At 39.5% G+C, this 571,630-nt stretch overlaps 30 protein-coding genes across 45 annotated transcripts in view; 19 read left to right on the top strand and 11 right to left on the bottom strand.

Annotated features, from left to right (window-relative positions):
• Window positions 1–1,360: 1,360 nt before the first annotated feature.
• LOC117305067 (four-jointed box protein 1-like) lies at window positions 1,361–25,665 on the top strand. 3 transcript variants are annotated; one of them, XM_033789782.1, is made up of 6 exons: window positions 1,361–1,593; window positions 16,524–17,503; window positions 18,180–18,356; window positions 20,646–20,826; window positions 21,309–21,458; window positions 23,168–25,665. In XM_033789782.1, exons 2-6 carry the CDS (start codon window positions 16,621–16,623, stop codon window positions 23,619–23,621), a joined length of 1,845 nt encoding a protein of 614 aa, XP_033645673.1. In that variant the 5' UTR covers window positions 1,361–1,593; window positions 16,524–16,620; the 3' UTR covers window positions 23,622–25,665. The 3 variants fall into 3 exon arrangements, with proteins under 3 accessions (XP_033645673.1, XP_033645674.1, XP_033645672.1); XM_033789783.1 differs by lacking the exon at window positions 1,361–1,593 and adding an exon at window positions 13,059–13,082; XM_033789781.1 differs by lacking the exon at window positions 1,361–1,593 and adding an exon at window positions 13,096–13,219.
• Window positions 25,660–29,457, bottom strand: LOC117305068 (contactin-associated protein like 5-3-like). The gene is made up of 3 exons (XM_033789784.1): window positions 29,362–29,457; window positions 28,614–28,794; window positions 25,660–27,550 (listed from the first exon to the last, which is right to left on the bottom strand). The coding sequence occupies exons 1-3, from the start codon at window positions 29,422–29,424 to the stop codon at window positions 27,372–27,374; spliced, it is 423 nt and encodes a 140-aa protein (XP_033645675.1). The 5' UTR covers window positions 29,425–29,457; the 3' UTR covers window positions 25,660–27,371.
• A 1,479-nt stretch (window positions 29,458–30,936) lies between these two features.
• LOC117305394 (platelet glycoprotein Ib alpha chain-like) lies at window positions 30,937–33,699 on the bottom strand. The gene is made up of 3 exons (XM_033790265.1): window positions 32,745–33,699; window positions 31,554–31,679; window positions 30,937–30,965 (listed from the first exon to the last, which is right to left on the bottom strand). The coding sequence occupies exons 1-3, from the start codon at window positions 33,697–33,699 to the stop codon at window positions 30,937–30,939; spliced, it is 1,110 nt and encodes a 369-aa protein (XP_033646156.1).
• A 12,445-nt stretch (window positions 33,700–46,144) lies between these two features.
• LOC117305393 (platelet glycoprotein Ib alpha chain-like) lies at window positions 46,145–50,563 on the bottom strand. Its single transcript, XM_033790263.1, has 3 exons — window positions 49,498–50,563; window positions 48,316–48,441; window positions 46,145–46,275 (listed from the first exon to the last, which is right to left on the bottom strand). Exons 1-3 carry the CDS (start codon window positions 50,498–50,500, stop codon window positions 46,145–46,147), a joined length of 1,260 nt encoding a protein of 419 aa, XP_033646154.1. The 5' UTR covers window positions 50,501–50,563.
• Window positions 50,564–70,067: 19,504 nt separating this feature from the next.
• Window positions 70,068–74,949, bottom strand: LOC117305392. The gene is made up of 3 exons (XM_033790262.1): window positions 74,295–74,949; window positions 71,399–71,634; window positions 70,068–70,282 (listed from the first exon to the last, which is right to left on the bottom strand). Exons 1-3 carry the CDS (start codon window positions 74,525–74,527, stop codon window positions 70,068–70,070), a joined length of 684 nt encoding a protein of 227 aa, XP_033646153.1. The 5' UTR covers window positions 74,528–74,949.
• Window positions 74,950–91,810: 16,861 nt separating this feature from the next.
• LOC117305373 lies at window positions 91,811–97,074 on the top strand. The gene is made up of 2 exons (XM_033790244.1): window positions 91,811–91,987; window positions 94,672–97,074. Exon 2 carries the CDS (start codon window positions 94,672–94,674, stop codon window positions 95,560–95,562), a length of 891 nt encoding a protein of 296 aa, XP_033646135.1. The 5' UTR covers window positions 91,811–91,987; the 3' UTR covers window positions 95,563–97,074.
• Window positions 97,075–99,017: 1,943 nt separating this feature from the next.
• LOC117305298 lies at window positions 99,018–110,138 on the top strand. Its single transcript, XM_033790147.1, has 4 exons — window positions 99,018–99,056; window positions 103,367–103,848; window positions 104,329–104,694; window positions 109,382–110,138. Exons 2-4 carry the CDS (start codon window positions 103,377–103,379, stop codon window positions 109,873–109,875), a joined length of 1,332 nt encoding a protein of 443 aa, XP_033646038.1. The 5' UTR covers window positions 99,018–99,056; window positions 103,367–103,376; the 3' UTR covers window positions 109,876–110,138.
• A 3,289-nt stretch (window positions 110,139–113,427) lies between these two features.
• On the top strand, window positions 113,428–125,324 carry LOC117305309 (choline kinase alpha-like). Of its 2 annotated transcripts, XM_033790166.1 has the most exons (10): window positions 113,428–113,648; window positions 114,824–114,971; window positions 115,652–115,822; window positions 117,375–117,508; window positions 118,281–118,385; window positions 120,630–120,688; window positions 121,929–122,016; window positions 122,784–123,020; window positions 124,273–124,354; window positions 124,659–125,324. In XM_033790166.1, the coding sequence occupies exons 1-10, from the start codon at window positions 113,536–113,538 to the stop codon at window positions 124,722–124,724; spliced, it is 1,203 nt and encodes a 400-aa protein (XP_033646057.1). In that variant the 5' UTR covers window positions 113,428–113,535; the 3' UTR covers window positions 124,725–125,324. The 2 variants fall into 2 exon arrangements, with proteins under 2 accessions (XP_033646057.1, XP_033646058.1); XM_033790167.1 differs by lacking the exon at window positions 114,824–114,971 and having other exon boundaries at window positions 113,429–113,648; window positions 115,600–115,822.
• Window positions 125,325–127,187: 1,863 nt separating this feature from the next.
• LOC117305308 (DENN domain-containing protein 2C-like) lies at window positions 127,188–171,625 on the top strand. 2 transcript variants are annotated; one of them, XM_033790164.1, is made up of 16 exons: window positions 127,188–127,372; window positions 133,853–135,523; window positions 140,770–140,835; window positions 141,843–141,971; window positions 158,331–158,448; window positions 162,171–162,358; window positions 163,303–163,394; window positions 163,843–163,912; window positions 164,646–164,816; window positions 165,293–165,394; window positions 165,982–166,088; window positions 167,053–167,230; window positions 167,887–168,055; window positions 168,539–168,781; window positions 169,363–169,479; window positions 169,700–171,625. In XM_033790164.1, the coding sequence occupies exons 2-16, from the start codon at window positions 133,892–133,894 to the stop codon at window positions 169,768–169,770; spliced, it is 3,453 nt and encodes a 1,150-aa protein (XP_033646055.1). In that variant the 5' UTR covers window positions 127,188–127,372; window positions 133,853–133,891; the 3' UTR covers window positions 169,771–171,625. The 2 variants fall into 2 exon arrangements, with proteins under 2 accessions (XP_033646055.1, XP_033646056.1); XM_033790165.1 differs by lacking the exon at window positions 140,770–140,835.
• Window positions 171,626–180,452: 8,827 nt separating this feature from the next.
• On the bottom strand, window positions 180,453–184,968 carry LOC117305349 (mandelamide hydrolase-like). Its single transcript, XM_033790216.1, has 2 exons — window positions 184,762–184,968; window positions 180,453–182,796 (listed from the first exon to the last, which is right to left on the bottom strand). Exon 2 carries the CDS (start codon window positions 182,772–182,774, stop codon window positions 181,413–181,415), a length of 1,362 nt encoding a protein of 453 aa, XP_033646107.1. The 5' UTR covers window positions 182,775–182,796; window positions 184,762–184,968; the 3' UTR covers window positions 180,453–181,412.
• Window positions 184,969–187,225: 2,257 nt separating this feature from the next.
• Window positions 187,226–190,526, top strand: LOC117304946 (mandelamide hydrolase-like). Its single transcript, XM_033789591.1, has 2 exons — window positions 187,226–187,571; window positions 188,242–190,526. The coding sequence occupies exon 2, from the start codon at window positions 188,267–188,269 to the stop codon at window positions 189,620–189,622; it is 1,356 nt and encodes a 451-aa protein (XP_033645482.1). The 5' UTR covers window positions 187,226–187,571; window positions 188,242–188,266; the 3' UTR covers window positions 189,623–190,526.
• A 2,874-nt stretch (window positions 190,527–193,400) lies between these two features.
• On the bottom strand, window positions 193,401–194,944 carry LOC117305281 (mandelamide hydrolase-like). The gene has a single exon (XM_033790122.1). The coding sequence runs from the start codon at window positions 194,899–194,901 to the stop codon at window positions 193,537–193,539; it is 1,365 nt and encodes a 454-aa protein (XP_033646013.1). The 5' UTR covers window positions 194,902–194,944; the 3' UTR covers window positions 193,401–193,536.
• Window positions 194,945–197,360: 2,416 nt separating this feature from the next.
• On the top strand, window positions 197,361–203,680 carry LOC117305125 (elongator complex protein 4-like). 2 transcript variants are annotated; one of them, XM_033789895.1, is made up of 10 exons: window positions 197,361–197,523; window positions 198,562–198,597; window positions 198,940–199,061; window positions 199,243–199,377; window positions 199,928–200,040; window positions 200,368–200,452; window positions 200,905–201,096; window positions 201,458–201,566; window positions 202,272–202,378; window positions 203,002–203,680. In XM_033789895.1, the coding sequence occupies exons 1-10, from the start codon at window positions 197,376–197,378 to the stop codon at window positions 203,122–203,124; spliced, it is 1,170 nt and encodes a 389-aa protein (XP_033645786.1). In that variant the 5' UTR covers window positions 197,361–197,375; the 3' UTR covers window positions 203,125–203,680. The 2 variants fall into 2 exon arrangements, with proteins under 2 accessions (XP_033645786.1, XP_033645785.1); XM_033789894.1 differs by having other exon boundaries at window positions 200,365–200,452.
• Window positions 203,681–205,471: 1,791 nt separating this feature from the next.
• LOC117305391 (eukaryotic translation initiation factor 4 gamma 2-like) lies at window positions 205,472–221,526 on the top strand. The gene is made up of 22 exons (XM_033790261.1): window positions 205,472–205,477; window positions 206,225–206,340; window positions 206,723–206,884; window positions 207,257–207,359; window positions 207,896–208,006; window positions 208,213–208,279; window positions 208,386–208,478; window positions 208,969–209,027; window positions 209,180–209,290; window positions 209,951–210,061; window positions 211,093–211,164; window positions 212,209–212,347; window positions 213,270–213,386; window positions 214,519–214,727; window positions 215,118–215,372; window positions 215,690–215,905; window positions 216,132–216,354; window positions 216,663–216,745; window positions 217,177–217,334; window positions 217,641–217,849; window positions 218,055–218,176; window positions 218,860–221,526. Exons 1-22 carry the CDS (start codon window positions 205,472–205,474, stop codon window positions 218,932–218,934), a joined length of 2,817 nt encoding a protein of 938 aa, XP_033646152.1. The 3' UTR covers window positions 218,935–221,526.
• Window positions 221,527–223,941: 2,415 nt separating this feature from the next.
• LOC117304936 (cylicin-1-like) lies at window positions 223,942–226,753 on the bottom strand. Its single transcript, XM_033789579.1, has 2 exons — window positions 226,666–226,753; window positions 223,942–226,149 (listed from the first exon to the last, which is right to left on the bottom strand). Exon 2 carries the CDS (start codon window positions 226,141–226,143, stop codon window positions 224,086–224,088), a length of 2,058 nt encoding a protein of 685 aa, XP_033645470.1. The 5' UTR covers window positions 226,144–226,149; window positions 226,666–226,753; the 3' UTR covers window positions 223,942–224,085.
• A 662-nt stretch (window positions 226,754–227,415) lies between these two features.
• Window positions 227,416–229,172, top strand: LOC117304950 (testis-expressed protein 52-like). Its single transcript, XM_033789596.1, has 2 exons — window positions 227,416–227,495; window positions 228,036–229,172. The coding sequence occupies exon 2, from the start codon at window positions 228,036–228,038 to the stop codon at window positions 228,894–228,896; it is 861 nt and encodes a 286-aa protein (XP_033645487.1). The 5' UTR covers window positions 227,416–227,495; the 3' UTR covers window positions 228,897–229,172.
• A 2,022-nt stretch (window positions 229,173–231,194) lies between these two features.
• On the top strand, window positions 231,195–253,066 carry LOC117305169 (mediator of RNA polymerase II transcription subunit 25-like). Its single transcript, XM_033789970.1, has 22 exons — window positions 231,195–231,355; window positions 232,460–232,693; window positions 232,995–233,040; window positions 233,628–233,752; window positions 234,487–234,585; window positions 235,686–235,809; window positions 238,299–238,449; window positions 238,973–239,146; window positions 240,141–240,248; window positions 241,085–241,250; window positions 241,419–241,557; window positions 242,270–242,668; window positions 243,355–243,514; window positions 244,105–244,406; window positions 245,510–245,605; window positions 245,871–246,017; window positions 247,269–247,382; window positions 247,920–248,105; window positions 248,945–249,244; window positions 249,908–250,014; window positions 251,333–251,534; window positions 251,770–253,066. The coding sequence occupies exons 2-22, from the start codon at window positions 232,581–232,583 to the stop codon at window positions 252,034–252,036; spliced, it is 3,525 nt and encodes a 1,174-aa protein (XP_033645861.1). The 5' UTR covers window positions 231,195–231,355; window positions 232,460–232,580; the 3' UTR covers window positions 252,037–253,066.
• A 677-nt stretch (window positions 253,067–253,743) lies between these two features.
• On the top strand, window positions 253,744–259,231 carry LOC117305201 (mitochondrial inner membrane protease subunit 1-like). Of its 2 annotated transcripts, XM_033790016.1 has the most exons (6): window positions 253,744–253,862; window positions 254,581–254,753; window positions 255,452–255,543; window positions 255,921–256,041; window positions 257,792–257,902; window positions 258,455–259,231. In XM_033790016.1, exons 2-6 carry the CDS (start codon window positions 254,628–254,630, stop codon window positions 258,503–258,505), a joined length of 501 nt encoding a protein of 166 aa, XP_033645907.1. In that variant the 5' UTR covers window positions 253,744–253,862; window positions 254,581–254,627; the 3' UTR covers window positions 258,506–259,231. The 2 variants fall into 2 exon arrangements, with proteins under 2 accessions (XP_033645907.1, XP_033645908.1); XM_033790017.1 differs by lacking the exon at window positions 253,744–253,862 and having other exon boundaries at window positions 254,681–254,753; window positions 255,459–255,543.
• Window positions 259,232–327,105: 67,874 nt separating this feature from the next.
• LOC117305236 (paired box protein Pax-6-like) lies at window positions 327,106–430,219 on the top strand. Of its 2 annotated transcripts, XM_033790059.1 has the most exons (10): window positions 327,106–328,282; window positions 345,095–345,276; window positions 360,478–360,519; window positions 388,955–389,301; window positions 400,113–400,311; window positions 417,594–417,713; window positions 425,139–425,221; window positions 426,940–427,200; window positions 428,110–428,296; window positions 428,802–430,219. In XM_033790059.1, the coding sequence occupies exons 2-10, from the start codon at window positions 345,216–345,218 to the stop codon at window positions 428,894–428,896; spliced, it is 1,395 nt and encodes a 464-aa protein (XP_033645950.1). In that variant the 5' UTR covers window positions 327,106–328,282; window positions 345,095–345,215; the 3' UTR covers window positions 428,897–430,219. The 2 variants fall into 2 exon arrangements, with proteins under 2 accessions (XP_033645950.1, XP_033645949.1); XM_033790058.1 differs by lacking the exons at window positions 327,106–328,282; window positions 345,095–345,276; window positions 360,478–360,519 and adding an exon at window positions 376,089–376,614.
• Window positions 430,220–442,300: 12,081 nt separating this feature from the next.
• LOC117305086 (toll-like receptor 6) lies at window positions 442,301–458,251 on the bottom strand. Of its 3 annotated transcripts, none has more exons than XM_033789818.1 (5): window positions 457,993–458,251; window positions 448,269–448,551; window positions 444,383–446,217; window positions 443,696–443,859; window positions 442,301–443,184 (listed from the first exon to the last, which is right to left on the bottom strand). In XM_033789818.1, exons 2-5 carry the CDS (start codon window positions 448,534–448,536, stop codon window positions 442,446–442,448), a joined length of 3,006 nt encoding a protein of 1,001 aa, XP_033645709.1. In that variant the 5' UTR covers window positions 448,537–448,551; window positions 457,993–458,251; the 3' UTR covers window positions 442,301–442,445. The 3 variants fall into 3 exon arrangements, with proteins under 3 accessions (XP_033645709.1, XP_033645708.1, XP_033645710.1); XM_033789817.1 differs by lacking the exon at window positions 457,993–458,251 and adding an exon at window positions 449,140–449,248; XM_033789819.1 differs by lacking the exon at window positions 457,993–458,251 and adding an exon at window positions 448,982–449,052.
• LOC117305087 (calmodulin-beta-like) lies at window positions 449,466–453,839 on the top strand. The gene is made up of 6 exons (XM_033789821.1): window positions 449,466–449,551; window positions 450,141–450,171; window positions 450,962–451,105; window positions 452,857–453,016; window positions 453,321–453,436; window positions 453,599–453,839. The coding sequence occupies exons 1-6, from the start codon at window positions 449,540–449,542 to the stop codon at window positions 453,625–453,627; spliced, it is 492 nt and encodes a 163-aa protein (XP_033645712.1). The 5' UTR covers window positions 449,466–449,539; the 3' UTR covers window positions 453,628–453,839.
• A 1,505-nt stretch (window positions 458,252–459,756) lies between the features above and the next one.
• On the top strand, window positions 459,757–477,870 carry LOC117305193 (DNA damage-binding protein 1-like). Its single transcript, XM_033790009.1, has 24 exons — window positions 459,757–459,915; window positions 460,503–460,651; window positions 462,774–462,890; window positions 463,320–463,465; window positions 464,136–464,211; window positions 464,538–464,750; window positions 465,278–465,436; window positions 465,566–465,649; window positions 466,155–466,271; window positions 466,954–467,132; window positions 468,588–468,696; window positions 469,317–469,495; window positions 470,001–470,164; window positions 470,616–470,723; window positions 471,392–471,599; window positions 471,906–472,243; window positions 472,887–473,051; window positions 473,433–473,527; window positions 473,982–474,152; window positions 474,786–474,895; window positions 475,280–475,449; window positions 475,626–475,728; window positions 476,217–476,340; window positions 477,141–477,870. Exons 1-24 carry the CDS (start codon window positions 459,855–459,857, stop codon window positions 477,219–477,221), a joined length of 3,426 nt encoding a protein of 1,141 aa, XP_033645900.1. The 5' UTR covers window positions 459,757–459,854; the 3' UTR covers window positions 477,222–477,870.
• Window positions 477,871–478,695: 825 nt separating this feature from the next.
• Window positions 478,696–488,324, bottom strand: LOC117304961 (meiosis 1 arrest protein-like). Of its 2 annotated transcripts, none has more exons than XM_033789619.1 (12): window positions 488,224–488,324; window positions 487,494–487,651; window positions 486,741–486,920; window positions 485,601–485,714; window positions 484,975–485,161; window positions 483,922–484,011; window positions 482,959–483,044; window positions 482,257–482,394; window positions 481,419–481,532; window positions 480,805–481,026; window positions 480,086–480,214; window positions 478,696–479,486 (listed from the first exon to the last, which is right to left on the bottom strand). In XM_033789619.1, exons 1-12 carry the CDS (start codon window positions 488,267–488,269, stop codon window positions 479,337–479,339), a joined length of 1,614 nt encoding a protein of 537 aa, XP_033645510.1. In that variant the 5' UTR covers window positions 488,270–488,324; the 3' UTR covers window positions 478,696–479,336. The 2 variants fall into 2 exon arrangements, with proteins under 2 accessions (XP_033645510.1, XP_033645511.1); XM_033789620.1 differs by having other exon boundaries at window positions 479,327–479,486; window positions 480,103–480,214.
• Window positions 488,325–488,458: 134 nt separating this feature from the next.
• LOC117304928 (X-ray repair cross-complementing protein 6-like) lies at window positions 488,459–499,215 on the top strand. Its single transcript, XM_033789567.1, has 15 exons — window positions 488,459–488,494; window positions 489,233–489,428; window positions 490,235–490,357; window positions 491,067–491,121; window positions 491,320–491,410; window positions 491,726–491,912; window positions 492,405–492,568; window positions 493,077–493,173; window positions 493,688–493,802; window positions 494,352–494,569; window positions 495,621–495,732; window positions 496,321–496,482; window positions 497,148–497,251; window positions 498,511–498,585; window positions 498,927–499,215. Exons 2-15 carry the CDS (start codon window positions 489,243–489,245, stop codon window positions 499,038–499,040), a joined length of 1,803 nt encoding a protein of 600 aa, XP_033645458.1. The 5' UTR covers window positions 488,459–488,494; window positions 489,233–489,242; the 3' UTR covers window positions 499,041–499,215.
• Window positions 499,216–502,270: 3,055 nt separating this feature from the next.
• On the top strand, window positions 502,271–517,353 carry LOC117305116 (transcription factor ETV6-like). Of its 3 annotated transcripts, none has more exons than XM_033789872.1 (8): window positions 502,271–502,621; window positions 507,446–507,474; window positions 508,786–509,070; window positions 510,330–510,536; window positions 510,769–510,915; window positions 511,691–512,590; window positions 514,030–514,249; window positions 516,002–517,353. In XM_033789872.1, the coding sequence occupies exons 3-8, from the start codon at window positions 508,980–508,982 to the stop codon at window positions 516,048–516,050; spliced, it is 1,614 nt and encodes a 537-aa protein (XP_033645763.1). In that variant the 5' UTR covers window positions 502,271–502,621; window positions 507,446–507,474; window positions 508,786–508,979; the 3' UTR covers window positions 516,051–517,353. The 3 variants fall into 3 exon arrangements, with proteins under 3 accessions (XP_033645763.1, XP_033645762.1, XP_033645761.1); XM_033789871.1 differs by lacking the exon at window positions 516,002–517,353 and adding an exon at window positions 515,165–515,740 and having other exon boundaries at window positions 510,772–510,915; window positions 514,030–514,276; XM_033789870.1 differs by lacking the exon at window positions 516,002–517,353 and adding an exon at window positions 515,165–515,740 and having other exon boundaries at window positions 514,030–514,276.
• A 3,900-nt stretch (window positions 517,354–521,253) lies between these two features.
• LOC117305467 (elongation of very long chain fatty acids protein 4-like) lies at window positions 521,254–531,785 on the bottom strand. The gene is made up of 7 exons (XM_033790335.1): window positions 531,664–531,785; window positions 528,324–528,460; window positions 526,384–526,571; window positions 525,875–525,955; window positions 524,116–524,287; window positions 523,261–523,388; window positions 521,254–522,884 (listed from the first exon to the last, which is right to left on the bottom strand). Exons 2-7 carry the CDS (start codon window positions 528,388–528,390, stop codon window positions 522,639–522,641), a joined length of 882 nt encoding a protein of 293 aa, XP_033646226.1. The 5' UTR covers window positions 528,391–528,460; window positions 531,664–531,785; the 3' UTR covers window positions 521,254–522,638.
• A 410-nt stretch (window positions 531,786–532,195) lies between these two features.
• On the top strand, window positions 532,196–538,388 carry LOC117305198 (elongation of very long chain fatty acids protein 4-like). The gene is made up of 8 exons (XM_033790013.1): window positions 532,196–532,262; window positions 533,474–533,660; window positions 534,204–534,391; window positions 535,166–535,249; window positions 535,437–535,493; window positions 536,256–536,370; window positions 537,514–537,641; window positions 538,064–538,388. Exons 2-8 carry the CDS (start codon window positions 533,603–533,605, stop codon window positions 538,301–538,303), a joined length of 870 nt encoding a protein of 289 aa, XP_033645904.1. The 5' UTR covers window positions 532,196–532,262; window positions 533,474–533,602; the 3' UTR covers window positions 538,304–538,388.
• A 3,024-nt stretch (window positions 538,389–541,412) lies between these two features.
• On the bottom strand, window positions 541,413–554,339 carry LOC117305479 (calumenin-B-like). 3 transcript variants are annotated; one of them, XM_033790357.1, is made up of 6 exons: window positions 553,908–554,339; window positions 552,275–552,356; window positions 550,839–550,950; window positions 544,395–544,634; window positions 543,440–543,642; window positions 541,413–542,862 (listed from the first exon to the last, which is right to left on the bottom strand). In XM_033790357.1, the coding sequence occupies exons 1-6, from the start codon at window positions 554,144–554,146 to the stop codon at window positions 542,758–542,760; spliced, it is 981 nt and encodes a 326-aa protein (XP_033646248.1). In that variant the 5' UTR covers window positions 554,147–554,339; the 3' UTR covers window positions 541,413–542,757. The 3 variants fall into 3 exon arrangements, with proteins under 3 accessions (XP_033646248.1, XP_033646246.1, XP_033646247.1); XM_033790355.1 differs by lacking the exon at window positions 550,839–550,950 and adding an exon at window positions 549,947–550,058 and having other exon boundaries at window positions 553,908–554,243; XM_033790356.1 differs by lacking the exon at window positions 550,839–550,950 and adding an exon at window positions 547,846–547,948 and having other exon boundaries at window positions 553,908–554,243.
• A 1,218-nt stretch (window positions 554,340–555,557) lies between these two features.
• LOC117305478 (F-box only protein 47-like) lies at window positions 555,558–564,124 on the top strand. The gene is made up of 10 exons (XM_033790354.1): window positions 555,558–555,724; window positions 556,563–556,738; window positions 557,228–557,404; window positions 558,836–558,912; window positions 559,428–559,575; window positions 560,170–560,370; window positions 561,251–561,415; window positions 561,908–562,050; window positions 563,023–563,185; window positions 563,891–564,124. Exons 1-10 carry the CDS (start codon window positions 555,687–555,689, stop codon window positions 564,034–564,036), a joined length of 1,434 nt encoding a protein of 477 aa, XP_033646245.1. The 5' UTR covers window positions 555,558–555,686; the 3' UTR covers window positions 564,037–564,124.
• Window positions 564,125–567,485: 3,361 nt separating this feature from the next.
• LOC117305145 overlaps window positions 567,486–571,630 on the top strand; it is a 17,445-nt gene continuing 13,300 nt past the window's right edge. Inside the window, exons 1-5 of one of the 2 annotated variants that reach the window (XM_033789928.1) lie at window positions 567,486–567,876; window positions 568,720–569,043; window positions 569,363–569,662; window positions 570,405–570,671; window positions 571,080–571,178. In XM_033789928.1, coding sequence (XP_033645819.1) covers window positions 567,828–567,876; window positions 568,720–569,043; window positions 569,363–569,662; window positions 570,405–570,671; window positions 571,080–571,178 — 1,039 coding nt within the window. In that variant the 5' untranslated portion in view covers window positions 567,486–567,827. The remainder of the gene's footprint in view (window positions 567,877–568,719; window positions 569,044–569,362; window positions 569,663–570,404; window positions 570,672–571,079; window positions 571,179–571,630) is intronic. The other variant, XM_033789927.1, reaches the window with a different exon arrangement.

The following is a 571,630-nucleotide window of genomic DNA, read 5'->3' as shown; positions in this document are numbered from 1 at the left end:
ATAAATGTATTATTTTGTTTAAAGATCAGTCAGTGGTCGCAACTTTATAGGTGGCGCCCTCTTGCGATAAAAATACTCAAAAAAAGTTTTTCGTCCAAAACAGGTCAGGGGAGAAGGCTATATTTTTTTTTGTGTACGTTGTGTTTTCGAGAAAAATTATCTGTTAATCGGTTTTCTTCTCATTTCCTCTTAAGCAAGACAAGTTCTCAAAAGAACATGGCAAGTAGAGACGGACACACATGGCGTTACCTCAAATCACTGGCTGTTTAGTCAACCATGACTCACCGGGGACAATCAAAAAAGAGAAAGAAACCACTGGAGCAGAAATCACGCTATACCTTTTTTTGTGTGCAGTGACCAAGAACAGATCATTGTTAGGGGTAGATTGGTGCCACGCTTCTCTGTTTGAAGTATAACTAGCTCAATGGTTTTGTATACCGTTTGTGTCTGTGTTATTGGAAACCAGTCATCCAACCCCAGTCGCCAACTATACAAAGTCTCCCCTTAGCAAAGTAGTCGCTAAAATAGGTGGCGACTTTGTTGGAGGCGAGTTGACTGTCTGGCATTCGTGTCAATGGATGCCCGCCCTAGTGAAATGTGGTGGCAACTATACAAGAAAATCACTACCAGTTTAGAAAAAACACTTCCATGTGAAAGAAACAAAACTTTAAAGAACATCAGAGCAGTAACGCAACGTGGCACTATACACTATAGGCTTACGTAAGATGGTACATGTTCGTGACCATTTTCAGCATCGAGTGTAATAAGTTATCTCAATATCAACTAACAACGTCAATGGATAAGTGCTTGAGTTTGTCGATAGACAAGATATGAAAGAAAGAGTTTTATCTGGTGTTCATTTTGGTGTAACGAAAGTGTAGGCAAAATTGTTGTTGTGCACATTAGTCATGCTTGGTTTATTACTCACTGGCCGTTCATCTCAAATGAGGCCAGCGGTCCTTTTGCGACTTCGCTGAACCACAACAGTGCCCCTTCGATTATGAATATTCAACGTTTATTGTGACGTATAAACACAAAGGGATGAAACTCCTCTCGCCGCAGCCACCATGTCTATAGATGGACTGTGGATGTCCTTGTTGGATTGTCTGTCCACGCCGTCCCACAGGAGGACAAAAGAAAACACCTAACGGGCCCCCCCCCCGTACCTGGCCAACTTGCTTTACTAACTCAACCGGGGAATTCGCGCTGTCTGACGGTAGTTGCCAGCAAGTACAGCTCGCCAGCAGTCCTTTTGCGACCTCGCTGAACCACAACAGTGCCCCTTCGATTATGAATATTCAACGTTTGTTGTGACGTGTAAACACAAAGGGATGAAACCCCTCGCGCCGCAGCCACATGTCTATAGGATTGTCTGTCCACGTCTTACATGAGGACAAAAGAAAACACCACACGGGCCCCGTACCTGGCCTACTTGCTTTAGAATACTCAACTCATCTACGACAGTAGTTGCCAACAAGTAGCTCACCACCACACTGCGATCATTGGAGCTCGAACTCGGACCGACCCATGAGTTTCCAGACTCGGAGATTTCGATAACTCATTGGCAGTTTACGCCCTCCTTGTCTGCCCAGGGTAAGTTTTTTTTCCTCTTTGATTTCAAAAAGAATACTTCTCCATGGATAAGAACTTACCCAGATCTTCTCTCTGCACAATCGTTTGTTGACAGTTCAGCTACGTGTCATAATTATTACATTGCATTGTGGGGAGAGCATCCACCACACACTCAGCCAACTCATTGGTTGTGGAGTTATTGACGATGTATTCCGAATGTTTTAATTGAGAGTTTGATGTGGTGGTCAGGCTTGAGGCATATGCTTCAATTTTGAAAGGGAGGCACCAAGGCACGTTCTCCTTGGTAAAGGTCACCCTCTACGAGAACATTATTTTTAAGTGTCTATTGGAGCATTTCATGAGCACCAAGGCAATGACCAAGGGCATCGAGGCAATCGGCTTCGTTGCCTCCGTGATGCAAGGATAGAGCATCCACATTAAGTTAACCGTATGCCAATGCTATGAATAATAGTAATGTTACAATAGGGTTTGGTATGGTCGTAGAGCAAGGAATATGGTATTGTGTTAGAGAGGTTGGTATTTTGACCTTGCTATGGGTTTGTACATGTAGCAGTGGGAAAACATCACTTTGTATAATAATACATGAATGATAGTGTTGTTCTTTTCAATGATACTCAAAAGAACGTCAGGGTGCCGCACTGGTGTCTTGCCTCGCCTTCCTTCTCTCGGTTCGAATCCTACCGGGGGTACCATGTGGAATGAGTTTTTTGTAGACTACTTGACTTCGTGGGTTTTCCCTGGGGGTGTTCCTCCCACTGCTAAAACTGAAATTTCTTCAAGTTGTCTTCTCACCTTGTCTAGAAGCTGAAAAGGCTTTCACATAGAGGTAGATGTAAATACATCGATGTATAGATGTACAAACGTAAAGATGTTACAACTGACTTTTTTGTGGACATGTCTGTGTTGGGATGATGTTTGTGTTTTCAGATCGCAATAATGTTGACGTTAATTTGGAGCCCTTCAATCTGTAAATGACAGAGTTTTCGCGCAGTTATCAATTGTTGAAACATGGCCCACTATTGAGTCTATTGGGCTTATCTATAGTTTGTAGTTGTTTGATGATCTAGCCCCTGACTCACGCTGGTCATGTTAGTAAGTAGGACCTCCACCTGTTTGGAAATCAACACCAACATTGTTTTTTTAACGTATCGACGTACTCTCCTTAAAATCATCTGTCGCATTTTTCACTCGAGTAGAGGCAATTTTATTCAAAAACTTTAGGAAAGTAGTTGGGGGTGACCACATAGCAAAGCAAAGTTGAGATGTCACCGCAATTTTGTGTTTTTATTTCAAAATCTGAGATTGATCCTATATGGCTATAACTAGTAATTATAGAATTCTAACAAATTATTGGAGTTTGAATATTATTGATTGGCAGGGTTCAAACCACAATTTGAACCCACACCACTTCTGACATTAACTATTGAATTATGTTACCAAGAAAAGGGCGAGTCAGTCATGATGACTAAAAGAGGTCTGAATACAATTATTGTTTGGTTTAACAACGGTTGGGGGCCGTTTAAATAATATTGTAACATGTATGAGTTGACGCATGTGGTTATCTTAATGCGGACTCATAACGGCAGGGACTCTAGCTTCGTTTTGAAAGGGCAAGGGCACCAAGGCATTTTCTCCTTAGCAATGGGCACCCTATGCTAAATTTATAAATTTATTGGGCATGGAGGATCGCATTCCGTTGCCTCCGTGAAGTATCAGGGCATGTCAAGGTGTTTTGATGCCTGCTCATAGACCCAACTAATATATAATGGTATATTGCTAATAATAGTAACCCCAAATAAGTTTGAGTACAAGTTGGCTGTAGTACGAATTGCCACCACTTAATGAGCACGGTGTTTTTTTAGTACGAGTTGGTTTGGGTACGAGTTGGTTTGAGTAGGACTTGTTGGAAGACGAGTTGGTTTGAGACGAGTTGATTTGAGTACGAGTTGGTTTGAGTACGAGTTGGTTTGAGACGAGTTGGGTTGAAGAATTATTTGGTTTGAGTACGAGTTGGTTTGAGTAGGAGTTGTTGGAAGACGAGTTGATTTGAGTATGAGTTGTTTTGAGTACGAGTTGGTTTGAGTAAGAGTTGGTTTGAGCATGGAGCAATAAATGGTTTGAGTACGAGTTGATTTGAGTACGAGCTGTTGGAAGACGAGTTGGTTCGGAGACGAGTTGGTTTGAGTACGAGTTGGTTTGATTTTGAACACGAGTTGGTTTGAGACGAGTTATAGGTTTGAACTAGACTATTTTGAGGCAGCGGACCGTGCTGGTCTGCCCTGACCTCTCTTGAGACCCCCGACTGAGGGTGCCCCATGACGTCTACGTCATCGTGACTTTTCACTTGACTTGTCACCAACCAACAATGGAAGTTAAATAAACCATAACAACTACAGCCCCGTTATCCATTGTTGATAAACAAAACGCGGTGGGCCCAATTTCAAAAACCTGTCAAAAATTCGTGGCCAATCAAAATATGAGTGGTGTCGGCCCCTACCAGTCGCAGCAACGGTAACTGTATGGTATTCTGGCTGATAACCTATTTTTGCTAAGCAAAGGTTTGCTGTTCTTAGCAAGTTTGTTTGTTTACTACAGGCTTTACGAAACTTGGCCCTTTATGAATAGCTTGGACGGCCGAATGTTAGCAAAACTTTGAATCTTAAACTTCGTAAAAAGTCTGTAAAGCTAATCCAATCGACACATCTGCAAACTTTCATTAAAAACAAGGTCTCATGATTGGTGTTGCTTTGTTTCCAACAAATTCAACAACATTTGTGTAACATTATTTCAAACTGCACTACCTATTTTGCTTCGCATTATAGTGCTTTCCATAGTTTTCCAATCTCGGTAGTCACAAAACTGTGGCTCTGACGCAGCAATAGAAAGGTCGCTAGAAATGGTACCGCGGTTTTCTTTGAATCACACTGAGACAATTAATTATCTGAGTCCTTGATATCAACGAATGAACCGTACTCAAAGAAAAAACCAGCAAAGGACCGGTTCGTTCCCTCCCCGGCGAATTACTCATGGTGACTTGGGTGTATTCAGGGGTCTGAATCATTCTGTGTTCATTATGTGTTAGAGGTGGTCTTAAAAAGGTGACGACAAAATAAACGAACAGTTTGAGTACTGGTCACCTTTTAACGAACTTCACACTAGTTCCAACTGTGCTTTGGAAATACATCCGTCGGTCTCCCTGTCACGGATAACAAGTTGATCAATACCAAACTATTCCTACAATATCATCACTGGGTCTATGGAACTTTCGGTCCCCGAATTTGCTTTTATGGGAACGCTCACAGTCATGGGGATCGCTCGTTCCCGGCCCAATATACACGTAGTACATGCCTTTTCAAACTGTCTATGTGAGATATTACCTAAAATCGGACGGCAACTTTAAGGTGGAGCTGCCCTTAATTGATTTGGGATGTCGTAAGGACGTATAGCTAGTCTATTCTTGGTTTGCATCCCAGCTTCCGCGACAGGCAGTCGAAATGAATTCAAGAAGCAAAGCGCGCCCTGTCTGGTTATCATGTTACGTGACGCTACGTTTTGTTACGTTACGTTACGTTACGAGTATAAGATAGTTTCGTCTGGGACCAAGAGTAGCCACGGGCAGAGCCTTGTGGTCCGACCATCACAGTGGCGAGATAAAACCCATAATAAAATGACCACCACTTACGATTTTCAAGTACATTTCCATGCATTCGTGTGCATGCCCTGAATATTGGACGCTATATAGACCGTCATCACGGTGTGACCATCTTGATTTTTCTCCATTCCAACTCATTGTAACCAAACTGAGGCTGGACGAAATAATAGTCTGGTGCCATGTTTGCGCAATGAATGTTGGCATTCGATGCTGTAATGGAAACAGGGAACATGACGAAGATGGTTACCGCGTGATTGTCTAGACCTTCTTACATCCCATGTAAACAAAAAGCCCCCCCCCTTAGAAGCAATGAGTAATAAAATGTCCCCTTTTGGCGTTAAACTGTGACATTTGTTGTTAGTACTAGAATTATCTCTAAAGTATTCAACATTCCTATTGTAAAAGGAAGGGCAGAGCACTGATGAAGCTTCACTCGGTTGTCACATGAATTTCTTCCTGCATTGTCATGTAATGCAAATTTTGTAGATTAATTGCTCATGACCTCTCGTAACTTCTCGTTTACGACCGCCATTCTTTGGTGGAAGATTGGCACACATCATTCTAGACGATTGTTCGCTTTTGAGATCACATTAAACGTGTCCTCCCTTAGGAAAGGCGATGTTTCAGCCTCTCTTACAGACAGACAGACATGTTTAAAAAAGGTAAATTGATTTTAAAGGGAAGTTCCGACCTGTTTGGGATCCGTTCATTATATGTATGGCTTAAAGCAAGGTTTTTGATGTAATGGTTTGTTCTATTCAACTCCCAATGAGATGTGCAGACATGGCTTTTATCGAGCTTTTAGTCAAAAACAAAATCAAAATCGATCTTTTGGAAAAAGGAAAGTTTTTTTTATTTTTATTTGTTTTATTTTTATTGCTGGCCGATTTTTTTTTTGACTACCGGCTGGGATTAAAAAAATGTTACTTTCGTCTTAAACTGTTTAAAACGTTGTTTGTTTTTGTTGGTTGTTTCGTTTACAAAACAATAGAAAATAAAAGAAGGCGGCCTCTAACAAGGAACAGATTGGGAACGCTAAACGTGTTTTTCCCCATTTGGCCTTAAGGGCCGAATGAATCTGGAGTGTCGTTGACAAAGTCCTAAGTGTATCATGCTTCTTGACAATAGTGAGAGATGGGGAGTCAGTGTTAATGGAACGAGTGCTCCAAACTTTGGGACCCAGCTATTGAATGAAAGAGATCCGCAATGGAATTGGAACTTGAGGAATTGTAAAGAAGAATTTTTGGACGATATGAGCCCGGTTCTGCCCGGTTGATACATGTACAAGCACACAACAGGACCTTTCTCTGTGGGTGCGTTCGTCTAGCTGCCCTGGGTCGACCCCGGTCTGCCCCGGTACGTTCGAATAGCGTTGACGGGGTTGTGGAAGACGACCATCAGAGATTCCCGAGAAGGTGTCGGCTGAAGACATCGATACCTCTCGCTTAACTGTTATAAATAGCCATAAAGTTTCGTCCAATGGTCAACTCAAGTTGGTGGTATGGTGATTCAAAGATTTTGTATGAGGTTTCCAGAATCTTATTGTCATTGAAGGCATGTTTCCCTCATAGTCTGGTATCCGTGAACAACAAGAAAGCAACCTCAATTAGGTCGCTTACAGGGCACTTCATTTTACCACTAAAGAAACCAATTTGTGGGTTGGCTTACATTTGTTTGACTAATGTACGTGTATTGACTTATCACACTCGTTTGATAGCACAGCCGTCCAGCGAAAGGGTTATAAAGACGACAAGTAAACGTCTTCGAGCAAATGCTTTTCTTTTTATAGTTTTACCATTGAGGACTCCATGGTTTTACGGACAACAGAGACGGGTTTGATTGTTTGTCGCACGGCTTTCGGTTCCGGAGTTTGCTTTTGACCGCCGTGTGAAAAGGGTTTTCATTGGTACTTGGGCGGTTTTGTTTTTACTGTCAAAGGAGACACGCCTATTGACATTGTGAAGAACTGGTGTTTTTGTTTTGAACTTAGCTCACAAGCCTGAGAAGATAAACAAGTGTGCTTGGTATTGTTTACGTGAACCAGAAACACCGGGCTTAGCCCTACTCTTCCAAAACAAGTGTTCTGAGTTTTTGGTACTTCGGTGTTTTCTTGTTTTTTTTTTACTGATATGAGGAGACACGCCTATTGAAATTGTGAAGAACTAGAGCTTTTGTTTTGAACTTAGCTCACAAGCCTGAGGAAGTCTGTAAACAAGTGTGCTTGCTGTGTGAACCAGAAACACTGGGTTTTACCCTTTCACAGTGGTTCTGTTACGACGTGCACATGGTGGATTTCACTAAAGAGTAAAGAATAGTATCGATATCTCGAGTTAGGACGAGTTACTCATCTAAACTTAAAGGCTGTGGACACTATTGGTATTTATTCAAAATAATTATTAGCGAGTAATGGGGAGAGGTTAATAGTACAAAACATTGTGAGAAACGGCTCCCTCTGAAGTACATGTAATGTAGTTTTCGAGAAAGAAGCAATTTTCCACTAATTTGATTTTGAGCATCTGAAAGCACACAACTTCGTGTGACATGGGTGTTTTTTCTTTCATTATTATCTCGCAACTTCAACGGCAGATTGAGCTCAAATTTTCACCGGTTTATTATTTTATGCATAGGCCTATGTTAATATTGAGGTACACCACTGTAAAGGCTAGTCTTTGACAATTACCAATGGTGTCCACTGTCTTTTAAAGAACTGTAGCAATGAGCTTTAGTAACTCCTAGAGAGTCATGTGACTTAGTCCTGATTATCTATAGGACTACCTCAAAATTCACGGAGGCAATGGAAGCGATTGCCCCATCCATGCCCCTGGTCAATGCCTTGGTGCCCTTGAAATGCTCCAGTAGCAACTTACAACTCCCTCACAGGGTGCACTTTATTAAGGAGAAAATGCCTTGGTGACAATGCCCTTAAAATAAAGCAAAATAAAGTGCAAAACATATAAAATAGAACCCCGACCCCACTAAAATCAGAACGTTATATTCGTCGCTTCTCGACAATGGTTTTAATATTTGATGTTTTCTTGTTTACCGTGCGGGGTTTATACTTTGTGTAATTCCTTGAAAAATAGGGCGGGTAAAAATAACAACCCACACGTTAAACTTACCTGTATAGTGCATACAATTAATAACAACAGAAAGTACTGTGACCAGGAAATATTATTATTAAAAGTGAATACAACTCATAAAAAAAAATATATGAAAAGGTTCACTTACAGTCCATTTACGAAAAGAACCCCTTGACTGCTCAGCCGAAACAATGGCATCCATTGTTGTGCATGGTGGATTATATTTTAGGTTCATGCTCGTTGGTAACAAAAACGAAACCACAGTCGGCTGGGCTTAAAGGCACTGCCGTCGATTTAACTAAACTTTTCCTAACTTAGGATTCATCTTAGGGCTTAGGACGGGTTCAGTTCCATATCCAAATACGTAGGACGCATTGAACCCATCCTAAGTTAGGACGGGTTACTCGTCCTAACTCGAGTTAGGATTAATCCTATACATTTCGTGAAATCGGTTGCTGATGGACGCTTTTCGGGTATATTATTGTCAAAGACCATTATTCTCACTTGGTGTATCATATCCGTATAAAATAGCAAAATGACGACAGCGTATTTGGGTTTACTGTTTAAGGAATGTATTTTTTAATTTGAATTGTGTTAAAAAAAAACAGCCCGTCCAAAACATGTGAACACTTTTAACCCAATTGGTCGTTGATGTCGCAAGAGAAGAAGAAATTACATCCCTGTTGCATTACTTTGTGACCTTTCAGATGCTAACTGAATTCGAGACCTCAGCTGAGGTCTCTTATTCAATTCAAATAATCTAGTGAGAAATTACTTCTTCCTAAAAAACTACTTTACCTTTAAGTGGGAGCTGTTTCTCACAATGTTTCATACCATCAACAGCAGCTCGCTATTGCTCGTTACCAAGGTTGCTTTTACGCCACAACAAAATATTTTGACTAACAACCAACGGTGTCTATAGTACCTTTAACTTGGTTGTTATTTTGTTAGGTAGAACTCTTATATTAACTTTCAATGAATCTGAACAAACGACACAAAAAGGAACCCTCGGGCAAAGATTGCTACAATGATAAAGGATTATAACTCTGAATATGACAGGTAGACTATCCGGTTAATAATTCTATAATAGCTGTGATGAATTATGCACACTTTATGAATCCTATAAGGCTGGTGAGTGTTTCTTTTCAAAATTTTTGTTGAATGGCGATCAAAACACCACGAAAACAACAATTGCATGAACTTAACTTCGTTTTGCTTGGACGGTTTTGAGGAAAATTAAGTTTATAATTCTGTTTATAGCTGTGGATGAATTATGTTGTAAACTTTTGACTTTCGTATATAATGCTATGGGTAGTGTTTCTTTTCAAATGTTTTGTTGTATGGCGCCCAAACACCACGAAAACAACTTAATTTCGTTTTGCTTGGATTTTAAAGGGAAGGTACACGTTTGGTCATTACTCAAAACAAATATTAACTTAAAAACTGACTTGGTAACAAGCATTGGAGAGATGTTGATAGTATAAAACATTGTAGGAAACGACTCCCTCTGAAGTAACGTATTTTTAAGAAAGAGTTAATTTCTCACTTAAATAATAAAAGACTTCTAGCCAGAAGTCTTTTATTCTTATCTGAGAGCACACAATTTCGTCCAACAAGGGTGTTTTTTCTTTCATCATTTTCTTGCAACTTCGATGACCAATTGATGAGGAGTCGAAATCGGGGAGCCATCAGTTCGCGCGAGAGCAGTGATCTCGCGAGACCACTATCTCAGCGCGTGGGGCCGATTTAACGACTTGTCCACAAGTCTATTGCCTCCTTGAAGCATCATGCATGGTTAAGGTTTAGGCTGCTCATCATCCGTTATTAACTTATTATTGTATACGCATCATTAGCTTATGGGATTGAAGCTTTTCATCAATATTGTGACCCAGGATAACCTGTAAGTTTTGAAACCAGACGATTCTTTGAAGTGACCTCGCTCAACCATTATAATGAGGCGGAGTTTAGACCTCTTTAACGTCTTGTATCTGCCGCGAACAAAAGACCAGTTTGTGACCCGGTGAAGCAAAGCATGATGTGATTATAAACTGATGAAATCGCTCAATAGCTTGGTTATGGAGAATTACAGGGTTAAGGTTTGGTAACAGAGAAGAAATAACTGTATAGTTAAATCATGGTGAATGGTTAAATCTGTTAGAAAGCTCACAAATATTTTTGTAGCAGAGTAAACTAATCCACAGGTAGACAGTTCCATCTGTGAAAGCAAACTGATTCTAAAGTGCTATTCACACGACATCAGTTTAACTGGGGTCCCATTCTTAAATTTAGCATGGTTGTAAAAATGTAGCTGCAATGTTTTTAAAGGTTTTGCAAGAAAACTTGGAAAGTAGAACAAGTTTTCCTTTCACACGAGCTACACTTTGGTAAATACAATTTAGCAAGGCACCCTTGCTAACTTGCTCTCGAGCGAAAGGGACTTTTAAAGTTCATGCAACTGCCAATCCTCCAGAGCTAAGTTTCCATCTGAAAGCTCACTGATTGTAAAGTTAATACCAGTATCAATCCTCCAGAGCTAAGTTTCCATCTGAAAGCTCACTGATTATAAAGCTCCCCCAGAGCTAATTGTTTCCATCTGAAAGCTTTACTGGTTATAAAGTTTATACCAGTACCAATCGTCGACAGAGCTATAAATTTCCACCCGAAATCTCACTGATTCTTAATTTTATACCAATAGCAAATAATACCCAAGAGCTAATAATATGAAAGATGAGTATTAGTTTGTAATGTACTCGAAATGTTATACAGACAGACTGTGAGAGCCGAAGAAAAAGGGATGCGGTGTAAAATTGTTTTACCAATATTGTGACCTGGGGTTATTGACTTCAAACTTTAGGTATTTTGGATGTCATGGACCCTGAACTAAATGGTGATAATTGCCTAGAGGAATAAAGAAACAAGAGTTTATTTCGTGGGGTTGAATGTACCCCTGCCGGCTGTGTGGCTCTTTTGATGGTATTATATTACGCAAGTTAAGTGTACTGCTGACTTAAGAGGCATGATCAAGAATTTCCAAAGTGTTCAAATGTTTACAACAACATGTAAAGTTTTCTTCAAATCATAAGTTGTTAATTAACAGACAGACCGGAATAATGACCAACCAGGTGGCAGTAGACAAGCAGAGTAATTGTTAAATGTCTCATTAGAAAATTAACTGAACCGCTGAGTTGAAAAAGCATGATCAAGAATTTGCAAAGTTTTCAAATGTTTACAATAAATGTAAAGATTTCTTCAAATCATAGGTTGATAATTGATTACACACAGACCGGAATAATGATCAACCGGGTTGCTGAACACATGCAGAGTAATTGTTGAATGTCTCATTATAAAATCGGTATGAGGCTTCTTTTGTGAGCTTTCTTGGAACAAATGAATGCACAAGAAAACTGGCTTCTTGTGTTGCATTAAGCAATAATGGTAAATAGATGTATTATATAACTCTAGTGCTGCAAAAAAAAAACAGACAATAGTCGTATACGGACAAAAGGCGTGTAGTGTATCGACATTGCCTTTCTTGTTACCGCGCGATGGTAGTAACAAAAATATCAATTTGAAAAAAGTATAAAAGCTGGGGCCTTGAATTCAAGGCTTCTGAAAGCGCACAAGTTTTGCAACAAGGGTGTTTTTTCTTCCATTATTTCTCGCAACTTCGACGACCAATAATTTCTCAGGTTTGTTATTTTATGCATGTTGTTGTCTTGATGTCACATGTGACCGGTTGGCGTTGTTTTGACTGGTGCATTTTTTTAGTGTGCGGGTCTTTTGTAGTTTATATAGTTTTTATGCTGGTGGTGTTTACTTGTATTTGACAAGTGGATGTCAAGTTTCTATGTTTTTGAAGGTGGACAATAAATAAATCTAATCTGATCTAACTATGCTGAGAAAAGAGAGAACTGGTCTTTGACAGTTACCAAAGGTGTCCAGGGGTGGATTTTACAAAGGTAGTCCTAGGCAATGCTAAGAGATAGGACCAGTCCTAAGTTAGGATGAGTTACTGGTCCTAACTTAGGACCAGTCCTATCTCTAAGCATTGCTTAGGACTAGTCCTAAGTTAGGACTACCTTTGTGAAATCCACCCCAGCGCCTTTAAAATAACCTCTACCTCTAAGGGAAACCACCGGGTTCGAATCCCGTCAAAGGGATCCATGGAAGTATTGAGTGAACAGTAATGTAAAGAGACAATATACAGGCAACTAATTCCAAGCAATCTCCAAAAAGAGAACCCATTCAAATTTGAATGTTCACAATAGTCTTGTGGACCGTAAGACATTGTTTGATCAATCTTCATGTGCTACCACTGTAGTTTGTTGCCTCCAAGTTGCCTGAAAAAGTTGTCTGGTGTGACCATGGCCCGACAACAATCCAATTAATAATATTTTAGTACCCTTTCCCTATTGTGTACATAGGGGAGTTCATGTTACAGCACTGTCAATAATGCCTTTTGATTGATGTTTGCACCAAACAATATCTCAATTGTCAGCAAAAATATTGTAAAGAGTCACTCACGTGGAGAGACTACGTATTCCCGAGTGGACCAATGTGTGCTTTTAAAAGTAACATGGACGCCTTTGATTGGTCTTCGCTCGTGTCGCTAATCCGTTTCAAGAACAGTGACCACATCAGCGTGGCGGTGACTTGCGGGTGTTTGAAAGCCAAAAAGGCTAATAAACATTGATGGGTAGATATAAAACAACCTTTGTACTGACTTGAAGCTCACTTCGGTCGCGTCTACAACTCAAGTAAGTGTCTTTGGTCTTGCTCTCAAGCCTTAACATCTCGGTCGCTTCATTCAACCCACACAGGGCATATACTTATTCATTTTCTTCTTTCATACTTTGACTCCCGCTATGGAGACTGATAAGCTAACTAGTTGAAGGTAAGAATGTGCTTAACCAACTTGCTTAGCAGGTTGTGTTCATTTCCGTATATATATTATTGCGAAATAAATATAAAGTTTCTGACTTACGCTGATTTTGATTTTGAAAAGCTATGTGTTTTAGTTCCTAATTGCGTATGAGCTTTTCTCCTGAAGACAGTCAGAGCATACTGATGAAACGTCAACTTGCTTAGCAGGTTTTGTTTATTTCCATATGATCATTCTATACAAAAACAAAATGCGTTTAGTGGCTTAGTTCATAATTTCATAATTTCATCATAGGCCTAAGCTTTTCTCCTGAAGACAATCAGATCATACTGATTGAACCGTCGAATATATTGAAACTACCTCAATGGCGTGGTGCACTGGCTTTCAGTTCCCAATTGACTGCCTGGGTTTTCCCCTGGAGTAACTCCAAAGTTCCCCCACCACATATAAAATTGAAAGTTCTTTATTCTTTTCATTTGGCTCTAATAAAAGCGTTGAGAATTATGCAAATCTCGGATATCAAAATAGTGTACCATGATTGTTAATTTTCTTCCCCCATGATAAATACATTGACAGTTCAAATAAATCCAGGTTATGGTGATTGTGGTTTACACTTGTATTAGGCTCTTCGCCAGATGAGTCCGCCTACTCGAAATACTTATAAAACGAGTCGACCTTTTAAGGAAATAAACTTTAAAAGGTTGAAAGTCGGTCTAACCATGGTGCAAGGCTAACACAATGCATGCGCCTTTTTATTTAAATCTTATTTATCAATAGACACATACTAAAAGCCAGGCAGCTACGCAAACTGGTATAAGTTAATTTGCTGCTCGTGTGGTGACGAATAGACCAACACTTGTTTTGCGGTCGAGATTATTAACGGCAAACTGTTTTAAAAATTATTTCGTGACTATGCACGTCACGTATTACCTAAAGGCCCCGTTTATGGCGCTTGCCTTTCCGCAACATTATGCGCTTATTACGGTTATGCGTGTTTACGTCTGTTCTTGACCGTGGAATGGTCATGGGAAATCAGAGCAATCACAGAGAGCGACAAAGCACCCCCTCATGCACGACGACATTTTCAAGAAAGTAGACAGATAATAGTTTATAAAGATGTAGACAATGAATACACTGTAAAAACGTTGACCTTAAACGGATTAGCCCTTTTCAAAACGAAGAACTCTATGGGCTTCGGCGTAGGCTCTGTCGGTTATTCTAAAACGCGTTTTTTTTTTGAACAGGCACGGATCCCAATCTAAATGCCGTGGTTTCGAAAAGGGTCAATGACAGCATTTTTACAATTATAATCCCTTTAAAGCTTTCATGAGCCATTAGGTAACCCATCGGAGCCGAAACAACGGGCCAAGATTTCAAAATCGCGGACGGAGCCTTTAGTAAAAAGCTGAAGCGATGGTGATAGGCATTTTTGTAGCGACGGGGATAAAGAATATTCATTTTGTTTTTACCCTTAGTGTACACCGATGTGTGTTTTCATACTCAGTTCTTTACCCGAATCCTGTTATTATGCAAGTCGCCAGACACACAAGGCCTGAAGGCCGCTTCAAAATGTGGGCTACAATTAACTATTTTTCCAGGGGCCGTTTCCACCTATTCTCTAGGGCGGAAACAGGGTTACCCCTTTTACAGTCCATACGGATTTAGGCTTGGGTATATGTGGCTGGCCTTGTCCTGTGTACACATGTCGTTTATGGACAAACACACATGACGTAATATTAAGCAGTCTAGACTGCTGAATAAAATACCCCACCCTTTTTCTTTTCTCAATTGGTTCTTTTGCTCTCGATGAGAATTAAGACGCTTACATAATTCTGGGAGTACCAGGAAATCTTTAAGATGTTTAATGGCACCCTGGACACTATTGGTAGTTGCTCAAAATAGTTGTTAGCATAAATACTTACTTGTCAGCGATCAATTAAAAGCTGTTGATAGTATAAAACATTGTGAGAACTGGCTCACTCTGAACATAGAGCAAGGAACAGACCAGCAGCCGATTTCACGAAACTTTACGCAACTGCGTAAAGTCCATTTGCGCAACGTTTATGGCGCAACTTACGCCATAAACGTTGCGCAAGTGGACTTGCGCAGTTGCGTACAGTTTCGTGAAATCGGCCCCTGGAGTATAGTAGGTTTTTAGAAAGAAGTGATTTCTCACCAAAATAGTTGAATTGAATTCGAGACCTCAGCTGAGCTCGAATTCATGGCATCTGAAAGCATACAATTTGTGCGACAAGGGTGTTTGTTTTTCTTCCATTGTTTTCTTGCAACTGCGAAGACGAATTGAATTTATATTTTCTCAGATTTGTTATTTTATACAATATGTTGGGATACACTAAGTGAGAAGACCAGTATTCTCAAATCACTTGGTGTATCCGAACATATGCATAAAAAAACAAACCAGTGAAAATTTTGACTCAATTGGTCATCGAATTTGCAAGAGAATAATGAAGAAGAAAAAACACTTTTGTTGTACAATTTGTATGCGTTGCCTAATAAAAGGCTTATAGGCATGAAATGGTGTATAATTTGAGTGAGAAATTACGTCTTAAAAACAAACTACGTTACTTAAAAGTGAGCCGTTTCTAACAATGTTTCATCAACAGCTCTTAATTGCCAAGTAAGTTTTTTATGCAAACAATTATTTTGAGTATTAACAGTAGTGTCCAGTGCATCTAAGACCAGTCAGTATCTCTTGTTTACAAGCGAAGTGCTATGGACAGTCTTTTGATGTTTGTTGGTGGGGTACACCCTGTCATATGGACACGTCCCCCCCCCCCAATGAAATTCACATGTATTTCCACAAACACATTTCCACAAAATTGCAGAACTACATTGTTTGCTTTTATACCAGGATACTAACATTTCGTAATCACATTCTCAAGGACTTTCATTTGAAGTTATTTTGACAAACTGAGTTGAATTATTTAAGCCTGGATTGATCACTATACATTGTAATAGAACCGTGTGAACTCGGTTGGGATGTAAACCACACGCACAAAACTGTTACGTTACAAAATGTTGCTTGTTTTCATTATATGTTACGGAGTGCTGTGTGCTGTACATGTTCACAACCAAACCTCACAATGACATTTTATTGGCATGAAATGTAGGCCAATGCAAGGTCTTTTTCTCAACTGTCGTTGTTGACACCGGGGCCTGATTTTATCTACAGCTGCTGTAGAAGAATGTCAGTCATAAACAACAAGTTTTGCAGTACATTGTATACAACACGTGACGGACTGAACATTTTGCTCTTTGTGTGAATGACATGACATCTCTTTTTCTCTTTCTGCAGGTCGCAACTATCTTAACTTCCACTAAGCAGAAAGGACCTACCCACACCTTATGGTCTCAAACTATTTACCCCAGTGCCGCGCGACACCAGCGAAGACATGAGAAGCCTGACAGTTTTTGGCGGGATTTTCGAGTGCGGTTTTTGTTTGTCTTTGTTTCTGTGCCATGCTGCCGCTTCATACGGCGATGGCTCTGTCCATTTGCAAGGCAAGTTCAGCCTCGACGTCAACCTGCAGAGAGAATTCGACAAGACCGTGTCAGAGGTCAAAAACATTCTGAACTTTACTGATAAGGAACTGCTGGACAAACTGAACCATACTATTTACAAGGGTCTACTGAATCACGTTATCAGGGAGTCAGGGTACCTGGCTGAGTTCCATAGCGGCATTCCCGAAGCAGACGACAATATGGTCAACGAGTTGGAAAAGGCGGGATTTGTTGTGCTGGCAAATCTAGCCAAGAAAGACGTACGTGGTGGGGCCTCCATTGATACTGTTCTGACGTCAGAATCTGATGGGGCATGTGCCCCATTGGTACCTCATGTTGAGGGTGGTGGCAGACACCGTGGTTTTTACACCAAACCGTCAGCAACTCGCAATGCATCTGAACAACTTCCTCACAAAGTCCAACATCATAACAAGAAGTCAACTCTACTTGACCCAGTGTCACCTCTACTTGACCCCGTGTCGAGTGCCCAGCTGGACTCTCGCTCTGGATCAAAAGCAGCGAAGGACACGAACAGCATTGGTTCCGAACACAAAAAGCCTGCAGAAGAGCAAGGACAAACGGAGAATGATTTTAACTTAATTCTGGAAGATCCTTTGAGTAAAGTGACTCATCGAGATACCCAAAACACAATGCAAGACGACAGAGGTGTATCATCAGCTAGTGACAACAATAGGTTGGTCAACAAAGAAGGCTTGCCGATCCTTGAAGACGATTTATACTGGTCAGAAGAGCTCGAAGAGGTGTCACCAAAAGGTAAAGGTCAAAATGTAATGGAAGGTTTGATGTTTTACAAAATGTTTGGTAACTTTTATTATTGTCCAACTCTCCCTAAAAATCACAAGTGGTATTAACCAACACGTGCTTCCGATGACTCACTGGACTCGAGAAATGTTTTGTCATATTTGGAGGCAATTTAGAAATTGTGTGATTAACATTAAAGCAAAAAATGTGGTGATTAAACTTTGTCATGCTTCGTCTTTGAAAGGGCAAGGGCACCAAGGCATTTCTTCCTTGGCTTAGGGTACCCTGTTATTCTTATAGGACATTGTACATTTCTACTGGACATTTCAAAGGCACCAAAGCAATGACCAGGGCCCAATTTCATAAAGCCTGAAAGCACAAACATTTGCTTAGCATGAAATTTCTTCCTCGATAAAAAAGAAGATAACCATGAACCAAATTTTAATTTGATGCATAATTGCTTGTTACTGGCACTCGGCTCTTGTTTGCTTATCCTGAAAATCACTTGAAACCTTGGTTGAAAATCCTGTTTTTATTAAGGAAGAAATGTCATGCTTAGCAAATTTTTGTGCCTAGCAGCTCTATGAAATTGGAGCCAGGGAGCTTGGAGGCTGTCGCCTTCGTTGCTCAGACCTAACATTTTTCTGTTTGCAATTCTTAGTTTCTCGTCTCATTGTTTCTACCGAAGGTTTTAGCCAACTAGAACTTGAGCAGTGGAAACAGAGTTTATCTTCACAAACTGTGCAATCCGTCGAGCCCGGTAATCCGAATAAATGCGGCAGGGAAAAGAATCGATTTCTTGTATTGAATGATGGAACGAGGCTGTGTGCTCGGTATCGACACCCATTAATTACGAGTATGACCGGTAAGTGTCGGTTTTTTGTATTTTCGGTTTTCAGCAGAATTAGAATCGTTTATTTTTGCCAATAATTAAAACCTCACAGCAATTTGAAGCATTGCTCTCACATCTTAAAAGAACACGTTGCCTTGGATCGGACGGATTGGTCTATACAAAGCGTTTGTAACCGTTTGTTATAAAGTACATTTGATTAGATAGATGTTGTAAAAGAAGAATACAATAATCTACACAAATGTGCCTCGAAATTGCGTGGTTTTCGTTTTACAGTTCGCGAACTAACACGATCGGCCATTTATGGTAGTCAAAAATTTGACTCCAATTAATGGCTGACTGTGTTTGTCGACAAGGCAAAAGGAAAACCACGCAATTTCGAGGCATATTTGTGTGGATCATTGTATTCTACTTTTAAAACCTCTTTCTAACCATATGCATTTGATAGCAAACGGTTACAAACGCTTTGTATAGACCAACTCGTCCGATCCAAGGCAACGTGTTCCTTTAAAAACAGGCCTTTAAAGCCATTATTTTCATAAAACATACTGTATATAAATTCAGGCCTGCATGATTTGAAAGGGAGTTCCCAACGTGACCATGTATACAGCCCTTGTCGTTAAGTTTATTTATCAACATCCTCAAAAAAAGTTGCGATAATTTGCACACAATCAGACTTCTGTAGCAAGATATCTTTCGGGGGAATTCATTCAAATTGAAACTGTTCTTAAAATGCTTTATACTTTCAAAAGTTTCAAGTTAGTTTGCATTCGCCATTCGTTTGAAGACTGATAACCAAATGAATACATTCCCTTTAAATGCCAATACGTAAATAATGAGACCCTTTCTTAGCCAGGGTAAAAATGTTTCTCAATACTTGGTAATTACTGCATGTCATCTGCCTACCTTCAAAATGTCCTTTCTTGTGGAACCTCTTGGTGGCGTGCTTTATTATAAACAGCCGCTCTCTTAATATTACCCATTATACAACAATGTGTGTTAGCACCGTATACTCCGTACCTACCCGAGTTCTGTGAAAAAGAATCACAGGCGTAATACTCGGGTGGGATTTGAACACACGACCTCTGCAACTCTAGATTCTTAACTTAAATATTCATAATTATTTGACCCGCAGATTCTCATATTATGTGTTATATTTATATCTCGTTCTGACAATTGGTATTTAATTATTATTTCTGAATATTGTTGTTTCTTCTCTTCCTAAAATTTATCCAACTAGGGAATTTGTAAATGTCATCAGCCCAGATGTAGCTGTCCCTCTCTGCGTTGTGATTCCCCAATCACAGGGCCAGCTTGAGAACATGTGATATGATGTGAGAATTAATGTTTGCGTCCGTTTGAGAATTTTGCCCAATCAAAAATATTTACATTATGGCTGAAAAAAAAAAATACAATATGCTCTCGACAATAATCTGATTGTGCTGAAGCCGAAGTTACTAAAAAAACTGACGTACCTTTTTTTTCACGGGCAAGGCATTGATCGGCCAGTGTAACTGGGACGAAAGCCACACCCAAAGTAAAAATTAGCGGCAAAACAATTATCACATTCTTAAATGCTTCATCACTGGTACCCGTCAGTCTATCCGTTTCTAACCTAATTTATGTACAACCAACTAATTGCTTACATAGAGTAAACTGCCACCCCCTACCCCCCCCCCTAAAAAGCTATTGACGCCAATGTGGCGCCATCTTGACCTCTTCATCAATTTGTGCTGTCAAATTGTTTACTCCGCCAAATGTCCGACCGTGTTAGTTCCCACCGCAAAGTAAAAAAAAAGCCACACAGTATTTGAGGAATATGTGTGTGGTTCTTTATATTCTACGATCAAAATTTCTTTCTAATCATGCCTTATTATACAATAAAATGGTTTCAAGCGCTTCTCATAGACCAGTTTGCCCAATCCAAGGCAACGAGTCCCTTTAACATTTTCTATGTGAAAACAAACAAATTACATTTTGTTTAAAGGAACTGGGCACCTTTGGTAATTATCAAAGACCAGTCTTCTCACTTTATATATCTCAACATATGCTTAAAATGAAGAAGAACTTCTAATTCTGAAGTCTCGGAATCAAATTCAATAATGTTTTAGTGAGAAATTACTTCTTTCTCAAAAACTACGTTACTTCAGAGGGAGCCGTTTCTCACAATGTTTTATACTAACAACAGCCTCCATTACTCGTTACCTATAGTAAGTTTTTATGCTAACGTATTTTGAGTAATTACCAATAGTGTCCACTGACTTTAAACTCCACTCATATATGTACACATTTGTTTCTTTGCAGGAGAGCTGTACAGCTTCCACCTAGGGCGCATGCTCGGTATGACGAACTTGCCGCCATTACACGTCTCCATAGCAACGACAAATGACACTCTCTGGAGTGGTCTGGAATCCCACTTCAATGCTGCAGAATGGGAGGACGGGAGAATGGTGTTGCTGACTAAATGGATTGAAGATCTTGGCGGGTAGGTTTGCGTGTGTCAAATTGTTTAGATATCGGCTGTGTTCGATTAGCTTCCCCGGATGGACCCTGATATGAGCTAATCGAACGCCAACAATCTCAACAGTTACAACAACAACAACACATCTCAGGCCTGAGAAAACATGTGAACAAGGGTGCATAATTTGAACCAGAAACACCACCAGGGTTACCTCTACTCGTCTACAGTAAGTGTACTGGTTTCTTTTACGTGCATTGTCAATCCTGCATACATGAGACCAATGGCTCAATGCCACATGGGAATGGCAAGGCATTTATGGTATCTTGCTCAAGGACACTGTGTCAATTGATGACCGGGACGATAAGTAGACTTGGAACTTCTCTCTACCAATTTTCGGGTGGTAAAAGCAATTTGCAACATTCAATTTTCACTAAATCATTTTACTTCAAAGACTGATATTATGTTTACTGTTTAATTTGCGATTATTTTTGGTGTATATTTTGCAGTGCCTTCTTCCCAGATATGCTCGTCACGGGACCATTCCCCGTTGGGAGCAATTACTCGCAGTTAAGACAGCTTAGAAGCGAAGAGCTCCTCGCACTTCATCAATGGAGTGATCTTCTCGTATTTGACTTCCTTATTGCCCACTTCGACAGGTAAACATTCTTCAGACCACTTGTATACAGCTTGAGTGTTCTTTTATATCCCCACTTACTTCGTATTGCTATGTCATCAGACCACCCCAATTCTGCCCAACCTTCAACCTTTAGGGCACCAAGTACCTTTATCTCTGTCATTGAGGTAGAACACTAGTTAGAACCATAGAGGTAGAACCATAGAGCTAGGACCGAATCAAACCAACGAAAAAACTAACCGTTCATTTGTCACCAGGGCATCCTAACTGAGCCCCTTTATGTCCTTAAATGATCTTCGACTGCACAGTCGACCACTTCCCCTCTGTAAATGCCCCAACCGTTCCAACCCTAGTCTGGGTTCCTAGACCATTGGTGTTGCGTGGTCACACACAACCAACGTTCCGATTATGCACGGCAAAAACTGTACACGCTTGTAATGAACGAACGCTAGCGGGCGCTCTGTTTCTCTGATTTCCGGATCTCCCCATGTCCTGTGCTCAGGAAATCAGAGAAACAGAGCGCCCGCTAGCGTTCGTTCATTACAAGCGTGTACAGTTTTTGCCGTGCATAATCGGAACGTTGGTTGTGTGTGACCACGCAACACCAATGGTCTAGGAACCTAGACTATTCCAACCCTTACCCCAGGGCACCCATGCATGTGTAACCTTTATCTATGGAATTTCAGTACCGGCCTCTCATTCATCAAAACCCAGCCATGGTGGTCCACTAAAACTAATCACCCCTTTGACCCCAGGGCATCCTGGTCCCTTTAGGTTCTCGAATGATCTTCGACTGCAAAGTCAAACACTTAGTCCCCCTCTTTCCCCAACCGGGTCCCGCATTCAACCTCAGGGAACCCAAGTTCCCCTATCCCTGTCACTAATCAGCACCCAGAGTCTCAGTAATAAATAACACCAAAGGTAGCCAAGCCTTTGACCCCAGACCACCCTTTTTGTGTCCTTGATCTTTGACTGTCAAGTCAAAACACTTCCCCCTCCCCTCCGCCGTCCACTTAAACACCGGTAGCTAATCTTCCCTTTGGGCTATGAAAGTCCATTCAAATTTTAAGTGGTTGCTCGTGGATAAACTGTGCCCGTGTTCGGGTCTCCATTATAGGTTGTTTTACCTTTGGTGCTAACTATTGAGGCATGGTGGTAACACCATAGACCTTTTCGCAAATACTGGGGCGCGCGCGTAAAGCTTGGAATTAGGTGCATTGTGGTCTAGCTGGTATCCAAATTTTGATTCATATCTATCCCACAATGCACCTCATTCAACAGTCTGCGCTTGCGCATTGGTATTTGCGATAAGGTCTATGTAAATGCGTCTCTTTTTGTGTGCTTGGAATCTTAAGAATTGTTCAGGTCGTCATCCTACTTTTCCACCGTCACAGCTTCAAGTTTACTTTAGACCCCAATCGTTTCTATATCAAAATTTCCTCATACTTTCTGAAGTTTTATTTTCAACATTTTTTGCTTAAAATTGTCTTTTAACTATCTGCAATATTGATGTATGTATTAAAAATGTTATCTTTTTAATTTTTGAGAAACAGTAGTAAATACTAAGTAATTGTTGCAAACTGCAAACAATAAGGACCTGTGGTATAACATGCAAAAAAATAGTTATTAACGACCTGTCGTTTCGACCCTAGCACAGTCTTTCTCAAAGGCCAATACTGATTAATACCAGTGTACTAAATTTCAGATAAATTGATGTCCCTTTTCTTTTAGGCTCACCATAAACTTAGCCGGTGTCCGTTATTACGACGACATCTCGATCCTGAGAACCCAGGTCCACAACTTGGTGCAGCATCCACAAACCAAACAGCTGTGGATTGTGGATAACGAGAGTGGACTCCTCGACGGCTATTCATTCCTTCAGGTAGAGAACAAAGACAGCTTACTGCACAGCGAGCTCCAAAAGGAATTACTACAGAAAATCTGCATATTCCGCCGGTCGACTGTCGAACGCGTGAGGGCGCTGTTGGAAGACCCGAATCCCGCCCGACTGCTCACGGAGCGGGTGCTTCGGGAGGATCCACTCAGTAGAGGGGTGTTCCCTGAGTTTGATAAGATCCATAAGCACGGAGGGATGCTTAGAGAGAGATTGCAGATTGTTCACTCGTGGATGGAAAGCTGCCAGAAACAAAACATTGCCAAGAATGCTGGAGAGTCGCAATCATAGAGCTATATATAGCTCTATGGTCGCAATACACCTCTGACCACTCCCCCTTTTAGTCGTCGCCCTTTACGTCATGGGTTTTAGAGCCCTTTTTTTCTCGAAACAACAGTATTAGCTCTGGCTTAAGCCCGGTTCATACTTTCTAATGTGATACGAAATTCGACGTCACAAAATTCGCAACGAGCAAATCGCATCAGTCCAAATGTGCTGAACTCCTTGTAAACGTTCGCTGTAAAAACAGCCAGGTTACGTCAACATTCGTATCGCATTAGCTTTAATTGCATTCGCATTCAAGTAAAACCTTACTGTGGTATATTGTGGTGTCCTTTAATACCACGAAAGAATTCTCTGCAGCAAGATATTCGAAGAAAACAAAGTCTCATAATTAGTTTTTTGATCATTTTGTTGTGAACTCGATCTTGTGGCTATGTATTGTGGTTTCATTTTACACGACCAAGAGCAACACGATTTCGCTACTTTAAGATTTAAGAAAACCAGAATCTTAATTCACTTGTATTATGTAGTGACTCTTTTGGAGCAGATGAACAGAAAACTTCATAGCATAATAATAGTAAGGTATAGGCGTTTACACAGTCTGCGTTCACTTAAACGTACTGTGGTGTTTTGAGGTGTCGAAGAAAAACGCATTTCCCACCGGCCCTTCAAGATTTTAGGAAAAAAACACAATCTTAGTTTACTTTTATTCTGTTGGGATTCTTGTGGACCAGAGGAACAGAAAAACACCACAGCATATAGTTTTCATATAGTTAGGTGTTTATACAGGCTGCGTTCATTTAAATATACTGTGGTGTATTTTGGTATCCTTCTATACCACTTAGAAGTAAAACAAATTCTCTACTTCCAGATTTTACAATTAAACAAAGTCTTGGTGCACGGGTCATTTTGTAGTGAACTCTTTTGGAGCAGATTAACAGAAACCTTCATAGCATATTACTCAATGCTGCAAAGGTGGTTACACAGTCTGTGTTCACTTAATATACTGATGTACTGTGGTGTTTTGTGGTGTCAAGTAAAACGCATTCCCCACTGGCAAGAGTTTAGAGGGAGAACAGAAATCTTAGATTTATAAGGTTTCTATATTGGTTGGACCTCTATCATTGAAACATTATGTCCAAATCAGCATTATTTATTTTTTAGGGGTGTGGAAATTATTTCCCCCGGGGCGTAAGCATCAACTTTTGTCTGATGACTTTTCCCTGGCCCTTCATGTCAACTTTTGTCTGACGCATGTACATAATTATAAATGAACTAATCTAGAGTTACAAAATTCGAAAATAGATTTTGATCGAGTGGTATTATATTATATTATTAGTTCCATCTATCATTTTGAAGCTGGTATTCATTTTCGTCAAGTCCTAAAATTCTGATTGCGTACAAAACAACTTAATTTATTATTTGTCAAAGTTCTTTCCATAAGGTATTTCCTCCTTCTATATTTATGGGATTGTGTAATTTGATTTCTTCTGAGGCGCTTGCGCAGTTGAAAGAAAACTCCGAGGTAATAGCCGTGACATGTGACATCATACTTTCAGCAGGCTCGCAAGTAATGCCTGCCTAGATATCGGCCTTTTAGAACCTGCTGGTTTCCTGCCAGACGACCTTTCTTCTGCATGTCATGGTCACAAACAGAACTGATTATATCTTTTCATAACGCACATTATCGTCGAAGTGAAATTACTCTCAAAATGTGATATACTATTGATAGGTATTGTACTTCTAACAAGTAACTTTATTGCCAGTAATTACAAGATTGCTTATCAAACGTGTGTCTTCTTTATAAAGGCACTGGACACCTTTGGTGATTGTCAAAGACTCACCAACATAAAAAAGTAACAATTCTGTGAAGATTTTGACTCAATTGGTCATCGAAGTTGAAGTTGCACAAAATAGTGTGCTTTTATTATGCTTAAAAAGGGCTTCAGTCCTGAAGTCTTCTCATTTGAGAGAACGTTACTTCTTTCTCGAAACTAAATGACTTCGGAGAGAAGAGAGAGCCGTTTCTCACAATGTTTTATACTATCATCAGCTCGCCATTGCTCGTTACCATGCTCTAACAACTATTTTGAGTAATTACCAATAGTGGTGTCCAGTGCCTCGAATACATGTGAATGAAAGAACAACTGTTATTGGGCCCAAATCCAACACGCACAAGTACTTATCTTTGTACTACATGTACTTCATTAAAATTAATTACTCACTACAACTCAGGAGTCAAATTGGAGAACAGGTATTAGCATAAATTGTATTGTTATTCTAACCCTTTTTTATACAGGCGTCAATTGTTGTCTGATGCCCTTTTCTATTAAATAAACACGATGGATCTCTGTGACTTGTCTCTAGTATTAATATTTTGTAAGTTTACGTTTAGAAGTGTTAAGTTAGAAGTGTTAATAACTATTTTGTTCGAACCTCTAGTTCTGTTTTTCAAATGATTTTATCGCATCTCAACAAAAAAGATAATTATTCACACTCCGATGATTTATACATTGAACTTTAACCTAAAGCTACAGACTTGATCATGTATCCCGACTTAGATAATACCGTGGAAATAGAAAATGAAAACAAGGCCTAGGACCAGTTTCTAGAGGCGCTTAAGCAGAATATTTTGTTTAAAAATGTCCCGCCGTAAAAATGAGCAGGATACCAGTCACAAATTGTACATGTGACATTGTAGTTTGGCCGGTAACCTTAATCTGGTAAGCATAATGTTGTTGTGCTTAGTTACTTGTTGTGCTGATAAGCAGTTCTATAAAATTGGGCCAAAATTTAATCTGGATAGTGGAGGTTCAAAGAGCACTCCCCCCCCCCAATTTGGGCATGTAGGAGAGGGCGCCCCACTCAAAATGGATTTATCTGCACGAGATTTAAGCTGGTATTTTTTTTTAGAAAGGGGCGAAGTTGAGTCTGAATGCTCAACATCATCTGGACTTCCAGTTATCGATTATTCGTTCAGTGTTTCATTATCATTTTGAATAAGGAACTAGTGGTCGATTATTTAAGATTACTTGCGGCCTCCGTGTATTGTATAGAGGCTAAGATAATTAGCCCAAGTCCGATCAGATGTTGTATTATTGGGTTTTAATTATTGTGCTTGTTTGTTTTTATAAACACCGGTTTCTAAACTACCGGTGGCCCTGAATTCGGCATCCTCTGTCATGGCGTGATTATCTCCCATTCGAATCAATGTAACTAACTGAGGTTGGAAGAAGAAATAGTCTGGTTCCTGTTTGTACAATGAACGTTAGCATCTTTTATTGCTATAGGATACAGGGATTATGGCCAAGATGGTGGCTGCATGATTTATAGCTATATATATTAGCTATTTATGGGAAGGGATCTTACCATAGCTATATATGACTATTAATAATATGTCTAAAACAAAGAAAAGAAAAATGCTTCTACATCTAAGTTTGGCGCAAAAAAAGTGCAAAAAAGTCTGACTCCCATTTCGTACAATGAACTGTATAGCGACAAGACGATTTTACGGTATATAGTTGTATTTACGTTAAACAACAAGAGATAATATATAGAGATACTTAAAGTCACAATTGGCTGGTTTTTTTTTGCCAATTAAAATGTTGTTATTAGTAAACATAACCTCGACCAAAATAATGTTTGCGAAAGTCAGTGCGCTACCTACGGCCGTTGCATGAATGTAAATCGCACTGCGACTGCGACTGTGGCAGGACGAAAATATACACCAACCAACGACGTGTCAGTCAGTCTACTTTCTCACGGGCCTGTATAGCACTGAAGGCTTTGGAGCTTGTACCGCATCTCTTTTGGGGGCGCTGCACTCCCGAAGTGAAGCGCGCTCACGGGTAGCTTGGTTTTGTCGGTCAGAAATCCACCGTCGGTTTTCCAGACGTCAGGTCTAGCACCACAGTTACAACGGTGCCCCAACTCGCAATCTATATAACGGACATTTCGTGATGGTTTAGTTTTAAAGGCAGTTGACACTATTTGTAATTTCTTAAAATAATCATTATCATAAAACCTCACTTGGTAACGAGTAATGGGGAGAGGTTGATAGTATAAAACATTGGGAGAAACGACTCTCTCTGAACGTAGTTTTCGAGAAAGAAGTAATTTTCCACGAATTTGATTTCGAGACCTCAGATTTAGAATTTGAGGTCTCGAATTCAAGCATCTGAAAGCACACAACTTCGTGTGACAAGGATGTTTTTTCTTTCATAGTTATCTCGCAACTCCGATGACCAATCAAGCTCAAATTTTCACAGGTTATTTTAGGCATATTATGTTGAGATACAGCAAGTGAGAAGACTGGTCTTTGACAATTACTAATAGTGTCCAGTGTCTTTAATAAAATAATAATAAAAATTATAATAATAATAATAATAATAATAATACGGCGGATATTGAATACAGCAAATGCAGAGAAAAAATGAAGAAAAACGTAATATTATTATACACAAACAGAGCAAGAATTAGTTAAATAGGTGAAGTAAACAAAATGGGTTTCCAGCATCGATTTAAATACACTGAGTGCAGGAGAATGCAAGGAGGGGGATTGTTCCGTAGATTTATATTATACATAAATGATTTTTTTTATTTTTTATTTTTTTCTACTCCCCCCCGCTTCTTTCTGGATCCTTCCCTTAATCCCTTTCCCCTCTCTTTTTCTATAAATGGATATATGTATTTGTTTGTACTTGTTTTATGCCTCTGAAGAAGGTCCGGTTTGGATCGAAAGCTAAGGCCATTTGCTCGGCCACATCCCAGCGGCCACTGGTCTACCCAGGACCGCGGGGATGGGCTAATCAGTTTGCCCAGATTCTTGACCAGGAAGTACGTCATGCGTGCAGTGCACAGAAACAGAACCACCGTGAGTGTGATGCGTGATGGGACTGGTCATTTTCTTTCTTAACCAATGAGCGTGCTTGATATGTGTACCCATCCCAGAAAGTCCAAAAGTCTCTCATTAACCTGGAAGAAGGTGGGCAGAAAACTTACCGTTATCCACAGAGCAAAGGCATCCCTCGAAATTCTTGGATCCGCCCCAGTTCATCATCCGGGCACCATCACGTGACACCCACCAGGCCAGCTGATTGTCCCCGTTCCAAATCTTAGCGTTTTTGCACTCTGCCACGAGATTCTGCCTGCAACGTGTTGATTGGCCAATTAGAGATGTTATCTAAACATGGACATGATGTCAAATTATGGGAGTATTAATGTGGTGATAGAAAAGAAAAGAACAAACCCCAAATGGGGCGGGGCAAAAGTAGAATAGTGGGGTGCTGTAAGATTTGCTTTTATTGACATATTGTACCAATATCACATATCAATGGACCATGTCTTTATCAGTTTTACAGAACCCAGTAATTCATTGGATAAACGTGTTTAGTGACGTTGGCTTTCCACATCTGTGTTTTGATTGGTCTGGGATGATGTGGGTGCAGCTGACAAACATCACCTCAGACCAATCAAAAGACAGATATGGAAAGCAGTCGTCCATCTGTTTGCTATATGTGCACTGTGTATACCTATGAACCTGGATGTACATCGGCTTGCGACTGATAGTGGAGCAAAAAGAGCCATGCATTCTCTGAGCTACTTGCCTTTCCTCACATTGCCTTTCCCAAAGCAATAAAAAAGCAACAGTTTGTTGTCTATAATCGGGAAAAAGGGTAATCAAAATCATACACAATCTTCCAGAAATATAATTCGAATTGTGTTAGTAAAGAGGTGATGTATATCTGACCTGATCCATAGGAACTGAATAAGCAATATTCACATCGTACGGGTCGGAATCAACCTCAGTCATGACCCCAGGGATCGTGGGTGGTATGTGTGTAAATCCATAACCTGCGGATAAAAAAAATGAGACATGAAACCTCCGTAGGGGCTTGTGGAGCTATAATGAACAAAAAAAGGTAAAAGAAAAAGCAAAAGGAACATTTTAAAGGGGGAAAAGGAAAAATGGATCCTTTCCTTTCAGTAACCCGGGGGCGAGAAAAAGGAAGACGTGGAAACTGTTTAAAATGAAAGGAGGTAATGTGGAGGGAGAGACAAGAAAAGGAAAAACACAGGGAAAAGAAGAAAAAAAATAGGCCTATTGTGTATTAGATTTGAATTGTCCGGTACAATGACGTGCTTGATCACAAGTTTCCATTTAAAGACAGTGGACACTATTGGTAATTACTCAAAATAATTGTTAGCATAAACCTTACTAACGAGTAATGGGGAGAGGTTGATGGTATAAAACATTGTGAGAAACGGTTCCCTCTGAAGTAACGTAGTATTTGAGACAGAAGTAATTTTCCATGAATTTGATTTCGAGACCTCAGGTATGTTTACATTTGAGGTCTCGAAATCAACCATCTAAACGCACAACACTTCGTGTGACAAGGGTACGTTAAAATAGCTTTGACGGGGCTCACCCGGGTCAGCCCCAAGTGCCCTGTTTGTGGATGGAGTGGGTCACTCGGGGGTGATCTGAGGTGCATGCCGTCACCACGAGAGGGCGAATGTGATCGCTCGATTAGCTCTTGTAAGGGGCTCACCCGAGTGAGCACCGCGGGGTAAACCAAAACGAACGCACCCATTATTACAGTATTTCCCTTTAAAGGCAGTGGACACTATTGGTAATTACTCAAAATAATTATCAGCATAAAACCTCACTTGGTAACGAGTAATGGGGAGAAGGTGACAGTATAAAACTTTGTAAGAAAAGGCTCCTTCTATTAAAAGTGACGTAGTTTTCGAGACAGAAGTAATTTTCCACGAATTTGATTTCGAGACCTCAAGTTTAGAACTTGAGGTCTCGAAATCAAGCATCTGAACGCACACAACGTCGTGTGACAAGGGTGTTTTTTCTTTCATTGTTATCTCGCAACTTCGACGACCGATTGAGTTCAAATTTTCACAAGTTTGTTATTTTATGCATATGTTGCGATACACCGAGTGAGAAGACTGGTCTTTGACAATGTCCAGTGTCTTTAAACTGTATAAACAGTTGCTATGTCACATGGTTTGGGCGAGCTTGTGCGTACACACTGCGTATGTAAAGGCCCTGTCACACCATGGCGTATCGCCTGAACGTACGCCCACGTATGAACAAAATAGTTAGAAAATTATATAGAACTTATGCAGAACGTATGAAGCACACGTTCAGTACGCCGAGAAATTTTGAACATGCTCAAAACAAATTCGCGGCAAAATTTTAACAGCGTATCCCAGCGTGCTCTTAACGTAAACGACGTATCCCCAACTTACCCCAAACTTATATCAGCGTACACCAACGTATTTTCGATATTTCGCATACGTTGGCTTACGTTCAGGCGATACGCCATGGTGTGACAGGGCCTTAAGATATGTAGAACACCCATACACAATTCTGAATGGATGTGTGTGGCACAATAGTACTAGGGTTTGCTTATCTGGAGACTGCTATATACAAAAGCTTTGCCCTACTGAACTGTCTTTGTAGTCTGAGGAATCCAAATGTGAGCGGGAACCTGGATTAAGCAAGTCATTGTACCAGACTTTATTGAAATCCAACTAAAAAAACACACTTGAAAAATATAATGTTTAGAGAAAAGTGAAATGAAAGAAAAAGAGCAAAGAAAAGGACAGGGGCCAATTTCAAAGAGCTGCTTAAGCAAACAATCTGCTTAAGCACCAAAATAGCGCGCTTATTTTACATAGCTACTGCACTGGCCCATTTTTCATGCCATATACATTGCTTGTGACTGGTATTTAGCTGTTGTTTACTTAGCATAACAATTGAGTGGAGTCTTGGCTGGTAATCTGATTTTACTAATCAAGGATTTTGTTTTGCCTAAGCACAATTTTGTGTTTTAGTAGCTCTATGAAATAGGGCCCCGTATTTTGAAGGGAAAACAATGAAAAAACTCACAAGAAAAACAATATGAAATTTATAAGGGAAAATACTGGTCATTTGATCGCAGTAAACTTCGAATGGTGGATGATTTCCTACTCCATCGGGATCAATCATGTAATAGCCGTCGAGTGATTCACCAGACAGTTTTATCGCAGAACACGTCGGATGGTAAACGACTGAAATAGACAATCAGACGGCTGTTTCAGTACTAATTGATTTATCTCAAAAGAGTATCGAGCCAGAAACTGTTGTTACCGTATTAGGGGGATATACCATTAAATTAAAGATAGCTGCAACCAAAACCACAATGCATTTTGTGTTTCTACGCCATGTTTCAAACAATCAGTTTCGCGAAAGCAGTTGTTAAAACAAACAAAAGGAATAACACCATTACAAACAGTATCTTTTTCGCATGGTAAAAAATGCTTCAGAGTTGAATACAATACAAATGGTTCCTTTTCCTAAAAATGAATTTGGACAACAGTTTCAGCGGAAATTAGAGGCAAGGGCAGTGAACACTATTGGTAATTACTCAAAATAATTATAGCATAAAACCTCACTTGGTAACGATAAAACATTGTGAGAAACGGCTCCCTTTGAAGTGACGTGGTTTTCGAGAAAGAAGTAATTTTCCACGAATTTGATTTCGAGAACTCACCTTTAGAATTTGAGGTCTCGAAATCAAGCATCAGAAAGCACACAACTTCGTGTGACCAGGGTGATTTTTTCTGTCATTAATATCTCGCTACGTCGACGACCATTTGAGCTCAAATTTTCACATGTTTGTTACTTAATGCATATGTTGAGATACACCAAGTGAGAAGACTGGTTTTTGACAATTAGCAATAGTGCCCACTGTCTGTAAAGGCAAAGTATTCCTTTGGCTTTTTGGACTATTCGATTAGTTTAATCCTATAAAAACGTAGATATTGCAATAAAATAAACCTGTAAAAATTTCATTTCAAACGGTGGCTGCGTTTTTAAGATAACACCGAATATCCGCAAGAATAACAGTGTCAATGCAGAAAGATCGATCACAATCTGAGAAGCGACACTGCGGTAACGCTTCTCAGGTTCAAGTGTTCTAATTATTATTTCGTTTGCTTTCACACAATACTTTGAAGCGAAATGTGCAAAGCGAAAGCTGCTGTAGGCTTCTGACCAAGTTTTTATAGAGTTAATTCATTCCCTATACGAGTAAAATAACATTGAAAATCAAACTGATTTACATCATCTCTTACCGCTTTCGGTTGTTTGCTGCGTTGTTGGTTCCAAAGTTGTCGTTGGTTCCTCTGAGGTTGTTTGCTGTGTCGTTGGCTCCAACGTTGTCGTTGGTTCCTGTGAAGTTGTTTGCTCTGTCGTTCGCTCCAAAGTTGTCGTTGGTTCTTTTGAAGTTGTTTGCTGTGTCGTTGGCTCCAACGTTGTCGTTGGTTCCTGTGAAGTTGTTTGCTCTGTCGTTGGCTCCAAAGTTGTCGTTGGTTCCTCTGAGGTTGTTTGCTGTGTCGTTGGCTCCAACGTTGTCGTCGGTTCCTGTGAAGTTGTTTGCTCTGTCGTTGGCTCCAAAGTTGTCGTTGGTTCTTTTGAAGTTGTTTGCTCTGTCGTTGGCTCCAAAGTTGTCGTTGGTTCTGTTGAAATTGTCGTTGGTTCTTTTGAAGTTGTCGTTGGTTCCTTTGAAGTACTTTGCTCTGGTGTTGGTTCCAAAGTTGTCGTTGGTTCCAGTGAAGGTGTTTGCTGTGTTGTTGGTTCCAAAGTTGGTTCATGTAAAGTTGTCGTTGGCTCCTTTGAAGTTGTATGCTCTGTTGAAGTTGGCTGCTCTGTCTTTGGTTCCAAAGTTATCGGTTCTTTAGTCGACAAATCAATAGATATACTCTGGTTCTCCATCTCATAGTAGCTGTATTTGTTATCCTGAAAAACGTCACCAGGATTATTGCTTTTCGTATCTCGGTTCAGCTGACAATACATGTCAGTTTTATCGTAGTTGAACGACCGACAAAATGCGGTTCTTCTGCAAACAGCCGCACACTTCACAGGGGAACGAACCGCTTGAATTTCACTCAAAACGCTACCAGTAAGTTTTACATTGCTCTCTTTTGAGAACTGTAAACTAGCTAGAACTACATCTCCACTTATAAGAAGCTTGCCTACACCAATGCAAACAATGGTGAGCGAAAGGCAAAATGTCACCAATCCGGCCATTTTAACTCACAAGTCTGTGGTCAGTCGTTTAGTTGAGTGACTAATTTATATAACTGTAACAGAACTATATAGAAAATTACACAGTTACTTGCTCATGCAAGTTCGCCTAAAACACGTCGGAACTGTATTTGAAAGTGGTGCACTGTTTACGCAGCGACGAACCTATACCCAATGCTGAAACTTTATGACGTACTATCTGCACTTGTGTCTCTCTGTACAAAATCTAGCCAACTGAAGAGCAACTGTAACCGAATCCACTTTGCAATAAATTGTGGGGGATGGGTCGTTTTTTTTTATTTCTCAAATCATCATTTAAAATAGTGACCAACCTCGTTGCGATTTTAATTAAGTTATTTTCTTTGTAATTTTTGGCAGAGCAACAACCTCATTAAACACAGCAAGGACTAGAACATCATGGTCCATTAGTTTCCACGGCCACTTAAAATGGACGATTCTGTACGAGTCGATGCAATGAACAAAGACCAAGTCACACAGGTTTTCATTATAACAACGCAAGGGTTCTTAGACGTGTGTCAAGTCGCTGCTGCTGTTTATGTTTACCCTTTAGTGACTCCCTCGTAGCTGCACGCATGAGAGGAGCAACGGCAGCACGCATTCGTGACTTGAGATCGAGTCTATACCTGCTTCCTGATATTGACATTAATTTTCGTGTAAGGAGTCCTCGTTTAAATTTTATTGCATTCTCAACAAACCAGCAACATACAAAAATCAATAAGTGACTGTTTTAGAAAAGGTTGTAATCTTGAACTATCGCAACCCCCTGTAATGACGTCAACAATATTTTGGCCGTGAAAAATTGTGCACTTATCACCAACCTCGTTCCCAGGGTTGAAGATCTCTCTGGTTCTGGTGGATTACTGCACAATCTCCACATATCGGGATGCACATAACCAGCTTATTATTAAAATAATTTGATTCCGCCATTTTGGAAGTCTACAAGTGTGTATCAGTCCAGTGTGCCTTTTTAAAGCACGTGGCGCATACACTCTTACCACTTAGTGCAATGGTGGGACTTTTGGGACGCTAGGTGGCAGCAGACTTACTAGGTAAATCCATTGTTTTCGGTAATGTGCGAATGTTCAGAACTACGTAAACAATGGAAATTTACCTGTTAGTCTAATGCCACCTTTAGTTCTACAGTCGTCCATCTACTCCCCCAAAATGGCGAGTGGACAACGATTTGCGCGAGGAGTCAGAAAGTAACCATATAATAACAAATTTACATGATCATGTTTTTTATTAAAACTACTCTGTACTGACCGGCTACAACAAGCACACAAATGACATTTTATTAAACAATTGTAGACTTTAGGACAACAGATCGGAAGTTTCACTCACCGGTCATTTGATTTTTAGACCATGTGACTTGTGACGTCACATAATTACAACAAAAGCACCACGATCCTTGACTTCATGCAGACACTAAGGCAGGATCCGAATTGGCGGCTACGGCTACGGCTACGGCCGGATCGCCGCGTCATCATGCATTTTAGTATAGGACGCCCTTAGCAACACCCCTGGCAACGGTCATAGCCGCAGCCGTAGCCACCAATTCGGACGCGGCCTAACACACAGCCGAAGTGGTATAAGAACCAAACCAGTCTAACATTTTATGGAAACTGTCTGATTTGTATCAACGTTTGATATAAAGAAAGGGGACACATCTCAAAACTTGTTCGGCTGTTACTTTTATGCCTCTTAAAATGTAGGTGGAAATTATGACAACGAAATTTCGAACTTCATATTTATTATGACCAGTGCAGTACTGCCTGCCAGAAAGGCCATGGAATGGACAAGTTATCTCGTTTTATACACACTGGTTTAACCAGCAATACATGGTGTGTTGCTGTTGTTGCTGGAAATCTGCAGTGTATAGCACAACCCAATGCACAGACAAGTATGACGTGAGAGCACATGCGGTTATTTGGGGCCGAAATAGCCTTTAACTGCAAGTTTACACAACTCTCTCAATAAAAATACGCTCGTTCCCGTCTCAAAAAGCTCAGATTTAATAGAACTCTAACTTCTACATTTAAACACCATTGATGATTCAAGGTAGTGTTCGCAGGACGTGTATACCCATATACCGGATCAAGTTTGACAATAGATTAGATTTGAGGTCTCAAAATCAAGCATCTGGAAGCACACAACTTCGTGTGGCAAAGGTATTTTTCCTTTCATTATTATCTCGCAACTATCTCAGATTCGCCGTTTTAGTTTTGTTTTAAATAAATTTGAGCTTTAACGGCACTGGACACTACTGGTAATTACCTAAAATAGTTGTTAGCATAAAAACTTACTTGGTAACGGAGAGCTGTTGGTAGTATACAACATTGTGGGACACGGCTCCCTCTGAGGTGTTCTTATGAATCTCACAGCACGCAAAATAATGCAGTTAGGCTGTTTGTTCTTTTGTTCGATGACCTTGAGCCCAAATGTTCACAGAATTGTTATTTCAAACAAATGTTGAAATACACAAGTTAGCATACTGGTCTCTTGACAATAACCAAACGTGTCAAGTGCTTTTACTCGTCATTGACAATTTTAAAATGCTGCCTGAAAATCTTATTTTGTCAGATGTACATTTTGTCGGCTGAGACTTGTTTGATTGTAAAATACAAATCCGGGGTGCGTTTTGAGAAAATCTTTGAGTTAAGATATCATACATTTCTGAATGTTAAGTAAATTGTATAAAGTTTTCAAAACATCTGTCTAACTAGAGGATGGTAATATCCCTCTTGGCCATTGACAACATGTGCCCCGTACAATGTAATACCATCGCTCATTATAGTTTGTGACCCGAATGTATAGTAGTTAAACAAAAAATCAGAACAGTTATTTTCAGAACCGATGATATACTCCGCGGTAGTAGAATAAAGAAAGACAGCTCTCTATGAACACACTCTAGCTGGCAAGTAGATTCACACGTGGAGTCAAGACCCTAAATAAGGCAGGTAGCTTGTAGCGGCTTGCCTTTATATAACAAATGACATAAACTAAATGTCCATGCTTATGACAAAACACAGACGAAACATACAGACAGACAGACAGACAGCCAGACAGACAGACGAACAAACAGACAGACGGACCGACAAACATAAAATACATACGAACAAACTACTAGAGAAAATGACAATGACAAAGTAAGCAAAAACTACAATGAGAATGTAGGTATATAAACTATGTTACATACTGGGAAATAAGTTATAAAATTGTTATAAGATATGTTGAACCTAGGTACAGAGGATGAGGCTTTGGAAGTCTGGTCAACCGAATTCTAAAGACGAGAACCGTAGTCACGGAGAGTAATGTATGTACATAATACGCGTGCAAAAGGGACATGTATATTGTTACTACATCTATTGTTGTGGTTATGAACGTCTTTATTAAAGGTGAAGTAAGACGTGAAAAGGCGAGGGAGGAGGTTACGAGTTTATTTTTACATGAAGGTGCCTAAACAAGATTGGTAATCAATCAATTGTTTTACGTCAATCCCTTGACAAGTCTAGTGTGTAATCTTGTGTAAAATTCTTGACTGAATAACACAAAACTAATAACAAAATTGACAAAAAGTTAACAACAAAGTAAATCAACGCGAAGCCTACCATGCATGGGCCCTGTTTGTGGATTCAAATACTAGTTGTTACAACATTGACATTTCTTGGAGCTTTTTCAAGCTGATTTGATTGAATTTGTTTCTTTTCCTTTCATCCTTTAAAGGCAGTGGACACTATTGGTAATTACTCAAAATAATTATTAGCATAAAACTATACTTGGTGACGAGTAATGGGGAGAGGTTGATAGTATAAAACATTGTGAGAAACGGCTCCCCTGAAGTGACATAGTTTTCGAGAGAGAAGTAATTTTCAACGAATTTGATTTTGAGACCTCAGGCTTAGAACTTGAGGTCTCGAAATCAACCATCTAAACGCACACAACTTCGTGTGACAAGGGTGTTTTTTCTTTCATTATTATCTCGCAACTTCGACAACCAATTGAGCTCAACTGTTCACAGGTTTGTTATTTTATACATATGTTGAGATACACCAAGTGAGAAGACTGGTCTTTGACAGTTACCAATAATGTCCAGTGTCTTGACTAAACTTCTTGGAAAAAGATCGCGGCGAAAGTTCACGAATCGTTTCAGATTCAGATTAAAGCCTACATGGGCTTTTTGTCCGGGGCCTTTGATCAGAGAACCCCGGGGAAATTGAATTGTATCGTTATGGTTTATTTATAACAAAGTCATCACAGCCAGAGGTCGATTTAAGACAATTTTAGTTACAGATAATGATATTTACAAATATAATATTTTGATAATAAAGACATTATTTCAAATGCACATAACAGAAAACAGAAATAAAATATACGTAATATGGTAATGGAACTATAGCACAATATTACCCATGATCGAATACCACCAAAAGCTGAAAAAAAATGATTACAAACGATTGCGGCTTAGAGACACTGGACACTATTGGTAATTGTCAAAGACCAGTCTTCCCACTTGGTGTATCTCAACATTTGCATAAACTAAGAGTGAACATTTTAACTCAATTGGTTGTCGATGTTGCGAGGTAATAAGATAATAATGAGCGAAAAACACCATTGTCACTCGAAGTTGTGTGCTTTTAGATGCTTGATTTTGAGACCTAAACATTAATTATTTTGAGGTCTCGAAATCAAATTCGTGGAAAATTACTTCTTTCTCGAAAACAACGTTACTTCAGAGGGAGTCGTTTCTCACAATGTTTTATGCTATCAACAGCTCACAAGGTTTTATGCTAAACACTATTTTAAGTAAAAACCAATAGTGGCCACTGCCTTTAAGATACTTTCTGGCTATTCAGCCTTTCTGGATTATCTTCTTTGAGAATGGTGTCCGTTCACTCTTAATTAAATACTTTGCACGCGCTACGCCTGTCCTTCCAACATGTCATGCCTTTTGTCCACTACTCTATCAACAACAACAGGTTCTCACTCCCTTTTACTAGGTCATCCATTCAACCACCGGAAGCAGCAAGCGATCTTGAACTGACATTTTTAATATCGTCAGAAGTCTATACGGTAGCGCTGATGAAATTTCCCCAAATAATTGTTGATGTTTTGTTAGAAATGGACCCGGCAGTGTAAATAACTCACTGTTCCAGTCGTCTGAGTTGTTATGACAGCACCATTGATACAATATCGATTTTTTAGAGGCTGCCGCAGCTTGTGTATTTGGTTCGAAGGCAGGCTAATAATCATTTCACTACCAAGACGACACTAAAGGTATTTCCTGGGAAATTCCCGGGAACTTTTGGCCCATCTTTTAACTCCCCGAGATTTGCCCGGAAAATAGCGTTTTCCTGGAAAAAAAAATAACCCTGTAGTACTCCCGGGAGATACCAATATACACATATTGACTGGCAATGAGGTAACTAGTGTACGTCTATTCCCCCGATGGACTTGGAGTGACAAGGAGAGGGACCTATTTCCCGAGGCCGAACTCGCGATTTTTTGCATAGTTCCTTTGCAATGACACTTTCAGGGATCGAAGGTTATGGTGCAATAATGATCCTAAGGCAATGATGTCATGATGACGTCATCACCGGTCTCATTACGTCATCTTAAAGGTGTTTTATGTTAAATGTTTAAAAATGTATAGCAAATCAGCCAAAAGAGACCGTAGGTTTTTGTTTGCGGGATTGGGTAGGACAAAATTAGGTTTTTTTTTTGGTTTTTTTTCGTGTGCGTGACCTAATATGACATCTACTTCCGGTCGAAACGGGCCAAAAACGGAAGTGCCCTGTAACTCAAAAGTGGTAAAAGTTATAAAGTTGCTTTCCAATGACGTAAGTGTCTAGCAAGGGTGGGCGGTTCAAACAAAATGTTGATGACGTCACAAATTGCAACAGCGCCCTGTAGCGGCAGGTTAAAAACTCTTCAAAATGGACTTTTTGAAGATGTCTGTGGTGAAATTTGTTGTAATCACTTTGAATTGTACACACACGTTAACTGTGTATATGTGTGAAGTTTCAGATCAAAGACGTCATCGGGGGTCACGTGACGCGGCATTAAAGGTGCACTTTTTGAAGTCGTATAACTCTCGAAGTAATGACGCGATTATGCTGAAACTTCGTAGATTGTTAGATATTGGCAAGTCCTCGTGAATTGTAAAATGACGTAATGATGACGTCATCACATGATTTTTTTAAAAGATTTTTTTTTCCATTTTTGCGCCTGTAACACATCAATTGCTATCTGAACATGGTATAATCCAAATTATTTTTTAAATAGACCGGATTGGTCATAATTGCTGTGAAAAAAAATACATTTCAAATTCAGTTGACAAATTTAAAATGTTATTAAAGAAACAGCCATGCATTTGTGCACAAATGCAAATAATGTCTAGTTTGTATTTATTTTTAATTACAAATTGTTTTTCCCTAAGAGAGTATTTTATATAATAGTGTGTGTGTGCCTCCCTAAGTGCCTGGATTAACAGGCTTTCGATCTCCAGTGTTTAATTAAGGAAATCAATGTGTGGTGAAGAGGTTTTCAACCAGTGGTAAAAACCCAACGAGGCCTGGTTCTTAATAATTTTACCGAGACAAAATTACCAAGGACCAGGCCTCGGCGGGTTTAAACCACTATTTGAAAACAGATTCAACACACTTTGATTCCCATTCATAAATACCTTTTTGGTAAAAAAACATGAACACTTATAATTGTTCGATGATTTCTTTCAACACAACACCCCTCCAGCTATGAAATGGTAAAGCCCTCCGCCGCCCTCGGTTAAACAACTCCTTATAAGGGAATGCTATGCGCGTCGATGTGGCACAACTGTCCCGGCCGTTGCTCTTGACCAATAGGAATGAAGAAACTGTATTATATAAGCACAGGTGCGAGCTCGCGTGTCATGCCCATGTTTCAACACTTTTTACTGGTCATTAACAAGGGTTTATACACACCCACGTGACGCGCTCTTCACCAATAGGAATAGCAAAACTGTATGGAGTATTTATGAATACACTTTTCTTGATCATGGCCATCACATTAGGGTTGTATTTCTTGTGCCCTTACTGTTTGTCCTGCTTTGTATTCACTTGTGTATTTATATTATTTATTTTACATACTGTATGAAATGGCCAAATAAGGAATAAGAAGAAGAAAAACATTGTGCAGACCCAAACTTTCTAATATAGGTTTTTTCGGTCAATTTCAACAAAAATCCATTGACTCATTCATTTTCGTTTTGAAAATGAATGCACTTTGAATCAACATTCAAAAGTCAAAACTAGTTATTCGATTTCAAAAGTTAAGCATTCACTGGTCAAATAAAATCATAACATTTCATCAGGCCGCAAGACTCATTCAATTTCGTTAAAGCCAGCAGCATGAGCTGGTCAACCATTCAATTTCATTAATGGGCAAACATTTTCCAAATGCATAGTTTGCATTCAAATTCAAATTCTATGTTATGTGCTTATACTCATTCGTTGCTGCCTATAAACAAATTCGAAACATTCAAAACTAAAAGTTAAAACTTCTAATTTGACATGTTCAGGACATTCAGAAACAGAGACAACAACACAATCTCAAGGCTAAAGCAAAATATTTAGTTTTCATTTCAAACTTATTGGATACAGGCTTTAACTTTTAGGGAAACAATGCAAAAGGAACAGTTATTTTAATGAAGAAAAAACAAATGATGTAAATTGTAAAATTATAATGTACAGTACATGGAAACACCTCTTACAAAGGAGGACTACATGTATGTGCTAGTAAATGAGCTATAATTCCCAGTTAACTTATGAAGCCATAACTCATCTTTAATTTGAATGCAAAGAAGTTGAAATTCGTTGCACATAAATTAACAAGAAAACTCAAACTAGCAGCAAAATCATGTTCGCTTCGGTGAGACTTAATTTGAGTGCATCAATTAAAGCCATTATACACTTTCGGGACAGAAAAAAGAAGAAAAAAATCACATATTTACAAATAACTTTCAGGGTTTACAGAAGGTAATGGTGAAAGACTTCTCTTGAAATATTTCACTTTTCGAGAAAACATTAAAACAATATTATCAATTCTCGTTGTCGAGAATTACGGATTTATTTTAAACACATGCCATGACACGGCGTTTAGCAGCTTTTTGTGTTTAAAAGGCCATTAGTTTGGTCCTGTTCCAATGGCTTTTAAAGGAAAGAATCGCAGCGCTTACGTATAATCAGGGAATTGTGCTTATGCTAAGCATATTTAACAGCTTAGCAGGGAATGTGTTCTTGAGCGTCACAACTCGCATAAACAAATTTGTATCAGTTGACTAATTGTGCTCAACTTCTGCGAAACTTTTACTGCGAAAACAGTGACTTAAAAATTTGATTTGCATTCGCAGGATAACCATGCTTTTTACTTGTGCAAAAGTAGGCCGTGGCGACTAGTGTGCTTTATTAGTGTTAAAGTCGCGACTACAAATTATTTAGAGAGGTTTCGCAAGCGTACGGATACAGATACAGATACGGATACGATAACCATATCTGTTCACGTCAGCAGCCGCGTGTTGCATTTTGTTTCGCAAACTATATAGTCCAGGCATTATTTGATATGACCATGGACAAATTGCAACATCAAGTCTGTAAACTGTTTCATACTCAGAATTTTGTCCTCTATAACATATATAAACTCTTAAGCAATCCGAATGGGGGAAAGTGTCATGGCGGTCATTTTTTTTTAAATGGCCGCCAAAACCCGAATTTTTCCCAATAGCTTCGCTTCTAAATGACTAAGGGCTTAAATTGTAAGTGCTAAACATACATTTTCACTGACTAGGAATCAAGTGAAACGCATTTTGTAAAGTTAAACCTGGCCAAAAAATACATGGCGGCCATTTTCCAAAATGGCCGCCATAAAAAAGATATTTCCAATTATCTCCGCTTCTAAATGACATTGGGCTTTAATTTTAAATGCTAGACAAACATTTTCGACATGACAACAAGAGGTAAAGTAGAATGTCAGGTTATACTTCATCGTTTTTCACGATTAAAAAAAGTATGTATGGTATCTTTTGACGAGTATTTTAGAAATGGAAAAAACACAGCGCAAAAATAAAGCGTTAGAACAATTTAGTTTTTAAATTCATATTCATAGTCCACAACCCAACAGTCAATTCTATAATCCCAACACAATGGACAGTAATCAGATTATAGCCCCTTTGTTCGGACTCCGGACGACCAGACAAGCTCAGCGCACTGAAGCGTTTGAAGAACATATCCCACAATCGTCTCACAACCGCTGCTGAATCGTTTGCTACTGTAATCGTTTGACAATCGTGTTATGGTTGCCGAACCGGCCCTAAATGGACCGTGCGCCTAACTGAGGTTGGAAGAAGAAATAGTCTGGTTCCTGTTTGTACAATGAACGTTAGCATCTTTTATTGCTATAGGATACAGGGATTATGACCAAGATGGTGGCTGCATGATTTATAGCTATATATATTAGCTATTTATGGGAAGGGATCTTACCATAGCTATATATGACTATTAATAATATGTCTAAAACAAAGAACAGAAAAATGCTTCTACATCTAAGTTTGGCGCAAAAAAAAGTGCAAAAAAGTCTGACTCCCATTCCGTACAATGAACTTTATAGCGACAAGACGATTTTACGGTATATAGTTGTATATTTACGTTAAACAACAAGAGATAATATATAGAGATACTTAAAGTTACAATTGGCTGCTTTTTGTTGCCAATTAATTTTTTTTTATTAGTAAACATAACCTCGACCAAAATAATGTTTGCGAGAGTCAGTGTGCTACCTACGGCCGTTGCATGAATGTAAATCGCACTGCGACTGTTGCATGAATAAGAGGCAGCGCTGGCAGGACGAAAATATACGCCAACCAACGACGTGTCAGCCAGTCTACTTTCTCACGGGCCCATTGTATAGCACTGAAGGCTTTGGAGCTTGTACCACATCTCTTTTGGTGGCGCTGCACTCCCGAAGTGAAGCGCGCTCACGGGTAGCTTGGTTTTGTCGGTCAGAAATCCACCGTCGGTTTTCCAGACGTCAGGTCTAGCACCACAGTTACAACGGTGCCCCAACTCGCAATCTATATAACGGACATTTCGTGATGGTTTAGTTTTAAAGGCAGTTGACACTATTTGTAATTTCTCAAAATAATCATTATCATAAAACCTCACTTGGTAACGAGTAATGGGGAGAGGTTGATAGTATAAAACATTGTGAGAAACGACTCCCTCTGAACGTAGTTTTCGAGAAAGAAGTAATTTTCCACGAATTTGATTTCGAGACCTCAGATTTAGAATTTGAGGTCTCGAATTCAAGCATCTGAAAGCACACAACTTCGTGTGACAAGGATGTTTTTTCTTTCATAGTTATCTCGCAACTCCGATGACCAATCAAGCTCAAATTTTCACAGGTTATTTTAGGCATATTATGTTGAGATACAGCAAGTGAGAAGACTGGTCTTTGACAATTACTAATAGTGTCCAGTGTCTTTAATAAAATAATAATAAAAATTATAATAATAATAATAATAATAATAATAATAATAATTGGCGTCCGGATGTTGTGCTATTAGATAAGACGAAGAAGATGTGTCATCTCATTGACATAGCTGTGCCAGGTGATATAAGGGTAGCTTCGAAGGAGATGGAAAAGATCGAGAAGTACCAGGACCTGGCCAGGGAACTTCGTAAGATTTGGCAGGTAAAGGTAAAAGTAGTCCCCGTGGTGGTTGGAGCACTTGGCACCATTCCCAAAGCACTGGGGAAACATCTAGATGAAATAGGGACAAATGTGAGGGTAGATCTATTACAGAAGGCAGCGCTTTTGGGAACAGCGAGGATCCTGAGAAAGACCCTTGAGATCTAAGGCTACGGGACGTAGCCCGGCTCGAGGAGTTACCGGCACAAAGGAAAATGAGATCTTTCTTTTGCATGCTGTGATAAAATGAAATAATAATAATAATAATAATAATAATAATAATAATAATAATAATAATAATAATAATAATAATAATAATAATACGGACATATATTGAATACAGCAAATGCAGAGAAAAAATGAAGAAAAACGTAATATTATTATACACAAACAGAGCAAGAATTAGTTAAATAGGTGAAGTAAACAAAATGGGTTTCTAACATCGATTTAAATACACTGAGTGCAGGAGAATGCAAGGAGGGGGGTTGTTCCGTAGATTTATATTATACATAAATGATTTTTTTTATTTTTTTATTTTTTTCTACTCCCCCCCCCCGCTTCTTTCTGGATCCTTCCCTTAATCCCTTTCCCCTCTCTTTTTCTATAAATGGATATATGTATTTGTTTGTACTTGTTTTATGCCTCTGAAGAAGGTCCGGTTTGGATCGAAAGCTAAGGCCATTTACCCTATTTATTATACATAAATGATGTGTATAAAGTGCACATTGGATACATTAATGCTCGGCCACATCCCAGCGGCCACTGGTCTACCCAGGACCGCGGGGATGGGCTAATCAGTTTGCCCAGATTCTTGACCAGGAAGTACGTCATGCGTGCAGTGCACAGAAACAGAACCACCGTGAGTGTGATGCGTGATGGGACTGGTCATTTTCTTTCTTAACCAATGAGCGTGCTTGATATGTGTACCCATCCCGGAAAGTCCAAAAGTCTCTCATTAACCTGGAAGAAGGTGGGCAGAAAACTTACTGTTATTCACAGAGCAAAGGCATCCCTTGAAATTCATGGATCCGCCCCAGTTCATCATCCGGGCACCATCACGTGACACCCACCAGGCCAGCTGATCGTCCCCGTCCCAAAGCTTAGCGTTTTTGCACTCTGCCACGAGATTCTGGTAGCAACGTGTTGATTGGCCAATTAGAGATGTTATCTAAACATGGACATGATGTCAAATTATGGGAGTATTAATGTGGTGATAGAAAAGAAAAGAACAAACCCCAAATGGGGCGGGGCAAAAGTAGAATAGTGGGGTGCTGTAAGATTTGCTTTTATTGACATATTGTACCAATATCACATATCAATGGACCATGTCTTTATCAGTTTTACAGAACCCAGTAATTCATTGGATAAACGTGTTTAGTGACGTTGGCTTTCCACATCTGTGTTTTGATTGGTCTAGGATGATGTGGGTGCAGCTGACAAACATCACCTCAGACCAATCAAAAGACAGATATGGAAAGCAGTCGTCCATCTGTTTGCTATATGTGCACTGTGTATACCTATGAACCTGGATGTACATCGGCTTGCGACTGATAGTGGAGCAAAAAGAGCCATGCATTCTCTGAGCGACTTGCCTTTCTTCACATTGCCTTTCCCAAAGCAATAAAAAAGCAACAGTTTGTTGTCTATAATCGGGAAAAAGGGTAATCAAAATCATACACAATCTTCCAGAAATATAATTCGAATTGTGTTAGTAAAGAGGTGATGTATATCTGACCTGATCCATAGGAACTGAATAAGCAATATTCACATCGTACGGCTCGGAATCAACCTCAGTCATGACCCCAGGGATCGTGGGTGGTATGTGTGTAAATCCATAACCTGCGGATAAAAAAAATGAGACATGAAACCTCCGTAGGGGCTTGTGGAGCTGTAATGAACAAAAAAAGGTAAAAGAAAAAGCAAAAGGAACATTTTAAAGGGGGAAAAGGAAAAATGGATCCTTTCCTTTCAGTAACCCGGGGGCGAGAAAAAGGAAGACGTGGAAACTGTTTAAAATGAAAGGAGGTAATGTGGAGGGAGAGACAAGAAAAGGAAAAACACAGGGAAAAGAAGAAAAAAAATAGGCCTATTGTGTATTAGATTTGAATTGTCCGGTACAATGACGTGCTTGATCACAAGTTTCCATTTAAAGACAGTGGACACTATTGGTAATTACTCAAAATAATTGTTAGCATAAACCTTACTAACGAGTAATGGGGAGAGGTTGATGGTATAAAACATTGTGAGAAACGGTTCCCTCTGAAGTAACGTATAGTATTTGAGACAGAAGTAATTTTCCATGAATTTGATTTCGAGACCTCAGGTATATTTAGATTTGAGGTCTCGAAATCAACCATCTAAACGCACAAAACTTCGTGTGACAAGGGTACGTTAAAATAGCTTTGACGGGGCTCACCCGGGTCAGCCCCAAGTGCCCTGTTTGTGGATGGAGTGGGTCACTTGACCTGAGGTGCTTGCCGTCACCACGAGAGGGCGAGTGTGATCGCTCGATTAGCTCTTGTAAGGGGCTCACCCGAGTGAGCACTGCCGGGTAAACCAAAACGAACGCACCCATTATTACAGTATTTCCCTTTAAAGGCAGTGGACACTATTGGTAATTACTCAAAATAATTATCAGCATAAAACCTCACTTGGTAACGAGTAATGGGGAGAAGGTGACAGTATAAAACTTTGTAAGAAAAGGCTCCCTCTAAAGTGACGTAGTTTTCGAGACAGAAGTAATTTTCCACGAATTTGATTTCGAGACCTCAAGTTTAGAACTTGAGGTCTCGAAATCAAGCATCTAAACGCACACAACGTCGTGTGACAAGGGTGTTGACAAGGGTGTTTTTTCTTTCATTGTTATCTCGCAACTTCGACGACCGATTGAGTTCAAATTTTCACAAGTTTGTTATTTTATGCATATGTTGCGATACACCGAGTTGCTATGTCACATGGTTTGGGCGAGCTTGTGCGTACACACTGCGTATGTAAAGGCCCTGTCACACCATGGCGTATCGCCTGAACGTACGCCAACGTATGAACAAAATAGTTAGAAAATTATATAGAACTTATGCAGAACGTATGAAGCACACGTTCAGTACGCCGAGAAATTTTGAACATGCTCAAAACAAATTCGCGGCAAAATTTTAACAGCGTATCCCAGCGTGCTCTTAACGTAAACGACGTATCCCCAACTTAGCCCAAACTTATATCAGCGTACACCAACGTATTTTCGATATTTCGCATACGTTGGCTTACGTTCAGGCGATACGCCATGGTGTGACAGGGCCTTAAGATATGTAGAACACCCATACACAATTCTGAATGGATGTGTGTGTCACAATAGTACTAGGGTTTGCTCATCTGGAGACTGCTATATACAAAAGCTTTGCCCTACTGAACTGTCTTTGTAGTCTGAGGAATCCAAATGTGAGGGGGAACCTGGATTAAGCAAGTCATTGTACCAGACTTTATTGAAATCCAACTAAAAAAACACACTTGAAAAATATAATGTTTAGAGAAAAGTGAAATGAAAGAAAAAGAGCAAAGAAAAGGACAGGGGCCAATTTCAAAGAGCTGCTTAAGCAAAAATCTGCTTAAGCACCAAAATAGCTCGCTTATTTTACATAGCTACTGCACTGGCCCATTTTTCATGCCATATACATTGCTTTTGACTGGTATTTAGCTGTTGTTTACTTAGCATAACAATTGAGTGGAGTCTTGGCCGGTAATCTGGTTTTACTAATCAAGGATTTTGTTTTGCCTAAGCACAATTTTGTGTTTTAGTAGCTCTATGAAATTGGGCCCCTTACTTTGAAGGGAAAACAATGAAAAAACTCACAAGAAAAACAACATGAAATTTATAAGGGAAAATACCGGTCATGTGATCGCAGTAAACTTCGAATGGTGGATGATTTCCTACTCCATCGGGATCAATCATGTAATCGCCGTCGAGTGAGTCACCAGACAGTTTTATCGCAGAACACGTCGGACGGTAAACGACTGAAATAGACAATCAGACGGCTGTTTCAGTACTAATTGATTTATCTCAAAAGAGTATCGAGCCAGAAACTGTTGTTACCGTATTAGGGGGATAAACCATTAAACTAAAGATAGCTGCAACCAAAACTACAAGGATGCATTTTGCGTTTCCACGCCATGTTTCAATCAATCATTTTTGCGAAATCAGTTGTTAAAAAATAGGAATAACACCATTTTAAAGTATCTTCGCATGGCTAAAAAAGGTTCAGAGTTGAATACAGTACTATGGTTCATTTTCCTAAAAATGAATTTGGACAACAGTTTCAGCGGAAATTAGAGGCAAGGGCAGTGGACACTATTGGTAATTACTCAAAATAATTATAGCATAAAACCTCACTTAGTAACGATAAAACATTGTGAGAAACGGCTCCCTTTGAAGTGACGTAGTTTTCGAGAAAGAAGTAATTTTCCACGAATTTGATTTCGAGACCTCAGATTTAGAACTTGAGGTCTCGAAATCAAGCATCTGAAAGCACACAACTTCGTGTGACCAGGGTGTTTTTTCTTTCATTAATATCTCGCAACGTCGACGACCATTTGAGCTCAAATTTTCACATGTTTGTTACTTAATGCATATGTTGAGATACACCAAGTGAGAAGACTGGTTTTTGACAATTACCAATAGTGCCCACTGTCTGTAAAGGCAAAGTATTCCTTTGGCTTTTTTGACTATTCGATTAGTTTAATCCTATAAAAACGTAGATATTGCAATAAAATAAACCTGTAAAAATTTCATTTCAAACGGTGGCTGCGTTTTTAAGATAACACCGAATATCCGCAAGAATAACAGTGTCAATGCAGAAAGATCGATCACAATCTGAGAAGCGACACTGCGGTAACGCTTCTCAGGTTCAAGTGTTCTAATTATTATTTCGTTTGCTTTCACACAATACTTTGAAGCGAAATGTGCAAAGCGAAAGCTGCTGTAGGCTTCTGACCAAGTTTTTATAGAGTAAATTCATTCCCTATACGAGTAAAATAACATTGAAAATCAAACTAATTTACATCATCTCTTACCGCTTTCGGATGTTTGCTGCGTTGTTGGTTCCAAAGTTGTCGTTGGTTCCTCTGAGGTTGTTTGCTGTGTCGTTGGCTCCAACGTTGTCGTTGGTTGCTGTGAAGTTGTTTGCTCTGTCGTTGGCTCCAAAGTTGTCGTTGGTTCTTTTGAAGTTGTTTGCTCTGTCGTTGGCTCCAAAGTTGTCGTTGGTTCTTTTGAAGTTGTTTGCTGTGTCGTTGGCTCCAACGTTGTCGTTGGTTCCTGTGAAGTTGTTTGCTCTGTCGTTGGCTCCAAAGTTGTCGTTGGTTCTTTTGAAGTTGTTTGCTCTGTCGTTGGCTCCAAAGTTGTCGTTGGTTCCTCTGAAGTTGTTTGCTGCGTTGTTGGTTCCAAAGTTGTCGTTGGTTCCAGTGAAGGTGTTTGCTCTGTCGTTGGCTCCAAAGTTGTCGTTGGTTCTGTTGAAATTGTCGTTGGTTCTTTTGAAGTTGTCGTTGGTTCCTTTGAAGTACTTTGCTCTGGCGTTGGTTCCAAAGTTGTCGTTGGTTCCAGTGAAGGTGTTTGCTGTGTTGTTGGTTCCAAAGTTGGTTCATGTAAAATTGTCGTTGGCTCCTTTGAAGTTGTTTGCTCTGTTGAAGTTGGCTGCTCTGTCTTTGGTTCCAAAGTTATCGGTTCTTTAGTCGACAAATCAATAGATATACTCTGGTTCTCCATCTCATAGTAGCTGTATTTGTTATCCTGAAAAACGTCACCAGGATTATTGCTTTTCGTATCTCGGTTCAGCTGACAATGCATGTCAGTTTTATCGTAGTTGAACGACCGACAAAATGCGGTTCTTCTGCAAACAGCCGCACACTTCACAGGGGAACGAACCGCTTGAATTTCACTCAAAACGCTACCAGTAAGTTTTACATTGCTCTCTTTTGAGAACTGTAAACTAGCTAGAACTACATCTCCACTTATAAGAAGCTTGCCTACACCAATGCAAACAATGGTGAGCGAAAGGCAAAATGTCACCAATCCGGCCATTTTAACTCACAAGTCTCTGGTCAGTCGTTTAGTTGAGTGACTAATTTATATAACTGTAACAGAATTATATAGAATTACACAGTTACTTGCTCATGCAAGTTCGCCTAAAACACGTCGGAACTGTATTTGAAAGTGGTGCACTGTTTACGCAGCGACGAACCTATACCCAATGCTGAAACTTTATGACGTACTATCTGCACTTGTGTCTCTCTGTACAAAATCTAGCCAACTGAAGAGCAACTGCAACCGAATCCACTTTGCAATAAATTGTGGGGGATGGGTCGTTTTTTTTTTTTTTTTTTTTTTTTTTTTTTTTTAAATAGTGACCAACCTCGTTGCGATTTTAATTAAGTTATTTTCTTTGTAATTTTTGGCAGAGCAACAGCCTCATTAAAAACATCAAGGACTAGAACATCATGGTCCATTAGTTTCCACGGCCACTTAAAATGGACGATTCTGTACGAATCGATGCAATGAACAAAGACCAAGTCACACAGGTTTTCACTATAACAACGCAAGGGTTCCTAGACGTGTGTCAAGTCGCTGCTGCTGTTTATGTTTACCCTTTAGTGACTCCCTCGTAGCTGCACGCATGAGAGGAGCAACGGCAGCACGCATTCGTGACTTGAGATCGAGTCTATACCTGCTTCCTGATATTGACATTTTTGGTGTAAGGAGTCCTCGTTTAAATTCTATTGCATTCTCAACCAACCAGCAACATACAAAAATCAATAAGTGACTGTTTTAGAAAAGGTTGTAATCTTGAACTATCGCAACCCCCTGTACTGACGTCAACAATATTTTGGCCGTGAAAAATTGTGCGCTTATCACCAACCTCGTTCCCAGGGTTGAAGATCTCTCTGGTTCTGGTGGATTACTGCACAATCTCCACATATCGGGATGCACATAACCAGCTTATTATTAAAATAATTTGATTCCGCCATTTTGGAAGTCTACAAGTGTGTATCAGTCCAGTGTGCCTTTTTAAAGCACGTGACGCATACACTCTTACCACTTAGTGCAATGGTGGGACTTTTGGGACGCTAGGTGGCAGCAGACTTACTAGGTAAATCCATTGTTTTCGGTAATGTGCGAATGTTCAGAACTACGTAAACAATGGAAATTTACTTGTTAGTCTAATGCCACCTTTAGTTCTACAGTCGTCCATCTACTCCCCCAAAATGGCGAGTGGACAACGATTTGCGCGAGGAGTCAGAAAGTAACCATATAATAACAAATTTACATGATCATGTTTTTTATTAAAACTACTCTGTACTGACCGGCTACAACAAGCACACAAATGACATTTTATTAAACAATGGGAGACTTTAGGACAACAGAGGGAGTTTCACTCACCGGTCATTTGTTTTGGGTGCGTTCGTTTAGCTTCCCTGGGTCGACCCCGATGTGTGGCGTTGTTTTCCCAAGACGAACGTGTGCAGATAATTACCCACGTTTGTCCTGGAAAAAAAACCACCACACACCGGGGCGACCCAGGGAAGCTAAACGCACGCACCCATTATAGACCATGTGACTTGTGACATCACATGATTAAAACAAAAGCACCGCGATCCTTGACTTCATGCAGACACAAACACTCAGCCCAAGTGGTATAAGAACCAAACCAGTCTAAACATTTTATGGAAACTGTCTGATTTGTATCAACGTTTGATAAAAAGAAAGGGGGCACATCTCAAAACTTGTTCGGCTGTTACTTGTATGCCTCTTAAAATGTAGGTAGAAATTATGACAACAAAATTTCGAACTTCCTATTATTTTATCATGACCAGTGCAGTACTGCCTGCCAGAAAGGCCATGGAATGGACAAGTTATCTCGTTTTATATACACAGGTTTAACCAGCAATACATGGTGTGTTGCTGTTGTCGCTGTAAATCTGCAGAGTTGTGTATTGATAGAGTTGCGACATGCAGAAACCAGTTTTTTTTGGGGTCTAGTGGAACTGCTGGGCGCCATTTTTTAGTCAAAATGCAGCATAACGTAATGCACAGTTTAGTATGGCACACTGACGTGAGAGCACATGCGTTTTTTGTTGGCCGAAATAGCTTTTAACTGCAAGTTTAGACAACTCTCTCAATACAAATACGCTCGTTCCCGTCTCAAAAATCTCAAATTTAATAGAACTCTAACTTCTACATTTAAACACCATTGATTGAAGTTAGTGTTCGCAGGACGTGTATACCCATATACTGGATCAGTTTGACAATACCATTGTCTTGTGGAATTTGAAACATCTCAAAACCTCTATTGTTTGTCACCAAACGTTTGCTAAATGTCAGTGGTTGGATGGAGCACGTGAAAGAATGCAGGTTTTACGGCAATTGAGTAGGCCGCTAAATGGCAACCAGTAGACGCGACCTCATTAATGAGGATAGTGTTATAAACGGGATAAAATGCATGAAATCAAATGAGGTCACCATTATACTGGTTACCGTTTTAGAGTGAGTTTACCTCTCAGAGCACCATTACTGATCACCATTATAGTATGTGATACGGTATGGAGTTTGGTATGCTGAGCACATGAAGTTGCAGAGTTGCCTCTTTCGCATAAAAACTCACTAAAAGCTCACCATAATGTAAGTATTTTGTTTGCAAGGTATAAAGCCTTTGTATCGATTTGGGGAAAAGAGGGTTAATGGCTATACGATTAATGGCAACATGTTTTCAATGGCTTTAATGATTGTTTGAATTCATTTTATTCTAATGTCTGATCATGGGTAGTGGGCCTGCGTGTCTGATTTTTTTGTACCACAATGTATGTTGATGTTTGTGCAATCACGGTAATAAACAAAACTAAGCTAAACTGATTATGTTATCCTTGACAATTCGTCAGATTCATATTATTGTCTTCTACCTTGTGTCTTGTTATTGTCAAATTCTATTTTCAAGAGCTGTGGGAACAAATTTAAACGACAAATTCACCAAATTAACAGCATTATACTAAGTGTGATCAATGGAGCTATAAAAACTGACCACATTCACATTTTTAGAATCCAAACTACAGGGGGGGGGGGGCAAGAAAGGGGACGACAATTAGTTCAAAATACCTTATCTACAATCTACGAACAATACTTTTTCCCAAGAGCACTGGAATTATATAACAATCTTCAACTATCCCCATGATCAAATCTTTTAAAGCAATTACAGTAACAACCTAAAGACGCTGGACACTATTGGCAAATACTCTAAATATAAATTGTTACTTGGTACAAGCAATGGAGAGCTATTGATAGTATAAAACCCTGCGAGAAACGGCTCCATCTGAAGTAACGTATAGTTTAAGAGAAAGAAGTACGTTCTCATTAAAATATTTGAATTGAATTCTAGACCTCAGCTGAGTTATCGAATTCAAGCATTTGAAAGCACACAACTTGTGCGACAAGGGTATTTTTTCTTTCCATTATTCTCTCGCAACTTGTACGACCAATTGCGCTCAATTTTTTACTATGTAATTGTTATTTTATGCATATGTTGATATCCTATACAACAAGTGAGGCAATCAGATGGCCTGGACAATTGCCATGTTTCCATCTAGGAACTTTGAAGAAAGAAAACAAATGAAAACAAATCAACAACACGAATTAGACAGCTTTACCAAGTACCGAATATCAATTGGGATGGTCTAATAAACAAATAAACAAATAAACTATAAACCAAACTCTCAAGGATTCTCATAATCCGTAGGGGCTCTGACGTCATCACCCATGCACTCTAGACTGCCAACCTGGAACAGAAGCTCGCCAGAAGGCGCTGTTCTCATAAAGTGGAGCGCCAAGACTGGCAGGCGATCCTTGTCCGTGAGCATGCCCTCATCCGTGGACATTTCGTCAGCTACGCCGCCGCAGTTACAGCGGGATGTAGAACCGCCAGAACATTCTGGAAAACAAAACAAGAAACTTGGTGAGTACTGAAGACACATTTTTTTCCCATGTAACTTTCTATTTTTAAATAACTGAAACCATTTTATTACTGGAGTTGAGAGTTACTGGCCAAACTGACGAAATTTTGTGCGACCCTAGTCTTGAGTTGGGACTGGGTGCCCTCAGCTGCCAACCACATCGACCCTAACCAGGGAACACAGCCAAAGATCGAAAGTGTTTGATTTTTTCCAGAGGGAGGAAAACCAGATGGTCTAGAAAACCCATGTGGCACAGCGGAGAACCAACGCACAACTCAACTCACATATGACCCTGGCCGGGAATCGAACCGGGGTCACATTGGTGAGCGGAGCGCTTTACGCACAAGCCAACCATGCCACCCCTAAATTAACCTGGGGTGGATTTCACAAAGGTCCTAACTTAGGACTAGTCCTAGGCAATGCTAAGAGACAGGACCAGTCCTAAGCTAGGACCAGTAACTCATCCTAACTTAGGACTGGTCCTATCTCTTAGCATTGCCTAGGACTAGTCATAAGTTAAGACTACCTTTGTGAAATCCACCCCTGGGCCCTTACCAATAACAAATTAAACCTATACGAAATTGGTCGTGACTGCCGGAAAAACTCAACATATAGGTCACACATTTCTAAAGCAACTGTTATAAAGCAGTATGAGATTATTAAAGCTCTGTTGTTATACGTGATACTTGACTCTTAGAAGTGTAGACAAATGAACTTGATGATTGGGAAAAATCTATGGGCAAAGCCACTTTGTAGAACTTTCGGCCACAGATGTTATTGGTTGTACCTTGTGCTAGCTGGCAGCTGCACCCATTGGTTCCCGTAGGTGCACCTCCCCAGTTACTCATTTGGTCCCCGCCTCTAGACACCCACCAAGACAACTGTGTAGTCCCGTCCCACAGCTTGGCGTTCCTGCAATTTGCCTGGAGGAACTGGTAGCATATTTTGGATTGGCCGATCAGGGCTGCTATCTGATGATGATTGAAATATTTGAAATCATAAAGGTTTGCCACTTGGCAGACGCTAGGTGGCAGCAGATTTTGTTAGACACATGTGAGACGCTAGGTGGCAGCAGAGTCGGTTTTAACCACTGATTTATACTGAACTATTTTGAACATTAAGGTTGGACACTTGGCAGACGCTAGGTGCCAACAGATTTGGTTAGACACTTAAGAGACGCTAGGTGGCAGCAGAGTCGTGCCGAAGGCCGAGGGACGTAGCCCCCTCTTCTGGTCACTCACAGGCCCGAGGGGGAATAGACGTACACTAGTTACCGAATTATGCTAGTCAATATGTGTTTTATAACACAGCTCGGTCTTAAAATGTCAAATAAGAACAGACAAAAAAAATATTGTAGTTTGTTCACGGTTGAAGTCAAGCGAGGGCGCTGTTACCGCGGGCACTATTTGCAAAGACTAGTGCCCGCTCTGGTACTATTCCCGTAAAACACGCGCGCGCGATCACTAGCCTATAATTATTAGTTCATCCCACGTGACCGTGTTTCAGCCAAACAGAATACAGAAAAAGCAAGAGGTGTGTTATGATAACAATTAATGATCGACACAGTCTACGTACTTAATGTCAGAGTTAAATTTCTGCCTGAAAGAAATAATGATAAAGCAACTAAGCAGCGAAAAATGCTTGTTAAACTTAAACCCTTTTTTCACATTTTAATAACTTGTACCTGTTCATCTGATGCATAGTACTGTATGTCGAGATCATAAGGGTTATCGCCAAACGGAACTGTGATCAATTGATTGGCAAAGGTGTTACTGATGATTGTTGTACCATAAGCTAAAACGAAACAAGAGCAAAGACTACTTTTATGTCATTCATTTTGATACCTTTTGTAGATCAAGTGTTAATTGACCACGCAAGTGTTAATTGACCACGACATGAATCCTACTCACTGTCAATGAAGATATGTAATATAATTTACACGTAGAGGTAGGCAGCGGACACTCTTGGTAATTTTTAAAAATAATTATTAGCATAAAACCTTACTTGGTGACGAATAATGGGGAGAGGTTGATGGTATAAAACATTCTGAGAAACGGCTCCCTCTGAAGTAACTCAGTATTCGAGAAAGAAGTAATTTTCCACATAAGTTGATTTCGACACCTCAGATTTAAAATTTGAGGTCTCGAAATCAAGCATCTGAAAGCACAAAACTTCGTGTGGCAAGGGTGTTTGTTCTTTTAAATATTATCTCGCAACTTCGACGACCGATTGACCTCAAATTTTCAAGGTTTGTTATTTTATGCAGTTGTTGAGATACACCAAGTGAGAAGAACGGTCTTAGACAATTGCGAATAATGTCCAATGTCTTTGCGGTTCATTAGTCGTCAAGTGTTTGAGGGGGAAACAAGTGAAAATCGCAAACCAATGAGTTCTGGGGAGCCATGTAAATACGTTGTACGTTATATTTTTTCGTCTCTCGACATTGTTTTATTCATTTCTCAAAAACTACAGCACCCAAGTTGTAGACATTGTGTTTTCTGCCGTACAAAACATACCCAAACCATATCGATGTGTTATTGTGTGCCCTACACTTTTTTTTACTCTTTAACAGTGTATTAATCAGATATTAAGTTAATTAAATTGGTTGTAGCTTTTTTGTCAACACTTACTTGTCATTTTACAGTAGACTTGAAACGCATGTTCTCCGTCGGGTCCATCTGGATCAATCATGTAATAGCCGTCGACTGTGAATCCATTATCTCTGAACGCTGAACAGGTTGAGTGAACTGTGCAAAAAAAACAAAAAAATTGAAAAATAAAACAAAAGAAATTAACTAAAAAACGCCAATAACAGTTCGTGGATGTTGTCATATTGTATTGACGTTTTTTCTGCGATAGATGGTAAGATTTATCATCGACTTCGTCTTGCCTGAGAGCGGCCCCATTTTAAGTGTAGAAATGCCCATTTACTGCCGTAACAACTATTTAGTCTAGCAAGACCCATTTATAGCGTGGAAAGACACACGGTGTAGAAAAACCGACCAAGGCTGGAAATACCCAATCAGTGCAGAAAACCCAATTTAGAGTGGACAGACCCATCTGATGTCAAAGTCCCATTTGGTGTCGAAGACCCACTTAAGTGTATAAACCCATTTAGTATTGGGGACCCGTTAAGTGTCAAAGAACCGTTTACTTGCAAAGACCCGTATGAGTGTGGAAAGGCCGTCTTACCAATTTCCGAGAGAGGTGTTGTTGTAAGAGTCGGTGTTGACGGTTCTTTGCTAGTAGTTGGTTCCTTGCTAGTAGTCGGTTCCTTGCTAGTAGTTGGTTCCTTGCTAGTAGTTGGTTCTTTGCTAGTAGTTGGTTCCTTGCTAGTAGTTGGTTCCTTGCTAGTAGTTGGTTCCTTGCTAGTAGTTGGTTCTTTGCTAGTAGTTGGTTCCTTGCTAGTAGTTGGTTCTTTGCTAGTAGTTGGTTCCTTGCTAGTAGTTGGTTCTTTGCTAGTAGTTGGTTCCTTGCTAGTAGTTGGTTCCTTGCTAGTAGTTGGTTCCTTGCTAGTAGTTGGTTCTTTGCTAGTAGTCGGTTCCTTGCTAGTAGTTGGTTCCTTGCTAGTAGTTGGTTCCTTGCTAGTAGTTGGTTCCTTGCTAGTAGTTGGTTCTTTGCTAGTAGTCGGTTCCTTGCTAGTAGTTGGTTCTTTGCTAGTAGTCGGTTCCTTGCTAGTAGTTGGTTCCTTGCTAGTAGTTGGTTCCTTGCTAGTAGTTGGTTCTTTGCTAGTAGTTAGTTCCTTGCTAGTAGTTGGTTCTTTGCCAGTAGTTGGTTCCTTGCTAGTGGTTGGTTCTTCGCTAGTAGTTGGTTCCTTGCTAGTAGTTGTTTCCTTGGTAGTAGTTGGTTCATCGCTAGTAGTTGGTTCTTTGCTAATAGTTGGTTCCTTGCTAGTAGTTGGTTCCTTGGTAGTATTTGGTCTCTCGCTAGTAGTTGGTTCTTTGCTAGAAGTTGGTTCTTTGGTAGAAATTGGGTTTTCAGTGGAGGGCGCATACGGCGGCATACTTGTAGTGGATCGTTCCGTAGTAGTAGGCAGTTCCTGAATTTGGGTTTTTGATTCTTCATTTGGTGAATCCATCTCATAATAGCTATAGCCAGTCACTTCATCCCAGTGATAAGTATTCCTGGTTCCTTTGCTCAATTCGCAGTATTTCTCCGTTCCACCATAGTTGAATGATCGGCATGAACTGGTTCCAGCGCAAAGAACCGAACACCTCACGGCTGAGACGATGCCTTTCACTTCTAAGAAACTCCCTTCAAGTCTGACGTTGGTTATCTTTGAGAAATTCAGATTAAATCTAGTAACACTGGAACCGATAGCAGAATAGTTCAAGAAGAACATCCCTAGTATAACCAAAAATATCGCTGCTATGGTAGCCATGTTTCCAGCAAGAATGTGAGTTTTGGGGTCTAGACGTTTACTGAACATTCAACTGAAAACTTGCACAGTTATTATTTGAAATACAGCCCCACAATTATTGCCACTGTCTTCCTGGGTTTGTCTCGCCCTGATTAAAGGAGACCGTAAAGACTTACTGTCTTCTTGTGTCTTGTTCAATGTTGCAAAATCTTGAAACTTAATGCAAATCTTTTGAGTCAACGACTATGTAGCACTTAATTGATTAAAACCATAATTACTTATTAAAGGTGCAATCCCTTTGAGTGTACTTTTCTTGAATAATTGTACAATGCCTGACGCTAGGTGGCAGCAAACCGAGTGGGTTAAATCCACGGGATTTTGTCTGTGGTAATTCTTCAGTATTTGGATAAGCTTAAAGCACCAATCGGAGAAGACTTGGTTTACAATCTGCTGCCACCTAGTGTCCTCTTTCAACCAGCTTTTTGCGTTTTGAACTATCGCTCTAGTTATTTGAAGTTTAAATGGTTGTCAACGGTCTTTGTGTGTGACTATCTCCACCATGTTTTATAATTGTAACTCATCTTGATAGAAGTCTTGTTACTCTTGCTTGGTATGATAGGCCGTGTCCGAAACGACGACTTCGGCTACAGCTACGTCTAGACCAGCGCGTCTACCAGTGTTGAAGAATAGGCAGACGCGCGCGATCTAGCCGTAGCTGTAGCCGAAGTCGCCGTTTCGGACACGGCCATATGATAACAAAAATGTATGCGGTGTAAAAAAATGCTTTAGCATAAAGACAGGTGTATAGAGAGTTCAAACATAAAAACTCACTGCAGAATTCTTTTCAGCGACAACCTGACTGAAAGTGCACCTTTAACAAAAATGAAATTAAGCTCAGATTGATGAACATTTACACAAAAGGACGCAAACTATTGATTTGTGTAATTCTTTAATTAACCCTGAGTTTGCTGCATCATCACTAGCCTTCGCTCAAGGGGCAAGTATTGATCAGGCGCGTCCTTAACGTTGTGGGTCATCGCCCTGCACGTCGAATCCACAGAGCTTATACTTGATTTCAAGTCTACAAGATCGCGGTTTACGTCTCTGCATCAGCCGCTCAAAATACCCAAAACGGCGCCTCGGCGGAAATAATGGTTTCAAAAATGGCCATAGATTAGCATTTGTAACTCTAAGACCACGTGTAATCGCTAAACCAACCGGACGAGATGCAACGTATGGAACCGCCCACAAACACCCAAATATTGAAATTAAAGAAATATCGCCATATGCCTCAAGCTACGGTTTTATTAATGTAAATACTTTTTTCTATAACACTACTTGACACTATTGGTAACTACTCAAAATAATTGTTAGCAATAGTTTACTTGGTAACGAGCAATGGCGAGCTGTTGATAGTATAAAGTGGAAACGGCTCCCTCTGAAGTATTGTAGTTTTTGAGAAAGATAAAATTTATTACTCAAATAAACTGATTAAAGCCTTTTATCTTCCAGTACGCGCTAATCCACCAATCAGATGCTCGAACTACTACTAGGGGGATAAAAACATAATATGTACTACTTCCTCTGTTTTATATCCTACTTCCACTTTTTTTTTTTTTTTTTTTACATGGCCTTCGGCCTCGTTGGATATGGGATCCGGGACGCAGAAGCGCTATATTTTTCCGTATTCATCTCGCGCTTGTGTGATAACTTAAATTGTTATGCATCTGAAAGCACACAAAGTTGTGCAACAAGGGTTTTGTTAATTCGTTATACTGTTCAAGAAGACCCGTAATCAATACCTGCAGTCGAAGTCTACCAAAACTATCGGAGCAATTTGTACAGTTGAATTCAATAAGTATATGACATCTACAGCAGCAACCACAATAACACTTTAAATATCACAAATCAAAACCACAAGAGAACCATTGTTTGCCGTTTTCTCTCAACTCTAATTTTTTTTTACCGGATCAGAAATTGACCCGGCGCGACCCGGATCAGGAACTGAACTGGATCAGTTATTGAACTGGATCAGTTATTGAACTGGATCAGATAATATTGACCCAGACCAGATATTGACATGGATCAGACATTGACATGTATCAGGTATTGACCTGGATCATATATCGAACTGGATCAGACATTGACATGTATCACATTATTGAACTGGATCAGAAATTGAACTGAGTCAGAAATCGACCCGGATTAGGCTGTAAGTCATATTGACACGGGTCAGGCCTTGGACTTGGGAGTTATTAACGTGAAGTTTTTTGTTTATACTTGTGGACGGCCATTCAAAAAAAAATTATAACTTAATAGCGCACGTATCTACCAACAAGGTACTCAAGGCGCTGAGTATATACATGTACACCAAATAAATACAATAAACCAACTCAAATAGACCACATGCCGACATAGCACTCGCCTCAAAGCTAGTCTTTCCTCGTGCTTAAAGTCACAAACTTGACAAACTTGATTGAGTTATTAGAAGGTTCGCTCGGCCCCAGCGGCCAGTCTATCCAGGACCGCTGGGATGGGCTAATCGCTTGCACGGATTCTTGTTCAGGAAGTACGTCATGCGTACAGTGCATTGAAATATGGTGCAGTGTGAGTGTGTGATGCATGATGGGTTGCGCATTATAAACCAACGACAGTGCATAATACGTTTGCCCATCCCAGCACCTTTGGTTAAATTAGGCGCTGGGGGCGACCAAAGTTAGAGGGTTGCATGTTAACTTGTCCAGTTTGTATTCCAACCATCCAGAGGGCGCTACATTCCTGAAGTGGAGCTCCCTCACCGGTAGTTTTGACTCATCAATAATGGAACCTGAATCACTTTCCAGAGTATTTGACTGTCCCCCGCAGTTGCACAAAGAAGATGACCCGCCAGAACAAGCTGATAAAGAATGGAATTCCATCGTTTTTTTTAATAAAGATTTACAGATTTGGATGAAAACAAAATCCTACTTAAATACAAATTATCAGTTTGGTTTTACCCATTATATACACCGATGTGTGTTTATATCACTGTATAATACTCAATACAAACCAAAGGCATATTACTCGGCTGCAAATTCGAACCCACGACCTTTGCATTCCAGAGAAGTGTCACACTAACTATTAGGTGCGTTCGTTTTACTTCCCTGGGGCGACCCCGGTCTGCCCGGTACGTTCAAATAGCTTTGACGTTGTTGGGTTCCCTGTGGTTGGTTCTTCAGTCGTTGGACTCGCCGAGGTTGGGTTTTGTGTAGTGAGCTCTCCGGTCGTTGGACCCACAGTTGTTGGGTTCCCTGTGGTTGGTTCTTCAGTCGTTGGACCCACAGTAGTTGGGTTCTCAGTGGTCAGTTCTTCGTTCGTTGGACCAACAGTTGTTGGGTTCCCTGTGGTCGGTTCTTCGGTCGTTGGACCCGCGGTAGTTGGGTTCTCTGTGGTCAGTTCTTCAGTCGTTGGACTCACAGTAGTTGGGTTCTCTGTGGTCGGTTCTTCGGTAGTTGGACCCACAGTAGTTGGGTTCTCTGTAGTCGGTTCTTCAGTCGTTGGACCCAGAGTAGTTGGGTTCTCTGTGGTCGGTTCTTCGGTCGTTGGACCCAGAGTAGTTGGGTTCTCAGTGGTCAGTTCTTTGGTCGTTGGACCCACAGTAGTTGGGTTGTCTGTGGTCGGTTCTTCGGTCGTAGGACCCACAGTAGTTGGGTTCTCTGTAGTCGGTTCTTCGGTCGTTGGACCCACAGTAGTTGGGTTCTCTGTAGTCGGTTCTTCAGTCGTTGGACCCACAGTAGTTGGGTTCTCTGTGGTCGGTTCTTCGGTCGTTGGACCCAGAGTAGTTGGGTTCTCAGTGGTCAGTTCTTCGGTCGTTGGACCCACAGTAGTTGGGTTCTCTGTAGTCGGTTCTTCAGTCGTTGGACCCAGAGTAGTTGGGTTCTCTGTGCTTGGTTCTTTGGTCGGTGGACCCACAGTAGTTGAGTTCTCTGTAGTCTGTTCTTCGGTCGTTGGACCCAGAGTAGTTTGGTTCTCAGTGGTCAGTTCTTCAGTCATTGGACCCACAGTAGTTGGGTTCTCTGTGGTCGGTTCTTCGGTCGTTGGACCCAGAGTAGTTGGGTTCTCAGTGGTCAGTTCTTTGGTCGTTGGACCCACAGTAGTTGGGTTGTCTGTTGTCGGTTCTTCGTTTGTTGGACCCAAAGTAGTTGGGTTCTCTGTGGTCGGTTCTTCGGTCGTTGGACCCACAGTAGTTGGGTTCTCTGTAGTCGGTTCTTCGGTCGTTGGACCCAGAGTAGTTGGGTTCTCTGTGGTTGGTTCTTCGGTCATTGGACTCACAGTTGGGTTCCTTGTGGTTGGTTCTTCGGTCGTTGGACCCATAGTAGTTGAGTTCTCTGTAGTCGGTTCTTCGGTTGTTGGACCAACAGTCGTTGGGTTCCCTGTGGTCAGTTCATCGGTCGTTGGACCCACAGTAGTTGGGTTCTCTATAGTCGGTTCTTCGGTCGATGGACCCAGAGTAGTTGGGTTCTCTGTGGTTAGTTCTTCGGTCATTGGACTCACAGTTGGGTTCCTTGTGGTTGGTTCTTCGGTTGCTGTAAACGCGGAAGTATCGATCCCTGGTGTATCTCCATTGTTATTTTGTTGTTCAGACGATGACTTTGTTGATGATGCAAATGTCATACTAGAAGATTCTTCTGAAGTTAAAGAACTAGCAGACGGTTCCTCTGTCACTATATTCTCGTTCTCCACTTCATAATAGTTGTATTTTTCGTCCTTTACAACAAAACCAGATCGACTGCTTGAATTCGTTTCACGGTTCAGCTGACAACATTTCTTTGTTCTGCCATAGTTGAACGACCGACATGCTTCTGCTCGACAACAAAGTGCTGCGCATCTCACAGCCGAGTCGACCTCTTCAAACAGCTGAACGACACTGCCAGTAAGTCGAACATTTATTTGTCTAGAGAAATGACGAGACAAACAACCGAAATCCCCGCTTGTTTCTAAGATGCAAGCCACTATATACACAGTAGTTGTCGCAAATACTAAAACCCTTTGTCCAGGGAGGAGCATTTTAACCTTTACAACAAATCTGAACACTAAAAAGAATCCGTGTCGACTAGACTTGTCGACAAAAGTCATACACGTTAAATACAATGCCTCTGTAGGAATTAAGCAGCAAGTGAATGCAACAAGAAAATGCGAGTTGTGGAAAATGAAATCTACCCACCTGTGGTGATGTTTTTATACAAAATAAAACACAAACAAAATTACTATAACCCTGCTTACATTCGAGGTCGATTTAATTCGTGTACCGTTTTTGTTTTTACTTGGGGAGAAAAAAAAGAAGAAGAAATAAACGGTTGTAAATCGAATGGCATTGACCAAAATAAGTTTGTCCTTTGTGTTTGTCAATTTACGTCATGGTTTAATACAAATCAATAAGCATTAGGAATAGCATTGGTAAGATTGTAGTCAATTATAATACGAAGCTCTGAAAAAGAAGAAATATAATTGCTCCCGGAGAACTGTGTACATACTTTTTTGATATAGCGCCCTATTTTGAATGAACCTCTTCCAGCCCATGTTTATTTCCCACATTGGGTGATGAGGAGAGAATCTCCGGAAGACATATTATTTATGCTCGTCTGTCCCTTTGTCTGCGTTTCTGTCCGTTTGTTTTGTTTTTTTGTCTATCTGGCTGTTTCTTACAAGGGGCTTATCACAATGGCCCCATACTCTAATTTATTACATACTGTTACTTAAAAATATATTTTGCTCTACTCCGTAAGACAAGTAATTGTCTATATGTTTCATGAGAGTATTGACATAATATGTGTGTATTTGATTTGAATTTAATTTAAATCCCCTGTGACACAGCATGATTACTAGTCTTGGTGCAAGACGTTTCTCGTTTTTCTTTCACGCACACCGCAGCCAATTCACCGACAGCGCCCGCACCCACTCACCGCCCCGGAGAAACGGTGAGTGGGTGCGGGCGCTGTCGGTGAATTGGCTGCGGTGTGAGTGAAAGGGAAACGAGAAACGTCTTGCACCAAGACTACATGATTACGTTTGCGCTACATTTCAAGCAACAATGGCGTCTAGTAACCGCGTGACCACAAAAAAAAAAAAAAATCGCAATTCTGTAGCAGATCTTTCCAACAGTACACAGCTCTGCCCGTAGGTGACCATAGCCTGTAGTAGCCTGTAGCAGCCCCCTCCCCCCTCCCCCAACCCCAACGTAAATGATTTTGTTTTACATTTAGGATATTAATTAAACTTGTTGTAAACAATTATTTATGATGATACAGTCACGCTATTCAAAAGTGCGTCAACTAAAGCGGTTCTGGAGACTGATGTAAACACCAACAAACAAACAAACAAACAAACAACAAACTTCACAACACATGGCAAGTCATCCATTTAAACGGACACATAAAATACAAAATAAACACGGCAAAAATGAAGGGTTTTTTCAAAAAGTTATAAAACAAACAATTTATTATAATTATATACATGTTCTTACTCATAAATACAAATGATTTGTGTATGTACAATTGCCCTGTTTTATGAAAAAAAGAGCGTATTACATTAAAATAATGTAAATTTTACGCATGCGTCATTTCCCAAAATGTTCATTACATCTACGCATGCGTAGTGCGTACAAAGACTTGTTGACATAAACAAAAAATGCTGAAGAGTGGTGTGAAGTATATACGTCACACCACCAACAGCCCAATACAAAATGCCATCAAGATCCTCATCCTATCAACCAGTATTAGTCGCGCGCGTTTCAATTTACATTACGCCATTTATTTGCATATTCTCCTAATTTCTCGCATGGTCTCGCTCTTTCTCACCGCCGCACAATCACAAATACTGTTACTCACTTTTACAATCAAATTTCTTTCGTACCTTACTGTTACTTAGTGTTAGCAAAGCAATTAACTTTTACATGAAAAATAAATAGTTATTTACAATTAATATTGCTCATAAAATTAGTATTAATAAAATTATCATTATTTTCTTTTACGCAAAGCCAATCTCAGTAAAAACGTAAAGTGTCCAATTTCTAATCCTCTTCTTCCACTCGAAGTTGTGTAACAAATTTTCAAAATTTATTTCTTAAAGAAAATATAATTAGCTGTATATTAATGCAAAATGGCCTGACCGTCCTTTAAAAAAAGTGTATTTCTGATTCTAAAGCACATACCATAATCACACTAGAGTTTTTTTTAAAGATAGTTGAGATTTCAGAGGATCGAATAATGTCGTTAAAAGAAGATTGTTTTAAATAGAAAAAAGTATAGAAAAATAGCAAAACACAAACAAAAGTATACTGGTAGACAGGTGAACCAAACCACCATATTAAAAAGTAAAAGACAGTTTAAACAAAAAAATAATTGTAACTACGCAACATCGAAATCTGTGCATAAAATAAACAGGCAAGCTCATGAGGAAAAAAAATATACTATATAAAAACAAGTAGTAACAAATAAACCTTAGATAACATTACCACATAATTGCTGACCCTTTCCCCCAATTTGTCTTGTGCCACAGTAATTGGCAAACAAGGGGGTGGGTTCTCGTGTTTGATCATTGAAGTAACAAATTGTGAAAGAAATTATTTGCTTACTCTGCAATGAGAGTCATGACAAAGTAGTGGAAAACCATAAACACGGTTTTCAGTATGTAAACACATTGACTCAATTTGGGTAGTGTAACAACCGAAGTCAGCTATTTGTAAAGTTTTTGTAAATGATTTTAGATACAATTTTCTTGAATATTACTCCATTTCAGATGGAATATTTCATAGAAAAAAAAAAATGGTTCAAAACAATAGTTTTTTTGTGCTATTTTGCTACTTAACGTATATGCGTTTTTAATAAACAACGCAACCTTATTTGACATCAACATGATGCACATTAGAATTTTTCTTTGCAAAACTTCCTGTTTGAGCACACCCTCTCTCGTTACACCTCGTTCAACAACCATCAATCACAACATAAGTTATATTAGCATTTCAGATAAAGGTAATTTCGTTTGTAACAAAAATAACAATATGTACACACAAAAATGCATCGATTGTGCATTTACATTGCACACTTTTGATCGAGAAAGCTGAACTGGTACCTAATCAAAATTGTAATGTCCAATTTTTTTTAGTGCGGCCATCTTGATTTGTTCAAATTCAAATCAATGTTACCAAACCGAGGCTGGAAGGAGAAATAGTCTGGCTCCTGCAATGAATGTTAATATTCATTGTTGGTATTGGATACGAGAAGCGTGACCAAGATTGTGACAGCATTATGCTGCCACTTTTATCAAACAAGTTATTTAATTTTTCGAAATCTATTTTAAAATAAACCAACCCAGTATTATAAAGGCCAGCCTTTAGTGGCAGAAAACTAGTTGTTTTTTTTTATTTATTTTTTATTTTTTTCTATTTTAGAATGAACAAATTTATATGCCACGCACAAAACCAGTTGTTTAATTTTTTTTTTTTTTTTCTATTTTAGAATGAAAACAACCCGGTATTATATGTTATAAGCCACTAAAGTCTAGACTTTAGCGATACAAACCAGTTGTTTAATTTTTTTCTTTTTTTTCTATTTTAGAATGAAAACAACCCGGTATTATATGTTATATGCCACTAAAGTCTAGACTTTAGTGACACAAACCAGTTGTTTAATTTTTTTCTTTTTTTTTCTATTTTAGAATGAAAACAACCCGGTATTACATGTTATATGCCACTAAAGTCTAGACTTTAGTGACACAAACCAGTTGTTTAATTTTTTTCTTTTTTTTCTATTTTAGAATGAAAACAACCCGGTATTATATGTTATATACCACTAAAGTCTAGACTTTAGTTACACAAACCAGTTGTTTAATTTTTTTCTTTTTTTTCTATTTTAGAATGAAAACAACCCGGTATTATATGTTATATGCCACTAAAGTCTAGACTTTAGTGACACAAACCAGTTGTTTAATTTTTTTCTTTTTTTTTTCTATTTTAGAATGAAAACAACCCGGTATTATATGTTATATGCCACTAAAGTCTAGACTTTAGTGACACAAACCAGTTGTTTAATTTTTTTCTTTTTTTTCTATTTTAGAATGAAAACAACCCGGTATTATATGTTATATACCACTAAAGTCTAGACTTTAGTTACACAAACCAGTTGTTTAATTTTTTTCTTTTTTTTCTATTTTAGAATGAAAACAACCCGGTATTATATGTTATATACCACTAAAGTCTAGACTTTAGTGACACAAACCAGTTGTTTAATTTTTTTCTTTTTTTTCTATTTTAGAATGAAAACAACCCGGTATTATATGTTATATACCACTAAAGTCTAGACTTTAGTTACACAAACCAGTTGTTTAATTTTTTTTTTTTTTTCTATTTTAGAATGAAAACAACCCGGTATTATATGTTATATGCCACTAAAGTCTAGACTTTAGTGACACAAACCAGTTGTTTAATTTTTTTCTTTTTTTTTTCTATTTTAGAATGAAAACAACCCGGTATTATATGTTATATGCCACTAAAGTCTAGACTTTAGTGACACAAACCAGTTGTTTAATTTTTTCTTTTTTTTTCTATTTTAGAATGAAAACAACCCGGTATTATATGTTATATACCACTAAAGTCTAGACTTTAGTTACACAAACCAGTTGTTTAATTTTTTTCTTTTTTTTCTATTTTAGAATGAAACAACCCGGTATTATATGTTATATGCCACTAAAGTCTAGACTTTAGTGACACAAACCAGTTGTTTAATTTTTTTCTTTTTTTTTCTATTTTAGAATGAAAACAACCCGGTATTATATGTTATATGCCACTAAAGTCTAGACTTTAGTGACACAAACCAGTTGTTTAATTTTTTTCTTTCTTTTTCTATTTTAGAATGAAAACAACCCGATGCCACTAAAGTCTAGACTTTAGTGACACAAACCAGTTGTTTAATTTTTTTCTTTTTTTTCTATTTTAGAATGAAAACAACCCGGTATTATATGTTATATGCCACTAAAGTCTAGACTTTAGTGACACAAACCAGTTGTTTAATTTTTTATTTTTTTTTTCTATTTTAGAATGAAAACAACCCGGTATTATATGTTATATGCCACTAAAGTCTAGACTTTAGTGACACAAACCAGTTGTTTAATTTTTTTCTTTTTTTTCTATTTTAGAATGAAAACAACCCGGTATTATATGTTATATACCACTAAAGTCTAGACTTTAGTTACACAAACCAGTTGTTTAATTTTTTTCTTTTTTTTCTATTTTAGAATGAAAACAACCCGGTATTATATGTTATATACCACTAAAGTCTAGACTTTAGTGACACAAACCAGTTGTTTAATTTTTTTCTTTTTTTTCTATTTTAGAATGAAAACAACCCGGTATTATATGTTATATGCCACTAAAGTCTAGACTTTAGTGACACAAACCAGTTGTTTAATTTTTTTCTTTTTTTTCTATTTTAGAATGAAAACAACCCGGTATTATATGTTATATACCACTAAAGTCTAGACTTTAGTTACACAAACCAGTTGTTTAATTTTTTTTTTTTTTTTCTATTTTAGAATGAAAACAACCCGGTATTATATGTTATATGCCACTAAAGTCTAGACTTTAGTGACACAAACCAGTTGTTTAATTTTTTTCTTTTTTTTTTCTATTTTAGAATGAAAACAACCCGGTATTATATGTTATATGCCACTAAAGTCTAGACTTTAGTGACACAAACCAGTTGTTTAATTTTTTTCTTTTTTTTCTATTTTAGAATGAAAACAACCCGGTATTATATGTTATATACCACTAAAGTCTAGACTTTAGTTACACAAACCAGTTGTTTAATTTTTTTCTTTTTTTTCTATTTTAGAATGAAAACAACCCGGTATTATATGTTATATGCCACTAAAGTCTAGACTTTAGTGACACAAACCAGTTGTTTAATTTTTTTCTTTCTTTTTCTATTTTAGAATGAAAACAACCCGGTATTATATGTTATATGCCACTAAAGTCTAGACTTTAGTGACACAAACCAGTTGTTGAATTTTTTTCTTTTTTTTCTATTTTAGAATGAAACCAACCCGGTATTATATGTTATATGCCACTAAAGGCTAACCAGCCCCAATATTAAAACTATGTCACCACAAGACCAGTTGTTTCAGTTTTAGATATCTATTATTTTTAGAATGAACAAAGCAGACTTGGCAAGTCTGTCTGAGCCAGTCAATATTGCGCCCTCTACCGGTGACGACTAAAAAAAAAAAAAAAAACTAGCGTCTCGAATCAAGACTAGCACTAGACGTGTGAAGGGGCAACCGACTCCCTAGACGAGTTATTGGAAGACGACGGGGTTCCAGATAGCAAGCCAGCATATTGGCGTTTAATTCGGCAGACGAACATCGCCATAATGACGACAACCAAGACGCACAATACAGCGACTCCACAAACAATGCCAACCAGAATGATACTGTTCATCTGTCCATCCGGTTTGTCATCTGTGACCTTTGAACCTAAAAAGGAATCAACGTAAAAATCGATGAGTTATAATCTGCCAAAGAGATACACTGTAAAAATTATCAGTAAAATTTACGGCACTTTACCTGGCAGCTAGGGTGCCAGGTAAAGTGCCGTTAATTTCCAAAACTACCCCTTCAAGGCAGAATTTACAAAACTTCCTCTGTGAAATTTACGGCACTTTTACCTGGCACCCTAGCTGCCAGGTAAAATGCCGTTAATTTTAGGGATGTTTTTTACAGTGTGGACTTGGGTTGCAAGTCTTTGATCGAGGCTTTTAGTCGTCCTGATGGCCGCTACAAACAGCTCCTTGTATCAACCTCCGCAATTTAGCCTACGATTGCGAGTTTATAGGGCGCGTAATAGCTAATAATGTGGGGTGTTTTCGTGGCTGAGATGCAGAATAATAACCGCGATCTAAGACTTGAAATCAAGTCTACAAAAGGGAAGGAACAAACGTACATGTGGTGTTAGACTTGAAATCAAGTATTTAGTTAGGACATATTAGCTGCAAAATTAGAGGAACAAAAGTACGAGGCGTTACTGCTTAGACTTGATTTCAAGTCTGAGATCTAGGTGGTTTCTCTGCATCATCAGCCACGCAGAATCCTCCAAAAGACCTCGGCTCATCCGAAGGACAATTCGGCGAAGTGTCTTGCTCCGGACTGTGGGTTCGAGTCCCGCTCGGCCTCAATGCCAACCCCCCCCCCCCCACCCCCAGTGTAAAGCGGTCTTATTTCGGCACAATGTTTGATGTCGTCACTCAATGGCCTTTTCGAATCTCTCCAACGTCATGTGGGTTTTTATTTTTTAACTGTGTTTTGATAGATGTGTTTTCAAGTGAGATAATGTTATAATAATTTGAAGCCTCGTGTGGCGTGGGTGTAGTAATAGAAGAAACTATAAATAAATAGTAAACTTGCGGGTTCGTTCAACCAATTATAAATCTCTTTTGTGTGAGTGTTGGTTCTGAGAAGTGACACTGTTGATGTGTTTGCTTTTCCCAACATTTCGATCAACGTCATCATGACATCATTTATTTGCTGGTTTTGTACAGTTATGCGAACAAACCCATGGCTCTGAATTAATGTGCAAGTATTTTGCAAACTTACGTCTAATCGGTTCTGACGTCACAGACATCGTGTCTTTCTGCGTCACGATTTTGCTCCTGACTGTCGTTGGTGGCGTTGTTGTTTGAGGTGGATGGCATGCTTTTAAGTTGAAGTTGTACGTCCATGTTTCGTCGGTGCACTTGTTTGTACTGCAAACGGTGTCCGATTTTTGTGTGCACCTATGCTCTTTTAGGATCCCGTCTCCGCATTCCATGCATGTCAGACAGAAGTAATATCTAGGAAGAAGAAACAAACAAAAAACACAATTTGAAACCTAAGAATTTTAATTTATTCTTGTCAATTTATGAAATTTTCATCGAGTTTGGTGGTGTTTTACGTTTTGTCAGCTTGCTCTATTTATAGTGAATACTTGTAGCTTGTATTTGAGGCATTGTATTGTGAAGTACCAATTAATAATTTGGCAAATAGTACACGCACGGTATTAATACCGCAAACCAAATGTACACATAAATACACTGAACACTGTTGGTAATTGTCACAGACCAGTGTTCTCACTTGAAGGTTAAAATAACAAACCTGTGAAAATTTGAGCTTCAAAGTTGCGAGATAACCATGAAAGAAAAATCACCCTTGTCACACACACACACGAAGTTGTGTGCTTGCAGTAGCTTGATTACGAGACCTCAAATTCTAAATCTGAGGTCTCGAAATCAAATTCGTTGAAAATTACTTCTTCCTCGAAAACTACGATACTTCAGAGGGAGCTGTTTCTCACAATGTTTTATACTATCAACCTCTCCCCATTACTCGTCACCAAAGGTTTTATGCTAATAAATGTTTTGAGTAAATTACCAATAGTGGCCACTCAGCCTTTAGAGCGGAGCATAGGTCATATTTTGACTATAGGCGCTTTGAGTAGTGTTTGTTGACTGTTGCATTTTTTTTATCGCGCGCTTTGTTGATTTTGCAACTTGTTGATTTCGCAAAGGCGTTGATTGCGTAATATAATTCGTTGAAACGTTTGGGCGGTGGTGTGGGGGGGGGGGGGGGGGGGTGGAATTTCTTGGAGTCAGCGGTGACAGATATTAAGCCTTGACGTTTCACACACAGTGGCTGCACTTTGAGTGCATCGTTGCATCATGCTCAGCCCAAATAAAAGGTCACGACATGCATGTTTTTTTAAAAGGCTCGTAAAAAAGTTTTGCGAAGAAAAATTTCATGGGATTGAGGGAAAAATAAATATTTCATGAAAGTGTCGCACAGTTTATTATCTGTTTTTCCTTTTTTGTTTTCCCTTCTAAATCCAACATAAGCGTGGTGGATTTTTCCACCATAAGCGCATGGTCACCAAAGCATGGTGGATGTTTTTTTTTAAGGATTTTAATTTATTTAGTTAAAAAAAAACATACGTAATTATTGGAAATTAAACCAAAAAAAACAAAAAAAACATCAGCTACATAGCAAGTGCTATCACTGCCTTGTATGAATATAATGCGAAAAAAATATAGATTTAAAAAGAAAACACACATAGTTGGTACAGCGCAAGTGATATACATGTACTGGCTTGTAGTATTTATGTTTATCATTTGAACGGCATGTCTGTATAGCCCTACAGCCCGGTTTTGCCGATAATAAAAGAACCAACGGCCTTGGCTACTTGAATGGTTATCCACCCACATTCTTTCCATTCGTGTACCCATTGTTGACTTGCCATTCATAAAATCTGTGACGTCAAAGGAATTGTAGGTGTGTCGTGTTGTAGCCAATCACATCGATGTTAGGCTGTGTCCGAAACGACGACTTCGGCTACAGCTACGTCTAGATCAGCGCGTCTACCAGTGTTGAAGAATAGGCAGACGCGCGCGATCTAGCCGTAGCTGTAGCCGAAGTCGCCGTTTCGGACACGGCCTCAGACTACGTCAATGGAATTGTAGGTGTGTCGTGTTGTAGCCAATCACATCGATGTTAGACTACGTAATGGACAAATTTAATTCGATGGCATAATTTTGTTGCGATAGAGCACATGCCGTTGGTTTAAACTGTGAAGGATGATAGCTCCATTGTTAAACCATGTTAAACCATGGTTAAAGGATTTTGGTACTTTTTCAAAGTGTCCAAAGATTTACATTAAACTTACAGGGTTTGAAGATAATGATAGTGGAAAGCTTCCCTTCAAATATTAATGAGGTGCTGTAATTTTTTGAGAAATTAGTAAAACAAATGTCATGAAAATACGTTTGTAAATGCTAAAAATATTTTTCGTCTCATGAGACGAAAATTATTTTCATGCCATTGTTTTACTCATTTCCCAAAAACTGCAGCACCTCAGCACGTAATAATTTCAGGGAAGCTTTCTACTATCATTATCTTCAAACTGTGTAAGTTTAGTGTAAATATGTGGACATTGTGTTTTTTGTCTTACAAAAAACACCCTTTAAGGGGAACATGACCTTTAGTTTAACGTCCTGACTTTTTAAAAACAAAGGGAGGAGGAGAGGGTTTTAAAGCTTGGATTTAAAAACAAAAACAAAAAACAAAATCCTCTAGGATATTTAAATGTATAATTGACTTTGTTTTGCTGAAAAATAAAAATAATATCATTTAGTTTTCAGAAAGGAAGCGGACGATATTTATAGAGTTGCTCCGGATTCATGACATTATATATTATTACTTTTGTTCATTTCATTTTCATTAATTATTTTATTGACCTGTTCATGAATGTATATTGACTTTTAAATAATTGCACTGACTGTTTTTTTTTTTTTTCATTCTCCGTTTTTCCCAAATTTAATATAGAAATAAAAGTTGATTGAATTGAAATGTAATCGAATTGACTTGTTGTGGTAACCTGAGGGACGTGTTAATACTTCGCTCATGTTTTGGCCCTGTCAGACAGTTTTCTCAAAAGCCTGAGAAAAAAAATCGAATTACTTACGGTTTCTTACTATTCCACGCGAGATCGGTCCTCGTGTGAACCACTATTCCTCCCTCTTCATACGCCAACTTATCATCTCTATGCACGCTCACACCATACTGATGACAGCCGCACTCCGTAAACTTGTTGTGTCCCTTGCAGTCTTCCCCAACCTGCCCCTGAGCGGCAGCCGCCAGATAAAGTAAACACACAAGAAGCACAAACACGTACATGTGGAAGCTGTATTCCTCCATGGTTAACCACACTCAACTGAAGAAAGTTCAACACTTTCCCGAAAGTTTTTCGCTTGTGTTGAGTTAACAATCTCAGGACTTCCACAGTTGCCTGTTGCCCACACTGGTGACACCACACAGGTAAGCTAGCCCCCCACTCACTCGCTTTGAAAAAACCTTCACTTAAAAATTTAAAAACCACTGTCAAAACATCTGTTAATATGGTTCACGTCAACGAAATTCAATCCCAGTGCTTTGATTTTGTGTTGTAATGTTAGAGATAGCTCCAGCACGTCCGTACTTAACAATCATTTATTGGTGTATGACTAGCTAGCTGCGCTGGTACTACTCTGTCGTCAGCATTCCACACAAATCATAGTCACGAGCACACCACAAGGGGGGTTGAACATGTACCTTTTTGCCCACGAGGGTAACATGTGTGGCCAATGCGCGTAGCTGGGTACATTTTCGGTCTTGGAAACATGCCTATTAGCTAGCCTTGATCCGCGACGCTTCTTGTTGTTGTATAGTTATCGATAGAGGGCGCTACATCTGCAGCCAAAAGCTGAATTACATAAACATTACAGGAACTTGCAATGATAAAACTCAGACAATCTGAGACTGATATTATTATACATAGATTTTCGAGAATTTTGCGACGAATTTGATTTCGAGACCTCAGAACTAGACTTTGACGTCTCGAAATCAAGCATCTGAAAGCACACAACTTCGTGTGACAATGGTATTTTTTCTTCCATTATTATCTGGCAACTTTGACGACCATGAGTTCAAATTTCACAAGTTTGTTATTTTATGCATATGTTGAGATACACCAAGTGAGAAGACTGGTCTTTGGCAATTACCAATAGTATCCAGTGTCTTTAGAGGCACTGGACACGTTCGGACCGCAAAGACTGCAGCATTCTCACTTGGTTTTTCCATGGTGTATTCCATGATTTATTATATGCATAAAACAACAAATCTCTGAAAATATTAAACTGATAAAGATTTGCATCGAAAGCACACAAATTGCAACAAGGGTAATATTTTTCGTTCGTTATTCTCTTGCAACTTTGAAGACCAATCGAGTCCAAATTTTCACAGGTTTGTTATATTATGCATAATAATGTTGGGATACACCTTGCGATACACAATGGATACACCTAGTGAGAATACCTGGCTTTGACAATTATTACCAAACGTGCCTTTAAAGGCAGGGCAATAGGGCAAGGGGCAAATAAGGGGCTTTAGTCGTAGGTCCGGACCTCCGACAAAATGTAACAATGTTGGACAAGATTTTACAAGGGACCCGGGACACTCTAAATATTGTTGTTCTTTCACACCGTAGGTCCATTTTACAACCATTCTACAATTTAGCAAGGGACCCTTGCTAAATTGCTCTCATGTGTGTCTCTGAATTTGATATTATTATGGTATGCTACACCTGGTGGATTTCCTCTTCTCCAGTAATTCGTGTTGCACTATAGCCGCGCGACTACGTTGACAAAATGAACGTCGCGAATCAAGACTAGTCAATATGTAGTCGTGACTCAACTCAAAGCAAGCCCATGCAATCAACAGGCTACGGAGATACATTTCTACGAATGGTGTGACGTCATCGAATTCTGGTCCTGGCTCCTGAGTACGGTGTGAACACACCCATTTCAGCCTTGGTTTACACAATGCAAACCACAATCACATGCACCTTTTGTGATAACAAAAATACTATTGTGAACATTGACGGCAATTGTTTGAAACAACAAATGGTATTGCCATGGGAACGGGGTATAATACAACTAGACGTCCTGAAAACGAATGAACCTCTAGAGGTGTTAGTTCATCTACTTTTCTAGAAAGTTAGTGTAACCTTGATTTGCTGACAGTATATAAGACCGTGTCCAAATTAGCGTCTACAGCTACGGCTACGGCTAGATTTCCGCGTCATCGTGCGTTGAGGTATAGGACGTCCTTAGCAACACCCTTAGCAACAGCCGTAGCCGTAGCTGTAGACGGCAATTCGGATTCGACCTAAGGCCCAATTTCATAAAGCTGTTTAGCAGAAAATTCTACTTGAAAAATTTCTTTGCAAAACAAAAGTTCAGTGGGGCACCATTTTTTTGCAACGATGTAAACTTAGTGTAATTTTGGCTGGTACTCTTTTTTTTTTTTGCCAAACAATTTTTGGTGAGCACATTTTTTGGTGCTGGGCCCAGTATCGTGGAGTTTGCAGGACGTGATATGAGACCAGCTCATAATAATAGCTTACTGAGAAGTGCAACTTCTTGATTTGTGCAACTTACTCATAATCAAAGATTTTAAAGGCAGTGGACACTATTGGTAATTACTCAAAATAATTATTAGCATAAAACCTTCCTTGGTGACGAGCAATGGGGAGAGGTTGATGGTATAAAACATTGTGAGAAACGGCTCCCTCTGAAGTGCCATAGTTTTCGAGAAAGAAGTAATTTTCCACAAGTTTGATTTCGAGACTTCAGATTTAGAACTTGAGGTCTCGAAATCAACCATCTAAATGCACACAACTTCGTGTGACAAGGGTGTTTTCGTCTTTCATGACCGATTGAGCTCAAATTTTCACAGAATAGTTATTTTATGCATTTGTTGAGATACACTAACTGTGAAGGCTAGTCTTTGAAAATTACCAATAGTGTCCACTGCCTTTAAATGTTTTTTTTTGTATGAGAAAGATTTGATGTTGCCAGCCTGGTGTTTATTCCCCAGCCTGGTGGAAGTTCAAAGAGTCACCCTTGGCTGGAAGATCTGACATTTTTAAAAGGGAGATTGTGAGCTTTTCCAAGCTGTTGTCCTATAGTCCCCTATAAAGCCAGAGGACATTATTGGTAATTATTTAAAATAATCATTAACATAAAACCCTACTTGGTTACGAGTGCGGGAGAGGATGATAGTAAAAAACATTGTGAGAAACGGCTACCTCTCAAGTAACGTAGTTTTCGAGAAAGAAGTAATTTTCCACGGTTTTGATTTCGATCAGACCCCAGAATTAGATTTTGAGGTCTCGAAATCAAGCATCTGAAATCACAAATTCGTGTGACAAAGGTTTTTTTCATTATTATCTCGCAACTCTGACGACTAATTGAGTTAAAACTTTCAAAAGTTTGTTATTTTATGCATATGTTGAGATACACCAAGTGAGAAGACTGGTTTTTTTTGACAATTACCAATAGTGTCCAGAGTCTTTAACTATGTAATTATGCAGGGCCCAAATGGAAACCAGTTTCTTTTTACTGATTTGGCTCACCCTGTGTAAATAAAGGAATTAATTAAAATTAAACACCTCTTTGAGAGTCACAATGCCAGTCGAGTGCTTCTCCCTAAGAATAGTAGACTTGTGGACAAGTCGTTAAATCGGCCCCACGCGCTGAGATAGTGGTCTCGCGAGATCACTGCTCTCGCGCGAAATCGGCCCCACGCGCTGAGATAGTGGTCTCGTGAGATCACTGCTCTCGCGCGAACTGATGGCTCCCCGATTTCGACATGAGTTAACGACTTGTCCACAAGTCTATAAAAATAGCAACAAAAATATTATGCTTTACAACTTCTACTCCACCTTCACGCTTTCGTGCACTTTTGACAAAATGCCGGGTGTGTAACTGTAAGTTGTGACGTCAAGCACTGACGTCAATCGAGGTCAGTTAAGGTCAACTGACACCCATGGATCGGTGCACCAGAATACTATAGTGTAAAAACTGTTTTATCAAACAATAAGGGTAACCATGGAGGTAATGGGGTAACCAACCGGATTCAGGTCTGTCCATGTTCGTTGGGCGTGGAACATTCCGCAAGTTACTTTCTCCCGCGAATAACTTGTTCTTTCTTGTTCCTTAAATTGTAGCGGTTGTTTCTTTTAAAGGCACTGTGAATGTTTGGGAAATACTTAAAATAAATAACTAGTAAAAGAACTTCCCTTAGTATAACGAGCAACTGAGAGCTGTTGATAGATAAAAACATTGTACGAAACGACTCCCTCTGACTTTCTCAGGCATCTGATGAAAGCACACTATGTACAACAAGAGTGTTTTTTTATTCATTATTTTCTTGCAACGTCGATGACCAATAATTATAATATACTGTACACAGTTTCACAGATTTGGTTATTATATGCATGAATGTTGAGATGCACCGAGTGAGAATACTGGTCTTTGAAAATAACCAAACGTGTCATGTGCCTTTAAAAGCAGTGGGCACTATTGTTAAATACTCAAAATAATTATTAGCATAAAACCTTACTTGATTACGAGTAATGGGGAGAGGTTGATAGTATCAAACATTGTGAGAAACGGCTCCCTCTGAAGTAATGAAGCTTTCGAGAAAGTAGTAATTTTCCACGAATTCGATTTCGAGACCTCAATTTTAGAATTTGAGTGCTTGAAATCAAGCATCTGAAAGCACACAACTTCGTGTGAGATACACCAAGGGTGTTTTTTATTTCTTCTCCGTTTTTTTCTTGCAACTTCGATGATCAATAATTTAACCCCTATTTTCACAGATTTGTTATTTGAGATGCACTAAGTGAGAAGACTGGTTTTGACAATTACCAAAAGAGTCCGGTGTTTTTAAGAGAACTTATACAGAAGAAAAGTGTTGTAATTGGTCCCCATCACCAGGTGGTAGTGATGTCAATCAGTGACGTCAGTTCAGTTAAGTTTGGGTCAACTGAAACACCGGGACACAATAAGTTTTTTTAAAATTAAAACATGAACATCTCCAATCAAACAATGAGGTTAATGAAATGTACCGAGCATAGACCAACCTTAAAACTCTCTCAGCCACCCACGGAACATTTATTCTTAAAACTTGACACCAATGGTTTATTTTTAGAGAACTTCCAAAAACATTAAGTTGTCATTGGTCTTCATATCGGCTGGTGGGAAACTATAAGTTCTGACGTCAATCAGTGACGTTATTCATTGACGTCAATGGAGGTCAGTTGGGGACGACTGACACACCTCGATACAACAAGACACAATGATGTAAATCAGTTTGAGGATGTTAGTGCATAAGATTGAGAAATTGTGGCTCCTTTAGAGAAATGCAGCTCTGAAATCGTATTTATAAATACCTCAAACAGTTTTGCTGTTTCTATTGGCGGAGAGCGGGTCGCGTGGGGGTGTTTAAACGGTTGATAATGACCAGCTGGAGCGGTTTACAACCGGTTGTTTTCGGATACGTTTAGATGCATACTACTACGCGCACGAATGCATATCCGAAAATTGTCACAGTCATAAAAATGCAACACACGTCCAGAGCTCAAGTTTGACAGAGTTTCATACTTTATTGCGCCTTTTAACCAAAAAGGCATTTATGAATAGCAATAAAAGAGTAGGGACTCGTTTGTAAACTGCCGTTTAAAACCTTGAAGGGTAGTGGCCGAGCGATAAAGGCCCTCGCCTTCGGTTCGGGTCTTTATCGCACGGCCACGACCATGCCGGTTTTAAACGGCAGTTTAAGGACTCGTCGCTATCCTTTTGTTCCCTTATTTGAAAATTGTAAGCTTGTACACTTTGAAGAAATATTCAACAAATGACATTGAGTTTGTGTGCATGTCTGATGCCTTAGATGGTTGAGGTTTACAAATTACTTTATTATCCCTGATCTTAAGGCATCTACTTTGACCATTCTTCAAACTTTCTTAACTCAGTGAGGAGCCCTGTTAACTAGTCACTGTGGCCGTTTTGAACCGCTGGAGAAGCATTTTGTTAGATTTCTCAGTAAAACCACCTATACTTCCATTACTCTCTCAAAATTAGGAAACTACCCCCCATCCTTCCATACGATAGTCCAATTCCATTTACATCATTTAAAAGGATCATGTTATAAAAAAAAAAAACCTACTCCCACTTCGGTGTTGCCATTGTTGCATCCACACTCAAACCAATGTGACCAAACCGAGGGCAAAAACAGTCTGGTTCCTTTTTTGTACATTAGCTATCGGCATGCATGGTTGGGAACAGTACCAAGATTGCAGCATCGTGTAAAAGTTCACCGCACGTGCATACCGGGGATGATGTCATACCGGGGATGATGTCATGTCTATTTTTAGATTCCCGTACCTTTCCACAACGAGTACTGAATGTTCAAGTTCAGCGAGAAGCGCCTTTCGTATATCAACAAGCATTGCACATTGACTTGCCGCACAAAACCGCGTAAAAAAAAAAAAAAAAACTTTTATAATCTACTTATTAAATCTATTTTGATAGGATGATTTGCAGACATCCAGGGCAAGGCATAAACTATTTGCATTAGAACCCTGTATAATTGCGTCATTTACAGTTCTAATTTAAAACCGAGATGATTTTTAAAACAACATCAAGCACCAACAGAACCGACTGAGCCCTTCACAGTCGGTTTGTTGGGTCACACAAAGTTTAATACTGGTGTTTGAGAACCGCAAATAATGCTGTCTATGTGCTTTTTTAATGCCGTTTTGTGTGTAGAAGTTTGTAACATTGTGCCTAGTTTACCTGATTTGTTGGGGTGCTGAATTTATAAATGGTGTGTACCAACCAAGCTTGTATATTGCTTCGTTTTTGAAAAAGGGCAAGGGCACCAAAACATCTTCTTGGTGAAGTGCACCTTTTCAGGAAATTGTAAATGTCTCCGTGCTGTACAGTGTAATCATTGAGCATTTCTACATCCATGGCTTATGACGAATTAAATAATATTGAGTTTTCGCTGACGAAATAATTATCCTGACAAACCATTTTTGGTGTCTTTTAAAGGTTACTTTTTGCATGAATCATTGCGATGACTATTTAGGAGCGTCACGAGACGAGATAAAACAATGTTTGTTTACAGGATAAAAAGATAAATAAATAAATAAATGGTGTGTGAAGAAATCAGTGTATCATGTGCTTACTTATCTCCTTTGATTTGAGTCACCCTTATTCACCACGAAGTTCAAATGTACGATTGCACCACACTTTTATTATCCAGTGCCTATATTTATTTATTAATTTTAAGAAGTATTTTTGACTAATTGACTAGTGAGCTTCCGGGTACAACAATGTGTAAGCCTCTTTTGGTACGAGTGCTAGCTTTTGGTGGGTTTTTCTTTTTTTTTTCAAAAAAGAAAAGCATAATGAGCCATTTTGAGGTATGGTGGACACAGCATTATGAGTCTAGTTTGGGTAATTTTTTTCTGAATACACTTAAACCAAACAGTGGTGCAATACTATAACGTCCCCACATACCTCAAAAAGTCATACCTCAGTTCAGTGCATTCAGTAAAGTCCAGTTTTTGCTTTTGCAATTTGCATAATCTTTTTCCGGGATGGGGGAGCCATAATGTATGTAGGCCTAGTAAAGGCTATACTGGCAGAACACTCAACAAAAGTTTTTGTAATTGTAGGAAACAATTACCACGGTACTAAAAATGAGGACTATACAAAGTTAGCTTTCACATTGGTTATGATTTTGAGTCACCCAAACCCAATATTCATTGTATGACCCTCTGAAGTAACGTATATTTTTGAGAAAGAAGTATTCTCACTAAAATATTTGAATTGAATTCGAGACCTCAGCTGAGGTCTCGAATTCAAGGCATCTGAAAACACACAACTTGTGCGAAAATTGTGCCTTTTCTTCCATTATTATCTCGCAACTTTGCCGACCAATTGAGTTAAAATTTGCCTAGGTTTTGTTTTGTGCATGTTGAGATACACCAATTAAAGGTATTTGACAATTACCAACGGTGCCCAGTGCCTTTGAGCAGCTCTATGAATTTGGGCCATGCATGGTGTTCATGATCTATATGAGATTATGTCATTTAGGATAACTGTATTGTCAGCAATTTTCCTAGTTAAGAAAATTCTAGAAAAACACGTTTATACAATTATTGAGGGGCACAGTCGTACATTTTAAGAGATTAAGAAACTTCGAGAAAAACATGACCGTGGTCTTTCTAGAGAAGTGCACACAATACAAAAAAACATTATTATGATCAGACTTCCTGACGAACCGAAAGTCAAACAATTCTTATCCGCACTACCTCCATGGTTTAACGAAGTAAATTTACAGCTCTCGAGCACAAACCATTTTTTCGTGTCTTTCGAAGATTATTTTTTGCATGAATCATTGCGATGACTATTTACGAACGTCACGAGACGAGATAAAACAATGTTTTTTAACAGGATAAAAAGATGAATAAATAAATAAATGGTGTGTGAATCAATCAGTGCACTGTTTACTTAATATCTTTTTTTAAGTGAGACCTTTATTCACCACGAAGTTTAAAGGTACGATTGCACCATACTTTTATTATCCAGTGCCTATATTTATTTATTAATATTAAGAAGTATTTATGACTATTGATTAGTGAGCTTCCGGTACAACATTGTGTAAACCTCATGTTGGTATGAGTGCTAGCTCTGAAAAGAGTTTCCGACCAGTAGGGCCTACAGTGTGTGTGTTTTTGTTTGTTTTGGGTTTTTTTTCAAAAGAAAAGCAAAAACCATAATATTGAGGTATGGTGGATGCAGCACTATGAAACTGTAGTTTGGGTAAGTTTTTCTTTAGACGCTCAAACCCAACAGTGGTGCAATACTATACGTACCCATACACCTCAAGAAGTATGATTGTGCATTCAGTGAAGTCATTGTTTTTACATCATATTTTTATTGGGTTGGAGGAGCCATAATTTATGTAAGTCTACTGGCAGAACCCATAAAAAGATGTTATAATTGAAGGAAACAAATAATTATACCAATGGTACTAGAAATGAAGAACAATTATACAAAGTTAACTTTCACATTGGTTATGATTTTGAGTCACCCAACCCAATGTTCAGTGTATGATATTATTTTACTTCATACAAACGGCTCCCTCTGAAGTAACGTATATTTTTGAGAAAGAAGTATTCTCACTAAAATATTTGAATTGAATTCGAGACCTCAGCTGAGGTCTCGAATTCAAGGCATCTGAAAACACACAACTTGTGCGAAAGTGGTGTTTTTTTCTTCCATTATTATCTCGCAACTTTGCCGACCAGTTGAGTTAAAATTTGCCTAGGTTTTTTTTTTGGTGCATGTTGAGACACACCAATTAAAGGTATTTGACAATTACCAAAGGTGCCCAGTGCCTTTGAGCAGCTTTATGAATTTGGGCCCTGGTGTTCATGATCTATGAGATTATGTCATTTAGGATAACTGTATTGTCAGCAATTTTCATAGTTAAGAAACTTCTAGAAAAACACGTTTATACAATTATTGAGGGGCACAGTCGTACATTTTGAGAGATTAAGAAACTTCTAGAAAAACATGACCGTCGTCTTTTTAGAGAAGTGCACACAATAAAAACCCATTAATACGATCAGACTTCCTGACGAACCGAAAGTCAATAATTTTTATCCGCACTTTGTCAGATAAAGTCCTCGACGGCTTCCGCTCGTTGACAATGGGCAAGTAAAATTTCTCAAGGACGGTCTTTTGACACTTTGGCGTATTATTAATCTGTTATTATATTAGCAAATAAATCTGTGACAAAGCAATATTAAGTACGTGGTAAGCATTAGGTACCTTACCCATATTAGGGCACTTTTGGGTTGCATTGCTTTAAAGGCAGTAGACACCTTTGGTAATTGCCAAAGACCAGTATTCTCACTTGGTGTATCCCAACATGTACGTAAAATAACAAATCCGTGAAAATTGGTCATGGAAGTTGCAAGAGAAATATAATTTAAGCGGGAACCTACCCCTTTCTCAAAACTACTCTCTAAATGTAAAAGAGTGAAAAACACCACTCTTTACATTTTGAGTTGTCTCTCATATGGCTCTTTAAAAAGAATGGTGGTTATTTCACTCTTTTAGCGGGGTTTCACTCCAGGACAGAGTGAAAAATCACTCCAACAGATGCAAACTTCAATCTAAAAGAGTGGAAGACCACCCTAATAAGAGTTGTCCCTCATATGGCTCTTCAAAGAGTGCTTTTTCACTCTTTTGCATTTAGAGAGTACGTTACTTCAGAGGGAGCCGTTTCTCGCAATGTTTAACTATACTATCAGAGTGTCATGGCCGAGTGGTTGAGAGCATCGAATTCAAGTTCTGGTGCGTTTTCACCGGAGTGTGGGTTCGAATCCCGGTCGTGACACTTGTGTCCTTGAGCAAGATACTTTACTATAATTGCTTCTCTTCACCCAGGGAAATAAATGGGTACCTGCGAGGGTAGAGGTTGATATTGTGAATGAAAAAGCCTTTGGAGCGATATAAACTGTTGCCCAGGTTGTATACTCCCAAGGGAGCTGAGAAACATTAAAGAAACATTAAAGGGGGTGTTATTGGCCCTATGACCAGGGCACTAATGTAAAGCGCTTAGAGAATTAAGTGTTAGTTATTAGGCGCTATATAAATCGAAAGTTATTATTATTATTATCAACACCTCTCTCCATTGCTCGATACCAAGTAAATTTGTGTGCTAAAAATGAGTTTTTAATAAAAAAAAAAAAATTGAAGTCGATTCTGAGTATATTCTGACACCCCTACAATTCAGTCGACTCTCCCACTATGTACAAGTTGGGGCATCTCCATGGTTGGGGTTCCGGGTTGGGGGTATAGGAACGGAACAATACGGTAGGTTAGGGTTTTGGAAAATTTTGTTGGGTTGGAACTTGGGTAACCCTATTACACACGACACCGTTTTCAGTGAACCTAGTCAAAAATACCTTGCATTTGTGCCATAATGCTCTTTTCACAGAAACTCTATAGACATTGTACGAGTTATGTCTCCCTCAAAATTAACAATAATGTCACGAATAAAAGCATACGTGTTTAAATGTGTCTCCATTCACATCGGTAGTTCCACACGTTTTGATTTGGTGTCCGCAATTATTCTTATTCTTATTCTTTATTTGGCCAATAAACAATTACAAATACAAGCAGACAGTATGTCAAATAGATGAAGGAATGCCGTTGTCTATAATTGAAATTTGTTCCCCAGATATTCTGTGTGTGACTGTGTCTCCTCCCCCTGCCCCCACGGGCTAAAAGAAGTTGATTAAGGCCCTAATCACAAGAAGTTTGCACACATGTTGCCTTACGGGGGGGGGGGCAGAATGACCAGGGATTGTTGCGGTTGGGGGATCTTCTGCCACACCAGGTCACAATTTCATCTTAAAGCTTGTATGCAAGCATACAAACTTGCTAAGCACAGACAAATCTAGATCAACAGAAACTGGTTACCAGTCGAAATTCCATAATGTTCACATTGTTGCAACTGGTGCCCGCTCACTATTGTTTGCTTAGCAAAGAAGTTTACAGCAGCATTTTCTGCTTATCATATAACAGCTTTGTGAAATTTGGCCTATGGTGATAACGTAAAAGCTTTATCTCATGCTCTAAAACTATGAAACTGCAGTCTCTTCCAGCAGCATTTCTTAGAAAGTTATCCTATTGTTAAACATAGATGTGGCTATCTAACATTGAATACTCAAGGTCTTTTCTAGTGTACGAGTCTCCTTTTGTAGTCGTCTTGACACCTCTGTCCTTCAAGAAAGCACGTTTCGCCCTTCGCGGATTGGACGTAGACCCCAGAGGGTCATGGTGTCTTGTGAATGTATGTATGAAAGAACAATGTTACGCAATATTGCTTGGAGAGAGTGCGATCGTTGGATCTCATTTCAAACCATAGCTCTGTTGATCATCTTGAAAAACAAATACATGGCGCTTTGATACACGTACCACATTCAGGCGTAATGTAGTTTTTGAGAAAGTAGTAATTTCTCACTTTTTTAATATTTGAACTGAATACTATAAGAACCTCGGCTGAGAGGTCTGGCATTCGAGTTATCTGAAAGCATGGTGTGACAATGGTGCTTTTTCTTCCATTACTCTCTCGCAACTTCGACGACCAATTGAGTCCGAATTTTCACAGGTTTGTTATGTTGAGATACACCAAGTGGAACACTGGTCTTTGACAATATTTACCAAAGGTGTCCAGTGCCTTTAAAACAAAACGAAATCAGGACAAGTATTTGAGTATAGCGATTCTAAACAGCAGGAAACAAATTTAACTCAACAGGAAGTTACCGATTCTGTTTGCGCACGAAATGTATGATGTTGCTACATGCGACCGGTAAAATAAATAATACAACTCGTGACTAATGTATTGAAATACATTGAACTTGAAACTGATAGATCCGGTCGTCATAACAAAGAGGTTTGGTTGCTATGGAATCAGTTACGTACATGTAAACACTGTTTGTATTGGCTTCCTAAAAAGCGCGCACTATAAAGGCATACTGTGACGACCAACATAGTATTGTTGTCATACTAATAATATTGAATTATGAGTTGTATTTATTTCTTTTCATTGACTGCCTAAACGCCTACTAGTTATAGCCATTAGGCAAACCGTCGTGACAAGATGGTTAGACTTGGTGGTGTTATTGTCTATAAGAAAGAGTGATTCATCCATTCTCAGTGTTTCGAAGAAAACGTCAGACAACAAAACAAGTGAGAAATCCATGAAATGTTGAAGAATTAATGAATTTCGTGCTATTTGTATACTAACACGCATACCGTTGTTGTTCATTGCACTTTATCAAAACTCAAGGGAGTGTCATAGCGCTTATATTATTTTCTTTCTTTTCAACGAGTTATGTAAGCTATGTTCGAATAAAGACTCATTTATTTACATAGCAACATGTTATGGTTCCCATGGTGATGTAGTGCAATCTGTAGCCAGTCATCCCAGACACAATGGGCGAACTCCTTCCCTTTACGATAAAGTAAACTGGGTTATTTTAAATGTGCATTCACATCATGGTACACTTTTTTAAAAATCCGAGAGACGAAGTAATAATGGTTATCTTGCTTAAAGGCAATGGACACGATTGGAATTTTCCGAGCAAGAGGCTGTGTGTTACCATTGTGAGAAACGGCCCCTCTACAGCATAATATAGCTTTGTTTTGAAAGGGGTAACTTCTGACTTTAGGCATGTGAAAGCACACAAATTAATTGTGTGTGACAATTTAAGGGGGTTATTTATTACATTGCAACTTCTGACCATTAATGATAAAAAAAAAATGACTTCTGTTATTTTATTCATATGCTGGTTTACATAATGAGGTCGTTTTGTTGACGACTGGTCGTCACCACTTTTTACAAAACAAAGTTTGTAACAAAACAATCTTGTCAACAAATAAAAACTAACATAAGCTTTTATGTGTCCCCTTTTATATGTAAAAGTCAGCTACCAGCAGCCGATTTCACGAAACGCTAGGATTAATCCTGCTATCTCGAGTTAGGACGGGTATAAACTCGTCCTATAACTTAGGATGGGTTCAATGTGTCCTAACGTCTATCTCATCCTAAGTCCTAAGATTAACCCTAAGTCAGGAAGATTTTGGTGAAATCGACGGCTGCCTATGTAGTAAAGTCTAGGCCTTTTAGGCTGCAGTGGGAACTTCCATTGATCAAAGCCGTTTGTGATCCCACCATTATCCCATGCTGTAAATAAATAATTTGAATCAATTCCAATTGCTTCCTTTTCCTTTATTATGGCGTGTCCATTGACACTAAACTGTTTTTGATGCGTATGAGCCTAGCGAAGTAGCATGAAAGCTATGTATTTGTGTCAGCGTGAAAGGCCATCGGTGGCTCTTTTGTAAGCAAGGCTGTCACATGTTACATGCATGTACATCATAGTTAATCTCGCTGGAGCGACTGTGTGCAATCGAGCAACTCGTGTTGCGAAACCGCCATTGTCATAATATGGAATTCCCCCATGCGGTAAATTGTGGATGAAGGGGATTGAGTCACAAGAGGGCGTTATCTGACGAAATTTCGACTCAATTCGCCGAATTGGGACGGGGGAGGGTCGCGAAAATTGCATGCACCGTGGGGGCGACGAAGTTTTAAAAAAACATGGGAAAACCTGACATCGTCATACAAGACTATTCTGTAGCTGAAAAGAGCTAAAATATTTATACAAACAACCTGTACCTTTTTTAAAGAATGATTATGTCACCATGACGGGTTTTAATAGTTGTGGATACGCAACAAACATACATAAATTTCATACAAATAAAGACTTTGTTTTGTTTATACAGAAAAGAGTGCTATAATTATCTCAGTGTCTTCAAATAACTGAACGGTTCCAAAAACCAAAAGTATATTTTCCCCTTAGAATGTTACACTGTTTTCCTTGCATCCATTTGCCTGGATAAAGTAGCCGTTTGGCCTTCACTATGATTTTTATTCTTTGAACATAAACAAATAATTATTATTGAGACTTGAGGCGATGATGGTGAGATATCAATGTTTGCTTTGCAGTTAACACAATGTGTATTAACTCGTTGCCAGATAGATTTTGTTCTTTAGAGAACTGCCTTGCTTTATATTATTTTTACACCGTAGATTTTTCTCAAATCGGGAGACTTCCCAGCTCCAAACAATAACTGCCTTGCTTTGTTGTCCTGTTTTCTTTAATTAATTGAATTCGGAAATTTTTCACAGAAACAGCACTCCTGTGTCAATGAGTCACCACCAAGCTTTCGAACTGAATCTCCAGTGACAAGTCCCCATGGCGGGTTTTAATAGTTGTGGATACGCACCAAACATACACAAAATTTCATACAAATAAAGACTTTGTTTTGTTTATACAGAAAAGAGTGCTATGATTATCTCAGTGTCTTCAAATAACTGAACGGTTCCAAAAACCAAAAGTATATTTCCCCTTAGAATGTTACTCTGTTTTCCTTGCATCCATTTGCCTGGATAAAGTAGCCGTTTGGCCTTCACTATGATTTTTAATCTTTGAACCAAAACAAATAATTATTATTGAGACTTGAGGCGATGATGGTGAGATATCAATGTTTGCTTTGCAGTTAACACATTGTGTATTAACTTGTTGCCAGATAGATTTTGTTCTTTAGAGAACTGCCTTGCTTTATATTTTACACCGTAGATTTTTCGAAAATCGGGAGACTTCTCAGCTCCAAAAAATAACTGCCTTGCTTTGTTGTCCTGTTTTCTTTCTTCAATTGAGTTCTGTCATTTTTTTCACTGAAACAGCACTCCTGTGTAAATTAGTCACCAAGCTTTCGAACTGAATCACCAGTGATTCGTGGTAAATCTTAAACCCCATTGTATCATGTTTCCCCGAAAAGCTTCTGCGCTTGCTTGCGTAAAAATCGAGTGATGTCCTTGAATCACGATGGGTTCGCCCATACCTTTCTACCCCCCATTGTCGACTCGAAATCTGCTGATTCCAGACCCGTGTCCATTTTTAAAATGTGAGAATTAAATGATGAAATATTCTCACTTGTTGCACCACTTAAGTCCAAAAAGATATTAGATTGTAATAGGGCACAATCGTTCAAACAATAAACCACTTTTAGTACACGTGTATAGACCACCTTGTCCTTTGGAAATACTCTAATTCGACCAAGAGGGCGCCCTATAAGGCCCACTGATAACCACAGCGCATGCTGCTGCGTTGTGGGGTGCACCATAATAAAATAAACTACCATAGCATACAGTGATTAAGTTATGATGACATTATTTTCTCTTATTGCATCACCTGTTCCTTGGAATTACTCTAACTTCCCTAAGAGGGCGCACTACTATATTCAGTCAGATAATCACAGCCGCTGCAGTGCGTCTGTGTGGGGTGCAAAACCGACCCTAGCAGAGTCTTTCTCGAAAGATATTTTAGAAAAAAATTACAGTCGTGGGTTCGAACCCTATTCGCTTAATTGCTTTTTCAAGGGCTCGGGGGAAGTAAGCTGTCTGAGCATTAAGTGGTTTTAGTAAAGTTTTAACTTAAAACCAGAATCGACTTGGGTTTTCCACATTATAAACAGTGTAAGTTGAACTTAATGAGCAGCGGCAGACATGACTTACATGTGCACCAATGTTGTATTTATGTGTACTATCCCATAGTATAAACTTTGGTTTGCAAAATTACGGCATACACTGCCCGCCACCCCCCCCCCCCCCAAAAAAAAAAAAAAAATCATAGTAGAGATTTCGTTCACTTATTACCACCGCCCTCTCGTGATGTGATGTCCAACAAGAAAAGCTTTGGGAAAAGCAGTGTTAACTAGCGTAATTATTCCCCGTCTTCTCCTAACTTGTTGCAGACTGGTATCCATTGGAAAAAACTTCATTAAGTTGTAGCGGTATCATTTTGTGATAATGCCAAACAATTATTTGTATTTGGTCAAGGAAGCGGGTCGGTGTTTCTCTGCGTTTATTTCGATCTGTTTAAACAAAATAACTAGCATCCTTAGACTTGCACTCTACAGTGATTAAGTTCTCTTTAAGAGGTGAGGAAGGGTGTGGCTTTCTGTCCCCCGGAGATTCGGTGTCTCCCCCCCCCCCCCCGATATGGCAAACTGTGTCCAAACCTTTTTCTGATAGCGCCCTCTTGTGAAACATCCTCCTTCAGCCCATTTTAATTTACCGTAGGGGGAGAAAATCTCACGTAATTCTCTGGGACATCCTTGGTTCTACTACAAGAAATATTAATATTAATAATCAGCTTAAATCTTCATGGTCTAGGTTCTGAGTTCGAATCCCATCAGAGTAGTACGCATGTGCATTTGTTTTACAGGAAATGGGAAAGCACCGAGTAAAACACATCTGTGTCATGGGAAAATGAAACAATATTTTGTATCCCCTATGCAAAATTAAAATTCTATGTATTAACTAACTCTCTCGCTAAGTTGAATAAAAGTAAACTTTATAAACCTATAAACTTATTTCGAATTTTCATTTTCATTTTTAGAACAATGCACATGAAAACATCTGGCTGCACGCAGCCGCCGACATCTTGAAAACAAAGCATTGTTTATGATAAATAAAACCGCAGTCTAGAAAACAAAATAATTGTTTATTAAGAATTAACCCTAAGCGTCCCTCTACAAAGAAAACATGAACAACTTATTAAAGATATATTTTTTATTATTTTGTATCAGTTTCGAAATAACCCTTTGAAACAATTAAAGGAAAACGAATTGCGTTTTTTTTGTTTCAATTTGTTTTTAAACGAATTTAATCCCCTTTTTCGAAACAGGAAGCAAAAGTAAAAAAAAAAAGCTTGGAAAAAAAACCCTTAGCACACAAAGTTGTAGCATCTGCAGTAAGGTTTCGGTTTTGAACGAGCTGATATTCTGATTGGTTGATCATACCAAGGTCACTGAAAAGGACGATTCTGATTGGCTAGAGAGAACTCTAGGTTAACACTATAATAAATATATATTTATTATACAATGAACAATAACCAAGTGAATCATTTTTCGTCGAAGCATAGAGTTTATCAAAACATGTTATCATTTTTGTTCTTTTATAACCACAAAATTTGGTCGATTTTTGGTATCGATCTGAGCTTATTTAAAAAGAGGGTTTTTTGACCAGGGTTTTTATGTAACCGAAAAACCATGACGGCTTTGACAGGTTTAAGGCTCCCGTCCAGAACACTGAGTTACCGATAGGACACAGATATAGGTGAGTTTTTAATTGCTTGTACGTTTCATATAGTAAGGTTGACGTTAACAGCATGTAATGATAATTTCGAGATGAGATGGGGTGGTTCTGAAAAGAATCGTAGGTTTCAATCCGACGTTTCGATCAGTATGCTCTGATCGTCTTCTGCTCTGATCGGGATTTCTTTCTCCACCAGAACACGATCAAAGCATACTGATCGAAACGTCGAGTTGAAACCTACGGTTCTTTTCAGAACCACCCCAACTCATGTAGAGATTATCATGACATGGTGTTTCCGAAACCTTGGCTGTATCTTATTTACAACTTGCAAAGCTTCAAATCCTAGTTATATAAATAAAGTAGGTATTTGTAAATAAATATGAAAGAGAATATAAAATTAGCTGTTGGAAACTGCTTCCAACCAAAGGGTGGTATAAATGTAAAAGAAGTTTATGGCCTGACTTGTCGACCCTAATATCCATAAACATATAACACATTATTAGGAAGTGACTAAAAGGAAAATTAACCCTTTTTTTGTTAGGGCATCCTTTCAAAATCTCAGATGGATTAAAAGAAACATTATAAAGGGATGGTACGTCAATAATTTTTTGAAATTAGAGTACACAATCCTCTATAGTTCAACAAGAATCATCTAAAAAAGGATGGTACATTAATTGTTTGGAGGGGTACATTCATTCCAATCCTTTAAAGGCAGTGGACATTATTGGTAATTACTTAAAATAATTGTTAGCATAAAACCTTTCTTGGTGACGAGTAATGGGGAGAGGTTGATGGTTTAAAACATTGTGAGAAACAGCTCCATCTGAAGTGCCATAGTGTTCGAGAAAGAAATAATTTTCCACGAATTTGATTTCAAGACCTCAGATTTAGAACTTGAGGTCTCGAAATCAACCATCTAGACGCACACAACTTCGTGAGATAAGTGGTTTTTTTTTCTTTCATTATTATCTCGCAAGTTCGATGACCGATCGAGCTAAAAATTTCACAGGTTTGTTATTTGTATGCATATGTTGAGGTACACCAACTGTGAAGGCTAGTCTTTGACAATCACCAATAGTGTCCACTGTCTTTAAATCCGTACATTCACTACAATCCGTACGTTCACTCCAATTTCCTTTTTCAAAAGGCACAGGAAATCATTCAACCACATGAGCAAGATTAATAGTAGGGCTACACCCCTTGAATCTCTCATCAAAGTGACAGTGATTATGTTTAAAGACTTAAATAATAATATTTAAGATGTGCCAGCTAAGTTTTGGTTTTCAACACCAAGGAACAAGCATTGAAAGGTCACCATTTGTTTCAATAAAATAAACCTCAAACGGTCAACTAAAATAAACCTCAAACGGTCAACCCCGTTTACTAATTGATCACGTGACCACATGTGACCTTCAGTGACCTCTTTAGCCTGTCCACTGCTCGTCTGGTCATTGACTAGCACATGGTCAAGACGGCTGGAGGTCATTGTCTTTTAGCTTAGAGGTATGTAGTATTTATTTTTGTGTTTTCGTTTACAACATTGTCACTTATCAGTTTCAACATGGAGGTAAAACTCTAACTCAATGGTTTCAATTTGGGTTTTCCGCCTTCAAGACACTGGACGCACTTTTGGTAAATTGTCATAGACCAGTCTTGTTATATGTCTTTTGCAAGAAATAACAAACCTGTGAACATTTGAAATTCAATTGGTCGTCGAAGCTGCGAGGTAATAATGAAAGAAAAACACCCTTGTCGCACGAAGTTGTGTGCTGTCAGAAGCTTGATTTCGAGACCTCAAAATCTAATTATGAGGTCTCGAAATCAAATTCGTTGAAAATTACTTCTTTCACGAAAAGTACGTTACTTTAGAGGGAGCCGTTCCTCACAATGTGCTATACCATAGAGCAAGATCAACGGGTCTCCACTGCACATGTCTTAATGACAGTTCGTTTTGTAAGGTCGTAACACTAGATTCCCAGTGGGGTTGGACAATTTGAGACCGACCGTTCGCGAGCTATTTTGTCCCCTCAAAACGTGAACTAAGCGAGGACAGACAGCTGGTTAATAAAAGCATAGCTGAAATTTATGTGTGCCAAGTTTCATGTTTATACCACTAAGTGCACGAAATTCCACTTATCTCCTGAACTTGTGTATAAAATTGGCAGAAGACCAATTTTGAAACGAGTGTTAATGTTGTATACGAAAAAAAGACCAGTTTTCAATTTCAAAGAAAATTTTACTGAATTTATTTGGACAGTTTCCATGTAGGCTTATCTTACCTGGCGGTAGGTATTTGGAAGTATTACAAATAGTCGCTGAGAATTTGTTTCTGCCATTTTGAGATAATGGTGGACACATACTATAACACTGTATGGTTTGGGTAAATGTGTCTGTATTCACCTAGACTTGAGTCAAGTCCCAATCCCGTGTTAATCTCAGAAAACGATTTCTTTGTGATGCTCTGCATTCCCCAACCTGTTGTTCCGCACGGGACCACAATAACAACATTGACGGTGGTGGGTATGCTTAGGGACCTTCTGCACGAGAACGGGTTGAATCAAGTCTAGTATTCACCCAAACCAAACAGTGCACTCCTATAGTGGCCACCATATCTCAAAAGGCTATTTTCATTTTGTAGCTAACCTGCATTTTCCAACTTCTTTGGTAAAAGTTTTAAATCATTTTGTATCTTTTTCTCGTTTCAGATGATGAAGTTCAGTTTCTTTCAGAGTGTGACGGTAAGTCTTTTAGTGGCCGTACTTCTTGCTCATTTTGGGCCGGGCTTTGGAAGCGTTGTCCCCGCCTGCGAGAAGGGGCACTTCCGTCCCAAACCAACAGAAAGCTGTACACCGTGTACCGTCTGCAACGGCCGCACGATAGAATCTGAAACCTGCCGACGCAACGCGGACACTGTGTGCGTGGCACGTAGGACCTGCCCATCCGATGCGTTCCTGGACAGGGGGACCGGGTTGTGTCAAAGATGCACGAGATTCTGTCCATCTCCGCTTGTTAAGACGTCGCCTTGTCTTGAAGAAGCCGACGCAGAATGCGGTCAGAGGTCATCGAAAGTTCATGGGAAGAGCAGCCGGAGAAGAGGGTCGAGCAGTCGGTCTCGACGGAGAAAACAGAGGCGGGGAAAGAGGCAGAAGTACCGGTTGCACGCAGAGGAGGCAGGCCCCCTTGATAAACCAGAGAAGGTGTGCCCAGATGGCTATTTTTATGATCTGAACTACAGAAAGTGCGTTGTTTGTAGCAGCGGGGCTTGCGAATTCACCGAAGTCGCGGCGTGCTCCAAACACAGCGATCGCGTCTGCGGCAAGGAGCGGCCGCATTCATCACCAACCGAAACATCCACGATATTCGATCCCTTCGATTCGATTCGAGATAACAAGCTCCCCGATACGGTGAAGGAGAAACAACGATCCCGGTTACTCAGCAACGAGTACCCGGATTCATCATCCAAGGGGAAAAGAATCGATTCCGAATACCAGATTTCCGAGAGTCTCGATGCTAACTACCCGAAGAATCATGAGGTCAACATCAAATCGGATTCGTCGCAGATGGTGCTGAGTAATAGCCCAGAGGCGTTAGATTAGGGGAAGCTTCCCAAATGACGTCACAATATTATCAAGCCGCCATTTTGAATTTTTACATGTAACTTTCTTGGATTCTATTATAAGTTGAAAGTAACAAACAAGATGGGGAGGACTTTACAGTTACCAGTGTCTGTCGTTGGGTGGCGCTACATTTAATTTGTAATCCAATATGGTGGACGCGTGGCATTTTTAAATATCAATTGAGACGTCTTCTGCAGTGAGTTATGTGACAAAAACATCCAAAGGCAAACCACTCGGGCGGAAACCTTTGTGATTCGAAAGCAGATGTCTAACCACTGGAAAAAGGAACATGATTATAGAACTGCCTCGGGCAAACTTGGTGTTCTAGTCGTAAGACATCTCCTCTATAGCAATGCAAAGGTTGTGGGTTCAAATCCCAGCCAAGTGATTTGCCGGTGGTTTTCGGCCATGAAAATGTGGCCTACGTGTACATAAAACTAATGTATTTTTGTATCTTTTTAGAGACATTTTCAAACAGTGTGTAACACATGGGACCAATACATTTTGCAACACACTGTCGGCCTTTAAAGGCTTTTACAATAATATCGCGATAATAACATGGCCACAAAAATATATTGATCTAGGCCTATATTAAGTATATACCTTTTTTCAGGGGTGGATTTCACAAAGAGTTAGGACTAGTCTTATCTCGAGTTAGGACCAGTTACTCGTCCTAACTTAGGACTGTCTATTCAATTTGTGTGTCTCCTAGGATAGTCCTGAATCTTTGTGAAATCCACCCCGGCTCTTAATATTTCGGTAGTTTTTTTTCGTACAGTGTGAAACACATAGGGACCAATACATTTTGCACCCCACTGTATCAAGAAAATTACACTATAAAGCAAATGTTTTTGTGCTTAACAAGTTTGTGTGCTTAAAGGCTTTATGAACTTGGACCCAAGTCACTTGCACTGTGATTTGAAACTTTGCATGACATTAAAACAAGGTAGTCTTCATCACTAAACATTAAATAAATAAACAAATAAATATTACTGATGCAAACATATTTTCCCGGTGCTTGTTAACTGAGTGTGCTAAAACATTTCATATAATTCTAACAAGTTTCATTGTTATATTATTTCACCTATTGACATTTTGTATAATTTTGTACACAAACTATTTTGACAACTTTACATCTGGGGTTTTAAATCACGGATTTGGTTTTAAAGCTGAATATTTTGCCAGAAAATAAATGCGTTATAGCCAAAAATTGTTTTAAACACATTTTTACTGAATAGCGATTTCACTTTTTAAATTGAACATTATTTGTCATTTGTATTAATTCATTCCATAAATTGACAAGCCTTTTTTGTTTCTACCTATTATATTTTAGGATAGATTTAATTTTATTGTATTTTCATTGCCTTTTTTTGTAATCATAAGTAGAAAAGTATTAACACTTTGTGCTATCAAAACTTTGCGTGACCAAAACCGATTAAAGATATTACGTTGTTTAAACAACTTTGTATGTGTACGAACTTCATCTTTGGGAATTATCGGTTTCGAAAAGGCTTTTTCCGTGTTTTGGGGAACCACTTCAAACTCTACTTTGAACTCATTGAACTCCTGCACTCTGTTACACTTTTATGGGGAGGTCAGGACAACCTCGTTCCCATGGATGTACGAGCTCCTCGCACCATTATTTTAACTTTTTTTGTTTTAAATGGTCTGAGTACGTAAGATTAACATCTGAATATTTTCGTTTCAGAAGATTATTTTCGTGACTTGTTTTACTCATTTCTCAAAAATAAATATCGCACCGCAGGAAGTGATATTTTAAGGGAAGCTTTCTACCATCATTATCTTTAAACCGTGTAAGTTTAGCGTAAATCTGTGGACATTGTGTTCTGTATCCTACAAAAAGTACACAAGCCCTTTAAAGGCACTGGACACCTTATATGCATAAAATAACAAACTTGGTCGTCGAAGTTGCGAGATAGTAATGAACGAAGCTTCCGAGACCTCAAAATCTAATTCTGAGGTCTCGAAGTCAAATTTGTGGAAAATTACTTCTTTCTTGAAAACTACGTTACTTCCAGAGGGAGCCGTTTCCAACAACGCTTTATACTGTCAACAGCTCCCCATTACTCACAACCAATCAATGTTTTGTGCTAATAATTATTTTGAGTAATTACCAATAGTGTCCAGTGCCTTTAAGTCCCTATCCGGCATTGGTATCAGCCTCGACCAGTTTTTGTTATTAATATAAATACACGTCTACATTTTCAAAAAATTTGAATTGGGGGAAACCCGCCTAAAACATTTGTAGACCAATGTCTGTTTGAGCGCCATTCAGGAATTAAAGTTAATTGGGGTGGGGTTTGCGTTACAATAATGTCGTCAACACACAACCTCATTTCCTCTTTAATTTTCGGTTTCATGTTTTGTTGTGCAAAGCAACAGTGGGTTAATTTGAAATGATTAATAGATTAAAGGCACCGGACACCTTTTGGTCATTGTCAAAGAATATCAGTCTCACTTGGTGTATCCCAACAAGCGCATACAAATATCAATTTCGACTCAATTGGTCATCGAAGTTGCAAGAGAATAACGAAAACATCCATTTTGCACAAATTAGTTGTGCCTTAAAGGCTTCAATGCCTTACACAGGAATCAGGCCTGAAGTATGTTATATATTATTTGAGAAATGACCTCATTCTCAAAAACTACGTTAATACTTCAGAGGGAGCCGTTTCTCACACTGTTTTATAAGATCAGCAGCTCTCCATTGCTCGTTACCAATTAAGTTTTGTACGTTGACAACTATTTTTTAGTAACTGCAAATAGTGTCCTATGCCTAAAACATAACGATGTGGAGTGCCGTGGCCGAGCGGTTACGAGCACCAGACTCGAGTTTTGGTGTTTCTGATCAGCAGAGTGTGGCCTCATCGGCTTGCAAGTAACAGTTAAAAGTTATGGTTATAACCCCTGTGTTACTGGTCCACATTGCAAGCAACCCTTGTTGTTTTTTTTAACAAAGGTCTGATACAGCTTGTGAGCAGTGAACAAGTGAAGGTTTTAAAACCCGGTGTTTCTGGTTCACATTACCAAGCACCCTTGGGTTTTTTTTACCACAGGTTTACCCCAGCTTGCGAGTAACTGTGAAAAAGTAAGGGTTATAATAACCCCAGTGTTTCTGGTTCACATGGCAAGCACCCTTGTTTTATGACCACAGGTTTACCCCGGCTTGTGCGCCCTCTATACGAATAGAATAATATCAAAGGCCTGTTGTTGTTTGTTTACTCTTACTTCGAGCTCGCAAAGTGCAGTTGATGTTTAAAAGGCTGACTGGGGGATGCACCACGCGTGTAGCGTGTCCGATTAATTTCAACGTGCAGTTGATGTTTAAAGGGCTGGTTGGGGATGCACCACGCGCGTGTGTCTGATTATCCTGACAGTTGGCTTGTTGCACGCACGTGTTTGTACTACTATAGGGCACAACGTCCGTCCGTTCCAGAAACAATCCGTTACAGGTAAGTCTTATGTCTTTGTCAGTTGATTATAATTATAAAGGCACTATTGGTAATTCCTCAAAATAATTGTTAGTATAAAAACTTACCTGGTACTAACGAGTAATGGAGAGCTGTTGATAGTATAACAAATTGTGAGAAACGGCTCCACCTCCCTGGAGAAAAAGCGCCCTTGTTACGTTTTAGCTATCAACCCAAAATGCTGTACCTAATAGTTGCTCATAAGAAACTGCAAACCAAGGCGGCTAATTAGTACTGATAACTCTTAACGACACTGGACACCTTTGGTAATAGTCAAAGACCAGTCTTCTCATTCGGTGTATCTCAACATATGAATGAATAAAATAACAAACCTGTGAAAATTTGAACTCAATTGGTCGTCGATGTTGCGAGATAATAATGAAGGAAAAAACACCCTTGTCACACGAAGTTGTGTGCTTTCAGATGCTTTGAAATCGAATCCTCAGCTGAGGCGGAATTCAATTAAAATAATTATTTTAGTGAGAAATTACTTCTTTCTAAAACAAAAAAAGAAGTTACTTCAGAGGGAGCCGTTTCTCACAATGTTTTATACTATCAACAGCTCATCATTGTTCGTTACCAAATAATTTTTTGTGCTAACTATTATTTCGAGTGATTATCAATGGTACCCAGTGCCTTTCAAAATGTACGTTTTTTGATTGAGTATCGTTTTACCAATTAATGAATAACACTAAGGGTTCTTAGTATATGAACGTATTGAGGTTGACAAACTGCTTTAACGTGAAAAGGAAACAACAGCACTAAACGAGACCCAAATGTTCGAATAGCCGTATGACTTGCACCGTCTATTTATTTTCCCGTACACAAAAATATACAATATTAAACAATAAAATCCTGAGAGTTTTCTTCCGGGAAAAATAAAAAAAAATCCCGGGATTTTTGTGTGCGTTGTTTTCCTTGTTGGTTTGTTTGTTTGTGTATTTACTTTCCTGTAAACATTTTGTGAGGCAGGTAGATTTGATTCACATTACAAAGGATTTCCGCAATTCTGGTCATAAAAAAAACGTCCACAGGTTAAAGACAGCGGACACTATTAGTAGTTGTCAAAGACCAGTCTTCTCACTTATTGTATCTCAACATATGCATAAAATAACAAACTTGTGAAAATTTGAGCTCAATTGGTAGTCGAAGTTGCGAGATAACTATGAAAGAAAAAACACCCTTGTCACACGAAGTTGTGTGCTTTCAGATGCTTGATTACGAGACCTCAAATTCTAAATAATATGAGGTCTCGAAATCAAATTCGTGGAAAATTACTTCTTTCTCGAAAACTATGGCACTTCAGAGGGAGCCGTTTCTCACAATGTTTTATACTATCAACCTCTCCCCATTACTCGTTACCAAGAAAGGTTTTATGCTAATAATTATTTTGAGTAATTACCAATAGTGTCCACTGCCTTGAACGTGAGAGGGGAAACAACTAAAACCGGTCCCGATGTTCGAATAGCCGCATGACTTGCACCCGTCTCTATTCCCACACAAAAAAACAGACAATATTAAACAATAAAATCCTCGAAAGTTTTCTTCCGGGAAAAATTTTAAAAAATCCCGGGACTTTTGTGTGCGTTGTTTTCCTTGTTGGTTTGTAATAATGTAAGAATTTTCCTTGTTTATTTGTTTATTTACTTTCCTGTAAACATTTTGGGGGCAGGTATATTTGTTTCACATTTTTAAAGGATTTCCGCAATTCTGGTAAAAATAAATTAATGAAAACGTCCACAGGTTAACATAAATCTACATTACATTCTGCATAGCGTTCTGTGAAGTAAACTCACTGTAAAATTCACTGTATTTTCTGATTTTAGTGAATTGATCAAGTTTCACCTAAAAAACATTGAGTTTCTTCCGACAGATGTTGTAAGTAAACCCTTCGAATCGACTAAATGAAAACACACCATTCTATTAAATAATTGGTTTTTTTTTTCACAATTTTAATAACCAGTTGAGCTATAAATGTTCAAAGTGTTTTTGTTTTACGTTCATAGTTTTTTTTTATGTACTGTATTAAATGTTTATTATTGTTATCGTGATTTATCGTAGTAATTTATATATTCATGGAAATTATTGCAGTTATTTCGGAATTAAAAATTTATGTTATGAATAATTTTGTTTGGAAAACCCAAGCGAGGATACTGATCTTTGACAACTACCAAAATAATACGCCTAACCTACCTTTTGAAGTGTCCGTTTTTACTTAAAGGCAGTGGACACTGTTGGTAATTGTCAAAGACTAGCCTTCACCTTTGGTGTATCTCAACATATGCATAAAATAACAAACCTGTGAAAATTTCAGCTCAATCGGTCGTCGAAGTTGCGAGATAATAATAAAAGTAAAAAACACCCTTGTCACACGAAGTAGTGTGCTTTCAGATGCTTAATTTCGAGACCTCAAGTTCTTAATCTGAGGTCTTGAAATCAAATTCGTGGAAAATTACTTCTTTCTCGAAAACTATGGCACTTCAGAGGGTGCCGTTTCTCACAATGTTTTATACCATCAACCTCTCCCCATTACTCGTCACCAAGAAAGGTTTTATGCTAATATTTATTTTGAGTAATAACCAATAGTGTCCACTGCCTTTAAAACAAACATTTAGATATTGACTTATTAATCTTTAGCGATAATCTTCGCAGCTGCCTATAATGACGCTATTTGCGTCACACAAGTGCACTGCTCAGTGAACCTTGACACCAAAGCTGTTAAGGCACTGGACGCTATTGGTAACTACTCAAAATAAACGTTAGCATAAAAATGTACTTGGTAACGAGCAATAGAGAGCTGTTGGTAGTATAACACATTGTGAGAAACGGCTCCCCCTGAAGAAACGTAGTTTTTGAGAAAGAATTAATTTCTCAGTGTTTGAAACGAATTCGAGGCATTTGAATGCACGTAACTTGTACTTGTAAGGGTGTCGATTCTTCCATTAGTAGGGACTTTTCGTTTTCGACGACGGATGGTTCTGCGACGGGTAAGATGACATTTGGCGTCATCTGCGCATGCGTCGGCTTTGAGGACGGTCGTCCCTCAATTTCTACGACAGTACTTTGGATGATTCTTCGTTGTGCTGAAAACGACAACGTTTAGGTGAACAACCGTCGCAGAACCATCCGTCGTCGAAAACGAAAAGTCCCTAGTATCTCGCTACTGCGACGACCAACTGAGTTCAAATGTTCACTGGTTTGTTATTTTATGCATATATGTGGAGATACACCAAGTGAGAAGACTGGTCTTTGACAATTGAAGGTGTGGATTTCACAAAGAGTTAAGCATAGTCCTATATCGAGTTAAGACGAGCTACTCGTCCTATAACTTAGGACTAGCATTATTTTTTTTAAATATCTCCTAGGACTAAATAGGCCCTAGTCCTAACCCTTTGTTAAATCGGTCCGGTGCCTGTAATGTGTATTTGTTTCATTCATGGTTTATTCCTGGCCAATGACAAACACTTTTATCTTGTAACATATTCCGAGTCAATGCAAACCATGCGTAAAATTAAAGCCAATTCTACTAATTGTTTCTATTACGGACATCAATTTCCTCGGGTTTTTTTTTCTTTCGTTTTTTTTAATCTGTATAGTATTTCCCGTTGGTTTCTGGTGATTGTGTTTTTCAATTACGGAATTATTCTTCCTGCATTAATAACAAAATAATATCGCTCCGGGTTTGTTTAAAGCCATTATACCCTTTCGGTACAGGAAAACAAAATTCACAGATTTACAAATAATTTACAGGGTTTACAGAAGGTAATGGTAATAGACTTCTCTTGAAATATTGTTCCATGAAATGCTTTACTTTTTGAGGACACATTAAAACAATACAATTACGGATTTATTTTAAACACATGTCATGACGCGGCGAAACGCGCGGAAACAAGAATGGGTTTCCCGTTATTTTCTCCCGACTCCGATGACCGATTGAACCTAAATTCTCACAGGTTTGTTATTTTATATATTAGTTGTGATACACGAAGTGTGGGACTTGGACAATACTGTTTACCAAAAGTGTATAATGGCTTTAATTGTATATTATATTATGATTAAAACAATCTACTGGTTATAAAAAAAGGTACACTTTGCCAAGATGGGTATGGGTTGTCAATATTAACATGGCAATTTTATTGTGACACCATACTTTGCTTAATAGCAACTAAGATTTGGTTGCTTTTAAGATCAATCTTCGCTCTTTGGGAAATCGAGCATATAAGTATGAAACACCAGCTCTTAAGGTTAACGTTTGAAATGAAACTTTACTTTTGTTCAAAATATCTTTGCAGGGAGAATAATATGTATGCATGTATTGCACTGGTGTTTGCGGCCACACTCCTCATCTCGCCCAATGTCGTCAGTGGCAGTCTTAAATGCCGTATGGGGACATTCCACGATACATCAGGCCCTGGGTTGACCGACTGCAAGCCATGCTCCACCTGCCCAGCCGGGTCAAAGGTCATGTCAGAGTGCAGGAACGACCAAGACACCGTCTGCTGCACGAAGTACTGCGCAAGCGATGCGTACTTGGACGAGAGCGCGTGCGTGTGCAGACGCTGCACGCGCACCTGTCCGCCCAATTATAGGATGGAGGTTCACTGCGGAGTGCGCAATAACGCAGAATGCGTGTCAGTAAATTTGGCCGTTCCAAAGATTGCGCAGAGCAGCAGTAGGTCTACAAAAAGTCGGCCAGGCAGACGACCCGCCGGGGACGATGACCAAACATCGGCACCTTCAAGTCACCGGGAACTAACTCAGGTTATTAACCCAGGTAATGACAGCGTCATACACAAACATGCTTACCGAAGCATATTATCAGCTTAGCAGAATTGTAGTGTCTCAACAAGTCATCATATTCAAGACCAATATCCCGAAACATTTTTTAAGCATAAAGAAACTTAGTCCCTTAGTCTAATAAAAACGCTTAGTCCCTTATTGTTTTTTCAGCTGATCATCGCGATTTAATGAAGACCAAACACTTTTCTTTTGTAAAAATTGCAACTCCCATTCTATGTAAATTAACTATAATTGTTATAACCAAGATTCTTAAATGACACACATTAATTTTGTGATGACCCGTATCGGATAACAAGCAATGATATCCATTTTAAAAAGGTTGCAATTGCTTGTATTTATACCTGTACTTAGTCTTCATACAAGTTGCCTTACTCTGGTTGTTTTTAGATGACAATGATTATAATAATGTTTGGGACAAACATTAAAAGGGCGGTATTTATTTTCTTTTTTGAAGATTCACACGCTACTACACCGACAACGGGCTTGCTCATTACCACCGTGGCGAAATCTCCTCCTCAACCGCACCAGACGTTCCCCAAGCACTTATCACAATCAGTGTCCACTTCACGAGCGACCAACCCACCTGATGGAGTCGCTGCATTCCAATCAACGGCTGGAGTAACGTCTGGGGATTTGATGCGCCCTCTTCGGGTTGTCATCGTGATTGTTTGTGTTATAGTGGTGGTTGCCGTAGCGTCTCTACTCCTGTGTTGTAAGATTACTTTGATGTGCGGCCTGAAGAGAAATTCAAACAGGAGTGTGGGCGTGGCTAACGATCCAAAATGGAGGATGCAAACCCCCTTGAACAATTTCTACGCAGGTATGATTATGAATATTCTATAAGTAAAAGTATTTTTGTATTGAAGATTATTTCTTGAGAAACCGACCACCTATTTATTTATGTATTTTGTCTTGTTTTTAATAACCAGAATAGCCCAATCAGTTGGCAATGGACTATTTACCATTGGGGCATGTTATATGCATCCCGGTTGGTTTTAACTTCTTTTCATTAAAAACATTGGACACTATTGGTAATAAAATAAAAAAAACTGTGAAAATTTGAGCTCAATCGGTCGTCGAAATTGCGAGATAATAATGAAAGAAAGAAAACCTTGTCACACGAAGTCACATAAAATGCTTGATTTCGAGACCTCAAATTCTAAATGTGAGGTCGCGAAATCATATTCGTGGAAAATTACTTCTTTCTCGAAAACTACTTTACTTCAGAGGGAGCCGTTTCTCACAATGTCTTATACTATAAACCTCTCTCTATTACTCGATACCAAGTAAGGTTTTATGCTAATAATTATTTTGAGTAATTACCAATAGTGTCCCCTGCTTTTTAACACGTTCGTTTACATTCGCCTCCCATTAAGCCAAATGAGCATCAATCAAAGTTGAAAAGAGAATAGGCCTAATGTGTGGAACAATAACTACTGTCTCTCCTTGGCCATGGCCCATTTCAATGCTTAAAGGCAGTGGACACTATTGGTAATTACTCAAAATAATTATTGGCATAAAACCTTTCTTGGTGACGAGTAATGGGGAGAGGTTGATGGTATAAAACATTGTGCGAAACGGTTCCCTCTGAAGTGCCATAGTTTTCGAGAAAGAAGTAATTTTCCATGAATTTGATTTCGAGACCTCAAGGTTAGACCTCAAGTTTTATAACTAACGGTTACAAACGCTTTTCAAAGACCAACTCGACCGATCCAATGCAACGTCTTCCTTTAATCAAACTTTGTTAAAGGCAGTGGTCACTATTGGTAATTACTAAAAAATAATTATTAGCACGAAACCTTACTCGGTAACGAGTAATGGGGAGAGGTTGATGGTGAAGTGACATAGTTTTCAAGAAAGAAGTAATTTTCCACGAATTTGATTTCGAGACCTCAGATATAGAACTTGAGGTTTCGAAATCAACCATCTAAACGCACACAACTTCGTGTGACAAGGCTGTTTTTTCTTTCATTATTATCGCGCAAGTTCGATGATCGATTGAGCTCAAATTTTCACAGGTTTGTTATTTTATGTATAATGTTGAGATACACCAACTGTTAAGGCTAGTCTTTGACAATTACCAATAGTGTCCACTGCCTTGAATAATACTTATCTTATTTTGTGTTTCTGTCAAGTGCATTATAAGTTAGGTCTATACACCCTTTGTGCAGGAACTTTAACTTTAGCGGCATGCTCCACAATTGATGTCATATTAATTGCGTTTGTGATCGGGACGCGGTTGTGTCTTTTATTTAGTCCGAAACCCAGAGTTCTTTTCACTGAGGGGGGACCACGCGGGGAAACCCCGAACCCTAAAAACGCGTCTATGTGTTGCCCTACAACAATAGAATTTTTCTATCCAACCGACCCACAACAGGTGGAGCGAAGTCCATGTACTAAACATAAGCAATTTATTAGTGTCAAGTTCAATATTATGCGATTGGTGAATAGCTAAAGGTTTTCCATGCAAATTTCAGCACAAAAAAAAAATCATTCAATTTCGTCAAAGGCTTGAACACTAATGGTAACCACTCAAAAAAAGTTGTTGGCATAAAAACTTACTCGGTAACAAGCAATGTAGAGCTATTGAAAGAATACAGCATTGTGAGAAACGGCTCCCTCTGAAGTAACGTAGTATTTGAGAAAAGAGGTAATTTCTCACTAATTTTTAAAAAATTGAATTCGAGACCTCAGTAGGTCTCGAATTCAAGCAACTTGCGACAAGGGTGTTTTTCTGCGACTTCGACGACCAATTGAGTTCAAATGTTTACAGGTTTGTTATTTTATGCATATGTTGAGATACACCAAGTGAGATAACTGGTCTTTGACAATTACCAAAGGTGTCCAGTGTCTTAAAGGGGAGTGAATGGACGCCCCCCCCCCCAAAAAAAAAAAGAAGTGGTACTCGAAGTTTTTTATCTCATTTTTGTTTGTAACATTTCGGGCAAACAATCCCTCTACCACACTTCAACCAAAGGCCCCCATACACACCCATAGTGTTAACGGAGTTCTGTTTGATAGAGCTATACCCTTTTATGAAGAATATGAAATCGGTTCGTGTTTTTCTGGGTGAACTTTGCCCGCCACGCGTATCGTTTGTCTGTAAGCGTTTGGCAGCTTCAAAGATCAAGTGGAACCGCTGGGTGGGGTGTTGGCGTACTTGGCCACGCGTCTACATTCAAGCGACGAAGCTTTTTTTTTACCAAATATTGGCTTCTGCTATAAAATATAATAATATCTATTAAAAGCAAACAAAAAAGTTACCATATTATCTTTGTCTTTTCAATGAGTTAAGTGCGGTTTGCAGAAGTGGGTCTCTATAAAAAAAAATACTTATGAACAAGAAGTGGAGAGTAACTCACTGATTAATTTATTAAACCGCCCGGGTCGGGGGTAACAATCCATGTAACCAGCTAATGTTTGATTTTACCTCAGATTGAGAAGGGGTAGTTCAGGATGGGTTCTTTCTCTTCCCCTTTTCACCGTGGACACCGGTTCGAATACCACCACAGACCGGATGCTTTGCATGTTTCACTCCCTATAGACCATGTTAACTGTATTTTCTATTGGGTGTTTTATTTGTATGGATTTTAATATGTTTTCTTTTAATTGTTCAGCGCCCAGGAGCATGTTTACATGGATATGGGCGCTATATAAATTTCCATCATTATTATTATTATGTGACCTTTGTTTACAATAAGTGTGACCTTTGTTTACAATAAGTGTGACCATGTACGTTCTTTAAGTATTCTGGCAGGCACTATACTATACACTGGTCCTATGGGAAAGTTGACATTTTTTGTCATAATTTCCACATAAAACCAAGAGTTATGAAAGTAAAAGCTGGACAAGTTTTGAGATATGCCCCCTTTCATCATAATATAAGAATTAGACAGTGCAATCTCCATAAAATATAATATTTTTATATTTTTTCTTCCATTGAGCTGTGTACAAATCATGCCTGCAGGAAGTCCAGGCTCTGTGGCTCTTTTGTAAACCGGATGTCACAGGTCACATTGTCTATACCCGATTGTATGGGTTTTCTCCATTTGGGGTTTGATACTCCTATACTGAACACGTATCGTTTCGCTGTGAATATTGTGCATGCTGTTCGGTGACGTAATGAGAAAAAAATAAAAACATCAGCAGCAACAGCAAAGATAAAAATATCATTGAAGTTCAACCAAAATGGCAGTTTATATCAAATAACAATCAATTAAAGGCAGTGGACACTATTGGTCATAATTGTCAAAGACTAGACTTCACAGTTGGTGTATCTCAACATAATATGCATAAAATAACAAACCTGTGAAAATTTGAGATCAATCGGTCATCAACGTTGCGAGATAATAATGAAAGAAGAAAACACCCTTGTCACCCTTGTCACACGAAGATGGTTGATTTCGAGACCTCAAGTTCTAAACTTGAGGTCTCGAAATCAAATTCGTTGAAAATTACTTCTTTCTCCAAAACTATGGCACTTCAGAGGGAGCTGTTTCTCACAATGTTTTATACCACCAACCTCTCCACATTACTTGTCACCAAGAAAGGTTTTATGCTAATAATTATTTTGAGTAATGACCAATAGTGTCCACTACCTTTAATTGTTTTTTCTTCTCTTTGTATAATCACTCATGTATGTATAAAGTCAGAAACCTCCAACGAAACCATCAATAAACGGAACAGGAAATCACCCCCGAAAAAAACACACACACAAAATGAATAGGCAGCATTCAGACACGACAATCATCATGCAAAGCGCATATGCCTGTTGTGTAAACACTTACAGACCGACAGGTGGACTAACAGAAGTGTATTTTTGTTGGTATCGTTTCCTGATCATACGATTATCATTTTTTAGATAAAGGCTCATATTGACAAAGGATAGGCCCCCTCTCGGTTCCTGGCCACCCCTGGATTATTTTGTTTCTCCAATTTTTGTCCAAGGTCGGGTTCGTTTGGATGGGTTAAACCTTTCGTTTGTTTACGAACCTTCGCCATCGCTTTGTGTGGGCTAATATTGTTTCGTGCGTATCCGAATTTCCGAGATTTGGTCCGTCCCTCAAGTAATATTCACCAAAATCCTACAATTTTATGGTAATTTCATCATTTATTGTGTTCAGGTTATCCCCTTAAAAAATATATATTATATTTAAAGACTTCAGGCCTGAAACCTTGTATTAGGCCTGAGTTATGCCTCATTTCTCATGAGGGGGACCGAATCCCCGGCGGACAAAGTTCCCTTTGACACCGGTTTGAAAGGAGATACATAATGGCACTATCTACAAACAAACTTCTTTTGATAGCGCCCTCTTTTGAATCCTCCTCGTACATCCCACATTAATTTCTCACGGAGGGGGGCAGAATCTCCCGCACAAAACTCTCTGGGATACCTAACTCAATTACCTGCTAAAAATCGCCTCGTGTGTGGCAAGGCAATTAAGCTTGAATATTTCTTTTTCTACATGCAGAATCAAATGAAGTTGTTTTGTTTCTTGTTTTGACAGACCGCCCGTCTCTCGATGTTGGTCCACCGGATCCGCCGAGCACAGGACCATCTCCTAAGGCACGATCCGGCAGAGGTTTTCCTGGTTCAACCTCCTCCATCGGAAGTTTCCGAACATCATCTTCAATGACCACCGACGAGGAAGAAATCGCCATTCGCATTGCCGAATGGGAGTGTGAACCTGCAGAGGTTTGGAAGTCCGCGGCTACTCAACCAGCAGCGGGCAAAGTGCCAGAGGGACGCGGTGAAAATGTGAGTTTCTACCCACGGCCGAGCATGAGCATGAACAACGTGTACCCGGAGATGTCTCCAGCCCCGTCCAAAGTGTGGATAAATGCACATGGTCAATCCAAAATATCCACTGGTCACTGCTGCCACCAATATCACCACCCACCGGAATGCGAACAGCAGCAGGTGTGCTGTCATACACAATGCATGCACGACGACTATTACCTGTCATCGACATTCTCGATCGGGAGTGGCTGCACTGTTTGAAAAAAAAAATAAGCACATTATTATGTACAAGTCTGATTTCTAAAATCAATAGTATACTCTGAGTGTGGGTTCGAGTCCCGGTCATGACGCTGTGTCCAAGTAACCATTATTGAGTCGTCCTTCGGGTCGGTGTTCGGTAGGGAATCTTTCATCCGGAGATTTTGTTCCACATAATGGACAATTAACATTGGCTTGATGGAGGAGGATAATTCAAAAGAGGGCGCTATCAGAAGTAGTTTATAATGGGTGCGTTCGTTTAGCTTCCCTGGGTCGACCCCGCGGTGCTCACTCGGGTGAGCCCCCGACAAGAGCTAATCGAACGATCATTCTCGCCCTCTTGTGGTGACGCCATGCAAGTGACCCACTCCACAAGCAGGGCACTGGGGGCTGACCCGGGTGAGCCCCTGGAATGACGTCAAAGCCATTCGAACGCACCGGTGCAGACCGGGGCTGACCCAGGAAGCTAAACGAACGCCCCCACAAAGTTCTCCATCTGCTGGGCACAGAATCTCTGGGGCCAGAATCTCTTGCCACACCGGTCCCGTGTGTTATTTAATGTAACACACGTCATTTGAACCCAGACACAATCAATAATGCTAAAAATGAGGAGTTTGCCCCGGTGTGTCTGGCAGTGTATAAAATGTGCGCTTTAACATAAGATTATTTTTCATAGTATACTATTATGTTAATGGCGCATACCACACCTTGCGCCTAAAGCATTAATTAATCGAAAAATAATTCATAAACAATCATTATTTCGGGCGTTCGAGTTGTTGAACCCGGAAAATGTTTTAAACAGAAATTTTAAATTGAGCAACAATGCGCAGGCGCGTGTGACATAATAACTTCAACATTCCATAAATAGAATCTTGTGTAATCAACGGTTATTGAATTAGTAATTTATTATGATCGAAATTTACTATCAAATTTTAAAATAATTTTATAATAATTATTTATTGTTTAAAGCTGGAGAAGTTACGCATGCAACTATTATGCAAATATTGAAGTTATAGACGTGACGTATGCTATGACGTCGATCAAGATCTAAATATAGAACACTGTATATAAATTTAGTATTTTATTTATAAGTAGGCGTTTGTTTATCAAGAAGCCTGTTATTTGCCTTTAAAACACTGCGAGATCATTATTGTTATACAATTGCCGCGGGAAAAGTCACATACCACTGAGACCAAGTTGTTATTCATTATGCATGTTATGAAATTATTGCCTCTTCTGTGATAAGTTGTGGATGATTTGAGAGAACCATTTCTTTTTGGGATGTACACGATAGTTCCATCTCTTTGTTTTGGGTGTTTGTTTGTTTGTTTGTTTGTTTTTTTTTTTTTTTGGGGGGGGGGGCTAAGCAGAAATAAGCAGGATACCAGCCACAAACTGTACATGTTGCACGGTATCGTGGCTGGTAACATTGGCAAGTTGTGCTCAGTTATGTACGTGCTCGGAGCAGCTCTATGGGCCTAGGTTAATATTCCGCTTTCGGTACTTCATTTCGTCATCAGTTTGTTGATGATGTTTAGTAACCATTTTTAACCACTGAATAAATTAAATAATGTAAAAATTGCCAGATTTTGTTATTCACTTCCTTTTTATGAATGATTATCAAGTTGTGCTGGAAAAGCATACATCCATCCATGCCTTTCATTATTGATTAAGAACTAAATTTGAACGTTGAGTCTTGGCCTTGAAGGTGTGTTGTGTGTCCTTCTTCTATACAAACATGACGAAACAAACTAGCTGAAGTTTTCTGGTCACGTTTTCGACATTGCGTTATGTGACCTCCGCAAGAAACCCACAAACTGACAATGTCAAAAAGGGGGTGTAGGCATAACACTTTTGGTTGACACATTGTTCCCTCCCAACTTGACAATCGTCCCAACTATAGTTTGCACAAACTTGAGTGTTGAATTTGTGGGGCGTTCCAACTTGGGACGATTTTTAAGTTGGGGCGGAACAGTCGACGGCGTGTGTGTCTGTTGAGATTGGAGGATGTTTCGTATGGTATACCTACCATGTTCCTCCATGGGTATACACCCACCTTCCTCCATAGGCTACCACCCACACGCGATGCATCATCGGATGTGGACTTTGCGTGTCAGTAGTAATGACGGAATTCAGTGGTGACCCACCAGCATAAAAAAAAGTTATTCATACTGTGCGTGGTTCGTGGTTTGTCCAAGAAACTGTCATGCGATGGGGATACAAGTTTACAAGGTTACCACAGGTGGGTAACACTTCCTCAATGCATGTGCCCGATCTCGAACGACCCTCTACAGTTACAGTCGCAACAGCATCAATTATTCATTTCGTCATGTGGTAAAAGCCATGATTATTTTCGGGGGAACCCCATGTTACAAAATAAAAAAGTTTCTCTTTTTTGAGAAATTCAATACCTGCAATAATAAAAGTTGCCGAATGAAATACAATCACGCACTTCGACGTTCGAAAACACGCAAGACTTGCTCTTCCACATACAGCTAATTAAAGGCAGTGGACACTATTGGTAATTACTCAAAATAATTATTAGCATAAAAACCTTTCTTGGTGACAAGTAATGGGGAGAGGTTGATGAAATAAAACATTGGGAGAAACAGCTCCCTCTGAAGTGCCATAGTTTTGGAGAAAGAAATAATTTTCAACGAATTTGATTTCGAGACCTCAAGTTTAGAACTTGAGGTCTCGAAATCAACCCTCTAAACGCACACAACTTGGCCGTGCGATGTGACAAGGGTGTTACTTCTTTCATTATTATCTCGCAACTTTGATGACCGATTGAGCTCAAATTTTCACAGGTTTGTTATTTTATGCATATGTTGAGATACACCAACTGTGAAGGCTAGAGTCTTTGACATATACCAATAGTGTCCACTGCCTTTAATTATAACTGTATGAATCTATCTTAATCGATTGAGCAAAGTGTAATGTCACGTCAACAAATCAGTGATTCAAGTATGGCATTGAAATCTTACTCCGTGGTCAATAAGATTTTTGAATATAATAAGATTCCAACTTGTACAAGGAAGGTAGAACGAAGCAGAACTCCCCCTTAGCCCTGAGATGAAGAGATGAGTAGATTTTGACAGCGGACTTTAAAAAAATTCCAAGAAATGCCTTTACGAGCATCCCCCACACAATGTGCAATCGATCCCCGCCCCAAAACCACCTTGATCGTGGTGACGTCAGGGCATTGAGGCCAGTCAGTGACCTCCAAAAGGTCACGTCGCGTCATTCGTAGTCTTATTTTCAGGACTTTTAAAATAAAACAGCTAAACAGGTTTCGAGGTGTTTCGCATACACACTGTAATCTCCATGAGGAGTTTTTTTTATTGAGCTTTGTTGAAAACCCAGTTAAATCTCACAGAAATTCCACTGACTTCTAGTAACATTATTCATCATAAAGTTTCTACTTTGTTCGTTCTTTTAAAGTCGTGTCTTCATTTCTCACAAATCAGCAGCTCGAAAAGAGACTACGCACCAACAAGCACTTCTTTGTATACGTACACACAAGAATCACGTGTTGAAGTTTAACGCCGTGTACTGTGTGGGATGTGTACATGACGAAACATCAACAGCGGTTTTATTTTAGACTTGGCATAACGAAGAGACAGAAGTAGACGTAATTTTCATGGGTTTTGACTCTAAATAATGGCAGATGTTCGTGAAGAAATTCGACTGAAAGCTTTCAACTGGTGTAGGGACTACCTTGGCGGTACGTGGAGACATCTGAATTATAGTGATTTTCAGATACGCGACTTACGGTGAGTTTAGCAGAAGATTTTCAAAAGAAAGAATGGTGGTTGAGTCACATCCATATTGTTGGCCATTTTAGTTTTGAGTCCAAAGTTGCACCCTCCGTTTGCGACAACTTACGGTGTGCGTCCTACACTTTGGGGATTTATTTTTATATTTAACAAACCAACAAGTAATCGACGTTGTTTTTCTAAAATGTTAGGGAAACATATCCGTATCATGCAAACGCCTTTCATTCGTTACGACGAGTTGCGATAAGTAAGGGCCCAATTTCATGGAGCTGCTAATCACAAAAATTTGCTTAGCATGAAATTTCTTCCTTCATAAAAACAGGATTACCAACCGAATTTCCATTTGTTGCATATTGCTTGGTCTGGTATTCAGCTGTTTGCTTATCCTGAAAATCGTGTATAACTTTGGTTGGTAATCTTGTTTTTACCAAGGAAGTATTTTCATGCTTAGAAGCAAATTGTTGTGCTTAGCAGCTCTATGAAATTGGGCTCAGGTGTAAACCCCCGACGGGAGGAGGGTTACGTTATCACAACTATTTTGTTTGGTAAAGTGAAACAAAAATTAAAAAATAATGTGTGTATTTTTGGGAAAGGTAGTTTCACCTTTTTTCTCATTATGAACGAGCAAGTTTTTGGCTAATCATGGTGGGATTGAACATCATTATTATTTTTAATGGCTTCACAATTCATTCATTAAATATGTCATTAAATGTTGTTATCTTTGTTTTGTTTTCAGTTTCTAAAAATTATATATATACTCTACTTAGTACTAGTCAAGTAATTTTCCAATGTCGTATCCGTAAAAATTCCAGGGATCTTGCAGGTCTGGAATTTCATCTTTTTTGAACATGTTGATGAAAGGAAAGGCATTCTGCATCAAATTGGGAAACTTTTGAAGGGCACCAAGGCCAAGAGCAGGGGCAACGGAGGCATGGCATCTCTGGCCTGCTTGTAATTCCAGGCCTGATGTTGTTTAAATCTAGTTCAAGTTGCAGCTATATTTGTATTAAGCTTTAGCTCAGGACTTTTTTTTTTCCAGTTTGGAAAAGAAGTTTAAAACTCAATGTTTGGTTGGGAGAGTTTTTTGTGTAAAAAAAAAAAAAAAAAAAAAATAGAGAAAAACTTAAGTTTAAAACTACCACTTATGATCATTACACTTTCACATTTCACAGGGGAGTCAGTTCACACACAGAGCCACGTCATCTTGTCTGTTCGTTTCCACAGTGGCTAGCTTGTGCTAATGACACGGAGCCAAGAAGTGCCTTGCTTCATCTAAATCGTCATCCCATATTCCTGACAAACAGGCAGAGCGCTCTCAAGGTCTGAAGACTGAACATGTGAACGCCGAAGGGACAAGGACCAATTTCACAAAACAAAAATGATCCGAAAGACAAGTTGTGGGACCTGATTTTAAAATAAATTAAAAAAACTATTAATTAAAACATATGGGGGTTAAAAAAAGCAGGGCTGAAATTTCACAGAAAACATCCTGGATCACATGTTATTTATGTAAGTTGTGAATTTTAGCAGTACTTATGACAGACTTACAAGAAAATATGCTCCTAAATTGATTTTTTTTAATTTAATTTTTTTTAAAAACAACAATCAGGGTGTTTTCGAGATCATGTCAGTTTTGAACTTGAAGTTGGTCTTGGTTCACTAGGCTTGAATGTGGATTGCGTGAGTAGAATGAAGGGAAGACTGGGCCTTGTCAGTTTTTGTAAATCAGAAGGACTATGCTATGCGAAAACCTTTGAAAGGGGCCACCATAAAATGCTATCACAGCTAAAATTTAAAGTTTCTTCATAGGGTGCCCTTTACCATGGAGAAAATTCCTTGGTGCCCTTGCGAACACAAACGGTACAGGCCTAAGTCATTCTACTCAATGCAGTCCACACATTGTACACAATTAACAACCACTTACATTTTGTCTTGATTTTTCAAATAGAGCCGGTCTGAGTAACTACTTGTACCTTTGCTCTCTCCCAACCGATGAAAAGGGGCGTAAGAACGAACCCAGAGAGGTCCTGCTCCGTGTCTACGGAGAGATTTTCTACGAGAGCGACGCGCCGTTGCTAGACTCGATCATCTTTTCGTTGCTGTCGGAGCGAGAGCAAGGACCGAGGCTGTATGGTGTCTTTACAGAGGGTCGGCTGGAGCAGTACATTCCTGTGAGTATGAAGATTCAGGCAGGCCTTTTTTTTCTTTTTTGAAACAATCGGCGTACAGGATTGGCCAATGAACAACCTCCTTTTGACCTCTAGGTGAGGTTGCCCTACTGAAATGACGTCATGTGCATAAGGTCTATAAACTGGCAAGGGCACCAAGGCTCTTTCTTCTTTCTAAAGGGCACCCTATGAGGACATTGGAAATTTTTACTAGAGCATTTCAAGGGCACCAAGGCAATGACCAGAGGCACGGAGGCAATCGCCTTTGTTGCCTCCGTGAAGTATCAGGCCTGGTGATATAGGCAGAATAATAATAGTAATAATAAAGACTTTTAATGCGCACATATGCACCCTGCTTGGTGTTCAAGGCACAGTTTAAAAAAAAAAAAATTAGAAAAAAAAAAATCCAAAGCTGTGGCGTAGTGTGTAAGATATGTTTTGAGAAGAGATTTGATTGTTTCGGTACAAAGTCATTGCCTAAGATTAAGTGGTAGAAGGTTGCACCTGTGAAGTGTCAGACCAGAGCTTACAAAATTCATAGAGACATAATCTAGCAATGTCTGTGTTGACTTTGTTGTGATATTTGTTTAATAATCAGTGTTGCACCACCCCTTATATTTAGAATGGAACGCTCTGCTGCCCATCTGTTTGTTATCTTTTTTTATCTTATAACTTCTGACAAGGGGGTTGTTGTTTTCATTTGAATACAATGTGACATTTGTCGGAATCAATTAATAACCCGAATGAGCCAATCAATTTTTTTTAATGATTTTTAAGTCTGTTGGACTGAGGACTGCATTTTTCAGTAGAGCGTTTAACAACAACAAAAGTTTGTACAGTACAAACCCTTCCCTTTTCACATGTTTCAAGTTGCAAAAAAAAAAACACGAGCAACTATAATTTTAGATACTACTAGTAAACTTGCGGGGTACAACCATGGGTAAAAACTCTTTTGAAGGAGTGGTGGCTCTGAAAACAGCCGGTTTGGTCTTGACGTATCAAACAGTAAGATGATCAGTGTAGGCCTTTTCAGAGCTTTCAAGAGTTTTTACCCATGGTTGTATCCGCAAGTTTACTATTTACATTTATATTTATAGTTGTTTTTATTCTCCACACCATGCAAAGCTTCAAACCTCATTTGCAAAAGAAAACGTTGTCCTACATCTCTCTTACAATTCCTGAAAGATTTAGGGATGTCGGGTTGGCATAGTGGTACTGTATCTTTCCTCGCCTACCACCCTCGTCTACCACGTCTAGGACCCCAGTTCGAATCACACCTGGGACACTATGTGGCTCAGGTTTTTAGACCCTTCAAGACTGTCTGGGTTTTTCCATGGAACAATTCTCTGGTTTTTTTTTTCCCTACACCTAAAACTGAAAATTCCTTCTTTGTCTTTTTGGCTAGTACATGTACAGTCGATTATCTGAAAGTCCTTGACATCACAGTAGTACCAATAGTGTCCACTGCCTTTAAATGAAATGAAATTGAGGAATCAAAACACTTTGTGAAATGACACCCAAGTGAACAAATTTCCCCTGTCTTTGTTCTTTCCAGTCAAGATGTTTGACGAGGGAGGAACTGTCGGATCCCAAGTTCTCAACGGAGATCGCGGAGAAGTTGGCCAAGTTCCACCGTATGGACCTGCCGCTATGCAAGGTGCCAAGATGGCTCAACCAGGTCTTAGATAAGTAAGTCACTTTGTTCATTAGGGTGTGTCATGGCCGAGCTGTCTGTATCAACAGATTTCTAAGCTTTGGTGTTGTCAGCAGCAGAGTGCATTCTGCTCTACCAGCCAGGCTCCTAGTGGATGGTATCCATTCCTACATCCTTACAGCATATGAGAGGGAGACTTTCTGGGACGATAGAGGGCAGCAGACTTACCGGGTAAATCCATTGTTTTCAGAATTATGCGCATGTTCAGAACTACGTAAACAATGGAAATTTACCCGGTATGTCTGCTGCCACCTAGCGTTGGAAAGTCTCCTATTGGGTAACCTTGTTTCAGCCCTCAGAAGTTGGTGGTAGCGTACCCCTCTTGACGGTTGATCTGGGTCGACAGCCCAAATCAGTTAGTGTAGCCCTCACCTTAATAGACCTTGTGAGTTGGGCAATATCTCATTTTACAAAAATGCAACAAAAATAGGGAAATCCCCCTGAGGGCATCACTACAGGGCCCATTTTCATAGAGCTGCTTAAATGCAGAAAATCTTGCTTAGTAATCTGCTTAGCATACATGAGCAAGAGACCAGTCACCAGTGGTACATGTGGCATGGTAATTTTGCTGGTAACCTCATTCTGGTACACATAACTTTGTTGCGCTTAGCATTTTTTTATGCTTAAGCAGCTCTGTGAAACTGGACCCAGGTTGTTATAAATCAAGACCCTGGGTATGACAATGTATGAGTGTGCAATTGACGATGCAACATGAAACTGACTTCACCAACCTTGTTCCCATAACAGGTGGACAAATATTGCCCTGTCGGTTGAGTTAGATGATCCAGTGCCACAGCGGATCCTGGATCAGATCAGATCACATGACCTCATCAAGCAACTCCAATTCGTCAAGTAAGAAGAAACTTTAATTTGTTCCCTTTTTTTTTTAACTGTTGGCTTCAATTTGGATAAAATTGTCCAAAATGTGCACTTTTTTTTGTTTTAAGTTTTGCAAATGTTGTGTGTACAACACATGCAGGCTAGTGAAAATAACTACAGGCGGCCCACAAAATTTTGGTTGCCGTAAAATACTTAATGGTGAAATAAATCGCAGGCAGCCAGTTTGTCTGGATAACACTGAAAATGTTGAGCTTCTTCAAAAAAAGGGCACGACAGCCAACGGGGATGAAGGGCACACCATTTAGTTTTACTGGTTTTTTTTTTTAGACGGGGGGGGGGGGTTCTGTTTATTTTAATTGAATAATCCTTTGTGTGAGTCAGTAGGATTTTAATTTAGTCTGTGTGACAGTCAGCAAAAGATGTATGTTGGCGACGTAACGTCTTTTAGAAATATTTTTAGTAACAGCTAACTGGTCCAGATGGCTAGCTCACTGAAGAAACTGGCACACCCTGTTTGGACTCGTCAAAACAAATATACGTGTAGACTTTGACTTCATGATTACGGTTTTGATAACAACGTGAGAAAATGCATGTGCTCTAAATATTTGTCTTTAAACATGGACTTCAGTTTTGTAGTCCAGGTTTAGTGTTGATAATATTTTAAAAAAGACTGACAGCCTTTGCAAATAAAAGGGATAATTAATGATGAATGATAATCACATTTGTTTTTTCATCTCAGTGCTGACTTACATTGAGTAAGATGCCACATGCCTGGAATTAGCCATTTGCAAGTTAGATTTGAATAATGTCTGGTACAATGACTTGCTTAGTCACACTGTACCGCTTACATTTGAAGTCCTCAGACTATAGAGACAGTTGCTTTGTCAAATGGTTTGGGGCAAGCTTTTGTGTACGTGTAGCAACCTCCACATGAGCAAACCCTGGTACCTTTGTGCCATACACATTCATTCAGAATGGTGCATTCAATTCAATTCATTCAACTGATTGATAGGTTAGGTTCACTTTTATTAATCCTGGCCATCTTAGAATGGGCTTGTCCTGTCTGTTTTTATAATTGTCTTGCTTGATTGCCAGTGCTCTGTCTCATTCAATCATTGGTTTACAATTCTTCTAGGTGTCATAAGTTTACATTCGTTGTTTCTTATACTGTTATATATCTTTAGTACGGTAATATTGTATCGTGTACTGTTTGTTGAAATCTTGGCCGAATAAATAATAATAATAATAGTAACTCGCTGATCAAGCTTGGATGTACCAGACAATATTCAAATCTAACACGCAAATGGCTAATTACACGGTGGCCATGACCTCCGTTGCCCCTGGTCTTGCCCTAGGTGCCCGCCCCTTCAAAGTTGCCTTGCCCTCTCAACTAAATTTTGAATTTCCAGAACTGATACCAGTGTAATTTGTTTGTGGAAATCATTCTCTCTTTCTGTTTCTTATTATAGATTTTCCCAGCCGTTTTCACAAATGTACATTCATTTTAACACCTGGCTCATTCAAGTTCATTTGACAATGAATGCTCTGTTGAACCAAAAGGCTCTGTCAAAAGGAGTAGTTCACAGTTTCACCAGTTACATTTTAAAACCATTCACTGATCTATTAAAGATGCTATGTCAGATTTTTGGCCGATTTGACCCAACAATTTTGATTTAAAATTCAATAGGTATTTTGATGGGGGTCGAGAAAGTTACAAGCTCTCAATTGAGCCATTGCTCGAAAAAGTCTGCCAATTATTAGTAGCAGTGAAATAAAGTGCTCAAAATTTGTTTTTGTCGGGATCCCGACAATATAACACGTGACCAAGTGTTTTATAAGAAATGTTTTAAATTTTTGTCATGGTTCCTGACCATTAAAAGTAAAAGTTAAACTTTTTTTCCGTTAGAGCGGGTGATACTCTTTGAAATACCATTCACTCAAAAAAAAATCTATTTTTTAATGTTTGGGGCCAAAAATCTGACGTGGCATCTATAATTGGATTAGAGGAAAATGCAAGAATTTAAATGCGTGTTAAGGAAATGTAATGAATTTTTGATGACATTGGCTTGGAAGACCTATTTTAACAGGATAGACTGCTGATTAACAGACTATCTGTGGAGATAATCTTTGGAGATTATCTTTGCAGATTAACTTTGCAGATTTAGTCCCTCGTCTAATACCCAAACATTGTTAAATTTCAGCAATTCATTTCTTCTTTTTTTCTTTCCCTTTTCCAATCTACAATCGTTTTCACAGGGGACTGATTGCCAATTCCAAGAGTCCAGTTGTTTTCTGTCATAACGACTGTCAAGAAGGTAAATGGAACCACAAGCTTAACAATTTCATTCAGGGGCGTGGTCATCTCAGATGTCGGGCGTGGTCATCTCAGATGTCGGGCGTAGTCATCTCAGATTTTGGGTCTGGTCATCTCAGCTTTTGGGCAGAGCTGCTGGAACCACTAGCTTGATAATTTCATTCAGGACCGAGTCGGGCGTGGTCATCTCCGATTTTGGGCCTGGTCATTTTAGATTTTGGGCGGAGCCGCTGGAACTGCTACCATGCAAATTTCATTCAGGGCGGACTCGGGCGCAACCTGCTGAGGCAGGGTCATTTCAGATTTCGGGCGGAGCCATTGGCCGTGCTGGAGACGATGGTGCCTCGTGGCGGCAAAAGACATTTTTGATTATTTTCCCTTTACATTTCTAGAGATGGTTTAAAATAATTAATTAATTTAAAGATTTTTTAATTTTCACATTTCATAATTTCATCTACTGAAAAGGTGAGCAACTAGGGGTTGTCCAAAGTTTTCAACATTTTGAAAAGTCTGACAATGTTGACAACTTTAGACGCCTCCAAGTCTCAATTCCACAGTGTTCTTGTTTCTCTTTTCCTCATCTCTTCTCTTCATACAGGAAAGTCATCTTCATTTTTGAGAGATTCCTTTTCGCCTCATCTTTAAGTAAACACACCTCAGTGGTTATGGATACGTCGTTTACCCCCACCCCCCTCACACACATTTCAAGCTCAAATTAGTAATTTATAGACGATATGACCTCTGACTTCACTCGAAAACCATAACCTGATTTGCGCGCGCATACCACCGGGCAAATCCTTTTTGTTTTGGCAGCCAGCTAGAAAGTGTATGCAATCTTACCATGACTATGCATCTTTTTGCCCGTTCAAACAGGAGGTATACAGTGTTTTGTCAACAGAAGGCTATTCGAATATAAACATAGGTCACATCGTCTATATTTTTAGGTCCTTTTTATTAGTCCTGCTTTCACATGTCCTGCTTCCATCTGAGTGCATTTTTTTATTTATTTTTTTTAATCTAAAATTCTGTGTGAAGATTTTTAATTTTGAGCAGGGGGCCATGGTGTCTTTACTTGTTTAACTATTTTGAAGGTGTGATGTGTTAAAATAGTTTTTCACTAATGTAATTTTTGTATCGAGGACCTCCATGGAAAGCAGTGCTGTTTGCTGATCGGGGTTCACCCTTGTAATCTACTAGACAAGATGTATATAAGACAAAAATTAATTTGCTTTGCTCCTTAGGTAACATCCTCTTGGCCAAAGGGAGTCCAACACTGAAGGAAAACTCATTGGTGCTGATCGATTTTGAATATTCCAGCTACAACTACAGGTGAGTTTTACACACCCAATTGAGTTTCTGACTTTACATGTATCTTTAAGGCCCGATCACACAGGCCTTGATAACGAGAACGAAACTGATAATGTTAATGCACGCCCTTGATTGGTTGAATGAGCGTGGGCGTATTCTGCGTGGAGCAATTCAACCTATAGAATGCGTTCTCTTTGTGTCATGATCGGTATCGTTTTCATTATCGCTGCAGTGTGACTCGGCCTTCAGGCCCAGTTTCATAAACCCTGTAAGCAAATAAACTTGCTAAGCACAGAAACTAATCCATAAAGTTTACATTGTTGGAACTGGTGCCCCACTCATTGTTTGCTTTGCTAAGCATTATTTTTTGCCTAATGGCTTTTTGAAATTGGACCCTAGCCCTTTCCATGCCAGAAGACCTTAGCATCAATCAACCTTTTCGTACCAGAAGGCCTCAACAACAATGAACCATTCATCTGTATAACTGGCTTATGGCTATTGTTATTCCAGCCTGGTTTCTTTCTTTCTCAACCATTCTTCTCAAAACTGTTGTCGATGCCCCAACTAGCAATACCATTTCGGCTAATGCGCAAATTATTTTTTGTTTACTTTTTTTCACAAGAATTATGAAGAGAAAACCATAGAACGCTGCAGCTTGCGAACTAGGAGTTTCAAAACCAATATAAATGGCCAGTAAAAAGCATTCAGAAGACCTTGTTCAATTCAGCATGTTTCGGCCAAACATGAACAAAATTCAAATGAAAAGTTTGTTGTTGTTTCATTAACAGAGCGTCAGACATGGCTAACCATTTCTGCGAGTGGGCGATCGATAACAATAAAGAGAGCGCGCCGTTCTTCTCTCTGAACCCTGAAGACTTCCCAACGGAGGAACAGCAGCTGAAGTTCATCCGGACGTACCTTGCAGAGTTTAAAGACGAGGGCGATCGAGGCGATGGGGACAGTCCCGAATGCAACCGCAAGACGGCGGAGGCGGTTGAGAAAGACATGCTTCGAGAGATACAGAGGTACAGTTAAATTTAATGGTATCACAACACCATTATTGGCGTCATGGCCGAGCGGTTAAGAGCGGTGGATTCAAGCTCTGGTGTTTGACCAGCAGAGTGTGGGTTTGAATCCCGGTCGTGACACTTGCTACGTAAAATTGGGGAGGTAGTGCTTTCTCTGCTTTACTGGCCAGGCTTCGGACCAAGTCTACATCCGTATGGACTGTAAAATGGGCAACCCTGTTTTAGCACTAGGAGAAGGTGGCAACGGCCTCTGGAAAAAAAAAGATTGTAGCCCACACCTTGAAGTGGCCTTCAGGCCTTGTGTGTCTGGCAACGTGCATAAAAAATAAAAAAAATAAAAAATCACGTTCACTTAAACACTGACTTCCCAAAGGGGTAAAAACAGGCCACCGTTCCACTGGGTGTGCGTAGATTCTTGTTCAGGAACATGCGGCAACAGGGCAGTAGCGACAGTCCAAATAAGGATATGCCAGCGAACCAGTGGGAAACATTTAGTATGCTTATGCCCGGCGGGACCTGGATGTGTTCTCATTTGAACATATCAGGCAATCCGACTTTTGAGACGCTCCCTTAGCCTCGAATCTGTGTTGAATTTCCATACAAGTTTCAAACTTTGCATCAGCCAAATGTCTGACCTACCAACTGAGCTGGGCACTGAAATTTGCACACTCTGCCCAAACATCTGATAGTGCCCTCTTTGACTAGTGTCATCAGGGCCCAATTGCATAGAGCTGCTAAGCACAAAAATGTGCTTAGCATGACATTTCTGTCTCCATAAAAACGGGATTACTGACCATGTTTCAACATGATTTTCAGGATGAGCAAACAACAGCTGAATACCAGTAAAAAACAATATGCAACAAATGGAAATTTGGTTGGTAATCCTGTTTTTATTGAATAAGAAATTTCATGCTAAGCTAATTTGTGTGCTTAGCAGCTCTATGGAATCGGGCCCTGATCATGTCGTCAGGGGTGGATTTTCAAAGAGTTAAGACTAGTTGTATCTCCTTGAGTTACTCGTTCTAACTTAGAACTAGCCTGAAGTTTGTTATGGCACCTTAAGATTTATAGGACTAGTTCTAAGTTTAATAGTTCTATGTTTGTGAAATCTACCCCAGGTCATGTTTTAGCAGACTGTGAAGGTGTTTATATCCCATTCTTAAACTTGGCCATGTGATCTCCTCTCGACCAATCAGAATGTTTAAACTTGTCCCCGGTGTTTATGAATTTGATTTGAATCTCTCTTCAGGTTTACTCCGATTATAAATTTTTTGTGGACCACATGGAGTTGCGTCCAAGCTAAAGTTTCTCATACGACGTTCGGCTACATGGTGAGTAAAAGTTCCTCTTCATGACAAGACGAGATCAGTAGTTGTTATGAAACATAATTTATTACTTTTAGTCCGAGAGCTCACTCTTAACAGGGCCAAGTTTCATAGAGCTGCTTAAGCTTGTTCATGTGAAATGGCATTTTGGCTGGTAACCATATTTTGATAAGCGTAGTTTTTGTTGTGCTTAGCTACTTTTGGTGCTTAAGCACCTCTTTGAAAATGGGCCAAAGTGGTGATCGAGCGTTCTCATTGTTGGTTTAGCTCTCTTAATTAATACTTACTTTTTATTTGTTTTTTCCGCCAGGAATATGGACTTGCCCGATTCAACGAGTATCTCAGAACAAAGGAAGCCTTACCCAGTGACATGTGATCTTTGACCTCGTCATTTGACATTTGACCCGAGGTTGAGAAATCTTTAATTCCAAAGCCTTTATACAGCATCAGCTGAAGTAAATGTTTGAGCTACTCAAAGGTTCCATAGTATTATGGCTCTCATTTTTCTGTAAATACAACTTTTTTTCATAAACATTGCATGAAAGTTGAATAATTGCAGCTGAAGAAATGCTATCCAAAAAATTTGTTTTTCCTTTTTTTCTTTCTTCTTTTATTCAAACTTGACTTCAGCTCAAATTCTTTACAATAACTCATCAGATAAAATTAAAAAAACTTTTTTATTTTTCATTTAATAATTATGAAGCAACTTCCATAATTAATATTTCTTGCCATATTAAGAGAGGGTCAATTATTTATGTTGACGTGACTTCCCCGCTAAAACCAGGCACTTCTCAGATGAAGTGAAATGCCATTAAAAGTACAGCCAACCAGAACATTAGACTTGACTCAAGTCCCAATCCCGTGAGATTCCTTTCATTTTCAGTCCCATAAGCCTGTTCGTTACTGCTGACAACGCAATGGGAGACTTTCTGGGACGATAGAGGGCAGCAGACTTACCGGGTAAATCCATTGTTCTCAGAATTATGCGCATGTTCAGAACTACGTAAACAATGGAAACTTACCCGGTATGTCTGCTGCCACCTAGCGTTGGAAAGTCTCCTATTTGTCTATCTCCCCTGACCTTGTCTAAAGGTCACGGGAGATAGACAAATTGCGTTGTCAGCAGTAACGGACATGCGCAGCTGCAATTCGGAATAGGCTTGTTGCCAACATCGGAAAACTTTTGGGCGAATGGCATACCCCAAACCTGTGCCGCGCCGCAGTAGCTGCATTTTGACAGAGAGGGCACACTGCTATACGGCTTGTTTGCTAGTTGCATCGATTTGCTCTCACATGATAACGGGACTTGAATCAAGTCTACCAGATTGTCAGCTTTGTTGTGAGAAAGACTTGCTCAGACCTCACTTTGATTCGTATCATTTCCCTTGGTTAATATTTGTTATTAATTCTTTTAAATTTTCCTATTTTAAAATGGTTAGCAATCTTTTGTATTAATGGGCTGGTGTATTTAAGGCAAACGGTATTGATTACAAAAATATTCCTACCTCAAGGGACATTACAGAATTGGTTTTTGCTAACAAAACAGTTACTGGCAGTGTAAGCACTTTATGTAATTCACCATATACATAAACTGACAAACCTGTAGAAGTTTGAGATTGATCGGCCATCTGGGGAACGAGAGAATATTTAAAAAAAAAACGATTACAAATTAATTTTGCATTGTATCGATGCCAAAATGAAAATGAATAAAACGCTCACTGAGCGATAAACTCCAAACGTGAAATTAGATTATTTATTTTTCATCAAATATGACATTTCAGACAGAAAAATTTCAAGGGATGTTTTCAACTATCATCATCATTAGACTGTAATCTTCACGATTTTTGTTTCTTACCAATTCTGTAACGTTCCTTTAAGTGATTAAAAGGCAGTGTCCAAATTGGCCGCTATTGCTACGACTGCGGCTGGATTGCCACATAATTGTACGGTGAAGTACAAGGCATCTTTAGCAACACCCTTAGCAACGGTTGTAGCTGTAGTCACCAATTCGGATAAGAAAAGATAAGTAATATCCAGCCAGTTACGATGTTAAATAATGTCCTGGTTATTTATGATTTATGAAATAAATAATATTGATGGTTATGATGATTAATCATAAAAACTTGATCATGTTTTGGCCTTGATTATTTCAAGTTGGTGTCTGTTCATGAAGCTAGGCCTAAGTTTCCTTCTGAAATCTCACTGATTCTAAAGCTAGTACAAGAAGTACCTAAATCAATCCTCTGAAAGCTTATTGATTCTAAAGTTCATACCAGTACCAATCCTCCAGAGCTAAGTTTTCATCTGAAAGTTCACTGATTATAAAGTTCATACCAATACCAGTCCTCCAGAGCTAAGTTTCCATCTGAAAGCTCACTGAGTTAAACTTTATTTTATTATAAACCTCATACACCAATCCTCCAGAGATACATTCCATCTCATGATTAGTAAGATACATTTCTGAAAACTATTTAAAAAAATGACAATTATATTTTGAACGTTTACAGTTTTGAATATTGTTATTACAATTTATGCTTGCATCCAACTCAGTATGATTAGCAGACCTTTCCATTCGTACAAAAAGACCAGCAGACTATAGAATCGAATGGGAGAACATAAGGTATTTCATGATGATTTGTGAGACTGCATGAAATAAAGTGTACATTAATTTTATTTACTTCAATTCTTTCAATCAAACAAAATAAAATAACTTGAACTCGCCACGAGAGGGCGCGAATCCAAACAATGCCTGGTTCGCTGCCTGGCCTTCTATCGATCGGATGTTATGTAATGATTACCAGTGACGTACAGACCGCGGCCGTGTGATGATGAAGTCAAAAGAAAAAAGACGGAAGTAAAAAACCACTGACTGACTGACTGAACGAAAAAGTGGCACAAAATTTTCTTCAATTGAAACCGATTTCTCCGTAAACGGCTAGCTATTGGTTCCGACCACAAACACACGACTGTCTTTGTATTGAGACAGAGAACAGAGACGTTTGTCCCACGAGCGAACACAAAAAGGTACGGTTTAATTTAGCCCCACTTGTGTGTGTGGCCAAGGAAGGATTCAGCTAGCCTTGGCCACACAAGTGGGGCTAGGTTTAATTTTGCATAGAAAATTTTGTAAATAATTTTATGAATGACAATAATCAATAATAAGATTAACAACAAGGGAAAGGTGATATTGACTAAAAATGTGTCACAACAACAACAGACAGAAGAAAGGAATTCTGAACATGCATACATAACAATAATGTGACTGTTTTGGGCTGATAAGTTTTTAAAGAGAGAGCCAATGATTTTACGTATGAATAATTAATACGATCATGATGACAATTGACATTGAATGACGAGGTTCGTTCCGCCATCGATCCCATGAAGTTGAACGGAGACGATAACCATGTCATGATAGCGGAACAAACCTTAAAGTTCTAGGTAGAACTAGAATAGAAGTAGGCCTATTATTATTATCAGTACACAAAATTTTACGTAACAAAGTTACCATAGTCAAAGAAAATTTCCATTAGCCTAGACCTAACATTTCTAGTAGTAGCCTAGGGGGGCTAGGCCTGGATTCCCTGGAATTTCATCTTTGAAAAAAATAAATGAAAGAAATTGGAAGGGCATGAAAACCATAGTCACCGGACCGTTGACAAGTGGTTAGACTGCAGGACTTGTAATCACAAGGTTGTCATGTTTGTGGGTTCGAATCCCCCAGCTAATCGCTGATTAGTAACAAAGTTACCATAGTCGATGAAAATTTCCATTAGCCTAGAGTCTAGACCTAACAATAACATTTCCATTATCCTAGGCCTGGAATTTCATCTTTTGAAAAAAAAAAAAAAAGTCATGTTTGTGGGTTCGAATCCCCCAGCTAATCGCTGATTTCACAACGACTAAATTAATATTGTCACAATTTCTTGATTTGTGCAATTCATAATCATAGACGTTAAACCAATGTTTGTATGAGAGAGATTGGTTGTTGCCAGTTTGGTGTTTATATCCCCTTGTGGGAGTTTGCTGAGCTCCCTTGATGGGAAGATCATCTGAACAAAAAAAAACACAAAGAAAATGCAGGCCATTTTCCTTTGACTTTGCAAAGGGCACAGGTCAGAGAATCGACGCAAAACTTTTGAAGGGGCACCAAGGCCGAGGACCAGGGCCCAATTTCATGACTCTGCTTACCGACGAATTCTGCGCTTACGATCGCGATTCTCCGCTTACGTGCAAGCGCCGAAGTTCTGTAAGCGTAGAATGCCTAGTAACGTGAAGTACGCACGCGCAGAAGCCCAAATTCGCCGCTGACCCGTGTAAAAGACGCTTGGCGTAAGCACAGAATTCCCTGCTTCCGTAAGCACCGATTCTGTGTTTACGGTAAGCAGAGCCATGAAATTGGGCCCGGGTGCACTGAGGCTATGGTCAACGTGGCCTGTATGTAATTCCAGACCTGCATTGCTATTGAGTTACTCGGCACCCGTGTTGTACTAAGAATTAAGAAATTCAATATAAACCACTTTAAGAAACACTTCCTTGCCAACCCGAGCCGAGGTATTTATTTTTCAGAACTTTTTTGGGGAGCTTCTTTTCTTGTTTGTTGAGTACTCTTTTTCCTTTGAAACGGTACAATCCTTATCATTGTTTGACAGTCAACAGCCATGAGTGAGTCATCCATGGGGAGGGGGGGGGGTCATGAATAAAAGTTAAACTTAATTAAAACCCTGACTTTACAAATGAAGGGCAACAAAGATGCTCACAATTAGAAGCTCAAGAAAAGGATGAGTCGTGCGAGAATGATTAGTAGTAGACACTACAGTGATTCACACAACAAGCACTAGCAGTAACAATGGGGGCACTTGTGTTGTGGATTGGGTTCTCAAACTCTACTTGACTGCGTTGGTTTTCCCTGGAATAATTCTCTGGGGTTTTCAAATTTTTGTAGTGTCCTTTTTTTGTGAACAGTCTTAATGAAAACACCGCGGTAGATAATTCCTGTTTTCTCAACAAATGGACACTAGTTAACTGAAACTTTCAGTCACTTGACTTTTGTTGATCTTTCTTGATAGTTCCCTTTTAAAATAAATTATCATCTTGACAGAAACCAAACAAAAGTGTGTATCAACAACTGTTAGTGAAAAAATAACACTGCAGAATGTCCAGGGTTGTGCAATGTTTCTGTAGATGATGTAGATCTATCTAGAACTTACCCTTCCAGGGTCATGGTTATAAAAACAGACTGATGCAGAGTAAACACAGTGTAAAACCCCAGTTTGGTCCAATTAGTTTGATTTGGCCTAGAGCAAGACGGCTTTGGCCGTACCTTGATCCAAAAGAAGATTTTTAATTTAAACATTCATAGAAGGCTATCAGACAATAATTCCTCTGTTTTCTTCTTTCTGTTATTCCAAAAAGATTGAATATCCCTGGACATGCCATTCAGGTTGCATTTATAACAGTTATTGCTCAATGTCCTTGGGAGGTTATTTGAATGTATCAGGCCTGTATGCTTCGTTTTTGAAAGGGCAAGGGCACCAAGGCATTTTCTCCTTGGCAAAGGGCACCCTATGAGGAAATTGTAAATTTCTACTGGAGCATTTCAAGGGCACCAAGGCAATGGCAAGGGGCAACGAAGGCAATCGCCTCCGTTGCCTCCGTGAAGTATCAGGCCTGATGTATTGTGCAATTTGTGAAGTTTATTGGTACGACTTGTTACGTTTTGTTCCCGATGTGCATTGTATGGAAGACCTTGAAAGTCGTCTCAAAGTATTGATGTTAGATCTTTAGTGTTTGCCCTGAACTTTTTTAAAAGTTGACTAGGTAGGCCTACATGGTAGCTGTCGGGACCAGTTGATTAAATCGTTTCACAAGTCTTCGTTTTTCTGCCGAGTATCGGCCTAACTAGTGTAAAAGCCAGGGTGTCATGGTCACGGGTTTAGAGCGTCAAATTCTAGTCCTGGTGGTTTATTCATGGGGGTTCGGGTTCGAATCCTTGTCATGACACTTGTGTCTTTGAGAAAGACAGTTTTATTTCAACTCCTTCTAAAGCCTCTTCACCCAGATGCGAGAATGATTGTGTTGGAAAAAGCCTTCGGAGCGCCACGGCAGCCAAACTCAAATAATGAAGAGGCAAGTCGTTCCATCAATGAAGGTGCAATGAAGTTGGAGGCTCTTTGACCATAGAATTTTTAGTAGTTCTTAAAAGTAGTTTGAGTCTGTAGGGTTGGCCGGTAGCAGAATGAACAGCTGATATTTACTATGCAGAAGATCAGGGCCCAATTTCATGGCTCTGCTTATCGCCGAATTCTGCTCTTACGATCACCATTCTCCGCTTGCACGGCAAGTGCCAAGTTTCTATGGTAGCTGTGTAAGCGTAGAATGCCTAGTAACGTGGAGTCACACGTACAAGCCAAAATTCCCTGCTAACCCAGTAAATACGCTTGAGGTATACACAGAAGTCCCTGCAAGCGCCGATGATTCTTTGTTTAAGGTAAGCAGAGCCATGAAATTGGGCCCTGATCTACATGATAGACAGGAGAAATAACAGGAAGAGGGTTGTCATAAAATTAGGGCTGACATTAAATGAAGGTCGCCAGTTAGCTGTGGGTGTATAGGTACTGACCGCTGCAAGTGCAAAGTACACAAACCTGAATAATGTGAACACAATCGTGCATGGTCTTCTTCCGGTTTAGTAAACCTGATAATTACAGGGACAATTCATTGCACACGACTTCATGAATCTGTGAACTTAATGTAGTCTTCACAGTATCTTTGTATATATTGTGGAATTTTGTGGGCCACTTGTGCTGGAGATCTGAGTGCACCAATATGTAGGCATGACACTGATCGGCAGTGTTGTAGCCATGGTGGTTGGTGTCCAGGACCATAGAGCTCTTCCTTGCTCTATGCCAGGACTAACAAATTTCGCCCAGCACTCGGACCAAGCACAAATTTCCCCCAGATTGCATAGTTCAGCAATGATGTACACTGTACTTACCAATATCTACTGGTTTAACTGCTGAGCCCTGGTGGACTAAATTTGATTTTAAAAGAGCCCACCACTAAAGTTGGTCTAGTGTAGTAGCTAAAATACTGCTGATTGGGTGAATGTGCGTAGGCCTATAGGGCCTACGTAATCTGCTGGCAATTCTAGAAGCACAACAGACCACTCCTTGCTCTACCCTTTATTTCCTGAGGGTGCGATTTGTGTTCCAGCAGGAAATGTTTTGCTGATTTTCCATGAGTAGATTTAACATAGTTTCCCAACAGTTTTATACAAGTCCGTTGCCTCCATGATTTGTCATAAAACCTTGTTTTTTGTCTGTGTTGCTACAAATTCCCATCAGGGCTTGAATTTGGGGGTAAAATTCACAAGATTGTTTATGTATACTATCCTCTGGTCTTGCAGCTTAAAAAAAGGGTTTACTGGATGCCGGTTGGATTAAGACATACATGCCTTACAGCCTACCCAAAGCTGTCTGTGTATAAAAAAAGGAGAGTTGCAACATGTTACTAACATGGAGGAACCAAATTTCTTAGGTCACGTTGCTGGATGCCATTTTTTTTCTCACAAGTGCAGCACAGCACATTCCTACTTGCAGGCTTGATACTTCAAGGGGCAACTTGCCTCCGTTGCCCCTTGCCATTGCCTTGGTGCCCTTGAAATGCTCCAGTAGAAATTTACAATTTCCTCATAGGGTGTCCTTTGCCAAAGAGAAAATGCCTTGGTGCCCTTGCTTTTTTAAAAATGAAGCATACAGGCCTCTACATGTATGTATGGCACCCACGGCACCCACAGCAATTGCCGTGTGCCCTGTTCTTTTGCAAAATTTACGTTTTTCTCATAGAAGTGCCCCTTATCAGAGAGAAATTGCTGTGCCCCTTCCAAGAGCGAAGTTCAACTAGTCTGGCACCTAGTCTGGGACCCCATTCATTATATGGGGATAGCAGTGGGGTTATTTTGGGGCTGAAAATAACTTCCTGATCACAAGTTGTCGCAACCCTCACTAACTCTACGCTGACCCTTTAAACTTCTTGACGTGTACCGGTACTACAGACATGTACCAGTGCTATAGACGTCATACCGATTATAACAACCAGGGTTGCACGTGTACCGCTGCACACCAAGTACCAGAACACACTCGCCGAGCACCAACCCAAAATGGGTGGTTTCCTGAAGTTTATTTATAAAGTAAACGCCATGGTCTCCAGAGAACGGGGTAACCAATTTCCTATTTTCTTCTGTGGTTTTATTCTGACTGCACGGGCGTTGTATGACTGCTTCGACGGGGTTGATGGGCCATAGACAACTAGTTTATACTTTTCAGTTGGTACGATCCTGTCCAGGGAACGATTTCGTCCGGCAATTTTTTGTACAATGTAGCAAGAAATTTAGACTGAACATATTTTGTGCACACTGAATGCTGATAATTGAGTCGCAAATCTTGATGTTTTGAGTAGGAACTGATACATTTTGTCAAGCGTTTTGCGCTGCTGTCCTCTGGTACAGTTCTACGATCATCAGGAACTCTGAAAAAACCAGCTACGTTTTCACTATCGTGGACTTTGGTCAGTGTTGTTACAGAAACTAGAGTTGTTCAACTCTGAATCTAATATGACTCGTTGACGATAAGAGATTTTGAATAACCTCAATTGTGGAAGCACCAGGAAATCTTTTTGTCGCTTGGATTTTCCGTGAACTTTGTCGTTTTGGAGATCGCATGCCTTTGTTTTGTTACTTTGTAAAATAAAAATGTTTGTCGATTGAACAAAACAGACTGATATATTAAAGTAAATGAACCATAGCAGAGGATATATTTTGTGAAAATTGGTAGTAATTAGGGAGGCTTATCGTACGTCCCATACTCCCATCTGAGAAGCTGAATTGTGAAGAACTTTGCCGTAAACAACGTGTTCTAGCCAAGGGCGATTTTGGTAGCCAGTACACATCCATCCATATCATATGACCACGGAGCACAGCCAGAGATTAAAAGTAATTGATTGTTCCAGAATGAGGAGAACTGGGAGGCCACGAGAAAAACGCTCATGGAATCAAGCCGAAACCAACGCACAACTGGACGCATGTATTGCCTTAGCCGGGAGTCGAACCAGGGCCAAAGTGGTGAGAGACTGGTGCTTAGTGCAATATTGTACATGCAGTGACCCATTTTACTCAGCCAGTATAAATCTTGCTCAGTACCTGCTTAGGGAAACAATTGAAATTGACTGAAAGCTTAAAGACGCCCCCTGATCATTGCCTTGGTGCCCTTGAAATGCTCCCAGTGGAAACTTACGATTTCCTCATAGGGTGCCCTTTACCAAGGAGAAAATGCCTGTGCCTTGAAATGCTCCCAGTTGATTACGATTTTCTCATTTTAGGGTGCCCTTTACCAAGGAGAAAATGCCTCTGGTGCTCTTTCTATTTCAAACATGAAGCAAACAGGCTCATCAGTTTCGTAAACTTTTAAAATTTGACTCAATGTGACTTTTTGTTTTGTTTTCTTTTAGTTTCCGGAGCGTCAAAGATGGTATAAGCCGCCGTCAAGTATGACATCGAGGGCTGCAAAGGGCGACAGCAAACCTCCAGTAGCAGCTCAGAGAGAACCTCCTCTTGGTCCTGCCAAGCTTAAAGATCGCATCCATCTTTTCGAAGGGTTGACGGCACAGTCAAACGGGAACGCTCAGAAGAACACATCCTCGAACAACACCGAGGAGGTGCTGTTTGTCAGGCATCCTAAAGTCGTCTCACTGGATCAGAAACGATGGACGCAGATTGAAGTTGGGGCAGCAGACTCCAAAGTAACTCCATGGCTTCAACAGCGTATGGGGAAAGGTACTGTGGGTGGGCGTCCCGACGTGAATCAAAACTCACCGAGCGAGGTTAAAAATGTGAAGCCGCCACTTTTGTCACCCAATCGGAGTAAAACGCTTGGTCAGGCCAGGAATCGGTCACCGATTGATAAGCCGTTGTTGCCGTCCAAGCCAACAGGGTTGACCCTGACCACGAAGGGTCACTTTCTTTTTGGAGACTTCAAGGATGGAAACAGCACCTCCAGCCCAAAACCAAAGACTGCGCCAGAAGATCGGCACTCGAGTAATGACTCTGATTTAGTCTACATAAAAGGCACTCCGGTAAAGTTACGGAATAATCGGAAGAGTTCAAGCGACTCTTCTGAGGTGCGGAATTCTGTGTTGTTAATGGTCAACAACTTTGAAAATAAGGAAGACACAAATGGGACCAACATTGGACACGAGAAAAAGGTGGACATCAGAAGACAAAGTGCGGACGTCAATCGAGGTCTGAGGAATGAAACAAGAACAAAAGGAGAGTTCTCCTCAAAGGAATCAAAGGAGGAGGACTCTTTTCAGTTTACCCGAAGACGATCGAAGAGTTTCTCGCACTACGTGCCGTCGGCATCCGTCAAACCACAAGGGCCGCCAGCCAAACCACAAAGAACGTTTGAACATGACATCTACATGGAAACTAAAAAGGTGCTCACCCAGAAAAATCCACAGGACAGATTGACAAGTACTCCAGTGGAGAGCACAGAGCACAATGAAGATGATGATGACAAAGATTATTTACTTCTAACCTCGTGCTCTTCTCCCCCTAAGCGTCCGTCGATTGCCCCTCCTCCTCCCCCTTCGAAAACCCAAGACCAACCCCCAACAAAGACCTCTCCAGCAGGTCTTCCGGTCAAGACAAAAAAGCTCCCAGATATCCCGAACGTTGCGCCGTACTCACCAAAACAACCGCGAATTCCAAGGAACATTAAGAAATACGAGGTCGATAGACGCTCCTCACCATCGCCACCTTCTCTGGTCCTCACCCCGACTGAAGAGCGCCCTCGGAGTGAAAGCGCTCTTGTGTCATCCTCCAGGAATCCGCCTTCTCGTCTGAGAGACTCTCACAGATCCTTCTCGAGCGAGGATGTCAGTAAGTTCTCCTCGCATCATTCCCCAGGGAAAGTCAACCCCAAGCTATCATCGGAGTACGCTGAGCCTGTCGTGCCGGACACCATCAAGCAGGCCGTCAGCGAGGAATGCCTCTTTTTGTCCGTGGAGGATCAGAAAGCGATTGTGGACTCGGAGGGGTACAGCATCCCTGGAAGTCATCTGTGGAAGAAGCCTCAACCTGTCGGAGAAAAGAGAGCGCTGAGTCTTCTCTGGAAGTCCACGGTAGGTTTTCAAGTTTGCCATTGTGAAATGACATGTTTTTAACCCACTTTTCACATACTCCCTGTGTCCGGTTGCGTATTGCGCGTACATAATGCGGATTCCTACGTATACCAATTTTTCAAGCAAAGCCAAATCTGGCTCTAATCAATTTTTCTTTGTATGAATTATGTATGATACGCAATATTGACACATGGACAGTGTGCGTATGTGGTTTGGTGTAATTTCATTCATGTCATTTATTCACAGTTTGCAATATGTTTTTTTATTACAATCATAAGTTACTTGACTGTTTCTAAACCAAACCCTCTTTGTGTTCTTGTTACATGTATAAATAATAAGTGGTAAAACAGTTCATAATGTGGTACTTGTAGTGTAAGAACTGCTAACCATTCTTGATAATAAATATTGCCAATTAATCCTTAAAAATTTATCATATCAACCCAAGGAAGGCTTTCTGAGGTAGACTTAACCCGTATCATTGTCTTACAATGTCTTACAATGTCTGTTTGCCGTAGCACCATTTATCTTTTGTTTGTATAGTCCCTAGCCTACAAAATGATACAATGTTTTTTCACCCTTGTTCTTTGAGTAAATGGAAAACTTCCTGTTCTATGGTCATGCCCTTTCCTTCTTTCATTTTACGAGCCACGCTTTCAATTTCATCTTGTACGTATACGTCAGTTGACTTGCTTGCAACTCTCGGTTTAAACACAAATACATTTCATGTAAATGCAATGTCATGGGAAAACATTTTAAAGATTTTGTTCCTCAAAAATCTCAACTTAACATGCTTAAAGGGACACGTTGCCTTGAATTGGTCGAGTTGGTCTATGAAAATTGTTTGGAAACTGTTGTTTTGAAATTCAATGCTAATTTGTGGAGTCAAAATTGTTGACCTCATAAAATGGCCGACCGTAAAGTAAAAAATAAAAAAAATGCAATTTCAAACGGTTACAATTGCTTTTCATAGACCAACTCGCCGCATTTGTCGAGTTGGTAGATGATGAAAAGCAGTTGAAAATGCAAAAAAAAAATTTGTGGAGTCAAATTTTTGTGACTGTGTTAGTTCGCAAACCAGTAAAAGGCTACACAAAAAGTACAAAAGCTTTTCATAGAACAACTCGCCCTATCCCAGGCAATGTGTGCCTTTAAGTCATTGATTGAATCACAATCAAAAAATACTCTCCCCCTTTTTGCACCCTGATATTTTTATCCTAGTCTGATCCCTTCATCTCTGTCCCAGCCCATTTCCTTCAGACGACCCCTAATTAAGTCTGTCCTTGGCTCATGTCCCAGGTTTATTTATAAACCAGCCTTCCTATCCCCCCCTTCCCCCTTTTAGTTCCGTCCATGACATTCGGTTTGCTCATTTGCTCAGCCTCCTCTGCTCTTTCCTTTGGCTAGTGGAGCAGGCCTCGAAATAACCCACTGCACCCACAGGAATAGCCCCGGTGCCCTGTGCTTCTACTGTGGTGGCCTTTTAGCCCTTTCAAGAACGAAAATCAAGGGCTGTGTGGGACTATATTTAAAAAAATGAACACATTTTAAACACAGTGGGTACTGTTATTTTATGCATTTTAGACACAACCCCAAAGTTAGGATAACTGGCCTTTGACCATGTTGACAACATTTTACAATAGGTGTCCAGTTTGGCTACACAATGTACATCATGGAGGGAATAGATTGCGTAGCCATGAACTACATGGTCGTAGTCTGTGGCCTGTATAATACATCACCCAACAGTCCACACCAAATTGTTTGTGATAGGATTAGTAGGTCATTGTGTGTAACTTAATTAAACACCTTTTGTTGTCCATACGTTTGCAAACCTGTACACACCAATTTCTACCTGTGGAGACACCTTTTGTTCATTTTCTTCGTCCCTGTACTTAAACGAACACGTTGCCTTGGATCGGTCGAGTTGGTCTTTCAAAAGCGTATGTAACCGTTTGTTGTAACATGCATATGGTTAGAAAGATGTTTTAAAAGTAGAATATAATGATCCACACAAGTATCACTCGAAATTGCGTGGTTTTCCTCTTACCTCGTCGACAAACACGGTCGGCCATTTATGGGAGTCAACATTTTGACTCCCATAAATGGCCGACCGTGTCAGTTCGCAAAGTAAAAGGAAAACCACGCAATTTCGAGGCAAATGTGTGTGGATCATTGTAGGCCTATTCTACTTTTTAAACTTCTTTCTAACCGATGCATTTTATAACAAACGGTTATAAACGCTTTTGAAAGACCAACTCGACCGATCCAAGGCAACGTGTTCCTTTTTAAACATCTTCCAGCAAAAATAGACTGTGCACAAAATGTCCTCGTAGAGCACCATGGTCTTAACAATTCCCCTACCTAAGGAGTCCTGTTGCATGGTTTCTGTTTTCTAGACAGTGTTCTTGTTCTAAAGATACGTGTAGTGATTAAAAGACAGTCTATTAAAAAGACAGTCTTTTGCTATCACACTTGAGTTGTAATCAATGGCTACTTGATACAGGTAAACGTTGTTTTTTTGTTTGTATAGAATTCCCTTTATGGTGACCCAATAAAGAGTGAGTGTTGTGGTCGTTAACATCCCGCCAATGGTGTTGTATGGCCACCCACCTAGCCTGTACAATACTTATAGTTCATGATGCTAAGATGTGCACTGACAGACAATACGTCTCATTATTATTCAATTGAGTAGGCCTATAACTTCCGCACAATGATGTGTGTTGCCTACCTGTACAAAGCTACCACAATACACAATCTAGAGTCTTAATAGTGTTGATTGTCTAAGATGCACTGAGAAGGCAATATCCCCAGGAAACACCTCTCATTTCCTTTCATAGCTTACAGCTTACTGTTTACTGGCTTAGCGCTACATAATGTACATGTCTACTACCCCTCCTCCCCCCCTTCAGACTGTCAGACATGTCTGAAGATAAATCAGGAACAAGATCCCCACGTTATAAAGGGACAGTACATACATGTTGGAACTTTCTAGTTTGGACTCGTTTCATAAATGTTTATAAATACATTGTGTAAGATTACTCCCGTACCCCGGCATTCCAGCACAATGAGGTAGTCTTATAGCGGGTCCAGTGGATTGTGGGTGTGTCGAGATGAGTCTGACTTTTGAGCCCGCCCTATAGATATGGCATTAAGTCAGTGCAAGCCCCTTCAAGACTCGTGTGATTAATTTAATAAGAAATTAGAAGCAATGTCCCAAACCTCTTTAGAGTCAAAATATATCCTGGCCCTCTAAACCCCTAACGGCAAATAAGAAAGGAGTTCAATTTATAAACAGTTCAAGTGTGAAACTGTGGATGTTTAGGGAACGATTTCATCCAACAATTTTGCATAGCAAAATGTTTCGACTGATTAGATTCTGTGGCACAGTGAATGCTAAATATTGAGTGCAAATTATGATTTTTGAGAAGCAACTGACAAATTCTGCGGAGCATTTTTTCGCTGCTATACTGCTATACAAGGGAAATCGTTCACATCAATGTTTTTGTTCTCGATTCACATCTGACATGTTTGGAAACAAAATGTTGGTTCAGTGAACATTTTGCATGTATCGTTACTGCACATCAAGCCCTGCTTGGGGCACTGTGTGATGGTCAGTGTGTACAGTGTACTGCAGTTAGTACCATAAAGCTTTAAAGCTGTCTTTTTTATTGCCCCGTATTGCAACTATACATTTCACATCAGGAAGTAAAAAGTCCTTTTATTGGCATCCGCACAGAGTTACATGACAACTCTACGAGTATTTCAAACAATAGTTTCACATTCAATAGCTTCCATTATCAAATGTATGGAGACCAAGGAATGCCATTTCTGAGGTTCTGTTAAACATGTCCTGATATTGCAGAAAGTTCCCTGAAAATAAACCAATTTGTAATAATAAATAATAATAATAATTTAGACTTTTAATGCGTACATATCCACCCTGCTTGGTTTTCAAGGCCAGTAAACCAAAAACAAAACAAAGAAAAACATACACAACAAAATTAGTCCTTTAAAACCTGTGACATAAGATGATTTTTGAGAAGAGATTGAATTTTGTGGTACAAAGACAAGATCTAAGATTAAGTGGTAGAGAGTTCCAGATGCGTGGCGCAGCTGAAGAAAAAGACCTGTCACCCCACGAGTGACGAGACTTGGGTTCGATGAGGAGAAGCATGGAACTTCCATGTCTGAGGGGTTTTAAAATTACACTAGATAGATGGCGCATTATAAATTACATTATTATGATGGAATTTGGCCCTCATTGTATTGAATGTAAATTCTAAATTGTTGGACGAAATACCTTTTTTAGGTACCTTTTGAAATACCTTTTGATTGCACATGTTGCAAGATGCAAATGTTGACAGCTCTGCATCATAGCAAATCCAGACAAGATAAAATCTCCTTGACTCAGATTTATTTTACGGAAGTTATCGTGACAATTTATCTCTCCATGCTATTTTGAACTATAAGAACAAGACTTAACAAATTTTGAGAAAATCATTTTGGGTTTGTCAGTCGTTGACAGTATTTTAATTCGGGAAGATTTAAGTCCAAAAAAAGAAATAGAAAGGGAAAAAAAAAAGGCCCAAGTAGTCGACCAAATCGCTGGCAGCCGGCGCTTCTGGATTACACTGGACTTGAAGCTCAAAATGTTGGCAGGACCAGGGGTGGCTAGTCTTATCTTGAGTTATATCGAGTTACACTAGTCCTATAAGGACTAGCCTTAAAGATGCTATGTCAGATCTTTTGCCCTAAATATTAAAAAAAAAATTTTTTTTTGAGTGAATGGTATTGCAAAGAGTATCACCCGCTGAGTATCACGAAAAAAAGTTAAACTTTTACTTTTTATGGTCGGGAACCATGAAAAAAATTTAAAACGTTTCTTTTAAAACACATAAGAATTAGTCACGTGATATATTGTCGGGATCCCGACAAAAACTAATTTTGAGCACTTTATTTCACTGCTACTAATAATTGGCGGACTTTTTTCGAGCAATGGCTCAAATGAAAGCTTGTAACTTTCTCGACCCCCCCATCAGAATGCCTATTGAATTTTAAATCAAAATTTTTGGGGTCAAATCAGCAAAAAATCTGACATAGCATCTTGAAGATTTTAATAATCTAACTCTTTTTAACATTGGGCCCAGTACTGTAATTGCTATCACCATTCTATTCTATTTGGCATTATGTGAAGGCGCTTTCACTCTTGTCTAACATGCTTCATTAACATCTCTCTTGCCATCTCTCAGCCTACCTCTCGCCATACCGTTGACATATCTGATCTAAGCCAACAACAGTCAGCAGTTCACCAGAAGGTATGTAACATATGTAGAGCTCACATAAAGTCAAGCCACTAGGCCAAATATCACAAATCATGTTAAAGCCATTGGACACTTTCAGTAAATGTCAGTATTGTCCAAAGGCCCACACTTTGTGATCACAACTTATATATAAAATAACAAACCTGTGAAAATTTAGGCTCAATCGGTCATCGGAGTCGGGAGAAAATAACGGGAAAACCCACCCTTGTATCTGCGCGTTTCGCTGTGTCATGACATGTGTTTTAAACAAATCCATAATTCTCGCTATCGAGAATTGATAATTGTTTTATTGTTTTCTCAAAAAGTAAAGCATTTCATGGAATTATAGTTCAAGAGAAGTCTTTCACCATTCCCTTCTGTAAACCCTGTAAGTTATTTGTAAATCTGTGAACTTTTTTGTTTGTTTTCTGTTCCGAAAGTGTATAATGGCTCAAAAAAAAAAAAAAAAAAGGCAGGACGCTAAACATTGATTTTTTTAGTCCAAGGCCTTAGGGACCCCAATCAAAACATTGTCACTAAAATACGTAGCACAAAGTTATCATTATCATCTTTGTGACATCCGTGTTTGACTAAACGTGTACTGATTAGTTGTGTAAACGTTCCATTCCAACTAAGCTTAGTGCGACTAGTGTCAAAGATGCGACTATTGATTGCTTAGTCGAGTGACGACTACCCTTTTTTCAATTAACAGGCTTCCCTTAAAATATTTCTTGCTGAGCTGCTGTAGTTTTTGAGAATGGAGCAAAACAATGTCACAAAAATTAATATTGTCTTTATGGTGAGATGGAAAATAATATTTTAGCATGTACAACACATTAACATGACTCTCCTGAAAAGATTGCTCTATGATTTAAAACAAACAAATTCTCAAAAATTTCATGACCAACGAAGCTCAAACTTCTACGCTAAATTGTATTCCATTCACATTAAGTAGAGATTCACGTCATGGCCAAAAACTTGATCTTATATTTTACCTACTCCGTACCAAATTTCTCCCTCAGCTCACAAGAGTGCGTAAGACCAGCAGCAATAAGAAGGAAGCCGCTAGACACACCTACACTGAACCAGGCACACATCTTGAAGATGAGCATTCAGAAACACCGCTGAGACAGAGGAGTAGACTGGTCACGGTAAGTCCAAGACATAGAGTCTTATAAGAACTAGAGGGCACACTGGCCTATATACGCGCCCCGGCATGCGCGCAGGCGGCCATTTTCTAAAGTTGACAAAACTGGCATCTCACAGCATGTGTTTGTGCGGCCATTTTGTAAGTTGACAAAATAGCATCACGTCAGAGTTCAATAAACACAAGTTCCAACGTGTACTTCATATTCGACGCGCGTGCAGAATGGCGCGCGTACCTCCGTGCGGTCCCGTCGCGTTTGTGCAAGAAGCATCACCAGTGCGCCCTCTAGTTCTTAAAATATATAACTCTAAGGTCTAAGACAGTATTACAGTAGGTTGGAACCCCCTCTATTGCCCTCGCCAAGTAGAAGATGGGTTAGCCTGAACATCTGACGTCACACTTCGAGGCTCGTGAATAACGCCAGAGACCTGCCTCCAAACCGGCGTGTATATTCACCTTTGACCTATATTCAATCCACATAGAGATACCCAGTCAAATTCTATCTCAGACGTTGATAGGAATGTACTGTTTTGGGCATACAGAAAGCTCATGTCACTGTGCATGTTTATCCAATGGAATAACTGGATCTAAGTAGCAGGTACCTGTCTTTATCCTTACTGGATCACATGCATCCAGGGTCTCTGTGAAGACAGTCCAGTAACTTGCTCTCGTTGGACATCCTGGTACATGTAGATGTCTCACGCCTGTGTTTCGGTCATCATGTTCGCCTGGTATCCTATCTCTGTGTTATGCTATACCTGCACAAATACGGTCAGGTATCCTTTGTTGTCTAATGCAATAGAGGTACACTCAAGGCGTAATGGTCTCAACACGACAATAGAAAAAACAAAATCTCAGCCAGGAAAGTAACAGAGCTGTCAACTGAGAAAATATGTGCTTGAGCTGAACGGTTGAGGTGTACTTTTCAATGTCAGTATTGAGTGTTCGTCTGTATTTTAGTCGGGGGGAAGGGGGAGGGTATTCACTTAGATGTTGGCTGGAATCCAGGGCTCTACTGATGTGTCATCTTTAGTACTATTTTGGGCGTCATTAAAGGCACACTCACTGTTTGGTGTTGGGCCAAGTTTTAGTTGGGGCATCTATGTAAAGGCCGTTGAGATATGGTGCACTATTTGGTTTGGGTAAACTTGTCTTCCTGCGAATGCGATACAAACTTTGGCGTCACAAATTCCTAAGGAATAATTCATATGAACTGACTTGTGTTCAACTCCTGCGAAACATTTGCTGTGAAAGCAGTCCTGTGACGTCAAAATTCGCTTTGCATTAACATTCACTGGAAGTATTGAACCAGACTTTAGACCAGGACACTCCATTAATGTTTGGCGCGGTGGTAGTCGAGTCGTGGTAATAGCGTACATGTTTTTTTTTAAAAAGTACTCAGTAGCTCTTTGGATAGAAGACTGCCCTCGCGAGATCACTGCTCTTTTGCGAGGCTGCTGGCTCCCGTAAAAACCTCTGAATCTTTTAATCCTTGCCCTCTGACTGGAGTCAGTGTTCCATCGACTGTGAGAGCTGTTGTGGTCAGGTCTGATCGTCTGAAGAAGTAAAACCATGAAGGTTGAGGACTGTTTCAGTTGCTGTTCTAAGACCAGAATGGCCTGATTAGGTTCAGGCCTGTTCAAGCACCCTACTGGAGCATTTCAAGGGCACCAAGGCAACGACCAGGGGTCGGTTTCACAAAGAGTTAGGACTAGTCCTAACTTAGGACTAGTCCGAGGAGATATAAAAATTGCATGGATAGTCCTAAGTTAGGACGAGTAACCGGTCCTAACTCGAGATAAGACTAGTCCTAACTCTTTGTGAAATCCACCTCAGGGGGCGTAGAGGCAATCGCCTTATTGCCTCGGTGAAATATCAGGGAGGTTTCAAGACAAGGTTGTGAGCATAGCCTTCAGATAACTTTTGTCAAAGTCCTCATACAAAAAAAGAAAGCGCCCACGACCACAGTGTTCGTAGACGAGAGTGCCCTCATTTACGTCCACAATGCGTCACAGTTTCGAGCAGCCTAAATTTGTTGAGCCCCTCTACCTCCAGTAGACCGGAAGAGTCCTGATGGGCTGCCAGAGTTTCGTCAGCCTAGGTGGCCCCCCCCCCCCCCCCCCCCAGAGAGAGAGAAGGTCAGGGTCAGGCTAGACATTTCCAGAGTTGTCTCATGGTTCCAAAAATAGAGCTGGCCTTTGAGGATTAAAGACACTGGACACTATTGGTAATTGTCAAAGACCAGTATTCTCACTTGGTGTATCTCAACATATTTGCATAAAATAACAAACCTGTGAAAATTTGAACTCAATTGGTCGTCCAAGTTGCGAGATAATTATGGAAGAAAAAACATCCTTGTCACACGAAGTTGTGTGCTTTTAGTTACTTGATTTTGGAACCTCGAAATCAAATTCAAGGGAAATTATATTTTTCTTGAAAACTACGTTACTTCAGAGGGAGCTGTTTCTCACAATTTTGTATACTATCAACAGCTCCCAATTACTCGCTACCAAGTGAGGTTTTATGCTTATTATTATTTGGAGTAATTACCAATAGTGTCAAATGCCTTTAATGTTGGGTGAGTTGCGGGTTAGCTCTAGGTCATCCGAGGTGGGTCGTTTATAAAGGAAAGTTGTTTGAGAGTTCTTTTTAATAGTGCCATCTTGACCATTGACAGGTCATCATTGGGGGATCTGATGGTGAACCAGTTTTGTTCTTACTCGGCAATTGTTCCCAAAGCGGATGTTTGTGATCATCCTTGAATCTTGTTTGGGCAGATAGCAGGCTCACTTCCTATCCCATAGTCAGAGTTACAAAGGTCTGGTTATAAAATTCAGGACCCAAAAAAAAAGACTGAGGTGTAATTTTATGGGTTTATTTTGTGTTAGTTTCCCCCCCCAATAATAAACAGGTATGTCCAGGGACTTGTGTTCTTGTCGCTGAACAAACTTTACATTTTGTGCTGACGCTGCAGAAAACATTATTGGACAATCCTTGTATACATGTACATCCTTTTTCAGATGAGCATTGATAACAGAGTTTTGGGCGTAAATTTGCAAGCATTTTACCTTTTGTGTCGGCGTAGTGGAATACGTATACATGTCAGAAACTTTGGTGAAGGTACATATATGCCTACATGTACATGAAGGACAGTGCTTGTATCCTTCTCAGTCAGGGTCTTATTTCATAGAACTGCTTCAGGCCTGATACTTCACGGAGGCAACGGAGGCGATTGCCTCCGTTGCCCCTTGTCATTGCCTTGGTGCCCTTGAAATGCTCCAGTAGAAATTTACAATTTCCTTATAGGGTGCCCTTTGCCAAAGAGAAATTGCCTTGGTGCCCTTGCCCTTCCAAAAACGAAGCATACAGCCCTGACTGCTTTTAGCACAACAGTCAGTAAATCTAAGCAAAGCAAAATTGGGTTACCATAGTGAGGTTACCAGCCAAACTACCACGTCAGGTGTATAACTTGTGACTGGGTATCCTGCCCATTTCTGCTTAGCAGCGAGTTGTTAAACGATATTCCCTGCTGAAGCAGCTCTTTGTTATTATTGGGCCGAGATGAGTGGTGATGCCAGAGTTTTGGACGTAACCGAGCACACACAATTCTCGTTCTAAAGTGTCAACTAATTTGTGTAAACTTGGTTTGAGTCATCGATGAAGTTTGTTCAACGGCTAATAAAAAGTGTATTGTTTCCAGTATAGCGTTTCGGTTATTCCGGTGTGGATAACTATGTGTTGATGAAACTCGTCTGCTGGAACTACATTATAAAGTCAGATTGCGCTTCAGTTTGTATCTGTTGGCTGTGGAGGAAAGTAGTTCCGTGGAGACTATTGTCAAGTTGACAATAGTGTCAACGCTCATGGAGCGTGAACAAATTTGTTGATGTTTGTTTAGAACTTCAATGCTATTCTGGTAAATATTTACATTTCAGATTTAACTTCAAGACTTCTATCGGAAATCTTGGCAATTTTATTCTTCTATGGTTCTTGTTTTTGTTTGAAGTGCATGCAAAAGAACACACGCTCGGACATGTAATATCCGTTTGTTGTAAAAACCCTTTGTCTAGTGACATTGTTCAAGTGTTTTGACCATGTGAAATTATGGAGAATTACACATGAATACTCCGAGATGTAAGTAGTCCTATAGACTTTGTTTATTTTATAAAAGCTTTTTGTAATGTAGTCCACTGGGAAAATAAACTGTACATTTTAATTACTGACCCCAGGGAAGTTTTAGTAACCCAGATTTTAAACCTTGTCATAAATGTTTATTTTTGTGGCGGAACAGTTCAGAGCACTAGACTCAAGCTCACGTGTTTCTGATCAGCAGAGTGTGGGTTCAAGTCTTTGTCTTGACACTTGAAGAGTATGGGTTAACCCTTGTGTTTCTGTTTCGCATAGCAAGCATCCATGTTTACAGGTAACACGCTTCATGTACAGTGATTAAGTTCACTTTTATTAGGCATCCTTAATTGCCAGTAATATTGTTATAATAATTTAATAATACACACATTACATTCTTAAAAAGCCCTAAAGCAAACAATCTGTTCCCAATTGCTAAAGGATTAGTCGAGGCTCCTCCTCTTTAATACTTTTTGCAAATTTGCTCTTCTACTTTTTGAAAACTTGCAAATTTAATTTTTTTTAATTCATCTTTCAATAATTAATCTTTCTGATCAGATCTGATAGAGTTCAATCTTTATTCACCAATCAATGACTCTACCTTTCAAGTTTGTCAGGGAAAAAAAAAAGGCTGTTTGAACATCACAAAGTTCAAGTGTGACAATGAAAGACCACAGCAACGGAAATTTCATGATGACATGTAGTCCCCTGGAAAAACCCCAGTTGTTGTTTTCCGGTTCTTGGAACAGCAGGAACTCTTCCTGAATGATTGCGAAATCTGTAATTGAGAGAGAAAGTGATTTTGAAATCAACAATAGACAAAGAAATCGCTGTCAGCTAAAGTGAAGAACAATAATAACGATACTATTCTACTTTTGGAGATATTTGCCAGAGGACTTATTTGAATCTACTATTTTTTTAACGGCAGCACTACAATAGGAGACTTTCCAACGCTAGGTGGCAGCAGACATACCGGGTAAATTTCCATTGTTTACGTAGTTCTGAACATGCGCATAATTCTGAGAACAATGGATTTACCCGGTAAGTCTGCTGCCCTCTATCGTCCCAGAAAGTCTCCCATTGACAAGAGAACCTATCAACAACAAACAAAGAAACTGCTTTTTGTTGAGTGAAGAACTTCATAACAAAATTACTCAATTCTACTTTTGGAGATATTTTTGAGAGGACTACAATTGATACAGAAACTGATTTTGAAATCGGCAATAGACAAAGAAATTGGTGTCAGCTAAAGTGAAGAACAATAATAACGATACTATTCTTCTTTTGGAGATATTTGCCAGAAGACTTATTTGAATCTACTATTTTTTTAACGGCAGCACTACAATTGACAAGAGAACCTACATGTATCAACAACAAACAAAGAAACTGCTTTTTGTTGAGTGAAGAACTTCATAACAAAATTACTCAATTCTACTTTTGGAGATACTTTTGTGAGGACTACAATTGATACAGAAACTGATTTTGAAATCGACAATAGACAAAGAAATTGGTGTCAGCTAAAGTGAAGAACAATAATAACGATACTCTCCTTCTTTTGGAGATAATTATTTGTGAATCAACTGTTTTTTAACAATTGACAGAGAAACTGATTTTGAAATCGACAACAAACAGAGAACTGTTTTCTGTTTTAAAAGTGAAGAACTTCATATAATACTCTCCTTCAAATAAAGTGCGTTCTGTTTAATCAAAGGGCTTTATAATATTGATACTATTCTACCTTTGGATATATTTTCGAGGACTTATTTGAATCTCCATTTACTGTCATTTTAACGACAGCACTGTACAGAGGAGGAAATAACCTTGCCGTAATGCAAACCATGCAAACAGTATTTGTAGGGAACCGTTGGGCACTGATTGACTGCAGGCGTGTACTGGGGCTGTGATGCTCTAGCATGGCAACAGGATTAAATTATGATCTCAGTAACTGTGCCAAGAATGTATGACATCAAACATTGTTAGTCGATGATCTACCGCCAGAGCTACAGGGGGTGACCGCATTTGTTGTGTCGCTCGATTACCAAGTACCACCAGTGCTTCATTGGCGACAGCGTATTTTTGGAGCTGTTTTAACTGTTAACACCAGAGCTACATACATGTAGGCGGCTGCATTTTGTCAGAGCTGGATTACTACATGTTACTACAACAAGTGCTACAAGGGGCAATCTGCATTTTGTCAAAGCTTGATTACCTACTACCACCGGAGATAATTGACGAGGCATTCTTTCAGTTCTCGATTACCCACTACTACCAGCCCTATACAAGGAGCAAACGTATTCGTTTTGGCCCGATTACCTACATGTAATACCACCAGACGTAAATTGGTGACAACATTATTTCAGAGCTTGATTGCCTACTACCCACCAGCCCCACAATGGGCGACGGAATTTTTTAAGAGCCTGGTAACCTACTAACACCAGAACTACGTTGGCGACAGAATTTTGTCAGAGCCCGATGACCCACTACCACCAAAACTAAGGGGCAATCACATTTTGTCAGAGCTCTATATACTGAGTAGTTTATTTTTAGACCTGACAAAGACGCTGAGAATAGAAAAACATCTCATTGCAAATCTCCGGACAGATGTCCAAACGACTCTCTACATGTACATACCCAGTGATTGGTGTTTCATCTCTGAAGGATGCTTAGTGGTTTGATGTTCAAGGAGTACATTTATATCTTGACTTGTCGCCTGTCCAGTTGTTGCTTGTAAAAACATCTTCAGCACCCTCTCAAAGGCAAGTGGACAGACGTCTTTTATACGAATTTCAAGAGTTACTTTTGTAATTTCAAAGTGGTTTTTAAACGGTGATCTTCTAATCTTGATGTTTGGTTGGAATTGTGTGAGTGAAATATCTTTAGAACCTTCTCAAATGCAAGCGGTCAACTTTTATTTGAATTACAAGACGTGTTTTTTGGAGTTTCAAATTGATTTTTGCCAGTGATCTTCCAATCCTGATGTCTGATTGTTGATTCCAAGTTGTTGATGTTTCCCAAACTTAACAAACTGCAAGATTGTCCAAGAAGATTTAATCGTCATCAGAGAGCCATTGGCTGGCCCATAGGCACCCACTTCTGCGAGTTGGCTGTGTTGCGAGTTTTTGACCTTCAATTCTGCGCAGCCCAATGTCCTTTAGTTCAGCGACCAAAAGATCACTTTGTGAAATTGTTCACCTGCTGACAGGACTGAGGATATCCTGTTCTCCTGTATTTGCAACAGGAAAGCAACATTTCAATTTGGAAGCTATGTTTCTGATATTGCATACATTGTAGGTACAGTCGCCGAACCACAGTAAATTGTCTACAGAGTCGTTTGTCACTTAGCTCATCTTGACCCGAAAAGCTGGAATTATATATTTTGTTTTCTGTAACTTCTTTTCGATTTGGAAGCTATTTTTGGGGATCTTGTCTTGCCTAGCTCCAGTCGCAAAAACTCGCAGTCATTTCTCTTCAGAGCTGGTTGTCATTTTACTTTATCTTGATTGAAAAGCTGGAATTATATATTTCGTTTTCTGTAACTTCTTTTTAATTTGGAAGCTGTTTTTTGGATCTTGCCATATTTTCTCCTCAGAGTCAATTTAATTCATCTTGACTGAGATGCTGGAACTATATAGTTTGGATCCTGCAACTTATTTCTGTGCGCCGGTGGATTTTCGCTGTTTTTTTTTCTTCTTTGAGAGGAGATGGTGCACTTTTCTTCAACGGAGCACTTTTCTTCAAGTACATTTTGTACATTTTTGCAAGTGTTCATTCTGAGAGATTTCCGGAGAATTATAAACCTGGATATATTTTGTTGATTTGATTTTTTGTTGGATTCCTTCATTTTGTGCGGATTTAAAAATGATGCTCGATGTAGACTTGACATTTGAGGACAGGCGTGTTATCGAAAGGATGGCCGAGAGGCCAAGTGCAAAGGTAAATGTTTTTAAATTTAGTCTTCATTTATTTATTTGATCGTTACTGGACACTTGGTAATAGTCAAAGAACAGTCTTCTCACTTGGTGTATCTCAACATATGCATAAAATAACAAACCTGTGAACATTTGAGCTCAGTTGTTGTTGAAGTTGCGAGATAATAATGAAAGAAAAACACCCTTGTCATACGAAGCTGTGTGCTTTCAGATGCTTGATTTCGAGACGTCAAAATCTAGTTCCGAGGTCTCAAAATCAAATTTTTGGAAAAGAACTTCTTTCTAGAAAACTACAATTTATACTATCAACAGCTCTCCATTGCTCGTTACTAAGTATAAGGTTTTATGCTAATAAGTATTTTAAGTAAATTACCAATAGTGTCCACTGCCTTTAATGAAATCTTTTGAGTTTAAAATCTTTGTCCCACTGATACGTATTTATTTAAAAGTCATCATTATTTGTCATCTTGCCTCGCCTTCCATCTCTAGGACCCCAGCGGGGGCACTGTGTGGATTTGGTTTTCAGTCCCTACCTGACTGCGTGGGTTTCCCCCTTGGATTATTTCTCTGGGGCTTCCTCCCACGTCTCAAAATGAAACCTCCTTCCCCCTGTCTTCTCTAAATGTAAGTTCTTGGCTCGTGCAGTGATCAAAAGTTCATTTTTCTGAGGTCCCCTGGCTTCACACCCAGAGAGAAATAATAAAATTGAGTCTTAGTTAGGCAAAAAAAAAAACACATGTTTACTGACGTTTTTTTTTTTTTTTTTACACAAAATGGTCGCCTGACTAATTTTTTTTAGCGAATGGCTTGGCTATTTTTCAAACCTTTTTTTTTGCTCAGATCGCAAAAATATATATATTGTTTTTCCAATCCCCCGAAAAATATTTTTTTTTTTTTTTAACAAAATGGTTTCATTTAGGGGAAAAAAAAGGAGGTAGCCTCTCTAAAAAAGGAACCGGCCGGGAACGCTAAACATGTTTTAAATTTGATTTGGCCTAATGAACATGATGTAAGTGAAGTTGGAACCTGGGATTCGAACCCCCCATTCCCTTAACCTGAGTGCATGACAATGCACCAAACCTCTCGGGCCCGACATAATATCACAATACCAAATCAACGAACCCCATTCCCTTAACCTGAGTGCATGACAATGCACCAAACCTCTCGGGCCCGACATAATATCACAATACCAAATCAACGAACCCCATTCCCTTAACCTGAGTGCATGACAATGCACCAAACCTCTCGGGCCCGACATAATATCACAATACCAAATCAACGAACCCCATTCCCTTAACCTGAGTGCATGACAATGCACCAAACCTCTCGGGCCCGACATAATATCACAATACCAAATCAACGAACCCCATTCCCTTAACCTGAGTGCATGACAATGCACCAAACCTCTCCGGCCCGACATAATATCACAATACCAAATCAACGAACCCCATTCCCTTAACCTGAGTGCATGACAATGCACCAAACCTCTCGGGCCCGACATAATATCACAATACCAAATCAACGAACCCCATTCCCTTAACCTGAGTGCATGACAATGCACCAAACCTCTCGGGCCCGACATAATATCACAATACCAAATCAACGAACCCCATTCCCTTAACCTGAGTGCATGACAATGCACCAAACCTCTCGGGCCCGACATAATATCACAATACCAAATCAACGAACCCCATTCCCTTAACCTGAGTGCATGACAATGCACCAAACCTCTCGGGCCCGACATAATATCACAATACCAAATCAACGAACCCCATTCCCTTAACCTGAGTGCATGACAATGCACCAAACCTCTCGGGCCCGACATAATATCACAATACCAAATCAACAAGTAGTAAGCCAAACAAATAAAATCATTAAAAGGCAGTGGACACTACTGGTAATTACTCAAAATAGTTTTTTAGCATAAAAACTTTCTTGGTGACAAGTAATGGGGAGAGGTTGATGGTATAAAACATTGTGAGAAACGGCTCCCTCTGAAGTGCCATAGTTTTGGAGAAAGAAGTAATTTTCAAAGAATTTGAATTTGAGACCTCAGGTTTAGAACTTGAGGTCTCGAAATCAACCATCTAAACGCACACAACTTCGTGTGACAATGATGTTTTTTTCTTTCATTATTATCTCACAAGTTCGATGACCGATTGAGCTCAAATTTTCACAGGTTTGTTATTTTATGCATATGTTGAGATACACCAACTGTGAAGGCTAGTCTTTGACAATTACCAATAGTGTCCACTGCCTTTAACCAATTCAAAATATTGCTTTTGTTTTTACACAAGATGATACCTTTAATATCAATCAAAAATTCAGGATTTTTTATGCGACTTTTGCTTGAGTCCCCCCCCCCCCAAATTAAACCTTGCTAAATAGGACTTCCTGTTAATGTGTAAAAAGAGTGAGCGTTTGGATGACATATTAATCATTCGTCAGTGTTGATACTTGCAGAGCAAATTTATTTTATTGGTGGGAAAAAATTACTCTGACAATTCCCATGCTAGTTTTCAATTGATGATCAGTTCCAAACAGCATTATAGACCTTTCTTTTGTTGATCAATAAACCGCCTTGGTTGGCATGGTCGGCCGAATGTTAGTAAAACACTAAATCGTCAAAACAGATGTTTTAACAAAATTCAACATTTTCTGCAAACTTTCAATTAAATAAAGTACTTCTCATAATTAGTTGTTTTGTTTTTAAACAAAATCGACAAATTTGGTTACATTGTTACAAAAAATAGCGATCTTTTCTTGATTTGCACTTATGGCTTTCCATAGTTTTCCAATCTGGGTTGGCAAAAACTCGGGCTTTGACATTGCAAAAGAAAGGTCTATTGGCCAGAATTGATTTCATCTCCTAGATTGTAATGCTGTGAAGAATGATATCAAGTTATCATCGTCTTAACAATTAACAAATCCGTTTTAAAACCGTTATTACTTATAATAAAACAATATGTATCGATTATGATAATTGATACATTGTATGTTGGTTGTTACAATGAGTGTAAGGCCACTGACCAGTTCCTTACAACATTTTCTCTTGATAAGAGTCTTATATTATAATTGCTATGTGAGGCGTCACATCGTGCGCAGCCTGTTCGATAAAGAAAATGCTAACCCTGCCGGTTTCCGTTTACAATTCCTAAAACATCTGAAGCGAAGAGTCACTGCGTGTCATAAGTGTAGACATTCAACCGGCTCTCTGCGTACGGGAAACTCTGTCATACATGTATTGAAAAGTACCGCAGAGCAGAGACTGCAGTATGGAAAAGGGAAGTTTAAGCAAAGAAATCCGCCAAAGCTGGGAAGTTTAAGCAAAGTAAACCACCAAGCAGGGAAGTTTGAGCAAAGAAAACCACCAAAGCTTGAAGTTAAACGAAGAATAACAACCAAAGCGGGAAAGTTTAAGCAAAGAAAACCACTGAAGCAGGGAAGTTTAAGCAAAGAAACCAACAAAAGCAGCTAGCAGGTTTGTTTTCCACACCCCTCGAGTTTGACACAAACAGAGTTCTTGTTGAGTTGCTGGGAATTATTTCTGAGCGTTCTTCGTACTTTGGATTTTTACCGGAGCCTCTTGGCTAATTGTGATGCTAACTCACGGTGAGCATGTAGGTAAGGAAGTGCTTATAAAACATGCTTGTTGGATTAATATTCTTTTATGGTCGTATGATTACTTCAAGCCTTCTTATCAAAGAGTTTGCTTTTTGTTTCAGTCAGCAATTTTGCTGTCATACTACTGTAGTTATATTCATTTTTAGATATGGGGCCAGCATTGCTGAAGTGCAGTCTGGGGGAAATCTGTGCTGGGCAGCACAGTGTGTTTTACTCCGGGTGCTGGGCAAAATATGCAACCCCCCACCGTGGCTACAACACTGAGCATGGGAATAAAATCTGCTCCGCTGCAATGCATTTATGAACTACTTTCTTGGCAAGGTGCAAGGCTTACTATTTTGGGAGAAATTTACTTCGGTATTAATCTGCGCTTTGGCATTGTTGGCAATGGAACACCGTATCATGTACGAGACGTTGTCATCTTTTTGTTTTCTGAGCGAGTTCCTCATTCAATCGCATCCTTGTACTTGTATATTCACTATAAATCGCACCGAAAGACATTGATTCCTCGTTAAGCCATGTTCCCATCGAACTATGTCTGGTTAAAGTACCACAACTTTTTTAAAGAATGAAATTAAATCCAATGGGGAGGCATAGCAAACTGACCTCCCTGTCAACTTACAGCGCCTGTGATGTAAAACCAACAGACAGAAAGAGGTCGTGGTGCCTGTCTTTATCTTCGCAGTCTACCGTTTGGGTAGGGATCGAATATCCCCTTTAACTGGCTACAGTTGTATGACATGAGTTTTCATCACAAATGTAGAGGGCATGGTAAACTGACCTCCCTGTCAACTTACAGCGCCTGTGATGTAAAACCAACAGACAGAAAGAGGTCGTGGTGCCTGTCTTTATCTTCGCAGTCTACCGTTTGGGTAGGGATCGAATATCCCCTTTAACTGGCTACAGTTGTATGACATGAGTTTTCATCACAAATGTAGAGGGCATGGTAAACTGACCTCCCTGTCAACTTACAGCGCCTGTGATGTAAAACCAACAGACAGAAAGAGGTCGTGGTGCCTGTCTTTATCTTTGCAGTCTACCGTTTGGGTAGGGATAGAATATCCCCTTTAACTGGCTACAGTTGTATGACATGAGTTTTCATCACAAATGTAGAGGGCATGGTAAACTGACCTCCCTGTCAACTAACAGCGCCTGTGATGTAAAACCAACAGACAGAAAGAGGTCGTGGTGCCTGTCTTTATCTTTGCAGTCTACCGTTTGGGTAGGGATCGAATATCCCCTTTAACTGGCTACAGTTGTATGACATGAGTTTTCATCACAAATGTAGAGGGCATGGTAAACTGACCTCCCTGTCAACTTACAGCGCCTGTGATGTAAAACCAACAGACAGAAAGAGGTCGTGGTGCCTGTCTTTATCTTCGCAGTCTACCGTTTGGGTAGGGATAGAATATCCCCTTTAACTGGCTACAGTTGTATGACATGAGTTTTCATCACAAATGTAGAGGGCATGGTAAACTGACCTCCCTGTCAACTTACAGCGCCTGTGATGTAAAACCAACAGACAGAAAGAGGTCGTGGTGCCTGTCTTTATCTTTGCAGTCTACCGTTTGGGTAGGGATCGAATATCCCCTTTAACTGGCTACAGTTGTATGACGTGAGTTTTCATCACAAATGTAGAGGGCATGGTAAACTGACCTCCCTGTCAACTTACAGCGCCTGTGATGTAAAACCAACAGACAGAAAGAGGTCGTGGTGCCTGTCTTTATCTTTGCAGTCTACCGTTTGGGTAGGGATCGAATATCCCCTTTAACTGGCTACAGTTGTATGACATGAGTTTTCATCACAAATGTAGAGGGCATGGTAAACTGACCTCCCTGTCAACTTACAGCGCCTGTGATGTAAAACCAACAGACAGAAAGAGCTCGTGGTGCCTGTCTTTATCTTCGCAGTCTACCGTTTGGGTAGGGATCGAATATCCCCTTTAACTGGCTACAGTTGTATGACATGAGTTTTCATCACAAATGTAGAGGGCACGGTAAACTGACCTCCCTGTCAACTTACAGCGCCTGTGATGTAAAACCAACAGACAGAAAGAGGTCGTGGTGCCTGTCTTTATCTTTGCAGTCTACCGTTTGGGTAGGGATCGAATATCCCCTTTAACTGGCTACAGTTGTATGACATGAGTTTTCATCACAAATGTAGAGGGCATGGTAAACTGACCTCCCTGTCAACTTACAGCGCCTGTGATGTAAAACCAACAGACAGAAAGAGGTCGTGGTGCCTGTCTTTATCTTTGCAGTCTACCGTTTGGGTAGGGATCGAATATCCCCCTTTAACTGGCTACAGTTGTATGACATGAGTTTTCATCACAAATGTAGAGGGCACGGTAAACTGACCTCCCTGTCAACTTTAACTGGCTGCAGTTGTTTGCCATGAGTTTCCATCACAAACTGAGAGGGTTCTCCCCGTTTCCTTGAGACGAGATGACTCACTCCTCCAGAGTACCTTGGCAAAGCTGTCACACAGCTCGGCAATAAACTCAAGACGCCGGCCATGTCTGTTGACGCTCGTCTCTCGTTTCGATACTCGGTCAACTCAGCCAAATTAAAGTGGGTGTGGGGGGGACCCTCTTGGAAAATATTTTTGTCTTATTATTTTGATTCTGGTCTTGCTATACAAGTTTCTGGTCTCTAGAAACGTTTTGAGCTACATGTACTGTTAGCCCTGATGTCTTGTTGATATTTTCCCCCAATTTGAGACCTGTAATGTACCATTAATTTGTGATGTTTCTTGAACTGGATGATCAGTTTCAGGACATCTCAAGCATGTAGTCTTAGCTCAAGACTCTTCTTTTCTTGAATTCCCTCGCTCCTGTTTTTGGAAATTCCTCGCACAATCCATCACCACAAGAGGCACCCCGCTTGCTCACAGCACCCAGTCTGCTATCACAGCAATTTTGCCTCTCTGTGTGCTAGCGGTTTTCTGGTTGGAGCGCACTCTATTGGCGAGGGAACAATTGCAGCATCTTGAACCATCTTGAACCAAGACTAACTGCCACTGTTCATGTTGTTTTTGTAATCTTGAGCTGCAAATGGTAAGGGAACATGTTGGCACATGTATCCCCTATGCCCCCCCCCCCCCACCCCATAATTCTTCCCATGACTTAATAACCAAATTACCATACAATGCCAAGACTGTAAATATTTATCATGTTTATGCCCAACCATTGCCTGATTGAGCATGGAGGAAGCCCAAGCCAGAGTCTGCTAAGAGCTTCTGTAAATTAGTAAACCATTGTGGTTGACTTTTTCTATTATTCCCTGACCCTTTTGGAATGGACCATCTGGACTCTTTATTCTCAGGGCTGCCTGGGCAGGAACTTCTGCTTATCAAAATATATCTGCTTAGCAAACTTGTAGCAGGGGACCTGTCCGAGTTCATGCATTCATTAATAATATGACATCACTGTTACTTTTGGCTGGTGACCAGGACCCAATTTCACAGAGCTGCTTAAGCACACAAAGTAGCTAAGCACAACAAATGTTTGCTTACCAGATTAAGTTTACCAGTCAAACTACCATGGTGCATGTACACTTTGTGACTGGTATCCAGCTCATGTCTGCTTAGCAGAACATTTTTAAGCAATTTTTTTCTGCTTAACAGCAGCTCTATGAAATCGGGCCCTGTTTAAAAGTGAGCCAAAACAACTGCTTACGAAATGTATCTGCTTCGTAAAATATAAATTCAATAGCGGTGAACTTGTGATTTTATGCATGGAGGTAGAAATTGTTTAAAAGTGACATAACTGCTATTTTTGGTTGCTGACATACATGTTTACAGTAAGCAGATTTGGTAGGAGATTATTTGTCAATTCTTGAGTGGGTTTCTGGACTCCTTGAATTAAGCCCCCCCCCCCCCTCAGTGGTCTCTGGAGGCAAACAAAGGGAGGAATAATTAGGCTGATTAAAAAAAGAAACTTGTTTAGCATCCCCACTCGCTTCCTTTTTAGAAGCCCCCTCCCTTTTTTTTTTTCTATGATTGTGATTTGTTTTATTTTTTGAAAAAAAAGGGATAACAAATGATCTCAGCTAAAACAATTTGAATGTCTTGTCCAACATGTTTCATTTATGTATTGTGTGTTTGAGCAGTAAAAAAACACAATTGGGGATTTTGACATTTTAAAAAGAATGGCGGCCATCTTGAAATAAAAAATAAAATTCCCTCCTCCTTCCTTTTTCTGAGAAACCCGGACGCTACACATATTTCTTTTTTTACCTGGCCTTAGGGTTAGAGGACAATAGGCTTCATGTTAATAACACTGCCATCATAAGTGTTGGTCAGTTGGTAGTGACTGTCTTGAGTTCTTTGTTCAGAGTCACCTCCATCTGTGATGCAATTACTTCTTGACTATTGAGGAGACAACAGTCATTTCTGCAATACATGTAGAAGAGCTGGGATGTGTACATGTAGGTCAAGATTACTGTCGGGAATATGTTTTGGTTTTATTTTATTTTTTTACATCAGGTATCAGGTCTGTTCTCTGCACCCACGCATCTTCTTATAACTTGTCTTACGGTTTTCAAGTTGTCCTATTCCTGTTGATGTATTTGTGCACTCCAAGTCCAAGACCTCCATGGTCCAAGTAGTTTGAAAAAGAGATAAAGCATCGCTAGTTTTTTTATCATTTTTTTATAAGACGTCTCCTGTTTTTGTTTTTTTTGCAGATGAGAAGAAAGATCAATGATGCTTTCCGTCGACCAACAAAGACTGTAAAATCTCACATCGACGATGACCGGGCTTCAGTGAATTCTGGGGGAAGCGAAACAGAGGTTGATGAAGAAGGTAAGTGTTTGATATTAAATTTTTTAAAAAGGTTGTTATTTTCAATATGAAAGCTTACTGATTATAAAGTGGCATGACGCTGGCTAGAGGTAAAAAGCATCGGAGTCAAGCTCTGGTGTTTCTGATCAGCAGAGTGTGGGGTCGAATCCCAGCCATGACACCTGTGTACCCATGCCTTAAGCAAGATGCTTAACCATGATGCTTTATCCTTCGGATAGGACATAAAGCTGTTGGTCCCGTGTGTTGTGTAACACATGTAAAATAAACCAGTGCACTTATCGACAAGAGAATTGGTGTTCGCCCCGGTGTTCCTGGTTTGATTGGCAGCATATGTATTGCACCACAGCACCTTGTGAACTATAACATGGTGCTATGTAAAAGAAGAAGGCCTCATAATTCAAATGTAGTCCCCCGTGATACCTTGCAGGAAAATAATGAATGTGCGCTAAAAAAACCAACCGTATAAGTCGCCTTATTATTATTATTGATAATTGTCATACCAGTACCAATCCTCCAGATCTAAGTTTCCATCTGAAAGCTCACTGATTCTAAAGTTCATACCAGTACCAATCCTCCAGAGCTAAATTTCCATCTGAAAGCTCACTGATTATAAAGTTCATACCAGTACCAATCCTCTAGAGCCAAGTTTCCATCTGCAAGCTCACTGATTCTAAAGTTCATACCAGTACCAATCCTCCAGAGCTAAGTTTCCATCTGAAAGCTCACTGATTCTAAAGTTCATACCAGTACCACTCCTCTAGAGCTAAGTTTCCATCTGAAAGCTCACTGATTATAAAGTTCATACCAGTACCACTCCTCTAGAGCTAAGTTTCCATCTGAAAGCTCACTGATTATAAAGTTCATACCAGTACCAATCCTCTAGAGCTAAGTTTCCATCTGAAAGCTCACTGATTATAAAGTTCATACCAGTACCAATCCTCCAGAGCTAAATTTCCATCTGAAAGCTCACTGATTATAAAGTTCATACCAGTACCAATCCTCCAGAGCTAAATTTCCATCTGAAAGCTCACTGATTATAAAGTTCATACCAGTACCAATCCTCCAGAGCTAAATTTCCATCTGAAAGCTCACTGATTCTAAAGTTCATACCAGTACCAATCCTCCAGAGGTAAGTTTCCATCTGAAAGCTCACTGATTACAATCCTCAAAAGCTAAGTTTCCATCTGAAATGTAATCAAAGTTGAGGTCATGGCAATAGAAAACCACACAAACCACATCACTTTGTACTGCATCCTTAAAAAAATGCAAAATTGAGTAGGTTCCCGTAGCAACGTGTCACTCGGGGTTCCCACTTTCACATGTTGCCTAGGAACACGACTTCCGTTTTCCTGTCGATAAGAAACTAATAACTTCCTTTAGTCAAGCCAGGGTCATCATCCACACACATGCACCATGTCCATGTTAAAAGTCTGTAGTTAGAGATTATGCAATTTTACAGGGAAGTGGAAAGAATTTTTTGTTTTCGTGGATGAACTTGGGGAAGTACATTATTCTGGTTGGTTCTGGTTTAGTGTGTGTATGGTGGGGCTGTGCATTCAACTCAACGTTCAGTTGTTTTTAGTATTATGGTGGACTGAGAGTGGTTTTCTGAAGGCTGGATTGACGTTAACATTGGTTCAGGTCTGTTACATGTAGTTTGGAATTATTTTGTCTGTTATTAATTTGTCTTATTCGAGATGAAAATTACTTTTGTGACATTATTTTACTAATTTCTCAAACACTACAGCACCTCGGCAATTAATTCCTTAAAGCCATTGGACACTTTCGGTAAACGGTATTGTCCAAGGCCCACACTTTGTGTATCACAACTTCTATATCAAATAACAAACCTGTGAAAATTTAGGCTCAATCGGTCATCGGAGTCGGGAGAAAATAACGGGAAAACCCAGCCTTGTTTCCGCATGTTTCGCCGTGTCATGACATATGTTACAAATAAATCAATAATTCTCGATATCGAGAGTTGATATTGTTTTAATGTTTTCTCAAAAAGTAAAGCATTTCATGGAATAATAATTCAAGAGAAGTCTTTCACCATTACCTTCTGTAAACCCTGTAAGTTATTGGTAAATCTGTGAAATTAAAAAAACAATTCTGTACCGAAAGGGTCCAATGGCTTAAAGGGAAACTTTCTACCATCATTATCTTTAAACCGTGTTTAAGTTTAACGTAAATCTGTGGACGTTTGTGTTTGTGTGGTACAAAAGGTACCCAAACCCTTTAAACTCTGTATGTATACAAGATCAAGAAGACTTGCACTCTGAGTCAAGAGTACATGGATTCTATCAACTTCCTGGTTGAACATCCAAAATGATAAGGCCATGTTAAAGGCAGTGGACACTATTGGTAATTGCCAAAGACTAGCCTCCACAGTTGGTGTATCTCAACATATGCATAAAATAACAGACCTGTGAAAATTTGAGCTCAATCGGTCATCGAACTTGCGAGATAATAATGAAAGAAAAAAACACCCTAGTCACACGAAGTTGTGTGCGTTTAGAGGGTTGATTTCGAGACCTCAAGATCTAAATCTGAGGTCTCGAAATCAAATTCGTAGAAAATTACTTCTTTCTCGAAAACTATGGCACTTCAGAGGGAGCCGTTTCTTACAATGTTTTATACCATCAACCTTTCCCCATTACTCGTCACCAAGAAAGGTTTTATGCTAATAATTATTTTTGAGTAAATTACCAATAGTGTCCACTGGCTTTAAAAAAAGAAGAGGTATCAAGCATCCTGCTCCAACAGCAAAAATTAATGATTTTTTTCAAATGAATCATGTTTTACACTGTCGCCTAAACTGCATATCGTCACAACATCAAAGACTTGAGAGGGGACCAGGGCCTAATTTCATAGAGCAGCTAAGCACAAAAATTTGCTTAGCATGCAATGTTTGCCTGGATAAAAACAGGATTTTCAGGATAAGCAAACAACAGCTGAATACCTGTAACAAGCAATATACAACAGATGGAAATTTGGTTGGTAATCCTGTTTTTATCAAGAAAGAAATTTCATGCTAAGCAAATTTTGCTAAGCAGCTCTATGAAATTGGGCCCTGTTGAGCATGAATTGCCTTTTTCTTTTGCCAGTTGAAAGCCCAGTTCATACTTCCTACAAATGTGAGATGCGATACAAATTTTGAAGTCATAAATACTCAACGAATAGTTCACATCAGTTGAGCTGTGCTCAACTCCTGCGAAACATTCTCAGCAAAAACGGGGCTGTGACGTCAAAATTTGTAGCGCAATTGCAAAGGGTTGATCAGCCAGAGAACGCTGAGCTCGATCGCCCAGTGTCTCATCTGTGGACGCGGCTTATCGCACCATATGACATGCTTGTATGGCAAAATTATCATCACGTGAGCACACAAAGACCGATTCTACGTGTTTTCATTGGTCAATGGTCATGACGTCTACTGTATAGGGAAAAACTGGCGTATGCGCGTCAGTAAAGGCAAAATGATTATCATGTGAGCGCACATAGACCGTTCCGACGTGTTTTCATTTGTCAATGTTCATGACGTCTACTGTATTGCAAGAAAAATGGTGTAAGCACATCGGTAAAAGTGGTCCCACAATGAAATTACGCACACGGTCACACTCGGAGCGTTCTCCGGGTATTTTCTATGACCGGGATTGGTTGCGCTGAACAAGGTTACTGTGTCACCATGTTATGAGGCCTGGTTCCCTGTTCATTTATTGCAGTGATGCACAAAAGACTCACCCATGCTCGGGCAGTGAAAAAGAGGTCCTCTGTCTACTGTAATGCCAGCAAGTACCGTCGCATCGTTCAGGAGGCAAAACTCTACGATTATCTTGTAGTCATCTCCCTGGAGTTCAACGAAGAGACGAGACGGTATCAGCCGGTGGAGAAATATCGCTACCCAGAAGAGGTTGGTCTTTCAAAAGTTCATACTCCCGAACAGAGAAATTAACAATCGAGCAGGGATGTGAATTCTCCGTTTTTAACCGAGAAACCCTTTTTTTAAATACCGCCCCCCACCCCCCCCCCCCAAAAAAAAAAAATCATAAGAAAATGAAGATGGAACCATATGGAACACCCCAGATTGCGACGTAGGGCTTTCAAAACCAAAGATAAATGTATGTAAGCAGGCTTCGTACCTGCAAGCTGTCACGCTCGCAAGCTTTCACGCTATGCGCTCATATTTCAGGGTTTTTTTTTTCAACAGCAGATCACATCCCTGATATTCACAATAGAGAGAGAGACTGCCAACATTAGGGCTCAATCCTGGGCAAAATGCTGTCGCCATGTTAATTTAAACATGCGTTCCACCACGCCCCGCTTCCCCGCTCAATGTTGTTAAAGGAACATGTTGTTAAAGGAACACGTTGCCCTGGATCAGTCGAGTTGGTCTTAAAAAAGCGTTTGTTATTAAATGCATATGGGTAGAAAGATGTTGAAAAAGTAGAATACAATAATCCACACAAACATGCCTCAAAGTTGCATGGTTTTCCTTTTACCTCGTCAACTAACAAGGTCGGTCATATATGGGAGTCAAATTTTTGACTCCCATAAATGGCCGACCGTGTTAGTTCCCTTTAACCCCGGCTGGAAAGGAGTATTCAAAATCACGGGGGTCGAGATAGTATTCAGGCCTGATACCCCCTTGCCATTGCCTTGGTGCCCTTGAAATGTTACAGTAGAAATTTACAATTTCCTCATAGGGTGCCCTTTGCCAAAGAGAAAATGCCTTGGTGCCCTTGCCCTTTCAAAAACGAAGCATACAGGCCTGAGTATTGGTAATGTTTGAAAATATTTGTGCATAAAAAAATAGATAAGAATAATACAACATAACACCTATTTATTTTATTGTAGGTGAGCGCCAGCCAAAATGATAAGTTACGTGCAATACCACATTTCTGTTTTCCGGACGCCTTCAAGTGGGCGCCTGTGGAAGAATACCAAAGGTAAGATGAGAGTACAATGCACATCAAAGGGGGACACGTTGCCTTGGATCGGGGGAATTGTTCTATGAAAAGCGTTTGTAATCGTTTGTTATGAAATGCATGGTTAGAAAGATGTTTTAAAGGCACTGGACACTATTGGTAATTGTCAAAGACCATTCTTGTCACTTGATGTGTCTCAACATATGCATAAAATAACAAACCTGTGAAAATTTGAGCTCAATCGGTCGTCGAAGTTGCGAGATAATAATGATAGAAAAAATACTCTTGTCACACGAAGTTGTGTGCTTTCAGATGGTTGATTTCGAGACCTCAAATTCTTAATCTGAGGTCTCGAAATCCAATTCGTGGGAAATAACTTCTTTCTCGAAAAATACTCCACTTCAGAGGGAGCTGTTTTCACAATGTTTTTTTTACTACCAACCTGTTTTTATTATTTTTTTTTTTACAGCGAGAGTTACTCGTTCGTTTTGACGAGTATTGACGGCTCCAGGCTCTACGGATATAACAGAAGATTATTGGTGAGTGTGAAGTGGAGTGGTTTAGCTTCAGCTGGATTCACTAGCCATAGTCAATGATCATTACCATGGTCCAGTCAGTACAATGGCTGAGTCAAGCTTGGTTCGTTATTCAAATTTTGACATTACATGGCACATGGTGGCTGTTTTTGCAGAAAATGTCTCGCAGGATTCGAACACAGTTCAAAATTTGTATCGCATTCGCAGAAAGTATGAACCTGGATTTATGGTGGTTCTGAAAGGAGTTAGTTGTTTGGTGTACACGTGGAACAACTTTTTTCACTCGGCGTGCTCAGGCCTGATTTTGTAGAGCTGCAGGAACTGTTGCCTAACAAATTTCTGCTAAGCATAAAGGAGCAGGATACCATTGGCAGATGGTGCATGTGACCAGCGCCCTTTTTCATAAAGCTGTTTACCAGAAAATACTGCTTAGCAAGTTTCTTCGCTTTGTGAAAAATGAGTGGGGTACCACTTGTAACAAAGTCAACTTTATGGAATGTCTGCTGGTAACATATTTCTGCTAAGCAAGTTTTTTCTGTGCTTAGCCAGTTTATTGTGCTTACAGGGCTAATGAAATTGGGGCATTGTGTTTTGGATGGTAAACCTTATTTTGGTAAGCACAATTGTTTTGTGCTTAGCTATTTTTTGTGCTGAAAAGCAGCTCTATGAAATTGGGCTTCGATCGTCTTCTAGAGAAGGAATTTCTAGAGTCCGGATTTTTTTTTTTTTTTTCCAGCCCCCTGGTGACAAGCCACGCCTACCGGAGGTTTACTGCATTATCACCCCGGTCAGCTGTAGGTTACTTTTTACTCAACTACTCGACGAGATCGAGAAGAGAAGGATGATCTCAAAGAGGGAGTCTTCTAAACTCATATCTGAAGCGTATAAAAGACACGTGCCGCCTCCAGTGAGTAGCAAATGAGTTTGATTTAATTTGATTTGAAGCGGTTTGTTAAAGGAGTATTACAGAATTGGTAAGAAAATCGTGAAGATTTACAGATTTACAAAAAATTAACACGGTCTAGTAGAAACCATCCCTTGAAATATTTTTGTCTAAAATGTCATTTTTGATGAGAAATAATTAAAAAGTATTTCTTGATTTGATTTATTATCAACAAAAAATTGTAATCCATGTCATGCAATTAATGTGTAATTGTTTTTTTTCCACTATTTTCTCGAGACCTAGATGGCCTCGATCGCAAACCTCTACAGGTTTGTCAGTTTATGTATATAATGGTGGATTACATAAAGTGCTTACACTGCCAGCATCTGTTTTGTTAGCAAAACCAATTCTGTAATGTTCCTTTAGCTTAATACGATCACTCATCATTCACTAAGTCAAAACAAATTTCACTGTTCTATTTTTCTTCTTTTTGGTTTCAGGGCGGAACAACTACCATAATGCAAATGGAAACGGACGGCAAAACCTCATCAGTGATGAAACCCCTCAGGTTACAGAGACCACAGGACTCCAGACTAGAGCATGTAAGTACTTAAACCTACCATCCAGACTGGTGCCTTTGGAAATTTACAGACCTTGTTTAAAGGGGAAGGTACACATTTGGTAATTACTCAAAACAAATATTAACTTGAAAACTTACTTGGTAACGAGCATTGGAGAGCTGTTGATAGTATAAAACATTGTGGGAAACGACTCCCTCTGAAGTAACGTAGTTTTTGAGAAAGAGTTAATTTCTCACTAAAATAATTTATTCCTATCTGAAAGCACACAAATTCGTCCAACAAGAGTGTTTTTTTCTTTCATCATTTTCTCGCAACTTTGATGACCGATTGAGCTCAAATTTTCACAGGTTTGTTATTTTATGCTTATGTTGAGATACAGCAAGTGAGAAGACTGGTCTTTGACAATTACCAATAGTGTCCACTGCCTGTAAACGCTGGTTAAGTATCGTGCTAAAGGACACAGGTGTCTCGACCAGGACTAGAACCAAACTCTGCTGATCAGAAACACCACAGTTTGAAACCTGTGTTTATAACCGCTCGGCCACGACACACCAACTTCAAGTCTGATACTAAAATATTAATGAACTATTCCGATCATCTTTCAACAGGTTGACTTTGACTGTCTGTTTAGCTCCCTCAAGATTCCTCAGGTCATCCAGATCTTCGCCTCGTTGCTCCTTGAGAGACGAGTGATCATGTGCTCGGGAAAACTCAGGTATCTAAGAAATATCAAACTGCATTGGGATAACGACTATTAGTTCAAGAGTTAGAGCACCGGATTCAAACTCTGGTGTTTCTGATTACCAGCGTGTGGGTTTTAGTCCCGGTCGAGACACCTTTGTCCTTAAGCAAGACACTTATTATAACCATGATGCTCCGTCCTTCAGAGGGCATTTAAAGCCGTTGGTCCCGTGTGTTGTGTCAGGCACTTTAAAGAACTCTTACACTGATGACTGGAAAGCACTCACTACTCAGTGCTTACTAAAGTTTGTTTGGGGAAGTGAACGAAACAAACAAGCCACTCTGGTGGGATTCAAATCGTAACCCGTGCACTCTAGAGCATTTGTCAAATAAGCAGGATACCAGTCACAAATTGTATATGTGACATGGTGTTTTGGCTGGTAATTTTAATCTGGTAAGCATGTTGTGCTAAGCTGCTTATATAAGCAGCTGTATGACATTTGGGCCCAATTTTCTAAAAGCTGTTAAGCAGAAAATACTGCTTAACAAACTTCTTGGTTAAGCCAAAAGTGAGTTGAACAATGACAACTTTATGGAGTGCAGGCTGGTATCCTGTTTTTGCTAAGCAAGTATTCCTTGGCTCACAGGCTTTATGAAATTGGACCCATGCTCTGGCACTTCCCTCACCAGGGCCCAATTTCATAGAGCTACTGAAGCACAAAATTTTGCTTAAGCAAAAAAATCCTTGCTTAGTAAAATCCGATTACCGGCCAAGACTCCACTCAATTGTTATGCTAAAGTTAACAACAGCTAAATACCAGTCACAAGCAATGTATATATGGCATGACATTTTTGCTAGTAACATGTGAAAAAAAAGCGAGCTGTTTTCGTGCTTAAGCAAATTTGTTGCTTAAGCAGCTCTATGAAATTGGCCCCTGGTGTTTACCTCTGGTGTCACAAACTGTATTTTAACTTGTCATTTTTCCTTCTTGTTTCAGTAAACTTTCCAAGTGTTCCCAGGCCGTGGCAGCCCTCCTGTACCCGTTTGGCTGGCAGCATGTCTACGTCCCCGTTCTACCCGAGAAACTAATCGATATGGCGTGTTCCCCGACTCCATACATAATGGGTATGCTTTCACTGTGTATTCCAAAGTTAGATGAGCTTCCAATTGATGAGGTAAGGCACCAGACTATTTAAACCATGAAATGCTTATATAAACCATTGAAACCTTTGACAAGATTGTGTTCTTTTTTGGTATTGTCTTATTTTCGTAATGTTTATATATTCATTTATTCAGGCTTAAAAAAAAGATTTACAATGTAGACTTGAATTTTAAGCAAAATATTGTTTTAATGAGCACATTTGAGTACAAATATCAGTGAAGTTACTTCCAATTTTACTTCTTTACATTTCTTTTGTTTTTTAATTTTTCAACTAATTTTACTTAAATAACAATGGTTAATGGTTTTCTTAAATTGTAAATTCATATTGTGTATACTTTCTCTTTAATTTATGACTTCTCACAGTCGCCAATATAGGGTTAGATAGCTCAGTTTGTTGAGCAATGGCAGTCAATTCAGTTTTCACAGGTTCCAATCCATTCTAGTCCATTTTACTTCCCAAAAGTAATTCAGGCGTTATATTCTCCTTAAATCTAATTTCTAATTTGTCGTTTGGCCTCGGAGAAATCTGAAAAATTGTCTTTATAGTCTGTTTACTATTATTTCCCAAGGCCTAACCCTAACCCTTGCAGGGGCCAAATAGCACACCTTCATTAATACAATCTTTCATCCTTTCAATGTATTAACCATTGATCCCTTAATTTTGTTCAGGTACTAATCGTTGATCTTGACTCGAAGGACTTCTACACGGTCGTAGGTGACGAGGAAACGATACTCCCCAAGAAGCTCGCCTTAGCGCTGGAGAGAGCTCTAGAGATCATCCTGAGCTTCAGTATTCTAGACGCAAACAGTGGGGAGGAGGATGAACTATCATCCGAGGGTAAGCTTGTGCTTCACAGAGAATTTTGTTATCATTTGTTTTATTTCTGAGATCGCCTTAAAGGGTGTATGCCCTTTTTGTTGGACTAAAAACACAATGTCCACAGATTTACACTAAACTTACACAGTTTGAAGATAATGATAGTAGAAAGCTTCCCTGAGAGTATTACGTGCTGAGGTGCTGTAGTTTTTGAGAAATGAGTAAAACAATGTCATGAAAATAACTTTTGTAAATTATTTTACCTTGTAAAAATGTATTTTCATGACATTGTTTTACTCAATTCCAAAAAACTACAGCACCTCTGCAAAAAGTACCCAAATCCTATCAACCTCTCCCTGTTACTCGTCACCAAGTAAGGTTTTATGCTAATAAGTATTTTAGGTAATTACCAATAGTGTCCACTGCCTTTAATACAGGGTTTATAAGCGCTGAGGCCAACTTATTCAGATCACTGTTTTAAATTTATTCCCATTCTGTCCTCAGATCAAGAGTCCAAAAACAAAGCCGTCTCCGAGGTCTTCATCCACTTCTTCGTTGAGACCTGCGGCCACTACACCAACCACTTCTCCTCCAATTACGACGGTAGTCTCAAGTTTGATCGAGAGGCCTTCATCAAGGTAGTGGGGTCGAGGAGCGTCAGACGCTTCCTTGAGGTATTCACCGAGACTCAGATGTTCTCTTTGTTCATCCAGGAGAAGGAGGCAGAGGTTGAGGGCATTGCTCAAGGTAATTCTAAAACAATTTCACAAAAAATATTTTAGCATGTAAAACGTTTACGTTGTATATGCTAAATTATCTTCAAGTACGCGCTAATCCTACAATCAGATTGGCAGAATGGAGTGGTGATAAAAACCTGTATTGCACGGCTAATATCACTACCATGCGTCTTGTGTGTTCTATGTCACGCGCCAAGTTTGCTTGAAGATAAATAAGTGGAAATATGGAAAATATAGTGCGTCTGCGTATATTTTTCCGTATTCCACTCGCGCTTGTGTGATAACTTATAATAATTTTGTTATACCAAAGACATTTTTGTGAAATTGTTTTTATACTCAACACTCAAAAACATGTAATATTTTAAGGGAACCTTTCTACCACAAACCATCTAAGTTTAAAGAAAATCTGTGATCATTGTATTTTGTGTCTTATATAAAAGAGGGCAAATCCTTTAAAGATGCTATGTCAGATTTTTGGCCGATTTGACACAAAAATTTTGATTTAAAATTCAATAGGTACTTTGATGGGGGTCGAGAAAGTTTTAATTTTTTTAATTTTTTTTTTTTCTTTCTTTTTTTCTTTTCTTCTAGGTCTGTTCGAAACAAGGTTTAGAGAGTGGGAGGCAGAGTGTAAGCTTAACCAAAACAAATTCGGCGCCAAAGTGAAGAAGATCGGCAGAGCGGTCAAGGGAATCTCAAGAGATGGAGGTAAGAAACTGTCCCTCCTTATGTTGTGTCATGGTCCGAGAGGTTAAAGAGCACCCTAGCTCAAGCTCGGTTTGTTTCTGATCAGCAGAGTGTAGGTTAGCAGGGACAAACATCAGGCATATCCGGTAACCTTTGCCATTCATAACGTATTTTATTTCCGATTTACTTCCAACTGTTTTCTTCAAAATAACTTTTTTGTCCCTTCTTTTTGTGCCAACAGGGCATAAAATAGCCGGCACAGCGAAAGATGTCCGGATTAAAGTAAAGGCCAACTTGGACACCAAGGTCTGAAGGTCACGTGAACCCCTTCGCCTTGTCTCACCTCAACGAATTCTGCTGGCAGAATTCCCTCTTGGTGACAGGGCCTGGACTCTGATCGAGAAGGGGGTCGGGGCAGATTTGAGATCGGGAAGGTCTTGTCAGCGTGTGAAGACGATTTTGGTTTCAGATCTTGCAAAGTCGAACCCCCTTAATGACGAACATGAACCCCTGACTATGTTTTGAAGGGGGGAAGGTTAGAAGCGCAGCTTTGCTGGAAGCAAATCTTACTGCTTGTGAGAAAGTTAGTTGTTTGGATGGCCTCGGCTTTGGACAGTTTAAGAAAACAACTCTTCTATTATAGTAATGCAGACGTTTTATCATGGAGAATATAATTTAAATTGTTTACATGCAAACTACAGCTGAGAGAAAGAGAGCCTTGTACTCTCAAAAATTTGACGCAGAGGTTAAGGAGCTGTAACTGTAAACATCTGATGATTCAATCAGAGATTACTTCAGGCATTTGTTACTGCAATTTGCGGTAACTTCAAGCACATAAAACTTCCAACAATGGTAACGGCCAGGTCACACAGGCCCCGAAAACGAGAACGAAAACGATCAAAATTCAAACCTTTGATTGGTTAAAATGCTCCACGCAGAATACGCCCACGCTCATTCAACCAATCGACGGCGTGGATTTTGTATCGTTTTCGTTATCATTCTCGTTTTTGTTCTAGTTATCGGGGACTGTGTGACCGGTCTTTAACTTGGGTTCGAGAGAAAGACACACCCTTGTACTCTACAAAATTGGACGCAGAATAAACTGTGACGAGAGGCAGTAGCAAGGTGTGGTAACTGCAACTAGCACAAAACTTTGGCACTTGTCTTGTAAATGAAGAATGGTGATCGCAAGGGCAGAATTCGGCGGTAAGCAGAACCATGAAATTGACCCCATTTCTTAGCAGAAAGCAAAAGTAAAGGTGAAAGGTCACACTCTGCAGGTCTTCTATTGTGCTTATAGCATAGCCTAAAACTTAACGTGGTACGCCATAAAAACCATGCTTTGCAAACGAAATTGCTAAGCATGGTTTTTTTTTCCCGCTAAGCAGGTCTATGATAATGTACCAAGCTTGGCTCTAGCTTCGAGAAAACTCCTGTACATGCTTTTTTTAATGATCAGATAAAGTACTTTTTTTTTAACTGAAATTAATTGGATTTTGGTCTCGAGAGTTATTCTCCTGACCTAATAATAAATAATATAAATTGTTATTTCATAGTGGATTTGGAGAAAATTGCAGTATATGAATTTCCAAAGTGTTGCTTAACTTTTTTGTTTGTTTAATCAAAAAATATAAAAAAAATAAGACGATTCTGTAACTATGTATTTGATGTTTTTTTTTAAAAGAATATAAAGCAGCTATGCAAATGAAGTCAATAACGCTTTGTTTGTATGTAATTGAAGTCATTTAGCATTTTTTTTTAATGAAAATGATGTCTTCCTATAGAATGCATTATGCATAAATTAGATTGTTTTTTTTAAGGCAGGTTGATAACATTTTTAATTGTCAAAGACCAGTATCCACAATTTGTGTGAAGCTACGAATACATGAAACAACAGCCAGTGAAAGTTTAAGCTCATCTGGTCTTTGAGGTCTCGAGAAAATAAAAACATACAACTTAAGAATCAGTGAGCTTTCAGATGGAATGAACTTGAGAAACCTGGCTCTGGAGGATTGGTACTGGTATTTGGACCATCCATGTACTCTGCCGATTATAAAAACGAGTTTTTATTGAGCTTAAGTTCTTCAGTGAAATCATTGTCGCATTATGCAAAAGTTAAACATTTTTTCACAACAATATTTGGAGTACGTGTTCTTTGATATTTTAGATAAAAATTATATAGTCCAGTTTTGAACTTTCTGATTTTTCCGTCTTTCACACGAGGTGCATTTTTTTTATATGCTTTTCTCAGTCATGACTCATTTCTCATGCAACATTTGCTTTTGTAACACCATTTTAACCAAGTTATTATCACCAAGGTGCTCAAACAAAAAATCATACTTTGTTTTAACTACTTATTCTACATGCATTATATGTACATGTATACATTTTGTGTGTGTTTTTATTACAATGTTTTATCACAACAATGTATTTGGAAACTGAATGACATAATCACTCCAATTCTCAAGTTTTCAAGATCACAAATTATAACATTCAATAAAGCTCTGCAGATAAGTAGACATTTTCAGAATCATGCTAAATCATAATTTCTTCAATGGTGCCAGTTATTGAACTTATTTTTTTAATATCTTTTGTATATTAGTATAATATTCTTTCCTCAACGAAAGTTTTGGAGTATTTTTTTTGTACACACTTGCAAAATAGTATGAAAATTATGTAAATACTTGGAAATTACTCTTTCTATGGTACATGTTTAGTTATATTTGTTTGAAGGCACTGATGAACTTCTGGACTTTAAATTTTTGTTTTCTTTTAAGAAAATATAATTTAATTGTCTTCAGACCCTTGCTAAGCAAGGACCCACTGTAAAGGGCTTTTGATACCTTTTGTGGATCAAGTTTCTTTTCTTTTCAACTGGAACTTCTATTGCCTTAAAGGGAAGGTACACGTTTGGTAAATACTCAAAACAAATATTAACTTATAAAACTGACTTGGTAACGAGCATTGGAGAGCTGTTGACCGTATAAACCATTGTGAGAAACGGCTCCCTCTGAAGTAGCATAGATTTTGAGAAAGAGGTGATTTTTATTACTATAATAATAAAATACTTCTAGCCAGAAGTCTGGTGTTTTTCTTTCATCATTTTCTCGCAACTTTGATGACCCTGAACCTTCGAACCCTGATTCTGCAGAAAGATCCATGAAAAACAAACCAATGTTTAGATAACCACATTTGAAAACCTTACTGATTACAAAAACGTTATCTCTCTCAGTTGAATGTATAGGCATATCTCCCTAATTGTTGGACAAAATTTCCCTGTTGCATTTAGTTGCAAATGTTGCTGGGAAAGTTAAGATAGACGCCCCTGAAGTTATTTATTTTCAAAGACCAGTATTTTCACTTGGTGTATCCCAACATAAGCATAAAATAACAAGCCTGTGGACATTTGCTATAAATTGGTCATCGAAGTTGCGAGAAGTGATGAGAGAAAAAACACCCTTGTTGGACGAACGTGTGTGCTTTCCGATAGGAACAAAAGACGTCTGGCTAGAAGTCTTTTATTATTTTAGTGAGAAATTACCTATTTCTCAAAATCTATGCTACTTCAGAGGGAGCCGTTTCTCACAATGTTTTATACTATCAACAGCTATCCAATGCTCATTACCAAGTCAGTTTTTAAATTAATATTTGTTTTGAGTAATTACCAAACGTGTACCTTCCCTTTAAAGTGTTTTTGTTTTGGTTTATCACATTATTTTATAGAGATACAACAAAATATAGTTGAACTATATTATCTGCTTTATGTGTGTGTTGTTTTTGTAAAGCCAGCAAGTCAAAACTGTATATTCAAAAACCAAATGTTTAGGCTCCAAACAATACAATAACTAATTATTGTAATTGTATGCTTTGACATGCGTATGTATTTCCGCATATTATGTCATGAAAAAAAAAGTCATAAACGTCTCAAGAATATAAATATGATTGTCTATTTGACTCGTTATTACATTTGTTTGTCTTGTTGTAGTGCAGTTTTACTTGGAGATGGGGTTAATACTTGAAAGAGTACAGAAGCGTATATTATTGTTAATCTTTTTGTTGAAGGGTTGGGATCAACCATCCCCTTTGCCACCATAGATCTGTAGCCAGCCTCTGTCTTTTATGCCGATATTTTCATGGTAAATGTGCCACCAGTTTGTCTGACCTAGTTCCTCCCATAAGAAAGTTTTGAGTGCGAAACCAGACTTTCTGCTTCTTCTGACCTATAGGCCTCTTGCTTTGCCGAGATGTATAACAAAGAGCCATCCCAATAGCTTGATTTCACATACTGCGTCTCTTTGGAACTCCTTGCCTGGTGCATGTTTCCCATAATTATGTTCATAGATGTTTTCAATTTTTGTTCCGACTGCTACAATTGTAATAAACACATTAAAATAAGTCATATACTTAATTTGCCTGAGCTAAGTCAAGATTTGCTCATCGATTTACAAAACGATGGGTGTTTTTTGTTTGAGAAGCGCGCTAGGCGCCGTCACACACCGCGTTATCTATGGCGTGCGTCCATGCCACACGCAACCGTTCAGATTTTTTAATTTTTAGAAGCGCAGCGTCGATGGTCGTGTTCACACCTCGTTCAAAAAGAACAACCTTCAAGTACTTTTGGGGGTGAAGATTCTGCGTTTTTCGTGGAGGAAGTTTGTTTGGATATCTCTTCTTCTAAGACCAACTGGTGAGAAGAAATAACTTTGGGTAAGCGATTGAGATTATAACTTGATGAATAGACCTAGAATGTTGATTATCTAAGAATTAAAATACAGCAACAATACATAGATTAAATTTGTTTTTAAAATAATGTTTTTATTTTTTTTAATTTTTTTAAATGTCCCTTGTTCATGTGTTTCTTTTTATTTATTGTTTATATTGGACTACTGTTTTATTGGAATTCTGCAACGTGGACCTGGGATGTTCAAGGTAAATAAAATACCACAGAGGAAGACTGCTAGGGTCGAAAAGTCAGGCCATTAACTATATTTTTTGCATAAATAAAATGCATTCAAGTTGACGATGACAAGGGCTTACACGTTAAAGGATTGACAAATCAATTGGTCATCGAAGTTGCAAGAGAATAAAGAAAGAAAAACCACCTTGTTGCACAATATTAATGCTTTCAAATGCCTTAATAAAGGGCTTCATGTCTGAAGTCTCCATATTTTGAGTGAGAAATTACCTCTTTCTCAAAAACTAGGTTGCCTCACTATGTTTTATACAATCAACAGCTATCCATTGCTCGTTAACAAGTAAGTTTTATGCTAACTTTTTTTTTAATTTTTTTTTTATGACCAATAGTGACCATGCCTTTAAGCAACTAAGCTCTTGTCGAGTTTGTAGGGAAAAGCACACCATTGACTTACGCATACCCAACTCTCGCCTTAAATTCAGGTGAACGCTTAATCCAATTCGTCATCATCTCAAAATGACGTCAGAGCAGGCCACAGAAAACTCCCCAGTCGAGCCCAAGCTCAGCGCTATAAAAAAGAAGAACATGATAGACGGGGTCGATCCGACAGGACCGTCCCCATTGATGCCGTCTCTGTCCCCTCACCCACTGGCCAGACGTGCCCCCGGCGTTGAAGAACCACCGGTTCATACGGAGAGGAGAACGGCGGCCAAGAAGATGCTCGTGTTTGACGGCCAAGGAGCGAACCAGGTGAGAGGGTTGAAACTTCTGGAGGAAGAGGACCACAGACTTGGAGAATTTCATAAATCAGAGCCAGCATCTTTACCTTCCATGTCAACATCTCATCCTCACAACGGCGACGAAAGTTTCTCTCCCCAAGAAGTGAAAAGTTCTCATGAAGTGAAGCCTCAAAAGCGTGAAGAATGTTTCTCTCCCCAAGAAGTGGAAAGTCCTCATGAAGCGAAGCCCAATTCCACGGCCAGCACTACGCAAGTTATCCATACATCAGATTTACAAAAAGATAACTTGTGTCACCACGACACAACAGCCGCATCATCAAGCCGAATTAAGAACACAGCTAAAGGCATCTCTACTCGACCTCAACGCAACATCTTAAAACGCCCAAACTCAGCGTCACCTGCCGGTTCCGAACGCAAACGTCTTCGGAGAACAATGGGAGTAAGTGACAATGAAACGTCTACAAATGCATCGCAAGAATCGAAAGACACCCAAGATTATCCTGAGAAAACCTTAGAGGAGAGCTACCATCAACACGATCATCAGGAAACAGTTTGGTCGTCACCGTTTTTCTCCGGGCAGCCAGCGGTTGATGACTTGAATCTCTACCCGGACTACGACGCGGAGGACCCGGACAGCTTTCTGCGCCGTCACGGTGTGGATCTCTTTGATAACCCTTCCGATCGTCAGGATCTAATAGAATTCTGTGAGAAATCGCTGACTTCTACTCACTCATCGTAAGTATAAAACTATGTTTTTAAATTACGCCCCGGGAAGAAAACTGGGCCTTATTAATTTTAATTAAGCCTTAAAGCATTAAAACTTGCCAAGCACAGAAAAATCTTGCTTAAAGACAGTGGACACTAATGGTAATTGTCAAAGACAAGTCTTCTCACTTGGTGTATCTCATAATGCATAAAATAACAAACCTGTGCTTCAGAGGGAGCCGTTTCCCACAATGTTTTATACTATCAACCTCTCCCCATTACTTGTTACCAAGTAAGTTTTTAACATCTATTATAAGTTTTTATGCTTATAATTATTTTGAGTAATTACCATTAGTGTCCACTGCCTTTAATACAGAAACTGGTTGGAAATTTCATATGATTTAAACGAACTTTATTTTCTAGAGACTTGTGGTTTCATGCGTGCTTTAAAAAGAATACCAACTCTTCATTTGTTATTCTTCTATAGGCCAATCGCAAACGGCAACAATATAAACTCCAACAATAACTGCAGCAGTGATGACACCATGTCGGACTGCCGCCATCTTGCTACTCCAAACAACCAGTACGACGCCATCGTCCAACGCGCACGCGCACGGGGCTTCATCGTCAACGACGCCATGTACTTCGACGGAAAGCAGTACGTGCCAATCAAAGTAGCGAGCAATGGGCGTGGTAAATTTAGGCTCCTCCTACCCCCAGACCATCCCCACCGGAAGGGTGTGGCCGATGAGATACCAATACTGAGGACGTTCGAGATGGACAGCTCCCAAGAAGAAGGAACGAGCGTGGACGAAGATTCATTTAAAGAAAATAATTGAAACATAAGAAGTTGTGCTAAAAAAGCAGATCTATGAAATTTTGTTTGCCAAAATAAAGTCACGCACGCAATTTTTTAAAAATGTTTTTACGCACCAGCTATCGTCCAATGCTGTCTCAGTGAGGGCGCTCTTTCAAAGTGTGACGTCATGCAAGGTTTCTCTATTTTGAAGTTTTTTTTTTTTTTTTTTTTTTTTCATGCGAGCCGAGGCTTTTTACTGCTACTGTGAGTCAGGGAACAAGACTACACACATACGTTTCCAACAGAGTTTTAGAGAGTTCATACAAGCTGTTCTATTTTTCCTTTTTCATATCGTTGTGGGGACCAGTTTAACAGTAGAGAATTTTTTTTAAGGGCGTCTTTGTTTCATGGTGTAAAAGCCCCCCCCCCCCCTCCTCCCCCAAGCCAGTCAGTAACTACCAACAAGCAAAGTGAACTAGAATGGAAGTAACATTTGTAAATATTATAATAACTTAGATGTATAAAATAAAATGTGTAAATAGCAAATGACAAATGACGACTTAATTTTCTTGTGTGTGTGTTTGGTGTACAATACTGAAGGTCCAGCCTAGAAAAAGGTCCTTTCTCTATGGTCCAACCTACAACCCCGGCCCAAATGTTTGGGCCACCCATTCAACGTTACGTAAAACCGATCAATGTACACTTCCCACTGACAGCCCAGCCCCAGCCCGCCCCCCCCCCTCCCCGTCCCCCGTCCACCCCGCTCAATGCTGACTGTAATGCCGAAGACCGTGCAATCAGAACCAACATTGAAAGGGGCAGGGGGGGGGGGGCAACGAGATATGGCCGGGATTGTAGGAGCAGGACATCTTTGTTATGTGACAGTATGCCTACTCACAATCAATTATTGTGGGGGTGGGTGAACCCATGTATGGGTTGTTTCCCCAGCCCAAGTAGGTTTCGTAGCCCAAGTAGGGTTCGTTCCTTCAGCCCAAGTAGGGATTGTTCCTTCAGCCCAAGTAGGGGTTGTTCCTTCAGCCCAAGTAGGGGTTACTCCTTCAGCACACGTTGTCGAAACGTCGGCCGTCGGAGGGTCTGTTTGTGGCCAAGGCTGGATGAACATAGCGGGCATGATGCGTCTGTCGTTCAGTTCCTGGTTGGTCGATATACGGAACATACAGGCGATCAAAGGAATGAAAAATCCCGGTAGTAAAGTAACAAACTCAGGAAAGTCCTGAAAGTAAAAACAAGGCATGAAATATTACCATTCTGTTCTTCTTTGATGTAAGTTTGTATTTATAAATCAACCCTCCTACTATGCAACCATTCATTATCATCCACAGAAATAGGTTACCAGCCATAGTTAAACTAAGTTTACATTGTTGCAACTGGTACCTTAAAGAAGTTTCCTAAGCAGTATTATTAAGCAGTACTATCTGCTTTATGAATTTAGTCGCCCTGCATGATTATACGCAGCCACTTATAAAAAAATAAGTGTACCTGGTCAAATTGGTGGCACTCAAAAATCTCCTATTTGATATTCAGGAAACAAAATATATCAACGACAAAAAATCAACCATGGGAAAACTTACCATACCGGATGGAGTATGTGCCCTCTTGAGTATGACACCAACCAAGACTGTGAGGGCGGGCTATTAAGGATAAATACTCAAAAACGCAAAGCAGATTTCAAGCGTATAGGTCTAGTTTAAATGAAGTAGCCTTTAACCCACCATAGTCTCTCCTAATGTCATCAAGTTTTCATAATACATAATCAAAGGATACAGCAAACAGCCAGGCCGACGACTGTTGCAGTCATGGTACCCCGAACTCTAAATAACCGTTTATAGCTGAGCTCAGGTATTATCATCCATGTTAGGTAGGTCCTAAGAGCGCAGTAAAGTATCACTGCGAGGATGGTAAAACCGTCAAGCAAGGTTCCTTTGGCATGATTTGGACCCTGAAAAGGAAAACGGTGTTAGTGTGAGACTTTTGACTAAACACTGATGTGTGTAAGCACTAAACACTCAGTATTTTGAGAGACTAGAACGGATGGGACGTAAAGCTGTTGGTCCCATGTGTTGTGTAACGCATGTAAAAGAACCCAGTGCACTTTTCGAAAAGAGAAGGGGTTCGCCCCGGTGTTCCTGGCTGTGGCTGCTGTATGCGCCGTAGCACCTTGTAAACCCTTATAAGGTGCTAAATAATTGGGTCTCAAAATTCATCACTGCAATTACCTATCTTTCTGAAACTTTGTATATACTTAGCGCCTTGAGTACCTATTTTGGTAGATACGTGCGCTATATAAGACTTCGATATTTTATTAATAACAAAACACAGGCATGTTACTTGGGATTCCACAACCTTTGCCAATGAGCAAATGTCTTACCAACTAGACCACTGAGATTGCCTCGTAGTTAGAGACAGCTCGAATCCTAGCAGCGGGTACCGCAAAGAAAAGATAATAAGTTTGCATCAGGCAGGACTTGGGAGAATAATATGGCCTCCGAGTATTGTGCAGTGAAAACCAGTTCAGCGCTCCAGAGACGCGCGAACCAAATTCGGTGTCTATAAAACACTTTAGGAGCGACTGGACGCGTCTAGATATCGAAAGATCGACTGTTGCAGTCGTTCAGAACGTATCTCGAGTCTTTTGTTTCGGACGTCGATCTTGTCATTAGTCGAGCCAATGTAAATGTTATGTAAAAGTCGCCTGTCTGAAACCAAAATTTATTAAAATTGGGTCGACCTAGAGTCGCTCCTAATCATTTTGGTTCGGCGCAACTCTGGCGCACCTGTATGAAACGGGTGTTATATTATTCATCTTTGATGAAAAGTTAACATCGAAGAAATTACCACTTCATCGAGCCCGTAATGAGCAGCACCACTGGCCAGGTTAGCAACAAGCAAGACGACTCCAACCAAGAACAAGAAGCACGCACATGCGTTGCAGTTAGAGAGTTTCGTCCGTAATAGAAAGTCTGGTTTGGGAGTTGCGTATTTTTTCTTCCATCTCCAAGTGAGGACAAACTCATCGACGGTGACTGTTGAGTAGAGAAAATGAAACTTTTTCAGAAGAAAAGAGGTCACTTTTTACGTCACTCTATTAAACCAGAGGAATATATACCTTATTAATAGTGAAGTTTATTGGGTAGGGCGCCCTCGCCTTGAGCTCAAAACGATGGTGACTGGTCCCTTGTCTTTGGGTGCGTTCGATTAGCTTCCCTATGGGTCGACCCCGGTGTGCTCATCCAAGTGACGTATTTTATTTTTCCAGGACGAACGTGGGCACTGATCATTACCTCACGTTCGTCCTGGAAAAGTCGCATATTTTTTTCAGGACGAACGTGTGCAGATATCCACAAGCGGGGCACTTGGGGCTGACCCGAGGTGCACTGACGTCACCACGAGAAGGGTCACGTGATGATGCGTATTTTGTTTCCAGGTGAAACGTGGGTAAATATCTGCACACGTTCGTCCTGAAAAAAGGACCTCAATGCATAGGATCTATTTTCGGCAAAGGTCTCAAACTAATGATAAGAAATTCCATTTAACTTACCAATCCCGATGGTTATGAACAGAAGAACCAACATGATGTTTCGTTGGACAGAGACTGCACCCATCCTGTGTACAGCAATAAATCTTTGTTTTATAACGAGGCTCGGGCCCGGGGTATAGTGGCATCTTGAGGGTCGTTCACGTTTACATTGTAGTTGTTTAACTTTCTTAAGATGGTGCACAACGTCTAATTACTGATCCTGCTACAATATGAACTTAAAGGCACTGGACACATTTTTTTATTTTTTTTATTATTTTTTTATAATAGTATTCTCACTTTGGTGATATCCAATATTTTGCATGCATAAAACAACACCCTTGTCGCACTTTGTGTGCTTTCAGATGCCTGAAAACGTTGCTCTGTAAATTTCCCTTTTGCTCAAAAGCGTTGACGACTAAAATGAAGCTGACAATTTCTACAAGTAAATAATTATTACATACTCTTCATTCACAGTGTGAATACTTGTCATTGTCATGGCCAAAAACAGGATCTACAAAAGATATCAAACCCTCTTTAAAGATAATTGCTTCGGCAGAGACATTACTTTATATGTGTTTCGTGAAATCAATCCCAGTGTCTAGCATGATTGTAAATAGGGAGAAACACACAGATCATACAGAGAAAACTACCACGTGCAGAGTTAAACAACATTATTCAAACTTAGAGCGCCAATAAAAGTCACAATGCTAGAGTATAATTGGTGCACAAAGCATATCGCGACTATTTTTTAGTCTAGTGTGCATGCATGAAACAATGTCTTGCACGATTAAAAAAGAGCAACTTACGTAGTAATGGTGAACAGAAAGGCCATTGCAACAGCAAAGAACGCTATGCACAGCTGTGCCAGTTCCAACTTCTTCATTATAAGTATATTGGTGGGTTTGGACTAGGCCTAATAATAATTATGATGTGTCGAGAGACAGCTTGGGTCCTACAAAGACATATTTTGGTGGTGGATTCAACTCTCTCTAAAATGCGTAAAGATGTATTTTTGTGCAGGTCGACGATTCTAATGTTACGCTGGTTAACACGCGCGTTGTCCCAAGGTGTGACGTATACAATGCGTCTGTTACGTCATCCGCCGTCAGACATCGACATCAGAGAGTAGAGTGGCTGATACGCCTTTCTTAATTTATGTATAATGAGATACGTCACAATGCTAATCCAAAACGAGGCGATGGGCGCAGCCACTGCAAGTGATGGGGGACGTGCGCCCTTTCTCTAAGGTTAAACAATCTACAGCTCAAGAGCTTTTTCGATCGCCTTTGCAACTGCGATGAGACGCCTATCATTCCCAGTGAGGCCTTCAATCTGCATTCCAAAGGGCACCCCACTCCCTCTGACACGCCCACCCGGAATCACAAGGGATGGGTTGTTGCAAATGTTACCGCAGTCAAAGTTTTGGATGACCGCCATCAGCAGAGTGGGATCCGTGTCAAATGCGCTGATCAACGGCGGTGGTATCTTGTTGGCAGGCATGAGGATACAGTCGAGTTGGTGATCCTCGAAGTACTTCTTCATGTCCTCTCTAAGCTTGTCTCTGGCTGCCATCGTTTCCTGGTAAAGCTCAGGACTGACGGGGTTCTTCATTGTATCCTTGAAGAGCTCTTTGACATCTGGTGAGGCTATCTTGTTGAAGACATCCTCGACTGTAACCTTGTGACCATGGTGCTCCATATACTCCTCCAGTCGAGGAAGCAGCTCATAGTTGATGGTAGGCATGATGTATTTTTCAACCATCTCAGCAACTCCTGGAACTTCACCTTCGTCTATGATGATAAAACCTTTGTCTTTAAGTTCTGCCAAGAATTTCTCCGCATATTCCTGGACCGCAGGGTCTAAACCTTCCCAGAAGTGCGGTCTCGCTACTCCAATTCTAATCTCTGCTGGTGTGATGTCATCTAGAGGTTCCTCCCCTGCCATCACGTGATCTAGGATCGCGATGTCATCGGCGCTCCTTGTGAGGGGTCCAACTGAGTCACGCACATGCGACATCTTGACACCGTAGTCAGCCGGCCAACGGCCGCTAGTAGTGCGCAGACCGAAGACACCATTGAAGGAAGAGGGAATTCGGATTGATCCGCCGGTGTCAGTACCGAGGGCAACGGGGACGATATCAGCGGCGACTGCCCCTCCACTTCCACCGCTACTTCCCCCGCAAATGTAGTCAAAGTTGTGAAAATTGTGACTATCTCCCGTGTACGTATTGATGGTCGACACCCCAAATGCTAGCTCATGCATGTTGGTCCTACCAGCGTGGATTGCTCCTGCATCAAAAAGCCTCTTAGCAACTTCAGCTGTGTGCTTGGGTTTGAGACCAGCTAGACCCGGAGTACAAGCTCCAGTCGCCTCTCCTTCTACGTCGATGTTATCCTTTATGGCGATTAGGATACCTTCAAGAGGTCGATTGGACTTGCTCTGATACCTGGCATCTGCCTCCTTGGCTTTCTGCAACATCCGCTCTGTATCCATGGAGACGAAGTAGTTGAAAATCTTCAGGTCCTCAGCCCGCTGGATCATCCGCTTAGTATACCCTTCACACGTCAGGGTACCTTTCTTGAAACGGTCCAGGAGATCTCCGATTGTAAGACGATACATCTTGAAAACTCCTCACAAAAACCTGCAAAGAATTGGTCGAGATGATAAGTTACATTCTATTATGATCGTTCACAGGCAAGAATTTCACATTAATAAAATATTAGTCTTCCAATCACAAACTTTACTGCATGTGTGTCCCCCCTCAAAAAAAAAAATGGCGGTCTGTGTACAGACTACTTCTTATGGCGCCCTCTGTGAATCAATATTTTCCTCCCCATATTATTTTCCCATGAGACGACAGAATCTCGGGAATAACGCCAGAGACCGGTCTCAAAGCCGGAGAGTGTAGATTCACCTTTGACCTACATTCATTTCACATGGAGATACGCACAAATTCTACACCAACATGCCATGCAAGTACACCCACATGCAAGTACATCCACATGCATGTACATGTACTGTTTTGATTGGTCAATCGAGGTGACCTCAGACCAATCAAAACAAACCCAGCTACGGTAGCTTTTAGTCACTGCATATTTTATCAAATGATATAATTGTATCCAAATGAAATCACTGGATCTGAGTAGCAGGTATCTGTCTATAAAGACAGGGACCCAGTCTAAATCTGTTTTTTTTTCTTTCTGCATCCTCCCTTTTTGTAAAATGAAATGAGTATCTTTTTTTTTTTTTTTTTTTAATGGCCGCCCGACACATTGTTTTTTACATTACAAACGCACTGGGCTTGTTTTCCCGCTGAATAATAATCATTGCAGCATGCAAGGTTTTCAAAAAGAAATAATCATAAAAAAAATAAAAATTGCAATACCTGTTTTATAAAAAGGCTTTTGTATACTATAGGCAATCTACTGAGTTTGCCCTTGGTAACAGTATAAGATAACCCACAGTGAGTTTCCGGATCCAACCACCATCTGACTTCCCCATAATGCTGACGCAAAACACAGTAGTCCCTCATTTATATAGGTGATTGTTTTAGAGCCTTGAAGAATTAACAAAATGGCGGTCGGTTTTCAAAATGGCGGTCGGTTTTTAAAATGGCGGTCGGTTTTCGGTATTTTTTCCCCCGAAGGAACTCTCCCATTACCATTTTTAGATAAATTGATTCTGCCCTCGGCAGCAAAAATAACCCACAATTAACATACACCGGGATCCAACCACTGACTTCCAGAAAGACGAGGCAAACAAAACTAGTCTCATTTTTTATGATGATTATGTTTTGCAACATGAAGAATGAACAAAATGGCGGATTCGGTATTTTTCTCCGAAGGACTAAATTCAATTCAATTCAATTCAATTCACAAATAATTTTCCATGTTGACAATGACAATTAAACATACAGTTGAAAACAAATTATGAAAAGATGGGTACCGCATAATTCAATATAAAAAATGTAAAGAATTTTCAAATAGAATATTATAATATCGAGTGTAATTAGCATGCTAGCCAACATGCAGGGAAAACGGTTATAAGCTTACTGCGTTTGTACATGTCCTTGTGACAACCAGGGACTATAGGACACGACAAGGACAAAATGACGATGACACGGACCAGATTAGTCACTAGTTATCAAAACATCAGTCTTTGTACAAACTTCTGTACAGTGGACACTATTGGTAATATTGTCAAAGACTAGTCTTCACAGTTGGTGTATCTCAACATAATATGCATAAAATAACAAACCTGTGAACATTTGAGCTCAATTGGTCGTCGAAGATGCGAGATAATAATGAAAGAAAAAGCACCCTTGTCACACGAAGTTGTGTGCTTTGAGATGCTTGAATTCGGGACCTCAAATTCTAAACTTGAGGTCTCGAAATCAAATTCGTGGAAAAATTACTTCTTTCACGAAAACTACGTCACGTCAGAAGCCGAGCCGTTTCTTACTACGTTTTACAGTGTCAACCTCTTCCCATTACTCGTTATCAAGTAAGGTTTTATACTAACAATTATTTTGAGTAATTACCAATTAGTGTCCACTGCCTTTAAGCAACAATTTTGCTTAAGCAGCTCCATGATATTGGGTACGTACCTACAATCCAGTTAAGTGGGAAGACCTTGGGACTGCGAGTCGTTGGTGAGAGAGGCTATACCGTACGATCGACGAAATCAACGGTGGCCAGCTCTGTGCCTGCTATGTCGATCCACCGCGCAACAAGGGAGGTCAACGAATGATTTTCTCTGGCCTTCCTCTATGGTTTGAACCTTTGATCCATCTATGATTCGAACCTATTGACCCAAAACGACTGTGTTGATGTCATACAAGCCGCAACCACACAAGGTTGTAGGGGGCTATTGAATTAGTGTGTACCACACTAAAACTCGCAGTGGAGACTATGATTACTCAGTATTAATAAAATTGTTAAGTTATAGATGGTTATTTTTTTCTTAAGTTGTATTTCTTAAATTGTCAGGTTATTAATAATCATTAAATTAAATGATTCAATTAATAAACCACATATCGAATATTGCTTTTTGAAGAGCCCACACCTTGTACAAGCCTAGGCTTCCTGTCTGCGACCTCCACATACTGTTCTATCATTATTTGCCCCTTATATTGTACATGTACAAACGGTATGGAAACCAACAGGTGTTGTTCAAGTGTTCTAGAAAATGTGCCATTAATATTATTGTGCATGCTACGTAGCCGGCTGTTTGAGATCTGTATAGTTAGGCTGTTCCAGTGTAAAAAAAAAAAAAAATCGTTGAATCAGATTGTTTTTTTCTTCAGATATTTTGAGTAAAAGCAAGTACAGAAATCATGTTTTTACCATAAAAATAGATGCAAGTGTAAAAAAAAAAAAAAAAAAAAAAAATGATGGGACATGTAATACACAAAAAAATAATAAAAATTCATTAGTTGAACCAGAATTTATGTTAAACAGAATTGAAATCGAGTTGGGCTGTTATACAGCAACCAATGCTAAATAATAAATATCCCTAAGACTAAAAAATAAATTTAAAAAATCAAATACATTTTACAGACAACTATGACAACTATAAACTTCAGACTTCTTTTAAATTTTTGGTAGGTCAACCATTTTGAATATTATCTGCTATTTATCCCAGAAAACAAATCCCAAACCGTCCTCTCGTCTGAGCTGAAGCCCCAAGTGCAAACAACGCAAAGCACGCGCAAATTGTCAAAAACAACCGCGGGCCAAGCTAACCTGAGCTGCAGATCCAAAGTCAAAGCCATGGTTTCGAAAAGGGCCTATGTCCCCCCCCCCCCCCCTTGGAATTTAACATAGGCTGAAGGTAGCAGTGGGATTCAACAGAGGGCGCTCCCAGAAGTACGCTAGTTTGTATAGTTCGCGCCATAATGGAGATGGGGTGTTTTAATAGTTGAGTGAAAAAAGTACCTCTTTCTCAAAAACTACGTTACTTCAGAGGGAGCCGTTTCTCACAATGTTTTGTACTATCAACAGCTCTCCATTGATCGTTGTCATTAGTTTTTATGCTAACATTAATTAATTTTGAGTAATTACCGTGAGTGTCCAGTGCTTTTAAAAGACGTGTTCTGTTTTTTTTTTTTTTTTTTTTTTTCCCCGTTCATACAACAAATAATTCCAATTAATAGTAAACAAGGGGATAGACTAAATAAAATTTACCAAACCAATACACATGATGAGTCCAAAAATTAATAAAATAGACTTTGAATTGACATAGGAATAAAGTAGTTCATTGATGTAGTGAGCTTTTTAATACTAGTGTTATTCAAACACCATAAAAGGAGACTTTGAGGGTGTCGTGGCCGAGTGGATAAGAGCACCGAACTCAAGCTCTGTTGCTTCTGTTCAACAGAGTGTGGGTTTGAATCCAGGTCGTGACACTTGTGTCCCTGAGCAAGACACTCAACTATAATTTCTTCTCTGGGTACCTGTGAGGACAGAGATGGTTCTTGTGATTGGTTTAGCCATGTAGCGCATATAATTGTCGCGCAGGCTGTATACTCCCCAGGGAGCTGAGATGGTTTAAGGAATGATTTAAAGCCATTGGACCCTTTCGGTAAACAGTGTTGTCCAAGGCCCACACTTTGTGTACCACAACTTCTACATCAAATAACAAACCTGTGAAAATTTAGGCTCAATCGGTCATCGGAGTCGGGAGAAAACAACGGAAAAACCCACCCTCGTTTCCGCGCGTTTCGCCGTGTCATGACATGTGTTTCAAATAAATCCGTAATTCTCGTTAACGAGAATTTATATTGTTTTGCTGTTTTCTCAAAAAGTAAAGCATTTCATGGAATAATATTTCAAGAGAAGTCTTTCACCATTGCCTACTGTAAACTCTGTAAGTTATTTGTAAATCTGTGAATTTTTTTTTTCTGAACCGAAAGGGTCCAATGGCTTTAAGGCCCCGCGAAAAAGCGTAATTTGCATAATTCACAGTCACGTGCTCTTACCTACCAGACGATAAAGACGTGACTGTCTGGATTAGAATAGTAATCAGTTTACATTGTCAGTGCACTTTGGTGTAATGGTTGATTGCAAACAACAAACAGACCGGAACTGTCAGTAAATGGGAGTCCTGTATTGTTATTTGAGGGGTTTAGGCAACACCCCAAGGGGGTGAGAATATACTGCCTCGCGGTGTTTGAATTGTAGTAATTATTAGAGAGTGGGTTCACACGGCCGATCGGTGCAATTATATCGCAGTAGGACGTTGGGTATCAGCGCTTGCGTGAAAAGGGCTAATGAGAACTGGATAAAACACCCGGTGGTGTGATTTGCTGAGTTACGTTACGTTACGTTAACAATACGTGATACCTTATTGTGACGATCACTAACCCTCAACTCTGCGCACGACTTGTCAGAAGCTGAAAGTCTGTCCATGTGTAAGGTAAGTTCAACCTTTAAAACAACCCCAAAGCAACAACAATAATCTTTTCAATGCAATGTAATCACTCGTCCTGGTCAAAAGGATAATCTTTTATTATTGACAGTTTGGCCTATACCTGCGCATATTTTTGTGTTAAGATGACAAAAACAACTCTCTATGTTTCTACCATGTCCCACCTACAACCATTTTAACTTAACTGCAGTTATAAAGCGCGTTATCACTATTTCAAATCGCTGTACAGTCAAAATACACATAACTATCTTGCCTAGCAATAGGACGAAAAATTAATATAGTTAATTGTAAACTTGCGGGTACATGTATACATAACCATGTGTACACCTCTTTGTATGAGTGTTGGCTCTGATAAAAGCAAGGGTGTGGTTTACACATATGGCTGTACCCACAAGTTTAATATTTATGTATATAGTTTATTCTATTCCCACACCATGCAAAGCTTAAGACACTATTGTATCATTTGCGCTAAAAGATATTGAGTTGAAGTCATGGAAACTTGAGCCTTCGAGAAAGACTCTGCATGGGTCGAAACGTCAAGCCATTAACTATTTGTTGGTCATGAAAACTAATGTGATTAAATAATACTCTGTGTGTGTGTAAAATATACTTGCCAGTGGCTGAATGGTGTCTGAACATCTTGCCCAATTCTTTTCAGGTTTTTTGCTGAAATTTTGTTCAAGATGTATCGTCTTACAATCGGCGATCTTCTGGATCGCTTCAAGAAAGGTACCCTGACGTGTGAAGCGTATACTAAGCGGATGATCCAGCGGGCTGAGGACCTGAAGATTTTCAACTACTTCGTCTCCATGGATACAGAGCGGATGTTGCAGAAAGCCAAGGAGGCAGATGTCAGGTATCAGAGCAAGACCAATCGACCTCTTGAAGGAATCCTAATCGCCTTAAAGGATAACATCGACGTAGAAGGAGAGGTGACTGGAGCTTGTACTCCGGGTCTAGCTGGTCTCAAACCAAAGCACACAGCTGAGGTTGCTAAGAGGCTTTTTGACGCAGGGGCAATCCACGCTGGTCGGACAAATATGCATGAGCTGGCTGCTGGAGCGTCAACCATCAATCCGTACACAGGAGATAGTCACAACTTTCACAACTTTGACTACATTTGCGGGGGGAGTAGCGGTGGAAGTGGAGGGGCCGTCGCCGCTGATATCGTCCCCGTTGCCCTCGGTACTGACACCGGTGGATCAATCCGAATTCCCTCTTCCTTCAATGGTGTCTTCGGTCTGCGCACTACTAGCGGCCGTTGGCCGGCTGACTACGGTGTCAAGATGACGCATGTTAGAGACTCAGTCGGCCCCATCACAAGGTGCGCCAATGATATCGCGATCCTAGATCACGTGATGACAGGGGAGGAACCTCTCGATGACGTCACACCAGCAGATATTAGAATTGGAGTGGCGAGACCTCACTTCTGGGAAGGTTTAGACCCTACGGTCCAGGAATACGCGGAGAAATTCTTGGCAGAGCTCAAAGACAAAGGTTTTACCATCATAGACGAAGGTGAAGTTCCAGGAGTTGCTGAGATGTTTAGCAGCTACTTCCTACCAACCATAAACTATGAGTTCATCCCTCGACTTCAGGAGTACTTGGATCACCACGGACACAGAGTACCAGTTGAAGAAGTCGTCAACAAGATAGCATCACCAGATGTCAGAGAGGTATTCCAGTCTATAGTTCAGCACCCAGTCAGTCATGGGCTTTACCAGGCAGCGATGACAGCCAGAGACAAGCTCAGAGACGACATGAAGAAGTACTTCGAGGATCACCAACTCGACTGCATCCTCATGCCTGCCAATAAAGTACCCCCTCTGTTGATCAGCATTTACGAGCCCCCTACAGAAGATGCAATCACCCACAATGAGGATTGCGGTAACATTTGCAACAACCCATCCCTTGTGATTCCGGGTGGGCGTGTCAGAGGGAGTGGGGTGCCCTTTGGAATGCAGATTGAAGGCCTCACTGGGAATGATAGGCGTCTCATCGCAGTTGCAAAGGCGATCGAAAAAGCTCTTGAGCTGTAGACTGTTTAACCTTATAAAGACAAAGGACCACAAAAGGAGTTTGAACTTCCCGGGCTATCTAACCCTACACATCAGACTGGTATGCTCATTGCCAAAGCACAAGGACCACACGCTAGGATGATGATTCAAAAGAGGGCGCTATCAGAAGAAGTTTGTACACAGTTTGCCGTATGTGGAATAGGGGGGACAGAATCTCCTGCCACACCAGCATTTGGCTAGTAATGGTTAATATAGCACTAGTTTTTGTATCAGCCGGGGTAGAGGGCGCGGGTAGACAGGCTTGGGGTTGCACCATTTCGAAATTGCGCAAGTGCTAACTGTTGAATGAGGTGCATTCTGGTCTATCTAGGGATCAAACTTGATCCATAGCTAGACCAGAATGCACCTAAGTACATGCCTAACGCACGCGCACGAGTATTTACGAAAGATCTACTAGTTTGGGTGCGTTCGTTCAGTTCGACCCCGGTCTGCCCCGTAACGTTTGAATAGCTTTGACGGGGCTCACCCGGGTCATCCCCCAGTTCCCTGACTTGAGGAGCATGCATGCCGTCACCACGAGAGGGCGAGTGTGATCGTTCGATTAGCTATTGTCAGGGGCTCAGCCGAGTGAGCACTGCGGGGTCGACCCAGCGGGAAGCTAAACGAACGCATTATAATGTAGACAAAAGTATGCACCAAAAGTATCAAATTCGTTTGAATATGAACGCACTATTTGGGGGTCATGTGCAACCATGGAGGAAGGAAAATAGACTATTTTCCTTCCTCCGTGGTGCAACTAAAAGATTGTATTGTGTATTTATGGCAGGCTATCACAACATTTGAGTCCTGTGCTTAAAAAACGTTGCCTTGGATCGGTCGAGTTGGTCTTCGAAAAGCGTTCGAAACCGTTTGTTATAAAATGCATATGGGTAGAAAGATGTTGTAAAAGTAGAATATAATGATCCACACAAACATGCCTCGAAATTGCACGGTTTTCCTTTTACCTCGTCGACTAACACGGTCGGCCATTTATGGTAGTCAAATTTTTGACTCCCATAAATAATGGCCGACCGTGTTAGTTTGCACAGTAAAAGGACAACCACGATCATTGTATTCTACTTTTACAACATCTTTCTACCTATATGCATTTTATAACAAACGGTTACAAACGCTTTTCAAAGACCAACACTCGTCCGATCCAAGGCAACGTGTTCCTTTAAACTTTTGCGGAGATTTCATAGTTTTAGCCTTTAAATTTGGTCATTTTCCTATTTGGCTTTTAGTGCTTTAGATTAGTGCTTCATGAAAGTTGACCTTTTTGGATAAAGCACTTTTTTTTCTGAGGGTGACTATATGATAAAAAATAAATAAGCACGCTTTGTCGGGGTCACTACCAACCCTTTAAAGACAGCGTAGTAATGGTTTTATTAACTCTTGTTTGTTACACCACGTTTATTTGTTTGTTTGTTTGTTTGGTTGGTTGGTTGATCCTCCCGTCACGGGAACTTGACAAATTTCCACAAGGGGATAAACAGCAGGCTTACAACAGCCAAGGTATTCCATACGAATATTTTAACGTCTATTATGAATTGCAAAACATATAAAGAAATTGTGTTTGAGTACTAGACAACAATACTTATTATTTTATATTGTCATTGTGAACTCAGCGGTATACCTTTTGGGGATTACAACCAAGTTCTAGACAACAATACTTATACTTATTATTTTATATTGTCATTGTGAACTCAGCGGTATACCTTTTGGGGATTACAACCAAGTTCTAGGGTCTAACCACTAGACCACGCTGACTACATTGGCAATGAGTGATGGGGAGAGGTTGGTAGTATAAAACATTATGAGAAACGGCTCCCTCTGAAGTGGAGTAGTTTTCGAGAAAGAAGTAATTTTCCACGAATTTGATTTCGAGACCTCAAATTTGAGGTCTCGAAATCAAGCATCTTGGCCCAATTTCATAGAGCTGCTAAGCACGAAAATTTGCTTAGCATGAAATTTCTTCCTTGATAAAAACAGGTTTACCAACCAAATTTCCATGTTATTTTCAGGATAAGCAAACAAAAGCCGAATACCAGTAACAAGCACTATGTAAGAAATTGACATTTGGCTGGTGATCCTGTTTTTATCAGGGAAGATATGTCATGCTTAGCAAATTTTCATGCTTAGCAGCTCTATAAAATTGGGCCCTGGAAGCACACAGCTCCGTGTGACAAGGGCATTTTTTCTTTCATTATTATCTCGCAACTCCGACGACCAATCGAGCTCAATTTTTCACAGGTTTGTGGTTTTATGCATACACACCAAATGAGAAGACTGGTCTTTGACAATTACCAGTAGTGTCCATTGTCTTTTAGACGCATTTTTCATGTTATGACCTATTAATCATATAAATATATATACACGAATATGATACTTAATAAATTACATTAAAGCACTGATCTGAGTTTACGTCATTTATTAGCCAATATAAAAACACTTCAGACAAAATGCAAACTATTTTCATGCAACTTATATCGTTTCTCAACATTAACAAAATGGGGATGAGCCTAATCACTTAATATGTCCATAAAAGATGCTATGTCAGATTTTTGGCCCCAAACATTAAACAAAATATATTTTTTGAGTGAATGGTATAATATTTCAAAGAGTATCACCCGCTCTAGCAAAACTTTTACTTTTAACTTTTACTTTTAATGGTCAGGAACCATGACAAAAATTAAAAACGTTTCTTATAAAACACATAAGAATTGGTCACGTGATATAATTGTCGGGATCCCGACAAAAACTAATTTTGAGCACTTTATTTCACTGCTACTAATAATTGGCAGACTTTTTTCGAGCAATGGCTCAAATGAAAGCTTGTTACTTTCTCGACCCCCATCAAAATACCTATTGAATTTTAAATCAAAAGATTTGGGTCAAATCGGCCCAGTATGATAGAGATAAATGAACCTTTATGCAGTGACGTCATCATAAGGCCGCCATTTTAGAAGTAAAAACAATGGTAAACGCACATCTGCGCAGAGTTTTATGGGCCAATAAGTAACCATCGTTTGACCTCTAGCCGAGTGCGCCCTAATCAAATGACGTCACGTGCGTGTTTTTCAAATTTCCATGGCACTCACCCAAAACTACAACATTTGATAAGCATAGTGTAACAGTTTTTTTTTTTTTTTTTTTTTTTGGGGGGGGGGTTTACCCATATACACCGATGTGTGTAGCACTGTATACTCAGTGCTTCCCCGAGTCCTGTGAAAAAAATCACAGGCATTTTACTCGGGTGGGATTCGAACCCACGACCCTTGCAATTCTAGAGCAATGTCATACCAACTAGACCACTGAGATTGCCCGGTAGCTAGAGGCAGTTCGAATCCTAAGTTTTAGCAGCGGGTACTGCAAACGATTTAATAGATGTTAAATTTGCATCGGGATAAAGAATATTAATTTTTGGTTTGGCACTGTATACTCAGTACTTCCCCGAGTCCTGTGAAAAAAAAAAAAAAAAAAAAAAAAAAAAAAATAGTATAGTATGTCCTTTCTCTATGGTTAAATTAAGTGGTCCCAGCGTGCGGTCCTAGTGATTTGGTAAAGGGCATACCAGGTCCCAATTTCATGGCTCTGCTTGCCGTAAGCACAGAATCGGCACTTGCTTGCGGTAAGCGTATTTCACGGGTCAGCGGCGAATTTTGGCTTCTGCGCGTGCGTACTCCGCGTTACTATGCATTCTACGCTTACAAGGCTAGCGCAGAAATTCGGCGCTTGCACGTAAGCGGGGTATCGTGATCGCAATTAAGCGCAGAATTCGGCGGTAAGCAGGGCCATGACATTGGGCCCAGGAGACATGCCTGATGTAATAGGCTCAAATAGCCCGGGAAGTTCAACTCCTTTTGTGGTCCTTTGTCTTTATAAGGTTAAACAGTCTACAGCTTAAGAGCTTTTTCGATCGCCCTTGCAACTGCGATGAGACGCCTATCATTCCCAGTGAGGCCTTCAATCTGCATTCCAAAGGGCACCCCACTCCCTCTGACACGCCCACCCGGAATCACAAGAGATGGGTTGTTGCAAATACTACCCGAGTCGTTGTTCAGAACAATTTGCTTTCTCAGATTTGAATTGTTGTCTCTGAAGGTGTCGAGTGTGGGTGGCGGGATCTTGTTGGCCGGCATGATGATACAGTCGAGTTGGTTTGTATCGAAGTACGCCCTCATGTGCCCTCTGAGCTTGTTCCTGGCTACCATCGCTGCCTGGATGGTGACGTCACTGGGGCAGGTCCTCACCATGTCTTGAAAGTAGGCTTTGACTTGCGGAGAGGCGATTTTTTCAATGACTTCTGCAACAGTCACTTCGTGGTTATGATGCTTGAGGTACTCATCTAGTCTCGGTAGCACCTCGTGCTCCAGAGTTGGGTAGTGAAACTTGTCAAACATTTCACCCAACCCCGGGATTTCTCCCCTGTCGACCACCACAAACCCTTCCTGCTTCAGATCCTTTAGGAATCTCTCGGCATGGCCTTCGACCTCGGGGTCTAGATTTTCCCAGTAGTAAGGTCTCGCCACTCCGATTCTGATCTTAGCAGGTGGCAGTTCCTCGTGAGGGGCTTCCCCGGTCATCACGTGATCCAATATTGCGATGTCATCGGCGCTCCTCGCAAGAGGACCGACCGAGTCTTTTAGATCGGTTAGCTTGACGCCGTAGTCAGCCGGCCAACGCCCTATGGTTGGACGCAGACCGAACACGCCGCTGTATGATGCTGGGATACGAACCGATCCACCGGTGTCGGTGCCAAGGGCAGCTGGGACGATATTAGCGGCGACTGCCCCTGCACTTCCACCGCTACTCCCCCCGCACGTGTAGTCGAAGTTGTGAAAGTTGTGGCAGGATCCCGTGTACGTATTGATAGTCGATATTCCAAACGCTAGTTCGTGCATGTTGGTCCTGCCAGCGTGGATTGCTCCTGCATCAAAAAGCCGCTTAGCAACCTCAGCTGTGTGCTTGGGTTTGAGACCAGCTAGACCCGGAGTACAAGCTCCAGTCGCCTCTCCTTCTACGTCGATGTTATCCTTTAAGGCGATTAGGATTCCTTCAAGAGGTCGATTGGTCTTGCTCTGATACCTGGCATCTGCCTCCTTGGCTTTCTGCAACATCCGCTCTGTATCCATGGAGACGAAGTAGTTGAAGATAACCAGGTCCTCAGCCCGCTGGATCATCCGCTTAGTATACGCTTCACACGTCAGGGTTCCTTTCTTGAAGCGGTCCAGAAGATCGCCGATTGTAAGACGATACATCCTGTTGTTGTTGTTGTTGTTGTTGTTGTTGTTGTTGTTGTTGTTGTTGTTGTTGTTGTTGTTGTTGTTGTTGTTGTTGTTGTTGTTGTTGTGTTGTTGTTCTGTGGTTGTTGTTGTTGTTGTTGTTGTTGTTGTGTTGTTGTTGTTGTTGTTGTTGTTGTTGTTGTTGTTGTTGTTGTTGTTGTTGTTGTTGTTGTTGTTGTTGTTGTTGTTGTTGTTGTTGTTGTTGTTGTTGTTGTTGTATGATTTTTACTGTGAGCATTCTCCGCGAGACGGTTCTTCCGTATGCACCATGCTTTCCTGAATTTGACTGGAAATATCCATTATTGCCACCAACACAATATAAGGCTCAGTGATTCTCTCCCTGACCTTTTCACGTCTGCGAACCCAGAACCTTGCATTTGAATGATTTATGTTCACTCCTGATATGACTGCGTGTGTGTGTGTTTAGGCCAATAAAATAAAAAAAACATGTTTATAGAGTCCCGCTTCCTCTTTAGAGGCTGCCTTCTTTTAATACGTTTTTTTATGATTTCAAACGAAACATTAAAATTGAAAAATAGCACTGTCGTTTGTCTTTATTTAAACAAATAAGGAAAAAAAGTCCCTCCTCCGAATTCATTTTTCCAAAAAGGCAGGACGCGGAACAAGTTTTGGTATTCATTTTGCCTAATATTTCACGTCTGGTACTAAAAATGTCTTCTTTACAAAAAAATTCAGACTCAGATGTTAGCGTGACAAAACACCACTGAATAATATTGTGAAGAAGAATGCTTCATTGTACATATTGTATACCCTTACCCCCAGGAAGCATCGGAGCATGCAGTGCACGGCGTTCTCTCTGTGTTCACAAGTTTGCCAGTGATGCGAAACAGACACTTTTGTACAGGCTTTTAAAATAGTAATAGTGGAAAAGTCTAGGCCAAAATATCAGTCTAAAAGCATTAATATAGGTTGGTGCTGGATAGTGTCATGCGCTTTCATGTCTTCAGACCAAGTATAGGAAAAAAAAAAAAAAAAAAAAATGGAAAATAAAAGGACTCCATAAATTATGGAAATTATAAAAACCGGGTGCTTCACGAGGAATGTTGTGTACAAAGTCTGTAGGAAAATCATAACTACAGGCACAAAGAAAAGAACAAAAGATGCATTTTGAGAATGTGTGTAGGCCCACTCAACTCCTGTAACACGCTGTGATCCAATGCGTGAGTTTTTTTTTATTGTATTTTTTTATTAGGCATTAATGTATAAAGTTTTGGTAAGGTTGGTTCTAGCTTTTAACCTTGCTAAACTTGTAGATATTTCCTCAGTATAAAGTATATAGCCTGCACTGTATTTGCATAAACTTTCGCTGATGTGACTGTTCCTTAAACAAACCAAAAAAAGTTCAAAAACAAACATCCTACATATTTACCCATCTATAGGAATCTAAAGGCAGTGGACACTATTGGTAATTGTCAAAGACTAGCCTTCACAGTTGGTGTATCTCAACATATGCATAAAATAACAAACCTGTGAAAATGTGAGCTCAATCGGTCATCGAACTTGCGAGTAAATAATGAAAGAAAAAAACACCATTGTCACACTTAGTTATGTGCGTTTAGATGGTTGATTTCGAGACCTCAAGTTCTAAATCTGAAGTCTCGAAATCAAATTCGTGGAAACTTACTTCTTTCTCGAAAACTATTGCACTTCAGAGGGAGCCGTTTCTCACAATGTTTTATACCATCAGAAAGGTTTTAGGCTGATAATTATTTTGAGTAATTACCAATAGTGTCCACTGCCTTTAAACTTTTATTTTGAGTGTCGAAACAGCTCTGATACATCACAACAACAAAAAGCATGACACGTGACGCCCGTTCCACCAATCAAGTATACCGGTGTCGCATGCAATATTATTGCATATGCAATAATGTCCGCCGGCCGGCATTTGCATATGCAATTGTGACCACCCCGTGCAAAACCGTCCTTGCAGTAAATTAAACGCCTTTGACTCGACGGAACACTTTCGCCATTTTTTTTTACAAACTGAATGACATGAAAAGTTCAGCCGTGGGGTCCATATTCACTGCATCATAAAATACGAGTGCAAATAAACGTAGTAGGTTCAGTGCATTTACACGTGCACATACACTACATGTACAGTCATGTGCATGTACCGCCTACGGTTTTTGCATAGCCCCGGACACGATTGCATATGCAAAAGTGTCCGGAGCGGACAGTATTGCATGGCGGACACAATTGCATCTGACACTGGACCCCGTTTTATTCATTTCCTCTTAGTTAAACTCGATCCTAGTCACACAAGTGTTTCGCAATTCTAAACTCAGTACTCGCAAAGCGTCCCGTTCGCCCCCCTCCACTTTTACATGGAACGACTGAAACGAGTTTATGAATGGAGTAGTACACCGAGTTCCCTTTATTAGAAGACAATCGATACGGTGAGATGGTCACCAGACTATGTCAAAATAAAAATGGCTGCCCCCAGTGGCAGTGCAACGAACACGAGCTTCCAGAAGAAAAGCAGGGGAAAAGTTGCCCAATTACCAGGAGCTCGTCCGTCTTTACAAAATGGACAGCTTCTCATTTCAACTGGGGTCCCATCCCTGGATTTTGTAGTTGGTGAGTGCTTTAGTTCTATGTTTCTACATCAAATCGTGCCACCACTTTTTTCTAATTTTTGTTATAACTATTCTATTTTGCCCTTTTTGGGGGGGGTCTAACATTTTTTAACAAGAGTTTTGTATGCATTATCCTTGGTTTTTGTTGAGCGGTTCCAAAAATTCCTTTTAATAAGCCCCCAAATGGTTATCCATTCTAATTGTCACCTATTATTTAGATCTCTTGCCATTGCTCCATCCATGAACTAGTGTCGTGAAAATAAGATATAATTATATTATAAGAGAGTAGGCACTTAAAATTAAAATTAAATAAATTGGGGATGGGCTTAAAAAAGGCAGTGGACACTACTGGTAATTACTCAAAATAATTATTAGCATAAAACCTTTCTTGGTGACAAATAATGGGGAGAGGTTGATGGTATAAAACATTGTGCGAAACGGCTCCCTCTGAAGTGCCATAGTTTTCGAGAAAGAAGTAAGTTTCCACGAATTTGATTTCAAGACCTCAGATTTGGAACTTGAGGTCTCGAAATCAACCATCTAAACGCACACAACTTCATGTGACAAGGGTGTTTTTTTCTTTCATTATTATCTCGCAAGTTCGATGACCAATTGAGCTTTAATTTTCACAGGATTGCTATTTTATGCATATGTTGAGATACACCAACTGTGAAGGCTAGTCTTTAACAATTACCAATAGTGTCCACTGCTTTTAAAACACAAAACAAATGTCAGTATTTAAGTATTATTTTAATATTAATTTTATTATTGTTTATCATTCAATTGTATTTCATTTTTGTTGCAATACTCATTGTATTTGTAGTTCTAGTTGTACAATAAAACAAATGGATAACTTTCTGTATGGCCCCACCACTTTTTCACTCATTTTTACAAAAAGGGATATCTCATTGAGGTAAATTAGATACTATATCATTTCATATCGATTTAAAAAGTGGTGGCGCCATACGGAAACTTTTCCAAATAAATTGACACACACAGTGTACAATTACTAAATAATATCGTACTGTTTTTGTTTCAGGTGGAGGTTTGGCTGTGGGTTCAGTTCTTCTAATTGGTAAGCACATAACAAAGGAGGGATAATGCATATGCATAAAATAATAAACCTGTGAAAATTTGAGCTCAATTGGTCAACAAAGTTGGGAGAGAATATTGGACGAAAAAAATCCCTTGTTGCCAAAATTCTGAGGTCTCAAAATCAAGTTCAAATATTTTTGTGGAAAATTACTTCTTATCTCGAAAACTACGTTACTTCAGAGGTGGCTGTTTCTCGCAATGATTTATACTATCAACAGCTCTCCATTACTCATTCCCAAGTAAGGTTTTATGCTTATAAATATTTATAAACATCTGTATAATCTGACCCACCCGTAATCCCGTTGTTTTCTCTCCCTCTCAGAGGCAGATACTTATGGTCACTACGCCCAGCTGTTGCTTCGATACTTTCTGGCGGAAGGAGTGATGAATGGTCATGCGATGTTCTTAGGCAGTGCCGACGAACGACCACAAACAATACTAAAGGTAATTTACTTGACCCCTAGGCAGAACAAAAGACAAAAGATGGAGCAAAATCACGACAGAATGGCAACACTTTTCTGGCAAAAATGAGTTCTACCATAGTTGGTCAGCTCACTGTAGAAATGGTACCAATAGTAGGAGGGCTAAGTTGTGAAACTTAACATTTCGTATTTATGTCTTATAGAATCTACCGTGTCCTGTCGAAGACGATCCAATCAAAAAGGCAGCTCAGACAATCAAGAACAATGAGGGCGCTACATATAGCTCAGAGGACAGGATGAAAATAGCCTGGCGATATGAACATCTTCCAAAACACCAGGTAAGTTTCAATCAACATACAGTGTACTTGTATGGAGTACAGACTATCATCTTTCAATCCTGTATTTTGTCCATCCTGAACCCAATTTTATATTTAGCTGTTAAAGCAGAAAATACTGCTTGACAAACTTCTTTGCTAAGCAAAAAATGAGTGGGACAAGTGGGACACCAGTCACTACATTGAAACTTAATGTAATTTTGGCTGATAACCCATTTCTATTAAGCAATATTTGTCTGTGCTTAGCAAGTTTTTGTGCTTACAAGCTTTATGAAATTTGGGCCCGGGGCTTAAAAACTAGACTTGCTTATGCACTGAAACAATCTTGGCACAAAACAATTTTGGTTAGCAGAAATAGGTTACCAGCCAAAATACCATTTACAATTTGTGACTGGTATGCTGCTAAATTGCGCTAAGCAGAAAGTGTAGCCCTCACTTTGAAGTGGCAATGTTTAAATGTTTATTTTTTATTTATTTTATTTAACAACAAAGATTTTTACCAAGTTGCTGAGAACACTTTTTTTCTGTTTCTTTGTTGGATTTACTCATAAAGTCAACCCCTTCCACACATCGCTTCGGCCATTTTTATGACCTGAGTAAACCGATGCCAACAGAGAGACTTTCCGACGTCCCATGTCAGTGTTTTCATCTTCAAGAAAAGAATAGGTAAGAAATTTCCTTTAATTCCCTGCTGTTTGTAACCCCAGGCATCAAATGAGGTATTGAATTCAATTCAATATTTTAGTGGAAATTACTTCTTTCTCAAAAACTACGTTACTTCAGAGGGAGCCGTTTCTCACAATGTTTTCTACCATCAACCTCTCCCCATTACTCGTTACCAAGTAAGTTTTTATACTTAAAATTGTTTTGAGTAATTCCCAATAGTGTCCACTGCCTTTAATGGAGGACTCATCAAACCTTGACTGCATTCTGAGTTACGTCAAGCAAAGGAAAACTGCCACTGTTGTGAATTGTATTTTTTTTTTCCAGTAGTCACCGTGGCTCACCTTATCAAAGATTATTCCAACAAATCGAGAAGCAAGTAATGGAGGGAGGATTTAACTTATTGGAAAGACAGGTATGTAATCAGCATTGCTACCATAAGTTCATGCTGCCACCATCATCAATAATACTAAGAATGCGCACATATCCGCCATGCTGGTTGTTCAAGGCGCTGTAAACCGAAACCATTGAAAGCAAGCAGACACAACTACACTAGTCCGTAAAAACCTGTGACATAAGATACGTTTTTAGAAGAGATTTTAATTTTGTGGTACAAAGACAAAAATGAAGACTTGAATTGAGTTGTAGAGATTTCCAGATGTGTTGCTCAGCTGAAGAAAAAGACCTGTCACCCCAGCACGGAACTGGATCGAAGATTCCTTGACGGAATGTAAAGTTGAAGTAGTTTTGTGATATAGTGGGCAGTGTAGTGGGGATAGGCACAATTTTACTTGTGATCATTACTTTTTTAAATTCTTTGGGTTCTGTTTAATTAGTTTTCACTAATTTGTCTTTCCCCCCTACTAGACAAAAGACCGGAATATCCTGCGGATAGCCATTGACTCTCTGGGGTCGCCGTTGTGGGGGGAGGAGCAAGCTGTCAATCAACATGATAGACACCAAGGGGCGGAGCTATGTCAGTTCTTACACGCCCTACGTGCTTTGTTGAGGAATTCTCTGGCTGTGTGTGTCGTCACGATGCCAACACATTTATTCCCTGTAAGTTTTCTCCGATCTGGGGTTGAACAAAAAAAGAATGAACCATTTTTGAGTTTAGATTTGAATTTTTAGGTACAACGACATGCTCGATAACAAGTCACCACTTATTACTGTATTCGTCAGACAATAAAGACAGTTGCTATGTCACATGATTCATGGCAAGCTTTGCGTAGTTACGTAAGAGACGGTGAACACCCATACAAATTCTGCTTGTCTTCTTTTTCTCCTGAAGACGAGCAGAGTATACAGTACTGTTCAAAACATCAAGACCAGACCGACTCTTTTCACACCAGCATGCAAAGCTCTAACATTATCTACAAATCCTGTGTCAAGTTTCTCTCGTTGTTTTTGTTGTCGACAGGATGCAGCAGTCGTCAGGCGGATACAGAGAATGTGTGATACGGCAATCGGACTCGAGTCCTTCGCTGGCGCAGAGAAAGAGAAAAATCCGGTGTTCAAGGAGTATCATGGTGAGTATAGGGAGCATCTCAAAAGTCGGACTGGTTGAAACGTTCTTATTGGATCGAGGTGTGTCCTGGTAGAGTTGTCTAGTTCACAGGACCCAAGCCCTGGTGTTTTCTGCAGCAGAGTGTTGTCCGAATCCAGGCCATGACACTTGTCCCCACTTAACCATAATTGCTTTGTGCAGAGTTGGGAATGAAGTGCACCACGTCATTCACATAGGGGCACAATATCCAATATTTCATTAGAGCCACAATCCCGAAAGTCGAAGGTATAATTCTATATGTGGTTATATGAATGTGGGACAAAATGGTGTGTCTTGACTGAGCGGTCTAGTTCACTCGACCCAAGCTTTGGTGGTGTCAGCAGAAGAGTTGGGTCCGAATCCCGGTCATGACACTTGTGTCCATGAATAAGGCGCTCAACCATAATTGCTTATTAATGTTTTTTAGAAGGTATTGCATTCTACTCTACTATCTAGGCTCCTAGTGGCTGATAGTACCTGCGTCCTTACGGACTGTGAAGGGGGTCACCCTGTTTTATCCCGAGGAGTTCAGTTTTCAGTAATACCAAAGCCCAGTTCATGCGAATGAGAAATGAATTTTGACGTCAGAGCCTCCTTTTCACAGCGAATGAACCGGCCTTAAAGTCTGTGTGTAAGACATTCGCTCAAACCATTCCTCTAAATTTATTTACACATTTTCTTTCCCTAGGTTTATTTCATATTCGCCAGCTGCCAAGATTAAATTCGCTGTGCGGTCACATGCCTGATACCATGGATCTTGCCTTTAAGTTGAAGAGGAAAAAGCTGACTATTGAGGTAGGTTCTGGCAACTAACGGCCATGTCCGAATAAGCCATTAGATTTTAATATTGAGTGCGCTCAATAGCTTCCCTGGGACGACCGCGATATGCCCCCGTATTTAGTCTACTTTGACGACATTCCAGGGGCTCACCCGGGGTCAGCCTCAAGTGCCCTGCGTGTGGAACGGGTCACTTGGGGCTGGCCTGAGGTAAATGGCATCACCACGAGAGGGTTAGTGATCGTTCAATTAGCTCATGGCAAGGGCTCACCTGGATAAGCATTCCGGGGTCAACTCGGGGGAAGCTAATCTAAAGCGTCCATTGTCTGGTGCAATGACATATTTGATCACAAGTTACCCCTTCAATTTGAATTCCTCAGACATTACAGACAGTTGCTAACATCACATTATTAAGGGCAAGCTTTTGCGTAGTTACGTAAGAGACAGTGAACGCCCATACGAACTTCTGAATGAATGTGTATGACACAATGGTACTAGGTTTTCTCATTTGGAGGTTGCTATGCATGAGCTTCCCCCAAACCATTTGACCGCATCACCATAGCAACTGTCTCTACAGTCCAATAATTCAAATGTTAGCGGTACATTGCAAGTCATTGGAATCGTTTTTTTTATCTCAACAGAAGCTGCATTTACCACCGGAGCTACCGGAAACAATGAGCCGAACTCAAGACCCCGTACCGAGTGCAATAGCGCCCTCTATTGGTTGTGGATCAGTAGGCGGAACAAGCAAGCTAGATTTCTGAGATTGCTGTGTCAAAGCAAAAGCAATTCACCTTTGACCTTTATCCAGACATTTTACCTAACCCCATCGCAAACCTAAACCATATCCCTAATGCCAAACCTTAAGCATAAAAGCAAACTTAATCTATGAGCAAGTTGGATCAAGGTACTAAACGTTGACTATTGGCGACCATTGGGCGATTTTGCCTGGTACCCAGGATGTATATCATGCATAGGTAACCATGGAACATTGACTAGTGGTTGAAAATGGTCGCTGATCAAACTTGGTCAATACTAGCCAATAACCCCATGGAAAGAAGACAAGGAAGGAAGTTTCAGTTTAAGATGTTTGAAGATAACCCCTGACAATTATTCTAAGGGAACCCCACTCAGACTGGTAAGGACTGAAAACTCAATTCACTTCGTGCCCCGGCGTGATTCGAACCGTGGTCCCAGAGGTGGAAGGCGAAGAAGAATACCACTAAGCCAACCCTCCAACCCTACATACAATAATAAACAAAGGAAAATGTGGATTAAAGGCAGTGGACACTATTGGTAATTGTCAAAGACTAGCCTTCACAGTTGGTGTATCTCAACATATGCATAAAATAACAAACCTGTGGAAATTTGAGGTCAATCGGTCATCGAAGTTGCGAGATAATAATGAAAGAAAAAAACACCCTTGTCACACAAAGTTGTGTGCGTTTAGATGATTGATTTCGAGACCTCAAGTTCTAAATCTGAGGTCTTGAAATAAAATTCATGGAAAATTACTTCTTTCTCGAAAACTATGGCACTTCAGATGGAGCCGTTTCTCACAATGTTTTATACCATCATCCTCTCCCCATTACTCGTCACCAAGAAAAGTTTTATGCTAATAATTATTTTGAGTAATTACAAATATTGTCCACTGCCTTTAAGTTTTTTATAATTTATTTGTATGCAAATGGTTTGTATAAAAATTTGAAAGTTTTAGCTTGCAACAAATAACTGTTTACATCCCTAACCAGTGACATCATAATCAATGATTCTGTATATTATTGTATGCAAAATATGTTTATGACTAAAAAATAAATGCGGCTATTACAGAACTTAACCAGAGAACGGGTGAATCTTTTTCATTTTTCAAAATGTGTTTAACTTTGACCCAGGAGGTTCACTGAGTTTTTAGCTTTGAAACATTTAATCAATTGCTTTTTTCAAAATTGAAACTGAAATTTTGATTTAAAAAAAATTAATCATAAGAAGTAACTCTTTAACTTTTATGAAAAAATGGACTGTAAACTTGTAAGGGGTATTAAGCCTGGCATCTTTCTATTTGCTGAAATTTGATAAAATCACAATGGGGAACACCTTGCATTTTTCCGTCATTTTTTTTTTGTATGCTTAAAAATACGATAACATTGCGAGGGGTGAGCCTAGTTGCATTTTTGTTAAAAAGGGCTCATGCATCATAGATGAAATCACAAGGGGTAGGCCCAAAGGTTGCAACTTTCTCAAAAATTAATAGGCTCAATGGAATTGGATTGCAAGGTGTAAGCTTAGCGTTTTTGTGGAAAAAGGGCTGTTGTATGCATTGTCTTCTCACTACTGTCTGTTATTCTGCCAAGAAAAGATGTTGTATTGTTGTTTTTATAAAATATAAATAGCTTACATCCCTTACTTAAGTACAAACCCATCGAAGGTGTAATACAATTAATTTAGTCATTCTTCTGTGAAAAATTAGTGAATCACGATTCCACTAAACGCAAAGCGCGCCCTCTATGTCCCTTTAAACCCCATTCATTGTCCTCTGATTACTGGCTGGTATCCTGCCATCAAGAAAGGATGTTGTTTTGTGATTGAATTGCAAAGCATGACGCGCTTTCCCGTGTGTTTCCTGCACGGCACAACGTGGTTCCTATGTCACATCGGCTACAGGCTACCATCGAAGATTTCCACACTGCACTGCAACAAGGATTATTATTTAGCTGGTGAGTTCAAGAAATTTGTTTAAAAAAGCCGTTTTTGCGATGATTTTTTTAAGTTTTAGAACATCTATTTGTATGATAGTTGAGTATTTTATTCTATGATGTATTGTTGATTTGCGTAAGAAGTGTTTAGATTGTTTAATTTATTATTTGTTAAGCTTGGCGAAGCACGCAAGAATTGCATGCGTTGGAAATCTTGTCGTGTAGTAGCAAAATGTGCACTAACTTCAGCCCTGCATCCTGTCCCACCACAAGTTGTTTAGTTTTGTCTTATGTTTTTATTGTCTTTCTCCATTGTTGTAGATTTAAATTAACCCTTTCTTTACGACAAAGGAATACTCCCTTTTGATTATAATTGAAATTTTGTTTGTCAATATTTTTCGTTTGGTTTGGCTTGACCATGGAGGTAATTCTACCGCCATGGCTTGACTAAAAGAAACAATCCAACTTGGATTGAACAAGTTTCCGTATGGCGCCACCACTTTTTCATTCGATATGAAATAATATAGCATCTAATTTATCTCAATGAGATATCCCTTTTTGTAAAAATGAGTGAAAAAGGGGTGGAGCCATACGGAAAGTTATCCGCGAATTTGATGTGAATTTGATGTCAGTGTCACAACCAGAACTAGTTGCGATAACGTAACCCTCCTCCTTCCGCCAGGCCGGAGGGTTACGAGATCGGTTCGAGCGGCAACGGTTAATCTGGTCAACACGTACAATTTCGTACAATTTCGACAGCTAGTCACCAGATTTGCCCAATTTTTACCACTTTCAAAAATCATGACACAAATTCTGGAGGGTACGAACTTAATCCGCAATGTCTAATGCAGCCTACCATAATACTCAAAACACCATTTAGGAAATATTTCGAAGAAAAATGGACAAAAAACTTGAATTCCCAGGTTTATATTTTGAACCTGTTGCATCGCTTTGCAAACGCGTTATTTTTTTGTTGGGCTAAACCATTCTGTAAAAAAGGATGTTGCAGTGCTGAAGTGCGTGCGCGCCATTATAAGTGAACGGCGTGCAATGCAAACGGACATGACGTGGATTCGTACCCACACTCCGATTAACCACCAGATCTTGAATTTTGATGCTCTTGAATTGATTGTTGTTGTTGTTTACTGTAGGTATTGGGGACTTCTGTTAGTTTGTTTATAAGAGTGGATCGATACTAGACAAAGTGGAAGGCCAGGGAGAAGTAGGTGGTGCTTCTCAAGCTTTCCCTCAGCGAAGGCAACAAGAGACACCACGACAATACCCAAAGTAAGTCACACAAGGGCATTAGCAGACAAACGAAAGTGAAAAACATGTTACTGTCCCTGCCCGCATTCTTTTTAGAGGCCTCCTTTTTTTGAACAAAATATTATTGCATTTTTTCTTTCTTATTTCCTTGAAAAAAAAAAAAAGAAAGTTGTTTGTTGTTTACCTTATATTGACAGGGCATTATTGTTATATTGACCGGGCATTGTTTTTAGTTATACTTATATCCACCTGGTATTATTGTTTTATTGACTAGGCACTATTGTTATATTGACCAGGCATTAATGTCATATTGACCAGGCATTAATGTCATTGACTGGGCATGTTTGTTATATTGACTGGGCATTATTATTATATTAACCGGGCGTTAATGTTGTTCCCACAGCAAAAGTAGCTACAATGAACCTTTGTTAAGCGACAACGGCAGTAGAAACCGAGGTAGCAGAGGCCGGGCCCCACAGCGATGGGTACCCCCAAGTGCTGGTCACAGACCTGAGTTTTCCCTAGGGCAGGAGAGACACAACCACATCTTCAGACGTGTTAGAGGGTAGGTACCAGACAACTATTTTCTCTCTTTCTCCCATTGAAAGACATTGTAAACAAAGTCTTCTACATTTGTTTTTTTCCCTGTTCTTGGTTGCCATTCCATTATTTTTGTTGTCCATGTACTGTCATTTCTTCGGGCAGTGTGTCCAGGGGTGGATTTCACAAAGAGTTAAGACTAGTCTTAACTCCAGTTATGACAATTTACTCTTCCTAACTTTAGGACTAGCCTTACGTTTTTAATATAATAGGACTAGTCCTAACTAGTCCTATTCGTTCTGTGAAAATGACCCCAGCCCATCTCCATTTAGCTTGTTTTATTGGTCCTTATGATGTCTCTAACTCCAGTTTTTTCTTCTTTTGTGTTTCTGTGCAGGATTTTAAACAAGCTGACCCCAGAGAAGTTTGACAAGCTCTGCCTCGAACTAATCAACATAGGAATCGACTCCAAACAAGTCCTCAGTGGGATCATTCTTCTCGTAAGTAGTTTGAGTTAAAGAAAGCAAGGATGTGTTTTTAAACCGCTTCCCGTTCTTTTTTGCCCTAAAAAAAAGTATAAAAAATCAAAAATTTCCCCTCCCTCGAAAAAAAACTTTTTTTTTCTGAAAAGTATAAAAAGTTTGTAAACAATTCATACAAAAATCATTACAAATTCATTAATTCATTAATTCAAATGAAGATAAGACCATACAATAACGATCCAGACTGGAGCGATTGCCTCCTACCCCCCTGGTCACTGCCCTTGGTTCCCTTGAAATGTTCCAGTAGAAATATAAAAATGTCCTTATGGGGTGCCCTTTAGCGGGGAAAAGATGCCTTGGTGCCTTTGCCCTTTCAACAACGAAGCACACTGGCATAATATAGACCTCATGTATATCAATTTTAAGTTTAGGAACAATGAGCAACATGATGGGGGGGGAGCAGAAAGGGTATGAAAGGATACTTTTAAATTTTGTATGCAGATTTGAAAATCATTTTCTCCAATGTTTTGAATTTGTATTTTGTTTGTTTGCAGATATTCGACAAAGCCTTGGAAGAACCCAAGTACAGTACAGTGTACGCTCAGTTATGTAAACGCCTGGATGAGGACGCACCTAGCTTTGAGCCCCCGGGCTCTAACGGCAGAGTAAGACTTGGTTTAACCTCCTTAAGACCCCTTTAAATCCATCTTATGGAAGTGCCGAACACCTCCCCCTCCCCCCCCCCCCCCCCCAAAAAAAAAAAAACCAAAAAAAAAACCCATGCATACTAAATTTATGATAAAGCCATGTAAGGGAACTTTATCTGGGTCTAACCTATGAATTTTACAATTTTGATTTGTTTATTTTGCAGACTTTCCGACGGCTTCTCATCAACAAATGCCAGGATGAGTTCGAAAACAGAACTCAAGCTTTTGCAGGTAAAGCGCCCTCAACCATTGAATCTCTTTGAACGAAGTCACTTGTCCCAACTTGCGTGTTTTCGCATGGTGTTTTAATTTGTTTAATTGGTATTATTTTCTCTAGCCTTTGACAACAAAAATGGAAGCCTCACACAGGACGAGGAGGAACAACGACACATTACCAAACAGAAGATGCTGGGAAACATTCAGTTCATCGGTAGGTAACCCCTCAAAATGGATATCAGGTACCCGAAAGATGATTCCCAGAAAACGCAAAGCCCTAATGAATTCAATGTTCTTGTGAAAAAAAACTGTAACAATTTTGTGTGTGCATTTTCGCCGCAAGTAGACACTATTCAGCTGGAACTTTCACAGGTGACGGTATCTCTTTGTTTACCTATGAATCGGCATTTCTGATCCATGTTGTGTGGTTTTAATAGTGTTTGAGTGCAATCTCCTTTTTATAATTGAGTATATAATGATATTTTTATCATTGGCAGGGGTCTGGTGGTACACATCTTTAGATGTCAGATTTGTTATTATTTTGGATAACCTTGACAGCCCCTGGCCAACTTGTAATCATTGTGTATATTATGTCTAAATATAAAATTATAAAAAAAATTACAAAAATGCAGTGACAAAAAATTAATCTATAACCCTTACTTTAATTGTTATTAACTTTCGTCTCGTGTTTTGGATCTCGACAGGTGAGTTGGGCAAACTCGACATGCTCCACGAGTCGATTCTACATAGGTGCATTAAACAGGTACGTTGATAAACACCGGCCGATAGCTTTTTTCATTGAGTTTACCGACCATATGAAGCCATTCCACTATACAGGATGGTGAAATCCATTGATTTCTTTTTACATTTTTTCAAGCTTGATGACCTTTGACATTTGACCTTTCCTTATTCTAGTTGCTTTTCAAGCGTACCAACGAGTCATTTCGAGAGAAGGCGGAGGACCTCGAGTGTCTGTGTAAGATAATAAATACAGTGGGTCGAAGACTTGACCATGACAAGGCACGGGTGAGTACAAAAAGCTGTCTGTGTGTTGGTCAGTTGTACTGTCTGTGTGTCTGTGTGTCTGTGTAAGATATTAATAGGAGACTTTCCAACGCTAGGTGGCAGCAGACATACCGGGTAAATTTGCATTGTTTACGTAGTTCTGAACATGCGCATAATTCTGAGAACAATGGATTTACCCGGTAAGTCTGCTGCCCTCTATCGTCCCAGAAAGTCTCCCATTACAGTTTGTGCACTACTGCTGTTTCATGCTGGTTCTGGGCTTAGGTATTCCGGTCAGCAGAGAACATATCATGAAACGGTTAATTATGAGGAACTGATATAAAAATCAACAGTTTATAGGGGAGGGCTAATTTTTGTGACTTTTTTTCCTGTGATCTCTACAATTCCAAGGATCACTTTCATCCAGCACTTAGTCATAGCAAAATATTTCAACTGAACAAATTGTGTTAACATTGAGTAGCAAATGATGTTTTTTTTAGTAGCAACTGAGACATTTTGCTTAGCATTGTTCTCTGCTATATAAGGGAAAGGTTTTATGCTGATAATTATTGTGAGCAATTACCAATGGGATCCACTGCCTTTAATTACTGATTTGCATAACTTCACTGACTAATTGTGTGAGTTGTTGATGTTGTTGTTTTTGTTTTCTCCTTCTTGCAGTCCTGGATGGATCAATATTTTGACCGTATGTACCGTTTTTCCGAGAATCCGGAGCTGCCAGCCCGAATTCGCTTCATGCTGCAGGATTGCCTGGAGCTACGTCGCAACAACGTAAGTTATCGTCATGTTCTCTTTCAATTCAATTCAGTTAAAGATGCTATGTCAGATTTTTTGCCGATTTGACCCAAAAATTTTAATTTAAATTTCAATAGGTATTTTGATGGGGGTCGAGAAAGTTACAAGCTTTCATTTGAGCCATGGCTCGAAAAAGTCCGCCAATTATTAGTAGCAGTGAAATAAAGTGCTCAAAATTAGTTTTTGTCGGGATCCCGACAATATATCACGTGACCAATTCTTATGTGTTTTATAAGAAACGTTTTAAATTGTTGTCATGGTTCCTGACCATTAAAAGTAAAAGTTAAACTTGTTTTCGTTAGAGCGTGTGATACTCTTTGAAATGCCATTCACACAAAAACAATTTTTTTTTTATTTTTTGGGCAAAAAATCTGACAAAGCATTTATAAGGAGAATAGACGAGAAAGTGTAGATTAGTGGATAGAATGTAAGAGCCGAAGGCAAGTACATTGTAGTCACAAATCTACACATAGAAGTTAGAGTCTATTCTCCGACTTGAACTATTTCCTCCAATCTTTGTACTTTGTCAAACGACGCTTGCTCACATAACTATTTTGCAAAATTTGTGAGTATACAATTTAGTGCTTGCAACATAATCGTGTCCAATGGTTTTTATTACAGTAATGTTTTAAAATTATGTTAGTAAATTGTTTTACTGGAAAATGTTTTAGGACATTGAAACATAACATGTTTTCCGCTGAGTTTTTTACATCATGTTACTTTTAGAAAGACAGTCATTTTGAAGTTGAACTATCACTAGTTTGCACAATTAACTGTAAATTTGTAATGAATCTACAGTTGAGTGTAGATTTGTAAAAATAATCTACACTGTCATCAACAGAGTGGCGTCACAGAAATAGTTTAACATTAAGTAACATCTTTAACAAAATGACTTCACAGTTTTCTATTTTCCTTACATGTTTTTCACCAAAAACAAAATAGTTTTTGTATTTTTTTTCTTCTAACTCGGATCAAACTTATAATCTATTTTTCATTTCCCCTGACAGTGGCAGTTTCGTCATTCTCTGATCGTACAAGGACCACGGACATTACGCCAAATCCATCAGGAAGCCTATAAGGTAAGTTGAATAATTGTTTCAAACTTAGCCTGAAGACACTGGACACTACTGGTAATTGTCAAAGACCAGTCATCTCACTTGATGTATCTCAACATATGCATAAAATAACAAACCTGTGAAAATTTGAGCTCAATTTGTCACACGAAGTTGTGTGCTTTCAGATGCTTGATTTTGAGACCTCAAATTCTAGTTCGGAGGTCTCAAAATAAAATTCGTGGAAAATTACTTATTTCTCAAAAACTACGTTACTTCAGAGGGAGTCGTTTCTCACAATGTATTAACTATCAACCTTTCCCCATTACTCATTACTAAGTAAGGTTTTATGCTAATAATTATTTTGAGTAATTACCAATAGTGTCCAGTGCCTATACAGTACTGTCATTAGCAGAGGTCTGTTTTCTATGTACTAGGAGTGTCTTTCGGAAAAATATGGCGCAGGACAAAAATTTCCGTTATTACTAATTTTATTGTGTGGCCCTTTTGTAAACATTGGTGGGATGTCACATGGTCAATAAAGTTTTGTTGTCTTGTGGAAGTGTCATGGCCGAGTGGTTAAGAGCACCGGATTCAAGCTCTGGTGTTTGATCAGCAGAGTGTGGGTTCGAAACCCGGTTGTGACACTTGCTACATAAAGTTGGGGAGGTAGTGCTTTCTGCTCTACCAGCCAGCCTTCTGATGGATGATACCCAAGCCTACATCCGTATATATGCACTGTAAAGGGGGTAACCCTGTTTTAGCTGCAGGAGTAGGTGGCAACGGCCCCTGAAAAAATAGTTGATTCGTAGCCCACATTTTTAAGGCAACTTGCACAAAACAAATCATTTGTCTAATATCCGTAACATGTCTTCTAGTCATAAGTTCAAAGAGGATCAAAACCCACTTTTTAACAGCTGCTTTTCATTATTTTTTGTTTTTTTTCCTTGCGCCATGAGCATTACTTGTGGTGGATACCGGCGCACTATAAGTGTTCTTCTTCTTCTTACTATTATTATTAAATGTCACATATATGTCAATAAAGTTTTGTTGCTTGATTGTTGTTTCCAGGACGGCGGCATGTCGCATGACGGCGGTCGTTCTTCTCATGGTGATTTCTTTGGCCCACTGAACGGTGATCGAGCTATGCATGGCACTTGGGACATGCGAGCTGGCGCAATGAATGATATCTTTCTACAGGACACAATGTGTGAGTAACCCACACCCCCCCTCCCACTAGGCATCAAACCTTGTCCCTCCACCCCTACCCGAAACCTGTCCCTCCACCCCTACCTTCCACCCCTACCCCCACCCGCCCCTCCACCCCTACCTTCACCCGTCCCTCCACCCCTACCCCCACTGTCCTTCCACCCCTAACTTCATCCGTCCCTCCACCCCTACCTTCCACCCCTACCCCCACCCGTCCCTCCACCCCTACCCCCATTGTCCCTCCACCCGCCCCTCCACCCCTACCTTCCACCCCTACCCCACCCGTCCCTCCACCCCTACCTTCACCTGTCCCTCCACCCCTACCTTCCACCCCTACCCCAACCCGTCCCTCCACCCCTACCTTCACCCGTCCCTCCACCCCTACCTTCCACCCCCACCACGGTGATTAAATAAACACGACGCTTGGATCAGTCGAGTTGGTATTTTTTGTAATAAAATGCATATGGGTAGAAAGATGTTGTGAAAGTAGAATACAATTATCTACTCAAATATGCCTCGAAATTGGGTGGTTTTCTTTTTACCTCGTCGACTAACACTCGATCGGTCATTATGGGAGTTAAATTTTTGACTCCCGTAAATGGCCGATCGTGTTAGTTCGCAAAGTAAAAGAAAAACCACGCAATTTCAATTTTGTGTGGATCATTGTATTCTACTTTTACAACATCTTTCTACCCATATGCAGTTTATTACAAACGGTTACAGAACACTTTTCAAAGACCAGCTCGACCGATCCAAGGCAAGGCTTCACTACCAGGGCCAAATTTCATAGCTCAATTATACCAGACCATGGTTACCAGCCAAAATTGTTGAGCAACACTTTCTGCTTGAGCAGCTCTATGAAATTGGGCCCAAAATAAATGAAACTGAATTTGAAATGAAGAAATTCAAATCAATATTTTCAGCTGGAAAAGTTGGAACGGGCCCCGGCACTATTGAGATGGAGCCATTTTCAAACTACATGATGCAACAACAGCAACAGATGAGAAATCCACAACGAAATATGGATCGTCAAAACCAAGGTTAGACTATCATCCTCTATGAAACAAGTGTTTTGGTCAGTTCCGGGGGAGCGCCAAAAAGAAGTTTTAATTGTCGTCGCTAGTTAACCTAGTACTTAATTTCTTTGTATTTTTTTCATCTGCATTATGTGTAGTGGGGTGTCACGGCCGAGCGGTTAAGAGCACCGGATTCAAGCTCTAGTGTTAGATCAGCAGAGTGTGGGTTCATTCCTAGTTATTTGTTGATTATATGCTATAGCACTATATTAATTTTGTATACTTTGTATCCACTCTTGGTGCTCTTCATACATTTCTATGTACTGCTGTTCTCATATTGAATTATTTTCCAAAAAGAGTAGAATATGGGATTTGAGGCATTGCATGGTGAGGTATCAATACACATTTGGTTTGTGGTAACACCATGTGTATATCTACTTGCCAGGTGGCGTTTGTTCTTAAGAACTGTCTTGCTATGTATTCTACTATCGCGGAGTAGATTTTTCAGATTTTTCAGGAGACTTCTCAATTCTAAACGATGACTAGAGCAAGCTAGTCGAACGGTTGTGACAAATTTAAGAGCTCACTCCGCGTTAGTGCAGTTAATGTCGATCTTATTAGTGATAGTAGAAGTCCCAGCCGATTTTCTACCTTCTGCTCAGGTAGTAGTTAAAAAGCAGGACAGTTCTTTTTTGTTTTCATAACCGAGAAGTCTCCTAAAAAATCTGATTAATCTACTCTGCGGTAGTAGAATAAAGAAAGACAGTTCTCCAAAGAACAAACTCTACCTGGCAAGTAGAAATAAACATGGTGTTACCGCAAACCAAATATGTAACAGTGGAATAAACGTCATATTGAATTGAATTAGGTAGACAGCCGTCGATTTCACAAAGAGTTAGCACTCATCTTATCTCGAGTTTGGACGAGTAACTCGTCCTAACTTAGGATTAATCTTAAGGTCTGCATGCTACAGTGCAGGGTTGGGACCCGTCCTAAGTCCTCAGTTTATTATAAGTTAGGAAGAGTTTTGTGAAATCGATGACTGTTATCCAAAAAAACAAACTCTCAAGTAGAAATACACATGGTGTTACTGCAAACCAAATATATAGCAGTGGAATAAACGTCAAATTGAATTGAATTGAATTGAATTGTGCAGGATACCAGGGGAATTACAACAACCAGGCGCCGCGTCTTCATAACCAGATGTACCAGCAGGGACAGGGGATGAACAAGGACAATGGTGGAGGAGGAGGAAGGGATGGAGGAGGAAGGGAAGGAGGAGGAAGCGGGTACCTCAATCAGAGACCCTCTATGCCCAGCCAGCGGGATAAACCTCAACGTATGGGCAAGGTCAACTCGGATCAGGTAATCCTGGGTACCAGACCCGGAAAAGAGATCTAAATGCTTTTAAAGAGTTTTTGGATGTTTCTTGTAAACAGGTTTCGTTAATAAAGCCATTGGACACTTTCGGAACAGACAACAAAAAATGCACGGATTTACAAATAACTTACAGGGTTTACAGAAGGAAATGGCGAAGGAATTCTCTTGAAATATTATTCCATGAAATGCTTTACTTTTTGAGAAAAACATTAAAACAATTATCCATTCTCGATATCGAGAATTACGGATTTATTCTAAACAGATGTCATGACACGGCGAAACGTGCGGAAACAAGGGTGGGTTTTCCTGTTATTTTCTCCCGACTCCGATGAACAATTGAGCCTAAATTATTAATTGTTCTTTTTGTTTTCTTAGTTTAATCTTCGCATGAACTCGGGCTCGATGATGTTAAAACCACAAGGCCCCAGTATGACGTTCCCCAGCACCAAGAAAACCCAGTCTCAACCACAGAGCCTCGCCCCTTCCAAGCCGACCCCGCCCCAACAGGCCCCGCCCGCTAACCTGCAGTCTGGCTTTCCGCCACTGGCTTCTAAACAGAGTACCGGGCAGGAGAAAGCTAAACAGAGCAAGAAGCAGGCACCGAGCAAGGAAGAGTTGATTAAATCAATGGTGAGTCCGGGTGCCAGACCAGGGTCCGATTTCATAGATCTGCTCAAAGGCTTTGGGTACTCTATGGAACACAAAACACAATGTCCACAGATTTATGTAAAACTTACACGGTTTAAAGATAATAATGGTAGAAAGCTTCCCTAAGAGGGTCTGGATACTTTTTAAACACACAATGTCCATAGATTTACATATAAACTAACACGGTTTGAGTATAATGAGGGTAAAAATGTTCCCCTGAGGTGCTGTAGTTTTTGAGAAATGAGTAAAAGACGTTGAAAGTTTTTTTTGGAAACTTTTCCCTTTTGAAACCCTCTCAGGAATCTCTGCTTGAGACCTACTTGACCTCTGATGACCTGACCGCGGCAACCGACGGCTGGAAGGACCTGCGAGTACCAGCGGAGCACGTCTCTTCGTTGATGTGTGAATTGATGACCAACGCTGTCGCCAAGGGAGACGCTGAACGGGAGAGCGTCAGCAAACTCATCACGGCGTTGAAGCAGCAGAGCCTGATCACATCACTGCAGTTTGTGGATGTACGTAGAGTTTGCCTCACAGAAATGGAATAATAATAACAATTCTTATATAGCACATTTGACAATAACCGTATCAATGCGCTTTACATTAGTGCCCTCGCTCAGTGAGCGTTATGTTCATATAAAGTGCTTACACTGCCAGTAACTGTTTTTTATAGCAAAAACAAATTCTCTAACGTGCCTTTAAATTAATTCTCACTCCTCTAATTGAAAAAAAAAAATCCAGGGGTTCACATCTCTCCTTGAGCATTCGGCCGATCTGGAAGCCGAGGTTGCCTTCATTAAATCCCACATGGCGAGTTACGCGGCCAGGGCGATCATGGACGACGTCGCCTGTCTGGGAGACATCGCTAAGCCCTTGGAGTCTGGCGCCTATTATCCACTGTTCCTCCTATGTCTTCAGAAGTTGCACAAGATGCAGGATAAGGAGTGGCTGGTCAATCTCTTCTGTAAGTTTTAAGATTCTACAGGGATTTGATTTCTCTGTTTTTAACAGGAAATCCATCTTTTTTTACACCCCCCCCCCAAAAAAAAATATATACATATAATAATTGTCGGTTGTTATATCGCGCTTTTCACACCGAAGGGCTTCTCAAAGCGCTCCAACGTTTTTACCCCTGGTCATTTGGGCCAATTATTCATTCCTCAAACCATCTCAACTCCCCGGGGAGTATACTACAAATATGCACTACTCGGCTAAACCCGTCAGACTTGTCTAATATGCCGAATTACCTTTCTCAACCTCTTCCCCCTCCAGGTGCCAGCAAGGTGAATATGATGTTAATGCTCCCTGAGATCGACCAAAGGAAGGAGCGCATGATGGACATTCTTGAGGACAAGGTGAACAAAGTTTTGCTTTTACTAAGTAAGATGCTAATAATTATTTTGAGTAATTACCAATAGTGTTCACTGCCTTTAAGATTAACCGAATGTTGTACTGCCTAATGGTAGAAAAATAAACCTCAATCATAAATAATAATAATAAAGGGAACTTGCAATGCGCCATGTCTGTCACAGGTGACACTTCTGGCGCAGGAACCCTAACAAAGCTAACAACTGAAGGAACTAATTAAACAAAATAAACAGAAGGAGAAGCAGCTGGTGTGAAGAGGTGGCTTGTGAGTTGGTTCTTGAACAGGTTGAAGGAAGTTTCCTTTCTGAGTTTGATGGGGAGTGATGGGGACCAGACTGAGAGAATGAGCGGTTTCCCCAGGAGTGAAAATCATGCCTGATAATAAAAGCAATTGTATTATTATTATTATTTTTTACAGGGTCTGAGCTTTTTGTTTCCGCTGTTGAGAGTACAATCGGACATCTGGAAGCAGATTACGACCGACCCTAACCCGGCGAGCCTCTACAAGTGGATCCGAGATAACATTCCGGCCAAGCTTCACACCGACAAGGGCTTCATCAACGCACTCGCCACCAGGTAAGATTGAAAATTATCCACTAATTATTATTATAACTAGGGCTGGGCTTCGCTCAGCGTCAGACAAAACCCGTCTTGTTGAAAATAAACCATAAAGAGTCCTAACTTGGGACTAGTCCTAGGAGATATTCAAAACTTAAGGCTAGTCCTAAGTTAGGACGAGTTAAATCGTCCTAACTACTCGTCCTAACTCGAGACTAGTCTCAACTCTTTGTGAAATCCTCCCCAGTGTCTTGAAGCAGCTCTATGAAATTGCGCCCTGTTCATAGATCCAAATAAATAAATAAAACATTATTTCTTGTTCAGCATCATCAAGTTTGTGACTTCTCAGACGACCCTCGCATCGGGGGTTGACCACGCCCTCGCCCCAGAGAAAGCCCTCGTTGACAAAGAGCGCAACCTGCTGGAGAAATTCAAACCTGTCCTGCAGAAGTTCGTACACGAGAGCGTCGCTTTACAGCTTAGCGCCCTCTATGCTCTGCAGGTGCACTGCTTCAACAGCGAGTTTCCAAAAGGTAAGTTGAAGAAAATATAAATAAAAAGAAACAACTAAAAGCTCAAATTAACCAAGGCTTGAATTTGTTGAGGCATGCTCTTGCATTAAAGACGACAATTTGCTAAGCATAGTAAAGTCTGGCTAGTGTTAAGGGGGAGCCCTTGTGTTACCGCAGACCGTAATAATATTGTAACGTTGTCTTTTCCTTGGATTTGATCTCCCAGGCATGCTGTTGCGATTCTTCGTCAACTTCTACAATCTTGAGGTGATCGAAGAGGAGGCTTTCTTGAAGTGGAGAGAGGACATCACAGATGAACACCCAGGCAAAGGAAAGGCTCTATTTCAGGTAGGAAACAAAATCTGTAATTTAAACAAACAAATTTTCAAAGAGCTGCTTAGCGGATTCTGTGCTTACTGTGCGGTTTTCCATTTCATAGCGCTGCTAATCGTAAGCTCATGAAAAAGCATGCTAACCTTCCGGTGCCTTAATGCACAAAAATAAATGACGTTACAATGCAAATCCATGGTGAACGTGCAATATGGCTGCCTATTTTCTCTGCTAACCTGCAAAATACGTTGCACATTGGCAACATTTTCTGCTACAGTAAGCACAAAAATTTACTTTCCCTCGCTGTGATGTTTGAAGCTTTGCATGGTGTAAAGGATAAGAATAAAGTATAAATAAACGTAAATTTGTGGATACAGCCATGTAATAATTCTCTTTTGAGGGAGTGTTGGGTTCGCATTCCAGCTTTCTACTGAAGATTAGCAGAGTATACTGTTCAAAACATCAAGACCACACCGACTCTTTTAAGAGCCAACACTCCCTCAAAAGTTATATATGGGTTTCGGTGTACTTATTTTATCAATTTAAAATAATGTTTTTATCAATTATTGTTTAATTGCTATTTTCAACTTTTATAAATATACATCTATACATAGTTGTATCTGTTTCAAATGATACCTTTAAATGGCGGTTAGCGGCTTTTGTGGATGTCAATAAAATTATTATTATTATCTCCTCGATAGGTAAACCAATGGCTGACGTGGCTGGCCACAGCAGAGGAAGAGGAGGACTCTGAAGATGAGGAACTAGACCAATAAATTATTGTAGTAAGTGATATCATTGTTTAGTCTGGTAACTTGGCAGTCTGTAACAATACACAGAAGAGGGTTCTACACGGGTTCTAGCCGATTTAGGGTTTATTAAAAACAAATTAAAAACAGAGTTCGATTGAAACTTTTCGAGAAGCTGCTCAATAAGAGCTTTTTCAAGAAAACTTAAGACTTGAGGTTTTGAATAACATGTGTGTCAAAAGTCGTCGAGCAGAATTTTTCCCTGGAGAATTTCTATTTTCTTAGCAGAAATGAAAGGGGGACCAGTCAGAAATGGTGTATTTCACATGGCTTTTAGCAATGTTTAGCAGTTTCTTTCTTAGCAGAAAATTGTTTCAGCGCTAAAGCAGCTCTCCACGATTGGGTCTCGGTTGTTGAAATCAACTCTTGTACATTTCTAAGAAATGACAAAATAGTTTATACCAAAAAGTCCTAATTATTAAAACTGTCTCCCTGCCAGTGCTTAAGAATACATGTCTTCTTCATGTTCTTCCACTGGTACCAGGGCCAGATGTTCCTAAAGCCTGTAAGCACAAAAAACTTGCCGAGCACAGAAAAGTATTGCTTAACAGAAACACGTTATCAGCCAAAATTACATTAACTTCTCGTTGTTGTGGCTGGGTGCCCCACGCACATTTTGCTCAGCAAAGCGATTTCTAGACATAGTTTGAGTATTGGAGCGTAGACGCACAGCCGGATGCCCTTCATGACACCAACCGCAAGACGACTCCTACGTCACGCTGTGGTGTGAGGAGCGATGAGTCAAGTAGAATTTTCTGCTAAACAGCTTTATGGGCCCTGGCCAGTGTATGAAAATTCCTGAAATTGCCATTTCATTTTTTTTTGTACTAATGGAGGTCAACAAGTGGTATAGTTTAGCGTTGACTTCAAAAGTTTTAGGGCCAAAGCCAAAGATCTGAATCGTGTGTTTTTGTCGTTTCGTAGTAAGATATGCGATAATTTTGATTGCTTGAGATAAAAAGGGAGTATTTAGAGAGTTGAGAAACAAGTTTTTCTTTTGGACAATGTCATGTGCACTGACTCAAGAGTACTGGAATTGCATGTCTTAAATGTGGTGCACCAGACTTATCTAATGTAGATGATTTTGGAAATGTTACGTAGTAACCTTAAAGAAGTCTAGAACCTAGACCATGTTTGCCCTGTATCGTAATGGCATGAAGGGACCAGACTTTTTCGACAACTGTGCCTGATCTCTCCCCCCCAAAAAGTCATGTGATGTTGCCTTTAGTCAGAGCCCCTGTCACATTTAGCATCTGCATTTGCCATTGAGTTGAGTCAGTTTGCCAGACATTCAAATGAGATTCACGATTAAATACTTACTTGAAAAAACATCCCATCTGTTGAATTCTGATGGATTCAACCCCGACCTCTGTTGGGTAAATTTTTAGAATCATCATTCCTTACTCTTAGAAAATCCAACACCATCACTAACTCAAACTGTTGGACACTGGTTATGGTGGTATGCCTGATCCCATGTAAAGCATAATCAGTTTACTACCGCAGTCCTCGGTCCCACAGAATCAAACAAAACATGCAGTTGGATTTTGAGGGGTTTTGGGTAAGTGCTTTTTAAAGGCAGTGAGAGTCGTTGAAACTTTATAAAGATGGTATTTGTCACGTGCTATAAAACTCTTTTTGTTCAGAGGGAGGTCATCTTGTACGTGGGTGATACTTTGAAATAATGTTTCTTGTAAAAGTAGACACTAAAATCAATGGTATTAAAATCGATGTAATTAAATGGCATTTTGTGATACTTTTCATTATCATTGTTTGTGAATTTCATTCGCATAAGATTTAAAGGTACAGCGCTTGTTATTCCCGGGTATTATTCATTTTACTCTCTACAAATCAAAATATTGATCTGCAGCTCTTTTTGGTTCGTTGAGGCGTGCAGCAATATTTTTACGTATATAATACAGATCATTCCTTAATCAAAATTTTACATATAATGTGTATGCCTCAAAAAAAGAGAATGTAAAATTTTAAAAATTTTCTTTCATGCATAGCCTCTATGTGATAAAAAAAAATGTCTAAACTTTAACGATGAGCAGGCTCTACTTTTAAGGTGTAGAAAGTTAAGACGTCAACAAAATTAAAGCGCATTTCGTTAGAAGCCCGGAGTGTTTCTGAGAAGTGCTTAGAAAGTTGCAGGGGGCCAGTGATAAATAACAGACGAAGACATGATTTTTGTTGGCTGGTAACCAGTACATCCCCAATCATGATATGTGTAGTAATTTGTAAGTCATTAAAGTTGTGTGCCCTCCACCCCCTCCCCCCCTCCACCAAACCTTTGTTCTTAGATGTAATAACCCACAACACATAGAAATGTTTGATGTAATGGGTTTAAACTTGTATTTATATATATTTATCAATGACAATGTGTTATTTTAGCTGGAAGATTTCCAAGTCACAATGATGCCTAGCTGAAGTAAAAAGAATAATAAATATCTGTGGGGTTTTTCCCCAGTTTTTTTTTCAGTGTCGTTCAAAACCAGGAGAAATCAGTAGAGTTATGCTTTAAACAAAGTGTACAACAGTTTTAATATTGTGAACATTTTTAAGAGATGCCAACAAAAACATACTAAAACAATTTACCTTTAATAAAGGTGCACCTTTTTTGTCTGTCAGTGTCACAGAAATATTTGATTGCATCATGCTCTGACCTTTGAACCTCATGCATATGCAAATTATTGACGTGAACTTTTGTAAAAGACTGGTTCATGCCTCCAATATAGGGTGCGTTCGTTTAACTTCCGTGGGTCTACCCCGCGGTGCTCACTCGGGTGAGCCCCTGACAAGAGCTAATCGAACATCACACTCGCCCTCTCGTGGTGACGGCATGCACCTCAGGTCACCACCAAGTGACCCACTCCACAAGCAGGGCACTGGGGGCTGACCCGGGTGCCCCTACGCTATTCGAACGTACCGGGGCAGAGCGAGTCTACCCAGGGAACCTAAACGAACGCACCCTTTGGCTGTGAACTTATATAATTTGCATAGCTCATTATACATGCAAGAGTTCAAAGGTCAGGCCTTGATACATGAATTATTCATTCAAAGATAACAATTTGTAAGAAATATCCGGTGAGCCAAAACTTATTTCTGATCTAACAAAATTTAAGTTTATCGTAGATATAAACAAAATAGCCATTTAGAATTAATGATGTCTTTGTATTTTATATAAATGCATAAGTATCTCAAGTAGTTTGTAGAAATAATGTTTTTTTGTCATAATAATGCATGTTTAGAGAATTCTCTCAAATAAAAAGCTCAGTAATTGTGGAATATAAATGCCAAGAAATTGTGTTTCCATTTGTTTTTCTTTGCTAAAATGGGGGTCATAACGGGTTAAAAATAGTTGATGGCCAATGTTTCAACCAAACCACAGTGTTGAATTGGCAGACAGTTGGAGGGTTGACTGTGTAGGTGGAAGTGTCATGGCATAGGTTTCAAACTCTGGTCCCAATTTCATAGAGCTGCTAAGCACAAACAAATTGCCAAGCATGAAATTTCTTCCTTTATAAAAACTGGATAAGCAAACAGCTGAATACCAGTAACAAGCAATATCCAACAAATGGAAATTTAGTTGATAATCCTGTTTTATGAAGGAAGAAATTTCATGCTAAGCAAATTTTGGTGCTTAGCAGCTCTATGAAATTGGGCCCTGGTGTTTCTGATCAGCAGAGTATGGGTTCGAGTCCCAGTCGTGACCCTTGTGAGACTCTTAACCATTGCTTCGCCTTCGGATGGGACGGTGAAGCCATTGGTCCCATGTGTTGTGTAAGCGCACGTAAAAGAACCCAGTGCACTTATCGAAAAAGAGAAGGGGTTTTCCCTGGTGTTCCTGGCTGGATTTGTAGCACCACAGCACCTTGTAAACCATTACGGGGTGGTATGTTAAAAGGAGAAGATCTTATAACTCAAACATAATCCCACAAACCTTGCAGGAAATACTGTATGTTTAGGCTCTTTGGGACGCCCTGTAGGATGTATAACGCGCTATATAAAAAAACGAATATTAGATGCATTTACACCAATAACAGTCTCCTGACGATGACTAGAGCAAGCTAGGCGAAACGTTGAGACCAATTTCAGAACTGACTCCGCGGCAGTACAGTTAATTACGATCCTATAAGCTAAAGTAGTAGTCCAGTCTAATTTCTATACCATCCGCCCTGGTAATAGTTAAAAAACAGGACAGTTCTTTTCAGAACTGAGAAGTCTCCCGACCCTCCGATTATCTACTCCACGGCAGTAGAATAAAGCAAGACAGTTCCCTAAGAACAACTCTACCTGGCAAGTAGATACACACATGGTGTTATCGCAAACCAAATATATATTAACAATAACAGTGTTTTCTTTCGACTTGGGACATGGCTTGCAAATGCTATATAATCCATCACATGTACAAATGAAACAATTTTACAGAAGTCACAATTGAAATTTTGAAAATGTATTTCAAACAATCCTCACATCAAACAAAGTGAAAACACAATAAATATAATCCTTTCAAAGTAAAATATATCTCTAACATTTTCTTTGTACAATTGTATAAATTCAGCCAAACAAATTTCAAGCTGCAATATTTACTGCTTAGCAAAAAAATAGAACTTTAAAAGCATTATTTCTCCTCTGAAGTTATTAAGAAAAAACAGCTGCAGTGCATTAATTGAAATTGTCAAAGACCAGCCTTCTCACTTGGTGTATCTCAACATACGCATAAAGTAACAAACCTGTGAAAATTTGAGCTCAATTGGTCGTTGAAGTTGCGAGATAATAATGAAAGAAAAAACACCCTTGTCGCACAAGGTTGTGTGCTTTCAGATGCTTGATTTCAAGACCTCAATGTCTAATTCTGAGGTCTCAAAATCAAATGCATGGAAAATTACTTCTTTCTCAAAAACTACTTAACTTCAGAGGGAGCCGTTTCACACAATGTTTTATACTATCAACAGCTCTCCATTTATACTCGTTACCAAGTAAGGTTTTATGCTAATAATTATTTTGAGTAATTACCAATAGTGTCCAGTGCCTTTAAGGAAGCTTTGAATATGTACGAAATAATGAATTTTCATTGGATTTAATTTGAAATATGGTTTTAAAATTTGCTGGTTGTGATCATTTTTTGAGAGATTCAGGTTCAGTCAGAAATATTGTACCATCTGAACTGGAGCTTTCGTTTTCTGCCTCTACATTGGCCGAGGTGACTTTTGAATTGCCCAAAGTGGTCTCTGATTGGTTAATTTCATCAGGGTTCTTATTTGATTGGTTCGTTTTGGGACTTTGGCAAGGAAACTCCTGAGTGCCTTCACAACCTTGTGGTTCTGGCCGTTCAACAAAGTTAATCACATCAGGCATTGAAATTGCCATTCTAGTTTGGATTTCATCCGACTCTTTTGCTGAAAACTTTTCTTTTGATGCTGTATTTGTAAAAATTTTACGCTTCGCAGACCCCCCTGATTTTTTAGTGTCCGGTTTTGTACTTGAATCATCAGTAGGTGACTTCCAGGTGTACGGTCGTTCTCCGTTCGTTGTGTTCTGCTTATCTGTTTGATCACTCTCCAGACTCGTTGGAGTTTTCGACCTACGCAGTCCAGAGTCGACACGGGTCGCCCTTATTTTGATCTGTTCAATACGTCTCCTGGCGAGTAACGGAATCAGATCGTCAAGCTCCGGATCACAAACTTCTTGCTTCTTAGCGTCCTTTGCCTGTTTGTGTTGATCTGTTTGCTTCTGCTTGAGCCAGTCCTCATAAGTCATTCCCTTCAACGGGTTTGACGATGGGCTTGTCTTAGATTTGTCTCCACCGGCTTTTGATTTTGGATTGTTTTCTGGCGACGCCTCAGAGATGGATTTGTTCACCTTCTTAGAGTCAGAGCTTGAGAGTTTCTTCGAGACAGAAGGAGGTCGTGGATGAGGTCCTTTGGAACCAGGTGTGGTTTGGGCTTCTTTAAGAAGTCTCCTTCGTCGTGCGTCTTTGGCTTGTCTCTTCTCCTCAGCATGGAGTCTCTCCGCCTCCAAGTTCCTCACAAGATGATGCCGCTGCTCTTCCTCAAGATTATCCTTCTTCTGAGCAATGTTTTCTTTCGAGGACGATTTCCGATTCCTAGGAGAATCACTCTCGCGTTTAGTCTTAAGTGAGTCCACTTTCGCTCCATCAGGAGAAGTTCCAACAAGGTCCTTTTGAGATTCTCGCTTTTCTCTTAGGATCTTTTTCTCGAACCGTCGTTGTAAGATGGACTCCACTTTCTTCACCTTCATCCACTCAGTGACTTTTTCCTCTGACTCCACCAGTTTCTTTGACTTCTTCTCGGCGACTTTTTGCTCGGCAAGCTGCTCGAGACGTTCTTTCTTCTTCTCAGTTCGCTTTTGCTTTCTTATGATTTTATTCTTTGCCTTAAGCCACGACAAGACATCAGGGTTACTAGAACTGTTCAGCTTGTGATCTGAGTGGTTGAACTCTGTAATCTTGAGCGTCTCAGATTCATGTGCTGGAGTATCACCCTTGCTAGTAGGCTGTTTGGGAGATCTCTTTTGTTTGCGAGATTTCTTTTTGGATGGTACTGTTTTTTTGTTCCTAGCGGGAGAAAGGTTTTGTTTTGCCGAACTTGTGTTGGCCTCCTCAGTGATGATTTTACGAGGACTACAAAGAATTCTCCTTATCACTTCAGTATCTGATACATCAGTACTTGACGATGCATACCCATCAACGCATAACTGTGCCCTTGACCCAGAAAACGAGACCCTTTTATTCTTGACACTTGTATTTTGAGTCGCTTGCAACTCGACAATCTTGACTTCAGTTGAATCCGTCTTGCTCCTCTCTTTAAGGCAAGATGAGAGTTCCGCTTCGGGGAAGCTGTCCTCAGACTGAGCAGCCTTCCTTCTTTGTCTTCTCTGTGATGCCTTCCTCTGGTTGTCATGGTAAAACCGTGTTCTCTGAGCATTTCCTAGGCGACTCGACACTAAATCCACAGACTGAAGTCGGGAGACAGTTTTACGTTCCACATGTTGAGTAGCCAGTAAGGTAGCAAGCTCCCTATACTTGCCGGACAGGATCTCTTGAGAAGCGGATAGATCAGGTCTTGGAGAAGTCTTGATGGAGTGGCTCCTGGGATCTGACGTCAAGGTCTGTAAGACGTTCAGAGCTCTGTGTTTGGCACTCAACTCGGACATCGTTATCTGGATTGGTAAATTTACAATTTTAGGTTATTACCGATGATGTTAAAACATTTTTTTTCAATCATGTTGCCTAATGTTGCTTGATTCATTTATGTTTGACAATCAACCCCTACAGGAAATTTAGAAACTAGGTGCCAAAATTTTTCACTTTTAAGTACAATTATCAGATATTTTGTAAATACAGATCATAAACACTAGGGTTAAAGTAGTATTTCCAGAAGAAAAAAACCAGGACAGTCCATGTGTACACAATAAAAATGAACCAACAGGGACAGTGCACAATGAATGAACTGATAAAGTAGAAAGAATCCGTATTTAGTAGACAGACATAAGTGAGGCCTACAACAATATTAAAAAACATTAAACAATTTTTTATTATTTTACACTTTTTAAGATGCAAGGCTGCGAAGGCAAGATTTGTGTTGATTGAAGTTGAGTAATATTAATAAATAGTAATAAAAGGTATTTATAAAGTATAGTATATATAAGTTATACTGACGACAATGAATTGCTTACCACTTTTCAGCCGACTTTGAAGATAAATTCAATAAAAGAGCCGCCATTCTAAATATCTCATCAATGAATTTTGCCATGTCTACTGCTTTGTAACTGTTCACTCGGGTATTACCGTGTAGCTATGCATTCTTTACATACAGGTGTACATCATATCAATATAAACCACAGGTGTACATCATGTACAAAATGATAGCCAATGGTGATGGGCTTCTTTTATGCTGTTACTTTTACTGTTGTTACTCCTTTAAAGTAATAATATTATACTCGTTGTAAAAATCAAATAATTTCTTTAAACTTATATTAAAACTTAAGATAAAAATTAAAATACGTTTGGTTGTATCATCATAACAAAAACATCAAAAGAAAATCTACTTCATGAGTTATTTAATTATATTAATCATCAAAACTTGAGGAGTAACAAAATTAATCAGCACTGCGTCGGTTTTTGTCAATACTGGAAATCTGATTACGGACGTTGCCGAGCAGCCATTTAGCATGTTCCATTATTAAAACGGGGGTCAATTAGCGATAGTGGAAGTCAAACAATTACGTATTAACAATAATTTGACCACAAAATACAATAAAATAATTTGTTTGTATTGATCTATGCTTATTTTTTAGTACTTTTTGATTTTATGTTTAAGTACAACAAAATTGTGTTGCTTTACTATTGTTTGTTTTATCGTTGTTCTACCTACGAATGTTTCGAATGATCCAGTAAAATTACATGAGGTTGGTTGAGTTCGCGAAAACAACATGGACGAACAACACAACAACATGTAGAAGGAAAACGCTTTAAAATCTCATCTTTTTTGTCCAGACGAGTCAAGGTAAGGTTTTACAATTTAAAGTTATCCACTTTGTTTTCATTAACATGTAGCTATTTTTCGAATTAACATCGAAGATTAATGATATTTTAGTAAATATGTGTCGGTCAAAGCTCGCTGCACAAACTTTACTCAGCTAGCTCAGCCCGTTCAATTCAATACAATCCAACACTTTGTACCTTGGTGCATGCAGATTACTCGGTGCATTTTCTATGGCTGCAAAGACCGAGGAAAAGTTTCCGTATGGCGCCACCACTTTTTCATTCGATATGAAATAATATAGTTTCTTATTTACCTTAATGAGATATCCCTTTTTGTAAAAATGAGTGAAAAAGTGGTGGCGCCATACGGAAAGTTATCCAAGATGGATATTTGACGATGTTTCGAGTTACGTTCGGAATTTTGAAACATAAGATTTGGTTGAGTCTTTATTAATGTTAATTGTTATTAAGTTCTAGCAATTTCACTTCAGAATAGAGTGATTTCATTAATTGAATTATTTTGTTTTAAATTTTATTTATTTTATGAATGATCATTTTTCAGATGGCGACCAGCACAGCAAATTGGCGTGGATATTTCGACGAGGACTCGCCTCCACTTCTGGTGAAAGAACGAGACACTTTATACGGCGATAAATTCCAAAGCTGGACTGCGTTTCATCCCAGGCAGGAGCAGACCTTGACCAAAAAGCGTCCGCCTCGCTCTCGCACCAATATAGCGATAAACCACAAACTGAGGACGTTCGTTCCAGAGTCTGTTAAACCCAAGCCCACGGATCCATTTCGTCTCTGGATCGAGGGCGGGCGAAAATATCCGCCGTTTCCACCAAGGTGGGATCCGCAGTACAACAGTAATGTCTGGAGGAATTTCAGCAGCCGCGCTGGATATCGTGTCGACTCACAGGGGAGCAGCGTTCCGGAGTTAGTCGCGGATATGTACCCGATCAAAATCCCGCCCCACTCCGAAATGAAAGACAACACATTCGTTAAATTCCTCAGCGAGGTGCCAATGATCAAGGACCAAAAACGCCGTGACCTCGCCATCTCTCGCTCGGTGCGAGAACTGAAAGACTTCAAACAGCTGAAGCTTCGCAGTGAGATGCGTGTACCGCCAATCACAGACAGCGGAGCTATTGCTCTGCCGAGGGGCTTCAAGAAATATGAACACTCGAGAAGTTTGTCGACTCCCGAAACGACGATGACGCAGTCTTTACGACAGATGACGGAGCTCGAACGCGACAGTCAGCGTAGCGTGCTCGGCACTCATCGAGCCAAGGGTACACGGCTCTGGAAACTGACTTTCAAAACGAATCATCCGGACTATGAAAGGATGAAGTTAGAACAAGAAGAGAAGCACCAATACCCGGCGAAAAGCCCAATCGATGGAGAAATATGGTTTCAGTAGGTCCAATTAACAGGGATATTTTCATTCTGATAAATTATTGTTGATGTCAAAAGTATACTGTGTCCTCAGTGACAGATTTGAGTATAATTTTGACCACAAGTCAAAATGATACATATTAAAATTCCAACAAAAATTTAAACACAAACAGGAGGGGCTGTTGAAGGCCGGAGAGTCGTGATCCTAAGCAACTTGAATGGGAGACCACACACACGAGTGGCGACTCGCATGCTTAGTCACATTCCAGTTGCTCCGCTGTTTATGCCCCAATCAGCCTTGACAAAAGGCTATTCATGTCCAGGAAGCAGTAAGCTCCTTTTTAAAAATCAGGGTAGCAAATTAATTGTCCTCCAAAGAAAATGTCTTCCTAAATTGAGTTTTTCTGATGTGAAATCAAGTAAAATTTATATTAATTTAATACAATTTTATTCAAAATATTGAGGTGGCCTTGGTAAAGAGATGAGAAACTATTTTATTTTAGTATTTGATACAGGATACTAGCAGACAGTGTACATTTTGTGTGGCCAACCATGAAAGAAGACCAAGTAAAAAAACATGTTTAACGTCCTTCACTTTTGAAAAAAAAAGGAGGGAGGAGGGCTTTTTTGAATGGCTGTCTAACTCAATTTTTAGCTTCTAAAAAGGAATTCGGCAGGGACGCTAAACATGTTTTAATTTTAATTTGGCCTAACAAACAAGCCTGTGAAAATTAGCGCTTTAGAGTCTTCATAACCAGGTTTCAAATGATGTTTTTTTTTTTTACCAATTCTGTGTAATTATTTAAAGATAATTACGTACAAACATTTTCTTACAAAATGTTTAAATTTCTCTCTTTTTTTAAACTGAATAATATTTATTTATGTAAATAGTGAAACTCTAATTACAACTCTATCAAGTGTGCTTAATTTTTTTTCTGACATTTAAGCAAACCAACTCTGTCCATTTTGTTGTGTAATTCTTTTTGATTGAGTGAAAATTTGTGCATACACTGCAACTAATTGATATTTTTGAATAAATATGCCTGAATCAAACTAATTAATAAATCTTTTCTCTTGTCAAATATTTCTTGTAAGCAGTGCCAGAGTTTCATAATTGTTACGATTTTTAATAATTTGATGCGATTCTTGCTAATGATCAGGTCTGTTGTATGGGAACCCCCCCCCCCCCCTCTTCTGCCGCTCCCCTACTGAAACAAACCTACGTAGTCCAAACAAAATAAAGTTGTGTTTCCTATTAGGCGTACTTTTTCAAAAAGACAAAGTTTTTGTGCAGTTCTCATTTAAGACACTATGGACACTACTAGTGATTGTCATAGACCAGTGTTCCCAGAAGATGTTTCTCAACATGTGCATAAAATACCAACAAACCTGTGAAAATTTGAACTCAATTGGCAGTCGAAGTTGCGAGATAACAAGGAAAGAAAAAACACCCTTGTCCTGCAAAGTTGTGTGCTTTCAGATGCTTGATTTCGAGACCTCGAATTCTAAACCTGAGAATTCGTGGAAAATTACTTCTTTCTCGAAAACTACATTCACTTCAAAGGGAGCCGTTTCTCATGATGTTTTATACAATCAACCTCTCCCCTTAAACTCGTTACAAAGTAAGGTTTTAGGCTAATAATTACTTTGAGTAATTACCAATAGTGTCCACTGCCTTTAATCTTTATTTTAAGAACATTTTACTACATGAAGTATACTATGTCCAATACAAAAGCCCTCCCTCCTCTTTTTGGAAAAACTCAGACGGTCAACTGATATTTTACTTGGCCTTATTTTCATCAGTCAAAAGTTGCAATACACAATAAAAACCACCCAAATTTTGTCGGGTTTGACTTTCAACCTACACCCCAAATAATGTATCCATGTTACAGGAAACACAACTGTATTTTTGTTTGGCCCAATCCAAAGTTTGCTAAAAAAGAAAGTGTTGATAGGGTACTAAGGTTTTTTCTTGTAGATACGAAAAATAGTTTAGGGGAGTACTCGGCTTCTTCCCTGTCCCTTTTTTTAAATTTATTAGTCTTGACATGAATTTCAGCATAGAGCAAGTTATTTATTTGTGATTCAAAGACCTAGGAATGTAAACAAATAAATGACCTTTTATTTTTGTTGCGCCACAAATTTAGCCCCCATGACCAGTTCACTTTTGTTACAAAATACCACACCAGTGACGAAATAAAGCAACGGCTATGTGCAAGCAAACAAGATTTTATTTCTGCATTATCTGGCCATGCTTACAGGATTGTTGGACGTCTCTAATGAGCTTTACCTCATGTTGTCACATAGTCTGGTACCCCAAAGTGATAAATAAAAACCGGATGTGTAATTTTTGGAGTGAGTCATATAAAATTGTGCGGCATTTTCCCCTTGATGTGCAGTTTTGCTTTAAACAGGTTATTGTGCATCAAAATCAGACCCTTTCATAAACTGTGATAACTGTCAAGAAAACAACACAACAAAATGGTAAGGATTTTTTGGTAATTGTTTTCAAAAACGAGTTTGACAAAATGGGATATTTCTCACACACGTTTTTCTTGGAATTTTGATTTGATTGAAAGATCAACGAACTTGCTTTTTTGCAATTTGCTTTAAGTTACTGCTCCAATGTTTGTTGCTGTGATATTTATAATGGCTTCATAAATCATATTCATATCCAAAAATATAAAGGCTTGGACTTTATAAAATTATGTGATGAAGTTTTTGATTCAATGATTGGCTCTCATTTTTAATTTTGACAATGACAGTCTCCTCATCATTCAAATTCCCTGGCTCCTCTTTTCTAAATCTAATATTGATACTGTCACTGAAATCTGCACTTACAAATTACGATCACCATTCACTGCTTACTGTCATGACTGTGCAAACAACAAACAAGCGTCAAACTTCTGCACTAGCTCGTAGCTGTGTAACACTGTAGTAGTGTAAGTAAGAATGCGTATCATATGGATTTTTGAAATGCACTCAATTCAAGCAAACATTCCCTACCAACTACTCATGAAAGAAGCGCAGGACTCCCTCTGCTTCTTGGCTCTACACCTATATCTCTCTTTCCAGTACAAACATTGGTTTACCGTATGATTATGAAATGCACAAATCAATAAAATGTGATTTAGTATTAACGAGATGACAAATAAAAATACCTCACATCATCATTGTGAAATCACATGCCGTAAATATCCGTAATCTTGGTACGATTGCACAAAGCAATAATAACATTCATTATAACTTATAATTTGTCTTATCTGACAATTTGTCTTTTTAATAATATTAAAAGAATAAGACAAATCGTCAGTACTATTTACCAGGTGATTTGTAATAACATCACACTTGACTTAGCAACTACGATTGATTTCATGTTTGCAACTTTTCCTTGGATCAGCTCTTTTTGTATTCTCTTTTTTGCCATTCATAATAAAACTTAAAAAAATTGTACAAAACCATTGGAAATATCTTTTTGGGGGGTGAAGTTGTACAGTTGCATGCGTTTAAAAGATCAATCTTAGCTCTTTGCGAAATTGGCGCCTAAGCAACATTATTCAAATATTTGTTTTTAACTTTACCTTCCAGCTCTGTAAGGTTCACAAAGACATCACAGCTTCTGTGAAATCCTAGTAACCGACTGGCTGAAACATTACCGATCTCATCAACTTTAGAAAAAGAAAACTACCAGAAATTGCTGAAAGCAAAGATGATTGGCACGGCTGAAAATGGGGGCAACATTGTTTTCGTCATCGAAGGAACGGCTGGGATGGGAGCCTACTTCAAGGATCTTAAAGCAAACTACTTACATCCAGCACTTCTGTAAGTTAATTTGAACGATCTATTTGCGCCTCTTTTAAGAGGCAAAAAATTAGGCTTTTATTCATACGATAGAAAAAACGACATTCTGCCCTCACAGGTACCCATTTACCCCTGGGTGGAGAGAAGCAATTATTAAGTTAAATGTCTTGCTCAGTGACACAAGTGTCACGACTGGGACTCGAACCCACACTCTGCTGAACAGAAGCACCAGAGCTTGAGTTTTGTGCTCTTATCCGCTCGGCCATGACACCCTACATGATCTTTCTTTAATCTTTTTTTTGTTGTTCTACTTTCCTTTTAGACATTTCAATGGAGGCCCCCTTATTGAGAGTGATTTCAGCGGAGATGTGAGTACACACTTAATCCAGTCTAGTACCCTGCATACAGTAACAGCCTTGAACATTAAACTCTCATTATGTCAAAAAGTGACCAGACTAATACTATAGCTTTCCTGCATCAGTCCGTGTCCGAAACGACAACTTCGGCTAGTACGTGTCTGCCTATAGATGGATTGCAGTTTGCGTCATCGACCGCCATCCTTGATGTTTTAACAAGGGAAAAGTGTATGTGCTCCGCATGCATTTTTCCCTTGCAACTACATCAAAGATGGCTGTCGATGACGCGTATTGCAATCCATCTATTCTTCAACACTGATAGACGTGCTAATCTAGTCGTAGCTCAAAGGCGAAGTCACCGTTTCAGACACTGCCTAAGATTAGTTGGTAGAATTTATACAAAAGTTATGGCCCAAGTTTAAAAACTGTTCCAACTGTAGTTTTTACTTAACAGAGCTGTCATTGTTGTGACTGGTGCACCCTCATTTTTTGCTTAAATCAAATAAATTTGGTAAGCAGTATTTTCTGCTAAACAGCTTCATGAATTTGGCCTTGCTCATTTTTGCTAAGCACAATATTATATTGATTTGACTTGACAGTATGGAGGTCCTTTGTATAGTCTGGTGATCTACAACACAGTAGATTGTTACCCATCTCCAGCCGTCTCCTGTATTTCACCAACCAGCAACGCATGGCAGCTTAACGCATGGATGGATCAAATTCAGTGAGTAGCACTTACTATTAATTTTGGATTTACCCAAATACAGTGCTAACACACACAAGTGTGTAAACACCTGTGACCGTGAACCTCCTATTGTCCCTCTTCTCTTTTGCAACAGCGCCCGTTGGTTTTGTACACTTTTTTCAACTGTGGACCTTTTCCAATTGGTGGACCCTAAGGTCCTCTTTTGTTATAGGTCCCTGTTTGAATGTGTATACCTACTCACATCGGTGATTAATCGGTAAAACCAAAATTAATATGCTTCATCCCCGATGCGTATTTAACATCTGTTAGAATTTTCTAGTGTCTATGTTGGGCCAGTTAACTCTGGACTGAAAAAGTCCAACATTCTTGTGTTTTTCGTTTTAATATCATCACAACAAGAAAAGACAATTTTCAATTGCTGAATAAAAAACATCTTAGTCCAGGGGCCGATTTCACAAAGAGTTAGGACTAATCCTAACTTAGGACTAGTCCTAGGAGGTAAACAAAATGTATGGCTAGTCCTAAGTTAGGACGAGAAATGCGTCCTAACTCGAGATAAGACTAGTCTTAACTCTTTGTGAAATCCATCCTAGCAATCTTTTGTCTTCCCCCCCCCCAAAAAAATATACTCACAAATGGGAACAATAGAAACTACAGATCATTTTGTAGTCGCCTTATTTTATACCGGACACCCCTATTTCAGAATTATTATGACCCTGTGTTATACAACCATGTCTTGTTCACTTGGGCAGATTCATTGGTGGAGGAGGGGAGAGTGGAAGCTTGGTAGCTGAGGGACTCGGATCTGCGATGCAAATTTTTGATGATCTGAAATCAAGAAGGCATTCCAGGTAAGGGGAGATTATTCATTGTTTCCTTTTTCTAACTAGGAATATAAAATTAAAAAAAAGTTTTCTAGATTGCTGGTTCGAACTCCACCATGACTCTGGTGCTTCTGTTCAGCAGAGTGTGGGCTTGAGTCCCAGTTGTGACACTTGTGTCCTTAAAGGCAGTGGACACTATTGGTAATTGCTCAAAATAGTTATTAGCATAAAACCTTACTTGGTAATGAGTAATGGAGAGCTGTTGGTAGTAAAAAACATTGTGAGAAACGGCTCCCTCTGAAGCATCATAATTTTCCACAAATTTGATTTTGAGACCTCAGATTTAGAATTTGAGGTCTCGAAATCAAGCATCTGAAAGCACACAACTTCGTGTGACAAGAGTGTTTTTTCTTTCATTACTATCTTGCGACTTTGACGACCAATTGAGCTAAAATTTTCACAGGCCTGTTATTTTGGGCATTTGTTGAGATACACCAAGTGAGAAGACTGGGCTTTCACAATTACCAATAGTGTCCAGTGTCTTTAAGCAATTAAGCAAATTTTAGACAATTGATCTAAACCCACCTCAAAGCAGTGAGGGTTTTAAATTCGCAATTTATAAATTTCGTCTACATTCACTAAGCTATGTAGAAAACCAGTAAGCCTATATCTCAAATATTGTTAAAGGAACATTACAGAAATGGTTGTGCTAACAAAACAGTTGCTGGCAGTTTAGGCTCTTTATGTAATCCACCATATACGTAAACTGACAAACCTGTAGAAGTTTGAGATCGATTGGCCATCTGGGTTTTCAAGAAAATAGTGAAAAACTGATTACACATTTTGCATGGCATCAATGCAAAAAAATAAATGAATAAACACTCTTTGGACTGAGCGATAAATTTCAAACGCAAAATTAGACTATTTATTTTTAACATCAAATATGACATTTCAGACAGAAATATTTCAAGGGATGTTTTCTACTATCATCATCATCAAGTTTATGTAAATCTGTGATCTTCATGATTTTGTATTTTTTTTTTTTTTCCCTACCAATTCTGTAATAATCCTTTAAAACAAATTTTGTTGGTATAAATGTTGGGTTGTTTTCATTTCTTTTTAAACAGTCTTGCCAACTGTACATGCCAGTGCATCCTCGTTTGCAACTCACCACCCTTCTCATTGCCAAGTATGGAAAGTGGGAATTACAACGGCTTCTCGTCAGAAGAACTTGTTTGTCTCATGTCCGAGGTTCGTAAACTCAGTCTGTTTTCTTTTTCTGCCAAACTATTTGTTTTTTAACTATTTAACCCCAGGCGAAACTCAGGCATTTTCAAAAAAGAGTGTTTTTTCTCTTCTCATTATTGTCTTGCAACAATGACCAATTGAGCCCCAACTTAAAGACAGTGGACACTATTGGTAATTGTCAAAGACCAGTCTCCTCACTTGGTGTATCTCAACATTGTATGCATAACATAACAAGCCTGTGAAAATTTTGAGCTCAACTGGTCGTCGAAGTTGCGAGATAACAATGACAGAAAAAACACCCTTCTCACACAAAGTTGTGTGCATTCAGATTCAAATTCTAATTATGAGGTCTCAAAATCAAATTTGTGGAAAATTACTTCTTATTCGAAAAACTGCGATACTTCAGAGGGAGCCTTTTCTCATAATGTTTTATACTATCAACAGCCCTCCATTGCTTGCTACCAAAGTTTTGATGTTGATATTATTTTGAGTAATTACCAATAGTATCCACTGCCTTTAAAGAGGTTTGTTATCTTATGCATAGTGTTTTTTTTTTTATTTTTTTTATTTTTTTATTAATCGGTTTATTGTAAAAAACAAAACAAAAAACATTGCAGCCAAAGGCTGAATTACATGCAATTTACAAAGTAGAAAAATACAATATTAAAACTTGGGCAGTCTGAGACAAATTTTTACAAGAGAGCACACTTAGACTCACAGTCTAACAGACTGCAGACCTGATACCTCTTGGAGGCAATGAAGTATTAGACGGCTCAGTGTCAGTTCCCAGAACTAGCTTCCCTTTTCGCTGCGTCACAAAAACAAAGGGAATTTCCCCCTCCTCCACCAACTCAAAGGGGACTTCCCCCATCCACACGATTCTCCAACTTCCGAGTGCCCAACAAGGTTAACTAAAAGTTGACTATTTTGACTCAAACCCAGACTGGTCGACCATGGATTGACTACCCTGGTTGACCATTTGGAACCACCCTCGAGCAAATGGTTTCTTCACTGCTCACAATAGTCTGTTCCATACTAACATGTGTTAAGTGCAGAGGGGAACCAGTGACACTATAGCAAAATTGACTGGGCTTCCAAATAAGTCATTCGAGTGAGTGCATCATGGCGCATATACGTTGCTGGTCAGTAGTCGCCTAAATGTGCGCAATCGAACTTGCTCTTAGTTGTCATTCAACCCCATATGATCTTGGCTGCACTTCTGTCCATTGTTGCCCTTTAAAGGGTTTGGGTACTGTTTGTAGGTCACAAAACACAATGTCCACAGATTTACATTAAACTCACACCGTTTGAAGATAATAGTCGTCGAAAGCTTACCTTAAAATATTACTTGCTGAGGTGCTGTAGTTTTTGAGAAATGGATACAAGAATTCAACGAAAATAATTTTTGTCTCAGGAGACAAAAATTATTTTAGCATGTACATTATATTTTTTGCTACTCTCCTGAAACATTGCTCTGTGATTTGCCCTTTTTTTTCTCAAAAACTTTACGACTTCTGAAACTGTAACGTATACAGGTACTTATGTTACATACATCCTCATTCACAGTGAGTAGGGATATCATGGCCAAAAACCTGATTTACAAAAGGTCAAAAAAATAAAAAATTTACAGCTTGTGATGCAGTGTTGAAAAAAAGATGAATTAGTTAACTTCTCAATTGTGATCTGTAGGAAACATAATTTCTTGCTTGATTGGCCTTCAGAGTCACAACAATAGATTCATAGGTGGTTGATGTCACAAGTTCAATGGAACATTGCTTGAATGTAACAGAGTGCTTTTCAGATTGCATTCGGTAAATCAACAAATAAATTTGTATAATGTCACCTTACGGTATCAGTAACGTACGTACTTCCTGTTAGAGTTCCCGATAAACACAACACCCACCGCTTTCATTTCCATAGATGCTTTACAACATCAACAACAAGGGATTTTTTTTTTAATGCATTATAAATGAATTGAAATTCCCCATTGACGCAACCGGCCACACTTATAGTCAGAGCTGGCAACTCAACCGACGTCTGCAGAACGTTTCCCTGATATTAAACCAATCACTCCATGCTCTGATGAACAAATTTCAAAATCTCCATGCTTTAAGTTAGTTCGATTTGCGGTAACACCATGTCACTTTGTGAATAGCTACTTGCCAGGTAGAATACACTATGTTCTGTTGAGAACTTGTCTTGCTTTATATTTAACAACCGCGGAGTAGATTTTCAGAACTTGGGAGACTTTTCAATTCTGTAAAGAACTGTCCTGCTTTTGGTTCCCTGTGTACGGAAACTTTTTTCCCGACCGTCAAATGTGAATCTGGATGTCTCCTTGATTGTTGGACAAAATCGCCCTGCTTTTTGGACTAATTCACCCTGATGGATAAAATCACCCTGATGGATAAAATCACCCTGAATGAATATTTATTTATAGTATCTTCCTATAGTTTCAGATCGTTTATCTTTTTATTTTTGTCCCTCTACAGCGAAATATCAAGTTATCAATCGTCTCACCAAGAAAGCTTGCCGTACTGTACACCCTTTACGATAAAGCGTGCGGCGAGTTGCAGAAGACCATTAAGGAATACGCAGCGGATCCACGACACCTCGTCCTGCTCAGCGGATTTGAACTTATAGGTCAGTACAGAGGTCATGTCCGTGGGGTAATATTGGGTAGGTGAATATTTGATGCACAGGCTGTATACTCCCCAGGGAGCCAAGATTCATTCTTTTATTCATTCATTTTTATAAAAAAAAAAAAACTGGCAGGACAAAGCTGGTTTACATGTATGTGGCATTACAAGGTAAAAATATTGATATCAAATGTACAGATAAAAGACATAAAAGTGCCCCACCGCCGTTTGGGGGTACATTACAACAAAGATGGTATGAAGAATGATTTATGGCCCAGTGACCAGGGGTCGATTTCACAAAGAGTTAGGACTAGTCCTAACTTAGGACTAGTCCTACGAGATATTTAAAACGTATGGCTAGTCCTAAGTTAGGATGAGTACCTTGTCCTCAGTCGACATAAGACTAGTCTTAACTGTTTGTGAAATCCACCCCAGGGGTAATTATGTTGGAAGCGTTTTGAGATGCCCTTCGGGTGGGAAAAGTGCTACATGTATATAATAACTTATTATTATTATTATTGTTACAGAGAGGTCTCCAGGAGCTGAATTTACGTCCCATCTTCAGACGGCCGTCATTCCCGGGGTGACCCCTACTCCGGCAGCTAACTCCGCCCTCGCCTCAACAGCCACCGGTACAACCCCGTCCACTGGTACTGCTGCACCTGGTGCCCTGCGATCGGTTGGAAGTCCGGCAACAATTGGTAGGTACTTCAGGCCTTATACTTCACGGAGGCAATGAAGGCAGTTGCCTTCATGCCCCCTGGTCATTGCCCTTGGTGCCCTTGAAATGCTCTGGAGCCCAGTTGTGTTTGTACCGCAAAATTCAAGTCTCTTCTCAAAACTTATCTTATGTCACAGGTTTTCAATGACTAATTTTGTTGTTTCTGTTTTTCTTTGTGTTGTGTTTTTTTTTTTTTTCTTTTTTTTTTTTTTACTACGCCTTGAACACCCAGCAGGGTGGATATGTGCGCATTACAAGTCTTATTATTATTATTATTATTATTATTATTAGAAATATACAATTTTCTCATAGGAGAAAATGCCTTGGTGCCTTTTCCCTTTCAAAAGAACCAGACAGGAATTTTTTCATTTTTTTTCATAAAACTCGAGAAAAGTACTGAGTATACAGTGCTAACACACATCGGTGTATATGGGTAAAACCAATGATATTCTATCCCTGATGCAAATTTAAAGTCATTGGACACTATTGGTAATTGTCAAAGACTAGCCTTCACAGTTGGTGTATCTCAACATATGCATAAAATAACAAACCTGTGAAAATTTGAGCCCAATCGGTCGTCGAAGTTGCGAGATAATAATGAAAGAAAATTCTAAACCTGAGGTCTCGAAATCAAATTAGTGGAAAATTACTTCCTTTTTGAAAACTACGTTACTTCAGAGGGAGCCGTTTCTCACAATGTTTTATACTATCAACCTCTCCCCATTACTCGTTACCAAGAAAGTTTTGTTGTTAATATTATTTTGAGTAATTTCCATGTTCCTCAATGTTTTCTTGAAAAGTAAAGCATTTCATGGAGTAATATTTCAAGAGAAGTCTTTCACCATTACCTTCTGTAAACACTGTAAGTTATTTGTAAATATATGAACTTTTTTTTTTTTGTGTGATGCCGAAAGTGTATAATGGCTTTAACATCTATTTTTAGTACTGTTTATTTTTGTTCCTGTATCGTGCAGCAACTCAAGTGGTTCCAGGGAGAGGTACCCAACGAATGGCTGGAGGTTCCCCGGGGTTCAAGGTGCCAACAGCAAACATTCCCTCAAGTCATTCCATTGCGTCTCCAGGTAATGTTCACTTACACAGGGATGTGATTTCTCTGTTTATATTCGGAATTCTGTTTGTTTTGTCATAAAAGAAAATATATTCTGTTTTTTTTTTTTTTTTTTTTTTTAAAGATCAAATTCATACAAAATGAAGATAAAAACATATAATAACGCCCCCGGTTGCAGAGCTGGGCTTTTAAAACCAAATGTTAATATTGAGCTACATCAGTGCTCGCAGGTTTTGAGCTCACATGCTTTTGCACTTTGGCTCAGATTTCAGGTTTTTTTTCTCTACAGCCTATCACATCCCTGCCTACAAGTATCTCCAGCTTGAAGTGCTTTTTCCTTTTTTTCTGTTTGGGAAGGGCCGTTTAGAATATTAACAACTGGATTGACGTTTGTCAAACTATCAGAATTTACCCAATTCACCTGACGTCATCATCAGAATAATCTTGGATGCGCCATGTCACTGTGTGTTGTTCATTCGAGTGTGTATTTTAGGCGATGCGGCGTTTACACGTTAACCTTTATTGCCAACCAAATTGGTGAGCGTGGCACAGTTGCTGCGTGTGACGTGTGTGCAAGGGGTCAATAGTGAGAAATATTCCAGGGAAAACCCACACAGTCGGATAAGGACTGATAACCTAGTTTGAACTGGGGGCCTAGAGGTGGAAGGTAAGGGTAGGTAGCACTACGCCAACTCCTGGGTGATGAGAAGCATTTATGGTTTGAAGCATCATGCCATAAACCCTAGACACAACCTCTGGCATTGTCACTGATCTTGTAACCTTATCAGCCTCAACGTTGTTTTTTTACTTTTCTGTGTCAAAGTTCAAATTGTATTCTTTATTCCACAGCGTCTGTGAATCAAGCCCAAGTGTTAACCCCACAGCAGCCTATGAACCAATTTGGCTCCCCCCAACCACCACCACAACAACAACAACAACAACAACAACAGCAGCAGCAGCAGCAACAACAGCAACAACAACAGCAACAACAACAGCAGCAACAACAACAGCAACAGCAACAGCAGCAACAGCAGCAACAACAACAGCAGCAACAACAACTGCAGCTGCAGCAGCAACAACAACAGCAGCAGCAGCTTAAACAACAACAACAACAACAAAAATATCAACAGCAGCAATTACAACAACAACAGCAGCAGCAGCAACAACATTTACAGCAGAACAGCCAAGCTGCCGGCCAAGCTTTCGGGGGAGTGGGTCCCCGCCAGCAGTCAATTGGGAGTCAGCCAATCGGCAATCAGTCCATAGGAAGCCAGCCAATGAGCAATCAGCCCTCCACACAGATGATGCAGGGGGGTCAACAGGTAAATAATACTTGGGGTCAATGTCTGCAATTAACACAACAAAATTCTCAGCGTATCAATTTTGCTTAGAAAAATGGGTACCAGCTTAATTGCCATTTGATACACATATTATTTGTTATCTTAAAAATGTCTGGTTAGCAGATAAATAAATATCAATATAAACCACAAGGGAAACTGACTGGGTAAATTTGTAAACAATTTTTGGGGTTGAACAAAGAATTGACTAGAGTGGGATTCGAACCAACGACCTCCGGATGGTTGAACAAAGAATTGACTAGAGTGGGATTCGAACCAACGACCTCCGGATTAATCCGGAGGTCGTTAGTTCGAATCCCACTCTAGTCAGGATTTATCCGGAGGTCGTTGGTTCGAATCCCACTCTAGTCAATTCTTTGTTCAACCCCAAAAATCAGATAAATAAATGTAAACATAGAATTAGCCACCAAGAGTTCAAGATTGGTAAAGGATTGCTGTATAAATACATATTTGGTTTGCGGTAAGACCATGTTTGCCAGGTAGAGTTTGTTCTTAAAAAACTGTCTTTCTTTATTTTACTACCGCGGAGTAGATTTATCGGATGTTCAAGAGACTTCTCAGTTATGAAAAGAACTGTCCTGCTTTTTAAATACTACCCGGGCGGAAGGTATAGAAAATTGGCTGAGACTACTACTTCTCTTTTATCCGCTTCTGCCATCTCCCCTTTGTGTTCCAGAAATCACAGCAGATTGGCAATGTTTCGTTTGTCAACTCGCCAATTCAACAACAACAGCAACCACAGCAACCCCAAGTGGCATTGACACAGATAGGCGGCAAGCAACTTACACCCGCGCAGACGAATGCTCTGAAGAACCTCAGACCCGAGCAGATTCAGCTGATCAGAGCACGCCAACAGAAACAACAACAGCAACAACAACAACAACAACAACAGCAGCAGCAGCAGCAGCAGCAGCAACAACAGCAGCAGCAGCAACAACAGCAGCAGCAACAACAAAGTGCCGCATTCAATCCGACGATTGCTTCAGCCGCAACTCCAAACTCGTCGTCTGGTCTTCCTACGATGTCACAAGTGCAGCCCAACGTGACCGTGACATACACCCAAGCTATTCCGCAAGTAAGAAACTCTCAAGTTCAAATGTCAATCTCTATCAAATGTCAAACATAAGAAGTGTGTTTATAGTATATTATTTGGTCCACACAAAATTCTACGGTCTACGGGCCTTCCAATATGCTTTACCTAAACGATGGAACTCTCTTCCCAACAATCTCAAAGACTGTAGCTCGCTAGAACAATTTAAATCTAAACTTAAAACCAATCTTTTTATTAATAGAAGCGCATAGAGACTCTGTTGTATTATGCGCTACACAAGAACGGCTTATTATTATTAACAGGGATGTGATTTCTTTGATGTATTGCCCCAAATTACAGAGTAGGGCTTTTAAATAAGTGTTAATTTTCCACGAATTTGAAGCATCTGAAAGCACACAACTTTGTGTGACAAGGGTGTTTTTTCTTTCATTATTATCTCGCAACTTCGATGACCTATTGAGCTAAAAGTTTCACAGGTTTTGTTATTTTATGCATATGTTGAGAAACACAAAGAAAGAAGACTGGTCTTTGACAATTACCAATAGTGTCTCGTGTCTTTAACATTGGGCTTCCTCCTGCTCGCAAGTTTTTGGAGCTCGCATGCTTTTGCGCTTTGCGCTCAGAGTTAAGTTTTTTTTCTCAACAGCCTATCACATCCCGGTATTAAAGTTCTTCCACTCATGTCTTGGATTTTGTTTTGGTCCTTGCAGCCCAACCCTGCCGTGACTGTCTCCGGAGGTCAAATGATCCCGTCGGCGGCGATCAAGGCTGCTCAGGAGGCCATCATGAGAGCGGCGGCCACCCAGTCGCAACGATGGCCACGACAAGCTCAACCAGGACAAGGACCCGGTACACCGAACCCTATCAAAGGCAAGTCAAAGTTAAAGGCACTGGACACTATTGGTAATTGTCAAAGACCAGTCTTCTCACTTGGTGTATCTCAACATATGCATAAAATAACAAACCTGTGAAAATTTGAGCTAAATCGTTCGTCGAGGTTGCAAGATAACTATGAAAGAAGGAAACACCATTGTCACATGAAGTTGTGTGCTTTCAGATGCTTGATTTCGAGACCTCAAATTCTAAATCTGAGGTCTCGAAATCAACTTCGTTGAAATAACTTCTTTCTCGAAAATTATGTCACTTCAGAGGGAGCCATTTCTCACAATGTGTTATACTATCAACCTCTCCCCATTACTCGTTACCAAGTAAGGTTTTATGCTAATAATTATTTTGACCAATAGTGTCCACTGCCTTTTTAAACATGCGTTTGTAACATACACATACTACATGGCTAGTTTTATTTGATATTATTATTATTATTATCACCAACAAACTGACAACAAGATGAGGAGAGGAAGATGTCATTGATGGATGCATCTAAACTTGATATTGTCGTCTGCGACAGACGTCTGCCAACTACTATTATTATTACAAATGTTTTGACTCACTTTGACCAGGTCAGCGAATGCCAGGGAAGGCAAGCATTCCAGGTATACCAGGCCCCACCATGTCCACCCCCTCCACTATTCCTCCAACCATGCTCGGCACAGCACCACAACCGCCGCACCAACAACAACAACAACAACAGCAGCAGCAGCAGCTTCAAGCTCAGTCATCGTTAGATTCCCCGGCAGTCACCGGTATCCAGCAGACCCCACCTATTGGAGTGATTACACCAATGGTGAACCAACAGCAGCAGCAGCAGCAGCAACAGCAGCAGCAACAACAGCAGCATCCTGGAATGTCTACTTCACACCTCGTGAGTTGATGTTCACTCATAGAAATAGAACCCAAACGCTGTCAGTGTTCCCCTTGGTTCTATTTCTATGTGTTCACTTCATATGTTGTTTGTTTTTATTTCCATTTTTACAAGAGAACTCATTAAAGGAACACGTTGCCTTGGATCGGTCGAGTTGGTCTTTGAAAGGTGTTTGAAACCGTTTGTTATAAAATGCAGATGGTTAGAAAGATGTTTTAAAAGTGAAATATAATGATCCACACAAGTATGCCTCGAAATTGCACGGTTTTCCTTTTATGTCGCAAACTAACACGGTCGGCCATTTATGGGAGTAAAAAATTCGACCGGGTTTGTCTACGAGGTAAAAGGAAAACCACGCAATTTCGAGGCATGTTTGTGTGGATCATTATATTCTACTTTTACCACATCTTTCTACCCGTAAGCATTTTAAAACAAACAGTTTCAAACGCTTTTCAAAGACCAACTCGACCGATCCAAGGCAACGTGTTTCTTTAAAAAGAAGTTGTACAATGGTATATCACCCCAGAACAGAGATGAGTTTTAAGTAATGAATTAAAAGTGTCTAATGAAGGTTCTGCTTGAATGTGGGTGGGTAGCTTGTTCCAAAGTGTTGGAGCTATGACCGAGAATGCCTGACGCATGATGCAGGGTCCCGGTGAAACCTGGAAAAGAGCGTTGGGAGAAGAGCGAAGGCGTCTGGTAGCTGATGAAAGTGAAGAAGAATGAATGAAATGAATAAAAAAAAAGAAATACTCTGCTGTGAACTGTAGTAACTGCCCCAAGCCACCTCCGACAGTTACAACGTATTGTTTTTGTAGACATTTCAAGTTGTGGGCTACATATCAACTAGTTTTCCAGGGGTTGTTGCCACCTACTTCTGGTGCTGAAACAGGGTTAACCCCTTTTAGTCCATACGGATGTAGGCTTGGGTATCATCCATCAGAAGCCTGGCTGGTAAAGCAGAAAGCTCTACCTCCCCGTAGTTGCAATTCAGTTTTTATGCTGTGATTGCTATTTTCGATAAACCTTTTATCTATCTATCTATCTATCTATCTATCTATCAATTTTTCCTATAAACATCTCTGGTTTTTTTCGTTTTGCAGCCACTGGACACGATGCAGCCTCCGCAGATGGCTAGTGGGGTCCAGCCGACCCAGGTGGGAACCGTCGTCTGGCGAGGACAACTGGAATGGCACGAGGTGAAAACCCGCTTAATTTATTAATAATAATAATAATAATAATAACTGTATTTATAAAGCGCCAAATTGCCAAAGTATACAAGGCGCTGTAGAAGGAGGGAAACAAGACAGAACAAAGCATACCAGTCTTAGATGGTACATGTCACATGGTCTTTTGGACTAATAACCTAAGTCTAGTAGTAAGCGTAAGTTTGATTCGATTTTTTTTCTGATTTAGTAGCTCTTTGAAATTGAGACGTTACTAAGTGTTTTTTTCTCTCGACAGCGTCCAAAATCAGCTTCCTCGGCTGCCACTGATACTAAGATCACACGAACGCACACATGTCATGTGACCGTCGCTCCCGATAGCACGCTCAAAGTCGACAGTTGGCCGCCTAAGTTTGTCATGCAGTTGATACCTCAACACCTTCTGGTAAGCTTTAATTTTTTTTATGGCTGAGTGGTTTAAAGTTCTGATGGTTAAAGCCCGGTTCATACTTCCTGGGAATGCGAATGCGAAGTGAATGTTGACGTCACAAATTTGCAACGAATAATTCGCAGCAGTTGAGCTGTGTTCAACTCCAAACAAAGTTGAGACGTCAAATTCATGTCAAATTTGCTTCGCATTCGCAGGAAGTATGAACCAGGGTTTATTCATCAGAGGGTGGGTTTGGGTCCCGGTCGTAATACTTGTGTCCTTGAGCAAGATAATAATTTGGGGGGCTTATCGTCCTTACTCGCAGCTAGAGCTGAATTGCGAAGGACGCGGCTACAACGTGTTCGAGAAGCAGGCATGCAAGGGCGCTTTTAGCTGCCAGCCACATCAACCCATTAAGATCACGGAGCACAGCCAAGATCGAAAGGTTTTTTCCTGAGGGAGGAAAACCGGATAGTATGGAAAACCCTCGTGGCACAGCAGAGAACCAACGCACAACTCAACTCACATATGGCCCCGACCGGGAATCGAACCGGGGTCACCTTGGTGAGAGGCGAGCGCTTTACGCACGAGCCAACCGTGCCACCCGAAAGATACTTTACTATAATAGCTTCTCTCCACCCAGGGGTATAACTAGGTACCTGCGACGCCCAAGGGTAGAGGTTGATATTTTGTAAAAAAAAAAAAAACTTTTAAGCACTCTGGTTGCCCATTACATGTTGTATACTCCCCAGGGAGCTGAGATTAAAGGGATTTTCATTGGCCCAATGGCCAGGGCACTAATGTAAAGCGCATTAAAGGCAGTTGACACTATTGGTAATTACTCAAAATAATTATGAGCATAAAACCTACTTCGGTAACGAGTAATAGGGAGAGGTTGACAGTATAAAACATTGTGTGAAACAGCTCCCTCTGAAGTGACGTATTTTTCGAGAAAGAAGTAATTTTCCACGAATTTGATTTTGAGACCTCAAGTTTAGAAGTTGAGGTCTCAAAATCAAGCATCTGAAAGCACACAAGGGTGACAAGGGTGGTTTTTCTTTCATTATTATCTCGCAACTTCGATGACCGATTGAGCTCAAATTTTCACAGGTTTGTGATTTTATACATATGTTGGGATACACCAAGTGAGACGACTGGTCTTTGACAATTACGAATAGTGTCCACTGTCTTTGAGACGGTTGTTTTAAAATGCGCTATAAGAATTTGTTATTATTGTTATTATTACTATTTTTATTTTGTATGCAGCAATCACTGAGTGGTCTTCTACGCAGCTCGCAGCAAGTCGGCTTCCAGTTCCCAGACCAGGGCAACGATCACGAGTCCATGAGGGCATTGATGAAGGTTATGCAGAACGGCTTTGTGAGTATAAGGTTTCACCCATTCTTGATCAGGTAGACATTAAGGGTGTTGTGATCGAGCAGATAAAAACACCGAACTCAAGCTTTGTTGTTTCTATTCAGCCGAGTGTGGGTTCATGAGTTGTGACACTTGTAAAATGGGTACCTGTGAGGGCAGAGACGGTTCTTGTAATTGATTTAGCCGAGTAGCACATGTTACACAGGCTGTATACTCGCAAGGGAGCTGAGATGGTTGAAGGAATATGGTTTATCGCGATTCAGAACTGCAATGCGTTATGGGTGGGCAGATGGGGTAGTTTGCTATGCGGTGAATGTTGTCATGCACGACTTGCGCACGCATCACCTATATCTTTGTGTGGGTTCAACAGCGCCCTCTCTTGATATTTTGCTATTCGCCATAAACCTTATGAGTTTAGACCCAGTGATCCAGGAGTAATAATGTTGGAAGCGCTTTGAAACTTGCTTCGGGTGTGAGAAGTGTGCTATAAACACCGACTATCATCATTGTTATTATTATGTTTGTTTGTTCCTCTACCAGGCTGGCTGTGTACACTTCCCGAGCGACGTTTCCTGTAACATCCGGGTCGTGATGTTGCTGTATTCCGCGCGTAAACACGCGTTCGTCGGCTTCATCCCCAACGACCAACAAGGGTTTGTCAATCAGTTTCGACTTATCGTCACAAAAAACAAGAAATTCCAAGCGGATAGAGCAAGGGGGCAGTTGGTGAGTTTTATTTAAAGACACTGGACACTAATTGGTAATTGTCAAAGACCAGTCTTCTCACTTGCTGTATCTCAACATATGCATAAAATAACAAACCTGTGAAAATTTGAGCTCAATCGGTCGTCGAAGTTACGAGATATTAATGAAAAAAAAAAAAACACCCTTGTCACACGAGGTTGTGTGCTTTCAGATGCTTGATTTCGGGACCTCAAATTCTAAATCTGAGGTCTCGAAATCAAATTAGTGGAAAGTAACTTCTTTCTCAAAAACTACATTACTTCAGAGGGAGCTATTTCTCACAATGTGTTATACTATCAACAACTTCCCATGGCTTGTTACCAAGTAGGTTATTATGCTAATAATTATTTTGAGTAATTACCAATAGTGTTCACTGCCTTTAAAAGGGAATTATTAGGCTCAGAAGAGCTCTTTCCTAAACAATAACTTAGAACACCCTTACCAATGCTTTTCTGAAAGATTCATGAAGAGCTCCGTTACGTAAACACTTATGTTACGTCATAGTTGGGGGCTTCAAATTGTATAGCCGCTTTGTTGCAGCGTGGAGATGTAACAAAGTAAACTCCCACACATGACGTCAAAGTATTGTCATTTTGATGCGTACCGTCAACGGCAGAAGTGTTTCTAAGTTTTCAAAACCTTGAGGTTGGGGCCTGATTTTTTAATCAATAATTACAAAAATTTGAGAAGTGTACAAATATCAAAACTACATTTTTAAATGATGAACAAACACGTAACAAACAAGTTCAAATGGCATTCCTGTCAAAAACAAATTCGCTCAAGTACTTCTTTAATAATCTTCTTTTTTTTTTAAACTGAAGGGACAGCCAGGTGCAGGCCCAAGCGCTCAACTTCAAGGTCGGCAGTTCCCAACACCTGGAACCCCGCAACAACAACAACAACAAAATCAACAACAACAACAACAACAACAGCAGCAGGTTGGATTGTCATCGATCTCCAACATGCCCGGCTCGACGACCAATATCACCACTCTAGGCATGCCGAACACGGCGTCTAGCACCACCACGCTAGGGGGACTGGGCTCATTGGGGACGGCGACTGGGACAGTGACCAATCAGATGCAAGCAGCCGCCGCGGTAACGCAACGAGCACAGCAACAGGTGATTTCATTGGTTGATTTTGTTGGTTGCGAAAATTAATGATAATCATAATTGCAACAACACCCAGCTATATACTTCTAGCCTCAGTGCCGTGCCAATGAAGCATCAAAATTACATCTCAGTGTGACGAAAATCATTTTAGCATGTAAAACGTGTTTATCAGTTATGGTAATTATACGATAAAATATGTTTGACGAACTAAAACTTAGACAAATTTTTTTTTTTTTAACATTTACCAGGTGTCCATAAAAAAGAGTTTTTTTAATTCTTGAGTTGAATTCCAACTTTTGTTTTCTTTCTATAAACCAAACTCAAGCTCAGTGCCCAATTTCATAAAGCCTGTAAGCACACAAATTTTCTTAGCATGAAATTTCTTCCTTGATAAAAACAGGCTTACCAACCAAATTTCCACATGATTTTTAGGATAAGTAACAATAGCTGAGTACAAGTAACAAGCAATATGCAACAAATTAAAATTTTGTTGGTAATCTTGTCTTTATCAAGGAATAACTTTCATGCTAAGCAAATTTGGAGATACACCAAGTGAGAAGACTGGTCTTTGACAATTTACCAAAGGTATCAAGTGTCTTTAAAGGTGACCAAAAACAAGAGCTTTTTGAATTCTAGAGTTGAGTTCTAAATTTTGTTTTGCTTTTTATGAAGCGGTTATTGGAGTTGAAGAAAAGGGATATTTTAAAACAGCAGCAGCACTTGCAGTACGTCCAGAAGATGAAGCAACAACAGCAACAACAACAGCAGCAGCAGCAGTTGCAACAGCAGCAACTCCAACAGCAACAACAGAGGTACTTCATTTTCAAAATCAGCTTCTAAGGCCGTGTCCGAAACGACGACTTCGGCTACAGCTACGTCTAGATCAGCGCGTCTACCAGTGTTGAAGAATAGGCAGACGCGCGCAATCTAGCCGTAGCTGTAGCCGAAGTCGCCGTTTCGGACACGGCCTTATATTACCCAACTTCTGTCCTTTGTCTAAAAACCTGGAAAGTATTACCTAGCAAGTTTATGCAATGAGAAGTATATGCAAGATGAAGCAGTTGCAACAGCAACAACAGAGGTACTTGCTTTTCAACTTTTGCAGAGAGATCATTCTCGTTATATGGCCTCAAAATGTGGAATAAGCTTCCTACACAGATCAGAAATGCCGGGTCACCTCATTCACGCAATCCTTAAAGCTCATCAGGCTTACTAACCATTCATAAATACGCTATTCCTTTTGGGTGAGAGCGGGTCATGTGGGGGTGTTTAAACGGCTGATAAAGACACAGCTAGAGCTGTTTAAGACCGGCTGGCTTTGTGTGTTGAGCACGCAAGCTCATGTACGCCAACTTAACGTACGCGTAACGTAAACTTAACAAGTGGAATAATAATAACAATAAGAAATGCTTATATGGCGCATTTCAGTACTGCAAGTACTCACAATGCGCTTTACAAAACAAATAAACACATTTATACAATAGAAAGCAACAAATAAACTAAACAATACAAGATTGAGTGAACAAGTGAGTTTTGAGATGGGATTTGAAGAGGTCCGGGTTTATCTGGGAACGGAGGGTAGGAGGAAGAGAGTTCCAAAGGGTGGGTGCGCTGAAAGCAAAGGCTCTTTTACCGTACGTTTTTGTTCTGTATGGGGGAACTTGAAGGAGAAGCTGTGAAGAGGATGCAATAAACTATGAAACCAGCCGTCAATTTCACCAAACTTTTTCTAACTTTTATCAGATACATTTATGCGTATGTAGATTAAAACAATTTGAACGGCTCAAAAATTCAAACGTATACTTTGCCTTTGATAAATTTATGCAAGGAATTATGAAACAGGCATTCATATCATATTAACCTCTTTTACTTTTGGCCAGTATGCAAAAACTTTGTGCCGAAGCATTTCTTCGAAATTAGTTTCTGCTCATTTGTTTTTGTCGCCGGTTTTCTATCGTGCAGGTTACAGCAACAGCAGCAGCAACCTGTGCAACAGCAACAGCAACCTGTGCAACAGCAACAGCAACCTGTGCAACAGCAACAGCAACAGCAGCCACAACCTGTCCAACCACATCCCCAACAGCAACAGCAACAACAGCAGCAGCAACAACAGCAGCAACAACAACAGCAGCAGCAACAACAACAACAACAACAGCAGCAGCAGCAACAGCAGCAGCGACCCCAGTTGCCCCAACCAGTCCAGTCGGGTAATGGATCGTCTACACCAACCCCAGCCCAGAGTCAACAGCTGCCTACAAACAATCCACAGCTTCGACATTTACTGATGAACCAACCTCAGGTAGGACACAATTAATGACGCAAATCACTTGCAATCTTTCAGAATTCATTGGTTTGATTTCCTGGTTTGATTGGCTTCATATTGTGCCAAAGAAAGCGGTCAGAATTTTATCTCTCTCTTTTTCGTACCCAAAGAAAATAGCGCCCAGTAGTAAGTTTCTATATAGGAACAAAATCTGCGAAGAAAATTGACTTTGTAAACTCTGGACTAACGCGGCATTTTGTCTTCATTGCAGACGCCTGGACAACCAGGTATGCTGCCACAGACCCAACCACAACAACAACAACAACAACAGATGCAGTGGCAACAACAACAACAACAGCAACAACAGCAACAGCAACCAACTGTCAATCCACAGCAGCAGTTCCGCCTCCAACAGCCCCAGCAGCCAATCATGATGCAGCAGAACCCGCCACATTTGCCGCGGCAACCGGCACCGGGTCAGGCGGGAATCCCGCAAGCGATTGGGGATGAAATCTCGTTGTTTGACCTCCTGAAATAGAATTTTTAGTCTCTCAAAAATTTCTGTTATGATGAGATGACGATTGACATTTTGGACATGTGACCTATGGTGACATTTTGTGACCTATGGTTGATCTATTGTGACCTTTTATGACCTGTGACCTCTAGACTCCCTTGCTTTAACATCAAACACCGGCCACTGTCTACCTGTGGGCTTCCAGTTTAGGACTTCTTCTTTCGAGTCCATCATTCACTCTAATTCAAATTATTGGCCAGGATTAATCCTAGATTAGGAAGAGTTTGGTGAAATTGACGGCAGACCACTTGGAGAGTTTTTAACTGGCAATTTGATCAGTGGACCACCGTGACGGGGGAGATCATGTCTAAATCAAGCGCTTGTTACCTCAAACGCATGAGAACTCCGACTTCCAAAGTGATATTTTTATTTTGTATGCAAGTTCACCCCAAACATGGGTTGAGCCGCTCTTAGTATGGGGCTACAAGAAGACTTTTTTTTTAAATAGATAAAATTCAGGGGAGCTGAAGGTAGGAATTGATATTCCTCTGATTACAGTCTAGATTGTAGGATGAAGGGAAGCATGTACCAGGGGGTCCCAAAGAGATGCAGGATGCAAAATAAAGCTGTTGGAATGGCTCTTTGTTTTACATCTCGGCAAAGCAAGAGTGTATGGGTGAGAAGAAGCAGAAAGTCTGGTTTCAAAGTCTGATGCAAACCAAAGATTTGTTGTTGTCTTTGATGTCGTTCGGGGAAATGAAAAGACTGTTTTTTTTTTTTAACCCATTACAATTTCTTCTGTAATTTAGTTCTTTCTCAGTTCACGATTGTAATTTATGTACATTTACCTTTTATTCAAGTAAGGGTTATTGCGCAACATTTATCCTTTTATGTTTAAACGGCAAACCATCGGTTGCCTTGTTTATCCTATGTGATACTTTGGTCTGGTAATGGGTTTATGGCAAGTGTAGATAAATATGTTTTTGCTTGGAAAGTCACAGTGTTTTTGTTTTTAAAACATTTTTGTTTGAATAAAATTTAACAAAAAAAGTGATATAATATTTTTGATTGTAACTTTTGTAGATTATTTTGTCTGATTCCTGAAGTACAAAGGTAATGTGTGAAACACTGGAAACTGAGGGGAAATCCTTGGGAATTTTATCAAATTTCAGCCAATTTTCTAAGAAAATGCAAGGTTTGCCGCGTATGATTTGATCAAATTCTGCCAATTTTTCAGAAAAATTAAAGGCTAAGGCCTACCCCTTCTTATTTTATCAAATTTTTAGATGAAAATGCAAGGCTTCCTTTTTACAGGTTTATTAATTTCCAGCCTATTTTTTGAAAAAAAAACCAGGGTTTACCCCTTAAAAGTGTATTGTTTACAAAACAACACAAAATATGAACAAGAAAAACATTGTTTTAAAAATCAATTTAATTTGCGTGATGATTTACAAACATTATAATTTACATTTTCAATTTAGTTTACGGTGTAGATTGGACTTATTCTTGAAGTTTGAGGCCTACAAAACCTACAATCAAATGAACAACATGCTTTCCTATTTTATTATTATTATTATATAAATTATTTTGTTTTATCTAAAACAAATAATTTTCATCCAAAGGCCATGCTTATCTTTTTTACCCTTTCTAGATGTAGACAACAGAGGGGGCTGTTTCAGTTTTACAGTCTTGCGCAAGCAACTTTCACACTGCATTATATCATGTGTGGGATGGGGCATTCATTTATTGTGCTTTGCCGTTTCGAAACTCATTATGTGTGCCTAGCCTGTCTTTATTTTCTTACAAATTGCTGCTTTTGTGAATGGATCTGACTGCTAAATTCACAATGGGTAAGTTAGAGAAGATACAATACTATAAAATATTCAAGCCTGTGTTTGTTTTTTGTTAATGAGTGTGTTGTAGATTGTAAATTGTTTTTGTATTGTAGCCCTACTTTTAGCCTATATATAGGCTATGCTATGGGCTTAATGCCTAATGGACTAATGTCTGAAAAGTTTATAAATGTCTGAAAATTTCATATGCTCAGAACCTTTTGACCAATTTTGTTCAGTAAATAACTTTTTAAAGAAATTAGTGAAAAGTGGTGACAGGATATTTATACGGAAAGTTTTCTGAAAAAAAAAATAAATAAACATGCCAGGATCAATTAGTAGGCTGTAAGTGTAATTGTAAAGTAAGGCTAAGAGTTATGTGTAGAAGAAAGGCTTCTGACCTTCCCACAGTTCCACGAATCCACCAGGGCTCAATTTTATGGCTCTGCTTACCGTAAGTTCAGAAGCGGTCTTTTTACGGAAGCAGGGAATTCTGTGCTTACGCCAAGCGTCTTTTACACGGGTTAGCTGCGAATTTTGGCTACTGCGCGTGCATACTCTTACTACTACTTGGTAGACTATGCTTATAAGGCTAGCGCAGAAACTCAGCGCTTGCACGTAGGCGGGGAATTGTGAGTAAGCGCAGAATTTGGCGGTAAGCAGAGCCATGAAATTGGGCCCAAAGGTCGGATCATAAATCTTGTTTACCTAATTACAGATCTTTTCTTAATTTCAGTTTGGGATTTTTTATGACGTGGTGGTCGCTAGACCGATGACTATTTAATGGCCAGCTCAGCATTTAGATTTCTACGCTCAAGCGGGAACACTGTCTTGCGCGTTGGAACCTACTCGGTCATCATCTACTGTGGTGCGCATTGTGTCTCGGAGTACGCCCTCGACTTTACAAAGGTGAGATTAAGGCCAAGTCTGAAATAGTGGCTACGGCAAGGTTAATCGAGTATTGCAAAATATCAAGAGAGGGCGCTGTTCAAAGGGGGCATCGGGAGCCCGGGCGCATCGGGAGCCCGGGCGCATCGCATGACGTGCACAAATCATGCATGACAACATATACCGCGGTCGTCAAATGCCCCCTCTGCCTACCCATGATGCATTGCAGGTCTGAATCGCGATAAACCTTGCGGCTGGATCACTGCGTCATCATGCATTGAAGTATATGAGTTAGCAACACCCTTAGCAATAGTTGTGGTAGTCGTAGCTGCTAAGTTGGATAAGGACTAGGCAATCTATAGTCGGGGAGTAAAGCCAGGTTCATACTTTCCGCGAATACAAAATTTGTAACGAAGAGTTCAGCTGTTTTCCGAAAACAATCACAGCAAAAATAGAGCTGTGATGTCAAACTTTCTTCTCAAGAAGCATTAACAGGAAGTATGAACCTTGCTTATAAGTTTGACCGAGACTAAATATCATTAGACTTTAAACCTAGGCACTAGAGCGTTTTCACAGATTGTTTTTTGACTGCAACCGTATGACAGTTTTTGTATTCAACCCATTATTCACTCTGACATTAATTAATATGTTGAGCACCATTATGAGATTTGGTCAAAGTGAAATTAAAATTTTGTTTAATTTGTTTGTTACTCTTTAAGTGTACAGGGCCCTCCATGCTTCCTACCATCAAGGATAATGATGTTGTCCTGACAGAACACATCAGCACTAAATTCTTCAGCAAAGTTGACAAGTAAGTATCTAGCCACATGTAGACTGGTACCCTTGTCTTTATCCGCAAGGATAAAGACAGGTATTTGCTTTTCAGAACCAGTGATTTCATTGGATACAATGATTTCTTTTTGATTGGGCCGAGGTGACGTTCGGTCGCTTTCGGTCATCTGCAATATGGATGTAGGTGAAAGATGATTATAGACGGGGATTGACGCAGGCGTAATTCTCTGGCGTAATTCACGAGCCTTGAAGTGTGACGTCAGATTTTCAAGTCCCTCAGTGTTGAAGGCCCTCCTTCCTTTTTTTCGAAAAAGGCAGGACGCTAAACGTGTTTTTCTTGGGCCTAATAGCTGGTTTCGTTTCTTGACTGGACTCCTCTAACCGTTTTTGTTTCAGGGGTGACGTTATTGTCCTGAGGTCACCACTTGACCCCACCCAATTCCTATGCAAACGGGTCAAAGCGATGGAATTTGACGACATTCCCGCCAACAAGTGGAAGTTTTTACGGACCAAGCATGTAAGTACAGGCCTGTATGCTTCGTTTTTTCTTGGGCATTGTGAGACAATTTTGACTCACCTCTATCCAACTGCAGGAGTTCCCGTAGAATACCAAAAAGATGACTCCTTTGCCACAAAAGTGTTCCTTTTGCATTGTTGTAACGTGCAGTTGGTCGATTGTAAAAATATGAAAACCGAATCTTGTGCCAATTTTCTCTCCATTTATGGTTGGGCATTGTCCCAACTGTAGATGGAGCTAGTGTGACTTGACTGTACTGAAATTGGGACAGGCTCAAATAATGTTCGGATTTATAATGTACTTTAGTTTGGCGTGTAGAGTTGGGAGTTTCCCTCGTTCGAACTAAAGTTTCAATTGTTCACTTGTGTGTTTGTTTTTTTATTCCATTGTAATTTTTGTCAATTTATATTGAAAATGTTTTGATTATACTTGTCTTTTGTAACCATGTTTAATATGCGACTCCATTAATTGTTGCATTTTTAATATTTGATTTCTATTTTTACTGTTTGTTTACTTTTCTGTATTAGGTGGGTTTCTTATTTGCATTTAATTTATATTCTTGTATTTGATGTCTTGTGTTTGTATTCTTGTCACTTAATATTTCAAAAATGTTGATAATACTTGTCTTCAATAACCATGTTTAACATGTGAACCCATTAATTGTTGCATTTTTAATATTGTCATTTGATTACTATCTACTAGGCCTATTTGTTTACTTTTCTATATTAGGTGAGCTGTTTACTTGCATTTAATTTATATTCTTGTGTTTGATTAGGAATTAGTTTTAGTTACTTTGAGTGTAAACTTTAAAATTAAGTTTCCTGTTTAATTCAGTTTCCCAATTGAGTTTTAACTTTTCATACATGTAGGTATCTTTAGGCCGATTGAGTTCAATTCGTTACCAAAGATAAAACAATGGTAACAATAGTTTGGTTCGGAAATAACTTTTAGTTACTTTTAGAGTAAACTCTTAAATTAAGTTTCCTGTTTAAAGCCATTGGACCCTTTCGGTAAACAGTGTTGTCCAAGGCCCACACTTTGTGTACCACAACTTCTATATCATATAACAAACCTGTGAAAATTTAGGCTCAATCGGTCATCGGAGTCGGGAGAAAACAACGGAAAAACCCAACCTTGTTTCGCCGTGTCATGACATGTGTTCAAAATAAATCCGTAATTCTCGTTGTTTTGCTGTTTTCTCAAAAAGTAAAGCATATCATGGAATAATATTTCAAGAGAAGTCTTTCACCATTGCCTTCTGTAAACCCTGTAAGTTATTTGTAAATCTGTGAACTTTTATTTGTTTTTCTAAACCGAAAGGGTCCAATGGCTTTAAGTTAAGTTTCCTGTTTAATTCAGTATCCCGTTTTAGTTTCACCTTTCCTTACATGTAGGTATCGTTAGGCCTAAGAGTTCAATATGTTACCAAAGATAAAGCAATGGTTACAACAATAATTGAAGTAATAAACCACAAGGGAAACTAACTGGGTAAATTGTAAAACAATTTTGGGTTGAACAAAGACGAATTTTACAAGAGCAAAACTTGCACATGCAGATGCCGCACCAACGGAGCTATCTAGCCCCAAAGTTGATCACCAACATAGGGTTAGAAAGCTCAACTGGTAGAGCACCATCACGTTAATCTAGATGTCGCAGGTTTAAGTCCGGCTCTAGTAAATTTGTCTTTGTTCAACCCAAAATAATAATTAAATATCAAACTGAATCGTTGATTTTTGTTGTTGTACCATAGATACCTAAGGGTCATATCTGGATCGAGGGCGACAACACGCACAACTCAACAGACTCGAGGCAATTTGGACCCGTCCCTCTAGCCATGGTCCGGGGAAGAGCAGTACTGAGGGTTAGTCAAGGCCCATAAAGACGCTAAGCAAGAAGATATTATGCTAAGCAGGTTTATGCTGAGGAAAAATTCACAGCTAGGGTTGTGCAGGGAGGTAACAACTGTGCTTAGACTTATCTGTGTACTGGGCAGACGCACTGGTCACACGGTTTATTATTTGAAACCACTGTGGATGATATTGAACAGTCGAACAGTAGGAGGGTTGACTGTGTACTGTTTGCAGGCTGGCATGGATTATCTATCATTCAAAACACAGTTTAATGGTCATACTGTAGGAGGGTTGACTCTGTACGGTGTAGATACATTCAACACATGATATCCAAGCTGGCATGGTTGATCTATTATTGGAAACTACAGTTGATATTAAATGGTTAAACAGTAGGAGGGTTAATGAACTTTAAAACAAACAATTGAATGACATTAATTTTGTTGATAATGTTGCAAAATCTTCTTTTGAATTGTAAAGTTTCTTATTTTTGTGTGTCACAATATATGATGAATCTTTGCATTAAACTAAACTACATTTCCTTTCTCTGATTAAAAAAAACCCAGGTTTGGCCGTGGGACAGGAGAGGATATCTCAACCCAGTCCCAGATAGTTGACCTCTTGATGACCCTAGCATGACCTCGTGACCCGGCAGATATCAGGCAGTGCCCTAGACGACAACAACATCTCGGCAATATTTGGAGAAAAGAAATCCGAATTGTCTGTAAATTAAAAAACGAGTTACAAACTCCTCATGTGCAATTTTTACACTTGATTTTTTTTTTAAAGAAAAACAGGGAAGCCAAAAACATCCAAATGTCTGCAAATGACTGTAAAACGGGTAGTTTAAAAAACACAAAAATGTGCTAATTACCTACATGCCCCCTTGTCTTTGCCTTGGTGTCCCTTGAATTGTTCCAGTAAAAATTGTTACAGTCCTTTTAGACAGGTGCCCTTAACCAAGGAAAAACTGCCTTGCCCTGACAAGAACAATACTTGGAAGCCGGAGTCTATCTTTTAGATTTCAAGAAACAAACAAATCAAACTTTGTTTTGGTTTGCAATAACATCATTTGTGTCTCTTCTTATCGGGTAGATTTTGTTCTTTAGAGAACTGTCTTGCTATACTCTATAGATTTTTCGGATTTTCTATAATTCTCAGTTCTGAAAAGAACTGTCCTGCTTTTTCACTACTACCTGGGCGGAAGGTAGACAATCGGCTGGGACTACTGTTTTAGCTTATGGGGGATTGTATTAGCTGCACTACCTCGGAGTGAGTTCTTAAAGGCAGTGGACACTATTGGTAATTGTCCAAGACTAGCCTTCACAGTTGGTGTATCTCAACATATGCATAAGATAACAAACTTGTGAAAGTTTGAGCTCAATCGGTCATCGAAGTTGCGAGATAATAATGAAAGAAAATAGACCCTTGTCACACGTAGTTGTGTGCGTTTAGATGGTTGATTTCGAGACCTCAAGTTCTAAATCTGAGGTCTCGAAATCAAATTCGTGGAAAATTACTTCTTTCTCGAAAACTACGTCACTTCAGAGGGAGCCGTTTCTCACAATGTTTTATACCATCAACCTCTACCCATTACTCGTCACCAAGAAAGGTTTAATGCTAATAATTATTTTGTGTAATTACCAATAGTGTCCACTGCCTTTAATTGGTCTTAGCAGTTTGAATAGCTTGCTTTAGTTATCGTCGGGAGGCTTGAGCATTTATATCAAACTTTGTGAAGCATTCTGTTTGGAACTGCTGAATTTCCTTCATGGTCTTTATTGAATTTTTAACATAACTGGTGTCTTCTTGGATACCATGTTTAAAATTGAACGATGATTGGTATTTTTTACTAATTGAATTTCCTATTGTAATAAACAATGTGTCTTTCAAAGAGTTATGTGTTATTCTAAAATGAGTTTTTTTTTTACTGTGTTGTCTCATGTTAAAGTAACTATTTTCTTCATTGTGGAGTTTGTGGATCTAGTGTGGTGGCGTCGGGTAGTTTTGATCGATTGTTTCAACTGTTGGATTTGATTTGAGTTGGTCTTTGTTGGTCCCTTCAAGCTCTCCCCAGTGCCTGCCCCCCCCCCCCCAACACCCCTGTTTGGACTGTTGTCACCCCTGTTTGGACTGTTGTCACCCCTTCCCCCTGCCTCTTCGCCTTGCACCCGTGTCATGTACCCCTGACCCTTCTCCATGTAGCCTTCGAACCTTGCCTAATCATTCCCATTCAAGTTGAGAACAGTAGATGCAGTATTTATGGACAGCGCCCTCTGTAGTTTGAAATAATTATTAACACATACAACCACGTGCGCGGGAAACTGACCGAGTAAAATTCCATAAAGGGGTTGTGAACAAAGACAAATTCACAAGAGCGCGGGATTTGAACCAACGACCTTTGGTTTCATGCTGGCGGTCTACCAACAGAGATATCTAACCTCATGTAAGGGCCTAGCTGTCTTTTTTTTCTTTCAATATCTTGAATTTGTGTGTTGTGCCTATGTACAACTCGCAAATGTTGGAAAACTGCACAATTACTTTGCATTCATAGTTTCAAAATATAGCATGCATAAAGTTAAGACGCCTGTGTTTGCATCGCCTATTTTTAAAATCAAGTTTAAAGGTACCATATTAAATGGTACCATATTAAACTACCCGAGTCTAATCAGGTCTACTCTCTTTGAATCAAGATAAAGCACAGCATTGACACAAGTTACTCTGGTAATTATTTGTACAATGTCAAGAAATATGCTGCGAAAATAGGATCGCGTAAATCCATCAAAAAATATGCCTCGTCAATGAAAATATAAATTTGGCCTTTGACGACCTTACAAAAGACTAACAACACACGTTGAAACTGATCTGATAATGTATTAACCCCGCAACCACAACGGTTTATCTAATTCTACCTCCATGGTTTAACCAACTCGGTGTCACCCGACACCCTAGTCGCCCCTCCAGCCGTTAGATTTCCTTTCAAAAACGGAAATCTTCCGCTACTGGTTCTGTGTTTACAAATCGGGGTTCGCTGCTTGACGATTGGAGTGCCGCAAACCCCGTCATGTGCCCCCCCCCCCCCCGATAGTGCATGTCAGTGGCTGCTAATAATACAGGGGACGACTTTTAAAATTGTCTACGACTGTTGTATGAATGTATCGAAGGAAATTCAAACGAGAATATTTAATATTTCAAATACATGTTTAAAACCATTTAAAATGCAGTGGATATGATAAATGGAGTGACATAAAACTCGTCTAAAACTGTCCAAACGAGAATTAATCAATTGAATTTTAATAAACCAAAAGCAAATTTAAATACATTTTAAAAGAAATTGAAAGGACAGTTAGGCCTATGGTTGTATACAAGAGAAAAGTGATAAAACCTTTAATTAGACATTCAAAACTATACAATAGAATCTCAGGCCCGTAAAAATACCACTGAAATGACATTATTTTTACTAGTCTGTATAGTGAAAAGAGTAAACGTAAACTTAAAAGTCAAACCCTAAAACTTAAACATCAAGTGTTTTTTTTCTCTTTGTTTTAGGAAAGTTATATATCATTCGTAAACCATTTCCATACAACATCGAGCGAAGTCCTATAGTTCCTAAAACAGCCGTCAAATCCAAAGGTGTCGTAGGCCTACTTGCAAACAGCGGGTGTCGCACCACTCCCTCCCCCGGAGGAGGGGCTCTTTTCACGGCGACCGAGTTTCAGAGTGCACGGCAGATGTCTGCCACGGTTCCCGGCGTTGCCGGTAGATCAGAAGTCAACAGGGGTAGTAGTAGATACATTACACTGAATGATAGCTCTTCATGATGGCGGTGAATTTTGTTTTTTAATAAACACATCTTGGAAGATCGGTTATTCTTGAGTGTTTTTATTGGGTGTGATCTTACTCCATTTTGAATCCAAGCCTGTACATGTGGGTTCCCTTTTACTTTAAACAACAACCCATCCGCCTTGATTCCCCCAAGCTTTGCAATATTGACGACGAGGGAAAGATTTGGTTAATAAAACTCATTCTTGTTCAGAACCACTGAACGTAAGTGTGGAAAATACGATCTGTTATAATCATCAACATTTTAATACCATGTGCTCCTTAAAACACCATAGAATCATGTTGAATCTTGATGAAGACACTCGCAGCACACTGATCGAAACTTTGGGTACTTACACCACATGTAGACTCTTAACAACTTTACAGAAATAATGCACGTTGGCTAGACGTCTTATCAACTTTCAATTCCCCAAACAGACTCTACAAATATAGGCACGCGCGACACATTACGCAACATGGCGAAGAATGTACAACAATAGTGTCTTCATATTTTAATTACAGTGTGGGTAAACAAACAGGAGCTGTAAATAGCGCCACCTGCCAACGTAGCATCTCTGAGACACCAATTACAAAGTGTTGCGTCTCCCCTCTTGATTACACGCTAATATCCCGCGCACCATTTGGATCTAATTAGCAGGCGGTAATTTGGCGCGAAAAGTCAATCATGGGTTTGTTTGCCTATATAGTGGATATAGTGGATGAGCTTTCAATTACCACAGTTTCTTGTAATTTAGAGCCGGGCTGTTGTTGTGTTTTAAATAAAATTAAATATGTATTCGTCCTCCCCTCTCCCCTACCATTATCCTCCACCCTCATACAATCACATATAGACCAGGCCCAAATTTCATTGCTCTGCTTACCGTAAACAAAGTCTGCTTAATTGGTAATTACTCAAAATAATTATTAGCATAGAACCTTTCTTGGTGACGAGTAATGGAGAGAGGTTGATGGTATTAAACATTGTGAGAGAAACGGCTCCCCTGAAGTGCCATAGTTTTCGAGAAAGAAGTAATTTTCCACGAATTTGATTTCGAGACCTCTTGATTTAGAACTTGAGGTCTCGAAATCAACCATCTAAACGCACACAACTTCGTGTGACAAGGCTGTTTTTTCTTTCATTATTATCTCGCAAGTTCGATGACCGATTGAGCTCAAATTTTCACAGGTTTGTTATTTTATGCATAATATGTTGAGATACACCAACTGTGAAGGCTAGTCTTTGACACTTACCAGTAGTGTCCACTGCCTTTAACGTGTAGGACCTAAGCAAAGAATCGGCGCTAACGCAGAATAAGGGAATTTCGCGCTTCTCCAAGCGTGCTTCACATCACACAGGTTTAGCATGACAGTTTTGCTGCTGCGCAGTTATGCAGCTTTCAGGGCTAGCGCATAAATTTGGCGCTTGCTCTGTAATCGAAGAACAGAACTGATCGTAATCTTTCCTGATAAAAACACCCCACGTATATAATTATATACAGTTCATACCTAAATTCACCCCACAATGTCTATACCTTATAACTACACATCAACACAAAACGGATAATCTTGCTCGCGATGGTCATCAAACTTACAGTGTGGGTAAACAAACATGAGCCGTAAATAGCACCACCTGCCAACGTAGCATCTCTGAGACAGTTATTACCAATTACAATGTGGCCATGTCGCTGGGGCGAAACGACGTTTCGGATCCTTGCCCCCAGTAGATTTTTTTTATAGGCTGGCATTGACCAAAAAAAGTTATCTTTAAATACCATCATTGCCTTTAAAGAGATTGGACACTATTGGTAATTGTCAAAGACTAGTCTTCTCACTTTGTGTGTCTCAACATGCATAAAATAACAAACCTGTGAAAATTTGAGCTCAATTTGTCGTCAAAGTTGCGAGACAATAATGGAAGAAAAAACACCCTTGACACACGAAGTTGTGTGCTTTCAGGCTTCATTTCGAGACCTCAAATTCTAAATCTGAGGTCTCGAAATCAAATTCGTGGAAAATTACTTCTTTCTCGAAAACTATACGTTACTTCAGCGGGAGCCGTTTATCAACCTCTCCCCATTACTCGTTACCAAGTAAGGTTTAATGCTAATAATTATTTGGAGTAATTACCAATAGTGTCCACTGCCTTTAAGAATAGTTATGTAAATTAATTTCCTTGTTCGTAAAATTTTCAGTAAACCATTCAGCTAACTATGGCGCAAGCTTTCTCTAAATTGTTTCTTTTTACGATTGTTATAATCAAAATAAGAACAAAATGCGAGTTTAGATCATTTGTTGTTTTCTCTTTCAAATCGACTTCGATAGTACTTCCAGATGGCCGGAGGATTGGTCCTGTTATGAACTGTTTTTGACCAGTGAGTTTTGGAAATGAAAACTCGTCATGAGTCTGTGTCAAACCATTAACCGTACTTTGTCAATTAAATCGCCTCCAAGCAAACTGGACTCTGTCAGACTAAAAAATTAATTGCAAAAAAATGAAGTCGAAGGCGCGTTTTTGTGTGTGCACCGGCGTGTACAACATGATACCATGCCGAAGGGACAACTTGCTGAAATTCGATAGTTAAACGGGAAAACTTGCCTCAAGTTTTCTATAATACTCTCACTATATTTCTGTTATCCAATAATTTTTAGACTTTATTTCTTTATGCGATCAAGCATGGAGCCGCATAATTTAATTTGTCATATTAGTGAACCATGCTCTGTGATGACGGGGGAAAAGAGAAAGAAAATGTGGGTTTTCTTTTTTATTTTACAAAAACTAATGAGCTGGTGAATTTTGTAAAAAACATTTTTGGCTTAAAATTAAATTTTGAAATGCATGGTAAAAACGTTTTATTTTCCTTTCCTATTTCATATAGAAACACCCAGCAGGGTGGATATGTGCGCATGACAAGTCTTATTATTATTGTTATTATTATTTATTATATATAAACAGTTGAGTTTGTTTTTTTCTTTCTTTTTATTGTCGTCTTCTTCTTTTTAGCGGGAAACCTAATAAATGATACATGTGCGAGTTTTACCGGCGGGTATAAACACATAATGTCCTGTTTATGGTTGATGCATTACAACGCTGCGCAAAAAAAAAGACAAGCAAAAAAGAAACAAAAATCTACGCGTGCTTCGCGCCTGTGTAAAATGTCCAACAATTACAATACCTATAATTACATCCATTGGTAGTCCATCATTATCCCCTGGTTACCAATTATTCTATTGTTAATGTGTCAGCGAGAGGCATAGAAAGATAGGGAGAGTTGGACGAGAGAGGGCCGGGGGTGCTGGGTTGGGGGGGGGGGGGGCTGGTTCCTTTGTCCGCAATCACCATGTCGTCCTGTTCCTCAGCTGGCCCAGAGCGGACTGGAGGAAAAACATCGCTAAAGCCAGATACAGTCAGAATTATTACAATCATTCGTATGGCTTCTGTATCTACAATAAAGGCACATTAAAGGGGTGTGCACGAACGTTTATGTCGTACATAAATGAGGGGTGACTTGCATTTAAAGGTGTGGTATGCCAACTTGATTTTAGGAGAGTATTATGTACCTTCTCAAACCATTGAAATGGACCTACACCTTAAAGCCATTGGACACTTTCGGTAAACAGTATTATCCAAAGACCCACACTTCGTGTATCACAACTTATATATAAAATAACAAACCTGTGAAAATTTAGGCTGAATCGGTCATCAGAGTCGGGAGAAAATAACGGGAAAACCCACCCTTGTTTCCGCACGTTTCGCCGTATCATGACGTGTGTTTACTATAATCCGTAATTCTCGATGTCGAGAATTGATAATTGTTTTAATGTTTTCTCAAAAAGTAAAGCATTTCATGGAATAATATTTCAAGAGAAGTCTTTCACCATTATCTTTTTGTAAACCCTGTAAATTACTTGTAAATCTGTGATCTTTTTTTTCTTCTTTCTGTACCGAAAGTGTCCAATGGCTTTAATAAAAGGTATGGTATGCAAACTTGACTTTAGGAGAGTATTATGTTTACCTTCTCAGACCATTGAAATGGGACCTACCTTAAACGATAGGAAACCTTTGGTTTTTGGAAGAGTACAATAATTACAATCCTCTGGTTATCAAGAATAATATCATTGGATGGTACATCATTTATTATTGGAAGAGTACAATAATTCCTCATTGTAGTATACAAGAAACATATCTAAAGCGATGGTACATCATTGTTTTAGAAGAGCTTACATTCATTCGGTTTCGCTTTTTCAAGACACATAATTATCATAAAAGGATGGTACACCATTGGTTATTGGAAGAGTACATTCATTGCCTTCCATTAGTTTTCAAGACAGTCCCATTATCAAAAAGGGATTGTACTTCATTGGTGCATTTTTAGAGACAGGGTTGTTACAAAATATAAAAAATAAAATTAAAAAAATAAATAAACTATAAGACAACCTGATAATTATAGTATTTTTGGAAACTTGCACAACACCTTTAAACCCATGTTTTGTTATATTTATCTTCGAACGAACTCCGAGAGGGGATCGTCCCCACCGGCAAGGTAAAGGAAATATAGTGGGCTCTCTGCACGCGCGGGGCCCGGGCATTGTAACGCCAGGCACACGCTGCTCTCCTTTTTGACGAGACGCGTTGAGCAAGGCCTTCCTCTTTCCACATACAACCCCCGTAAAGGACGCATCAAGACTGACATATGGGCCGAGTCGAACCTCCAACAAGCACCCTAAAGGTCTGTTTAGGAGAAGACATCATCAACAAAAAGGGGGTCGTCAATAACTTGTAATAATTACACGACGACTGATATTGCGTCTACCACTTCACTGTCGTGAGAGTTAGTAATCCTGCCATGAGACTCTGCGTTAAATAAAAGCCTTCAGGATTCAAAATAGGCCACTAAGTGTGAATTAAAAGGGAGCAACAACCCCCCCCCCCTCTCCACCATACACACCCACAAAACAAAAACTCCAAAAGTATCCTTTCTTTTTTACCCTGAAATATTAAAAGGAAACGTTGATAAGTGTTATAAGAACAGTTATAGCCGATGTTGACTGAATGATGCCAGCAACAACAAGATCTATACGATGGTTAGATGGTTCAACATCTAAACTCATAGGCAATTAGTCTTGGGCCCTGAGTAGTGTAGTCAACGACTATTGCATGTCTTGTTCTTACGCCACTAGGTCTTTGGGAAGTCTTTGCTCTTAAATCGTGTTTGAAGCGAACAGACCGATCACAATGAACTCTGACCTTTGACCTGCTCCCTCAAGGACTAACTGCGCATTACCCAAATCAAGGGTGCCCCGTTCGGACACCCACACGGGGGAAACGGTGACTATAGTATAAAATAGTATAAAATTGTTTAGTATAAAATTGTTTAGGGAACTTTCAACGAGAGTGCACCTTTAAGCGAAACGAGCGAAGTTAATTTCTCAACAAAGGTAATTTCTCAACGAACGTATAGAAAAATAGTAAAATACAAACGTAACGAATTTACCGGTAACTAACGTTACGTACGTAATGAACGTAACGAACTTACTGGTATTGAACGTGACACACGTAACAAACGTAAGAGCTAGAATTTGGCATGCTCCAAACTTAAAGTTGTAAAACTGTTTTGACGATATGCTGAAATTATTCAAGTACAAAAGTAATATAACTGGTTTGTCATATGAAATTAGCAAAAGTGTAAACGCTCCTCTTCGTTACTGTAGACGGTATAGTTCAAACACCAACATTTGGCAGGGCTAAAATAAAAGTCAATTTTTACTCTTTTCTTTGACATAAAAAAGCCGTCGCCCAAAACTCTTATCACAGATACCTAATAACTCTTCATCTGCAATACATAGCGTTCACTTTCCAGCAGCAGAGAAAGAAAAAAAACGTTTTTCTTTAACTTGTTTTATGACCGCTCTCTTCTTTCTTCCCCGTAACTTGTCCGAATCACCGGAGCGACTAACGTGCCGTGACAGTCACTCGCAGAGCCGGCGGTCTAGAGTCATCAAGCCGCGCATCGTACGGGGCGGTAACGGGGGGCTTCGCTCCTTTTCGCTGATACGGCCTCATGCAGTTTTTTTTTTTTTTTTTTTTAATAAGCTCGCCCGGAATCTACGATGATAATTATGGGACTGAATTTCCAAGATGCATCCGCGAGTTTGAACGCTGTATTCCCTTTCCTAAAAGCTCTTTTACTGAATTACAATTTGATGGTTCAACACAAAGTTTACGAATTTTGTACTGTTGATGTTGTTGTTGTTGTTGATTCGAATTTTTCAAGACTATAATAAATTTTGACGATGATTTCAAATTGGGTTTAAAATGCTATACTATCTGCTACATAGCTTAATTTTATATGACTGAGGAATAAGTTTGCTATTGATTGTTCTTCATTTTGTTGTTAATTTTTTTTTCAAATTTAAAAACAATACAAAATGGCAAACTCTGGGGTCAGAATTGGGTCGGAAACAGTGTCCATTAGGAGGGGGGGGGGGGCGTAAAACCCTAAACAGTTTCGGGGTAATTGTTGACCCGGAAATGGGTCTTGCTCCAATGGGACCCGGCATCTGGGTCAATTCTGTTGATAGGAACGTCTATCTAGGAGCGCTGAAATCTAGCCGTAGCCGTAGCCATAGCCGCGAACTCGGAGACGGCCTCATAATTCGGAATAAAAGCTAGTCTGGTCTCTAGTTAGATATTACACGGAGAATTTGACTCTGTCACTCTGCGTGTCCACTGAATCCGCCATGTTGCCTTCAACAAAAGACGAACCTAACGAAGTTGTTGTGGATTAGTTAAAATATGCCCCCTCCCCTGAAAAAGTAGCTATCTCCCAAACCCATCTTACGCACCCTACTACCACCACCCCATCACTACCCCCATCCTTAGCTCGTCTCCTGCATCTCAAACCACCCAAAACCCCAATAAAGATGCCCCCATTCCACACCCCTCCAGGCCTTTTAATACACGCACCACTCCGGTCGACACAGCACCACACTGCTACATTCGGACGACAGGCAATGCTATCTCATCCTGGGCTTCATTACTCTCTTACCTCCACTTTCTTTCTCTTGCCAGCAGGCACAGAGGAGAAGGGGGTACTATAGAGACGCGTCGCTCGGTGCGGCTCGGGTCCATGAAAGGCAGAGCACGGGAAACTGCTCTGTTGACTTTACCCTAATCCAAGCACCGTTTGAAAAAAATTAGAACTCGGCTCTCTCTCTCGGATGTTTTCTTTTCTGGGTAGATAACAGAATGCCGACTCGTTTGCTTATTACCCGATGGAATGGCAGACTGGGGAATTAGTGGCTGGAAAGATGTGGAAAGATATGAAGAATGATTGGGATGGTTTGAGGAGATATATTTATATAAAATAAAAAAGTTGGGGTGATGCAAGGGAAAACATGAGAGAATGGCAAATAATGAAAGACTAAGACGGTGAAGAGGATGGAAGATTTTGAGTTTGCAACATTAGTATATTTAAAATGAAGTGTATGTTTGAGAAAAGAGGGAAATAATAATTATATAAGGGCAGATATGAGGGATAATGGGGGGGGGGGGGGGGTTCGAAGAGATATACAATTACAAAGTTTGGATGAACCAGTGGGGAAAATGAGACAATGTGAGATGGGGAGAATCTGAAATAATGAAAGAGTCAGCCGGTCAGGAGGATGGAAGATGATGGGTTTGCAACATTAGTAGATTTAAAATGAAGTGTATGATTGAGACAAGAGGAAAGATGGTTACGAGAGTATGCAATGGCAAGAAAGACAAAGAGGATTGTTGACAGATCTCAGAATTGATAACAGTACCGACGGCGATTGGGAGGAATCATTTTTTTTTGAGAGAGTAGAGCTCTCTGAGAAAGCTTTTAATAGCTGAGGGTCTTGAACGATTTGAAGATTAAAGAAACAAGATTTAGCTTCGGTAGGTTTGTGACTGAAGTAGTTCCTATTGACAATTAGAAACAATTAAAATTAGCCCAGCCTGTCCTCTCTCGTTTCTACCCCCCCCCCCCCCACACACCCCCCCCCCCCCCCCCACCCCAGTCGCGGTAAGCTTTCAAGGCTGTTCTTTTGCAACCGCTGAAAACAAACTCCATTTATCATTAATAATGTCTAATGGTTCTGCTTTTTTTATGATTGAAGTTTCCCTGTTGTATTGCTAATCTCGACTTGTATAGAAAAAGACTCTATCAAAACAAAATATTTCTATGGAGTTGGAGATAAACAAGTTGATAATGGTAAAGTTTTTGAGCTCAAGTCGAAGCTTTGGGGGCGAAGCTTTTTTTAGTTTAATAACTGTGCATCCCTGTGCATTGAGCACACACATCAGGGTGGATATGTGTGCATAACAAGTCTTTACTATCATTATTATTATTATCCCTTGCGATTTGTTTTACTTTACTGACTAAGTTTAGTTATTTTCTAATTAATTGGTAATTTATTTTGTTATAATTTTTTTCTTGGGCGTGTGGGGGGGGGGGGGGAGGGGGGTGGAGAAAAACAAAAATTTTGAGAAAACCAATTAGACTCCGTTAATAAACCCCGGTCGACCGTAATATGACTGATTATCAAAAATTAACAATGAAGTCAAGCTAATATTTACGCACAAAAGCAATCAACCAATAGCATTCTAAGTATTCAAATTAGTGCAAATCAATTATCCAATGATAGCCTCATTATGCAGATTTCATAATCAATTAACCAATGAGGTACGACCTCTGTGCGTGCACCGTGAGTTAATTCCGCCAATCACCGGTGTACCCGCAAGTCTTTTTCAGAAGATTCCATTTTATTAAAAAGAGGGGGCCATCTTCAAAAAATGATGTGTTCGCCAGACACTCTTTATTAGACAACTCATCCCATTGACAGCACTGCGTTCTAAAAAGTGCTCAAACAAAATCTCTCGTGGAAATTGTCTTTTTCATCCAAAAGTGAATGCCGTTTACAAGACGGGTAAGTGAACCTTTTGTAAGTTCCGTTTATTGTTTGTTATTTCCTCGCCGACGTAGGTCGCTTTTCTCTCTTTAATTTCGCCTCGGTTCCCACGATCAAATGGGGCAGAAGGAAGGGGGAAAGTTGGCGGTTCGCATCATGCGTGCTTCGTTTAGCGAGAGGTGACCGGACCAAATTCCGCGCTGTATTGTCATTCGTTACAAAACAGGATTTTCCATTTGATATTCATTTTATGGTGTACTTTTTCCCTCCTCTGTCTTCATTATATTGTGTTTTTGTTGTCTGGCGAGGAAGTACAGCTCATCTTACACAAGGTGTGGAGATCTCGTTGAAGTGTGTGATCCCGCGAGACGGTCAACGTGAACTTAAACAATGGTCGTCTTGGTTGATTAAGCGCTGCTGTAATGTACTGTTAAAAAAACTACAACTACTGAAAAACGGCTCAGTGGCCATTTAGACGCAGTCAGCACCTCAACAAAAAGGGCTCTAACTGTGTTTCAATAACTATAGAAATACCAATATGTAGGAGGTCATTTCACTAGTTAAATTACATTAGAAAATATAGACCAGAGTGCTCTATTGTGAAATCAAAAGGTATAAATGGCTCATTATCAAATTGGGGAATATCTTCACGCTTGATTTTTGAAGTGAATTTTAAGTGTAACACTAACTTACAAACTTCTCGTGGCTGCAATAATCCAAGAAAGCGGCCGGGCAGAATGATATTAAATGAAATTATCAAGTGACGTCTGAACATGGTAAAGTTGCCCCACTTTTTGTGGGTTAAATCTTTTGATGGACAATGAATTAGAAATATTTAAGGAAGGTTTTTGATCATATTAGAGGCACACAATTTTTACGCACACACACGCACACACACAAGAAATTGGAAGTGAAATTGAGTGAATTGGTGGATGCTGAGAAAGGTGTTAATGGTTAGGAGGACAGGTGGAGGGGTGGTAAATTCGAGGATGAATGGGATCAAAATGACAGGAGAGCGAGTATGGTAATGCAAATACTAGTACATGTAGCTAGTAGCCTAGTTTATTATTACGGCGCCGTTTGGCATGCCACTTCACTTATAAACTTCCCAAACCCTCAATGTTACCATGGCCTTTTCGAAACCATGATCCAGTCTTGGGCATCGGCTTGGGCGACGTCCACCTGCCTGAAGCCCCGTAAGGAAGCAAATGATTTCTTATTAGCTGAGAGGGAGCCCGAGCTTAAACCCAAGTTTCGAAAAGACTTTATATCGGCCTGTAAAACGTATACTTTGAATTGTTTTTGTCAGTAGCGAACATCGATGTATAGTCTGTGAGACTACAAACTATTTGTATGATAAGTTGGGGACAAGAAAATGGCGGCAGATTTTTTTTCTCGGATGGGTCTATAGTGTTTGTCAATTCCTTTAAAAAGAATTGATTAAAAAGTGTTTCCTCTATTGAAAGGAACGTTACAGATTTTGGTAAGAAACAAAAATCGTGAGGATCACAGAATTACATAAAACTAACACGGTCTAATGATGATGATAGTAGAAAACATCTCTTGAAATATTTCTGTTTGAAATGTCATAAATTTTATTAATGATAAATAAATAATCTAATTTCGCGTTTGGGGTTTATCGCTCAGTGAGCTTTTTATTAATTTTTGTTTTTGGCATTGCAGCTGCAGTGCAAAATTTGAAATCGGTTTTTCACTATTCTCCCGTGACCCAGATGGCCGATCGATCTCAAACTTCTCAGGTTTGTCAGTTTATGTGTTATAGTGGATCACTCTGCCAGCAACTGTTTTACTAGCAAAACCAATTCTGTCATGTTCCTGTAAGAGACACAGTATCGTAAGGAGACGGTGTGACAATGACATTGGCAATGACAGTGGCGTCAATTTAGAGCATCGTAGAACATTAATTTATGAACCTTAAAAACAATGACTTCTCTTACGTGTTATGGCCCGTGTAAATGCAATAGCGCCCTCTTGTGATGATTACCCGACAATGATGAGTTCTGTCATGTTTATCTTGCAAGTATTTCCATGAGCTAAATGATAGAGGTGAAACTGAGCATTGGACTAAGAACATGAATACTAAGGTTGTGTCCGAAACGACGACTTCGGCTACAGCTACGGCTAGATCGCGCGCGTCTGCTATTCTTCAACACTGGTAGACGCGCTGATCTAGACGTAGCTGTAGCCGAAGTCGTCGTTTCGGACACGGCCTTAGAAACCACTGTCCTGATGGCCATCTTGGTCTTGATCCTACCTTACTCAGTGACATGACAAGTATTATATTTTATTGACAGAAAGAGCCATGCTACTCCTTTACTAAACTTCTATGTAGCCGTGTGTGTGTGTTTGTAAAAAATAAAGCACTATAGAAGTCGCGCATGATAAATGATTGCACTGTGTAAAATAGACTTTAAAAACAAAACCAGCCAAACTACACCCGCAAGTGTGATCTGAAGTGAGCGGTTTGAAAACTAGACGTTCAGCAGCAAGAGAGGGCGCCCTAGTAGCACACCATTCACGCTCGCACTTTAGGATGACACTGGTTAAGATTTACCGTATGGTTCGGTAGATTCCGCTAGGCATACTTGGCTAAAACCCGGTATTGCATTAATCATGGAATCTTTCTAAAGGATTTTAAAAAATAAACCGAGTCTCTAAGATATAACTCATCAATGATTCATTTAAACCTACTCGTCAGTCGCTTTAATAAATATTTCAAAAATGAATATTATGCGATTGATATTCATAAATGGGTTTTTGTGTGTTCACAGGCAATTAGATCCGTTTTCGAATGACTTGACTGGGGCGCTGAACAAAAGAAAACAAAAAATACAAAATCTAAATATCCCATGTTGTTCAGCTTGACATGTCAAAAGCATTTAGATAAAATAATCAGGAGATAATCTAGGTCCAATACACAGAAGGCATGGTCAATAACTCTGTAGTTTCGTGAAAAAAAGGAAAGCTTTTCGATTAACGATCCAATTACGGCTATAATTTACGTTTTGTGTGCGTTTTATAGTGTAGTAGAATGTTCCGTTGACGTTTGAGTTTACGTTATTGCGTTTACGTTTAATATTAATTTGTCGTAGAACCTTCGTGAAATTAACGACTCTGTGTGTCTCGATTATACAGTAGTTGAACGTTTCGGGGAAAAATGACATATCAACAAGATCTTTGATCTCTCCGCTATTAAGTGATAACTGGGAAGCTGGCTAAGTTTTTTAGTGACGTTTGAGTATTTAAGGGCTGTTGTGATGTCGAAAAGCAAACAGACTCTGTCTTTGGCTTGCGAAGCCGCGTGCCAAATGGCTTTCAAATGGGTATTATTGCCTAAGCCAAGAAGCCGGAACTGTGACTTGTGAGGGCCCATTCATACAAAGTGATCTTTTGGTTCATTGCAAGTTCACACTGTATAACCATAGAGCAAACCGATGCATCAACGAGTTTAACAGCAACAATGGATTAAAACAACAGTTCCTCAAGACAAAGGGCCATTGTTATGACAGAAACACCCCTGTAAAAACTCTCGGGTTTTGGAGAGACGGAGTTCAAATTAGACAGATCCGAGACTAGACAATTCAAGCATGATTTCCCCGTAAAACAAACTTACATGCAGAATAGCGAGGTTGTCTGATGAACACACAAGGATCTCTCCATGAAAACAAACGGAAAGGAGAAACAAAGACCCATTGTTTGAAAACAAGGGCGAGAGAGAACAGCACCCCCCCCCCTCCCTCCCTCCAACCGATCTCATCTGGTTTAATTGCGTCAATTTGTCGAATTACTAACGCATGCGTTGTTCCAACCACTCGCCTGAGTACGCTTGCCGCCATAAACCCGTCATATTTTATAAATGAACATCTTGTCGCGTGCCTAGACGGTGCGGGCAGCGAATTTTACGGTAGAGTTTTCCACCTTGGATGAGGGGAATTTGCGAATGATCTTCGACACCTTTTCATGAAGGTGGTTTAAATTCTGACGTGTGGCACCTTTATATATTTTTCTTTTACTTATAAATATTGGTGTTGTTTTAATTTCAAGTTATGACCTTCATATGAAGTTGTCATTATAATTATTTTATCTCCCAAATTGTCCTAATTATTAATGATACATTAGGCTATATATAGTAATACACATTTTTAAACTAAGCTTTTAAATTAATATAATTCGTTGGTAAGAACCGACTTCTAAGATTAATGGCAATACTAACTTTTGGTTATAGAAGCCTACAGCTAGGTTTCAATGGTATTAAAGGCAGTGGACACTTCGGGTAATTACTCAAAATAATTATTATCATAAAACCTTTCTTGGTAACGAGTAATTGGGAGAGGTTGATAGTATAACAAACTGTGAGAAACGGCTCCCTCTGAAGTAATGCAGTTTTCGAGAAAGAAGCAGTTTTCCACGAACTTGATTTCGAGACCTCAAGTTTAGAATTTGAGGTCACGAAATCAAGCATCTGAAAGCACAAAACTTCGTGTGACAAGGTTTTTTTCCTTTCATTATTATCTAGCAACTTCGACAACTAATTGAGCTCAAATTTTCACAGGTTTGTTATTTTATGCATATGTTGAGATACACCATGTGAGGAGACTTGTCTTTGACAATTACCAATAGTGTTCAGTGTCTTTGTACGCTTTGAATTATGAGAAACGTTACTGCCAGAAACGTTTTTCAGATTGTGTTTCCCATGACTGAGTTTTTTCCCTGCGTGTTGGACATATTCTATCATTTCGGCCATAATCTCAAAAAACAAGACCATCTTTTGAAATGAAATTTTCACAGCAGGTTAGTTTTACTGTAAATGTCTACAAATTAAATAGAATTAAAACAACTGAACGGATCAATGTACACTTGGCCTTTAACCAGCTTTAAAGACACTGGACATTGTTGGTAATTATCAAAGACTTTTCTCACTTGGTGGTTCTCATAAAAAAAATGCTTAAAATAAGAAACCTGTAAAAATTTGAGCTCAATTGGTCGTCGTAGTTGCGAGATAATAATGGAAGAAAAAACACCCTTGTCACGCGAAATTGTTTGCTTTCAGGCTTGATTTTGGGACATCAAATTCTATAATTCTGAGGTATTGAAATCAAATTCAAATGTTTCAGTGGAAAATTACTCCTTTCTCAAAAACTACGCCACTTCAGAGGGAGCCGTTTCTCACAATGTTTTATACTATCAACCTCTCCCCATTACTCGTTATCAAGAAAGGTTTTATGCTAAACAATTATTTCGAGTAATTACCATTATTGTCCGGTGTCTTTAATAACACTGTATTGGGCTGTTGCTGATGGAGATAGAGAGCCCACAAACAACGATCGAACAGAATGGATGTATTTTTCCTCTCTTAGCTAAAAGGAATTTCTTGTTTTACTCCCCGTCCGGAATCGAATCTCGCTTGACCGAGTTCCATTTAACTATAAAAACACAAGAAAATAAAGACTAGCAATCAAGAAAATTAAATGAGTGTTACACTTGAGAGGTCTGGACAATATAAATTGTTCCTTTTTGTTTTACTGCGTTTGTTTGAGTTGTTTCTTTTTTTGTTTGATAATAATTACGTTTAGCATGTTTGATGTTATTACTACGGGAGCCGTCGTTGTCACCAGGGTAGTGTTTTGGAAAATTAATGTCTTCCCGTGTGAGTGATTCTAATTCTATAGATGCATGAGAATGATTTAAATAAACAAATGCCAGTTTTTCCTTTTTCGTAAAATGATAATTAAAGTTCCATTGACTTGAATTTAATTTATTCAAGAATTGTCAAACCCGGATTAATTTGCACTTAGATTATCTACTTCGATACGATGGAAGGGGAGTTTGCAAAAAAAAAAAATGAAAATCTTGAGTCCGAATGCAGTATGCACAGAACAGGTGGAGTACGGGGTTTTCGAGAAGCAGCGGCCATCCAGGGCTCTCCTCGCCCACTGATGAGTGTTTTCGCTCGGCCTAACAATCCGCTCACGCCCCGCTTCCCTCAGTTGTTCCGGAATATAGCGACCGGGTAGGGGCGTGTACGTTATGCGGGACTGATAGCGAAACCCTACATGCTCGGCTGTAATTACTCGTGTTTGGGGTTCATTATAAGTTTGGAGAGGTGGGGGGGGGGGGGGGGGGGGGGTAGGGGAAATATGGGGGCATAAAGATGATTCCTCGTATGATTTGTATTCATTTATTTATTACTTTTTGTAAAAAAAAAATTATGATGGGAATTATTTCATTTGATATTTAGTATTTTTTTCATATTTTCATAATAATTAATTTCATCTTTGTGTTGCTTTTTTGTTTCTAAAAGAATTCATTTTGGGTCAAATAACCCAAATGGAAATGGTGTTGGTTCTGCAAAGAACCGGTGGTTGACAACTCAACGTTTCGATCAGTAGGCTCTGATCGTCTTAAAGACCTGGACACTATTGGTAATTGTCAAAGACCAGTCTTCTCACTCGGTGTATATCAACATATGCATAAAATAACAAACCTGTGAAAATTTGAGCTCGATTGGTCGTCGGAGTTGTGAGATAACTATGAAAGAAAAAAACACCCTTGTCACACGAAGTTTTGTTCTTTTAGATGGTTGATTTCGAGACCTAAAATTCTAAACTTGAGGTTTCAAAATCAAATTCGTGGAAAATTACTTCTTTCTCGAAAACTATGGCACTTCAGAGGGAGCTGTTTCTCACAATGTTTTATACTATCAACCTCTCCCCATTACTCGTTATCAAGAAAGGTTTTATGTTAATAATTATTTTGAGTAATTACCAATAGTGTCCACTGCCTTTAACCCACACTATAATCAAAAGAGATTTACACACGGTGCTACCTAAAACCTCACCTAACAATGCTCCCACCTTGCAAAGTTTCAAATCCTACTAATAACCCAAAGGAATTCGTATTAATTAAGCAAATAAGCTCATCAGCTAAAGTAAATGGACATCATGATTAATCCTGTGCGATCATTATCAATATCTAATTATACTATTGTGTCACAAGAGCAAAATGACGTCACATAACTCAGAATTATGCACTTTAAAGTAATTGCAAAACAATGACACATTATTGTCGTCAAAAACACGTAATGAGTTTTGTTTTACATGTCGTGTGTTTTGGAGTTTGCCTTTGTGTTCGAGTCGATTGGGTTTTCCCTTTTTGTGTTTGAGACTTTGTCTGCTCGTGGTAGTAGGAAAATATTTTACGTCTGAGGTGATGAACACATTAAAATGGAACTGAAATTAGTTTTGTGGGACAAAATGGTTGTAATGTTTCCATAGGAACAACTGCAGGCATAGTTATTGCGCGTAAATTTTACAGTTAACGACAACACCATGTGTATAGATATCTACTTTGCTGCAGGTTTGTTCTTTGAGAAAGTCTTCGATTTTAATTTGGACCCATCCCCTTCCTACCCTATGTCTCAACATCGCACAGGTCTCGGTGGATTTACAATCGAATATTCGGTCCTGATTATATGGGGAGGGGAGGGGCGTTTGATTCTAAGAGGGGGTACCTGTGTCAGACAGGACCCATTACGTTATTGGTGAAGTGAACTTGAACATGCAGAGGTATTTTCTGGCAGGCAAACTGATGCGTGTAAGTTTCTTTACGGAAATGCGTACATTTTCATCTGCGTTTATTAAACAAACTGAAAAAAAAAAAAAATCCTGTTGTAAAAATTATTTGAAATGTGACCTCATTTTGTATCGTAAAAATAATCACCAACTTGGCAATGAGATGAACACTTTGTTCCGGTAACCTTTAACCCCATTGACCTCTAGGTGCTGTCATTATGCAACAGTTAGTTATAGCCGAAGACCTCGCGAAGGGTTAACGCCAGAAGAACTTGTTTCCGTGTGTTTTGTCTGCATAAACAATTGACGTTTTAACGCGAGAAGCGTCTGAACAGAACAAACGTAATTAAACAAAATGGCGCTCAACAGTGAAAACTGCAATGCCTGATTAGTACACGGGTTGTAGTCGGGTAACATGTGTGTTTAACGCATAGCTGTCCTAAACACACGTCAGGGGAAGAGATTTTCCAGGACATCAACTCGCGAATTACCGGATTTTAGAGTCGGGATGATTAAACCCTTAATCCCAATGATCTGATACCCGCCCACCTTATATGATCATCGCATCACGTTCATTTGTAACGGATTGCGGGTCGGGCATCAGACCGTTATGCAACGCCCTGACATTCAAGTGGTGTGGCTAATGTTTTGTTTTCCCGCGCGCGCGAACTCTTGCTGTCGTCTGCTCGTGTGACGGGCGCATGTTTGAGCGTCCATGGCTGTGCAATGGTAATGACATTTTCTTTTGCGCATAGCTCTGTGTCTGTGAACTAGCAATGTTGAAGGACTCCATGCTTAAAAGTGTGTTTTTCTGGGTTTTCTTTCCGAAGTAAACCTTTTTTTAATAGGAGACGGTCCTTTAACATGATGCACGTTGTGATGACGAAGCTTGATGAAGTTTGTATTATTCGACAAAGCAAGTGGAAAATGTACTTTCGCTGAAACGTGGCCTTGAAAGAGTAATTCCAATCATATTGCACATGGGTAGTACGTGATTAGTTTTGTTGATGAGTAGATGTATTCTAATCAACTTCTTCTTTCATCATCTACTCTTCAAATGTTTAGCTATAATTGGGCACATCTCACAGCCTTCTCGTTTGCTGCCGAGGTCTTGCTCCTCAAGGGCTGGGCATCGTATAGGGGTGTGGCATAGATCGGAGTGGTGTGCCACAGATGTGGCATAGGTTGGGGGTGATGTGTGCTCGTTTGCTGCCCTTGTCTTGAAGGCAGCACTGCTCCTCAAGGGCTGGGCATCGTTTAAGGGTGTGGCATAGATTGGAGTGGTGTGCCACAGTTGTGGCATAGGTTGGGGGTGATGTGTGCTCGTTTGCTGCCCGTGTCTTGAAGGCAGCAATGCTCCTCAAGGGTTGGGCATCGTTTAAGGGTGTGGCATAGATTGGAGTGGTGTGCCACATTCGGAATTGGTATCATTATCGTCGGTATGCCCTCATTTGTTCATGTTTGTCTTGACAATCGTAAATTTATATTACATCACAAAGGATGTTCTCTTGGTACTTGAAATTGTACATTCGTCCCAATCATGAAGGAATAAATTAATGTATATATTTTGTTTGAAGAGTACATCAAATCCAATTCTCTAGTTTTAAAAACTTCATAACGGGATGGTCCACCAATGTTTTTTTGAAGAGTACATTCATTCCAATCTCTAGTTTTTGAAACAGATCATAAAGGGATGGTACATCATTGGTTATTGGAAGAGGACATTCATTCCAATCCTCTAGTTATTAAGACACAAGTAATGGTACACCATTGGCTTTTCGAAGAGAATGTAATATGCATTACATACTCTAATATTCATGGAACATATCTTAAAAGGGGTGGTACATTATTGGTTCTAGAAGAGTACATTCATTCCAATCATGTTCACCATACTCATTCTTGTCCACCAAGCAACACACAACCAATCTGTGAAAATGACATCACAAATAGTCACGTTCCAGAAAAAGCTGCGAAGAATGGATTATGTTCTCCATTGGTTAACTCACACCTCCAAAATGTTCAACATCCTTGCAACTGTCCGAGGAAATCGTTCTCATTTCAGTGGGAAAACCCGGGAGATTTCCCCTCGTAAAAAAAAACCTGATCATTTTTTTTTCTCCTGCTGGTAATACCGAAAGCACGGGTTCGTGAGCGTGGTACGGACGGACATGCAGGGGGGGGGATGAAGCTACTCCCGCCCCCATGCCCCTAGGGTCCAAGCCCGGTCCAGCCTCTTGGCACTAATAGGGCGCCGCGGAGTCTGGGCTCGACTAGGCTGCCGAACGTCTGCTGCTGACGACTCGTCAAGTTCACATCACACAGAGGGACCAAGGCGCAATAGTCGCTCCGAAGCCCCCGAGGCGACAAAGGCAGGGGTGGGGATTGGAATCCTACGGACGGTCCGGCCAGGTTCGACTTCTCTGCCGGGTAACTGGTCTGTGGATTGCTTTTTAGGAAGTTATACAGAAGCGTCATAATGGAGTTGGTGTTCACCCTAAAAATATGCCAGCTATCTTTATGTCGCATTCCCTTTACATTAATGTGCCGTTTGCTTGTTTAGGGTGTTGGGGTGTTTGATTGCTGGTCTGTCTGTCTGTTTGTTTGTTTGTTTGTTTTGATGATCTTCCCAACAAGGGAACTCGACAAACTCGTACGAGGGGATAAAGACACCAAGCTGGCAACAGCCAATCTCTCTCATACAAACATTTTGGTGTAACGGCTATGATTATGAATTACACAAATCAAGAAACTGTGATTCGTTGACTAGACGAAACTATTTATTCTAGTCATTGTCAAATCAGTGTTGAGCCTGATAGGATTCGAACCCACAACCTTGTGATTGCTAGTCATGCAGTCTAGACTGACGTCTGTTTACGGGAACAACCTCACTTAAAAAAAAATGGAAAGAGTTGTGTTCAGCTTGAATCTTAAACAAATATAGAATGTAACATCCAGGAAAGACGATCATTATTAGTTTCACAAAAAATATGCAAAGAACCCATAATATAATGACATTGGTTGTATGAGGTAGGGTGCGGTAAACAAGGCGTGCTGTAAATTTGAACACCCCACTTTCTGCAGTGTACCTGTAACCCCCCCCCCCCTTCCCTTGACTATCTTACGTTACCCCACCTAGTGCGTCACAAATTCCCTCCACGTGCTGCCCTCAGTTGACCTAACGAATGCAGCTTTTGTTTCAGCACTGTTCTATTGCTCAAAGTTTTGCATTTAATGACCTAAATTTTCCAAATGATTGCCCAGCCATCGAGATGAGTACCATCTTGTGTTTTTAACTCTTGCTATTTTTCCCATCTTTGACTGTTTTTGAGACAACAACAAACAAATCGAACAAATCCGGGATTAGTTAAAATAAACAACGAGATACCAATTAATTTTGTAAAGCGTTTTTTTTTGACATAATTAAAAAAATACTTTTTGGTACTTTTTTCAGACTTTGGATTTATCAGTCACTTTAGGTATTCAAAAACATTTTGAAGCTGTGTGAAGTGTTTATGCCTGAAAAAGATGTTGTATTCCAATTACGGATTATTTTTCCCGAGTGGTCAAAAACCGCTCCAGATATTTGTCAATATCACAAAAACACCACCACAAAAAGGAATATGTCAGTTTTATTGTAGGCCTATCAAGTGCATTAACAAGATATTAAAACAATCGAAAATTCCAAAAGACCAAAGGTATACTTTGCATTTAAACCAAAGTGGTGGAAATGATACATATCTCTGTACTGCTTACCTTCTCAACACATTAAAATCACCACAAGACATGTATATAGCCCGGAAGCGAAGTGGGAAACCAAACCCATTTACCGCAGCGGCCACGCAGCGTTTATACCCCGGGGCAGTATAAATACAATTTTTCTCATTTTAGCAATAATGCCCAGATAATTCGGCGGACAGTTGTACTCCCAAGTTCATATAATAAAAACTCAACTCTGCCTTTATATAGAAATGATAATAATAATAAGCTCGGATAAAAAAAAGGGGCAAAACAAATAGCACCACATCCTGTTTGTGCCACCAGAGACCGGTTGGGGAAAAAAAAAAAAAAAAAAAACATAAACGCATTTTTTTTTTGGAAAGTGAAATTATTATTTTTTTAATTTATATTAAAACCAAACAACGTGGATGTTTTGCTATGGCTGTGTGGTCTGAATGGGGATTGTTAAATTGTGAAAAGTAGGTTCGATCTGTGGGGATGATGTCGGTGTAAAAAGTACGTTTGTGGTGAAGGTTCGCTTTTATGGAAATGTCGAATGACTATGCGGGTAAAACGAACAGTCGTGTGAGTTGTTTTTAAAAAAAATCATCAAAAAAAGTACTAATCGTCTTTAGCCTTCATGTCTTGTTCCAATACACACGCATGTGACTGACCTTTGTGTTTTATTTTCAGATTTTGTTTTCATTTAAAGCCATACACCTTCGGAACAGAAACAAAAAGTTCACATATTTACAAATAACAGAAGGTAATGGTAAAAGACTTCTCTTGAAATATTATTCCATGAAATGCTTTACTTTTTGAGAAAACATTAAAACAATGATCAATTCTCGACATCGAGAATTACGGATTTATAGTAAACACACGTCATGACACGGCGAAACGTGCGGAAACAAGGGTGGGTTTTCCCGTTATTTTCTCCCGACTCCGATAACCGATTAAGCCTAAATTTTCACAGGTTTGCTATTTTATATATAAGTTGTGATACACGAAGTGTGGGCCTTTGGACAATACTGGTTACCAAAAGTGTCCAATGGCCTTAAAAAGTGAAATATTAAGGTCTGTCCTGGCCTTTGTTGAATCATTTGGAAAATTTTGCTGAGCTGAAAATTGTTGCAAATTATAGGTCACATCAGTATAATTGTGACTTAAACCATGGAAGAGGTAGGATGTTATGTTATGCTTATGTTAATATGAACTTTAAAACTGGGACCATCCCCACCCCCACCACACACACACACCCTGCACCACACAAGAAAGATGGCTACGCGCATGCACTTCTGATTATCCTATATGAATGCGGATCAGACCTGAGATTTGTGGCTTCGATTAAAAACTCTTTTGATAGATTTTTGGGGAAATATTTCATGTGAAGGGGTGTGGAGGGCAGACAAAGCTAAATAGGAGACTGGCAAACAAAACGAAGACGTCCAAACATGAAACTTCTTCTAGTGTTAACACTCCCGATCACTAATTACAAAAAGAAAGGGGTTTGACTATTGACTTAAAGCACACATCTGTCGCAAGAAACCAGTGACCAAGAAACAACTACAATTATACTCGTTCTCTGACGAAGACTACCACAAATGAATTGTTAATTAACAAGGCCTCATTAATTAATTAATCACTAATCGGCCTCTTCGCGCCTCCATCACAATGACAATAATGATCACGTAATTGACTTGTAATCTGCTATTAAGAATTAATTGGACTGGATGCCAGAAATACGACTTTGTTCGAGCACGGAAAAATCAAGGTTTTTGGATGACCAGTAGTTAAAGTAGGGCGCCCTCAACTTGTATATCATTATTATTTGTTTACGCGAAGCCCTCTCATTTTTCTTTTAACATGCGGTTTGTATTATATATATATATATATATATATTTTTTTTTTCAATATTGATTTCAAAGAAAGAATTAATAACTCATATGGCGGTAGTTCACTCAAAGGTCAGTATTAAGCTTCTCAATATCAAATTTCCGGATTAGCGCAACATTTTGCTTTCAGTGGTACGGATTAGGAAGCACGCAAAAACCACAGGAACAATCGGAGCGGTAAACACAGAGGAAAGTGCCGAGGTTTATACATTTCAACACAGCCTATAGTTTTCTACGAATCCTTTCACTATAAATGGAGAGGGTAGTTTTAACAACGCCGCGCAGCACAACAATGTGGCGCAAGAGTGACCAATTTTCCGGTGACGCTAAAACACAATTAAATCTCCAGTCAACAAAACGAGCAATCCAACTTCCAAACAAAAAAGAGCACTCCAAAAATTAGCCCAAAATATGAAGACAAATCTTCACACACAATAACTCAATAAATCTGTCACATTGGAGAAAATGGCGTCAGATTAAATTCTACAATCGTCACAAATACCCGAACAATGATGCCTTTTAAAACCATGCATTGTGGTCCACGGCGCAAGGCCGTTATGCGCGTTCACACTCACACAAGGTATTTAAACCAATCCAGTTAACCTTGTCCCCATGAAAGAAAGACGCGTTTTAATTCACGAAATCCAATCCGGGGGCGAGAAATTTGTAATAATGTAATCCTGGACTAAAGTAAACATATCGTTGACGAAGGTGGCGTCGTGGCCAGCTTGTAACGGAGCAGAGCGGCATTGATACAAAGGGGTTTGAGCGAAGCTGTAAATTACAGTAGTTTATAGTTTACACAGCGTGCGGTGGATCCTTGTACGTTTTTATGATTTTCAACTTTTTTCTTAATATTATTTATTTTACCTCCACTCTGTAGTGGTTCTATTTGTTGTCGATGATGAAGTTGTGAGGGGTAGATAGTGCAGTTGTTAGAAAAGTGCGAAATAATCTTTACAACTGTTTTTTTCTGAGGAAATTAAAACAGTTATTTGTCTTTAATGTGATACCCTGACACCCCCATGTTCCGACATTTCTATGTTCCGAAAAAAAAGAGGAAAAAAAAGACTGCAGGACTTGCAATCACAAGGTTGTGGGTTCGAGTCCCCAGCTAACCACTGATTTCACAATGACTCGTCTAGTTACTCAATCACAATTTCTTGGTTTGTGCATGTAATTCATAATCATAGACGTTAAACCAATGTTTGTATGAGAGAGATTGGTTGTTGCCAGCTTGGTGTTTATATCCCCTTGTGGGAGTTTGCCGAGTTCCCTTGATAGGAAGATCATCTGAACAAACAAACAAACAAACAAACAAACAAACAAACAAACAAACAAACAAACAAACAAACAAACAAACAAACAAACAAACAAACAAACAAACAAACAAACAAACAAACAAACAAACAAACAAACAAACAAACAAACAAACAAACAAACAAACAAACAAACAAACAAACAAACAAACAAACAAACAAACAAACAAACAAACAAACAAACAAACAAACAAACAAACAAACAAACAAACAAACAAACAAACAAACAAATAAATTCCCAGCTGACTTCTGATCGCTAACAAAAATTCGACCTTGATAACAAGAAAATTAATAAAATAACAATAATTTAAAAGACATCATTAAACTTATGTGATTTGATGCATAAAATGATCGGCTCTGTAAAGTAACATAAACATTTTTATTTCCAGTCGCTCCGAACCCATCGAATTTTTTTTTTTTACCGACAAACAAATAAAAAGTGTTGATTACTTTTTTCCCACCACTTTCATTTTTATCTGATAACAAATAATCGCCGCTATACTTGTGTGCCCCAGGCAGGATGAGGGACCCATAGCCAGTCTATGAATGGGAAAAACTTGCGGTTGGGTCACCTAGACAAAAGCCAAGGTCAAAATCGCAGGAAGTGCGGTGACCTTCATACTCAGAACCAAATAATACCAGAAAGTTGCAACGACGCCGGTTTTTTTGTAAGACGAAAAAAAAAAGTTGGGGTCAAAGTTATTTTTTGGCATTGAAATGTCTGTCAGATGTTTTGGGTTGGTATTTACTTTGGAAGCACAGGGCAGACTGGGTCTTTCTTTTCCTTTTTGATTGTAATACTTTGATAACAGACTGGCTTTTGGAGGGGAAAGTTTGTTCAAGTTTTTTTTTTATTATGCGGGAATAATTTCCGTTCGAAGTACTTTCAACTCATGAGGAATTACAATTGCCGTCCGGCATTTGTTGTGTTCGACGTTTGAATAGTATAACAATGTCTTCGGAAATCGATGACTAATAACTATTCTTTTTGAATGAATTTAAAAGAGAGCAAAAGCTCAACATAGGTTATCGCGTGGTGTTAGCATGTGACAACAAGTTTGTGATTACGTCATGCATGTTATCGGTTATGCAAATTAGTTAATTAACAGGTCACGTGCTACTAACGTGATTTGCATACTCAGAACTTCCGTCGTCATGCAAATCTTGCAGAGGTTTACTTTCCTATCACAACCGCATAAAGTGAAGCACGAGTGAGGATTTTTTTTACGTTTCCTTTAAGAATTTGATACGAGTAAACTTCACGCACATTGGTCAAGCTGATCAAGTTCTCGTAACCTTTAAGATCATACGAGAGAAAAAAAAAAAGGAGATGAGATTAGTATTGGAGTGGCCTTCAACCTAAACCACGTGACTTTGACTTTCTTTTGATACTCACCGCGCATTTCCAGCTATGAGAAGTACATAATGCTTAGAAGTACGGGACGGGGGATTGAGCGAGCTCCTCTGATGTACCGCGTGGGGCCGCACTGATCTAATCTCCCGGGCTCCCTCTTCACGCTTCCACGCTCGCTTCAATCTCTACGCTCGGTGACAATCAAATGAACGCCGTGGTTTTGGAACCTGGCGTAGCCCAAACTATAAGGTGTTACATACAAATTCGGACCTTTATTTCGATGTGCTTTCCAAGTCTGTGTTTTTTTCCCCTTCTTTCTTTCTAGCTCTCGATTTGCTGTCCGCAATTTTGGAGCATGTTTTCGGAGTCCCTGTGTGTTTGTGCCGATGGTTTTCGGTTAATTAAACATAGAGCAATTGAAAAACAGTTGGGATTTGATGACTTCTTTTCAGTTGGTTTTGTGATTGCTATACAAGGCTCTTTCGAAGGAACAATATATTATGATGGGATGTTGGATTGATGCTGGGGTTAGAGTAGAATGTTGATTGTTTAGAATCAAATTCCTTTTCTTCTATTGTTTTATTCTATATCCCTCCCTTTTTTGTGTAGAATTCTCTCTTTTTTTGACAAGATCTTGAGTTAGATAATAGAATGTTGCAAACTGCATACCAACCAAAAGGACCTAATAAATGGGGGACAAAAAATAGTTAATGGCCTGACGTTTCGACCTTAGCAGAGTCTTTCCCCGAAAGCCAAATGACAACACAACACAACACAACACAACACAACACAACACATATGAACAGGGCCCAATTTCATAGAGCTGCTAAGCACACAAATTTGCTTAGCATGAAATTTCTTCCTTGATAAAAACAGGATTACCAACCAAATGTGTTTTGCATATTGCTTGGTATTGGTATTCAGCTGTCGTTTGATTATCCTGAAAATCACATTGAAATTTGGTTGGTAATCCTGGCTGTATCAAGGAAGAAATTCATGCTAAGCAAATTGTTGTGCTTAGCAGCTTTGTGAAATTGGGCCTTGGTAAGTGTCCATGTGTTGTGTGAGTTATCATTCGATAATTAGCCTTCGAAAAAGGGTTGAAACGTCTGGCCATTAACTTTCTTTTGTGCATGAAAATTGAAATGTGAAATAACAGTTAAATCGGCAGGGCTTGATTAGTTTGTTTTATATAACACCCGAGCAGATCCTTGCCATTTGATTGGAGGATTGTCCGTCACGTGGTAGCAAATAAAAGTGGCATTGCACGCTGAGTCACTCACCGTGCTTTTTCGTTCCATCGGAAAAGTACCATTGCACGCTGCCAGCGTGCAATAGTACTTTTCGGATGGAACGAAAAAGCTGAGTAAACACATATCACTGCGTGCGCGTGTCTTTGGTAACGCAGCAGTGTTACTGCAAGGTAGTAAAATTACTTAACATTCGGCTTCTACAATTAAAAATTGTAGGCCTACGTTTTGTTTGTTTTGAAAGTTGTATCTTTTAATCAAAATGACAAAGATCTACTTGGATGTTATTTAAAACAAATAATGAATGTTTTTCATTCGTGCAATGGTGCGAAATGTTCATTCGTTGAAAGCTGGAATGTTCCATTCAACTCGGCTCCGCCTCGTTGAATAGTATACACATAATGAATGTTTATGAGTGCAATGGTGCAAATTATGTTCATGAGTTGAAAGATGGAATGTTCTATTCAACGAGGCGGAGCCGAGTTGAATGGAACATTCCAGCTTTCAACGAATGAACATATTCGCACCATTGCACGAATGAAAAACATTCATTATTTGTTTTATATAACATCCAAGTAGATCTTTGTCATTTTGATTGAAAGATACAACTTTCAAAACAAACAAAGTGTAGGCCTCCAATTTGTAATTGTAGAAGACGAATGCTAGTAATTTTACTAATATGCCTTGCTGCGTTACGGAAGACAACGCGCACGCAGTGATGTTTTTACTCAACTTTTTCGTTCCATCCAAAAAGTACCATTGCACGCTGGCAGCGTGCAATGGTACTTTTCGGATGGAACGAAAAAGCACGGTGAGTGACTCAGCGTGCAATGGTACTTTTATTTGCTATCACGTGACGGACAATCCTCCAATAAAATGGCAAGGATCTGCTTGGGTGTTATATAAAACATTCCATCTTTCAACTCATGAACATATTCGCACCATTGCACTCATAAACATTCATTATGTGTATACTAAATTTATTTCATACAACATATAATTTTAAGATTTGCTCTCTGACAAAACTTTTGAGACCACAATTTTGTGTTTATTTTACTTCTTGCTCTGTTTTGAAAGAAATCCTAAATCCTAAACCCCAGAAAGAGATCCTGTTTTGACAACCATATTTTCCAGTAATTAAACCAATTACTGATTTTGGAAAATTTTACTTTTTTTTCATCGTGCTTTGGCGAAAATCTAACGAGTTATTTCCGAAGATATCCTTAAAGTTACATCACCCCAGAAGTGGACTTCTCTTTTTATAATATAATCAACATGAAAGTAAAATAACAGTTCTCGAAAGTAATCTTTAAAAAAAAACAAGAAAGGACGAAACTGCCTCCGGGCCTCGACAAAAACCACCGCCTCGTAGACCCAAGACGGTGGCGACAGCGCGGCGAAACGCTCCGCCGTCAAATTGACCTATCGCCCGGCGGTGGTTAGAGGACGGCACCGCTCTACTGTTCGTACCGACTGGGGCGGCAAAACGACCAAGCGCACCAATTAGCACGGGCTGGCGTTAATGAAATCAAGTGTTGACTCGGATGTGTATTAAAGCTTTCATTGATAATTGAGAAAGAAATATCTTTGGTTTGATTGTGTGAAATCAATCGCCGGAATTATCCAGGTTTGGTGAGAAAATAAACTATATTTATTATTATTACAAACAATAAAAGGCAATCGAATTTTCGTATGCTAAGTCACACCCTATCCCGCTGTTATCAAGTAACATTCACGCTTTGTTCATTGTTAGAGAATCATGAACGCCATTTTGGTTTTGCGACAACTGAAAGAACATTGTCACACTGATAAAGTAATTGCAACATTCATTTACTTCAGTGTGTGTTAATAATTGTTCACAGTCAGTTTCAGAGCTATTCATAGACTTCTAATAATGTGAAGAAAAAAAATGTTGCATTGTTGCAATGTTGCTTTGTGTTTGTACTTGTACACACGATTGTGCGTCACCTAAACATGACGTCAGAGATCTAAATATAGACCAGGAACTTTGCGTAGCCTATTGCGTAAAGTAGCCTGGGACCTAGCCCGGCTATAACCCCCTTACACTACAAAACTGGGGTGTTAAAATTGACACCACTGGTGTTGACACATATAGAAAACAGAACAAGAATCAAACTGACACCATAGGGTGTTAAAATAGCACCAACTTCTGAGCCGTTTCTCGAAATATTGTGTACTATCAATAGCTCTCCGTTGCTCGTTACACCAAAGGTATTTTATGCTGACAGCTGTTTTGGGTAATTACCATAGTGTCTAGTGCCTTTAAAAACACGGTTTTAAACAAAATAAATCAAACATATTTACCACATTAACACTTATCAATTAGAATCTGTTATTGTTTTCTCGCGATTTAGAGAAGACACATTCTTTGTCTTCGAAACTGTAACATCCACCCGTGATTTGTTCTTCCTTTTTCAGCTCATTCAAATGTCGAAGACTGCAAAAAGTAAATCCATTGGTATTTAATAATTAAACAGCAATACTAACAATGCCCGTTGGCAACTCGCTAAGTCCATTCCTAATTTTCCCCAATCCCCACCGTCGGATCTTCTCAAATAATTTACGAAGTATTTCTTAACGAAAACAAAAACATCCCACGTTTCAAGATTGTGTGGCCTTTCCATCTTCCCCGTTGCCCCATCTGGTCACTTCTGAAGCGTTTGTTGTTATAAAAAAACATAATACAAAATTAGTTTGCTCTCAAGTTCTTGACTGTATTTATCAATAGGGGAAAATAAACTGAAACCATAGCGTGAACCATGCTGAATATTAGGCAGAGGTTCCCCTCCCCAGTTAAAGAAAGCAAGAACCCCCCCCCCCCCCCCCCCCCTCAAATCATCTAAAGAATTACCGAGATTCCCCAGAACATAACGAAGACACAATAATGGAGTGGGAGGGGTGTGTTGGTGGGGGGGGGGGGGTGGGGTTTCCCCCCCCCCCCCGCCACACAATGAGTCCCCAAAACAGCGGGACCCAACCCCTTACCAAGTGAAACAGCGCCACCATTGTTAAACAAATGCCAGTCACTGGTAAAGTTCACGGGGCAAACCCCACGAAGTTCCCCTCCTCTGCAATAAAAGAGACAAAGATTAGCCGGGTTGCTCTCTTGAGTTTTGTTTTACAATGTGGATAACCTCTTGCATGTATACAGGGCGCAAGACACATGATACAGTTATGAATAGAGCTTGGAACCCGATTTGAAATAAGAGCGAACTTCCTGCGGTTTTGCTTGTTACTAAGAATATAAAAGGAGCAACAATTCTATCCACGGACTCCTTTTAAATAAAGACGCGATCAGTTATTCAGAATTATGTCAAACTTTCAAAATTAATTTCTGAATCGCCGGAAACGCCTGAAGTGAACCGTATTGTATTGGTCCTACAATTACAAACCGCAAAAAACCTAAAAATCATAGTGGTCACTTTTCTTGTCAACAGCCGTTGGGTTGTTTTGCTAGTCCATGTTTTTTGCCTCTATTAAAACACAAGGAACAAGTTTTCTGTGTGGTTTTTATTCATGACCTGGGCCCAATTTCACAGAGCTGCTTAAGCACAAAAAGTAGCTAAGCACAACAAAATTATGCTTTAATACCAGAATAAGGTTACCAGCTAAAGTACCATGTCATCATGTACAATTTGTGACTGGTCTCCTGGTTATTTATGCTTAGTAGACAATTGCTTTGCAATATTTTCTGCTTGAACATGAAACTGGGCCCTGGTTAATGGATACAAGTTTATGCAACAGCAATAAAGTTTACGACAACAAATTTTACTCTTTTTCAAAAACCTTTTACTGAAGAAGTACACGCCTTGGAAAACATACTTGAAGCGACCCCTTCCCCTCCCCCACAAACATATCAAGTATATCTTATTTGTCAATAATTATTGCTGTAGCAATTTTGCTTGTATTGTAAACACAAACTAACAACTTATGACATTAATAAAGAAAACATACGCAAAGCGAAAAAGCATAAGCCCCAAAACAAAACAATGAAATAAAGTTGTCAAAACAAAGTTTAAATCTTATTATGAATAATAAATGAGAAAGAAACAAAAGAAAAGTGCAAAAAAAAGAGCAAAATCTTGCCACTTTGAAGTGAGTGAAATGAACACAATGACTTCCGACAGCTTTTCAAAATCCAAGTCCATCATGTGGTAGCGTGTTCCATCAAGACTCAAACCCAAACTGCGTTAAAAAAATATCCTAATAAATTCTAACAAATGTATTAATCTTCAATTTATAGACACTGGAAGAGATTGGAACTGGCAAGAAATCTCTCTGAATCACTGGGAAATTCTTTCAATTATTTTGACGAGTGTTATTTTTTTCTGACTATGCTGGTTGTACCATTGTGCACACTTCAGTGGGTTTAATTTCTCAAGACGGCATTAATTTTTTTCCCCACCCCTGGGGGCATGTTAAGTCTCACCCCATGTGGCATGTGTATACCCCCGGGCCACATCATACCAAGTGAACACAGCATGAAAGCTGGCAGGCCCTGGACGCCTAGCTCCAAATAATTCGCAACAATATTCATGACGAAATGGTTGATGTGGATTCTGTACTTTTGGACAAAGATGATCCAAATCAAAGAAGAAACTGCTGGATTTCTGCCTACGATTGCCATAGTCTATCAACCACTTAGCAGCGTGCACGTGAACAAGAAAAATTCCCGCGTATTTGGGCTGCATATACGTCATCCAGTCCTTCATGAGTAACTCACCACCATTTATTGACAATAACAGTAGGTATATTAAAACAAATGCAGAGATCATAGGACTGGGTAAAGTTGTATGAAATCTCTCATGAAAAATGCAGAGTTCCCTTTTGACAAAACAGGACGACCGCCAAACATAGGGCTAGATATACTTGATTCAAGTCCCATTCTCGTGTGAGAGGCCCCTAAACATAATAAACGCCAACTTACATTATTATGAAACAACCCGTAGCATACAGTTTACAGTGCGCGCTCGCCGTCAAAATGTGGTCCCGAGAACAGGTTTGGGAATGCAGAGCATCACAAAACAGTAGTTTTCTGGGGATGGCATGGGATTGGGACTTGAGTCAAGTCTAAGGGCTAGATAGCTCAGTTGGTAGAGTAGTAGGTTCAAGTGCCGATTATAGGGGCCAAACTTATAAAGCTGTTAGCAGATACTACTGCTAAGCAATGTTCCATCTAAGTAAAAAATGAAGAGAAAAAATGGATGGAGCACCAGTCACAACAATGTAAACCCGTTTATGGACTTTTGAACGGGTAACAAAGACCTGTTAAGCAACATAATTCTGTTCAAGATCGGTACTTACAGGTATTATGAAAATGGGCACTGCAGCCGATTTCACGAAACGCTAGGATTAATCCTACACGAGTTTAGGATGAGTAACTCGTCCTAACACTTAGAAGGGTTCAATGCGTCCTAACGTTATGGATACGGAACTTAACTCGTCCTAAGTCCTAAGATTAATCCTAAGTTAGGAAGAGTTTGGTGAAATCGACGGTTGGTCATTTTGTCGTCTTTTATCAACCCATAACTATTCCGTATGATCAGCCTGGCGTGATATTCGTAGTCTCCCATACAAGCCGGAGATCCAGTCTCCTTCCCTTCCCTCTTCTCTCGGATGCCTAGGACTAGACGCAATGTTCCAGTCATTCCGATTGTGCGTCACGTCCCACAAACCCACGAGAGGCAGTCGTGTCGGAACTAATTCGAATTGAGCCGTTTTCACGGGTTTTAAACCCAAATTTGGACGGTGCGTCCGTGTGCAGTCATAAGATGACAGAACGACAGGGCGACACGTGAGATTCCAATCGGTAGAGACGGGAGACTCCGTTTTACATAAAATAGTCTACCACGAGAAAGGCGTGCTTTGTCTATAGATTTACCCACTATTTCTGAGTCGTTGTAATTTTACATTTTGTATCATATTTTTGTTTTGTTTTACAAGTAATTTTCGTTTACGTTTCGACTAGTTTCACTAGTCATCCTCAACATTGACAGATCAACATTGACAGTTTCTTCCACCAGCCACATACATACAAGATGTCAATACAAACCATCTAGTATTATTATTTTCCCCAAAAGTGCAAACCCCCAGTTGTAAACAGTGTGACACTCTTCCATCCAACAACATCCAACAGAATCTATCAGCGCAATTTAAAGGCGTCGGTGCTACTCAGATAGTGTGTTAGTCCGTAATTATGAGTACCTCATTGTTTTCACAGGTTTGAGCGCTGTATTGATTTTTATGTTTTCACGGCAACACCCGCCTCTGAATTTTAGCGGGTACGCACCGACGTGTCGTGGGGATAATTCAGCTAATCTTACGGCTATTAGATTAGAGGGGCCCGGCCGAGACCTTGGCTCGGCGCCTCACCTGGGCCGGAGAGTTTACGTTTTCCTCTTTCTTATCTTCTACTCTTTCTTAAAAAAAAAAACTCCCCAAGGGAAGTACGAAGATCCTTGCTCATCTCGCCGGTAATTTCGGACTGTTAAAATTGAGAATGACATTGGAAGTTTCGGAAAAAGAGAGATATGTGACGGGCACATTTCCTTTTAACTCAAATTATCACAACCTCCAGGCGAGAATCAAAAACTAAAACGAATTTGCGGTGATCGATAAATTCGCTAACTCAAAACAAGATGGAGGAAAAGGGAAGAGTGAGCTAAACATCTCATTGTTATAATATCTCTCCCCTGTCTCGGAATAAAACTGAGAGGCGAGCGGAACAGTGGTGGCAGTTTTTCGATAATGTGAACGGTGGTTTTTATCTACGGGACAAAAATAAACTGCGAAACTAGAATTAGCTGTTCGCCAAACAGAAAAGGCATGGGAATAAACGCAACACAAATGTAGTTAGTAGCCAGACGTTTCGACCCGGCCCTTGCAGAGTTTTTTTTTTAACTCGAAGGCAACAGAACATAAAACAAATCTCAGTCAGTTTAACCAATCGACTAGTTTATTGCCACAGCATCAAAAACAAATAGACATTTTAAGTTGGAAGATGATAAGACTTTATTAAATAAAGAACAAGCAGTGAATTTCATGAAACTGTGAAGAAGAAAAAAAACACGTACAGAAGCAAAGCTTGTAATGCTATGGGTCCCTAGCAAGCGTGTGCATTTGAACAGACAATGAATAATGTTCATATTATATCAGGTTTTAAATAAAGGTAGAGGAAAACATGAAGTTAAAATAACTGAAACTAATTGGAAATCAATTAAGAAACGAACACCAAAATAGTCACTGACATTGACCCCCATTGACCCCTAATGCGAAATATGGCTTGGTTTGCGCATTCGTGACATTGAGGGCGCAATTTCTGACCAACTTCGTGAACCAATACCGTGACCCTTTTTTCAAAGTTTAACATTTATCTATAAAGTTGGCTCCAGTCGAAATTTCACCGACTTTTGAATAAAGGATCCATTTAAAAGAGGATCAAGAAGGTGGAATGACGGCTGTCACACAATAAATTACCCCACTTCTAGGGGGTAGGGGGACGGTTCGCCACGCCACCTCTGTTCCCCCTTCACGGGGGGTGCCAAGGTGGAATGTTGTACCCCTAGATTGGGGTTGACATGAGGGTGTGAGAGGGGCACCCTACTGGGTGACAAGGGTGCCTCTTCTGGGAAAAGCGTGACGGGTTGTTAACCCTGTGCGAGGAGGGGGCGTGGCCGCATTGACGATTATCAGTGGGGGTCTTCATTCGATGTGTGGTCATGGCATTTCCTTACCGAGCACGTGACCCCGGTGCCTCCACGTTCCCCCATACCCACTCCAGTAAGGCGATTGAATCAATCGTTCAGCAAGTGGCTGCATTTCAGACAGAAATATTGTAATAAAAATCACACATGTTTTTAAAAAGGAAACTATCACTTTCAGATGATCGCAAAGTAGGTCATGAGTTTACCCCCTTCTTAATCATGACCAGCCGCGTGTAAAGATAATATGCCTATTTTGCTAATCCACGAAACTTAGATACACCCCCCCCCCCAGAAAACTCCCCCATCCGTCAAAATGCCACAAAACTAACAAGTACTTTAATCCCTGTCAATTAAAGTGACTTTACCGAGAGTTTCCCCTCGACTTCTGTCAGTTTCTGTCTGACAGGAGGGTGGACAGATAGCTTTTAATCTCAGTCATACAAAAACTCTTTACTGTCCGATCCCCTTAGCCAGACCCGAGCCTTTACTATAGTTTAATCAGTTACAGACATTTACCGATCCAGTTAACAATGGCTTGTATATTGGGCAGGGACTCAGGACAAGTGAAACCGGTCAGAGTATAAAGATGAAGGCATCCTTAAAGCGTCCTTAGAGGGGGGATCAACTCCGAGCTCCCGGACAAAAAGCCATGGTCACTTGACTGAAACAATATCACATTAACGGTCGACTCCGGGGTAGGGTTGTATTGTCCGGAGCGGCGTGGGTCTACCTACCGTTAGATTAGCCGTTTGATCCGGGGACAATAGGGTGGTGGAAAGGGGGGATCAATTGCGGGGACCGACTTGTAGAATGGACCCTTGAGGTGATGGGACAGTTGGGGATGTTTTCAATAGGATTTGCGGTCGTTCCCCCTTGTGTGGATATTGAAGATCCATTTGAGATGGAGGATCTGACAGATGACACTGGTGCCTCTTCAAGGTAGCGCTAGGTGACACGACATGATTACATATCGATGATTATCAATACCATTCCATGATGACAGTAAAGTTAGTTCCATTAATTTTACCCGGTTCACTGGTGAGTAGGTAGCCACCTCAAAATGAATTCCTAAAAACCGTACGTACTGGGTGACACAACATGATGAAAGTTAGTTCCTTATTTCATTCTTGAATAAGTAACCAGCTCACAATTCACTCATTAAAAACCGTTCTGGGATGACAGTAAAGTTAGTTCAACTTACCCGGTTCACTCGTGAATAAGTTACCAGCTCCCAATTCACTCCTACCATTCTGTGGTGGCCGTAAAATTAGTTCCATTTACCCGGTTCAATCGCGAACAAGTAACCAGCTCCCAATCCTAGCATTTCTCACATGAATGTTGCTTATCAATACAACTCATTAACCAAACACTTTTCGCATTTCAAAAAATCAGAACACGAAACCATTACTCAAACTCCATTCACGAACGTCGAAACATCCACACATGAATAAGAAACTAGCTCCCAATTCGCTCCAAAAAATAGTCACACGAGTAACGCTTCACAAAACAAACACACACATACACATTTCGAATTTATAATTAAATAAAATCAAAACACAAAAGCATACACAAATCTCAAAAACTAAAATCTCATAAACACAAATATTCGAGCTGAGACTTAGTGTTGCTTCTTCAATCTTTTGGAATCGCCATCCCAATGGGAGCGAAACTTCTGTTTCGAAGAAGAAAAAAAAAAAACTAGGTCTTAAGTTGTTTGTCCTTTGTAATCTCACGGAATCTTATTTGAAGGTTGAACAAGGAGTCAAAATTACCCTTATTATGGAGACAAGTCTGACCGGGGCCTTCAGGCCGGAAACACGGGTGACTTTAATGGCTTCGCTGAGCCTCAATTCAAGAATCACGGAGTTTGCGGATTTGGGAGAAGAAGTTTTCCAAGCTCGTGTAATTAACTCTTTTTCTTTTCTTCTGAGAGATTTTAAAGTCCAGTCGAATTAAGATACCTCGGTGTGGCTTTTAAGATCTCAAATCATTCATAGGTCTTTGAGGGGTTTGAGGCTTCCATCAAATTGGAGTCTGCCCGGTTTCGGGACTTTAAAGGCAGTGGACACTATTGGTAATTGTCAAAGACTAGCCTTCACAGTTGGTGTATCTCAACATATGCATAAAATAACAAACCTGTGAAAATTTGAGCTCAATCGGTTGTCAAAGCTACAAGATAATAATCAAAGAAAAAAACACCCTTGTCGCACGAAGTTGGGTGCGTTTAGATGGTTGATTTCGAGACCTCAAGTTCTAAATCTGAGGTCTCGAAATCAAATTCGTGGAAAATTACTTCTTTCTCGAAAACTATGGCACTTCAGATGGAGCCGTTTCTCACAATGTTTTTTACTATCAACCTCTCCCCATTGAAAGGTTTTATGCCAATAATTATTTTGAGTAACTACCAATAGTGTCCACTGCCTTTAAAGGCAGTGGACACGGATGGTGTAGTCCCTATCCCGATATATGCATAAAATAACAAATCTGTGAAAACTTGAGTTCAATTTGGTCATCGAAGTTGCAAGAAAATAAAGAAAGAACAATTAATTTGTGTGGTTGCAGATGCCTGAGGAAGGCTTCAGGCCTGAAGTCTCTCTCAGATTCAAATAATATTGTTTTCGTGAAATTACCTCGTTCTCAAAAACAAAACTACGTTACTTCAGAGAGAGTTGCTTTAATGTTTGTACAAAAAAAAGCTTAGCACAAAACAAAATGTTATTAGCAGAAGTAGGCTACCAGCCAAAATGCTATTACATTGAGACGACTTCTTATCCCAAACGGTGTTTTAAAATGCTCAAACAGCTTAAGGAATTGGGCAAGTTTACCAGTCAAAGTAGCCTATAATATGTATACTAATTGATGCGTACTTAGCTTAACAAGTTCTGACATGGATGGTTGGGGGGGGGGGGTCGAGGACCCTTTTAATCTTAAACCAACGATCAACAAATGAAGCATTTTTTTAATCAGTACTAACCACACCCCTTTGTATTGACTTCGGACCTGTGGATCCACAACCACTGTTTTTTCCACCTGTAAAAAGAAAATCAAATTATTTATTTATCTCCTTTCAACCGAAAGGGTCAAAAGAAGGGACAAAATCGAAACAATCTCCTCGTTCGATAAGTCAACAATTCCGTGTGTAATAACTCGGATAATTTCAAGTAAAAAGAGTTTCCATCACACAGTGGGCGTGTTTGAAAAGTCCACGAGCGTTAGTCCATCGGACAGCGGGGAGAAAAGTTCATGGGAGTTCACGCCAGCTCACCCCCGGGTGATATTTCACCTAAAGACGGCTACTAATAACCTACTAAACCCAGCTACTTTGTTTTCTTGTTTGTGAAGCCGGCCATGGAAAGATCGATTTCGAAGCTCATCGATTGAACGTCGATTCTCTGGCAAGGCTTGCAAATGTACTAGAGACAAAGAAGAGAACAGCTCAACCCGCAAAGAGCAAATCCTATCATTTGAGTTGGACTCATGTAAAAAAGAAAAACACAAGAAGTTATATATCACTTTAACGTATCCCTTTCTTAATACACACTGTGGCAACAAGTTTGACCTCGTGACCTCTCTGTGGTTCTGCCATCTTGTTTTTCTTTCTCCATGTAACTGAGACTAAAATGCAAAATATACCTTTAGATGATGCACCGTTCGATTGTTTTGGTCCTCGGCCTGCAAACAAACCAACCTATGGAAATTCCAGTTCAAAAACTGGTTGCGTTTTTGAGATACCGCCGAAAATCTGGAGAAGCTACGTTAACTCAGGAAGAAAAATCCAAAAGTTACATAGCGGTTTAACAACCACCCAGTTCCCTTTACCTTGGCTTTAAAAAATACACATCACTAAGTTAATAATAAAATACACCCTGATAGTAGGCAAATAATACCATTCAGTAAAGCCTCAAAAACCATAAGCATTGAGCATGCTTTTTACTCAAGATAGTACTGCTTTATCGCCACTTATGCACCCTGAGCGTAACTTTAACTTACAAGACTCAACCAGCCAGAAAAAAAAATTGCTCTTTAAAGACAGTTGACATTATTGGTAATTGTCAAAGACTAGTCTTCACAGATGGTGTATCTCAACATATGCATAACATAACAAACCTGTGAAAATTTGAGCCCAATCGGTCGTCGAAGTTGCGAGAAAATAATAAAAGAAAAAACACCCTTGTCACACGAAGTTTTGTGCTCTCTGATGCTTGATTTCGAGACCTCAAATTCTTAACTTGAGGTCTCGAAATCAAATTCGTGGAAAATTACTTCTTTCTCGAAAACTTCAGAGGGAGCTGTTTCTCACAATGTTTTATACTATCAACCTCTCCCCATTACTCGTAATCAGGAAAGGTTTTATGATGATAATTATTTGCAGTAATTACCAATAGTGTCCACTGCCTTTAATGCCACCATCACAGCAAAAGTCACCCAAAGTAGATCAGCACTTGAGCGTATACGGTCAATATTTCGTAACCGATCGCGTGCCAATGACGCCATTTTGTATTTTAATCCAACGCAAACGTAATGACGTCACATCCCGTTATATGTCAAGAGTGGTTAGCTTTTCACATGGTAGTCCCCATTGTGGTATGACGAGTTGGTACAAGGTTTAGTTTAATCCGTTTTGGTAGACAGTACTAGGTCCAGTGTCTCTTTATGACTGTGTAGTCTTCGGAAAACATCAATTGTACTGTAATAGTCTTTTGTCCAATCAAAATACAATGGTATTGACAGTGGCTATGGCTGCAACGCCAATAAGTCACATTATTCAACGTTGATGTTGCATGCAGCTACAACCACAGCCGTAGCCGTTCGACTGATTGCGCTGGGCAGCGCGATTCTGGCACTCACCCAAGCTCACTCCCTCACTTATCATTAGTTCTTATAGGTAGACAGTGTTATTGTACTCCGAGGTGCAGAGAAGCAATTAAATGTACGCACTAAAAAAAAAACCTATGATCTGGGATGGGGGGGGGGGCAGCCTTGAGTTGGACTGATTGCGCCGGACATTTCGAGTCCGGCATTCACACAAGATCGCTCATTCATTTATCATGAGTTCTAATGTATGATATTATTGTACTCCGGGCGCAGAGAAGCAATTGTACATATCCACTATAAAACAAACAACGAATCATGATCTTGGCAGGGAGGGCAGCTATGATTTGGACTGATTGCACTGGACAGCTTGACTCCGGCACTCACACAAAATCGCTCATACATTATCATGATTTCTTAGGTAGATAATGTCAATGTACCCAAGGCGTAGGGAAGCATTTTTCATACCCACTACAATTACTATGATTTGGGCAGGGAATGTTAGCTCACTCCCTCACTTAGACAATGTTATTGCGTTCCGAGATGCAGAGAAGCAATTAAACGCACTAAAACACCATGATATTGGCAGGGGTGGATACTTGGACTGATTGCCCTGGACAGCTCGATGTCGAAGTCACACACTCATTTATCACCCAAATGTCAAAAGTGGTAGATCAGAGAGTGTGTAATAGGTCTTGTTGTGTTAAGTAAAATCGCCAATCTGGACCTAACTCTAAACACACAAATCCTTCCCCTATTTCACACTACGAACAAAAACCCTCCGGAAAACCTCATTAACAATCCTATTGTTCAGTGTAATTTATATCCTCTACCCTTAAGCACTATCTATCCATAAACCTAATGGATAGACTTCTGGACGGTCTGACTTATGTAAACTAAAGCCCCAAACGAAAGGGTGTGGAAGAACGGGATCAAAAGAGAACCAGCGAGTCGGACCAGATTACCCCGCCCGGAAATTCTCCTGGGAGCTACCCATCAGGTGTCAGCTTAGCCCGGTCAGTTGTTTTCTTCGTCGCGGCCGTCAAAGTCCGGTCATACGATTGACGGCCTTGGTTTTATAGATGAACCCGTGGTGGACGAAGAAAAGTCTCAAATGACTTAAGGGGAAAAACTTCCTGGAGTAACTTCTATTTTATTCTCACCCCCATCACTGAGTTTCTATATAGTATTGCCCGTCGCAAGGAACTCTAACCTAGTTCTTGTTTTGCGTCACTTATGCGACTTCAATTTTCCATCTATGGTAATAACTGCATGTATAAGGCGATCTTACAAGAGAGATGGAAGGGGGAGTACAATGAAAGAAAATGACTAAGAAGTCATAAATAAGAAAGGGTTAAGAGCCTTTTTCTTGAAATGATGAGATTTTTTGGTGTCCTTAGAAACAGTGTACCAAACTGCATGGACCAACTTCTCCAGTACTTGAGATTTGAAACTTTGCATGGTGGCAGCCTGGTAATCTAGTGTTTGCTGAACACCATGTAGCCTATACAGGAAGAGGATTGTGAATTTGACATAGTGGAGATATAATCTATGGTTTGCAGTTACATCATGTACGTATGCGTAAGATTTGAAACTTTGCTTTGTGGTGGGGATACATCTAGTAAGGTTTGCAGTGTAACATCATGAAGGCCTGAGTACGATTTGAAACTTGGCATGTTGGTTGGCGAACAATCTAGTATCAGGATTGCAGTAATACGTGGTCGGCCATTTATGGGAGTCAAATTTTTGACTCCCATAAATGGCCGACAGTGTTAGTACCCAAAGTAAAAGGGAAACCACGCAATTTCGAGGCAAATTTGTGTAGATCATTGTATTCTACTTTGAAAACATCTTTCTAACCATATGCATTTTATAACAAACGGTTACAAACGCTTTTTAAAGACCAACTCGACCGATAACTTTAGGATTTTAAATCGTGCATGGTGGAGATACCAGTATCTGTCCCTACTTGCGAGCAACACCGTTTGGTTTATTCGATATTATCTCAACAACTATACACCACTTCAGGCTAAAATACTTTAAGGGAAAGTTCCAACTTGGCCATCTTTAAGTTTAGTGTAAAATCCATAAATACTTCAAGGAAGTTCCAATCTTGTCAACGCATTCTCTCCCATCATGCATACCTCCCTATCCCCACCTTGTCTCTTCCGTCCTCCTTTGTTTCATCATATCTACCCCTCGAACCATACTCGGATATCTCTATTACAAATCATAATGCCAAACCACACTCAGCCTATTGGGCTGTTTATTTAGGTGTCCAGTCAATGTCTTTTAATCTTAATTTTCCCCATACCCCCCCCCCCCAATAATTATCACCATCACCATCTCAAAACTCATCAACTTCCCTGCTGTATCTCTCGGACATTGACTCCGCTACTCATCACGTCCCTTTTGCAATTATTGCACAACTGTTGTGTAGTTTGTGTTTTGTTATAGTTTTTTTTGTACGATGGTCATCAACGTTGTCCTGTATTGTGGGCCGTCCAAACTCGACTTCTTACGGTATAGCTTGAGAGTGGAGCGAAGGGGTAGCCCTAAACAGCTCCAACCAGGCGTTACAAACTCAATGATGCGCTTCGATTGCCCCGGTATTAATGACCCTGCTGGGGTACATCTGGGTATCTGGGAAAGAGCCAAATAAGGGGAATCCACAAGTGGAGTTTCTAGAAACCAGGCAGACAAAAAACCTGGTGGGTTTCCCCCTATATTAATCCGATCTCCCCGCAGCGGTTACCAACAGCTGTTGGTAGCCCGCAACATCCATCTGATACTGTAAATATTGTTTTCTTTTTTAGTAGAGCCCAAAAATACTGTGTGTTCTTGATCTGCACGGAGAAACAAACGTGTATGAAAACGATTTTGGTGAGGAATGTGATTGTTGTCTTTTGCAAGAAACTAAATACTATGTTGGGGTCTGAAGTCTTGAATTTGATATGTTGAGGAAAACGTATTTGGAATAATATTTGTTTTTCGTTTTCCCACGGTATTATGAACAAGCATGGGTGGGTTCGAGTCCAGTATGTGCGTATGGCACCTGTGCACTTGATTTAAGATACTTTGCCATAACTGCTTTGTTCTTCGGATGGGACAATAAGCACGCAGGTCCCGTGTAATGATTAGTATAGTGCATGTATTAGAAACACTTTGTAAACGAACCCACGGCGAACCCTAAATATATAAATATATATCGTGAGGAGCTAACTAAAGAAGCAACCACACATAAAAGTGAAATTTTGTCTTGTGATTTTGTATTTTCTACTCTCTTCACCTGCAAGATGAAATATTTAGGCCGCCATTCAAATCTAGTTCTGAGTGTGCATTTATGATCATGGATACATATTATTATCACACTGTGGGGTACCAGACTATCATGCCATCCAAGCCTCGGTTTCACGAGCCTACCGATTCCAACAGACAATCTACCAGTAACCTGCCCAATTCAAGCAGTCCAACTCCTCGTCAAGAAACTGCAGACAAAAATCAAGACAATAATAAGAAATCTCATTCAATCAAATAAACTAGCACATCTACCCATCAAAACAACCCGATTTGCAATGACGGATTTTCTGTTCAGTCTATCTTAAAGAGGCTTTCTTCTTTTGTTGCGGTCGGGTGGAATGAACTCAGATGACAGATGATTTTCTAGCCTGATGACCTTCGGCCTTTTGTGAAATACCCGGAGCTTTAACTCCGATTGTTCCCTTTTCTCTGTTCGCAACCTATTGGATTAATAAACGGAGTGCCTTTTTGACGCTCCTAGATTATCAGGAATTTTGTTTATGGTCATTTCGGAACATATTTTTTTCCAGAGACTGTAGGGATAACTTGACGTTTCGAACAGTATGCTCTGGTTGTCTTCAGGAAAAAGTCCCTGTTGCCAGTGCAACATTGCAATGGGAGACTTGGGAATGTAGGGGAAGCAGACTTACCAGGTAAATGTCCATTGTTAACCTAGTTCTGAGCGTGCGCACATGACCTAAAACAATGGCTTTTACCTGGTAAGTCTGCTGCCACCAAGCGTCCCAAAAGTCTCCCATTGTATTTACTTGGTTTGATTGGGGCTGCTTTCAACACTTGTCTTTCTGCCTATCTCGGTTCGAATCCCGCCCGAGTGATTTGCCTGTAGATTTTTTTTCCACAAAACTCGGGAAAGCACAAAACATTGCTCAATACAGAGTAAAAATAAACTGTATTCTTTATCCCCGGTGCAAAACTAATATCTATGAAAAAATATGTTTACGCCATTTGGCATAATTTGTACCTGCAAGATTGTTTCCCCTTTTCGCTTTCTTAAGACCGGCTAGACATACCAGTTAAAGTGTTAAGTTGTGCGTAACAAAGTGGTCCACTTTTAAACTTTCTGGCAATTTGGTGATGTAAGAAGTTGTTTTGATTCATCGATTCATCCCCTGCAATAAACCGTAACGGCCCACAATTCTTCTTTTCCTAAGTAACTCTCATCCTGATTGGTTAACCTTGCCTTGCCACGTCATGACGTCATCCTCCTGATCCAATTGACCCGTGTTGTGATTGGTTGACTGCGTTGATCAGGTGATCAAATCACGGGGTTGGCGACCCCAAGATAAGTGATCACTAACCTGCCATGTTTGGATTGATCATAATCGATATCCCTTCTAACCAGATCAATCATTGTCACGATAATAGCTGAGATTTTTCTCCCCGCGGTGCCAACTCGACCGGAAAAACACTATCACCTATCACTCACCTAAATGCACCTTCTCCCAACTCGACCGTGAAAATGTTACTAAATAATTTTATCAGCTAAACTTATCCATTAGACACATTTCCTGATCCTTGGTAAAGACAACCGGTTATTTCCCTATGTTTAAAGATCGCAACACTGAAGGTGAAGGACGGAGTAAACTCAAACACATTTCACAGTTGTTGAGTCTCGTTTTAATTTCGCTACGAACAAAAATCATTTAGGGGCTTCAATATTCTACGATCGGTGGCAGTAAAGGCCGGTTTTATTGTTTTATTTCAATCAATGTCAGGTCAAGAGGTCAATGCTTTGGCTTCAGTCTTTTATATAGGTGAAGACACATCAGCAATGATCGAAACGTCGTGGAGTTGCCGAACTGGGCTGGTTTATTTCACGTTATCTTCATCATTGTTTTTTTTTTCATTGGATAAAGCTCAGTTGGTGGAGTGATACCTTAATCTGGATGTCGTTGGTTCAAATCCCGCTTCGCTTTTTGTCTTTGTTCTACCCCAAATCAGTTCAATAAATAAATAAATACATAATTACAAATTGATTTATTTATATAAATATAAGTTGACAGATTTTGTCTGGTATCCCTCACATTAATATCCCACTACATTACCTCTGAGACCAATCACTCCTCCTCTATTCGGAGAGAGAGAGAGGGGGGGGGGTCACAATTATAACCAAACCTTAGAGGTCTCTGACTTCTCAAAGGTCACATTTCCGTCCACTCCATTGTGCCAACTTTTCAATTCCCCCACACAATCAAAAACTCACCCCAACAGAAAAAAAAAACTCTGCCAGTATTTTGACAGTTTTTCCAACCAACCGAGCATCTTACTGATTCACTTTAATTGTTCTCCTGGCGTTTAAATAGTTTCTGCTATTCAGCGAGTTCCCTTTTGAACCTATGCGCTCAGTGAATCTTTAAGAAGAAAACAAATGTTACGGTAGTCAACAAGGGTGGACAAAAGAACAGGGTATAGATGGGGTCTTAAAGGCCCGCGGTGCGGGAGCAGAAGACCCTCTCAAGCCCGCAGGGGTACCGAGAGATATACCCTGTCTGGTGCCGGCTCGATGGTGTTCCACGGCCTTTGTGCTCCCGTAATCCGGCTTTGTTGTCCCGGGCCATAGATACCTCGTCTCCGTTACACGAGTGTAAACAGTTTCCGAAAAGAGAAGCAATGAACTGAAAGTAGATCAACACTGACTCTTTACTCCCTAAAGAAAGGAGTTTGTGTTGTTTATCTTCACTATCTTTAAATCAGACTTTTAGAGGGATGCGAAGATACAGAGGAAAAACAAAAACATAGAAAACATAAATGGATAGTGAATGATTGAAGTCGGCGCGCCTTTGCGTTTTTCCTTTTTTACTAGAATAAATAGTTTGTGTTTTAGCCGTCGGTCGATCAACCCCTCAAGCCTTGCAACATATAATGCTTTTGAGAGTTAAGCTTTTCAACTCTGAAATAGTTGAAGATTTAGGAACAGTCTTAATTGGTAAGCAAGTATCTTTTTGCTCCACCCCGGACGTGTAAATCGAGTGTGTTTATTTAGCTTCGACGTCTGTCAAAGGGTTTTGTTGAACAATCGCTTTTTTTTTATTGGGTGGGGATTTGTTTACTCTAGGATTTAGTTTTGAAATTTGAAAAAGAGAAAAAAAACGAATACATCCCCCATTTTTTTTATTTTTTTTTTTTGACATAAAATCAGATGATTACGTCGCAATTTGTTAGTGTGCATCTTTTGCGGACGGTCAGCTAGCGAACTTCTCAAAAAGTCAAACAAGATTTTCAAACTATATCAGTCAATTCCAAAATGTACAATTTGTGACTGTTATCCTGCTCATTTCTGCTAATGTTAAGCAATATTTCAGCTTAAGCAGCTCCTAGAATCTGGGCCAAGGGGCCACTTTCATAGAGCTGCTTAAGCACAAAAGCTTAAGCACAACAAAATGATGCTTACTGGTCAAACTGCCATGGCCATGTAACAAGAACATTTTGTGACGGGTATTCTCCGAGTTTGTGCTAAGCAAAACTATTTTAAGCAGAATTGTGTGCTAAAGCAGCTCTATGAAATTGGGCCCAGCTCTTCGAAACTGGGCCCTGGTGTATAACCCCAAGCCACGAGCCACCCTGGATAACCGTCCAATAGACCGGGGTCTTTGTCGGTCAACCATCACCGGGCAAAATACACCGCAAGCACCGGTGGTCATTTTGGCACAGTTACACCAACTTGAGTTCAACACTTCGGTACCATTTTGTTTCTGAAACAATACATCACTTCCTGTCGGAGTAAAACATCACTTAAAATCTTGTAATAAGTTTGACAAGAAATCACAGTTAATCCTCTAACGGAGTAGAATGCATTGATTCGTGTAGAATAGTGCCGTTGAGCGAACCCCCTGGCCCATCCGCTACCTCTATCAAAAAAACAATCTTATTTTTGTGGCCAACATTTCTTCGTTCCAAAAAAAAAAATACCGGGGTAACTATTGATCCAATAACCCAAACCCGTAAATAAATAGGTTAAATAATTAATCATTTATAAATTAAAAGAAACATACAATATAATTGATGAACAACTAAGTAACAAATTGTAACAGTTTAAATTGGTAGCTGTTGCAAACTGCTTATCAACCATAGGGGAATATTATAGTGTAAATATTTAGTGGCCTAACGTTTCGACCATAGCAGAGTTTCGAAGTAGATTCTCTCCTTGGAGAAAGACTCTGCTAGGGTCTAAACAAACTATTATTTAACTCTCTAACTAACTATTAACTTACCAGTTATAAGTAAAGTTCACGACACTTCCTTTATTGTTTTGTTTAAGTTTGTTGTTGTAATTTGCATGATGAATTTTTTAATTTAACTAAATGTACAATTAGACATAATTCAATCTTCTGGCTGCTATGTCTTTTTTGGACTTCGAAATAAGAAATACAATATTTTATCTCTACACGAAATCTCTACACGAGTATGTACGAACTATTAAAATAAAGGGCATAATTTAATGCAACAATTACAAATAAACTTATAAAAGAAACATTTCTGCGAACAGACAATACTTGTATGTGAACCTATCTTTAACGGATTTAAAACCTACAAATTTACACAGAAATTCCCCCAACAAATTACCCAGTTGACAAGACCGCATTAGAGCGACTGCCTCAACCCTCTCCACAACCTAATTATTACGGAACAGTTTGTCAGCTGTGGGTTTGGTAAATGTACACAGAGACACACGGTTTACACCACGTCCCAGTGCGCATGAGCGCTCTATTCATCAACGTAGCGTGGCCAATCAGCGTGGCAAATGCCAACGGACAGCTATTTTTTTGAACGTGGTGAGCAGTCGTGCGTGATTGTTGGCTCTCTCTCATTCACTGTCAGCTCAATCCCTGACACTTTGCAAGATTCTACTACAAACTCGACTGCATAAACCTCCTCGTTTTCTGCATGTTAAAAGCATGGACACCGTCGGTAATATTTGTCAAAGACCGGTGTTTTAACTTGGTGTATCCCAACATATGCATAAGATAACAAACCTGTGAAAATTTGGACTCAATTGGACATCAAAGTTGCGAGAGAATAATAAAAGAACTTCAACATTAACACTCTTGTTGCACAATTTGTGTGATTTCCTATAATGCCTAAAAGGGGCTTCTGGACTGTAGTCATTTAATATTTGACTGAGAAATTACCATTTTCTAAAAAGTACGTTACTATCAATATAGCTCTTCATTGGTAGTTACCAATTGAGTTTTTATGCTAAACATTAATTTGATTAATTACCAAGTGTTCAGTGTTCAGGGACAACATTGTCTAATTCTAGATTCCAGTTCCACTTAAGACACTGGACACTATTGGTAATTGTCAAAGACCAGTCTTCTCACTTGGTGTATCTCAACATATGCATAAAATAACAAACCTGTGAAAATTTGAGCTCAATTATTGGTCGTCGAAGTTGCGAGATAACTATGAAGAAAAAAAAACACCCTTGTCATACGAAGTTGTGTGCTTTCACATGCTTGATTTCGAGACCTCAAAATCTAACTCTGAGGTCTCGAAATCAGATTCGTGGAAAATGTCTCGAAAACTATACGGTACTTCAGAGGGAGCCGTTTCTCACAATGTTTTATACTATCAACAGCTATCCATTGCTTGTTACCATGTAAGTTTGTATGCTTATAGTTATTTTGAGTAATTACCAATAGTGTCCACTGCCTTTAAAAAAAGTCCAGAATAAGTATTAAACCGCAAGATTACAAAACAGCTTATGATTATAGTGTTAAAATTGGCGGCCTACTCTGCTTACAACCTACTAAAGCAAAAAATAAGCAGGGAACCCGTCCAAGCGGTAGGCTTATATAGATGTGACACTGTATTTTAGCTGGTAACCTTGTTCTGATAAACAAACATGTTTTGTGCTGAGCTAACTTTCATGTGCTTGAATAGCTCCATAAAGTGCCAATGAAATTAAAGAAATAACTTGTTTTACCATAAATCCCCCCAAAATACCAGATCGCCGATCAGATTACACGCGTTTTGTTTTGCTTACTTATTTTCGCATGAGTGCTTTTTTGTCACACCTTATGCTGCTTTACACAAGCTAAGTTGAACCACCGTCCCGATGTAACCTCTAGAACCACTTTAAAGAATCGAATGTATACGAATTCGATAAACTGTAAAATGCCTAAATAAAACGCTTCCGTAAAGTCACTACATCAGGCATCAATCATGGAGGATTCTCTACCGTCACGGCCTCCATTATTTCCTTGTCCTTGGCTACATCAACGCGCTTCAGCAAACCAAAACCCGTCCACATACACATGTCGCTTAGGGGCTCCAGCCATGCGAACCACCAGATTAGGTCTATACTGCTTGCCACTAGCGCAAATTACACTAATCAAGAGTTTTCTAAAGCCGGACTGGTAACAGTAAAAATAACCATTTCCTCAAATATTTAGCGTTGCTTTTTTGTTGTTGAGGGGGTTTACAAAGCTAGCTACGGATACCCTATTTATCCGATTGTCGTGAGAGGGAAGATTTGATCATTGACACGGCGGTTCACTCCCCCGTGAATGGGTACCTCAAACACTTACTCCGTAAACAACGACACTAACCGAACAATGTGACTGGCCAATCAACATTATTGTGACAGTTTCTCATCTGTCTATCTGCTTCTTGGGCTGGAATTTAACTTTTAGTTGTCTTTTGAAAAGAATGGGATGGAAGTGGGGTGACGGCTGGTCATGAGAAAAAGAATGGTATAGTAATTTAGGTACACGATGAAGACTTGCTTGTAATTTCAGTTAGTGCCTCAAGGTACGATGTTGGGTCTTTAACCTTTGCTCATTCAAATTGAAAAAGGGGTAAAATAACTTACTTAAGATTAAACCCATTGCTTCTTAGTCGACAACCTTTTGCTCCTAATTTAATATCATTGCTACCTAGAACTGATTCCATGTTCTATAGTACACTGTTTGAGGGAGCCCACGATGTTTGGTCTATAACTTAATTCTCGTTTGTAAAAGAGCAACTTAACTTACTTAACATTTAAACCCTCTGTGGACCCGGGTTCGACTTTCCCAATTGGAGTCCTCCATCCACATCTCTGCACATTTCTTCTAATGGTTTTCTAACCATCTTGTTAAAACGGCTCATTGTGCTAATTGTCTGGATAAAAAAAAGCAAAAAAAAAAAAAAAAAAAAAACCAGGTGAAATATAATCCGTTTTTAGTTTAGATACGCTGATCACCTCAAACAAGCTCTGCCTTATTGTTCTCTTGACATAATTTTACCAGCTTGTGCTTTAATCTAAAGAAAACGGAAACATAGAAAGCGAATTCAGACAAGCAACAAGTGAAGTGACAAACAAACCGAGCTTCTCGCAATGTTTCAAGCCGTACAACTTCCAAAATAAGAAAATATCTGTCAGACCTGCTAGAAAAAAAACGCATCCAAGCATAGAGCTTAAAAGCAGCGCCTCACGGCCTGTGTTTTTAAGTTTCTTTTCGTCTCGGACAATCTTTGCAGACGACTTTCCAATCATTTTTAGTTCCCGCCAAAATCCCCACAGAGCTCGAACGTCAACAAAACTGGCGATTACACCCACCCAATAGACAGATGGTCCATGTTTACCTGGTAAACACCAACTGTTGTCTTAAGGCATATCCGAAAGTCGTCTGGACAATTAATATTATTTTCCCTTTGATACAATTGTTGTCTTTTTTGTTGCGGGGTTGGGGCGGTTTTGGCGAGAGCCGTTTCGGGCAGGTAAACAACTCTCCTATAATAGCAATCATAAAATGTCCAGAAGCGGACCTATAACTGCTAAACTATTTAACTTTTATGATAACTAGCTTAATATATCACCCCCTGAACAATCATAACACAGGGCACTTAAGTTGATAAGTTAAATTCCTGCGATTTGACACAGTTGTGACGGAGGTAAACTGCTTATACGACAAAATGAACTCAGCTTTTGTCAGTTTTACGCGGGAAAAAAAAGTGTGAACAATTGACGAGAGTAGTGTCAGCGCGTGAATGACAAAATATGGTTTATTGGAAAGCAGATGCCTCCATTGACAGCTGCCTGTTACATGTAAAAACGATTGTGAAATCTTCCGTTTTTTTGTTGTAAAGTCAAAATGCAGACGGGAATTTCATGATGTACTTTTTTTTTCACTTTTTCCCCCGCCGAAATTCCCCGCAAGCAATTGCCATCGATTAACGCAACTTCTTACCCTTCTGTCTTCCGAAAGAATAGAAAGAGAGAACACAGAAAAATAATCGCGACTTTTAGCCAAACGGCAGCTGAACGTGTGAAGCATCCATCAAAGAAGTAATTTACAGACTATAGCTCTAAGCAGACGACACCGTTTTCCCGCTCAAAAAAATGCACTTTTCTTGATTTCCCGCGGCAGTCTCATCACTAGTGGTTGCTCAGTTACCCATGCTGCATTGCAGCTGTTCCCAGCATGCCCTGCGGGTTAGTCATTAATATAAGCTCTGGGTCGAGGGGCATTTGTGGATATGATTGTAGCGGGACAACGCGAAATACGCTGCCCATGACATCACACAAAATAATAACATAATACTCTCTCTTATTTGCTGCATTGTTTTCCAAAGGAAATGGCTGACGGTCAATACACTTTTACCTCACACTCCTCCTCCCCTTAAGTGTTTCCAAACCTAGATGTAAATTCCTCTACACACGAACTAAATTTGTGTTCACCTTAAAGCACGTAAACTCCACTAACACCGCACTAACACCTCTTTTACGCATCCGATATAGTATCATTGACATAACGGTTACACTTGCATAACACTGCAAACTATACCTATCGTTTCCGGCAGGTAACCTGAAAGTTTGTATACTTCACGAACACCACATCACTTACATCCCTTTCCTACGATTGTGTATCTTGAAAGCGAAATGATGGGATTGTTTTGTGTTCTACTAAAAGCCAAACAATGCTCAAATTGTGTCTGCTATATGGATTTTGAAAACAAGATACTTGTAATGAAAACACTCTCTCTAAAAAGTAAAGCAATACTCTTTTTTTAAGTTAAGTGCAATATTTGTAAAGTTTGCAGCTGGTGTTTAATATCCAGGTCACTTTATTACTTTTGGATGACTTCCGGCGAGCTGAAATGTCTGATTTCCTCGTTCCATATCCGACTGTGTCTCGATTTTCACTTTAGGAAATTTTCTTTTGTCAACCCCTAGGAGTTATCAAAAGGTTGTGTACTTAAGTTGTGGCATTTCCTTTCTCTTAATGGAAGAAAATAAATTACGTCACCCCATGTCTTGGTCCGGGTCTGATTGTTTGCTAGAGTCTCGGAACCTTTTCTTGGCAACCGAATAAATCTGACTTTATTGAAAGTAGTAACGTCATTTGTATTGAAGAGGAAAGTTAACAAGTTATTAACGTTTTCCATCGTTAAAGACGCTGGACACCTTTGCTAATTGTCGAAGACCAGTCTTCTCACTTGTTGTATCTCAACATATTCACAAAACAACAACCTGTGAAAATTTGAACTCAATTATTGGTCGTCGAAGTTGCGAGATAATACTAGAAGAAAAAACACCCTTGTCGAACGAAGTTGTGTGCTTTCAGATGCGAAAACTACGTTACTTCAGAGGGAGCCGTTTCTCACAATATAATTAAATATCAACAGCTATCTATTGATTGTTACCAAGTAAGTTTTTATACTAACAATTATTTTGAGTAATTACCAATAGTGTCCAGTGCCTTTAAGCGTAGTATGCATTTGTTGATCTTATAAACTTGACGTGAGTGATACTTCAGTGAAAAAAAATGAGCTAAATGTGTTCCTTATCACTTTGTCTCTGGAAAACTCGAGGATATGAATGAAAGTACGGGGGACAACTCTTCAAAAACCAGTGATGTGCGATCCATAAAATGTACTCTTCCCAAAAACCAAAGATGTACCGTTTTAATATGTTTATGAATCATAGATTCATAACAAGATAATAATTGGAATGGATGTACTCTTCCAAAAGCCAATGATGTGTTTCTTTCAAACTTAAGAGGATACGGAGTGCACGGACTGTTCCCCTTTAAGTGAAGTTGTGCTTACTTTACCGTATTTGACTATTTCCGATTCAGTACCATGTGTGGATGTAGGACGATATATTGTGATATCCTAAAATGTGTTGTGATAAGTTATTCCCGATCTCAGACGGTCATCGTTCTATAAACGATTTCCGTTTGTTTTCACTTCGTCTCTAACCAAGCAGAAGGACCTTGACTTCTTTCTAGACCCGCAAATGAGTTGTATATGTCCTGGCAACCTTTCCCTGTACTTTGAAACAAAATAGGAGAGAAGGGTACCAGACATAACCTTTCCCGCCTCGTCTTTTTTTTAAACATACTGTTCTATATATACAGTGACGTCACAGCCCGACATCGGTTCTAACGATGCAAATGTCGTGGGTTCGAATCCCACCAGAGAGATTTGCCTGGGGTTTGTTTTCACATAACTCGGGAAAGTACTGAGTATACAGTACTTAATACACTTCAGAAATGGGTATAACACAAATTATTTTAGTCACAGCCCGAGTTTTTGCTAACTAAGAATTGAAAAGTACGGGAAGCCATAAATCTAAAACAAAAACAGATATCCACAGTTTTTAGCAATGGTTCAAATTTAAAAATAGTGCTGAATTTGTTGGAAACGAAGCAACAACCAGGGATACGTTTTTTTTTAATTGTAAGTTTGCAGAAGTGTTAAATTTGGTGACAGTATAGGCCTATTCGTTAACGCGGTTGAAATGTTTGCCAATATTCGGCCGTCCAACCAGCGCAGTTTATTGATCAACACTAAACAACGGCTGTATGTGTGCAGCCATCTTGCTTTCTCCAACTCAATCCAATGTAACCAAACGAGACCGAGAAGGGAAAAAAATAGTCTGGTCCCTTAATGTGACGTAATAATAGCAACTATCAATGTCATTGTGTAGATGTTGAACCAGGCGACGATGACTACCGGTAAACATCTATTTACCTTTTTGTTCTTGTTAAATTTCCTCTCTTTTTTTCTTTTCAAAAACTCCGCGTCCACCACACAAAAGCCTGTCGTTCAGATTTGATAAACACCTTTGCAACAACAAAAGCAAAGCCCCGCTCGTAAAAAATAAATCATCTTGATTAACTATGTTTCTTGTTGCCCCCACTAGCCTCGGGGAAGGGAAGTATTTACCGAAGACCAAAGTCCCCGATTCACTGGTCTCGGTCCCCTCGCTACCCTACCGTACACAGGACGCCCTGACCGGGCTAACAACACCTGGATTTACCACCGAGTGCCTTTTCTCTTCTTGGGGTTTTCTGTTTTTGTTCTCGACGTTTTGTGTTCGTGCGACTTTAGACTTGACTCGCGTCCGGCTACACCACCACGGCAAGCTCTTGAGCCCTCTGCCCCCCGTCCAAGTTCGGCATACAACGGATGGCCCTCGGGCCAAGGTTCCTTCTATTCATTTCTACTTAGAAATCAGTGCTAAGTAGTCAGTAGGAATTACGAGTATAAAGCATGGAGCCTAGGCATAAAGGAATGGTTCAGAATTCGGCAGACTTTTCTAGTGGTTTTCCCTTTTTTACGACCGTTGAAAACAACAACAATTGTTGCATGAAATTTAACAAACAACGGGTAATTTTGTTGAAAATGAAATTGCTAAGCAAAATAATGCTACTCTAAGTTCGCCTTTAAAACAGCAGAAACAAGTAAACACAAATTAAAGAACGGTACACAAGGCTTTCTTCTGATGTGGCTTTTTTAGCCCTTGTTTGTGGCGAACATGCATCTAACAAAACAGAAAATAAGAAATAGTTTTTTCTTTGTTTTGCTAAATCTAACCACCAAAATGTAATGACATGTTTTTAGGCTATAGGCGATTGTGATGGATGCTCTTCCAAAAACCTTCCATGTTTTTTTCCATGGATCCTATTAAAGGCAGTGGACACTATTGGTAATTACACAAAATAATTATAAGCTTAAAACCTTACTTGGTAATGAGTAAAGGGGAGAGGTTGACAGTAGAAAACATTGTGAGAAACGGCTCCCTCTGAAGAGCCATATTTTTTGAGAAAGAAGTAATTTTCCACGCATTTGATTTTGAGACCTCAGATTTAGAACTTGAGGTATCGAAATCAACCATCTAAACGCACACACCTTCGTGTGACAAGGGTGTTTTTTTCTTTCATTCATATCTCGCAAGTTCGATGACCGTTTGTTATTTTGTGTATGTTGAGATACAACAACTATGAAGATTAGTCTTTGACAATTACCAATAGTGTCCACTGCCTTTAACGAAAACTGCACACAAGTGCAGAGACACATGACGACATATTCATTCAGTTGAAGTGTATTTTGACGAGATCTTCCCTGGACCTTTTAATGCATCAACAGGAAAACCACTTTAAGAACAACTTCATCAGAGCGAAGTGGTCTCTTGAATTCTTATAATGGCAAAATAAAAGCCACTATACCGTTACTACTCAATGAACTCACACCAAATCATTAAAATGCACTACTGAAATCTCAAGACATCGCTTCTGTTAAACAGTCGAGGAGCCCAAACATTTTCAGGCTCTTCCAAGATGTTCTGTCCATTTATGATAAGGTTTTTTGAAAACTATAGAGGTTTGGAATGAATGCACTCTCCCAAATAATGTACCATCCCTTTTTGACATGTTTCTTAAAAATCCAGTAATTTGGAATGCATGGACTCTTCCAAGGATGTATCATCCCTTTATGATATGTTTCTTGAAAGATGATGGAATTGAAAGCTCACAAAAGCCAATGATGTATCATTCCTTCGTGGTACCTTGAAATCAAGAGGATTGGAATGAATGTACTCTTCCAATAACCAATGATGTAATAATATCACTTAAGCCAATGATGTATCATTCCTTCGTGGTATCTTGAAAACTAGAGGATTAGAATGAATGTTTCTTCGAAAACAAATGTTGTATAATCCCATTATCATGTTTTTCTTGAAAACTAGAAGATTGAACTGCAGTGAATGTCTCTTTCAAAACCAATGTTACACTACTCCTTTATGTAACATTACTGTGATTTCCTTGTCATCGTCTGAATTGGAATCCTACAGGATTATCACAAGGCTGGTATAGAGCCTTGCTTGGAATGCTAACCCACCGTCATCCAACGACAACTAAGACAAAACTCTTGGACTACTAAAACTGCTTAAGGTTACATCAATAGTGGTAGATTAGAAGGACTGGCATGGGAGCGGGATTCGCCCCCCCCTCCCTAAAGTCTACCGTGTAAACACTCCGTCCTTCCGTGGTCAGAGAGGCCCTATGATGGGGACATCAACATGATCTTAAAGTTCCGAAAACTTCTCAGTCAGAGTCAAAAAGAAGAACAAAATGAATGGCTGATTTTACCCTACTTAGACAAAATTATCACCTTGTCACTCATAACGGAATGTGCTTATCAAAATTAAGGCAACTTTTATTTGAACAACAACAACAACGACGACGACGATGACGACGACGACGACGGCGACGGTAACGTCGCAACAGCAACAGCAACAGCAACAGCAACAGCAAAGCAACAGCAACAGCAACAACAACAGCAACAGCAACAGCAACAACAATAGCAACAACAACAGCAACAACAACAACAACACCAACAACAACAACAACAACACCAACAACAACAACAACAACAACAACAACAACAACAACAAATCCATGCCACAAAAACTTGATGTCACATTAACAATAGACAATTTGAGCTAACTGAGTGACACATTTTTGTTTTGTCGAACTACGCACACAAGACTCAAACGGCCTCGCGGCAAAAAAACGCAATATTTTCCTGCGAGTCTAGGGCGGATAAAGGGCCGCGTTTCTTGACAATGAATCCAAAAGTACACGCGCCCCTCCGCTCCGTGTAGTGGGTTATTTTCATAAGAGCCGTGGTACCCCCAACGAACCTGGCAGACCCTCTAAGTAATGACTTCACTCGCTAAGTACACTTGTTATTGTAAGACTGGACACAAAATGTCCGTGTAGGAAGTGTTATATAGGAAATGAGTGCATGTTCAATAACAGTCGTTGGTTGTAGACCATGTAGTTAATAGCTTGTTTAGGGGATGTTGTATTGGTTGGGAGCTAGACTTGTGAAATCATCAGAGCTGTATTTTGGGGTGGAAACGGGGAAGTGAAACTCTGCTTTTCGAGCTCACGAATAGAGTATAAAGAGAGGTTTATCGGCGGTTTTTTCTCTCTTTTGTTCTTCTCCTTCCCCCGTTTTTATTCATCGTGTCATGCAAAAGATGGTTCACCGTTTTGTGGGAGAGCAATTAAATCCAATAATATAGCTTTCGAGAAACATATCTTAAAGTGATGGTTCATCTTTGGTTGTTGGAAGCGTGCATTCATAAGTCATTTGTTTTCAACAAATATCATAAAGGGTTGGTTCATCATGGTTTACTAGAAGAGTACATTCATTCCAATACACTAGTTTTTAAGAAACATATCACGTGGGGACGGCACGTCATTTTTCAAGAGTCAAATCCTGTTGTTTTCAAGAAACATAAAGGAATGGAACATAACTGGTTCTGAAAGAGAGCATTCATTCATTACTTCGATCTTGACTTTCAGAGGTTGAGCGATATTTACCATTAACAATACACACATGAATCATCCAACCTCGCACACCGAGCCTTAATCCGTTGACCCCAGGTGAACATTATGACCCAAAGCAGTTCACCCAATGAGTTTGTATACAGCTTTTGTTCCACAGACGATACCTAACCCTGGAAAATAAATATTATTTGATGTGCTGGAGTGAATCTACGGTGTCCTTGCGCAGCCATTCAAAGTTCTTGAGTTTCTAGGTTATTCTCGTTATTAGGGGGGCTCTACAGAACTTGACGTCCCAATGTGTTCTGACGAGAATTATGTTGGCCTATATTACAAGTTTTTTAATCACGACGTTGAGTTTATTTATACACGTCCCTTATCAGAAACACCTGTCGTTCAAAAGGACTTATAAATAACGTGCCCTTGATCCCACAAACAATATAGAACTTAGAAGTACAATCACCATTAAAGGCACTGAACACCATTGGTAATGACTCAATTAATGTAAATTGGCATAACAACTTACTTTATGTAATTAGCAATGGAGAGCTGCTTATAATGACTTTATAAAACAGTTTGAGGAAACGGCTACCTCTGAAGTATAATAACGTATAGTTTTTGAGAAAGAGGTTCATTTCTCACTCAAATAACAAAAGACAAGCTGAAGCATATGCAGAAAGCCCACAACGTATTGCAACAAGGGTGTTGTTTCTTTCATTATTCTCTCGCAAATTAGTTGAGCAACTGAAACTTTTGCATGTGACTTTTTTTAAATTTGTACATTTTGCGTTGTTGTTTTACTATGTTTACGTAATAAGTGTTAATTGAAAACGGAAACTATTGTTGATATCTCACAGTTATTCGTGCGCTCCCTGCTCTATTTCACGGTGCTTTAAATATCCTCGCTGGTCACGTTCGAGGAACTCAATTTAATGTTTGAGAATCATGATAATGCTATGCTATTGTGATGGATTCGAAGTTCTTGCTGAAAATACCATGACAATTTTTCTCCCTGCTGTTTTCCCAACACGTATAGACACTTTATTCAGCTAAACTTTCACAGGTAACTTTTACTTTGAAGGGTTTATGTAACTTTTGTAGGACAAAAAGCACAATGTCCACAGATTTACACTAAACTAACACAGTTTGAAGATAATGATAGTAGAAAGCTTCCCTGAAAATATTACGTGCTGAGGTGCTGTAATTTTTGGGAAATGAGTAAAACAATGTCATGAGACGAACATTATTTTAAGCATTTACAAACGTATTTTCATGACATTGTTTTACCTATTTCTCAAAAACTACAGCACCTGAGCACGTAATATTTTGAAGTAATATTTTAAAATAGTAATATTTGAAGGGAAGCTTTCCACTATCATTATCTTCAAACCCTGTAAGTTTAATGTAAATCTATGGACATTTTGAAAAGGTACCCAAATCCTTTAAATGGTGTATTGTTGTTTTAGACAATTTTACGTGATGGCAGTGCTAATTGAAAAAAAGTTATCACTGGTTCTTATCTCACGTTTCTTAGATCCTTCTCTGATCTATTTCACAGTTCTTCCAAGTAACCACGCTGGTCCCAACACCACGAAGGAAGGAATTGTCCCACCTTCGAGAAACCTTGATGTTTAAGAATCGTGAACATTCTTTTCCTAGTTTGTCCCGCCTTTCAATGACAGGGCCAAATCATCATGGGTTATCAATGAAATTAAAAAAAACGAAGAGTATGTGACGGACGGCTGTTGCATGTAAAATATTATAATTAATCTCGCAATAAACTATACAACTCGTATTCAAATAACTCTACTTCGAGTACATAATTATGTGACCTGTAAAGAAAGAGGTACTCCAAGTTGGGTGTATGTAACTTACAGTGAATGTGGTATTAGCATGTCTGATTTTTATAATAAATAGTTAAGAAAGAATCAGTGTTAATACTTTTGACATAAAATAGCCGTTGTCTTGGAGAAAGACCTTATGTACATCACGGAGCAGTGGGGGTTCGAGGCGACCACTGTCCACGGGACGATAATCCCTCCCTCCGGGCATGGTGTTGGGAGTAGAATGGTCAACCCTGCCCGGGGTCCTCGGTAAAAACTCAACAAGTGTTTTAGTTCAAGTGACATGGTGATTTGTGTCCTGATGTTTGTCAAGTCGATGACAAGTTCGGTTTTAAGGGATATAAATCGGTTTGGCAAACTGGACGAAGGATATAAACTATAAATCTTTGGGAATTGTTCAGAGTGAGTTATAAAGATCATGAAACTGAATAGTTTTTATTGTGGCAAATTGATGTTAGTAGAGTATAGGTGTTACATTTTTCGGGAAATAAATCTCTGTGACAAAAGGGTGTGACATTTTGAAGGATATGCATGCGACCTTTTTTTCATCAATTGTATAAACTAATTCAGACGATTTAAATAATTTGTTTTTCAACAACTGTTTGTCAGATTGATTTGAAAGTTCATTATCAGAGGGGGTGACTAATGCACTTCAACAGAAAAAGGCAATAGTTGAAGGGCGACGGTGAAGTTTCAACATTATAACTTTTTTTCCGGTTTGTCTAAAAATGACAATGGCTTAATGGAAATGGACAATATGCTTCAGTTTTAAAAGAGCAATTACTCTAAAAAGTTAATGACCCTAAACTTGGTAAAGAGATGTTATTTGTTGACCATAAAATTTGACCATGAGAAAGACTACTGGTCTGTGGCCTTTCACAGGCATCTAATTAACGCACTCAATGTAATGAGCAAGGGTGTTTTTCTTCCCTTATTCTCTTGCAAATTCAATGACTAGTTGAGCCCAAACTTTCACAATCACAGGTTTTTTAGTCAATGCATGGTTTCCGCATGTTGGGATACACCGAGTGAGCATACTGGTCAACGACAATCATAATTATCATGTATTTCTACAATTTTAGAATTAAAGCCATTGGACACTTTCGGAACAGAATTTACAAATTCACAGATTTACAAATAACTTACAGGGTTTACAGAAGGTAGTGGTGAAAGACTTCTCTGGAAATATTATTCCATGAAATGCTTTACTTTTTGAGAAATCATTAAAACAATATCAATTCTCGATATCGAGAATTACGGGTTTATTTTAAACATCTGTCATGACACGGCGAATAGTGCGGAAACAAGGGTGGGTTTTCCCGTTATTTTCTCCCGACTCCGATGACCAATCGAGCCTAAAATTTCACAGGTTTGTTATTTTATATATAAGTTGTGATACACGAAGTGTGGGCCTTGGACAATTCTGTTTACCGAAAGTGTCCAATGGCTTTAAGGAAGAAATAGGTGACAAGACAAACTTGCGCAAACACTATGGTGACTTTCGAAAGTGAGGGAATAATATATACTAATTTTGAGTGAGCCTTATATTTTTTTCAGAAACTATTTAGTTTTGGCTTCGTGTTATTGATAAATCTTCAACCATGTTCACCCAAAGAATTGTGACTTATAGAGTCGGAATGATCGTGGCCGGGAAGCAAAATACGGAGACAGTCCATGCGCTAGTCCATTTTGTTTTAAAGACAATGGACACTGTTGGTAATTGTTAAATACTAGCCTTCACAGTTGTTGTATCTCAACATATGCATAAAATAACAAACCTGTGAAAATTTGAGCTCTATCGGTCATCGAAGTTGCGAGATAACAATGACAGAAAAAACACCATTGTCACACGAAATTGTGTGCTTTTAGATGCTTGATTTCGAGACCTCAAATTCTAAACTTGAGGTCTCGAAATCAAATTCGTGGAAAATTACTTCTCTCTCAAAAACTACGTTACTTCAGAGGGAGCCGTTTCTCACAATGTTTTATACTATCAACAGCTCTCCATTACTCGTTACCAAGTAAGTTTTTATGCTAACAACTATTTTGAGTAATTACCAATAGTGTCCACTGCCTTTAAAGATCTATGGTTTAGCCCGGTTCTGTGGGTCAAATTGATCCTCACTGACCGGATTGTTGCGTGCGAACGGGTCTTTTAGCACTTTTTGATTCATGGTTAATTTAGCTCCTCGTCTAACTGTGCCAATAATGTAGAAATAGCTCAAAACTAACACCGCGAAAGATAAAAATAGAAAAACACATTTTCTCTTATTAGGTTACGGTAAACAATTAAGATAAACAGTGGATAGTTTAGCACAAACGCTAGTCTTTAGACCGCCACCCATGTTGTGCGAAGAAGAAAATGAAATCTGTCAACTAAACGCCAATCATTCTGACAGGGCGTGTGAACAAAATTAACTCAAATGCTTCTTTGTCCGTTCATTTAAAATCCTATTAATGACCCGTTTGTTTTGTCTTACGGTTGTTTATTGCCTCAACCGATACAATCAGTCGAGAATCAGTCGAGAATTCTCACCACTGTAACAATATACATGCCTCAGTTTCCTGCCGTCATTAGAGCAGGTTATATAATAGTCCGAACTTGTGTTTTGATTAGCGGTTTAGACGGTGCGATTGTGGACGGTGCGATTGTGCGAACCTGTTGCTTTCGGTGTTCGATGACACTGAGCGTCACAGAGCATCTCAGCGTACCAGTTCGATTCTTTGATCTTGCGCACTCTTAAGTAACCACTTCCACTCATCACATTCTAACACTAACAGGATACCGTATTCAAATTTCTTGTTTATATTCTGTATACCTACCAATCGTTTTTCTTCACATTTTCCCAAGCAACCGTACTCAAATTCTTCTTTATTAATTTTTATTTTGTATACCAATTGTTTTTCTTCACATTTTTCACAAGCTACCTTATTCAATCATTGTTTGGGGATTTTTGTTTCTACAAAAAAAAATCTAGTATTCCACTCCACCCAAGAAGTATCCTTGTCCTTTTGTCAGAAATTATTTCTCCTTTCAAAACTGGAATTGTTTTTCTTCGATTCTGAAAGATGTCTGTACACACCCGCCTCTCGGCACCTCGCTGTGCATCACTTCTCTCTCTTATTGTCTGTTTTTTCCCTCACCGAGCAGCGATCTATTATCTAACATCTTTTTGTCCTTTTCTCTTATCTAAGTCAACATCTCACCCGTTCTCTGCCCAGAACAAGACCCTTAAATTTGGCACCATTTCTAGTAGAGACACATAAACAGCAGCCGCTGACTGTCTGCTCCAACCACCCCAGTGAAACCCCCGTTTCCCTGGGGCGTAATTCCCTCCCCTGACCGATGGGGGAACCGAGCGCTATCTCCCCCGGTGGTTCCAGAGCCCTGGCCGCCTCCCTTCTAATTTCCCTTGTGTTATGCCGGTCTGTGTGTTATTATAAAGACGCCAGTAACTGACGATGTAGGCGTTTTTTGTGTTGTTTTACTTCGGGAGTAAGAAAGATAAGGCGTCAGATAGGGGATGAGTTGGGTTGGATGGCTATCGATTAGGGATGGAATGCTCCCTGGCTGTGCATATTTAAAGATTGTTCCAAATCTTTGAAATCTAACTTAAAGGCAGTGGACACTATTGGTAATTACTCAAAATAATTATTATCATAAAACCTTTCTTGGTGACAAGTAATGGGGAGAGGTTGATGGTATAAAACATTGTGAGAAACGGCTCCCTCTGAAGTGCCATAGTTGTTGAGAAAGAAGTATACATTTTCCACGAATTTGTTTTCGAGACCTCAGATTTAGAACTTGAGGTCTCGAAATCAACCATCTAAACGCACACAAATTCGTGTGACAAGAGTTTATTTTCATTCATTATTATCTCGCATCTTCGATAACCGATTGAGCTCCAATTTTCACAGGTTTGTTATATTATGCATATGTTGAGATACACCAATTGTGAAGGCTAGTCTTTGACAATTACCCAATAGTGTCCTCTGCCTTTAAAAAATATATATCCCTCAAACAATGGAGGAGTGTTTTCTGTTTTGCTTTAAATGCACTGTACATCTTTGGTAATTGTCAAAGACCAGTCTTCTCACTTGGTTTATCTCAACATATATGCATAAAATAACAAACCTGTGAAAATTTGAGCTATATTGGTCGTCGTTGAAGTTTCAAGAGAATAATGGGAAAAACACTCTTTTTGCACAAGTTATGTGCTTTCAGATGCTTGAATTCGAGACCTCAGCTAACGTATCGAATTCAATTCAAATATTTTAGTGACAAATTACTTCTTTCTCAACAACAACGTTACTTCATAGGGAACCGTCTCTCACAATGTTTTAAACTATCAACAGCTCTCTATTGCTCAATACCAAGTACGTTTTTATGCTAACAATTATTTTGAGTAATTACCAGTAGTGTCCAGTGCTTTTAAGAGTAGAGTCGGGACACAGACAGAGCGTGATGAAGCGTGTTTTGACGATGTCGGTCTATAAAGCAGCACGCACCTCCACCATTGGGCCATGACACTGAGCACTCCATTATTGCATCGACCAAACTTATGATTGTCTGACTTCATTGGTTGAAGTTGAGCATTTTGCTACGAGTACGTTCACGAGCACACAATTACTTTTTGAAGAACAAACACTGAGTGAGTTTGAGTAACGGTCTGAGTATACGAGTATTTTTCTGTGAGTTAAGGTTATGAGTATTATTCTGTGAGTAAAGTATGAGTATTTTTCTGTGAGTAAAAGAAGGATATTTTTTTCTGTTGACATGCGTAATCCATGGTGCAAGACAATTTAGCTCAAGTCAAGTAAATTTTTGTTTATTTGAGTATAAAATAAATGAGCAACAGTACGACTATAAGAAATAAAGTACTCAACCAGGTCTATGAGAAATTCAAATTTTACAATAGCTGACGTAAACCTAAGATGTGCTTTGAACCTTATCTAAAAACCCTCCTTATAAGCGACCGGGGGTGAACGCCCAGCGTGAATCGAGCTCCCATCGACCCCGTTGTCACGCCCCATTTCTCGGCATCTCGCTCGCTCGACGAGGCTGGTGGAGCACCTCCCCATACCGCTATCCCATGTCACATCCAAATCACAAGGTGTCTCGATCAATCCATGTCAAAGAATATCTCGTCAACCGAGAAATTCGTCTCGATCTAATAGTAGGGAAGTGTGTTTAGTGGGAATAATCACATCTCTTGGTCCGGACATTCAAAACATATGTGTTTTTAAGAGTTTATGAAGGGATGGTACATCATTGGTCTTTGGAGGAGCACATTCATTCAAAGATCCTCTAGTTTTCAAGAAATATGTCAAAAAGTGTTAGTACATCATTAAGACGCATATCTAAAGGACACCATTGTTTGTTTTTTTGAAGATTACATTCATTCCAATCCTCTAGTTTTCAAAACATACCAATCAATCATTGGAAAACTCGTTCCAATCAAAGTTTTCAAGAAACCACAAAGGGATGACACACCATTGGTTATTGGAAGAGTAGGCCTACGTTCATTCATATCCTCTAGTTTTCATGAAACATTCCTCCATTGTAGAAGCAGCCAAGGGCTGTCCTCCATTCTAGGAGCAGCTGAGGACTGTCCTCCGTTGATCATCCGAGGACTGTCTCCACTGTAGGAGCATCCGAGGACTGTCTCCACTGTAGGAGCATCCGAGGACTGTCTCCATTGTGGGAGCAGCTGAGGACTGTCTCCATTGTGGGTGCGTTCGTTTAGCTTCCCTGTGTCGACCCTGGTGTGTGGTGTTTTTTTCCCAGGACGAACGTGGGTAATTATCTGCACACGTTCGTCCTGGAAAAAAAAACACCTCACACCGGGGTCGACCCAGGGAAGCTAAACGAACGCACCCTGTATAGGAGCAGCTGAGGACTGTCCTCCACTGTAGGAGCAGCCGAGGACTGTCCTCAATTTATTTTAGGATTAACAGAGTAACGTCCATTCAAGGAAGCAACCAATGACATGTCCTCCATTGTAGTAGATTGTCTTTACACTAAACCTCCGAGCTTGCCTTTTGTTGCTTTTCACAACAATCTACCAGGTTTTTAAGTTGTAGTGTTCTTCATTAAAGAAGAAATTTGATGAAAGTGCGTAACAACTTTCAGTTATTAAGAAGAGAGAGAACAACAAGGGATGATTCTGCACCTCTTATCATTGTTTTACTAACAGTATGCCGAGTCTTTTGTTTTGTTTCATTAGAAGGGGGGGGCTGAAAGACCTTTCACAGACGAAATTGCAGTCGATCCTCTATTAGCTCAATCTGCTAGTCTCCTTTCGTGCCGCATAGAGGTAGAAACTCCACGTTCGTATTTTATCAGAGTCACCATCGACATTCACCGTTCAGTCCCGTAGGGGTAGAACTTTAATGAGTCACGTGACCTTCTTCTTGGCTGTAAATGGGGGGGGGGGGGTCGGGGAAAAAAGTACAGCTACCTTCAGACTCAAGTAGGAACGATGAAAAGAGAATCGGAAGAGAGCGAGCCGGGTATGGAGGCAGACAGAGTAACGGGAAAATGAAGTGAATCGCTTCGGGCTTCGGAAGAGCTGCGAACTAGTGAGTTTTTTTTCTCTTTCACTCTCTTCGTACTCCCTTTTCTGTCAGAGTGCAGACCTGTAAGAGGCAGTGGGTATTTTGGAACCAGAACTACCCTCGAGGTAGGATCAAGCATGGAGGAAGGAAAGACGGTGGGTGCATGCCACACGGAGCTCACATTTTCTTCGTTTATAGGCAAGCCAGCTAAGCCCCGCCCAGGGTTTGAATAAGTAATTTTTTGTTGGACGGGGGACCCCGTTTGTCTCGAGCTGGCCCTGGTGTCTTCCAGTCCGTGTGTGGGTGAAGCCATGAAACAGTAGTGCATTATGATACACACTAACCTAGGCCAACTACTTATATATACACAACACTATAAAAATAACATCAGAGGGGAAGGGAGTGGTTAACCGGATGGGGCTGTAGAGTACAGGGATAAAAAGTGCAAACGACTTTGGTGTTTTGAGGAGAGTAGAACTTCCACATTGTGTGATCTTTTCTCTGTCTGTGTCCTTCTCTCTCTATCTACTACTACTACTAATACACAGAGGAATGAGTTGTAGCTAGCCGATTCAACGCTTGTGTGTTTGTGTTGTGTGTTACCCACCCTGTATGCATCACTGGACAAATCCCGTGTCAAATGACCAGCGGAATCTCGTGTGAAACCCCATCGTATTACGCGGTCACTGACTGACACGGCCACTCGACCGTGTACAAAAAACCCTCGTGTGTTTTTCGTCTGTGCCACAACTCAGAAGTCAGTTTAGAGGGGTTGAGGTTGAATAATAGGAACTGGTGCTGCTGAGGATAAAAACTTGTCCCCGACTCGACACCGGTGTTTGCATGCTCCAACTCCGGCGTGGACTTCTCGCTCAAGTTACGGTGAATTACCACAAACAGACGGAAACATCTGTAAGCAACTAGGACTCGGTTACTTGAGAAGGGTGGACATCGTCTTGAGTGTAGTTTCTGGTTTTTTTTATATAAAAGTTGGACTTTGTTTTCTTCTTCTTCTTAAACATCGCCGAAAGGTACTGCGTTTTAATTACGGTGAAGGTTTATTCTGCGTGGAGAAAATTACCTGGGCGGGTCTTACGACGGAACGGCTAAGGGATCCTGTGACAGATCAGAGCTGGAAAGACGGGGGGCTTAAGCTCGCTGACAACCCGTTGGAGGATTGACTCTGCACGCGGTGTGGTTTTTTTCTCAGAGTTTTTTTTTTATCGGTGGCGAGTTTGGAAGGCAGGCCCCGGGGTTTGCTGTACACAGCGCACCGTGGCTCATCAACAACCAGACGGGACGTTTAGTAGCGGGAGCCCCGCCACGTCAGCTACTCGAAGACGCTCCAAGCAACGTGATCGGTTGACATTATCGGAACGGATCGGACAGTGATTAGTGAGGGGAGCAAAAGCCTCTGCTCCTGGTCATCCGAACTTTATCCATCCTCGGAACAGGGGGACAGTTTGTCAACATCACTTCAATCTTCATTGGCACGCACGGGTGTCTTATGTACACAACAACCCGACTTGACTGTGTTACGCTATACACACACATAGTGCTTTCTTCACTACCAACTTACGGGAATTACTTCCGACCTGGTGAAAACCTAAACTAATCACCGGGACGTTTGGATCCAGATCACCCATCAGCATCGGTGTGAAATCACGGTGCGAGAAATCTCGAACTCGGTAAGTGGCGAGTTAAATAACTAAATAGAAGTAATCTGACAAATGAACGACGTCTTTAATTAGTGTTCATTAACTCAATGACAAGTAACATTAGGCAGTTGTGGTCCTAACATGGTCTTAATATGTTCTGACAAAAACGGGAATGTACTACTTTAATTGTATTCAAGACAGTTTGCAAACATGGACACATAACAGGAGTATATTGCAAATTTATTGGGCAAAAAATTATGTGTAGTTTCGAGTCTGTGTATTGTATACTAACGTCAAATTTGAAATTATCTAATTGTTTAAAATGCTGGCATATAATTATGTTCAAATAGAAGGAAAGCATCAATGATTGAATTGTATAAAGCATGAGAGAGGTTGTGTTCATTTAGGAATGTTCTTTATTTCAATTCGTAACACCATAGTCTTAAAATACCGACTTGTTGGAATGTAACATTAACAACACTCTCACATTGTAAACATTGGACCTCGCCATTTTGTTTAACTGCATACGTAAGACTTCATTATTGTGGCAGAACCCACATCTGTTCTTGGTATGTTGAGGTTGAAACGAAGCCTTAAATAAAAGAATAGAACCCCCTTTTTAAAAGCACTTATTGTTTGAGTTCTAAATGACTCAAAGGCCAGCCCATACCTCGTGTGTAGCGAATTCAAAATGGCCACATTCCGACCCATGCCTCAGCTCACTATCATTGTCTTCATAATGTGGTTGCATGGCATCTAAATTGAAAGAATAAACTCGTTGTCGTAGATGTATTTTTTGTCTAAAAACATCTACAGTAAACAAAATTTCTGCAAACTGGTTTACAGTTCTGTTTCAACATTTCAACAGCTATGCTAGTCAATCCCTATTCCACCCCTTAAACAATTTTTAATACATCTAATTCATGGTCTGAATGCGCCCTAGCTACCATAATTAAAACACTTAGTTAGGTCACACTACCAGGATAATCACAGGGGCCATTGCATTCGAGATAAAAAAGAAAGTCAATGTTGAGGGCCAACAGCATCAAATATGTTTTCAGACAAATCATGTGATTATTTTTTCTTAAATTATGTTACTGGAACCGAAAACCACATGAAGACATTTTGATTATTGTCATGTTCTTAAACATTTGTTGACCTGTTTGTGTTAAGGAGATTCACAAAGAAAGTTTGTAAACAAGTATGAAAATTTGTTTAGCTTGTAAGACAAGTTGTGTATCATCATGTACAGCATCATGTCTGATTAGCAACATCGATACAAAAACATTTTTGTCCAAACTAGAGAGTGATTAATGCATTCGTCAAATGCCTCTTCCCTACTCTTAAGTCTTGGCTCAGAGGTTCATTTTTAAGAATGGTGGTACCTCATGTTGGCTTGGCCCCCTTTCACATCACACGAGAGCAATTTAGCAAGGGTCCATGGCTAAACTGTAGCATGGTTGTTAATTGTTACAAAATGTACCTTGCGTGAAAGGACAACAATTTTGTCTACTGTCCAAGTTCTCTTGCTAAATCTTGTCAAACATTGCTACATTATTTTTACAACCATGCTAAAATAAAGCAAGGGACCCAAGTTAAAATTGCTGTCGTGTGAATGGCACTTTATTCAAAGTACTCGAGTCATGCAGTCTGGTTTATAAATACAATAAATACATGTTCACCATATGCAAATATCGGGATCAACATTCCTCGCTTATACATACCATCGTCCTCTCCAGTCAGTATTTATAAAGAACTTTGGATCGTAGGTTTTAGATTTCAATGAATTTTAATGTATCTGACACTAAATACTTGCGGTCTTTTGCCATCAACTACCTCACAAAAGTGTTAAGTTCTTTAGGACTGGCGAAATACAGATGTTGAGCCTTGTGTTTTTTTGGTCTTATTTATAAGCTTGCTTGATTTTATAAGTCATTTTCGTGTCTGAGTCTGATTGGAAGTTTCAACTGTATTCGTATGCAATTTTGCTACTCATTAAGAACACATAGCATAGTTGAACTTTAAATGACAAACCGATCGATGAGGTTGCAACCCCTGGTAGAAATTTGGGTCACCAGTAAAGAAATACAGACGATACAGTTGTTCTGAATATATCTACAGTTTGTGTATTGCTCTCTGTTGTTAAATTTGTTGAGATGATGTTGATCGTGTTGTTGTTGTTGCTGCGTTGTTGTTGTTGTTGTTGTTTTTGTTGTTGTTGGTGTTGATCTTGTTCTTGTTTGAGTTGTTTTTGTTGCTGTTTTCTTATTGCTCGTCTCAGTCTTCTTGCTTTTTGTTATCTGGTTCTTGATAGTTTGTAGATGATTCAAACATCATGTTTATAAATTATCTGACCTCTTGGAATATGAACGACCGAGAAGAAAAACAAGTTAAATTGTGGACAAATTCATGACATGAGAAGAGTAAAGTTTACTTGTAGCTTGATTGCAGAGAAAGGCTCTCTATGTTTCTGCTTTTGTCGTTGTTGTTGTTGTTGTTGTCATCGATGATGAAGTTTTTGTTGATGCTGTTCTTGTCGTTGTTTTTGTTCTTTATCTTGAAATTTCTGTTGTTGATATTGTTGATATTGATGTTGTTGTTGTTGTTGCTGTTGTGATTGTTGATTCTGTTCATGTTCTTACGAGATCTTGGACGAAGAATTCACAAGACTCTCTGATCTGCGAAGGAAGAGCAAAGTGACATTGGAACACAACTCACTGACAGTGCAAGCAAGACAAGCTGGTGGCAATAGTAACGAGTTTGGCATCTTCACTGCCAATCAAGCCTGTAAAATAAACATCTGCATTCCTAATGCGTGTGGTGTTTGCCAGTTAAATGTGTGGATCGATTCAGCACCGAGTTATAAAATGGATATTGGCTTTTCTTTCAACACGTTGACAATAGTCGTTGAAAGGATAGCCACCAGTGTAAATTGTCATGTGTTCAAGACACATGTTGAAGCAACCATACAGGGGACAGATAGAGAAACATTAGTAGCTTTCTAACTAGAGAAAATCTGTCCACGTTTTTATGAAATCAAAATATTGTGACATGTATTGTTCCACCCATGGCAAAAGACTGCATTTTAATTATATAATTTCATTCTTCAGTTAGTCAATAAACCTCACATTTTCAAAACCCACCTTTATGGATGTTTGCGAAAAGCAGGACAGGTTTTAGAAGTGGAGGTAAATTTATTTAGGCTTGACTAATTAGTAATTACAAAAACAAGGGAAAGGAGCATATTTTTTTTTAGTAAAGTAATTGTACATGCCAAACAGTCCTTTGAAATCTACCATGATTTTTTAAAAAACACCAAGATGTAATTTTAACTCCAATGGTTTTTGGCTTACAGGCTTTACTGCACAATACACGAGGCCGCCATGACACACCGTGTACATGTCTGTCTTAGTTTGACCCGAGTGAAAGTACACCTAGTTCTATGGCATAATATCTTCGCAGTGTCAAAGAACCCTGCACTTCCGTATCAACCAAGCAGCGCGGTCGGTCGGTTTGTCTAAAGAAGAGGTTGGCTGGTTTGTCTTTGGCCATTGTTTGACCGGTCTAGCCCCGAACAATAAAGATGAGCATAAGAGATGGGTATTTGCTGACCGGTTTAGTAAACTCAATATTGGTCTTAATCTAGTTGCAAAGTACCTTCTTATGATGGCTGAGTTGTGAAGTGGAGGTTTGGCTCACACAATGGGATAAACATTGCGTCTTACTGACCCAACTATTATTGACTATAACATAAGTGGCTAAGATCTTTACTCATCTGGGTGGTTGAAGACACTGGACACTGTTGGTAATTGTCAAAGACCAGTCTTGTCACGTGGTGTATCTCAACACAATATGCATAAAATAACAAACCTGTGAAAATTTCAGGTCCATTGTTCGTAAAAAAAAAAAAAAAAAAAAAAAAACACCCTTACCACACAAAGTTGTGTGCTTTCAAATGCTTGATTTCGATACGACAAAATCTAATTCGGAGGTCTCGAAATCAAGAAAAAAATCACCACTTAAATTTCTGCCAGAAATGTCTAGACTATTGGAACTGACAACCAAAGTATACTGATCGAAACGTCGAGTTGTTGCACTACTTACTCTTGAATATGAGCAACCTAAACCCTAAGGGATGCTACTTCTTGAACTTCTCACAATCTTCCAAGAAAGAATGATGCAAGATTGTTTTAAATCAACCACAAACATCCACAAAAATTGTATGACTTGCAACAACTTCGAAAGGAGGAAAACTGTCCTTATGTTTGTCGTAATAATAATGTAAATTTACGGAGATTTATTCATGTTACAATTGAAACATTTGAAGTGTGTTCCAAATGGTGTTAATAATGTAAAACCAGTTTTATTGATTGCACAATAATCGAAAGTGCCACAAGGTGGACATACTGTCAGTTGGTGTTTCAGTTTACCACTCGACTCTCTCAAAATATGAATTATTTATCCTGTGTCGTTCACAGTAGGGGTCCTTTTTTCAATCATAATCAACCCTGATTTTGGAGAAGCCTTTTTTATTTCTACCCCAGTTTCTTTTGCTCGACTTAATACTTTGACTATACACGTAAATCCCTCCTTTGCGTCTTTTACACGGCTGGTTTCACTCGTGTGCTAGTCAAAATGTTCACAATACTACATGAATGAAACACATGTCAACTATCTATAGGCGAGCTGTGGTGTCACTTGTTTTTTATAGTCAAGTCAAGGTCTTTAACCAAGGCAAAGTATATAGCCTTGGTTTTTGAAATCGTTCGATTGTTCTAATACGAGATCAATGTAGATAATATAGAAGAAACTAACCAGTGAAAATTTCATCTCAAAAGGTGGTAGCGTTTTTGAGATATTGCCGGAAATCCGGAACGCATTCAGGAAGAACAATTCTTAATTGGAATACACACATCTGAGAATGGTTTCTGACAGAAACGTTTTTCATTTTTTTTTCCTTTGGGGGGGGGGGGGGGGTCCCTGACCACATTACTTCGAAGTGAAATAATTCTCAAAGTACTTGATATTGAGGTAGAGTATACACAGTGATGTAGGTTGTTCAATTTTGGACTCAGTTCTGTCTAACTATGGAGGAAGTTTCACTGCCCTAATTTAGTACTTTCGATTGTTTTGTCATTTCCGTGCGCCATGGAATGTGAGAGGGTTGAAGACACCGGAGAACCACCGTGTTTTTCCTGGGAACTGTACCGGGCAAGAGGCCGGAATACACTGCGGCGTGTGTCTGGTCCGGTCCGGTCGAACTCCGGGAATAGTGCAGCCGTTGTTGTTCATTTGACATCTAATGGCAATCACCCTTTTAAGACAATAGAATCCTTTGTTAGAGTGGGAAAGGCTTTTGTGACTTGTGTCTGGTATACTGGTTAAGACAATTAGTTCAAAGAATGATTGCTCGCAATTATTAGAATAATTGCTCGCAATTATTGTCCATAAACACTGACTGTATTTTTCTAGAAGCACGGTAAAGTTACATTCTTCAGTGGCTCGTCCGGGGAGTTTCTATACCGTAGGATTTGACTTTTCAACGGCAGTTCACGAGAGGGTATTTACCGATACCATCTTTGATCTCACGGGATGGGAGGATTACATGTCACAAAAACCCAATGAGAATCAACTCTTGGGTATGGAACAGTAGATACAATACTTTAAATTGAATAAACTGATATAGAATAGAGGTCGAGTCTCTACGGGGTATGTCCCAAATGAATGCTACAAAAGTGTTTGGATAAATTGATCATTAAACTCTTGCAAATAAAAGTTAGAGGATTGAAAATAACTTTTGTTCAATGTCCATGTGTACGCACGTCCCGCAAAGAGAAAAACAAACCTGTTACAACGATTTGATCATAGAGCTGGGACCTACTCTATGGTTGAATGAACAATACTTCACACTAGTTAGTAGTAAGTATATTAAATTAATTCCCCTTATTGCACGTGATGTATCACTGTGTAATCTACATTTGGTTAGAAAAACCACCATTAGCTTTTACTTCAATGTTTTTTTTTCTTATTTCGCCCCACCATACCTTTTTTACCCCAAAACAGCTCTTGCTATCTCTAAAACGTACACATTTAAATTCGTTTAACGCATTTTCTGTTCCAAGTATTTTAACCCTTTATTATGTGCATTAATAATAATAATGAAATAAAAAACACCCTTGTCACACGAAGTTTTGTGCTTTCAGATGCTTGATTTCAAGACCTCAATATCTAAATCTGAGGTCTCGAAATCAAATTCGTGGAAAATTACTTCTTCGTTACTTCAGAGGGAGCCGTTTCTCACAATGTTTTATACTATCAACAGCTCTCCATTACTCGTTACCAAGTAAGTTTTTATGCTAACAATTATTTTGAGTAATTACCAATAGTGTCTACTGCCTTTAACCACTCATCTTTACTTTGCCTCACTGATTTCTACCTTGCTGTTTTAATACACCGTCCTTACTTCAACTATAGTGCCTCTCTATTTTTGTCCATGGTAGAGTCAAATAACTTCCAGTTGACCGGGCGCACAGCGTGCTGAAATGGGTGATGCGTTTGGGGGATATATGAATCCCAACTGTCGAATAATGATCACAAATTCATGATATGTGCATGTTGAATGGGGCTGCCAGATTCGCTTACACTTGATTTGGGGGTACAGAATACTTGACTTGTATAACTTACTTACTTGGGTTTTTGAAATAGCTTACTTGGTTTTAAGAACGTGGTTTGGTTTTTGTGTTCAGATTTAGTAATACATGGTTTAGAAACACGATTTCTTAACAAATATTTACTACAGTTTATAGGAACGAGATTGACTTCTGCTTACTAGATCTCAGTTATACTATAGTTAAAATAGCCTACTTCTTACAAGTTATATTGTTCGATATAAAAGCTAGTTTGCTTGACTTGAATAATGGCTTATTGATTTTGGAACAAGATTAAATTTTGCCTAGGCTGAATCATAAACTAGTTTATTGATCTCAAAACTACCTCACATAATTTCAGAACTGGCTCGCCCGATTTTAAGGTTACAATTGCTTTGTCTTTATCCTAAGCCAGTTTACTTTATCCATAACCAGATAACTGATGTTTAACTCTTCCAAAGCAAACTATTTATCTTTCCTTCAAGTTAAACTCACACTTGCCATTTTTAAAGACTAGACCACCACTGAAGCATTTAGCCCTCAATTACTTCACTTCCCTTCGCAAAGTACCCTGATCTTTTCGACAAACATATTAAATCGCACCCCATCAATAGCCCTGTCAACACTTTGACAAACGACCATATTTCATCGGGACTCACCCCCGTCAAATGGCGTGTGACCACGGCATAGAAGTGCAGCCAGCCACGGCTCGGCTCCGTACACGAAGCGCGAACAAACTACATAAATTACTGGCCATAAACTATCACCTTGTTTGTTGGGAATTTGCACGCCCCACTAATAAGTGTCCAATGTGGGCTAACCGCTTCAAACCTTCTGGCTGGTGTCGTGAGTGACAGATGTGTATAGTATTGGGTCCACCACACTAAGAGCTAGTACCCCAGTTTACAATTTTATAATAATTATAGAAAGGTTTACGGTAACACCATGGAACGATAATCTCTATTGAGTAGGGATGGTTCTGAAAAAAAAAACCATTGGTTTCAACTCGACGTTTCGATCAGTATGCTCTTAACGTCTTCTTGAGAGTTTTTCTTGTATTCTGATTCCGGGGCACTTGGTTGTTCGACCGGACCACATCAACTATCGCAATTTGACCGCAACCAGACGATGTGCCTTTCCCATCGGTGTGTGTGTTATAACTAGATTAGATTCTCCGAGTTTCATTCCTGGAACTTGGCAAGCTCTTCTTGGATGTTGACTGACCACACAAACTCAAATTCTCCCTTGACTGCTCATAACTTAGCAAACATGCATTGAAGTGATACGAATTAAATACTTAGCAAGCTCTGCTTGGAGTTTGACTGACCACACAAACTCAAATTGTCCATAGAGTTATCAGAACTTTGCAGACATGCCTTCCCTGTTTGAAGTGGTACGAATTAAAAAAAAACAATGGTTCTCATTCCTTGTCCACACTCATTCATGATCCGCAATAAAGTTTGTAACCTGATGAGTGAATAACATTACGTCATTAGCTTTCATGTAAAACACTTCAGCAGGAAGCCATTTGGCTCCAATGTCAAATTATGGTGGTTTGTTTCCAACGACAGTCGGACATTCCACCGTACCGCTGCCGACCATCTCGTGGGGTCCAACGCGCCTCTGGTTCGGGGTCAACTCAGCACAGTGATCCATACCCAGGGACATGACTTCCCGATGCATGAAATCCGTTCAGGCAGTCATTTTAAATGAACCATGCAATGTAGCAATAGGTTTTAATATAACAAGATAAACATTTTCTGGTTGATTTGGGAAGGCCTGTTGGAAGTAGTACCACCAACGGAGTTGCCGAACGTAATCTAGTTATATCAAACCTTTTTATATTATGTGTTAGAAGTGGTTTGCTATACTGTAGGGTAGGTGTACATTACAGCCAATGAACCGGCATTGTTTTCTGAACAGCTTTCAGCCTCTTTAATTTCATTATATCATCAGCTCTTCTTAAATAGTGGTCCACCGGCCAAATGCAGTTAAAGCTGAGGACCAGTCAAAAATATCTCCAAGTGCTCTCCAAGTAGTTCAGTGTCGAAAGGCATCTACTATTTCATATGGACAAGTGCAAAAGCTGATTGGCCCTTAAAATTAAAAGCTATGTTCCTGCTATTATAGCTCGTCACTGACAAAGTTAAGGGCAAGCCCTGGTTACATGGCAGCACAAACGAACTCTTACTGTTAGTTCTACATTCATAACTGTTCCTTGTGCATCACTGCAGGTACCCTGTCTTACTGGAGCAGCAGCTGTCCTAAATGCTAAAACCCAGTGGTACTCGTCAAGCCTTTTCCCGGATACTTTGCCCTGAAAAAAATTGACGCCATTTTATGCTCACTTTCATGACATTTACTGCACAACTCATGTTGAATGTGTTGAATTGTGAATAGTAACAACTAGGCATAACTCGAACAACATAGACTTTTATACAGTAGTATAAACTGCCTAAATTTTGTCATAAGCCGCGCATGGTGAGATATATAGAAGGGCATTGTACGTCACAGAGTCTGACAACAAATCATCAAACTTCTGGAGTAAGAATGTCGAAAACCCATCGATGGCCTCAGTGTTTTTGTTGTCAACCTTGGCTCCAGAGTTCCTATAAACGGCCTTCTTACATGCAACCAGCTGGTGGTGGGTTTTGGGGTTCGATCGACCCCCCCCCCCCCCCCCCCCCCTTCCACTTTACACGCCTCGGGGCCGGTACAAGACCCCGAAATACTTGCTGGTGAACAACAAATATCAACGGGGGGTTTGTGTAGTTTCTGTCAGGGCTTTTTCTATTCCATTGGGTGTTGAAAAGGATTTAGCGGAGTCAAGGAAAGCGAAGTATAGGGTTGCTGCTCAGATATTTTGTATGAGCGTGCGGGGAGGTTTTTCGAAATGAGAAAAAAAGGACCGTCACGCAGCAGTCTTAACTCTTTTTAATGATTGCAAATGAAACCGGTTTTGTATGCAAGTGTTGTCCAAACGTCTTGGTTAGCTTATGGCAACCTGTTTTTAAGTTAAACGTCATAGTATTTATATACAGGATTGGTGAGGTAAAACAAAATCAGAAGATGTAATTTTAGTCTCAAAGCTTACTGATTATGAAGTTCATACTAAAACCATTTTTCTTTTGAAACTTTTCCCCCTCTGAAATGAAATCATGTTCGAGAAAACTGTGTCTGAAAACCCATAAAAAAAAATCAACTATCAACCTCTCCCCATTACTCGTTACCAAGTAAGGTTTGATGCTAAACATTATTTTGAGTAATTACCAATAGTGTCCATTGCCTTTAAGCCAACATCTTAGCAGGTTTGTTATTTCATGTGGTTGATCACACAATTCATGAACACTGTCTGTGACTATTTCGTCAGCTCAACCAATCCTTTAATACCATTACCACAAACTAAACACCTTCACACAGTGTGCTGCAAATTAAATTCCACCACCCATACTATAGTGTAAGATATGCAAATATTGTGTCACAGTAATTGTTATTTTGCGTTAATCTTGACACCACCCTAACACTCGTGCTTGTTGATGAAATTAAGGTTTCCAAACGGTATCTAAAGACAGTTACAACTTTGCTTGCTTCAACGTCATTGACTTGGTATTTCTCATTCCGTTCTGTGAACTCAAAATGGTCTTTCGTGTTTGTTGTTTTTCAGAAGAAAATTGATTGGATTTTCAATATTTACTCTTTCGTCCATGTAAATCTATTTAACGAAACAAGAGGCCCTAAAATTGTCTGTATTCGTCCGTCTGTGTTCGTTCATCTGTTTTGATTCTTGAGTATAGACATTGTTTGTCTTGTGTTCTTGTTTTTGTCTGTCAAATTGGCAGTTTCGTGTTGTATATTTATTGTGCTAAGACAAGCCGCTGCAAGTATTGGCATATCATGGCCCCTTTCTCCATGCGTTATTATGTTCCTCTATTATTACCAATTCACCATTATTTTAGTGAATTGCGTCTGGACAGAAAAGGACAGTTGACGTGAATGGAGTGAAAACGACGCTTGATCGCATAAGTAGTCTGTTCTCCCTTTGCCATGACATCAATTAGTATCCACCATCACTACTGTACTAGGGAACTAGACCTAAAGTACATTGCGGCATCATAACATATCTGACGTTGAGGCCGTTTGTCGTTCCAGTTTAACGACCTGCTAAAAGTTTGTTTGACAAGACTAAGTGGGTATATTTTGCCTGGTATGTTATTTTTTAACATAATACTGCGACTCGTGAAAGTCATGGTCAAGTATCGCTTGACCGTTTGCTGTATCAACAAAAATTAAGTGAGGGCACACTTTGTAGTGACTGCTTCCTACCCCTTCTTTTGCAGCCAGCGACATTTTTTTCTGGGATTTTATGAACATGAATAAACAACTTCATCGGCTTCTGAGTCACATTGATGACAAAATCTTGAAACAATGTTGACAGTCGTTAAAACTGCTGGGCGGTTTTATTTTTATTTCATATTGTGTTTGCGACCTGACGAGGGCCTAATTTTTTGAAGTTGAAAAGTAGCTCATAGCAAAAACATAATTTATGCTTACTAAATTCACGTTCCAGTCATAAAAACCATGTCATTTGTATCAGTTCTAAAACAACCTGTTTTGCTAATTTGTATCTGATTAGAACCCGAGTTCCCTACAAGTTTTTATTAGTTCATGAAAGATCTTTTACTGCTACAACCTACGGTTAAAGACACTGGACACTTGTCAAATACCAGTCTTCTCACTTGGTGTATCTCAACATAATGCATTAGATAACGATTCTGTGAAAATTTGAGCTCAATTGATCATCGAAGTTGCGAGATAATAATGAAAGAAAAAACACACTTGCCACGTTAAGTTGTGTGCTTTCAGATGCTTGATTTCGATACATCAAATTCTAAATCTGAGGTCTCGAAATCAAATTTCGTTGAAAATCTTCTTTCTCGTAAACTACTCACTTCAGAGGGAGCCGTTTCTCACAATGTTTTATACTATCAACCTCTCCCATTACTCGTTACCAAGTAAGGTTTTATTTTATGCTAATAATTATTTTAAGTAATTACCAATAGTGTCCACTGCCTTTTTAAACACCTTTTTGAAATTGGGCCCTAAACAGTAACAACAACCCCTCTACAAGTCGCAAGAGAACTCATTCAATTTTCAACGGGTGGTTGTGAAGGGTACAAACAAAAACAAAACCTGCAGCCGGCTTTTCGGATGGGGCGAAAATAGCCGTGTTTATCCCCGGTGTAATCCGTCCGTTTCCCCCCGTCTGTCCAGAGCGACGTCTCCTGCTCTTAAGCCGCACTCCTAGGCAGATCACCGACCCAATGTTTTCTGGACAAATATAACCTTGTTTTTGGTCCAGTTTTTAATTAAATCCAACATGTTATTGGTAGGTGGAGTATATACGTAAAGCCTATGGGTCGGTACTGGAGAGGGTCGGGGGTTTTCTCTCTCTGTGTCTCAGCGATGAGGGTTCGAAATTGTTCTCACTGTTTCGCCTGCGAGGAACTAGATCTAGTTAGTTGCTAATAAATGTTTGTTTTCAGTTTGATGTCAAATTGATTAGAGGCCCTTGGGTGGGGAGTTAGTGTATGTTTTGCAGTGGCTGCGAGGTCAGGTGTATCAGAAGACGCAACAATCATGACTGGGGTGGATTTCACAAAGAGTTAGGACTAGTCTTATCTCGAGTTAAGACCAGTTACTCGTCCTAACTTAGGACTATCAATGCAATTTGTATATATCATAGGACTAGTCCTAACTCGTTGTGAAATCGACCCCTGAACGTATAGGGGGTGCACACACACTAGTAAACTCCCATAGAAACCAACGCTAAATACTAAATAATAAAAAAATTACTCAACAAATATTTGATGTCCCTTAGCCTCCTATTTTAAACGAGTACCAGTCGTAATAAAATAACATTTGTGTGTGGTTTGAAAGCATTTGTACAAAAATAATAAGAGGCTGATTAAAGTTAATGAATGCCAGCAACTTTCACAAAAATACATCTTCACAAACTCCACAAAGAGAGCATTTATTGTTATTTTAGATTGAAATGTATCTCCAGTCTGTTGCTTACATTGGTCGGTTGTCGAGTTCACTGAAAACTGGAGAGTGGAAGTCACTTTACAGTCTTAAAAAAAACCCAGCGTTCTTCACTAAGAAAGGCCCGCTGGACAAAAATGCCAGTTAAAACACCAGAGGACTAGTCAGAATTAACTCCAAAATGGCCACAGACTGAGTGGTCCTTGTGGATGGTTTAGTGTTGAAAACCCTCCCTATTTAATTTGAAATATGGACAAGGGAAAATGGTGACTGTTTTGTGAAATAAGAAGCTAAACGGTCCTTCTAACAAGTCACTAAACACCCCGAACAGAAAACCAAGCACCTTTGATTATTCGCAGCCTATATCTCCGATCTTAACTGAGCGGAGGTCAGAGGGCATGCAATATCAACCTCGTACCCACATCACCGCTTCGCGCTCCTCTCTATTTTTAGCCCCTGACACTAATTTCCCCAGAACTGCTTTGACGTAAGAGGGTGAAACATATGGGTCACATTTATTTTTCTTCATGATAAAATTGTTCCTCCGAAGTTTGTTCTTTCTTTGCGTTTTAAGAAACACCTGCCTTATCAATCGTAAACACTTCGTTCACACCGCACGGTTTCTTATTTGTTGGAACGTTTCTGATAAATATCACAAATCGGCATCTCTTTGAAGTTTTGCCGCGTTGTCGGGAGACTAAGTTGACCCACTTTCCAACGGGACCTTTTGGGGCGTAGTCTCCCTTACAAGACGTCATAAACAATTTCACACGTTCTGAGGAAGATTGAGCTGCAAGTTGTCTTTTGAAAATGATTTCTTTAGCTTCCATTTGATAGAAAATGCTGGTCATTCAGATTAATTTTTTTTCTTTTTAAATTAACCTGCTCCTTGTGCAAACAAGTAGACAAATTAAATTCCTATTTAAATATGAGATCACATTTCATTAATTGTATTCGCATCGAAACTCGATTCAACAACTGTCAAATATTCTTTTGCGTATACAGTTGAGACGTTACGATTTGACAAACTTAGTAATCTAACTTTTTGCAAACTTTGAACAAGTTGCTATTTTGTTTTGAAACGATAATTCACGCAGGAGCCTATACCATCATACACTTTAAAAACCTGGATGAAAGTTTCGGAACTGACCGATGCCATCGTGGTATTTTATCGAAAATCAGATTTGTTTTCAATTGTTTACATTCAAATTCAAATCAATTCAATTCGATTTCTCTCTTATTCCCGTTTGTGTGTGCACTAGACGTTTAAATTCAATAAACAACGAAACTAACATACGGATTTCAAAAGGGGACAAGAGGTGTTCGTGCACACATTTTTATTACACGGACACCAGATTTCTTTTAGAAATACCAGAGCTGATTTAAAAGAGCAAGTAGAACACGAAAGGTCGATTAGTCGAACTTGCATCTCCAAGGAAGTTTTTAAGGTGTATATCTTCGGCGATGGGATCACGTGATCTAACCTGCACACGAACACGTGTCTTCAATCACAACAATCAGTACACCATGATGTGGCCTTGTTTTCCCGGTCTTCGTAAATGTCGTCTGCGAGACGAGAATTCTTGAATTCGCTCTCAGTGACATTTCTGTCTTACTTGTCTTTCCTTTCTTGGGGGTATAATGTGTGTTCATTTTGACGGGAGCGAACCTTGACTGGCTTTGGTAGGCCGTGGTTTGTGAGGAATGCACGGTATACAAACCTGCCTTACGTCTCGGGTTGCGCTTAAGTGCAAGAGTAAGGTTAAAACACAGAGGGGGGATTCGAAATATTTGACTGATGGGTCTTTCGTTAATGTATAATATATAATCGGTTATGATAAAATAATGGGTCTATTAGTAATAACTTGAAACTTTACTCCAGATAAATTTTATACAAGTTTTCCTGAAGACCCCCCCCCAAAAAAAAAAAAAAGAAAACAAAATCTCTTTACCAAGATAATTTGGTATGGTCATCTATTTGTGGAGTAATAGGCCTAACAAAAATACACCCTGTCTTTAAGTGCATGCGTATATCCTCCTCAACAGTTCATTCCTTTAAGATGGTGGTCTAACTCTTAACACCACCGAACTCATCTTATGACCTCAGTCCAAGATAGGAACCTGACGATCCCCCCATTCATTCACAAGACGTTCTTAACAAGATGTAGGATTAACGCAAGATGGGTTACAAATCCAACACAGCCACCGGGAAGAAAACGAACAGAGGGCCACTTCCGATCGGCGCATTGTCCGGGTGTAATTCGGTGATTTTTCCGGAATAATTTGTCTCCGAAACTGAATGGCGAGGACACAAAAGCTGAAGAAGTCTTTTTAGGGGTGGATATAAAAGCTGGTTCCCTTTTAATTGAAAGTTGTTTTTAACTCTTTTCTTCACGTTTTGTGTGTATGTTTTTAAGGGGGGAGTTTGTTTGTTTGAGGGCTTAGAGTGGTCAGTGTCTGAGGAAAGTTTGTTTAAAAGTTTAGTTGTGTTTTGTTCGACGTGAGAGTGGACTGTGGGGGAATCGAATAAAGGAGCGACGCGTGACTGGTCAATAAATGTTGTCGGTTAGTCGGTTTGTGATTTGTTTGCTTGTTTATTGGTTTGTTTAGCGGATGGTTGAATAGTCGATTAACTCAGATCGATTATTCTGTTACACGGTTGTTTGGGTCGAGCTTTCAAAGGGCCATTCATAAAAATTGGATAACTTAATATAAACCTGTTTAAAGTTAGGCCTATGTGTTTACTTTCGCACATTTTAAAATGGACGTGGTACATTTTAACCGAAAGATTCACATTTGTTTCAAACAAACATGATTGAGAATCATTCCAACTTAATTTTATATTGTCTTATTAAGCGGTTCTTTTTATTCAACGAACCATCTACTTTGGTGTATGGTTTTTAAAAAAGACTGTAAAAAAATTTATCCAAAATCTTGTGCGATCGTAAAAGACATAAACAAATGTTTATTTGGCTTCCGGTGACACCACATCTACTTGGTGGGTAGATTATGTTCTTGAAAGAACTTCTCAGTCCTATTTTCGGAATTTGGGAGTCTTCTCAGTGCTGAAAAGAACTGTCCAAACCCCCGACCCCTCTCTCTCTTCAACTTCTTCCAATTGTTTAACTTCCCCTCTTTAAGCACCTGTCTATCACACTGCAACAGTTGTCAATGTATCTCCCAAACCCTTACATTAGAAACTAACCGCACCCCACTCGACAAGATTGCATGCAACTTCTCTTTTTTTTGTTAAAAACCGTCTGTAAAATTCGCGACTCTAACTCGTCAATGATGATCGGTCAAAAAGAGCAACCAAGCGCATTGAGGTATTGACCGAGTAAGAAGAGAAAATTACCGGTTTTGGGGGGTAATTGAGACCCCTTGTCTACGCCGTCTCTGATATCCCTTACCCCTACCCCCACAACCCACTCTTCACTACAAAAACCAAGCTAAGAAAACACCACTAATCACTTTACACAGACACCCCCTTTTAAAACCCATTGTATTACTGTCGCCATGTTTTTAAAGAAGGGGTGATTTTAAACCACCGTCTAAAGAGAGAGAGGGGGGGGGGGGGGGACACGGACTGATTCCATAGTGTACTCTGGATACATGTAATAGTTTGTAAGCCCTCCCCCTACCAACCCCCCCCCCCCCCCACACACACACACCACCAGAAGTGACGTGTACAATACTGCACTTGAAACTCTGACTGTCGATGTAGCAAGCTATTCAGAAGGGCTAGTCTTGCCAACAAGTCAAAATCTCAATACAGGCTGGCTTTACGCAGCGCTTTCGTTGTGAGTTCATAGTGAAAATCTCTGTATACCCAATCGATGCTGTATTTAGCAAGCGAACTAGTCTTACAGTCAAGTCGTTAACTTAATAATGAACTTTCATCTCCTATGTGTTTCCAGGTCCAGGTTGCGATTTGAGCTAGTCTTGCAGTCAAGCCATTACCTTAATACTTAACTTACATCTCCTACTTGTTTCAATGTTCAGGTCGTGAGCTAGTCTTGCAGTCGAGCCATTACCTTATTACTAAACGTGCATCCCATACTTGTTTCCATATCCGGGTCATGGTTTGAGCTAGTCTTCAGTCAAGTTGTTACCTTAATACTAACTTGCATCTCATACTTGTTTCCATATCCAGGTCGCGGTCTGTGACTCCTCAGGTTGACCTCATCATACGGTGCTGTCTTATAATCTCCACGTCCAATACAAGAGGGACTAGTCTTTCAAACAAGCCTTACTTTTAACTCCAGTTCACCCAGATGTCTACTGGACTAATTTCATCCTCACGCCCCTCTTCGGACCATGGGGTAGCTCATAAAGGTGAGTCTGGTAAGCAGAATTTGTATGTGTTTAGCTAATTGTTTAAGTTTAAAGGCACTGGACACCTCAGCTGAGGTCTTTTATTCAATTGAAATATTTTAGTAAGGAATTACTAAAACTAAATTTCTTCAGAGGGAGCCTTTTCTCAAGTTTTATAATATCAACAACTCTCAATTGCTAGTTACCAAGTAAGTTTTTATGCTAAAAATTATTGATTGAAAACGTAGTTTTTTGAGAAAGAGGTTATTTCCCACTCAAATAATAAAATACATCAGCTGAAAGCACACAAGTTTGTGCAACAAGGGTGTTTTTTCCCTTCATTGTTCTTTTGCAACTTTGATGACCAATTGAGCCCAAATGTTCACAGGTTGGTTATGTGATGCGTATGTTGGGATACACCAAGTGAGAATACCGGTTTTTGTCAATTACAAGACGTGTCCAGTACCTTTACAGTTAGTGTAGGGACCCTGAATAGGTAAGCTGAGATGTTTCTCAAGTCATCATGGCACATCGTTACCGCGCGCGCGAAATGATCAACACCTTGGTGACAATTCACAATTCTTTGGTTTGATTCCTTCTTTTGTGTCAGTGTAAATCCTAATTAACTATTGCCACCATCCGTAACAACAATCCTTCACACGAATCTTTAAAACACATCTGTTGAAGTCACATATTCGATTAAAGAAAACCTCAATCTTTGTTTAGGTAAATGATACAGACATTTTGTTTTGCAAACAGCACCCATTAAACTAAAACATCACAACACGAAACCTGGGACTACGTTAAGTCCGCTGTGTATTACATTAACGGCCTAACGCTTCCGTGTCTGGTATCCAACCCCCCCCCCCTGCAACTAATTAGCACTTATCAGATTAGTTAGCACAAGAAGCGTGAACGATTTGCCGGCGAGAATATTACGTGGCCGTGTGTGGGAGTGTATTGGCTAGTACATAGAGACGCGTAGGTGGTTCCATCTTGGAGGAAGGGTTCCACAGAGTGGAGCACCCATGGCCTGGGCCCAAATTCACGGAGCTGCTTACGCACCAAATTGTTGCTTAAAAGCCCCCAAATCCTTGCTTAGTTAAATCAGATTACCGGTCCAAGACTCCACTCAATGGATAATGCTAAGTAAACAGAAGCTAAATACCAGTCACAAGCAATGTATATGACATGGAACTCTGGCCAGTAGCATGTGTAAAATAAGCAAGCTAATTTCGTGCTTAAGCAATTTTTTTGCTTAAGCAGCTCCATGAAATTGGTCCCTGGGCCCAATTTTTGATATGCATAGAAATGGGCTAAATTTCATAAAGAATGTAAGCATAAATCTTGCTAAGCACAGATTGGACCCCTATTTTCCATAAACCCTGTAAGCATAAATCTTCCTAGGCACAGACAAATCTTGTTTAACAGAAATTGGTTACCAGCATCAAGTCCATACAGTTTACATTGCAACTGCTCCCCCACTATTTAGCAAAAAAATTTGTCAAGTAGTATTTTCTGCGTAACGGCTTTATAAAATACAATAATATGAAATTATGTTGTACGCGTGTGGACATCTTAAAATCTTTACGCTGTTTACGGCCTTAATGAATAAAACATTACTTTGAGAAAATTAACTTTTAATTAAAAAAAATCCGCAAAACAAATAGTATTTTATTAAATCAAAATAATGTCAAATGTTTTCGTCTTCTGACATGATTGTATAAATTATTACCAGAACAAATTACCAATGGGCGAGTAGATTCTTATTGACGTGTCAAACCATGGTCAAAAACTCGCTGGTTTGTATTCATATTTTTACGAATCAATAAGTCTTTTCGTAGAGCGACCTGTCGACGTTTCTGCCCAATTAACGACACCGTTTCCGAAATAAATATGAAAACTCACTTCATTTTACAAAATCAATATCTCACGGGACTGTACGTGGCGCGAGATTGTCACTTCCAGTTCACCGACGTGTATACTCCACCAGTTTGTAAACAAATAAGGCAGCCATTTTGTTTTTGCTGTCACGCAAAAGCCACGTGGTTTAATACAGTCGCTTTGAAGTGAGCATGTTTAACCGTTTGTAACGTCATAAAATGTTTTTAAAAAAAAATCAAAATTGACACCATAGAGAGTTAAAATAAATATCACTAAATCCTGCAAAAATAGCTACAATTGTGTTATTTTAACACACTGCGATGTAAACTGTGGTCCTCTTTTCTGTATATAAGATTTCATGTGTAAACGTTAACACCCCATTTTTATTTTTTTATTTTTTATATCAGAGACGAAAGCCACGCGCAGTTAAAGGCACCAAGACACTATGGTTAATTACTCAAACTAATTGTTAGCATAAAAACATACTTGGTAACGAGCAAAGGAGAGCTGTTGATAGTATAACACCTTGTGAGAAACGGCTCCCTTTAAAGTAACGTAGTTTTTGAGAAAGAAGTAAGTTACCTCTAAAATAATATTTGAATTCAATTCGAGACCTCAGCTAAGGTCTCGAACTCAAGTATCTGAAAGCACACAACTTTGAGCGACAAGGATGTTTTTTCTTCCATTATTCTCTCGCAACTTCGACGACCCATTGAGTTCAAATGTTCACATGTTTGTTATTTTATGCATATGTTGAGTTGAGATACACCAAGTGAGAAGACTGGTCTTTGACAATTACCAAAAGTGTCCAGTGTCTTTAAAACAGAATCATTTCCGAGAACAACATTATATGTTTTTATAAAGTATGTCAGCTGTTGAATAAATATTACAATCAATGATAGAGGTATTTTTGACCACTTCCGTGTTTATGTAACAATGTGTATATAAGCTAGCTTTTCCGCTGTCTTGTTTTGTATGCATCACGAAACATTGTTACCAATTATTGTAGATGGGTGAACAAAATAAATACATCTCTTTAATTGAAACGAGGGAGGAAATTTTATTCCACAAAAGAAAATTGATTCCACTACTATTTAAAGGCAGTGGACACTATTGGTAATTACTCAAAATATTTATTAGCATAAAACCTTTCTTGGTGACGAGTAATGTGGAGAGGTTGATGGTATACAACATTGTGAGAAACAGCTCCCTCTCAAGTGCCATAGTTTTTGAGAAAGAAGTAATTTTCCACGAATTTGTTAAACGAATTTGTTAAACGCACACAACTTCGTGCGACAAGGGTGGTTTTTTCATTCATTATTATCTCGCAACTTCGATGACCAATTGAGCTCAAATTTTCACAGGTTTGTTATTTTATGTATATGTTGAGATACACCAACTGTGAAGTACTCAGTTCTCATGGTATGTGGGGACAAAATAACAAGTCTCAGGTTGAAAATAATACCTTCCTCAAATAAAATTAATAGCTTTAAATTTAACATTACCCTCAAAATTTGTCTGACCATAGTTGACATTCTTTTCCATTAATTAAACGGTATTTTCCCATCAGTTTGACGGTCATTTCGAGTCATTGTACACCCATTGACGGCCTTTCGCTCCTCCATTTTCCCACGGTGCGGATCCTTTACCCTATAAAGGTCTCTCAACAAACCAACTCCATTTAGCTTCACTCTCTAAGAAGAAGACGAAGAAGAACCGCAATTTTAAACACCCCCACATCATTTCGAAATTATAATTATGATTTACTTAGCTCCGGGGGTGTCGGCTTATTAAACGAAAATTAAACAGTCACTTTGGGTTAACGGTCCGTGGCAGTTAGTGTGTGTGTGGGTGCGGACACCGAGGTTGATGATGTGTGCGCTTGAAGATTGCATGGAAAAGGCTCGGGCCAAAGTCAAATTGAAGCGTTTTCTAATAACAACGCCTTAAGTCTTGTTTGACCAAGGGAAGCATGTTGATCACAATTTCACCGTAGGAATGGATTAGGAATTATCAGTTTTAGATATAGTTTAGGGGTGACTATTAAGTAAGCTGCATATATATATATATATATACACATCAATGATTGGTTGCAATGCAGAATATTTGAAATAATATTTCAGTCTAAAATGTTGTCAAATGTTTCTGATTAATAGCATTTTTTGCAGACCCGTGAAATAACCGTTACAAAATGGATAATTATTAAATCATTTTATGGGTTATATTATGAACGTCAATAATCAGTAGTAATTTTTTTTTTTTATAAACTGGTCCACGTTGTATTTACTCATGACTACATATTATTTGCATGGTGTGTTTCTTAAAGGGAAGGTACACTATTGGTAATTGTCAAAGACCAGTGTTCTCACTTGGTGTATCTCAACATATGCATAGAATAACAAACCTGTGAAAATTTGAGCTCAATTGGTCATCGGAGTTGGGAGAAAATGATGAAAGAAAAAAACACCCTTGTTGGACGAATTTGTGTGCTTTCAGAAAGGAGTACAAGACTTCTAGCTGGAAGTCTTTTAATATTTTAGTGAAAAATTACCTCTTTTTCAAAAACTACATTACTTCAAAGGGAGCCGTTTCTCACAATGTTTTATACTATCACACAGCTCACCATTGCTTGTTACCAAGTCAGTTTTTAAGTTAATGTTTGTTTTGAGTAATAACCAAACGTGTACTTTCCCTTCAAAAACAAAAACAAAAACTAGGGGATTGGAATGAATGTACTCCTCCAAAAACCATGGATGTACCATCCTTTTATAATATGTTTTTTGAAAAAGTAAGGGATTAGAATGAATGTACTCTTCCAAAAACTAATGATGTATACCATCATTTTTCGAGCTTGAAAACTGATTTTATTTCTTCTAACAAAAACCAAAGACGTATTAACCATTCAACCATTATACAAATGTGTTTTAAATATAGTATCCGTTGCTATATAAAACCGGAAAGTAAATGTTTCTTGTAATAAGTTCCCGTTATAGCACAAATAAAACAACTTTTTATAACTCGCCATGTTTTTCGACATAATAGTGATAACAAAGCACTTTCAAAGATTGATACACGAAATTTAAACACATTACAATAAATCATAACTTGCGTTCCATTACTATAGTGCCTGACCAAACCATTCAGTAACATCCACTGTGGTTTTTAAAGACAGTGGACACTATTGGTAATTGTCAAAGACTAGCCCTCACAGTTTGTGTATCTCAACATATGCATAAAATAAAATTTTGAGCTCAATCGGTCATCGAAGTTGCGAGGTAATAATGAAAGAAAAACACCCTTGTCACACGAAGTTGAAAAGAACAAAAGAATCTTCCAAATTCCAGTTCAACTGTGACATTTATGTGTATATAGTTTACATTCATGATTACCATTCATGTTCACCTATCGACAGTAAACCAATGTGCCATCCCTATTCAACATGCTCTATAAATTCACAGCTATACAACGTGACACGTCAATACAGTCGATAGATATATTTACATCCAATTGCATTTCTCTCCTCTACTCCATCGAACCAAAAGAAGAACAAGAACACGGGAACGACTGGACCTATTTTGTTCAAATCACCCTTAAGCCGCCTTCGTCTCTTCCAACCAAACCGTCCCTCAAAGCTCAAAGACAGGGCGCCTAGTCTCTTGATTCGGAGGGGAGGTGGGGGGGATATCTAAGGCGAGGTGTTTATAGACAACCTTTAGTGCTTTGGGGATAATGCATGCGATTGGCTTGCGTGTGTGTGTGTGTGCCTGTTCCGCAGGCTATACGGTTCCAGGTTCATGTGTACTGTGGTTGTATTAATAAATATGCCGTGGTGATGGCTGCCACACTGTGCTGTAGATCTGTTATAGTCTCAGCAGACATCTTGGTTTGTCCGCCATTCAAATCAATGTAGCCAAAGCGAGGTTTGGAAGGATGCTAGTCTGGCCCTTTAATGGTATAGCAGTGTTCACTATTACAATCTACAAAGGGAACACGACACTGATGGGTTCTCATCGTTTGCAAGATGTTGAAGCAATACACCAAGGCGTGTTGTTTAAGTAATACTGAATACCTACATGGTTGGTAAAGACTATTGACATGTGTCGGCCATCTTGTGCCAACTCCATGTTTCTAAATCGAGGCTTGATGGTAAATCAAGGGTTTTTCAGAATATTGTTGTACTTCTAATGAAGTGGTCACAACACTTTGTTCTTGTGTTCAGATATTTTTTATAACTATCTACTGAATTTAATTGAATTTAATATTTTAATATTCCCTCAACGAATACTGACATGCACAAACAATAGCTACAAATATTATTTGCATTTTACAAATATTCTCATTAGGAATATTTGTACTATAAATATTTATATATTGAGAATTAATTCTTAAGTGGAGAATCCCATTTGTTAATGAATATTCGTTTTTATAAATATTCCTATTATATTTATGAACGTCAGATAGGCGTGTTGATTTTGGTAATTTAACAGAAACTTGAAATTCTTAAACACTATAACAACACTTAATTTGGGTGTATTACTATAATTTAAAATAATCATATCACAAAAGAGATAACACAGTTTTAAAGCTAAACTAAATATTGTCTATTCAATCCAGTTTACGTTATGGTTGCCTCCTACGTTTACAGTTAAATTAAAAGTCAAACAACGTATTTTAACGAACACATTTACATTACGTCAAACAATTGACCAGACTTTTAAATTAATTGAAAGCTGAATACTGGAACTGAAGTATATTAAGCAGATTCATATAAATGGGATAAACTGGATTGTATAAACGAACAATTTGTTAAGCTAAACATTTGTCATGTCCCATGAAATGTGTAGTGAATTTAAAACAGTTTGGGTGCCTCACAGTATTTTTTTAATAAATTTACAAAAACATGTGACACTAAGGGATGGTCAAAACCTACACGACACAACACTGTGGGTCTCGCTCGTGTGTAGATATATAAATGGATCAAAAGCTGCATTTTTACCTTGCAATATTATTCAAAACAGTAACCAAATAAGGGTGACAAACTAGGTGGCAAAAAGTCAATACACTTGTGACGCTACTGCATGCGCCATTTTTTTACACACACTCCACCCATGCCTATGTGTACGTTGGTCGCTTATAATAATGCAGTTTGTATAAATTATACACGGATTTTTCCTACATTCGACTCGGTCATGTGGACGGAAGTGTAAAAACAAAACCTCGTTAATAAGTAAAGCGAGAGGGCGCGATGCTCATTAGCATAATAAGATGGAGAGGTTTTCTGTTATGCGTGGTTTTCAGGTCAGACCAACGATTATTAAGACACATCGTATAGAAAAAAACACCCCATCGAGATTAACAAAACAAATATCGCTTGGAAATCATACAGTCGGCGTTTTGGGCTCTTTTTATCGCAGTTTCAGATCTTTTCACACACACGGCACTGCAGTCGTCAGCTAAACAGAAAATTTGCATAAAAATAGCGCCAAAATTTGCTGTTTATTAGGGTTATTGCGTTTATACAACAACTCGTGTCACACACAACAATGCCATGCTATGACTGACTGTAGAACAGGAAGTGTGCTTCATTGCATTCACACATTGCGCGTGCTTTTTTTTCTTCCACTTTTTTTTTCTCTCGATTTGAACCCTGGTTAATACGGATTCGTCATCGCTTTTATTATGAATAGAAAACTTTCTAATAACGTAATTTTTGTGTGTGTGTTATTGACAAAATAAATAGAGGGTTGAATAAGAAAAATAGACTAGTATTGATTTTGATTTTCCTTTTGATAAAAGGGGTCAACGAAATATTTTAAATGTGTTGAGGAGTGCTCTTATTTGGGAGAAATTATTTTGTTGGTATGTGTGTGGTATGGGTGGATAGAACACGGCGCACAGCACAATATTTAAAAAGGAATGCACTGTTGTTCGTACGGTGGTAGCCTGCTTGTTAAAAGGTATGGTATACTTTTGGTAAACTCTCTCAAATCAATGGCAAAAAAAAACAGTTTGGTTGAGAAGCCTACAGCAGTGTTTGATATGTATAACGAATTTTAAGAAACAAAGTCGTTTCCCATAATGGTTTATACTACCAACAGCTCTCGAATGCTCGTTACCAAGTCAGTTTTTAAGTTGATATTTGTTTTGAGTAATTATCAAACGTGTGCCCTACCTTTAGGGCTTCATCTTTGAAACTTGTTTTAATGAAAATATCTCATTGGATTGAAAAGAGAATGAATCATTTCTGAGAGGAAATTTTTCGAAGGGAGGAAACGGAATTCATGTTTTATTCAGAGAAGTTACCAAGTGTCACATGGCATGAGTCATGAATTGATTGAGTGACACATCATTAAATTAAGATGTCACATTAATGTTAACACTGTTTGACATTACGGCATCGACGCTGTACGGAGAATTGGCATGTATTGCAAAAACATCGTTATAAACGTGAACAAACATTCTCTAAATCACCGCAAATCTGCACTTGTAACTACCCATTGCTTTCACCATGCATGCATAACTTAAAGTCTGAGATAGTCTAACATCATTATTGATTGCATAGTATTATGTACCACGGATTTGCAACGCTGTAACAAAAAAATCATGTAAAAAAGGTTCCTAAGTCATCGTACTATCAGTATGCAGCTTTCGGTTCTTTGCAAAAGGTTGTAACAACCCGTCGTATCATGTAGAATTTCAGACATAGAATCGAATTAAAACTTATTCCTCGTAAACTTAAAAGTAATTGAGCTATTATAAAACACATCACAAAGAGGTTATATTTATATTAGCGTTATATTAGCATTATCTATTCCATGTGTAAAAGAGAAAACAAAGCCAGACACAGTTTGACCTATCTGCCTTTGATACCAAAACATAATTTAAGATGAAGACAAAAAAGGCCGGCAGCTTTTTCCCTCATCACAAGATACCCAATCAGTTTCTTCCATCTTCAATTCGTGACAAGCAAAGGCCCCTAGTTCCGTTCACAGTTCCCCACGAAACCCCCACACACCGGGTGCAGCGCTCCAAAACTCACGCCGTGTCTAAAGCCCGCCAATCCGGGGCGATGGAGCGCCTCTAGCAGCCCGCTCCTCGTAAGAAAAAAATCATTGCTTGGAGACGAAAAAAAAAACAGAGGTAAAGAATGATAGAAGAATCAAGCCAATATGGGGGTAGTGATGATTGAATACGGGGCTAAGCCGCGACATCATCAACAACGGAGGAAAACCCCGGCATTGAAAGGTGGAAAAGTACAAGCGAACTCGGTTAAAATAAATAAAAGGCAGTGGTTTTATCGAGAGAGGAGGAAAGGAGGAAGCTTGGACCGGTACGAGCATGGCGATAGAACCCGGCCGGCTGGAAGCTAGAAAGGTCTAATGCAAAAAGCCCGGGGGTCATCAAGCCCTGCTGAAGACAAGAGGTTTGGGTGAGAGAAAGGAAAAAGACTGGAATTGGGGATAGGGTCCAGCCAGTAGTGGGATATGAAGGGGTGCATGGCGCCGTGGTTCGCTGACGGGTCCGTTCGTTTCGAGTCAGCTCTTTCCATGGGGACGGGAGGAGCGTTGCTCGGGGGGCTGTAGTGCGCTAGTCACCCGGGTTTGACGAGCCGACCCTGCCACTAAGGGCTCGTGTACTATTTCTCTTGCCCCCACACTTCTAATAATCTCAAAAACTATTAAACCGTAGCCTCACTCAATAATAACACACCATACAAGTCAGACATGTATATAGTCTCCATTCAAGAAGTTGATAAAAGTTGGCGATAAGCTCTCTCTTGAAGGTCACGTCACTGAATCAAAACAAACCAAACTCTTGGGTCCCTAATCTCGTTCCCTATTCATGCGATTATAATTACTTAATTTACTTTGAAATTCATTCAGGCTTTCATAATTCACTTATTATTCATATAATCCGTAAGAAAAATATTGACCACGTTGGGTAAATTGTTCTGAATTCCATGTACAGTTTCTCCAAATGCTGCCATTGTTCGGCCATCTTTAGGTGATTTTGTTCCCTTTCTTTAAACAAATCGAAGCTGTGTGGACTTAAAGCCTGCACCTTTTTGTGTGAAGTAAGGAAAATTTTGATTATGTATACAGACCGTGCAAGTCTCTCATTCGAACATGTTTGTGTACCACTTTGGTTCCATGTGCAGAAGGAATCCAAATGTTTTAAGTCGCGAGACTTAACACAAGCTATTAATGGAAAATGACGTAAGGGCTACAAGTTGCAGTCATCTTGCTATACTTTGCAAAAGCTCATCTGGAGCACACATGCACTTGCAATGAATTTACATGCACAATTGGAGTGAGTTTTTTTTTGTGAATCTATAGGCTATTTTTTCAAAGTTTGTTTTGCTTCTATGCCACAAAGGGTGCACCAAGCTACACTCACGGTGTTGTGTTAAAACCAGTTGCGTTTTTTACTGGTATCTTTTTTAATTTTCGGGTATACATGGCCCATTTTCATAGAGCTTTTTTTTCTGCTGAGAAAAGGGAACCATGGTACCAGTCGCAGATTTACAATACTCTTTTGGCTGGTAAACTTATTCTGGTCAGCATGATTTCGTTGTGCTTAGCTATTTTTGTGCTAAAGCTGCATGCTCTTTGTATACGGCCCTTGTTTAATGCTTGTTGATAATCTTAAAACATAAGTGTTGTAAGTTACAATCGGGCAAATCTTCCATTATTTTCAGTCTACTTTGGCACGTGTCCCGAATACACAAACGGACTATCCAATTGAGAATACGTTTCCCAATTGCAGTCAATAGTCACAACAAACATTCGTTGATCTTTTTTTGTAGTGCAGTGAAGAAAACACACTGTGACAGTGCAGCGCTTTGGCCTAGCGCCACCAACGACAATATTTAGCCTAATCCACTCACGTTCGGCACAAAAACTAGCAGCTGCTTTTTTTTTTAGCGCCTTCTCTTAAAAGTAGTGCCAGAGTGCCTACTAAACTGCGGTTTCTAAAGATAAGCAGGAACTGAAAAAGAACACATTAAATCTTGCTTAATATTAAAACAAAACAAGGACTATCCTTCTGAGAGTTAGAGGGGAGAGACCTCGTCTTCAAGAGCCGAGGATGACTGACGTTGATTTCACACAATCTTTCGAAAACACGACAGATGGGTCCGGGAGAGGCGAGCGGCAGGCCGCTCGATTCACACGGGAGACCGGGGCTCAGAATCCTTCCTCGACCCACCCGGCAGTTCCGGGGTATAAAAATAAGAAAACAAACGCCCTGGACACCACAACTCAAGTCCCTCACCACTTCCTTAAATTCACCCATCCCCGAGAAAATTAGCTTCAAGTGGACAGTAATCAGCCGCGGATATGTTCCTATTTTCACTAAGTTCAAGTAAGACGCCGGTTGCGGACTGACTGGAAAAAAAGTCCGAGATCGCTGGAGTGTCGAGGGCCTGCACCGACCGGGACGAAACTAGCAGTGCCACCGGTTTCTTCAGCTGCCGGAAAGTACGTCTGACCCCTGTGGTGGGTTTGATCATAATTGGCACCAATCTAACCAAAGAGGGTGTATTGCAGACGCGTAGTCTGGGGTCGCGGTGTTTGTGGGGTCCCTAGCCAGAAGGCATTATTTTTGCCGTGTAGTTTATGAACGGTTTAGTCGTAAGAGCATTGATGAACATACAGACATTGGTGAGGGGTTGCTAATTAGCAATGGTCGTCAAGAAAATACCCAAGCATTTTTGTGGCCCGTGTATAGGCCTAGTTTATAAGCGGTTAGTCGTAAGAGCATTGCTGAACAAAATAATGGTTACATTGGCAATTGACAAATAATTAGCAAGGGTTATTGGGACCACTTTCTGTTATAACAACTCCCAATTCCCGTCCATTACTAATATACTGTAAACACTGCGCCTAATTAGAGACTGAATCTCACCAACAGAAAAAAACAAAAACAATTCCCCAAACTCCATTGAAGACGATCACTCATCGGTGTATTAATACCAAATTGAACCTCCTCACACTCTGTGCAAAACGGTCTATGCATCCGCCAGCAACCAAGCAGTCCCTCACTCCCTACAACACCAACACCTCGGCAGCTAGGAGACGATCGCCATTAGCGCTAATTCGCGCCAGATGAAATTAAAAGTGCGAAGGATTATATCACCACAGCCGCATAAAAAAAAATGTATTATAGACAATAATAAAAAAGAGCTGCAACTAGGACGACCTTGAGAATGCGCCCTGCGCTTTCCCCGCACCCAAGTGTGATAACATAATATCCCTGGGGAGGAGGAAAGGAGCCTCACAGCGCATGCGTGTGTACAATCCAAGTCGTGCGGATGATTCGATGTGAATTTTTTTTTTTTTAAATAAGCTTAGGTTGATGGTGTGATGGGAAACCATACATTATTATTAGAACGTACGGGTTCCCGTGTTGTAGCGTGGGTTAAGACACAAATACGTGGTAATGTTTGATCACCTTTTTTTAATGGCAGCGTATTAGATTGAGGTGGAGACAAAATAATAACACTTGAAAAATATGGGTAAGGATAAAGTTCAACAAATTGAACTGTGGAACTATCTCTATCTTGAGAATTTCAATGTACGTCCATGATGGATATCATTTGTCAGCTCATCTCCACAAATAAGTTCATCTTTAACAGGGTTAATTATTTATTTAACCATAACATCTTTTTTGAATTGTGGTATTTTGAAAAGCAAAATGAACCTCTACTATCTTTTCTCTCCAGCCATGCAGGAACAAAAAGAACATGACTGATGAAAACACAGGCACCAGACTGTATCAGTGTTGACACCGGCCTGGTTTTCAATAGTGCATACGTAACGGCAACCAGTCATTCTGCATGACGATGTGGTCGTTTTGCTAGACTCCCACCTCCAACATTCACAAGCATCAATAAATCAATATAGGAACACTTCAAAATGTTGATAATGACATTCTTGTGAACATCAATTTTTAATTGATATATTTAATTGACATTCCTTTGCAGATGCTAAATGCACCTTGTTGTTGACATAATAAGCAAACGACATACTGCTACTCCTCGCCTTAACACATTCTCCCTTCATTTTGGCGCTTTTTTTTGTGCGCGCACTCTTGTCTGACGACAGTCCAGTGTCGTGCCCATCTGTTATTCCTGCACGATATGAAAGCCAACTGTTTACAGTGTTCTTCAATATTTCAAGAAAACCTGGCAATGGTCTTTTCTTGGAAGAGGTGGGGTTTGCTTTTTAAGAGCAGGCTGTTTGGTTTAGTCTTGGCGTTTTGATTTGTGCTCTCGAGTTATTGTCAGGGGACATAACATTAATCATTCTCTGTCTGGGTCAATATTAGCTCTATAAAAAGGTTTAAAGGCATTGGACACTATTTGTAATTACTCAAAATAATTGGTAGCATAAAACTTACTTGGTAACGAGCAATGGAGAGCTGTTGATAGTATAACATATTGTGAAAAACGGCTCCCTCTGAAGTAACGTAATTTTTGGAAAGAGGTAATTTCTCGCTAAAATTTGAATTGAATAAGAGACATCATCAACTAAGGTCTCGAATTCAAGGCATCTGAAAGCACACAACTTGTGCGACAAGGGTGTTTTTTTTCTTCCATTATTCTCTCGCAACTTCAACGACCTATTGAATTCAAATTTTCACAGGTTAGTTATTTTATATATTTTGTTGAAATACACCAAGTGAGAATACTGGTCGTTGACAATTATCAAAGGTGTCCAGTGTCTTTAAAGTCACATCATGATGAGTATAATAGAACCAAATTAATTGATTGGTATCTCCACTGCAGCGGCTCTACTTTGCAGCCATTTAATTATTTCACTGCTTGCGAGTAGAGTGGCACCCTCGTTTGTGGAATGAGAACCAGTACTCGTAAATGCTAACACACACAGGAAACACGAGCAGGAAATGTAATTAGTACCCGCTAATTACAGCAATCTAAATATGTTTCAGCTCGGTGGTCTAAACAGACACCGTGGACCAATTTCAGGCGCGCATTATCGCAGAATTATGCGCTTACTGTTTTGCCTTGTCTGATTATATGCTGTCAGCGCAGAATTCCGTGGTATTTAGCAGCGTCATACTCGTTTATACTCGTTTATGGGTCATATTCGTTTATGCGAAGGGTCGTTGGTTCGATGCTCAATAAAGATGTCTCTCTGTCTACCGCCCTCTGTTGCTCCTCCCCCGCAGAGATAGCTGAGGACAGACACAGTAAATGAGAGAGAACGAAGTTCAATTAATTGTTAACAATTCCCTTAATACAGTCTGGCAAAACTTGCCTTCTGAAAGACACCTAATAATACCTGCTTTATATGCAACTTTTTTGTTTTTCTTATTTATTTTCTAGTTGTTAAAAGCAGTGAAGTTTTTAATCAGTCGAAATGCAACTGCTGCCCCAATCCTGTCCTTTTCCCCCTCCTACATCGATTGGAGAGAAGGAAAAAATCTATTCGGTCGAGTTGGAGGGAGGTAGGGGGTTGAAAGAAGGGTCGTCCAAGCCCCCACACTGACTGTCAACAATAAAGCGCAATCGATGACACACATCGTCCGGATATTGCGCATTTTCAATTTCCCTCCAAAACGGCGGTGTCGTCTGCCAAAACGTGGCTGGTCGAAAACCAACCTCGTTCACTGGCGAGATAGACAGACAAAAAAAAGAACCCTTTGTGTTATTTTTCCTTCCTCTTTTTCGTCATAACTATCATTTAAAAAGACGGGGAAAAGACCCTCCTTCCTCGTGAATCTGGAAAGGAAATAATCGTAGAAACGGGTCAATATTGTGTCAGTGTGGTTTCTTATAATTGAAAACAAATGAAAGAATTGTCGCGCTTCGGACGGAGAGGAAATTTCAACAGCGTTTTCAATTACGGACTGGTTAATTGTTTCGCTTCCTTTATATATATATTTTTAAATTACGTTTTTGTAACAGCAGCAGCAGACTTTTTGTTTCGTAGACATTGTTTGTCCACTTTTGGGGAGGCCAGCCAATTTAAACTGGGCTCAATAATATCAGTTGGTAGAGCACTTGGAGAACAACAGGTTGTCGCTGGTTCACCTTCGATTCGATTTTAAATAGCGTGTTTTATTGTTTTGTGGTACTGTTTTTGTTTTGTGGTACTGTTTTTGTTTTGTGGTACTGTTTTTGTTTTGTGGTACTGTTTTTGTTTTGTGGTACTGTTTTTGTTTTGTGGTACTGTTTTTGTTTTGTGGTACTGTTTTTGTTTTGTGGTACTGTTTGTTATTTACCAGTTATGGTATTGAGTCAACACAGATAAATTAATTATTTGGTTTTGTTTTATGTTGTTGTTTTATTAAATGTCCCCCTTTTTCTTTCAGACTTCTCGTCGCACAACGGAACCGGAGCCTACCCAGCACATGGTAAGTCCTTTACTCTATAAAAAGTTCCATTGTAAAGAACCAATTGTTGTTTGTCCTATGCCAAAGTTCAGTTCTAAAGAACCGATTAGGATTTTCCTATGCCAAAGTTCCATTGTAAAGAACCAATTGTTTTTTGTCCTATGCCAAAGTTCCATTGTAAAGAACCGATTGGTATTTTACTTTTTCAAAGTTCCATTGTAAAGAACCGATTTGTATTTTACTATACCAAAGTTCCATTGTAAATAACCGATTGGTATTTTATTTTATCAAAGTTCCATTGCTAAGAATCAATTGGTATTTTTCATTGCATGCACGCATGGCACGAGTCGAAGTTATAGGGTCTAGTTTCATGCTTATATATAGTGGAAAGAATATTTTGCACAAAGTGAAAACTGCGCCTTTTATAAGCGCGTTATTCAAAGGGCTGGTTTATGAATGGTTTACATGTTCTTTTCGGCTTATGGACCAAATTGCTTTAGACTGGGTTTTTTCCCCCTCCAAAATCAGGATGTATCGATCAGAAATTGTCTCTTCGTCTTCAAGAAGTCTTGATGGTTTTATGTCATCAAGGGCAGGCTGCACTTTCAACGTTTCATAAATAATCCATTTACCCACAATAAAATGACTAAAAAACGGCTTATTCTATCAAAGTATTGCACCAGGATAAAAACCTATACGATGTGGGGACTATAAAAACGAGAGGAAGAGTTTTGCGAGTTGAAATTTATGCGCGAGTTCGGACCGCGGCGGCTCGGCGCACTGGCGCCTGGTACTTGCGGATTTACTCCCAATATTACATTGGGACTCAATGTACTGTGAAAATTACACTTATGTAATTGCGACGGGGACCGAGGGTAGCTCTGCACTGGGGCTAAGTCCAAGCCTCCGTTCCCTCTCCTTGATGATCCAGCGGGTTTGATGCAGCGGCCGGCTCTACCGTCGGCTCGCGTCTTTCGCCCCCATGAGAGCTTAAGCCTCTGTGCAAGGAGCGAAAATCGGCTGGCGTGGATTAGAAATACTATTTCTGATTATACGTGTTTCAATTTGATGGCATCTTTTTTCTTCACGCTTTCATTTTGATGGTGTGATTTTTTTTTCTTTCGAAGTTGGCTTTGAGTGTAGGGAGGCTTAAAGGTTTAAACGAATTGTGACATATGATTGTCCGTGTGTTTCGGGCGTTGGGAATCCCCCCTCCCCCTCCGATTTTGTGATGGAAAGAGAGGGGCATGCATTGACACTATAGTATGTTCAAACGGATATCCGTGTGGTCTAGCGCCGGACTCTTATGTAGTAGATTGACAATACACGTGTAGTGCGTTAAGTCTGTAGCAGTCTGTTGAGATTGTTCGTGGAAACTGATATCATCATTGCAGTATCGCAGTTAATTAATAACTTGTTTCGATCACATGGCAGCATTATTATAGTGCAATCACCACAACCAACCAAAATGTTACCATGGTTGCAATCAACAACATAAAAATCACCACGATGATCCTAATCACTATGAAAAAAAAAAAAACCAGCATAATCAGCCCTGGTCCCAATTTTATAGAGCTGTTTTAAGACCTGGACACCTTTGTGGTAGTTGTCATAGACCAGTCTTCTCGCTTGGTGTATCTCAACATATGCAACACAATAACAAACCTCTGAAAATCACACAAGTCTTAATGACTGTCACCATCCCCAAATCAGTCTAATCACAACAACTGACAAAGAAACTTATCCCGTGTGAACATATTGATCATGGCCACCACCACCTCACACATTACCACTGTGATACCTGTCATATTTATCACCATCATGACAACCACCAAAGTTCGTTTGACCTTGATTATACTCCAAGAAAGGCCACAAATTGAGACAAATCATCTACTCTTTTAGGCCAAATGTAGTTGTGATGAGGTCACCATTGTAATCGACCCACGACTCACTCCCGTATCTCAGGCAGACAAAGGGGTTATCCATCAGACGAAGGTCCAGCATGTTGCACCCCCCTACCTCTTGCCCTTCATCTATTAACGGTCTGAGGGCGACTCACCCAATCGGAAATAGTAAAAGCCATTCTTGCCACCTTCCCCGATCGAATCCCCCGGCACAAAATCACCGATCTCCCCGGGACAGGTGACGGGGAATATCGAGCCTAAATTCGTCTCCCTTCTCCCCTTTTTTTTATCTCTCGTCGTCTCCCCACCCCATCCCCCTTCGTTCCTACTTTTCTTCACTGCATACATGGATCTATATCAAGCTTCTCATATTAGCGCCTTCAACCCAGCGAGAAACGCAATCAGTAACGGGAAATTATATTCACCGACCGATTCCAGTTAAGCGTAAAGATCCAAGCGTATACACGCCCGGTTGAGCAAGGCCGTCCTGCTGGTGCATCCACGGCCAACCGTACAGTTCCAGAGAAGGTTTTTTCCTTACCCCAATCTCCACAGTCCGTTCTCTCACTCTCTCTTTTTCCCTCTTCCCTTTTTCTTACCCCCGGGGGCAAAGGAATCTGATTTATTCTTATAAAATTACTGCTAGATTTTCTCCAAATATATCCGGGGAAGACGGGGTCTGGGTGTTGGATTTGCCGCGTCTTCTTTTCCTTTGTTGTATAGAGTGGATCTGTTTAGTAAGCAAGCCGCTGAGAAACTGTGTTAAGGACTTCACACTTAGTATTTTCATGGCCGCTGTGGAGAGAAATCTAGCTGCTGTCTAGCAATTTTAACTGTTACTGTAAGAATTAGACGCCCAGTGGCATAATTTGTGTAACCTCTACTTTTTTCTTGGCCTTGAACCCTGTTTTTACACTTAATAAGGAGTGATTAAGGGGTTGTTTAAGTTACCGAAACGCCTTAAAGAGGCCCACCAATATCAAATTAAGTTTTACATATTAATGAGTGGTTACGGGTTGTTTAAGTTGCCGAAACACCTAAAAGATGCCCGTTCAAGGTCATAACAAGTTTAACACATAAACATGAGTGATTATGGGTTGCTTGAGATGCCGAAACGCCTTAAAGCGGACTTCCATGGTCAAATATGTTTTGCGGTGCACTCGTTTTCTAGGAGATATAGTTCTCAAGGAAGTGGAAAAACAATTACATGTATCTAACCTCACGTAAAAATGGGAGTAATGGGCTATTTATTTTCACTTGATACTAATTCTACGGAGCAACATTCGAAACATGACGTCATAGGATATCAACAAATATTGTGTCTGTACATTTCAAAGAGGAAGGTATAACTCAAAAGTTCTATTTCAGTTTTTAGGAATGCACTAAAAAGGCACCGTACATAAATGCACACACAATAAAATCTGACGTCATTGAATGTCTTTGATGTTAAATTTGCACTTGAGGGGTATCAGCAGAGTGGTATGTTACATCATTTTAAAGGCACTGGACACTATTGGTAATTGTCAACGACCAGTCTTCCCACTTGGTGTATCTAAACATCTGCATAAAATAACAAACCTGTGAAAATTTGAGCTCGATTGGTCGTCGGAGTTGCGAGATAATAGAAGGAAAATCACCCTTGTCACACGAAGTTCTGTACTTTCAGATGCTTGATTTCAAGAACTCAAATTCTAAATCTAAAGTTCTCGAAATCAAATTCGTGGAAAATTACTTGTTTCTCGAAAACTACGTCACTTCAGAGGGAGCCGTTTCTCAGAATGTTTTATACTATCAACCTCTCCCCATTACTCGTTACCAAGTAAGGTTTATGCTAATAATTATTTTGAGTAATTACCAATAGTGTCCACTGCCTTTAACGTGAGGTATAGAGCCTTGTAAATTTGTTGCCATCTTCGTAAGTACTTCATCTATAGGAAAATGAGTGCACCCCAAAGAGGAATACAACCATGGAACGCCTGTTGATGCTTGAATAAAACAGAAGAGAGCATAAAATATATCATAAGTTGTGTACAAAAATGGATCATCAACAATTAGCAACAATAAGTCCAAGTTTACCATGTCTGAAAGGTTTTTAAATGAGTAAGGCTTTCTTGTAAACAAAAAAACCTTGGTTGTCAAAGGTGGCGCCAACACTTTCCAATGAGGTTATTAAATATACGTTGCAATATTGTTGAACAAAATTATATGCAAATTAGTATGCAAATTATTACCAGTATGCAAGTAAAACATCTGCTGTCTCGTCGTTAATTAATGTAAATTTGAAGTACACTCAGAAACAAATTATTCAAACTTATCTTTTCAAGAAAAAAAAGAAGAAAAAAAAAAAAGGGACCTAAATATAAAAATTTGAAACTTAAAGTGGAGTTTACATTTGTTCTGCTTACTTTATAATGTCACTCCGTCCTCCGGCTCTCCTGTTTAAAACTCAACCCTGAGAAACTGTATCCTCTCTGCCTTTAATTATCTTTCCTTTTCCATCTCGCTCGGCAAATCGTCACATTATTTCCCACAAATTGAAGCTGTAAATACTTCTAAAATGCTATGGAGAGGCGCGAATTAAAACACCATTAACTCACTTTCTAGTGTCCAACAAAGACCCGAACACTTAACCAGCCGACAAATTTGACCAATTTGCACCAACTGCGAAATGCATCCTTCCAAATTTTTAACGCGTCAAGGTTCGATAATGTATCTCTCTTCTTTCAGAAAAGTCGAAGACGGAAAGAAATTTAAATTGAATAACTGTAACATATTCCCAAGGCTCGAGTGTCCTCCTTTAAAGCAATCGTACAATGTCAGTAAACAGTATTGTCCAATAGCTCACTTCGTGTATCACAACTTCAATATAAAATAACAAACCTGTGAAATTTAGGCTCAATCGGTCATCGGAGTCGGGAGAAAATTTACGGGAAAACCCACTCTTGTTTCCGCACGTTTCACCGTGTCATGACATGTGTTTCAAATAAATCTGTAATTCTCGTTATCGAGAATTGATAATTGTTTTAATGTTTCCTCAAAAAGTAAAGCATTTCTCGATATGATATTTTAAGGGAAGTCTTTCACCATTACCTTCTGTAAACCCTGTAAGTTGTTTGTAAATCTGTGAACTTTTAACTTTTGCTATGTTCAGAAAGTGTCCAGTGGCTTTAAGGGGCGTTGGAAAAAAATGAGAAGAAAGGGGTAATAGCTTTTTGTATTTTTTTTCTGAATAGTAACGTGGTTAAAAGTTTTTAAAAAATCCACATTTTAATTTGGTTCACGCTACAAAATACGATTAAAAAATATTAAAATGATTCATTAGAATTTTCATTAGCATAATATGCTAATCTAATTGTGAGTTTTGCCCTCTTCTCCATTGTTCTACTGGCTCAACCTCTTGCATACCTACAACCTCTTTCTCACTCTTGACCTCTTTCACAACCTCTTTCTCACCCATCTTTATTACCTCATGCATATTCATAAACCTCAAGCTATCATTTTATACCTCCGTGTTCCATCATATAAAACACCACCTTAAAAGGTTATGATATCATATTATTTTTAAGCCAATGAAAACTTGGATAAATTTAAAACATCCGATGTATAACTCAGGACCACCAGAACATGTTATGCTTCAGTTAATCCCAACTTCCAACACTAACGTCACGACTAAAAATGTCGTCCTAACTTGGTCACGATCTTCCCGTCCAGGCCTCACCCTCATTTTTTTTCCCTCCTCTTTTCCTAAATATCTGGGGCCCATCAAAACAACCGTACGAATTTAATTACCATGACCTTGAACGTAGTGTGAAAATCTAAATTGTATTTATAAAATGTTTTACCCTCGGGCATGCTGTTCATAGTTCCCGGTTTGTTTTATTCCTGTACTGTAGAAGTTTGTTTCCTATGTGTGTTATGCTGGGAAGTAAACATAGTTATGCGTATCGCGTGGAGCTTTTAGTGCTGCATGAGCGGAGATACCATGTGTATACAAACGAATTTGCTGGTATGAGTGTTTTTATTCTTTTATTTTTTAAAAAGCTTTTTCTTTCGGATACAAAAATCTCACCTGAAGAGTCTTACTTCAAGTAAACCTGATTACGATAGACACGTAAATAGTGAAGTCTTAAAATGGAAAACATTCTTAAAGGAGGCAAACACAATTTGTGTTAAGTAAAAGGAAAAGCAGTTGTTGTTTTTTTTCCACGGGCTCTAAATTGAAAACCCATGTCACACGAAGTTGTGTGCTTTCAGATGCTTGATTTCGAGACCTCAACATCTCATTCTGAGGTCTCGAAATGAAATTCGTGGAAAATTACTTCTTTCTCGAAAACTATGGCACTTCAGAGGGAGCCGTTTCTCACAATGTTTTATACTATCAACCTCTCCCCATTACTCGTTACCAAGTAAGGTTTTGTGCTAATAATTATTTTGAGTAACTACCAATAGTGTCCACTGCCTTTAACAGCTTGAACTAAAGATTGGAACTTCTCTTCCCTTTCAAACCAGGGCTAGAGGACCCACCAGTCCCCTTCTTAACTCACCCGGTGCCAAGTTCACCGCACCTCTAACAAACTGGCCCTATCATCGCCATAACATGAAATACACCTACCACTGTTACAAACTTGTCTTGCTAAAGACACCCCCCCCCTTCCCTTCAACACCCACAGACACCAGAACCCCCTTCACACAGTCTTGCTCAAGCATCCGTGCAAATTAAATTGGGGTAACCTTGGCTGAGGCAAGGACCGAGAAAAGTTTACCTACACTTTTATTCCCTTCTTTTGGTTTGGGGGTTTATTATGTGTAGTTTGTATGCTCAGATGCATCCATTCATGTTACTTTAGTCCCTCGGTAGGTTGTGTTATATCCCAAGGGATAGGCGTTACACGCGTAAATGATCGTGTTTGAAAATAAAGTTGTATTCACGCACCCCTGTGCGTCATTATTGATTTCGAAAAGGTGGGCTGGTGTGAATTTAGTTCAGACAAACTTACCGTTATTACTTATCTCTCCATTATACCTGTTACCTCCATGTCCACACACCCCTTCAAATTGATGTAATTATACCCACCCCACCACCAACACCATACATTAACAAATCCATAACTTACTTAAGCACTGTCAAGTTTGAACGAGCATGCCACAACAAAAATTCTCAAGATGCTGTTGTATCTGATTGGACACCTAAAAAAAAAAAACTTAGATTAAGTTACAAATTCCTAACTTTTTCCCCTGCAAACAGTTATATCAAACAACCTTTAGGAAAGTTGAAAAAACTGTTACTTAGCACGGTATTAAAGAGGACACATTTAAAGCTTACGGCTGCGGCTAACTCACTGGAGCCAACAAAGTCAGCCATAGCAAGATACTCCTATTTCCGACACCTCCGGAAGACAACACATCAAGCCGAACAGCGCCCCCACAGTTCATACCTGTTTCACAGAGAGTGCCCAAGTGAATTCTTTCCGTGTGCAGCAGACGTGTCCTTGGGAGCTCTGCATCGTAAAATTAACACCATCGGTTTCCTTCGTAGACCCGCCCTGGTGATTTCGGCCCCGTGCGTGCAAAGCATTGACAGGCGCCGTTTAGCGGGTTTTAATGATAATATTGGACCGCTAATAATACACGGCTGCCCGCCGGTCATTAATCACCACGTTGGGTTTTCTTTCTGTATCCACACGGTGATAGATGGGATGGGGTCTGTGTGTGGACAGCTACCGTGTAACGGCGGCAGTTCGTTATGTATAAGAACTGGTGCATGTCGGTACTGGAGTTGAAATCCATCATTGTCCAATGGGACAAATTACATGATTTATTACTCTGAACTAATGCGAAAATTTGTGTATTAAAGATAACAGTCAAGTTCAAGCAATTTGTTGGTCCAATTCCAAAGTTTATTGATGTATAGTCCTTGATATTTTGTTGTGAATAGAATAAGCTGTTCAAAAGGAATGGTGACTCTGATGATACAATATAAACATGATGGAATTTGGCACACAGTCGATCTCAATTCAATTCAATTTAATTCAGTTCAAAATTGGTTTATTTTATAAAATAAAAACATCACCAAATAAGAAGTCACAGACTAAGAGAATTTGGTTTATAAATATATATATATACATGAGAAAGATATGAGGCTACATACAAGGCAATCACAGATCGTTCCTCTGAAAAAATATAGGTCATAGCAAACAGGTCTCACAATTTTCAAAATGGCTGCCATCTCGTGGTTCTACCTGTATATTGCGTATGGGTCCAAACTGTATTGGACCTTTACCAAAACATCTTTTTCAAGACATACTGTGATGTCTTTATGCCGAATTCCATGCTTGTATCGTATCATCAAATGCACAATTCCACTCCATTTATACCTGCCATGTTGGTCTTGTTCAAGTTAATTCGTTGGTTCTCTTGCGAATCGTATCCATTATTATATTTCAACTGAGAACTGATTTGGTGTTATGTGTATTCATACCATAGGGCCTGTTCTTACCAATGTGCATTATAAGTTAATTTGTCCCAGCTTAAAGTACTTTTTCACAATTCTAAATCAAATTTGATCGTAGAAGATGATCTCAGTTTTAGTGAAAACTTAATTTGTTTTGTCAATGTTTAACACTTCAAAGGATTCATATTAAACCAGATTCTTGATAAATATCAGTAGAGAGAAAAAAAAACACGGACAAAACGACTGATCGTTTTCAGCTTGTTGAGATGTGTCATATAAATTAGAACCTGTCAATTAATCAGATCGATCTGAATACCAGAGGAGAGTCGTTTCAGGAATTTACGAGTTAGTTAGGTTCCCAGCCTTGATACTCAATCTGGTATACATTTAAAATGAACCATAATGATATAGGTGAAGGCACCGCGTCCTCAGCCGAAAGCCACGCCGTCCTTTTGAAAGTTCTTTCGGTACCCTCATGCCGACGGCGACGCGTCACCTTTTCGTAAAATTCCTTCGGTCTTTTTTGTTGTTGTTGATGAGATTGGGAAGCTAGTCCGACATCAAGGTGGTCTTGAAACATTTCTATCTCGCAAATGAATAACACAAGGTTGACATAAACCTTCCAAATTAATTGACAGTTTAATAAAATGGTTTTGAATTTCTAAGTGTGCTAATGTTTGAATTTCTGACTTCAAAATAAAATCGCTGGTTTATCATCTGTGATTATGAAGTCGCACATTAGCCGTGTATGTGTTTATTGTTTACTATGTATCTTATACAATTTTCCCCTCTCTTTTTCTTATAAATTGATATGTATTTGTTTATACTTGTTTTAAGCCTCTGAAGAAGGTCCGGTTTTGATAAAATGCTAAGGCCATCTACCCTATAATATAATGAGTATACTCAGTATATTATACAATTGTAAATGAGATTGATAATCAACAGCTTATTTCCATCTATAAGCCACAGGTTGGAACACATGTTTTGCTCAAAGAATCACAAGCTTTACCATCTAATTCTGAATGTTCGGGGATTAGATTAAGTGTTATACGGGGCTTTAGAACTACAGCGTACGGCAAAGGCTGACCGCGAAACCCAGTGGCCGCTGGGCCGTGAACCCCTTCAAATATACGGCATGCCCATTGACGCATGGACACCCTCTCTCTGTGTAGCTATCCCCGGTAAAAACCAGCATTATTATGCATTGCTGCTCCGGGTTAAACATTATCCAACGGTCTTAAACTTTGAAAATATACTTTTTGGCGATAACAAACTTGGATGAAAACAATCTCTAACATAATGTGATTAAAATGTTTGAACGTGAACGGATTTCAAGGTAAAAATACGGTAAACATGCAAATAACACATGCTCAAGGTTACAAGATGTGCCCATCCCTTTTCGTTACATAGTTTTAAAGGAGGTAGGCCTTGCATGTACATCCCGTGGGTTGGACAATATACGTGAAAGAACCAAGTTAAACTCTTATCGCTAAGATAAGGAGTTTGCCCAACTGGTGTTAAAGGGAAGGTACACGATTGGTAATTACTCAAAACAAATAATTAACTTAAAAACTGAATTGGTATTTACGAGCATTGGAGAGCTGTTGATAGTATAAAACATTGTGGGAAACAACTCCCTCTGAAGTAATGTATTTTTTTTAGAAAGAGGTAATTTCTCACTAAAATAATAAAAGACTTCTAGCTAGAAGTCTTTTATTCCTATCTGAAAGCACACAAATTCGTCCAACAAGGGTGTTTTTTTCTTCCATCATTTTCTCGCAACTTCGATGACCGATTGAGCCCAAATTTTCACAGGCTTGTTATTTTATGCTTATGATGGGATACACCAAGTGAGAAGACTGGTCTTTTACAATTACCAAACGTGTACCTTCCTTTTAAATGGGGAATGTTAGCTACTTTTGGTGACTTTTGAGTTTGTTACATAGGCTTCTTATTGCATGCACGAAGGGGAATACAATTCGTGTAGGAAAGGCTGCTTATTGTCTTTTGACGAAGCTTGACGAATTAAAGTTCATAAAATTGTTGTGGAGCAAAACTTAATAAAGTTCTAGTTATAGTCTGCACTCTGCATGGACCTTTTTGATTCCATTAAAATGTTTCGAATCGTAGAGAACTAGAGGGCAAATGTTGTCATCAAAGTGACGTCATCTGTTAATCATACGGTTGAGCTTTGTAAGTGTTTACAACAAACTTTTTACACAAAGTAAGGATAAACATTGTGTTTAAAAAAAAACAAGCATTTTGATTTTGGCACGTCGCCATAATAATATAGCACAACGGTGTTGTGGACTCATTGAATGACCTCTGAGCTGTTGATTGTAATGTCAAACAGACACGTGACTATACCTTGTGTTTCAAGCCCCCTCAGCCAATCAGATGGCTGCTAACAAAGGAGCTATCCCTTGATAGTTGCGAACATGCTGCCTCAACCTCAAGAGCGAGGCAGCTAGCTAGGCACGAATTAGACGCACCCCAAATGGCGCAGAAAGAAATTCGTCTGGGGTATAAACGCGAGCTAATCAAGCAAGCGTGGTCTCTTTCTCGTGTCGCATGTCAGGAATATTGCGATGGTGTGATGCGGGGCCTAAGTTCACACGTCCCGAGTAGTACCACCGCCCTCCTTTTTACCGCACGGTCCACTACGCGGGGCTAGTCTCTGTACGAGCAGTCAGTTTGAATCTAACGTAATAAGCCAAAACGGGGCTCTTCTCCATCATGAAATTGTACATCAGTGTTTACTAATCGAAGGTGTTAAATAAGCCTTCTCGTGTGGAAAGTAAACGTAGTGGTTTCATGCATCCGTATGTTATACCCTTATCTTACTTTAAACTAATTGACCAAGAATTCCCTTTACTTTCTGAATCGCAACTTCAACTATAATTGTATCCACTTATGAAGGAATTCATTGGTTTCCAGGCCCGGAATTTAACACAGAGGCCACAGTGGTGACGGCCTCAGTTGCCCCGATCTAGTCTTGGTGCCCCTTCAAAATTTTCCCAAGGACTTCAACATTTTGCACTAACTTGAAGTGTCCTTTGCCATTATGAAAATGGCCCTGCCCTCTCAAAGATGAAATTCCAGGCGTGTGGTTCATTTATAGTTCACTTGGAATTAGAAATACATTGAAACTAACCTTACAATGTGTTAAATTCTAACGTAATATCACAATATTTTTGATATTTGGGAAAACCTATACCTAATATAGATATCTTTATTTTCGTATTAAATTGTTTTGCAACAAACCAAATGTTAAGATAGTGACCTCACAATTCGACCTTCCAAAATGCTCAAGTTATTCTTTTGGTAAAAATGTGAGATATAATGGATTGAATTCTGTATTATTTGAAATGGAGTTGAATAATTGAAGCATGCATGATTCATACGTAAATTTTTGAGTAATATTTCAAGAGTGTTTGAACAATGTTCGAGTAATATTTTAGTGATATTCCAGTGCTATTTTGGTACTATTTTGAATGAGTTTTTCATGTTGGATGCACATTTTTGGGAAGCTATCTCCCAACCGAAATGTCACTATATAATGAGTATGTCTATGTCATGCTTTTGACTAAAAAAATACTTTATATTTTATAATTGTGGGCTTTGTACTTGCTTTAGTATAACAAATTAAGTTCGTGTAGGGCGCGAGAATTCCCTCCAATATACGCAGCTTTTTCTCCACGGCATGCACTCAACTTACTGCCGTTCTTCGCAGGCGATGGTTTTTAACCAAGAGTGCAAATTTAATTGAGGTCTCAAATTGGATTATGGATAAATTGTGCCATATAGGTGTGCGTTTTATAATATATTCAAATTTGTTTTAATGAACGTGGCATGATGTCTTTGTCCAGTACAATCTGCAATGCGCGGAATTGAAAACCCACATCGTATTAGAACAAAAATCCCCCACTCACTCAATCGCGCTGCCTGCTGTATAAAGCGAAAACTAGAAATAATGAGTTCGGGTGTGGATTTAATTGCATTGAAGCAAAGAAGAGCGACGAGAGAGAAGGGTGAAAAAAAATAACACTACATCTCTTTTGTGGGGGTGTATTTTTCTACCTACTGTCCAGAAACTGTTTTACGCGGGCAAGCGGCTGGCCTTATAGCACCGCGCTTGAATTGAGCCGTAGATGCAGTGTGTAAAGGCACCCCGCTGTGCCAAAAGTGTAGTCCGGGGTTGCGCTTTTCTTTGGGTCCCTCTCCAGAGTCCGGGCCCGCCGATGTTTGCTTGTTCCTCGGGGACCCTTTTAGAGGATGCCGCCCCGCGCGCCCCTGCCAACCGGCTTGATTGCACTTAACCTGGGTCAAGGTTACCGTATAATTAATGAGGCGATGGTTGATACCATTCCGACTGCCGGGGGTGTAATTATTGTGCAACGAATTAGCAGCAGGTTGGTTGGCTCTTCTCTCGCTCCAGGGTGCGAATTAGTCCGTGTTAAGGAATCGACTCTCATGTTCACCGCAACGAGTATGCGGGAAGGAGGAAAACAAAACTCATAATCTGGGATTCTTAAAAATTGTGGTTGGAGGAGCTTTGCTCGTCGTCCACCCCACTCCCCATCCAGGATCCTCGGCCCGAAGTTTGACAAGTTCCTCCCCCGCCCACTATGGCTTTGTCGGCTCTAGTCGCAGGTGTTGCACCAAGCCGCCCGGCAACAACACACACACACCAAAAGAAGAAGAAAAAAAATACTCGGTAAAAATAAAAACGGCAGTCGGTTTATTTTTTTATACACCGCGAGGACTTTTCTTCGTTCATCTGTTTATGCCCGCAGAAAATCAAATTTGTTTCGATTTTTATTCGGGAAGGGATCCACAGTTTACGCAATTCATGCATTAATAAACACACTGGCGTGTCAAATGTCTTCAGCAAGTTTACATTGGTTGCACTGTACTGTAATTGTGTGAGGGGAGAGTAGAGGGTGGATGGGGGGTTATACAACACAAGGTTGTGGCGTACACTTTAATGATATCATTTTCTTGGATCGATCCATTGCAATATGTTTTAAGAATGGGACAATGTTGACGCAGTGGTTAGGGTCTGACTGGCGCCTAAACAGACACTTAAAAAAGAACCCCAAAAAGCTGCTTATTTTTTCTAAAAGGCAAAGTATACATTTGGTATTTGGAAGCATTCGATAGTTTGTTATGTATGAAGGTATGAACTTAAAAACCAACCTGTGAAAATTTGATTTCAAAAAGTGGTCCCGTTTTTTTTGTTTTAGATACCGCCGAAAATGTGGAGTGGTTTTGTGCAGATGTTTTTTTTAATCCATCTCTATAAAACCTTTTTTTTAAAAACCACATTCCCCAAAGACCCTGGACACTATTGGCAACTGTCAAAAACAGACTTGGTGTATCTCAACATATGCATACAATAACACACCTGTGAAAAATTGAGCTCAATTGGTCGTCGAAGTTGCGAGATAAAAATGAAAGAAAAAACACCCTTGTCACACGAAGTTGTGTACTATCAGATGATTGATTTCGAAACCTCAAATTCTAAATCTGAGGTCTCGAAATCAAATTCGTGGAAAAGAACTTCTTTCGTTACTTCAGAAGAAGCCGTTTCTCACAGTGTTTTTTTTTTTTTTTTTTACTATCAACCTCTCCCCATTACTCGTTACCAAGTAAGGTTTTATGCTATTATTTTGAGTAATAACCAATAGTGTCAAATGTCTTTAACCTTGGCTATTCGGCTTCGGGCTACGTCTGCTTAACGTATTTCTCAATGCATGTGAAGGTGGGGATCTAGCCACATCCTATAAGTCTAAAATTGTCTCCTTTCAATATGAAATCCCAACTTATCAAATGCTGATGATTTGTTCTGTACCAGGCAGTACGTACAAAAAGACATCCACATACCAGTACCACGGTGTGTTGGTTCCCACAATTCTATCAAATTCATCAACTACACCAACTAGTTTTCGTGTTGCTAATATAAAATTGACCGTGGAAGTTTAAGTACACATTGTTGTCGCTTGAGTTCCAAATCTGAAGAGAAAGAATAATCTAGCGTGTAGATGATGTATACCCCATTAAGCATGGGTGCAAGGGCGACTGAACTACTGTGGGAAAATCGCCACCACCCCATGGTAGGTTTGCACGTCTTTGTTATGTAGCCCATGTCATGTGTGTTAAACACTGTGTGTGGCATAATGTGGTAGATGTGGTGTAAAGAATACGTAAACCATAACATATTATCAATATTATTATTAAACCTGTAATGGATATCCACCCTTAAATTTGTGGCAACTCCTTCTTCACCACCTCAGCGGAATTTGGTTGAAGTTTCTGCACACTCCTATTAATTTGTTAGAAAATGATAGAGACATGATTGTCCACCACAGCAACTCACTTATTTTCTGTGAGCTTTAGGAACTGTTTATCCCCAAACTATTCCCTTTTCTCTAAAAATAAGAAAAGCCTAATGATTTAATTATATTATTGTGATATAGAGAGTTGCTAAAGTGGTCGCCTTTTGCGTTTTTTCGTTCGTGTCGTAAATTTTGGTTCGCTCAATTTGACGACGAATGAAGCCCAAATGAGTGTACATTTATTTTTTGAGGTTAAACATGCAAACTCAAGTTAGTTGTGACACAATTTATTCCAAGGCAACACCGACAACGTTGTCATTTCTTTACAGAACTTTATTTTGATATTTTTCAAGGCGCGTTTTCCTTTTTGTGAAGTAATGCTTTCATCGTTGTATGGTTATTTGTGCAGCAGCAGCTACGGTAGAAAGTACACTCGGCTACGCGAATCATTGCAATGTGTGTTCGATATGTCATTTTGGATTAGGCGCTCACAAATTGTGTTTGAACAACCATGCCGAATGAAAAGGAAACGATCCGTCCAGTGTTGAAGTTAAGTCGCTTGAAAATTGCTAAACAAAGTGCGCGTAACGTGTGCAGCAACCACACACGAGAGTTCGCAGCGCAGGCCAAGGGCAGCGTTCCCCTCTGGCGATGCAGTAGGGCGCCCTCTCTCGACCGCTATTCCTCGGGCTATACTATACATGCCGGTGTAATGTTATTACGAAGAGCTTGGGGTCATGGGTATGCAAATGAGCTGTTTGCTGAGGCCAAGTTCACGGGTGTGTATTAATGAGGGAAGGCCGTGATGCCTAGACAGTGTGCGCTGGACTGATATAATAGGGTGGAATACATCTATAACAAAACATAAAGCGTACTCATTCTTGTATGTGAGATCATTACGTCTGGTCCTAGCCTTGAAGTTGTCTCCAAACAAACGGTCTTGGCACGGGCCCTGGAAAGAGTCAGGGGCGGCTTGCTCGTCCTCTCTGTCATCATCAAGGAGATTTAGGGAACAGATTTTGTCATCCTAAGTCCGGGCTTCTGCCTCTCGCCTCTCTCGTGTGATCAACAGGGAGTTTGTTTCGAAGCGGGAATTCTTCTTCATCAACCGGGGGGCTTTAAACGCCGTGTGGAAAGCTCGTTCAACGTAAACACGAGAACTAAACTCCGTAGTGTCAATACCTCCGGGCGATTCGCCGAGTATTTTTTTCTTCTTTTCTTCTCTGCTCTTCTCTTCATCCTCCACCCTCTCTTGTATTTTGTTCGGGTGCTCCGGGGAGGTTAAAAAACAAGGAGTGTTTGTTGCTGTGAATCATGTCGCAGCAAAACGGCGGTGATGCCCCGGCGGGCTCTGGGGGAAGCACCTCCCCGCAGGGCCAGTCAGACGCGGCGGCCAAGTCCAAGAAGGGAAGCCGTTCACGAGGTAAGTAAAGCCCCCCACACTCTCTACCCATCACCTTTTCTACTACTCCGGGTTCTTCCCCATTTATTTTCGGAGCTTTTCGGAAATCCTAGCCGCGAGCGGGGTTTAAGGGGGTACCAGATTATCGGTGATGACGAAGTTTTAGCTTTCGTGGCTTGTTTTGTTGTATTCAAGTATTCAAACGTGCTTAGTATATGAAAGAGTCAAGTCTCCCGCCAGTAACATTGAATATTTTTCAACTATTTGCGTAAAACAGCTATTCCATAAAACCTGATGTGCATTTTGTTTTCTCACTCATTTTGTTGTTGTTTTGATTCAATTTTTCGAGTGACTACTCCCTCTAAATGGACGAAAACATTCAATCCGTATACACAATAAATATTCACCGTTGACTGACTGTCAGTTATGACATTGTTTATGTAATCAACACATGAACTCTTGTGATAAAATTCGTTGGTCACTTACGGTTGATTAAAACCTGTAGTGTTGGTCTATATGGCTCCAACCTACGAGGTAGTTCTCACTGTGATCATTATTATCACCAGCATTAGTCAATACCACAATATTACCCCTCTAGAACAGTGGTTCAACATCCAAAACGAGAGACTATGTAAAAAAGCACAGCGGTTTCTACCCAATTTCATGAAAATTCGTTGATGCTATTTCCCACGCGGTTCAAATCTAATAAACACTTGTGTTTTAAAACCCCCATCACTGCCACTGCGCTTCCCGCATTCACACAAACAAATCACTACTTTCTTGATTAATTGTCATACTAGACAAGGACAACTGATGACGAAATGTTATTCTGGCTTATAAAGTGGAGCATTCGATCAGTATATTAGTATATTTTTCATAAAACTGAATTTTAAAACTGAGTTTATTGAGCTAACGACGATTTTCCTGTATAATGAACGCTTCACCGTGTGTTATTGTATGATGACTGAGGGACATAGTTCAATGCGATAGCCAACGTGCACAATTCACCCATACGTCTCTGTGTGTATAATGGCCTAATACAGTGTTTTAGCCATGCAGACGGCAACACTGTGTGTGTACACAATGCGTGCAGTAATCAACCGGTTGACAAAAGCGAGCACTATATGTCATGTTTTAATATTGACGAAATAAATGCTATTCACTCCCATAATAGCAGTGTATGATAGATTGTCTTCGTAACCAGAGACCAGTATAAGTTATCTATCAATCTACATGATCATTGATTCGTATACGACATTTTAAATTGATTACAAAACTAAGTCATACTTCCTTCCCATACGTAAATTGACATTGTATCAACATTTAATCCATTCATGTTTCCATATTGTACGTGTATTACATCCTTTTGCCTCCGAGATCATATTTTGCAATGGCATTTTCTGCAATAATTGTTGCAAAATTTGAGTTAACTCTTGTCTGAGAACGACGTAACTGCAGCCACTGTCAGCTGTGCTTGATATCGTAGTCTTTGCACCTTAATCTGGCACAATAGAAATACCTTTGAGTATGATGATTTTTCTATGAGGAATAATTATTCCTATAATCTTCTACGCTGTGTAGTAGTATAGCAAGACAGTTCTCTAAATACAAACTCTACCTGGCAAGTAGATACACACATGGTGTTACTGCAAACCAAATATAAAGAAAGACAGTTCTCTAAAGAGCAAACTCTACCTGGCAAGTAGATACACACATGGTGTTACTGCAAACCAAATATAAAGAAAGACAGTTCTCTAAAGAGCAAACTCTACCTGGCAAGTAGATACACACATGGTGTTACTGAAAACCAAATATAAAGCAAGACAGTTCTCTAAAGACCAAACTCTACCTGTGCAAGTGGATACACACATGGTGTGACCGCAAAACAAATCTAATAATTATTTTTGTCCTACCCAGACAAAACCATTTTTGTGTGTATACACACACAACAAATCTTGTTGAGTTTCTTCTCAAATAATACCAGGAAGTATAACATACCAGTCCATTTCAACGCACAGTACAAACCACCACCCCTTTTTTTACCGCATTCAAGCCCCTCCCTCTCCTACCCTCCCACCCTAGTTTCCCGTCTTTCTCCACCACAAAACGACCCGAAAATCGCATCAAATTGGTCCGTCGTGTTCCTGAACCGTCGTAAAGCGCCTTTTGAAGGCTTACGTGCTTTTAGTTTCACGTTCAAAAGTTGATCCCATCAAAAAATAGTGTTTAAATAGAATAATGATTTTTATCCAAGGATGTTCCGGTTTCTGGAGCTACTCAGTCGATGAAATAATAATGGACGGGTCTTTGGTTTATTTTTATTTTTCTATTCACGCTACAGTATTGCATATAAAACACAAGATAGTTTCACGTGATTTAAATATTAACGATAGATATAACGTATTGTTAACCAGTAACTGCGAAAACAAATCTGTAATATAGTTAGTTTGAGCCCCCCCCCCCCACAAAAAAAAAAAAAAAGAAAAAAGAAAAAGTAATAGGCCTAATAATAACAATAACTAGAGTTTCCTCATCCAAAAAGTTTACAACAATTATTATGAAAGAAGTCACATTGATAAAAAGTCCTACAAAACCTTCTTAGGTTTTTTTTCTCGAACTGTGCAATAATATTTCTTACTTTAACCATTCAGCACTTTTAAAATTTCAAAATTATCATTTCAAAATCTCTGTGTATACATAATTTGCCACAACTGTCTTCACTAAACTGAAAGTTGTTACAGAGATACTGTGGAAATAATCCAACGATTTGAAAAGAACTATTGTTATCAATTGTCGTTTATCCCGTAAATCTTCCCGCTTGGATTTTTGTTTTACATTGATACCCGATCAACAGCCCAAACGAGAAAAACCCATTGTTTGCCCTTTCTGTCCCTCATGATTGAATTGTTTGCCTTTTCTGCCCCTCGTGGATGACTCACACATTAAATTAATTTCGATTGTTCGAGGTATAAAGTGTGATTTTACGAGAAGACAAACGCACGGCCCACAGATCGCGTCAGACCGTTGCTCACTTCATCTTCCCCCGTCAACTGATCCGATTTAACCGGCGGCACATTCACTAATTCCCGCCCAAAAGACTCTCGTACTTTGCTATCTCGCATTAAAACCAGACAGCATTATTTTTGTATATTTTTGGGGGGGGGGAAAGTTTTACAATTGTTGCCCCTTTGTGATGGATTTATCATAAATCTAAGGAAATTCACCGGCAAAGACGGTACAATTCGTAACCTTGTAATAGGCTTTAGGAAGACAAAGTACAAAATAATACAAACCCTAAATCAGCCTTGTAAAGAGTCTAAAACCATTTGGGATGAAAGGAAGTACTTAGTGGTCAGTCCTCATTGACACCCTAGCTTGTGGAATTTTGTCCAAAAATATCCCCTCTTTTCTGAATCGACTATTTTGGTATAGAAATTTGAACACTTTTGAAATTGGACAAGCTGAATCAAACAACAGTTGCACAAAATTGAACGCAATGTTGTATAACTTTAAACCAAAAATGGAGACTTCATTACGAATAACTTCATGGTATATTTTTGTTCTATTTCATTTTAACTTGTGCGTTCTATCCTACTTTGTTACTCCGGCGACTACTCTTGTATTTTTTGATGACAACATGTTGCATAGTGACTACAACCCCACAGAACAAGATCCATATATAAACATACAAACAAGTTTCATATCATTATTTTTGAGAATTTGTATGTACTATTTTTTTTCTTATAAACCGCCTGCTTCTCTTGTCACCAAGGCTGCAATATGATTGTGTAATATCTACCACGGGTAGAAATTATAATCACATCTTTTGTTATTTAATCCAATCATCTGGAATGCGTTGATGTCATTTTGGGGGCTGGGTGGGTAGGGGGGGGGGTCATGTCAGCCCGTCTTCTACCTCCCTCAATCCCATGTGTTCTGATTGACCAAATGGCCTTGTTATGAATCGAACCTTATCAGCAAACACACACAGAGTGTTTCCCCATAGATTGGGAATCCATCGTATTCAGTGTGATTCAACGGTTGTCTCTTTCGATGAAAAACCACATCGGTGAATCATTCTCACAAGGATAAATCACCAACCACCCCCCCCCCGGTTCTTTTCTCACAATCGAAATATTCTACTCTATTGTGTCGAGAGATAATGCAGCGTAACCAATACTCGGTAACAGTACCTTCCCTTCATGTTAGCCGTTCTTAGAAGATCAATGACTAAATTGCCGTTATGAAAATAATAATATCAAATTAATATAATAGATATAAAGTTGCCTGAAATACCAATAATGATATTGCCTAAGAATTACTGTTTTTTAAACGCGGTATTATGCTCAATAACTTGTTTGGTTATCAGCTCATTTCGGTTGTCTTGGTTATTCGATAAATTTGTAGTTTGATTTGTAGCTAATATTTTTAGACCATCAGCACTGTATAGTCGGTACTTTCTAAATCCGATTAAATTATTTCATCAACCTTTCCTCTCTTTTTTTTTTTTGGGGGGGGGGGGGGCTCATTTGTAAAATTAATTTGTCTTTAACAAGACAGGTAAAATAATGTCAATGCCCCGTTCGCTTTGAAACCAACTCATAACAAAAACCTACTTTTGAAACAAAGCCCATTTGAAAGATTAATTAACTCAAACATAATACAATCTCCCTGCAATGAAAACATTAAGCACATTATGGCTATATTTCATGTATTCGTTGTTTTAACAATCGCAATTACAAAAATAATGCAGGTTTTTTGTTCTGAATTCTACGCAAAAAACAACAGCCTTGTTAGCTGATCATGATTAGCTCGTAAAATAATCAACTCGGGTTTGAAAATAATATCAATTTGAATTGTTGCCAAGCTAGGCTCTCCTCCCCATGTATACAAACCTTTTATTCTATTGTTTCTTGTATGCAGATTTTTCTACTCGTTATGTACGGGGGGATCTCATGTTTGTATTATAGGAATCTCGCTGTGTGTATCTATCAGTGTCAAGGTCAGATCGCGGTACGGGGCAAGCCGTTTCTCTCCCCCTTGCATAATACCGAGGAATTCTAACGAATTCCCCCTTCGAATATTGCCTTTAATTGGAATTTTCTTCACGAGATCGTAGACAATGCGTTAGGTGTTACGCTTAGCCATACAGGTCTTACCCTACAAGAAAATTAATATCATATTTTATTAGGATGTTAATTTCATGTAGAATTTTAAAAGGGCTGATGCAGGTTTGTAGTAAATGTAAGAATATCTGCGCGTGTTTTATTAGGTCCGGGCTCATTATCGGAAAGGTAAAACAAAGGACAAATTTGTAAAAGGAATTTCTACTGGTAGGCCTACCTTCTATAATTCCTGTAAAGATTACAAAACTGACAGCAATTTGGATATTAAAGTTTAAATTATCGTTAAAAAAAATATGATGTAGTATTTCAATTCAACGAAATTTCTCATAATTTTAGTTTGCATGTTTTTATTAGTAACTTCAATTTGTTAACCTAATATAGAGGTACCTCGGTATTTTGGGGGAGAGTAAATAAATTATTTTCTTAAATCGTGGTTTTCAAGAGAAGGTCCCGTTATTTGATGATCAAAATAATTTTCTTACTTTAGCATGATCAATACATTCAACTGATATTACTGGCTTAAGCTTTCCGGCTATGTAACACTATCAAAATATTCGCTTTTTGTTGTCAATTTATCTAGAAATCTGCCTGTTCTCAAACATTCACTCTTTCTTTGCCGAGATGTAGAACAAAGAGCTATTCCAGCAGCTTTATTCCCCATACTGCATCTCTGTTGAACTCCTTGCATTGTGAATGTTTCCGTCCATCCTACAATCTAGACTGTTTTAAGAGGAATATCAATTCCTACCTTCAGCTCCCCTAAATTATGTTCATCTTTAACATCCTTCTTCTTGCAGCCCCTTAAAATGGTGGTTTTAAACCTTGTTTGGGGCGAACTTGAATTATTAAATTTTAAATTAAAAAAATAATACGTTGATTATAAATGATCGTTATATAAATGATAAACCAATAAAGGTTTTCATCTCATATATTTCCCCTTTTTACTCAGCCCATGAACAAAATAATAATTAAGTCTAAGAAAATCTTCAACCCAAATAAAGCAGACAAAAATACACACAACCCCAAGTGCATTGCAACAGTGTGTTGCCACACACGACTCGATCAAATAAATAATGATAATGCTATCACACAAAAAACACCGCATTATCTGAAAATTGTCGCTACTGTGTGGGAAAACTGAACTATCCCTTTGTTATGAATTTCCCATTCACGAGTCTATCAGCTTGGATTGCTCATTTTCCGTCGAGGTTTTTTTTTCCTGTCTCTGCCTTCATCCGTCGCCATACACAAGGGGGGGGGGGGGGGTTCCACACTAGACGTACACCATCGTATTGAGTTTATTATATACGTTTATACACAGCGTGCCATTGTCAATGGCTATGTTTAAAACACTCAGTGTCGGCCTAACACACTGCATAATGCGAGGGAACACACCGCGCTATGAAATAAGGGAATGGAATTTAAACACAAATTGGTGGTGTGTTACACTCTTTGGGGAATGTGGGAATGCATATCAACAATAATTTTGGCATGATTTCCATATAAATAGTTGTTTTTCGAAAAGGTTTTGAAAGTTGTTTACACATCATTGGGCCACAAATTCGCTTAATGCGTTTTTCATTATCGAATTTGGTCATGCATGTTCCCCATTCACATTATACACTAAAATTTACATTTTACACACTAAACTCAAGCTTAATCAGCGGATTTTTTTTATAGTCAGTTGATATTTTCTAATTATTAATAACAATTGAGTATAAATTCGGCACTATTAATTTGCCTTGGCCAGTTTAATTTCAAACATTAAAAAACAATAATTTTGATGAACAAAAATAATGTTCTTTTTATTTGAGAAATAATACGTACCTAACATTGCTTTAAGGCCATGAAAACAACAGTGTTATTAGTGTATCATATTTGGCAATACTTTAAATTCAAAATAGAATATGAAATGTCACAAAATTTCAAAAGTTCGTTGACTTATGATTAAGAACTAATCATAGCCCCAAGTTTGCGTCAGAGTTTGGCGCGAAAACTCCCCGTCCGTGATAGAGATTCTCTTCGATCTGGATCAAACGTGAATCATAATTAAGGTGACGAATAACCCGTCTTCGAAAATGTTGACGATGTCACCTATCAACTTAAATAAATATATACATTCATTTAGTTCTTATTAAAGGATTTGGGTACTTTTTCAAAATGTCCATAGATTTACATTAAACTTACAGGGTTTAACATAATGATAGTGGAAAGCTTCCCTTCAAATATTACTTACTGGGGTGCTGTAGTTATTGAGAAGTTAATGGGTAAAACAATGTCATGAAAATACGTTTGTAAATGTTTAAAATGTTTAATTTTGGTCTCATGAGACCCAAATTATTTTCATGACGTTGTTTTACTCATTTCCCCAAAACTACAGCAACTCAGCACGTAATATTTTCAGGGAAGATTTAATGCAAAAAATTGTTACTGACCTGACGTTTCGACCCTAGCAGAATCTTTCTTGAAGGCTAAATGACAACACAACAAACATGAACAGGTAACTAAGTGAAACATAAGCAGTGAAGTAATAATATTAATGTCTGAAAGGTGATTCTCAAACTTCAAGTCCGAACCCCAACCATAGCCATAAACAAACACAAAACGTAAAATAAATGTAAATAAATAACACACATCACAGTAGTAAACAAAATCATATGACAGTTGATATCTATTAAAAGTAACAATTTAAAATAGTAACTAGTTATCAGACTATATAAGATTTAATGTCGATAACTATAATCTCGATTACCAATTTATTTCATGGTCTTAAGTTTACACCTGCATCCCATTATACAGTTGTCTTCTAGTACCCATCATCTTCCTCAGTCAATCTTTTCCTTGTCATCTCCTGCCTCCTTAATGGAACGTGTCATCCACTAAAAGAAAAAGCCCCTCCCCCAAATATCCGATAAAGTGACATTAAAATCATTAATTTCCTTCATCCTAAGAAACGTCACTGTTATAAGACCACCCCCCCCCCCCCATCCCCATATTTCCTCTTTCAATCAACTACAGTTGAATGTTCCGTCATCTTCACCGGTCATTGATTGATAATTATGTCAAAAAAAACTTACTAAGCACAGAAAAGTGTTGCTCAACAGAAACAGGTAACCAGCCAAAGTCACATTAAGTTTAGATTGTTGTGACTGGTACCCCACTTAATGTTTGCTTAGAAAAGAAATTTTTCAACAGGTTCTTTTGGTCATTTTAATGTTCACCTATACAACCCCAGTCAACTTGACAAAATACGAACTTAAAAAAAAAACAGACGCTGACAACTCCCATAAAACATTCAAAAACAATAATATTGTAATGTTTTATGTGTATCTCAAGTCAACAGTGTGTAGTGTCACCATAATTTTTCAATCAATCTTAATCTAGCAATTCCAAAATAAAAATACTCCAATCTGAAATCGATGGTACATGACTATGGATTTTTCATAATGTCTCAAACCTAATACATCCAATGTCAAAATAAACTTCCGTATCTGCCTACAAATATAATTTAATATCTCATGGATATTATCAAACTATACACTGCCCTCTTGTCAACCTATTTCAAGTTGAATTCCTTTAAAGGCAAATTATGTTCAGATCTGCTTTAAGAAACCCAGACATTTTTCACACCTTGTGATTGTGAATTATTCAAACATCCTTCGAGTATCTCAAGAAATTCATGTTTATTTTGAAGGGTAGATGTAGAATATTTAATCTCCCATCACAATAGTTGACAAGTCCAGGACAAGACAGAAATAATATTTTGTTTCTGTTCATTAAAAATTTAGCATCTTTTCCATGATGCTGCCATTTTTTTTCTTCTTCAAGACTTCAAATGCCACAAGAAGGTCAAAATAGTCTGGTATCCATATTAGTCTGACGCTATAATCGGTGTTCTTTGATGATATTCCATAAAGGGAACACGACAGTGTCAGCACTTCGATTGAAGAGTATTCACCTTTTCACCTAGTACGTTAGTTGACGTTCTTTGACGTTCGTTTGCGTCATTTTAGCATCAACTAAAACATTATTTCCGAATTCAGCCAAACATCTATTTATATATCAATAGAATAATATCAAAAGCACGAATATATCATCCAAGTTATACATTTAAAATGAAGAGGATGACGTAGGGGGCGCTAAATCCATCGCATCACCTTACATTTATCATTCTACTCAAAAAGATGAGTTTCTTAAAATAGTCTACAGAATTTTAATCCGAAAACAATACTCGTATCAGCCACCATGGGGCCGTCAAAATGACGTCATTATTTTCTATGACCTAATTTTGTGTGTCAGGCAATATCTGTAGTCGGTCCAGCATCTAAAGGTATTCCTCGAAATGTGAATAAACGACAATTGGAATGTCTACAAGTCAGTGGCAGAGAACTCATTTTGAAACACGAGCAAATCAAAAGACGAACAAGTCAACCTCTTTGTGAAATAAATATGAGACGAACACATTTTAAAATGCACTCTTTCAAAACCCAATGATTTACTTGAGAACTAGAGGATTGGAATGAATTGACTCACCCCAAAACCGCAAAATGTTGTTAATTTATAACTAAGGTTGTGAAATTCGGCATCACACACTCAATTTGTTTCCTTAAAACAAAGCTCTAACATTTTTCGTTTTCCAAAATGTATTATTCTGTTAAATATTCTTATTCTTGTAACTGTATAATTGGTTCGAACATTCCCTTTAAAATGACTGCTGGACCATTGCTTCAAATCTCTGCAGCATACGAGTAAACGAACGCAAGTCTTATCTCTGGAATCTAAAATCAAAATCTGTCGTCAGGATGTGGCAACGGCGACTTTTTATCTTCAGTTCACCATTTAAAAAAATCTACTCCTGCGAGATGGAGAGAGGGAGGGGGGGGGGGAGAAAAGAAAAAAACTCTTCACAGGCAAAAGCTGTTATAATGTCCTACGCTTCTGCCGGGAGTTCGCCGCCGGGGGAAAAGCAGCCAAATTACGGGGGAGTGTTCTTTTATTGCCCTTGAACCCTCTTCCTTTACTCCGGGTACAGTGTCGCTCAGACTAAAGTAGCCCTCACATAAACATTCTCGCGCGGGGGCTCTCCTCCACGGTCGGCACGAGGGACGCACGACGCTGCTGGCTGGCAAGGGGCCTCTTATTGCATAAAACGCGGCAACAGAAAGGTCTAAATGTAATTTAAGTTTATCGGGTGGGAAAGCCTTTCCACGCCGTGTTGTAATGCACGAGTCATGCGTATCAGGGGATATATTTAAACGGATGGGAGACAGATCGTAGTGAATGTACCCAAAGGCAATGATGGTGGAATGGAATTTAGTCTTAAACTTGATACTCATGTCCCCCCTTGATCCTTGTGGAAGGAGGGGTATGTGAACTTTCCGGAAACAAAAAGAGCAAACAAAAAGGCAGAGGGGGCGGCAGTAAGATGACTTTCAAAATATTAAGAATATTTCGGGAATTTTCTAACAAAATGTGCGCGCTATTAAAGAAGTGATTGCATTGTTTGATTTCAGTGCCAAAAGGAGATTCTGTTCTCACAGAGGGTGGACATCGGAAATGACAACAGAAACAACATATAGATATATATAAAGAAATCTTTACCGGGTTAAAGGACTTATGTGTTGAACTGCATCAATAAAACAAGTGGTATATTATTTTAAAACACAGTGATATTCATTGAAGGTAAATTTGTTATTATGCGTCATTCTGAAAACAGGATCTATATACAAGCTCTTTAAGAAGTGAAACATGCTCTTTAAGATGTGAATAATCCCCTTGAACATAATTTGCTGGAGATTTCATTAACTATTTTTATCGCACGCTGCTTTGTGACTGCTTCTAATAATAAAAACTCCATTTGATTGCAGTCATTTATTAAGACAATCACGAGGTCTAACGAAAACGCCTGGACGACCCATGTCCTTAGAGCTTGAGAGGAAAAAGGAAAAAGGAAATAATGTGAAAAAGTGATCAGTTTTCGATTAAGACAAGTCCTTGCTCTGTTCATGCCCCCCCCCCCCCCCACACACACACCCAGTCTGTCATCCTTGCCCTTTTCGATACAATAATGCAACTTCAAACAAATTTAGGAAAAATGTAGTCTTAATAAAGTGTCGCTGAAATGAATATTTTTTTTATAAATGACCGCCACGCGACTTTATTAAAGACAATTATTATGCTAGCCAGGCTAATTAATGTTGCTGTAATTTTGCATCTACAGTCCGACATGGGAGACGGGGGACAATAAAAAAAGTATGTTTACACCGTACATTGTTATGGTCGCAATGGGCGCTAGCGATGAATGGAACCGTCAAAGGCAGGGCCCGAAGAAGAAAAAAAAGGATACAAAAACGAGATGGGATTGTGAATCGATGTGATCAGGTCGATATGAAATGAGTTTGGTTTTAGGATGGTAAGGTTAGAATGGAATGAGGGGGAGGAACGAACCGTTTTGGGACACGCGTAGTTTTTTTTTATTTTTTTTTTATTTTATTTTTTTTATGCCAGTGATGGACCCAGTTGTTGGTAGTCGGTAGTCGCCTATTCTTCCGGTGCTGAGTCCGATGTATCGAACGTACGCAGGGGGACCGGAAACCAGACTCTAACGAAATCATAGAAAATACCTTAATATAAACAGTGGTAACTGTCCTCACTTTTTAAGAATCTCATTTTGTATTTGTTTATTTATTTGCTGTTTTTGTTATTATTCCATAATACATTATCGGAATTTCTTTTAAGAATGACTGTAAATATTTTGATGAGAACCTTAATGGATTATATACAACAGTCGGGCACCAATAAACGACTGTGTAGTTTCCTACTGCATTTGGAACAGGGTCCCAGTTGATTCAAATGAGCCAATAAAAGTGGCTTGGCTGTCAGTAAGGCAGACTTCCTCACAACGACTGTTTCGTGTTATGTTATGTTATTGGTTATTGTCTTTTACAATGTCTCGGACGGGTGCAAACATATGTATGCTACCTTTTATTAACAGGTTTAATGAGTCTGTTTGTGTATTGCAAGTTGTTTTAATTACTGACCAACATCCTTTGAGTTTCTCATTTGCATTAATGTACCTTTCATGTCTCATTTGCATAGGTATCTAACTGCAAATGTATAATTATTGATATGTCCCATCTGCATACGTCTTATTGCTATGTCTCATTTGCATAAGAGTAACTGTCACATGTCTCATTTGCATAAGTCTCATTGTCACATGTCTCATTTGCATACAGGTCATAGTGGAGTCAATCAACTCGGCGGAATGTTTGTCAATGGCCGCCCCCTACCTGACACCACCCGCCAGAAGATCGTAGAGCTCGCCCACAGTGGGGCCAGGCCCTGCGATATCTCCCGTATCCTCCAGGTGTCCAATGGATGCGTCTCCAAGATACTAGGCCGATACTACGAGACGGGTTCCATCCGACCCAGGGCTATCGGGGGCAGTAAGCCCCGGGTAGCCACCCCTCTGGTGGTCAGCCGAGTCGCCCACTACAAGAGAGAGTGTCCGTCCATATTTGCTTGGGAGATAAGAGACCGGCTCCTGGCTGAGAAGGTGTGCACACAGGAGAACATTCCAAGTGTAAGTCAAGTTTCCTCTCTTTTTTGTCTTGTTTACCTCGACCGCCCTCTGTGGGTGATGGGTGGAAATGATTCTGAGACAGACGGTGAATGTGTACGGCCGTTTTCGAAACCACGGCGAATTGGGATTGGGCTCTGTCAGTTATTTAGAAAGCATGTGCTTTCCTAATATAGGGCTTCAAGCAATTGGACGAAGCCCATGTTCAACCTTGTTTTCGAAAACGGCATGTAGTATAATCCAGAACTTGTTAACAAACTTCTATTAGACACGTATTTTCAATAAATCAAAATAAGGGAGTTGGCCTAAAGTGAATATAGCAATACTATTTAGAGTTGCAATGTAAAATAATTTATTTGTATAGCAGAATGTAACAGAAATGTAAACAACAAAATCAACAACAACAACAACAACAACAAGACTTGTCAGACCTGGTACTCAATTGATCTTGTTTGTCTCTGGGCACTACGGGATGCTCCTGAAAAACAAAAACAAATACACCAACAATAATTCGCTTCCACATTCAATGCTCAACGAAATTGTCGATGTATTGTTAAAGTTTTTTCTTGCAATCATGATGAACTGATTCAAAGCCTTTAGTAATTTCTTTGAGCTTCTGAAATTTCAATCTTGAAGTTTTCTGTAACAAAATATAAAAACAACTTGAGTTCTTGATTCCAAATCTTCCCAGATTAAAAAAACATGTAAAATTAGAATTTCGTTTTTATGAGCTTGAAAAAAAATAAAAATTGTAGTCGATCAGATAGAAATCGTTGATCTTGAACTTCGGAGGCTTTCTCACTCGTAATCCGGAAGCCACGTTAGTATAGTCCATTGGCAAGAGCCAGTTATTGCGTCAAACTACAATATGAAATATTTCTTATCAACACAACAAAACCTTAGAAAATTTTCTATAATAGATGGGGGTCCCTTAACTAAACAATCTCCTCTTCGACCCCCAGCCCCTAAACAACACCTAGTCAATAAAATAAAAAACCATATAGGAAACGCTGCTTCAAAAGACTGTTCTCCAAAAGAACCACCTTTTTCTTTACAACGTTAATAAAGAGAGCAGAAGAAAAAAAAAATCAAAAGGGTCCCTTCTTAAAAAGAAAGGGAGAAAAAAGTACATTTGACCGCGGTGTACGGGGTAGTTGGAGCTCAGAGAACAAAGACCCGCCGTGTTTTTCTTTCCCTCGTCGGCCGGCATTGCGGGGAGGAAAGCAGGCTCCAGAATGACTGCCGTGACGCTGCTTTCTAGCCGACCCAGTGTTGTAACCACATATAGCAGTTGTTATCATTAGAATTGGCATGAATAGCTCCAGAATATGAAGGTTCAAGTACGTTTTTTTGTTATTCTCTTCACCAGGCGGTAGTGTGTTTATTTATTCATAATAATGTACAATTGCTGTTAGTGGGTTGCTTTTGAGCACGCTATCAAAACTTATTACGATGTTAGTAGGATTTCTTTATTCTAATTTTTAGGTTTTTTTTATTACTTAGTGGTTGTGGTTTACAATAACAAAATCTATTGAAAAAACATGAGGGGAAATTTTGTTTGTACGGAAATTAAAATCACTTTCGGGCTGGGTTTATATACAAAATACTGAATTTCAAATAATATGGTGGACAACTCCATCCCCAAAAGGGAGCTCATGTTTAAACAATGAAACCATAATTAAATTGAGTTTAATTCAGCTTCTTTCCACTGGTATTACGTCATAGGCATTTCTTGACCTGTTGCACAAATGCGCTTGCGCGGGTAGCAAACAATAAGCCATGCAAATGTATATGCATTATTCATGAATGATGGACGAGCGATAGTGATACTAGTTGTGTTTACACTGTCTGTGTAGAACATGTACAACGTGCAAGTTGTGGGAAATTCTGATAGGTCAAGAAGAAGAAAAAGTGTGCTGAATAACAGACATACAAATCGTTACATGGTTTCTAAGACACAATATTGTATTCTTGATAAGAATGACCCAATGTAACAAAACATTCCCATGGTAAAGAACAATAGGTTCACAAAATGTGACAATAATGTGAAGTTCAAGACCCCGTGCCGTGGTTCTAACACGTCTTCGGTAAACTTCAAAGAGCCCCTTTGCTCCTCTTTTCAACAAAAGAAAATAACGAGAAAAAAAGATGAGCCGTAAATAATTACGGATCGCCAACAACTCTGTATAGATGAACGTTGGGTAAGCGTCCTCCTCACACCACAGTAAAGCGTGCCGTATGGGTGTATAGACTTTGCAAAACGAACGCGGAAAAAAATACGAGAAAGATTTCGCGTTTCTTTTACTGGCAAAACAATTTAACTTGGTGATAAGCTTTGTTACTGTTCCTTGAATCGGAGATGTCCTAAACGATTGCCGAGATGCGCATTCCATCAAGGTGGTGATTCGTGGGATTGAATGTGGGGGGGGGGGGGGGTATTGTTGTTCATTTCATGCTAGAATTAATGGTGGACAAAATAAAATGCGCCAACGCACTGTTTTGTGGGAGACGATTTTTGGGAAGCACCATACGGAATAGAAATTTGTCTTTGTTGCGAAAACAGTTCATCTAACAAGAGTGTGGTATGTGTGGCCTTCAATTATATGATTGCATCCGTTTAAACTGAGCTAAATTGTCATGGTTTGTCATAATGAATGACATAGCATCGTGAGCTGGACTAACCTCGTGGGAATAAGGGGAAACAACCGACTTGGGAAGAGTCTACGTCACTCGTATTAGACCTTGAGAACTGCTGGCGAAGCAAAGACCTACTAACGCTCATACGGTAATTAGATAGTCTCCAGAGAACCCGTTTTCCCATTCTCATTTCGATTGACTCTTGGGAAAATCAAAACAAGTCGGCGAGTTTTTCACACATTGTGTTTTCATTGTCGGAATTTAATCCATGAAAATGCAATGCAGATCTTTTCAAAATAGTAAGTTCTTTGAAAGCCAGTTTGTATAGCGAATTAAATGGTTTTAGATTATTTCATTTAATTAACAATGGAGCAGTAATTAATTTTGTTTTATGAAATCTGTTGACAGAATTGTCATTTAAAAGCGTGGGTTGATGCTGATCCGAGAAATAAATGCGCGGTTTTTTAGTTTTGAAAAAGAAAGTATAATTGACTCAAAAATAACATTTCACTAGACTTTGGGCCTAGGCCGTTCCTCTGCTTATGAATTTAATTGATTTGAATTATAGATCAATATATTTGAAATGAATCTAAAAGCATCATTCGAAACTACAAATTCTGAAATTCGAAAAGCATTGTTCAAAGCATAAGTGTGATAAATTTTTTTACTATACAAATTAATTGTATATTTTATTATTTCGTTTGTGAGTTACAAACGAATCTCCATTTAAATATCTCCCCCCCCCCGCCCCGCCCCAACCTTCCATTCAAAACGCGATCACAATGCCCTCTCCATGCACCGTCTGATAAATATTCATTCACATAACTTTGGCCTTCGACCTCGGGAATGTTTTGATAATCACCACAGAGCAATCTACACCCGTTCAAGGTTAGGCCGACACACTCTTACTGATGCTTGGTTGCCCCCATTGGTGGGTTTAAATCGACCGTGAGACGGTATACCCTGTGTGCCCCGTATGTCCCCCTTTCACCAGCTTCGACCCTTCTTTTTACTTTTTTTTTTTTTTTTTTTTTTTTTTCAGGGGGGGTGCTTTGTACTTTTGTTTTCTTCTTTTGTTTTCTTTTTTCTTTTATATATATATTTTGTTTAGAGTTTAGAATTTGTGGTTGGAAAACACTTTTCGCTCGCTTGTTATTCTTTATCAAGTCTAAATCAACTTGGGTGAGTAGTACTGCTCTAAACGCTTTACACGTCGTGCCTTTCGGTTCTTATGATACCAACCATTCATTTTTATTATCGGCAGTTTTTTCTCTTCAAAACTCGAAGTTATTTAATTTTGGCAAACATAGTAATCCCAAGCAATTTTTTTATTAATGGAAATAAGCAGGTATTCCTTTGCGGGTCTTGGTGCTTGAACAAATGTGAATTGTTTCATAAAACCTCCTTTGATTTAAACTTTAAGTTAACAAAAATGCTTGTTGTGCCACTGGACAATACCAATAAACAAATAGTCAACAGTGGGCGCCCTCTCATGCCACCAAAACTCAACTTATTCGCTGTCCCTTTCTTCATAATTGTAAGCACTGCTGGTTTCGGTGACATGTAAAAGGGTACAAGGCAAACACGACAAGAGGGCCTAACATGTTGAAAGAGGACATATTCGTTGAGGGAAACTGGCTGAAAAGAGCTTTTGGTTTTCAAGCTTTGATAACAACAAGGTGTTGTTCTTGTGTCACAATGTGGACACATTCACAAGCTAATTGTTTTGATAATGTTATCCCCTCTAAAGTGCGAAAGTAATCGCTCACAAATATTACTTGTTTTCATTTTGAATCAAATCGAATTCTGTACGAATCCAAGATAGAATTGTAACAATCCCGTCTGCGAAAACACGACAACCTAAACTTGATGATATTTCAACACGTTTGTTTTATGGTCTGTTAGTTGAACACAACGTGGTTGGAATGACTGATGGTGATGAAACGAAACACAAATGAAGTAACAACCTGAAATATTTTCCGTTGGTTAAACCTTGTTTCGGTCACATTTAAATATTTTGAGAATTGTCCTCCCCCCCCCCCAAAAAAAAAGAAAAAAATAGAAAAAAAGAAATGTGTTTTCACCGAAGCGAGATGCCAGCTGAAAAAGTAAGCGTAGACTCGGCAGACGATCTGTGGCATTGGCGCTCAAACGAAAGTGGTATTTTGGAAAGTAAGCAGGCAATAAAAGAACGTGCGTGACAAGATTTGGCCCCATATTAGAACGGATCGAATTCTGGGCGGGGCCAAGCATCGTGCCCTGCGGCACCCCCACGTATAGTATGCATGTGTGCCGGCATCCGATGGGCCCGTTGTACAGTGCGTTGGTGTTATGATGGTAGGGAAGAGTCCGTGGCCTGACAGATTTTAATTTCGAGCCAGAAAGCTGGAGTGTTTTGATGCTCGGATGTAAAAAGTACGCAGCCAACCCGAGCAACTATAAAAATAGGATTTTTCATTTAAGCCTTTCAGAGGAAGAGGGCAAACGAAAATATCTGCATTTCTCTCTTTTCACCAAACACAAACGGGCAAGTTTAAAATACAAAAACACTTTCATTTGAGGTTTAAAGACAGTAGAAACTATTGGTAATTGTCAAAGACCAGTCTTCTCACTTAGTGTATCTCAACATATGCACACACAAAAAAAAACGTGAAAATTTGAATTCAATTGGTCGTCGAAGTTGCGAGATAATAACGAAAGAAAAAAAAACCTTGTCACACGGAGTTGGGTGCTTTCAGATGCGTGATTTCGAGACCTCCAATTCTAAATCTTCAGAGGGAGCCGTTTCTAACAATGTTATATACCACCAACTGCTCTCCATTACTCGTCACCAAGTAAGGTTTTATGCTGATAATTATTTTGAGTAATTACCAATAGTGTACACTGCCTTTGAAGAGAAACAAAGGACAATCACTTTCCCTGTTAAACCAATTGATTATTGTGTGCTTTAAAACATTTTGAAACTGCACCAATTGCAGACTTTTTTTTTCACGATTCAGTTCAATCAAAACTCAATTCAATTCAGTACATTGTGTATCAAAATCGTGTTTTGGGTTTTCATTGTGGATGTGATTATTTTCATTTCGGTTTCCCATAGTCCCTGGGAATGCTTTTCTTAAAGGACTGGGCGGTTCCCAGTTGTGACGTCACACTGAAACTTCCACAACGGGAGAGCGTTCCATCTTTTCGTGAAAGAACAACATTAGAAATCATCTCCGCATGATTTGGGGGTTGCACCTCGCCTATTATACCCTGTCAATAAAATTCCCTTCATTGGTTCCAACGACCACGGGGACTAGGTTCACCGAAAATTAGGTCTGAATACTCGCTTGTGTGACTCTCAACTATGCCCTCCTATAAATCGCTCCGTTCGCTTGGGTGCGAGCCGGCCAAACAACCCCAAAAAGACGGGACCTCCCACCCGAAATACACCCGGTACTGGTGTGTCCGTGAACTTGGTGTATACCGCTCTGATGTCAACGGCTTTCAGGCTGCGATAGACCATGGACTGAACCCTGAGGCAAGCCGGTCCTATAGACCGTGATACACGATTATTGGTAACCTTGGATTCGGCGGGATTAGAGAATCGACGAGTTTTTATTATTTCCCCTTCTTTTATAAATCCGGGGGGGGGACCCACGGTTTGTTTTCTTCATTATTTTAGTGAGGAAATTCCATCGATGCTTAAGCTGTTTGTGACTGATCGTTGTGTTACCGTGTGGCATCATGATTTTACCTTAAAACGATTGCATGATAAATGAAGAAAAAACATAATTTAATATAAAAGTCTAAACTTAAAGCGATTAATCTGTTTGTAATATATTTCATGTTTACCTTTCTTTTGAATTAGAGTTATTCCTTTAATTCAAACTGGGGTTGCAATTATAAATAAATAACATCTTCAAAGTGAGATATTTTTCATCTCCATACTTTTTTACAAAACAGAAGAAATATCTTACATTGTTAGTCTAGTAAAATAATTCTGTGAACAGAATGGTGTTGAATTACATGAACATTAATTTATCAACTAGTTAGGCTACAGATACAAAGGTTCACTTGGTACAATTTTAATGTACAATTTCCACCTAGTAGTGTAATAGTTATCTATATTTCCTTCGATTCTCCCAGTTCATTATTCGATGTTGACCGAATTCTACGGCCGTTGGCTTCTTCTGTCTGACTGCACCGAGAAAATCGCGATCATTGCCGCCGTACGCTGGCCGTCCTTCACCCGGGACCTCGCTCCTAACGCACCGGTCGTGGCGAGAGCACGACGAAGAGAGAAAAAAATCTATCCAATTTCACGAGCTCACGCGTCCGATGAAAGTAAGCGAAAACGCATTTCACCGTGTTTCCAGAACGAGTGGCGACGGGCGGCTGGGCTCGTAGACACGGGGGCCTCGATCCGTCTCGGCTCGCTCCACCGAGGTTAAAAAACCCGCAATGATCGTACCTCTTCGATTATGACACGTCGGAGATACAAACGTCGTGTTACTATCGATCCCCCTTCCAAGTCGGATCTCCCCTATACTATATGATGGACAGTCCCACTGTACTTGACTTCATGGAGAATATCAAGACAAGTTGATTAAGAAAGAGGGGTTATCTTTCTTCTTTTCTTTATTTAAAGAAGAAAAGATATCGAGTTTATAATCAGTGGGGGAGGACTGAACCACGGTAATCATTTTTCAAGGGATCGACGGTTCAATTAAGAAACATGTTATTGACAGAAATAAATTGTCAAAGTCAAGGTCAGTTTTATAATTTACTCATCTTGTCTTGTTAAAAAAACGATATTGCAAATAACTATCATCACTTACAGTTCCTGTCATGGGGATCTTATAAGCTGTAGCCAAAAGCAATCGATCTATTTATAAACCACGTTACATGGGGCTATTTTCTTGGTGCTGTGTTTTCATATCAGTATACCTGATGAATTTCATATTTCTATGGTTTAAAGGCAGTGGACACTATTGGTAATTACTCAAAATAATTATTAGCATAACACCTATCTTGGTGACGAGTAATGGGGAGACGTTGATGGTATAAAACAATGTGAGAAACGGCTCCCTCTGAAGTGCCATAGTTTTCGAGAAAGAAGCAATTTTCCACGAATTTGATTTCGAGACCTCAAGTTTAGAACTTGAGGTCTCGAAATCAACCATCTGAAAGCACACAACTTCGTGTGACAAATGTGATTTTTTCTTTCATTATTATCTTGCAACTTTGATTGCAACCGATTGAGCTCAAATTTTCACATGTTGGTTATTTTATGCATATGTTGAGATACACCAACTGTGAAGGCTAGTCTTTGACAATTACCAATAGTGTCCACTGCCTTTAAACACCACAATAATACTGCAAGTAAACACGTTTTTGTTTGTTTATAACGTAACGAACTAAGACTGCTAAAATTGTCATAATGAGTTTACTTATCAAATAAGTAAGCCGAAGGAAGGTTGTTTTTTTAATGAGAAAGGGGTGCATTAAATTTGAATGCCAATTCAAATGTAATAGTAATTGTCTTACAAGTTTGAAATATATTTTTATAAGGGGCCTATATAAATATTAATTGTGAACAAATTAAAACTATTGATATTTACTTTTCAGTTTTTCGTGGAGAATGGTTTCTACGCTCCCTGTAAATTTAATTATTTTTCAAGTTTGTTGTATATTAAATGTTTTTGTTCGAAACGAAAAGAGAAACAATTTCCATCTCAACAGGTTGCCATTTTCCTGTCAACAAAAACAAATAAATACCTTTCCCTCATGTTCCTTTCAATATCACAATAATAATATCTACTTGCGAATTTCTCAGTGGGTTTCCTAAAAAAAGTAATCATGCCCTGTATGTTTTGTGAATGTAATGTTTGCGCCATACGCGAATTTTCCCGGCGGATATGGCGGATTCATAACACCGTCCCCCGGCGCGCTAGCACGGCCCAGCGTTGGCCTCCCGTTCCCGCTCTATTCACCGGGCTCAGCAGGGGGCCTCTACCCACATCGAGTCTTCCCAGCATACCCGCATGTTGTGAACTGCCTGCACTTTTTGTTATCAGATAATATTGATAAATTGTTTTTGTTTCGCTGAGTGTCGATTTTTTTCCCCTTCTCTTCCCTCCCACACTCTTGCTAATTTAAAAATGAATTCTTTTCAGTGATTCCCACCTGGTTGACATGTAAATTGTCTCGATTTGCTGTCAACTGATTCTCGTGTGTACAATGTGGTCTGTTGAAATGAACACTTTCATGTTTATTGTTGAATATTGCACATTTTTAATTAGTAATCAATAATAATTGTAGATGAAAGCATACTCTTCAAATGTGTAGGCCTTATTCAGTGTTAGGGTAAAAGCTACACATAGTAGGCTAACAATACACATTACAAATTTTTCACAAATGTTTACTGAAAATTTTGCCCTTTTGGTTTATTTTGCTCCTTCCTTAAAAAATGAAACCATTTCCTATAACATCTGACGAGAACAGCAACTAAACACATTACCATGACGTCATAAGCAACTCTCTGAAACTGTCCCCTCAGATCGCTGAAGAACTTTACCTAAAAGCTATGTACAGGGCAAAATAGTCCTGTGACAGACTTACGCCTGATGCACATTGAATGTCATAGGACACCGTCTTTCCTCTACTATCTCATGGCATGCCGTTGTAAGAGAATTCCTAACGGCTCTAATTAACACTTCCTTTGTTTATAATATGCGTCAATATGCTTTTTAATTATCATCATAACCCAAGCACTCGCTGTCAGACAACCTTTAGACCAACCAAACCGGGATAAAGCGAGCAGGGTCGACGGGCAAAATAGACTTTGATACTCCCACTAAATGAAGAAGGTTTACGGTCGCTGTAAATCTACTCCTCGGCTTTTTTTATTGTAAATCAAAACAAACGGGCGACACCTCGGCAAGGACAAACCCATTGCTCGACGGACAAACTGACCTGTACATTTTTGTAAGTAGAGAAATTGTCATCACTCCTGTCGGTTTTGTCGACCGATGATAAATTTGCTGGGTAGCGTTTCCAAGTTAGCTTGGGAGCAGGGGGGGGGGGGGTAAGATTTGGAACGGGCAACTTGGAGTGCAATCCATTGTTCAAATGATCTTTTATTTAAATTTAAACCCGAATCCAATCACATCCTTAGTAACAAAATGTATCATTGCATTCAAATTTTAATTTTGTGTTTCTGCCTCGGGTCCGGACCGAACCGTATGCTTTTTTTTAAGCCGAGCCATCAGTGCAAAGAAAAACACTATCAAAAAGGCGCCTAAAAGATGTGTCATCATTAGTTTCAGCTGTTGTTTAATAAATTGCTCCCCAGTTCCTGGCTGCCAATCAAACCTAAGTAGTGATTCAACTTAATAGTGTACATCAGCGGCTGTCATTTTAACCAGTTGTATAAGAAGAAATAGACGAGAGACAAAAAATGCCTGTGAAGAGCAAGGTGTCAATATGTCACACCGAACGCACTTTAGGTCCCACCGGGTCACAGAAGGGCGCCAAATCAAGTTTAAACCACAGTCATTTTCGCGCCTTTTTTTATTTCCCCTACAAATCACGATTAGTGCCGTGCCCTTTGCTCTGCTAATACACGCGTGGGGAAGCATTACTCGGTTCTCCTTTGTGATGGAGGGGGGGGGGGGTATCGTCTATTCCCGGAGTTTTTAGAGCACATTCTGAGGCAGAGTTTGGTGAATGGTTCGCGCTCGGCGCTCAGTGTTTTTTTTTTTTGCGCGATCTTTGTAAGATGCTCACACCCGAGGGAGGTGGAGATTCACTGTCTGTCATACTCACCTGACAACTCGCTAGAAACCCCTCTCCTAATAGAGCATGAGATTATCCTAATATGCACTTTTTCATAATGTATTTTTTGTCTCACCTTTTCAAAATGAGCAAGGACTGATGCTTTTTGCTGTGGCGTTTTTGAAACTGTCAACAGAGGGCGGTATTATAATGAATTGTTGACACAAATCTTTAAAGCTTACAAACATAACGGGAAGTTTTAACTATACTTAAAACTTTCAAAGGGCATTTTGAAGTAATTGTTCATAAGAGATTGACTTAAGTTAATGTATCATGGTAACACCTCGCACGTTCTCGTTTAAATCTCGGTGATTCTCGTTGATACTTATTTTCTCCGTTTTCCTCTACGACTGTTTCAGGTCTCATCAATCAATAGAGTGCTACGAAGCCTGGCTGCAGAGAAGAACATGGGACACGACGCCATGTTTGATAAACTGCGCATGCTCAATGGACAATGGCCGAGGCCGGGCACGTGGTATTCTCCAAACGCCTCCATGCCCGGTCAGCACATGACGCAGATGAACCACGTGCACGAGGTTGAAAACTGCAAAAAAGAAGGTTAGTAGGGCATTAGTATTGTTTTTGTTTACTCACTAGCAGTCCATAGTGTTAGTTTTTGGACCTTCCAGTCAATATGTTTTACATAATGGTTTGACCAAATAGGAAAGTTTGGCAACACATAGTTTGAAAGTTGACCTCGCCTCAACGAAAATCGATAGGACTCACTCGAAAAAAAAAACACCAGAAAGAAAATAACAACCCCAAAATGGGTCATAATGATAATGGCAAATAAGTTGAAAATGTACATTTCCATACAAATATTTTGACAAGTCATAGTCCAATGCGTCATATTCATGATTTTGATATCGACAGCGATGCCATATCTCAGTTTTAAGCTGGACTTTTAAACTGGGCTCATCACATTTTTTAGACCGGGATTTTGGAGACTCTTCGTTTTTCTGTTATCGTTGATCCCCTAAATCTCTCGACCACCGTTTATAGGCTCCGTTCGTGTCACTTAATTCCCTGACTCCTCCGTACTATATTAATCCACCCAATCAGCATCAAGGCATAAACAATTCAATCGGGCGAAAGAAATTCCAGAAGAAGGAAAACAAATCATTGAAAAAGAAAAAAGTCAGAAACCTGTGATATCCACCACATCGTCTCGAGACACGAAAAAGGGCGCACAGTGCCAACAAAAAGGCTGTGTTTTTGTTAAGTTGATGATTGGCCTATAGCGTCAATCAACTGACGTTATTTAAAGGGCTTCCCAAATACGTGGGTTATTCCCACCGGTCCTGGAGACTGGTGATTGCCGTCTTCAATCCCACCACACAAGTAATTTCCTCCCTCGTCAAACTCACCAGAACCCCATCTCCTTCCCTCTCCAAGTGCGACCCATCTCCTTCAAGTACCTCCCAACCTCAGAAAGGACTCGGGAAGAGAGGAAGATACACAAAAAAAGTCCCCCACATCGCTCTTAACAGCGCCCACTAAATCCGTAGCTAATCAACCGCGCGTTATTTCACACACTAAAAAATGATCGCGACCACCATTTGTTTCCATGCTGCACCACTTCCATCATCTTCGCGCCATTTTTGTTCTTCTCTTTCCCGCCAAATTTTGTTGGATTGTCCCTTGAGTGCTAATTACCATATTGAAGACTTAATGTCAGTTGGAGGGATTGGGCACAGCATGAGTGATTGGTGGCATTTTAGCCGTTTTATTTTCTCTGTCCATATGGAGTGAACTTTGAGTGAAAAAAATCTGCTGTCATCGGCGAGTGTAACAAAGGGCCTTTTCCAAACATCGGCATGAGCTCAGGCTTAGGGTCGCCCATCAATTTTTGAGCAGTGTACATTTTGCAAAGTGTTTCCAACATAAAACGGAGCCCAGAACCAGACCTGCGCAGAGGCTTCGAAAAAGCAACAAAACATTTTTTTTTTGTATTATCAACTTTTTAAACGAATAAAAAAACACTAACCATCAAAACATTTCATCTGAAGAATCTATGTAGCCTCTCATGTCGTTAAAAACATTGTTTTGACAAACAAAACAAAACACAAATTGCGGTGATGTGTCATTATTTATAACGAAGAGATGTGCATAATAGACTTGTTTCTAGTCGCTCGTATTATTCTAAATCACTTAGCAAGTAAAACTCTTTGGTTTTAGATGCATGCCACGATGTTGCATCGTATGAACAATGAGTACACACTGGAAGCGTCTCTAAAAACCAACAGAAACAAACTTTATTATAGAATGAAGCTGAATAGTGGACAAGAAGTTGAGTACACGATTATCAAAGAGATGAAGTTTATTTATTTCATTTATTTAATGTCAGCCACGTCCAAAAGCGCAAGCGCCAATGAAACGATGGATACAAACATTAAATTTCATAAAATAGCACAATAAAAGTATAGTTAAACAGAAAAGAAATAAAAAACGTCAGCGACTTTCGCTGGAAAGCCTAGTTTGCTCACAAAAGTGTTGGAACAAGGTCTTTTTGACTTATCAAAAATGTTTATTCAATCTTGTCAAGTGTTTATTCAATCTTGTCAAGACCTTTATTGACCGTTACTGACCTGTTCTTAACAAAACTTGCAATAATAATTGTCCATCTTATCACCAAACCTCTTCCACAAATTAAAAGCCCTTTCTAATTTGATTATCACCATCACCATCAACCGTCCAAATTCTATAAACCAACAGCTCTATAAATTCCGGCCACTTCGAGGTTTCCAACCCCCCCCCCCCCCCTTTTCCCCACCCGCAACCCCAAGTCTAATTGTTGACAATTTTATTAAGTGCGAGGTTTTTTTCCTCCTGCAAAGAGTTTGACCACAAATAAAAAACACCCAATTCTCTTTTTGGAGACTCAGTTGTAAAACATCGCAGAGCTGTCCACAGTTCTTGGCGCTCTCTATTTTCTCCCCCCCCCCCCCCCCCCCCCCCCCCGCTGCTGCTGTTCTTTGTCGTGGCATCCACTACCTCCGACCCGAACCTTTCCAACTCTGGATTATTAACGATGACGACGCGCTTCCAAAGTGCTTATTAGACGCGCTCGGCTAGACTCACCCCTCTATAGATAGATGCCTTTGCTCCTCTCTTATTTTATTTTTGTTTTGTGCAATTGTTGTCCAACCCTTTCTTGGCATTTTTGTATTAAAAAGGGGGGTTCGCCCTCAATATTAAATCAACATTCAGAATCGTAACTTTTTCTTGATTTTTGTTTTCTTTATTGATATCTGTATATGTAAAGTATACAGACCATATGGAATCGTTCTCTTCCCAGGTCGCTGAGAAATATCTCTAGCACTCTGCCCTTTTTTGTTTCGGTTGTTCTTCGTATGTACTTAATTCACAGTCGAATTGGCTTCATGTGGGTTTTGCGAGTTGTGAAAAGTGAGGGCGCCCTTCTTTTTGCACGGTGCCACAAACCGTCACGGTTGCAAACTCGACTCGGAATTGAACTATCTACCGTTAAAGGAACTGCCTCTCTTACCATATCTAGCATTGTGTGACTCAGTATTGACGTGCTTACAGGTCAGAGGTTAGCAGACGAATGCAAACCTCTGGTCACCGTGGTCCAGTGGTTAGACTGCTGGACCTGCAATTACAAGGTTGTGGGTTTAAATCCTACCGAGCTATTTGAATCGAGTCGGGTTTTGGAAAAGATTCAAACTTGAATGCTGCGGCCAGAGATGCTTCAAACACCCTAGCGGTTGTTGCTGTGTTTGTCCCCTTAGCAAGAAACTCTTTTACCTGAAACTTTTACATGTGGCTTTGTTTGTATAGTTTGGTCTAAAGTATCAAAATATCTTTGACAACAAAAGCTATGACCCTACCCTTACCAGTAGAAACATGCTTTAAAACGAAGTAGCTTAAAGTATAGTTGGCAGTACGAAGACACGCCAGAATCTACCGACTGAAAACAAAAAAACAACAACAAAGCCATAATAACAACCTTCAGTTGGAGTGGTCAACCTACCCACCAAGGACTAGCAACTAATTTATTTAACATAATATCTAAATCCTCGTCCCGCATGCCGGAGCAGACTTCTTCTTCTTCTTCTTCTTATTTTTACCTCCATCACAATCTTCCCGCCATTTTCAAGTCCTCGTCTGCTGAGCTCATAAAATATGCATAGCGGGGAGAAGCATACGTGAAGTCCGGGAATGATGGGTGGACTCTCATCCCAGCCATCTGCCCTTCTCGGCCCGAAGGACATGTTTTAAGTCCCCCCCCCCCCCCCCATCAGACTCTTGACTAGTACTACCGCCACTCACAGCTTCCTATTTTTCCTTCCTCAGTAATTGCCCAGAATACTTTGTTTTCATAATGAAAAATTAACTGGTATATCGCTGTGAGTTTCTCTTTGTTCGGAACGGGTTGGCGAAGAGGATTTGTTGCGGGTAGGAAAGAGAGGGGCCAAGGGTAATCATAGTCAAGGCTGGAGTCGGTGGGATAACGTTTTGTTTTGGAAGATCAAAACCATTTTGAGGACCAACTCTTTTTTGGGAAGCGGGATGTCAAAAGTGTTGTTTTTTTTTTTTTTTTGCTGTTTGTGATCATTCTTATTAATTCAGCTGAAGTGCAGGTCGTTGTTGTATTCTGCTCACACGAAATGATGGAGTTGGTCACATATTCAAACTAGTTGTAATGGCATTTTTTGATGAATTAATTGATTTGGAGGAAAATTACATACAACAGAACAGTCAACAAACCAAAATAACAATTATGTTGATTGTAATGAAAGATTGTACCAAACGGAGCACTGGCAAGAATTTACGGTCTGGTAACAAAATGGAATAAAGGCAAGTTTGTTTCTTCATGCCAACAACAGTTGAACCTTTATAATTTGGTTACCCTTTCCAAAACTTACACTTGAGCAAGCTCGATTTCCCTCCTCGAAAATTATTCTGCATCACAAAGATACTTCAAAATTAGATCCAGCCGTTGTCCCAAAATGAAAATTTTCATAAATTCCCTTCATGTGGAAAGAAAACATGTTTTAAAAACAAGAGAAGAAATAGTAACAATCTAATAGAGTAATCGTTGCTTGTTTCGGATGCGTATAATTCAGTTTCTCATCTAAAAACTAAAAACAAAACAGTTTTTTTTTTTTTTTTTGCAATTTTATGTACAAATTACTTCCATGCTGTTGGTCAAACCCTGTCGGTTGTGTTATTTTGCAGTCGGGACTTGAAGGTGTGTTTTTGAATTCAACAGAAGAAAAAATAGGGGGAATTTGTGAGCCACACCCCCAAAGCATCCCCTCCCTGTGTTCCAACCCACAACTTCGACCCTGCACATCGAACCCACATAGATACAGCCAGCAATCAAAAGTAAAGTTTTAACATTGAAGGGTTTTCAACATTCACTTTCGTCTTTTGATCTCCAATCAGTTTGGCTCCTCGTGTTTAAAACTCTTTCGTCATCATAAAATGGTGGGGAGCAAGTGCAATAATTGGTCAATCAATTGATCAGAGGGGTGTACAGGAAAGGGATTTTGTTAGCCGGATGTTTAAAGACGGGTTTATCAGTGTCTTTCCCTCTCACGCCTCAACCTCCTACCGTCCGCTCGAGCCAAGTTCAGGGTCAGCCGCAGCTTCCCTTCCCACTTCCCTTCAGTTTTTTTTTTTATTATTCCATTTCCCGCTTGCTCATTTTATCTCTCCCCCTACACGCCATGCCGCCGTTCCCCGAGGCGATTTCCCCCGTGGGTTGCTCTAAGAGCTTCTTGTTCGAGAGAGAGTGGGGGGAAATATAAAAAAAAAATCTTAAGAGATTCTTATCCAAGGAAATTCCATTTTCTCAAATCTGATCAGAAGCTCCCATGTGTTTGTGTGAAACGAGCATTGATTCGCGCCTTTCATTGCCGGCCGTTCAATGCAATGAGAAAGAGACAAGACATTTTTTATCCTCAACTTTTTTTTTTCCGCGCTCACTGGGGATTTTTGGCGGGAAGGCGCCGGTCGTCTGAGACGGCAACTCCCCAATGAGCGCCAAACGCCAATGACGATAATTATTTTTTCCCGCGCAATTTTAACACAAGTATTTGTGTATCGGTTTAAGAAGTATTACCCCCACACTTCGAATTGCAACGTATCTGTACATCGACAACTTAAAGGGACAATGCGTGACGATTCGAAAAGAAGAATAGATACTTCATCGTTTAGAAGCCGGAAGGAGAACACTCCATCAAAAGATAAAAAGCAACTCAAAGAAAATACTTATGTTTCATTCGTGCTCATTCACAGAATCCCAGCCTCAATGGCAAGTTTCTACCCGTTTTTATTGTGTGACTTTCAAAAGACTAGAAGCCGGAAAAGGGTAAAACTGCAATATAAAAGATGCACAGAAATTCGTGACACTTTGGTACAGTACCGGTTACAAGTAACTATCTCTTTTGCATCAAAGCCATGGTTTTATCGCACGCTTTTCAATGAAATAATCAATGTCTCGGATTATTGCCAATCTTAGAGGAAAGGACCTTTTTGTCAATTCTTCTCGGTGTTCACTTCGCCTTCAAAAGAAGACAGGTAGCTGATGAATGTCTAGGTTAGATTTAAAGTTTTGCCGTGAAGTGCTTTCTCTGTCATCAGTTTGGCAATTTTGACAGCAGTTACTAGTCGAAAGAATTCGACCACAAAGAGGATATCTTTCGATGAAAAATTGAAACAATTTTCAGAAGTAGAAATTCAGTTGCTTTAGTATACAATTCCTTTGAGTACTAATTGTTCGTGCTTTATTGTCATTACCAAACGAGGGAATTTACAGGCAACTAGCTCAAGGCAATCTCACAGAAGGAAAGACATTCTCATTTGAACGTTCACATAATGTTTCTTGGGGATTGTATGTCATTGTTTGACATTTTACACATGTGCTACCTTGTGTCCTTAAGCAAGACACTTGGGGATTGTATGTCATTGTTTGACATTTTACACATGTGCTACCTTGTGTCCTTAAGCAAGACACTTAAACATTGCTTCGTCCTTCGGATGGGACGTAAAGCTGTTGGTCCCGAGTGTTGTGTAACGCATGTAAAAGAACCCTTATCAACAAGAAAAGGGGTTCACCACTGTGTGCCTGGCTGTGGCTGCTGTATGCGCCGTAGCACCTTGTAAACCCTTATAAGGTGCTAAATAATTGGGTCTCAGAATTCATCACTGCAATAACCTATCTTTCTGAAAATTTGTATATACTCAGTGCCTTGAGTACCTTGTTTGGTAGATACGTGCGCTGTGTAAGACTTCGATATTATATTATTATATTATAAGTTGTAGCATACACTGTAGTTGGTTGCCTCCATGTCCCGTGTGACAAGGCCTTTACGCTGCCTCTCACACGTGGACTATTATCACCTAATTCCAATAATGCTAAAGTGTGAATGTTATTATTATTTTTCCTTTGAACTCGTGCACATTAAACTCGCTCGGTCTGCGCCTGTGAGTTATATCAGTTGCCCCTCTGTTGAACTTTAATATCAAACCGAACTTTACTGGGATAGTTTAAACAGCGCCCTCAATCTATTAGAAGGCACTCATCGGATCAAATTAGTGGTGCGTATTAAGAGCGCCACCAACGTTTTTGAAGTTTTAAAGTTCATCAAACCATGGACGATCAAACCTGCTACTAAAAAATCTCTTATATCAAACTTAATGAAGTTGAAAATCAAGAAGTTGAAAATCAGAACAGCTTCTAAAAGCAGGTTTTGGGTTTTGTTTTAAAGAAACTTTCAACTGTATATAGGCAAACAAAGATGTACTTTTCCCCAAAAAGTATTACTCAAATAATGTGATAAGTTTGACATCAGTTCGTTCGGCAAAGGTGGGCTTGACATGAATGTACACATTCCATGAAAAACAAGTGTTCAACTTCCCCGCACAGAGAACGCGATGGGGTCGAGGTTAGGGATCAGTTTCCCTTTACCCAGTGTCTTCATTACTGGGACCAACTTGGATGCTATACTTCTTACACAAGCTTTAAGAACTATGCATAAAAAGCTCTGTAAAAACGGCATTTAAGTCCTTCACAACCCCATTAATTCAGTTCGTCTGTTTCCAGACAATCCCACTCTTTCCTTCTCATCCACTCCTTTCCCTCCCCAATCATGAAATCTCACCATTTCTCATCGGGGCCGGATGTAGCCGGGATTTTCAAAGCTGCCCACCAGCAGGAATCGTTGAATAATCTCCAGTATAGACCGTCAAGACACGCATTTAAGCGCACTCGACCGTCAGTAATGTTTCCTTCTTTTGGCGGGTGGGGGCCGCGCGGCGCGCGCTACCCTGATTGGACGCGATGCAAATGCCTTCTTCCTAAAAAAAAAAAAAAAAAAAAAAAAAAAACCTCTTTTATACATTCCTAGAAACTATAAAAAGCAACAATTTAAAAAGAATTATATTGTGGCTCTTTCGGAGCGTGGCACTTCCTGTTTTCAGACCCTTCCAAGAAACTGACAAAATTACGAATCTGAAGTTCGTTGGTGTAATCTCGAGAGATTTGGTATCTGTGCTGCGGACTCTGCGATTGCTCAGTTGATAATGAACCCGCGTCTGTCCATTACTGTTTCGAGATTTCATAATAACTATCAACCAATGTGATATCTGTACTTATTTGTGTACAAAGCATTAGAGGCGTCAGAAGTCCTGAGTGGATACTTCATTGCCTTGGGTTATTATATGCCATTGTTCTATTAGTAATTAAAAGGTAGGGTCGTACTTTGGTCATACTTTTGTCGAAAGCCCACTTGTCGTTAAAAAAAATGTAATTTTAGTAAGCATTCTGCAAAATGATAACAGTAAGGGTTGTGGTAATATAATGTATATGTATAAATGAATAGCTGGATTTGAAACTTTGCACCGCGTATAGGAATACAATCCAGAACGGCTTACAATATCATGCACGTGAGTTGATATGAGGGTTGTTTTAGAAGAACGTCTGTTGTACAAAGAAGCGACGTTTCGATCAGTAAGCTCTTGCGTCTTCAAGAGAAATGTGTACACTTAAAATCACGCACACAACATTAATTGGTGTTTTCATTATTCGCACTTAATGTTACCCGACACATACACAAAATAACAAACCTGTTAAAGTGTATAGTATTGTTTGAAGCTTTGCATGGTGTGGAGAAACAGGAAAAAAACTACAAATAAATAGTAAACTTGCGGGTACAACCATGTGTAAATCTCTTTTTGTGTTGGCTCTGAGAAGAGCCGGTTTGGTCTCGACATTTCAAACAGTATACTCTGCTCGTCTTCAGGAGAAGTGCAGTGTATAGGCTCAATCGGCCATCACACAAAAAGACATGTTTTCACTATTTTAGACAGAAAACAATCTGACAGTGCAATCTCCACAAATTGTAAGATTTGGACCGTGTAGGAATTCCAAGCTCTTTTGTAAACATGTGATGTCACAAGTCGCATCGTCTACACTTTTAGTGGTACCAATGCTGTGCTCATCTTTTAATAATGATTAAAACAAAATCCCCGATAATAAAATGAAACCTGTATTTTTGTTTCAAGTTCGCCGGAGGGTTTCATGTCTATCTATCTGCAGATGGAAAGAATTATCCCAGATTGTAAACCTTTAAGTACCGAAAATCATGTCATTTACGTCGTCTCTACACCAGGGTATGAACGCTAAACCCTTCCGTGTTTTAAGCCAAGTTCAAGGTCGACCGGAAACTGGGCAAACTTCAATGAGCGCCTATAAAAATCGAGTTTAAACCGTTCCATTCGTTATTGTGCGTTGTTGCTTATCACCCGTGCCCATTTTCAGAATACCTGTATAAAGCATAAAAAACTTGCTAAGCACAGAAATGTCATTCTTAGCAGCAAGTGGTTTATCAGCCAAAATTCAATTAAGTTTACATTGTTGCAACTGGTACCCACTCATTGTTTGCTAAGCAAATCAATTCGCTAAGCAGTGTTTTATGCATTTGGGTCCTGGAATACATGCGGTTTTATATTCTGAATCAAGTCTTTCGTATTGTTCGCAAAGAAAACCATGTTTTGTTTTTTTCATGTCAAAGCGTGATTATATTATTAAAAAGTGAACTGTTTTTTTTTTAATACAGAGCAACAGTTTGTATAAGTCTTTTTTTCTTCTTCTTCACACGTTTTGTTGACAATGGTCATTAGTGTCTGCTTCGTTAGACTTCAGGTATTGAGCGTGGACTTGGCCCTGATATAGTGGGGCTCGACGCGCCGGCACCACCGCCAACCTTGCCCTTATACGACTTGGCGTAGTGTGGAACCAACCCGTAGTGCAATTTTTACAAGTTAATTTTACATCCGGCATTCTATAATTGCTGACGTCTATTCCTCAAAATTGTTCGCGGAGTTCTGTGTGCCACGATAAGATTATGGTAGCCTAGGTCCCTATAGTGTTTTGTCGACTTTTGTACACAACTACAAACTATGTTTTACTCCTCACAAAATATGATAGTAATTTTGAATTTGCTTTAAATGATTTGGGTACTTTTTGTAACACAAAACACAAGGTCAACAGATTTTCATTAAAATATTACTCGCTGAGGTGCTGTAGTTTTTGAGAAATGGGTAAAACAATGTCATGAAAAAAACGTTTTTACATGCTAAAATAATGTTCGTCTTTACATTCAGTATTTTCCTGCAAGGTAAGTAGGTCTACGTTTGAATTATGAGACCTACTCTTTTTACATAGCACCATGGTTTAATGGTTTACAAGGTGATGTAAACCCTTTCTCTAGGGGGAAAATAAACACTTTTCTTTTCGTTTTTGTTTAAATTGGTAAACTTTTGGTTTGTCAATCACTGAAGTGTATACGTTCGCTGTCACGAGGCATTCTGTGCAATTTTTACAAAGTTAAAAATACTCTAATACTCTCAATACTTATGATTCTTAAAGTTGACATGTCTTGTTATTGTGAAGCCTTCGTGGTTTTAATGTATTTTTGTAATTTCAATGTTTTTTTATACCCGCAAACCAAAGTGAATTGCACTGAATATGTGTATATACATAATATGTGGCAATAAAAGGTATTCTATCCATATTTTGACTGTGGATTTGAATCTCCTTTTCAGATTACAACAGAAATTTCGCCAAAGACGGAGGGAGGAGCTTGATAAAGAGCACACCTGTAGAACACTGCTTGTTCACTGTGTCTCAATCCCCTACCTCACGATCCCTCCACCAAATGTGATCATCCACCTTTTGATTTAGTAACCCAAACGAGCAGCAACGCAATCATTATTGACCGTTGTCCCCCTACACCCTGTCCTGTGTGTTAATGAGTTCATTACAACCACGGCACTGTACACAAATGGGGCGTTCGTGTGGACAAAATCACACAACAACGTAACAGAGAGAGAGCGGCCGCGGGTTGCAATTATAGTGGGGCAATTCGCCTCGGAACACAGGCGAGCAAACTTTGTTCGTGCGCGCTCGGGCGAAAGGTTCTCGGAGATTCGGTACGTGTTAGAACTTCGAAGAAAAAAAGGGGAAATGACTGCTGTGTTGCGATTGAGGAACTCTACTCGTGGAATATATTTTCCAATTATAGGTCGGCTTTGGCATTGGCTAGAAGATGGTGTTATTTTGCAGTGAAATGGAAACTGTTCATTGGAGATTTGATGAAGGTTCTTTGAGGAGGGATTCGTGCTGTGAATTCGTAATGAATTCATTGACTTTTGTTTGGGTCTCTCTTGCCTTTTTACTGTCTTGCCCGACAGATTGAGTTTGATTCACACAACTTGGTTTTTCAAGAAGAACAAAAAAAGAAAAAAAGCTCAAAGCTTTAAAGCAATCGAGTTCAGACTTTGGAAGACTGTCGAACCTTTTGGGAGACTTTGGACCGAAACAAAATTGTTTAGATCCACGAGTTCAAACGTTTGTGGACTTCCACAGTCTTTTGGATCCGGGTCGGTTGGCCTAATGACCTTCCTTCTTCCCTCTTTTGCAATTTATCGCAGTGACACCCAACTCCAAAATAAAGCAGTTGGTTCTCGGCAATAGTGGAAGATAAAAGGCAACCGGTATACACCGCCCTTGACATCGAAAGTTACAAGATTTCTTACCGTTGTTGAGACATACCTACAAGGTGGTGTGCCTGAAAGCGCTTCTTGTTATCTTTTTGATGAGCAAATTACAGATTAACCTAGTTTTGGCGGGAAGTATTTGCATCGGGCATTCTGTCTTCACTGAGCGTGCAGACGATCGTTCGCATGGTTGATATTTTGATTAACATGCTTTCACACGTGGTGAGGTCCCCCAAGTCAGTCACTTGCTTCACCATCATGTTATCACTCACGTGAAACTTTTAATGGAAATGTTGATGGTGTCTGAAGAAGACACCATCATGCCACATTTTACAATAATTTTTGTATTTTAGGGTGACAGACACCTCTGTTTGACCTTCCATTCGAAGTTCTTCATCTCACCCTTGCTCTATGATCTCACCTGGGGTTTTCTTAACTTGGTGACCATGTTCAGAAACATCTATGTTGAGATAATTCCTCGTGATCTATACTCTATGGTGGGGTTTGTGTATATAGAGGTGGGGTTAGGATCATACACTTGTAGGGTTGTCGGGACTTAGGGTGTCTGAACATTAGAACGTAAAGGGATGTTGAACGTAGGGATGTAGGAACAGGGTCAAATTTCATAGCGCTGCTAAGCACACAAATTTGCTTAGCATGAAATGTATTCCTTGATAAAAACAGGATTACCAACCGTTATTTCCATTTGTTGCATATTGCTTGTTACTTTTATTCAACTGTTGTTTGTTTATCCTCAAAACCACGTGGAAATTTGGTTGGTAATTGTGTTTTTATCGAGGCCAAAATGTCATGCTAACAAATTTGTGTGCTTAGCAGCGCTATGAAATTGGCCCCTGGTGTTTCAACAGTAATATCTAGTGCAATGTAGGCTAGTTATGATATAACACTGTTCTGTTACGAGTTTTGTCGGCGAATGATATACTTTTGAGTTTTGGAAGACTTGTGTTGCAGGCCTACAGTGAACATTTAAATCCCTTACGCTACCTCTTTTAGTTGGCGTGTAAAGTTTGAACAGAACTTGTATTACGCGCGTAATACCCGTAGAGTTATAAAGCACACAGTCACCGTTGCAGATACCCGACCATGCATACACAAAAGGCACACGATTTGTATAGGTGTTGGTAAGGCAGGCTGGATTTCAAGACTAACACAAAGATCGCGAGAGAAAAACCTTGAGTTAAGAAGGAAGCTTTATAGCAGGCGATCATATAATATGATCTCTGTATATGAGAACTGATTATTAGTAAATAGTACGGTGGAGTGAATGAGAGGGAGCGAGGTTGTGTGGGCTTACCGCCCGGGGTGGGAGCACCGCCGGCCCCGCGGCCAGTCACAAAGGCTCTCGGTCTCCAATTATATTTATTGCGTGCGGGGATGACTTGGGACTACGATGCTAGAAGAGGGGAAGGGGGGAAATATAAAAACCCTCCGGATATATTCGAGAAGAAGAAGAAGAAAGAAAAAAAAGAGCCATCTGATATTCATGAACGATGAAGGTGCACGGGTGCGTGCACAAGCGTGGCCCCAGGGGGAGGAACTCTGCAAGGTGGAAGAGTCTTGGCTGATCAATAGTACCATTGCCATGCTGCGGGCTCAAGGTCACATTACCGCTCAGTCCCATCAGCATTGCGCGATCAGAGAACGATGCCGCGCGTGCGGCTTCTTGAAAACAACTTTGCATCTCATCATCCTCCTCCCCTCTCTCTCTCTCTCCAACTCCCACACCATCCACCTTTCCCCTCTTCATCTTCTTCTCTCCTCTTGGCTTTCTCCAGGAAGATGCAGCGGAAGTTGTAAGGAAGGCTTATTAATAATGACTTCTACATCAGTCGATTTCAATTTTTAATGTGTTTGTGTTTAGTTCGCACTCTTTACTTTATGTCTGAATTTAAATTGATTGGCGTGACCTTTAAACAAATGGAAGGTGTATTTAAAATGCCAACAATATTAGAGCCACTCATTCCACACCATATCTAAACATGTATGGTCACTCTTTATAAATTAAAGTAAGTGCCCTTCATGTCTGCCTGTTCTCACAAAAAAAAAACTATTTACTTTGAATTACCACTCTTAGTAATTTTGTGCCCTAATCGTGACGTAACAATGTTTTATATTGGTCTGAAGCCATTATCAAATACAAATTAAAACTCTAATAAATATCACAGTTTTTGGCTTGTGTCTGAGATATAATTATAACAACGAGCAATCAATCGCTTAATCCTGAAACCCAGTCTGACGTTTGCGCATGCCCTGCAGCATTGCGCCCTCAACCGCCCAAAGGTGCTTCTCGTATTAGCCAATCAAATCAATGTAATCCCTTCGTTCAGATTGCTTAACCCATGCCCCAACATCGCAGTAGAACAAAGGTTAATCCTCAAAGCTACTAAATTCCTCTAATCCCCGAATGAACTCGCGATAATCAAAGTCTACTCTTAATCCGATCACGTCTCGCGGTGTTTTACTTGTTCTCGTGAGGCTTTGGTGGTGTCGACCTCGTTTAATCGACGTTTGGCCCACATTACTACGACCTATGGTTGCCGTGTGTTCCTTATCTCTGTCCTCAAGTGTAACCAAGAGCAATTCAATTTGATCTCAATTTAGTTTTGAGTTTTTTAATAGTTTGTACAAGAGAAGTATTCGTTGTTGCCTTCAGTGAAACGCAAAATGGTTTGGTAGGCATAATTTATAGATTGCAAAAAAATGATTCTAAATTAAGTTATAATGTCGTGTACTGCCGGTACATTTTAAAGACGAGAACGTATGTCTCTTCAACCAAAGCAACTGCGTTTTTTAATCCTTAAGAGTGCGGGATTACACTATTAAGTCATGACACATGTGTGTTTACTTCAGAAAGTAGAAATAGCTGTTGCAAACAAATAACCAACAAAATGGACCGATGGCATAAATGCAAATACTAGTTAATGGCCTCACGTTTCGACACTAGCAGAGTCTTTCTCGAAGAAATCAACTGTTTTCTCCAAAGTGCGATTCTTTTGGGAAGTCAAAGTCATTGATATCCTAAACTGGACCTTCCGATTATTATCTTCTTTTTTTTTTATTCTTTAATGGGCTAGAAAATACTTTCACCCATACACTTTGTGCACAAAATTGTACACTATACCCATGCAAACCTACCCAGATCTAGCATCACATGTGTTAAAATAACACCAGTGTAATTGTTTTGGCAACCATTTATATTATTTTAACACCCTTTGCGTAAATTGTGATTCCCTCTTCGTTTTATATATGTAACAACACCCATGGCGCCAGTTTTAACGCCCCAGTTCTAGCAGTGTAGTGTTTTGTATTGTGACATCACACTTTGCTTAACAATTATGATTGAGATCAATTAAGATAAATCTGATCTCTTCGTGAAATCGTCCCCAGGTTCTCCTAAACCGAAAACATGTAACTGTTGACATACAGTGGCTCGACGTGCAGGTGAACTCTAAGTGGCCTTCAAAAAGCTGCAGAATCACCTCTTTGAAATTCTCAATTATTTGAGCTTTGAATTCAGTCTATTGCTTGAAGTGATACATCAGGCACGAAATTATATTGCGGCTGATGAAGCGTGACGTCATTTAACCAATTATCATATCACCCTTCTGGCACACAATGGCAGCTGACGACAGCTCAAAAGACAAACCAATATGGCGCAGCTATGGTGTCGGAAATAGACTCCTTTTCGGTAGGATTGCTTTAAAGAAAAAAAGTACTTTATGATCACCAATACAATTTAGTCTGGGACAGTGGCGTGACTTTGAGGCGTGACGGCCTCTAGTCTATTATAACCTGAAGCAATCGACCTCCACCAGTAAAGCAATGAAAAGACATCACTCGTAAAGTTCGGCAAGCCAATACACTGAGTAATTGCTCTGCCAGTAGAAACGATCGTTCCAAAACCACATTCAAATATATTTATTGGCAAACTCGTCACCTTTACCACTCAGGAGGAGAACGCGACTTGTTGTTGGACGATCAATCACGAACATGTAACTAGTGTATACAAATAGCGCTCCGTTTGAAAACCCATCATCCAAGCAACCACGCTGGCTATAGGCTTTGTCCCGACGCGCCCGGTCTTTTCAAGACACAAGTGAAGCCAATTTAACACCTAGAGCTACACTATTAAAATGACATTGTTCCCGCCAAATGAAAAATATCCGGCTTTTGTTCGGCCGACAATTGTTGTTGACTTGATCAAATTTGGGGCAAATCTATTGCACAATGTCAACCCCCGAAATTCCCTCCGCCACCAACAACAGCACCAATAGAAAACCGCTCTGCCCTCTTCGACACAAAAGAACGGGTGACTGTACTATATTGAACCGGTGGGGGCGTTGTTCAAATGCCTAATGTCGTTCAACCCGTCCGGTCGACCAATTCAAACTGGCGTTTCATTTTCTTTAAGATTCACAGAGAAACACAAGTGTCGATTGGACAGTTTCATTGATGTATTTGAGGGGGAATTGCACAAACATGTTATTCCTATCTCTTTCAAAAGACAGTACTATAAATATTATGTCCGAGTCCAATTAATTAAATAGATAATTTTCTAACATTACAAGCAACCGAATTCATCCATCACGTCTACTCCTACAACTCCTTCACTATCAATAAGACTTTTCCCACTTTGGAGTCCTGCTCACATTCACCCAATCAAACGTCAACAAAAGAAACATTTTAATTTCAATTTTCCAATAATTCCCATTTGTGTCTGCAACCCCAAAACATCACGTCACGCCTCGCTCTCTCTCGTGTGCAACATTCAACTTTTCAACCTCACAATTACCAAAAATTAAGTTCATATCCAATTCCCGATTATAAATGTAAAGAATCGCTCCATTTGTTATCCTCGTGCGGCGTTTGTGGCTCAACATGCCGCGCTGAGTCCCCATTTTTGTCTGATCAATTGAGGGTGAAGCATTTTGTTGTTGTGAACCGATTGAAAAAAATCACAACAGCACGCTCAAAACAACCGACTATATACTCCGTTAGAAGAATGTGTTTATCGCCAGCCAACTCATCAAACAAAGCCCTTTTTTCAAACTCGCACCAAACGAACTTGTATTGTGAGAAGTCAATTCCTTCAATGGAGGGGGGAACAATCTCAGCCAGAGAGGTATTCCACAAGGACTGTGACCTCTAGTGAAGTTTGCCCAGAGGTTATCCAAATCGAGGATACACACACCACCACCTTCCGCTGAAAAACACCAACAGAAACCCTGGGTCGATACCCTCAAAAGGCTACAACTATACACCGGTCCCGCCGACTACCAACGCCGTCAAAAAGTACCCGTTGCAGACGGCAGGTCCCACAACCATGGCCCACCAGACCCAAATAAGTTCGTGGCGTTTGTACACAAATCGTGATGCTTCGGGGGACTATGCATTCAGAAACGGCAGCGAAGTGGCGCAAGATCGCTCCGGTAGATAAGACCTCATTTTCCACCCTCTTTTATAGTCCCCCAACTTTAGTTTTTTCCCCTTTTCGGTTAGGGGCAGCTGCATAATCGACCATCCGTACGCAAGGCACAACAAATTGAATTTAAAGCGAATTAAGTTTTTGTTGAGATCATTTTTACAGTTATTCTGAGGAGTTGTTCAAATCATTTTCCTCCTTTAGTTCAGAAGCAACAAATCTGTTTCCCGCTCTTTTTTATTTAGAGGCATTTTCGTCTGCTTCTCTTTCTTTCCACCCATCGCCCCTGAACATGTATAAAAGACAATCAATCTGTTAATTGCAATGCCTCAACACACCAACATGGCGTTCTTGTGTGCTTATCCAGGTGACGGGGACCTCAAGGATGATGATAGCGAGGAGGCACAGGCTAGGCTGAGATTGAAGAGGAAGCTCCAGAGAAACAGGACCTCATTCACGGCACAACAAATAGAAGAACTAGAGAAGGGTAAGCTGTGTAGATATTAGCTTGACATCGATTACATGTTCTTTCCAGCAATATTGATACTAATAATATTGATCGATCAATATATAACAATATTGTACAGTTGTAAAACTCCTATGTCTAGTTCTGTTTTGTTGTTACTGTTACTCTTTCTTCAAATAAAACAATCAAAGCTGCATTTTCAAGGTTTTACGTCATCAAAACCAACAAGAAAAACCGTTTGGGAAGACAGTTTATCTCAAACTGTGTGATACATGACCGTGTGGTAAAAATAAAATGGTCAACAAATTTTTATTTTTCATTTTTATTTCCCATATTTCTTAGATGGTTTCCTTGTCTAAATGTTTGCATTCTTTCGAAATTTAGACTTGTTGACACCTCGGTTTAAAAGAACAAGTTCAATTGAAATGACTTTGTTGTTTTCCAATGGTGTGCGGTCAATTCAGTTTATAAAGGAAGTGTCACTTTACTTGCCATTGCTGAGTTTGTCAACCTTTAGCTTCAATTTCTAACTTAGGAAATAATATTACACAAATAACAACTGCCCAAAATTGCCATTCCCATGTCATCGTCTCTGACATTCTACAATATTCCAACCCATCTGCACGCAAACATTGTACAACTCCGGCCAACGCACACTGCCGTCCCCCTTTGATCACCGTTTTTCACCGGGCCCAAAGTCGCCTCTCCCCCGGTCGGATAATGAGGAATGAATACCATTTTGTCACGTACGCCCGTACTTTTTGTATAACTCTCTAATTTCCCCGTGCTTTTGAAATAAACTGCCAAGGACGAAATATTTTTCTGTTTAACAAATTAAGGTGGTGACTGTTGCTGCATGCACGCAGACACAGACACCCACACAAAAATGCAAAGACCAGGTGGTTTGGTTGAATATAGACATGTTCGTGACCCATCTTGTGTTTTTATCACAAAGTTTGCCATAATTTTCCCATTGTTTTGACAATTTTTTTGCGAAGGGTAATATTTCTCTTCATATTATAAAGGCGACAACTGTTGCTGCGAGAATAATAGAAAAATAACAATATAACATGCAACGGGCAGATGGCTTGGTTGAATACGAAATGTGTTCGATGTTTTTGTTTTTACTACGAAATGTTTCATTTTTCTATCATTCTTTCTGTGACCTCTTTCATTTCATTTTAAGAGAAAAATTCCACTCTTCCACAAGACCTTGTCAAAAATGATGTCATTCTGCATTAAGGGGTTCAATAACATTGGAGTAAAATGAATTGCTGAAACAGGGTTACCCCCTTTACAGTCCATACGGGTGTAGGCTTGGAGTTTAAAGTGCTTTATACACATCGATGAAGGGTAAAACTAAATTGTTTTCTTTATCTTAGATGCAAAACCCACATATATTATTCATGGACATCATTTTTTTCTAAATAAAAACACGAGCTGAATCGGATATGGAGTCTGCTGTTTCAGTGAGCGCGATGCGACCAACAAGTGCCTATAATACACAATTGTTAATCAAAAAATAATTTGTCCAATGGAATTATGACGAATTATGACGTTTCGTACGTGTTTTATCTCCTCAAACAGTCATAGAAATCGTCCTCGGTGTTGAGAAATTAAATGGCGGTGACTCGCCGCTATAACCCAATCGTCGTCATTACAAATAAGCGATACGGTATATGACGAGAGGAAGTGACGAGAAAAAGAGAGAAAGCACGTTGACTCAATGTCACGACGATGAGGCGTGCTCTTGACGCACGACGTCGTATTTTACCATAGACCAACCTCCATGCTTAATTCGTAGTTTTCTAAATACTGGTTGATTTGTAAAAATGATGTCATATTTTGAAGGCTCTCGCAGAGACTGGTCCACGAGTGAATAATAGCAAAAAAATCATAAATGAAACATAAATTAATGGAAGTGGACACTATTAGTAATTACATAAAAATAATTATTAGCATAAAAACTTACTTGGTAACGAGTAATGGAGAACTGTTGATAGTATAAAACATTGTGAGAAACGGCTCCCTCTGATGTGACGTAGTTTTCGAGAAAGAAGTATTTTTCCTAGAATTTGATTTCGAGATCTCAGATTTAGAATTTGAAGTCTCGGAACCAAGCATCTGAAAGCACACAACTTATAGTGACAAAAATTAGTTAGTGTGTGTTTTCTTTCATTATTATCTCGCAACTTCGATGACCGAAAAAGCTCAAATTTTCGCAGGTTTGTCATTATTTGTATGCATATGTTGAGATACACCAAGTGAGGAGACTAGTCTTTGACAATTACCAATAGTGTCCAATGTCTTTAAAATGATGTCTTATTGTGAAGGCTCTTGCAGAAACTGGTACTCAAGTGAAAGATAAATACAGCAATAATAGTAAAACATCACCAATGAAACATATTAACTTAATGCCGATCGCCCTTGACCATCAAGTATTATTCGGGTCTTAATTATTTTGTAGAAAAATAATTATGTTTCCTTTAATTGTTCGAGTCCAATATCAAAGTCTTCCCTTGCCAAACTGCAAGATACAAACAAAACGTTGATTTCATTTTTTAATTATATCTAAATTATTCGAAGAAAACTAATCGTCAAGAACAACGACCATCCTCGACAAACTGATCATTGGAACGAGATAAAAATAAAAGAAAACGTTGATTTTGCTTTTTCAATTAATTACAAACGGTATCAATGTTTTCTTCTTAATCAAACTTGTTACAATCATAAAATGAAACTGTAGTCCCCCACGAATTATACTCGGGGGGGGGGGGGGGTAGTGAACAGGTAGAACGCAAGAAATCAATGACCGACCGTTGGGGTTAATCATTAAACAAAAATAAACTTGATTATTCTAGAGACGAAATCAAATCTTCAATTTGTATCTTCCGTAAGTCCCGTGTCAAAATAAAATCACTTTAGATTGTTGAAGGGAAAACAACATTTCGATTCACAGCATTTGTTCTGTTCTTTTACATCTTTTTTTTCTTTTTTTTTCTTCTTATAATTCACATTTGCAATTTGGTGGTAACCTTGACTCGTTATCTGGCCAGTTCATCGGGGGTCGCTGCTCGTTAAATCACTCGCAAAACTGTATATTCCGGGTTAGGACCAAGTCATTTACCTCTCACTCGAAAACACATGACTTATCTCCTAATCTGTAAAAAATAAATATGTATTTATTTCCTTAAAACAAAATAAAAAAAATACTCTCTGGTTTAACGAGGTATTTTTATACAATATCCCGACCATTTACCTTTCCACCTTTCCGCTTGCGTTTTTTTTATATATTTATTTCATTGTTGTTTAAATTATTATATTTCTGTCCATGAACGAAATTGATATTTAATTGTTATTCATAAAGGCGACTGAGACTTGTTCAAGTATGACTTAATCAATTAAACAACGACCGTTTCGTGCAGGGATTAATCAGACGGCTGTTTTAAATCGGAAGGGGATTGAGGGGGGGAAATGGTATGGTTTAAACGAGTTTGGTTTGACAATTTAATTTTCTTCTCGGGAACAGGGGGACTTGTTCGTGCGTAATTCCAGTCACGCGATTTAAAAAAAAAAATATCATTTTGTGTCTCTTCAAAGATTTAATAGTACCTCTGGTTTGAATCTTAAAAGCACTTACCACCAACCCTATGCTCAACACAATTTTAGGGAAGGCCAGGTAGAAGGGAAAAATAAATACTTTCGGTCGTTCACCGTTCTGCTTGGCCGACCCTCAAACTCACAAACAACGTTACCTGCTGAGAAATTACAGCCATCCCGAATAAGGGGTAGGAGTACATTATCAAAATTGCACAATTTAGCACTCAGTGGTAACTACAGGCGACGTCTGTACACGGATGATCTATGGGCCCTATTTGTACACGTTCATTGTGTCTGGTGCCCGTCTCTATTGTCCGTGGTCAATACACACAGAGAGATCCTTAACTCACCGTCTGTACCCGGTCCTTTCTCTATTGGTATACCGACAAGGCGGTCCCAACCCATGACACCTTTTGTGGTTCCTGTTTTTCAAGGGTTCGTATAGAAATAAATAACCATTTTGTTTAATAAAAAGGTGCCGACACCATGCCAGTGACCCCTTGTAAAAGTGTAATCACCAAATTTGGTGTGACGCCACAAAAACAAAATGGCGATCGAACTAGGCTATGCAACCGTTTTACCCATCATTGCGTGTCAGAAACTTGCCTTTACTTTGACCTCGGTGAACAAAATGCATAGTTGAGATCTCAACGTAAGTTAGGTGGTTCTTTTTTTTGTCGTTCTTGTTGAGCAGATTAGGACAAATTCTTATTTATGTTTATGGGTGTTAGCACATTGTACCAAAAAGAAACAAAATTTGCAGCAAAGGGTGGTATTAAATTAGCACTTTTCTGAACACAAAATGTGGGTTCTTTCTTGGTTATCTATATTGCGGCAACAGCAATGGTGTAATTTTAACAGCCAAGTTTTGCAAAGAAAGAAAACCAGTCTGACATAAAAAAATCAACTTTCATAATGTGACCCACTTTGATAGTCAGGTTAGTAATGGACGAGGGACATTTTAGAATCAAAGTTTAAACCATCTGTTTGTTTTTCCCTCTCGTGTGTCTCTCTTGAATGTGACCTGGTGCACCTTCAAAAAAAACCTACCCGCAGAAATTGAGCCATAATAAGCTTAACATGCAATGACTTTCACCAGCCAAATTTAATAATTTTGTTTGTGGTGGAAGAGGAACCGGTGTTAGTACTTCATCTTATAATACGTAAAGCCGCGAGAGTTCCGTCCATCGGCGGCTAAAACAAAAGAAGAAGATTCCTTCTTAGCGACATCGCTAAAGCGCCATGACCTTGGCTTCTACTTGCCAAGCCATGCGCAAACACTGGAAATGAAGAACGCATAATAGCCAATGGGCGTCATTCCATTCTGCGCCTCTTTTTTTCTCTCCCCCTCTACTCTGTCTCCTTTTTGGCTCTTCTTTTGATCAGCGCGCAATTAGTTTTTCCCGCCAAGAAAACGAGCCGCGAGTGCACGCATGGCTTGCTACCTGAGATATTGGATGCTGGGAATTACGACTGTACATACAAACTATTCGCAGAGAGACTTGGGCGATGGGCAGGGTCAGCTTTATCACAGTACATTCTTAATACAGTGCAATCTGCAAATAAGCACACACCCAAGCGACACAAAGACAAAAACACGATTTCACGCGCCTAATCGTGAGGCGCGCGCGCGATGTGCCGGCCCCACTCTTCGCGTGGCCACCGTCTTTTGCATTACATGCATCCCCTAGAGGGGGTCTCCTTGGAATTAAAGACATATTTCAAGACGAAAGGGGTAATATCTTCAAGGCTACATCGGCCAGTTGTTGAGCTCTTGATCCTCCGGGGAAATGACTTGCAGGTCCGGGTGTGAGGATCGATAAGTACATGGTTTTGCCTGAGTGGAATGCGTGTACTTATCGAAAAGAACAAAGCAACGACGAAAAAGCAAATAATTAGACCGATGAATTTTTTTACACTTTTTTAAATTCTTTGTCGTATAGAAATGAGAAGCTTTGTTCACTACTCTTACATTAATGTTCCCATCACATGAGCACCATCAATATTGCATTAAAATACCTCGTTAGGGAAACTAATATCACCCACAAATGCAATCTATTGTTACGCACTCCGCGTAATTGCGAGTTTGGCAGGGCAATCCACTGCCGTGAATAACTCGCAGCAGACGGCGGGCGATGGTGGCCGATCAGTGGCTCATTCTTCGTAGTTTCCACCGACAGAAATGGCAGTCTCATACATAAATAATTGCAGTAGTCTTTTGTCAAGGCGTACTTTAATTCGTTTTCAAATTCAGATTTGGAAAACATCAATTTGGAAGATGGTTTTGTTGTATTACTCGTGCATTCATTATTATAAAATGTAATACTCAGAGTGACAATTTGTTGATAACAATTCCTCCATAACTGAGTTTGCAACTTTTAATTTGATAATGTAGTTTTCATAAACTTAACATGGTGACAATGTGATCCTGCTGGCTAGTTCAGTGTTGAATATAATTCCTATTTCCTGAAAAACAAACGGACCGTCCGTGAAAAGCTGGCAGACTTGTGAAATGACAAGCTAACCTGCTTTTGCCAGTCACTAAAATTGTTTAATGCAAACCTTACTAAGTGTGCGTTCTATGCAAAATGATATTCCAAGCCTGTTGAAATAATACAAAAACGTCTTCATGAGCTGTGAGATCATTTTCCCGAAGGTAGCTTCCAATTTGACACAGTTAAGTGTCTAAAAGTCGAAGTGTCTTCGAACATTGGTGTGGATTCTTGAGATATGTTGGACACTGTAGAAGTGCGCTGTTGGTTTTTGTGTTTTCGGTGTACACAGAAAAATTGAACCAAAACTTTAGCAGTGTGTCCAAATAATACCTCAAAACTCGTGGACACTGGATGTGCACTGTTTGGTTTGGAGGTATGCAGACATATTTACCCCCAAGGGATGGTAATGTGTCCAAAATACATCAACATTTGTGGACACTGTTTGGTTTGGGTGTATGCAGACAAATTTACCCCAAACTAATACTGCCACGACTGTGTCCAACATGCCTCAAAATTGCATCGGTTCCTAAAATTTGTATTATGAACATTTTGTGAAGGAACAAAATCGCGCGCTTTCACGGTTCACAGCGATCGAATACTCGTGAGACAAGCACAGTCTTTTCCCAAACTATTTTTTCTACGTCTGGAAAAAAAACCAGCCACCCAATATTATTCTATCCAGTTTAATTTTATACCGAAGCTCCTCGCACCTCATTTAAAATAAGATCAAGAACGATGTGGAAAGCAATAATTTCAAAAGGTCATTTCATAAATAAATACGAGTTTAATTTGTATAGCTATGAATTAAACACAATAGCCCCTCATTGTCAATGCCTTTGATCACCCCCACCCTATGAATGATAGAGTAACTTCTCCATACACAATGCACATGTCCTTGGGGTCAATTACCAAGCTCGCGAGGGGGTACATATATTTTTAATTCTGATAACGGCGGAATTAATTATCTCCAGTGCGAGCGGTTTGACCAATCGAGTTAAAGTGTCGTCGCTTGCTTCATTTACCCGAGACACAGCCCGACCAAAATGTTTTGTTGTGCAAGATGGGTTTAAAATTGCCGGGTAATTTTGTCTCTAAACTCGCGTGAAAAACTATTGTGATCTTGATACAACAAGTGTGGTATTCTGTGTGTTGAAATGTGCACGGAGGGCGCCCTTGCTGTACGTGATGACGTCACTTGCAGACACTTTTGTGTGTAGTAGTTTGTCATTCTGGCCTTGCAAATTGTTGTCATTAATGTCAAGTTAAACACTATAACCAAATAGTTCTTGATATTTTATGACAACTTAAAGACGTGTCCTAAACAAAATGTTCTCTTCTTTTTATTTTCCAGAATTTGAAAGAACACACTACCCAGATGTGTTTGCCAGGGAACGCCTCGCCCAAAAGATTGATCTACCGGAAGCTAGAATACAGGTCAGTTATTTACTTCCGGTGTCATGTTCCTTTAAATACACTGGACACTATTGGTAACCAAGCATCTCAAAGCACACAACTTCGTGTGACAAGAGTGTTTTTCTTCCATTATTATCTCGCAACTTCGACGACCAATTGGGCTCAAGTGTTCACAGGTTTATTATTTTGTGCATTTTGTTGAGATACACCAAGTGAGAAGAATGGTCTTTGACAATTACCAATAGTGTCCAGTGCCTTTAATCAACAACTTAAAGTGGGTTCCAACGTTGCACTCCTCTTGCTCGAATGAGAACACACACCTCAATTTTTGTTCAACACGACGGGGACTCCACATTCTTTAAAAAAGTGGCTTACAAATCTTCACATTATGAGTTTAGCAATGTGTCCACAAACAGAAGAAGTTAGAGATATGATTTCTAAAAACGCCCTCTATAATTGGACGCCAGATATGAATCATAGCACTAGGCTACAGTGATGTTGATTTCTCACGTACAGAAATGATAACTTCACAAATCAAGTTAAAACGCCCGCGTTGAGCTTGTTCATTTATTTTACTTAAACGCCAGGAGATAAAAATCGCCCGGCTAGGGGGCTTTTTAAGGCTCGTGCTGGAAATGTCTATTATTCATATGACTAAACATGTATCAAGAACAAAATCTGGACACAGGTTCAACAAAAACACACCAAAGGCAGGGTACTTTTTTTTAGTTGCGTGGTGGAAGAATCTAATTCTAGCGATGATATCGTTGGAACATTTTTTTTATATTGAATTATTTTGTCAGACCACCTCGCTGATACAATTATGATTAAATTATATTTGATTGTGTATCAATTGGTGTTCATAATAATGAAAAAAAACATTTCTAAGAATACGAGTGTGGTGATGGGAATATTCTGATATCAGTTAGTGAATAATTCCACAATATACTCATGAAAATGTTCCCTCAATAGAATTCGTTTATCTTGAAGACGATCAGAGCATACTGGTCAAATCGTCGTTTTGTTATAAATTATTATACGATGATTTCTATTCTGAGTGCAATTTTTCATGTTTTGCTTTGTTTTAATTGTTTTTCTTTTTCCATTTTGTGATTGTACTTAATTTTGTTAATTTATATAATAAACCATTGATGAATGAATACATAAATAAAATTACTTAATACATTGTTTCCTCACCATGCAGTTTTAAATCCTACTTACATATGCCTAGTTAGTGGTACACGTTTTCAAATAAATAAAAAATAATGTTACATGACTTAAACTAATAAAAAATAAAGCATATTGTAAGTTTAAATAATACAATAAATAATAATAATAATAAACTACAGCATTTATAAGGCGCACTTTACTGAAAAGGAGAAACATTCAAAGGCGCCGGTCAAGTTTTGTCAAGATGTTGGAAAGCAAGCAAGAATAAGTGTGTTTTGAGTTTCTGCTGGAAGAGAGTGATGTTGTGTATTTGTCTGAGGTCATCCGGAAGTGAGTTCCAGAGTCTTGGTGCTATGTTGGAGTAAGCCCTGTCCCCATAACTGACCAGTCGAGTTCGAGGAACATGGAGCGTATTTCTGATAGATCTTAGACCTTACAACAGCTTTCAAGTTGTCCGTTTGGACACAGGGGCATTAGGGATAGCAGTTGTTAAACTGATAAGACTACCATGTCCAAACAAATCAATAACAAAATAATGACATTTCCCAAATTATTGTTTTGTCTTTTAGGTTTGGTTTTCGAATCGCCGCGCCAAATGGCGTCGCGAGGAGAAACTCCGGAACCAGCGGCGGCAACAGACCGAGGCCCCGCCTCAGTCTTCCAGTCATCTGCCCATTAGTAACCTAGGCGGATTCTCCAATAACATCAGTGTATACCAGCCTATTCCTCAGCCATCTGCTCCGATGGTACCTCGCACGGCTGAGAGTTATAGCGCCCTCCCGCCCGTTCCGAGTTTTAGTATGGCGGCAGCTCCAAATCTGAATGTGCAGGTCAGTTCAGAGGCAGAGAGTGCTTTTGATATTGTCAAAGGCCAGGGACCAATTTCATAGAGCTGCTTAAGCAAAACAATTGCTTAAGAATTGCTTAAGTACGAAAATAGCTCGCTTATTTTACACATGTTACTGGCCAAAATTTAATGCCATATACTTTGCTTGTGACTGGTATTTAGCTGTTGTTAACTTAGCATAACAATATTGAGTGGAGTCTTGGCCGGTAATCTGATTTTACTAAGCAAGGATTTTTTTTTTGTTTAAGCAACATTTTGTGCTTAAGCAGCTCTATGAAATTGGTCCCAGTATCCTCACTTGGTGTATCCCCACTTGTTGTATTCCAACATATTATATTCATCAAGTAGTTGTGAAACATTTGGCTCAATTGGTCATCGAAGTTGCAAGAAATTGAAGGCAATGAAGAATTTTGATAATTGCCAAAGACCTGGGGTCGATTTCACAAAGAGTTAGGACTAGTCTTAACTTAGGACTAGTCCTAGGAGATATACAAATTGCATGGATAGTCCTAAGTTAGGACGAGTAACTGGTCCTAACTCGAGATTAGACTAGTCCTAACTCTTTGTGAAATCCACCCCAGTTTTCTCACTTGGTGTGTATAACCACTTGGTGTATCCCAACATAATTATGTACCAAGTAACCAAACTGTGAATATTTGGGCTCGAAATGGTCATTGAAGATGCAATAAATTAAAGGTAATGTATCTTTTTGAGGCAGGCACTGAAGACCCAATACACAGTTACGCAATGCTCCTGTATGAGGCGGGATTATAACCGAGTTCCACAGTGGTGAAAGGCAGGGAAAGGAACTAACCGAGCCAACCTCATCCCCAAACCTGAATGAAAACCCATGACTAAAATGACTAAAAGTATTTCCTTGTTTCGTTAACAGCCACCGAGAGATTCCGGAAGTTACCGAAGCATGATGGGTTCCGTCTCCCATGGTTACCACCATGAATCCCTCTACGGTACACCGAGCCAGCATCACGCCATGCAATCCCACCATGCTACCCACTCCTCCCACGGCCACATGCAGAGCCACCACATGAACAGTGCTTGCAACAACGGTGCATTCTCAAGTAAGTAGTCCGCCATTTTGTTGTTCTAAATTAGTGTAACCAAATCGAGGCTGGAAGCCAAAACAAACTCTTCTAATACTGGTACTGTTTTCTAGTAAAGGACTGTACTATGATAGTTTTCTTTTTTTGCAATTCTGAGTTTTTTGCTCTTTTATTTTGGGGGTCAAGTGTTTGCTTTTAATCGTTTTAACTACCACTTTATTGTTTAAACTTCTATAATTGTACATTCAAAATCACAATTCAGTAGTTTTACTGCTAGGAAGTGTCTTTTAATCAATATTGTTGAAATTAATAGACATAATAATACTGAATGATTGCGATATTTAGTTGAATTGAAAACCGGTCATCAATGTTTGTGTGAATAAGGAAACAAGACAAAGGTAACTTGTGATCCATGCTTTGGCAAGCTAATGATACGTCACAAGGGCAGACTTTTCCTCTTAGAACATTTTAAAACGTAAATATTTATTGGGTTTTTTTTGTCTTCTTCTTTTTTCCACTACAGGTCTTATTTCTCCAGGGGTGTCAGTACCAGTCCAAGTTCCAGGGGGTAACCCTGGAGACTCCCACACGTCCCAGTACTGGCCACGTATACAGTAAAGCAAGGGCACATCCATGGGATCAAGGTTGATTGGACTCGCTCCCCATGTAACGAGGTTGAGAGTTGGGTGGATGCTATGTGTAAGAAGACATGAGGTTAAAAGCAACATTTGATGACGTAGAACACAGTAACCTTCAGCTAAGTGCTAATACCATCCTCGATGACTTACACCAATAACCTCGTCCCCAAATCGCACAGGTGCCATTGGTGACTAATGTTGTAGGTCAAAAACGAAGAAATATTATTATGTACATTCCAGAGTTGACCTCTCGTGGTGTTCGAGTGTCAAAGGTCATAGGTTTTGAACTCAGTCTGAGAGGCACCAATACGTGAATGGATTCTGCCTCGTTGGAACATAATGCTGTTAAAGTTGACTGTGAATCGTCTTAAACATTATCGTACAGATTCAACTGGATGTTGCAACTGAACAAACATAACATTATTATGCGTTGTAAAGCACCTCGTCAATTCATTACACTATCCGAATGCCGACTCGAGTCGAACACGAGACACCATCAATATCGTTGACCAGCACGGGACTCGGCACTTCGTGTTCCAAAACGAGACTGTATTCATCAAAACGAGGCTTACACTTCAGAGGCTGACTGAGATAATGTGTTTCAAAACCAAACTACCGGCTCTGCAGATGAGATTTTGTATAAGTCTTTCAGTTGCTTTTGAACATGTGGTCCGGGAGATTTCCTGCAACAGCATCAGTCTCTCCATCCACAAACAAAAAGGTCAAAGACGATTTATGATCGATTACTGACGCCGCTAAGAGACTCGATGTCCATTATGGGAAACCTTTCATGCAGCATCCCTGTGGAGGCCGCCATGTTGGATCCACGCAAAAACTGAGATAATTATCTGTAACTCACCGACTGGAGAAGGAAAACAAAACACTTTAGTTGACAACTTTTCTACTATCTCAGGAACTTTCATGTTGTCGGTGTATTGTTTCTGGTGATAAATCTTTCATGTAATCGTTAATTTAAAACAATCTTTTGAAAGGGGGAAAAAGAAGAAAAAAACAATGTATGATACTCCTCGTTGTATTTGATCAATAGACTTGTTACTGTAGATTGTAGTGATATGTAGATATTAGTAGTGATGCAATTCTCTCTAAACAATAGATATGACATAATGACGTCACTGCATTTACGTGTAGGGCGCCCTCTGTTGAACAAAACATCTCGTTAGAGACACAGAGTCTGAGAAAACGCTGTTGAAATTAAAATCGAGATGGGTTTTAGTTTCGATGGTTGGTGTCAAGAGAGGGCGCTCCAACTGTAAATAGGTGTTACATAGACCTTTTCGCAAATACCGGGGCGCGCGCGTAAAGCTTGGAACTAGGTGCATTGTGGTCTTGCTGGTATCCAAATTTGATCCATATCTATCCCACAATGCACCTCATTCAACAGTCTGCGCTTGCACATTGGTATTTGCGATAAGGTCTATGGTATCATAGGTGGTAAACACAGGGGGATTTTTCTAGTAAGATTTTATCGTTATTGTTGTTATAAAGTGAACCATTTCTGGGTGTAACATAATGTCGTGTGTTTTGTTATGTTAAAAATGCGACCAAGTTTTTGTTCTTGTTTTTAATTTGATTTTTGTTTTCATTTTCAATCTGATAAATATAGTTTGACATGATCTTATACAAAAAACATTGCTTTTATTTCTGACCATGGATTTCGTTTTGTACACTTCTAGTCATTTCAAAATATTTATTTGACACTTTGTGGTCCCTATTTAAGGGATAGGACAACGTTTTGCTGGTGAAAAAAACATTCATTCCAATCTTGAACTTTTCAAGATACATACCGCAATGAAATGGTATGTTGTTGTTTTTAATTGGGGAGAATTCATTCCAAGATATAAAAATCACCACCAAATTACCCAGCGTAAGTATTTGAAGCTGTGAAAATCTAGAATTTTGTCAATTCGAAAGAGCGTTTCATTGGCATCCAACACCTTAAAGGTTTGCAAAATGCCGCATGAGAGTTACACATTGAGTATTAAGTTTTAGTGTAAAACTGTAACATTGACAGCCGTGTCACAGCCCCAATATCTTTTAGATACATGAATTAATTAAATAATTATTAAATTAAGTATTAAATGGATGCATTCCTTTCTTAAGTAATGCCCTCAAATCAACTTTAATCACATTTTTCCTTGTGATACTTCAAGCTGAAATAAACTTACTGCTTTCAGAATCTAATAACAAATCTATTATTATTCACTTTGGATCCAAACGCGTACCACAACACCACTAAGAAACATTTCTTTAATTTGTGACTACGGAACGCTAGGTGGCAGCAGACAGACTAGTGGTTGCGAGAGTGGTGACAAGTTTGTTTGAGCAAAAGTGACGTCATTGGTGCAGAGTCCTATTATGTTGCCACATTGTTTTACAAATTTGACGAGACGTTGTTTTCACTGTCCGCCTTGTCTGTATGTTCCCAACTAAACAATCGCAGGCGTTGTTTTTTTTTTTCAAACAAATTTTAAAAATGCCACTTATCTTTCCCGCCAATAGTATTACGCCACTGCGCAGACGCAAAGGGATCCTTTAAAGAAACTTTTAGAGAATTTACTGTACAAATACGTCAGACATTTAACAAAACAAATAAAAACTATTGTTAGCTGAAAAAAAATCACATTAGTTATAATGGATTTATTTTATGAGATATTTTACAACAAATTGTTTTATAGATATTATTACTTTTGATTTTTTTTTTTACTTAAAAGGTAATTCTTCCTCCACCAGATTTCATAGTTATGGTTCTTAATCTTAGTTTTTTGTTTTGTTTTTTATGTTTTTACACCTGTGCCTTTACGATAAAACGTTTTGTAAATCGCGTCTCTTCCGTTACAATCGTCAACTCTTTTCTTTTGGGGGTATTTATTACAACATCTGCACACCATAGTCAAACCTGTTTTTATTTCATTTTAAAAATCTTTTGCACTCCATAGTAGACAGAATACAGGTGATGTATTTTTCATTACTTGCGATGATTGTGCCGAGACAATTTTGGTCGACCTTTGACCTGTCTATTTCGACAATCTCATCAGCTGAGAGGCAACTACAAAAATATTTGCCAGTACATGCACGTGACGTGATCATGATGACGTCACGAAAGTCTTGCGCAATGCACAATGTACACATTTTGTACACATTAGTTATGATACAGAGATCTACGCTAGGAATCCCACAATGCACTTTCTCTCCCTTACCTAAAACAAAAAGCTCTAAAACGAACTTGGATTATCAAATATTATTATATCAGTATATATTTTTAAAATTCGCTCCTAAACTGGTGCTTGTACGTACAGCACACAGTGTTTAAATTACTTGCGATCGGGAACCATTGAGACAAAATGGCGCTTTTATCATCGCACAAGGCATGATTGAAAAATGTTACGCTCTGTCATAATTAAGACACAACAAATCCATTATCGATTATATTATCGATAGTATTTGATATCGATTAATGATCAATAAGAATTGATCCATTAGTAGCTCATCAGATTTGTTTAATAGAATAAACAAACAAGACAGTCGGGTTATTCATCATGTCTATGTTAATAATAAGTTCGTCATTATTATATTATGGAGGTTTTTTACGTTTTATGTACGTATTGTATGTTGTATTCGTCGTTTAAAGAATAAATCTACATGGGCGTGGCCAAGGATGATTGACAGGAGTTTTTGTGCATATTAATCACTGTAAAGACGTCATCTGGTTGGAATTGTAAAACATTAACTTAAAAAGAAAAATGATGAAAACAATGTTGTTCTTACTTCTTTTTATTAAAAACCCGCGCCGAAAAGTTCCTCTCGGTGATTTGCATATCACGGTCCGACGACTGTTTCAAGTCTTAACTATTTGGGTCACTTGACGAAGGGCGCCGCCACCGTTTCCTGAGATTGGTGCTGGTTTTGTGGAAGACTGTCAGTTTTTGGGACTCAAATAATAATATGCAAGGAATTCAATGTAGAAGAATTAAGTTAATCGGCAATTGAAATAAAATTACAAACGACACTAAAAGAACCATATTTTCCTGTATTCTAATTTGTCTTAATCTTTCTTAAAGACAGTGGACACTATTGGTACCTGTCAAAGACCAATCTTCTCACTTGGTGTATCTCAACATATGCATCAAATAACAAACCTGTGAAAATTTGAGCTTAATCGGTCATCGAAGTTGCGAGATAATAATGAAAAAAAAATCACCCTTGTCACACGGAGTTGTGTGCTTTCAGGCTTGATTTCGAGACCTCAAATTCTAAATCTGGTGTCGCGAAATCAAATTCGTGGAAAATTCTTTCTCGAAAACTACTCCACTTCAGAGGGAGCCGTTGCTCACAATGTTTTATACTGCCAACCTCTCCCCATTACTCGTTACCAAGTAAGGTTTTATGCTAATAAATATGTTGAGTAATTACCAATAGTGTCCACTACCTTTAAGTGTGTATGTGCTTCCCCTTTGTACTTTGGACTCATCTGTGTCCTAAATAAATATTCTGGGACTAAATTTAGCCCAACTTTGTACCTCGAAGGAACCCCAAATCGTGTGATCTGATGGGTGACCTGGGTAATATTTACCCAGAATATGTTGGGGCTGTATTTAGTGCACTTGACATCATGTCAAAAATTATCGTACATTGATGGCATTTGTACAGCAGAAAATAAGAGAGATGGGGAGTCGTTCCCGAATGTCCTCAGCCCCCCCCCCCTCTAGATCCGCAAGTGACCACGCCCAGTGTTCTCCAGCCCATGACCTCGCGTGACGTCATACGTGGAATCCATAATACAGAAAGTAATACATCCAGCGTGTCTGTGTGACACATCTTTTACAGCCTAACCTAGCTGTGAAATTCACCCCCTAAATCCTCCGTCCAATTTCTCAACAATCTAACCGCCATGTTGAATACGGGCATAATCCATTTCCCCGCGTTTTCCTTTATCAGTATCATTTTTTTTTTTTTTTTTTTTCGCTTCTCTTTTCCCTGATTTGGGGACTGGATTTGTGGCTTTAGTTGAGCTGAGTCTGTTATCCACGCAAAGTACGGGACGGGTCAGTCAAAGATGGAGAATTGAAAGGAAACGAAGCCGGGTAGGAACGAGTGCCATATCGGACGGAGCTCATTCGGAGATTTGCGGATTTGTGTACCTTTTAATATACAGATTTGGTGTTATTGGAACTGACGGCTGTTGCATGTGAGGTCATTTTTTATGAGTTTTGGTTAGTTCGGGTCTCAGATGTACTAAGCGATAGGTTGTCTTATTCTGCAATTTGCTTTTCAATCACAAATAAGGCTTTAAAAAAAAGTAATACGTCAAACTATGCTTGAATTAATAATTTTCTTTGCATAATAATAAATTTGCAAGTATAGTTCAATTTAAAACTACAGAAAATTTACGTTACAAAAGGTAGTTGATTTTTTTATATTTCTTGACAAAAGATAACTTTGTCCAAAACGAACGATGGTGCATGGTGTGCCGAAAGTACAAAAACAAGTTTGAGAAAATCACAGAGGTATGCTCGTAAACTTATCGCCATTTTGATCGTTTTTCCCAATCTCAAGTTTGTGTCATTTCTGTTAGAAGCAAATAGCCAAACCGAGGCTAGCAGGGAATAGTCTGATCCCTTAAGCTATTGGGAGTGAAGTGCCATTATGACCACTGTGTTGTCAAGGAATAATACCTCCAAAACCACAGGTTTACATCAATGAATAATTATCTTTATCTTAAATGTGTTTGAATTTTTCTCTTGAATTGCTGATGTGTCAACCACACTTCTTGGTTGTGTTTTTATCATACACGCATCAGCCGTCGGGTTCTCAAGATCCTTTGGCGCGAAAAACAAGCCCGCGATGGAATATCACGCATGTTGGGCATCCTGTGCACGCATGCATTGTTTGGCAGCACAGCCTGAACAGCAAGCAAACCGACAAGCGGAATGGCGAAGGATTAACACGGATTCTACAAAAGGATGCTGGAGGTATGAACCTAGGTAGCTACCTAGAGTAAAGAGGGGGAGGGGAAATAGTAGGTAGGCACAGTGGGGCTTGTGGTTCTGCAAGGGTACCCTTAATTTGCTGCCATTTGGCAGGGGTCTAATGGGCGTGAGAACTGGTGCTTGGAAGGCAGTCAGACAAAAACACCAAGTGAGAATGAGTTTTCCGTACAGGGTTTGACAGCAAACATTGTTGGGGATTAGGAAAAGACATATACGTGAAGTGTTACAGTTGAGATGAACCTTAGAGTTGAACCCTGTTTCCAATTTGATATGTCTGTATTGATTTTCATGATTTTCTATTATGACAAACGTGAAGTCGTGCAATAGTTAAAGTTTTAGTGCGTTCTCTGTGTGTCCATTTCGTGTGCGTTAGATAGCTCCGTAAAAATACCCTCAGAAATGGGATGTAAAGTCAACAGGGACCAGAGTGTGAAATACCTGTGATGATGTAATACCAGGTCGAAAGGCATGCCGAGTGTTATGTTTGCGACACAAAGCATTGCGATTATCCGAAATTCTTTCTGGTTGCTTTGTATTATTGTTAGTTAGAATGCACCTTGTGGTGGCATTTCTGCGATAGCTTTTTGCAGCTTTAGTATTGGGTGCGTTCGTTTAGCTTCCCTGAGTCGACCCCGGTCTGCCCCGGTACGTTCGAATAGATTTGACGGGGCTCGCCCGGGTCATCAGCCCCCAGTGCCCTGCTTGTGGAGTGGATCACTTAGGGATGACCTGTCGTACATGCCGTCACCACGAGAGGGCGAGTGTGATCGTTCGATTAGCTCTTGTCAGGGGCTCACCCGAGTGAGCACTGCGGGGTCGACCAAGGGAAGCTAAACGAACGCACCCAAAATCAGATTTAATCCGAGGTTGGTGACCAGACTAGTCTGGTGTATATAGTGCCACTCACACGACAGCAATTAAACTGGGGTCCCTTGCTTTAGCATGGTCGTAAAATAAAGCAATGTTTGGTCGAGATTTTGCAAGAGAACTTGGACAGAAGACAAAATGGTTGTCTTTTCACACGAGGAACATTTTGTAAAGTTGTACAAACATGCTACAATTTTAGCAAGGGACCCTTGCTAAATTTCTCATGTGAAAGGGGCTTATGTTTGCAAGATCCATGTTATTATAATCGATAGTACGTCAACCGAGACCCAGACAAACATTGTGCGATGAGGGTCAGTGAAATGAAAAGTGCACATGTTTTTTCGTTTTGGTCGACGCTACTTGAAATTTCACGCTGTCAAGGGACAACATTTCCCCCACTTCCTCATCCCGTCTACCCGTCAAGCTGTAACTTTTGATCCCGTTGTTGGATCTTGAGATGATAGTGGTGGGGGTTAGACTGAAGAGAGAGAGAAGGGGGAGGAGTGGCAGTCTGGTATTACCGGAAAGAAAAAGGGATGGATTTGACGGAGTGTTGATAATTGTGTTACGGGGCTCAGAGGCCGTGGTTGCCATGGACGAAATGGGGGGCGCTGAATCAGAAGAGCAAGGCATCATGCTACGATACACTCGAGTTGATGTCATTTTGGCGGGAAGGTAATCGGGGGAGAGAAGGATACTCCTTGGCGAATCAAGCAAACATTGGAAGAGAGACGTCCAACAACTGAGGAAGAGAAAGTTCATGGATGGGGTGGAGTATGTGTAGTGGATGAGGTTGAGCCTTGTAGGAAATAGTCTGGTCTCTGGTTTGGTCCCTGGTCCCCTTTATGTGACGATTGTATTGCCATTGATTTGAGCACTGCAATAGAGACGTCCAGCAACAGACTTTGCGGGAAAGGTATACAGTTATGGTAGAGTATGCACAAAGTCAAAGGGATGAGAGCGAGGTTGGTAAGATTTTGTTTGGTCTCTGGTGTGGTCCCTGGTACATGGTAGGCCTACTAGCTACTTTGGCCCCTTGTGTGACAATTATATTGGCACTGATTTGAACAATGTCCAGCAACAGACTTTTGAGAAAGGTAACGTAAGGTAAAGTTTGCGAAAAGTCATAGGGGTGAGATCGAGGTTGGATAGAACCAGTCTGGTCCCCTGTACTCTTGTCCCTTCTCTGAGCAAATGCTTCTCCCTAGGGATGGTGATTCACCACACCTTGTTTCAACTCGGAACATTTGTCTTTCTCTTGCTTTTCTTTCACAAAGTGGTCAAGCTTTTTTGCAATAACTTCACTTGTTAATGTTTTCTTTGTTGTGTAGATTCTTGTGTTCTCATGCGTGTGGCAGCTGTAGTGGAGAGTCTTTGTTATGTGCATACTTAAGGTAGGACTGAAAACTTACAGAGTTTGTTCGTAACTGTTTTAGTGGCTGACCAGTAGAACAAGTTTTGGGGGTAATTTCTATGGGGAGAGAATTTAAACACTTACTGTCCAAAAGATGTTAGCACCAGTAATGGGAAATATTTTGTTCTATTAATACATAGAACAAAGGAATGTCCAGAGATATAAAAACAGTGGTTGAATGACAAAAGTTAGAGACTGTTTTCTTTCTTGCTTTACCCAGATTGTAAAAACTGCATCATTTGAAAATAACAGAGGGAAAAGTCACCATGGAATGGGGGGAAAAAATTGTGACAGATGAAGTGAAAGTGATTAATCTGCTAATCCGAGAATAATGTTAATTGAGAGGTGATAGGTTGTGCCGGGGGTTTCATGGAGCGATACCTTCTCTTCACAGTCATTACATCGTGGGTGATTGCTGTAAATTGCGCATTAAATAGCAGTCGATTGAACGGGGCAAAACAAAGACTGTATGGGCGGACACTTCGTGCTTAAAGGGAGGGTACTCGTTTGGTAATTGTCAAAGACCAGTCTTCTCACTTGGTGTATCCCATCATAACCATAAAATAACAAGCCTGTGGAAATTTGGGTTTAAATTGGTCATCGAAGTTGCGAGAAAATGATGAAAGAAAAAGCACCCTTGTTGGACTAATTTGTGTGCTTTCAGATAAGAATTAAAGACTTCTAGCTAGAAGTATTTTATTACTTTAGTGAGAAATTGCCTCTTTCTCAAAAACTACGTTACTTCAGAGGGAGTCGTTTCCCACAATGTTTTATATTACCAACAGCTCTCCAATGCTCGTCACCAAGTCAGTTTTTAAGTTAATATTTGTTTTGAGTAATTACCAAACGTGTACCTTCCCTTTAAAGGCGAAAGTGTACTAGGTAATCGGTGAAAGAAATCAATCACTTCAATCTAAGAGGTTGTCTGGCTTTGAAAACTTGTCTTTACCAATCGTCATCGGAATAAATATAATCTGAAAAACAGTCAAGGTTATTAAGGACGTTCCATGTACACAGACCAAGAGGCTTGTTTTGATTGCAGCGATCGAAACAAGACGCGGTGACGTTTGATGCATTGCAATGCCTCAAGACAAGTTTTTGTCGCTATTGGCTTTCCCTGCCAGGGTTCTTGTCTTTTGTTTCGTCTGTAGTGTTTTGTGTTCCACCCTCACTGGAGGTGTTTCCTACACAATCCTTATATCTGCCCGCGGCCAGGCCAGGTTTCTCAGTAATTTGCTTGTGTTTTTGCATATTTTTTGCTGTTCTCTTTTTATAACCATTGTATTGCTTTTTCTTGTAAATCTTTGATGTGCAATTTTTTAATACATGTTTGTGTTTTTCATGTTTGCTGTCAAATAAAATGAAATGAAAAAACATTGTATTGTATGGTATGGTATGGTATGCTTGTAATGCATTGTATGGTGTTGATCATAAGAAAAACTATAGTTGTAAACTTGCGAGTACAACTATGTATTCAACTCTTTGAGAAGAAATGATGTGGCATCAACGTTTCGAACAGTATGCTCTGCTCGTCTTCAAGAAGTGCATGAAGATCTTCAATCTGAGAAAAGTTTCTCAGACTGTGTATTCCAATTACGGGTTAATCTTCCTGTGTGACGGACATAACCACTCCAGATTTTCGGCAATATCTTAACAACTTTACAACCTTTTGAAATTATTTTCTCACTAGTTAGTTATTATTGTATATTTTAACATTTATGTAGGATTACAACAATAATTGAACAGTTCAAAATATCAAAGTATACATTTTCTTTAAAGGCACTGGACACCTTTGGATACTGTCAAAGACCAGTTTTTCACTTGGTGTATCCATGGAGATAGAATCTACCTCCATGGTGTATCTCAACATATGCATAAAATAACAAACCTGTGAAAATTTGAACTCAGTTGGTCGTCGAAGTTGCGAGAGAATAATGGAAGACAAAACACCCTTGTCGCACAAGTTGTGTGCTTTTAGAGGTCTCGAAATCAATTCAATATTTTAGTGAGAAATTACTTTCTCAAAAACTAGGTTACTTCAGAGGGAGCTGTTTCTCACAATGTTTCATACTGTTAACAGCTCTCCATTACTCGTTACCAAGTAAGTTCTTATGCCAACAATTGTTTTGAGTAATTACCAATATATTAGCCGGTCCCTTTAAAGACTGACACTGTATCGACAGTAATGAAGGTAAACAATGAAGGAGTGGCAGTCAAATCCTCAAGTAGTAAACGAAGGGCAATGAATTTGAAATGATGTAGGCAATCGGGCGTCGAGTCGGTGCCGTGGATAATGCGAAATCCAAGGCGTCAGACCGTTACGTTTTTCCCTTCAGATAAAACGTCCCGTGTCGAGATGTCCCACTGTCAAAAGACCCGAAGGAAAGTTTCAACTTGTGGTGGTTAAAGTTTCCTTTTTTATAATAAATATTTTATACAGTGGCTTCTTTTAAAGCGCTCATATTCGTCACACAGTGACGCTCAAATCAATCTTCACCTACCAGTGTTTACCTGCACTTCGTGGAGCCACGTTTTTGAAGTACGAGATCAATTCCTTTACTTGTCTTGGTTTACAAGGTGCTGTGGCGCAATGTACACTCAATCAAACCAGGAACACCGGGTGAACCTATTCTCTTTTCGACAAGTTCCTAATTTCAAGTTCAAAACTTGGAAGTAAGTAGGTAAACATGGCTATAAAAATATGGGTACACTTTTTGTTTAACCACCATTATGCTATTGGGCTCTATATATGTTGTCAGGTTGCAAGCGGAATATACCACCAGTATACTTAGAGGCAGTGGACACTATTGATAATTACTCAAAATAATTATTAGCACAAAACCTCACTTGGTATAAAGGAGTAATGGGGAGAGGTTGATGGTATAAAACATTGTGAGAAACGGGTCCCTCTGAGATGACGTAGTTTTCGAGAAAGAAGTAATTTTCTTCGAAATTGAGGTCTCGAAATCAAGCATCTGAAAGCACACAACTTCGTGTGACAAGGGTGTTTTTTCGTTCATCTTTATCTCGCAACTTCGATGACCGATTAACCTCAAATTTTCACAGGTTTGTTATTTTATGCATGTGTTGAGATACACCAAGTGAGAAGACTGGTCTTTGACATTTACCAATAGTGTCCAGTGTCTTTAAAGAAATAATACTAAGCACTTTCTTTGATCCCAATTATGGAATTTGATTTTTACTTTGAGGATATATGTATAATAAGAAACCACGAACCTCGTTTTTAAACAACGTCGTTTCCGGGGTCGAGTTGCAAAGGCCGAGTTCTGTTTGCAGAGTCAATGGAGGAGACCGTTAAAGTGCAGAGGCGAGGTTACGAGGTTACGAGCAGGTTAAACCTGGGAGGAGGGGCGTGGTTGTGAGGTGGTAAAAAGGCGGAGACCGTGATGGACCGTGTTGACTTTGACAGTGATAGTGGGTATGACGTGTCAGAGAGACGTCTGGGTCAGACAGGCTGCAGGGCAGGGGATGAAGGGGGGGGGGGTTGGAGAGAGAAAGTGCAAGTCACCTTTGAGAGTGACAATGGTGAGGAGTTGATTTTCTGCGTTGTCGGGTTCGTGGATGGTGTGGACGCCTATACTACTCAACATTACGTACGGAGGGAAGGTTTCTGGACGTCTCTGATTGTGCCCAAGGCATACTGTTGAATGGCGGCTGATGATCTTTAATACGAATGACAACGTCTATTATAGAGCCGGAGATTTGCACCGAAATCTGGTTGGGCTTCTGTCAAGCCAACAGGTTGGGAGGTTGGATGTCCGTTGGTCAAGTTTTAACAACGCTTTTATGATATCTTAATGTCGAGGGTCGTAGGTTCGGATCCCTATCGAGGTGTCTGTGTTTCTGACACAATTGGCTCAGAATGCTGGGAGTTTTCTTAACACACAACGGCGTAAAGAGCAAACATAGAGTTGAGTTTTACCACCATTGGTCGAAACGTCAAGACCAAACCTACCCAGTGTGGCAGGAGATTCTGTGTGCCCCCCCCCCCAAAGAGCTTCTGTCCCCACATACGGCGAACTGTGTTCAAACTTCTCTTGATAGCGCCCTCTTTTGAATCATCATCCTTCAGCCCACGTTTATTTTCCATATTGGGAAGTCACCATCAAGCGGACATCCCTGGGACGCTAGCTCTTTTCAGAGCCAACACTTCTCCCGAGAGAGATTTTGCACACTGTACCCGCAAGTTTACTTTTATAGACGATGTGACCTATGTTTACATTCAAACCGTCCTCTGTTGAAAAAACACTGTATACGTCATGTTTCGCCGGGCAAAAAGACACGTAGTCATGGTGAGGTGAGATTGCATACACTTTCTAGCTGGCAGCCAAAACACAAAGCTTTTGCCCGGCGGTATGCGCGCGAATCATGTTATGGTTTTCGTGTGACGTCAGAGGTCACATCGTCTATAGTTATAAATACTTTTTGAAACCAAATCATCTTCACCGTTAAGCCTTTATTTACTTCTAGCATGCCTTATAATAAATAGCCCACTTGGGTAATACATGTACATACATAATGTGGTCATACTGAGCGTCTAGGTTCTAGACTTGATTCCAAAGGTTGTTTTTGCAAAAATCTGCATTATTTTGGTGCCGCTTTTGGGCATGGGGTAACCCCAATCCCCTCTATCTTGTTTTAATTTTGTGCTTGGAGAATTATATATAGGGGATAACTTCTGTACAACAGAAAACTAATGTATTAAAGTATGGAAACATTAGGGGTACCCTCTACTCCCATGCCAGGCATAAATCCAATGCGTAGGTAAGAGTTTATTATGTTACGTCGACAGAGGACGTAATTTTAATTTTTACAATGTTCAGCATTCGACTGAGAATGTGAAAGTTTTAATTGGCGCCTTTCGAAACCACACCTCTGTCTTAGGCTCAGTCTGCCTATCTTAAGCCATGTTGCGGCACAGAAAGCACACGAAGCTTAAGTCAAAGCCATAGCCTATAGCCATGATTTTGAATAGACCATGCATTGACGTCATCCAGCGGCCATCTAAGTGGAAAAACGGTTACGAAACAATCGAAACGCACAGATTTGTACGCGAGGCACACAGTATTGGCCAATGAACAACCTCCTTTTGACCTCTGGGTGAGGGCGCCCTACTGAAATGACGTCATGTGCATAAGGTCTATTGGTCTTAACTTCATGCGTTCTAGTCATAGAGTTATATATAAGTTCTTATATATAACTCTATGGTTCTAGTCTCCTTACCGAACTTCGGTTTTCTTGTAAACCCAGCTGGCGTACTTGCCTACATCAACGAAAACACTTTGACCTTTTGGGGTCATGTTAGACCCTATACCCAGAAGTATCCAGTCCCCACGCCCTCTCTTCAGTACCAAGTTTCCACCCATATTGCCCTCCATCGAAAACTGTATGGGCTTCCCTCTGTCTCGGACACCGCAGAAAATGGCGGTATCAGTGACGTCATTGGTGAAGTCACATGGATCTAGTTTCATCCGGGAGCTTTGGAGGAGTTCTCGTGTCTGTTCTCGTTTCGTTCCCCATCCCAGGACAAGCGCCCTCTTGGATTTGAGTGGAGAGTTTGCAATGCATGCTGGGGTAATTGTCTTTGTCACAGTAGCCATGGTGACGAACTGAAGCAGAATGGGCCGGTCCAAACCAGATCCTCTGTCGTTCGCAGGGACATGAATATTCATGATGTGGTAGGATTTCTCGCCTGGTTCACGGTCCTGTAGTTGTCTACTCTTGCCGAGTCGGACCGTCAGACCATGCGGTGCCATGATGAGGCTGTCTTTTCCCCGCCTCACGATGTCGTCGAAGAAACCGGGCATCTTCGACAGCTCGCCCTCTATCGGCTGCAGGCAGCGCAGTGTTGTGATTGCCCAATCTTTACCGATGAGGGCGGCATTGCAGAGAGCAGTGTCCGTGTTTGAGTCCCAGACGATGCCGTGCCAGGGCCAAGTCCCGTTACCTTTGGAGATACTTTTTAGGAAAAGCGGGCAGAAAAACAAGTTTGTAAGAACTTGACTTGGTTTCATTAGAGATTGATCAAGGGTACACAATCAACTTTTTCTATAGCCCAGGTTTTTTACCGCCTTATTTTGAATTTTAATCACTTTGCATGGAGCATCCCAGTCTTTATTTTGTTTTCCCTTTTCTTGTATTGTCCTTGTTCTCATGTGCCAAACATGAGCACTAGGTCACCGTGGTCAAGTGGTTAGACTGCACGACTTGCAATCACAAGGTTGTAGGTTCAAATCCTAAAAGCTAACATCTGATTTTCACATTGACTAGAATAAGTACATGTTTTGTCGTCTAGTTTATACTGGATTACAATTTCTTGATTTGTCAATTCATAGACGTTAAAGATTGGCTGTTGCCAGCTTGGTGTTCATATCCCCTTGTTGGAGTTTGGCGAGTTCCCTATACGAGAAGATCATCTTTTTGTGTCCTTGACAGACTAATCAGAAAGTATGGGATTTTTAACACTTACATTGCAGGGATCTTGCATCGTCTTACGACACGAGCAGCGGTCTGGGAGTCCGTGGAGTCACCGAGCCGCCGAGCCGCGGTCCTGTCTATGAGGGGAGCCACCCTCAGCTGCGATCCACAACGAGCCTCGTGTTCGCTGGCTGCTTCGGTCAGCAAAAGCCTTGTCTGTAATGTGGAGATTAATATCATGAACAAACAGTGGTTCCAAATGAAAGAAAGTCAAGAAGATGTCCTGAAGTTTTCTTTGTTGTGTACAAAGTAACTTTGTCTTACGTTAAAACAACTTTACTGTCTGGTCAATATTTACAATGGGCTATTATTGATAATACTGAGCACTGATTTTTGATTCATGTTAAAAACAATAACTTTGATGATGATAAATAATAGTCTTGCATATCGCATGTCTAAAAATGTACTCGTGGCGATTGCACAACCATAAACATTTTAAGATAGGTATTTTATTTGTTTGTTTTGATAATGAGACCGGTTTTTGTTGTCGTGGGTCTCCATTTTTTTTGTAAGCCCTACCATCAATAGGGGAATGTTACTCACTGAAAGAAAGGTACAAACTTTGCTTTTTGCACAAGAATTATACACTGTTTTGTGTGTATAACTTGTGTCAGCAAAATTATAGTTTTTTGCCTTTTTGTTTTTAAGTTTTATTGCTAAATAATATTGCAGAACTCACCTTTATATTTTGAAGCTGCTTTCCCGCGATAGTTTCACATATTGTGATGTTCTCTTTTTCAAATTGAACACCGAGTGACGTCATCTCCATCAAGTCTGACGTCAGTCCACAGTCACAATTCCAAGGATTTCCAAACATGGTCACAGAGCTGTCTGCCTCGAGTATACCGTGCAGACTGCCCTCTATCGTCTGTAAGTTGTTATCTGCAATGTCCAGTCGAGACAACCCGACCGGCCGATCGAGTTCGGGGATTCGGAAAGTGTCGAGAATGTTTCCCGCCACAAACAGCTGACGTAACCTCCGTAGGTTCGTCAACACAAACGGTGGTAACCTGGCAAACCGGTTTCGGTTCAGATTCAGTTGAGAGAGTGACGTCAGACCCACCAGCCAATCAGCGGTTGTCTCGTCAAGTTCGTTCTCCTCCATGTTAAGATCCTGCAGAAAACGCAGTCCTTGGAAGGCGCCCTCATCGATACGATGTAGAGAGTTGCCACTCAGGTCTAAGTTCTTCAGGCGGACCATCCCTGAGAAGGCTCTCTCTTCGAGACTCCAGAGGTGGTTTCCCTTGAGACTCAGGGCAGTCAAGCTTCTTAGTCCACGAAAAGCAGATGGTCCTATGGTGTCGATCTTATTGTCTGCCAGGTTCAACATCTTAAGGAACGGTACACCTTGAAACATGTTGGAGGTCAAGTTACTAAGGAGGTTCATCCTGAGGTACAACCAGGTAAGCTTAGAGGAGGAGCTGAAGAGGCCAACGCTGAAAGCTTCTGGTTCAACCTCTAACACACTGTTGTTATCAAGCTGCAATGAGATCAGCTCTTCGAGTCCGTAGAACGTATAGGCCCGCAGGTGCCGCAGTGCATTGTTTGTAAGATCTAACTCGGCAAGGTTTCTCAAGCCTGCTAGGGCGGCAGGAGTAATCGAGGATATGTTGTTGTTCGATAGAATGAGTTCCTGGAGAGAAGGTATCTTCCCGAAGGTACCAATCCTGACTTCCCTGATCCTGTTAAAGCTGGCGTCTAGCTTAAGCAGATTCGAACAATTCTGGAAGGTTCCATTATTCAATTCCTCGATGATATTGTGTGATATGTCTAAATAGCGGAGGGCAGGTACCGTCGCGAAGGCTGAGTTACCCAGTTCGATCAGGTGGTTACCGTATAGATCCAGTTCCCTCAGGTTGACCTGATGGTAGAAAAGGAGCTCCGGAATGCGATGGAGTCTATTATTCCGAAGAGACACAACTTCCAGTAAGGAATTCTGATCAAAGAGTCCAACTGGTAGGTCTTCAAGTCTGTTGCCATCCAGATAAAGTTCCTGGAGCTCAACAAGATCCGAAAACAGGCCTCCCGGAACCTGAACCAGGCGGTTATGTGAAAGATTCAGGAATCGCAGCTGAGGGAGCCAACTCAAAGACCTTGGTGAGAGATCCTCGAGCAGGTTACCACCGAGGTCCAGCTCGAGTAATCCGGAACTGTTCCTGAATCCTTGCTCCGGAAGGCTCCGGAGATTGTTTCCAGACAGGATGAGACTTCTGATGCTTTGAAGTTCCCACCATGCGTCACTATCTAGCGCCCTCAAACGGTTGTCCTTCAGTGACAGAATCTCAAGAAATTGCAATCCCACGAAGCTTCCGGGCTGGAGCCCGGTGATCTTGTTGCCGCGAATATCCAATTGTCTTAACCCGGACGCATTTTTGAATGCTCTGTCGGGAATGTTTTTGATCCTCATGTCTACGTCATCATGGCTCGTGTCCGACTCCCCTGACGGGTCTGTGACGTCAAAATCGTCATCACCATTTGGTGGGCTTTCACCGAGTAGGAAAAGAAAGTCGGCATCTGGAATAAAAGAGCAACTTTATCTTATCGAGAGTTGAAAACAAACTTTACACGTCACCCTGGATGAAGTGAGTGACCATACATTATTGTATTACTATACAAATAATATTTGTGAAAAATTAACAGCTGAACAACTTGAAGTTTGATGTGGCCACTTTATTCACTTTCACAACCTACCTAAACTTTCTCCTCTTTTTAATGCGTTTTCTTGGCTAGTCGTTTGATTGTTTCTTTTTCTTGTTTACGTTTTTGTCCATTCCACCCCCCCCCCCCACTCCGCCCCTTTGTTAGGCGCTCTGGTATTTTTGTATAGTGCCTTATAAATGCTTGGTATTATTATTATTTTTCATAAATTGATAACAATGATGTGCTGTTATTTCCATTAAATGGTCTTCCATTTAGCTGATGTGTGTACCATAAGACCAATGTCCAATTTTAATGGATGCTACTTTAGCAGAAAATAGCTTAGCATGTTTTACCAGAATTAGGTTAACATGCCAAACAGAATGTCACATGTACTTTTTATGACTTTTTATCCTAGACTCATTTCGTCTGAGTAGAAATTTGTTCGGCAATATTTCCTGCTGTGCAGCTTTATGAAATTGGGCCAAGGTTCTGTGGTTCAAGTTGTAAACATGTGATGTCACTTTGGTTGTACATGCTTCAAATTCAGACAATTCTTTGAATATTCGTTAATTTTTATGTTTTCTCAGTATTTCCCCTAAAACTTGTTTTTATCTTCTCCATGCGTGCGTTACCCCAAAGATAGTTCGAGTATTTTATTGAAAGAACACATGTAAGATGTCCGGTTGTCTCGTCAGGTACATTCCCGTTCATGACCTTTGACTCACACGGGGTCAAATGTCAACCTACAAGGTCGGACAGGCAGCCGAGTTGCACATTCTTTCCAACATTTCTTGGTATAGTTAAAGGCAGTGTACACTATTGGTAAATGTCAAAGACTAGCATTCACAGTTGGTGTATCTCAACATATGCATAAAATAACAAACCTGTGAAAATTTGAGCTCGATCGGTCATCAAACTTGCGAGATAATAATGAAAGGAAAAAACACCCTAGTTTAACGAAGTTTTGTGCGTTTAGTTGGTTGATTTCGAGACCTCAAGTTCTAAATCTGAGGTCTCGAAATCAAATTCGTGGAAAATTACTTCTTTCTCGAAAACTATGGCACTTCAGAGGGAGCCGTTTCTCACAATGTTTTATACCATCAACCTCTCCCCATTACTCGTCACCAAGAAAGGTTTTATGCCAATAATTATTTTGAGTAATTACCAATAGTGTCCACTGCCTTTAAAACAAATTCTAGTTCAAAAATTTAAATTTGTTATCAACTTGGAAAGGTTCCATCTTCTCCACTGATTGAACAGCCGAAAGGTTTCATTGTTAGTTTCAATTCCAGCGCGAGCGGAAAGCAACATTTTTGACACATTTCAACGATCGAGGGGCTGTGCGGGGATTGCGACTTTGATACAACAAGGAAGTTGGCACACAGTCAGAGTATGTCTTGATACGGCCATCGCAGTTGGGTTAAAATATAGGCATAAAAACAATTTTCAAAACATTGTCAAAATCATGACAAATTATCCCGAATGTGTGCCAAGTTCTATATCAAAGGCACAATTCAAATATCCATGGCCATGACAAGTGTTTGTCGTCGAAACTCAAAGGCGTTCATAAAAATGTGTGAGTTTTTTTTGTTTTTTTTTACCAGTTTCTGGATCAACCTGACCCTGTAATGGGTCAGGGTACATTTGGACACGGACTCCGGGTCAATTCTGACCCAGACGTGTGTAGAGTGTGTTAAAGAGTGTGACGTCATATATTTGGGGTCTCTGAAATAAAGTTCTTGCAATTGTGGCATTGAAGTGACATCAACTTGGTGGTTTTGTTATTATGGTGTGTCGTGTCCGGTGATGGGGTGGGGGGGGGGTCAGAGCATTGATAGCAAGATCTCTCGACTTGTGGTTAAGTTAATTTTATAGTTATTACGTAATCAAAACACATCAATTTGCATGTAAAATATTATTTTTACTTGGCAGAATTTCAGTTGGGATATCTCTTCTCCCCCAGCAACCCACGGCCATGTCACCATCTCGCCAGCTATACATCGCCATGTTCTCTTGAAGGAGCCTGGACGCAGAAGACTGGCTCTGAGATACCACGAAGCATCGGCATCTCATGGGGCACTTGAAGGGATGGGCCCGGGGGAGAGGAAGCGCCGATGCCCGGTAGGGAAAGCTCGTCATAAACACCACGAGGAGAGCCAGGTAGAATATTGCGGTTGATTTGTAGGTAGGCATGATGTTTCTGTTTATCTGTATAAGATAAGGGGAAAGTTGTGTTTAGGATTAACAATATTTAAAGGCACTGGACTCTATCGGTAATTACTCAAAATAATTGTTAGCATAAAAACTTACTTGGTAACGATCAACGGAGAGCTGTTGATGGTCTCAGACATTGTGAGAATGGCCTCCTTCTCTGGAGTTACGTAGTTTTCGAGAAAGAAATAATTAATTTTCCACTAAAATATTTGAATTTGATTTCGAGACCTTAAAATTAGATTTTGGTGATTACCAATTCGAACTCCGCTAAAAGATGTTACTTTTCTTTATTCACTTCTAGGCACTTCCAACAACAATATTTACTTTTTTTCGAACTAATGTTTGAAAAATGTCATACAGTTCCTTCGAACAGAGTGAATGATTATTTTAATATAATACGTACACACACTCTCAATCCCCTTACCAGTTCGCATATCAAACACAAGTGTTTGTTAGCAAACAAAGCTTAACTTCAGTTGCATTCTCTGTCAGCGCTGTATTTTTTCCGCGTCCTTAAAAAACTACAGTTTCTGGTCGGATGATGAGCAAGAAGCGTTGATGCGTCGTACGTGTAGTACTTACCCTTGCTCGGGTACTTTCAGTTTGGCCCGTCATTTCCTCTTCGAGTTATTGTGAGCTTTGAAAGCTGAGCTAGTACTGACAACAAGTCGCTTTCCCAGAACGGACTTTTAAGTTTTAGCTAGTATGGACAACAAGCTTCATTATGATGCAGTCAACGCACACTGAAGTAGGTTTGTCCATGGTTTGTCCAAGGCTGGTCATGTGGTTACAATGGATGCAAGGATCTTTTGTGTGGACATACCCGATTTAGTGGATTAATATTCAGGGAGTTTTCTTCACCTCTGTGTACAAGAAAAGAAGACGTGGGATTTATTCCGGTTGGGGTGCATCGGAGGGCCAGTTGGGGTGGGTGCAGCGGAGGGTCGGTGAGGATTTTGTGCTCATGGTGAGGTAAGGCGTGATGATGGCCATGGTGAGTATAGGGGTACGAGTAGGGGTAAACGGGGGGGGGGGGGGTGTAGATGACATTTTAGGGAAGCTTGGTTTAGGAGTAGGGGTAAGCTTGGTTTAGTCCAAGTCACTGACTCATGTCAATTTTTGTCAACATCAAACCAAAAGTATGCAGCCAACGCCTCTATTTGAAGAGCACAAAACAGACCTACTTTTTAACAAAATCTTACGATAAAAACACGTTGAAAGAATGTATTTGTAACTTGTAAGGTCTATTTTCAGTCCACCTTCTGGAAATCATTATGCACTGTTGACACCAACTAACCAACATGCTCAGCCACAATTCATTTTTGTTAAAATCACGTAACTTAGTAATTTTTGCTAAATTCAAACCAGGTAGGTGACTGCATGCCCACGGTGTTTGCTATTTTTGTTTTTTTATGGTTTTTTCTTCTTTTAGTATTTCTTTAAAATTTATTATATTCTAGATTGATTTGGTATTTGTATCTATAATCTTATTTATTTGTACTTCTGTATAATATGACCTTGCCCCCCCCCCCCCCAAATAATAACAATCATTATTTTGATTTTATTTTTTTATGAATGGCCAGACGCGGGATCTCGGTGACCAGCATTTTTCCGGTGAGTTTATAAACTTTTGATACAAGTGTTTGCAACAATTTTCTTTTATGGTGTACAAAGAAAATTCAATCTATTCGTTGACAAAGAAGGCCAGGGTCAATGAATCAGAGGAATTGAACCAAACAATGACGATTTCATATGAACCCTCGTTAACTCGGCATAGATTATTTTTCATAAAAAAAGCTTTCGTTTATAATTTATTACTCGTGATAAAAAAGGAGTTTCATGAAGTGGATATTATTGTTGCACCAAAAGTAAGTGTTTTGGGTGAAGTTGGCTCAGTGGTTTTGCGCCTGCATGTCACCTCGTCGGACCCCACTTCGAACTCCGGACCAAAACCTTGCATTTGGAATGAGTTGTTGGTCCCTATACAGTTCGCGGGTTTTCTCTTTTTTTCTTTCAATCCCACATCTAAAACTGATAGTTCTTCAACTTATGTATAGGCCTACACATTAAATCTTCAGACCTGATACTTCACGCAGGCAATGGAGGTGATTGCCCTGGTGCCCTTGAAATGCTCTAGTAAAAATTTACAATTTTCTCATGGGTTGCCCTTTCCAAGGAGAAAATGCCTTGGTGCCCTTGCCCTTTCAAAAACGAAGTATATTATTACAGGCCTGACTATTGAGGGTCCACCACTTTGGAATGTTCCTGGTGTATACTGTAGGCATGTACGTTTAGATTTGCGCACAAAATTCTCTAATGTCTTGGTCCGGGGTTAGGACCCGGACGGACACAATCATTGTGATAAATAATTTGTCTGTTTCCTCTTCCTCTTTTTTCTCACCAGAGTTTAAAGAAGCATTTTCCATATTCGACAAAGATGGCGACGGTACTGTAACATGCGAAGAGCTGGCTGTGGTTCTGAGGTCGATTGGACTCAACCCATCAAAGAAGGAGCTGCAGGGACTGATTAAAGAGGCAGACGTAGATGGTAAACATTTATTATTGTTGCTGATTGTTAACATAGGCCTACATTTAGTTTGCAACTGTAAACAAGGGTGCCTGCTATTTGAACCAGGGGATAATCCCTCTCTTCCACTGTTGCTCGCAAGCATGAAGAACCCTGTAAACAAGGGTGCTTGTTATGTGGGCCAAAAACGCCCGGGATAAACCACAACTCTAAGTGTTATGGGGTTTTTAGAAGTGCGCTTACCAATCCTATAATGGCTTATTAAACCCTCGGGGGAGACAACAATGTTGGTATCTTGCTAAATGACACAAGTGCCACCACCGGGATTTGAACCCACACTCTGCCGATTGGAAACACCATTCCAGTGTTCTTAACCGCTCGTCAACGACACGCTATACTTATTGTAGCTTTATTTCCACGCTTTGGTTGATAAACGTTTTGAGAAGAGACTAATTCTGCTTGATGAACGTCAAATCCTTCCAATCCCAAACATAGCTAGGTGGATTATTAAATCTATAATTAAGCTTGGTGTTTAGCGTCCAGAGTGCAAACAACATAATGTGCCAAAGTCTTTTCAACACTAATTATTAGCGTCAACAATGAGTGTGTTTTGATAGTTAATTAAAACAACGTTAATATGCCATAACATTATTTTTTAATTTGTATAATAAATAGTTCCTTAAAGACATTGGACACCTATTGGTAATTATCAAAGACCAGTCTTCACAGTTTAGTGTACCTCAACATAAAAAAAATGCATAAAATAACAAACCTGTGAAAATTTGAGCTCAATCGGTCATCAAACTTGCAAGATAATAATGAAAGAAAAAAACACCCCTGTCACACGAAGTTGTGTGCGTTTAGATGGTTGATTTCGAGACCTCAAGTTCTAAATCTGAGGTCCCGAAATCAAATTCGTGGAAAATTACTTCTTTCTCGAAAACTATGGCACTTCAGAGGGAGCCGTTTCTCACAGTGTTTTATACCGTCAACCTCTCCCCATTACTCGTTACCAAGAAAGGTTTTATCCTAACAATTATTTTGAGTAATTACCAATAGTGTCCACTGCCTTTAACTTTGGTTTTTAACAAACACGCCATGCATTCAACTTGTGGGATCATTAAAGGGAAGGTGTTAGACTTGTGGACAAGTCGTTCGACTTGTGGACAAGTCGTTCATGGTCCGACGCGGTGAGATAGTCGAGTTGCAGCGGTCGGTGCTCTCCGCGCGAACTGCTGGTTCTGCGCACTGCCCTCCCATAGCTGAGGTCTCGAATTCAATTCACATTTTTTTTAGTGAGATATTAACTCTTTCTCAAAAACTACGTAACTTCAGAGGGAGCCGTTTCTCACAAAGGTTTCAGGAAACTTAGCTCTGGAGGATTGGTACTGGTTTGAACTTTTTTTTTCTTTCACTTCTTATGTATTTCCCGGAATACAATCATACAGGTCCCTTTGTGCGGATACGTGGAATACAATGGGAATGATTGTACAAAATTACTTTTAGAAATTGCCTCATTTTGCACAGTCATGTAGTGTCAGCTGTACGGGTCACAGTGTATCTTCCCACTATAGCTCAGACGTTAGTGTTTTATTGTTTCTGATCAGAAGTATAGCAAACACGCGCGCCAGTTGTTTGTCAAGAAACGGGTGTGTTCTCAAAATACGTAAACAAATAACCAGTAAGTCTGCTGCCACCTAGCGGTCCAAAAGTCTCCTACTGACTGTTGACCAACAACAAAAGCAAATGTGGGTATTTTTATTTTCCTTTAGGTAACAATACAATAGAACTGAACGAATTTCTTGCCTTGATGGCAAAGAAGATGGTGAGGCAAGAGTCCGGTGCTGGACGAAATGATGACGTCATGATGACGGAGGAGGAGATTGACAAGACCTTTAAAGTGTTCGACAGAAACGGAAACGGTTTCATTTGGTGAGAAAATAATGTATTACATTTCAAGATCTAAATTAATAAGTTAACAACAGCAAAGCCTGTGTACCAAGGTGTTTTTTGTTGGGGGGGGGGGGGGTTGTGGTTGGTTTATTTTTGACTCCTAATTTGTTGTCTTACTTGTAATGTAAAACCATCATTAACAACTCAATAACAGTTTATTAAAAGAAAAAAAGGGTATTTAAAAAAAAAGGACAATTGAGCTTTAAGCCGCTGTTTTCCAATTATTTATTTATTAATATATTAATTTGTTCTTCAACTTCATTTTTGCCTTACTTAATTAAAGTGCCGAAGAAATTCGTCAAGTGGGCGCCCTCTATGGGGAGACCTTCTCAGACGATGACGTCAGTCAGATGATTAAAGAGGCGGATCATGATGGGGATGGGCGTGTATCTTATGAAGGTAAAACATACATTTTACAATCCCATGATTTTGATGTCATTTTGTATTAATTTTCTTTAGGCATAAACCAAAACTTACAATGTCCGTCTTGTATAGTTCAGAAATTACATTTTAACCCCTAATAAGAATTATTGAAAACTTATTATTTTGACATGTGTGAAGACTTCGTAAAGATGATGACGTCGGAGTAAAACTGACGAGTGGACCAAGCATCAATCCCTGCGGAACCACGGAAAGAATAAGAGCCCAGCCGTGTCTAAACTGAATGATGTTTACCTTCAGGGAGAAACATTACGATGGAAGCTTGTATACACTTCGCTTCTACGTCGGTTTAAAGGCAGTGGACACTATTGGTAATTACTCAAAATAATTATTAGCATAAAACCATACTTGGTGACGACGAATAATGGGGAGAGGTTGACGGTACAAATCATTGTTAGAAACAGCTCCCTCTGAAGTGACATAGTTTTCGAGAAAGAAGTAATTTTCCACGAATTTGATTTCGAGACCTCAGATTTAGAATTTTGAGGTCTCGAAAAATCAAGCATCTGAAAGCACACAACTTCGTGTGACAAGGGTGTTTTTTCTTTCATTATTATCTCGCAACGTCGACGACCAATTGAGCTCAAATGTTCACAGGTTTGTTATTTTATGCATATTATGTTGAGAAATACCTAGTGAGAAGACTAGTCTTTGACAATTACCAAAAGTGTCCAGTGCCTTTCATGAATTTTCTAATTAAGTTTGCATCTCAAAAAATCAAACTTGTAAAAATTTCAAGTTAAGTGTAATTCATAAAATAATATACAAAACAACTTTCTGAACTTTGCAATGAGACCTAATGTGTATTGTTAACTTATTCGTTTATGATTATAACTAAATTGTACGTATACATGTATTTATAATCTTGTAATGGAACTCATATCTGTGTATATTTTTGATTTAAATTAAAGGTTTACTAATCAAACTATTTCCAATTATTTATTGTTGGCAAATTCGACCAAATAGGTGCTCACAAATAAGGATGTAAATAAAATAGTTATGATCAAACTGAAAACTTACTTTAAAAATGTGTTAATCTCATGAAGATTTCCTAGTTATTAGTCATCAATGACAGCACTTTCAACTTTGTGAGGTATGCAATTGGCGTCTTACGCGAGCTTTACACGGGCAAAATACTCTGCACGTTTTTGTGTTTGGAAGTAGGGTTCGCACTGCATTTTGACGTGTGTGGGGGGGGGGGGGTAACTGCACCCTATTATAAGGCAAACATTTGAAATAAGGCGAAAATTTACAGCATTTTGTCAGGCTTAGCCAGTATTCTCACTTTGTGTATCTTAACATTGAACATGCATAAAATAATACACCTGTGAAAATTTCAACTTAATTGGTCGTCGAAGGTGAGAGGCCCAAAACGAAGAAAAAACACCATAATTGTCATTTAAGTTGTGTGATTTCAGATGTTTGAATTCGAGACCTCAGCAGCTGAGGTCTCGAATTCAAATCAAATATTTTAGTGAGAAATTACTTCTTTCTAAAAAACTATGTTACTTCAGAGAGAGCCGTTTCTCACAAGTTATATTATCAACATCTCTCCGTTGCTCCTTACCAAGAGCAATAACCAATAGTGTCCAGTGCCTTCAAGATAAAGAAATCCCAAAGACAAAGCCAAGCTGTTTATTTTTTCAATTGACTTAAGTCAACTTTGACCTTGATTGCTTGGGGTCACTAGGTCAAAACAAGAAAGTGCCGACTCCCACTTTAGGAGGAAGGTTCCTCCATGCTTTAACCATCCCAGTGTTTCATCACTTGAAATTAGTCTACTGTTTCTGTCACTTAGTCTGCGTAACCAGACGTTGTAATCGGATCCTTGATGGACAATCGTAGTTATAGTCTGTGAATCACAGCGATCGGTTCACACAGAACGTCTCGAACAGAGACTAAGAGTCAACATTGACCTTGATTGCTAGAGGTCACTGGGTCAAAACCAGAGGTGGCTCTACACTCATATTAACCATCCCAGTGTTTCATCACTTGAAATTAGTCTACTGTTTCTGTCAGTTAGTCTTTGTAACCAGACGTTTATAATCGGATCCTTGTTAGACGCGCTAGTCTGTGGATCACAGCGATCGGTTCATGCATATTAAACGTCTCGAGCAGAGACTATGTGTCGGTACCTTGTGTCCTCGTTAAAATTGGGGAAAGTTCTGGCTTGAGAACAACGGAGGGTTGTTCCTGGTGTGTGGCGGAGCTCATCCGAGGGCAAACACGGGCATAAAATGTGAGTTTCGATCCATCAATGGTCGGCATTGTGCGTTATTGCGAAGGGGATGAGGGAGGCTAACAAGGGTTTCAATTAGCAAAGGGTTTAAAGCCATTGGACACTTTCGGTACGAAAAAAAATACAAAAATCACAGATTTACAAATAACTACAGGGTTTACAAAAGGTAATGGTGAAAGACTTCCCTTGAAATATTATTCCATGAAATGCTTTACTTTTTGGGAAAACATTAAAACAATTAATCAATTCTCGATATCGAGAATAACAGATTTATTTTAAAACACATGTCATGGCGAAACATGAGGAAACAAGGGTGGGTCTTCCCGTTATTTTCTCCCGACTCCGATGACCGATTGAGCCTAAATTTTCACAGGTTTGTTATTTTATATATAAGTTATGATACACGAAGTGTGGGCCTCGGACAATACTGTTTACCGAAAGTGTTCAATGGCTTTAACGGCAGGGTATACTTTTTGTTAAATTGCCAATGTCAAAGACCAGTATATCATCACTTGGTAAGTTGGTGTATCCATGGAAGAAGAATACCTCCATGCATGGCCATGGTATCCGAAAAGCAAGCCTAGTTTGCTCTTTGGTGTATATCAATAGAACAAGGACAGGTGTATCCTAGGTGTTTCCCAACATACCCATAAAAATAATACAAAACCTGCAAACAATTTTGACTTAATTTTGCGATTAAATGGATCAAAAAAAAAATGACTGGAATAAATACCCTATTTCGAAACACAGCCTGAGAAAAGCCTCACGTTTGAAGCCTGTCCCAGATTAAAGTAGTTGGTTAAAGAAAAAAACTTCTTTCTCTAAAACTACATTAAATTCATTGCTTCAACTTTGGGGTCATTTCTAAACAATAATTATTTTATAATCAATAGGCTTACACACAGCTCCCCAGTGCTCTTTACCAAGTAAAACTGTATGGTCATTAAACTTGTGGAGTAACTGCCAAAAGTACACCCTGCCTTTAAGACATGTGTCATTTGACCGAGACAGATGCCAAGTCTCTGCTGTTTTCTTCATCCGGTCTGTGCTACGTGAAGTTCCTTTATGTTTCTCCTGAAGACGAGCAGGGTATACTGCTCGAAACGTCGAGACCAAACCCTGGCTCCCCTCAAAGCCAACACTCCCCAAAAGAGAACTATTACATGGTTAAATGGTGTTTGAAACTTTGCATGGTGTGGAGAATAAGAGTAACTATCAATATAAATATTAATAGCGAACTTGCGAGTACAACCATGGATAAAATCTCTCTTGAAGGAGTGGGGGCTCTGAAAAAAAAAAAACCGGTTTGGTCTCGACGTTTCGATCAGTATATACTCTGATCTTTCTCCTGAGACGAGCAGGGTAGACTGTTCGAAACGTCGAGACCAAATGTACACCCGCAAGTTTACTGTGCTTGGTTTTTCCCCTGCATCATCGGAGAGGGTGGATGAGAGGTTCGAGTCGATTTATTGCAATACAAAATAGTACGGATTGACTGAAGCACCGATGGGTCGCCGTTGCAGTATTATAGACTATTTATGCAGGACTTGCTAACCACTTATTATATCACAGTGACTAGAATAAGCATTGTTGTCTAGTTACTGAATCACAATATTTATTTAAAATGTATATGTGTGCAATTTATAATCATAGACAGGAAGATCATATAAACAAACAAGTCCATTAAGCGTCGACGTTTCCGCCAACAACAACCATGGCCGTATAGCGGATGTCGCTTTAAAACTTTGCAAAAATAATGTTTGGTTGGTTGGCAATGATGGTGGTAACTTAACTGGTACTAAACTAAACTAATGTTGTTGTTTTTTATTGAGTACTAAATTTCCACTATAACCTCTGCCACGTCAGGCCGCAAATTTTGTCTTTGTGACTTTCAATTTTGTCCAGACGAGTTGAGTGAAGGAGGACACTATCCCCTCCCTTGGTGGATGAAGCATCGAGCAAGGGTGAAGGATGAGAAGGAGGGCTGGGAAGAAGTTTCGTTTTTCTTTCCAGTATCTTCTTCATTCCACCGAACGTTCGGTTAAAAAAAAATAACATTCCAAAAACTATGCCAATAAAACTAAAGCTGAAAAGTTTAAAGTGTATACAATTCGAGGGAAAACATCACTGACTGGTGGAGGGCCTGGGTTAATAGGCCCGCCTTTTATTTGATATGAGTCCCCCAATGATGTTCTTCACTCGAAAATCTCTACTTCTCAATTGTTCACGGTTGATGTTTAAAGAATGGAATAAAATAGAACTCAGAAAAACTTACCGAAGTTTCGTCAAAAGCCAACTCCTACTATAAAAATGTGGGGCAGGAATCCTGAACGTCGTAGAACCAGAAACTAGTGAAGAGTTTGCAACAAGAGTCACACAAAAATTAGTTGCCGGTAGAAGTTGACTATTATTTTCACAATCATTGGTGTTCGTGTCTGCAGATTCGGGGGGAAAGGAAGCTACTGATCTTCGCACTCATCTGTACATTAAATTATCATTCCTCATCATTCAACATTCTTGCTCCGTGTGCTGGCTGCTGGCACGTACCATGGGGAGTTTGTGTGAGCTGCAGAGGGTGCAACGAACGTAAACACACGATCAAGGTCACTGGAACAGAAATTGGATTCCTGCCCATCTTCCGGGAAATAGTGTGCTGCACCATTGAGGAAGGAAAATGAGTGCACCAGGTTGCATGGGAAGTGCTTAGAGAAAATACCATGTGTGCCCTTTCCCTGTGCTTTGTGTTGAATGTTAGTTCGTGGTTTCAAATACTTTATTACACTGTTTGAACGTGCATCCTTGTAACATTGGCCTTGCATCTCCTCCACAAATTACCCCCCCCCCAAAAAAAAAAAAAAAAAAAAAAAAAGTAGTTTTTTTTTGCACTTTGAACGCCGCCGCGCTCACTGAAGTTTACACCGTTAGCATTACGTCACACGAACCATGGATGAAGCACGAAACAACAACATTGAAGAATACTTGCCTTCAAAGTAAGTCATGTGTGCACGAAACAAAATAGTTGTATCGCAATAGGTTTAGAAACTTCGTTAAGGGAAATTAGTAAATTTAAGTTCGTTTTAATTAAATTATATTTTGTAATTTGTTTTAATTTTTTGCTGAAACCATCATGCTCTGAAACTGACCATTGAAAACCATAAGTGTGGGGCCTAAGTTTAGGAGGGGGTTGACGAACTAATTCCTACCAGCCTCAAGTAAGGCCTGCAAGCGCCCACTAGGAAAACCTTGAATTGATTTTCAAGAACACCTGCTGGCCCTGCTGTCTCAAGGGGGTAATTTGGTATGTTATTTTATCCTAAGAGCTTACGGGAGTGGTTCACTTAGAAACGCATCCGGTTTGCCCTGGACGAAGCCAGTTTGGAGCTCATCAGTCAGCAGGCGATGTGAAGGTCGAGGAGAGTCCAGACCTCTAACACCCCAGGGCCAACTTTCATAAAGGTGTTACTATAAAGCCATGATTAGCATTCCTTGCTGTTAAGCAAAAGCAATGATAAGCTTTATAATCATATTGTGTTCCCCCGGTACCTGAACCAAATTTGTTTTATAGCCCCATGGTTTTAACTAAGCAATGTCTGCGCTTACATAATGTGATTACGGCCTCAGAAAATGGGCACACTCCAGATCGCCCGCTTATAGTGGCATAAGACTCTGCCCCCCCCCCCCCCCCCCGCCACCACATTTTCATTTGATGTGAAATGATATAGTATCTAATTTACCTTAATGAGATATCCCCTTTTGTATTAATGAGTGAAAAGGTGGTGGCGCCATACGGTAAGTTATCCAATCTCAATTTGGAAGGAAAGTTTATGTTACTATGCAAAGAGTAATGAGTGAAACTATCGTAAAAAACGTATTTTGTTGTTTTATTTTGCTCCCAAAACCGTGATAACCGAAACAAGTAAATCGAAGTCGGTTGTTTAACTTTCGCCGCTTGGTGGCTCACCCCACTTATGAACTTTTTTTTTTTTTTTGGCGCGCCTTCTAATGAAACGAAACATGTGTGAACTTTGACACCCAGCATCCGTTTAAAGATCTTTATCGCATCGGAGAAATTTTGCGTCTGTACGTCTCTGAAACTTGCAGTTTGGGGTAAAACCTGAGCTATATATTTTCACCGAAATGGCACACAACTACGTAGTTACTGCCCACAAACCTACGGCTGTGAACGCGTGTGTTACTGGTAAGTATTTACGTCTTTGTGGAGTTGCACGATAAATAGAGAAGTGTAGTCATGGTGGTAGCATACGGCAGAGCGTTAGGCGTGTATTTCCGACACATGGTTTTTGTGTTCCTGCTACTAGTGATAATATTGAAAAGTTGGAAAAGTTTCCGTATCCTGCCATCACTTTTTCATTCGTTACAAAATAAAATAGTATTTAATTTTTAATTTTCTCAAATGAGATTTTCCTTTGTTTGTAAAAATGAGTGAAAAAAGAGGTGGCATGATCAGTCAGATGATCATCATGATCATGTGACGTGATCATACGGACATGGAATGACGGAAATTATTCCGAAACAACACACACATTCTACACGGCATGACAGCGCTGTCTGGCTGGTCATGCTAGTAATGGTGTTCACTTTTGCTGAGCGTTTGAGTGCTGCCTGTACGACTACACAAGGGTTACCACAAAGTCCACAACCAAGTTTTAAAGAAGCTTCTTCAATTGACAATTGATGTGCCTTTCAATAAATATTAAAACTGATTTCACACTTCCCCAAAATGGACCTCCACTCTTGCTAATGTTGGATTCTTACTTTCTTTAGGAAACTTCACATCTCCCGACGACCTCAACCTGATCGTTGCCAAGAATACCCGTCTAGAGATTTACGTCGTCACCCCAGAAGGTCTCCGTCCAGTCAAGGAGATCGGAATCAATGGAAGAATTGAGGTTCTGGAGCTCTTCAAACCTCAGGTTTGTTTAGGTTTCAAATCCTAAATCGCTAGCTTTCCTAATCATTTGGGCAAATTTGTATTGAAGGGGTTTTGCCTCTTTGGTTGACACCGTCAATAAATTTCACTTGTGTATTAATGCAAGTTAACTGAAAGAACTCGCAAAGGAACCGGGGTGAAAGCTGATACACCGATGAGTTCATCGTGTGTCGCAGCTGAGTAGTTAAAGGGAAGGTACACGTTTGGTAATTACTCAAAACAAATATTAACTTAAAAACTGACTTGGTAACGAGCTTTGGAGAGCTGTTGATAGTATGAAACATTTTGGGAAACGACTCCCTCTGAAGTAACGTAGTTTTTGAGAAAAAGGTAGTTTCTCAATAAAACAATAAAAGACTTCTAGCTAGAAGTCTTTTATTCTTAGGGACCATGGATAAATTAAGAACGCGGCCGCCCGCGGTCAGACTCGTTCTAGAACGAGTCCGTCCCAAAATTGTCACGCGCCCGTCCCAAGATGGATTAAGCGCTTCACTGATTTTTAAGGTCCCTCATTATCGAACTCTATTGTTGGTGCCTTTTGTTGTTCAGATTACATGGACAAGGCAGCTTGCAAGTAAGCCACGAAGGGGTGAAGGATTAGTGTTTGCGGTCTAGCTCAGGTATACACCAGACAATGGGTTGGAGATGTCCATGTACAGCCAACCCTCAAGTTTGCCAAAGCCAATACAATAATATGCTACTGCCATAACAAGTTGAAGTGGTGACTATTATTCTTAAATTTGAAATCATCGCCAACTTATTTTGTATCTACATCTAATTGTTACATTAGGACCCGTGTTTACAGAGATGATTACACTTACAAGATTCGTTCATAAAGGTACCGCGAAATCATGCTGACCGGCTCGCAATCGCACAAAACACAACGCAAAATTACATCGTAGTACACAAACACTCCATCTAGCTACACACTCACACACAGTGTTTTCAATATTCAGGCCTAGTAGTCTTGTTATTTTGCGTGCAACAAACTATAATGCAAGAAACATTGAACGCTAGAGGGCTTTCCTAAACAATGTGATAGCGGGAGAGCCGCCCTCCGTTGGAAAAATTGCGCAACAGCTTACGAAATTAGTTTCAACCGCCTTGAGATTAAGACTTTCGGGAGAATCTGGTGTCCGAAAATTGCAATACCAACCAGCGTTGGTGCCCGAGCTAAACTCATACAACATTGGCGCCGTCGCTGGTAGCTTGGGCAACGTGGTGAATTTTCAGCAGTTCCTTGGCAAATATTAAGCGTGTTTAAGAAAAACTTCATAATGTGTTGGCTTCATTGTTCAAACATGAAACATTTTGGACACCTTGGATGTACAAAAAAGAGTATAGTTGTACTGTTTAATGTAAGATGTTTTTCCTATTGACTTTGTTTTACTTTGGGGGATTATTTTGCATGGCGGTCGTGCAAAGACGTAGTATTTTTTATTTTTTAATCTGCGGTTGTGTTTTGACTTATTGTGTGAAAAGGGCTACAACTTGGATTTATCTACCCAGATAAGCCGATTATAACTACACAGTGGTTTTCGGCCTACACCATTGTTCCTTTGTTATACAGTGGGTCTTCCTCGAGACCCGGTGGTTGAGGAGAACGCGTTCCACTCCGTAGTTTTTCTTTTGTTCGTTTTGTCACGCGAAGGAACGCGTCGCGACGCGGTCGTTCCCGTGACATAATTTATCCATGGTCCCTTATCTGAAAGCACACAAATTCGTCCAACAAGGGTGTTTTCTTCTTTCATCATTTTCTCGCAACTTCAATGACCAATTGAGCCCAAATTTTCACAGGCTTGTTATTTTATGGTTATGATGGGATACTCCAAGTGAGAAGGCTGGTCTTGGACATTTACCAAATGTGTACCTTCCCTTTAAGAGCACCGGAATCAAGCTCTGGTGTTACAAAGGAAAAGGTCACATACTTCAAAAACATAGCTCCACATCCTTGCAGGAAAAAAATACTGAGCACTTTGAAGCCCCTCTTATATAGAACTCTCTTTTAAGTCTATACTAAATTAAGAATTATTAATATGAAAAAACTATTATAGCGTGCTGCTATTGGTAAACACATTTTCTTGTTGTTGTTTTAATACTTTCAGGGTGAAGAGAAGTCATTATTGTTTATCTTAACTGCACGATACAACGCCTGCATCTTGGAGTACGTTAAAGATGGTGACAGTGAAGAGGTGGTCACCAAGGCCCACGGAAATGTCCAGGTGAGATTTTCATAAATGTAGCCATCTTGTTTTTATGCCCCGCCGGCAAAGCAAGCCGAAGTTTCATGGCCAAGTGGTCAAGAGCATTAAATACAAGTTCTTGTGGTTAAGTCATGTGGGTTGGAATCCCGGTCGTGACACTTGTGTCCTTGAGCAAGATACTTTACTATAATTGCTTCTCTTCATCACCCAGGGGTATTAATGGGTACCTGCGAGGGTAGAGGTTGATATTGAGAATGAAAAAGCCTTGGGAGCGCCACGGCAGCTCGGGCTGTATACTCCACAGGGAGCTGAGAAAGATAGAAGGAATGACCAGGGCACTAATGAAAATAGCATTTAAGATACAATTGTTATAAAATGCGCTCTATAAGAACTAGTTATTATTGGTACAATTTTTTAAAATCCTGTAAAATACCTATATATATTTAGGATCGCATCGGCAGACCATCAGAGACTGGCCTGATTGGAATCATTGACCCAGAGTGCAGAGTGATCGGACTGCGTCTCTACGACGGACTCTTCAAAGTGATTCCACTGGACAAAGATAATAAGGAGCTGAAAGCCTTCAGTATCAGGTACAAACATGGTTTGAACTATTTTTAGGTATCTTCTGTGAAATACTTTTTTTTGTACTTATTTATTGGCATCAGAGATTGGTTTTTGCCCTGACATTGATGTGTAATAAGCACTGTATACTAGGTACTTTCCCGAGTTCTGTGAAAAAAAGAAATCCACAGGCAAATCACTCGGGTACTGACACATAATTATAGGTTTTGAACTGCCTCTAGCCACCAGGCTAGCTCAGTGGTCTTTTGGTGAGGCATCTGGGCCCGTAAGCAGAGAATCGGCGCTTACGGAAGCAGGGAATTCTGTGCTTACGGCAAGCGTATTTCACAACTTAGCGGCGATTTTTGACTTCTGCGCAGGCGTACTCCACGTCACTAGGCATTCTACGCTTACAAGGCTAGCGCAGTAATTCGGCGCTTGCACGTAAGCGGGGAATCGTGATCGTAAGCGCAGAATTCGGCGGTAAGCAGAGCCATGAAATTGGACCCTGCTCTAACAATGCAAAGGTTACGGGTTTGAATCCCACCCCGAGGGATTTTTTTACATACCTCGGGGAAAGTACTGAGGATACAGTGCTTAAAACCTCTCGGGTTTAAGGGTAAAATCAAATTATACAGATTGATAGATGTTTTCAACTTTTTTGATGATAACTGTCATTTTGTTTATAAATGTTTTTAGGTTGGAAGAATTAAATGTTATTGACGTTCAGTTCCTGCATGGCTGCCAAGTACCAACCATTGTATTCGTTCACCAAGTAAGTTGCATTGGTTCCCACTTTCATAAAAGAATATAAGTTTCTTGTGCTCTATCAATAACCAATCTTTATGATATGTTTCTTGAAAACTAGAAGATTGGATTTAAGTGTACTCTTCCAAACATACTAATGATGTATCATCCCTTTATGATATGTTTCTTGAAAACTAGAGGATTGGAATGAATGTACTCTTCCAATAACCAATAATGTACCATTTCTTATTATATTGATTTTGAAAATGATTGAAATTATGAAAGTATTCTTTTTAAAAACCAAATCTGTTTCTTGATCAATTTTACATTGACGTTGTTTTATCCATGTTCCAGGACCCACACGGGAGACACATGAAAACCTATGAGATCAACCTAAGGGAGAAGGAGTTTAACAAGGGGCCCTGGAAGCAGGATAACGTCGAGACCGAGGCCAGTATGGTGGTCACAGTCCCTAAGCCGTGCGGAGGAGCTCTCATCATAGGCCAAGAATCTATTACCTACCATAATGGAGATAAATACGTCGCAATAGCGCCACCTAGCATAAAAGTAAGAAATTCTTGGACTGATAAAACCCTAACCAACACTTTCAACTGCAGGGTTTGTAGCTCAACATTTTTACTGGACAAACATTTTTTTTAATAGACCACATGCAAAATTAGTTGAAGAAGCATTTAAGAAAAACATCTATCTCATTTCTATCATGCTCCTTCGATACTCGACAGATTTAAAAGATATTAGAACTTGTTTCCCAAAGAAGATAATTACACAATGAGGTATTACTGTTTTAGTCAATTGAAAAACTCAAGACTGCGAGACAAGAGGGCTTGTCTTGTCGTGATTTTACTGGCATGACACTGAATTCACTGGCCTCAGACCAGTTGTCCAGTGTACAAATTTGAGAAAGATGTTGAATTGAAAAAAAAACAAAAAACACCGGACTTGACCTGTCTTGAGTTTTTTGGCCCGATACCGGGGACACTGAAACCACTGTCCTCAGCCAGTTGTCCAGTGTAAAATTTGACCCTTGCTTTCCTTTAACTATTAAGATGTTTTGTTTTTACTCTTGGATCTAGGCAAGCACATTGATATGCCACGGTCGTCTTGACTCGGACGGTTCTCGTTACCTCCTCGGTGACATGGCGGGTCGACTCTTCCTCCTCCATCTTGAGAAAGAAGAGACAATGGATGGAGTCGTCAACGTCAAGGACCTTAAAGTGGAGCTTCTCGGAGAGGTGAGATGTTTGGGAAAGCCGCTTTGAGGCTGTGTCTGAAGTGGTGGCTACAGCTATGAATATATTTTATTCCCGTTGTTGATGTTGTAAGAGTTGCGAGTTATACAAGATATTTGTTTTGATTCGCAGACATCAATCGCAGAATGTGTGACATATCTCGACAATGGTGTGATTTTCATCGGCTCCAGACTCGGTGACTCTCAGCTAGTCAGGGTAAGTGAATGCCAGGCCTTAGCGGATAAACAAAAAAACGATTAGAAACCTGGGCCCAATGTCATGAAACTTTTAATCAGAAAATTCTGACAGACACTGTTTTAGCACATTAATCAACATCCCGAAGGTTTTTCAGTATACTATTGTTATGCATCAGTTTGGCGACTTTCCTTTTTTGGTGAGCGTGCATTATGTCAGAGAAATGATGTAATTTCAAATAAATTTTCATAGTTTCTTCAATAATGTTCAAAAACTGAAACAACTCAAATAAACAATTTTTCAGTGATTAGATGTTAGTAAAAAAAAAACAGAAATTCACAATCCCATGTTCCAAATAATAGGCAGTTATTTCAACTTGTAGCCTAACTTTCTCGAAATTGGCTTTTTTGAGGTACATAATTTTACCAAAACAGGGCCCCCTTACACTCTCAAATTGTCAATCAACTCACTGGAATTTTACAAAGAGTAGTAAGTTTAATGGTTTTCTGTTTTACCTTCAATTTAGCTGACAGTTGACCCAGATGAGCACGGTTGCTACGTTCAAACGATGGAGACTTTCACAAACCTTGGACCCATCGTTGACATGGTGGTAGTAGATCTAGACAGGCAAGGACAGGGTCAGGTGAGTCAGGGCTCCAGACTTCATTAATGTATTAATGTTTATAGAGAAAGCAGCGTTTCAGAATTGTGTACTTCACCAGACTAATGTTTTTTTTTTTTTTTTTTTTTTTTTCCCTTTTCGCATTGTTGTAGGGCTAAGTTTGAGTTAAACCAAAAATGATCCTTAAATAAATAAAAAAGCCAGAAACGACTTATTGTTTGAATTTGAAAAAAGATCTTTTTGCACCTTTTCAAAGCTGATTCAGGGTAACTTGCGGATAGGTTTCTCCACAGTTGATATTCCACCTCGGAAGATATCCCCACAGCAGTTGTGGATAAGTTTGAGGGAAAAGTCTTGCAAAAAGACCAGGCAGTTCTTTTCAGAACTAAGTAGTCTCCCAAATTCCGAACTCTACTCCTCAGCAGTAGAATAAAAACCAAGACCGAGTCCCCAAAGAACAAAAATCTAAACAGCAAAGGTGATGAACATTGTCTTGCCACAAACCGAATATACATTGATACCTCACCATGCAATGCTTCCAAGACTATGCAGTGAAACCTTCCTGCGCGTTTGTAATTTCAGGGGATACTTTTAAGCTACATGTGTAATACTTCTCTCACCAAAAAAAAAAAAACATCTCAAAAGAGATCTGTAATAAATTGAATAAGTACTCACCAAAGACGCACACCTTTCGTTTCTTCAGCTCGTCACCTGTTCTGGTTCATACAAAGAGGGCAGTCTTCGCATCATTAGAAACGGTATTGGAATTCATGAGCATGCAAGCATCGACCTCCCCGGTATCAAGGGACTGTGGCCGCTGAGGGTCGACCAGGAATCACGGTTCGATGACACGCTCATTCTATCCTTCGTTGGACAGACAAGGTTTGTTAATTTTTTTTTTTTTTTTTTTTTTTTTTTGAAAAATAGTTAGTGGCCTGACGTTTCGAACATAGCAGAGTCTTTCTCAAAGGCCAAATTTATTTTTGTTTGCCTTCTCAAGGATGTAGGCATGGGTATCATCCACTAGGAGCCACCTACTCCTTGGACTGAAACAGGATTACCCCCTGCACAATTCTCAAGGATGTAGGCTTGGGTATCATCCACTAGAAGCCACCTACTCCTGGTGCTGAAACAGGGTTACCCCCTGCACAATCCATAAGGATGTAGGCATGGGTATCATCCACTAGGAGCCACCTACTCCTGGGGCTGAAACAGGGTTACCCCTTCACAGTCCATAAGGATGTAGGCATTGGTATCATCCACTAGGAGCCACCTACTCCTTGGGCTGAAACAGGGTTACCCCCTGCACAATCCATAAGGATGTAGGCATGGGTATCATCCACTAGGAGCCACCTACTCCTTGGGCTGAAACAGGGTTACCCCCTGCACAATCCATAAGGATGTAGGCATGGGTATCATCCACTAGGAGCCACCTACTCCTTGGGCTGAAACAGGGTTACCCCCTGCACAATCCATAAGGATGTAGGCTTGTGTATCATCCACTAGGAGCCACCTACTCCTTGGGCTGAAACAGGGTTACCCCCTGCACAATCCATAAGGATGTAGGCATGGGTATCATCCACTAGGAGCCACCTACTCCTTGGGCTGAAACAGGGTTACCCCCTGCACAATCCATAAGGATGTAGGCTTGTGTATCATCCACTAGGAGCCACCTACTCCTTGGGCTGAAACAGGGTTACTCCCTGCACAATCTGTAAGGATGTAGGCATGGGTATCATCCACTAGGAGCCACCTACTCCTGGTGCTGAAACAGGGTTACCCCCTTCACAATCCATAAGGATGTAGGCATGGGTATCATCCACTAGGAGCCACCTACTCCTTGGGCTGAAACAGGGTTACCCCCTGCACAATCCATAAGGATGTAGGCTTGTGTATCATCCACTAGGAGCCACCTACTCCTTGGGCTGAAACAGGGTTACTCCCTGCACAATCTGTAAGGATGTAGGCATGGGTATCATCCACTAGGAGCCACCTACTCCTAGGGCTGAAACAGGGTTACCCCCTTCACAGTCCCTAAGGATGTAGGCAAGGGTAACATCACCTAGGAGCCACCTACTCCTAGGGCTGAAACAGGGTTACCCCCTGCACAATCCATAAGGATGTAGGCATGGGTATCATCAACTAGGAGCCTGGTTGGTAAAGCAGAATGCACTAACTTCCCAACTTTGAATGATACAGATTTCAACAGGGTTCAGTATCAAACTTTATTGACCAAGTAACTGCAAGTTTTCGGACAAACATTTTCGCTTTTAGCACAGAAAGGTTATTTGCTAAGCACTTGTAAAATTGGGAGTTTTTTTTTGGTCTTGTCTCTAGGGTGCTGATGCTGAATGGAGAGGAGGTTGAAGAGACAGAAATGCCGGGGATTGATGGTGACAAACAAACCTTCTACTGCGGGAACGTCTTTAATAATCAACTTATTCAGGTAAGGAGATGTTGCTGATGTCGAGACTTTGGTAATCGGTCAAGATACGTAGCGGTAATTTTTGGGGTGATTCAAATCCTTTCTCACAGTTCAGACGGAGTTATTTCTCTGAAGGATTGGTACTGGTATGAACTTGAAAGTTTCCCTTGTGATTTATTATTTGATATCTGAAATAAAAAGTTGCATCCTCTTAAAAAGGTTGTATCATAAACTTGGGTTTGATCTCTGGCTTAGCAGCAGGTAATGGTTGTATGGCTTCTGACTGGCACCCCCGAACAAAGATATTGACAAAATAGGGACACCGCAAATATAGGGCTAGATGGCTCAGTTGGTAGAGCGCCGGCACGTTAATCTGGAGGTTGATGGTTCAAATCCTGCTCTAGTCAATTTTTCTTTAATTGACACCAAATCATTTTAAATTTATCCTGTCAGTTTCCCTTGTGGTTTATAGTTTAATAACTTTATAATCATTGAGCTTCCAAGTTGAAAGTTGGCTCTGGATGATTGGAACGATCAGTGAGCTTGCAGATAGAAATCCTCTTTTGTTTTAGACATTTTATGGATTTTTTCTCTCCAAACTCTAATGGTCTTCTTTGTTTACCTCCTTATTAAAAACTCAGATCACAGCAGCGTCTGTGCGTTTAGTGAACGCAGTCACCAAGCGTATGGTCAGCGAGTGGCAGTCTCCATCCAGTAAGAACATCAGCGTTGCTGCTTGTAACACGAGGCAAGCCGTCTGCGCCGTAGGGAGAGACGTATTCTACATCGAAATACACGAAGGAGAGCTCAAGCAGATCAGGTAATAATAGGAAAAATAATTTTGGCTCTTCACTCTTTCAGTGTATACTTTTTGGGGGAGTTTTGAACCTAGAACTCCCATCTTTTAATGGTTCTAAAATGTTCTTTAGAAAAACAAAAATTTTCTCACCAAACCAAAATAAAATATTCTGGCTTGTGTCCATTGGAATATCAAAGTCAATAGTATTCTTGAGTGATATTGCCCCTATGTGACAACATGCATATTATTGGGTACATAAATAAGAAATAACCCGCGGTACCAACAGCAATTTCCATGGTGCCATGTGCTTTTACCGTGGTGCCCTGTGCTTTTGTCGTGGTGCCCTGTGCTTTTGCCGTGGTGCCCTGTGCTTTTGCCGTGGTGCCTTGTGCAAGATTCTTGTACAAATTTACACTTAATACCTCATAGAGATGCCCCTTACCTGTGGAACTTTCAAGAGTGAAGTTCAAGGCCTGGTCATTCTCGTATTTTATTTTCAATCTGACAATCATTAATAATTTTGCAGTACTGTAACCATGGATCACGAGGTAGCGTGCCTAGACATCACACCTCTGACAGACGGCTCCGACATGGCTGAGCTTTGCGCCGTTGGTCTCTGGACTGATATCTCGGCTCGCATGCTAAAGATTCCAAGCCTGGAGTTGCTACACACAGAGATGCTTGGTGGAGGTAAGTTAACCAAAATTGTATTTCTATTTTTTTTTTTTTTTTTTTTTCGTGAGAGATCACCTAGAGTAGCTTTTAATATTTTTACTGTGTTGGTATTCTTGTTCTTTGCCTGTGTAATCTTAATTCAGTTCAATTTATTAAACACGTCACGTTCAAAACATGAAAATTGCCTTCAAGTGTGCATCAATGATTAAAAAAAAAACAGAATAACAAAAATATATATCTATAAATATAAAATTACGGGAATAAAAATATAAATGGGACAAAATACACAGAGAAAAGATATTTACAACCATCCAAAAAAATTACAGGAGATGACAAAAAAAAAACATAAAAACATTGTTAGTAGCTTAATTATCTTTGAACATTTGCTGTCTTGTAGAATTTCTCTACTTGCAGTCTTGTTTTTTTTTAGTGTATCTTAGAAGGCTCTGACTCTTTTAATTGACAGAAATTATACCCCGTTCGATTTTGCTGAGTGTCTTTGAGGGTCAGTGCTACGTACTGTGTGCTCTGGGTGATGGCTCGTTGTTCTATTTCCAGTTGAATTCAGAAACCGGTAAGTAATTAAAAAGAAACAGTTTAATAACAATATAAAGTCTTATAGCACATGTATCTACCAGTAAGGCACTATAAGGCCCTTGAACAAGCAGAAACACTTTTAAAAAAAAAAAAAAAATTATTATTGGTATAAATAAAAACAAAATGACCAGTAGTTGAAAGGGTCAAAGTACATCTAAAAGTATCAACAATCACATATTAAAAGGCAATAAAGATTTTTTTTTGAAATTTTCAATTTTTGAGACCCAGGTCAGCCCAAAGTAGCCTGCTCCACAACTTTGGCGTCAAAGTTACTCAAACGCACTAGGGTCAGACATGGGTCGACCCAGGAAAGCAACACCACTGCACCCACACTAATATTGATTCTCATCACCCCAATAGACCTTTGTCATGGTGCCGACATCTTGATGTTCTCCCATTCAAATCAATGTAACCAAACCGAGACTGGAAGGAGAATTAGTCTGGTTCCTTTTTGTACAACGAATATTAGCATTCATTACTGAAGTTGGATACAGGAAATATAACCAAGATGGTGGCAGCGTGATAGAGGTCGATAGAAAGCTTGTTCCCGTTCAGAGATGATCAGTCTTACGCAACGGTCTCTTGTCAGTGATGACCTTCTAATATTTCTCAGAAATAAATGGAGAAAACCGCTTTTGTCCTTAGGTATCATGCGGGACCGGAAGAAAGTGATCTTAGGAACCCAACCCACCGTCTTGAAGACGTTCAAGTCCCACTCGACGGTCAACGTCTTTGCCTGCTCCGATAGGCCCACGGTTATCTACAGCAGTAATCACAAGCTGGTCTTCTCTAATGTCAACCTTAAAGAGGTCAGCTATATGTGCCCTTTGAACTCTGAAGGGTACCAGGACAGGTTGGTAACCGGTGGTTGTATTTTAATCTGGGACTTTTCAAAGTTGCAGTCAAAGAGTTGTTACGAATTGTCGTTGAACTGTTTGTGATTGATTGCTTATGTAGATCTTCGTACTTTGACCTTTATTGTTTTAATGATCACATTATGTGGACCTTAGTTTTGACCTTTTTGTGATTTTACTTTTTGTGGTTACTCTTTAGTAAATTTCTCTTTATTCACTTTAAAATTTACGTTGGTTTTGAAATGATTTCAATCACGAAACAAATCAAAGTTAATGTGTTTTTGTGGTTTTTTTTTTGCAATCAGCCTGGCTCTAGCCAATGACACCACTCTCATGATCGGCACCATCGACGAGATCCAGAAGCTACACATCCGCACCGTCCCGCTGGGTGAATCTCCCCACCGCATCGCCTACCAGGAAGCCACCCAAACCTTCGGGGTTATCACCATGAGGACAGAGCTCAAGGACGCTACAGGAGCGGGGACGATGCCTGTCAGGCAGAGCGCCAGCACGACGGCTTTGAATATGTCGAGTAGTACCAACATGAAGGGTTTACCGGGGCAGAGTGGGGCGGAAGGGTCACACATTGGAGACGAGATTGAGCTGCATTCATTGCTGGTTATCGATCAACACACATTTGAAGGTAAACAAATAAAAGCAAAACAAAAAATTAGTAGGCTGAATATTTCAACCCTATCAGAGTCTTCTTATATGTTGCATTTATACCATAGGTCCTTTTCGTTGGTAAACAGTTTGCAACAGGTATTTATCTTTATCTCAAAATTTTTTGTTGCTTACAGTCTTTCGTTGCTGGAAAAAAAAGTATTTTGTGTGCCTGGAAGAAGGGTGTAGAGTCCGACACCCTTCTTCCATGCACACGGCAATAACAGTAGTGGACTAAATTACCTTAAAAAAAATGTGTTTTCTCAACTGTTAAAGCTGATTTACAAATACCTTACAGGGTTTACAGAAGGTAATGGTGAAAGATTTCTCTTGAAATATTGTTCCATGAAATGCTTTACTTTTTGAGAAAACAGTAAAACAATATCAATTCTCGATATCGAGAATTACGAATTTATTTTAAACACATGTCATGACACGGCGAAACGTGCAACAACAAGGGTGGGTTTTCCTGTTATTTTTTCGACTCCGATGACCGATTGAGCCTAAATTTTCACAGGAAGTTGTGATACACAAAGGGTGGGCCTTGGACAATACTGTTTACCGACGTTGCTAATTGCTTTAAGAATACGCTTGGCAAATCTTTCTTGTGTTTTTCATTTCAGTTCTCCATGCGCATCATTTTGTACCCTACGAGTACGCCACAAGTGTCGTCTCTTGTAAACTTGGCAACGATCCAACAACCTACTATGTAGTCGGTACTGCAATGGTGTACCCCGAAGAGGCGGAGCCTAAAAAGGGGCGGATTGTGGTGTTCCAATACAGCGACGGTAAGTCAAACTTTCTCTTTCAAACTTTTGACATCTGAAAATAACCAACGTTTGTTGTACACTGTTGATCAGGGACTTGGGTTTAAATCCCACTTGAGTAGTATGTCTGTAGATTTTGATTTTTTTTTGTGAGACTCGGGAGTGTCCCAGTTCACGTAATGAAAATGGCATATGGCACCTTGTAAAGCATTACATGGTGCTAAGGATAAGGTCTCATAGTTCAAACTTCGTGCCACTCACCTTGCAGTAAATACTTTGGATCCTTGGTGCTTTGTATCCTTTGGAAAAAGGTTTTTATTATTACTATTTATTTGGACCAGTGAGTCTTCAGCTCCCTTGGGATTTACTTTGGGAGTATTGTGATTTTTTTTCTGGCTGCAGGGAAACTTCAAGAAGTTACAGAGAAAGAGATTAAAGGAGCCGCTTTCTCGATGTTGGAATTTAACGGAAAGCTTCTTACGTCTATCAACAGCTTGGTAAGTAAAATAAATTTTGTAATTGTTGCCATTGCAATCTGGGCCCAATTTCATAGAGCTGCTTAAAGCAATCGCACAACATCGGTAAACGGTATTGTCCAAAGGCCCACACTTCGTGTATCACAACTTGTATATAAAATAACAAACCTGTGGAAATTTAGGCTCAATCGGTCATCGGAGTCGGGAGAAAATAACGGGAAAACCCACCCTTGTTTCTGCACAGTTCGGTGTGTCATGACATGTGTTTAAATCTCGATTTCAAGAATTGATAATTGTATTAATGTTTTCTCAAAAAGTAAAGCATTTCATGGAATAATATTTCAAGAGAAGTCTCTTACCATTACCTTCTGTAAACCCTGTAGATTATTTGTAAGTCTGTGAACTTTTTTTTTTTTTCTGTTCCGAAAGTGTCCAATGGCTTTAATCAACCTAAAAATATTCAAATTTCTCATAGGTGCGACTGTTTGAGTGGACCGCGGAGAAGGAGCTGAGGATTGAATGTAGTCAGTATAACAACATCTTAGCGCTCTTCCTTAAGACAAAGGGTGACTTCGTCTTGCTCGGTGATCTGATGCGATCTGTAACGCTACTTGCTTATAAACCCATGGAGGGCTGTCTAGAAGAGGTAGGTGCTCACCACTAAAGTTGGTCTAGCTACGACCCTACCCTGTTCATTCCTTATAAACCATCTCAGCTCACAAAAACCATCTCCTGCCTCACACGTACCCATTTAGAGTTAAGTGTCTTGAAGAGGTAGGTGCTCATGTTATGGAGGAATGCAATGGTTAAAGGCAGTGGACACTATTGGTAATTACTCAAAATATTTATTACCATAAAACCTATCTTGGTGACGAGTAATGGGAGAGGTTGATGGTATAAAACATTGTGAGAAACGGCTCCCTCTGAAGTGCCATAGTTTTCGAGAAAGAAGTAATTTTCCACGAATTTGATTTCGCGACCTAAGGTTTAGAACTTGAGGTCTCGAAATCAACCATCTAAACGCACACAACTTCGTGTGACAAGGGTGTTTTTTCTTTCATTATAATCTCGCAAGTTCGATGACCGATTGAGCTCAAATTTTCACAGGTTTGTTATTTTATGCATATGTTGAGATACACCAACTGTGAAGGCTAGTCTTTGACAATTACGGATAGTGTCCACTGTCTTTAAACAAGCTATAACTTTTGGACCACGGGTTGTCACATTGTACCGTGGTGAAATATTGTACCTGAACTTTGACCTCTTTCCTGACCTGCAGATTGCCCGAGACTACAACCCTAACTGGATGTCAGCCGTGGAGATCTTAGATGACGATACATTCTTAGGAGCTGAGAATTCTTTTAATCTCTTCACATGTCAGAAAGACAGGTAAGCTTTCATTGTAAGATCTGCCGCCGATCACGAAAGTTAACGCAACTTCGTAAGTCCACTTTTGTGCACTACTAACACAAGAAATCGAGCACCAGGGGACTTTTGCTGTTGATTAAAGTTTTGTGAAATCAGCTGCTGATCTAGGAAGTAACATTCCTTAAATTTAATCATGAGTTGGTGTTGAACAAAGACAATATTCTTAAAGCGGGATTGGAACCAATGAACTCTGGCTAAAATGACACTAGCCTTCTAGAAAGACTCTGCTAGGGTCAAAATATCAGGCCATTAACCAGTTTGGTTGGTATGCAGTTTGCAATAGCTCATTCTATTTTTTTAAGATGTTCTTTAACCAACCTTTCATTATTTTTGGGGGATTGACAGTGCGGCGACCACAGACGAGGAAAGACAACATCTTCAAGAGGTCGGGATGTTCCACCTTGGTGATTTCATCAATGTCTTCCGTCACGGTTCACTGGTCATGCAGAATATCGGCGAGAGCACCATCCCTACGCACGGCAGCGTGCTGTTTGGCACCGTCAACGGAACTGTCGGTTCGTTTGGGCTTTTTATCTCGTTTTATCATCTTCTGAACTCTGATCGCTACAGACGAAAGCCTATAAATCAGTATTATGTTGACAACAACCAAAGGATGACCCTACCTGTAATTAATCAGTTTGTTGTAGGTCTGGTAACCCGTTCTTTAAACCACTGTATCTGTATTCTACAGGATTGGTGACCCAACTGACGGAGGAGTTCTACCATTTCTTACTGGAGGTGCAGAGCAAACTGACACGAGTTATCAAGAGCGTCGGCAAGATAGAGCACTCTTTATATCCTTTGATAATTTATTCTTCGTCTGGAGTTTTTAAAGGTGCCTTCCACTACCTTGTTCTCAATGGTGTATTTTATACCCGTTTCAGACAGAACCAAATAAATTAGGAGCGACTCTAGGTAGACCCAAATAAATTTTGGTTTCAGGCAGGCAAAATCAACATAATCTTGACATAAGTTTCGGCTCATGACAAGATCGACATCAGAAACCAATGCACTCCAGAGTCGACTTCCAGCGCGTCAAGTCGCTCCCAAGTGTATTAGACCTCACACTTTTCATGTACTTAATTCAGAGTTTGGTTCGGTGCGACTCTGGAGCGCCTGTCTGAAAAGGATGTCGGTAATGTCGATGTGACAGGCTGCCCATGGTAGCCAGGCTGGTGCCATCATCCCCCTGACCTTTGACCCCCAGCTATAATTTAGCCGTGTCAAAATTTAGGCGACTTAAAAAACTTATTCGTTTGCATTTCCTTAACTGCTGAATTACTTGGAGGTCGTTCTACACTGATCGTAAGACGGAGACGGCAGAGAATTTCATCGATGGGGACTTGATCGAGAGTTTCTTAGACCTCAGTAAGGAGAAGATGGAGGAAGTTGTTCAAGGGTTACAGGTGAGTTATCCGCAAGGGCGCAAAGAGCATCTCAAAACTCAATTATACTCGGTTCTTATAAAGCACTTTACAAAACTTTTCAAGAAACATCTCAAAACTTTCCTGTTTAATGGTTGATTGCTTAGGACAAACTGTTTTCCCGTTATTAGTGTCATTATTTATTTGCTTATTAATAATAATAATAATAATAATAATAATAATAAGACTTGTAATGCGCACATTTCAAGGTGCAGTAAAACCAAAAACAAAACACAAACAAAACACAACACAAAGAAAAAACAGACACAATAAAATTAGTCATTGAAAACCTGTGACATTAGATAAGTTTTGAGAAGAGACTTGAATTTTGCGGTACAAAGACAAGATCGAAGATAAAGTGGTAGAGAATTCCAGATGCGTGGCGCGGCTGAAGCAAAAGACCTGTCACCCCATGAGTGTCGAGACTTGGGTTCAATGAGAAGCATAGAACTTGATCGAAGATTCCTTGATGGAGTTCAGAAATATAGTGGGGAGCCTTGCCATTAAGAGCTTTGTGGACAATGAGCATCAGCTTGAAGATGATTCGTGAGATTGTTCTGTTTCTCGTGAAGCCCTGTTGTACCCTGTGTAAGAGCACTCTATAAATAAACCTTTCATGCGAGGAAAAGGAATTTTATGGTCTTTTTATCACATGTAATAAAATATTGAATAGAATTGACGGCTCGGCCATGGCACGCAGCATTCATAAGCCAGATACTGTTTCGTACATTTTCTAAACTTTGAAGAATTGTTGATGTTTATTTTCTGATCTTTGTTGACAGATTGATGATGGGGACATGAAGCGGGACGCCAACGTCAACGACATCATCAAAATCGTGGAGGAATTGACGAGGATACATTGATGTTCCTTAAAATCAAAGATAAGCTCAATTAGGTTTAGCAGTGTCCAAATTAGCGGCTATGGCTTATGCTACAGCTCCGGCTGGAATACTAAGTCAGCGTGCATTGAAGCATAGGCTGACCATAGCGACACACTTAGCAACAGCCGCAGCCACCAAATGGGATACGGTCTTGCTTTGTTATAAATGCAGTGGCCGTTAAGTCTGGTGCCCTATACACTTCTATGTGATTACAGTGGTTTTCTAAACACGTTATTAGGCTCAGACTGTTTTGCTTTTGCCTTCAATGATATTTTTATCATTTCTTGGGCCCAGATGGGACTTACGGAAGAGCCCTTTTGAGGTAAAGTAATATGTTGTTGTACAAATTGTATATAACGCCAATCTCGTCCATAACTAATTTTTGTGAAAATTCTGTCATAATTGTCCCTGAAATTTGTGTTTTTTGTTTGTTTCAACTTTGTGAACTATCTTAAGAAATGTTTTTGAGCGATGAAATGGGTGATTTGTAGTCAAATTTTACACAAGCCTATGCCGGTTCTTCAACTAATTTTTATTCTCGTCTTGTAGAATAAACTCTGGTCCAGTAAATATTTTGAGCTACAATCCCTGCAGTCTTGTGGACATTTCCCCAAATTCGAGCTTTACATTGGGTGCGTTCGTTTAGCTTCCCTGGGTCGACCCTGGTCTGCCCCCGGTGCGTTCGAATAGCTTTGACGTCATTCCATGGGCTCACCCGGGTCAGCCCCCAGTGCCCTGCTTGTGGAGTGGGTCAGTTGGGGGGTGACCCGAGGTGCATGACGTCACAACGAGAGGGAGAGTGTAATCGTTTCATTAGCTCTCGTCAGGGGCTCACCTGTGTGAGCACCGTGGGGTCGACGCAGGGAAGCGTATAGAACGCAATCAGTATATACTCAGAAAATATCAATTTTTCTTCATTCGGTTTCCTTAACCGTTTATTATTATAGTAATATAGCAGTGAACACCAACGAAGTTATGGTCTCTTAAGGGAATCAATGTGTGGTGACGAGGTTTTCAACGAGGCCTGGTTCTTGATAATTTTACCGAGACGAAGTCGAGTTAAATTATCAAGAACCAGGCCTCGGCGGGTTTAAACCACTAGTCGAAAACCGATTCAACACACTTTGATTCCCATTCATAAATACCTTTTCGGTCAAAAACATCATCCCTTTTTGGTCAAAAAGTAAAATAAATGCAAAAATTATAATTGTTAAATATTTCTTTTAACACAACACCCCTCCAGCTATGAAATGGTAAAGCCCTCCGCCGCCCTCGGGTAAACAACTCCTTATAAGGGAATGATGTGGGCGTCGCGCGTATTGCGTGATGTGACACAACTGTTTCAGCCGTTGCTCTCGACCAATAGGAATGAAGAAATTGTCTTATTGTTCTTAAGAACAGGTGCAAGGTCGCGTGTCACGCCCATGAATTAACACTTTTTACCGGTCATAAACAAAGGTTTATACGCACCCATGTGACGCGCTCTCCACCAATAGGAATAGCGAAACTGTCTGAGGTATTTATGAATAATGATTTAAAAAGGTATACAACTAACACTCGGACACCGAAACATGTAACATGAATCGTTGAACTGTTTATAACAACCAAAACTTAAGCATCAGTGACATATCTTTTGTGGACGGCTCGCATTTACAAATTTTACTCGTTTTGAAAGTTGTTCTTCTGTCTGTTGCTGTTAGATATCAGCAGCTTCGTATGTAAATAATGATTCTGTGATTTGTTAGTTTTTATACATGTCCTCTTAAACCTAATAGTACGTTAATTAAATTCTCTATTTTTGTCCTTCTTTCTTTTCTTCTTCAATGTTAACAACAAATAATTTAAAATCTAATAAAAAAATGCAGGTTTGAATCTTTTGCCATGTAGTCGTTTTGTTCAACTTTTCCTGTCATCCTTAAAGGCAAAGTATTAGCGCATTGAATCTTTGCTAACATAGGGAGTTGTTTCCAAACTGGACCACCCAGTTTCCTGAAAAGTTCTCACTGATCAAACCACTTGATGATGATGCAATAAATCTTCGCCAACTTAGGGAGTTTTTCTAAGCTGGAACACCCAGTTTCCTGAAACTTTAACCTTCTACTCCGTGTGGTGGTCGTAGTAAGGATTCCCTTCCATTTGAAGTGGTTGGTGGTATCTCTGTGTGCTAGGGGGTCTGCCGCGTGATGAGGCCCCCCGAGTGCTTGAATATTGGCCAGATGGACGACCTCTCGTAGCTTGCGTTCTTTGCTACAAAATACAAAAAAAAAAAATAATAATAATTATCCTGCAGTTTTTCTACGAATTTGGTCTTGATTTAACAAAGATGACTTTCAATTCTCAACTTTGTATTGTGAAAAATTTAACTAACCTGTGAAAAGTGATATGAATTTTTCTTTTTAGAAAGCCTGAAAAAAAAGATTATCTGACAAGTTGTCCTGATTCTGAGTGAGTAGATTTTTCTTTTTTTAAAGCCATTGGACCCTTTCGGTACAGGAAAAATAAATAAAAGTTCACAGATTTACAAATAACTAATACAGGGTTTACAGAAGGTAGTGGTGAAAGACTTCTCTTGAAATATTATTCCATGAAATGCTTTACTTTTTGAGAAAATAGTGAAAAAAATAATATAAATTCTCGATATCGAGAATTACGGATTTATTTTAAACACATGTCATGACACGGTGAAACGTGCGGATCAAGGTTGGGTTTTCAAGTTATTTACTCCCAACTCCGATGACCGATTGAGCTTAAATTTCCACAGGTTTGTTACTTTAAATATAAGTTGTGATACACGAAGTGTGGGCCTTGGACAATACCGAAAGGGTCCAATGGCTTTAAATACTTACGGCGCTTGTTTCAGGACCTTTTCGTTTGAGCTGTCGTGCGTTACTCGTGCTTCTGATAAGTGTTCCCATAATGCTCTTATGAAGATGCGACTTGAACATGAGTGGGTTGAAGAGATCAGATGTATTGAGCTGCAAGACGAACAAATTTAAATTTACCATCGAGACCGCAAAGTCTATTCAGAACTTCAACTCAAATTGTGTATTGAGCACTGTATACTCAGTTCTTTCTTGAGTTCCTTGGAAAAAAGCCAGAGGCAAATCACTCGGGTGAGATTCGAACTCACAACACTGACCATGCTTAGGTCGGTGTATGAGTAAAAACCAAATTGTATTAAAACGTATTATCTAACAAAACCAGGGTAATTTCATGAAGTGGAAAGACACTGCTTAGCAAGTTTCTATTTTAAGCAAAATTAGTACCGGTTACAAAATGTTGTCTACTTGTTGCATACTTTCAGAGTTCTTGTGGCCAAACTTGGAAACTCCTTAATTTGAGCTTTCCCATATTGAGTTATAAAAAAAATGAGTGAACGCCTTTAAAATCCCATTTTAAAAACAGTCCGGTCTCTTATTTCGGATGGTCTGGAAAACCCTTGTGACACAGCAGAGAACCAATGCACAACTCAAGTCACAATTATGGCCCTGGCCGGGTATCGAACCAGGGTCACCTTGGTGAGAGGCGAGCGCTTTACGCCCAAGCCAACCATGCCCCCCCATACCTTGGTCAGATGAGCAGTAACGTTCTGGACGTAGTCAGAGATCGGAGGTCCCTCTCGACGGGTGCAGTCCGTTGGGAGCATCAATTCCCTCCCAGCTATTGGCTTGAGTAGTAGGGAGAGGGTTGGAGAGGGTAGGAGGAGGAAGTGACCGAAGGGTCTTGGGGCTTGGTAGCTTGAGACGTTCGATTGTTCGTGATCTAGCCTTGCGATCAGTGCTACATTCTGCGGTAAACGTGAATAAAAGAGGCACTATTGTTTACAATCTTCTATATCAGCTTGCTACATGATATTAGTTAACCCCCATGCTATCACACCGCTTTACAAAAGCCCTGATGTCGGACAACAAATCCGAAACACTGCACTTTTTTTTAAGGGAGAATTTTCGAGCACTTACTAATCCTTTAACACAACAAGATTTGTCTTTTTCTCAAATTTGTTCAAAATCAAATATTTACACTATCACCCTACCCAATCTCAATATTATGAAACATAATACGGCTGCGGCTACGACCGTTGCCAGGGGTGTTGCTAAGGGCGTCCTATACTTCAATGCATGATGACGCGGAGATCCGGCCGTGCCATAGCCGTAGCCGCCAATTCGGATCCGGCCTTACCTTTTCATGGAGCACATGACACAAAGCTTGGAAATGCTGCTGGTTCGATTCCAGTTCGTCCCAATCCAGCTTCCAACACGATGTCGGCCTAACCAGGAGTGGAGTTCCAAAAACCTGCAAATATTTTTTTCAAGAAAGTTTTTTTTTTTTTTTTTTTTTACTGGTTCTAATCCATCCTCCACCAATTCATTATTCAGGGATTGTGATTTTTTTGTTTAATCACTTGTTTGATTTTTTCATTAATATTTTCAACTTGGATCAAATTCACAAGAAAATGAAGATAAAATCATATGGAAAACCCAAGATTGCAGAGTAGGGCTTAAAGGAACACGTTGCCTTGGATCGGTCGAGTTGGTCTATAAAAAGCGTTTATAACCGTTTGTTATAAAATGCATGTGGGTAGAAAGATGTTTCCCTTTTACCTCGTCGACTAACACGGTCGGCCATTTATGGGAGTAAAATTTTTTACTCCCATAAATTTTGAGGCAAACTTGTGTGGATCATTGTATTCTACTTTTAAAACATCTTTCCAACCATATGCATTTTATAAAAAACGGTTACAGATGCTTTTTATAGACCAACTCGTCTGATCCAAGGCAATGTGTTCCTTTAAAAACCAAAGATAAATATAGGGCAAGCAGACTTCGTACCCGCAAGCTTTCGAGCTTGCAATTTTTCATGCTTTGCGCTCATAGGTTTTTTTCCTATTCTGACATCCCAGAACTGTAACCAAATTGAGGGTGAAAACAAAATAAACTGGCTCCTTTGTCACACAAAACAAGCCTATATGGGTGCTTTCGTTTAGCTTCCAAGGGATTCGAACCCACATTTCACTTACTATAGAATCGCATATGCCAGTCACTTTGGCCATCTCAACGGCACTTAGGGTAATGATGGGTACCGTTGAGGAGCTGTTTTTACCAGTTGCTGGTTGGTTGTGTAGCTGTTTACCAGGGAAGACACTGGAGTGAACATCCTTTGTAAAACAAACAAATAAACGAACGTCAGATAGTTTTATTGAAGGCTGCTAACAATAAAACCAAATCCCGAAAAGCAAGTTAACACAAACATTTTTTTGAAGAAATGTTCAAAGTTAGATATGGGAGGAAAGCCCATGAACTTTGTTACCAGGTGATTTCTGCCCAGTGATTTCTCTCCAGATGTTCCAATCCAGCATGCAGGAGCGTAGTTCCTCAGCGCTGGCCAAGCCGGTGTCTCGTTTCAGGGTGTCTAGGAAGGAGAAACATCTTCTCCTACCAGAGGCCTTGCCTTGTGGGCTCACAGAGGATGGTTGGGCAAGCGGCAAGCTCCGAGTGGCGGACACAGTGCCTAGTGCTCATACTCATTAGGCTGGGAAAGGTCTATAACCATTTGCTTCCCTACAGCGGACCCCGGACCCCATGCCATAAGTAATCGCATTTGCTTGTCATTTGAGCTTTTAAATATTATATGTATAAAACAATTAATTGTATGCTACTTTTTAAATGTAGTTTAAATGTAGTTTAAAATCAAAAGTTTTTTTCAATTTTGAGAAACTTACAAATGGCGCTTGGAAAGGAAATAGCGCTGGGTTGATGAATCTCTCCTGAACGTCACATTTCAGTGTCATACTTTCCCCTCCAACAACTGCAAGAGAAGCACATTTTATTTGAAAATTTTTAAGTTTATTTGAGGTTTCTTCAACCCTAAATCTTGTGTTTGTTTTAATTGAATAAAAGTCACTGTGTTAGATCTTTAACAGACAGAAATGATGTTCAAATGTTGACTTTGAGTCTGGTATTTACAACTAGGTTGCGTGTCAAAATATTCCAACTTATATATATAATGAATAGGGTAGATGGCCTTAGCTTTCGATCCAATCCGGACCTTCTTCAGAGGCATAAAACAAGTACAAACAAATACATATCCATTTATAGAAAAAGAGAGGGGGAAAGGGATTGGGGAAAGGGATTAAGGAAAGGATCCAGAAAGAAGCGGGAAAATAACAGCCAATCAAAGTTCCTATTTCAGAAACAATATTGGTGGCTATGAACCAATAGGAGTGGAGTGGCGAGGACAAAGGATGTTTAGAATGAAAGGAAGGGTTACTGGACCATAAAAGTGGTAAAAGTATTGTTCGACAAAGGCAAATGAGATAGCTCTTTATCTGTTTATGCTTGTACAAATAAAAAACATAATATTATTTATATAAACTGTTTAGAAAGCTCTTTCTCATTGAGATTCTGGTATCATGAAATACTCTCTGGTCCGGTACTAGGCGTGTGAGATTTTCTCTTTTAAGCTGATTTCCTCTTTTGGGGTATTGATTTTTCCCTTCACTTTCTGTGTACAAAAGTACAGGAATATTGTTACCTTTTCCTCTTTTTTTCTTGCCCAGTTTTCTCTTTCCCTCTACTTTCATGGATAGTTACTCACTTGCCGGAGAAAGCATTTTAAGCCACAATTGACCTGTGGTCTTTTGGAAGTTTACTTTACTCCAAAGTTTAGCCCAGTCAGGACTTACCTGTTGGTGGTAGTCTAAGGTGGAGATGTTCTCTGTCGGTTCCGAAATCATGAAGCCATCCTCGAAAGAAGTCTTGAATGTTGATCTCATCTAGGTGAAGAAAACAAAATCATCACTCACCAGGATTCGAACCAATGGGATGAGATTTGTCACAAAAGTTTTGTCTGATTTCAGACTTTTTAAAGGCCTACTTGGTAATAAAAAAATGCTGAACTTTTCTCCAAATGAAGTAAGACGTACTCATTGATCAACTTCTGTAGCACTGAGGATACTGTTCTCAAAAGCTTATTGTGATCTAGAACTCCACTGTTTCAGACTTTTTTTGTCAGCAATGACTCTCATCCCTGCCACATTTCCTGTGACTATGGGGCAAAAGATGTATTTAATGTGTATAACATTTACCCAACAACGCAAGATGCTATATCGGCTTTGGATAAATAACACAAGCTGACAACCGGGGAAAACAACCGGAATAGGGAGACTTATTAGGTGCTACCACACTAGGTGGCTGCAGATTATAGGAACATTACAGAATTGGTTTTGCTATCAAAAAAGTTGCTGTGTAAGCACTTTATGTAATCCACCGTATACATAAACTGACAAACCTGTAGAAGTTCGAGATTGATTGACCATCTGGGTCACGACAGAATAGTGAAAAACGGATTACAAATTTTGCATTGCATCAATGCCAAAAATAAAACCCTCACCGGGCGATAAACTCAAAACTCGAAATTAGATTATTTATTTCTCATCAAATATATGAAATTTCAGACAAAAGTATTTCAAGGGATGTTTTCTACTATTATCATCAATAGACCGTGTAAGTTTTTTTGTAAGTCTGTGATCTTCAGGATTTTTGTTTCTTACCAATTCCGTAACGTTCCTTTAATTTACCAGATAAATTTCCGCAGTTTACCTTGTTCTCAGCTTGCGCACATTATCAAGAACAAAGCCAGCCATGAACAATGGATTAACCTGACAAGTCTACCTCCACCTAGCATCTCAAAAGTCCACATTAATGTAAAATTTTACCACATATTAACAAAAAAATACCTTGTTCTAAAGAGATAGTCTCCACAGCTCCTAATGCCAGGGGGTCACTCCCTGGGGATCGAGTCCCTGGGGATTTGCTCTCCTCTGATTTCAATGAGGGTGAAGCGACGCTATCATCAGTCAATGGGGTGCTGTCTACGTCCATCATGGCGCTGGAGGAAACCTGTATGGCTACCACTTGTATCCTCTTCAATTGAAACAAAAATGCAGCCACAGAATTTAATTTAAAAGTTATCATTAAAGGGAAAACTCTAGTAAATTGTCAAAATTAATTTGCATGATTTTTATTTTTTAAATAATGCATTTATTTCAGTTAATTTGTTTAACTTTATCCAACCTCGTACTGGTATGAGTATTGGTACCATTAAGAAAGATCATGGCCCAACTTTATAAAGCCTGCAAGCCCCAAAACTTGCTAAGCACAACAAAATCTTGCTTAGCGAAATTAGGTTACCAGCCAGAACACCAAACAGTTACCATTGCTGTGACTTGTACACCAATCAATTTGTTGTTTTTGAACAGTTTTTTTAAAGTGGGCCCAGATGGAAACTTTGCTAGTGTTTAGGCAGTAAGCTACTTTCTGCTTAAGCAGATTTATGAAACTGGGCCCTATGTTCTTGTCATACCCTGAGGGATGAAAGATCCAGGTCCTGCAAGATCAAGTTGATCTGTTCACCAACGGTTTCTGCTGAGCGACAAGTCATGATGGTTACCTCCAGCTGGGCATTAAAGCTTGTCATCTGATGTACAGAAATGAAGAATACAAATGCGCTAAGCAGTTAGTTCATGCTGAGTATGCTAATTATTTGGAAACTAGCCCCTGTAATTAAACATATTTTTTTTTTTTTTTTTTTTAGCTTAAGGGCAGTAAGCTCATGACCTGACAAGTCCAATGGGCTTGTGTTTTTAATTTAATAATAATTTGTCACTGTTTAATATCTTTTGAAGAATTGATGCTCAAATGTTGGCTTTGAGTCTGACACAATCCCTTGGAGAATCAAAAATACTAACCTATAACAGCTACTGAGATATCTTCTGTAGTCTTGGTGCTTGTTAAACAACAATAAGCTACATGTTAAAGGCAGTGGACACTATTGGTAATTACTCAAAATAATTATCAGCATAAAACCTCACTTGGTAACAAGTAATGGGGAGAGGTTGATAGTATAAATCATTGTGAGAAACGGCTCCCTCTGAAGTGATGTAGTTTTCGAGAAAGAAGTAATTTTCCACGAATTTGATTTCGAGACCTCAAGTTTAGAATGTGACAAGGGTTTTATTCTTTCATAGTTATCTCGCAACTCCGACGACCAATCGAGCTCAAATTTTCACAGCTGGTTTGTTATTTTATGCATATGTTGAGATACACCAAGTGAGAAGACTGGTATTTGACAATTACCAAAGGTGTCCACTGTCTTTTAAGCTCGGTAGAAACTTCTTTCCTATGAAGATTCCGGTCTTGTAAAATAACTCTTGTCTTGCCGTCTTTTGGAATTTTATGCCAAATTCGAGCCATGCAGATTGTTGATTACAGACAACACTTTCATTCTAATAAATATTATTTATTTATTTTTTTTTTTTTTGCATCGTTGATAAAAAGTATCGTTTAGAATTGTTACCCTTACATAAGCACTGTGTACTCAGTACTTTCTAGAGTTCTGTGAAGAACAAAAAACTACTGACAAAATCACTCTCTGGTGGGATTCGAACCCACGCTAGAGCAGTAGAGGTCTTTCATTCCAATTATTTCCAGTCTGTCTACAAACCTGTCTTAAAGTCTGAGCCTGTCTCTTGAATTGTGACGTGGCTTCCCTGAGAGCTTGGCCGAGATTGTCTGGAGATGTAGGGGGAATAATGAACTCGTCTACTGGGAAAGACTTCAACTCCTGGAAGGCGTTGTATAACCTTTGGAAGTTTCCTTTCACGCTTTGCAGCGGCAGAAGATTCTAAAAGAAGATAAAAAGAAGAAAATTATGAAGATGAGAGTCTCATCTTGCCTGCCATGAACATCTTAGACAACAGAGAAGCAAACACTAGAAAAATTCTAGTCTTGAAAGTCCAGTTTTCTACTTAAAATAGGGCTTGGCTTGGGAGAGCATTTTCTGAATCATCTTGAAATTCATGGAGGCCAGCCAAAGGTCTGGAGACTCTTTTTTCAAGTGTTTTATAGGGACTTACCATTCCCTTAGAGCATGGTGAAAGAGAAAAGAACCGAGAGAGCACCACCAATAAGTTTTGAAAACTTGAGGGGGAGATTTTAAAATTGGTTCATCAGAACATGTAAAGATTGGTTTATTTTCAGGGAACTTTCTGCAGATCTCGTGGAGAGTTTGCAGCTCTGATATAGACCTTTATCATGCTGTCACCATCTTGGTCTTGTTCTCTGTTTCCAATAACAGTAATGAATGCTAACATTCATTGCGCAAACATGGCACCAGACTGTTATTTCATCCAGCCTCAGTTTGGTTACAATGGAGTAAAATCAAGATCGCACCACCGTGATAAAGGTCTATTGTCACCTCTGCATGTGAGCTGAGTGCATACAACCCAAAGAAGGGAACTCTAGAAGGCCCAGACATGCTGCAAACTAGCGCAAAGAGTTCTTCCAGTGTCTTGTGAAGGATGTGCCTCGTATCGGATGAGAACGGTGGTGAGAAATCAACCAGGAGGATGCGGGCTACCAGTGAAAAATAAGACCAAAGTCAATGTTAAAGAAAAATGCTGATGTTTTTTTTTAGTAAAAAGATGGCAGAAAATGTAGGAAATACATTGTAATTTGTAGTCTTAAACAAAATGCAATTGTAAAGACACGAAAGACACCTTTCCTTTTCTTGTTTTTATTAATAAGAGTTTTAGTCATCCTAAATATCTTAGCTTACTTAGCTTTTACCACTTACAGTTTATTACACCATTACAACAAGTTGGCCTCTCCGTGGCGTGGAGGGCGGGGGACTTTGCGAGCTCCAGCTCAAAACCCCGAATTTGCCCTCCAAAATGAGATTGCAGAAAAAATCCACACACAAGATACTAATAAATTATAGCTTTGATCATTTTGATGGCTCCCCATAGTGTCTCAAAAGTCATGAACACAGTTGTGCAGCCCCTTCCTCCCCCCCCGGACAGTATTGCATAGAGGACATCATTGCATGCAACATCACTGGCATCATCATGGCATGCCCTCTTGTAGTTAAACTTTTAAAAAGCTCCTTTTTAGAGTAAAAAGAGTGTCAAATCCAACAAACTGTTTACCTGGTTGACGTGCAAACACTGCTCGTGTTTGTTGCTTTTCCATCATGAAGATTTTCCCTTTGGAAAGTAGTAAACAAAACTCGAAAATTAGGCACTTTCACATATCCACACCTCCTACTTCAGTACTACTACTAGTGGCGCGAAAAGTTGGGAAAAGTTAATTGTAATGAATATGCATAGCTACTCAGTCACAGTTCTCTCATTGGTTATAATTTTTACGTCATATATGTTACGGGTCAGAGGTCACGCTTAGAGCGGCACGCAAGGGAAGGCAAGTCACACTGAAGTCTCGTCTGTTTATTTTCATCATAGTTTCTTGTTTTTTTAAATATCAGATTAAAGTTAAATGAAACTGGGAAGCAATATGTAATACTCAAGGACATTTTGTGTAGTTTTGTATTAGAATTAAGCTCTGTAAAATTAGTTTGGAGAGTGTTGAAATTTTGTCGAGTTAAACCTTATCGTTGCCTTTGTGTTTTATCTATTTCGTGACAAAAATAGTTAAACCTTAGTTTTTGCATACAACTAGCTGTGTTAGCTTTTACAACGTTATTTATTAATTGTTCACAATTCTGGGTTAGATTTTGTGTATTTAGGATATATAGAATTTACCAGCAATATTACTTCCATTAGTTTCCTAATCAATCAGACTCAGACAGAGAGAGAGATTAATTTATTGTTCATTGTTGTCTTTTTGACTTTGATTGAGAAAGAGGGGAATGAATGCTGATGAGTGCGCACACTACACTAGCACGTACCAACCGGCAAAGCACTGACTATTGACTAACTCATTTGAAGCATTGTTGTGTTTTAGCTACTCATACTACTCTTTGTGCAGGGGTCCTGGTTCATATAGGGGTGTAATTTGTTATAGATTTTTGAAACATTCATATTTTAACTGACAATCCCTACCAATACCTTATTTATTAATAACCATACTGTACATTTGGAGGGCAGGCCTAGCTCGTTTGAACAGCTAGTATACAAATTTATTTATTTGTTTTGACAGTACATAAATCATGAGCAATTGGGGTCAACCCTTTGGCTATGCCGACGGTAGCGGTGATGAAGATGAGGATGGTGAGGGTGGGTACCAGCAAACCTACACTAACAAAGACAGTCTAATCTTCCTGGTAGACTGTGGGGAACCAATGACCAAGAAGAGCGTACCCGGGGAAGACAGCCATTTCCAGCTTTGCATGAGGGTAAGGACCCCTACCCTGTTTTCCACCCATTTCTATTAAATTCTGAAAACGATTCTGAAAAAGATTCTGCTTCACCAAAGATTCTTCTCTAAAATTTTGAATATTTATGTTTATTATTTCATGATTAAAAAAAAGAATGATTGTGTTCTCTTCCCCATGCTCAGCCTGTGAAAATTTGAGCTAAATTGGTCATCAAAGTTGCGAGAAAATGATGAGAGAAAAAAATACCCTTGTTGGACGAATTTGTGTGATTTCAGATAGAAATAAAAGACTTCTGGCTAGAAGTCTTTTATTATTTTAGTGAGAAATTACCTCTTTTTCAGAGTCTATGCTACTTCAGAGGGAGCATTTCTTACAATGTTTTATACTATCAACAGCTCTCCAATGCTCATGACCAAGTCAGTTTTTAAGTTAATATTTGTTTTGAGTAATTAATTACCAAACGTGTACCTTCCCTTTAAGTGCGCATCAGCACTCGTTTCGGTTGTATCGGCCCGATTAGTTTGTCAAATGGCAGCCGCTACGCAAAACATAAACTTGTATTTTTTATTATTTTTTTTTCAGATCAATAGGCCTATTACAAAAAAAAAAAAAAAAAACATTTAGAATGCCTCAGATTTCACAGGAGGGCTTTTACAACTAAAGATAAACACCTTTTAAAAGTTTGGCCGGTATCCTCAATCAATGATGTTGTTCTTAGCTGCTCGCTGTGACCGTTGTGCTGCTCGCTGTGACCTTTGTGCTGCTCGCTGTGACCTTTGTGCTGTACTAGGCTTAGATTTCAATTGATTCATTTTTTTGTACAGTGTGCACGTAGCGTGTTAACCAATAAGATCATTAGTAGCGACAAGGATCTGCTCGGAGTAGTCTTCTTCGGCACGGATAAGAAACAAAACAGCGGCAACTTCGAGCATGTCTACGTTCTACAGGTAACATTATTGATATCCTTTGTGCCAAAAGTTTTTAGTTAGATTTTACTCATAGAGCTATATATATTGACTAGAGCGCTAACTTGATCTGCGTTTTGAAGCCACCCTGGGCGCAGACATGTTTGGTGTGTTGCGTGAATTCGGAATTTTAAGAGAACACACATTGCCGCGATTATTTTACATTCGCAGCTGTCCACTCGGTACGTCCGCGCTATGAAAACCGTAACTTCGACTTGATTGCCGTACTAAAAAAAGTAAACGCGCCTTTTAATCATGACGCACATGACGCTCGCAGTTTGTGCGCTGATCAGCAGATTGTGCGTTGATCAGCAGATTGTGCGTTCACATTTACTGCATTTTTTGCTTCGATGGCACATCAAAAAAAACAGACGCACGATCATGCAAATAGCCGTACAATTGCCGTTGAAAATTTCAAGCTTTTGTATTGGTTTGTACATGGCTTCAAAACTTTAGTGCGTGTATAACGGGGTGTTAGCGCTCTAGTCAATATATATAGCTCTATGATTTTACTCTACTTGTTTTGTTTAAAAACACAGTTGTGTAAAACTTGTGTACCAACTTCCCCATGCTAAACTGATCAGAAAATGATTTGCCTTTTTGGGGGTTTGTTTTTATTTTTTATTTTGTGTTTTTGTTTATTGTTTATTTGTTTATATTTATTTCCTGTTTTTTTTTTTTTTATCCAAAGGATCTTGACCAACCAAGTGCAGCCAGAATCCTCGAACTTGAAACGTTATTGGAGGGTAAGAAATTATTATAAGTTTTTTACCTCTCCAATTGCAAACATACACAATTATATCTCAATATACAGTGAAGGTCGCATGTGTATTCAAATTTTTTTGGGGACCACTTTGTTACCACATACCACTTCTTCTTGAGTATTTCTCTATCATTCTTCATTACTTCATTAGAATTGAAAATATTTGTTTGATTTTCCTCAGATGGTTTTGATTTTGAGGCGGCGTATGGACATAACTCGGGGTACTCACTCAGTGACGCTCTGTGGACCTGCTCAAACATGTTTTCTCAAAGGTATTTCAATGTTAAAATTTATCACAAGGTTTCTCCCCATGCACAATCTTGCATATTGGGCAGGTTTGTGCCAATAAGTGCCAATTTGGTCTCTTATGTGAAAAACAAGATAGATATACAAATTATCTTTTTTTTTTTTTTTTTTTTTTTCAGTGTAATAAAGCAAAACTGTCAAAAGTTATTGAAACCAATATTTGTGATATATAATTCTGCTGAAAGGGCTCCCTGTAAGCAGAACATATCTGCTTACAGGCTTTCATGATGTTTTCCCCTGTGCAAAGGAACTAAAGATTACTGCTTTTTTGGTTTGCTCAGCACACAGAAGATTGGCCATAAGAGAGTTCTTCTGTTCACAAACAATGACGACCCTCACCCCAACAACTTGGCCACCCAACGCCAAGCCAAGACAAAAGCCAAAGATCTTCACGAGATCGGAATTGATGTTGAGCTGATGCATCTCACACAGCCCGGCAAAGAGTTTGACCTCTCAAAATTCTATCAGGTACTGTCTTCAGGAACATATCTGTACACCTGTGTGATGAGAAGCAATTTATGGTTAGAGATCAGTACATTTAACCCTCTCACTTGCCTCTTTTTAGAACCTGGGCCGAATTTCATGGCTCTGCGTACCGAAAGCAAAGAAGCAGGGAATTCGGCCCCTTACATCAAGCGTGTTTCAACGGTTAGCAGGGAACTTTGGCTTCTGAGCACGCATACTTTATGTCACTAGGCTTTCTTCACTCGCACAGCTAGTGCAGAAATTCAATTCTTGCTAAGTAAGCTAAAAATGGTGATCGTAAGCACAGAGTTCGGCAGTAAGCAGAGCCATGAAATTGGGCCCAGGTGAAGTGAAGCAAATCTTGGTATTTTAATTAAATAAAGCACAACAAACTCTCACACATACCTATTTACACCCAGGTGAAGAGAAGGAATTCATGGTTAGGTGTCATGCACAGACGCCGTCGTCTTACTACCCAAGTTTTGTTTGTTCCAGGATATAGTATTTTCTCCAGACGATGAAGACCTCGGGGTACTTCCAGACCCAGCGGAGAAGTTTGAGGAGCTGCTGATTAGGGTTAGAGCAAAGGATCACAAGAAACGCTCCTTGGGCAAGCTGGCCTTGACTCTCGGTGAAGGATTGGAGCTTGGAGTTGGAGTGTAAGCTACCTCTATTATTTTTACCTGTGTGCTGAGTAGATTGATTCACCACATACTATACAGCTGGCATAGTTTATCTATCATTCATAAATACCCCAGACAGTTTCTCTACTCTTATTGGTGGAGAGCGCGTCACGTGGGGGTGTTTAAACGGTTGATAATGACCAGTGTTTATAACCGGCTGGCTTCCGCGTGCATGAAAGAAACTATGGCAACCATGCCAGCCTGCAGTATAATATCATGTGATGAATGCATCAACAATGTACACAGTCAACCCTCCTACTGTCTGACCAATTAATATCATCCATTGTGGTTTTGAATGACAGAGGAAATGCCAGCTTGTAGTATGAAATCATGTGGCGATTGCATTTACACAGTACACAGTCAACCCTCCTGCTGTCTGAACATTTAACATCTTCCACTTTTTTTTTAATGATTTTAATGGATTCCGTACAGAAATTAGGAACTGCTAACAGAGATAGATACTCTGTTTGTTTTTTTTACATAGGTACAACCTTGTCAGGCAACAAAACAAACCATATCCCGTCAAACTTTACAAGAAAACAAACGAGCAGCTAAAGCCAAAGTCACGGATGTTCTGTGAGGTAGGTGTAAATTGGCCAAAGACTATGTATTTATTTTATTTATTTATTATTTTAATTTTGTTTTGTGTATCGGCTGAAATATTCTTGTTTATTAACTGAAACTTGTACAGGTGACTTTTATTGTATATTTCTTGAGAGTGTTGCCTATATCATTAAATTGACGAGAACCAACCAATGACACTACCTCTAAAGACACTGGACACTATTGGTGATTGTCAAAGACCAGTCTTCTCACTTGGTGTATCTCAAGACTTGCATAAAATAACAAACCTGTGAAAATTAGAGCTCAATTGGTTGTCGAAGTTGCGAGATAACTATGAAAGAAAAAACACCCTTGTCACATAAAGTTGTGTGCTTTCAGATGCTTGATTTCGGGACCTCAAACTCTATAGGTCTCGAAATCAAATTCTGTGAAAATTACTTCTTTCTCAAAAACTACGTCACTTCAGAGGCAGCCGTTTCTCACAATGTTCTATACTATCAACCTCTCCCCATTACTCGTTACTTATCGTAGGACACCGGGGAATTATTGATGCCAACAGACATCACCAAGTATCAGGTCTACGGCGGAAAGAACATCGTCTGTGAAAAGGAAGAACTAGCAGAGATCAAGAACTTTGGTGAATCAGGTAATACAAAATGATAAAAAAAATCTCAATTAATGATCTCAAGTTTTGAAGGGAAAAAAAAATTATTTAAAAAGTTCGCTCTTCGTACCTTCAAATCCGAGCATAGAACTTTCAGGTTGTGCGAAATGTACAGGATACCAGTCACAAATGGTACATGTGACATTGTAGTTTGGCTGGTAACCTGGCTGGTACTTTGGTAAGGTACTTTGGTAAGCATAGTTTTGTTGTGCTTTGCAACGTTTCAAAACTCATGATTTTATCTTCGTATTTATATGTATTCTTTTTGAAGAGGCCAGACCTTGTACAAGCTTAGGCTTCTTGTCTGCGACATCCCCATACTATTATTAAGTTCCGATAAGTAGTTTTCCCTTATATTACACTGCCTAATGGTATGGAAGTAAACCTGAAACCTGAAACCGGGCCTTGGTCACTGAAAAATTTAAGGCCAAACCCTGTTCATCGCATCCCATACACTGAAACATTGAGGGAAAATGCAGCGTCCCATCAGAACCTACCTCATAGTGTGCCTTACTTTACAATCATTCCTAGGGCTGCTCCTCATGGGTTTTAAACCTCGCAGTGCCATAAAGCGTCACTACTACATGCAGCCAGCTCAGTTTCTCTTCCCCGATGAGAACGTCGTCAGAGGAAGCACGAGTCTCTTCGCTGCTCTCCTGAAGAGATGTCTTGCGAGGGAAGTCGTCGCCATTTGCCGGTATATTCCACGGAAAAACACACCGCCTGTGTTTGTTGCACTTATGCCGCAGGTGAGTAAAGTCATTGGGATAACGTACAGCATTGGTATGGTACCTCATTACGGTAAAGCTCCATTAAAGAAAGAAGCCAGAATAACACAACCTTTTCGTCTTTACCAACTCACACCTGTTATCTCCATGTAGTTCCTTGTCATACCAGTGGACAATATTCTTGTAATTGGATCAAAAACAAACCAGTATGGCTGCTGACTGCCCAGGCAGATAAACTACTCTTCCTTAAAGTTGAATAACCCATGTATTGACAATGTAAACACACTCCCTTATCACTTAAGAGAATGTGTAGTTTCCTAGTTTTGGTGGCCTACTAACTCGGAAATTCTTATAATCAAGAAAAGGCTTGCCATTAATGTTGGTAAAGCTTCTTCCTGCATGCTCAACTCCCTAGGAAATTGATTAGTTCAAGACTCGTTTACACTAAAAAAATACACCATGCCATCTTAGCCCTGTGCATTTGCCCGTTACTATACTGGGATGAATAGAAGCAATATTGGTTATTTGGGTATTGCCAAAGGAATCACTCACCATAACCGGTATTTGAAGCTAGAGGGGCTTTAAAGGCAGTAGACACTATTGGTAATTACTCAAAATAATTATCATCATAAAACCTATCTTGATTACGAGTAATGGGGAGAGGTTGATAGTATAAAACATTGTGAGAAACAGCTCCCTCTGAAGTGACGTAGTTTTCGAGAAAGAAGCAATTTTCCACGAATTTGATTTCAAGACCTCGAGTTTTTGAATTTGAGGTCTCGAAATCAAGCATCAGAAAGCACACAACTTCATGTGACAAGGATGTTTTTTCATTCATTATTATCTTGCAACTTCGACAACCGATTGAGCTCAAACTTTCACAGGTTTGTTATGTAATGTATATGTTGAGATACACCAACTGTGAAGACTAATCTTTGACAATTACCAATAGTGTCCACTGTCTTTAAGGCACAGCAATGATACTCCACATTCAAACATTAGATTGTGTTCTTTTTGTGAGAAAATCTGTTTATTGCATTCTCTGTCTGACAAATTCTCATTTATATTTTAGGAAGAAGAACTTGACGATCACAATGTCCAGGTGACGCCTCCTGGATTTCATCTTTTGTTCCTTCCCTTCTCGGAGGATTTCCGAAAACTCACCCTTCCGGAGCCAACTCAAGGTGAGACGACAGGGTAGCAGTCGGGAAAAGATTGACTGTTAGAGGATTGGTATGATTTCTTGTTATCACGATCCACAAATGAAAGATATTGTTTTCTTTTATGCGGTTGGATCAAACTCTGTCACATAGTCTCAGATCTTGAGGATATTGCCGAGTTACATGCTAAGAGCAAGGGTTTGCTCTGGTGTGTCTGGAAGTGGCTGCTGAATAACTGAAGTACCTTGTAAACTCTTATCAGGTGCTTCATATTGCGATCTCCTAATTCAAAAGTTTCCTAAAACCAGTCTTAAGCCCGGTTCATACTTCCTGTGAATGCAAATGCGAAGCGAATTTATGTGTCGCAAAAATCGGCACGCACCCCTTTTACGATTGTGACGCAATGATATTCGCTTCACACAGTTGTTCATTTCTATATGTGTTTGTTGCATAAATGAATTTTGAGTTTCATTTTTCTTTAAAGTGTTTCTGTTTGTTCAAGCGCCTTGATTACTTTATTTGACATACATAATTATTATGTTTATTTATTTTTGTTTTTAACAATCTTAATAATGATTTTTTTTTTGTCTGCCGTGTTTTTGTTTTTTGCAGCCACCATTGCTCAAATCAAAAAAGCCAAGGATGTTGTGAAGAAGCTGCAGTTCAACTTCAGGAGTGAGAACTTTGAGAACCCGGTTCTGCAGACGCATTACCGCAACCTGGAGGCACTGGCCCTCGATCGAGACAAACCTGAAGAAATCACAGATCTTACAGGTCAGTAAAGTCTAATAATTAAAGCCATTATACACTTTCGGTAAACAGTATTGTCCAAGGCCCACACCTTGTGTATCACAACTTATATATGAAACAACAAACCTGTGAAAATTTAGGCTCAATCGGTCATCGGAGTCGGGAGAAAATAAAAGGAAAACCCACCCTTGTTTCCGCAAGTTTCGCCGTGTCATGACATGTGTTTAAAATAAATCCGTAATTCTCTCTATCGAAAATTGATATTGTTTTAATGTTTTCTCAAAAAGTAAAGCGTTTCATATAATAATAATAATTCAAGAGAAGTCTTTCACCATTACCCTCTGTAAACCCTTTAGGTTATTTGTAAATCTGTGAATTTTTTTTGTGTATAATGGCTTCTCAAAAAACATCAATATCGGGCTTTATTCACAAGTATTTTTTCTTCTTTGTTTACGGTTGTTCATTTCTATATGTATTTGTTTATTATATTAGTAACAAATTAATTTTGAGTTTCATTTTTCTTTTAACCCAGCCACCCACATTTTCAACATCAAAAATTTAAGTTTCTTTTTTACATGTGGCTAAGAGAAAATTGTTAGAAACGGTTGACCGAAAAAAAGCACAAATTCCGCTGAACTGTTTAGGAAAAAAAGCATAGATGCATAACCCTATTTTTTGTCTATCCACAGCGCCTAACAATGAAATGATCAAGAAAAGGGCTGGAAAGGTTCTTGAGGAATTTAAGGAGCTGGTCTTCCCGGAGGGATATGAACCCGGTGCTAAGCAGCGGAAGGTAACTCACAGCATAATGAAGAGCTAATCTTCTCTATACATAACCAATTTAGTTTCAAACTGCTAGACATAAAATAATCTAAAAATATTTTTTTTTCACTTATTTCACCAGGGTATGTTTTTAAGATAAAGCCATTATATATTTTCGGGAAACAGTATTGTCCAAGTCCCACACTTGGACATATATATAAAATAACAAACCTGTGAAAATTTAGGGTCAATCGGTCATCGGAGTCGGGAGAAAATAACGGGATAACCCACTCTTGTTTCCGCACGTTTCGCCCTGTCATGACATGTGTTTTAAATAAATCCGTAATTTTTGCTATCGAGAATTGATATTGTTTTACTGTTTTCTCAAAAAGTAAAGTATTTCATGGACTAATATTTCAAGAGAAGTCATCACCATTACCTTCTGTAAACCCTGTAAATTATTTGTAAATCTGTGAACATTTTTTTTGTTTCTGTGTATAATGGCTTAAATAGACTATCATTGAATTTAATTGAATTAAATCATAGTGCCAATTGTCATAGAACTGCTTTTACGTGCATGACATAACACAAGGGACCAGTTCTGCTTTGGTTAAGTGTCTTGCTTCAGGACACCAGTGTCACGACTGGGACTCAGTCCACACTCTGCTGATCAGAAACACCAGAGCTTGAGTCCGGTGCTCTTATCCACTCGGCAACGGCACTGGGACTCGAACTCACACTCTGCTGATCAGAAACACGCGAGCTTGAGTCCGGTGCTCTTATCCACTCGGCAACGGCACTGGGACTCGAACTCACACTCTGCTGATCAGAAACACCAGAGCTTGAGTCCGGTGCTCTTATCCACTCGGCAACGGCACTGGGACTCGAACTCACACTCTGCTGATCAGAAACACCAGAGCTTGAGTCCGGTGTTCTTATCCACTCGGCAGCGGCACTGGGACTCGAACTCACACTCTGCTGATCAGAAACACCAGAGCTTGAGTCCAGTGTGCTAAACCTCTCAGCCACAACACGCCATTTCAAGACCAGGACTTAAACCTACACTCTGCTGATCAGAATTACCAGAGCTTGAGTCCAGTGTGCTAAACCTTTCAGCCACAACACGCCATTTCATGACCGGGACTCAAACCCACACTCTGCTAATCAGAAACACCAGAGCTTGAGTCCGGTGTGCTAAACCTCTCAGCCACATTACGCCATAGTGTAAGGTATCAAGATATGATATTTCTCTTGAGTTTGATTTGACAAAGTATTCTCTTTTCTTTTTAGGTGGGAGGTGGTGATCCTAAGAAGCCCAAACCCACGGTTGACGTTGATATGAATCAATATGCACAAGATGGAAAGGTACAGAAATTTTGAATAATATGGCCATATGTTTCTGGAAATAAAACCAAAGTTGCTTTTTAAAGGGGCTCTATCACCATGATTAAAGCAGGCCCGTGGCTCTACATGAAATTATGAACACTAGTCCAGTCACAGCACACGTGCGCATGCGCATCCAAGTTTTCACTTGCCACTAACACTTACAAGGCCTTTGTTATTTCATGGTTCACATAAAATGTTGATTCTTGTCTTTTTGACAACTACTAAAGTTCTCTCTCAAAAATGCCAATGATGTCTTTTTAACTTGAACTATGACCTCTGATTGACCTCTGATTGACCTCGTTTTTGATTTGTTCTTTTAGCTTGCAAAGCTGACTGTTGCTGTCTTGAAGGAGTTTTGTACAAAGAATGGCCTAGCCTCCGCTGGCAAGAAGAACGACCTCGTAGAGACCGTCAAGAACTTCTTTGGGGTCTGACCTTGAATCAATCAAATCATTGAAGTCGTAAATTTTTATAGATACTTTTTTTTACTTCTGTAAAAGATCAAACACGTAGACAAACTAATAGTAATATTTGCAAAGTTTTAAAGGCACTGACACCTTTGATAATTGTCAAAGACCAGTCTACTCACTTGGTGCATCTCAACATGCATAAAATAACAAACCTGTGAAAAATTGAACTCAATAAGTTGTCGAAGTTGCCAGAGAATAATGGAAGAAAAACTCCCTTGTCGCACAAGTTGTGTGCTTTCAGATGCCTTGAATTCGAGACCTCAGCTGAGGTCTCGAATTCAATTGAAATATTTTGCTGAGAAGTTACTTCTTTCTCAAAAACTACATTACTTCAGAGGGAGCCTTTTCTCACAATGTTTTATACTAGCAACGGCTAGTACAAAGTACAAAGTAAGTTTGTATGCGAACAATTATTTTGAGTAATTACCAATAGTGTCCAGTGCCTTTAATAATCTCTTTAGTAAAACTTCTCACACTGCTCAATGGTATACCATTTCACAAATCAGGTTGTTCATGGTGTGGTGATTACTGTTTTAATAACCATACAACAATAATGACATGTGGAGCTGTTCTTCTACCAGGTTTTAAGCATGGCTTGTGAACATTACTACCCCAGTTACTGGGCCATTTATTTCACATTCTAACCATCTCAGCGTCCTTTGAAGTAATACAACCTGTGCTGCCAATTATGTTGCGCATGCGCACCAAGCTAAATCAATCACAAGAACAATAGGAGACTTTCCAACGCTAGGTGGCAGCAGACATACCGGGTAAGTTTCCATTGTTTACGTAGTTCTGAACATGCGCATAATTCTGAGAACAATGGATTTACCCGGTAAGTCTGCTGCCCTCTATCGTCCCAGAAAGTCTCACATTCATGCCCTCACAGGCACCTATTAGCTCCTGGGTGAAGAGAAACAATTATGTTCAATTGTCCTTTTCTTGAATAAAGGTTTACTCTGGAAGTGTTATTCTTGTGAACTTTTTCAGAACAGTTTTGTGCTTTAGTATTTCTTCAAAACGTCACATTTCTCTGATCTTTAAAGCAACACTCGTTATCTCCGCTGCCTGCTTTTAGAGCAGAGACTCTTCACAGAAAGTGCATCGAGATGCCAACTTTAAAGGACTGTTACAGAATTGGTACGAAAAAAAAAATCATGAAGATCACAGATTTACATAAAACTTACACGGTCAATTAATGATGATGATAGTAGAAAACGTCCCTTGAAATATTTCTACCTGAAATGCCATATTTGATGAGAATTAAATAATTTAACTTTGCGTTTGGAGTTTAATTCAGTGAGCGTTTTATTAATTTTTTTGTTTGCATCAATGTCATGCAAAATAAGTAATATTTTTTTCACTATTATGTATATGGTGGATTACATAAAGTGCTTACACTGCCAGCAACTGTTTTTTTAGTAAAACCAATTCTGTATCGTTCCTTTAAAATGAAGTATCAACTCTTAAAACTTTTAGTATTTTGTAGGTTTAAAGATCTTGGGTCATCGACAGATAAATAAACAGGAGACAATTTGTAAAAAATGTTCTTTGTGTTTTGTTTGAGGTTGCCTTCTCACAATGGTTTTAGGCCAATCAAAGATAAGATTTTGTTTCTATCAGTGCCCTGTAAAGTTTAGATCCAGATGAGATATTATTTTTATTTTCAGTCGACTGAATCCCCAGCGTCTATACAACGCTGACCATTTGTAATCAAGAGTGCCTTTTATTTGATATTAAGATCATTAAAGGCAGTGGACACTATTAGTAATTGTCAAAGACTAGCCTTCACAGTTGGTGTATCTCAACATTACATTAAATAACAAACCTGTGAAAATTTGAGCTCGAAGTTGCGAGATAATAATGAAAGAAAAAACACCCTTGTCACAAGAAGTTGTGTGCATTTAGATGGTTGATTTCGAGACCTCAACTTCTAAATCTGAGGTCTCGAAATCAAATTCATGGAAAATTACTTCTTTCTCGAAAACTATGGCACTTCAGATGGAGCCGTTTCTCACAATGTTTTATACTACCAACCTCTCCCCATTACTCGTTACCAAGTAAGGTTTTATGCTAATAAATATTTAGAGTAATTACCAATAGTGTCCACTGCCTTTAAGTCAAAGAAATGGAGAGTCATGGCCGAGCGGTCCAGTACACTGTTTCTGAGCAAAGATTATATAGAGCACCGAAGGTGCAAGATGTGGAACTCGGGCTAAAATGTGAAATCCCACTGGATGCCATTTCGGCAAGTAACTCTTTTGATACAATAATAGATCAGTGCAGAAAATGACCATTCCTATCAATAGGAAACAAAACATTCACTTGCTGAAATGGCGCCTGTATTTCACGTTCAACAATAGATAAAGCTTCAGTTCTGCATCTTATGTGCCTTCGGCGCTCTGTAATCTTTGGTTCTGAGCTCTGGCATTGTCAGCAGCAGTGTTTGGGTTCGATTCCAGTATGACACTTGTGCCCTTGAGCAAGACAAGACACTTGACCGTAACTGATTCATAAAATAAATGACAAGGTAGTGCATTCTGCATGCTCTACCAGCCAGGCTCCTAGTGTACGATATAACATTCTTGCAGACTTTATCTATTCAATTGCCACAAGTGGTGTGACTTACAAACTTAAATAACCTGCAGACAAAATACCTCCACATACATTGTCAACTGATATGTTGGCCCTATTTGTACCTTTTTTATTGTTTAAACAGAAAATGGTGCTTGGCCAGATGATTGTCAAAATGTTATTTTGGCACTTTCCTCCAAGATTTTTTCCCCTTATTAAATTGGACCCTGGATAAAGGACCACCCGAATGCAACCCCCCCCCCCCCCCCCCCCCACGACCCGACAATAAAGACACTTTTTGTCACGTATCTATTTGGCTAGCTAGGTCATAGCGCGCATCTTGTGGATGATCCTATTTTCTGCAGACACTCAATTTCCCCTACATAATTTTTCCCTTAACAGCGTACATAGCAAATTTATTGCATTGGAGGCAAAGTTATATTTTTTCTGTGTGTTGTTTCCGAGAGATTGGTTAAACATTTTGAAGAAGAAGAACAAAAAATAGTAAATAAACCAGCCATTTAAAAAAGCACAACGGATTGTGAGTGCCCCTTTAACCATCCGGGACCTACTTCCGGATTTGGGCTGTAGTTTTCTGTGCACACGGCCGGAGGTACATGATGTTCCCCCGCGTTTGAATTCCAAGAACTGATTATTTTGAGAGTTAAATATGTCATATTTAGATTTGTTTATCAACGGACGAGAGACTGCATTTGCAGTTGCAGTGAATAAAGGCGGAACTGTGCTTGGAAATGCTTGTTCTGGTTTTCCCCGTGCCTGTCACCCTGCCGGTTTCTGTTGTTTACCGAGAAGAGAGTGACTACCGCAGCGGAAGCGTCAGAGGAATTTGACCGGTTGTAACTGTCCATTCAACGGGGGACGTTCGGCGTTGAATTCACGCTGCTCTAGATAGCTGTAGGAACAACGGTTTGTCGCGAGGTTTATCTTCTTACAAGAAAGGTTTGATTAAGGTTAGTGCAAATGTAACACTTTAAACACTGTATTTGTTTATGAATAATATGGTTATTTGTGTTTTTAATAAATTTCTGACATGGCATGGTGGGCCAAATTGTTTTGAAACAATCAATGCATAAATTTAAAGATCTATTTATAATTTTATAAACTGACAAAAAAAAATTCAATTTATGAACATGGCATATAAATTGTATTTGTTGTATTGTGCATAGTTTTTTTATGTCAAGTTAAAGATCATATCGGACCTATACACTGTACCGCAGGCATGCTTCTTGTAGTTGTAGCCTTTAAAAAGAATTCATCGGACCAGAATTTATTTTATTAAATAAGTAAATTTTAATAATACTATTCTTTACATTTTATGAAGATTAATCTCATTTGTCTTCAATGCCGAGGTACTTTTCTTCACCAGAGAATTAGAAGTTGTTACAAGATGTTGTACTTATAATACAAAAAAAATTGTAAAAATGAGGAAATCAACACTGACTATCTACAGTTTCAAATTATTTTGACATTTTTTCTGAACCTCGCAAGCACTATTATTATAGTAAAATGACATTATGACTAAGCAACAATTTTGGATTTGTCTTTGTGGGTATTTTTATACTCAACAAACTTGTAAATTTACCAGACTGAATGTTAACAATTGGACATAATTTCTTTCACACATAAAAAATATGATGTATTTAACACAATACATTGAGGTACTCAAAGTTCTGAAAAACACAAGACCGACAGGCGACAGACTTCTGTCATGAGCTTACTGGCCTGAAGCTAAAATCAAGTGTCCTTGTGAGCCTGTGGTTTATTGTTAAATTTAAGCAGTGATGTAAGTTCAATTCAATTCACATTAATTTTCACAAAAATATCGGGTTGTTTCATTGATCTGTACGAATTCCCAGCCCCTCCCCCCAGCCCCCCATCCCCCCAGCCCCCCCGCCCCCCAGCCCCAGCCCCTCCCCCAGCCCAAGCTTACTTACGTAAACCCTTCGTACGTTCCAGGAGAAATGAACTTCAACAATCCCTGGAACCTAATCTATCACCACCACCTAATTATCATTGAACCTTCTTGAACACTGCAAGTCACATACTGCTCAAACTTTTAAGAGGTTTTCTGGAAAAGTTTTAGCTAGAACTGCTTAAAGGGAGTGTCATGCTTTGATGACCGTGACAGACAGTTTTGTATTTTTATCTGACTTGAGGTCTGGTGATTTGTTTTGAAAGATGCTAGGGCCCTATGTCAGATTTTTGGCCGATTTGACTCAAAAATTTTGATTTAAAATTTTTATTTTGACGGGGGTTGAGAAAGTTACAAGCTTTCATTTGAGCCATTGCTCGAAAAAGTCCGCAAATTATTAGAAACAGTGAAATAAAGATCCCAACAATATATTATACGTGACCAATTCTTATGTGTTTTATAAGAAACGTTTTACATTTTTGTCATGGTTCCTGACCATTAAAAGTAAAAGTTCAACTTTTTTTGGGGGGCGATACTCTTTGAAATACCATTCACTCAAAAAAATCTATTTTTTAATGTTTGGTGCCAAAAATCTGACGTAGCATCTTTAAGTGCAGGGTTCGAAATTAACATTGGACCGCAGGCCGAGTCCAGTGTTTTTAGCATTTGGACAGTAAACTTTCGATTGTACAAGTTCGTGCTCTTGTGTTTTTTAATTTGAATCTAGACCTCATTGCATTTTTAGTACAATTACTGTACAATGTGTTTTATGACATAGTGCTATCACATCTTCTTTTACCAAGTGCTTGTTCAAAAATCAGCTTCAATTTGAAGTATTCTTCTCATTTTGATACAGGTCTTGTAGCACATTCTCTGTTTCGGTGAATGTTTTGAGCTACAAGTCCTCCGCTAGACTTGTCAAGTGCCCAAATGCTAAAATCACTTGCCCCGGGCCTGCGTACCAGTGTTTAAAATGTCAAGTCATGGGCCCAATTTCATAGCGCTGCTTAGCACAAAAATTTGCTTAGCACAAAAATTTCTTCCTTGATTAAAACAGGATTACCAACCAAATTTCCACTTGTTGCATATTGCTTGTTACAGGTATTCAGCTGTTGTTTGCTTATCCTGAAAATCACGTGGAAATTTGGTTGGTAATTCTGTTTTTATCAAGACAAAAAATGTCAAGCTAAGCAAATTTTTGTGCTTAGCAGCTCTATTTCATAAGCAAAAAGTTTGCTTTAAAAACACGAAAATAGCTCGCTTATTTTACACATGTTACTGTTTCAAATTTCATGCCATGTACATTGCGTGTGACTGGTATTTAGCTGTTGTTTACTTAGCATAACAATTGAGTGGAGTCTTGGCAGGTAATCTGATTTTACTAAGCAAGTATTTTTTTGCTTAAGCAAAATTTTGTGCTTAAGCAGCTCTATGATATTGGCCCCTCCTCTTTATCTTTTGACCTTGGATAAGTTTAGACTATTACACTCACACAACTGGAAACATGGAAGTAACCTTTTGTATTCTCCACCTACCCAGAAGTTCTAGAAACTCAAACAAAGTCCATTAATATTAAAATCAAACAGAACAAATAAAACATCCACCAGGTGCCTGTTAGGGAAATCCCCTTCATGACCACCTACTTATAGTTTGTATCAGACTCTTCCACTTTCAGGAAGGGGTAAAAATCAGTGGCAGTCTGAATACTGTTTGTGTATTACTCTTTAAACAAGGTTTACAGTGTAGGTTAACAAATTTAAAGGAGCACTCCAGTCACAATTAAAGCAGGCCTTTGGGGTCCCATGGAATTGTGAACTCTCACCTAATTACTACCAACATACCCTCCCCTCAGTATAATGTAAAGCGTGTGCAGAACTGACAGAGGCTCTAATTAATAGTGATAGTATTTTTATGATACTATAGCCACAGGCCGTCTTTGATCATGATGGTGACAGCCCCTTAAAAAGCCATTATAGGCTACACTTTCGGTAAACAGTATTGTCCAAGTCCCACACTTCGTGTATCACAACTTATATATAAAACAACAAACCTGTGAAAATTTAGGCCCAATCGGTCATCGGAGTCGGGAGAAAATAACGGGAAAACCAACTCTTGTTTCCGCGCGTTTCGCCGTGTCATGACATGTGTTTAAAATAAATCCGTAATTCTCGCTAACGAGAATTTATATTGTTTTACCGTTTTCTCAAAAAGTAAAGCATTTCATGGACTAATATTTCAAGAGAAGTCTTTCACCGTTACCTTCTGTAAACTCGGTAAATTACAGGCCTGATGCTTCACGGAGGTAACGAAGGCAATTGCCTCCGTTGCCCCTGGCCATTGCCTTGGTGCCCTTGAAATGTTCCAGTAGAAATTTACAATTTCCTCATAGGGTGCCCTTTGCCAAAGAGAAAATGCCTTGGTGCCCTTGACCTTTCAAAAATGAAGCATACAGCCCTGAAATTATTTGTAAATCTGTTCCCTTTTTTTTTTTTTTTTTGTGTACGGAAAGGGTCCAAATGGCTTTAATTAGGAGTATTGTTCTCACACAGTTGGGTGTCATCGGGTGTCTTTGGATACAGCCCAATTTCATCTTTGATTTTCAAGGTGTAGGCCTATAGTGTGAGTGACAAAAAAGTCAACATTTGCCATGGTGTTTTTACTCTTGGTACAAATATAGTGAATAGGGTAGGTGGCCTTAGCTTACGATCCAAACCGGACCTTCTTCAGAGGCATAAAACAAGTACAAACAAATACATATCCATTTATAGAAAAAGAGAGGGGAAAGGGATTAAGGGAAGGATCCAGAAGAAGCGGGAAAATAACAGCCAATCAAAGTTCCTATTTCAGAAACAATATTGGTGGCTATGAACCAATAGGAGTGAAGTGGCGAGGACAAAGGATGGTACAATTGTAGAATACAGGGCCACTCCAGGGTTAGAGTTAGGGTTAGAGCTAGGGCTGTCGCCGCCGAGTGTGGCCCTGTATTTTATTGTTACTCCTTACTGTTTTGTCCATTTTGTGTTAGATGTACTCAATTTTGAATTTTGTAACAAAATTTATCTGTCCTTTGCAATGTCTTAAGAGGCGCACAGCAAATACAGTCGACTTCATATAACATTAAACTTTAAAGGCAGTGGACACTATTGGTAATTACTCAAAATAATTGTTAGCATAAAACCTTTCTTGGTGCCGCGTAATGGGGAGAGGTTGATTATAAAACATTGTGAGAATTGGCTCCCTCTGAAGTGACGTAGTTTTGGAGAAAGAAGTAATTTTCCACAAATTTAGAACTTGAGGTCTCGAAATCAACATCTGAAAGCACACAGCTTCGTGTAACAAGGGTGTTTTTTTCTTTCATAGTTATCTCGCAACTTTGGCGACCAATCGAGCTCAAATTTTCACAGGTTTGTTATTTAATGCATATATGTTGAGATACACCAAGTGAGAAGACTGGTCTTTGAAAATTACCAATAGTGTCCACTGGCTTTAAAGGCACTGATGGACACCTTTGATAATTGTCAAAGACTGGTCCGTCTTCTCACTTGGTGTGTTCTCAACATCTGATGTCTTGAATTCAGTTCAAATATTTTATTGAGAAATTACTTCTTTCTCAAACACTAAGTCACTTCATAGGGAGTCGTTTCTCACAATGTTTTTATACTATCAGCTCTCCATTGCTTGTTTACCAAGTAAGTTTTTATGTTAGTTTGAATAATTACCAATAGTGTCTACAGAAGTGCCGTCAAACAATGTCCCTGACTGTGAGTGTGAAAAGAAAACATACTGACATCCTATTCTAACATTGTCCTCTTTCTTTTTCTCCCCTCCCCCTGACCCAACCCACCCCCACCCCCACTAACAGGAGAAACAGTATCCATGAAATATTCACAGGTAAGTTTTCTGAGTTTTCTTAAAGACACTGGACTCTATTTGTAATTGTCTAAGTTGTATCTCAACAACTAAATTGCAAACCTGTGAACATTTGAACCCAATCGGTCGTCGAACTTGCGCGATACTAATGAAAGAAAAAACACCCTTGTCACACGAAGTGGTATGCTTTCAGATGCTTGATTTCGGGTCTTAATATCAAATTCATATATTTTAGTGGAAAATTACTTCTTTCTGGAAAACGATGTAGCAAGCACGAGAAAGTTGTGCTTAGTAAATTGTTTTGCTAATAACAAGCAAGCATGAGAAAGTTGTGCTAAGTGAATTGTTCTGCTAATAACAAAATTGTCACAAACAATTTTAATTTTTTATAAGCCAGTTACCTATTTTTGCTAAGCAACAGTTTTCTAAGCTTAGCAAAGTACTGTTTGACAGCTTTATGAAACCGTGCCCTAATACTTTTAGTTTAAAGTTGTTTTATGTTTTTAAGGAGCAACTATCATAACTACTTTAACAAAATTAGTTTCATCAGTTGAGTGGGCTTAGAAAAAGAGGGGAAACTTCCCCAATTTGCTGGAGGAGGGTGTGTCAATTTCTCTATAAAGCAATCGCACAACATCAATAAACAGTATTGTCCAAAGGTCCACACTTCGTGTTTCAAAACTTATAAAATAACAAACCTGTGAAAATTTAAGCTCAATCGGTCATCTGAGTCGGGAGAAAATAACGGGAAACCCACCCTTGTTTCCGTACGTTTCGCCCTGTCATGACATGTGTTTTAAATAAATCTGTTATTCTCGATATCGAGAATTGATAATTGTTTTAATGTTTTCTCAATAGTTCAAGGGAAGTCTTTCACCATTACCTTCTGTAAACCCTGTAGGTTATTTGTAAATCTGTGAACTTTAATTTATTTTTGTTCAGTTCAGAAAGTGTCCGTTGGCTTTAAGGGAAGGTATTTCATTGGCTATCAGATTGCTTTATGATTTACGTTGCTGTGTATAGATTTGTTCTTTGTGATCTGGACTCGCTCATTATTCTACTGCCGCGAGAGACTACTTAGTTTTAAAAACGGAACTGTCCCGCTTATTAACAACTACCTTGGGAGGTAGGAAATAGGCCTGACTTCTACTTTCGTTTTATGGTGGATGGAGGGGGGTCTTCCTGTTTTTAATTTCACTGCTGCAGAGCTTAATTGTAATTGGTCATTCTGATTACCAAAACAGCTGATGTCCTGCCTGATATCTTAAATTTAAATTTTGAAAATGTTTTGCCCAAAACAGGGATTTATTTCTTTGTTATCTCATTTTACAGTTGATGTTTCGTTCGGCGGAGCGAAGGGTTGCCACAGATGTAACTATACCCCAAGCAGTCCGCATCGATTCCACTTCCGGCTCGGCATTTCAGTTCCGATTTCTACCCTACGCTACGTTTGATGCCCGAGTACCGTTTGTCAGCGAGACTCCAACTGCCAGACTAGTCCTTACTCGGATGCAGCGAGCGAAGCGATGTTCACTGGCTCCCAACGTTATTTACCTGCGTCTGATCCAGGATCACCGGTTCCCGTCAGGGTGACTGCGTGCCCTGAAAGTCTTATGGGTAGGTTTTGGTGTTTATAGCAATAATAATAGTAATAATTATACTTAATCAACTTCACTAGTACATTACAAAGATATTTTTTTTAGACGTATGTACTCCCTTGGGCATATCCCACCGTTGTAAACAGAAATCAGTTTTTAACAAAAATCTGTTGTTTAACAAAAAAAAAATAATAATAAAAAATCATTTGTTGAAAAAAATAGCTTGTTTAAAAACAACAGTTGTTAAAAACACCCTGTTATTTTCAAAGGAAAACACTGTCTCATGAAGCTCTGAAAAGTTCCCAAAAAATAATGTCACTGGTGGGCACGGAAATTCTTTTTAGAATACCGAAGGAAGTGTTTCACTAGGCAGACTATTTTAAAATACAATCATGAAACAAAACTAAAAGGATGGAAGGACCAGCTAATGAAAACACTGTTCGTTTTCCTGTGAACCTTTATTTTGCATGGTCATGAATACACTTCTCTAATAAGTGAAGCTTCCTTAATTTGTTAATGCAGGCGTGAACCTAGAGAAACTTTTATAACATAAATACAAAACCTGGAAGCTTTGCAGAAAAAAAAAACATGAAACTCCTACATGCCAGCTTAAGTGGGTGTAATTTATGGGTGTGCATAACATGGCGGGAAACTCCCTTTGACTTAATCAAAACTCAACGGAGCGGAAGTGAAAATGAAACAAGAGAATCAAGTCTTGAATATACGGTACTGTTAATTATGTGTCAATTTATGGCTTATACAGGAGTTTGATACTCTTTTTGTAACACAAAACACAATGCCCGCAGATTGACATTAAACTTACACAGTTTGAAGATAATGATGTTAAACCATATCCGGTAATAACTGGTAATATACATTTTATTGAATAATTTTTGTGACTTGTTTTTCTCAAAAACTCCAGATTCTTAGCAATTTAAGGGAAGGCAAGGTTTCTACATCATTATCTTCAAACTGTGTACGTTTAGTGTAAATCTGTGGACATTGTGTTTTGTGTCCTGCAAAAAGTACCCAGACCCTTTAAAACACCATAAATAAAAAAGACAGGTCAAACCATAGAGTAAGGACAGAGAGGTCAAACTGATAAAATTCATTTAAAGGCAGTGGACACTATTGGTAATTACTCAAAATAATTTTCACAGGTTTGTTATCTCATGCATTTGTTGAGATACACCACGTGAGAAGACTGGTCTTTGACAATTACCAATAGTGTCCACTGTCTTTAAATGAAATTTTCTCATTTCTGTTGTTATTGTGCAGGTAAACACCCCACAAGTTGGTCAAAAGATGATGTGGAGGAGTGGCTGGATTGGTCTGTTAAAGAGTTTGAACTGGATGATGTCCAACAGAAGAAGTTCTCTATGAACGGAAAAGCCCTCTGCATCCTTTCCAAAGAAGGCTTCCGTTACCGCGCCCCTAATGCTGGAGACTTCTTGTGTGAACTCCTCCAAAAGCTCCTTAGTAGAGGTGGGTAAATTATAAGTTATCACACAAGCGCGCGTGGAATACAGTACAACACCCCCCCCCCCCCCCGATTTTGTCACTAAACATGTAAGCATGTTGATGCACAATACTGTTCTTTTGTTGTTGTGTGCTTTTCTTCTACACCCCCCCCCCCACCCCCCACCACCACCTTCATACAGATGTTTATTGAAATCCATTGGAAATGTATGATTTTACCTTTCCAAAAACCACCCAGCAGACGACGAACTGACCAGGCCTGCTTATGAGCCGACTTTCAGACTAAGAACGTTGGACAAGTGCAACAGGGACCACTCAAAGAGCAGCGACGATGGAGGAAAACCAAACATACCAGAACGTCTACCACTCAACCTCAAAATAACAGGTATGTTTCTGGTTCACACAGCAAGCACCCTTGTTAACAGATTTCCCCAGGCGAGGAGCTACAGTGAAAGGATATGGGTTAACCCCAGTGTTTCTGGTTCACACAGCAAGCACCCTTTGTTTACAGGTTTCCTCAGGCGATGAGCTACAGTGAAAGGATATGGGTTAACCCCAGTGTTTCTGGTTCACATAGCAAGCACCCTTTGTTTACAGATTTCCTCAGGCGAGGAGCTACAGTGAAAGGATATGGGTTAACCCCAGTGTTTCTGGTTCACAAAGCAAGCACCCTTGTTTACAGGTTTTCTCTGGCTTGCAAGCTACAGTGAAAGGGTAGGGGTTAACACCAGTGTTTCTGGTTCACAAAGCAAGCACCCATGTTTACAGGTTTTCCCCAGGCTTGCAAGCTACAGTGAAAGGGTAGGGGTTAACCCCAGTGTTTCTGGTTCACAAAGCAAGCACCCTTGTTTACAGGTTTTCCCCAGGCTTGCAAGCTACAATGAAAGAGTAGGGGTTAACCCCAGTGTTTCTGGCTCACACAGCAAGCACCCTTGTTTACATGTTTTTCTCAGGCTTGCAAGCTGCAGTGATTAAAGTCACTTATGCGACATCCTTGGTTTCACTACCAGAAATTTATAATAATAGTTTATAATTTCTTTAAGTTTCTATAATATAGGATCATTTTAATTTCGTTTTCATTTTGTACAATGCTTGCGCCTTGATCTGTTTTCTGGAGAAGTGCGCATTATAAATCCATATTTTTAATAAATTCTCTATAGATAATGGTCATGAGAGCTCCAGTAGTTCCGGTCACAGCACCCCTTATGCAGTGTTTGAAGACGAGTCCCAGTACAGCCCTCGCCCAATGGCGGCCGTCCATCACAGCTACCCACCCTACTTGTCTTCTCATCCTACCATACACCCTAAGACTCTGCAAGAGCCCAGAAACGGGGCATCAATCCCAGAGACGCACCCAGACACCCCGAACGGTCAAAACCCCCGACCAGACATCCACTCCCCAGCTCACTGCTCCTCCCCACCAAGTCGGCAGTCACCTGCGAACCACTCACAGATCGCCAATCGGAAGCGGAACTTTCCACCGTACCTTACCTCAAGATTGCCTCATCGGCAAAGTCTCACAGCAGCTGGGTTTGCAGCCCCTATTGAAGACTATAAAGATAAACACCGAAGAGAAATGATGGAAGCTCAGCTGAGTTCTGCGGAGGGCCCCCAGAATTCTAGCGCCAACCGAAGCGGAGATGCGCGGCCAATTTTACGAGACATTCTTACCAGCAGGGGTCGTTGTCCAAAATCAGTTCTACCTTACAGTCGGATGAAGGTACAGCCAAAAGTGCACGTTCCAGTTATCCAGGAGACTGCTGCAGCCTCGACCAATGGCAACACCTGTACTAGAGTGATCAGCAACTGCACAGCCAATCAGAGGTCAGCTTCCATCAGCTCGGACACCCTCGCACACCATGTGCCCCTTGCGCCTTTTTCTCTTCAATATCCGTACCATCTGGCGCCCTCTGTTGGCCAGGCGTTGACCTGTGAGAGGAGTTCTCCATCCGTTTTTTCAAACATGCTGAATGTGAAAGTCTTGTGTGACACTGAAGTTGAGGAAGGCACTTTAGAAATGGACTGCGATGCCAAACAAGTCAGAGTTGGTAAAAAGAAAGGTATGGACATCTTGTTATTTTAATTGTCTCTACTTAAAGAACATAGACACGTTTGGTAATTACTCAAAATAATTATTATCATAAAACCTTACTTGGTAACGAATAATGGGGAGAGGTTGATAGTATAAAACATTGTGAGAAACGGCTCCCTCTGAAGTGACGTAGTTTTAGAGAAAGAAGTAATTTTCCACGAGTTTGATTTCGAGACCTCAATTTTAAATTTTGAGGTCTCGAAATTAAGCATCTGAAAGCACACAACTTCGTGTGACAAGGGTGTTTTTTCTTTCATAGTTTTCTCGCAACTCCGACGACCAATCAAGCTCAACTTTTCACAGGTTTGTTACTTGATTCATTGTTGAGATACACCAAATGAGAAGACTGGTCTGTGACAATTACCAATAGTGTCCAGTGTCTTTAAAGGCCATAGACACGTTTGGTAATTGTCAAAGACCAGTCTTCTCACTTGGTGTATCTCAACATATGCACAAAATAACAAACCTGTGAAAATTTGAACTCAATTGGTCGTCAAAGTTGCGAAGAAAAAACACCCTTGTCACACGAAGTTGTGTGCTTTGATTTCAGGACCTAAAAAATCTAGTTCTGAGGTCTTGAAATCAAATTCAAATGTTTTAGTGAGAAATTACATCTTTCTCAAAAACTGCGTTGCTTCAGAGGGAGCCATTTCTCACAATGTTTTATACTATCAACAGCTCTCCATTGCTTGTTACCAAGTAAGTTTTTATGCTACCAATTATTTTGATTAAATACTAAAAGTGTCCAGTGCCAGGATCAGGGAGAACAGAGGTTATGGCCTCTAAGGCATGCATGTTATTCCAAGTCTGTCATTTTAAAGGGTCTATGTACTTTTTGTAGGACAAAAAAACACAATGTCTACAGATTTACACTAAACTTACACAGTTTGAAGATAATGATAGTAGAAAGCTTCCCTGAAAATATTACGTGCTGAAGTGCTGTAGTTTTTGAGAAATGAGTAAAACAATGTCATGAACACAATTTTTGTCTGAGTGATCATAAGACATAAATTATTTTAGCATGTAAAAAGGTAATTTCATGACATACTTATTTCTCAAAAACTTTCAGCACCTTAGCATAGACCTTATCGCAAATACCAATGCGCAAGCGCAGACTGTTGAATGAGGTGCATTGTGGGATAGATATGGATCAAATTTGGATACCAGCTAGACCACAATGCACCTAATTCCAAGCTTTACGCGCGCGCCCCAGTATTTGCGAAAAGGTCTATTAGTATTTTAAGGTACGCTTTCTATTATCATTATCTTCAAACGGTGTAAGTTTAATGTAAATCTGTGGACATTGTGTTTTGTGTTACAAAAAGTACCCAAATCCTTTGAGAGTGATTACCAGACTTCTAACCTCCTCTTTCAAGTTTTAACCATCACACCACTTCTTGCTTACAGGTCACAGACCTCTCTTGTGGCAATTCTTATGGCAACTCCTCAAAGATAGAAACAATCTCCACTCCATCTGTTGGGAGGACGAAGTATGCCTCGTCTTCCGCATCATCGATACGGAGAAAGTCTCAAAACTCTGGGGGAAGGAGAAGAATCGACTGAATATGACATACGAGAAGATGTCCAGAGGAATGAGGTATTATTACAACACAGGGATTCTATGCAAGGAACCGGGGCAGAAGCTGACATACCGGTGAGTTCATTATCAGGGCTGAGTGGTCCAGGGGTCGATTTCACAAAGCTAAGAATTGATCTCGGGCCTGTCTGCTGCGTTTTTTGAAAGGGCAAGGGCACCAAGGCATTTTCTCCTTGGTGAAGGGGACCCTATGAGGAAATTGTAAATTTCTACTGGAGTAATTTAGGCCTGTGATCTTAACTGTGTATCAATCTGATTTGAATAGCAAAGCGTGATGTCACAAGACAAATCACCATAAATTTGCCAACTCATATGAAGATGAATCTTAGTGCTTTGTGAAATCGAGCCTAGGATGATCAAATTCAAGGCCTGAGAGTATGGGTTCGACTCCCGGTCAAGACAGCAAGACCTTTAACCATGATTTCTTCTCCACACCCAGGAGTAAGTGTGTACCAGCCAGACTAGAGGTTGTTGAATGATTTGTGCCAGGGCAATCGGGGGCATCAGAAATTGTATTAAGTTTGGATGGTAGTGCATTCTGCTCTACTAGCCAGGCTCCAAGTGGATGATACCCATGCCTATCCTTACGGACTGTGAAGGGGGTAACCCTGTTTGAGCCTCAGGAGTAGGTGGCTACATTCCCCTGGTGGCAGTAGCCCTCTCCTAGTGCATTCTGCTCTACTAGCCAGGCTCCTAGTGGATGATACCCATGTCTACGTCCTTTCGGACTGTAAAGTGGGTAGCCCTGCTTCAGCCCCAGGAGTGAGTGGCAGCAGGCCCCCTGGTGGCAGTTGATTTGGGACGGGTCATTTAAGATAGCCCTCACCTTGAAGTGGTTATCCATGGCCTTGTCATGTAAGGCGATCTCTCAAAAAAAAATAATAATTCAAGCAACTTTTTTAAATGTTAATGCTGACAATTTTTGTTTGTTTCCTTTTTTTGTAGATTTCTTACCCCACCAGAGGACTTAATAAACTCAAGATGCATCTTCAAAAACAAGACGCAAACCAACGCCGCTTCCGATGCAGAATCCAAGGAGGCGAGAATTGATCAAGAAGTGGACACTCCGAAAACCTTCTCTTCCCAGACAGATCCCGAGACGGCAGACGAGATGTCCTCACCGGGGTCTGCCTCGACGACCAGCACGGCCTCATTGTCATGCTGTGATACACCGATCGGCATGACAACTGTTGCTCAGGAAGACATCAAGATTAAAAGAGAGCCTGATGAACTTTGATTCCCTCTTCAATAAGGTATTGTCTTGTTCATGCGGTGAGAAGTACTTGAATATGTAGGAGGCAAAGAATGTAAATATATAAAGTGCAAGAAAGATTTTTATTGGTATGTCACAAATTTTGTTTTCATTCTAACGAATATCATCAACAGTGGTCTGCATAAACCTCCACTGACGTTATGATACCTCTGCAACTGTTTATGCTCTAAGGGAAAGGTTTAAAGGCACTGGACAATATTGGTAATTACTCAAAATATATGTAAGCACAAAAGCTTACTTGATAGCATAAAACATTGTTAGAAATGACTTGCTCTGAAGTAAAGTAGTTTTCAAGAAAGAAGTAATTTTCCACTAATTCAATTTCAAGGTCCCGAAATCAAGCATCTGAAAGCACACAACTTTGTGTGACAAGGGTTTTTTTTCTTCCATTATTATCTCGCAATTTCGAGGACCAATTGAGTTCAAATTTTTACAGGTTTTTTATTTTATGCATATGTTGAGATACACCAAGTGAGAAGACTGGTCTTTGACAATTGCCAATAGTGTCCAGTGTCATTAAAGGGAAGGTTTACGTTTGCTAATCACTCTTACAATTAAGGGCAAAAATAGACCCTTCATTACAAACCTCAAACAGCTTTTGATAGTTTAAAGCATTTTGAGAATAATTTCATGTAGAACTCCACAAAGAGATAGATTATGCAGTCTGATTGGTTAAACACTGATCACATGATAGAACTCCACAAAGAGATAGATTATACAGTCTGATTGGTTAAACACTGATCACATGGTAGACCTCCACAAAGAGATAGATTATGCAGTCTGATTGGTTAAACACTGATCACATGATAGAACTCCACAAAGATATAGATTATACAGTCTTGATTGGTTAAACACTGATCACATGATAGAACTCCACAAAGAGATAGATTATACAGTCTGATTGGTTAAACACTGATCACATGATAGAACTCCACAAAGAGATAGATTGTACAGTCTGATTGGTTAAACACTGATCGCATGATCAAATTTAATAGTCAAAGTAAAGTGACAATAAAAAAGACAATTTAATTACACAGATCCTCCTCAATGCAGAAGGCCATTATGAATCAACCTCGCTCCTAGTGGAGTACAATCTCTATCCTAGATTGCCTTGCTCGATCATAACCCCTGGAAGTGTGACTTTGAAATATCAAAATATATTGGATATTTTATAAGCAGTCCTTCGATCGATCTCTTTTCATGTAGCACTGTTATAAACAGGATCAAGTCAAACAACAACCGGTCCCCTCATATTTTTAAAACTTATTATACATACGTCAAAATAACATGCATTTTTACACGCGTGTGCTAAGCGACTAAAAGCAAGTGCAAGTTATTAACAAGCATGCCATACATAGCGGCCGCTTCCGACAATTCAAACAAGTCAAAGGTGATTTTCAGTACTTCCCATCCAGGGGTTAGTGATGAGGGGTATGGATACGGCATGCTGCCCATGGTAGCGAGGTTGATGTTGAACATTACTTTACTAAAAACGACATGTACATGCCTTCCTAATGATGTAGTAATTGAGAATTGTGTGCAAGCCTTTTCAACTAGTTTTTCAAAGCAATAGTATCTCTTTTTTTGTTCTAGTACTTTTTTTGTTATATACTTTGTTTCATTTTGTGCAGCTGTAAAAATACTGGCTTTGAAGTGTTTACTGAGTTGAATAAGCCTCTTTAAGATTAAATTTTATTCTAACTAAATTTAAACTCTTATTTAAAAAAAGTACTGACGTTTGTGGTTAACTGGAGAAGAATCATTGAATGACATTCCTGAAGAATTTAATTATAGACTAAAACATATTCTTAACGTTTGTGCGATTGAACGAAAGATTAAACGATTACTCAGAATAATTTAACTTAGGCACTAAAGTTATATATTTATCAAAAATGTTGATTTCTTTTCAAAAGCAATAACACATTTTATAATTAGGAAAAAGATGTAAAACTCTTTACTATTACCATATATGCATCCCCATTAGATTTGTCAAATTTCTATTTGTGCATTTTTACACAAGGCTAGCCTTATGAACTTTTCGCTCTAAAAAGTGTACAAGGCTATAGCCTTATGAACTTTTCACTCGAAAAAGTGTACAAGGCTAGCCTTATGAACTTTTCACTCGAAAAAGTGTACAAGGCTATAGCCTTATGAACTTTTCACTCGAAAAAGTGTACAAGGCTATAATAGCCTCATGATCTTTTCACTCGAAAAAACTTTATAGCCTTATGAACTTTTCACTCGAAAAAACTACATGAACTTTTTGCTCGAAAAAACTACAAGGCCTTATGAACTTTTCACTCGAAAAAACTACATGAACTTTTTGCTCGAAAAAAACTACAAGGCCTTATGAACTTTTCACTCGAAAAAGTGTACAAGGCTATAGCCTTGTGAACTTTTCACTCGAAAAAGTGTACTTAAAAAACAAGTAACAAGGCTATAGCCTTATGAACTTTTTGCTCGAAAAAACTACAAGGCTATAGCCTTGTGAACTTTTCACTCGAAAAAACTACAAGGCTATAGCCTTATGATCTTTTCACTCGAAAAAACTACATGAACTTTTTGCTCGAAAAAACTACAAGGCTATAGCCTTATGAACTTTTCACTCGAAAAAGTGTACAAGGCTATAGCCTTGTGAACTTTTCACTCGAAAAAGTGTACAAGCCTTATGAACTTTTTGCTTGAAAAACAAGTAACAAGGCTATAGCCTTATGAACTTTTTGCTCGAAAAAACTACAAGGCTATAGCCTTATGAACTTTTCACTCGAAAAAGTGTACAAGGCTATAGCCTTGTGAACTTTTCACTCGAAAAAACTACAAGGCTATAGCCTTATGAACTTTTCACTCGAAAAAACTACAACTTATGAACTTTTCACTCGAAAAAACACTTTTTCGAGCCTTATGATCTTTTCACTCGAAAAAACTACAACAACTTTTTGCTCGAAAAAACTACTTATGAACTTTTCACTCGAAAAAGTGTACAAGGCTATAGCCTTGTGAACTTTTTGCTCGAAAATGTATACAAGGCTAGCCTTATGAACTTTTCACTCGAAAAAGTGTACAAGGCTATAATAGCCTTATGAACTTTTTGCTCGAAAAAAACTACACTTGAGGCTCTTTTCACTCGAAAAAACTACAACTTATGAACTTTTCACTCGAAAAAACTACAAGGTTATAGCCTTATGAACTTTTCACTCGAAAAAACTACATGAACTTTTTGCTCGAAAAAACTACAAGGCTATAGCCTTATGAACTTTTTGCTTGAAAAACAAGTAACAAGGCTATAGCCTTATGAACTTTTTGCTCGAAAAAACTACAAGGTTATAGCCTTATGAACTTTTCACTCGAAAAAGTGTACAAGGCTATAGCCGTGTGAACTTTTCACTCGAAAAAACTACAAGGCTATAGCCTTATGAACTTTTTGTTCGAAAAAGTGTACAAGGCTATAGCCTTATGAACTTTTCACTCGAAAAAACTACATGAACTTTTTGCTCGAAAATGTATACAAGGCTATAGCCTTGTGAACTTTTCACTCGAAAAAGTGTACAAGCCTTATGAACTTTTTGCTTGAAAAACAAGTAACAAGGCTATAGCCTTATGAACTTTTCACTCGAAAAAGTGTACAAGGCCTTGTGAACTTTTTGCTCGAAAATGTATACAAGGCTATAGCCTTGTGAACTTTTCACTCAAAAAAGTGTACAAGGCTATAGCCTTATGAACTTTTTACTCGAAAAAACTCCAAGGCTATAGCCTTATGAACTTTTCACTCGAAAAAGTGTACAAGGCTATAGCCTTGTGAACTTTTCACTCGAAAAAACTACAAGGCTATAGCCTTGTGAACTTTTCACTCGAAAAAACTCCAAGGCTATAGCCTTATGAACTTTTTGCTCGAAAAAGTGTACAAGGCTATAGCCTTATGAACTTTTCACTCGAAAAAGTGTACAAGGCTATAGCCTTATGAACTTTTCACTCAAAAAAGTGTACAAGGCTAAGCCTTATAAACTTTTTGCTCGAAAAAGTGTACAAGCCTTGTATAGCCTTATGAACTTTTTGCTCGAAAAAGTGTACAAGCCTTGTGAAATTTTCACTCGAAAAAGTGTACAAGGCTATAGCCTTGTGAACTTTTTGCTCGAAAATGTATACAAGGCTATAGCCTTGTGAACTTTTCACTCGAAAAAGTGTACAAGGCTATAGCCTTATGAACTTTTTGCTCGAAAAAGTGTACAAGGCTTGTGAACTTTTCGCTCGAAAAAGTGTACAAGGCTTGTTAACTTTTCGCTCGAAAAAGTGTACAAGGCTATAGCCTTATGAACTTTTTGCTCGAAAAAGTGTACAAGGCTTGTGAACTTTTCGCTCGAAAAAGTGTACAAGGCTATAGCCTTATGAACTTTTCACTCGAAAAAGTGTACAAGGCTATAGCCTTATGAACTTTTTGCTTGAAAAACAAGTAACAAGGCTATAGCCTTATGAACTTTTTGCTCGAAAAAACTACAAGGCTATAGCCTTATGAACTTTTCACTCGAAAAAGTGTACAAGGCTATAGCCTTGTGAACTTTTCACTCGAAAAAGTGTACAAGCCTTATGAACTTTTTGCTTGAAAAACAAGTAACAAGGCTATAGCCTTATGAACTTTTCACTCGAAAAAGTGTACAAGGCCTTGTGAACTTTTTGCTCGAAAATGTATACAAGGCTATAGCCTTGTGAACTTTTCACTCGAAAAAGTGTACAAGGCTATAGCCTTATGAACTTTTTACTCGAAAAAACTCCAAGGCTATAGCCTTATGAACTTTTCACTCGAAAAAGTGTACAAGGCTATAGCCTTGTGAACTTTTCACTCGAAAAAACTACAAGGCTATAGCCTTATGGACTTTTTGCTCGAAAAAGTGTACAAGGCTATAGCCTTATGAACTTTTCACTCGAAAAAGTGTACAAGGCTATAGCCTTATGAACTTTTCACTCAAAAAAGTGTACAAGGCTAAGCCTTATAAACTTTTTGCTCGAAAAAGTGTACAAGCCTTGTATAGCCTTATGAACTTTTTGCTCGAAAAAGTGTACAAGCCTTGTGAAATTTTCACTCGAAAAAGTGTACAAGGCTATAGCCTTGTGAACTTTTTGCTCGAAAATGTATACAAGGCTATAGCCTTGTGAACTTTTCACTCGAAAAAGTGTACAAGGCTATAGCCTTATGAACTTTTTGCTCGAAAAAGTGTACAAGGCTTGTGAACTTTTCGCTCGAAAAAGTGTACAAGGCTTGTTAACTTTTCGCTCGAAAAAGTGTACAAGGCTATAGCCTTATGAACTTTTTGCTCGAAAAAGTGTACAAGGCTTGTGAACTTTTCGCTCGAAAAAGTGTACAAGGCTATAGCCTTATGAACTTTTTGCTTGAAAAACAAGTAACAAGGCTATAGCCTTATGAACTTTTTGCTCGAAAAAACTACAAGGCTATAGCCTTATGAACTTTTCACTCGAAAAAGTGTACAAGGCTATAGCCTTGTGAACTTTTCACTCGAAAAAACTACAAGGCTATAGCCTTATGATCTTTTCACTCGAAAAAACTACATGAACTTTTTGCTCGAAAAAACTACAAGGCTATAGCCTTATGAACTTTTTGCTTGAAAAAGTGTACAAGGCTTGTGAACTTTTCGCTCGAAAAAGTGTACAAGGCTTGTTAACTTTTCGCTCGAAAAAATGTACAAGGCTATAGCCTTATGAACTTTTTGCTCGAAAAAGTGTACAAGGCTTGTGAACTTTTCGCTCGAAAAAGTGTACAAGGCTTGTGAACTTTTCGCTCGAAAAAGTGTACAACTTTTCACTTATTCAAGCAAAAAATTGATAAGTACTATGAGCGAAAAGTTCATAATAGCCTTGTATAAATTTGAGCAATTTTTTTTAATTATACAAGGATATAGCCTTGTGTAATTATGATCAAAGTACAATGTACACAAGGCTATATATATTTTTGTGTATTTTGAGCAAAATTTGAGGACAAATTAGATAACAACACATTTTTGAGCAAAATCTGATAATAACACAAGGAAAAATAGCCTTACCGTTTTCATTATCGCTGCAGTGTGACTACTGTGTCAGCAGCAAATAGTGTTCTACAATTTCCAGCTAAGCAAAAACGAGCAGGTTACCAACCACATGTGATGTGGAATGGTATTTCGGCTGGTAACCTGACTCTGGTAAGCATGATTTTGAGTGTGTTTAGAGCAACTTTCTTTGCTGAAGCAACTCTATGAAGTTGCATTCTGGTAAAAACATGTTTCGGAATAAAATTTATTGCACTAACACTATCCAATTTTAAACTCAACCTCTTGGGATAATACTAAATTTATTTTCAAATCCAGACTCAAACATTTGAAAAAGATCAATAAAAAATGTTTACAAAAAAACCCAATAAGAATACAAGAATTGCAAACAAAACCTGAATGAAATTCAAATGTAAATACTCATTCCATACTGGCAGTCAGTTAATTACTTCAATAAGAATCCTGAGAAGTCACAAATAGATCTTAGCGTTCCAGAGTTATATATAAGAACTAGAGGGCGCACTGGCCTGTAACCGTGGCACTGCATGCGTGCATGCAGCCATTTTGTAAGTTGACAAAACAGCGTGTGTTTACACGGCCCGGTGTGAGGCCATTTTGTCGGTTGACAAAACAGGCAGCAATCGCGTATTGTTATCAACTGACGCTCTTCAACGTGTACTTCGTATTCAATGAATGTAAAAAGTTGTTACAAAATGTTGCGCATGTCTCCTTGCGGCCCCGTTGCATTTGTGCACGCAGCATCACCAGTTCCTCAGAAAATCCTACAATTGTCTATCAAGCTAAATCTATCAAGGAATCAAGATAAAAAGATCCCTTTTTTTTTTTAAGCAGTATCAAATTTCTGTCCATGGTGCTACATTGAGTGTAATTTAAAACTAGGTCTCTGAAGGAAACTAATAAATACCTATTAAAAATATACCGTAAAAAAATTAAAAGAACCTCTATTTTCGAGGTATGAGCAAGATTTGGTACTGACAGATTCAGAATCATTAAAAAGATAAAACTCACCTACACAAAAGAATCTACTACTACAGTCACTCAATCACCAATTCAAATTAAAAAAAAAACAGTTGATACAAAAAAGGATTTCTTTTTACTTGGTCTTTTTACTATCTACCTTCCCGTTTGAGGTAGATACTCCGTTCGAGGATTTCTTTCCCTCCGCTCTCTCCGCCTTGGGGAGGCGCTCTTTACGGATGTAGGCGTGGACGTAGAAGTTGATGAAGAGGGAGAAGATGGTGATGCCGTAGAGGATGCACGCCCACTGCATCCAGACAGGGAAGTCACACTGGAAATAGAGGGACTGTGTGGCGTGGATCAGACCAATCACAAACTGCGCCTGGAAAATCATTAACAGTAGTTGATAAGTTAGTTGAAGATTACCTGATCATATGATAAAAGAGCTAAACTGTTAGCCCTACTGGAAACAGAGGGACTGAACAAAGTGGATCAGACCAATCACAAGTCTGTGCGTTTTGATTGTTTTGTCATAGTTTTTCCTCTACGATGGCGGCTGGATGACGTCAATGCATAAGGTCTATCAATCACGGTGTGGTCATCTTGATTCGACTCCATTCCAACTCACTGCAACCAAACTGAGGCTAGACGAAATAACAGTCTGGTGCCATGCGCAATGAATGTTAACATTCATTACTGTGATTGGAAACAGGGAACACGACCAAGATGGTGACAGCGCGCTTAAGGTCTATACTTACAAATTGAAGCTGTGTGAGGTAGCGCTTCCACCAGAGGTACTTCTGCATTCTTGGTCCCATGGCAGCGAGGAGGTAGTACGAATACATAATTAGATGAATGAAAGAGTTCAACGTCCCACCAAACCACGCTAAAAAGAAAACGGAATGAGAGGAATTTTACTTTTAAAGACACTGGACACTATTGGTTATTGTCAAAGACAAGTTGTCTCACTTAATGTATCTCAACATATGCATAAAAAAACAAATCTGTGAAAATTTGAGCTCAATTGGTCGTTGAAGTTGCGAGATAATAATGAAAGAAAAAATACCCTGGTCACACGAAGTTGTGAGCTTTCAGATGCTTGATTTCGAGACCTCAAATTCTCAATTAGAGGTCACGAAAACAAATCCGTGGTAAATTAATTCTTTCTCGAAAACTATGTCACTTCAGAGGGAGCCTTTTCTCACAATGTTTCCCCCCATTACTCGTTACCAAGTAAGGTTTTATGCTTACAATTAATTTGAGTAATTACCAATAGTGTCCACTGCCTTTATTGGCATGATCAAAAGTGGTCGACTTCCCACATATTGACTAGCAATGAGGTAAATAGTGTACATCTATTCCCCCGAGGGACTCACTGGGGAGTATACAGCCCAAGCTGCCCTGGTTTAGAAGGCTTTTTAAAACACAATATCAACCTGCTCTCACAAGTACCTAGTTGTACCCCTGGGTGGAGAGAAGCAACTATGGTAAAGCATCTTGCTCAAGGACAAGAGTGTCACGACTGGGAGTCCAAACTACACTCCAATGACTTAGCCACTACGGTCACAAAACCAATCTCTGACCCTAATTTAACTTTTAGTTTGAACACTTACACTGTCCTCCGGCTACCCACTTCATACCGATCCACCAGAGACCAAACATACTGGCGTGATGATAAACATGGAGGAACGTAAGTTGACTATTCTTCTTCCTCAAGATAAAGAAGACAGTGTCTAACATTTCCACCAGCTTGGAGAAGTAGAACCACCATAGGGACTTTGCTATCTGTAAATGACATTTAAATCAATCAATCATTAAGTTAAGCCCTCAATACTGTCCGAAACTGTCCAAAAGTCCCAGACTTCAACTGCTTCAGTGCAAAAACATTGTATCACGATTGTGCGAAAACGAAAATGCTTTGCACAAAAGCGTCAGATCTTTGCACGTACTTAATTGTCAAATTTGGGCATAATGTAAAAGTTACATGATGTATATAGGATTTGAGGCATTGCATGGTGAGGTATCAATGTATATTTGGTTTGCGGAAACACCATGTGTGTACATGTATCTACTTGCCAGGTAGAGTTGTTCTTAGGGACAACTCTACCTGGCAAGTAGAGAACAACTCTACCTGGCAAGTAGATACACACATGGTGCTACCGCAAACCAAATATACAATGTAAAAGTTATTTTAGGATATTATACATATACAACGTTTTTGTACCGACCCAACGATTTAAAGAAATACGAGGAGAATAGTAAACTGCCCTTTCTAAATCATTTAGGGTAGCTCTAAGAAGAACAAAACTTCACCCCGTGGCTTAAAAAACGATTCATACGTGCAATTCAATATGCGATATGATATCATGACAGTCAACCCTCCTACTGTCTGACCATTTATTACCATCCACTGCGGTTTGATTGATAGATAAACTATGCCAGACATTGCCAGCCTACAGTATGGTAACATGATGAGAACACACAGCACAGTACACAGTCAACCCTCCTACTGTTTAACCATTCATTACCATCCACTGCGGTTTGATTGATAGATAAACTATGCCAGACATTGCCAGCCTACAGTATGGTAACATGATGAGAACGCACAGCACAGGACACAGTCAACCCTCCTACTGTTTAACCATTCATTACCATCCACTGCGGTTTGATTGATAGATAAACTATGCCAGACATTGCCAGCCTACAGTATGGTAACATGATGAGAACACACAGCACAGTACACAGTCAACCCTCCTACTGTCTGACCATTCATTACGATCCACTGCGGTTTGATTGATAGATAAACTATGCCAGACATTGCCAGACATGTATGGTAACATGATAAGAACGCACAGCACAGTACACAGTCAACCCTCCTACTGTTTAACCATTCATTACCATCCACTGCGGTTTGATTGATAGATAAACTATGCCAGACATTGCCAGCCTACAGTATGGTAACATGATGAGAACGCACAGCACAGTACACAGTCAACCCTCCTACTGTTTAACCATTCATTACCATCCACTGTGGTTTGATTGATAGATAAACTATGCCAGACATTGCCAGCCTACAGTATGGTAACATGTATAGTAACAGTATGGTAACATGAAAGGAACGCACAACACAGTACACAGTCAACCCTCCTACTGTCTGACCATTCGTTACCATCCACTGCGGTTTGATTGATAGATAAACTATGCCAGACATTGCCAGCCTACAGTATGGTAACATGAGAAGAACACACAGTACACAGTACACAGTTAACCCTCCTACTGTTTTACCACTCATTATCACCCACTGTGGCTTCGAATGTTATCCAAGCTACCCAACCCTGCAGGAAAGCAGACACCATACAGTACATGACTTACCCTGTGTTCAAATTCATTGTAACTGAAGACAACTGGCTGGCAGGTCAGACTATAACCAAGTTGATACCCGCAAATCACATTCTGAAAACAATAAACATCAATAAAAAACAAAAGTTAATTTATTTATTCTCATAAATACTATTTTGTTTGTTTAAAGATGCTCTTCCTCCAAGGGAACTTGGCACAAGGCGGTATAAACGCAAAGTTAGCAACAGCCAAGCTCTCTAACACAAACATTGGCTTTGATTGTGAGTTGCACAAATCACAAACTTGTGATTCAGTTGCTAGAAAACAATACTTAAATAAATATTTTAATCATTGTGAAACCATTGGTTAGCTTGGTGGGATTTGAACCAACATTCTTGTGATTGCGTGTCCTGCATCGTGGTATAAAATGCGGGAGGGGGAGTGAACCAAAATAAAAGTCTGCTAGCGAGGTTCAATAAAAACTTTTATAAAAAATCAAATATTGAAAGGTAGCGTCTTAGATTCTTTTCTTCAGAACTCACCTCTTTAAAAATATGAAACGATATTGCCATACACACGCAGTTATAGGCCATCATGGACCATTTGAGGGTGAAGGGTTCACGGTTGGCCATGACCTTTGGCCCCAACCAGACAATGAGTAAATAGAGCAGAACAATGCCGATTGTCCAACATGGGGAATCCAACAATAACCAGTCTGCCACACGGGGATCTAGGAATGAAGGGCAAAGAACAACAGAGCAAATTTAACATCTATTTTATAAATCGTTTGCAGCACCCACTGCTAAAACATAGGGATTCGAAATGCCTCCAGCCATCTCGGTGGTCTAATTGGTATTACACTGAGATCTAGAATTGCAAAGGTCAAGGGTTCGAATCCCACCCACGTAATATGCCTGTGATTCATTTTACAGAACTCGGGAAAGTACTGGGTATACAGTGCTTACACACATTGGTGTATATAGGTAAAAACCAAAATGAATTAATTTTTAAAGCAGATTTTAAATTTGCACTTAAGAACAAACGTACAGGCATATCATTACTCGGGTGGGAATCTAACCAACATAGTATTCAAGTAAGTATAACTTATAATACAAGTACATACGTATATAAACAAACTCTGTGCGGTAGAGGTGGAGGGGGGGGGGTGGGAGGGGAGGGGGGCAAGCAGAATTTTCCACTAGAAAACAGTATAGTTCTTGCATTTCAGAAATTTACCAATGGACCATAATACAAGACTGTATGGTGTAATGTTAATTTGTTAGTCGGCCAATTTTGATATTTTTATATCAAGTTGGTATTATGAGCCCATTTGTGTATTTGGAGTCATTAGACCTCAAGGCCTTCAACTTCGCTATGGACCGTTCCGGCTTTCCACTAAGCTCCGCCCACCACGCACGTGAGCAAGACACGTGTCAAGCACTCCCAATGACATTCAGCACGATTCTGCCGCGCATGCCAAATAATTATACGCGCACGCATGGCCGTGTTTGTCCGACCACAATCATTGACTGTGATTGGTAAAATGGGTGAACGCGCACAGTTTGATTGACGGGCCGGAACGGTCCATTGGAAGGGCACAGGGCACAGCAATTTCTCTCTGGTAAGGGGCACCGCATTTGGAACTTTGCAAAGGGCATCACAGCAAAAGTACAGGGCATCACGGCAATTGCTGTGGGTACCATGGGTGCCGTTGGCTATTCCGAGGCCTGAGCCTCAGAGCTCAAAATGAATACTGGACTACAGGCCCGCGGCCAGTGTTGCTTCGGGCAAGTAAACTCATGACCGGACAAGTCTAGTGGGCTTGTCTCTATCAATAGACCAATTCGACGCGCACCGGGCGCGCAAGTGTTGAGCACCGCGCGCCATTTGCTGCGGTGTCTTCAGATTGTGCTCAAAAAGACACCGTACATGTAGATGGTAATTTTCAATAGAGGGCGCTACCAATTTTGTTTCGGCGGATTGTTCTATAGAACTCATTACCTAACATGCTTAACTGTTTAGTAGACCTATCATTTTTAACATTTTCAAAACATTTAATAATAATAATAATAACCCTTTTTTACAAGAGATTTTCACACCCGGAGGGCGTCCAAAAGCGCTTCACGTTATTACCCCTGGTCACTGGGCCTTAATTCATTCCTTAAACCATCTCAGCTCCCTGGTGGGGAGTATGACAGCCATGTGCAACATTATGCGCTCCTCGGCTAAATCACCCACAAGAACCATCTGTGCCCTCACAGGTACCCATTTACCCCCGGGTGCAGAGAAGCAATTATAGTCAACAATCTTGCTCAGGGACACAAGTGTCACGACAGGGATTCAAACCCACACTCTGCTGAACAGAAGCACCAGAGGTTGAGTTCGGTGCTCTTATCCGCTCGGCCAAGACACCCCAAAATGTTGACTTTGAGTCCCATAAATGTCTTGCAATTTTGCTGGAAACTGAAGAATTAACACTCACCACTTAGTGTCAGGGTGTGCAGATAAAACTTGTATAGATGGTCGACCTTGTCCGCAATAATCTCCATGATTGCGCTTGGATTGTGTTGCCGTGGTTACTGATGGAAACAATCCCGCCAACAGTTTAGCCGATAATTGCTGAAAGTAAAAAATTATTATACATAATTATGGCACACTGGTAACAGACTGGACAAACCTCACGCTAATTCAAACATTAAAACCTGATACAGTTCACAAATTTCTTCACAAATCTGGGCCAGTTTCATGGCTCTGCTAACCTCAGACTACGGGCTTACCATCCAAGTTCTATGGGGTGCAGTAAGTAAGCACAGCATTCTGGGATAAGCAGAGACATGACATTGGACCCTGAGAGTTGTTTGTTGTGTGTCAGATAATAGAGCAAAGACAGTAAAGATGAAGTCCTTGCTCTATCGTATAATGTCTATGGCCATCACATTTGGGAGAAAAGAAATTTTCCAAAAATTCAAACATTGTATTGTACATGAAAAAAAAAATTAATTTACAAACCACATTCAATCTAAACATGCATGCCAAGAAGATCTTATACTTTCCCCCCCGAGTCCTTCAAAATTATCCAGAGGATTTCAGATGATTTTGAATGTAAAATATTCTGACATTTGAATCTGCTTTAGAGGAAGCAGTGATCCTACCTCTTCTCAGTTAGATTTTTTGAAGGGTCTGGATCCGACATAACCCAAAATTTGTGACTGGTTGAGTTTGGAGATTAAGGGCGGGGAAAAAAACATTGCCAATAATGTCACATCACATACCCAGACAAAGAAACCAGCTGCCTTCTTCTGGTATAATAAGTAACATGCACACATCCAATGGTTGGAAAGGCTCTCATTGTACAAAACATGTGTGTGGCACATTGGGGTTTGGTGCACATTGTTGTCATGGGTGACTGTGCCTGTGCAAATAGCTCATAAAAGCCAGGTGTGTGCCTAACTAACCAGACGGACTCTTATGGTTGTTCCCAAGGATGACCTAGGTATTGATTGAGCTCATTAAAGGAACACAGTTTATAAAATGCATGGTTAGAAAGATGTTTTAAAAGTAGAATACAATGATCCACACAAATTTGCCTCGAAATTGCATGGTTTCCTTTTTAGTTTGCAAAATAACACGGTCAGCCATTTATAAATTTGACTCCCATAAATGGCCGAATGGTTTGTCGACGATGTAAAAGGACAACCGTGGGTTGAATTGGCGAAAAAGCAATATAGCGACACCCCGAAAGGTCCATTTCACCCAGATAAAGATAGCACCATAGATTAAAGTCATGGAGTAGACCCAGTAACTAGGGCGTTGTGTACTCCTTTTTTTTTTTATGTTCAAGTTGTCATAATCGGTTGTACCGATAATGATACAATTTTTATATCGGTCGTACCATGGTCGTACCGATAATGCTAAAATTTTGAAAAAGGAGTACAGCGCCCCAGTTTACTGGGTCTAGTCATATGAAGTTTATTTGTGTGCAGTGCATTGTACAACACAAGGTTCAACTGGACTGCATATAATGGGTTTTTTTTGTGGTAGGCCAACTTAGTACTTGTTTTTTGTTTGCACAATTCAAGAGTGTAAAAGATAAGTGGCAATACAATAGGGTGCCTACAATAGTATCTGTGCATATTTGGAGAGTGACAATATTGTATTGCTTGACCCCGGGCGACCTTGGGTAGAGAGGTCACACAAACAAACATGCAGTGGAGACCTGCTCAATGCAAATTTGTTGTTAAGAGCAACTCAAACAAAAACTGTTTGGTGTTTTTTTTATAAAGTCACCCATAAACCAGCAGACACAATTGGAAGTGTAGGGAATGTTGCAGGGAAAGAATTCATTAACAATTTTACATTTATGATCTAGCAAAGAATTGTGAACGGACAAGTTTTGTGCAAACACTGCTGTGCTTTTTGAGGCTAAGCAATTGATGCATTTTGCTTTTCTATAAATAAGAAGAGAATTCTTTATGGATTGGCCTTATTTGTATTACAAAATTAAAGCCATTGGACCCTTTCGGTTCAGAAAAAAACAAAAAAGTTCACAGATTTACAAATAACTTGCAGGGTTTACAGAAGGTAATGGTGAAAGACTTCTCTTGAAATATTATTCCATGAAATGCTTTACTTTTTGAGAAAACAGCAAAACAATATAAATTCTTGTTAACGAGAATTACGGATTTATTTTAAATACATGTCATGACACAGCGAAACGCGCGGAAACAAGGGTGGGTTTTTCCGTTGTTTTCTCCCGACTCCGATGACCGATTGAGCCTAAATTTTCACAGGTTTGTTATTTGATATAGAAGTTGTGGTACACAAAGTGTGGGCCTTGGACAACACTGTTTACCGAAAGGGTCCAATAGCTTTAAACATTGTTGTTTGTTTGACAAAATCACATCCATCCTGGAATGACCTTTTTGATGCCATATATTATTAGAGTTTCAAAAGTTCTACTACAAAGCCAGCAAACTTAGCACTCTTTCTCCGAATAAGGACAATTTGTTAGTTGTGCCTACCTAATGAATGTATCCTACCATACCAACTATAATTTTAATAATTCACGAGTCATTATATTTTTTTTAATAGTTAATCGATCTGCCGGCTCCAAGTCATTTTCTCTAGCGTGCCGAAGGAATGGAACAAATTACCCAAACTCATCAGGGAATCATCTTCTACTGCCATTTAAACAAAAAATCAAAACCTACTTCTTCAGTCAGCCTCGTCATTTAGTGTTTTTTTTCTTTCCTTGCTTTGTTCTTGTTAAAATTATTGTTCTGTGCTAAAAAAAAAAGGCGCTATAGAAATACCTAAATTATTATATTAAATTATTATAAAACAGTATTCTTGAACTTTTTGAATTAAAATCATAAATTTATTATTATTAAATTAATAGTCACTCAGTCATAGTATATTATTAGGTTTTTAATAATTATGACTCATCATAAAAAGTCGTGGCCCTATATATAAACTATTTATAATTTTTATGTATTTACATTAGCTCACGTTAGTGAAGTCCAGTTAGACCGCATCTAGTGTAGCATTCTTAGCATACCAATAATCAATTCCCATGAAGGCACACCAGGGAGTTTTGGCCGCGAGGACCCGAGAATCTATAGGGCAGCGCCCGCGTGTGGGCACCGCTAGACCATACCGTACACACACGCTTTAACACGGCAGGCTGTCCAACGAATACACGCCATGCCATGGCCAAGATCCAACCGGTGAGAAGTTGGTTTCACGTTTGACATTTGGACATTGGACAAACACGAACAAATAACAAGTAGACTTTGGTGTAAAACATATGTTTTATGACTCACCCTTTTTCCGAAGAATGACTGTAGTTGTGACTTTGAAAAAACCTCCAGATAATGTTTATTTATGGGTCCATTGTTCAACAGAAATTCAGAAGGAACTGTCCAGCGACGTTTACACGTGCGGAATCCCCAGGTATGTGAGAGCTAATTACGTTATTGACCAATGATAATCTTCGTTATATAAACGACAGGCAAAGCCACGGAGGTTGTTTATCTCTTATCAATCAAACCATTGGTCGGTTTTGTCCGCGTACCCATGGCTGTGTGGAAAGCCGCGCCTAGACCAGTTCATTTTTCAAATAGGGGTAATAATGATTTCAACAAACCAAATGTCACAATCAAATGCCGCAATTTTATCAAATTTTTGTTAATAAAAAATGATTTTGTAAACTGATCATCCAGTTAATAAGCATAATAAAAAAAATTTTATTTGTCTAGTTATAAACTAAAAAAACTAAAACAATAGCTCTATGTTAGTGGTACCCTGTTGTAAAACTGACGCTCCCATCACCTTTGACCTAAAAGGCATGTTAACGTTTATATTGACTACTCAACTGTGTTACAACCGGTGTTTGAGACCACAAGTAAAGCCGCTAAAAATGGTAAGTAAAAACATTAGTTTAAATGGTTTGTTAGTGTGAGAGGGCGGGTAAATAGTTTAGAATAATATGCCATACTTTCCGCTTAATAATAAGGCACGGCATCGTTTAATCAGCCGCTAGCTTTTGCTGAGGAAAATAACACACGTTACACTTTACATTAGACAACTTGGTTCCGTTCCATAGCTAGTGCTGTCATGGTCTGTGTGTGTGTACTGTGGGGACACCGCGCGGCGCCGCCGGCAGCGGAAGTTGGAAAACTTTTAATTAAATTTTTATCAAAATGTTTGTGCTTGCGGAAATTAAATTCTCCCTCATCAACAAAAGTAACGCCTAAAACTGAAACAAAATTTGTTTTTTGTAAAAGTATAAACTAAAGACAGGATCTGCTTTAATTTCAATGGGAGACTTTCTGGGACGATAGAGGGCAGCAGACTTACCGGGTAAATCCATTGTTCTCAGAATTATGCGCATGTTCAGAACTACGTAAACAATGGAAATTTACCCGGTATGTCTGCTGCCACCTAGCGTTGGAAAGTCTCCTATTGGCCTCTCTGCAAATGCGGAAAAAAGGATGAGTTATCAAAATATCACCCCTCGGCCTCGTGATACCCTTGATCTTGATTAGAACAATAGGATCACCCCATCACTTTAGATCAGAGATCACTCAGGTGATCGTCGTCAGTATACTGCCCACATCATACATTACACGTATCATTTGATAAACTGAATAGCATTTACAAAAAACATTTGGCAATTGCAGATTGGATTGGTAGCGTAAACTTTATCATGTTTATAAAGTAAGCGAGAGAGAGTGCATGATAGAGAGAATCCTAAACAAAATTATTATAATATTACTAATAATAATAGCCCATGGATATTATGTAAATATTTGGTTTTTATAATCCAGTTAACAAAGGTGTTCTTTTTTCTTGTCTTCATCCCCCAAAACAAATAGCCAAAATAACAGAATCTTTGTGTGAAATTTTGTTATTATCTATTTTTGTATAGTTTATTCCCAATACAATAGTCAGATAAGCATTTATAGTACAAATTACCGTTTCATACCATGTACCGCAGAACATTTGCAAAGCTTTTGGTCTATGAATAACCCAGATCGGCAAGCCATTTTCAAGACTGTTTGAACTGTCAGCTTATAAAATGTCATTCCTTGTTATCAAATTTTATTTTTTACATATTTTGTTTCTCAACAGAAAAACTTTTTGTGAGCGGATTACCGATTAGTAAAAAGGTCACAAAAGAGTTCTAGCGCTTTCAGGTGCCTACTTTCTTCATTTCTTGGAGCGATAATCTTGTGTAATTTACAAAATTACACCATCACCATGTCCGGTTTAGTCGAGTACGCCAAGGAGATGGTCCTATGGGCAGACAGCGTAGCTGGTAAGTAAGAATCTAGACTAAACAAACTATCCTCCCAACGATCGCAGACTTGCCCAAATTCATAGAGCTGCTTCAGCACAAATTGTAGCTAAGTACATTATCCTTACCAGAGAATAAGGTTACCAGTCAAAATACCATTCCAGAAGTATTATCTGTGACTGGTATCCTGTTTCATTATGCTAAGCCCTAAATTTCGAAGCACCATTTTCTGCTTAAGCAGCTCTATGAACTTAGGGTCCTAGAGAGGTTGCCAAAATTCAGAGGAACTTGTTTCAATTCAGCATGCTGAAGCTAAGCTTCCAAAGTTTATGTTCAGATTGGGTTCTTAAAATTTTATACAATCCCTGGAGAACCCTGTAAGTAACCTTGATTTTTGGCTAAGCGGAATTATTTTGTGCTAAGCTAACTTCTTTTTTGCATTCTACTTTACTTGCGTTCTATTTAACTTGCATTCTGCAGCTATATAAATTTAAAGACAAATGGAGATTAAAACAATATACATTATCTAAAAGTAATAATTCATTTTCTTTTTTGGGTCTTTAGATCCAAGAACCAAGGACTGGTTCTTTGTGCAAAGTCCGGTGCAACCTTACAGCCTGGTTATGGTGTACTTGCTAGTGGTGTGGTGGGGGCCAAAGTACATGGCGGACCGTAAACCCTTTGATCTGAAGTACTTAATGATGGCGTATAATCTGTCATTGGTTGTTCTCTCGGTCTACATGTTTAAAGAGGTAGGCTTGGTATGGTTTAAAGTAAGTGAGGGTTTTTGATGACACCGTGTAAAAAGTAGTAGTGGTGGCTCTGAGAAGGGAAGGTACACATGACATTTGGTATTTACTCAAAACAGGTATTAACTTAAGAACTGACTTGGTTTACGAGCATTGAAGAGCTGTTGGTAGTATAAAACATTGTGAGAAAGGACTCCCTCTGAAGTAGTGTAGATTTTGAAATAGAGGTAATTTCTCACTAAAATAATAGAAGACTTCTAAGTTCTAGCTAGAAGTCTTTTATTCCTATCTCAAAGCACACAAATTCAACCAACAAGGGTGTTTTTTCTTTCATCGTTATCTCCCAACTCCGATGACCAATTGAGCTCAAATTTTCACAGGTTTGTTATTTTATGCATATGTTGAGATACATCAAGTGAGAACACTGGTCTTTGCCAATTACCAACAGTGTACCTTCACTTTAAGTAAGTGAGGTTTTTGGTGACACCATGTAAAAAGTAGTAGCGGTGGCTCTGAGAAGAGCCCGTTTGTACTGATTGACATTTCGGTCTGTGTTCTTTGACCCGACTCTGCTGTGTGTGTGAGCTTAAACGAACTAAAAATAACTTATCGCAAATACTGAGGTGCAAGCTGGTCTAGGTAGCCATCCTAGACCAGCATGCACCTCATTCAACAGTTAGCGCTCGCGCATGGTTTCATTTTTACCAAAAATAAATATAATAATAATTAATAATGATAATAACAAAAATTATTTTTGTTTGTTTTATGTTTCCGTAGTTCTTGGTCACATCTATTCTCAACCCAAACTTCAATTCTGTATGTGAACCGGTTGACTATTCTGACGACCCAATGGCTCTCAGGGTAAGTTATGCTAAGCGTACTAGCGCTTTACTAAGCAGATATTGCTCACCACCCTAGATACACATACCGTTGTTAGCATGCCTCATGCTTTACTGTTTGAATTCTATTGAAACAAGAATACTTGAGCACTGCTCAAGGAGACGCAACAGCAGAGTTAAAAATGATTAAATCTTTTCTTTTCTCATAGTTGGCTTCTGTCTGCTGGTGGTTTTATATCTCCAAGGTCATTGAACTTTTGGACACGGTGAGTGAACGAGTAGCATTTAAAAACATTTTGATCAACACTAAAAAAAGCTCTGCTATTTGGACTTATAAACAAGTCTTTTAACTTGTCTGGCCCAACTTCTTGAACTGACCTGACCTGACCTGACCTGACCAGGGTACTAGGTAAAAAGTAGTGATCCGGATGTAACCTGGCCTTGTGTACACAAAGCATTTCCTTAATAAAGAAGTATTTTGTTGTGAACACCAACCACACTTGGCTTCTACAGGAGTTGCTTAGAAAGAAAACTTCTTCATTTTTAGAAATAAAAACAAATAGTTGTATTATTAATTTTGGTTTTTACCCATACACCGATGTGTGTTAGCACTGTATACTCAGTACTTTCCTGAGTCCTGTGAAAAAAATATCACGGGCATGTTACTCGGGTGGGATTCGAACCCACGACCCTTGCCATTCTAGAGCAGTGTCTTACCAACTAGACTACCGAGGTTGCCCGGTAGCTAGAGGCAGTTCGAATCATACATGTTCTATGTTTTGGCAGCGGGTACCGCAACGATATAATGGATGTTAAATTTGCATCGGGATAAAGAATATTAATTTTGGTTTTTACCCTATCTCGGCCTCTTTTTACACTTTAATCATGTTTTTTATGGCAAAACAGCTTATTTTGGGTTTTGCTTTTCAGTCACAAGCTAAAAAGGGCCCTGCTGGGTCCTCTGGTAAAAGAACAGCCACACCTCTTTCTGACTTTTCAACAATGTTATATTATGTGTGTCTTTCTAGGTCATTTTTATCCTCCGGAAGAAGAACAGCCAGGTTTCCTTCTTGCATGTCTATCATCACTCTACAATGGTGATGCTGTGGTGGGTCGGAGTACGTTGGGTTGCGGGGGGAAACAGTAAGTTAGAGAATTTAAAAAGTATAGACGATGTGACCTGTGACATCACGTGTTTACTAAAGAGCCACAGAGCCTGGACTTCCTGCAGGCACGATTTGTACACAGCCTAATGGAATAAAACATAAAATCTTATATTTTATGGAGATTGCACTGTCTAATTCCTGTCAACTTTTGATATGATGAAAGGGGCACATCTCAAAGCCTTTACTTTCATAAATCTTGGATTTATGAGGAAATTATGACACAAAATGTCAACTTTCCCATAGGACCTGTGTAGTATCTTGCCTGCCAGAATTCACAAACAAAAGCACAAGGTCACACTTATTGTTAACAAAGTTCACATGGTCTATACCGTTGGTTTTTGGAACTGCCAACCGTTTTAATCCTATATAAATGTAGACTTGTAGAAATGTAGAAATGTAGAAAATTTCATTTCAAAAGGTGGTTATATTATTTTTGAGATATCGCTGAAAAATCCAGAGCGAATATCCACATGCAGTAAGAATAATCCCTAGTAGGAATACACAATCTCAGATGCGTTCTTAGATTCAAATTTTGTGGCATAAAAACTGATATAAATTTCCACAACCTCATTACTTCAAAGTGAAATGTTTCTCAAAATGCTTTGTACTATCAAAAGCTGCTGTAGGCTTCTAACAAAAGGTTTTTATTGGCATTAATTTTAAGAGTGATTTCCAAATTATACCTTCCCTTTAAACTGAAAATTGTGGAACGTGCGGAAATTAAGGTCAGTATGGTTGACACAGGAAGTCAGGAAACATAATCTTATCAATTCTGTTTAAAAGGATGTCGTTGCATTTTGCAAAGAAAAACAAAAAGTGTTGACTTAACTTTCACTACCTGGGGAACTCTGACTGAAATTTGAGAAGTGCACTGGACGCCATTGCAGTTGGCAACTCTTTTGATGCAACAGTAGATCATGCAGACAATGATCATTACTATCAATGATCAATGCAATGATGTAACAGAAAGCATCGCTTGCCAAAATGGTGCCAAGGCGTATTTCACGTTCAAACAATAACTTGTGCTTTCGACACTCTAAAATCTTTGGACATAAAGCCATAAAATGAAATTCTGTGCCTGTTTAAAAGAAAAAAAATTGTGTTTCTTTTTTGTTTACAGCATACTCTGGTGCTATGGTGAACTGTCTCATCCACACCCTAATGTACTCGTATTACTTCTTAACAGCCCTTGGGCCAAGCATCCAGCCATTCTTATGGTGGAAGAAATATCTAACATCCCTGCAACTGGTAAGACACATTTATGTATGGATATTGTGTTGTGGAGAGTGTTCAGATATGAACGCTTAAATCAGAAAAGAGTGAAAAGCACCATTCTGAAATGCGTTTATAACTTTTTAGTTGCCAATGTGGGCCTGCGGTTTGTGAAACCGTTTAGCAGATGTCTGGCAGGAATAGAAAAAGCAGCACCACAATATTGAGCTCATAAAGCCTGTAAGCACAAAAAACGTTTGCTGAACAAAAGTATATTACCAGCCAAAACGCCACATACATGTAGTTACCATTGCTGCCACTGGTACCCCAGTCGTTTCTTGCTCAGCCAAGAAATTTGCTAAGCAGAATTTTCAGCTTAATAAAATTGGGCCCAAGTCGCTGCTTGTTTTCCTCAAACACTTATTACATCCATTTTGAATTCTTCCTTTCCACCTCAGATCCAGTTTTTCGGGATCATGATCCACAGCTTCGCCGTTTTATACCATGATTGCGGTTTTCCCCGACCCTACGTCTACTGTCTGATGGCCTACCTTCTCAGTCACATCATTCTCTTCACCAACTTCTACCGTAAGAGCTACAGTGGCAAGAAAGCGAAAGGCAAAGCATCCGGGGAGACTACCGAGCAACGAGAAGACAACGGAAGGTATAACCTTCGTAAGAGACCTGGTAAAAAGTAGGGGGTTTTCACTGTAGCCCTTTTCATGCTGTATTTATCATCCCTGTGTGGAATCCAGACTTTTCTTTACCCCATGGTCACCCCGGCGAACCTTCACACTGTATTGGTGTTCCTATTCCATTGGGTTCTGGTTGGACCTGTGGTATAGTGATCATTGTGTGAAAAGGCTGGCCGTTTCAACCCTGGGGATTTGAGTAGTGTGAAAAGGGCTTTTCACTGTCAAAATCGTATACCATCCAACTTTTTAAAAAAAAACATAGCTCTTGATTCAGAGTGGGTTTTGATCTAAAAGTACTCCAACTTCATGCATAATCTACCACAAAAAATAAAACTTTGGAAGGGGGAAATCCTGATAATATATCTTATTCAAAAAGAGAAAAACAAAGTTCCTGCCGAGAACAACTAAAGCAGGGGACCACTTGAATACAGTGTTCTAGACATGTTAATTCGGCTGGTATCCAGTCCACCACACTTGGCTGGTAATGGTATAACACGTTCGTGGTACACTTGTCATTAATTTTGGGAAGACAATCAAAAGTATTTCTGTATAAATTTGTTTTGAGTGTAAGTGCAAGAAAATGTGCACATATATATATACTGTGTTTTATTTTATGTTTTCTATCACACAATTTTCAATTGCCAAACAAATATTTGAAATAGTCTGAAATTCTAGCAATTTGTTCCAAACAACTTTAATTATTTGTAAAATTTGTTATAGTAAGCTAATTTTAATTTTGTTATTTTCATCCGCAAAATATACTTCTTAAATCCACTTATTCGTCAAATCCACGGAAAATATTTTTTTTTTTTTTAACAGTTTTAGGCATCAAACTATAGTATATTCAAACGACCGAACTAGTGCATACACTTGGTTAGTTGTAAATGTCATCAATAATTTGAGCCACAAGTTGTGTCAAAGGTTGAAGTTCAATGCACCGAAGTTGTCAGGGTAGATTTAATGTAGACTTGATTCAAGTCTTAGATTGCGGTTATTCTTGTGCATCTCAGCCAAGAAAACAACCCCCACATTTAAATTAGCTATCACACACCCTATCTCGCAATCTCTGTAGGCTAAATAACGAAGAAAGATCACAAGAGGGCGCTGTTTGTAGCAACTATCAGGACGACTAAAAAGCCACGATCTAAGACTTGGAACCAAGTCTAGATTTAATGAGACACACCTTTATGAGTCTCTGGAAGTTTGTGTGTGAATATTTATGTACTTTTTCTAGTATTTGTATTTCTATTCCATTTTGAGTGATACAAAAATGGATTACTTTGAAGTATTATAAAATAGTCTTTCTTACATCACATCTACCAGACTTGATACATTCTTAAGTCTTAGGACAAGTTAGTTTTTCCTTTGTACAGGAAACTTTCATTTCTACATTTCAAAGGGCACCAAGGCAATGAACAGGTGCATGGAGGCAATTGCCAAAGTGAATATTAGTAATGTTTTGTTAAAAACTGACATAACTACTAGCTACTATGTAAATAATTTTGACAGTAATTCTTTTTTACAGCAGTACTTAAATGTTAAGTTGTTTAGCAAATTAGTTTGTAGTTTTGATATTTTGACAGCTTCGAATGCAGCTGAGTTAGTATTTTGTACAACTTTGCAAACTTCTGAAATAATTGATGTGATATTTCTGTAAAACTTATTGGAATAGAATCAACAAAATTTATTGCTACTATGTTTGTATGGCCATGCACTTTTTTATTTCAATTGGACATTTTTTGTTTTTCAATGACCACACAAAAGTATATTGTACTTGCTTATTGTTACCTTACGTGCCTTAATTTGTTGTGCTTTGTTTTGTTCTTGATAATTTTACTTATCTGAATAAGAATGGCGTTATCTGAATAAAAAATGTGTGGCGTTCAATTTTATTTGGTGTACAATCACAAAAATGTAATTTTGTATCCGAGTATAATCAAAAATGATGCTCAGGAATTGTAAAATTTTAGATTTTTAAATTGTTTGAAGTGACAAATAAATAAAGAAATTTGATTAAGAAATGAATCTGTTGTACTTCTTTTTTAATACCATGAAATGAAGGAAAGTTGTTGAGCCATAACAGAGTGGTCTAAACAAGAAATGTGCCTGAATTATTTATCAATACTACATGGACAAGGTTTGAATTTGGTTGGAAAATTCACAAGACTGCAGGGCGTGTAGACTCGGAACTGTTTTTACAAACCAGAATCAGAACAAGAGAAAAATCTTAACAAACATGTAAACTGCTTAAAAATAAATGAAAATTGAACACTTTCGGGAATGGATTTCAAACTGCAGCAATGCCCAAGCCAGAGCCAAGGCCCAAGCCAGAGCCAAGGCCCTAGCCAGAGCCAAAACAAGAGTCGGAGCCAGAGTTGGAGCAAGAGCCCAAGGCATGGTTTTGAAAGCGGCCATACATGAAAGAGTCGAAAAAAAGATTATAAGGCTTCTAGACCCAGAACCGTTTTTACTACACTAGAATCAGAAAAAGAAACTGCTTAAACATTTCTGAAAAAATGACAGAGAAAACGTTTAATTTGTAGGATTTTTATGGGTAAAGTATTCTTTGATACTCAACAGAATTTTAAAAATATGACATCCATGATGAAAAGGCCAGTACATGAAAAATACGTACACATTCAAAGTCAAATTCACTAGCCTCGGGGCCAGTGCAGATTTTGAGACCGGATGGGCAAGATTGTACGTAAATGCGAAATTCTGAAATTGTTGATCATAAAAATTGCCCAGTCAACTCGGAGATGGTGAGGACGCCTCTTTCTAGTTCAACAGAGGTCAAATACAATCCTAAAACTTTGAAAAATCCTATCAATTCACGGGCAATATTAGACTTGTAGATAAGTCGTCAATGGTCTGCCGCGGTGAGATAGTCGAGTTGTGGCGGTGCTCTCGCGCGAACTGCTGGTTGTTGACTTCTACTCCCCAAATGGGACTGTAGTGGTGAGAGCAGTAGTCTCGCGGGCCAGCAATCTTGTGGGAATCGCGGCAAGATTCGGAATAGAGTCGGAACGCTATCACCACGAGAGACATTTAATGACTTGTCCACAAGAAACAAAAGGCATACAAATCAAGTGGTCACAAAACAAATCAAAAGTAAATGTACTTTAAAAAATCTTTATTGTGCATTAGGTACATCAGGGTCAGTTCGAATCATTCACCTATGATAGGACCGTGCCAATAACTGAATATTCATATATTCAAATGCTCCCAGAAGTAATGTGGGACAAATTTGCATCTTCACATGAGCCCTGCCTTAACCATGGATACAAAATCATGAGTACATTTGCAGTAACTTGAGAGAGAGGGAAATGGCATTTTGATACGAATAAGACAGTGCAATCTCCATAACATAAGATTTTATGTTTTCTTCCAATAGGCTGTAAACATGTGATGTCACAGGTCACATCATCTATTGACTATGCAGTTAGTTCTTATTAAAAAACACATCTATCAGACATACTAATGGAAAAAAAGGCATCACACAATACTTAGTCTTTGTTAACATTAAGGTTTTCTCAAAAAAACAATTTTTACAAAACATGAGTTTGAAATTTATATGGTACAGCGCACAAAACGTATTTCATTATGAAAGAGGTGTTAAACACTTATGACTAAGGAGACTACTTTAAACTACTTGACGCTAAAATGGTAGGAACAAAAAAAAACAAGTCTAAGCTCATCTACATTATATTACTTGGGTCATGAGTTCGAAACGTTATTTGCATACATTATTATTATTAAAAATAGCACCACGATCTAATAAATTATAAAACCACAAATGAATGTTGAGCCCATGCTGATGGTTTTATCAATACTTAAAGTTATTTTGTTAAAGTTTTCATGAGTATTGTCCTTAAATGGTCGAGGGCTGATCGAAAGCAATCTTGCTGAACAAAATACTAACGCAATCACGCCCAAATGGTTTATGCTGTATTAAACCTACAAAAATAGTTTTCAATCATAATGTTTTTGCTCTATCACAAGCAAATCAAATCAAACTTTGAAAGTCGTTTTTAGATTTTTCAATGTTAGATAAAAAAAATAATGGCAGCCTCAGGGTTGGGCGGCCGTTAAAACCACGCCTTCAGCTTTTAAAGCTCAGATTTGTGCTCCGTCAGTACTTTTTGCAAATGTACACTTTCGGTAATTGAATTCAAACTGCAGACGGTGCCCAAGCCGGAGACAAAGCCAAAGCCGGATCCAAAACAAGAGCGGGAGCCAGAGCCAGAGCTGGAACAAGAAACAGAGCCCAAGGCGTGGTTTTGAAAGTAGCCATACATGAAATAGTAGAAGAATCTGTGTACAGTTTTTTCCCCCCCAGTTTTCTTTGGCACTTGTTGTCTTTGTTAATTGAGGGAATCAGCTGATAAGCTGCATTCCTGTTGAGTAGAACGCTATCCCCCCTTGAGATATTTGGGCTCAAACTGTTAGGGTTGCGTCTAAAACTCATCGTGTCGTTGAAGACTTTCTCCGTAGTTAGTGGCCTGGCTTCCGACGAAGAGGTCGTACTTGTCAACTATCTCTGCCTTCGTTAGCTTCTTGTCCTGTAATGAGAAGCGGATGGAGAGAATTAAAGTTGAGTCACTTGAAAAGGCATGAAAGACTTAAGGACTCTGGCCAGGAATTTCATCTTTGAGAGGGCAAGGCCATTTTCATTTTTTTGAAGTGTTACCAAGGTCAAGATATGGGGCAACAGGCTATGGCCTCCAGGGCCTCTGTATATATTTCTAGGCCTGAACAAATCTACTTCTTGAATGAACAAGGTGGTGCAATTATAAAGGGTGGGTTCGATAAGCTTCCCTGGGTCGACCCCGCGGTGCTCACTCGGGTGAGCCCCTGACAAGAGCTAATCGAACGATCACACTCTCCCTCTCGTGGTGACGGCATGCACCTCAGGTCACCCCCAAGTGACCCACTCCACAAGCAGGGCACTGGGGGCTGTCCCGGGTGAGCCCCGTCAAAGCTATGCGAACGTACTGGGGCAGACCGGGGTCGACCACGGGAAGCTAAACGAACGCACCCAAAGATAAAGGTATAGTTAACTCACACAACATAACTTACACACATTGGTGTAATGTTCTTTATCACTGACAAATTAACATACTATTAAAATCAACGTACCTTGTTCTTATCTGACTCGTAAATAAGATGTTTTGCTTCGGCTTCCATGTGGTCGTAGTCCGTGGGTAGAATCCACTCTCCGACCTCCTGGAGGTCCATGAAACCATCCTTATTCTTGTCTCGGAACTGACTGAATTGCTCGCGCTCCGTCTTCACCCATTCGGGTTCATCAGCGCCCTCGTTGTTCTCCTTGTACATATCACCTTAACGGAAAAAGAGATTCATACAACCCTTTAGTGTCAATACATGTTAATTGTTCAAGATAGAAACACAGGCAAACTTTACAAGAAATCTACCTCCTGCCACCTCTCCCCCAAATGAAGGGTACAATAATGTAGGCATGAAAGACTTACGTGTTTAAACACAATTATCACATAAAATATTTAATAAGCACGTATAGGCCTACCTAAATGTCAGATAACACCATAAAAAACTCTAAGTATTTATCTTAAAATTGACAAATTTTAAGATGTATAAAACTACATGTACAGTTAGCAAAATTTTTAATTCTACAGTGAACGATTGTTCTTGTAAAACATTGTAAAACAGAGCAAAATATTTAACAGCAGCTACTAACAAATCATAAGATAAAACATGATCAATCTATACAGTATGTAAGTACACACACATTCAAAATTATGAAACACTCGACAAACAACAATTCCTCAGTTGTAAATATTAAAAGAACACACATTTCTTTACAGAACATCAAAATTCAAGTTAAAATCAGTGGGAAAGTTAGTCATAAAGAAAAAAGAAGGAAAAAAAACACACATGACAAAAACCACACATTTTTCATTCCCAAGTCAAGTAATAAATAATAATAATAACCCATTGCTGTGGATGCCGGAGGTTACATGTATCTCCAGGCCTGTACATTTTGTTAAATAAAAGCACAGTATAATATTATATCAATTTTTTTGGAGATTAAAAGTTTTCTCTCAAATCAACTCACCGATGTACTCAGCAAGCGAGATCTGCCCATCACCGTTCTTATCCACATCTTCAAGCGTCTCCTGAATAACGATATCCCTCATCCTCTCAAAGTTCTCGGGATGGAGGAAAGCGGTGAACTCATCCCTGGACAGGAGGTTGTCATTATTCTCGTCGGCGGCGTTCCAGCGAGCTTTGTCTCTACGGATCATCTTGGTGAAGTCCATGTGTTCGCTCTCAGGCATCTGGTTCAACTCCTCCTCTGTTAGTTTTTAATAAATTTAAAGTTGACGTCAGTGATTGAAAATGAAAGCTAGATACAGCAGGGCGCGAAAGGACCAGTGTTGTGCCAATAAATTCTTGTAAAATAAATTCTGGCCTATTCAGAGCGAAAAGCCCTGCAGTCTTGTGGGGTTCCCCCTCCCCCCAAATTAGAGCCCTGTACAGGTGTAATGTAAGTTACCACACTTAAGTTGATTGAATAAAATGTGCATTTTCTTGTGAGGTTTTACCATTTTAAGTGACTGTCCAACAGGACATTTTTCTTGTGAATGGACCGTCATCTTCTTCACTAATCCATATTTTAAATGAAAGAGGAATGCTGGTCATAAGGTGTTTTTTAAAACTAGCATTTGGCCAGCGGAACACAGTAAAAGGAGAACACTCTCCACTCAAACCAAATGCAACAAAAGACCTTACGCATCGACGCCACCGCCATCTTTTAAGAGGAATAAGAGTAAAGGATGAGCAATGAGTAATATTGCATTGACCTCTAGTCAAAGGCACCCTGTGCAATTGAGGTCATGTGCGTAAGGTCTATTGGTAAAAGGGTGTTATCATTAGACATTTCGGTTTCACTTGTTGTATTTACTGAATTTCTAGGTAATGAGGTCAACAAACTTTGAGTAAATCATTGTTAAGTGTTAACACACAACATGCAGTGCATGCACAATACTTTTTTATAATAACAAGTTTGTTATGGTTGGCATGAGATGAAGTCATCAAAATAAAAAAAAATCCACTCAAACAATTGATGTTTGACAAAGACCTTTTGTCTCTGTAGCCCCTGGGGGTGTGCCCTTCATGCCCCTTTTCAAAGTTCCTCATCCAGACTCTGGATTTCTCATGCCATTTACTCAAGAAAAATGGCAACACCGGGCCTGGAATTACACAGAGTCAGGTCTGATACAACACGGGGGCAATGAAGGCGATTGCCTCCGTGTCCCCCGGTCATTGCCTTGGTGCCCTTGAAATGCTCCAGTACAAATTTGCAATTTCATCATAGGGTGCCCATTACCAAGAAGAAAATGCCTTGGTGCCCTTGCCCTTTCAAAAACGAAGCACACAGCCCTGAGAGAGGTCATGGCCTCCATTGCCCTGATCTTGGCCTTGGTTTCCCATTGACTATGGGGTTCTCCAATGGAAGTGCCCTTTGCAATATGAAAATGGCCATGCCCTCTCGAAGATGAAAATTCCAGGTCTGCAACTTCTTTGAAGGTTTCAATGTAGTATTAACAGAATTAGAATGTTGCTTTAGAAAAACTCCAGCCATTTTGAACTGCAGGGGGGAGTCTGTGTCATACACAAGTTCTACCAGGAGCATCTGAGTGGTTCACACTCCACTGTCCTTTGATTGAACCCATGTATAGTGGTTTTATAAAGGTTTCATTCTTGACCCCCTGCAAGCTTTTACAATTGGCAACTTCCATGTTGTTTGTGTTATACATGTAGGTGTAAGTTATTGTGTGCAGTAGTTAACAACATTTTCAAAGAGGACATTGACATCATGATCATAACAGGTCTGTGGCTGGATGTACATGGAATTATTTAACCTCTTTCATCCCAGTTTCCCAGATTTTAAACAAACTCCAAACTCCCTTTGCAAAATGATAATGGCCTTGCCTTCTCCAAGATTAAGTTCCAAGCCTTATCCCAGCCAGTCCAGCGAGGGCGCACTGGCTGTATCCAGTCTATGGCCAGCAAGTGGGTGCAGTAAAGCCCGGTTCATACTTCCTGCGAATGCGAATGCGATATGAATGTTGACGTCACATATTCGCAACGAATAATTCGCAGCAGTTCAACTTTGCTCAACTCACATGCGAATATCACTGTGAAAGGAGGGTTGTGACGTCAAATTCACGTCAACTGCGCTTCGCATGCGCATTCGCACGAAGTATGAACTGGGCTTAACTGGGTGAAACTTCACACTCCATACAGCCACAGACCTACTACATATATGATCATTTATGTCAACAGTCCCTTCTAAGTTTCGAACTTGATAAAAACTCATGCAATTTCTTGTACAGTAACAAGTTATGAAACTTCAATGTCATCATGCAAGTGTTTTAATTGTTTAAGTAAAGGTGGAGGGGCGATGTTAACTCATGGCATTTCAATACATTCACGCTATTGTTAATTTAGGTTGGAGATAAAAGAAGATTTTGCAAAGGGAAATTTTGGCAAGTTAATTTTGTGCATGCCTCAAATGTGATAATATGATCAGTTACTTTCAAGAATTTCTTCTATGCATCAATTAGCTGTAGAATCATGCAGTAATTCCGCAATGTGATTGAGCATCCTACAAGGACATTTGCACACACCAAACAGTCCCAGAACAAGTTACACCTTTTTGGGCAAGAAAATAAAACCCAAGTTCTTCTGAACCTTTGCTCTTTCTTTTCAATACCTCAAATCAACCTGAAATTTGATTCAGTTTTAGACAGGACCTTCATGGACCGAGATTTAACTGAAATCTTTAGTAATTCTATCGATTTGGGGTTGAACTAAAACAAGTTGACAAGAGCGGGACTTGAACAAGCAACTGAGATATCTAGCACTAATGATGGAAGTCACCCTATTTTGATAACAATTTTGTCAGGGGTGCCAGTCAGCAAATTTGGAAGTGTCGTGGCCGAGTGGTTAAGAGCACCGAATTCAAACTCTGGTGTTTCTGATCAGCAGAGTGTGGGTTCGAATCCCCAGCCGTGACACATAACCATTGCTTCGTCCATCAGATGGGATGTAAAGCCGTTGGTCCCATGTGTTGTGTAAACGCATGTAAAAGAACCCAGTGCACTTATCAAAAAGAGAAGGGGTTCGCCCCGGTGTTCCTGGCTGGATTAACAGCATATTGCGCCACAGCACCTTGTAAACCATTACATGGTGCTTAAGGATTAGGTCTTATATCTCAAAATTCGCCCCACTCCTTGCAGTAATAATACCTGGCGCTTTGTATCCTTCGGCAAAAGGCGCGTTATAAATACGGTTATTATTATTATTATTATTATTAAACCATACAACTTGTAATCGCCGTATAGCCAGGAATCACACCCACGTTCTTGATACAACCTGGGAAGCAGCAGCGAGTCACGTAAAGGAGATGAACTTAATGTCAAGTAATACACCACAAGGGAAACTGACTGGGTCAATTTTTAAAATAATTTGGGGTATTTTTTGTGTGTGCTTTCCCTCACCAACTTTTCCGAAAGCACTTTGAAGGTACTCGTCCCATTCAACTTGTGATTTGAAACCACTTGACTTCCAAGACTGTTCCGCATTCTCTGCCGAGTATTGCTTCTGCGAGGTCAATTAATGAAGATGGTTCATCAAATAAATTAAAAAAAGGGTTAATCAGAGGTCATCCTACTGCAAAACGATGCCGCAAAATCCTGATTTCTTTGCGAGTGAATCAAACACAGTACTCAATCTAGTAGATGAAAAAACGGCTACGCATCCCTGTAGCGACAATATAAAACACCTTTTCATTGGGTTACAATGTAAAAGTAGAAATCATGATATTCGGGGCAAAGTTTTTCTCAGCAGATGACCGTTATCCCTGGACGACACTTTCATAATTGGAGAACACATTGAAAATAGTATACAAAAGATACAATCAACAAACTTGAATAATGCAAGTTTCTTTGAAAAGTCTCAACAATGAAATAAATACAGGGTTCAACGACAAACTTTACAAGCCAATGAAAGTCTTTGGTAAAAGTCTTCTCTGTAATTGGCCTCCAATTATGAAACAGGTGTCTAGAGATTGATAAGGGGGGTAAGGCATGAGCCCAAGCAATGAGGGAGCATTCTAACATTAGTTTCACACAATACCCATGATGACCCAGTGATTGATCAGTGCAACAGACAAGGAAGATGGTCGGGTTAGTGAAAGCATTTTTAGCAGGAATACATTCCGAGAAAGGAATCAAGGTCAAGTCGAGAAGAAGAAGGAAAGATAAATTTCTCTCTGAATTTTATAATGTAACTACTATACTATTAAGCAGAAGAGCCCAATATGGATCCATCACCATGACATGATAACATTAATGAATATTTTTTGCCAAAACCAAGATAAGGTAGCATGTCTCAAAAAAGATAGTACGCTATTTGCTTTGCAAACGGTAAGCATAGGATGGAAATTCTGCTTAGCAGAAAACATTATGTACAGCTTTACAGACTTCATAAAAATTTTCTTAGTTTCTTTGACAGTTTGGCACTGAATAACTGTATACGGTTCACTTCCACAATTTTGACATCATTCGACAAAGCAAAGTTGCTGTATTATACATGTACAGGAACTTTATAACAATTGTTGGGTAAAAAATGTGCTTAATTTGTAAAAAATAAAAGGTTGGGTATTCAAGACAGAAGAGCTTTTGAGAGAAAAGAAAAAAACAAGAAAGGTGACTTTAAGATGACAGCATGAGGAGTTAAGCAGTTAGAGATTTCTAGCGAAGCTGATGCACAAGCTTGAAACGTAAACACAGGGTTTAAGACACTGAGGGAACGGGTCAACTTCGGGACAAGGGACCTCTTGTGTTGTTTGAATCCACTCCGTGCAGCCCTTAGCTTAGGTCATTTAATTTTCTAATCCAATTACAAAATCAATTAAAAGTCTTTTCAAACTGTCATTATTTTTCCATATTTTCTTACCAGGTCTCAATTTAACACTGGACCGCAGGCCCGAGACTGGTAAATTTAGCATTGAGTAAGTAAACTCACAACTGGACAAGCCAGATGGATTTGTGTTCTCTAATTCAATGGTAATAGGCTACCTCATTGTGAAATGTCTTTGTGAATACATCTGATCTTTAAAATCTTTGGAGTCTCAAAGTACGCTTCACATGAAGACAAAATGAGAAAGATCTACATACGTAATGTGTATCAAGAGCTTCTCTTGTTCAAATCTTTTTGATTATGGTCTTGTAAAATAAATTCTTGTCTTGTAAACATTTTTGAGCTACAAGCCCTGCGGTCTTGTGGTTTTACTCCGTAATTCAAGACCTGAGGTCAGTGAAGGATTGAGGTTGCCTGTGGGAAAAGTGTGCGGAGGAAGTAAGGTAGGCCTTGACTTTCATTCTTAAAGGTGCACAGCAATTTTCCTCTGGTAAGGGGCACTTACTATGACCACAACTTTAACTTGTATTTGGAACTTTGCAAAGGGCACCGCAGCAAATACACAGGGCACCACGGTAATTGCTGGGTGCGCCCTTGGTTTTTTCGAGGCCTGAGTTAAAGGGTTGCACGGAGCGTCTCTAACAGCAGAGTGTGGTGAGTGCCCATAGCTGCTCTCACCAGGTAAGTTGCTGTATGTTGTTGAGTTATACTCGTCCCATGTCATTAGGTCATTCTTATCTGGGTTGTGGGCCGCCCAAAGCCCTATCACATCGTCAAAGATGAATGTTTTCTGTAAAAGAGTGACAACAATAGTAGCATGCAGTCTGAGGCCGTGTCCGAAACGACGACTTCGGCTACAGCTACGTCTAGATCAGCACGTCTACCAGTGTTGAAGAATAGGCAGACGCGCACGATCTAGCCGTAGCTGTAGCCGAAGTTTCAATGGAGGAAGGTGTACACCGTTGGTAATCTGCCACCATTTTTGTTGGGTTCCCTGCGTGCAATTGCAGTAACAAATGACTCCCTAATTTAAAAACAGAACCAGGCTTTTTGCCAAGTGCTTCTGACATTGTCTTGGTTTTTTAGGCTGTGTCCGAATTGGTCGATACGGCTTTGGCTAGGAATGCATCGCTGCGTTGAAGTATAGTGTGTCTTTAGCAACATACCTATGTAGCAACAGTCGTAGCCGAAGCTATAGCTGCCAATTGGAATACTGCCTTAAAGTAAACAGGTGAAAAAGCAACATGGCTTTAACGTGATGGTCTTCTTTATCATCAACATATTTTTGTAACGGCAAGGCAGGTTTCCCTTGCATACACGCAGGCATTTTTTACAAATGGGAAATCTAAAATAGGGGCATGGAGAAAACTGCCTTTACCCCATTTAAAACCCAGGACACTTCCCCAAAGGTGTACACCAACTTAGATCATTGGTTTTTGCACTATCACATCTAACTGGGTCACATGGCATACTGATGGAACTATGGTTAAGAATAATGCCCTCATTGTTCAACTCATGCCAGTCATAAAGTATTCTGTGGGTAAAAAAAGGTATTGACTATAAATATTACCAGATCGGCTACTATAAGTAGTGGCATTGTACTCGGCCCAGGACATTATATCATCAGGGATTTGGTTACGATTTTCCCAGTGAATTTCTGCGTCGTTATGGGCGTACTTATTCTGAAGAGCAATGCAAAGTGTAAATGAAAACAGAAAAGACAAAAAAAAGAAATGTAAAGCAATGAAATGAAATAGTGCTGTGTGGATGAAGTAATAAGCACCCCCCACTACTTTCCCATCTCCAACCCCCCCCCCCCTTCAAAAAAAAAACTCCAAACATTTACATGAGCTGGGCTCGAGTTCACAAAGCACTAAAGATTCGTCCTTTAGATGTGTTGTCAGTATTACAGACATTTCACACCGATTCGCAGTTAAGATCAATCTTAGCTCTTTGTGAAATCGAACCTTGTGCTATTTTCTACTCGCCCAAATTTAATGTCCCCCTTCCAATGTGATAATTTTACTGACTTGTTTTCAACACAGCACCATTGCATAAAACTTGCGATTTGTTTATCTTTTTACCTTTTTGCATTCAGTTTCACTAACATTTGGGAATTTTGTCAATTTGTTCACTGTTGAACACCACAAACAAACAAACAAACCGAAATAAAATTTATGTCCAACAAACATAAGATAGCCCACAATTTATGTTGTCAAATATTCTAGGCTTATATTCAAAACCGTGAGAGGAAAGAGTATTTTGTCCAACAGTTTTTCACTCACATGAGAGTAAACTGAGCTTGCATCTTCATAAATGGCACACCGTACATTTTTACAAATGTGTACACTGCTGTTGAAAATTGTGCTTAACATTAAAGGCAAGTATACAGTTATTTGGAGAACCAAACATTTTCTTTTAAATGAAGGATGCGGCTTCAAAAAAGAATGAAGGAGGGGACAATCAGCGGTCCTACTACTTGCCGTCAACTCGCCGACTTGCTGTCAACTCGCCGTCAAATCATTTTCGTGCCGTCAACTCATTAAATTTACTTGACAAATTTATAAATGGGGCACGGAAGTGTTAAGTCTGGGCTGAACTACATATTTCTCATGGTTTTCGTCGGTACAAATTTATTCACAAAAACGACTTTGTGTTGATAAAAAAAGTACCAATCATTGACATCTTGGGCCAAGATTAATCCATATGAAAAAGCAAGATGGCGGCCGACGGTTTTGCTGCTTCGAGATAATTTTTTTCACAAGAAAAAAAACTCAATTTTTATTCCGAAATACGACCTAAAACTTACGCAAGTTCTCTTTTAGCTGATAAGTCACCGTTCTATGCTTCTTTTGTGGGTTTTAAATGTAAATTGGAGGAGTTGACGTCAAGTTGACGGCACAAGTGAGTTGACGGCGAGTTGGCGGCAAGTAGTAGGACCCGACAATCAGTGGTCATTTTTTACTTGGCCTGAAAAGCACTGTCCATTTTAAAACAAAGTCTTACTTGTTGATGTTCAATCCACGTCTTCAATTCTTCTTCAGTGACAAAGCCGTCATTGTCAGTATCAATTTTATCTACGATCACACTGGTAAAATGTTGAGAAGAAAATTTATAATTAAAGTGAAGCAACCATAAATCCTGCCACAACTTTTCAAATAAAAACAAGAATAAAGTGAAAGGGAAAAGTTTCTGTATGTCCCCACCACTTTTTTTATTTGATATGAATTATTATAGTATAGTATTAATACTATTAATTTCTAATAGACCTTATGCACATGACGTCATTTCAGTACGGCGCCCCCGCATTGAGGTCAAAAGGAGGTTGTTCATTGGCCAATCTATGTGCGTTTCGATTGTTTCGTCACCGTTTGACCTCAACAAAGATGGCGGCTGGGTGACGTCAATGCATAAGGTCTATTTACCTCAACATGCTCAAATGAGTAAAATGGCCATGGCATGGCGGCATAGTCCATACAGAGAGTTGTACTAAAACATAGTAGGCCCTATAATTTGACCAATTCGAAATTTGTACTCAAATGAGGTTTTCCCTTTTTTTTTTTAGGCAGGATACAGACAGATTTCCAAAAATAATAATTTTCTCCACGAACATGACGAATAAAAAACAAACAACCAGACAACAATACATCAACAGGCAATCAAAACAAATATCTCAAAAACACTAAATCATTCCGATCCTTCCTTCACACGTCACAACATGAACTTTACAAGAAAATCATAGAACGAAACAAACTTACATGTATGGGGCAAACAAAAAGCTGAAACTCTTTAGGAATATTTTGGCTCAATTGTGATACATGAACACTTATGTTGATGGGTCATTCTGAATTCGTATAACGGTATAGTTAACATGGTTATTTAAAGAAACCCCACGGCATTTTATTTACGAACCCCGAACATGCCGAAATTGAAAAGGGTCCTACTAAAAGCCGACAACTCGCCGACAACGCCGACAACAAGTCCAGAGCGCCGACAACTCGCCGCCAACAAGTTTTAATTACCTCGACAATTGCCAATATACCATAGATGTATTAGAACTATATGTGTGCTGTAATATAAACATAAATTTAATGTAAAAACTTCACGAAAAGTGTGAATTTTTAACCAGAAAAAAAACTGAACGTTCACGGAAAACGGTCGGACGCCATCTTGGCTTAAAATCGTGTTCGGACCAGTCCATTATGATGCGGGTGAGTCAGACTTAGCAATAGAGGGCGGGCGTCATGCACTGTGCACACTGCAGTGAAGGTCTTCACATGAAGCCCGCCCTCTGTTGTTGACAAGTGCTAAATCTACCCGTATCATAATGGTCTGGTCCAAACACGGTTTTTAAGCCAAGATGGCGTCCGACCGCTTTTCGTGCAAGTGAAGTTTTTTTCTGGTTAAAAATTCACACTTTTTGTGAAGTTTTTCCATTAACTTTATGTTTATATTACAGAACACATATAGTTCTAATACATCTATGGTTTATTGGCCATTTTTGAGGTAATTAAAACTTGTTGGCGGCGAGTTGTCGGCGCTCTGGACTTGTTGTCGGCGTTGTCGGCGAGTTGTCGGCTTTTAGTAGGACCGATTGAAAAACCTTAATATAAAAAAAAGTTAAAATTCCCAAACTTACCCAAGTCTTTTTCTGCTTTCCTCTGGACTGAGGTCTTTAAATGTTTTCGCTTCATCTTCACCAAGGAAAGCTTCGTGGTCATAATCAACGTTATGTTCCTTTCCTTCAAAATGAGCCTCGTCACTAAGTTTTGTGTCTTTCACTCTGTCACTTTGATGCTCGTCCTGTTTTTCTGCTGGTTTTGCAAAAGTCACGACCAACAGAGCGGTGAGGAAAGCTACGATCGCCAGACTCTTCATGTTTACAATTTGTTGATGGCAAGTAACGGCGTTGATAAATACAAAAACAGACCTGAGTCGCAACTTAAAATTCTCTGCAAAGATGCCTGCACCTTCCAGCAATATTAAGGCTAAAATGTCTTGTTTTACCGGATATTTCAACTCAACAAAACAGATTTGTAAGCCCGGAGTTGTTTCGACCGATTTTATACTTGTCGATGGTGACTACGTGGATGACAGGTCACAGTTCGCGAGATCCGGTCATAGGTCAGTCTCAACCAATGACAATGCGTTATTTTTACCCTAAGAAATCCTAACCAATGAAGTTGGTCTATCTTTACGGCTTGGAAAAATCCATTGCGTGAATCAAAGGCATCCTGATTGGACAACAGCAGCCAAGTTGGCAATCCAGGCAATGGTGATTGGATAAAACTTGCCACGTCTTCTTCCTTTCTTCGTTGCACATGGACGGACGAACTCGTCTGCCACGCATGCAACATGGGGGATAGGGACACGTCACTTTTTAAAGAAATTTCGAGAGCTTGAGAAAGTGAAAAAAAAAAAAAACATAGTTTGGTAGTTCTTGGTGTTGCATCACCCTCATAAAAGAGCATTGTGAACGTGTCATATCTGACGTGTAACAATAATAAAATCAAGGTCGAATCAGTCAAAGAAAAATTTGAGTTAATTTTTGTTTAAAATTTTAATATTTACATTTTTGATGGATTTTTAAAAACAATTCCTAGCTCATCTATTCCCTTTCCTATTTCAAATTTTATAATTATAACATTTGCACAAATCAAGTAAAATCAAAAAAAAAGTATGTTTTTGTTTGTTTTGTTTGTTTGTTTCTTTGTTGTGGTTTTTTTTGTTTTTTTTATTTATTTCTTTTTTTTAATAAATAATTCTTTTTGGTTCGGACTGAAAAGTTTTGCTGCCAAAAAAATAGACTAAAATAAGAAAGAAAACAAAAGAAAATGCTTCAGTCAAAATACAATATAATCTAATCACGTAAAATTTGTGACTGGTATCCTGCTCGTATCGAAGCAAGGATATTTTAAGCAATAACATTATTTTCTACTGCTCTATGAAAAATGGGCACAGAAGTCATGGAAGTTTATTTATGGTAAATCTCGGAAAGCAATCCCAGGCCCATCACCAAAGATGACCCTACCATAAGGTCAAATCATGGTCAAATCAAGTACCACACACCACACACAACAACATCCCAAAACATCCGGCCGTGGTACTGTACACGTCGAGTAAATAACAAGCAAAAAGTCTGCATAAACACAGCGCACAGAATCAGCAGTGAAGTAGCAGACGACACGGATATGTGTACACCAAAATGGCGGGAAAAAGTTTCCTGCATATTTACGTCAAATAAAGCGGGAAGTTTAAATGCCCACAAAAAGTGATCAGCTGATTCGAAAATGTTCACATTTCAACACAGCACAGCGGGCGCGACGGACGCACAATTCGGAGGAGTCGGACGTGGCCGATTTTTCAATCGATTTCACCTATTTTATTGTTTTGTCAGTTTACTTTTTATAGTTTGTGGATGATTGTGGGCATTCGCGATTATCTCATGATGATTTGGTGAGTATATTTTGCTTCTAGCTGATTATTTTTTAGCAAAGTTGCTACCGTCTGACACGTCTGTCATTGCTGTACGTGACTCGACTGGTGTGTAAAAATTGATGTTATTTTTTCTCAATCATGAACTGGGGAGTTTACACTTACTAAAAAGCTTCCAGTGGCTATTTATTTTATTTATCTGCATTGTTTTCATATGTTCATGAATGTTTATGTTTATGAACTGATGAATACGTATTGTTGGCCTACATCGGAACAAGTCAACTTATCAAGCAAGGTCAGGACTCAGGTGTTTTGTTTTTAAACTTTTGGTTTGCAAAACAAATATTTTGTTATTAAAAAGTAGCATCGCTATTCCACTCCCAGCTATCACTCAATTGATTCAATGTGTAGAGTGTATGTCATGATGTATTGTATGTGGGGTCATACATGACATGACATGTCACTGTCAGGACTCATGATCCTGATTTGATGTGGTTGTGAATGTACATGACTTATTTATTATAGGGCCTAGGCCATGTAGGACTATATGCCTACATTTTTAAAATATATTTTGCAGCCAAACAAACAGGGTTTAAATTAACATCCTGACTTGCGTTAAATCGTCGAGAGACTAAGAAGGGCATTCGAGGGTGAGAGGGAGAGCAAGCCAGGGCAGTGCACTTTTTTCAACCAAACAAGCTGGCAAAGTTTACCTACGTAACTTTAGTTAGGCCTAGCTAGGCCTGTAGTGTTAGGGCTTTAAAAAAAAATCTTCAATTTTCTTAACAAGTTGTACTTGTGTCTAGCTCTCATGACAAAGTCATGTCTTTTTTTTTTTTGCTTTTCCCTCTCTGTGTAGTGAGACAACTCCAACAACGTTAACAGAAACCAACGTGCAGATTTGCCGCAGAAGTACACGACTAAAAATCAAGGATTTTCAGAGCCGTGTTTCGTGGAGCGTTGAATCGGAACCTCTCGGTTACTTCACACTTCTTCCAACAGAGCTGATGTATCAAATACTGCACACCTTGACAAGTAAGTTTGCAAAAATAAATTGCATTGAAATTGCATTCAAAATTAATTTTGAGTGTCCCTGCCTGCTTTCAATTTCATATATGTGGCTTCCTGTTTTTATTTTTAAACAATATTATGAATTTGCAATCATTTTTCAAAAGGCAAGGAGCTAATGTTTTTTTAGCATATTATTTAAATGTGTCTGTTTTTTTATTTTTTTGTTTTGTTTTGTGTTATAATATGGTTCATCCACCACCATACAGAAGATATGTATTTTTGATCACTGGGCATGCGACAAAGCGATGCGTAAGACAGCGAGGAAAAAATTTGCATGGAAAATTCTGATTTAACTTTAATTTTGAAAAATGTGAAAAAATTCCTCTTTTACAAAATAATGTGGACTCCCCTACAAATGGACCAATTTAGCAGCAGTAGGCTAGTAGTTGGTGTGATCATGCTTATTTCTTTGTAAACTAACCTTTTACAAAGTTTCCTTTTTTCTTTTTGAAGTTCAAGACATTGGAATCTTAAGCTTGACCTCTAAGAGTCTTCGAGATGTCATCTCAGTCTACATAAACAGCAGATCTGGCATGAAAAGGATTCAACCGCGCAAACTAGTCCACCTGAGGAAGCACTCATGCAAGCGGACAATTTGTGATAATCACATGAGCCACTATAGAAATATTGGTAAGGAAAACATTAAACAACTCAGAAACAAATTCTTATGTGTGAGCAAAATTGCATACTCAGTGCTTCCCTGACTATCACAGGAAAACATCAACAGGCATACATGTATCCGGTCCGGGTAGGCTTCGAACCCACCCTTCAAATATGAAATTCCAAGTTTGATGGATCAGCTAAAAATTCCCCCACCCCACCAACACACAGCGCTGTGTTATAATTTTACCTTCTGCGAAAAAAATTCTGTGCACTTCAGAAAAATCATAATTCTTCAACACTGTAAAAATCACTGTGTAGATGTGTGTAAGTCCACATAGTGTTTCAAGTCCCTTCAGTATTGTGAGGACCTCTTTTGTTCCCAGGTTCACACTGCGTATGTAACGCCAAAACACTTTTTAGCTTTATATCTGTTGCAACCCCCAATTATTCCAATACCTCGGATGTCCCCCTTTCATCACATTCTCTTTAAAGGCAGTGGACACTATTGGTAATTACTCGAAATAATTATTGTCATAAAATCTTTCTTGATTACAAGTAATGGGGAGAGGTTGATAGTATAAAACATTGTGCGAACAGCTCCCTATGAAGTGATGTAGTTTTCAAAAAAGAAGTAATTTTCCACAAATTTGATTTTTAGACCTCAAGTTTAGAATTTGAGGTCTCGAAATCAAGCATATGAAAGCACACCACTTCGTGTGACCATGGTGCAACAAGGGTGTTTTTTCTTTCATTAATATCTCGCAACTTCGATGACCGATTGAGCTTTACTTTTCACGGGTTTATTATTTTATGCATATGTTGAGATACACCAAGTGAGGAGACTAGTTTTTGACAATTACCAATAGTGTCCACTGTCTTTAATGAAAACATTATTTGTCTTTATATAACACCCAAGCAGATCCTTGCCATTTGATTGGAGGATTGTCCGTCACGTGATAGCAAATAAAAGTACCATTGCACGCTGAGTCACTCGCCGTGCTTTTTCGTTCCATCCGAAAAGTACCATTGCACGCTGGCACGCTGCCAGCGTGCAATGGTACTTTTCGGATGGAACGAAAAAGCTGAGTAAAAACATCACTGCGTGCGCGTGTCTTTGGTAACGCAGCAGGTGTTACTGCAAGAAGGCATAGTAAAATTACTAGCATTCGGCTTCTACAGTTGAAATTGTTTGTTTTGAAAGTTGTTTCTTTCAATCAAAATGACAAAGTTCTACTTGGATGTTATATAAAACAAATAATGAATGTTTTTCATTCGTGCAATGGTGCGAATATGTTCATTCGTTGAAAGCTGGAATGTTCCATTCAACTCGGCTCCGCCTCGTTGAATAGAACATTCCATCTTTCAACTCATGAACATATTCGCACCATTGCACTCATAAACATTCATTATGTGTATACTATTCAATGATTATTTTTATGTTTTTTCTTTTAATGAAAGGCTTACTACTGAAGAGGACAACGTGTCTCTATCCAACAAGAGAACGACTGAGGATCCTTGAAAACTGCGTATCTCAGGTAAATATTTAATAATTATTATATCGTTATGGTAATGAAATCAAGAAATCCTAATAAGTTCCCTACACTGTAACCCATAGGACTGAAGATACTTTTGTAGAGAAGACATTGAAGAAATCTCAGTTCGAGATGTGGGAGGAAAACATGACATTGCATTGAGATTCTTAAGCAGAAAATATTGCTAAACAGATTTCTGCCCTGCAGAAATGAGTAGGATTGTACATGTAGGTGGCATGGTACTTGGCTTACCTTATTCTGGTAAGCATAATTTTGCTGTGCTTAGCCTCTTTTTTGCTTAATAGCAGCTCTATGAAATTGGGCCCTTGCATAGAGATTATTTTAAAGCAGAAAATATTGCTTCAAACCCACTTTCTGCACCAGTCTGAGATTGTACATGGTACTTCACCTGGTACCCTTACTCTGGTATTAAGCATCATTTGTTGTGCTTAGCCTCTTTTGCGCATAAGCAGCTTAAATCAAAGTAAAAACTATTATCTGACTATTTTATTTCTTAGCTCCAAGGAGTGAATAGGATCTTCACCTGCCAGGCTCTGAGCTGCCACGGTCAGCTCCTGAGTACCTTCACACGAGGCTGGGAGGAGAGAGAATGTATGAGGGCTTACCTCACCGTTAGTGAAAGCCAGAGCATGACAAATAAAATCTGTAAGTATGCAAGCCTTGAAAAAGGCAAAGGAGGCAATACACCCGAGTTGTGCAGAATGGCATTGGAGGGGCTCACGTGTTCTTGCTCGCACGTGCGCCGTGGCAAAGCCTAATGGATCGGTGTATTGCCACAATGCCCAAGTCAGTGCCTTGTTGCCCTTTGAAATGTTCATTCGCTCGTAGTGGTGTGTCTCATCAGCGCCTCATCCAAACTTTTTCATAAACCTGAAGAATTTTCAATGACAGTGCCCTTTGCAAAGTGTAGATTAGCTTGCCCTCTCAACGATGAAACTTCAGGCCCTCCTCACTGAAAAAAAACGGGGCTGAAAATATACACTGAGCCACTTGCCCAAGACCAGTTATTTCAGTATGGTCCAGAAACTCTCATTAATAAACAGGTCCTGCAATCTAGCTCTTTTACCAAACACAATATATTCTTCAAGAATTCCTTAAAAACATATAAACAACAAAATGATTTGTTGTTGTACGTGGTAGCTGAGGGCAACTTCGACCCTGAATAATATGCATGTCAGATTGGTGGTATAAGAAAGAACAAAAACATCTCAGACATTGAAAAATTTCTTTTTTCTTCAGTGATGATGCTTTCAGGTAACCCAGGCTCCAACTCCCAAGTGGAGATCAAGACCCGTCGTTTCTTCCGACACGTTCTCCTAGACCAGTGTAAGGTGATGGAAGACCTCTCCATGTGGCTTAATTTCATCCTAAAACCATTCCCTATGGTACACCAAGCTAGGATGCTGTATCTCCTTTATGGACCACTATGTCCAAATACAGGTGAGTTTCAGGCCTGGGCCCAATTTCATTTAGCTGCTAAGCACAAAAATTTGCTTAGCATGAAATTTCTTCTTCGATTAAGACAGGATTACCAACCTAATTTCTATTCGTTGCATACTGCTTGTTACTGGTATTCAGCTGTTGTTTGCTTATCCTGAATATCACATGGAAATTTGGTTGGTAGTCCTGTTTTTATCAAGGAAGAAATTTCACGCTTAGCAAATTTGTGTGCTTAGCAGCTCTATGAAATTGGGCCCTGATATTTCACGAAGGCAAAGAAGGCGATTGCCTCTGTGCTCCTCTGGTCATTGTGTTGGTGCCCTTGAAATGCTCCAGTAGAAACTTACAGTTTCCTCATAGGGTGCCCTTTACCAAGGGAAGATGCCTTGGTGCCCTTGCCCTTTTAAAAATCCTTTGAAACAAAGAAGTAAAATTGTTGACTCACTCTTTGAAAGCAAAATTGAAGAAGTCAGACCCCCTTACACATTGCCCACTGCTGAAACTGCAAGTATTGCTAAACACTTTTCGGCTCACCATAAATTAGCATATTACCGGTCACAAATCATATACATGTAGTGGCCTGGTAGTTTGGCCGGTTTGGATCTTTATTCTTGTAAGCAACATTTGTTAGTGCTTAGCTACGTTGTGTGCTTAAGCAGCTCTATGAAGTTGGACCCAGAGCCTAATTTCATAAAGCCTCTACGTAGAAACTGAAACATCGTTCCTTGTGTTCTCTCTATTCGGTTCTTGGCTAGTAATAATTAAGATGGCTTTTCTGAGAGTCCTTGGCTTCACAACAAGCATATATGAAACAAAATTAAAAGTTTAAAAAAATTATTAATTAATTAACAAATTTGACAAGATGACTATTTATTTCCAGATGTGATTTTCTGGGAGTGTATGGCAGAGCCATCCATCGGTGAGGGCGAGTCTCGACATCGTGCCATTGCTCCCCTGAGCGAGATCGCCATGGCACTCAAAGCTCTCTTTATGCACAAAGAATGGAGCGATGATGATGTCATCAGTGTCTTGGAAGAGTTGACTGGTAAGTAAGAGTAGATTTACCACAGTTGGTGGTTTTTAAGGTAGAAAATGATACAGTTAAAAGTTAGACCCACTATACAAAGTGCCCAATTTTATAGGGCTGCTTAAGGCAGCAAATATTGCTTAACAACTTTCTGCTCAGCAGAAATAAGTGGGATACTGTCATGGATAAGTTGTGCTCACCAAATATGTTTTGTGAAGCACAGGGATGATGATTTTAAGACTTTTACCTGCGTTGAGACTTTTTAAAGACACTGGACACCTTTGGTATTTGTCAAAGACAAGTATTCTCACTTGGTGTATCTCAACACTATGCACAAAATAACAAACCTGTGAAAATTTGAGCTCAATATTGGTTTCGAACCCACAACCTTTGCAATTCTAGAGCAGTGTCGTGCCAACTAGACCACTGAGATTGCCCGATAGCTAGAGGCAGTTTATCCCCAATGCAAAATGTCCATCTATTAACGTCTAGATGTTGTTTTCTAATCAGGTTGCCCAGATGAATGGCTTATTGAGAACATTGCTAGGTTGTTGATTCTGTGTGGTGAATCCATCACCCTGAAAGTCCTGGGGAGTAAAGCCATCAACGGGAAGATGACCGACCTAGGAAACACCATTGTGGCCTTCTCTGTGGTAAGCATACAATTTTTAGGTCTGGGCCCAATTTCATAGAGCTGCTTAAGCACAAAATTTTGCTCAAGCAAAAAAATCCTTGCTTAGTAAAATCAGATTGTCGGCGAAGACTCCACTCACATGCTAAGTAAACAATAGCTAAATACCAGTCACAAGCAATGTATATGGCATGAAATGTTGGCTAGTAACATGTGTAAAATAGGCGAGCTATTTTCGTGCTTTTTTGCTTAGCCAGCTCTATGAAATTGGCCCCTGGAATTCTTATCTTTTGAAGGCAAGGCTGTTTACAATTTCCAAAGGGCATTTCTTACGAAAATCTTTACATCAACACCTCTGTTCACCAAATACACAGATTCCGACAACAAACCATTCATTCAAGAGATCTTCAAATCCAGTTTCCCCTTGCCTATTATTAAACAGTGACTTAAAAACATCTCTATGGTCACACATATAGGAAGCTTTTGAAGGGGCACCAAGGCCAAGACAAGGGCAATTAGGGGCCAATTCTTCCATAGCCTATGGATTCAAGTGTGGATCAGCCCTTGTTGTACTCGATTAATTGTTCCTACTTTTTTCCCCAGAACCAAATATCATACTGGTACAGAGATGTATACTTCATTTGGGTTGAACAAAGACAATCTTAAAGACACATTTTTCTTACAACAATGAAAACCGAAAGTAGTTTTTATGGTGATGTGGAGAGTCTGCAAATCCTCAGACACCCACCCAGGAGGTTCAGGGGGCCCTATCCTCTAGACCCAGGCCAACAACCCACTGGACTCACTAACTAATCATGGCAACTTTTCAGCTGGTCAGATAATTTTCTCTTTTGAAGAATAGTGCCATTTTTATTTGAAAAACACTGTCCAAATAAATGTGTCGTTGGCCATCATTTCTTAATTTTTAAAATTACATTGGGTTTTTGGTTGTTTGAATACTTTGTTTTTTTTATATTTGTTTGTCCTCATGTAGGTTTTATATGATGAAGGTTTGAGGATGTCTTGGCTCATTAAGATAGTACAGCAGTTATGCCAGATGATGAGAACCTCTCAAGACGTCAAGGCCTTCTTGGCATCCATCACAGCGACGTATAAAGACTTCATCCTGGCACTCATGTACACACCTGGTGAGGAAGGTATGTTTAAAAAGTAGTTCGCTTAGCAGACTGCCTGGGGTGTTGTGGCCAAGGTGTCTAGGGAGGGGGCTCAAGTTCTGTAATTTACAGAGTGTAGGGTCGAATCCTGGCCTGGTCAGTCACACCACTTGTGCCCTTTCATAGGCACTTAATCATAATTGCTTCATTAAGTCCATAATTTCTTCTCTCTAGGAGTACAAATGGGTTATGTTATTTTGTGCATATATGTTGAGATACACCAAGTGAGAAGACTGGTCTTAGACAATTACCAAACGTGTCCAGTGTCTTTAAAGCCATTATACACTTTCGAAACAGAAACAAAAATACAAGTTCACAGATTCACAAATAACTTAAAGGGTTAACTGAAGGTAATGGTAAAAGATTACTCTTGAAATATTATTCCATGAAATGCTTTACTTTTTGAGAAAACATTAAAACAATTATCAATTCTTGAGAATTACGGATTATAGTTAAAACACATGTCATGACATGGCGAAACGTGCGGAAACAAGGGTGGGTTTTCCCGTTTTTTCCTCCCGACTCCGATGACCGATTGAGCCTAAATTTTTACAGGTTTGTTATTTTATGTATGAGTTGTGATACACAAAGTGTGGGCCTGTGGACAATACGGTTCACCGAAAGTGTCCAACGGCTTTAAACTCAAGTAAGAATTTAATATTTTGCTTATTTTTTTTTCTTGAACAGTAACAACAATGCAGATCCAGGTGCACCACATTGCTATGGCACAGTCTGATTTCATGCAAGGGTTGATGTTGCAGCTCTTTGGGTCAACTCCCCCATCACTACAGCAGCCGAGAATCTCCTTACAAAATTACCGTAAGGAAAATTGAGTAAGCAAACATCAAATTGTTATCTCATTTTCATTTCGTAATCTGTACGCGATGTGTACTTGCACTGTATACATACTTTCCCGAGTCCTGTGGAAAAAAATATATCACAGGCATGTTATTACTCGGGTGGGATTCGAACCCACGACCCTGGCAATTCTAGAGCATTCTGTGTTTGAGAGAAAAATAACCTAGATTATTATTTCAATTTGTTTTTTTCCATGTCAAAGTTTGGCATTTTGGTCCTTTTTTCAAATGAGAATTATCACTAGACAAATGGCCTCCCACTTTTAAGTGTGATGACGCTCAAGCTAATTGTTTACAATTATTTACAAAGAAATATAGATGCTGTAAATACTAGGATGTATTATTCATTTTTTCTTTGAAAGTTTGTGCTCTTTGTTTTTAAATAAAAATTGTCACAGCTGAACGTAATTATTTCACTGTTGTTTTAATACATGTTTACCAATACTGACACTCTCAACTCAAATCTAATATATGTTATTTATTTGAAAATATAATTATATTAAAGCATTCTAAATAAATTATTGATAGGCCTACTATTTCAAATTATAATATATCATATGAAAGTGGTATTCTTTCCATCTATGCTATATATTTAACTGCATTCACAACTTAGTGATGATATACATGTATCGGGGAAAACAGAGTATTATTACAGTATACAAAATATAAGTTAACAGTATGACTTCCTTCTAAGTATTTATCTTGACTCTATACATATAGAAAAGTTTGCGGTAACACCATGTCTATATCTTACTTCCACCATGCAAAGTTTCAAATCCTACTGACTCTATACATGTTGCAGCTTGGGTCAGATTTTATAAACCTATTTAAAAATGTGCTTAGCAAAAAGAAGAAAATGTGTTATAACACCATGCTACTGTTATAATGTAGGGCAACTGGGCATTATTAAGCTGTAAAAGCAAAAAGTACTAAGTAAAGGTCACCTCTGTGCTGGAAATCAAACATTTCAAAGGGCACCAAGGCAAGGGGCATAAAGACGGGCATGCTGCCTCCATCCATAAAGAACAGACCTTAGTGTTTTTAATTTAAAAAGGGCAAAGACATAAACCTACATCAATTGATCATTGTCTTTAAAAAGACCCTGTGCATTGGATGTCCCCTCACATGGTCAAACAGCGCATTCCACTGAGGTTAAATCAAGACCTATGGCAGAGATTTGCGCAAGCATGTATGCTTGTTTCCAATGTTTGACCTAGTGATGGCGACCAATACAATGGGTATTATTCTATTACCTGTATCTCACTCGTAAAATGTTAGTTATGTTTTGGGGCAGACATTTATTTTTAACCAAGTTTTATTAAAATATTTACAAATTTGAAAAACAGAACATAGATTATTGATCGTTATGTAGGATGTTTAGGTGCAGTTGACACAAGAAATGTAAATTTGGCCCACTCCATCACTTAAAGACAGTGGACACTATTGGTAATTGTCAAAGACCAGTCTTCTCACTTGGTGTATTCTCAACATATGCATAAAATAACAAACCTGCGAAAATTTGAGCTCAATCTGATGTAGAAGTTGCGAAATAATAATGAAGAAAAAAAAAGCACTTGTCACACGAAGTTGTGTGCTTTCTTATGCTTGATTTCGAGACCTCAAGTTGTAAACTTGAGGTCTCGAAATCAAATTCGTGGAAAATTACTTCTTTCTCGAAAACTACGAGGGAGCTGTTTCTCACAATGTTTTATACTATCAACCTCTCCCCATTACTGGTAATCAAGAAAGGTTTTGTGATAATACCAATTTTGTGATAATTACCAATAGTGTCCACTGCCGTTAAGCTTGAATTTCTGTTAACCAGAAGTAACAACAGTTTCAGATGGTACATGTGGTGACATTGTATTATTGGCGGGTAACACTATTCTGGGTTAGCAGATTTGTTTGGCAGCTCTTTAGTGAAATAAGTCCCAGGTCATTTTAAAAGGTTTTTATGCTTAAAAGCTGCCGTTTAAAAAACAAACAGACAACATTTTTGACATCATTTTCTTAAAATAATTTGTATGGGAATTTTCGTTTTTTTGTTTGTTTGTTTAACTTGTTTTTAGTCTAAAATATTCTGTGAGTTATAAAACACAGTCTGTCAGTGAATTATTTTATTCTAACTACTTATCTGCTTATTACTCTTAATTTGATTTACTATTTTTAATTAATTTATTTATTTTGTGCATTTATTTCTTTTGCTATATAATTGTGCATTATCTAATTTTATTTATGTATATCTACATCTACAAGCTTATTTATTTATTTCGTTTAGATTTTTGTTCATTCATTCCTTCGTGGATATATTTGTTGATTTGTTTTATTTATATTTATTTTGATTATGCCATTCGTTATCTTTATTTGAATTTATTAAAAAGAGAAAGTATAAAAGAGAAAACACAACATCATGTCTTCTTAAAGTAGCAACTTTGTCTTTATATCAGAGTTACAAAACAGTAATTTTATTTCAGTGTGTCCCCCCCCCCCCCCCCCCCTCAAAACAAAATTCGGGTTCAAAGTTAGGTTTCTCAGGCATAAAATTCCTCCTATACCTATGTTTGTTTTCCGATGATTTGCCCATGGACAAGATTGTGAAAACGGGGATGGGATTGTTCAGACTTTTGGCTGAATTCAGACTTTTTTCGTCGGCCTGGTAAAGAAAAGCAGACAATGTTTTTGTCCCCACAAATAAAGAAATCCTGTTCATTGGTCTACTTCTCTAGTGCTTTGGATACTGTTTCCAAAAGCTCCTTTGAATCTACAACCCCAGGGGTTACCAAACGGTAGAAATGGCATCATTTCAACATACCTTTGAACTTGCATCCAAGTTTCAGACTTTTTCGTCAGTAATGACTCTCACCCCTAGTTTAATTATTAGAGCCTATACCACAGTGTAGTCGGCCTTTGTAGTACTCGATACAAAATTCATACTTTTATTTTCGAGGACCAATTGATATTGTTTTTTTCTATAGTGTCACGTCACTTTCATTCCTGTGACTGCACTGTTTTACTTTCATTGTTATGCAGAAGCATTAAAGGGACAGTGTGCTAAAACAAGGACATAATCGGGACTTATATTTATTTCTTAGATTTATGACTTCATCTTATAGTTTTGGGTCATCTGTTAATGCCAATCGGTCATGATAAGTCATAATTAGGACATCTATGTCATCATTATGAAATGCTCTTCCACTGAATGTCAGGGCTCAATTTCATAGAGCTGCTAAGCACACAAATTAGCTTTGCATGAAATTTATTCCTTGATAAAAACAGGATTACCAGCAAATTTAATTTCCATTTGTTGCATATTGCTTGTTACTGGCACTCAGCTGCTGATTGCTTATCCTGAAAATCACGTGGAAATTTGGCTGGTAATCCTGTTTTTATCAAGGAAGAAGTTCATGCTAAGCAAATTTGTGTGCTTATTATAGCAGCCCTATGTAATTTCAAAACTAACTTGAAAAATCTCACTTGCAATACAGCCTTTGCTTTTATGTACCGTCACAGCACAGTCCTTTTTTCATACGAGCCAGGAGTGGCTTAAAAAAATATATAATAATATGACGCACTACAAAATTGGCTTTTAATATTATTTAATGAAATCTAACTCACTGACTTGCAAGACTAAGTTTCTTTCTCTCTCAATCATCCCTTTAACGCATTCTTAAAAAATACGAGTAAACCCATAAGCATTTATTTTCATACTTCCTTGTTGCGTTCAGTATAACTTTCCTCAGATCATCTAGCTCTTACCAAAGTCAAATATGAATCCAAAAACTGTGCTTGTCATCTTCTTCGTTGCTGTTATAAATGGTAAGTTATTGCTAACATACAACATGTACTATTTAAAATTAACTATTGTGGGGATAGACTTTGGAATATAATACCGAAAAATCCTTCAAATAACTTATTTTTCCCAAAGGAGCGACTTTTCTGGTGGGTTCTCAACTGGTTGAACGAACTCTGGCAATATGTGTTAGTACCTTACTGTCAGAAATATCCAGTCTTTGTTCTTTTTCTGTCGAAAATATTATGGTCTTTAAAGGCAGTGGACACTATTGGTAATTACTCAAAATAATTATTGCCATAAAACCTTACTTGGTAACGAGTAATGGGGAGAGGTTGATAGTATAAAACATTGTAAGAAACGGCTCCCTCTGAAGTGACGTATAGTTTTGGAGAGAGAAGTAATTTTCCACGAATTTGATTTCGAGACCTCAAGTTTAGACCTTGAGGTCTCGAAATCAACCATCTAAACGCACACAACTTCGTGTGACAAGGGTGTTTTTTTCTTTCATTATAGTTATCTCGCAACTCCGACGACCGATCGCGTTCAAATTTTAACAGGTTTGTTATTTTATGCATATTATGTTGAGATACACCAAGTGAGAAGACTGGTCTTTGACAATTACCAATAGTGTCCAGTGTCTTTAAGACTATCTTCCAAAGAAATCAACAAAAGTGGAATATGCTCCCCAGAACATAATTGAATTTCCCACAGCCCACAGGGAGGTAAGGCCGCGCCGGAGGGTCACCAGTGCATAAACTTAAGCTTAGCAAAGAAATTTTTTTGTCATGCAGAATTTTCTGCTAAACTAAATTAGCGGCTGCATGGCTTTCTCCTGACTGGTTTTTGCATTGGTTTTGTTTCCACAGCACCTACAAGTCATGCAGAAAGGAAAGTGGTCGTACATAACCGAGCTTTTAATCTGACGTGCAGCCAAAGATACAGTGGTGGTGGTGCTGAGCCAATATTTGTATGGAGAAAAAATGCGGAGACATTAGTGCCTGACGTCCGAGACCGATACAACGTCTACCTCCCGGTTACGACCAGCATCGCAGGAACAACAGCTAGACAAAGTAGAAGTACCTTAGGGGTTGTATTATTGCTACGTGACTCGAACACTAACATTTCCTGTGAAGTGATTGGTGTCGGCAATCAAGATGTAGGCCTACTCAAAAGTTGGACCCTTTTAGTTGGTAAGAATTTGTTTGAAGGTATTTATCATGAATATTATGCTAATTTCATTCACTACGCGCGCGCGCGTCCACACTGCAACTTTGGCACCGTTAACTGCCGTACATGGATTACGCCCAAGTCGCATGCAATTATGTCCTCTATGCAATACTACCCGGAGGACATTATTGCATGTCCGCCGGACGGTTTTGCATATGCAATCGTGTCCGCCCGGACGCTGCTACAACTTACTCATTTTGACATATTTTAACAGCAAGATTGACGAACTGTTTTTACAGTGTATACTTTATATTCGAATTCAGTTTTGTTTCTTTTGTATAGAGCGACAGCCTCCGCGTATAATCCCGCCACCCGAAGGTACAACTTTTGTGGAAGGTACGTCACCCACTCTCAACTGCACATCAATCTATGACGTCAATATCACGTGGTCCATGGGCGGGAAACCATTCGGGGAGGTCGTGTTGCTGGACTCACTCGCCGATGGGGGCGGGACCGTCAGCGTTGTGACGTTTAACGCTCTGCGATCACAGCACCAACGTGTGCTGAAGTGTGTGATACCATCGGCCGTTGAGGGCGCCAACGTACCCCCACCAGCCACGGAGATTGTTCTTTCAATTGTCTGTACGTACATTGCATTCCCTCCCCCATTAACTTAAAGGTGTTGTATCGGCATACCATAACCACTGGTGTTTCAACTCAAAATAGCGCCCTCAGTGGGAAGTTTGAGGCCAAGGATAAAATGGTCACACATAAAACATTTTAAAAACCATTTGCTTTAGACCACTTGAACTGTCCACCATCGTAAATGAGAGTACACGCGTGACAAAGAGCTATCATTGGCTGAGAGTGGTGCACAGCGCGTACGTACGTGCACGTTTCAATAGGAGATTTTCCAACGCTAGGTGGCAGCAGACATACCGGGTAAATTTCCATTGTTTACGTAGTTCTGAACATGCGCATAATTCTGAGAACAATGGATTTACCCGGTAAGTATGCTGCCCTCTATCGTCCCAGAAAGTCTCCCATTGTTGGTCATCAAAGATGGCGGTCAATGACGTCATGTGCAATCAATCTTTTCGGATCGTTGGTCTCCTTATAGACCTTTCTTTTGCAACGTCACACAGCCCGAGTTTTTGCCAACTGAGGTTGCAAAACTATTGCAAGCCATTAATGCAAATCGAAAACAGATAGTGTGTAGAAATGTTACACATTAACAAATGTGTTGATTTTTTTGGAAACAAATCTACAAATCGTAAGAGATATTTCAGCTCATGAATCTTTCCAGAAAATGTTGAATTTTGCACAATAGAAAGGTCTATTTCCAGGTATGTTATTATAAGGACTACTTTTTGTTCAACCACAGATCCGCCTTTTATAACCTCCGGAAGAATCAGGGAGAAACCCAACACTTTCTGGTGCGAGGTAGACGCAAATCCAGCCGCTAATATCTCGTGGGTCGGACCAAACGACGCTGAGATTGCAACGGGAAATCAACGCTGGGTTGAGGGCAACAGAACACGCAGCGAGCTGAAGATCGATCCGCCGTTTGCGACAGGTGTCGGAGGCTACACTTGCATCGCGTCAAATGCATATGGAAATAGTTCGGCAGTGATACCGCTTCCTAAAGACCGTAAGTAAACAAAAATAAAACAAAACAAAACAAAACAAAACAAAACAAAACAACAACAAACAGCAACACCAACAAAATGGCCTAAGCGCTATCTCGGCATTGAAATTAGGTTATTAAAACCCCGTAGTGCGTGAGTTGCCAGTTATATAGCACCTGTGTAATGATAAAGGGTTAAAATCCCACTTCCACCAACTTTTAAGAAAACATAATTAGACAAGTTCCTTGACACGCCCGGCCCAACAGAACGTAACGAATAACCGGCTATTCTCTCAGAACCAGCACCTTTTTCTAAACAGATTAATTAAACGATATACCTCCGTTCCAATAATGAGACTGAACCCTAAATCCAACCAAATTAATTTGTTTGTTTACCCAATTCCAACAAGCCGCCATTTTACTTCATCACAGGTCTACTTCTCATAGTCGGTGTATCCGCTGGGGTGTTCTCTTTTGGCGTGGTGTTCATCTTCTTAGTTTTCGTGGTGTTAATGAAGTGGAGACCATGTGGTAAGTATTCTTGGATAAGATTTTTACCTAACTTCACCATCTACTACTACTAACTACAACTACAACAACAACAACAACAACAACAACAACAACAACAACAACAACAACAACAACAACAATTCCTTTTATACTGCCTGTTTCTTAAATTGTGGCATCAGGAGATATAACTCGGTTAGTTCAGTTTACTTTTTAAAACCAATCAGCAGCAGCAACAGCATCAAAAACAGCAGAATCAACAACAATTACAACAACAACAACATTAAAACAGAACAAATTGATGAACAGAAATCAAATTCGCGTAAGAAGAAAAGCTATTAGTATCAGTACAAACACAACTCAACTTTAACCAACTTATCAACATACCAGAACAGGACATTTAATAAAAGTGTATAGGTAAGATACAAAATAACAAGACCAAGCTAAATAAGCAAGACCAAGCTAAAAACAAAAAA

The sequence above is a fragment of the Asterias rubens genome, chromosome 22 (genome assembly GCF_902459465.1).
Source record: "Asterias rubens chromosome 22, eAstRub1.3, whole genome shotgun sequence".
Taxonomy (NCBI): Eukaryota; Metazoa; Echinodermata; class Asteroidea; order Forcipulatida; family Asteriidae; genus Asterias; species Asterias rubens.
The sequence above is the reverse complement of the archived record's forward strand: the minus strand, read 5'-3'. Positions and strand labels throughout refer to the sequence as shown.

Bases quoted from the DNA above. Each gene is read 5' to 3' on its own strand.
- LOC117305067 (XM_033789782.1), top strand. From the start codon at position 16,621: ATGAGAAGCCTGACAGTTTTTGGCGGGATTTTCGAGTGCGGTTTTTGT. The intron at 20,827-21,308 runs GTAGGTTTGCGT...TATATTTTGCAG, and splicing joins TGGATTGAAGATCTTGGCGG to TGCCTTCTTCCCAGATATGC. The intron at 21,459-23,167 runs GTAAACATTCTT...CTTTTCTTTTAG, and splicing joins CTTATTGCCCACTTCGACAG to GCTCACCATAAACTTAGCCG.
- LOC117305068 (XM_033789784.1), bottom strand. From the start codon at position 29,424: ATGACTGAGGTTGATTCCGACCCGTACGATGTGAATATTGCTTATTCA. The intron at 28,795-29,361 runs GTCAGATATACA...GTCCATGTTTAG, and splicing joins ATTCAGTTCCTATGGATCAG to ATAACATCTCTAATTGGCCA. The intron at 27,551-28,613 runs GTAAGTTTTCTG...TCCGTTATATAG, and splicing joins CCTTTGCTCTGTGGATAACG to ATTGCGAGTTGGGGCACCGT.
- LOC117305394 (XM_033790265.1), bottom strand. From the start codon at position 33,699: ATGGCCGGATTGGTGACATTTTGCCTTTCGCTCACCATTGTTTGCATT. The intron at 31,680-32,744 runs GTAAGAGATGAT...TGTCTATTTCAG, and splicing joins GCAGCAAACAACCGAAAGCG to TCGTTTACCATCCGACGTGT. The intron at 30,966-31,553 runs GTATTTTCCCTT...ACATATCTTAAG, and splicing joins TTACTGCGATCAAATGACCA to GCCCTGTCACACCATGGCGT.
- LOC117305393 (XM_033790263.1), bottom strand. From the start codon at position 50,500: ATGGCCGGATTGGTGACATTTTGCCTTTCGCTCACCATTGTTTGCATT. The intron at 48,442-49,497 runs GTAAGAGATGAT...TGTCTATTTCAG, and splicing joins GCAGCAAACATCCGAAAGCG to TCGTTTACCGTCCGACGTGT. The intron at 46,276-48,315 runs GTATTTTCCCTT...TTTTATCCGCAG, and splicing joins TTACTGCGATCACATGACCG to GTTATGGATTTACACACATA.
- LOC117305392 (XM_033790262.1), bottom strand. From the start codon at position 74,527: ATGGAGGAATACAGCTTCCACATGTACGTGTTTGTGCTTCTTGTGTGT. The intron at 71,635-74,294 runs GTAAGTAATTCG...TCTTCTTCCTAG, and splicing joins GCGTGGAATAGTAAGAAACC to ATATTACTTCTGTCTGACAT. The intron at 70,283-71,398 runs GTAAGTTTGCAA...ATTCCTTTTTAG, and splicing joins GACGTCAGAACCGATTAGAC to GTTCAAAGGTCACAGATGAC.
- LOC117305373 (XM_033790244.1), top strand. From the start codon at position 94,672: ATGATGAAGTTCAGTTTCTTTCAGAGTGTGACGGTAAGTCTTTTAGTG.
- LOC117305298 (XM_033790147.1), top strand. From the start codon at position 103,377: ATGTATGCATGTATTGCACTGGTGTTTGCGGCCACACTCCTCATCTCG. The intron at 103,849-104,328 runs GTAATGACAGCG...TCTTTTTTGAAG, and splicing joins AACTCAGGTTATTAACCCAG to ATTCACACGCTACTACACCG. The intron at 104,695-109,381 runs GTATGATTATGA...TTGTTTTGACAG, and splicing joins CTTGAACAATTTCTACGCAG to ACCGCCCGTCTCTCGATGTT.
- LOC117305309 (XM_033790166.1), top strand. From the start codon at position 113,536: ATGGCAGATGTTCGTGAAGAAATTCGACTGAAAGCTTTCAACTGGTGT. The intron at 117,509-118,280 runs GTAAGTCACTTT...TTCCCATAACAG, and splicing joins CTCAACCAGGTCTTAGATAA to GTGGACAAATATTGCCCTGT. The intron at 124,355-124,658 runs GTGAGTAAAAGT...TTTTTCCGCCAG, and splicing joins ATACGACGTTCGGCTACATG to GAATATGGACTTGCCCGATT.
- LOC117305308 (XM_033790164.1), top strand. From the start codon at position 133,892: ATGACATCGAGGGCTGCAAAGGGCGACAGCAAACCTCCAGTAGCAGCT. The intron at 163,395-163,842 runs GTAAGATGAGAG...TTTTTTTTACAG, and splicing joins CCTGTGGAAGAATACCAAAG to CGAGAGTTACTCGTTCGTTT. The intron at 168,056-168,538 runs GTAAGCTTGTGC...TTCTGTCCTCAG, and splicing joins GGATGAACTATCATCCGAGG to ATCAAGAGTCCAAAAACAAA.
- LOC117305349 (XM_033790216.1), bottom strand. From the start codon at position 182,774: ATGTATCGTCTTACAATCGGAGATCTCCTGGACCGTTTCAAGAAAGGT.
- LOC117304946 (XM_033789591.1), top strand. From the start codon at position 188,267: ATGTATCGTCTTACAATCGGCGATCTTCTGGATCGCTTCAAGAAAGGT.
- LOC117305281 (XM_033790122.1), bottom strand. From the start codon at position 194,901: ATGTATCGTCTTACAATCGGCGATCTTCTGGACCGCTTCAAGAAAGGA.
- LOC117305125 (XM_033789894.1), top strand. From the start codon at position 197,376: ATGGCTGCCCCCAGTGGCAGTGCAACGAACACGAGCTTCCAGAAGAAA. The intron at 198,598-198,939 runs GTAAGCACATAA...TCTCCCTCTCAG, and splicing joins GGGTTCAGTTCTTCTAATTG to AGGCAGATACTTATGGTCAC. The intron at 200,041-200,364 runs GTAAGAAATTTC...TTTTTTTTCCAG, and splicing joins CATCTTCAAGAAAAGAATAG to TAGTCACCGTGGCTCACCTT.
- LOC117305391 (XM_033790261.1), top strand. The intron at 211,165-212,208 runs GTAAGTTGAATA...TGTTGTTTCCAG, and splicing joins TCCATCAGGAAGCCTATAAG to GACGGCGGCATGTCGCATGA. The intron at 215,906-216,131 runs GTACGTAGAGTT...AAAAAAATCCAG, and splicing joins CATCACTGCAGTTTGTGGAT to GGGTTCACATCTCTCCTTGA.
- LOC117304936 (XM_033789579.1), bottom strand. From the start codon at position 226,143: ATGTCCGAGTTGAGTGCCAAACACAGAGCTCTGAACGTCTTACAGACC.
- LOC117304950 (XM_033789596.1), top strand. From the start codon at position 228,036: ATGGCGACCAGCACAGCAAATTGGCGTGGATATTTCGACGAGGACTCG.
- LOC117305169 (XM_033789970.1), top strand. From the start codon at position 232,581: ATGATTGGCACGGCTGAAAATGGGGGCAACATTGTTTTCGTCATCGAA. The intron at 233,041-233,627 runs GTGAGTACACAC...TTGACTTGACAG, and splicing joins AGAGTGATTTCAGCGGAGAT to TATGGAGGTCCTTTGTATAG. The intron at 241,251-241,418 runs GCAACAGCAGCA...ACAGCAGAACAG, and splicing joins CAGCAACAACAACAGCAACA to CCAAGCTGCCGGCCAAGCTT.
- LOC117305201 (XM_033790016.1), top strand. From the start codon at position 254,628: ATGGCCAGCTCAGCATTTAGATTTCTACGCTCAAGCGGGAACACTGTC. The intron at 254,754-255,451 runs GTGAGATTAAGG...TTACTCTTTAAG, and splicing joins ACGCCCTCGACTTTACAAAG to TGTACAGGGCCCTCCATGCT. The intron at 256,042-257,791 runs GTAAGTACAGGC...GTTGTACCATAG, and splicing joins AGTTTTTACGGACCAAGCAT to ATACCTAAGGGTCATATCTG.
- LOC117305236 (XM_033790058.1), top strand. From the start codon at position 376,506: ATGTCGCAGCAAAACGGCGGTGATGCCCCGGCGGGCTCTGGGGGAAGC. The intron at 417,714-425,138 runs GTAAGCTGTGTA...TTTATTTTCCAG, and splicing joins AATAGAAGAACTAGAGAAGG to AATTTGAAAGAACACACTAC. The intron at 428,297-428,801 runs GTAAGTAGTCCG...TTTCCACTACAG, and splicing joins CAACAACGGTGCATTCTCAA to GTCTTATTTCTCCAGGGGTG.
- LOC117305086 (XM_033789817.1), bottom strand. From the start codon at position 449,172: ATGACGGGCCAAACTGAAAGTACCCGAGCAAGG. The intron at 446,218-448,268 runs GTAAAAATAATA...CTTTTATTCCAG, and splicing joins CCCAACTGAAATTCTGCCAA to ATGCCGACTTTCTTTTCCTA. The intron at 443,185-443,695 runs GTAAGTGTTAAA...TTTCCTAAAAAG, and splicing joins CGATGCAAGATCCCTGCAAT to TATCTCCAAAGGTAACGGGA.
- LOC117305087 (XM_033789821.1), top strand. The intron at 453,017-453,320 runs GTGAGAAAATAA...ACTTAATTAAAG, and splicing joins AACGGAAACGGTTTCATTTG to TGCCGAAGAAATTCGTCAAG. The intron at 453,437-453,598 runs GTAAAACATACA...ACATGTGTGAAG, and splicing joins TGGGCGTGTATCTTATGAAG to ACTTCGTAAAGATGATGACG.
- LOC117305193 (XM_033790009.1), top strand. From the start codon at position 459,855: ATGGCACACAACTACGTAGTTACTGCCCACAAACCTACGGCTGTGAAC. The intron at 464,751-465,277 runs GTAAGAAATTCT...TCTTGGATCTAG, and splicing joins TAGCGCCACCTAGCATAAAA to GCAAGCACATTGATATGCCA. The intron at 470,165-470,615 runs GTAAGTTAACCA...TTTAATTGACAG, and splicing joins CACAGAGATGCTTGGTGGAG to AAATTATACCCCGTTCGATT.
- LOC117304961 (XM_033789619.1), bottom strand. From the start codon at position 488,269: ATGATGGAAAAGCAACAAACACGAGCAGTGTTTGCACGTCAACCAG. The intron at 485,715-486,740 runs GTTTGTAGACAG...TCTGTACATCAG, and splicing joins AGGCTCAGACTTTAAGACAG to ATGACAAGCTTTAATGCCCA. The intron at 480,215-480,804 runs GTATGGGGGGGC...TTCGTCTTGCAG, and splicing joins TTACTGCTCATCTGACCAAG to CTCAATACATCTGATCTCTT.
- LOC117304928 (XM_033789567.1), top strand. From the start codon at position 489,243: ATGAGCAATTGGGGTCAACCCTTTGGCTATGCCGACGGTAGCGGTGAT. The intron at 491,913-492,404 runs GTACTGTCTTCA...TGTTTGTTCCAG, and splicing joins ACCTCTCAAAATTCTATCAG to GATATAGTATTTTCTCCAGA. The intron at 495,733-496,320 runs GTGAGACGACAG...TGTTTTTTGCAG, and splicing joins CCTTCCGGAGCCAACTCAAG to CCACCATTGCTCAAATCAAA.
- LOC117305116 (XM_033789870.1), top strand. From the start codon at position 508,980: ATGTTCACTGGCTCCCAACGTTATTTACCTGCGTCTGATCCAGGATCA. The intron at 510,537-510,768 runs GTGGGTAAATTA...AAAACCACCCAG, and splicing joins CCAAAAGCTCCTTAGTAGAG to CAGACGACGAACTGACCAGG. The intron at 514,277-515,164 runs GTGAGTTCATTA...CTTTTTTTGTAG, and splicing joins GGGCAGAAGCTGACATACCG to ATTTCTTACCCCACCAGAGG.
- LOC117305467 (XM_033790335.1), bottom strand. From the start codon at position 528,390: ATGGAGATTATTGCGGACAAGGTCGACCATCTATACAAGTTTTATCTG. The intron at 526,572-528,323 runs GTGAGTGTTAAT...CTTCATTCCTAG, and splicing joins GCACACCCTGACACTAAGTG to ATCCCCGTGTGGCAGACTGG. The intron at 522,885-523,260 runs GTAAGTATAGAC...ATGATTTTCCAG, and splicing joins ACCTCACACAGCTTCAATTT to GCGCAGTTTGTGATTGGTCT.
- LOC117305198 (XM_033790013.1), top strand. From the start codon at position 533,603: ATGTCCGGTTTAGTCGAGTACGCCAAGGAGATGGTCCTATGGGCAGAC. The intron at 534,392-535,165 runs GTAGGCTTGGTA...ATGTTTCCGTAG, and splicing joins CGGTCTACATGTTTAAAGAG to TTCTTGGTCACATCTATTCT. The intron at 536,371-537,513 runs GTAAGTTAGAGA...TTTTGTTTACAG, and splicing joins TTGGGTTGCGGGGGGAAACA to CATACTCTGGTGCTATGGTG.
- LOC117305479 (XM_033790357.1), bottom strand. From the start codon at position 554,146: ATGAAGAGTCTGGCGATCGTAGCTTTCCTCACCGCTCTGTTGGTCGTG. The intron at 550,951-552,274 runs GTAAGACTTTGT...ATTGCTCTTCAG, and splicing joins CGTGGATTGAACATCAACAA to AATAAGTACGCCCATAACGA. The intron at 542,863-543,439 runs GTACGTTGATTT...TTCTCATTACAG, and splicing joins ACGAGTCAGATAAGAACAAG to GACAAGAAGCTAACGAAGGC.
- LOC117305478 (XM_033790354.1), top strand. From the start codon at position 555,687: ATGATTGTGGGCATTCGCGATTATCTCATGATGATTTG. The intron at 557,405-558,835 runs GTAAGGAAAACA...TTTTAATGAAAG, and splicing joins GAGCCACTATAGAAATATTG to GCTTACTACTGAAGAGGACA. The intron at 558,913-559,427 runs GTAAATATTTAA...TTTATTTCTTAG, and splicing joins TTGAAAACTGCGTATCTCAG to CTCCAAGGAGTGAATAGGAT.